The sequence below is a fragment of the Dermacentor andersoni genome, chromosome 4, assembly GCF_023375885.2.
Source record: "Dermacentor andersoni chromosome 4, qqDerAnde1_hic_scaffold, whole genome shotgun sequence".
In the NCBI taxonomy this organism is placed as follows: Eukaryota; Metazoa; Arthropoda; class Arachnida; order Ixodida; family Ixodidae; genus Dermacentor; species Dermacentor andersoni.
Genome location: NC_092817.1, coordinates 73,570,109 through 74,146,824, shown reverse-complemented (window position 1 = coordinate 74,146,824; position 576,716 = coordinate 73,570,109). Strand labels below are relative to the sequence as shown.

The window sequence follows — 576,716 nt, the reverse complement described above, 5'->3', positions numbered from 1 at the left end:
GTCTCCAATTACCGCCCCTCCGGTATCGTTTTACGCATGTCTTTAACTCATCTGGACTTGCACATTCCTTTCTTTACTTAATCTTACGGAAACGTCTTTCTTTTCTTCATGTTCTCTGCTCTTGGCTTCTCTTAAGTGCCTTCTTTCGAGGAGCTTGTGCTTTTTTGTTCTCGCGATAAAAGGGTTTTGTTACCCTTTTGTGATTGTGTCCGTCTTTGTCACAGTTCTGTCTCGTGCCGTTACCTGTTCCTGACAAGCGTGGCCGATTGTCCTGTCTTTGTGCGCACAACGCCGGACACTATTGTCGTTTGGAGGTGCCGTCCAAGCGTCGCCATCCCTTAAGGGGCTTCTCTGAAGTGGTGCGTTGGGCTTTAGCTACTTGCGCGTATCCAATGAACTTTTTCCATATCGTTTTTCGCCTTACTGGAAAACTTAGATCGCAGGAAGGACACTGGACGTAGAAAAGAAACACACATCTAGCCCACCTATCCATCCTACTGCAACGCCTTTCACCGTTACACTGCCTTGCTTTCTTTTGCCTTCGTCAAAGTCTTCATTCTTTTCTATTGCCATACACCGCCAATTTCACCAGCTTCGTAAGATTGCCAAAATTATAATAGTTTGGGCTACAGCGAAAGCACCAGTCACGCAGTGCCCGCGCAATCCTCTCTATATAGTTGATGGACTGCAAATAAATTCTACATAGGAACAACGTCGATAGGATCCAAATATCAAAACTGCACAAATCAAACATTGGCTACCCAAAATCACATTCTTTGGGGGTGCGAGGGCTTACCCCCTCTCAGGTCGCTTCTGCCAGCTCCCTCACAACAGACGTGGGAGGAGCTGCTCAGAACGCCGGATGAAAAACTACAAAAAGCCCTAGTTGCCTGCACCGAAAGGGTCGCTCCTCGTGAGGGGCCATCCTAGGACCCGGTCCTGCCAGATCATAACTGAGCAGAGTCTCAATAAAGTTGTTACCACCACCACCTTAAGAGAGCAAGTTACGTAAAGAAAGCTAACGCCGATCACACGTTACTAAGCTTAAATCTTCTGAGGAAGAACGCAGCGACAGCTTTTCGAAGCATAAATAAAAGCACAGCATCTACAATTGACACTCACTAAAACGATCCTGGACTGACCAGTCGTTTCTCTATCGCCAGTAGAGGAGCTGCCTAGTCCGAAGCTTCACGAGGCGCTTCTGCAGTTGTGAGACAACGAGGAAAATGAACTGGAGCAGGCATGAAGAACACTTTAGGGTATAAAAAAAATTACCACTCACTACACGTTCTTTCTTTTTCAATGAATGGATATCTTCCTGGTTTCTTTTGCGCATTGGAGAGAACAAACTCGTATGTAACAAACAGAGAACAAAAATGTGCTCAGTTCATCACAGTTTATTTTGGGTTTATTGAATTATGATATATCAGACAATTGTTTTTCCACACAAGCTCGTTCATTATAAACGGATTTGACTGTAGAGCCTAAGTGAAATGCTGCTAGGTGTGAAAAAGCTCTTAATTCTCTCACAAAAACGCTTCTGATCAAGTGCGAAAAAGTAATAAAGCAGAAGTGAAGTGCGCCCTGAATTAGTTTACGACATGGCAACGACGTACACTGAAACAGTACTGGGGGCACCAGGAAAATAAATACTATAATCGGTGCTATTTTCCCAAAAGCAACCGCAAACTGTCACCGTAAACACCGCTCACAAAGGCTTCGAGGAGATTTTCGCTTCAGGCCTTAAAAGAAGCAAGAGACAATGAAGCGCGTAGACACAGACAAAAAAGTTGAACAATACGAGACAAGGGATTAAGTCCCTTGAGCGTGTGCAAAGTGAGCACTGCAAACATTTGGGCGAGCAAACTTCGACCCGACACCAAGGCCACAGTGATAGGCAGATGCGCCCCACGGGTTAGTCGGAACAGCGGCTTGTGCTCCACTCGGGGGAATTTGTCCGGCTCTGTGCGCCGCGATAAAATTGTACACGACCCCGGCCCACTGCCCTCCGCCGGCTCTCTGGAAGCAGTGTGCTCGGGGAAGATTAAGCTCTGTCACTTGTTTTTTTTTTTTCTTTTCGTTTCATGTCGTTTGGCATCGCTTGCCTTGACGCTCTTCGCGCCGCGCGAGCATAAACTTCGAGAACGGCGGAGATCCGGAGTCTGCAAAAGGTGCAAGCTCACGTCGAACTTCCTGGTCACTGGTCCGAAAAGCCCACTTGCGACGCGACGTAAGTTGTGCGCCGTGGGGAGAGCTAGTTGGACGTCAAGGAGGCGAAGAATTTGAGATAGTTTGTAAGGCGAAATAAACGGAGAACCGCCGCTGAAATGGTACGCTTTACTTTTGGAAGTTCATTAGTCGACAGCAAGGGGGCCAGCACGCATGGCTACGCAGCATTACGTCCCTGTTGTGTCCCGATACGCGGAACACAACGGAATGAAAATTCGTGCATCTTCCGGCATCTGTTAATGCAGTAAAGAAGACGAAAACTGTATTTTGTTCCACCTTGCTTAGTTGCTCACTTGTCTGACTCTTCGAAACTACGACAATGCGCTGGTTGCTGGAAGGTAATGGTTGGATGGTTTAGATGCCTCAGTTCCTCAATGGCGAGCATTCTAATATAAATGAGAGACACCGTCTTGCATACGGCAGAGAGCTTTGCGCTTTCCCTACGGGTGAATTTCTTTAACACCTTGTAGATGAATGAATGCTTTGCCATCTGGGTGGCCATAATAATAAGGCACAATAAGAAAAAGAATGATAAGAAAGACAATGATGAGGACACCGTCTGTAAGATGTGGTTATTGTTGCTCTTAAATAAGGAAATGTTTATATTGTTTCCACAGTTTAAACCAATGTGCCTATATGGTCTGGGGTTCTAGCTAACGTATTCGGGTTGCACCTTTCTAACGTAGCGGTGTAAAGACTATAGTATGGTGGAAGATAAAAAAAATGCATTCCAAAGACATAACTTTGAATGATGCGATCATTTATAATTTTCTGATTTTCGAAAAATTAAGTAAGCATCCCTAAATAAGTTACTGCATTTGGATTTCTTTTTCACCTAGTGGTCTTGTTTGGTCTTGTTGGTGTGAGAATCAGACTCTCGTCTTAGTCTGTTCTCGATCAGTTTATTTTCTGTTCTGAGAAGTGACATTGAAATGTGTTGTTTTCGCATTCACCAATACTTTTAATACCATCACTTACTAACTCTTCTTCTTGTCTTCTAACAGGTACTTTTTTGGTGGCGCACTGCGTTTACATAAGCCCGAAGCAAAATGCCTAGCCGGAACTTGTTCTGTAGACCAGAATTTAAAGTTCTCCTGGGGGCAGCAATTTCTTGCCAAGGTCTATGGGAAGTGGGGAAAAAAACGATAGAACGACCACGACAACGCCCCAGCTGTTGCTATTGCATCCTCGCCACAACTGTTCGTTGGTCTTGGCTTTGTCGTCAACTGCCACTTCATCAAATTCACAGTCGCTGCGCAGGCTACGGAAACACCGGTGACGTGGTCGAGGTTAAGTGCACTTGCTTTAAGGTACACAAGAGTGAAAAATTCTGGTCTTTAACGTATCAGGCTCTGTCGTTCCAACACGGCTTCTCTACTGCCTATGAAAGCCGCTGTATTTTGAGAGCGCATATAGATGATATTTAAAAATATGGCGGAACCCATCTCACGATGACTGCCGAAGGTACTGCGTTGGCATTGAATCAATATAGCGACACAGCGCATGGCCACTATCAAAATGAGTTATGTAGTAAGCATGTACTATAACAGGACTCCTCTTTCGTGCTTCCCTGATAACACTCGGCGCCATCTAGCACCACCACCGCGAAGCCTGCGCGTGGCCTGCGAACGCCACCCTGTGCTGAGAACGCTGACAAACGCACTATGCAGCAACCGGGATTCGACTCTCGCGCTTCGTTCTTGACACGCTTCGCCATCTAGTGGCACTGGCGTCAAGCCCACGCATGGCCTCTGAGACGAAAACCGTGTTGCTCTGGAGCCTGCGAACGCTGAAAACTGTTACGTCACTTACCGCAGATTTCCTGGCACATACTCAGTGAACCAAGTTGGTGAGAGGTTCATCAAGGAGTTGCGCATACCTAGTGCATTTATGCCGCAGCTCACTAGAGCTTTGGTGGGAAAGGCGTTCATTGAACAGTGATAAACACCGGATCCATTTCATGGCACAAGCTGTTATTGCGTCGGGTTGCTGTCCTTGAGGTAGCCGTGCGACGTGGGTTCGCTTCCGCCAAGCATCCAATAAATTTAAGGAATCTTTTACGTCATTCTAGAGCGACACATTTCCATTGGCTTTTCCACATTTCCATTGACACATTTCCATTGAACTGTTTATTTTTATATCTTGTTGCACACGATGCGCGGCCGGAAGCCGACTTCCTCTTCCTTGACGGGCGCTGCACGCGGAGCGAGTTGTGGCCTGCGGCCCGGGCCCGAGGCAAGGGGCGCTACAGGGCGCCTGCCCGTAGAGTGGAAGACAGGGGAAACGTGCAGTGAACCTGCTTAGATGCGACCGCCCAGATTGATGAAGGGGTGGAGGCCAGGCTGAGGTGGAGGGACCGCAGCCGCAAGAGCGGCGACACAGGCAGGTTTGAGTGGGTCAGCAGCCACGACATCTTCGCGACCGTTAACGTCCAGTGTGAACATCTTAGGCGTACGATGGAGTACGCGGAATGGTCCATCGTAGGCCGGGGCGAGGGGTGGACGCACGTGGTCACGTCTAACGAAGACATGGCTGCAGGAATCCATATCCTGGCTGAGGAATACAGACCGCTAGTGCCGGTCAGCAGGCACTACAGCAGCAAGGTCACGGCACGTGGTGCACAGCTTCCGGATGTAGGTGGAAGTATCATTTATTTATTTATTTATTTATTTATTGTACCTTCAAGTCACGTATGTATGTATGTATCTATTTAACCGTTTTCCCGCCTACGTGGGTCAGCCAAGTGACTTAAGTGGTTAATTGAAGAGTGGAACATACCCCGTGCATTCATGATGGAGCCCGCTAAAGCGTTGGCGCGAAAGGCATTTATTGAAAAGTGCTCATATACCCAATGCATTCGTGACGCAGCCTGCTATGCGTCGGGTTGCTGTCCCTGAGGAACCCTTGTGACGTGGGTTCTATTCCACTCAGCATCAGGGAAAATAGCGGATCTTTTTCGTCATTGCAGAGCGTTACATTACAGTGTCACATACTTGTTCACTTTAGTTGGCGTCAAAGACGCTCATTGAAGAGTGGCACACAGGTACTGCCCCACGGGCACTGGCGGCCAGTGACCCAACTTAGCACCAAAGAGGTTCATTGAAGACTAACACCGACCGAGTGTCACATACCCAGTGTTCCATGTTCTCGAATGGTTACCTCAAACAGCAGCACATATCCAGTCCCGCGCCTACAGAGACCCATGTCGGCGTGAAAGAGGTTCGTTGAATAGCGGGACGTGCGTATACATTGCCACATTCTGAATGACACAAATTAGTCAGATGGCTGGTTTTGAACGCTGTTACCTCCCAACAGCAGCCCGATGCGCTATCAATTCCACCACAGACTACCCAGTGACTCAGCTAGGCGGAAGAACGGCTAGATACACACCTACTTAGGTGGAGTAGACATATATAAAAAGATACAAACATGATGGTGAACCCCCGGAAAGTGCGCTAAGTACCTTAAGAATTCTAATGCATTAAATGCTAATGTACAAATCTATGAAGAATGCATTAAGGTAGCAAATGTGCGGAACCTTCCCCAAGAATACAGATGGCATGAATAGCGTGAATGGCATCATGTTTCTTCACATGGTCAAGCATCTCAACTATAGCAATTCAACATAGCCCTATTGGATACCTTATCAAAGCATCCTTTAATAATCAAGCATTCATAAATGCCTATGCTTTCATGAAGCAGATGCTTTTTATTAGAAAGTAAGAGGTGAACCAGTGTCTGTTTTCTTATCTTGTAGTCACAGTACATAGGCCCAAGCGTAGGAAACAAACGGCAGCCTGAGGATGAAGGCTGTAAAAGATCCAAAACTGGGAACAGTGAGAGAAACAAAAGAAGATCTAAAAAGGCAAGTGCCTCTGTGCGTACGTGAAGAGCTTATTTATCCCTAAATGCAATTTGCAAGCGAATACACAGCTCTATCAATACCAAGACGTCCATACTTACTACAACATATTCTTTCACTCTGGTGAGGAAACAAAGACTCTTACGCGTTGGCCTCGATAACCAAAGAGCGCAGTTTCTCGAAAATTAGGGCTTTAGTGTGCTACTAAACGCACAAAACGACCCTCGGTGCTAATCACTGAAGCTAAGCTCCAGACAAGTTGCCATAATTATGCAGGAGCTGACTTCCTGCGATTTCGGTGTCACGCCTTATTTGCTTTTCTTGCCATTTATCGGCAGTCGTGGCATATTTCTCCCGCACAGACTCAAACAACACCTCCCCTCCTCACCTCCCTCCCCCCCTGCCAAGCATTCCCGCTCCATTCAAACAAGGAAATAGTGCATTCTTCCGCCGTTGTCGTCCTCCCGGTGGTTCGGTTAATTCCCGCTTGCGGCATCCTCGGCTAGGGGCGAATGAAGGGAACAAAACGCTTAACCCTAGCGCCGAGTCAAGTTCCCAAAATTAGCCACCCAGAGCCAGGCGAAACCTTAGGACAGCGAACTAGCTGCGCCAGCCGGGTGGTAATTATGCGCTCCTTTTCGCCGTCCCGCGAAAAACGCGAGACCGCGGAAAGCATGCCTTGTCTTTCCTAGGTTCTGAATGCAAATAGGTGCGAAAGCTGCGAACTCCGCTTGAAAGTTAGAGCTTCGGTAAGCAATAAGGAATACTCCAGATCGTGTTTGGCTGCGCACGAAACAAATAACTAAACGGCGTCTTGAAGCAATACACAGGCACGCGTTCACGAGCTGCTACGTGATTTCGTCTGAGCAAACTAGTAGATAGAGAAAGCTAGCGAGAATTACTGCTCAAGAATCCGCTGCCGTGAGCAGAACACAACTACTTTACCATAATTGGAGGCTGCTCATACTTTACAAAACACACTTTGCTTCTGTATTTGCATGCACATATTTGTGGCGGTAATATTTTGTTCTTCGTTTTTAATTCCTTAAGTCATGATTGCTACGTTTTTGTACACGATTAGTCTTTTACCAATTCATTTCAATTACTATACTTTACAGGGTCCAATGCCAAACATTGAGGAAGAGGGGACAGGAGGGGGCAAAGTAGTTACGTCTAGTTGCGCAAGGCACATGAGCAAAACGCGCAGAAAGTAAACAGAATGTGAATTAACCAGGAAAAAGTAGAGCATGAACAAAGTAATTTTAAATGTAGTACAGAAAAACCGAGCGAACAGGTAATAGCAACCGAGCTTGACGCTTTATTATAAAAAATTCAAGAGGGAAGAGCTGCTGAATACTACGAATATAATCAGCATAACATTTCAGGATTTTACAAGTGCACGCAACATGGTTGGGAAGACGACTGCAATATACAAATGCATGAGTGACGGAACATTGGTTGGACACACATGGTTGAAGACATGTCGTAATGCAAGCGCTTATTAATAATTCTGCATACAAGCGCCTTACAAGTTTCATTTACATATTTCATGGCTTGCTTAACGCCCCATGTTCTATTCGCGGCAGTGAAGGAATACTTTTTCCTTTTTCGTAATGCATGCAATTTCTGCATGTGTTTCAAGCTCCCGATTTAAAGCTTTTTATTTGAATTTTTTAAACATGACATGAATGACAGTAGACTAATGGAAAATTTTGTTGCTCTGCAAGCACGAAGAGCCCCTAGATGATGCCCCGAGAATGGCCCTAACATGTTGACATTCTTTCAATTAGGTCTCCAACACCTTGTGACGAAATTGTGCAAGTTTACAAAAATTATTTCAATGTACAACTTAATTTGTGACAGAAGAGCATGCTTTTGTTCTTAACGAGGACAACCTTTTAGTATTTTGACCCACTTTGTAATATTTGATTCCTTGCGCTTTCTTTCTTTTCTCGTCTTATCTATAACTTTGTTTCTTACGTTTCTGAAATGCAAACGTAACGTTCATGTACTCTTCCTTTACCAGCTTTTATTCTACTTGCTTCCCGGAAACATACAAGTATTGCTTTGCAGGTCCCTCTCTCCATCAAATCTTACTGCCTCATTGTATGCGGAACTACAACGCACGCGCATGCTAAAGATTACACCGATCACAGAAGAAATCAATTCACTTCATATTAAACGTAGCATATGATTCGCATGTAGCATCAATTATTCCCACCTTAAGTTTGCTGGCAGTAACTGAATAGGTCGAAGTCGATGTTGTTAAAATAGTAAACTACTACGAGAACAGATATTATTGATTTTACCCTTAAAACCCCGTTACAGTGTGTTAGATACGGGAGGGAAAGAAGTGCTACAACGAACGTATCATAAAATGAAAGCAATAATTAACAGAACAGCCGTTGTTGCTCAGACAATGCATGGGATGACATTTCAACAACGCATTCTTTCTTGATATGTCCTTTGTAGACTTGAATGGCTGTCGTTACATTTGAATCATAAATGAGTGCCGGAAAATAAATGTATTGAACCCCCATGCACTACGGTTTACACATGTTAACCTATCATTTGCCTATACTACTGGATATGCGTGCCCCACAAAGTACGTAATCCTGTCTGAAAATAATTTTTCGCCATGTTTTATTGCTCTCGCACTCTTTCTGTACAGTGACTTCTCAGCTTTTTTATTATTTTTCGCATTGTATTGCTTTACATTGCTTTTATTGTTTAAGTTTCTTACCCTAACAAAAAATTGTAGTAATTGCTTGGTCCTAGTTTGAGCACTTATGTTCTTGCATTTCGATGTCCGTATTATTATGTTTCATCACTAAGGAACTCGCCGGATATGCCGTCAAGTATATTATGTTACTTATATCGATTTATTGTTTTACCTCTATATTACTGCAGTAGCGAGCTTCTGTCTACTCATTTGTATTTGTTACCTGAATTATCTCTCTATATGAATTTATGGCTGCTTCTTATGCATGGGGGCGCAGACCTGGTGAAAGCGTCTGCTGCTTTCTGTTACTTAAACATATTTTAACTGATTGATTCATAAGCCTAAACAATATTCTTCATCCCACTAAGTTAGCTCTGACTTCAACTCTTTAGCATTCATTTGCAAGAAGAGAGAGAGAGAGACACTCTCTAGGACAGAAACTTAGAGGCCGGCCTGGATCAGAGTTATCACTTGCTGTTCAGCATTAAGGAAGATGAGTAACAGAGAAGGAGAGAAAAGCATTGATGATGAAGACTAAAATGATGGGGAATGAACTTGAACAGCGAGTAGCCTTTGAAGTCTCAAATTCAGGCCACGCCCGTGCAAGTGCTTTGTGATAGCCTTTAAAATACCATGCGTACCAATACCAAGTGTCAGGCCGACGTTCTAAACGAACGTCGTCAGACAAAGTTTTCTTCATAGGCCTCGTGGTTTATTGATGAACTTTAACGTAAGCTCTGCCAGTGACCTTTCTTTTTGTGTGCATATTTCGGGCATATGCGCAACATGTGTACTGCAGCTCCGGCATTTCGCCCTCTTCGCAGTCCATACTCTGCACGGCCGATGTGGTGCAGGTAGCACAGAGTGACCGCGACAACTATTCATAACCTATGCAGCAAGCTCAGGGGCTCGAAAGTGAATGGTTGAAACAATGTTAGAAATGGCGCATACGATGATTCGACGAGGTGAAACACACGGCGTGGGACACATGCATTTGCATAAGCACTCTTGTGACAGGTTGACACCTGTTATGCCTTAGATGCCATTGACTGATTGTTAAGCAGAGTACTGTTGAAGACTAAGGCAGCAGAGCAGGTAGAGATCCAGCCGCTTCATTCAAGCCTCATCATCACCAACTAAAAAAATGGATGCGCCTCTCGTGATGTTGTTGCTTCGTTGTCTTGGAGTCTCGGGAAGATAGCAAATAATATCCTCCCGGCCCCGCAAACAACGAGGGACTTCGTTAGCATTTAAATTCTTGCTCTGATTGTGTTTCCAAGTGGTACAGCAACTGTACTGGCCATCGTAAACTGGTGCTTGTGGAAATTCCTGCTTCACAAGAATGTAACTTGCTGCCCAGGCGTGGGAAAAGTCCTGTGACTTGACTTTTTTTCCAGAGTTGTTATGGAGAGTTATTTTCGGTAATGAAAACGATGTCTCAAGATTCACGGAAGCTGTCGTGGATCATGTGTTTCGTAGTCTTTGGCCCTTAAACTGACTCAAGCACCTTTTTCATAGAAGATTTTAACGTATCGGCATAGAGATACCTGACCAATTCCATGCATTTTCTTTTCTTTTCCTGCGTCAAATTTCACAGGCTTCACGTCACTGCATAGGTGGGCTTGTAGAACTGTGCTGTCGGTCATCCATTTCGTAAGGTGCGTTCCAAGCTCTTGAAAAATATGGTACCAGTCTTCCACAATATCTTCAACTTTTTCGACACTGTTCGGCCAGATTACTAGGGTATCTTTGCTGTGGACGTGTACCTGTTTTCCACCTGATGAAAATGGTGCCTCAGTGTTGCAGCTAGTAGGAAAGAACTGCTGCCGGATCCGAAGGAAACTCGCGTCATTATGAGTTTTTTTTAAGTTTTGTCGAACCTTCTCCATAGCAAAAAGAATGGAAGGTGTTTCGCTCTCGTTGCGATAAAGACATGTAGAAATGCCTTTTCAATGTCAGCCGAGATTTCAATTCCATGGCTGCGAAATCTGCATACCACGTCAAAGATGTTCTGGTTTATAGTTCAGCCTCCCCACAAGAAATCACTGAGAGGAAACCGCGCGCGTGTGAATACGTGTCGAATACGACCCAGACTTTTGTAGACGCTCCGCCATGTTTTACAACTCCTCGATAATACGTGATTTAGGCTTTCTAGGCTCCAGATGCTACCCTCTGGTAATGTCGTTGTTGTAGTGACCTCCAATTGTTACATCATACTCCTTTTAGAACCCAGGATTTCGACCAATTTTGCTTTGCAGAGATTCCAATATTTGTGGAGCTAATTCTTCATTGTCTGCAAGCCCGAGGCAATTAGTACGGCAGGGTAATTCGACTTTGTATTGTCCACAGTATTTAACAAGAGTGTTGGATAAATCGTTCAGCACGTCGTCGTCTTTTGCCGGTCGCCTTATATGTCATCTATACAGAGGTGCTTAATTTCCCAGAACTGATGGGACATTTCGTCTGTAGAGCGTGTGTGAAGATTATTATCTACTCTCGGTCCGATGTGTACAGAAAGGTGTGGGACCTAGCCCTGCAATATCCGGACAAAGACGGTTTCAACGGCTGTCGGTGAGTTCTTAAGGCATTCTGCTCTTCGGGTGATGAATCTGAAGTAATAATACTTCACTATGAGCACATACTATGAGCACATCAATGATTGGCTTATATTGCATTTGTAGTGCAGGAACATCAGCAAGCAGAAATTTCTTATCCAGTTTCTTCAAAGGTTGTCTATCTTGTAGTAAGCATAGGCCGTTGTAAACTTACAGCATTTCAATCGCCTCAATCTCCAACGCCTCTGACGTGTAGTTTGTTTTGCAGACACATTGACCCGTTCCAGTACAGATGTTCGAACGAAACATTGAGCTTCCAAATTTTGAAATTGGCAATTGTCTTACTGAAAATGTGGGGGGACGAGCTGCTTCGATAGGCTTTAAGTAATGAAGCTGCGTTCCCTTCCTCTATCAAATAGCATCCTGACGAGGCATCTATTCACTGTGCCTTAAGCCCAGACTTGAGGGGTCTGTAGCAAGGTTGGCGAGGAGTCTGAGATGTATCGAGGAGCCTGTCAGTGAACTGGAAACTGTCGTCAATCTTTTTTTACGCTTTCCAGCTTGGACCGGACATTGGCCGGTATATGGCGTCCTTTCAGTTCCCGCAGCAAAGTCTCGTTGAATTCCAGCATTCTTTAGCACGATGGCATTGCATTGCACAGGAAAACAGCTTTTGTAGTATTTCTTTCTTTCCACCTGTTGGGGAAATCAGATGTGTAGGCATCCGCCATGTGATCTTTCGTCTCGCAGGAGACGCAAAGGTCTCAGGAAAGCTTTACGACGAACGTGGAGGGGGAGCTTTGTTGAACACCCTTTGATTGGCTTTTGTTCGGCGTTAGCTTGGATGTTACATCTATTCCAATTGAATTCATTGTAAAGGTCTGCTATTGGCTTCGGACTTCAAGACTCCAGAAATCGACAAGAAAATACTTTTGTTCCGTTTGCTACGAGCTCCACCCGCTGATGCGTGTGACAAAGGGCGCTTATTCTACTTCAGCACAATCTCCTGCTGTAGGCTTTGCATAAAGGCGGTCTTAAAGCAAAACCTATGTTCTTTAATGTCAACTCCAAGGCTCTCAGGATACCTTAGATGAGTCTATATCATCTCGTGCAGCCGCTCGAAACCCTCCAAGTCGTCGCCGCTTTGTACCTTGTGCAAGTTCAGCAGACGGTTTGTGTGTTCATCTTTATTAAGTGATGTCTGCCCGAACAGTTATCCAAGGGGTTGATCACAGCTTTGCAGCTCTCAGTAGCATTCCGCGAGCCTCTAATGACTGTTGAAGTTTTACTCGTCAAATAGCTTCGAATGTACTTCAGCTTGCTGGCACCGGCTAACGCTAATTCCGCTAATTCTTACCACTCGATGAAATCCTCATAGAATTTCTGCTCCTCTAGCCTTCGGTAATCTGACCTAAACATGTGCTTGTTGGTATATCCGTATAGCCTGAATGAAAACAAAAAATGGTATTTACGTTTATTTATTTATGTATGCACAAGTTAGTGGACGAATTCATAGCCGTCGCCGTAGCACAAATGGTAGTGCAACACATGCGCGATGCGGAGGTTATGGGTTCGGCTTCCACCGGCGACAAGTTATCCTTTCGTCCACTTTCACCTCCATTTTCTTCATTATTTTTACGTTGCAATTTAAACCACAGCTAATTTCCCCGATGCTTTCCTTGGTTTCATTGTCTGTTGGCTTTATGTGGTGAAGCAATAGAAAAGTGTGAGAAAATTTTCTTGCGAAATGTGAGCTGTTTGATATATAATTAATTGCACCTATACATAACACACACTTAACTAAGGATGAAAACGGCAGCAGGCTATCACACAAGTGGAGTGCAAACTATAGAAGTAGCTTGCTTTACACATAGTAATTACACCGGCGTACTTATCACAGCCTACAGTGAACTGGAAATCGCTATTACAAATATACGGAAAGCCTGTTTCTTAGCGATTCGTAACCGTCAAATTTTTATCTCATGACACATCAGGAGGCTTGCGAAACTATGCAGAATCATGTCCAGGAACTTTCCCACTTTACCACCGATGGTATTAATGCTCCTTTGACACATATTTACCACCCCAACCAACCAACGCATTATAAAATTTCCACGCAGATGTCGCGTGCCATAGTGATCTGCGTAAAACATTCCAATTAAGGAAGATTCGGTAATTTGTTATATCTCTTGCGGTTATCTCGCATAACTTTGATATATGTATCTAAATATGAAGAAATTTGTAGGGCCCAGTCTATTCTTTCAGTATTTCATTATCATTCGAAGTCCAGCTATTTTTCCTACCAAAGGCTCCAAAAGAGCTTCTATGTGTTATTTTTAATTAGGCAGAACCTATTGTTACTCTCCGCCATTAAACGAAATCGTTATAATTCCCGTCTAGATATTACACAGAGTCCAGAAAATATTGGTATTCCCTTCTTTTTCTTGCTCTTTTGTTTTTTGCAATGTTCGATTCTCATTCGAAAAGATGGTGCAAACACCTATTTCTTGTTTATTTTTATTGTAAAATGTTGCTGGTTGTAAAATAGCCAACTTCATATCATGTACAGAATGTCCTACAACGCATTTGTACCGTCCACTGCACAAAACTTAACTTGCGATCAATGTTCAGGTTTAGGCGCCGACATAACTAACTTTCCAAAGTTCTGAGGGAGAGCCTGGAAGAGCGAACAAAAATTACATTTGTTTGTAAGAAAAAAAAAATAGAACTCTTCAAAAAATATATAGCTTCGCCCACATGAAGTGAACTCGTGCCATCTTAGGACAATTTCATCACAACGCTCATTGCGTAAATGCCATAGCATTGTTCATTAGAGCGCAACACTGATACAGAGCGCGCTTTGTAACTTACACTTGCAGGTTTCTGCAGAGATGCACACGGTATGGTTGCCCGTGTCCTGTAACATTTAGAACGCTAGAAGCGAGAGCTGACGGTACGCCGGTGCGACGGGTTACCATGCGCTGGCCCTATTTACCAAGCTGGTATCGCGTTGGTGGCCCGACGTCCATAAATAACCGCGTTTAGTGTCTTCGCAAAGAATGGTGCATTCATCAGCTTGCGTTATCCAGCCGGCTAGCTCATCACTCAACAAAGGCTGCAAAGTGGCTAACGTCCTTACATATCAGCCCATTGTTACGCTGTCAACGTGCTCCGCGGTGGGAACTCGTTTTTTTTTTTTTTTATTCAGTGGCTTGCTATAAATGCGAATGGTCACAGATGGTTTCTTTTAGCGATAGCGGTGCCACTGACTTCTGTTCTTTAGAAAGGTTTTACAAAATTCCTAAGGCATTCAAACTGCCTTTGCATGCTTCTGGGATCGCTTCCTCTTTTGTGGAACCACCGCTGAGCAGGCAGCTGTTCCTCCACTCCCAACTTGTGTAGTTTGAGAGTGCATCTACTATTCGATGCATACCCTAATACGCATCTACTATTTGATGAGGTGCCGCACACTTAACAGGCGCCTAAGCCAATCTTTTTCTTTCATTTCTTGTCCTTCCGGTCCTCATTAAATTCTATTCTTTCAATGCCACCGTTTCGCCAGCATTCAAAATATCCCACCGTCAATGTTTGCTTCACCGGAGATGCAAGTCGCGTATACAAATACGATAAAAAGAATTCAAGGTTTTATCAACCTTATATATAAAATAAATATTAGAACGGTTTTTATAGGCATTCCCCGAATGTCATTTCATTCAGTATGCGAGCAATGAGGAGGACAACCACTAAATTCACGCCTAAGGCTGCATAAATACCTCCCATGACCACTAAACGTGCTTGTGAAGAGCCCAAAAATTTAAACAGACTACAAATAACCACGCAGTTGCAAGCGTCATTGATATTGATTGTTAACTGTGTTTGCCTGTATTGTACGCTGGCCGCAGTGTTAGTCACTCATTATACCGGTAGCAATGCCAATGTGGCATTGTGAGAACATCTCTTGAAGGGCTTTATGAATGAAATTGGCGAAGCACCCATCCTTTGGAAATGGACGTTATTAATTAGTAATTGGTGCTCATATGTCTGATATGTTATAGTAACCAACGCCTCACCCAGCCACCCCGACGCAGAGCCACGAACTCCGGCATTAACCGACGGATCGAGCCTCCCCCAAGCATTCATTGACCTTTGGTAACCAGACGTCTGGAAAGGAATCTCTCGTACTCGTTTTACCGGCAGGTGTGCGGTAGTGGGGATCGAACACAGCATCTACCACAGCCGAACGCTCCCCCCTGAATGCGGTATACGTTATGATGGTCATTGCGATGATTTTAATGCTGGAAGTAATGAGACCGAAACTGATTTGTGATATTTACAAATGCAGAGCGTTTAATTAAGAGGTGCGCGAGACAACCGGAGTGGGTCCATGGGCTCCTCTCTCGCCATTCCCACTTTTTTTTATTATTATTGAGGAGTTTCACACGCAGAGTGGCATGTACACAGTGACCCAAGCAGGCTTGAAAGAGCGGCGCATATCCAGAAGCACATGCCTATGCAGTGTCCCAAGTTGTGAAAGGGGCTAGAAACGGACATTATACAAAAAAGTGCTTGAGGTTGCCAGGAATGCTAAGCCCATTCATAATACCACTTCAGATTTAGCCGAAGCATTTAGTAACAACGCTAATGTGCTGCAATATTAAAACTAACCATGCAAATGGAAATACATTCTTTGAACCATAGGAGCGAATGTGGCAATACAACATGCGCAACACGATGAAATGCCACCGCCGCCAAACGGTACTCCAAATTAAAATAACTAATATTCTAAACTAAATAACCAAACTAAATAAATAAATTCGCACATGTTGAAGTGCACACCTAGTTTACAAACGCTCGCAGAAGTACCGACTTGGGGAACTGCACTAATATACAGATTATTTTTCACACCTGCAAGACGGGTGGACATGGCAGAGATATTTTCTGCCTCTGAAAAAGATCTTTATTCAAACTGATTTATTGATCATAGACGTCGGCACTGGATGCTGTAACCGGACCAAAGGCATAGGCAATGTTCAATTGTCGCTTCGCTAATTTCTGCTGACTAGGTGTGAGGTAACCGGTGTCCTATCAAAACGCAAACATGTCCTCCCCGTCGTTTAAATAGTAAACGAACCCGTGCACAAGTGCATAGAGTACGAACAGTCGTGGACAAAGGCGAGAATGAAACGGGAGGCCGCGCTTGTCCCAAGAGCTAATAATCAACATGTGTTGAACAAGAGAAGGGAAGAAATTCGGCCTTGTTGATACGACGTACTGCAAGTGAAGAGCAAAAAACAGGGACAGACGGAAGGCACAACACATGCGCATGTGTTGTATTCTCCGTCTGTCCCTCTTTATTGCGCTTCACTTCCAGAATAAAACAAAGTTGACATGGCTATAAATAGCAAATAGAATGCCGCAGACTTGGCGTCTACTATATGCGGTGTCATGTAAGATATTTGCAGTGACGAAAGAAATAAGAAGACCTTAACTAGAAAATGCAAGAACTGAGTCGACAGTTACTACGGGCAAAATTTCATTCCTTTTACCAACAAAGGCTAAACAATGCCAAATACGGAGGTGACCTATGCGCACAGCCGGCTGGGTGTTTTCCTCCTTTTTTGTGTGTGTAAATCTGTAACATTCATAAATACACAACATTTAATGTTCTTATTTACAAAGTAATATTCGCTTTATAGGGCTCTTTAACAATCACACCAGACTTAATCGAAGGTGACAGGCAAACAAAAAGTATTTCCTACAAGCAAAAAGATTTCTGGAATGGAACACTGGTTTGTGTTATGGACTGTAACCCAAGTTTACGGAACCTGGAGGAAGCTGGGATACAGGCTAGTTTTCTGTGATTCAGAGCAAGCAGTTTAAAGGCAAAGCGGCTCAATGTAAAACTAATGATCTAGTTATAGTTCGCAAAAGCCATCGTGAAATACAGCGCCAGAGAGTTCGATCATAACATACGATTGCATCATACGAGCTATCACAGTTAGCTATTGCTGGGATGAAGCCCGTTTCCCCGGGCTCACTGTATAGAAAAGTCGAATGCCTTGCGTCACGTGATGACGCCGAACCAAATCTGATCCGAATGGGCCGCTGCAAAGCAGCTTAAGGGCTTCTGAGCTTTCTCGTAGAGACATCTCGTTCGGGAACACAAGTAGTGGTCTTATCCCAGCTATATTGCGCTCAGCTTGCCCCGTATCGATTCCTATATTCACCAAGGTTGCGTGATCCGCATCTTTCGATCTCGGAGCGAGGAAAGCGAAACCCAAATCGCGTAAGATGCTTACCGCTATCCCTGCATTGTTTTCATTATTAATGACCTCTGCTCTGATACCCTCCACGCTGTTTCTACATCATAGGAAGAACGGCTTTAGAAGGCCGTCGCATTAGGCCAATTTCCAATCTTTGTGACGCAACGTGGATTTAGGAGGACCTCATTTATATAGGGCCTCATGGGGGCTGATTCGCCATGCTTTGCTTTTTCTTCTGATCCTTGAAATGAATTTTAGTTTGTGATAGGCCTAACAAAGTAATTTTGTACGTTGGTGTAGTTATCATTGAACTGTGCCTTCGTCAATAGGCTACATACTATTAAATCATCAATTAGCTTTTTATGAAGCAAAGAAAGTTTGGTTCTTTCTTCACTCTTACCTTTCGCTAAGATGTCTTTTTGACAATGTTGTCGCTATCAAATTTTGTTTGAAATCTACAAACAGTGTACCTACATGTTTATTTTCAGATAAAGGACGATTTAACATTTCCTTTTGGATAAGACATCCTTTTTGTCTCATGTACTGTTTACTTGTGCACTTCATTTTATTTCATTGGTTACTGCCAGGTTACTGCACCACTGTTTTCTGGTTATTTGCTATGCCTATGACTGTTGTGTGTCAGAACGTTTACATCTCTCCTGTTCTGCTTTCTTCCGAGAGTTCGTGAAGCACCCTTCCAGCTTCATGACCCCAAGAACACGTACCGAATTTCAAAATCACACTGCCTTATTATGCAAAACAGAGCCAGTCCCATACACTACAAAAGGCACGCCGTAGAGCCTTCATCATCTCGACTATCACCAGACATACTTTAATAATTAATCTTAATATAAAATATGACTTCTACTGATATGACCTAGTACACCAGCTCTGCTGCAACAGCGCATCTACGAAAACAGAACAAACTCATATCTTTTTGTCGGTAGGCATTTTCTGCATTGACTGGACAGCTTTCGCTAAAAATAATTCTGATATCACCATTAGCCGGTACATCTTTATAGACAGCATAGCGTGCGAAATCCTACATAATGTCGACCCCACAATCACCATGCACAACGGAATTAGTATGAAATAGTGTTTTGTAAGAACAGCTGCAAGCCAATAATCACAGCAAACTATTTATTAACGAATTCAACTAGCCAATGAAAGATTTCAGGTCATCGCGACTGCTTTTTAGAAAAATTGTTGCATTGCAATCGCATGATGGGGCTACCTGCCGCTGCAGTTGAAGGGCTAGGGTGTGCTGCTAGTGAACCGTGAGATCAAGGGTTCAATATTCACTTACGGAAGCCTCACCTCAATAGGGATGGGATGCAAAACTGCTCGCCTGCCGGTCATTATTAGATCACTTTAGACTCATAGGGCAATCCTTGAAGTGCCTACTTTTGTTAATTTCACGGTAAGGCATTGATTACAAGACCAGATAATTAAGACTAAAGTCGAACTTTTTTTTATTTCACGCCATAAGGCAGATGCCAGTACATCACTTTGCCTTCCTGTTTATCGATGCATTTGCTGGTATTGGCGCCATCGTGAAATTGTTGTGTTTTCGGAACTTGCCAAGGTAAGTCTATGACTCATTCAGAATAACGACGTAGTCCATTTGTGGTGATATAAAATTAAATTGAGCGGCTTTGCGTACCAAAACCACAACCTAATTATGAGCTACGCCATAGTGATGGACTCCGGAATAATACTGACCTCCTGGGATTTTTTTCATGGGTACCCAATACACGGTGCCCGGGCATTCTCGCATTTTGGACCCATCGAAATACGGCAGCTGGGACTGGGATTTGATCCCGCGATCTGGCGCATAGCAGCGGAACGCCATAACGACTAGGCCACCCCGGCGAGTCATTTATGGCGATAGAGATTTAAGTTTCCATAAGCAGACTCTATGCAAATTCATGTCACATCTGTGAGCAGGTACGTGATATTGAAGGGGGCGATGACATACATCTTTCGCATTGGCGTCTTTACTGAATTTTTACGCATCTTATAACAGTAAGAGTCCTGTTCCTTTTTTTTTTTTTACTGCACAAGGATAACTTACGAAGACAGCATAAATTATCTTTCTCTTTAGTGTCCCTCTAAGGAAACCCAGGAGGTTAGAAATAATACCAATCCCCTAAACTACGACGTCTACCATAGCTAGGCTACGGCGTTAATTGCATCTAAAGGCCCACAAATTCCTTAACCACATGACGACTAGAGTACATAACCTGCGCTCGCTTCCGGGCTGCACTCAAGCCTTGAAGGGGTGTGCAGCATAAGTAATGGTGCAGTGGGGCTCCTCGCAGACGTGGTTTTCAGTCATACCTTAGCATTACAAGATCTTCATCATAATCGTCTTTGCATAGACTATTTTAACACGACAGTGTTCTCTGCCGAGCACCAATTAAAATTAGTCCCATGTAGGTACGTCACGAAATCATTGTCAACATGCAAAAGAAACCTTTAGCTTTTTCTTCTAAAGCCTCATTATCGATAATGCGCAGGCGGCGTCGGTGATGAATCATCACATGAACCGGCAACAAGCGAACGTTAATTTGCCAGATAAGTCCTCACCGTCGCTTCCGACATACTTATAACGTCTGCTAGTCGACGGCCCGGGTGCTGATTAGGCTGCGCAGTAGCACAGGCCCCGCGTGATTAACTGTCGATGTCATTACTTCACTTTTCCAGTGAAACCACAATTGTTAAAGGACTGTGCACATTTGTAGAGTTTTATTTGTGAATGTGCAGCAAAGCTGCCACTTCTGCTTCGAGTACCGTTTCACTTTCGTGTTGAGAGGAGTTCCTCTGGTAAAGGGACAAACTAATTCTTTTTGATTTTATAGCCCTGCTCCCTTCGAACTCTCCCCTCTCTCTTTTCCTCACCTTTTCTCCCTACTGACCGTGGGGATATTGACCTGAAGGCAACGCACTAACGCCGTGATCGTACTCACCTCCTCAAGCAACCACTGCTTTAATTCTATAACTAACATTATCTCTATTTTCTACAGTGCACCTGCTCGAAAGCTCCACCCTGCCACTCAATATACCAGAAATCGTGAATTCGTTGTTTCATAAGGTGGTGTCAGTGAGCGTTGGCCCGTGTGTCTGGGCGATTTAATAAAGGAGGCCGAAATGGCTTATAAAGCCACACAGATGGTGTTGCGGAACTCCTTTTGCACTGTTTGTCCTCCAGCACACTCCGAAGACATTCTTCATTAAACAAAATAAGGCTATGCCTGGCGCGCCTCGCATGCTTTCTTTTTATTCCTTTTCTTCGGGCTTTCTTCGCGAGTATGCACACGAGGTACAGTAATATTGAAAACGACGCATCGGGCTCGTGGTTCTTTGATTTCGCAATCTCCTCGTGAAGGAAAACTGCCTCCGGCTCGTCTTCTGCGTTTTAGTTGTCCGTTGCCAATCTGTTTCCCATTTCGATTGCTCAGAGGAGTTTCGCGAAATTGCCACAGGTGTTCGTAAGAGCCAGGCTGTAGGAATATCGAGACTCAGCTTTCGGCGATAAGCGAGATTGCGGATGAAACGGCGCGTAATACCAGAGGAACGAGCTGCCACCACAGTACGTTGAAATGGAAGCCGAGCCTTGACTACAAACGCGCCGACCATGCAAAAGACACTGTTTATGAGTGCTCAAGCGCGTCGGATGTATTTGTCCGATCTTCATTAGCGTCGACCATAGGTTGTCGCAATAGCCTGCAAATGAACGCACAGAGGAACTGGCTGTCTGAGTGACATTGTTCATTCCCCCAAAAAAAATGGGAAGAGAGGAAGGGGGAGAAGGGAGGCGTCGTTGAAAGAGACAGTGCATTATTTTCCACGAAACAATCGCGGCATGTGCATTGTGCCGGCAAAACCTACGATAAAACAGACTTCAAAAGATTAATACTCTCGCGTCAGTTCGGCGCAATCAGATGGCGGCTATGAAGTGACACGATGGTGCGTGGAATAGCGTATCCTGGCTGCACATCTTGCGTGAAGAGTTTACAGATCACTGCTAGAAATATTATCACAACAAGCCGTAAGGTTAAAACGCCGTTCCCACAGCTACCACCCATGAAAATTTCCATAAGGCATGTGGAAACTTTCTCCTCGTCACATATTCTCTTAGCTATGATTTTAATAAATGACTGAGGTGACGAGGAGGCAAATTGTTGCTCATAGTTTAGAATTAACTACTGGCAATTGTTTAATTATTAATTCACCCTCTATGGTATCCCACTTGCTACGACGATGCGGTACTGAGTTTCAAGGCGTGGGTTTAATCACAGTCACGGCGGCCGCGTTACGATGGGGGTGGAATGGAAAAACGCAAATTGGGTGCACGTTCAGGTAACCCAGGGGGTAGTGGTGACGATGATGCTCATGATGATGGTTAATTGACATCTCCTTTGAAACCGGGCGGGGACAAATAGTCCTCGTTACCTACAGGTCTCAGTGGGTGAATCTCTTCGCATTCCATTAGGGTGTGCTGAGTGGTCTCCAGATTTTTGCCGCAGCATACACATGTCTGATCTTGTTGCAAATATTTGCTCCGGTATGTTTTTGTTCTTAGGCAACCAGCTCGATGCTCAAGTAGCAAGGCACTTCGCTTCGTGTTACTGTACAGATTTTTCCTTATAATTTATTTGTGCTCATTCTTGTAAATCTCCGTGGTCCCTTTTGTTTCCATTCTTTGCGTCCAATTCGCTGTCTCTTTCTATCACTTTCTTTTTGATGACTCCTGGTTGTCTACTTACACTTTTAATTACTCTGTACTTGGTTTCCAACTTCCTTAAGACTACTTCCTCCATTCTGTGTCCATGCTTTTCAATGACAGGTACTTGTGTTCTTTAGCCACCTATTTATTTTGATCCTCGTTAATGAGCCTTTCTTGAAAACTGATTTGGCTCAGCGCTTCTCTGACTTCAAACGAGACCCAATCCCTGTCAACCTGCACTGCCTCATTTGTGGTTTTGACTTGGGCTCCTAAAGCCAACCGGCCTACCGGTCTTTGGTTATCTTTGAACAATGACAATATATCTGATTTTAATCACAACATGGAATTTGCAAATGTTAGCGCTGGCGCCATTACTGATTTCCATATTGCGTGCACCACATCATATTTACTGTGGCCCCAAAGTGCTCTGTGTTTCATTATTGCCGCATTCTGCTTCCCACTTTTTTTTTTCAGATTATCTTGGTGTGGTGCTCTAGTCATTCCTTCGTTTGTGTAAACGCCGAAAGTTATTTCGGAGTGCCCTACAATGGCGTGCCTCATAATCAAATGGTGGTTCTGGTACGTAAAACTCAAGAATAAAAAAACACAATAATAAACAATACCAACATAGCGAATAATTAAGTAAGCAATATATCTCGCTTTGTGCAATGTAAACGTAGATATACATCTTTCCCGTCATTCTCTCACTTGAAAGCTTTTAGAGTTAGAAGAAATGACTCCGACTGGATGACTGAGAACAAAAAGTTCTGATTCCCTGCGGCGCAAGACGCCGACACTATCAATATTACCAGCGCGAATAAAAAAAACCGATACATATCATTGCCTAACCCAAAGTACGCTCCATATTAAGAGCAGAGCTGTACTATTCTACTTAAAGAGGATGCCTTTTTGTTTCTGTTGGTTAATAGGCCATTTCGTTAGTACGGCCATTTGTAAAGCTATTTTTATCAACGCTCTTGTGTATTTTTACGCTGACAGCTTGAAAACAAAAGAATGGTCTACGTAGTCACAACGCCCTTTATTTTGAAGTTACTGTGCGTCCACTGCTGAACAATGGGCCCGTGTCGGATCACGTGCGCTGGGCCACTCCGCACTGATTTCCCAAGAGGCTATGGTGGCTTCCACATGGAACTGAGTAAAACCGAGCGATATCGAGCAGAGAGAAAAAAATACGCAGATATGTGGCGAAGAAAAGAAGAAGCATTGACAATGTCATTGTAACGACGGCACTTCGCTTGCATTCGAAGTCTCTTCACTTGAAGTCCGGCTGTGATGGAACCGTATCAATCGTTGCTTTGGAATTCTGGCACTCCCGCTGCTTTTGCGCAGTCATTCATTTTCTGTTCTCTCCATTTTTGTGAGAATTGAACATTGTCTTCTCTTTCGAGTTGCTTTGTGCTACTGCAGACACATTTTGCTGTCTAGTCCTGGAAAGTGTCTCGGCAGCCTGTTTGTTCATTTGTTACTCACATCAGTCTTTCATTGTTATGTATTTTCGCGAACACAAGAGAGGGGTTAGACGTTAAGTAAGCGACGTAGCCTGGTGCTTCTCATTTACGACACGAGAGCAAGAAATATGCGTGAGACTAGCCGACCAGAGCAACGCTGTCCACTTGTTTGTGTGGTATTTTGGATGTCTTTTCATGGGCTCACCACAGTGCGCTGGACCGAAAGAAGAGCTATTTTCTCTTGAGGGAGTCACTCATTTCTTTCTGCCATTGTGCTCCGTTAGAAGCTGTTCACTGCTGAGCCTACGTCACTCAACAACGAGCTGTATTAACCTTGAAAGCGATAGTGTCAATGAGCCAGTAAAACAATATGCCAATGAGCCAGTGAAAATGGGCCTATTACTATTCATAAATATTGCTACGACGGCTACTGCCGTTCGTACGCCGTGAATGACACCAATCACCACAAAAGGGAATACATGCGTCAAGAAGAATCAAATGCGCAGGGCAAGGGAGGGGTGGAGGCACATTCCAAGGAGTAACCTAAAATATACAATCTTTCAATTTGCTGTGGTGGCTGTAAAATTTTATTTGCTCGTGATGGTGACTCCCGATATTCCCTTCCAATGTTGGCCACATTTTCTTTTTTAGAGGAACAACCTGAGCGCGTTAATACTACTTCATAAAGAAACGTCAATGGGAGAGTGAATAGTGCTAAACAACATTTCGTCTTAGTTTGGGAAGCTTTCCTGACCTTACCGTGAAGTTCCTAAGTTTGCCTTCAATAAACTGATGTGGTCTAGTGGTACCGGTGCCTACGCTCTCTCGCGGTTTCCCTAGATCTCACCGCGCAACATTGCCTTCAATAAATTGATGTTGTCTAGTGGTACCGGCGCCTACGCTCTGTCGCGGTTTCCCTAGATCTCACCGCGCAACATTGCCTTCAATAAATTGATGTTGTCTAGTGGTACCGGCGCCTACGCTCTGTCGCGGTTTCCCTAGATCTCACCGCGCAACATTGCCTTCAATAAACTGATGTGGTCTAGTGGTACCGGCGCCTACGCTCTCTCGCGGTTTCCCTAGATCTCACCGCGCAACATTGCCTTCAATAAATTGATGTTGTCTAGTGGTACCGGCGCCTACGCTCTGTCGCGGTTTCCCTAGATCCCACCGCGCAACATTGGCTCACACAGACAGAGTTTCGCGATATCAATTGCCACCACAAACTGCGAACATTTGCTTTTCCCTTACAGAGACTGCAAAGTTGTCACAAAACCGACCTCGTTACAAGGTTTTGTTGCATAAGTCATCGGGTCGGTCATTTCATCTGTCTCACTCACTACATTGTTTTGACTTTCCGCCGGTTCTAGTTATATCGATGTATGACTTCGCATATTCCCTTACGGAATGCTGAGAAATCGAGAGAAGGACAGTAAATATGCAACTTTAATTAGCAGGTCATCCAGAACTCTAAGAACGTTCATTTGATAAAGAACAACAAAGAAGTTACGATGGGCACACATAAGCGCTAACTCTACCTTTCGGCTCACGTAAAAGGCACTAAAATAGGTGAAAGTAATTTTAAGCCCTGTACTTCGATGTCTCTTGTAGCCCCAGCCTTCTTTAACGATAAGGCCAACGAATCGGGCAACATCTCACACCGTTTTGTTCTACCTCATGCGCCAACTCCGCAATTAGGCAACAGCGAGCGCGTGAGAAACGCGAGCGGCGTGCGGGCTTCCTCCGCATTCCCGTTTCAAGCCGATGCCTGAACACGAATGCACGACGAGGAGAGGAGAAAGCAGGGAAGAGGGGAATACCGCGACTGACGCTCTCGACGTCTCGCTACGCTTCCCCTTTTACTCGCGACGCCGTGGGGAAGGCGGGAAGGTGAGCGCACGACGAGAGGTCGTCGCTTTGAAGGAGTTAGGGAGAGGGCATGCGGCTGCTGGGAGCCGCGAACGCCCCTTTCCCCACGCGCACACACAAACGCACGTAGTTTGTGTTCGGAGGCTGCGCAGCACGGGGGCGGCGCTCACGCGGCGACGCGAAGCGCGGGACTCGCTGCTTGCGGCTTGCACTGCCGGAGTCGGGCTTCGACGAAGCCGCGCGCCGGGCTGTCGTTCGTGCGCCGATTCAAGAAGCGCGTGCGGGCAGCGCTGGTGGTGCGTCGGTGACGCGTGTGCGGGCGGCCGTCTCCCGTTCGCACGGCCGCTACTTTTGTTAGCCGCGTGACGCCTGGAAACTGCCGCCAGTGCGGTATCGTTCTCATCGCGGAACTCGAACGACGTGCGTGTTATTTCTGGTGACGAGCGAGCGGCGCAGCGGACGCCGCTCTGTTGTGCTTGGCGCGTGAGTGTTTCGGGAATGAATGACGCTGGAAGAGAGTGGTAACCACGGTGCTGACAGTTGTTCCGAGCTCTGTGGTACGTCGATTTTGTGGGCTATTTGTAATGCGTGTTTATTTTAGCCTGTGCGGAGCCCGAGGATGTAGACTTCAATTACACATCGCCCAAACAAGAAACTCTATGAACGAGAGGCCACGAAGAGGGACAACACTGCCGGTTTCAGGCACTTGAGCGGCTTGATTGCCTTTCGGCGATAGACTTTGCTGGAAGGAGGATCCGATGGTTCATCGTTATGACCAAAAAATTTAGGTTCTCGGTGTGTTCACTGGCGGCGCTGCATCTCACTTCTTGCTGTTTCCCCATCAATTACATGTGAAGGATTTACCGACATGAAACGAATTCTTCTGCTCTAAGTATATTGGGTTGTGCTTGTGCCCCATCTCCGAATTAGACAACTTTATTAACTGAGCGTAGCACTGCCAAGCCCCAGCATAACCTTTCTTATTTCACGTATCTGTGCTCTGGACGCCTTCTCACTGCGTTTTCAGTGCTTTATCTGTGCGCTAAAAAGACACGGCGTCGTGAACCTAGCCAACGCCTGGTGGCGGAAATATTACCGCGACAGTGGGGACGCCCGATAGCAGATATTTTCCCAGTGCTTTGTGCGAAGAATACACGATTGGGTACTTTGCTTGAACATCGCTTGCTGGTGGATTACCAGTCCATCACCGGACTTTACTTGACACTAAGATCATGGGGTGTGGTAGGATACCCTGGACTGCCTTCATTCTAGCCAAGCTCCTCATCTTCAATGGCCTAGAGTCAGGTGAGGCTTTTATATCAACAGCATGCAGATCGCGTTTTTAATGTTTCAAGTTTGAGAATTGCCGAATTTAAAAGTATATTGCCAAGGCGGTCTCTCGCCAAATCCTACTTTCTGTGCTTCTTGTGTTAGTTGAAAAAAGTATGTATAACGCATGAAGTACACAGCCGCTACATGAACGCATGCTGCAATGTGGCAGACTCCCCCCTCCCCCCAACCCGACAAACTTAATACAATAAAGGAAAGATTATTGACATGTTCCAAGCATGTCGTGTAGATTTGGCAGTCGATAGCTTGACCGTAATGATCATGAGATAAAAACAATACATGCTTTCTTGCAAACTTATATTCTATTCAGGATACATATCGTAAGATATGATGTGAGACTACTTCACAACTTGCGAAATTTACCAAAAGATCCACCTATTGCCCTTTCTTTTTTGCAATAAGGACAACTTCTGCAAATTATCAGAACACCACTAAAGTGCTTGACACAGAAATAGATCACAGAGTCGGCTGCTTAATGTAGCCTGCCTATGCACGAGCACAAACCTTTATAAGTGTAGGTAGAGGCGCAAGTAGACAAAGTAAGGCACAATCAAAATATAGTGATTGCTTTTGTACTTGCAAAAGCAAGTCATAATGAGCGGTTTCTATGATTCATGAAGCCTCTTGCCTCAAGCCTTTTCTGTGTTGTGTATGCCTCTGAGATTCGTGACCACGCAGAAGTTTATTTCTTTTTTGCGATAGCAAGTTATACTTTATTCGGAAGGTTGCCTTTACACATAGCATTTTGAACCGATAAATCCTGCCTTGTCTAAGTGCTGTTGTGCATCGTACGTGCAAACAACTAAACAACAAAAGAAAACAAATACGAGAAAGGCGCAATAAAATATGATTATTTGTGCACCAAAATCTTTCAAACAGCACTCTAGCTGCTACCACGAAACCGCGTCACAACAAACATTGGTGTACCACCAAGCTGCTTATTATTTGCGCCTTCCTAGCACTAGTTGCCAATGGCAGCATTAAGAGGCGTCTGTTTAGCGGTTCAAGTGCATTAACGTACACGCGCATTAGAAGCACCGTGTACTTAATAGACCGGAATGTGCCATCGCGAGGGCTTTCGAGTCTAAGTTTTATGCGAAAAGCCTCGATTTTTTATTTCTTGCATCTTATGTTCGGAGTTTTTGTACTACTTCAAAGATGGAGGGCGAGGGGAGCTCTTGCCTTGAGCGCAGTATAGTATTACATCAGGTTCATCCAATGATTGTCGCCTGCCTGACTGCCTGCTCCAGCGGGGCCTCTATGATAGCTAATATGGATAGATTTAGCTAGAGGTTCAGTTCTACCATAGGTCATCCCAAAGGTCCGGACATTTATATATCGCGTAAGCGAAATGTGCTTTTTTGTGTATGTTTAGTTTATTACAATATTATTATTGCTGCCATTTATTATTATATTTATTATTGCAACACATAGGCATGTGCCTCATTTAAGAGGTGTATGTTTAAGGATAAATTTGCTTCCCCGTACACACTTACTTTCTCTGTGCTACTTTATATGCACACCAAACACGCGTCCGATTAGGACAAATGAACATAATTTTCAATTTTTTTGTCCATGACTGACTACGCCGACATTAGAGAGGCTGCAAATATAGCAAAGAACTCAAGAACGTGCGATGCCTATTTCCATCGCTAACTCTATGGTAAAGATTGACTAAAATTTATTGACGCAGAAAGTAAAGGTTATCCAACACGGAAGAGAACACTTGAATGAAAATATTTTCTTATGTCTAAAGTGTACAATCATCGCCTACGTCGGCGTATAAAACATGAAATTAGCGATAATAGTCGGTTTCTCGAAAAGCTAGCTTAACTCCACCAACAAAATATTAACTGCAAAATTAGGAGTAGCGTACAAATTCCTGTAAATACCTGTACAACTACGTATGGCATGCGAAAAATCACGTAACATGTTAAAGCTCTTCATAAATGAAGTGCAACGAATCAGCATTTCTACTTCATTGCAGTGCATGAAGATAGGTTTCCGTACCTACTTTCTATTCTATGATCAACAGATTCTCTTGGAGAGAGCGAGTACAAAAAACCTAACAGCCGTGGTGGTGTCGTCGCGTCGTGGATATGCCATTACACTGCTTAGTCCGAAGGCGGGGGTTTAAATCACGGCAGCAGCGGCCGCATTTCAATGGAGGGGAGGGGCGAGGGGGGGGGGGGTAAAAATGCAAAAACGCCCGTGTGTCGTGCCTCGCGTGCACGTTAAAAAACCCGAGATGGTAAAAATTAATCCAGAGTCCCACACTACGACGTGCCTCATAATCATAGCATGGTTCTGACACGTAAAACCCAACAATTTACCTTCTTTAGCAACTAACATCGGCCACTTCATCTTTTTCTGTTCTACACACAAAAAGTGATAACAAAAGTAGCAGCAGTAAAGATAAGGCTGCCACTGTGGGTGACTTCAATCAACATTTAGGTTCTTCCCACGGCGTTACACGAATGCGGAATACACTTTACGGTCTCTTAACCTTCAGCTGAGGTTTCCTCCATGTACAAAAAAGGCTGAAAAATCCAAACAGACAGCTCTATTTGAGCCCAGTTTGTAGTAGGAGACATAGAAGGCACAGCTGATACGTCGTTAGATGACCTGTGTTATCGCAAATTAAAAATATTTCAAGACCTTTTTCACATTCACCTGCTTGCCTTTTCTTAGTTTTATATCCACCGCAGAGCTCAGGAGAAGTGGCGCAGCTGATGCTGTAGAGAAAGCTATTTGTGCGTGACAGTTACGGTCAAAAACGACGGACTAGTGTGTCCATGTGCTGCCGAAGAACCGCTGTTACACTGAAATTTCTACGTAGGCCAATCCAATTTACCGAGATTAATTTCCCTGTGTCCCTATTGAACTATTTTTTTACACAGAAAAACGGGCTAGATTGCGCCTTAAGACTATGCCGACGTCCAGATTACGCAACAAGATCATATCATGAGTTTCTTCGCTCGAGGCCATTGTCGCGAGTCGATTTGGCCAACTGACGCATAACTTAGTTTGACTAGACATACGCTGAAATACTACGCTGGGCCCCTGCTATTTTACACCATAAAAGGCTTCTGCAAAAATGCGAGCCGTTTCCACATATTTATAGGCTGCCAGGGCATCATGGTAATTTCAAGCTCTACTTCACTGTCATAACCGATGAGCCGTCGCACTGCTTCTTTTTGCTCACTTCCCTTGCCTGAAATCTAACTTCGCGGATACATTTATTGGCAATAAGTGCACGTCGATGAAACGACGCAGTTCCATTCATTTTATTTTCCGCTTTTCAAGTACATTTGTCTATTTAATTCTTTTCTCGCACTGTAACAATAACATCTGTTGCTGAATGCAAGCTTTTTCGTTTATTTTACCCTACAGGTATTGAACCTCTTTATCATCTGCGATGCACACGAAGCCGGCTTCGCATTTTAATGCGATAGCATTAAGGTGCGCGTGCCGCTAAAATCTGGCGATGGCATCGGCGTCCCGCGTCGGCGTCCGGAGTCGGACGGCGTATCGGTAAAACAATTTTTGAACCACACATACCCAGGCGTTCCACATTATGCAATGAATTGACTGAATTAATTCAATTTCTCAAGCTAAAATACGTATAAAAAGCGTAAACTACGGCTTTCGCACAACCTACAGACATCATAGCTCTCGGGTTGTAATTTGACTATACGAGGAAACATAATTATGTTACGCTAAAACTCAAAGAAACTCCTTCATAAACACAAACCGGCCGCGGCGTTCAGAGACCAGCCGCGGCGTCCGCCATATTGCGCGCGGCGGCGCGATGGGTGTCATGGGGGCCACGGAGCGGCGCGCCCAGTTTCTTCCAATAATTCCAGCTGGCGCTCGCCTCCACCGTATCGCGGCCCATGCAAGAGGCCGTGGTTCCACCACAAAGCTCGCCTTCGTGCATAGCGTTCGCGGCAAGCATTTCCCAGTAAATATTACGGTTACATACGCTCCAGTTGCCGGGAAACCTGAGAAGCAGTCGGGGATCTTTGAATGCTATAGCATTCCACTCTTAGCGGTGAAGCTTAAGCATCCTACAAATTTTCGAATTTTTTTTATATCTCTTGTGTATTACTTTTTACAGGGCCTCTTCTCATGCCGCTTTAAAAACTTTTGCCATACAGTGGGAGTCACCAAGCGTCTTCTCGTGCTCCACAGCACGAAAGTTTCAAGAAATGTGTGATATTAGCAGAAACACAAGCACATGAAATGCTTTTAGGCGATGGCGAGCGGAAGCGAGCAGTAGGAGAAGCTCTCTCCCATAGCATGTATCAGTGCCCACGAGCGAAATTTCTGCCTCACTTTCTTCGAGCGCGTTGACTAGAGCATAAGAAATGTTTGCCCCACGACCCGCGCCTTTTTTTTTTTCTTCCTTGCAATCCTGCGTTGCAATCTACTTCCGGAGCCAGGTTAGCATGTCCTCCGTTTCACGGCAATCACTGAGTTGGTCGCACTGCTGCCATTCTAAGTTATTAAAATTCTAGGATTTGACGTGCTAAAAGCATGATATCATTACGAGGCACGTCGTAGTGGTGGATCCCGCGTTAATTTTGACCGCATGGGGTTCTTTCCATGCATCCTTTTCACGGTACATGAGCGTTTTTGCATTTCGCCCCTGCGAAACGTGGCACCAGGGGCCTCGATTTGATTCCGCTTACCCGGGCTTAGCAGTACAACGCCAAAGCCACGACGTCACCACCACGAGTGTGCTGCTCCTGTTTTTAGTGCCCTGCAATTGTTGTGTGCGAAGGTGAGATAACGGTTATGACGTCATGGAGTTGCCGAAGCGAAAACGTCAGCAGTAATCAGCCACACGCAAGGCTCTTCTTTACTGTAGCAGATATCACCAACTGCTGACTGAGGCAAAACTTATCTTTCTCTGCTGCTATTGCTGTTTTAAAATTTCCTCACGCATTATGCGTATTCTTTCGTAGATTGGACTTCGTGCGACTCGATAGCGGAGATATGCGCATAATAGCTATAAAGCAGAAGTATATGTACATGTAAGGTGTCTAAATGCATTTTAACTTAAAATTAAACCCTGATGGTTCAGCGTAACTCATATATATATATATATATATATATATATATATATATATATATATATATATATATATATATATATATATATATAGATAGATAGATAGATAGATAGATAGATTATGGGGTTTTACGTGCCAAAACCACTTTCTTATAATGAGGCACGCCGTAGTGGGGGACTCGGGAAATTTCGACCACCTGCGGTTCATTACGTGTACCTAAATCTCAGTACACGGGTGTTTTCGCATTTCGCCCCCATCGAAATGCGGCCGCCGTGGCCGGGATTCGATCTCGCGACCTCGTACTCAGCAGCCCAACACCATAGCCACTGAGCAACCACGGCGGGTTAACTCACACACACACACACACGCATATATATATATATATATATATATATATATATATATATATATATACCTGCAATGCTCAATTTATCTTGTATGCTGCACGAAGTCTGATATCACAAAAGTGTGACATACGCATGGATAGCATAATACATGGCCTATAGTCAGCAAACCAACTGATTATTGATTCCTATACGATAACATTTACTCTATGCAATGTGTTCTTCACGGACAGAAATAAAAGGTTAACCAGTTGTTCGAATTTTCCTCGACACAAGATTGTTTGGGAATTACAGGGATATGCTAACACAGCAGCCCTATTTTTTGCGCATCTCTACCTAAAGTCATACATTGGTTCATTCGAAGCGTTTAGAATCACACAGGTTGTAGTTTCAAAAAAACGCAGAAAGAGACACGCCTATTTCTTTTTGAGCATAGATCTAGAAAGTAAAGAAAGCATATGAGAGAATATTCTTTTTTCCCGTCTTCGTCTTTTTTTTTTTTTTGCATTCGTGTTGTTGATGGTCCACAGCAACCATGGCATCTTCGTATGTTCTATCGGCAACAACGACGACAAGGGGGATCGCTTTAGGGTAATGAAGCGCGTCTCACCCGGGCACGGGAACTATAATGCCATGAGTTGCGAGCGAACTGCATTGCACGCCTAATTGAGGACGCCAGATTGATGGCCGCTGGCGTTCACAGAAACGACGACGCATGGCTCTCCGGTATTTAGGCTTCCGTCCCTCGCGGAATTCACAGCTATTTAGGGGCTCGCTTCCAGCCGAATTGGACACCGGATGGCGTTTCGCGCTGATTTAACAGACTGCAACACAAAATCAGAGCACGTAACGTTTAATGCTCGACGTACGATGTTGTTTATTTATCGATTCGCGTCATTTAGCGTTCCGGTCCACGTCACAAGGGCGTGAAGATTTAAAGCAGGAATAGGGCTTTGACTACGACAACCATGCAAGCTAACTTTCACTGGTGTTAACGTCATCAAGCTCAAGCGGATTTCTCGTTTATCGTTTTTGTCTCAGAGCCATTACATTTTTGATACATTATTAGAGATTCACATTACTTTCTCGCTAGCACTAAAGTTATTCTACCAGTCAACCAAGTAGGAAACTTTGCATGAACTAATAGCGAGTTCTTATATTACTGGGTGGCAGCCATCTCAAAAATTTTTTTAATAAAGCTTATAATCTCTATCAAAAATTATTATTCGACAGCTGAAGACACTGCCGATATTTGCACAGCTATTGGGATGCACTATGCTAGTCGTAAATTTATTCTGTATAAGCAGCAAGTTGCCATGTAGCATAACGTATAGTGCTCGATGCAGTTTGTTGGCTCGTGCTGCTCTAGGAGAATGTAAAAAGTAAGTTTTTTACCTACTCACTGAGTAGGTGAAATGAATGGCACAGGAGCAATTAGTGCCATTATACTCGAAAATTAATCACATTGTATTATACTCCTGTAAAGGGTGCACAGCCGCAGATGAAGGTATTATAAGAGAAGGCGGCTGTACCGCAGCCTTCTAAAAATGGAGCCAGTTCACTTGGATTAAGGAACGCTCGCGTCAGGCAATAAGGTCTGGAAGCCTGCTTCACGTTTTCCCACAAGAGGCGAGAATCACTCACAGATTAGGTAAAATGAATGAAACGGGCACAGTTAGCCACGATAAATTCGAAAATTGACCACATTGTGCTACAGCCCTGTAAAAGGCGGACGGCTGTAGATATAGGTATGTTGAGAGATGGCTGCCGCACAGCACCCTTTGGTGAATGGAGCGAGTTTGCCTGGACAAAGCAGGGCTGGAGCGATGCAGTGGTTCCTGAAAGGTGGCTTCAGGTTTCCCACAGGAAGCAAGCACCACCCGCAGAGTAGGTAAAATAAATGGTACGGGAGCAATTAGTGTCGCCATACTCAAAAATTACCCACATTGTACTTTAGCGCTGTAAAGGGTGCACCACCGTAAATATAGGCGTGCTGAGACAAAGCCGCTGTAAAGCACCCTTTTGGTAAATGGAGCGACTTTGCTTGGATAAAGCGGAGCTCCAGAGACGCAATGGTTTCTGAAAGGTGGCTTCATAGTTTCCCACAAGACGAGAGAATTCCTCCCAGAGTACGTAATATCAATGGTATTGGCGAAATTAGTACCGGCAGATTCGAAAATTAACCACATTGTAATATAGCCCTGTAAAGAGTGCACCGCCGTAGAAAAAGGTACATTGAGAAAAAGCCGTTGTACAGCATCTCTTTGGGAAATGGAGCGAGTTCCCTCGGACCAAGCAGGACTCGCACAAGGCGTACTGTCTTGAAGACGGCTTAAGGGTTTCACACAAGAATCGAGAATCACTCGCAGAGTATAGGTAAAATGAATGGAACGGGCGCAATTAGCATCGATATACTAGAAGATTAACGGCATTCGACTAAAGCCCTGTACAGGGTGCACCACCGTAGGAGAAGGTATAATGAGACAAAGCCGCCGTACAGCATCCTTTTGCGAAATGGAGCGAGCTAGCATGGATTAAGCAGGGCTCGCGTGAAGCAAAAGGGTCTGGAAAATGGCTTCAGGTTTCCCCCAAGAATCGAGAATTGTTCGCAGGGTAGTTAAAATGAGTGATACGGGCGCAATTAGTGTCATTATACTCGAAAATTAACCACACTGTGCTAAAGCCCTCTAAAAGGCGCACCATGGTAGATGAAGGCATGCTGAGACAAAGCAGCCGTGCAATATCCTTTTGGGAAATGGAGCGAGTTCATTTGCACGAAGCACGGCTCGCGTGAGGAAATAGTGTCTCGCAGGCGGCTTCAGGGTTTTCCACAAAAAGTTATAATCACTCACAGAGTGGGTAATATTAATGGTACGGCCAAAATTAGTGCCAATGTACTCGAAAATAACCACTTTGTATTATGCTCCAGTAAAGTGAGCATCACAGTAGATATAGGTATATTGAGACAAAGCCAAGGATTCCAAGGGAAGAGAAGCGTAGCAGGGGGCGGCAGAAAGTTAGGTGGGCGGTTGAGATTTAGAAGTTTGCAGGGACAACATGGTGTAACAGTTGAGGAGGACGTCGGGATGAAAATTTGGGAGGTTTATTTACATTATTTACAGTGAGAGTCAATTAACAGTCTTAGAGTCATTACGGGCCGGCAGCAACTCGGACGCTACGGCCCGTGGCAAGAAGCTCGAAAGAGATGAATGAAGGAATGCTCTAGCAATGCTCTTCTGCTGCTCCCTGTCTGTGTCTTTTAAGCCCTTCGGTGTCTCGAAGACACGTCACGTTCGGACAATGGGAGAGCCCGCTCAGGTGACGCCATTTTCGGCCAATCGACGAGCCCGCTCAGGTGTCGTCATTTTCGGCCAATGGTAGGCGCCCGTGCGATGGTGTCACACCCGGCGGAGAGGGTCGCTTCTCCCTGCGGTCTTGCCTTGCTGACTTGCAATGCGCCGTCACAATAGATGGATGGGGGCGACACCGCCAGGTTTTCACGGCGCATTACAGCCGTCTTGCTTCGGGACCCACTTTACCCGCAACAGTGCCAGGCTCTCGCTTCACTTTCGGGAAGAGTCAAGCAGTGAATAGCTCCACCTGCGGCACACGAAGTGGGGTCCGCCAACTTGTTTGCACGTGCCGTGCCTCAGGAATGTGGTATCCATGCTTCTGCGCTCCTTAATTAGCTGTGGTGCGATTCGATGTGGTCTGGGGAACTCGAAGTAGGCTCAGGAAACGGTCCCGTACCTAACCATGGCCACAATGAGTACATGACTGGGGTAGTTGGAGAAGTATGGGGGATGCCTTGCCCTGCAGTGGGCGTAACCAGCCTGATGATGATGATGATGATGATGATGATGATGATGATGATGGTGGTGGTGGTGGTGGTGGTGGTGGTGGTGGTGGTGTTGATGATCATGATGATGATGATGATGATGATGATGATGATGATGATGATGATACAAAGCCATCGTAAAGCATCCTTTTGGGAAATTGAGCGAGTTTGCTTGGATTAAGCCGAGGTCGTGTGAGGCAATATTGTCTGGCAGACGGCTTAATGGATTCACACAAGAAGCGAGAATCACTAGCAGACTAGGTAAAATTATTTGGACTGGCACAATAAGTGTCACTATACTCGAAAATTAACTTCATTGTACTATAACCCTGTAAAGGGTGCACCGCGGTAGACGTAGGAATGTTAAAATAAAGCCGCCACAAATCATCCTTTTAGTAAATGGAGCTAGTTTGCTTGCATTAAGCATGGCTCACGTGAGGCAATAGTGTCTGGAAGGCGGCTTCAAGGTTTTTCACAAGAAGGGAGAATCACTAGCACAGAAGGTAAAATAAATGGTAGTGGTGCAGTTAGTACCGATATACTCGAACATGTTCAGAAATTTTAGGAACTTGAGAATTTCAGAATTTATTTTTTGGTAAAAATACAGAAATAATACATGTGTGTAGTATATATAAGCAGGTCTTATAGTCGAAGAACTTATCGGGATCTACTGTTAAAGAGACTTATGCAGCTATACAATGTTCAAACGTACCGCATTGTACTATAGCCCTGTAAGGAGTGCACCGCCGTAGAAGAAGGTATCTTGAAACAAAGCCGCTGTACAGTATCCTATTCGGAAATGGAGCGAGTTTTCTTGGATTAAGCAAGGCTCGCGTCAGGCAATATTGTCTGGAAGGCGGCCTCAGGGGTTCCCACAAGAAGCGAGAATCACTCGCATAGTAGGTAAAAGGAATGGTACGAGCCCGATTAGTGCCGATATACTTGAAAATTATGCACATTTTATTACAGCCCTGTAAAGCGTCTACTGTCATAGAAGAAGGTATGTTGAGACAAAGCGGCCCTACAGCCCACTGTTGGGAAACGGAGCCAGTTCCTTTGGAGTAAGCACGGTTCGCGCGAACCAACAGTGTCTGGAAGGTGGCTTTAGGGTTTCCTACAAAGACGAGGATCTCTCGAAGAGTAGGTAAAATGTATGCTGCGCACGCAATTAGTGCCAATATACTCGAGAATTAAACACATTGTACGATACTCCTGTAAATGGTGCACCACCGTAGATATAAGTATGTTGAGACAAAGCCGATCTAAAGCACCCTTATGGTAAATGGAGCGAGTTTGCTTGGATTAAGCAGAGCTCGAGCGAGGTAATGGTTTCTGAAAGGTGGCTTCAGGATTTCCCCACAAGAAGCGAGAATCACTCGTAGAGTCGGTAAAATCAACGCTACGGGCGCAATTAGCGTCAAAATGACCGAAAATTAATCAGTCTACTATAGTCCTGTAAAGGGTGCACCGCCGTAGTTTATGGTGTGTTGAGACAAAGCTGCTGTACAACATCCTTTTGCGGAATCGAGCGAGTTCACATAGATTAAGCGGGGCTCGCGCAAAGCAATAATATCTGCAGGCCGGCTTCAGGGTTTGCCTACAAGAAGCGAGAACCACTCGCCGAGTAGGTTAAACCAATGCTACGGGAGCAATAAGCGTCAATATGACCTAAAATTAACTACATTGTATTGCACTCCTGTAAAGGGTGCACCGCCGTTGATGGAGGTATTTTGACACAAAGCAGCCGTGCAGCACCCGTTAGGGAAATGCAGCGAATTTGAGTGTATTAAACAGCAATCGAGCGAGGCAGTGATTTCTGAAAGGTGGCTTCAGGGTTTGCTACAAGAAGCGAGAAGTGCTCGCAGAGTAGGTAAAATGTATGCTACGCGCGCAATTAGTGTCAATATAATCAAAAATTACCCACTTTGAATTATGCTTCTGGAAAGGGTGCACTGCCGTAGACAAATGTATATTGAGACAAAGCGTCCTTACAGGACACTTGTGGCAAATGTAGCCAATTCACTTGGAGTAAGCACAGCTCGCGCGAGGCAACAATGTCTGGAAGGCGGCTCTAGGCTTTCCACATAAAGGCAGATTTGCTAGCCGATTAGGTAAAATGAATGGTACGGGTGCAATCAGTACCGATATACTAAAAAACAACACAATGTACTATAGCCCTGTAAACGGTGCATCGCCGTAGATGTAGGCAGGTTGAGATAAAGCCGCTGTATAGAACGCTTTTGGTAAATTGAGCGAGTTTGTTTGGATTAAGGAGGGCTCGCACGAGGCTATAATATCTGGAAGCCGGTACCAGGGTTTCCCCATAAGAAGCAAGAATCACTCGCAGAGTAAGTAAAACGAATGGTACGGGCGCAATTAGCACCGATATATTCGAAAATTAACCACATTGTACTATAGCAATGTAAAAGGTGCACCGCCGTAGAAGTCGGTATGTTGAGGTAAAGCCACAGTACAACATCCTTTTAGTAAATGGAGGTAGTTTGCTTGGATTAAGCATGGCTCGCACCGTAGTTGCTTAGTGTCTTAGGTGTTGTGCTGCTAAACACGAGGTAGCTGGATCAAATCCCGGTCACGGCGGCCGCATTTCGATGGGGGCGAAATGCAATAACACCCGTGTACTTAGATTTATTAAGTACACGTTCAATAACCTCAGGGGGTCAAAATGAATGCGTAGTCCCCCACTGCTGCGTGCCTCATATTCAGATCATGGTTTCTTCACTATAAATTTCACGAATTTATTTTTATTAATTTTTAACATAGTGATTTAGCACACTTTACTGAATCAAGTGAACGGGCATACAGAATCCCTTCAGCCGCTACCTAAGAGAGAGAGAGAGAGAGAGAGAGAAGGGAAGACGGAAAGGCAGGGAGGTTAACCAGACTGAGTCCAGTTTGCAGCCGGTACCTAAAATTCGGAAAAGGGCTATGAGCATAATAACTCCATTCTGAGATAATTCATCACAGCAAAGCGCTATTCAAAAAGGTGTTGTTGCTGCCATTTTATCCATTATCTCAACTAAACACGGTTCTGGTTACTAACAGTATAGTGAAACATAAACGTCTTCTCCCTGCGTCCCCTGGACCGGACGACATTGCGTGTCATTAGAAATGTATTCTCGTTTAACTTTAACTTTTAACTTTAACTTTAAGACATTTGGAGACCGACAAATACAAGTAATTGGTGCTAAAGTATGGAACTCTTTGCCACTAAGAATAGAAGAAGCCCATAACTTCAATATCATTGCAAAAAATATTTCTTATTCTTAATTCTGTTATGATGACATTTTCTTCACATTTACTTTCCCAACATTATTACCTTCAGATATCTATAATTCTTCTTTTTTCCTTTCGCTGAAAGAAGATTTCTATTATCTGATAAGCTAACGAGAATTTCAAGCTACAATGTTGGTCCACCTGTTGTGTATCAGTGTACAATGTTTCATAGTTCAGTGTTTGTTTTTCTTATTGCTTCGATGTTGTTTTCTTTATTAATTTATTTATGCAAGATAAATCTTGTAAAATTTGTCTATTGTTATCAGGCTCTTAATTCAAGTTTGAAACCTATACTTGTATGCTTTAATGATGCGAAAGTGAAATGATCCATTACGCGATAATCCGGCGTCATCGTCGGTGGCGCGACCGAGCAATGGTACCAAAGATGGACGACGGCGCAGAGTAAAAAAACGTAAAAGGGCTCGGATTGACGCCAAATTTCTCAGAGACGTTCCTGTGAACAAAATAAATTAATGGCTCTGAAAAAAATTGTACATTTTGATCCGGATGGAAATAGAAACCGGGTCTCCGAGATGCGAGATGAGCACGTTTTTCCGACGCCACGGCAGCTCCACGGTTCTGGCTTACTGTGCCTATTGCGTGCGTCATTGTACACGTCATGTCGCAGCCATCCGGCTGACTAATCATCTGGCCTAGCGCGGGCACGTAATGGCGCAGCCAATGGGGAGGTGGTGGAGCCACGCCACGAGTGTATAAAACGAGCGCGTTGCTTTCCTCGCGTCCCTTGCTCTTCAGTCGATGTCGAAAATATCAATCGAAAAATTTTCACCAAAGCCACTACAATTGCTTTCCCATTGAAACACATGAGAAATCTTAAGCCTCCTTGCTGAATTTTAGCCCTTCAGTATTGGACCTATTACTAGCCTTTGGCTACGGGTCGAAAAAGTTCATGGAAATTCATTGTCCATGTTTTCTTGAAAAAAAAATTGAGAGAAATCCCAACATTGGTATTCTATTATTCTGACAGTTTGACTGTATAAAAACTTTTGCAAAGACTCCCGTCTTTCCACCTCTCGTGACCGCTGCGAGGGCGCAGTTCACAACTATGCGCCAGCAACGAAAATTTGTCTTTAGTGAACGAACTTTGCCGTCCGCTCACGCAATCTCCGGTCCTCTGTCAGTATCTACGAACTTGCGTTATCAATCGCACGTTGGGAAAAATTTAGCTCATGGATCCAGGGAACCTGGGGGCGAGAGATTGTCACATCACTCATTCGAATGAAATCCAATTCCGAAGCGCTTTGCAGCAAGCGCAAAGCAAGCATCCAATTCATGCCAACTAAGCGCCGTTACACAAAATGCTGATATAGTTGTTCACTACTTCGGCGTTTTAACAAGCACAGTGGGTGCCTCCCGAGCCGAGCGCTATCAGGTTTGGAGACAGAGCTTTAGCCAGCGTTCAGCAATGTGAGGCCGAGGATTCCACCTCTCGAAAAGCCCTTATACGTAGCAGCTTAGAGGAGACCGGGTTCTTTCAGAAATTGAAGACTGTCGTCATCTACAGTATTTATAGAAAGGGAAAAGTGGTGTTCTTACCAAAGCCGAATGTGTGCAACAGTTTCCATGCCTGCTTCTGACTGATCACCTGTTCTTTTTTTTTCTTTGCGAAAGCTTTCCTTGTCTATATGTGGTCTGTACGCTTCGCATACTCTGGAATGTTAGATAGATGTCACTCTCGCAGCTTAACAGGAGAGGACAAAAACTGAAGAGGGTAACCTGAGTAAGGAGGAGGAGGCTAGAAGAACGGAGCTGAAGCGCATGTGCGGGAGAGGATATGGAGACAGGGGATCATTGGCTGTTGTTGATGATGAAATGTGACTGGGTCTTTGGCATCGGGCGGGCAAATCTAACGTCCGACGATGGCCACCAGCACTCAACACCCAATACTTTATTCGGTCCACACAAAAAAACGTTGTTATTTCCATGGTTACGATGGCGACAACCATACAGCTGGCGTTTCGCCTCATTGCTTCCCGCGCTAAAAGTCCGAAACACCCATCTAGTCGACTGGCAGGGCATTTGATAATACTGCCATATTCGCAGACCAACAAAATGAACTGCACGGCTTTTCCCACAAAAATGACCACACCTCATTTTTAATGGATATAGCGTCACTTTTCGTTATGTTCCTTCGGAAATGGTCGCTCGTCGCGCACAGGCGCCAAGCCTGATGCACGGCTGATGAACTGCCATGTTTTCAACGTGTGGGCTTCTATGAAAGCTTTGCTACCCCGCATGCACTCGCGATGTACGACGCTTCACACCTCGCTTCAGGCTGAACACTGATGTCAACGACAGCACGTCCAATGCAAATATGATCATCTTGTTTAACTAGCACGTCTGTCTATTCGGAAAGTTATGCAAAATTTTGCCACGTTTACAGGAAATGAATGGCGCTACAGGCTGCCCTCACAAACTCTATTGCGATATGTCATTTGTATATGGCTGTAATTGGCCGCGCCTATTCGACTGCTTTTCATTTACAGATGATGTTAAGACGTAATGCTAAACTTTTGGCAGTGGAAGAACGCAGGCACACGAAAAGAAACTGCATTTTCCTGCGACTATCGCAGGCAGCGGCTAAAAAACGTGGAATAAAAGTAGGGAGACTAGGCTTTTTAGAGTACTTGTCACCTCCGAGACTTCCGCCGAAGTTTCATCGGTAACTTCTAGGAATTCAGCAGGGTTTACCCTACAAGGGGCCCTTTGCCGTCGAACAGTTTGTCGGAGCATGTTTTGCGCACGAGTGGTAAAATACTGCTCAGAAGATAATCTGCGGCATGGTACAATGAACAGTTTGAAAGATCAATTTTGCCTGCCGTAGACCCTGGACGGAAATTTGGTGTATATGTGACGATACCGTCAAGTGTGGAACCTTGTCTCGCCGATTTTTCCTTGGGTGTGTCATATGCTTGGGTGGACATAGCTCACGTGTTGCTCGACTGCTCCCCTGTATGCCCAAAAGATGCAGCAGTTGCGCTTCGAACTTACTACCCTGAGAAATCATCTCTTGTAACTTGGAACGATACTTGCACAATGACCAACTAGTCGGTTTTCATAGGACAGCTTACATTTCACTTTAGTTAAATAATTCTTTATAAATATGGACGCGCTCTCAAAATACTAGGAACGATATTATGCAATGACTCGCTTTAGTTCGATGTGTAGCTTTTCTTGTTCTTTTTTTTTACAATTTTGCATGTGTTAGTGTTTTCTGGTTATAAACTGTCCCTTTTTATAATAATGTTTCTATTTGTTTAGCTTGAAAGCAAAATATTCTTTTTTGCGTAGAAGTGAAATAAAGTAGACGAAGTCGTACAGCTTGCAACCTCTCCAGTTACACCGCATTTAACCAGTGGTACTTATACTGTTGTTACATACTGCCTTTCTTTCTACAGTCTTGCACAGTCCCTTGATTCACGACATGCACTTTTTTTATACGCGACTTGTATTTGGCTGTTGTGCGCAGTGGTGACAAAAAAAGTAAAAGAAAATACGTGGACGTAAAGTTTTTGGTGTAAATTAAACCCTCAGCATAATCAGTGTCGCTCTATACCAGTTCAGTATGCTGGTTATTTCTGCACACGACTAGTTTGGTGAACACACCACATCATGCCAGCATTACCCTACTGCCCCTCACTCTGTGAAGGCGCTGATGGCACTGGCCCAGTTGGTTGGTGCGGTGATTTCGCTCTTAAATTCTGTGCCTCAATATACCACCAACTGAAAACACGTGCCGAGCTGCGCTGAAGTTTCGCATTAGGGAGTGTCCTAATCGTGGGACACCTTTCTTTAGTTTCAGCACAGTGAAACACACCTACGTGTTGTAATTGAACACTACAGTCTTCCGCTGCATCCCTTGCCTCACATTCCAGGCGAAGCTGAATAAATATTGTACCTTTCATGGGACTTACGGTGCTTCCTAAAACGAGCGTTCTTGCCTTAAGCTGGAGCTTCTCGTCCTAAAGAAAATGGTTAGGCCAAGCTTGTTCCACGTGTGGTGATTGAAGTCAAGCATGTCCCTCTTGTCATTGTTGATGACCCTCCTCATTGAATTCTGCCCTGCGTAAGCGATAGAATCCTCCCGCAGAGCCTAATCCTGTTCGTACCGCGCCACCACCGCTGTTGAAATTATCTCCTAAATGCGCCGACATTCAACAGCTAAAAAGAACTTGTTCGATTAAGCGTGGTCTTCATTTTCTATGGACGAGCCCTGCATATTCGCAAATTGTATCGCGATGCAGCGCGTCTCAGCGGGATAAATTGGAAAAGCGTGACTGGCCAGTATTTTTGATGCTTTATTGACCGGTAAATGCTATTTGCAACTGCTCGAATCGCCGTGTAAGGGTTGGATGCCCTGAGCCTAATGTTCGCACACCTTGTATGCATTGTGCATCCGTTTCTTTAAATCAATGTCAGATAAGAAATTTGTTGCTTTCACCAATAAGCTTTAACGAATCAATGTCGTACACGGCTCACCTACAAATGAAACCCATTAAAAGCGATAAAGCGATAAGACGGTCTGGCTGAGAATATTCTTTTTTACTTCCGGGAGTGCAACCCAGAAAAGTGGTCGTATTCGTTTGCACAGTGCTCTCGCATTTTCCCCGTCGAACTGCAAACTGATGACGACTGTCTATGCGTGTAACTCCAAAACACCAAAAAACAAGGCGACCCTGACACGAATCGGAGCCGTCCCAGAGAGTACGACAATGAACTGCAGCGATACAATAGCTGGTGCTCCCGGACCCCTGAGTGCACAACACTGCAACGCCTTTTACTTGAAGGACCTCTAGCAGTGATTGCTTGCTGGGGAGCTCGATAGACGTTGCGTTCTGCGACTAAGCATGAAGTTGAGGGCCCGATTCCCGGCCACTATACTGCGCAATTTGATGAGTACAGCATATACATTCATGGATGCAATGATTCCTCGCACACACGCACGCGTGCACACACTCTAAAATGCTCCGCGATAGAAACCAGAATATAGCTGAGATGCTGCTCATGCGAGCAGGTAGATGAAGTCATGTTCTTCAATTTTATCGCCTCATGTGCTGCTTATACAGATAACACGCAAAGAAAGGCAGAAAAGAACATCACATCAATGAAAGTTAGGAAAATAAGCACGCTCGACAGTGTTCAAAAAGATTGCCCTGCCCTTTGATGCTTGCTTTAACAGGATTAACTTAGTAGCCGAAATAAAGCCAGCTGGGAGAAATATAAACTACAAGTGGAAAATTACAAAGCGCCTTTATCGCACCGACTGAGCTTCCACTAAAATTGTTGCTGTTCTTTTCAATACAAATATCGAAAGTTTGGCTGATGGAAGACTTCTATGCGTGTAAGAGGCCCAAATACAAAATAATACTTTCAGTAACCCCAGTGCGGAAGTACGAGAAGAAAGAAATACGCCCCTCCCCCCCCCCCCCTACACACACGCACACGAATAAAACAGATAAAGAAGACATTCGTGTAGATAGCGTTCACTATAAGGGCCTCCGTATTAGCTATTTATTCTCCCCGCTTTCCTGTGGCCTCAGCCTATGAAGCCTCATCCAAGAAATAGCCTGGGCGGCTCCTTTCTTGGCCGGCAATTTATCTTCCAGCCGGGAGATCGGATGATGTGGGCTCTCTGGAGATTTAATTATGTGTTCCCAAGCCCTCTCACTTAAGCGTTCTCTTACACTGCCATTATTTCAAATATTTGGAGCACTTGCTAGGGAGCTGAATAGCGATACTTGGAACGCTAAAAGTACACGCAGCGAAAATAATTCAGTTCCTTGTACTCATTAACACGTCAAACAAGATAACCTTACTTTTAAGGGAAAGAAGCACTTTCGTGTTTTGTAAGACAAATAATTCCTTCAAAAGTAACGTATTCAGTGTCACTTGCCATGACCTCTTGTACTTACCTCAGGTTTCTCCCGCAACGAACGTGCAGAAACGAGCACAGATTTAACCAGAAGCAAACGTAAATGCACCGGCACACATCACCGCAGAATGGAAGAGATACGCCTTTATTAGCTTTGCAGTACGCAACGGTGAGCTACAGGATTGAATCAATTGATTCCAGACATGTCTGCGTAACAGGATGGTTGAATCTTCTTTCGTTTTTCACTGTGCAGTGAGGATGATAAAAATGATGCCTTATCATCCATCTGTGATGGATGATAAGGCACCCGTGGTGACGAGGCGTCCGTCACTTTTGCAGTTCGCCTGAATATCTAGTGTTAATATTCTTAAATAATATCTGTTTCAACACATTCTCTTTCTTGTTGGCGCTATTAAATAAAGGCACAAACAGTGAAAAGGAACAAAATACTCAGGGAACCAACTGTATGCGCAAGGCAACTCCCTGCATTGCAGTAAACTTGGCCTATGCTTCTATACACGTGGTCCCGAGACTTTTACCGCTGACTACGAATGATAGTTGTAACCAACGAACGTTTGCACAATGCATCATTTATTTATATATATATATATATAAAACACTTTCATTCTGGCATGCGAGCTACGTCATTCGCTGTGATTTCCAAGAAAGATGTGATGACCTGGTCAGAAGCTTAAAGCCAACGCAGTCACACGCCGCAACATAACTGACGTTATGCACTCTATCGAGTCGTCTGTAAACCCGCGGGCCACTCAAGAGCTATCTGGCGTGAAAAGATACACACACAACTAAGTTTAGTAATTGGTGTTAGTTTCAATGATCGACAATGCGTCCTGTATCCTACCTTCAGAGCAAACATGTGCAAAGCTAGAAATTTAACTTTTCCGCGAACTCCTGTTTCAAACCGCGTGAGCTTATGACACTAGCATTAAAAAAAAATCATGCTAACTTAGACTTTTAGGATACACTTCAAATTTTCCAGGCTATTCTATGACCGGGCTCATTGCTTTCCTATTATCCTACTCTCCAAGGCACCGCCACCATTTTCAATTCTCTACCCGGCTTTCCATTCCTCGTTCCTCTACCTGTACATGTACCGACGGAAAAGTCGCATAACTAACCTATGTTTTTTCTCCGAGAAGCCCAGCTTCAATCTTCGTCACAGCTAGCTCACTTCATCGTGGCGCGAAAACCACCGTTAAGGCCTTCGAAATACACTGCAGATCCTAGAATCGAAAGAGTCAACCGACCGCCTTTATCACATGCGCCGTCGCCTTCTTTTCCCTGATTGATACTCCCCTTCGGCCCTCCTTTTATCATATCCCTATGCGTCCATTGCCTTCTTTAATCTATCTCTCTGCAATCTCCACTTACGAATCTGTTTTTAGAGCGTAATTCTTCCATCACCTCGACGTATCTTCTTTTTCCCTTCGCCTCTTGAAGCCCCACCCTCTCCGTCAAATCTGCTTGCCGTTAGCGGAATCCGTCCATGGTGTGATTTCCCTGTTTCAACGGTGTGATTTGATGGCCCGTGGTGTGATTTCCCCGCTTCAAGCAGTTTTTTTCTTTTCACTCTCTGGCCATCATTCGGAACCAGCCTTCCACCCATTCGTTAAACGCGCTCCCAGCTCCTGTAGATTCCTGCCCTATTTAACGATGTAGAGAATACTTTGCGTTGACACTGGCACTCCTTTTATTTCTTAGCGGCTGTGCCCATTCCAGAGGAAAGCGCAGTTTCGGCCACTAAGTTATAGATGAAGGTCACGAAGTTCCTACAGTCGGAGGTGCATATAGCTGGTGAGAACTTGTCCTGACAAGAGCCACACCAAGGGTAAATGTCGCTGTAATAATTCGGTAAGCTTTCTTATACTAACCATGCCCTTCAACAAGGACCAACAATCGGTATAAACGCAATAGCTATAGAAGCCGCTTGAATGACACATTCAGCTGAATATTGTGGGAAAAAAATTTTGATAACCTTTTACTTTTCTTGTACCTGAGACATCGGATATCTTTTCGTTTTTGTTTTATTCCCGGTATGCAGGAGGTGTTCATGCCTAGCAAAACAGGGCTGTATATAAGTCGACTGTTTACTTTAACACATGGTAAATTTGATTAGACGTCTCTAATTAGAGATAATATTTCTTGTATAGTCAAAAATTTCGTATCGGTAGAACTGAGATTTTTACAGAACGAAAATGTTTTAATCGTGCGACATTTGGTCATAATAACTTACACACTTATTATTGCTTCTACAGCACACCTGACATTTCCACCTTGCATAAAAACCGACAAGAAATGACAAATGTTCAAACACACGGCGAGAATGTGAGACGATTCTTCGCGTTTGGAAATTAATGCTGATTATCTAAATGGTGCGTTTTCTTATCGTGCCAGTTAGCGGTAGAGATTTTTTTTTTCTGAATGTTCATCAAAAACCTTAAGCACCGACATCAATCGAAAGTTCTTAATTTTCTCAGGGCTCGTCGCGAGAACTGTTACAACGTATGCAATATACACACGGTAAAGTCACGAGGAATGGCTCACTAATAGGCGCAATTTGTGCGTCATTAGCTTCCCTAATTAGCCTTCATAAAGCAAGGCCATTCCACCCCTTCCTCCTTTTTTTCTTTTAACATTAAAAAATAAAGTTAGGAAGACGAAAGCGGAGGTTCACCACATGGCAAAGGCGCGTTTTGAAGTTCGGGAACTAATGTTACGCGGACCACAGGAAACTAATTAAAATCGTACGATCAGTCGTTAATCCATCCGTTCTCGAGGAAAGGACTAACAGGACATTAAAAGAGAAACGTAAGTTCTGCTGTATTGGAGATTTATCCTCGAAAGCACCCCCTCCCCCCCTCCCCCAAAAAAGGAAAACCGTGTCGCAATCATGTAAGGCTTCGGCGTAACTGTGTTTACAGTTAGGCCGCTGCGCGAAATTTTCTACCACAAGCGAAGTATAGAATCCATTTGTTTACTGCAATATTAGCTCTGTGCTTGTCTGGTTGAGGCCTGAGCAACTAGGTGGCTGCCCCGTGCAGGCAACTCATGTTTGCGACCCCACTCACCCGCTATTTCGCTCGATCCCCAGGTCGGGCGAACCCATGCGTTTAGAGGAATGCCGGACACCGCTAAAACCTGCCGTTAAAGTTCTCAAAGTAAACTTTATCATTGCAAATTAACCTAGCGTTTCTCTTCAGTATCCATTTGGGCTTTACGGTTATCTAAAGATGACTAGAGATTAGGTAAGGCTTGAGAGCCGGCTAGTTGGTATTCCATCAGGAGTAGAGTCGCAACGTGAAGGAACAAACAGGCATGCAAGAAGAGAGACGAACCCGTGCTTATCCGTGTCTTTCCTATTGTCCTTTTTGTACTCTCCGCCCTTGAATTCCACTCGCACTGACTGTAGAGATTAGTTAGATCAGGAAGCATGTCACGTACGAATAGCATGCGTACGAAGCGTATATGCGTATGTGAGCGCCAGAAGAGGTGGAAATGCTACGCCGCTAGAACAAAACGTAATTTTTATTCAGCGGTGTTCACGCGTCGTGTCGATATTTTGCGAAAATGGCTCTAGGTAGCCTGAAAGGTTTGAGGAGGAAAAAAAGGGGGATTAAAATGCCACTAACGGTGAGAAGTAGCCAACGGAGGGAGATTACTGACGTCGCCAAAAGACAGGAGACCTCCCGGCTTGTATATAGCACTAAGACAATTTTAAATAAGGTACAAAACATGAAAGGGAGCGAAGTGCGAGAAGGAACGGATAAGACATTGAGATCATTCCGAAGTTCTTACGAGCATAAAATACCCTTTCTTTAGACATATTGATTAGATATATTCGTAGCTGATTCCGCAAGACTGTCAGTGAACTTCACAGTTCGCGTGCTCCATCGCTTCTCCATTCTAAACACTCCTGGAAAAAAACGAAGATAGTTGCAACATATAAGGCTTGAACCGTCGCCACACGCCTTAGGACTTTGACAGAGTTTAACCATCTGCATGAGTGTGTACAGAATATTCGTATTTCCAGAGCCACTCTATCAAGCAGCTGCATTCATTATGTGTGCGTTCGATGCGTGCACGACACTTCTTGGGCTAATGAGACGTCACTCGACGCAGCAAACATGGCGAGACAGTATACTGTACCCAAAGAAGGAATTTCTGACCTTCTCGCCTCCTAGTTTAGCGAACTTAACTAGATATTTCAGGTAGCTTTGGGAGAGTGGGTGTTTATGTTATCTGAATCCGGCATGCTTCGTTAGATCAGTGCATACGACATCGCTTCTATTTATATTCGCACCTGCGTGCGATGAAATGACTACAACCTTATTTAAGGAAGCTTTCTAAATCGAAAGTAAAAAAAAAAAAAACATGACATAGAGGTGCCGACGACACAAAATATATTCAATTACCTGTTTAGTCAATGTAGCAATGTGGCCGTGCTTGCACTGCGAGCACTGGTCGAGGGTGTGTGCGACGAAGTAACCACCGATAATGCAGTAAAGCCCTTGCCTACTGCAGTAACCACAACGTGACCCATGAATTTCTTTTCGCCTCACCTTTCGGCAAACAATTACGCAGGCACACAGCGCCAAAGTAACTCTTCTTCGCGACTAGATGGCGCTTATTCTTTCTGCTACACTGCATTTTTACAGCTTGGTAGCTATGGCTGCCTCAAATCACAAGGGCTATCATCACTTCTCGGTTCACAGATGCCCAATAGGTAGTTGAATTATTCAGTATTATGCCGACAAAAGTAATGTGTTGAGTAGAACAATGAATAAGGTTAGCTGATGCCCATTCGTGGTAATGTTGCGCTCAGCCTCAACACTACAAATATGAACGGCTACAACAAGGTATAGAATGAAGCGCGAAGTCCTAAGGGCAAGAACGAAGTGCGAGAACGAAGTGCAAGAACGAAGCGCAAGAACGAAGCGCAAAGCTCTCTATTTTTCTTTGTTTCAGTCGCTCAAATTTTCAGTGTTATAACTCAGCGCAACTTAATTGTGAGATGTAGATGCGCTTGTTGCTGATAATAATGAGTGCGATGACGATGACGGTTATGATACGATCAGTTCATAAGTACCATGTTAAAAAAAAAACAATGTCAAGGAAAACAAAATATGTCATCACTGGGTTCCTACTGCGAGCGAAACTACTGCATCGTAGTAAGCCCCATAATGATACTCCGTGCCAGTTTTCCAATGTCCCTTATTTTCATTCAGACAACGTCGTAGCGTAACGTTCCCGACTCCGCTGTCGTCAGACGGAGAGCCTGCATAATTGAATTTTACTGGGTTTCATATGTTCCATATAAGCGGGGCAGCTATTTATGCAAAATACAATATTTCCCATTTTAACGACAAATGTGCGAAAGTATCAAAAGGGGTTTAAAGATTGAGACAAACTGCAAACACAAAAAGATAATAATAAAACATTACCCAAAAGATCTGTTTCAGCCAGCATTTACTTTATCCTGCAGAGTCAGCAAATGCTATAATATTAACATACCAGTTCCTTCGTTGATTAGATTAAATTTCTTCGTCATCTTCGCTGACGATTGAGTTAGCCATTTCGTGGCAAAGTTTGTTTCCACTGCGGTGTGATCTGCTGGTTAACCTTAGCTTTTGCTTTCCAGGGGCTGTCATGAATACTGAAAAACAAACATAGCTTTTCGCTGACGCTCTTTCGAAGCTGCAATGACAGCACCTTTACATATAAATCTATTTTAGAAGCAAGAACAAAAAAAGAAGAGGGAGGATGGGAAGGCAATAGCATTGATCTGCTGATTGTGAAAGCGAAGCACCATGTTATAGAATCAGGAACCCAATCAAACGCACAAAGCTGAGAAGCATGAACCTAGAAAGAGAGATGATGATAAAAGCAGTAAAAATCAGCTTGATTTGTGAATTTGCATTTATAAATGGGCTGATTTGAATATACAAAGAAGTGTCGTAGCGCGCGATGGCACACGTCAGCAGATTTCGCGTAGGGCATAGCCGTAGCCACATCTCTTATTGTCGTCTAGCTTCCTTCACTTCTTTCTTATTCTTTGACATTGTAGCTATCTGCGCGTGAGTATCGAGCGTACTCACAGTGGCGCTTGGTTGCGCATGCTTTCATATATATTCTTCTGCAGTCTTCGGCGCTCTTTGCTGAGCAGCAATCAACAATGCTTTGATCTCCGCAGCTTTCATTACAATCACCTTTGCTCCGTAACAAATGCTTTCATGAATTAGTTTCCCCTTTCCTGTTCGCGTTACGTCTCTTTTATGGGATGACGCCTCGCTTGTCAATGTATCAAGCCACGTCCATGTGCACGCGACAAAAGCGAATCGCATTAAATTTCGATTGTTTTGTTATAAAGTAGAAGCTAGAAGAATGTGGCAGCTGTAACACGCAACGCAACGAAAAAAAGGACAGACGCAGGTCTGCAGGGCCAGCGAAATATAGTTAACCAATTTCTTAAGTTCGTCTGATTTGCTCTCAACTCGTCAGACCTGCTACTGCGACTTAGTTGCCGAATGGTGTTCTCCCAATCCTGCCAACGTTCATCGTGCGATGAACTTCGATCTGCTGCAGTCGGAGTCGTTAAGGGCGGGAAAAATTGAACACTGGTGCGCCTAGATTTATGTGCTTCTCATTGCAATATCGCAGTTAGTCCAGTTCGATGCACGAATGCTCACAAGGGTGTCCCTGACAGCTCGCGCTACAGTTTCCGGACGTTCAGACAAAAATTTCTGCTATTATAGTATAAGAAGAGGGAGGTCGCTCACGCTAGTTAGTGCCAGCGTCGACTCACCCGTTAAAGTGGTTCATCGGCCATGGGCCGCGTCTGAAAACGATGTCGCGAGTTCGATTTCAGTTCGCCGGCGAAGCATACAGTGTCGTGTTTTGAGTGCACGTTAAGCAGTCCCAGATTTAATTACATTCGGGAGTTTTACATGCCAAAACCACAATATGATTATGAGGCACGCTGTAGTGGGGGACTTGAGACTAATTCTGACCACCTGGGATTCTTTAACGTTAACCCAGTGCATGGTACACGGCTGCTTATGTATTTATTTATTTGAAGAATTTCAACCACACCGAAATGCGGCCACCACAACGATATTCAATCCCTCGCCAACGGGCTTAGCAGCGTAACACAAGACCACTTAACCACCACGGCTTGTAAGCCGCCTCAGGTTGTCAATATCAAATGCAAGCGCTATCCCGCAGCAAACCCTCAGTGCAAGGTAGAAAATGGGACGCACGCTCGGTTAAACTCCCTGCCTTTCTCCAAGTTCTGGTCTGCGTTCCTCCGGGACACTTAGCCGAATCAGATAGTGTGGTTGCTTATTACAGTGCCCGTTTGAACTTATTAGTTGAGCGTTCTGTGTGCGTGCCTGCATATTATGGAGGGTCCTCAAAGTTAAACTGAAGCTAATCTTAATTATAGCTTTATGCTAGATAGGCAAAATCTGCTTGCACAGGCGCTTCATGAGCGTTTGAGGGCACAATAGAAAAAACACCAATTGCAGCCACAAGAACAGTAAACTTCGAAATTCCGACGACATCACGAACAGCCACATGATTTGCTATCTGGGACTAGCGGTGAAATGTTCAATGACCCGGTGAAAAAAAAAATTGCGCACGCCAGCGGTGAAATTGTAGCAGTGAAATCATGTTCCGTTTGAAGCTTGAACTCCAGCAATCAACACCATTCAACCACAGCGCCATTAGCACTTGGCGCGAAATCACTTATCAACTGATTCGTTAGTTTTTCCGACTCTGGTTTGAAAACTTTCGATCCAGAAAGTAGATATCATGTATTTTGAAGGCGTCACTGCCACAACGAAATAAAGAGAGTATAGCCTATTCCAAATGGCAGTCCATGTAGCACTGCATTCGCGAATGGTTTTCTTTGCTTTGAAAAACGAAAATTCCCCTAGGTATACAATACTCCCTAATGCGAAGTTTAAGCGCCGCTGCACGCGTGTTTTCGTTTCGATATATACTGGCTGGCGGGGATAATCTTTCTCGTGCTTCACGTCGCCAAGAGCGCGAAACGTGGCGCGACTGCCTTGCTAATTGGGAGATCGCAAGACGAAACGCGCGGGTGACGCGTGGGCGCGATTCACAGCAGCCACCACGGACAACCTTCACTCATGCAGCGCTTTGTTTCCATGCAGACGACACGCGCTACTATGGCGCCATCTCGTCGCAATCGTCGCCGCAAAGCCCCTCGTGCGCCGCACTACGCGTTTCATCTCTCTTCTCGTGATTTGTCATACCTTCCTCCTCACGCTCTCTTCGTCCTCGCGGCTTTTCTTCATCCCACGTATTTCTTCATCCTTTCATATATATATATATATATATATATATATATAAAGATTATACATATATGAAGCAACCCTGTGATGGATTCCATTCTTAAGGAAAGCATCGCAAACCCACAAGATGTAACTATGGCCCGAACTGGTATGCTTGGGAGGATATCCACTGGCGGCAACAAAGTTCGAAGTTCCCCTTCACCTGTCCGACAAAACCGTTCTGAGAAAAAAGGCAAACAACTTGACGAGAGAAAAGAAGGCGTGGCTAAAAGAAGAAATACAAAAGATGTTAGATGCTAATGTAATTCCCCCGTCGGTGTCTCCCTTTGCTTCACCTAACATCACTCCCACAAAGCAAGACGGCAGCTGGCGGCTGTTTACGGTATACAGAGCAGTAAGCGGCCAAACCGTGTTGATTCCTTTTTCCAATGCCAAGGATTGAGGCCATCATCAAGGTAATCGGAGGCTGTACCTGCTTTTCTCGCATAGACTTGTGCAAGGGCTTCTGGCAGGTGTCACTGCAGGAAGACATCAAGCAATGCACCGCATTTACGACTTCATTTGGCACATACGAATATAACCGCCTTCCTTTTGGATGGAAAAACTCACCTAGATAGTTTCAAAAGATGATGAACACACTTTTGAATCCCTACATTGGACGCTTCTGCAATGTCTACGTGGACGACATTATCATACACACTAAAGGTGAAAGTCGCACGAACAACATCTAGGTAATATTCTGGCAGCGTTATCTGATGCTAAGCTAAATGTTAAGTTCAAGAAGTGCAATAGAACAAAATGGAGTCAATGTTGTGAAGCTGCTAAGTGCAGTTTTATTCAAGGTATCGTGAAAAAATGAAGAGAAATTTCGACAAGACGCAAAATACAATGTTACCAACACTCCTCGTCGCTGTCTTCGTACTGGTAAAAAGAAGGCCAAGTCTGAACGCGGCCTATAACGGACCATTTCCTGTGAGTTCCTGTGATATATATATATATATATATATATATATATATATATATATATATATATATATATATATATATATATATTGAAGAAAAGGGGAGTAGGACGTACGTTGAATTTGCACAGTATATTTCACTGACGTTTTGGCTGGTGGACCAGCCTTTGTCAAAGTCACTTTGACAAAGGCTGGTCCACCAGCCAAAACGTCTGTGAAATATACTGTGCAAATTCAACGTACGTCTTACTCTCTTTTTCTTCATTCTACTACCGGGGCCTAAGTGATTTCCTCAGCCACACACACACGCACGCACACAAACACACACAAACACATGCGCGCGCATATATGAAGTGAGGCACGTGCTCACGGGGTCCAATGACCAGTTGCAAAAGTGTCATGTGTACGCAGCAGCGCATGCCATTCAAGCTGGGGAAAGTGTCACTAGAAGGCTAACGAATCGCGAATTCATGTTACAAAAGACACAACGGCACGCAGTGCCAAGTGCATTTACTGTGTTTTTTGACCATATTACACTTTCGCCATTACTAGCATGTCCAACGGCAACGCCTATAAGCGAAACTGCGTGCACACCATGGTGCCACTTTGTCTACATTTCGGGGCAAATGTAGAACGGAACAGGTCGCTCAGCAACGCAAAAAAGGGAGAACAGAGACCCGTACACGAGATAGGGTGAAGGGAATAACACGATGTTTACACAAACGTAGGAACACGACGAAATGGATCGTCGTAAAAAGAAAGAAGCTGCGGCTGAAAATTTTTGTGGCATAACGCGTAAAACAGGAAGGTTTCGGAAACGCCGCCGCGGTCTATTTTATTTTTTACTCTTCACTGCAGAGCTTGCAGCGCCTGCAACCATCGCCGAAATTGCGGCAATGTCGGCGTCGCTCGATTTTTACGACGCTGTTCGAGATACCTCCACTTGGTCGGACGCGCAGAGGTTAGGAGTGGACGGAATAAACTTTCCCGAAAGGTTCTGGAGCATTTATTTATCCTCTACTACCGCTGCAATCTTTCCTGCGGTCTCGCCATGCTTTCTCTTTTTTTTCATCTGGTTGTGTCAAAACCCATGGTAGAATCAGTGCCTAACACGGACTGGACTCATTGCGAGCAAAAAAAAATAAACAATACGAAAAAGAAACGCATACATTGTAACTGAAATCACGCTGCTATGCCCGCACGCACGAAAAGGGCTGTAGAGGATCGTTTCCTGTACGCATGCAAAATGACCAAACGCGTTCGCTGAGTTCATTTTCTGAGTGCACGCTGCAGATCGATTGCTTTATGCAACGTGCTCGCCGGAATCAGAAACCTGGCTTTTTCGCAGCCGGACGTAAAATTTGCCTCTTCGAAAAAGTGCGATAATAAAACATGAAAAGATGCGAAATTCCCAGAGAACTTGTATCACGTGCAGCTGTTTTTGCTACGGTAAAAGAAAACAAAAGTACGTAATGTTTATTCTCGTGCAACGTCGGTTCGATTTCGAAGTCAAAGTTTCTTCAACCGTGGTACATTTATGGTTGCGATAACTGCGGTGTAAGGCTGATACCGTAGGTGAGGCAATAGATTTTGGGACACTCACCCGCAAAAGTGCATGAGAAAAATGATCTGCGGTCTGTAATATTGTGCAATGGATGACACATATTTTTATCTTGAGTTTAACATCGAGACCATAAGCATCAGCAGCGTGTTTATCTGCATTTAGTCACCAACATTTTAAAAGTAATTTTGGGCTTCCATCTCTGCAAGCACCGAGATGCAGTTCACACACACACACACACACACACACACACACACACACACACACACACACACACACACACACACACACACACGCATATATATATATATATATATATATATATATATATATATATATATATATATATATATATATATATATATATGGTAACCGGCTTATCTGTTGTTCCCCCTATTTAGAATTCGGCTACCTGTTCATATAGCGGAAAATACGGGAACATAAAAACCTGGAAAATTTCACGTCATAGTAGTTGCTACTTGTAGGGCAAATTAAAGGGGAAGTGACGCGTTGTCCCTGCGCCTACTTCAGATCTCCGATTATTCTACACCACCTCCAATTCTTCTTCCATTACCTCTTAGCACTGCACTGCTCGTAATACACACACGCACACACTCACACGCACGCGCAACTACATACATACATACATACATACATACATACATACATACATACATACATACATACATACATACATACATACATACATACATACATACATACATACATACATACATACATACAAGCAGCTCATGTATGAGTGGGATCCTCCCACTCTCAAGAAGAGGAAGAATAAGCTCTGCAGACACATATACATATAAGTATGCATGTACTCACATAAACACTCCCGGTGTAAGTGATGCTCATACGCACGAGCGACTTAGAGCGTCACCGCCTACTCATTTCGCGAAAAAATTCTGCACCGCCATCATTCGCTATAAGAAACAAGATGAGCCAGCTGCGCCCCGAGCACCCTTTCACAACCACGCTTGTTCCGCGCAAAATACGCGCTGGCGACGCCATTCGGACCCCGCTACCGGTCCCTGCTCGTCCCCAACGACATCGACTTGGCGTTCGCATAGTGGGTGCATGCACTGTTCCATTCGTCCGTGTCCGGAATCCAGCTGCATCGGTGGTGATTGGTTTTTTCCTTTGCACGGCGTACACACGAAGCTGCTTTCTCCATCTGCATTATTTACCCGCTCCTTTCTTCGCCCTGATCGCCGATGATCAAACGAGCAGTGTTCCTGAAGGAGAAGCAAATCCTTTTTGCTCTCTCCTTCCCTCCCCGACCGAAGCATCTTCGTCGTACCGCATACAGATATATGTGGCCAGCTGCTGGCTACATTCGGCTTCAGTCCGCGCCAATTCGCCTCTTGTGAAGCAAGCTGAGACGACACGGGAGATGTGGCATGAACGCCCGGAGATTGGGGCCACGACGGAATGTGGCTGAAGAAAGCGGACTTGATGCACTTCTAGTCGCTCAGGGGCCTCGCCTATGAACAGAACCCGCATATCTCTGCCGCCAGTGTCTAAAGAATCCTTCCGTGGAATGCGGCAGCCTGCACCGCTGAACACGCACGCGCGTCCGGGAACCTCGACTCAAACTGGAACTGTGCCGACAAACATGGCACCACACCCGTGGTCTCTCCCCTTTGCATGATAAGTATTTTTTCAGACTCGTGCGGGTGCAGACGGAAATGAAGTGCGCTTTGAAGAAGAGTGGACTGAATGGAAACCTGGGAACTTGGCATATATTCATCGTCAAGACAAGGCGCCTACAGGCTGAGGGAACACGCGGGAATACACAGTCATTGTATAATGTACACATCATCTTGTTTATTTGTATTTTCTACATCGTACTTGCTTGTTTCTTGTTATATTTGCTTTTTTCGTACATTGGATCATCATGTAAGCCGAACGCACTTAGGAGCAAGAGCCCCTGCCAGGCCAAACGGGCTTTAGCTCTTGTTTCCTCTTTCTGTAATGAAGAAAGGAAATAAACTTCAAACTTCAAACTTCAAAAATCTTCAAAAGAAGGCGAAGACCGACTTTGCCGATCACTGTAGTAAATTCCCATGCGTTCCGGTGTATAATGAAACAGAAATGCATAGGCACGTCCGGCGAGCAACGCGAGAAGTCATCGAATCATATCGTATCTTCACGCAGTTTCAGTTTCAGTTTATTATTCTTTAATTACAATGAATGGGTAAAAGACAATATACAGACGAAGGTCCCAAAGTCAAAGACTGCAACGGGAACCTCGGTTAATAAAAACAATGTAGAGATGTATTAAAGAAGAGCAAGCTAACTAAAAGAAACAAACACAATCGCGAAAATACAACATATAAAATTAAAATCAACGAAAAAAAAATTATATGTACACAAGCCTATAGTGTATAAAAGAAAGAAAAAGAACTGTCAATACATACAAACGGCAAATATAGTGTAATGAATGACGTAAACATGGTTACAGATGTAAATCAGCTTAAGTGCATGACCAAATGTATGAAAGGATGAAGATTTAATGTTGATGGCTAAACCATTCTATAATTTTACAGCAGCGAATGATGATGTAATTTTTCTATAGTTAGAATGAACTATAGGCAGTAGAAAATTGGAGTTACGTGCAAACCTGGTATTATTGTTATTGATGAGGTGCCTGGAATCAATCAATAGGTATGAGAGCTGTTTAGTAAGTAATTTATAAAACATAATTATTAGATGATAGTTGAACAAGTTCGTTACAATGGATGGAAGGATGGATGGATACAAATTTCTTGTACGTCCGGCAAGGTTTAACGTGACCCGGGCTCAGGTCTCCCACGGGGGAACGTCAAGGCCCTGCCTCAACGCCGCCTCACGGGCTTGCTGGACTTCCAACGTCTGGATTCCAAGGTCTGAGCTGCGCAGAGCGGCGGCCCACCTCGACGACAGGCTCTCCGGAGTAACTCCCATCCCTCCTATAACTACATTGCACTCCCACAGCATCTGTTTGAGTGTTGCTGGTCCTTCCTGGCACAATTTGCACGTGTCCTGATGCTTATCTGGGAAGATACGTTTCAGACGGAATGGATTAGGGAAGGTGTTTGTCTGGAGTTGTCTCCAGGCGACGGCCTGCCTCCTGTTAAATTTGGGACTCCGCGGTGGGTATATCCTTCTGGCGTTCAAATATGCATTGGTTATGTCGTTGTATCTGGTGAGCCTGTCCCGTTCTGCTCGAGAAGCGTTCACTATCGTGCGAGAGGCGTTGCCCTGTTCGGCGCGGCGGGCCATGTCTCGCGCCGTCCGGTGCGCCGTCTCGTTTAGGTTCGCGAGCGCGTCGCCTTCCGTGGTGACGTGCGCGGGGAACCATATGATCCTCGAGCTCGCGGTCTTGTATCTTTCCGCTTTGGCCAGAATGGACAGGGCTTCCTTGAAAATTCGACCTTTGGCGTAATTCTTTACTACCGTTTGCGAGTCACTTAGTACGACTTCGCATTCCTGTTCTGTGAGGGCCAGCGCAATCGCTACTTCCTCCGCTATTTCCTAGTGTTTGGTGTATACACTGCATGTGGTTTTGATTTTTGACTCTGCGTCAATGACTACGGCGGTGTATTTTTGACCGTTCGGATATTCGGCTGCGTCGACAAAGCGCGCGTTTCTCTTCCTGCCGAATGAACGGAGCAGAGCCTCGGCTCTTGCCTTTCTTCTACCTCGGTTGTAATCGGGGTGCACGTTTCTTGGGATGGTTGCCACCATAGTGTTGTCTCTGATTTTGTTGGGGATTTGCATTTTCTGGCCGTGCTGGTTGTACGTTATGCCGAGCGTGTTCATAATGCACTTTCCCATCGCGGTGGTCGACAGGCGTTCGAGCTGCGAGATGCGTTGTGCTTCGGCTATTTCTTCTAGGGTGTTGTATATGCCCAGCTGAGCCGGGAGCTCGGTGCTCGTCGATTCCGGGAGGCCCAGGGCTATCTTGTACGTTTTCCTTATGAGTGTGTTGATCTTGTTCTTTTCCGCGACGTACCAGTTGTGGTTGGCGGCTACGTAGGCGATGTGGCTGACAACGAAGGAGTGGATCAGTTTGTTACAACAAGGATATTGTTTTCACGAAGTAGTGGAGTATCACTCGTAAAAAACCCACTGTTAGTGATAATGCGTATTGCTTGGTTTTGTAAGTGCTGAATAGACGAGATATGACAGTTATATGTGTCTCCCAAGGAAACAATGTCAGAGTTAAGGTGACTGCGAATGAAGGCAAATTATAATGCTGATAATGCGTCTTTAGAGAAATCTGTTCTTGATTTGATTAATGCTTTAATACCAAAGGTACATTTTTGATTAATGAAGGCAATGTGTTGAGAAAACTTAAGGCTAGAATCTAATTTGATGCCCAAAAATGATACACAGTCGGAGACGGGAATGTGATGACCATCTAGAGTTATCTCAGGCAAGCAAGGTAGTATTCATTGGCTAGAATGAAAGATCATGAATTGAGTTTTTGAAGGATTGATAATTAAATGATTGGACGAACACCAAGCTGCAATATGGTCAAGCTCATTGTTTAGTTTAACGATTAAGGTTGTTGAAGAATTGTCACGCAACGAGATAGTAGTATCGTCTGCGTATAGTACGCAATGTGCCGACTTAAGACAAATGGGGAAATCATTATTATACACAGAGAATAGTGAGGGACTTAGTATGGGGGGGCCTTCCTGTACATCTTGGTTAATAACTTTAGTATCAGAATTATAGCTTAGTAAAAAGTACGTTATGATAATCTGCATCAAAACCTTTACTGAAGTCCGAGAATACCGTACCAACGAAGTTACCCGTAAAGCTGTAGAACACCTTGAGAAACCTCTCAATAAATTGTTTCTAACACGATATATCTCACGCAGTTCTTTCTTCAGTGTTCCAAAAGGAAGCCCGCGAAATATGAAAAAATTACCGCGTCACGGGGCCCTTGCGCACTGTTATTGTGTTGCTCTCAAGCGTGTGATGGATGAACAAGTTCGGCCACGATCGGCCAGCAGCATACATTTGCACCTTTATGCGATAAGAGCCACATGACCAGATACCTACACCAGACATAACACCCTGTCGCGGGCCTGTCTCGCTGCAGCCGACCTTGTTCATCCATCGCATGCTTGAGAGCAGCACAATAATAGGGCGCAATCGCCCCGTCATATGGTATTTTCTCACATTTCGCGGGCTTTCTTTGGAACGCGGAAAAAAGGACCACGTGAGATATATCTTGTTGGAAACAACTTATTGAGAGGTTTCTTAAGGTGCTCTACAACTTTGCGTATCACAATTGGGGTCTGCCGCCAATACTCAAAAAGTTGAATAAATAAACATAACTAATCCGTTAGCTAAGGGGAAAATAAAAAAAAAGAACTGAGTAACTCTAGGCCAGTGCCAACGCTATGCATTCGGTGCAACTCGCGTCCGGAGTGCCTTTCATTTTTAAGGCTTTGGCTGTAATAATGTGGGGCAACACCTGTATAATACGGTCACATTGAGGTGATCGTTAAGACCACAGTAGCGAAAACTGCGAACATGAAACGAACTCTTTATTTGGGTGAACGTGTGCCTACAACATAACTAACACTTACGCACACTGGTAGCGGTGTGTACAAATGGCGATCGTCGAAATCTGAACTGCGGGTCAAATGTGTCAGTTTTTATGCATGACTCGCCGAAGGACCCGGCGTAGTCGCTGGTGACCGTGTGCTTTCCAGAAAGCACTACACAATTCGTGTCGCGCATACAATCGCATGACAAAAGGTTCGGGGACAGCGTACAATGGATAGAACCAGCGATTACATTTGACAAGCTTGAGATGCAGAAACTTGCGTCTTGCGCTGAGTGATTACATTGCAACACTTGACTGGCTCGTAAAAAACGTTAACCAAAAATATGAAAAATTTACAAGCGTGTCAATATACCAGAAAAAAATCAAAATACAAAACGTAACGTGCTTTATAGAAGATAATGCCGGTTTGTTCCTATATTGTTTCCTGATCTCTCTCTCTCTCAATCTCTCTCTCTCGCACGCACACATACACACACACGCATGCACCCAAGCACATGCACACAAAGAGGTACATGCAGACGCCCACAACCACAAAATAAAAATAAGGAAAAGCATTAAGGAGAGCAAAGAGAAGGGCGCTACGCATCTGTCTTGGTTCGCTCATAGCGGCTGCTCTCTTGTTTACGGTAACTTATGTGCAGTTCTCCTTGTGTCCACCACCTACGGCAGATTTTGGCACTTTCGGAGTTCACACCATTCTGCATTACCCAGGCCCATACTGCTCGCACGCGTTGCCAGACATCCACAAAAGAGAAAGAAAATGACTAATGACGGGCGCTTGCGTGCCCCATTGCACAGTTAATTAATTAACGACGCTACCTTTTACGGTTCGAACATTTTCGCCATCGGCATGCGGGCCGCAATATCACCCCCCGCTTTCCATGCTTCCTTTTTCCACTTTTACTGGAACCGAATGCTTGTTGAATTCTTGTATGAGATTTATTTCATTTTGTTTTCTTTTCTTGGTAATAGTTTGGACTAGGTTATTGCTGGCCATTACTTCTGATAGAGAGTATTCACACTGCTGCTTTTGGCATCTACTTCCTCCTGTTTTAGTGTGCCGTTAGAGTCCGACGTATCACCAGGAGTATGTTGTGATGCGCCCTCTAGACATGGTTGCAAAGGAAGAGCCGCTTTCACTTTACGAAAGCTTAGCCGACCGACTGGCTAACTTTCACACATACATTCTGTGCCATTATAGCTTAGTTCGGGTTCACTGATCTCGAGCATATTTCATAATTTCCGACTTCTCCTTCAAAATGATATGCACGCGGAGCAGATCCTTGATAGCGCGCAGCTTAATACGCCCCTGGCTTAATGCCAATGCGTCAATGTGGGTAAAAAGTTTGTGGGGCATTTTCCTTTCACTTTATTGAGATAAAGACTTGCCTTAAACCATAATTCTTTATGTGTATATGTGTACTATATGTGTGCTGTGAGGCCTCTGTTGTGTATCACTTGAAGCAATGTTTCGTGGAATCTGTTTCGTGTATCCAGTGGTCATGGCGGGATGCGACATTGTAATGGAGGCCGGCTTGCAGTAGGAGGCCCGAGCATTCCGATTGTAATCCTGGACATTTCCATAGTAGGTGGTACGCGTCTGCCTCTGTCACTGGGTCTGAGCAGTGTGGACACGTAGCACCCAGTGGTAAATGCGACCCGTTCCACATTGAGATCACAGCTGGTGTTAGGGCCACCCCGGCCCGAAACTTCCTAAGCGCAACTTCCTCCGCCCTAGTGTGGTGAAGGGGGAGGGAGCAGACACACGATGGTATAAGAGCGCGTGTGTCGTGCTGTATTGGATTGGATTGGATTGGTAAAACGTTTATTCGAGCCTGCAGTAAAACGCGCGCTCCGCACGGAGCCTCCGTCGTCCTCTTGTCGCTGGCCGCGCGGCCTCAGTCTCCGGTCGCCGTTGCCGGCTCGCTGGGTCCCTGCCGGGCCAGCGCCTCGATGACCTGCTGGACAGCCCAGAGTTGTACTTTTTGATTGTCGCTCCCTGCGGCTGCTTCGAGTCGTGGCGGGATTCTCCCAGACTTGGCTTCTTCCTGGTACTTGGTGCAGAAAATTTTTACGAGCTCGGAGTGAGTTAAGGGGTTGAGGTTGGAGGGGAATAGACGAAATATTTGGATTTTGGAGGGCAGCGTGCTTGCTGGTGAGCCACAATGTTGTGAGGGTTCACAGCATGGCCTTGAATCAAGTGTATTTTGACGCAAGTAGCTGTTTTACTATTGATAGTGTTTTCCGTCTCGCAGATTTCCATCCACTTGTAAACCTTCTTGAGTTCTTGAATAGCCGCTAAACAAACAGTGAAGATATTTAGTTGTTTGACTGCAGGCAGTTTAGATATGGCTTTCTGTACAGCGCCGCGGATGGCTTGAAGTTCCGCTACTAGAGCGCTGGCTTCCGTAGATAAAGGGCGCTGGTGATCGCTGATGAAATTATGCGCAGCACTGAGGAATAATGTCCTCCCGCCGTCTGGTAGGATAGAACCATACGTATAGACTTTAAGAGGAAAGCACAATTTTTACTGCTAAAGTCTATGCGGATGCTGCTATCCTACCAGACTTTGCATGTTATACAGACTTTGCAGGTGTTAGCGCATGATGCATCGATGGTATTGTGTTCGTCAATAATACATGTTTTATCGCAGCGTCGAAACTTCGTTGGCTTGTTAGTTGTAATGCTGGGGAATTCCTAGGGAGGCATTGGATAGGACCAGGCACGTACCTAGGGGGGTGGGCGCCACCCCCGAAATTAATCGGCATATCCCCCCCTCCCCACCCACGTCACCATTCCCCTAAAGCGCCGCCAAATCAATCTTGAGACTTGACAGCTATTCAGCGGTCAACATTTTGCTGTTATTTTTTCATCCCTTTTGCATGGCAGTAGTTATCGACATCTCCTGGGGTATGAAGGCCAGTTGTCTCATCGATTCGGTGCCCGCGCGATTAGCTCAAGATGCGTTCAATTGTCACCATGTATTCAACCATCCAACAGTCGCGTGCATCGCTGTTGCTTCGTTAGTTCAGCCTTCTTTGTTTAGACTGATCCAGGGACCAGGAAAGGGATTCCGTTCGTAGTCAGCTGGTCTGTATGCTCGTAGAACGAGATGCGGCCTGAGAAAACGACAGTTGCGTTTAACTTTTTGCTTCATTATATCCTCGAGTGACGGCTCGCCGCGACGCTGGCAGATCCTCGAAACCATATACCCGCGATGTGGGTTAGATAAGGTGGAAAACAAAATAACGCTAAACAGCGTCCAGCATCAACCTACAATAACCGTTAAACCCATAAGGAACATGAATGTCATCCATTAGCTTGTCTGGTTTTTCCTTAGTTGTACAGCACTTTTCGTGCAAGATTGGCAGCTGGAAACAAGAGTCGCATGGAGCTGAGAAACTAAGTGATCTACTAAGGGGAGAGAGCAGAGGCAGCAGCCAAACAGGAATGAAAAGCGGAAATTAACAGAGGTAACCGTTGTTTCTGAAAATATTTATGGATCAACATCGTTTTACTTAAAAAAGGAATTAGAGAAAACGCGCGCGGGAAGTGGAGAATAATTGCGTGTATTTTGAATGACGCTTCTACAGTTATCAGTCGAGCCGCCTGATGTAGCCATTACTCTGCTGTGCTAATGGGGGTGTTTTTCTAACTCCCGCGGCGGGCGCAGTGCGTCTAGAACCGCAGCGTCCTGCGCTCTACGCGGTTGTACGGGACTGACGGCCACGCATCGTTATGCGACTTGCCAAATAACAATACGAGTCGGTTTTGGAACTTAGCTTGGTAGAGCAGTAAACGAGTAAAGGAGCGTTCTTCCTGCGTTTCTTTGCTGCGTGAGTCCATTTCATTTGGTTCCTTGTTTGACAAGTTAAGGAGAGGTGTATCTCACAGGTGCTTCTGTGAAATACACCTTATTTCATTTCTATTTTGCGGGTTTACGAGTCTTTATGGCGAGGTGGGCTTTATTCACATTTGTACTAGTAACTAGGTTTCTGTATCCAAACAACAACTCAATGCTTCCAATCAGGTGGAACGTTACCAATCTCCCATACTTTACTCATTGGGACATGTAGACGTCTCCAGAAACGGACATTCTCCGAATGAGTCATATACAAAGCCGGCTACTGAAAAAAAAACGCCGTCAAGACATAAGTTGTAATGATGATCTCCGTGATTGAGAAATCCTTCCTTCGTAACAGAATGTTATCATCGCTTGGTGCGCCCTCGCTAATAATAAGTCCAACACCACGATTGGCTTTCACTTGCTCGTACGACCAGTTCTACCATAATAACTCTGTTGTGAATATGAGCCCTCTTCTTTCTAAGCGAGGGACCACGCTTTATCTTAATGTATTCCTTGCGCTAACAAGAGAAAAGAAAACAAAGGTGCAGCTGAGTTATGTGTGCATTCGGATCACATGATCACGCATTCCAAGAAGGAGCAGTAAAAACTTTTTCAACATGCAAATATAAACAAAGTGGAAGACGAATTAACGTGCTACCATGCGCGTTCAGTGAAAGCAATGTATTACTGTAATCAGTGTACCTGTTTCGGCGCTTAGAGCTGCTCCTGTCGCCATATCATACCAGGAGGTCTGCTATATACGTGTAAATACCAGGAGCAACGTGTGGCAAAGTACGTTCCTGCGTCATACAGAAAACAATCGAGGCTCTGAGCAACTAATTTCAAAAATACTCAAGGGTCGAAGAATTTCATGCCGACCACGCCATCAGTGCCCATTCGTTAGCATCCGCGGACTCTGTCGTTGTTCTTGCTGATATTAGAAACAAAAAAAAAGAAGTTAAATACAGAGGCACTACGCAATGGTATACCTCACATTTACGGTAACATGCATAAGAGCACAGTGGAAACTGTCTGCGCGTTACCAAGTGGGCAATCCACTCGATTAGTTACAAGGCCTTCTTTTTTTTTACTCAGACTCGTTCGCTAAGCCATTCTTGCTCCCCTATACCTATATATAGCGGAAAACACAATGTTTTCAGAGCTTCTCAGAGTGTACACATCAGACCGCTTTCAATTATGACAAGCACATCCATTGTTTTCTTTAGCGAAGGCTCGAACACCACCTAATTACTACTTGCGAATTGATTGAACAGTCTCTTCATTTTTTTTCTGAAGAAAGTTTGTTTCCTGCTGCCATATGGAGAAGTTGCTTTCTGTGAGGCATCAGTTGCTTATCTATTTATTTATTTATTTATTTATTTATTTATGTACGGTCGTAGTTAGTTAGTTATTTAGTTATTTAGTTAGTTAGTTAGTTAGTTAGTTAGTTAGTTAGTTAGTTAGTTAGTTAGTTAGTTAGTTAGTTAGTTAGTTAGTTAGTTAGTTAGTTAGTTGAAGGAGATGAAGAGAGATAGGTGGCAATTGCCACCACGAGGGGCACAACGCTTGCAGGCTCTAGCAAACAAAATGTACATAAAAAGAATAGTGAATGAAGAACAGCAGAGATAGAAAGCGAAAATTAAAAAAAAGGAAGTGGGGAAGGAGGGGAGTGAAGAGCACCAGACAAATAAAACCTGCGCTTGCGTCACACACTAATCGAGCGCACTGAACTATCACCCTACACTGAAATTGGACGGAAACATGTTTTGATTTTATCCACATTTACATCCTTTAGTCTCCTATCATTTTATTTTATCGCACTATGAAAGTGAGTGCATTGATGATGCAGTTATTTTCTACTAAATTCAAGGTTATGAAGTGGTCAGCTGCTTCAACATGCATGTCTAGGTGAAATAGCAGATATTCCAGAAGGACATGTGCCTGAGGACCCTCGACCTCAAGCTCAGCAGCGCAGCACCATGACTAATGGACTACAGCGATGAGTATTACGTCATTCTGAACCGTAAGTCACTTCACTCAGGGGTGAAAACGTGGTCAACCCAAATGTACAGAACGCTTACAAATTTATTATGAACAAAACAGAGTAAGCATGCACTACTGGTGCAAGGTGCTTGAGCATGACAGACGCACGAAATAAAGGTGAAAAAAGAGCAAAGGACGTTTGGACTTCAGTGTGATGAACAAAGTCAATGAAATAAACTGTCATACAAAAAAAAAGCAGAGCGTGATAGGTCGCACGGTTCATTGCGACCCGTGTTTGCGGTGAGGGTCGGGTCGAGGCGTGTGAATAATGGATGCGGCCCTCCGGCACAAAACTACAGTTCCCCTCTGGAAACAAATATTGGTGCTGGGCTCATTAGCGGAAGCTGCCGTGGTCGATGGCTCCTACAGTGTCATTCCTAGCTTCCCTTCGTTCCCCCATTGATATTCCCTCCGTACCGGTGACCATTCGGGCTTCTCCCACCCACTTTTCGTGACATGAGAGGGGGTGCTACGAACATCCGGGCTGTGTCGAAAAAGGATAGAAGAAGGCGCTAAATTCTAAGCGCTAAACCATCAGGCTTCCGATTGCCTTTGCTCGTCACCTTGCTTCCTCTCATTCTTTCTGCATCCAAACGAAAGAAACCGACTTTTTTTCTTATCTCATATTTGTATTTTTGCAGAAATATAAGGGTTTTGCTTGAAGCTGTTTATGTTTACTCTCTCTGCGATTCTAAGGGGGCCCCTGCAGCGCCTAAAGAATATGAGTGCAGCGCGTGGTGCAAATCGCAGAGCGAGTTTATTATCTGAGCAGAGTGTTCTGTCAAAATGTTCATGCGGCACTGCTTACTTAACCTATAACAACGATCTTGGGTAACGTTGAAAAACCTTTGAAAGAATGGGCCGGTATTTTTACTGGCTAATCAGCTGTGATAATTCCATACGTTTTAACAACATGCTGTCAGCAATATTAGTGTTCGATGAAGTCGGAGAAGTGAAATGCTACAAAGAGCAGCGAGATTATTAGACTAGGTGACGGTCTGGGCTGTGGATGAGTTTGACTGCGCGGACAAACTGAATACCACATGAGCCGGAACTATAATCGTAGCCAAGGTGGTCGAATAATAGCTACAAGCGTACGGCATGAAAGGAGATAAAGCAGGAAATGAGGCAGGATTAGTATGACAGAAGAAGTTCTGGCTGATTTTCGTGATGTTTTCACTACAGCTTATCGAATAACTCCTGAGGTAATGAAGAGAGTACCTACTGTCGCACTTGGCTAGTGGTAAATTTTCTATTCCCCTTTCCCCACCCTCAGTGTAGGGTAGCAAACCGGATACTCTTCTGGTTGACCTCCCTGCCTTTCCAGTCCTTGCTTTCTCTCTCTCTCTTCTTGGAAATTGTGGCCAAAGAAGGTTCCCGTAAACTGTGCGGCTATTGGTTCTAGTACAGCGTCACAGCAAAAATTTAGCCTGTTATTTTTCTAACAGTTGTGTAGTTTGTCTGAGCCCCCAAGAAGAGCCTTTTGTTTTTCTGCGTATGTATCTTCCTCTGATATCTTCTTGTAAATAAACTGATATGACTATAATATAACAACGTTTTGCTGATAGTAATGACGCCGTAGATACTGGAAAGGCTCTGACCACCCTCATTCTATAGTCGTACGCCCAATTACTTCTAAAACATTTTATATAATTGAACATAGCGCTGAAGCTAGTGGCCTGATGCGAGGAGCCAACATCAACGCTAGCCATTTCGATTGGATCCGACGTCTTTCCGTGGAGAAAGGCATCTAAAGAAAAATAATCCGTTAGCAAAGGAGCTTTCTGGCTGCATTCGTAGCCTTGTACGCAATTGGCACTTACACCGGAGAAAAAAGCAAGGTAGAATTCAACCGCGTTCTGCACCTTGCAGGCTCGAAATAAATTTGACATTTAGTTGTGACTCGTCAGGCTGAATCTTGTGTCTTCCTTCAACTCATTCATTACAAAATGACAGCAAATTAACACAATTTTAAATGAAAGTTTAGTAGCTTAAGTAGGATTTTGTTCGGGGCTTCTTATGCTTCTGGCCATTCAGCTTTAGCTGTTTCTCTTACTTTTTTATTTTAGTTTTCTTTACCTGTGCTGTAATTTGTACAGTCATTATGGATTCGCAGTCATGGTGCAAAGAAAGGTACATTCAAGATGTTGGCTCTTTGAATAACTTGCCAGACATGCGAAAGACCGCACGTGTGGAAAAATGCCCAAATATCGCGTCCTTACGAGAACACAGAAACATTGCCAATGTTTGTTATAACAGTAACAAGTTCATTGGTACTGTTTAATCATTTGATCAGAGCAAGAGAGAGATAGAAGAAACAACTGGCAAGGGCGGGACGGTTAGCCAGATGCACGTCCTTTTTCTTTTTTTTTTTTTTTGCCCTGCCGTAGGGGTACGAGATATACGGACGAAAAGGGAGAAAGAAGGGGGAAAAAGACCACTAGTTGCGTGCACACGTGCATATGACCTGCAATTCTATACAGGGTCACAAAGACCTGTTTCCTTGAGAATTTACAGGAACATTCTCATCGCTTTTCGCCCCAACGACTCGCACTACCATCATTCAAGAAGCTTCGTTTACGAAAAGTCATGACGCGTACATGGCTATGCAGGGTCTCCGGTACTTGCAAGGCGATTCGTGCTGACGCTATCCGCAGCTTATCAAAAAGCATGCGAAGAGCACCAATTGCCGCTGCTGCAGCATCAAAACCCCGTGCCGGCGTTGCTCTGGCCACTTCTTGGGAGCTGACGGGCCTTTCCACGCTGTCACTGTGCTAATTACGTTTATGGGCAAACGATGAAATTTGAGTAAATTAGATGTAATGGCCCATTCCTCAACCAAATAGTTTTGACTTCCTTAGGTATCTTTAACGCAGTTGCATTTCCGTGAATTATTCTGTCACTCTAGAATGAACAGCACGCGTTTCTGGGTACTTACGAGAATACCATGCAAGAAAAAGCAAACAGTAAAGTCGAGAGACGGATCAATTCACACAGCGTAGCTGGGCTTTCAGGCACATCGCTTTATTACTATAGCAAACGATTGGAGCACAGTAAGAGACGTACGGCAAGAACAAAAGGCATAGGTCGTGCCGTGTGCCCCGTTTGCGCAATCTATATATACCTTGCACTGCTTTTTCAAACGACGAAAATCAAAGACCACTCAAAAGCGAGGATTCTTCTCGCAATAACCAAAGCCGGATCTGAGAACAACGTGAACTGAAAGCAAAAGATCGAAAACCTTTATAACATACACGTGGCAAACGACACGAAAAGAAGTTATCCGCAAAGAGGAGGCGTGTGCGCCGAGTGGAATAGTACTTACTGTCCATTGCAAATGGATCCTGGTTTGTTAACATGAACCACTGATCGATTCTACCTGAGAAAGGTGGGTTGAACCGGTCAGCATTGACCCTATATTACAACGTGCCCTCGCACTCTGAATTTTTTGTTTATAACTTTCAAAAACTTTTTCTTGTCACGGTGTTTTCACTTAACGAGGCCTCCCGGCTCATCAGAAAAGAAGGAAGTTTCGGTTATCATTTTTGGCTCGTTCTTTTACCACTCGCTATTTATATACCCATAGCAACCCTCTCAGATTGGCCACCGTGACTTCAATGGACAAGAAGACAACGTTGTACTTAGGCAAATCAATCAACCGTTCCTCGAAGGTTATGCAGTAGAGTCACGTGTAGGCCATTTTAAATGGCAGCAGTATAGTGTTTGATTATTTCTTGCCAAATCTCGATCTATGAGAGCATGATGTTATCGACTTCAATAACGGCTTACTAAAGCGAAAGCCTGAAATTCACAGAAAAACAACCTCTAGCATGAGCGAGACAGCGTTGCCATGGGTTACTTGCCTTCGTGGCGAAACAGAACACCTATAATGTGCAATGGTTATACAGGGTGTCCCACGCGAGTTGAGCCAACATTTAAAAATATGCAAATGCCACGTAGCTGGACAGACCCAGGGTAATGTTGTTTGCCGTCGCTTGGAGATACTCAGACTATTTGATTTAATTCCACCTAATTAGTCTTACTCTATTGATCAACTTCTTAAATATTCTAATTAGATTAAAAGTGTCGTGGAGAGAATTGTAGAGCAATATGAATAACTCCGGATACAGCTTTCTGTTTCTCGATACGTGCTACATAAAAATGTTTTTCCGAGCGTGAAAGAAGCCCGCGAATACACGCAAAGAGCCTCGAGCGGTCAGTCGCGCGGCAATCTTAGGGCATCTTAGGAGAGCGGACACGTGGCTAATAAACCTGCGCATAACGCTCTGACATCGCCAGTCCCCTCTAAACTTTGTCCTCAGCGCCTTTCTGCGTAACACGAATGAATTGAGTATCTCTCCTAGGACCGCGTATTACGTGACGCCATTGGACAACAAAGTATGTTCCACATCCGCCCAACTTGGCTCTGAGTGGCGCAGGCTAACACTCCCAGAGTAAACATAAAAATACCCAAGTTAGTGAATGGTTTAATAGCCGTCGCCGCAGCACAAGTGGTCGTGCAACGCACGCGTTAAGGCGGAGGTTGTGAGTTCGGTTTCCACTCGCGACACGTCTTTTCGTCCGCCTTAATTTCCCCGATGCTTTCATTGGTTTTATATGGTCATGATTAGCAAAATCGAGCCGCTTGGTACCATTTCTCCTGTCGTGTATATATATATATATATATATATATCTTATGCGCGAGTAGTTATACAAGCGCGATACTATAACTAGGTGACGTTTGTAACAACCGTTCCACAGGTGACATTTCGCTGAGTCACTAAGATTTCTGCTTCGTTTCAGACATGCGGTGCAACGCTATGGAAACTGCGCAAGAAATTCGCTCACAGAAAATTATCACTCCGTGCGTTCCGTCAATGCTTCGCTGCGCGCGAGCCAGCACGCATGCAGCACCTGAGACTGCCACGACGGGCTGCAAAAAAAAAAAAAAGCCCTTAAAAAACAACGAAGAGCAAACTGATCTAAAGCAAATCCTTAGCAGCCGTATACTACAGTTTGTTTCTAAGAGCTAAAACTTGTTTCATTCAATGCTGAGCCTATATAGAAAGCAGTTTCGCATAACTTCGGTCAAAAAGACAGCCAACTATATTTTTAAGTGCGAACGCAGTCACTGCATAAAGTCTCTGTAGCCTCCACCGCGGTGCATGCGATGTTTAAAACGTAGTATACAGCAGCGTCAAATCGAGAAAACAATATGGCCGGATGTGTTTAACATATGCTCTGTAGAATATTTGGAGAAGGAATGTCTCATGCATGTATTTAATAAGCCTCGTGTGGCCGTATTCCTCGACCCCTTGAGTTGCCCGAAAGTTGAATAAGCCAAATTTTCTGATTTCTTCTTTTGAACGAACTACGTCAGCATTTTTTTAGATTTGTGGGAATTTCCTGAAGTTTAGAAATTTTACAGCGTTCTTTATAGCTACTGTGCTGCGTACTGGGTTCATTTCCTACATCGTGAGTCTTTTGTAAAGTTTGTCCTTAGCGCATTTCACCGTAATACGAATGATTTAGTACTTGAGGCTGGCTAAGAAATAAAATGCGTATAGTGAAGTCTACACGGCTGGAGTTATACATATGGGCGACATTACGAAAACGTAAGCACTGGCTCGTATAGCCAATACAACGTTACAAGTGACTGAAAGCGCACCATGAAAGTGTGAACAGCTGAAGAATATGTAAATTTTTCCGGTTAAGTGTTTTTTTTTTTTTTTTTTTTTTTACGTTAAAGCAGACACTCGAACTGCGTTCAACGTATTCACAGAGTAGTGGGTATATACTCGAAGTTTCATTCCACGAATAAAGCGAGGCACCGTTTGAAACGGAAGCGGCACCATGCTTAGGCACTCAGGTATAGGGCTCGGTTTATGAGCGAAGGGGCCAGGACGGCATTAAAATTCAGAGCGCGGGCTCCCAAAATATGCAAGTTTGGGCTTTGTGCAACTCTAATAATGTTAAAGGAATACACGCACAGCGAGAGCACGGGAACGACGGGATGATAAAGCGCGGCTGGAACGCATCTATTTCAGGTGAGAAGATACGTGGACACTGTCTGGGCAATATTCCACGGATTGTGGCAGTAATCTTCTCGGAGGCCTGCGCTCTGCATCTAAGGAGAGAACGAGAAGCGAGCCGTGGTAGACTATAGCAGCGCCTGTCGAGAATGAGCACTCTCCCGTGAAGACACGTGTTTTGCCCCGAACCACTCACACGACGTCAGTGACGCCGAGTCCGCAAAATGGGAAAAGAAAGACAGTGTGCTCCTTTATGATTCGGAGCCACGACGGTAGCAGAAAAGAAAGAAAAAGAAAAGAACATGTAAAACTTACGCAGAGCGAAGAATTGCAAAAATGAGAAAGTGAGAACCACCGTATAATGGTAAAAAATATATCTCCTTGTTCGTTTATATTTCTAGGAGGCCCTTGTGATGACTCTTTCGAGCATTTTTATTACTTTCCTGAAAGAGAAAGTTAAGTAGCTTCATGCATACGCAGTATTCCTTTGTGCGCTGCCTCCAATGGGGATCGATGTTACGCAGTGATATAATATAGCTGGTTAAGTACAATAAAAATGGGCCCGTGCGCTCTCTGCTTAAGGTCTGGCAGTTCTCTGACAGAGTGCACGTCTACCGAAAGTGGTTGCACCCGCGCATGTATTTCTGGGCCCACAGTAGACATAAAAAAATGACAAAAATAGAGTAGTGCTCCTCGCAAACAAGTTCTTGAGTCGAAAGCGATGTCTACTGGAAAAGCCTATACGGCTGTCGCGAGTAAATTAATTGAGAACCTGATAATTTCTTACTGAGTTTGATAAGTGTATTCAATATTATGTGTCCCTGAATTCTTCGGACGCATCCCGGCCATGGTCAACATTCTATTCGCCTTGAGGAAAAGCGAAGATATTTGAAATACTTTTTTTATTCTCTTTAGTTTACAGCCGTAAAAAAATTAGCAACCCGAATTCCCCATATGCCCTGTGTTGACAATCCTATATGATCACATGCCGTCCTGTACGGAAGCCCTACGTTCCCATAATAACCCATATAACTATATACATTTATGGTATGGAGTTGAGTCTTCTTGAATAGTCAAGGTGGGCACTTGTGATGTTGCAGCTCCGAGTAGTAAAGTCGGTTTGTCAAGTACCTCTTGCGCCAAAATTGGCGTATATATTCAAAGCGAAATCGCACTAATTCCATTGATTCGGAGAAACACGGAGTTAAACCAGTCAGCTGGCTCCCTTGTCCCGTCTTCGAGCTTTACATACACTCTGGTGAAACCGGAGGTTAGAAGGCTAACGGCTGCACTATTCTGGATTCCGGCAGAGTGTGTGCAATTCTGGTTCGCGGTATGTAGGTCAGGCATCAAATGCGGCACGACGTGCCCGCGACGTCATGAAATAAACATGAGCTGCGGCTCGCCTCACCAAGTGGGGCATCTCGCTGTCACTGTCGCCTCCTTCCTTATTGGTTTTTTTTTCCAGCCCCCCCCCCCCTCCACCTCCCGGCTGTCGTACGCCAGTATGCTCACTTTAACATTCGTCTTCTCTTGCCCATGTGGTCTCTCATGCAGTTGCATCCCCTCCATGCATCGACCGCGCTCCACTGAGGGAGCTAGCCAAAAGTTGCTGGTTTCGAGCCTGCGCTGCTTTTATGAGCATGAAATGATGGACAACGTTGCGTCAAAGGGTTAAATTTTCTCGGGATAAAATTTTTTAACCTATGTGTCAGCTACGTTTCTGTCTTGAGTGACACTTGTCGGTTTGAGACCCTACCGGTTCTTGTTGGCTTCTCTTCATTTACCACTCTCCGCTGTCTCGATGATCTCATCGGTGTCTTTGTGCGCCTAAAGAAGGAACTTTTCTGTCGCATTGACAACTATGCGTACGCGTAAAGATCTGTAATCGCAGCAGCTTTTTTTGCATTTTTCAGGATTCGTTGTCACGATTCCAAGCTATCTGTTCACTTCTGCCACTTCTGCGACTCATAGTCGGTTGACTTTCGACGCAGCGTGTCGCTCCAAACGTTTGGTTTTAGTGAACGTCTATATTCCTTTTTGATACAATCAAAATTTTTCGGCGTGATGCAAGTTTACACTCTACAAAATAAGACAGTTGAGCGTTTGAAGCAATAAGACACCAGGGGAGAGAAATCGAGCATTTCAGATATATTAATAATTCTTACACGTGGACGCCTATTTTACATAATACAATAGTGAACATTGTCGTCACTGTCAGACTCATCATCATCACTATCTCCTTTTTCGTCTTTTATCGTGATTTGCGGTATGTGGGCTTTTCCCGGCATAAGTTATTCATTTCTGTCTTGCTTCACTTTAGTGCATCCAATACCATCAAAGAAGAAGGGTATGCTGCCGAGTCGGCAGGGCTTATTTGTGATCAATACGCAAACAACTGTACCTCATGCAGTCTCATTACGTGGATAACGCGAACATTTGTAGACCGCTCGTAATATGAAAATAAGTATGTACAGGAAAACTAAGAGAAAAAAAATGAATAGAACTGCTCAAAACTGCTACGAGGTGTCAGCACAACAAAAGATAAACTAAAGGAATAAGCAAGGGCGCATTGCGAAGTCAAGGGATTGCTTCGTGGTGTGAACGTGTCCAGTTATCCTACTCTGTGTGGTGCGACTGAAGGTATGAAGAAAATGAATTAACAATGTCGGCGACGGGGGCATGGCGATGATAGATATGACGAAGACGGAGTAAGGACTATAGACTGACGTCTCCGGAGTGACGAAAGAAGAATGGCGATCATAAAATGACGACAATAGAATTTCAACACCGAAATGATGCCATTGGCATGACGTCGGCGGCATGACGTTGTTCCTTGGCTTCTGTCTTATGTTCACGACACTCTTCCCTTGTTGTTTCAATTTAGATAGTTTCAGCGGAGCACAGAGTTTTAGAGAGGACCACGGCGGCGCCGCCTGCGCTCGCTGTGACGTCGCTCAACCTCACATTGCCGAAGACCGCGTGCGACACTCAGAGGCGCGATAGCCCAACCAGATGAACCGTAGAAAGTAGGCAAGAACAGCTATGGCGTTAAAGCACAACATGCCTATAACAAGCCTATTAGACATGTCTGGGTTCATGCGTTCTGCTTTTACGCTGCTCATTTCAATAGGGCGATTGAGGTAACGCGTATACTTCCATAAAAAGAAACGAGTCACTTGGACCGCTCTGCTCTCCTAAAGGAAAAAAAACTGTCAAAAACACAAAGGACAAGAGGAGAGGTTCACACCACAACGACTCTTGTCCTTTGTGTTTTTTGACTGGTCTTTTTCCTTCAAGTATGTACCAACTGGCCCGTATTTCAACCCTTCTGCTCTTTTATATCACAAGTAGGTTACCAAAATAGGGTGTCACTTAAAAGAACTTCAAATGTAGCTATTATGCTGCGTTGCATTTCCTGTATATCATCTTTGTCCACATGTTGCTTTTATAATAAAAGTGATATATACTTGAAAAAAAGGACAGCTTGACAACTGGACTAGGCCGAATAGGACAAAATGCGATAACACTGAAGAAAGAAGACGTTACATGTTCATATAACACTCATGCTTGTCTTTGCGTCCTAAAAAAAGTCTTATGTCTATGTGACAAGGTGGCTTTAAATGCCTGCTGTATCGTTGTTTCAGGAATACGGAAGACTACAGGGGTCTCCGGCAATTTGTCTAGCATGAAGCAGTCTCGTCTGAAAAAGCTATGATCTCCGCTTCCTTGTAATTTACTAGAAATGTTTCTGTGTATTCTCCTTAGAGGTAATCTACCACAATGCGTGAACCGGGGCAGCCTATATTGTGCCACTGTAACACAAGATGCGTAGAATCCTTAACTGTAGCCACATTCGTGTCCCGCCTCTCGGTACATACACCTGTCATCGTCATTCTCTCGACAAACACCAGACATCGAATTCGTCCCCATAACATTGACTGCGTAGACGTCTCACACTGTGCATCCCGCACATCTGGTATCCTCATTGCAGCATAGCTTGTGAGCGGTGAAATGCACAAATATAAATATTGCGCGCTATCAATGTTGGCACTCTTGTGAGAGATAAGCATAAAGATTGCTTGAGATTACACCTTGCATAGCGTGAAAGTGTGAAGCAGAATTGCCCGTGTCGCCATTATACGCATTAAAGTTGTTACACCCCGGCCTCACTGAAAATTCGCTTCACATAGCTTCCAACATGTGCGTTGGATCGGAATAGTTTTTTTTTTTTGCATTAATTGGCACTAATTAGGTATGAGTGCCCCTATTTCGTCGTAAGCCCTTGTCAGCGGCGTTACTGTTCGAAAAGAAGAAGAGGGCTCTCTTTAAATTATCTTTCGGATTTCCCTTGCCTCCATTGTTTGTCGTGAAAACGCATTGCGGCTCCTGCCTTCCGTGTTCAAGTGTCCTCGTGTCGCTAGAGAACTTCGGTAGCTTCATCTGTCTTGAGAAGGACTTTGCTATTAAAACAATATGGAGGAAAAGCGTATGCGCGTGCGTGCACTCAGGCAAGCGGGTGAGCTGGCAGAGGCGCACAAGCGCACCCACACGCACGCTTTGCCTTATTCTGAGAGCTTTTTAAAATATTATTTAACTCGTTCATTCAATGTATATATTCATTCAATGTATATATATTTATTTGTATATACATAAAGGTGCTGATTGCATCTTTCTATTATTAATGGATATAGTAAGTCAGCAGAGAGAACTCGATATAGTGAACGAGAAGGTGCAGGGCTCGAGAAGCTTCAGCGAACATATTAATGTCATTCTCTAGCGCGCAGCCAAACAAGGTTTATCTGTAGCCTGCGTGAGCGGAGGATGCAGAAAAAATAAAGGCGATATCCTTGAACAAATGCTCAAAATACCGCAGACTTTTCAACAAGAGATCATGAAAGTTCAACGTGGAATCCTGAGCAAACGGGAGGTGAGACGGAATCGTATTCCGAGAAAGGAAAAACACTTGAAACAACGGGGAAGATTTGAAGGAGTGCGAGCAGGTGCAAAGTAAACAATGCGGGCCGGTGATAGCCTACTGGCCGGCTGAGGAAAGTTGATTGCAAAGTAAATTCTAGGGTCGGATAAAAAAAACACAGTGCTTGATTTATAAAAAAAAAGATACATGGAGATGAATCCAAAGACGAAAGAAAGCTTTAGGAGATGGAATGTAGAAGAAAGAATTGAAATTTCCATAAAAACTTGATGCACTGTGCCTTGCCAAAACATGAAAAGAAACAATTCTTCAAAAGGAATCGACGCACACACGGGACTGCTAAGTCCCCGTTTTATTTGTTACAAAGTATACTCTAGCCAAACACTTAGGGCCATATAAAATAAACTTATTCCATGCTGATTTTATTCCCATCTCTTGATGTCATATTTAGGTAACCGCCGACTCAAGCATCGGGCGGTTACCCACCGCGTTGTTTGAAGAGCCCAATCAGAATTATAGCAGACCCGTTTTGTTTCCTTTCAAAGCCAATAGCATTGCCTACCTTGCAAGGTTTTTCTGATCTAATTGGCTGAAAATAGTCGAGGAGCATGCACAATTGGAGGGGGCTCAGATGATTCTGAACTAGTACAGTGAAAATCGATAACTGGATGAGGAGAGTGGTGCCGGTGTTCGCCATTGGTCCGGTTCCCCTTGACTAGCTTGTGGAGGTTGGTCAAAAACCGCGGCGGCGCGCAACGGAAGGTTAGAAAAAATAGTATAACACATCTTCCGCGAAGAAGAGTTGGCACAGTGATGCTGTACACATGCCTAAAGGGTTCAAAAGCAATATACTGCAACACATTCTTTAAAATTATTATTTTACGCATATAGATGCATTCTCCCTGGGACCTACAAGTATATAGCCAGTGCCATAGTGACTTGTGGGCAGCTATCTTTTATTCCTCTTGAAACTGGGAAGTCACCGGCTATTCCGAAAAATATTCAGTTTATTTCGGCATATCAATGACTGTGTTGTGCGCACACGTCACTTTGACATGATGAGTTTTGGCGGTTCCGTGACATCGCGTGACAAACAGGCGAAGTGGCCGGGGTCCGAATAATTTTGGCTAATAGCAAAAGGCAACTGCGCAAAAAAGCCTACAATCGGAAATAATTGTCTTTTTGTTTGCTTATTGATGCATAATAAGTGCGTAGCAAATCGTATGAGATGGGGCGTGACAGACAGGCGACGGGGAAGGGGGGGGGATACTTTATTGACCGTGTTATGGAGGGCTAAATTGCAGAAATGGAATATAAACAGTTCGTAATAGATTTACTTTATAGCGCCCTGGGCGTCAACCTATGTGTAATTCTTACATTTTTCGCTCGCTTCTAATAGCGCATTGCAATATGACCCCCGAAAGTCACGAAAAGCCGGACCTATAGTGTGCTGTTTCTGTGTTTCCTTACGCCAACCCGCACATCCTTCTAAGAGATTATACGAAATGAACTAAAATCGAAGGCGAAGTTGTTATCTAAGGCTAGAGCATACCGCGACAGATGTGATAGCGACAGGGTGACAGCAGCATGATCACCACGACGATCGCTAACTACGAGTGGTCCCTACCGAAAATTAGTTCATTTTAAATGCTTATCATTACATTTCAAAAAATAAACTAGCACTGTACGAGTCACTTCAGACGTGGTATCAGGTATTTACGTACTAAACATTTTATGGCTGGCAGCAGCACTAGCCACAGCGCCAGCACGCACATGACGCATCCACGGGTATAGCTTCCTCTCTCTGAGGGCAGTAAATATATCAGTGTGACCGATTAATCACGTTATCAGCGTCCCATCATGAGAAGACATGCATGAGGCTTCAAGATGAACCTTATAATTTCTCTAACGGCGCGATATTACTGCCTTCGGTGCACACCGTGCAAGCTGACGCTGAAATCGTTATAGCTTCACTTTTTAGAATTGCGTTAGAACGTAGCAGGAGAGTTCGTTGACCCAGCTCTTCGGAGGGTTGACTATGCCCGTGCGACAGGCGCATCAATCGTAGCAAAATCGTTAATCTGGCAACCCACTGCCACTTCGCAGAATTTTCCTCGGTGACTCCCACTCGTAAACGTGCAATCGCACATGAGTTGAGCTAGACGAAGGCCGGATTTCCTCATGCTCCCGCAGATTGAACTCCAATTTTCTTAAAAGCGCGCGCACTGACTCTCTTTTGCCTGCATTAGCAATGACACATACCGCCGGCGTCTTCTGGAAAGATCTGTCGAATGACGAAGCAAGCTTCTTATTCGAAGACGAGAAGACGCGACGGTTTCCAGTTTCGAAATAAAGCGTAAGAATTTTGCCGAAGCGATGCACTGCACACTTGCTGTACGTATTCAAAGATGCAGACAACGACCCGAGTTCGCCATGTTTTTCGGGCGACTTGCCTGGTTTTCTCCTTTCTTACAGTTTAATGGCATGCATGTTTAACTATTTGGGTTTATTTAACGAGAACGCGACCAAAATTTTTCCTCTCTGCTCTAAAAAAATGCACAAAAGTGGCACACGCGCTCCTTTGTCAGTGCTTGTTGCTTAAGCGACCAGCTGTCGCACATTAAATCAGTGCGCGAAACGGGCTCTTTCTCTGCGCAGTTGTGCAACGAAACATTTTCAGTTTTGCGGACCGCTTGAATAAAGTTTCGCGATATTGTGCAAATTTGCGCAATGATCATCCAGACTAATATGTAACCAAAACACTTATCTTTTTCATTGCGGTTACGTTTCAGTGCCGTTACCCCATTACGCAAAAATCCGGCGTTTTCGTCGGTGGCGTTACCGAAATATGGTACCAGAAATTGCCGACGGTGCAAAGAGTAAATAAACTTTAGAAATTGCCTGGATTGACGTCAAATTTCCTATACAGGTTCCTGTAAACAAACTAAGCGCTTTGAAAAGAAGATTTGGTACATTTGCGTCAGGGTGGGAAATGAACCCGGGCCTCCATAGTGCGAGACGAGCACGCTCCCCCGACGCCACGGCGGCTCCATGGGCCTGGCTGGCTAAAGGTTTACCTCGTATGTGCGTCATCGCATACGTCACGTCGCAGCCATCTGGCTGACTAAAAAGTTGTGGCCTAGTGCGTGCGTCATCCGGCACGTGGCGGCGCAACCAACAGGGAGAAGTGGGCGCCCCGTCATGAGCGTATGGAATGAGTGTATAAAACAAAAGCATTTCCCGAAATTGACAATACTGCTTTCGCATTGCTACGCGCAAGCAATCTTAAGTGTCTGTGGCAAATCTTATGCGTTGCTCTAAATTCTTCTAAATTAAAAAATCATGGGACGTTCAATGCATACTTGTTTCCTCTTATATTGCGTGCTGCGGTCATACATAAACAGTGATCACGTACTGCTGTCGAATAGAATGTCACTTCTTTATTAGCTTCCATGCCAGCCACGTTCCGACACGTGCAAAATGCAAGGATGTTCAGCTATCTCACACTGCACATCTGCGTAAATAATCAAAAGCGTACAAATTTATTCGAAGCCTTTTCTTTCCTAATGATCCCGTGTCAGGCTTTACTTTCTGGATGATACTATTATTGTAATCTGTCTTTAGGCGAATCATCAACAAACATACAGGCACATTCCCAAACACTAATTTATCGGTACAATTATTAATTAAGAAGGAATCAACTTTAATTATCAGGATGCATGACTTACTGGCCTAGCAAGGTTGACGGTCAGTGGTGAGGATTGCTGAGTAAAAAAAAAAATGAAAAGGGTTATAAAATACAATCATGACCTGCCGGCTAAGCAAGCCTCGCGCACGAACGCTCATATAATAGTTTATAGTTCGTAAGGCATCGGCTATCTGGGGTAACGTATTCAATGCCTCCAGCGAAGTACTGCCACGGCCCTAGTGCTGCTACCTAACTGACCAGGACGGTCCCAGAGTAGGCGCCTGATCGTCGGACAGTAACCGGTGTCGCGCGTACTGCACGTCACTGCTCACGACCTAGCATCGCTCTTCTTTCTTTCCGCTGTCCAGATGCTGCCTTAGGTGGTCAGCTCCCGTCTTTCGTGAAGCGGCATACACGCACGGCTTAGCCGAGACGTCTTCAGTGAGTGCTGCACCCGTAATGGCCCTGCACAAAGACTTGCGCCACCCGAGGAAACCCCTTAGGCAAAGGAGAGGTATCGGGTACTGGAGAAGAGAGGAGGAAGGGATGTTTGTGAGTTGGACTGTAGCAGCTGCACTGTTGAAAACTAATCTAACATGCCACAGAGGCACACGCTGCGAGAGCCTCGCCGCCTGATATTGAGACTTGAGGTTACTGTTGACCATGCAGCATTAACTTAAATTATTCGGCAAACATATGCGTATTTCTTTTTTTTTATCTCATCGCTCTAAATATTTCCGTGCCTCTCACAGCTTCAATTTTTTTGCCTCCGTTCTGGTACTCCATTGGAGCACCGCGGCGTCGTTTCCCCGTCCACTTTCTTGGGTAGTTATGTTTCCTATTAGAACCCTGGGAGTGTTAGCCAGCGCCACCACACAAAAACCTTGGCGGCGGATGTAGAACATTCTTTCTGCCGCAGGCATCACGAGAACGTGATCTTTTTGGGTGAAGGCAACCGGTCAATAAACCCACACATACTACCTGAAGGCATCAATGTTGCCGGATTCGAGACCCTCGTTATAAGATAAACGAGAACGCGTAAAGCGAAGGTTGTGGGATCGTTCCCCACCTGCGGCAAGTTGTTTTTTCATCCACTTTCATTTCAATTCATTTATAGTTTCTTTATTTCCTTTAAGCACAAGTAATTTTCCTTCAGTTGTCCTTGGTGTAAGTGTTTGTTGACTTCTTATGATATGACTAATAAAAATCGGGACCCTCGGTTAACCCCCTTTCTTTTTGTCCATTGGAGTACGGCATCTCAGTTCTACTCATCTTGTCGTGCGATCATCTACTGTTTCTTAAGCTCAATCCTCACATCATCTGTTCCCATTTAAACTACGTGCAATTAATATTGGCGTCATTTTTATCGCCTAAATAGCTTTCAGCCTGTCACATTTTATTTTATTTTTATGTTGCGATGCTTTACACAAGCTTAATTAGGTCACTCGGGTGCCAACAAACAGGGCTATATATTCAGAAATGCTATTCATGTACAATCGACATCAAGGCGCTCAAGCGAATCTGCACACAGTAAACGCTCGGTATGGTGGAACTTCGTGAACCGGTAGAGTAAACAAGCATAGTCATTAGAGAGTGTTTGTGTGCTGACACCAACAACTTATCGTCTTTTGCAATGGCGATCTCATTGATCCGAACGTAATATGGTCTATATGGCCTCGGTAAGTCTGGCGAAGCAAAAAGGGTAGGGTTACATCAATAAACACATTGACTGTCCACCGAGGAAAAAGGCAGATCATATCTCTTGTTCGCAATAAGAGAGAGAGAGAGAGTAAGAAAGAAAATAATGCAGAGAAAGGCAGGGAGGTTAACCAGAGGTAGTTCTGGTTGCCTACCCTGCGCAGGGGGAACGGTTAAGGGGGATAAAAAGAGAAACAGAGTGGAAGGGGGAGATAGAAAGAAAGGGAGACAAGCACGAACAAAGCGCGTACACTACAGAGCGGTAAGGGGCGGCATTCTTAGAGTCTGTCGTGAAGCCCCGTAGACAGCAAGAACCTTAATAGCGCGAGTAAGGCCTTCAACGCGGATGTTCTTTCGGAGCATTGGCCTAAAGCTTTTAGTTCTGAAAGTAGACGATTGTCCACTTGTTCGCAAAGTCGAAACGATAGTTTCGAGATCAAGAAACTCGTTAGAATTGGTGTGCAGACAACTGAGGTGTGTTTTCATTTTATTGTTTTTTATGCTTTATTTGCTCTTCCTCGGTAGTTATAACGTTCCGCGTCCCACCAGTATTTAGAAAACGTCGCTATGCTGTTTGCCCTAAAACTTTACCTCGCGTGTCCTCGAAATATCACTGCCTGACTTGCCACGAATACGTAGCTGATCTTTCACTAACCGACGCGACAGGCACCCGTTGTGCCCTTTCTAGAGGGATCTGTCAGCCTGATTGCTTCCCCTCTGTCTTACCGCTATTTGTATTTCCTGTAATATTTTATAATAATAATTATTGCCTCAAACAATCAGTTTTATTAACGTGCCTAGGAACAACCACGAGGTCTGAGCCCTGGCGCCCGCATACATTAAACAAATAATAACAATAATAATGGTAGTCATGGTGGTGGAGGGTAGTTAAGGATTAGGGCACAAGATAAGTACACGTTAAAGCAGCCCTAAATAATTGTGCGGAAGCCATCCACGCTAATCGTTATTGTAACGAATAACAGAGGCGCCATAACGTAAAACTATTCCAAACTTTTCAATTTCATTTCTGCAATCAGCCCTCCGCGATTGGTGAAAAACTTTATTGGACCCCCCTTCCCCCTTCACATGTCTGTCACGCGACGTCACGAAAACCGCGTTAGCTCCCCATCTGATATGACGTCTACACACTGATTATGCATGATTTGACCGAACAAAAGAAAAATAGTTATTCCTGATTCGACGCCTTTTAGCCATTGCCATAATTCGGCTGTTCATCAAAAGCTTTCGGGCTGCACCTACATCACCTGTCTGTCACGCGACCTCACGAGTGGCTGCGTATGTGCCCTTCCCTGAAACTAGACGCCAATGTACGGGTCTCCTTTCATCAACTAATCTAGACAAACTGCAGCTTAATACATCGCAAATGCATTGTGCACGAAAACACCTTCTCAATGCCTATGATACAGCGCGGTGTCTGAAACAGGCCGTACTATCCGTGAGTAAGATAACTAAGTTCTTAGAAGGTTAGCTCACCTTCCTGTGTGACACATGGTCACGCCAGCACTTCGCTACCGTCCTCGCAGCGAATATTCACTATCGTCTTTATAGCAGAGCCGACAGTCGCAGACAAAATGGCGCCACGCGTTTGCAACGCCAGCCTGCTTGAGTTGTTGTTGAGTTGAGTTGTTGTAGGCTACTGGTGGGATTAGCCTTGCAGTTGCTGCCGGCAATTGCTCCACCGTAGCGACACTTAAAATAAATAAATCACATAATCAGACACAGTCCTCACAAAATACAAATGGTCACTCCTCAGTTCACCATGTGGAGGCCAAATCTGTGTCCTGTAGGTAATTTAAAAGAAGGCGAGAGACCTCCTTCCTACACAACCGGTTCCCGCGCGGGAAAACAATGTCTTGAAAAGAGCTGTGAGGAACTCCTGTCTTCTTGAGGGACCCGAATAACACCCTCCTTTCCGCGTTATACACAGTACAGCACATTAGGTAATGTTCTATGTCACCGCACACACCACACGTTGAACATATGGTGATAACGCCAGGCCAGTCTTATACATCCACGCAGGGGTTCGAGCAGAGCCCGTGCGAATGCGGAGCAGTAAGGTGGCTTGGTTTCTTTTGAGGCCCTTGATCACACATGGCTTGTGAGGTGAGCTCCACAAAGAACTGAGGTGGCACAACACTGCTTCTCTGAAGAGTCTGTTGTCGTCTTGAGGCACTCTTCTCAATGGATTCCCAGACAGCGCTCTATGGGCGAGGCTGTCCGCCATCTCGTTGCCTATGATACCTGTGTGCGAGGGCACCCATTGGAAACGTATGGAGAAGCCTTTGACATGGAGATTGTGCACCGAGCGTAGGGAGCTAAGACATAAGGCATCAGTAGGGAACCCGTGCTCTAACCTTTGAAGGGCAGATTTTGAATCTGTAAGAATAACAACAGGTTGAGGCGTACAAAACCGTAGTTTCTTCAGAGCTGCCTCAATGGCAACGCTTTCGGCCGTTGTGGAGGACACGACTGCAGTGAAGCGAACAGACCAATCATACTTCAAAGAGGAAATGTGAAAAGCAGCTGCACTAGATCCTTTGACCTTGTCCACAGAGCCATCAGTAAAGATTTGAAGATGACGTGCATATTCAGACTCAAGATGTTTCAGTACCAGCGAACGCGTTGCCGCCAGAGGAGAATTCCGCTTAGCGCGTACGTGAGGAATTGTCAACGAACAATCGAGGCTCGCGAATGACCAAGGTGATTTCACCCTCTTAGTTCGACCTCTAGTGTCAAGACCCAGGTAACCAAGAGTATTTAGTGCCAAGTACGCTCGGGACTCAGATCTCTTTCGAAGGCGCTGTAGAAGGGCTCGGCCGGCTGCCGTCTGTTTGAGGCGGCCAATTTGCATCAATACCCTTTGTGAAGCGACTAGGCTAAGAGGTCTCGATAGAGATTCACAAAGTACTGCTTTGTTAGGAGCAGTCTGCGGAACGCCAAGAGCCTTTCTCAGGCCCTTTCTGTGCAGAACCTCAAGTCGTTCCAGCTGTGATATCGAGGGGGAAATTAAAGGCAGCTGATACATTATCCGACTCGTCACTAGTGCATCATGCAACCTGATCATTGAGGAAGGGTGATTTCCCCATTGCTCACTCGCAACTCTACGGATCACATTGAGACGCGAAGATATCGATGCCACAACCGAGTCCACAGCTCGTCGCCACTGTAGACGGTAGTCAATAATGACACCCAAAAAGCGCTTGTGTTTCAATTGTCGAAGGCAAGATTGATCAAGGTCTATCTTCAGCCGCGCATACCTCCTTCCTCTACCTGGAAACATGATGAAGCCAGATTTTTCCACCGAGAGAGTCAACCCAACACCTTGAAGGTAATTTTGAACTAAAAGTAATGCCTGTCGAGCTATCAGAGCTAAACGCTTGTGTTGATATCCGGTTAACCAAAGGCAAATGTCGTCCGCGTATATCGACATATGGACATGCCTGCAATGTTTTTGCACTTCAGCGGGAAGACCAGCCTTTACAACGTTAAAGAGCGTTGGGGAAAGAACACTTCCCTGAGGTACACCTCGTGATACCGCCCTTTCGGTGCTTGTGGTACTTCCTAACCGCACTTGAATTTTACGATCACTGATAAATGAGTGAATAAATCGCAGAAGATAGCCCTGTACGCCCATGGCCTGCAAACTATTTAGTATTGAGCTCTGAAGGACGCTATCATAAGCCTTTGATACGTCTAGGAAAATAACTAGTGTTGAAAGACCGAAAGCTCTATGATGTTCAATATGGCTTATCAAGTCCAAGACGTTGTCTTGCGCGCTTAAACCTGTTCGGAATGCAGTCATGCATGTTGGTAGAGCCCTTCTATCTTCGAGCCACCAAGATAAACGCTTACTTGCCAGCTTCTCCATGAGCTTAGCCACGCACGACGTCAGTGATACAGGACGATACGAGGCCAAGTCTGTCATTTCTTTGCCGGGCTTCAGCACTGGGACAACACAAGCCACCTTCCATGAAGGAGGAACGTCGCCAGTCTCCCACACTCGATTGAGATAGCTTAGGAGCATCTTCCGGTGTTCCAGAGGTAGGTTCTGCATCATCTGATTGGTGATGCCGTCAGGACCTGGTGCACATCGACGCCGCAGGCTGCTGAGTGCTGTCTGTAGCTCTCGAAGTGTAAACGGGGCGTCCATCACCGACGTAGATGTTGCAGGCGGAGCGCAGGGATGAATTCCTGAACTTGCACTTACGAATGCATCTGCAAATTCCTCTGCCAAGCACACGAGAGGTTTCTGCTTGCGCAGTGCAAGCGCTTCGAAAGGTTTACTAGGACGAGAATCACCAGCAAGACTGCCAATGACTCGCCAAATTCTCGTCATCGGTGAGAAAACCGTCAAGCTAGCGCAGAAGGACGCCCACTGCGACCTATAGAGCTTGTTCGTATGGCGTCGAATGGCAGAGTTAAGCCTATTGAAGGTCGTCTTCAAGGATCTGTCGTCCTTCTTCCGCATCAGTTGTCGCTCCGCCCTTCTGCGCGCTGCGCAAAGGTTCCTGAGTTTTAAATCCGGAGTCGGAAAATGATTAGGCAACTTGACCGCTGTGGTAGCAGCCATCTTACCAGAAATCATTTTGTCAATCACATCACCAGAAACATATGCAAGTTTCTCCCTGTATTTGTCCCAATTAACAACATGGCTAATTTTAGAGTCGCGCATGTGGAAGTCGGCAGTAAACACAAAAATTGGATAGTGATCACTTCCCATGCGGTCAGCTGCAGTTGGCCACTTCACGCGGACGTCAGATGAATGCAAGGTTAGGTCTATAGATGTGGCTGAGGCTGGAGGCCGGAAGAAAGTGGGACTTCCGTCATTGGCCACGCACAAGTCCAAACTATCAATAATTTCTACAAGTTTGCGTCCGCGGGAATCTGTGCTCCTGTCACCCCAGAGAGAGTCTGTCGTATACTCGGTGCGTTCCAGTTGTGGCCAGAATCGGAGACAGTCTACCTAAACAGCTGAGGGGACAGCCGCCGACAGCTTAGAGGCCAAGTAAGGGAACGCGTTTCGAGCCGTCTGGAAGATATCTCTGTGGCGTAACGCCACCTCACGGAGACAAAAGAAAGTTGACAAAAGCACAAACTTTTTTTCTGTATTGTATAGGTCTGCGCCTCGAACCTATGAAAAACACAGTGTGACACATTAAGGGCATAGGAAAGCGTGTCTACGCTTTTTTTGTGTGTGTGTGCGCAGACGACCTTTCCGTCGAGGTTTCAAGTGTCCTGCCCAGCCGCCCTCTTGTTTGGACAGGAAAGTAGCCTGCATCGTTTTTTACTTCGATGCTGCTTTCGCGAAGCTGTCTACTTTGACGTCCTTCGTGAGAATTAAGATGGACGCTGTCCACTTAGCCGTCTTCTTTGCCGTCTAGAGCGAGTATTGGAACACAGCCACTGCCTACACTCATTGACGCCGCAGTGTAGAAAGTGTAATTTTCATGCTACGCTACATATATAAAAAAATGTGTTCGTGTAGGTAGGCAGAGCTACAGTTTTTCACTAAGTAAATGAAATGGCGGCTTCCTACACTAGCTACACTCGTGTAGCCCGTGTAGGTAAAGAAAATAGCCCTACTAATTGCTACAGTTTAGCCGTCGAGGTGGCCTTGAGACGTGCCAAGCGTCTTAAGGCACTGGCTTGCCCGTGATAACTTCAATAGGGCATTATATGCCACTTGTTGATGCTTGCTTTCGTGGTGTAATGGTTTCTATATTGGCCTTCTGTGCTCGAGGTCCTGCATTTGAATCGTGCCGTCGGACAGCTTTAAAAATGTCTATTTAATTATTTATTACGCAGCGCCTAATTCAAATTGACAAGTTTGCAAAGCCGCAAAGCAGCTTGAAGCCAGAAGGACGAGGTTAAGGCAAATCCGTGTACTTGCCATAATTTCCATGCTGGCTCAACAGCCTCCATTGCATCTCCCGTAGACACTAGCGCTAGAGTTCCCTCTAGTAATTCTTGAATGAAACTCTACGGCGGCCAAGGCACCGGTATTTGTCTTTCATGGCAGGGCAGTCTCGGCTGCCCTGCCGTAGCTCTGGTTCCTGAGCGGGAACAGTAAAACCAAACGCGCGTTTTGATGTGCGATCACGTGTTGGGCCACCAAGTTTGGCTTCAATCTATACTCTGTACCTCACATGGCAGTCAATGCTGTGGAGACTAGAGACTTCTTGCAGTCGACCCGCCGTGGTTGCTCAGTGGCTATGGTGTTAGGCTGCTGAGCACGAGGTCGCGGGATCGAATCCCGGCCACGGCGGCCTCATATCGATGGGGGTGAAATGCGAAAACACCCGTGTATTTAGATTTAGGTGCACGTTAAAGAACCCCAGGTGGTCCAAATTTCCGGAGTCCCCCACTACGGCGTGCCTCATAATCAGAAAGTGGTTTTGGCACGTAAAACCCCATAATTTTAAGTTCTTGCAGTGGCTGCGTTCGTGCTTGTATATAGTTTGACGATTTTTTTTTGCCGCAACTGTAATTATTCGCTTTTTCTTTATACATATATAGGCTCAGTATTGAATGAAACAAGTTCCAACCATAAGAAACCAACACACAGTGGTACACGGCTGCTAATGCGTTGTGTTAAATTATTTCTTTAATTTTTGTTCGTCTTTTTGATTATTTTATTTGCAACCTGTCGCCAGGAGCTCCCCCGTGCATGCTCGCGCTAGCGAACGCTATTGGCGGGCAGCGAAGCATGGACAGAACGTGCGGAGTGATATAACTTTTCTGGACCCAACCTCTTGCGTATAGCTTCCTTAGCGTTGACCGCTATGTATGCAACGGAGTATAGTTGCGCGATGCTTTCTCCTAACGCTTTCCTTCCTCCATGATCCCTTTAATGCTTCGGCAACCTTGCGGGTCTATTGGTTCCCGAGAGCCACCACGCAGGCAGGTGAACCCCGGATAGGAGAGGGCCGCCGTCAGAGGATGTTGGCTTACCGAGGCTATAGCTGGAACGTTTATAGACACTTTGGCCAGCTCAGTCACGTCATGCTCCCTCCTAGGTTTTCTTTTTATTTTCTTCCTGCATGCCTTCAGACGTCACAAAGCTCACGCGCGGCGGCACGTATGAGACATCAAGTGCAATGCTGGGGAAGCTAGAGATACTTTCTGTAGTGGGCGCGTCCTCACATAGAAATAGTTTGATGTTCTTGATCGTAACTGTGCGAAACTGTTCTTTACATAGACTAAGTATTAAATGAAAAACGTTTTAATCCTTAGAAACAAACTGTGGTATATGGTTATTTAATGCAATGTTTTAGATCAATTTGTTTTTCATTGCGTTTCTTTTCGTTTTCTTTTTTCAGAGAGGGGAGCGGGGAGGGGGGCCGCAGCCCATCGCGGCAGCCTCACGTGCACGCTGGCGCGAGCATACGCCTTTGTCCCGCAGCGCGGCACGAACGCAAAGCGCGGAGTGATACATTTCCGTGACCGAACTTCTTGCGCAGCTTTCACGGCGTTGAGCCTGATGTCTGGAACGGAGTATAGCAGCAATTTGGCGTTCGCCGACGAAATCGGCCATGCAACTGGGTTGCACGAAAGCACGCGTCTACTGCATTGGTGGATTTTCATCCACGTTCGACCACAAACCATCGACCCCCCCCCCCCCCCCCCACGAAAACGGGCGAAATAGCAAAGTAAGCTCTTCGCTCTAAAATAAAAATACACGAGAAGTGCACACTGCCGGGAGGAAGTGCCGCCTACAAACTAAGCAATTAAGCTCAAGTGCTTGTCCGGCTATATATAACGGAAATGTCAGTGGGCCTTTACCTTCGTTGTATTCATTTTTTTTTCTTTAGCAATTCATCAAATTGAACCAGTTGGAAATAACCCAGCTTCCAAATCTGTTGATAGTGCATTTGCCGCACGTCAAGCAACTGCGCGTTGCACGAGCAGGAATGAAGAGTTCTTTAGTTTTATGAGAACTGCATTGGTTATGAGCGAGAGTTCCAACTTGATTATTTATTCATTGATTTATTGAAGTTTCTCAACATGGGTGGCTCCTCTCGTGGCCTAATGTTTGCGCTGTCACATTGATTGTCAAGTATAGCGCAGATGCTTCGCTGTTGCTAGGACACCCGCAACATAACCTCTCTCTTGTTTGTCTTACCTGCCCGCCGGTAACGAGAATGCCCTAATTACTTTGTTGCGTGCAAGCGGGACAACTGTGTGCGGCTGTTTGCTTTGGGTGCGCTACTCAGACCCGCTGTAAGCTTCTCGCGAGAAGGCCAGACGATGCGTTTGATCATCGTTACTGTATAAAACACAAAAACCCAAGCTATACCGACTGGTGGAAATAGTTCAAAAGACGGATCTATTAGGATTATGGAAAGTACTCTGATTGTTCTTCGTTGGTAAGCAAGTAAGGATAGAGTTTCCGCTTCTGCGTGCAAGTATGTTCACGTGTTGGTCAAAACTTGTTTGCAAGGCGAAAAGTGTAAATAGGCCGTTCCATGCCTGTTGCATCTCTGCCCAAGAACGAGGACTACTAGGCAGAGAATACTAAGAGCAGCCGAGCTACTGGCTCACGGGCGATACGGTCGCTACGCCACCACTGCCATTTCAGCATTATAGAAGGACCCTACGGGCGTTTACTTTTCATAAACATACATGCTGCAATACAAGATGTAAAAAACGTGTTTTGCTTGTTCATAAATTAAGCCAGTACTTCACTGAAGGACCACGCATCGATTCATTCACAGTGCCCACAGAAAACTTAATCGGCGCTAGACGACTCGTTGGCCCATTTGTTGGCTCTTTGGGTACGAAGGAAAGGGCTCATGGGTGTGACGAAGAAGGCAGAAAAGTTGCACGCGATTTTAATGCCTTCTCTTGCCTCACTGTTCAACATTTTAAACTGTTCCTTCAATACATTTGCAACAGAAAAACGCCGCTGAGGACAGCAACTATTAGCGGCTTTCTCAAACGTCTGCCAGCCACAGGGTATTATCTTTTCCCGCTTAACAGAAAAGAGCGCCTTCACTCATTACACGGAACAGGGTTTCCAGTGGTAATCGACTTACCTCTCAGCTGTTCTGTTTTAATTGTACACTGCAAAAGGAAAAATGGAATTACTAGATTAGTAAGCGCCGAGTCAGCGGCACGCCACAAATGATACGCAAACTGCCGTCTTCCATTTACAACGAACCCAAACCTAACTGGCTTGCGTGCAGAAAAAAAAAATAATTAAGTTGGGTAACGGGGTAGTAACAGTTTCATTGACTTCATGCAGTGTTTAGCACAGTTTTCGCGCTTAAAGTTGCGTTCACAATTTAAAAAAAATGCTCAAGAAGTACTTGACTCTCATTCACATGCATCAATCACTATGTCATCGCAAGAAACGTATTGATTTACAAATGGCCCATCGCGACACTGAAGGCCTTCAAAATCTTGTAGAGGTCCGCAGACGTGATGATATCACCTCATAAGAAGCGGAGCTTTCGAATCTGTAGACTTTCTATCTCAGCTGCAGGAGTAAGCTTACTGGCTCTAAGTAATCAGCTGCATATTGCATATTGCTATTGACACTGCTTACTAACAGTGTCAATAAATAGGAAGACACGGCTTCTTTAATTAGCAACATCATGTTTCATTTGTATTAGTGCTGTCTCTGCAGCAAGGGAAACAAGCTGCTTTCGTCGTAACTTTAGTCAGGTTCCTGCTGGCATTCATAAGGCAAACTTTCTAAGCTGCCTTAAAAACGCTCTACGAAGCTTGCCCTATTAACGTCCGTTAAGTCATTAACCGACTCAACCGGTGTGTCATGGAGGAGGTGGCATTAAGGATGACCAAAGTGCACCAAGGTATGGAACCGGACTAGTTCATGATCTCTGGTGCCAACTTCACAGAGCGAAAACAGTTCAAGGACACGACAAAGAAAGACGAAGTCAAGCGCTGGTCTAGTTCCCTCTCCTTCATAACATTTTTAGGCTTAGATGCTAGCTGTGAGATGGCATTGTTCGTCGTTACGGAACTTGCAGCAAGCATTTCTAGAGACTCGGTCCATTCTCAGCGGTCTTTATTAAATCAAATGCAATGCCATTTTTCACTCTCGCTCTCTTTAGGTCCAATATTTTCTTCGCTCTATATGCGGCAAGCTGTGTGCACGTGAGGCCTAAATTTGGGCGACAGGGAAGGAAGTGAAGTAGGACCTACAATAAAAAAGCCACGAAAACTTCTGAAAACCTTGCATGCCCCGAAGCCTAGGGGTTGGTTGGAGTAGACGGTCAGCAGTGTCCTGGGTTGGGCCAGTTGGTGCTTGCCGAGATTTAATATTATTACCGCAAGAAACTACGAAATACGGAGATGCATGAACGACACGTGAATTCTTGCTTGTTCGTGTTATTGGTGTGTCTGCGCGCTTCGCCGTTCTCGCTCTAAACAACACGAGCGGAAGGACAGTGCGCACAACAAAACTGGAAAGAAGGAGTGATCCAGAGTGTGCGAACTTAGTAACAGACGAGGAGAGGGCGTGAAATCTCTCGTAATCGACTCTCACTGCAGCCGCACCTCGGTGCTTCCGGTCGGACCCTTTAATTCAACCCACTTCCTCCACACGTAGGAGCGCTCCGTGCGTAGGCCGGGAACACGCGAGGGAAAAACTGAAGGTTTGAATGTAGAGGAGGGAAGCTAAGAAGATTGATAGGCTGAAGAAGAGACTCCGTTACCGACAGTTTCGCCGTTCGCGCTTCAACACCCTTCTTGAAGCGTGCGTGTTAGCTTCCGCCGTGGCGCTTCCCCCTGAAGTTTGGGAGCTGCGTTAGAGTGCGCCTGGCGGGTCTGCGAGTGGAAAGTGGGGCAAGGCGAGGACACCCCGACGAGAAGAGCCATGCACGCGTGCCTAACGCGACCGGCACTATCACCGCTTGCACCGCCACTTCACACCAGCTCCTTTTATTACATACTGAAAGACATTTCAGACTTGTATCATCTAGTTGCAGATTTATCTACCTTTAAGACGTGTGCGACGCACGCACGCGCACACACACACACTCTCCCTCTTCCCCCACTCTCCCTCTCTCTTTCTCTAGGGCTCACAGTGCCGGCGAAGCCCGAGCCTTCATAGCGCGACAGGGATACATATACTCCACACTCCTTTGCATCGAGGACTGACAGCATCCTGCTTATGCCACCATTTTCTTTTATTTCTTTCTTCATTCTTTTTTTGTGTCTGACATGCAAAGCAATGACCAAGAATGAAATTAAGGTGTCGGCTGTAGATCGGGCTCTTCTTTTTTTATTCTGCTGTGTAGTTTTTGTGGGAAAGTATTTCCACCATATGGGGGGGGGGGGGGGGGAGCCGAAGGCTATGTGACGCAATTACGGCATTGCGCTTTTATAAAGTGTCTCTTGAGAGCTGGCTCAGGTATTACCTGCGTCAGTTACTTGATAGCCGCTAAGGAGAACTGTCAAAAGAGAGAGAGAGAAGAACGAGTACACACTGTTATTATGGTATTTAAATAATGCATTTACCGGACAATAAGCGAATCAAATGAACATAACCCCGGTGGCTAAAATAATATGCCGCTAGCATAAATAGAAACACGAACATAAAGAAATAACTCAAACACGTGCCGCGTGTAACAACGTTGGAATACAACGTGCAAGCCTTCTGTACCCGGTTTCTAAACATCGTGCGGTTTTGTATGTATACGTCATGAAGCGTGAATTATGTCTCCACTACAAATTAGAAAATTGAATACCGTATTTGGAATCTTATTTTTGCCAGTACATTGACCCCCCTTTTCTTTGAAATTTTGAACATACGGACTGAAATGAGAAACAAAAATTAATTGAACACTGGCCCTATGGGCGTAAATGTGGTAGATCCCAGCCAAGAATAAGCACAGTTGCCTATGATTGTGTTGCGCTGAGTTTTAACACTGAAAGTACGAAGCGTGAACAAGAGTTTGCACTTCTCATCTTTCCAGCTGCTGTTCTTTCAATCTTGAGTGTTAAAACTCAGGGCAACACAATTATCTACGTGCACCAATTAGCCCAGTTTATAATTTTATAATACAGTTGGCACACAAATATAAAGAATAGGTAATCTGATATCCATAATTATTAAAAGTGGTTTCAGTAGCATGCCCGTAAAATTTCCTCGTAGCAGACTTCAGAAACAATAAGTGTAAAGGTACTCGGCAATAATATGTTTATTAATTTATTGAAAAATTCGCTCGTTCTTTCACTCGTTCGTTACGCGTAACTTAATTGCACTGTAAAGCGTCGATTGCTTGAAGGACTGAGATGGGGAAGCACTTCGAGATTACGAAATGTGCAAATAGTTCTACTTTGCGTCGAACAAAGGCTAAGTCTTGCGAAGAATTTGGGAAGTGGAACACCGTGCATCTGGTAAAAGAATGTGGTGACAAAGAGACCGCTGCGGGATCCCAAACGGACGCTAAAGTTCACTGCGTTGAATGTCCCTGAAAGTATTTAAGCAAAAGCACGCTCCCTTTTTGCCAGAAAAAGGCGCAATGGAACCAAGAATGAGTTGGTAGATCGTTGCTGCAGAGGTGCACAAAGCGATGATGTAGGCACGACGACGCAACATTTGATTATCGAGAAGCACCTTTTTTTTTTTCCTTTCTGAGTTGGTAGGATGCCGACACGAAAACCACTTTTTTCTGTTAGGTATGATTAGTGTTAGATTGTGTTCCAGGTCCAAAATCAAAATTACATGTGCATATTACAAAGAAGAAAACGCAAATGGTCGAGCACGAGTTTTATTTGTCACCGTAAGCTTTTTGAACTTCTTCGCGTGCTGTTAAGATCGACCAGCGGGGGCAGTGATATTCTCGCCTGTCCCACCCTACTGCGACGAATCGCTTCGTAAAGCTGACAATGTGTCCACCTCGGACAGACTTGCGGCGTCACCAAGGCTAGGAACATTTGGCGGACAGAGCATTATTCGTTCGCTCACTGTCACCTTCACGGATCAATGGGAGCAAGAAACTCCTAGAAAATGGCGTTCTACGGTGTTTCCTCACGGACTGCGGTAACTGCCACGGTCGTTTGAAAGCCGCTCTAGCTAACTGGGAGGTTATCCCAGGAACCAAGATGCGCCAGCTTGAGTCAAGCGTGACAACGCCTGTCTACGAAGACCCCCCACCCTCCCTGCTCATTTCTGTGTGTTCAGTAAACAAAGGTGCGGGAGTGAGTGTGTGAACCCTCGCCTTCAACGCGGTTCCATGTTCTCCACTCTTCATGTTGATATTTTAAATAAATCCAGTACTGCTCGTTCTCGATGAGAACACGTTCCTTTCTTCAACAACGTCCTCAGCATAGATCAGTTGGCCGACGGCGTGGGCCAGCTACCCATTTTTACATGCCCGACACACAACTCTTACTGTGCACTGTGGCATCGCGCCTATCATGTAGCTTGAACGCATGGAGGATGAGAAGGCGAAATCATTAACCACACAACGCAAGAGCAGTTATTTGGTTCCGCGCTTGTCGAAGTGCCTTAGGAACACTGCTACCCCCGTGGGAACGGCAGCATTATGTAATTAAACGGGTTCTTTTCTTAAACTAATGCTGCTGTACTCTGAAGCCCGTAGAATTACGCACCATTTGGCACGCGAGTACTGTCACAAAGCCGAACTGCAGAACTTGCACCTTTCCTCTTTAACAAATGCACATTGAATTCTGTTTGTTACAACGATGCTGTTCATGGATAGGGTTCCATCACTGTTCTTTTGCGGCAAAAAATTTTGGCCGATCCTGGTGATAGTGCACAAAGAATCCAAGCGTGATGGCACATATTCCTGTGGACTCCGCGTGGTGGGCACATATTCCTGTGGACCCCGAGTGGTGACCTCTGGGACCTGTAACGCGCCCTTCTGCCGTTGTCACACTTCGGATCCAAACAGGTCTCAGGCGAAAGAGTAAGGAAAGATGCTACGCTCGGATCTTAGTCCGAAACGCGGATCCGCGTCGGCCATGTCTACGTTCGCGCCCCCCTCTCTTTGTCGGCGTTCCAAACGCTTGCGTATCGAGTTTCCTTTCTTTCCGCTCTTCCGTGGTGCAGTGCCGTCGAAACGTCACGAGTGTCTATTTTCCCCCGGCTTCTTGGGGTGGCGGTGCCATCGTCCACGCAAATGTTCATAAAAAACAGAAAGAAAAGTTGCCGTTCTCCATTTTGAATTTCACTTCTGTCGTCGTAATGGGGTGGGCGCCTATAGTCCGGACTGCTGAGGCACAACGTGCCTGTGAAAAGCGACGTACCGCATGGGATCTTCATCGATCGGTGTACTATCTTCATCGGTGGTGTTTGCCGCCCAGCGGCGACGATTGCATTATCGTCTCTGTTCCTGCCGTCGCTCTTCGTAGGCGCGTTCCTCCTTGGGAATCCGTACTATACGGGAATGTGATGGAATAATATAATACGAGAATGTGTTTCCTTACAGATCGTCCCGATTACCACTATTAGGACAATAAATGTGTTCGTACCTTTGTTCAAAATTCTGTGTTGCCTCGGTGTCGTGTGCTAAACAGCTTTACTGGTCATCCACCTTCACAGAGTGGTATGGTTCAGTATTTTGTATCTCTTGTGTGAAGTCTGGAAGAAATTGAAAATGTAAAAATTGCCGTGCACGCTTTGGAAATTACATACCAACAATATTATTTCCTCGAAGTGACTTGTACATTCTGTATAGCCGTCCCTACTGCAACACTGGTGTTTGTGTCCAGCGAAGGTGTAGTCTCTTGTCAGTTCATGCAACACAGGAAATGGAAACTTAACTCCGAATTAATAACCCGCGTTTGTCCATTTCCCATATGCTGATAATAACATGAAAGCCGCTTTTGGAAGAAACAAATAGCCGAAAAATAAAAGGCTCCGCTTGCATTGTGGCCGCACGAACAATGAGTTCATCCAGGCTTCCCTATACACGGACTTCGTTTGGCCTCTCAATGGGCTCCGCTGAGTCAGATGAAAAGGCCTGCCTTGGGGCAGCTCTTTGTTCAGCGTCATTAAATGGGCCCACTCCCTGATCTCAAGTTCGCGACACACCGGTTCATTGTTGCCTTCTTGGCAGCCAATGAAGCGCAATTCTCGGCAGTCGACAAGACCCGACGTTCATTCAGATGTTTGCTTTCGTCCTCACTTTCTGGAAGGCAGGAACTTATCTTCGTCTTATCTTTGACTGCCCCCTTTTGTCTGTTGTCTCTTCTGACCGATATGGCGCGAACAATCAGTCAAGTAATTTCTATGCGAGAATGTCCTTCTGTGTCCACGCGTTCGAACACATTGTAGACACCTTTCATAGCACAAAGAAGCGGCTGCTGTATGTTTACAAGCAGAAAGTGAAATAAAAAAAATTAAGTAAATCGCATTTTTAATAGTTGTCTTCATGTTTCGTCCTTCTTGACCTTAGTACTGGCGCAAACGAAGCTGTATGCTTTGCGCTATCGCAGGGCATGTCGTCGTGGCCTGCCATAGGAAGTATATAGAACCAAAGGAAAATTTCGCAGTGGGCTACTGGGTTAGACATAATTAAATCTATTGCGCAAAACGACGAAGAGACAACACTTAAGGGAGAAAACTTGCGATCGGGCGTCGCGTTTTGTATTGTCGCTTAAGTCCCGTTCCTTCGTTGCTTTGCGCAACAGTTTTAATCACGAGTAGCACCCTACGAAAAGAATGTTTAGAGACTGTCGCTTCCGTTTACAGCACTGAGTCCATGCAAGAAAATGGGAGCATATTAAGGAGGTTGAACATACAACGCCCGCCTCTAAGGCTGATAAAGATAAGATCAGAAAGATGGTGAAATTAGAGACTCACTTTCCTTTGCTGTTCTCCGCGCTGTTAATGATGTTCACAGTAATTGGCTCTTACTTACGGAATTTTTTTTCTAACTTCTATGTTCGGGATTTGCCGGAAGGCTTTTGTGTTCCTCTACAGTTCTACTGTTGAAAGCGTGGGGGTCTTTATTACATATGGGGAGGTATATGACTGTGACCATTTCGTTTTTTTTTTTTTTTATGAACTACACTCCCACCTGCCCTATGGAAAATTGGGCTGCTCGAGGCAACCACCTAATAAGGAGGCATGTTCACAAGCCAAACTCAGTAGATGCATTTAAAATACATGATTTATTTCAGTCAGTAGGACAGAATAGCTCTTCGCTTCATTTTTCGCTATGTACAGCGATCACAAATCCCTCACTAAACTTTTGAGTGGTAGTGCATTTCGTACATCTCAATACAAAAAAGAACTTAGAAGACTCAACTTTTAATATTTATTATTGAAAAACAAGATTTCTTGCTGTTTTTCTTATTGCTAAGTATCTTCATTCATTCAGCGTCCTGTCAAAACAGTCGTTCCTAACCTACCTCCTACTTTGTTTCTGTAGCATAAAACGTTCTATCGCCCTTTGTTGCGATATTTCCGCTTTCAAAGCTCTCCCTATTAGTATTTTTGCACTGAATTTCCTATTTGCGTCCCAATGTTCATTTTACATCATCCTCATTATCATCATCATTTATCATCATCATCAGCCTGGCTACGCCCACTGCAGAACAAAGGCTTCCCCCATACTTCAACTACCCCGGTCATGTACTAATTGTGCCGATGTTTTCCATGCAAACTTCTAAATCTCATCCTCCCACCTAACTTTCTGCCACCCCCTGTTACGCTTCCCTTCTCTTGGAATCCAGTTCGCAACTCTTAATAACAATCAGTTATCTTCCCTCCTCATTCATGACCTGCCCATGCCCATTTCTTTTTCTTCATTGCAACTAAGATGTCATTAACTCGCGTTTGTTCCCTAACCCAATCTGCTATTTTCTTATTCCTTAACGTTACACCCATCATTCTTCTTTCCATAGCTCGTTGCGTCATCCTCAATTTAAGTAGAACCCTTTTTGTAAACCTCCAGGTTTCTGCCCGTAGGTGAGTACTCGTAAGACACAGCTGTTATGCCGAATATCACGGACAATATTTAAACATATGCAGTTGCTACGTCGCTGGACAGGCCCTAGGTAATGTTTTGGGACGCTTTCAGATACTCAGATAATTTTTTTGTATACCACCTAATTCCATAATTAGTCTTAATCATATCACCAACTTCTCAAGTGTTATAATTAGATGAAAAGTGTCAATCAGAAAATTGTAGAGGAACATGAAAAGCTCCCGGTACAGCTCTTTGTTGCTCAAGGCGTGCTACAGAAAAGTGTTTTTCCGAGAGTGAAAAAAGAACGTGAATACCTGCAAGGTGCCTAGAGCGGCCAGTCGCGCGGTAATTTTGCGTGTATTTGCGGATCTCTTGCACGTTCGGAAAAAAACGCTTTCATGCAGCACGTATTGAGCAACAGAAAGCTGTATCGAGAATTTTTAATGTTGCTCCACAATTCCCTGGGTGACACTTCTCATCTAATTATATTACTTCAGAAGCTTATTATTTAATTAAGACTAATTATGGTAATCAGGCGGCATACAAAAAAATATCTGAATATCTCCAAACGACGGCAAACAACATCAACTGGACCGGACCATTACCTTGGTCCGGTCCAGCTACGTGGTATTTGCGTATATTTAAATCTTCGTGCATGATTATTGGGACACTCTGTATATTGCTTGATTGTAACGTGCAAAAGAGACCCCTCGGCTATAGCAAACAACTTAGTGGAGGGGTTATAATTAATTTTCAGTGCATGCTGTTACTTCAACGCACATGTGATATGCGATAATCGAGCAATATTCGCACTCCACCCCCGTCGAGATTCTCCTTGCGTGGATCGGAATAGAACTCGCGACCTCCTCCTCAGCATAGAATGGTACAGCTATTGAGCCGTGGTCGCCGGTTGCACAAGTAAGGGGGCGTTCCAGCTGTAATGCTGTTTCCTTTTCCAAGAGGGGCTTCCTAATATTGCGAAAGCTGCTATTGGTGACATGAGGGAAGATCAGTTTCTTTTATGCCCAGCCAGTGCAGCTCACACGGAGCGTTCTGTATTGTCAGCAGAAGTTCAGCCTGTACTGAGAATACGTCATCAATAACTGTTTATTCTTTCGACACGTATAAAGTCTGTCACGCAACTTCTAACAAAAACAGCAATATACGCTTGATGTTTTCGCTGGAAGCCTTAAAATGTGCGTAAGCACATCTTTGTACAGGCTGCGAAGGAGCTCTTATTGATAATGAATTCTGTTTCTCCCTCACCCGTCCTTGTTCTCGCAGCATCGTCATCAATTCTGCACACAAGTGGCGGCCGTGGGCCAACCATTGTCCTGGAGCCACCGACAACGGTCGAGTTCTCGAGCGAGACGGGTGCCGTGCTTCCCTGCTCGGCTCAGGGACAACCGCATCCCAGCATTCGATGGGAGAAAGAGGACGGGAGCTCAGCGAAATCGGTGAGGGAAAAGCGTGAGAGCACCCCAAAAGCTCCATCTGGCTCAGGATCACAATGTTCTCTGCCATGACGTACATCTGCTCCATTTGAATCTATACTGCTTATAGCAATAGCACTATCGCAGCTTCGTCACAATCTCTATCACTGGTGACAGAATACAGCGCATAAATTATAGGGACAAACAGCACGAAGCACACGAGACGAACACTTATAACTTAAATTTCATTGCAGCAACCTTGCCTTTATGTGTGCACAGAGAGCCATATCTCATTTCAACTGAAATTTGTCATTGAGGAAGCCCTAAAAATCATATCGTACCTACCAGACAACTATACTTTAGTACATAGGACGAGCGCCGGCTTAGAGCCGATACCAAAAACAAACTCGCCCAATTCAAAGTTCTGCTTGATCTTTCACATCTGCATCGTCTATTCGATTCCCCTGCAGCTGATGATGATGAGTAGCTCATAAACTTCGAATACATGTAAAAGCGCAAATGCAACACCACTCAACTTGCTGCACGTGTATGGCATCCATAATTTGCTTCAAACTATGAAAATCAGCAGGAAAAAAATAAACCCTAACACTTAAGTTAGGCTCTGTGTTTCATGTAAGGTACGTCTTTTGCAGCAGCATTGCTGCGACAGGAGATGGGGGCGTAGTGACTGCGCGAAAATTACGGAGCTTTAAGCAAGACGTGTAAGGTTCAACAGGTGGAATCCAGAGTCTGACAATGGTGGTGCCTTCTCATCCAGGTTCCTGGGCTACGAGAAATTCGGTCGGACGGCTCTCTCGTGCTTCCTGCGTTTGGCGCCTCCCACTTCAGACCGGAAGTGCACTCTTCAACCTACCGCTGCGTGGCTTCGAACGCATTTGGTCTCGTCAAGAGTCGCCTCGCACACGTCCGAGGAGGTGAGTGCACATGACAGCAAGCCCAGAGTTTCGGCAAGTGAGACGACAATACAGGCTTTATAGTTGAACCTCATAAATTGTTTTCTCATCTGGTAAACTGAACTAAAGTTAACGAATGCAAACAGGATCTATGTTTTCTTCCTTCTTCAATTTGTATGCTTAAGAATGTGTCTTTAAAGCAAATGGTTCTTTTCCTCTTACCAGGGGTTTGGCATTCGTCGTCGTTTTCTCACCGTGTATATCTCTGTAGATATACCATGTGCGCCACCAGGAGCGCGAGCTTTCTCGGGTTTTCTAACAGGCTTCGAAGAAGCTTTTATGTAGTAAGTATTAAGGAACAGAGAGCTGCATGGATCGCAAATTTTTCAGGATGCTCCGCAATTTTCTCATTTACACTTTTCCTCTGACTATTAAGTTTAAAGAAGTTGAATTATTAATAACAACTAATTGTGTGATTAGGCTAAATATTTAAAAAGAACAGTCCGACTTACTCCAAGCAACGGCAAACAACATTATCTTGGTTATTTCCAGTTATGTGCCACTTGCGTATTTTTTAATTTTGAAACAAATGACGTGGGACACTCAGTACAGACAACTTGGCGCGCTAGTTATGAGCTTGCCGAGTAGACAGCTTGGGCCATTGTTTATATGCGCGAATAGAGAACTTCGGAACTGCGCATGTGCAACTGGACATAGGCCATTGGGTTTGCACCCCGTTCTTCGCCACTCCACTAGAATAAATTTGCCACTGTGGCATAAACGTATGAAGCCCTGAATGTACCAAGACATGTGTCGTGCTTCTCTGTACACACAGGCCGCATCAACCCCTTTCTCCCGATAAGCATCATACACAGTCGTCGTCCTCCTGACGCAGACAGCTGCTACAGGTGACGAAACTGATGAAACTATCTGGTACTACTGCTACCTTGCTAACTCAAGCCTTCACGACGCTTAGATTCCAACATTGCATCTGATATGTGCGGATTCTTAAACTTGGCGGCATTAGGATTGTCAAATAGAAAAGAAGTCTGTGTGTGAAGTGTGCGAAGCTGGGCACATTGTAGAGAGCCATATGTGTATATATATATATATATATATATATATATATATATATATATATATATATATATATATGTATATATATATATATATATATATCAAGAACGTGTGCCGAGGAACACTTTGCAATTTGCAATGTGGTAAACGTCGTGGTTGCAATCGCGAATTCGGGACCTCAAGGAGGTGCGACGTAATGCCCCCGCATTTCTCTCGCATTTGTTATTATTATTACCGCTAAATCGCCACTGACTTCCTTCTTACTTATCTCGCTTCTATTTGGGGAGTGAACGAAAGCAAAAAATACAAACAATTCTTTCACAGTCACATGACGGATTTGTGCGCTGTCATTGCAGAAACGGACATTCGTGGATATACTAGTGTTCTTCCTGATATTATGTGCTAATAATTTGATATGCCTTAAACTCGGGCACGGTAACGTCCCGATGTAAATATAATATTGTTGGGCATAGTGTTATTTACCCTCAGATGTTTTTATTCGTGTCCGCTTGCACAAGAATACCGATGTTATCACCTCCAGCCAAATAATGTTCGCGCATTCACTCACCCAAACAAAAAAACTTATACTTAAACGCAAAAACTATACTTACATCACTTATGCGGCGCAGATCGCGAGAAACTTATATCGCGAGAGCCTATGTTGACAACTTCTTGCCGTCTCTACAGTCAGCAATTTTTCTTTGCAAGCTGAAGAAAACGGACAATACTGATTTTGCCATTTTCTGCGCTTTTCTCTAACATTTTAGACCCCGACATTATAATCGCCAGCATTTTCCCGTTCTTTGGGTTTTCGCGTTAGATTTTCTTTGGGGAATGCGTGCGCGAAAGGACTGACCTGCACAGGCCTCAAATATTCATGCACATTTTAAGACAGTATGATAGTACGTTTTCTTTGTGAAATAAACATTCATTGTTACTAGGCGTTTTTATTCATGTGTTCTTCACGTGACTGCGCAGCTCCAGATCACACTTGCGTGGCATTCGAGTAAGACCTTGCCGAGAAAGGAGCTTATGAATGTGCATCTTTTGTTGCTACACTTTTATCAAAACCTGACGCAGCGCAGAACGTACGCGGGTTAACACGCGCTATGGCTGACTCTGCAGAAGTGGCACTCACAATGTTTCCCACACCATCGTTTGCGATCACTCGGCCCTTCTTAGCAACTAAGCCTGTTACCTGGTCTCTCTCGAAATCAAGAAAGCATATACTCTGTCACTCTTTTGTGAGTGTTCCATTCACCAATTCTTACATATCCTTGATGAGTATGACGAAAAGCGCCTATTGCACCATCTATGATTCCGGAAAAAAAAACACACACACACTCACATACGCACTGAAACACACGCAAAACACCTTTTACGCTACTGATCTTCCTTTGAAGTTGAAAGACTTGCCCTTCGCACCGCTTTAAACCACCTATATGGAAGACATTTCCCACTGTATGATATACAGGGACCATGGTCTCGCATATCACATCTCGTCGAGGCCACAAGAGAACCACTACAATTTTTGAGGCCATCCGGACCTAGCGATCTTCTCTGACGCAGTGCCGTAAATTCTGTTAAGGCGACGACTCCAGTGTACACCAACTCTTGGCTTTCTCCCCTAAATATTTCCCTGTCATTTTACTTTCCCTCAGCGCAGGTTAGACTGCGGGGCTCAGTCCTGGCTTACCTCTCCGTCTTTCATATATCATTTACTCTCTTTCTCTGTCTCACTGACAGACAGTGGTAAAGATAGACAAATACTGCAACAACATTGCCGAACATGTATTTCTTTCGTGAGCCTGAAGAGCGTTACATTGGATATAGTGAGTTGTCACAATACAGTAACAGCACATCGCATAAAAAAGGAAGGGCAGTCCACTGCTTCCAACCAATTCCTTTCACCCCGAACTTATGTGAGCATGACAGAAAATGGCGCAAAAGTAAAAGAGGAACACTTCTAACGGGTGAAACATTATATATGTCCTGTTATAGAGAACATTGGGCTGTAAATGTGCAAACAATTTTAGTAAAAAAATACACAGATGGAGAAAAATAACACATTTTGCAGAAATTCACGTGTAAAAAGCAAAAGTGTGAAATATCCGCCCGTTCTGTATTAGGTTGACGTAAAATGCTCCAGACATTTGGTCTGGGCTATGCGAAATATTATTTTGCAGCTGTAGATTTCACCGCTGCTGTAGCTGAAGAAGCACATTTGGCGCAGCCTAATGACATGGCGGTCATTATAGGAGAAAAAAAGTAGCGGCAAAATTATTCAGGCCCTGCCGGTGTCTCCATATCATCCCATCAGAATCTGAACGTACGAAAATGCACACTGCCAATTCTGCTAAAAACAGGAACCCGTACGACCGCAGCGGAAAGGATGCGTGCGGGAGGAGAGCTTCTGGTTATTGCGCTGACTACGCATCCGCTTTGCAGCGGGAGCACTCTCCATGAATGCAACAGCGACCCTCGACGACGACGCCTACGACGCTGGAGCAATAAAGATGAAGATTGCGGAGCGACAAGAAATACGATCGACGACGAGCAAAGCACGCGACTCAGCTGTGGGTATCAAGTGACCATTCAGGGACGTACATCAAGGCCGGCGCCAGCATTTTCGGAAATGCTGATGCGCGATGACATGTACTGATGATGGTAGCGCGATTCACTCACTGAGCGACAAGCAACAATAGGCTCGCCGGTTATACTAACCGTTGCTGTCTTATTTTTGTTGTAGGCATTAGTCGCGATAAGTCTGATGAAATTCACTCACTTGGGAAATTCTCGCTAAGCCAGTTCTGGGTAGAATGTGATTGAGTGTGACCGGAGTGTAATCTGTGTGCAGAGAGGAAAGATGAATAACTGCGAACGTGAATAAAAAAAAATAAGAATGAAGTAAGAAGCCTACTGTAAGTACATGGTTGAGACGGAGCGTTGGCCAGCGTTGCCTTCGATGAAAAAAAAAAAGCCTTGCCATTATACCTGTTGCTTCAGAGTGCGAGTATAAAGTAGTAATATGTGGTTATATTAATTATGGTAATTGTTGATGGCTGGAAAACGTTGATGTTAATTGGGGATGTTAATTTTGTTTTTGTTGTTTCGCCATCGGCTGTTATCACTTCTACCAACAGCATCACCTCCGTAAACCTAATTGCTCCTCTGAACATCACTGTAATGTTTGCGCCATAAACAAGTGTAGCACATACGAGCGAACAAAATCAGGTAGTCTTGAAGTACACTAGCGCTGCCGTCCTTCAGTGGCTACATGGCCTCGCTATGTTCCCTGAATGACTGGGACTGCGATGTCGACATCAGTCCCGGCCTGCCAGTTGTCAGCGAGGAAGCAATTCCGAGTAATGGCTGCTGTCCGTGCTCCACGCTTACGTCCGTAAATAATGGTTAACGAGCGGCTCACCCTTCAGACCTTAGTGCGTGCTTCTTTTACCGGAAGGGCCAACGAAGAGGACATTATGTTGATCGGAAAATTAATGGCTGAAAAGGATGCAGCTACGCACCGAAATCCCACTCATTTCGGCATCCAGGTGCTGAAGTTCCCTCAGTATCGAGGTGGTCTGAAGTGTCTAGAGCCGGCATAACGACAGTGCTAGCAAATCGTCGGCAAGCCGTGTTTGTGAATTCTGCATTGCACTCTCTTCAGGGATATGAAAGTGAGATCACGCTCGATGAATTCGAACAAATGGCAGTTGGAGGAAACAAAGCCCGAATTTAATTTACGTATCTTTCATACCACTTGACGAAAAATATACCGAGTGGGAAAACTTTACTCAGCTTAGTTAAGCCGGAAGCTAACAGTTTCAAATTGATTTCTCAGTGCACTACACGGCAAGAGGAACACGATACTTTGGAATTTTATTTCGTACCTTTTTGTATGAAATTCGCCTTGCTCAGTAACAATGCCAGCCGCGTGGGCAGAGCACGAAAGCTTTCGTCATTTAGGAGAGCGCACGTTTTCTAATCTCATCGGCTCGAGCATCATTTGGAGTTCTGTTCGTTATCGCAGCTGCAGCTTATATACAATGACGCTCCAACATTTCTCCGCGAAAAGCCGCGAACAGCTGGCGGAGGTCTCACGCTCGCCAGCTCTGCGAGTTGTCGGGATGCGCCACGATCAGCGTCATTGGAAACAGAGGCCCGAGAAGATTTGTGGCATGCGCATTGACGGCGCAGGATTTAGTTGGATCCGCCTCGCGATCATTTGTCTTCGTGTCCACGTGGGAAACTTGGCGAAATAGATTTCCTCCTACTTTTGTTTCCAGTTCGATATTGTTCGGCGTTGAATCAGTTGTGAAGCTTCATCTTTCGGGAACATTTGCTCACCTTTCCTTTTCTTTTTTTCTTGTACGGCTCCCGCTGGCATATCTTTACCGTGTAGGTCATTGTAGTTTTGAAATGTTCTTAAATTATAAGTTCAGCAATTTCTCTTTCAGCAACAAACTTTCCCTGGTAAAATTCAGACGTCAAAAAAAGCACACGTCGCTCGCATTGGACTTCTATGCTTATTTTATTTGCGTCGTTCCTTTAGTTGTTCCCGAGCTTTTCTACTTTTTTTTTGTTTGAAACGTCATTTGTTTCTTGAAATCGTCTTGACGGGACCTTTATTACGTAATATTTAATGGGTGCTGAATTATACGCCTAGTTGGCATATGCTGTTCCCTGCGGTGTTGCATGAAGCCGTGTGATCCTTATAGGCGTTGCGGTGATTTAACAAGCGCAATGATGAAGAGATCAGGCTTTAGTATCTTATCGTGGAATTCGGCTTATCCTTGAACATGCAGGAGGAAAGAGTTACCCAATTGTACTGCATTTATTCTATTGTAATGTCTTGTGACCTGTATAACTGGTTATTCAGATAAAGATGCTTTCGCTTAGCTATATACGAAACATAGCCACCAACCACCATGCCACCTTTACACTGAAATGAAAAACAATTTGCTTTCGGGAACGCTGTTGATTGCAACCAAAAATAAAAAGAATAGCCAGCCTTGCGCAAGTTATCGGGGGACGGGAAGCACATTTATGAAGAAAAATTTGCGTTGTGACCTAAAGATAGTTTCAATATTGCAAATTACTGTAATGGCAATGTGGAACCTGCCTAATTAAAAAAAATTATAAGGGTTGCTAATCGTCTGATATGCAGTCTTGTATTCCTATAACTTCTCGACGAGAATAAAGGGGGTTAACTGAGGGGCCCGATTGCCGAGGGGTCCGATTGATTGATATAACTTCTCGACTAACATAGCGCGTCAGTTGTACATGGAATACTAAAGATAATAAACGTAAGGATATTTAAAATTTTTGCACGACGTTACCTTGTCTGACGGTTGAACATCTCGTCGGAAGACGGCGAAGACAGAAAGCAGAAACACGTTCAAGATGTTCAACCAGTACCAACTCGGCCGAATGTCGATCCTTCTATTGTAAGACGGTACTTCGCCAAAATGGTTTATATACTTTTATTGGTTACTTCTAAGCAGTAGTATTTCTTCCGAACAGATAGTTGCTTCCCACATTCTGGCTTTCTCTGTAATGCCAAATTTGGTCACTGCACATATAAAGCTAAAATATGAACAGTAAGCTCGTCGAACTTAAAGGGAAAAGAACAACATCACCGTTTGGAACATGAAAGCTCGAGCTGTACAAGAGCTATACTCACTGCCAAAATACGCTTTGTGAATAAAAGCGCAAGTTGAAACACCTGCCCAATCGCAGTGTGCCGTGGCTGCCGCGTTAATCTCTATCATCAAAGAGCAGCACACGGCAAATCGCTCTGCAGATGTAACAGGGCATATAATCGCTAGCTGTCATGGGATGAAAGGGCCGGTACTTTCAGCGATGCGCACCCGCATGCAGCGAGCCGGGCGGATCGCAACGAGCAAACGGATCAATGAGCTTTACGTCAGAAGCCGCACCAGCGTACAGGCCTTGTCCCCGCTCCCTTCGCCACGTCTAACGGCTGTCGCGAGAGTTGTGTGGCAGTGAACGAGAGAGGTGCAGCCTTCGCATAAAGTAATCTCATTTCAGTCGTACAACGAGCGACTAGGTGACACGGTTTGGTGGCTCAATGGCCATGACGCTCACTCTGTGGCTCAGCTCGACGTCGGGGTTTCAGTTGGTGCCTATGGACCCCGCATTCTAGCGGGTGCGCGAATTAAAGCGCTCGCACGTAAACTGCCGATAAAAGTGCTGGGGAATAGCTTATGACTCGTTGACGATGTATTCATTGACGATATTGTGCATACTGAAAAAAAATTAAAATTAAATTATGGGGTTTTACGTGCCAAAACCCCTTTCTGATTATGAGGCACGCCGTAAAGGAGGACTCCACAAATTTAGACCACCTGGGGTTCTTTAACGTGCACCTAAATCTAAGCACACGGGTGCTTTCGCATTTCGCCCCCATCGAAATGCGGCCGCCATGGCCGGGATTCGATCCCGCGACGTCGTGCTAAGCAGCCCAACACCATAGCCACTGAGCAACCACGGAGGGTGCATACTGAAAAGAGGCACGGGTTCTATTGCGTAAGCGCCTAACGATCTTTTTCGCAGTTATTTCTAATTATTCACTCATTGCAGTGTTGGGTGTTTGTCTGATGAGTGCGTACTCCTGTGCCGATGCCGTTGCGTGTTATAACTCAGCCTTCAAACAGAAAAGTTGAGGTATAACGCTATAACGCTCCCCCTGTCCTTTCTTACGCATCCAATTCCTTTAGAGTGTACACTTTTTTTTTAGCTCTTTCGGCCGTTTTCATGACCTGTTGGTGGTGGGTGGTCGGACTTTGGAAGGAGAACGCTCTCTCCATCACGCTCGTTTGCTCGTTCACTCGTTCTTTGGGGCTGTTCGATTACATTGAAAATAATCGTCGATGGTTTCTACACAAGTTTCTTATTGCACTAACATGTCCCACTCAAATGTAAATTATTCGCTCGAAAGCGAGCCTCATTCAAGAATTGCAAGCTCATAAAAAATAGGAAGGTTCTTGCTGCCCATGGCCAAAGGTTTCTTCGGAAGGAGTCCTAGCCGGCCCCTACGTCATAGGCAAAAATTATAGGGTGCTCCCAAGAGCTTTCCGCAAAGTATTGTAGAGTACTATTTCGTACTTACAATAACGCGACGGGAGGTGCAAACATCGCGATGGAACTATGACAACGATAAAACTTGTTCAAGTGTGTTTTGCAGTTTTATTCTTGCAGTGATTAATTTTTGTGGTTCCATAAGCGTGTTTAAAGGCTAAAAGCGACGATTACTGTACAAACTTCTTATGCGTTCTATGATACGGAACATTGTAAAATTGTGCAGCTCAAGGCGCTTTTTTAACCAACAGAAAACTGGTACGAAACAAATTGAATCAGCGAATTTTTATTGACACGTCAATCGACAAGTATAAGGAAAGCAAAAAGCGCCGATGAAGCTAACTAGATCCAAATTGCAACAAAAAAAACAAGAACGGAAGCTTAGTCACATCTCCACGCCGAAGAAATTTAGTACGCTCATATAAAGTGAGTGGCAGAATGCCATCCACGTTTGACAGGGAATAAGGCCCGTAACGACAGCATTACTTTCAAGTCGTCTTCCCTGAAACATTTGTATCTGTTGGCCTTGGTAAATTGAGCTTGTTACAGCGGCGGTGATTGCGGCAAGCATGGTACGCCTCTTGAAAAAAAAAATTGTTACGTTTTCTACTGAGGCATTCTCAAACATGGGTCTGACACTGCGCGTTTGCAGAGCCTGTCACCGATGCCTAAGCGGGACTGACAGATTGTGGGAGGCCGCCTGAAATTGCCTAGCTGCTGTCCTTCTACTAAAATCAGGCGCTCGACAATCGAAAACAATCTTTCAACGTTGACAGGATTAGGAAGGATTGCGAAGAGTGTTGTCAACTCAATTTTTGTTTTTATTAATGCTTAGTCTGTTATACATCACACCAACCCAATAATATTCAATAGTACATATCCCTGTGCACATGTCACGTGATTGATACTTTCTGCCAGGGTAGTTTTCTTTTTGTGAATTCCGGGAGATATGCTTAGGAAAAAGATACTGCGCAATGAAGACGAAGACGAGAAGGTAGAGACAGGAGCTGGCGCACATGGTAAAATAATTTTATTTCAAAGTCGCAAATTTAAGCACGTTACCCCACTTGCGAATGAGGCAGCTCAAGTTCAGTACGAAGTAATGATATCAATAATGCTGAAATGCGTATTTACAAGATGATGGCCTTACTGCAGTCTGCCGCGAAAGAACCTCTCCTCACTATCCAACGAAGAAATTGATGTATCAGTCAAACGGGCGCTATCGTTACGGGTGATATAAAAGCCTTTCAGATGCTCTACGGCAATAGAATTTTTTTCTTCGGCCAAGAACCATGACGTTCCAAAGTCGCGGAGCGCAGATGCAGGCGCGACAATGCACAGACAAGTGCACAATACAACTATTTTTATCGAAAGCTCATGTTCTCTTGTGTTTATCTTCGTCACTTTTACGCCGTTTTTTTTTTCCTGCACATCACGAGCGTTGACTCATGATGCATGATGATGAGCTGAGCATCCATTTTTATTTGGGATAAGACTTATGAACCAATCCGGTGGGACTGTGCTTCAAAAGTATGAGATATAGATAGAAACTTTATGGTTGTACAAAATTGTACCGGGGCGTTTTCCGTCGGGAAGCCTCAATCCAGGACCCCTCGAGCCGCAGCTGACTGGGGCGCTCTCCTGACCAGATTAAGCTGTTCCCAGAATGTTTTATCCTTGCGTGTGTTTTTAGGTCATATTCGCACTATACTAAGTATATCTATAAATATGGCAATCCACTGAATTCTTATGCCTCTATGCGAACGTTATGCCGCTGGTGTGAAAATATCACGCTTAATTTCTGCTTTATTGGTCGTAAAAGAATATACGGACTAAGTGGTAACTAAAGCTGCCGTCCACGTGACAATAGAACGCCGCTATACGAGAAGTGTCACGTGAGCTCACTGCAGAAGGCTTGAGGTGAGTTGCTGGAGGTGAGCTTTGTTTCCTCATGACTACAGGTCCAAGCTTACGCAGTACTCTATATTTCGATTTGTTAGACTCTGCAATTTTTGTGGTTGTGTTCTTTCAAGATCCCTACGCCGACACGAAGGAAGCGTCTGTCTGTTTGAGTCACATGCGATGCCTTTTCTGCAAACTACATCACTTTCGTTACTAGATGACGCGACGAAATCGAAAGGAGAAATATCTCCGAAAAGCACGTAATAATAGTGAACAGTGTGCTAATATGGGCTCAAGGCAAGACTGTGCAGAAGAGCATCTGTCTTTTCTATGCTCGTCAGAGGCTCCAAAGTTGTGGCTTCTCAGTGATCTGGGTTTCCCGTTCCGCGTTTTCCTTTTTTTTTTCTAACAAGCCACCTCTGACAAGAAAAGAATTTGCTTTCTTGTCAAGGGGAGTTAAGCCTCAAAGTTTGATATGCTGTTCGAAGAGGTTTTTTTTTTTTTTTTTTGTGAGCTACGTTTAAATTTAGCAGTTAGTCCGAAATCCATGCCTGTGAGTTTTCGAAGCATGACACGAAGTAATTAACGGGATGGTGGCGACGTGTTTTTTGTGTTTTTGTGTGCATGTACGTTTTCAGAATTGAGTCTAATGCAAGTACTAGCTCAAGAGTACCTGACACTTGCGATGAAAGATGATGCTTGTGATGATGCCAGCTGCACTGCGAGTGTAAAGGCTCTAACAGTCCATTATCATTTTTGTATTTGAGGCAGTAGGTACCCTCGCTTAAATGACAATAGAACGCCGCTATACGAGAAGTGTCTTATATGTATGATATTCCCAAATGTGAATTTCGCTTTTCATGAATCTTAACATAATGGTTAACCAAAACGGAACTCGTATATTTGGTCGCTTAAACAATCCTCTTGCGCTCAACGTAATGCGTTCGCTGACCTAAGTTATCTTCAGAGCAGAAGCACAATAAAATTAATCGAGAGCGACTCGGAAACAGCGTATGCCTCAGATATCGAGTGGAAACTTGAAAAAAAATCGATACAATGTTTCTTACTCCTCATAGGGCGTAGAAGCAATAGTGTAACACGCTTCTTTATTCTGCTTTGCTCTTTACTTTTTGCTTTCTGGTCGGCGCCCATTTAAGAGAATTTCGCCGTGACACAATGGACTAATGTGTACTGCCACAATCACTTATGCTGCGGCCTTTGTGTCTTTAAATATATAGTGCTTAGCAGATGTCGTCACCCTTTATTGGCACCGGCTACTGCTTTATACGCATAGAGATATGAAAAAAATAACTAACTTGAAAGCATTAAAACTAAAAGTCAACTCCAAACCCCAATAACGCAAAGTCCAATCACATAAGTACACTAATGCCACACTAGAACTCACTAACTCAGACACACAGCAACACAAAGTTTAGCCACATAAGTCGCGTACATGAAGCTTGGCGAGTTATACCCCGCAATGTCTGTGTGTGTGTTCTTCCCTTTCTTTTTGACGCAACGACTTGACTGTCAATGGAGAGCCCGCGAACGCTGTATGTGGCCCGGAAACGTCGGCAAACCTCAAAAAAGATTTGATGACGTCACTCAACCTCAACCTCGTCCAATGAGATTGACGTACACCCAATAAACCTCGCTTCAACTTTCAGTGGCCGCCGTAGACCTCACTTGAACCTGACCTCAAACTTTTTCGCTCTGGTCTAGGTCGGGTCCTCCACCTCAGCATCATCTTTTTACTTCGTGGTAGGGTATTCAATGTCGACTCTGTTAACTGGACATAACATGACATGACATAATAACTAAGTAGCCAGCGTGACATAGCACTCCTGTCCTTGCTTCATAGATATGTTCACCGAATGAAGCCAACAAACTTGCCACTGGAACGCGCGTCTTACACATCACGAGGACTTTGTAATGATGTAAGCCTCATTCGCATTTACGGGAACGCTAACGCATTTACCTTCTCGGCTCTACCGCGAGCAATTCGGTTAAGAAATTCGCTTCCTAACAGCACTGTCACGCAAATGATCAAATATAAATTCAGACAACTACTGAACCCATAGCTTTCATCATAACAAATAGGTTCATATGTACATATCTCATGTCATATACGTGCCATGTCTCTCTTTCTTTCTTTTAATGCGCCGTTCTGTACGCCGGGTTCAATTGTCTCTTTCTCTGAGCATACTTAGTCTTTCCCATTTTTCTTTTTCAATTTGGTGTTTCAATTTTGTTATTTGTTTGATGTGCTCGCGCTATGTGCGTTATTTTGCGCAAGCAATACGCCGCTTTTTATGTTACCGTGAACAGTACTTTTCATTCCTTTCCCGACAACTCTGTATACTGTTTTACTGTTTTTATTTGAAACACTGTTTTGTAAGCACGTTGTCATCGTAAACATTTTTAGCTCTCACATTTTTATCTCTCATGTATAGGATTTCTGCTGTCATTTGTTCAACGACGCCCTCCTTGCTCAATGCTCTCCTTGGAGCCTCTAAGGTACTTTGAAATAAATACGTAAGCACAGCCTAATGTCTCTGATACACGTGGCTTAGTCATGATATGGCAAATTAATACTTCAGAAATAAGTTTGTTCATTTGAAGGTTCAAGCCGCGAAACATGTCATCTAAGGCATCCTATGACGTAGGTAAACAATCAGTCACGTGTTCTACCGATCCTGACGGTGCGGACCGCGTTCCAGTGACGCTAGATGAGAGAATCGTCTGCCATGGTGCGCGCTCTCGCTCATTTGGTTACGCATTTTCAACGTTGTTGTTGACAAGGGAAGAATCACGTTTTCACTGCCAGTGGTTACTTTCGAACATTGGTTGCACCACAGTTTATCAAATTCCGCTATCGTCAAGCATTCGTCGCCGTATCTTGGTATGAATAGTCTCACGATCACTTTTCAATGCAAGGGTTCAATGTTAATATTGCTGGGCGTGATGGAGGCATTTGTTGTTAAATGCACATTAACCAAACATGAAGCCAATCATAAAAGATCAGGTCGTCGTTGTTGGAAAATAAATGTTGACTTCATAAAAGAAATATACGCAGGAAAACACGTTAAGGCAACCGAAGTGCGTATAAACTCTTATTGGTCTCGTGTGCGTCCCCTTGCCTGTGTTTGGCAGTATAGCCGGCTTCATTTACTGATTTTATCAATCTCAAAGTTCGCTTTTCATTTTCATTATATTACTTTCAAAATTATTGTGCCAAGTTTACAAAAAGAAAACACGCACATGGATAAAAGAACGAGGGCGTGTCAGTCATTCAGCAAGGGTCCTTTGACCAGGACAATTTCATTAGTGCCTTCGCCTCCTTTTTAACCTTTTCCTAAAAGTTATTTTAATATTTTTAAATTTTAGTGTTATACATTTTGTATTCATTCTCTCTCTCTTTCTCACTCTCTCTCTCTCTCTGCCTATACTTCCTTTCTTTCTCACCTTTCCCAGTACAGAGTGGCACACTGAATACTTGTCTTCCGGTTCACCTCCACGCCTTCCGCCATCTAGTTTACCTGTTTTTTTTTTCTGTAGGAAAAAAAACTATGTATTTAAGGCAATACACGAAGTATCGACCAATGTTATAGCTTGTTTTAGTTACACGATAGTGTCTGTTTCCGTCGATGAACAAATCTCGCCCATGAACTCCGTGCCTTACCGAAAACAGAAGGAAACAAGAACTCTGCATAGGAAGCCGGGTGTTCATTATATTTCTTGTTTCTGAGCCTGAAGCCAAACCGACTAACGTACTGGAGCTGAGCGGAGTCATTCGTGACGTGTGGCTCTTATGGCTACATGCATAATGTAATTAATCAAGTTTCACTTTCTAGGCAGGTGACGCTGTCACACATGAATGCGTAAGTTTGTATTCTTTGCAACTTTGTCCTTGACATTGTCACTATTTCTTGTCCGCCCTTCTGGTATGAATTCCACGCGTTTCATGATCGCTAAAGACTTGTCAACAATCGGTTAGCGGTGCGTATTTAAATGTAAGCGGGGTGTTCTACGGGTGGTTCGGTCAATTTTCTGGCATTGATAACCATCGTATTGCAGGGAGTCCATAACACGCTTTCTTGAAACCTCATTCTTATGCAAGAAATAGATAATAGGTATATTGGACATTAACAAAAAATCACCGCCCAAGCACTCCGTACAGATGGTTAACCAGCGAAGCTGAAACGTACGGCCCCGGCGTTTATCTCTTGGTTAACCCTGACGGTTCACTAAATGACGGCTTGGTATACGCTGCCGTATCCACGGTACGCAGCTACTACATGCGCTCGGCTGCTGAGCTGGTGCCCAGGCTGCAGCATCGGCACGGCCAGTTGAACCAGTAACGCGGATTAATTCATTCGGGAGCAGCAGACGGGGACGTAAGTAATTGAGGATAAGATTGGTCTCAAAATTCGACCTCACATAGCATCCGACCTCACTGAACCTTAAACTCTGGCATAAGGTTGAAGTCAACGTTCCTGACCTCACTCACAGAATTCCTACCAGTAGCCAATGCTACCTCAATCTCTCCTAACTTCGTGAGGTCGAGGTCAAAGGGAGGTTGAGGTCGACCTCATGAGGTGGGAACCTCGCGAAGTTGCCCACCTTTGGTGGCCACTCTGGCGGTGATGATGACGCTTGACACACCAGAGAGAAAAACGTTTTAAACGCAGACCGTAGAGCGGTGGGGTAACTAACGGCTCTGTGCGCGTCCAGGTGTACGGTAACACAAAGTGCAAATAGGTTGCAGTTCGCTCTCGGAAAGTTCGACGGGTGCCATTGTTATACCATTTCGATCGGTAGTCATCAAGTTTAAGACTTCGCAGGTCAAGACATATACAGGTTCCGAACACACCGCTCTTCGCGCTGCTGTGGACTACAATGAAAAAGAACGACCTAGCAACTCTGCGAACGTCAAGAGAAACCCAGCGTGGTTCTAACAGCTCCACTGTGAAATTCTTCTGAGTGAAACAGCGTCCGTCACATCATCATTGAGTGTTCCTACAAAAGTTGCCGCACGACAGAAAATCAAAGCCCTTGCCTGTTTATGACAACGAACTGTATACCGTCCTTCGCTGTTAATGCGAATGTAGGTAAAACGATCAGCACATATGCAGAGCTCTGAAAGCTCTCGGTGAGCATGTAGTCTATGTATTTTGCTTCAGCGGAAAGGCTATTATCACGTGTCCATCACTTCGTTTTGTAATTACCAAACAGAGAGAGAGAGAGAGAAAACGAAGGGGGAAAAGTAGGAAGGCTCATCAAGGACGTGTTCAGTTGAGTGCCCTGCACCTCAGGTAGGGGCAAGGGGAGAGAATAGATAAGAAGGAAAGATAATAAAAATAATAAAGAGTACCACATACCCGTCAACGCAGTAACCTGACTAAGGCCTGACTTGACCTGACTTCCACGCTAACGGGCGTAATGTAGTAACCCAGAACTGTTGTTCTAAGAGCATGCATGTGTGGATCTGGAAATCGACGAAAAAGAACAGCGCGGCGAATTGCGGCTTTCGTTGCAACTATAGTAACTGGTATAGCGAAGACATTCTTTTCTTTTTTTCACAGAAATGTATATAATGAAATGAGCAACAAATAACGCCCTACGTCTCAGTATGTACATATAATATTCCGATTATGGCCATATTAGAGCACGCACATTGACTCCTATTTCACTTCAAAGGCTAACCATCGGCGTACGTTATGTGAATTCTGGTGCAAATACCCGAAGGACTGATTGCTAAGGATGGAAATAAGGGGAATAACACGTCCGTTAGAAACTTGCGGCATAGGTGTGCAAACTTTAATTATGCCCCCAGTAGGAAGTAAACTGTTTACTCGCAACATTTTCGCAACCCGAATGGCAGAATTCCAACTGATCGTTTGTGAGGTAGAACAACAGTCTTGTCGCCCACGCGTAGTAGCAGGTCCTGTTTTACGCCATCGTCGGTATACATTAAACATGGCCATTGTGAAGCGTGTCTGCGAGTCGGCTGTCAATGATTGAACGATACGGCACCGGTTCTCTTTGGTAAAAAAAACTGAGAATATCTTTTCAATTTTGACATCCTTCTCTTTGGCGAGATTTCAATGGCGGCAGTTTGCATCTGCATGTGAAAAACGTTTTCAATGACGTTCGTCACACTTCCGCCGGTGCATATAGTTTACGCGCCCGTCATAACCTGCTGTGCTGCAGATCGACGTGAACTGCTAGCAGCCATCTCTTGAACGCTTCCGGAAACGCGTACGCAGCGCAGTTGGGCGATTTGCATGCGGTACCGCATCGCCGTCTTACAACCAATGGAATGACGCGCCAAATGGAAGTGCATCGTTTCCTTGTTTTTTCGGCGTCCACTTCTGTGGGAATGCCGAGACACACCAATGCCGCTTTAATGGCGTAGGCTGTTCGCGCATTCCACCGTCCGTTTATGCAGCGCGAACACTCGCGTTTCCGGTCTGCTGTTCGCAAAGTTGTGCTTTGTGTACTCGCGGCTAAACGAGGAAGTGAGTGGTGGCTTGCGGCGGTGACGGTTGCTGTGCCAGGAGCCTACGGCGAAATTGAATTGCGTGAGGTCCCCGCGTGTTCTCCTGTCTCGTGTGCCAGGGAAGAATGCCTCACTGTCAATGCAGGCAAACGCGCTCGCCTACCGGCGCGCAAGTTTGCGAGGAATCACGCAGCACGGAATAGTTTGATTCGTGTGGCTGTGTGTTCCTATTCCGATATCTCGATGGGGAGGATTAGTCACCCCGTGGAAGCATGTTCTTTTTTGGAGGCGTCGTTTCCCGGGCGCGCTGTTCTCGCAGCGTTTATGCAATGTTTCTGCGTGGATGATTTAACGTCGGTAGAAGAAACACTTGAACGAAAACTTAGATATGTGTGCTGTGAATTTTAGTATCTTTCAAGGCACAAAGAATAAAACGCAAGTTCACGGCATGCTACTCTATGCTAGCAATGTTTTGGCGCTTCACTCGGAGCACTAGCAGTGTCTGGTTCTAAAAACGTTTGAAATTGAAGAACCATAATTTATTTATATTCAATACGTATCAGATATAGGCACGTATAAACGATACGGGAAGAATCGAGGAATGCCACACAAATACATTCATGTTTCACTACGTCCTACATAGCATTCTGCTGATGGTAGTTTATTGGTTTATTGAGTGAAGCTTGAATGGTGAACGGTGCTATTTTTGTGACGAAATGACGGTAACGTGCATGTTATCACGTGGTGAGTTTCTGTATTAGCCGTTGGAACCTTAGCATGCAGTAATCTTTCGCTGGTCGTTTGGTTGTTTTCCCTTTTTTTTCTCCTGCTAAAATACGAGAGGAAATTTCTCTTACAAACAAAATTTGAAAAAAAGAAGTAAATTGGGCACCATATAAATCCGGCTTGCAATTCCTTTCACTAAGAAAAAAAACAGGATGTAACAGCATTTCTCCTTCGTAGCGTTGTATGTGCAATACTCTGAATGAATGGAAATAAGTTACATATCTACACCAGCGGAATCACATGTCCGGAGTATATAGAAAACGGTGACGCGCATTTCCTGTTTCCGGTCGGCCTCCTTTTGCTGGAGCAGTGAAATATGGTAGATGGGAACACGAAGCTTTCCGTCCTCCTTTTACGGTCTTTCACGGCGCTTCCGCACATTCGATTATGCGCCAAAGAGAACCAGCGACTTTTTCTACGCTCGCATGACAGCCGAAATCGTCTGCGCTGCGCTTACGAATCACGCCATTCACGCAACGATACGGGATGCAGAGAAAGTAGCACTTCTCGCTACGCCGTAATGCGGCCACAAACGATGCAGAGGACAGAAAAAATCAATTGCGAGATGGAAATGGTGGTAGGCCGGAGTGTGGACTGCCCCTCGGTACAGCTCAGTGATGGAGAGGCGGCCGTTGCGTACATCTGCGACTACAACACCGGCCATTTCGGCAAGAGTCTCGCCCAATCTCGACGATTCTTTTCGTTCATTCCTTATAAGTGTGGCATTAGCGATTCTGTTATCCCCACCACTGCTCGAACTTATCGTGACAAATAGCGCTCCTGTCCACAGTGATACGTTGTTTTGCCAGTCGCGCCTAGTGTGTGCCATGGATAACGTTACCGCGCAATTCCTGAATCCCTGAAGAAAGGGCACATGGCCGCTTCTATAATGATTTTCAACACTCTGTACGTCGCGACACGCCAACAGCGCCATCGCCACTCAAGCTATGCCACCAGTGCGGCTGTCCAGGAAGTGAGTGAGGTGGTTCTGGCACAATTTGCTGTTAGTTTACGGGCGCGTAGCAGCAAAACTGGATTCGCACAACGTGCGATACTTTTTACCCTTTCGGCTGACTGTGACGTGACTCAATCTCATTCAATTACGCTGCACCACAACGGGGTCGACACCTGGATACCACTGTCCACCTTCGTCTGTGCAGGAGGAGCGTGCCTAGTATAATTAAAGCAATGCTTAGCATTAAAGAAATTCAGTTTCACTCGAAAGGCGACGCATTGATAGCGTTAGAAAAGTGTTAACCAATTACTCGATGACCATGTTATAGTGTCATATAACGTATAAACTGCAGTAAACGTTGGCTTACTAACTAAAGAAGCATGTTGCCGCGCGCGTGCAGAAAAACGTGAACAGATCTCACTCAATGACAACGAGAACTCATTGACACATCGCTGACGTGATAAGGAGTGCCGGAAGTGGGGATCGTGCGTGTTTGTCCGAAACTGAACGCTTCGTGCCTTAAGAGGATGCTTTAAATCGGGGCCTCCTATGTAAATACTTGGGAAAGGAGAAATCATTTTGCTCCGCAACCACTGCAGTTAATGTGATGCGGTTTGCTGTGTTTAACAGAAAACGTCAAAATATAGTGACTGCTGGTAGCGAAGTTTCGACTTAAGCCGCCAAGTTTTCAGTAAACATTGCTAAAGATCGCCAATTTTCAGAAAACGCAATTATCAGTTTTCGTTTTCGGTGTAGAGCTATAAATTTGTGAACTTTGTGCTTCCATTACCAATCCTTACCATTACCAATCCATTACCAAATTTGTGAACTTTGTGCTTCCTTACCAATCTTTGAAAAATCCTTTTAAAAATTTAGGCTTCAAATCGAAATTTCGCTGCTACAAGTCACTATAATTTCATTTTCTCTGTCAAATTCATCAAGTTTCATTAAAATCGGCCAAGCGGTTATCTCAGAAAAGTGTTTCTGCGTTTTACATGCATTTGAATAGACAGCACCGGAGTAGGGCCCGAGCTAAAGCTTCCTTTTAAGTTAACTGTGTCACGTCTCCAAACTTCATATTACATGACTCAACACAAGATGCACGGGAAGAGAGAGCACATGAAGCCACCAGCCACTTAGTCCTCGCACTTGCCGTAGATCAGCATAAGGCACGCGTGCCGCGTATGCAATCAGCCGCGCGGACAGCCATACCTAGCCATGGGGAGGAGACGTCTGCTCTACTCCTCTAGGATGCCCTCAATCTAGCGTCTTCCCATTTGAGACGCAAGTAGCGCAAGGATAGATGATGTACCTAACGCCACGATATTTCTCGACAACCTTTCGCCCGCTTTCACTCGCGCACAAACGGCACGCTGGCCGGACGTCCTCCTCGCACTCGGACTCATTCCGAACATCACGGCGACGGCAACGGCGAAAACTCACCTGCAATGTATGTATAAGTGAAGCTGATTTGAAGCTGATTTGTTAAGCAGCGCCAGTTACATTGCACTAGACGCCGAGCCAGTTGAGGTCCGTTCTTGCAAAATATGCAATTCATAGCGCATTGTCTATGCAAAACACTTCGCTCTATTGAATTTCAATTCGTACAGTATTACAAAGATAAAGCCATTTTTGCAATTCATTTACTTTGACCATTTGGGCTTGCCTCTATTTTCGCCACTGACTAGTATTAAGCGTACCCCTAAACTTTGCGGTCAGACTTTTGTCTGTCCGCAGGATTGCAGAGGGCTAGGCGTGTTATCATTTAAAATGTTTTCTGTTCTATTCCTTCGTCCATTCCCTATTCCCGTTTCATCCAAACAGTGGTGCTGGAGAAGTTCATGGCCAGCGTCTACGACGCCTACGTTGTTCGCGGGAACTCGGCTGTCCTCCGTTGTCACCTGCCTCCGCCCGTCAGGGACTACGTCACGGTGACGTCGTGGGTACTCGACGACGGTGTCACTATCGGCATGCTTGCAGATTCCGGTGAGTGAACGGTCTTCAAATTTGGCGTGCAAACGAATTATCACGACGATAATATATCTGTAGGATGTATGATAGTGAAAATAATTTAGGTAGCGGGAAAGGTACAGCGGTGCAAAACCCATTTCGAATGGAAGACCTATGACACACGCAGACGTTGAGTGACATTTTGTTGCATGTACGTCACCTCTTCCTTTTGTTCATGTCTTTCGCACTGCTGTGCTATTCTGTATGTCGAATCAACTAGCCCAAGTTCTCTTCCTGTTTGCTTTCTTTTCGTGACATGTCATTTGCCGCGATAATAAAACATTGGGGAATTCGGGGTTGCGCAGTACACTTTTGGCATACGGCCATTTAGGCACCGGTGCGTTGTTTTCCAATTTCAGTGATTTCGAAGAGTGCTCCCAACCTCAGCCACTCTACTGGGTTGACTTGGGTTGTAGAGTTTGCCTCATTGCATTTCTGGGGACGAAGCACTTTGCAAGTGCAGTCTAAACACTGAATGCACACAGATTTCTATGCATTAGTGCCAGTGCGAAGTTCTCGGCGCTCAGTACTGCACCGTTGGCAATGAACTAGACAGCGCACGCTGTTTCCTCTTTCTCGTTCTTTCAGTTTTCAGTCAGGCTTCAGCTGTTTTCATTCCCACTATTTCACTTGCACTTCCTCCCAGTTTGATTCTCACTATTTTCAAGCCGCTGACAGGTTCCTAGTACGTTCTTCACTGTGATACATTGCCGAGTTACCAATCATTTCTCTTGCTCGTTTGGTTTGCACCAAGCGGGTGGTTCGAGAAACCAATTGCACACTGACGGTATGCTGTACTCGCATACGCGCGCTATTGCATGATTCCGCGTTGTCGCACTGTGTGGCGGAACTGCTGCTGCTGCTTCTTGGAACATAGTTCCAAGAAATTTGCAATCGCAGCGTCCTCAACAAATTCCCTGAAGAACATTTTACGGAAAATACTTCGTATATAGTGACAAACTGACCAGTAAATAAGCGACATTTTCTGGATTGCATGAAACTGCTACATTGCTATTAAATCTTTATGAACGCACTACCATTCAAATGGCTGTCCCATATATCATGGCCACCGGGCACTTGCGTTTCCTGTGTGGCACATTCGTAATTTATAATTTTAACGCTTGTCATACCTGCAACGCCCAAACACCAATACACATAAAGGATACTCAAAATTTGTTCAACATTTTTGGTCACCTGGGAGAGAGCACTTGTAAAAAACAGAAAACAAGGCAATGTTACTTGAGCAAAGGCTTAATTAGCATAGTGATCGATTAGACAGTAATTTGATTTGTAAGCAATGCACAGCTGCAACTTTGCTCCAGCCTATCGAGCTAAGTTTTTCGTGCTAAAGTAAAATATTTTGTTATAAAATTTGGCGCAGCATCTGCGATACGTTGGATATCACAGGCTTCTCTTATTCCCGCGCAATACCCAAATGGCGTACTCTTACTTCCCTATATGACGCTCAGGGGAGAATGGGGAAGTCAGCACCAACATTTTCATATTGCACGTGAGCGTGGCTTTAAAGCGTTTTGTATCCTGGAAAAAAGAAGGTCGAGCCGAGATTGATCGCTTGCAGAGTGAGTGAGAAACAAGAAGACGGTACCACACCTTTCACGCTCGGATGGGGGTGATCGATCAACTTTCCTTCCCCCTTTCTCCCTTCCTCCGTCGCCTCCTTCGCGACGTTTATAGTCAGTCCATAACCACTCGTATTCCCTACAGGTCCTTAGTTCAGTGCAGACGCTCAAATACTAGGCTTAGCAGGTCGCCTAAAGTAGGACTTTGTCAGGACTGACCCGATAGTTGTAGTAGTATATTCTTCAGGAGGAAGATTTGGGCTCGGTCTTTTTTTTCTTCATGAAGCCGTGTATCATCAATAAATCAAAGCACTTCTAATATTGTTAGAACTGGTGTACTTCATGAAACTTCATGAATGAGATTTAACGGGACTTCATGTGTAGGTCAAGTGTGCGTGCTAATGTATGTATCTACTGTTTGTGTGTTTGTCTATAGCTTTAATTACCACACATATCATATATTTAGCCCAACACCTGAGGTAGCATACAAGGCCGTTGGGTAGGCAAATAACTCTAGCTATCACTAAAATCTATAAAAACTGCATCTCCCTCTGATTTTGACTACATGATGGCACGAAAAGCAGACCACAGGGATCTGTAAGACCGCCACCTTCAGTGCTTTAATTTGTAGGGTTGAACCAAAGCTAACGAATGTACAAACTTGGGCTTGTCAGTTCAACTTGAACATGGGGACAACAGCGCAACAAAGGCAAAAAAAGAAATTCTAGACGTCCTTGTTTACGGCGTTTTTATTTTAATGTGGAGCAGAGGTGATGAAAGGAATCTAGCAATGCAGGGAGGCTAAAATGCTAAAATTTCCTCGTGACAAATTCTCTCTTACCCACACATCAGAAACTTCGTTTATTCAAGGTACTAGATTCTTGCAGCAACTGCGTTGCCTTGCTGCTTTCTTAGTGTTCACCGTACTCTGAATATCGCAGCCCACAGAGAAAGTGTGAGTTGTGAAGTCACGAAGAACCTTAGATTTAGTGACGTGCCCGGATGGTTCATGCTAACAGGTCTATTTAGACGAGCGCTTATTTGCAACAAGCTTCCGCAAAGGCCAGCGGAGCTTTTGGATTTCAGCGTTGACTGATTGTTTCAGTTTTTGTTAAAAGTTTAGCGATGAACTGCAGAGTAAAATCGACTTCAGCATTTCCTAAGTAGGCATTGCACGATGCAAAAACGAACTGCATTGCTAAAGTAAAGTAATTCGTTTCTGAGTTCAGACTCTCCATAGAGATTTGAATGCAGCGCTCTCTAAAACAAGGTGCCATATTTGGGAGCAATATGCAACATCTGCACTGAAATTACATACCTCTTTCTGTCGACATGTCGAAATACCGGCATAGCTTACGTTCAAAAAATTACAATTGTACACCTCCTGTCAGCCCCGACTTCACTCTCCGTATTGATGAGTAATGGCACAGTCGCTTTCTTACTTCACAGGAGAGCAGTACGCCCTAGTTTCACTCTCACACAGCATCGCTTTCATCTGGCGCAACGGCGCGATCGAGAGGTCGGTAGATTTTGTTCCTTCTTTTAAGCGGTGTTAGACATTGCCTGGTAGTGCGGAAAGCCTTCCTTTGTATCATTCGTTGTTCTCAACTCAGTCGTCAAGCCGAGAGGTGAAATGTTCCACTTCTTCCTTGCCTTCGGATCAAAGTTGGCTAAAAGGGACTCCCAGTTGGGACAAAGTGACCGCTCTCAGATCACCTTTCTTTTTTCCTCGGTGCCTCCCTCGCTGAGGAAAATCGGCCGTTCAACCTCCAGTGCAGGGCGCTTTTACTGCTTCGGCGTCTCCCGAGCTAAACAACATTAGTGAATCGCCGAAACTGCTGGCTTCGTTGAGCCGGCACTCACTTAGGAACTGCGTTGACTCCCGGGGCTAGACCTTGTGAGCGAACGCGCAGTGGAGTGATTTTGTTTTCGTGTACTCTGCGTTCTTTTCCTCTCGCTATTGGCTTGTTCTTTCTTACTGTTCATTTCACCTAATGGTAGTCCCAGCCTCAAACTGCATTCATAAAATTTACGTCTTTGTCTTCCGTAGTATGAGACGACTCCTGCTTGTAAGTTAACTTGCTGCTGTACGCGATTTTGGAACACCGAAGTTAGGTTGCGAAAGTGAATTCATACACTGAAATCGCAGATTCTCTTTGTTCTGCTATATAGACCTAATTTAAGGCATCAGTAATGATATAGGCGACATGTCTCTGACGTCCAATTCTATGTTAAATAGATGTCAAAATGAAGACCGACAGGAAAAACGAACTGTGGGCTCAAACTTAGATAAATCAAGGTAAAGTGTCGTTAAGGCACTTTCAACTGGTTAATGCTACATTTATTCCACGAAAACACTACTCGTCGCGAGTTGTGCTTGTGCATGTGCGTGTGAGTGCGTGCGTGTGTGTGTGTGTGTGTGTGTTTAAATTATTTTTACGCTTTGCACAGCAAACTGAAGATATATGGTACATAAAGAACGAGCAGCTTATTTGGACGACATACCATATACACAATAAGCAACCCCTATTTAAATAAAAATTAAGGAAGCTGACTAAGGACACCGCGGACGCCTCGTAAAGCCCATGAATACAACGACAATATGAGGGTTAACAAATTCGAGTTGACTCTCTTTAAACGGAACCTAAAAGACCAGGTAAATTGGTTTCATTTATCAGGAGTTCCACTTACTGAGTCAAAGCTGAAGGGTACACATATAGTGTTTCTGTTTATGAATGCAACTACTTTATTGCATAGCAGAAATCAATTCTATAGCACCAAACATTGCAGCTTTGAGCTTTGGCTCTAGCGTGAGCGCATTGCTCGCGATAGGAAACACTCAGGAAGCTCACCGACCAAAGCAAACCTTGAGCACGACTTCAGTACAAACAATGAAGAATAAATCACAGCCAACGAAAAAAAAAATACGTGTAGAACCATTGGGTACTGCAATGTTGCTGATGCGTATTTTGATGCGGCTGAAATGGCCTATATAGTTTCTGATGCATATCAGGATGCTGCTAAATGGTCTGTATAGTTTCGGGTAATGTTCCCAGTTCTGTTTATCTAGAGGTCGCAAAAATGATGGCACCGTTTAACGAATGTTGCTTAACGTTGTATGAATGCAAAAGCAACCAATCATGAAGATAATGTTCCGTTTAAGCGGCATTTCTGTTTAAGCTACTCCCGTTTATAGAGATCTCACTGATTACAAACTATCGTAGCTAACCCACAAACGCTGAAGTTATCCCAAAAATTACCCTTAAAACTTAATATGAAAGTCATTTCAACCAAATGTACGCTTGGTGTGACGTAGCGTTTTCTCGGGACTCTGGGAAACATACCGTGCAATTCCCTTACAACGCTTTTGAGCACTTGTGAAAGGAATATTTTACACGGGCCAAGATAAATCTACAAACATGCAAACTTCGAATGCGAATTTAGCATAGTGCTTCCTCGATTCTTGATTAATTTTATCTTGGTGGCATTAATATGTGTCTCGGGACAGATAATTAAATTCCGTAGCGCTCGTAGAGCACACCTGTAAAGCTCCCGAGCACTTCAATAAGCAACTTCCTGCAAAAGCTGTAATTCGCTCAAACAATTTGAACTTTGCCAACACGTCACCTATAACCTCTCTTCTAGTTCCACAACATACATACAAAGTGCTTCGTTTAGTTCACCAAGAATATTGGGAACACCTTATACGTGCATCGTTGAACACACAAAAATAGAAAGCAAACAACGGTTCCGTAAATATTTGCAAAGCTCATAATTATGGCGGAGACGTTAAAGTTTCACTACGTTTTGTATTGACCGTGCTCCCCAGTTTCACCGATATTAAACACGGTGTGACGTAGTGCTCTCTCGCGACGCAAGAAAACACAGCTGATAACGGCCGTATAACGGTTTAGAACACTTGCTTAATGCGGTTTTTGTAATTGACGCTCTTGCAATTATTCTCACACATCACGAATAAGTTCCCCCGTATATTCTCAAAATATCAACTCTGCGGCTAGTTCAGTTCATTCCGGACATTGGGCAAACATTCGGCGCGGTTCTTTAAGCCTACTGTAAAGCTCATAAGCAATTTTTCTCCAAACATTTCGACGCTACACGTGTCAAACGTTTAGATCACATCACCTGTAACATGACTCTTCTTTATATGTAGATATTCTAGTTGTCTGCAAAGTTCTCTCAGAACAGCGAAAATAACTTTGTAAGCTTTCAACGTAGCGTCTCTAAAGGAGGGTTTAGCAATTTTATGTAGCACCTAATTAAGGTACATATATATAAATTTTCTGCTCATCATTTCGAGCATGCCGCACACCCTGTAGATATATCATATATATATATATATATATATATATATATATATATATATATATATATAGTAATTGAACATTAGGAAGAAGTGCACATGACGTGGCTTCCTTTGAGCGTGGTTAGTGCTATTCGAAAAGCTATAAATGGGGTGTGTCATTGTGATGTTATTGGGTGCCGAATCACTCCAGGAAAAGGGAGAAGCAGTACGCGGAAGCACAAACACACATCAGACTTGCATTGACGCACACAACACATAGAACGGCACACACACGTGACAGTTCCCCAAAATACCTCATAGATGACATGTAGCTATATCTATGTATCGGTGACTTATAATTGGCCTGCAATTCAGGCGGAAGCGCGTGTCCCCGTGTCGGAGACCTCGTGGAACCGATGTCGGCCAGCGGGGTCGGACTGCAGTGTCGTCCGGCCGGGTCGGACCGCCTCGCCGGCTGAGGTGGTCCTGCGCAACAGTCGATATACGGGAGCCTCCGCGTGGCCAGTTTTCCTCCGGCGGGGTTTGCGCTCGGGAACCCACGGCCGCAGTCACCGGGTCGCGTCCACAGCTGGCGGGGTAGCCCTGTGGCCGCTTACCCGAACGCTCGATCGCCCCGGTTCAGGACCGCCAGCCCTCCTGGGCCAGTTGCCCAGCGGAAGAGCGGGGCGAGGTAACCTCTCAGCGGGCGACAGCGTTGACTCGGGTGTGGAGTAGTAGCGCGGGCGACGATAGCTCCTATGGGCCAGACGCCCAGCGAGGAAGCTCTTTTCCGTCGAACGCCGAACCTCGCGCACTGCTAACGCCACGGGGCCACGGGCCACACCCTCTCGCGCCACGCTTTTTGAGACGCCACTACCGACGCTCCCAAATTGGTGTCGATGATGATGATGGCTCTCTTGCGGGTATTTGCAAAGAGTCGCTGTCCTCTTCGCCACCGCACGACGCACTGTCTTCGTGTGTTTATGCTTCGCACTCCCGCGTGCCATATATTATTACAGTCCTTACATTAAACCTTTATTATTATTATTATTATTATTATTATAAAGGTTTGATGTAATGACAACCGGTTCTTTAGGCTTGTATTTCGCTTATATATTAAGTGCTAGTTGCAGTGCCTCCGCACCAATATTGTCTGGCTAAATGCACGCCCTAAAATGAGATGAAATTTTCTTGTTTTGCTTTTCTCAAATGTCGAATATAGGAATGTAGAAATGCAAAGCAAACAACCGATAGTATTCACTCTAATTTCATATCTCACTCTAATTACAGATTCAGCTTTCGTCTTGGCAAGTTACCTTTTCGCCTATGATATACCTTTTACGAAGTTGTAAAAATCCTATCCACGTCTCTCACTTTGCAGGTGTCCACAACCGTTACCTGATGCTCCCAACAGGCGAGCTTCTTGTACGGGATGTAGATGGCAGTACAGATGCCCATCACTCCTACCGATGTCAAGTGCACAACAAGCTCACGGGAGAAAACCACCTGAGCACCAGCGCCGGCAAGATAATCGTAACAGGTGAGTTTTCTGTGTGCGTGCGTGCGTGCGTGCCTGTATGTGCGTGTGTGCGTGTGCGTGTGTGCGTGTACGTGTGCGCGTGTGTGTGTGCGCGCGTGTGTGTGTGTGCGTGTGCGTGTGTGCGTGTGTGTGTTTAAAAGCATGTGAAAGTAGGCTCCTTCAGAGGCGGCTATTCCGAAACTCCCAATTTGTTACGAGAGGAAAGATTAAGAGAAAAAACCAAGGAAATCATCAATAAGTGCAATACACACACGACAACAAGCACGCAAAGGTTGTATCATCTACGAGCCACTGAACTGAATGCCCAGTTCTGTAACTACTCGATCTTGTTGTTATCTTTATCGCCGTCGTCGTCGTCGTTGTTGTTGTTGTTCGTCGTTTCTTCGTCAACGCCATCAGTCACTGCAACTATGGGTGAACACGACAATGACAATCTCTAATGCACTGACAAGGTAGAGAAAAAGAAAAAAATGCAAATGCTACCATCCGAAAAATATAATGATACTTCAGTCAACAAAACATCTCATATAATCTAATATAGGTACCCATAATGGCAATATTTAAAAACGAATCAGAATTATGCACTGTGCGAAACAGCTGATTTGCACTGCCCATTGTACTGAAGTAGATGTAAACGCAGCAGATGCCCATTGTAGTCTACTGCAGTAACGCCACTGATGACAGCGCGCCTAAGCCCGTGCAATTAGCCGTCAAATTGGTGATTAATAAGCAAAAGGAGCGATTTTACTGAGTGAGCATGTACAGTCGTCATCATTGTGAAAGTGAACAGTAAATGTTTTTAATACGACGCTAACTTGTGAATCACAGGCACAAAAGTCTAGGAATGTTATACATGCAAATAAGTTTTCACGTTAAACTTTTTCTCTCATTCGACACATGTATGGAGGGCATATATATTTAGCCCGTGCGGGCGTTAGAAAAATTTAGGTGTTCTCTTTTATGTTTATCATGACTGCATCTGTGACCGAATGTGGCTCGCTAAATTATGCCTGGGATATTTTTGCATTCTCCATCCTTAGCGCATGCAGTTACCGCCTTCCTTAAAAAGCTCGAGGTGCAGTGGCTTAGTGGATTTGGCATAACGCTGCTGAAGAGGTCGAAGGTTTGATTCGATGGAGCTGAAATGCAGAAACGCTCTTGAACTTAGATTTATGCGCACGTGGTAAAGAACCCGCGGTTGTGAAAATTATTCCGGGGTCTCCCTCTACGGCTTCACTCATAACCTGAATGTTGCATTGAAACGTTAAACCCCGCCATCAATATATACGCACGTGTGCAGCCTGTAATCTTCGTTCAAAAGAAGTAAACTGTGCTGTTGAAGTAGAGACCATGGTAGGGCATAGTTTTTTTAAGTGCTCCAACTGTGAGATGCACTTGAAGGCGGTTAAGACACCAAGGAGGAACCAACGGTCTCACCAGGGAGATATTGGAGCGACTGCATCTATCAGTTCTGGCGGAGCTCTGGCTATGCGCTGATTATATAACGCTACTGTTGAAGACTTCACATGTTACGACGTATAAAGCTTCAGAACAAACGGCTCTGCGTGGTGCACTTGAATCTCATCGAAACGAAGAATCCTGGCAAAGGGGCCAGATTTTGCGACTTAATGGCAACTTATGTGGCTTAGGGCCATTTCACGAAAAAATTCGCGAACATTCACCACCAAGTAAAAAACAAAAGGTGGCCCCGAAATTCTTAACGGGTACCTGGCCATATTGAGGGATCTCTGGAAACGATTACGCAGAAAAATCCTCCGCAACATCACATCAAGAATTCGTCTCAATTTCGCCCTCTAGGACTGGCGCTGTGAGGCAGTCTCGCCCATCTGGTACCCGAATTCCTGCTAATATAAATTCCCCACGTAAGAGGCATTCGAGAGCACACGAACCAAACCCCACGTTACACCTCCCACCTCCAGCTGGGCCGCGGAGCAAGATCTGGGCTACACAGACGTGGGACATCGCTTCTGTGTCGGCTGCGGTTAGGAAGTTGTTTTCACGAAGGGCCTATGCCACTGTAACTAGAATGGCCGACTTTATTGCACTGCGTGCGATGGCCGTGACTGCGAAGATAGCGTTGATGGTTTTTGTACCTCAGTCCTAAATATAGTTTGCAAAGACAATTGTTCTCGAGCACCTTGAGAAGACAGAACGACCATCAACTGTCCGTGTGTAGACTTTGCTGGAACTTCGTCACGTTCCCAATGCTCGTCAGGGTGCAAGGCAGCGAAGGCCCTTTCATGGTTCTTGAGAAACCAAATAAGAGCTACATACGCCAAGGTTAGGGTGCTCTGGATTTGGAATCCCTGATAGTGACTTTCGCCGCAAGTGCACCGTTGTGATTGAGACCTGTCCACGTAAATTGCGAATAACGTTCTCAGTCGGATATCGCGTTGGCAACGCTTAATTCGTCAGGTATATTACAAAAATGAAGCGTAAAGTGATAGAATACATATATATTTGCGAATACACTGAAATGAAAAATTTCAGTGGGCAGGAAGACACCATCGTAAGTTCACGCTAACTTTCCTCCTATGCATCCGATGAATACAGTATTAATTTATGATTTTGCTTTCTTTTTTTTTCTGTTCTGTTACTAAACATACACATTTGTTATCACTTGGCCTGTCAGTGCTCCATCGTCTACGGCAGCTCGTGAAACGGCGACTTCCAAAAATATCAAGAAACTGAGGTTCCCTGTGTTAAAGATGTACGCTTATATAGTTCATTTTCCAAAAAGCGAGACTAGAATTCTAATGCTCCCGCCATCGCATCGTTTTCCACAGCGTTTCAAGTTCTAGTTGTAATGCATCGTCTTCTTTCTAATCTAAGAGTAATTTTGTTCTGAACCATCTTCAGGCGAACACTGCAATCGTGATCCTTCCCGCCGACAAGGGGAATGCAACAGTGCTAATTGACACGGCTGTGTACAAAAACAAGATGTTGGCTCTGCTTAATGACCAGGACACTTACGTCCGGCTCACTCGGGACCCGACCTTGAAGGTTCAGAGGGACTTCCAGACTCTCCTGGCTGACGTGTTCCGCTTCGTAGCTCCCGAGCGCAAGTCTGTGTATTTCAAGCTTCTCTGTCATAACGGTGCTGCACCTGCACTTTATGGCCTGCCAAAGGTTCATAAGCCTAACGTCCCCCTACGTCCAATCGTCGACTACACTCGCTCCCCTCTCTACAAATTGTCCGCATACCTGCACCAGCTTCTGGCTCCACTCGTCGGGAAGAGCTCCACGCACGTGAGCAACTCCTGTGACTTTATTGAAAAAGTTCGTGACGTGTCTCTAGACGACGACGAGGTGATGGTTTCGTTCGACGTGGTATCACTGTTTACCTCAATTCCGACTGACTTGGCTGTGGAAGCATGCACCTCTGCTCTGGAATCTGACAGGACCTTGCCAGACAGGTCGCCCATTGACGTTCCCGACCTCAAGAGGCTCCTCTGTTTTTGCCTTGGAAACACGTACTTCTGTTTCGACAAGGTCTTCTACAGGCAAGTCCACGGTACGGCAATGGGTGCATCCGTCTCTGTTACTGCTGCCAATCTTACGATGGAATGTTTGGAAAGGCGTGCTCTCGCGTCCTTCAGCCCTAGGCCAAAAGTTTTTCTGCGCTATGTGGACGACTGTTTCTGTCTGATTCGGCGCAGCGCTTTGGATTCGTTCACTGCGCACCTAAACAGTCAAGAAAAAGCCATCCAATTCACTGTTGAGACAGAGGTCAACAGCAGACTCCCTTTTTTAGATGTACTTGTCACCAGACGCGATGGACGGCTCTCGTTCAGCGTGTACCGTAAGGACACACACACTGGCCGCTACCTGAACTTTCAATCCGTCCATCCAGACGCTCACAAAAGGTCGGTTGCTGCCTCGCTGCTCAACCGTACGAACCGCATTTGCACCACAGCAGAAAGCCGTTCCACTGACTTGGACCACGTGCGAGGTGATCTCTCGGCAAGCGGCTACCCCACATCCTTTTTGACTGCTGTGGAGCGCCGTCTGTCCAATCCAGCTCGTCCGACCAATCCCCGACCAAGAAAGCGTGCCGCCATACCTTACGTTCCAGGGATAAGCGAAACCTTGTCTCGCGTTCTACGCAGTTATGACGTTGAGGTGGCGCACGTGCCAGTATGTAAGCTGAGGCAAGCGCTCGTCGGCGGTAAGGACAGGCTTCCGAGAGAATCGTTTCCCGGCGTGGTCTATAAGATACCCTGCGCAGATTGCGACTACGCATACATCGGTGAATCGGGTAACTTCAAACAGAGACTGAGGCAGCATCAGAAAGATGCCGAAAAGAAGCGTACAGTGTCGAATGCCCTTGCCGAGCACACGGATGCAACGGGCCACAATATCGACTGGGATCGCTCGAGAATTATCGGCCAAGAACGAAACCAAAAATCGCGTCTGTATCTGGAATCACTCGAGATACAAAAAACACGTCACACGCTTAATCGAAATTAGGGAACCCTCCCCCCGTCATACACACGCTGCTTACGTCACGTTCTAAAGCATACATAAGCTTCCATGAACCTTCCGTCATCCCATTGTGAACAAGGCTTCCATAGCGAAGCCGAAACGTCTTTTAGATTTTTTCATTTTTTAGCACTTCTATATTGGTCGGTGTCCTTCGTTTTATTTCTTCAATGAACCATCTCCGGACTACTTTGTAGGGCTAACATACCCCAAAAAAGGACATGTGACAAGAACAACAGTGCAACGCCAGCCGTACAGACCAGTCGTCCTTTGCAAAATGAGGGCCCAAGAAGAGGTCCCCTAGCCGCTAGAAAGTGACACAAACAGGCAGAAAAATAATACATCTGACACGAAGTTTACCCCATTCATCCCATCAACGTCACACTACCATGTATCTCGCGAACTTTATGCTACAGGAACAAAAAAAGGAATAATCACGACAAAGCAGTTTCACCACTGTTGCCTGTTTTGGCTAATATTTCGATTTCTTCTGCCTTTCGGTACGCGCCTACTTTTCAGACATTTTCTTTCGGTGTCGCAGCCATTTTCCTCCTTGTCTTGTTTTGCACGCCAAAACATATGTCTCGCTTTTTGACAACTAAATTTGATAACCATTCCTTCCCTTACACCTCTTCCAGTTGACCTTTTATCTATAATTACGTTTTTACTTCTAATTTTCCTCCTTAGTTGTAATTATTTGACAGCAACACCGTCGGCGATGATTTTTGTCTGCGGGAACACTTGCAGCGGAAATGTACCAGACAATCATTGTTATTACGTTGAATCAGCATGGGTTTTTCCTAGTGGACTCTTCATGCTCCGCAAGTCCCATTATTCTGCAATTCACAATTATATAGTGAAATTCAGTTCTCTTCTTTCTTTCTGTGATACCCGTCGATAGATTGTAAATCCCACTGACTGTTTGCAAGCACCCAATTTTCTTCTACGTGAATGCATATGATGATAGAGTGCATCGTTATGCTCCGGACGCTGTACGGGAAAAGAAATTGTATGGATGGGAATTTCAGCAATAACTTCAGTTTTATATGTCTAGTTAAATGACAGAAACACTTCTTTAGTCGTTAAGATCCAGACCCCTGTTCACAAAAAAAGAAGCTTTTAAGCTATAATTCTTCGTAAGAGAATTCTAGCCAATTATGATGCCAGACGTACTAGTAAAGGTGGCCGGCCGATGTCGAAGACCTGTTAAGAACAAAGAGCTTAGTGAATTCTGTTCTGGAAGCTCTGAAATGTTGATGTAAGATCTAGGACAAAAAAAATTACCAGTGATTACGGTACTCCTTAATGTGAAATTTGAGCGCGGCTCTATACATATTTTCATTTCGCGATATATTGGCTGGCATGGAGGAGGAGGAGGAGGAAAAAGTTATTTGCTCTAATTGGTTAGAAATTAGCGATGGCAGATGTGGTTGGCCGTCTTCACGGTCTTCTTCCCCATCTGCGCAGGGTCGACGCCCCTATTCCAGGGCACCACTGAGGGTGTCTACTCGGTGAGCGTGCCGTACTAGTCCATGCTGGACTTCGGGTCGCTGCTGGGGAGCACCCTCTCCCACTGCTCCGCACTCGGCTCTTTTATTTGAAGGAATTATTGATTGTCAACGCATCCCCATGTAATGTGATACAAGGTGGGCTTGGTGCCGCACCAGGGGCAAATGTCTCTGTACTGGGTGGGAAACATCTTGCTTAGTATGTTCAGATTTGGGTATGTTCCGGTTTGCAGCTTCCTCCAAGACGTTGCTTCATGCTGATTTAGGCTGTTGTGGGGTGGAGGGTATTTGATTCGGACCCCGTTATAGTAATTCAGAATGTCAGAGTAGTTTAGGTCGACTGGTATTTGTTCCTCAAGGTCGGTGCTTGTGGCCGCTCGGTTCGTGTGCTCTCGAGCAGCCTTGTCCGCCTTTAGGTTCCCTTCTATTCCAGCGTGTCCTGGTACCCAGAAAATCGTATGCCTGACTTTGTTGTTAGTCCTGCAGGAGCGGTGGATGTGAAGCGCTCTGCGTCCTATTCTGCCGTTCATGTAATTCCGGCACGTAGCTTGCGAGTCGGCGAGTATTGTTAAGGACCTTTCGGATCGGTAGCCCTCCACTGCCGCTAGAGCTACGGCTAGTTCCTCAGCTTCCGTTACCAAGCAGTCCTTTATTGACGCGCTGCTGATCTCTTTGTAGTCCGGGCTTATTACTATCGCAGCTGTCTTTACTATATTTGTTCCTCTTTGCTTAGCGTATACTGCAGCATCTGTGTATACTGTTGTGTTTTTTGTGGCCAGGTACTTTGGACGTATTTCGCCCTTGCGTCTCTTCGCGCCGTGTGGAGGTTTGGGTCCATGTTTTTGGGTAGGGGGCTAACAGTGCATGTTTTCCTATATTCATCAGGAACCCCCTTCGTTCTTTGGGTTTCTTTGATTGATTCCGCGAATCCTAGCCTTATTAGCAGTTCCCTTGCCATTTTGGTCTGCTGGAGTCTCATGAGCTGTGCGATACTTCGGGCTTCATTTAGTTCTTCGAAGGTGTTGCTTAAACCAAGTGCCATCAATTTCTCTGTTGATGTATTGCTCGGCGGACAATCTGTCTCGTGTGGCATACTGCAAACAGAGCGAATCGTAGCGCAACTACCCCGTTAATCGGAGATCGCGACACGCAGCATGTGGGTGACGCGTGGGCGCGATCCACAACAGCCGCCGCAGACAGACCTCCACTCATGCAGCACTTCATTTCCATATATGGTATCGGTGGCGTCATCGGTGAACAGACGACACGCGTTACCCTGGCGCCATCTCGTAGCAATCGTCGCCGCAGAGCCCGTCTTGCGCGGCACTACGCTCTTCTTACGCTTTCGGCATAGCCTCCTGCTCCGCTTTCCTCCTCGCGCTCCCTTCGCTATCCCGTCTTTCATTACCTGCTGCGCTCCGCTCTTTCATCATTTGTTGTGCTCGTTCGCTCGGTTACGAGGGACGCCGATGCTCACCGCAGGAATGGGCGCCTAAGAGCTGCACTCTAAAATGAATGTTAACTCGACGACTGTACACTGTCTGGTTCTAAACTGACCTGCTTATGAACGCACAGGTCAGCCTCTGAATAAGAGGGGAAAATCAGCTGTCACTTAACTTTCCGGTCTTCCGTTTATAATTGTGAGAACACAAAAACTGCCGTTGCTTTTCTGTCTTGAGCAACAGGCCTAACAAACAATCACTTATTCTCAGGTACAAGGTATAATCGTTAACGCATAAACGCTGCAGTCCAGACGAACAAAGGTCAGGAGACAGTCAAGTCTTCCTTAGTTTACTTGCAGAAAAGTCTTACTTCTTTAGCGTCAGCTGCTGAAGTCCTGAAACGATATTCTTGCTTCACCCTGCCGTTGTAGGCACGTGGTGAGAAATATAGCTGGTTATTCAATTAAAAATGTACTAAATAGTTTTTGCGTAACTGAAACTTTTTGCATTCAAAGATCGCGATATTGGCTGCAGGATCAAAATAAACTTTTAGTTTCTGAACACATTGCGAAAAGCTGGTGCTTCTTTTACCTTAAGAATGGCTACTACACCTTCCGAAAACACCATACACGTCTGAACATGCATAGAAAAATAGCAGATGCCGTATGTGTACGAAAGAATAGGTAATTTTACGACGAGCAGGAACACAAATGCTGCCAAATTGATTGCAAAGTAATGCTTGAGGAGAGAATGACACACACTGTCTTCTCAATGAAAAATCAAGAAACGTACACGGTCCTTCGTTAGCGACAGCTGTCGCTGGTTGAATGAGTTAGTTACAACCACAAAGCACGGGGACATTCTTCCCGAGTTCAACTTATGGACCAGAGAAGGCGCAGGGATGTGCCTTTTCAGCCAACGCACTTGTGAGAGCGGTGCGGTCGTTTAATTAATGAGCGTTTGAAACGGGCGCGGCGGCGAATACTTTGAAGAGCTGTTCTGCCGACTCTGCGTGGCAGCCATGAAGAGTCCTTGGCCGAACGCTTTTGTAGCATCAGCGCCTGTGCCTCGCAGACAATGGCGTTAGCGCGATAGCTGAAAGTTCGCGCAGCACAATGGTGTGCTCTCCACTGTGGAGCTTTATACGGGGAAAACACAGCCTGACTCTATTTGGAATGCCGTACATTCGAGGCACCATACGGAGGGAATGTCGCAACAATGCTTGCAGGAGAGTGAAGTGGTGTTCAGCTCTTCTCTTTTCAGGTTTAATATTTTCAGACCTCGACAAAGTTCCCCTCGAGGCGATGGGTCTTTCCTGCCCGTGCGACTCATCCCATATTATATCTCCATGTGATCTTTGTCTCTTGCAGTAGGCTTAATGTAAAAAAAGAACATACATTCACAGTGAGAGCGAGAGAAACAGAGCGTTGAGAATTCTTTACGGTACATAGGAATAAAATCAGTTGGTAGTTTGCGCCGTTCTTGTCAGTGTGTGTTTCTCCGCATTATTTTTCGCGCCACATTACTGATGCCAGTATAAAGCGAACAAAATCCCTCGCATGCATTATGCATGCGAGCACACGATGTTATTGCCAGCAATAACTGAGCTCCTTTTTCTCTAGAACGTTCTGCTTCGTTCACCCCAGTTATGCCTGGTCTTCGTAAGAAAATTAATGCGCAGATGCCACAGTTTGTGTCGAGCACGAAAACCTGCACAGACTGCCAGATGCAAATTCTGCGCTTTAGCTCAGTGTATGGTGCACCGAACCGCAAGTTACCGCAGGGCTTCAATTCCACGTAGCGGTATATAGGGGGCAGAGTTCTTCCTTCTTCGTCATACGATGATGGTCAAGCCGCAGACTGAGGTGAAGAGAAATTGGCCTCACGTCAACGGAACGACAGTGACCTTAAGGAATTGATGAATAAAGCAAGCCTGATTTTGTCCGGGCAAGTAGTGTGAAAGTGAAAGTGTAAATGCAGTGCCTAACCTGAATGGGAACGCCAAGCTGCAGCAGCTAGGAGGACAAGTCGAAACTAGTTTTACTACCAAGCCGGAAGCCGGTGAGGGGATGCCATAGGACGACTAACGCGTCCTTTTCAAAGGTTCTCTGACTTTCAAGATTATTTGACCGTTGCTTACGATATTCTAACAACTTACAAATGCGATTTGCCACCCCCACCCCTAATTTTTGTAGACATAACTTTTATAGTTCCTGCGCATGTCACGCCAATCTTTGAACCATTAGTAAGCCATGCAAAATAATACGTATTAATAGCGCTTCCAGACAATCCAGGAAATGTTTCAGAAATTGCAAATGGTGTGAATTGAAATCGGTAAGGAGACACGTGAGCAAGCTTGCTGTTCATTGCATTAACAGGAAAAGCTCAGCGAATGAGAGAACATTCTGGATTGTTTCTTTGCGTCATTTCCCGGCCATGTAGAACCAGAAGCTCGGCGAATAATCTTTATGATGTTAGGGAAAAGGGTCGTAGAGATCTTCTAAGTGCTGTCCTGTTCAGCACTTTAGTTAGCGTACTCGCTAGCGTAGTGAAAAAAAAAACCCTTGGTAATACTTGGGGTGATGCTGTTTTCTACGAATTGAAGGTTTAAAATTATTAATAGGTGTCAGTTTTTTTTACAAGGAGACAGTTGAACTTTATTATACAAACGGCTAATTGTCGGAAACCACGTCACCGATACATCACGTGTTACTTTGAGATAGGGGAATACGCTGAACATGCTGAATGAGCAGCGCGAGGACTCGCGAGGGCGTTCTTCAGGAAACATTTTCTTTTTCGATTCCCAGGCTTTCTTCCTCTTCATTCGTCATTTATGTACGCAGAGCCCCACAGTCAGCTTCCTCCACGGATGGCCGAGTACCGCAGCGTGGTTGAAGTGGAACAGGGGGAGCGCGCCGTACTGCCCTGTTTGGCACAAGGACACCCACCTCCGAGACATCACTGGTTCCGTGTCGTCGGTGGTGTAGTCAGGGAAAGCACAGTGCTACATAGCTCATCTTCGGGCAGCGTTGAAGGCGTCATACCGGTGAAAGTTTCCGACAGGGTCTCCCTGCTGCCGGGAGGCACGCTTTTCCTGCATGGCACCCGCATCCTCGACAGCGGGAAGTACCTCTGCGTGGCTAACAACTCGGCCGGCGAGGACAGGGCTTACACGGAACTGCTGGTCACGGGTAAGCACTTCCTTCTACCCAGTTTTGTCTTCTTGATGGCTAGGCCTCGCAGAGGGTTTGAGTGTTTCTCAGCAGTCAGGGAGTTGTTGCTTTAGTACAGTGGTGCTACAGGCGGGAATATCCTTCCAGTAATGGCGGGAAAATGGTGCTACTTAGCACACTTCTTTTTTCTTCTGGTACGTCAGCATAGGACACACAAACCACTCTCCTATAGCAAAGTTAGAAACGGAGGGACACGTCGATGCGTCTTATCAACAGTCCTTCCCTGAGAACAAAATGTTCTGCTCACGGTTTGGATCCGAACTAGTTGGAAAACATACAAACAGGGTAACTATCTGCGCGTGTCCTTTGCGATGTTCTTTTCAAATTCTTCAAACGAGTATAAAAGCCCCCTCTTGCTATAAGAGGTGTCTTCCTTTCAAAATAACAGCGCTGCCAAGACCGGATTATTCACTACCGGTCGCCCGTCTCGTTACCTCATTACGCACAGTAGCCGCATATTTTAGCAATGAACACTAGATTAGTGGGCATGCTACGCGGTAGATACTGAGGCTTTTTCGTATGGCATAAACCACTGTGCAGTGCGGAAGCGATTAGGTAAAGGCGAAGGCGCTGATCGACAGCGGCATGTGTGCACCCCCCCCCCCCCCCCCCCGCTGAACACGAACTTATACTGCTGTATCACAACAGTTTTGGAATGTTTAATAAAAGGGCGGCAATTAGAAAAGTTGCTCCGTTCACTAAAAGTGACAAAATGATGCATCAATGCAGTAATGTATTTCCTTGGCCTTCCTTCCTGTTCTTGTCACGGCACTTTCGTGATGCCTTTCTTTGCCGTGTTCCAGAAAGAAACGCCCAATTCATTGCACAGCATTTTTAAATCATTAAAAGTTATAGTGAGTGCAACTAACGTCGAAGGAGCTCTATTACTAAAGCAAATGTGAATCAAACGTAAGATAACGGAATTCACACGAAAGTACCCTCTCTGGTTTCTGCTCAAACGCAGTGCCCCTCTCCGCGCACATCGACCCGCCTGTGCAAGTAGTCGACGTGGGAAAGAGCGCGAACATGAGTTGCCGCGTGGTTGGACACCCCGTACACGGCGTTCTGTGGACGCACAACGGCCGCTCATTCTCAGCGTCTTCCACGTCTTACGGCGGCGGAGGACCGAGCGGCAAGTTGGCTTCCGATGGCCCGTCGTCGAGGATCACCATCTTGTCGCGTGACTTCATTCACGTCTCGGTGGTTGAGCGCCAGGACCACGGCATGTACCAGTGCCTCGTCTACAACGACAGGGACTCGGCGCAAGGAACGGCGCAGCTCGTCATCGGAGGTAAACGTTAGTTTATTCTGGAATTCCTTAAATGCCGGCTCACAGAGACAAATTTTATTTATTAAGCGCCACCGGTGGAAAACGATCTCCGCCTCAGATTTGTAGAACCTTTGAAGACGAGCCTGGCATGTGGCAGGTGCCGTATATAGCAGTAGGATGCCTGAATTATTTATCATACTTTTCACTCTATTATACCAATCATGGTCGGTGTATTTTAATGTCATAAACTTTTGAAGATGAGTCTAGTATGAGGCAGGTGCCTAAGCAAGGAATATTACTGAACTTATACTGCAAGGGACATTACTCAGCTTAAAGTTATCCAACGAAAAGTGGCCAGGTTTATTTTTACCAAGTACAGAAGAACAGTTTCTCTGAAATTCAGCTATGAGTAATAACAGTACCTTTATTTTCATTAAAATAACGTGGGAAACTCAGCTGTTTACTACTTCGTAATAACATTTTGACTAGTAATGCGAGGATTGTTAGACCAAGCTACATTCGTTTCTTAAACACGATGCACACAAGACACAAAGGCATTCATTCCTTGCAGACAGTTTTCTGCTAGAACAAAAATATTTCAAAACAGTTTTATTTTCTTCTCATAATCGTGGATTGAAGTCAACTTCCAGAAGCGACCTGGGGATCCACTAATTTTGTTCAGTATCCCGAAAAACACGTGCTTTGTTAAAAGATTCATTGTAACGACCTACTGATTCTTCCGAGTTTATCTTTCTTTCTTTTTCTTTTTTTTGCAAATGCCTGTTTCTGTTATAATCGTTAAGCTCTTTGTCATTCTGTTGATAACTTTGTCATTTTCCCCCTTATATTAATTTCGTCAAAGGTAACAATAGTGTATACAATGCGCCTCCTGCATAGGCTGAATAGGCCTGCAGTATTTTCAAATAAAGAAATAAAGAATTTTGATTTCGCTCATTTCCACCATAAAATAAAAAAACAGCGCTGGCTACCAGGTCACAAGAGAAAATAATGCAAACGTTTTCGTGTCCAAGTTGTCCTGTATTGCTAACACTGTTCTTTCTTCCCTTTTTTTAACATTTGCTCAATCAACTCGATCAAGCTCCCTGTCATTTATTCCTTTCCTATCATCCTCCACTCATGACCAGGCAATCCTGGTAATAACAGGCGTACCACCGCTCGAACCACTGACGAAGCGCGAAAAGTAATGGTTACATTATCACGGACCATAACACCGCCTGACGATGCACTAAAGCAGCTGTTTTGTCTATGCGTATTCTCAGCGCCGCAAACAAAGCGAACGATTTCTGAATTCTCGAAGAGCTGGTGTTGCTTTAGACCTTCGCGCCACATGTCCAAAACTGAGACTGAGGCTACGAAGGCACAGAAACGTGTGGAAATAAAAGGAAAACCCCGGCTTCGTTCCTTCGGGATTGAGGTTGAAGAGAAAATCGGTACTCGTCTTGGGTCACTGCAATGCACATATAGAATCAACTTGCCGTCTATAGATTGAATTGGCGGGTTTCACGGGTCATGAGCGAAAATTTTATATAGCGACGACGGGCGCGAGCTCGCAGATCGGCTGTCGCTGTGCACTGCCCGCTGCAAACGTATAATCAGCTGTGCCGCCCCCCGAGGGCTCGTTACGGTAAAAGAACGTCATCTCAACGTTTCGCCTGTCGAAAATTTAAACGCTGGTTAAAAAGAATCCGCAGCGTGCTCATAATTTACAGGAAGTTCCTAATGAAGAGGTCGCACACATGTGTAAACATTTGGATCACGTCATCCAGCGCAACAGCGTTGCTGTGTCATGGAATATTTATTACATTTCTGCAATGCTAAGGAGGCGCCAAACAGCAATGGCCACACGGTGTAAAAGTTGAGAGAGAACGCCGCCCGCTTGACGGGAGGGCACCTAGCTGTGTTGTTATAGCGCGCTGACACAAAATTCTTGTGATCAAGTATTCCTTTAAAGATAACCTCTGTGTCTAGGCATAGACACAGAGGAACCTTTAAGGGAATATCTCTCTTTGCTCCCTCTTCCTTTACTACCTCGTTATTGGCGGTCGTCATGGTGATATAAACTGGTAAAGTAAACATGCCGGTTTATTTTACTTTATTTTACACAGTCATTTTTATAGGATTTACTTCCAAGCTTTGTTACTGATATCTTATGATTCCTCCACGTGCCAATATTTTTTCTTTCAACTTCGGTCATTACATGAAGCTGCGATGCAGTGACACTCGCTTGTTGACTTCCACGAAACCTGTGTCTCAGGTAACCTTATCTTTTTGTCGTACGCTACATTAAAGAAGGTTCCTTCGCTTTTCACATTACCAAAGCACTTCGAAAAAAAAAAAAACGACAGCCTCAAAGAAATGTATCCTTCTCTGGCTAATTACTCGCTAGTTTTTCGCTGGAAAGCCTTCGGCACTTGTAAGTTCCCTCTTAAGCATGCAGTTGCATACAGCACAGTTCGCATCACGCTTGCGCCTAGAGCGTGGGAGTGGTGTGCTTCGGCGTACATCAGCGTCTGCTAACGTAGGCGCATCCTCCGGAGCGAGAAAATGAGCATGTCGCGAGTGCGGACAAACACGTCTTGAACTAGCAGACCGTGTCCTATAATGCGCTATCGATCAAGGAAAAACACAATTTGCCCGCTCCAGCCAAGACTGCTGGAAGTTGTACCCTGCATGGTTCTCTTTGTTCCAGCCACAACCTAATGGATAATGCTTCCAATTCCGTCCTGGGCACCTTAACGTCAAATTCACGGTTAAAAAAGTTTGGCCTTGCGTGATACTCTCCGTGGGAAGATTCATTATGCATGTGTGTTCATGTAGAAATCAGGTTCATTGCCCGCGTCCGTTATTAGCACCGAGCGATTGCTCTGCGACTTCTCCACTCCCCAGCACACGATTCTGTACGTTATGGCTCCCCTTGTGCAATACGGCGTAGGGACGTAATGCTTTAACTGATTGCGACGCGCTGTAACACACCTTAGAATATAGTCATTATAGCAGATGAGAGACGACATGGAGGTATAATTGACGTGCCAACGCGACATCAAGCGCCAGAAACCGGGCTATCGCAGCAGTGCGGGAACGCTTCGTACGTATATCTGCTGTCGGAAAATCACTTGCGTAATAAGAATAGCTGCAGATTATTATTATTCTTGTCATGATTATTAGTTCCTATTGGCATTACCGCCAACAGTGCAGTTCTGTTGCACTAGAAGTCCGTTCCTCTCCCCCTTCTCTCCGCTAACCTTCACGCCCACACGCACATCGACGGACCAGCAAGGCACTAGTTACCTAGAAGATTTCTATGCATAATTTCTCGGAAATGCGTGTCATTTTATTTTTTTTCCCGAATTTTCTTTTACAATATTCGCTCTCTACGCCCACTCCGACTGCCCAAAGGGGCATTGCTACACAAACTACCGGCTCTAAACATTACGAATCTCTGGCTTTACACAGACGTCCCTGACACCAGCAACCTTATGCGCCTGATTTCAGAGCTATAGGTGGGCCATCTTATGAGCGGCAAATGGTTTCATTTAGAAAGGTGGCTTTTAGTTCCGGCATTGACAATCAGTGCTTTTTGCGCTGGTGTTTTAAGCTGAAGGGATGTGCTATATTAAGATATATTTTTTACATCTGGGACATTGGCTGTTTTGTTATGGTAATCGAGCTCAAGCATTTACTGCAAGGAAAAGCAGCATCAATGTCGCTTGTCTGGCTTGCATAGGACGCATCTTTCCAAAGCTCTTCCTCGGCCCTGTACGTAATCACGGTGAAGCAAGAAGGAGCCCGTAAAAGGACGCGTGGTGGATGTTTCTCCTAGACTTAGTATGCCGGGTTGTGTACGTTGGCATGTATAGGGCCATGACGCTGAGGTCCTGGTCACGCTTAATTAATTTAAGAGCATCTAGTATACAAGCCTGTCCGCGCGGTCTTGTTACTCGACGTGATTCTCTCTCTCTCTCTCTCTCAGCGTTTTGAGGCTTTCCATGTGATGCCACATAAAGCGGCCACGGTGCTTCTAGCAAGGTTAGACACTGCGACAATGCTACTGGGCTTTATAAGATGTGCGTCATTGCTTCTGGGATAAGCCGACTTCTGTGTTCTTTCCTGAAAGCTCTGTGCAGCTAAAGAAAAAGATGCTCCTTGGTCAAAAAGGTTGCGACCATCAACACAGAGGGCATGTTGTAAACAGAGTAAATTAACGTTTACTGAGCTGTATGGCTGGCTTAGCGTCGACGTCGTAAAGGAAAGAGGACACAATTAGGCTCCGAAACAACGAAAGTTCAAACGCAAATTATAAAGGGAACTCGAGAGCTTGCTTGTGATCAAGTGTGGCAAGAAGGAACTTGCCGCAAGTTAAGATTACAAGTAAATGTCAGACTAATAGTAATAGAAAATACTAAAAGTAATGCGAGCGGCCGGTTCAACCCCCAGTAACGAGACCTATCGCTTTTGTTCAGGCTAGCTTAAGTAGCGTACTTGGTAGCCCTGACCTACTGCTGACCTGCTGTGGGCCGCCAAGCTGCAACCGTCGAAAGGTAATTGAAAGGATCAGTAAATACGTTCATGCAATGAACCATTCGCAATAAACAGTTGTTGACAAGGGTTTCTTCTTCGTTAATCATTTAATTATTACGTTCGCCTATGCAATTCTCAAAGCATGCCTTCCCACCCGTCGCCCTCCCCCTTCATGTAACGAGATAAACCACTTTAAAAATGAGAGGTCAACAAGTTGCCTTCTACGTAGAAATAGTGGAGTAAGATTTTTCCATTCAGCTGTCAGAGAGGTCAGGAGACGACCCGCCCATTTATACCATCTCATTATGTTCAAATGGAGCACATAACATTATTTTTCAAAGAGAGCAAACGAGATGGAGCGCTGCGACCTGCATTCGTTGAATGCTTCTTCTCATTGCATCTATGGTCGTCATATTCGCAACCTTCTTTTGTACAAACTGCGCAAGCTGAAATGCGAATCAAGGCTCTTGCACGATGACTGCAATCTTTTCTTCTCTTTCATTCTGAATGAGTCCCCTCATTTTCTGTTCTGTCCACACCACCAAGAGCTTCTTTGTCACGTCCGGCACTTTCCATAGATCGCTATTTCAGTGAGGCCACAAATATACGTCATACGCTGCTTTATCTAAGCAAAAGCAAGCGACCGTCTCACTCCCGTCCATTGCTTTCCATCGTGGTAATTTCCGACCTGATTTGCTTGCGCCCGTTCTGTGACTTCGTCCCGTAACCGAATTCACGGATTTTGCTTTAAATTTGTTATAATATGTTTCACTTTTCCTACTATATCCTGACACTAAATTCGATGGTCTCGTAGATAAAGGGCCACCCACGCGTTTCTGTTGCCGCAACCTCCACTTAAATAAATTACCATCGTTTACTTCTCTAAATGAAGCAATCACCTAATCAAAGGATAGTTACCAGTAGAGTGCAACGGGCTTTCAAGTTTAACAATGGGCTTCAAATGTTCTCGCCTTATCTCGGAAGCTATCTGTGATTCCTAATTTGGTTTACGCTCCGAATGAAGGCTTTTTCTCTCCCCATTTTTTTTTACACAACGCAGCAATAAAGAGCGCGGGAGATAAGAGGCTTAATGAGACCTGCGTCGCGTAATCTTTCTTATATTAGGTTATTCAGGGCGCTTGCACATTTCCCGGCGCATTGTGTTCGCCTCTAGAATAGTAACAGGCTAGCCATCTCAATGGGCGCATTGTCTGGAGCATTTGCTACATTTTGTAAGCTCTAGACGTGCAAAAAAAGAAGGCGTTCTATTGTAAACAGTGAAATATTTTCATGGCGTTGTGCGCGTAAATGCCGAACAAAAGCCTTCAAACGAGGTCGAAGGCTGGCTAAATTGTCAAAAGACTGAAGGTGAGAAACTAGCTAAAAACACAACGTACTTAAGCATGAATATGACGGGCCGAGGCCTGAACTAGCAATTACATTTTTTCAATGGCAAATTGCAAATATGTATAACCTCCGGCAGTTCTGCGCGTATGCGAAAACCATCACAAAACCAATGCAGAATAGCCCACATGAAGCAAATCACCCGATATGCTACCAATCCAGAAACGCAATTCCTTGACACTGAGGCTTAAACGTCGCGCTCACACACGTTTCCCCTGCGTAATTCAATTCAATTCAAACTTATTTACCTGACAATACACTGCAAGGTCCACTGTGATAAAACCGTGAAAACGGCATGACAGGGCGCAGGTGACCGTTACACGGTAGCAGCTGTACAAGGTCTATAGGTTGAGATTATAGATAGCCGTGACAAACGCAGAGTTAAAGCAAGCATATTACAATACATAATACAATGTATTCATCAATCACAGAATTACGCTTAAAGTTACACTACATAAGGAAATGCATATGCAAATTACGTTACATATTACAACATATTTGTTGTATGATCATATGGGTCACAGAATTACACCGAAAATATTGCGAAAGAATTATTACTCAATGATTTACCAATAGTATAATCGATATAATTTACAGATAGTTAACTCTTTTCTAGCACACAATGGAACAAAAGCATGAATGTAACTGCTTTTTTTTTACTAATGATATAAGAAGCCTACGAAATTCTCCTCCCTCACCATCGCTTATGTGTGACCAGTATTTAAATGCTGTCAAGCAACATGCGTACAACCATCGTGACATCGTGAGATATCGCACGAGTCGGTCTGTCTGATACGAGTGGCACACCTAAACTACAAAGCTGGTATCGTGGTAGGTTTGTCTGAGTGCTTACATGCGATAACACTCGTCACTCATGCATCACAATTGCTAAGCCCTAAATGTACATGGCAATATAAAAAACTTCTAAAATTTCCCTCTCTGAAGTTGTCTTTCAACGACCCAAAACCCTGTAACTTTCAAACATCTGATCATCACACCCGCACTACCTGACATGCCTCGGCAAGTGAGCACTTTAGGTTTTCTACGCGATGCTTTCTTTTCTCGCAGGCAGTAAATGACATGTCGGCCAGCTTGGCTGATCTACCTTACAGCATATCAACTATAGATACAGTAGACTGCCTGTATCAAACAAGAAACTTATTTACCGGTGTGTTGGATGGTGCATGTGCTTTTACGCTTATTCTGGCCGATGCGTCTGTACAACTTGTGGTATTCTCACCCTTGCTCTTGGGACAAAGAAACGATAACACAGTAGTGCAAACAATCACAAGGGCATTTATTGCACCTTTCCTAGACCAATGCTTGCTAGCCGAGTTGCTATTCACAAAAGATGCTGATGGACGCGCGACAAATCGAGGTAGTCCGACTCACCAGGACTGGATAGCGAGTTAATATGCTCGCCCCATGCTGGACACTAATGCCTGGTCGTTCGCGCGTACAGTCACTTGAACAGTGGCGCGTTCGAACGATCGTATTCGTCCATTCCGGTATAGGCCTCGCGAGACTGTCTCGCAGAAGCATGGATCAACGCACGCGCGGAACGTCCACGCCGCTTGCCAACCCGGAGCCAAAGACGAAGCGCCTTCTCCATTTCGCGTCAAAGTAACCCCGCCAATAGCTGGCGTTAGCAGAGCAACACTCGCGCCATCGCTCGTACTAACCTACAAGCATATCGACCGCTGCCGTAAAGCTATGCGGCGAAGCCGGGGTAGAGGAGACGTGAGTTATGCTGGAAAACAACATATCAGAGGACGCGTGAGAGTCGCGCATCCCCACAAACTTAGCTGGCTTCCAGGCGCATCAGCCAGCAAAGTCACGACAGTTGTGCGCGTGTTCCTCGACAGCATTTGAATACTGGTTACACACTAGACGATGGTTCTTTCGTCGACCGCTGGCCTTGCTTGCACATGTTGCTGTAACTGGGCTAGTTGCTTTTGATTATGCAGGGCACAAATTTTCTGAAAAGAATGTTTGTGGGGCCACCTACAGTTACCAGGGTCGAGCACGTCCTGTGATAATATCGCTCGGCAGGGAAAGGCGTACGTGAGCTGGATGTCATTAACAATGTGTGACAAGGAGGTACATTTCCTTAGTTATTGCATATCAGGTGATTTGTTTCTAGATTAGGTTACTTGCGTTGCTATTGTGATGGTTCTCGCACATGCACCGGTAGGTTGCCAGAGACTATACTTCGTTATTTCTCATAATACAGATTCACTTCTTACTTCCAGCCTCGTCCCTTTGTCTTCTTACTTGTGTGCGTTGTATATTTTGGCTGGTTTTCCACCTTCAAAAGGCTTTCGCTCTTTTGTAAAGATATGACGCCTTAGATGGATTGCTTATGGCAGGTATATAACACAGTCCACGCTTATGTCCACATCTGCTTGCGAAAGTGGTGAAAACCTGCAATCGATAAATTTAGCTAGGATTATATGTCATGGCGACAAGGGAGCTTTCTGGGGCCACTAAACTTCTCGACCTACCTGGCTGCTTGTTTGTTCCACAAGTATACCTTTGGCACTTTTCTCAATCTTCGATGTGTGCTGTTTAATAAAACTGATCGTAGGGCACTTATGCACTCGCAAAATATGAGTAGCTGGCCTTTTCGACACTTACCCGATGCACTCATATTCCGATATTTTACTCGTGCACATACTAAAGAAATCTGCACTCCGACATACTTTCATGTTCTCCTGCGCAGGGCTTGTCTTCCAGTTGTCAATAATTGGACAAGTGTCTGGCTGTCAGTGGCGGGAAAACGCAACAATATGGCAAGTTGTGTGCCCCTTCTTTTCCTCCCTTATTACGATTGCAGAGGACGCCCCCGTGCTTGAGCACACGTTTACAGAGCGTCAGGTGCGACCGGGCAGCAGCGTGTCGCTCAGGTGTTCAGCATCGGGAACTCCACTGCCTCAAATCACGTGGTCTCTGGATGGAATACCCGTGCCAGAACACTACCATGTCCGAATAGGAGACTACGTCAGCGGCGAGCGGTAAGTTGAACCACCTAGAGTGGTGCCCACACTTTGCAGACAGCTTTCCTTCGCGCTCATGTTTGTTTACCATCAACAGACGGCTCTTGAAGCAACCTTTACTTTCGAACAAGACGCTGCTCGCTTTTCAACAACGACAGCTGTAAAAATGTGGCGCTGATTAGAATCAAGGAAGTTCGGTCAACAGTGCCTGAATCTAATGGTTTGTTGAAAGGCGCGTGAGGATCTCTTGGAGCGCTTGTGGGAAGCGCGTACATATTATTCCCGAGCTACGGTTGCGCTTAAGAAGATGCTTCAATTAAATCTTTTTACGAAAGGTATGCTACAGCTCATGAAAATGCGCTGGCTGTGGATTCCATTAACTGTGAAAAGCACAAAGTTCAATACAAATTATTGGAAAAGCTCGACAATGAATGCGCTATAACGTGTAAAGAACATTAACTGTATGGCTGTGAACATTGTCTTTGGGCCACCACGGAGAAGTGACGCCTGAAGGCTCTTTGTCGCTCTTCTATGTTCTCTGTGTTCACAGGCTGGTGCACAGCTACGTAAACCTTACCGGCGTCCGAGTGGAGGATGGTGGTCTGTACAGTTGTGCGGCCCGCAACGGCGTTGGCCGCGTCTCTCACTCAGCCAGACTGAACGTTCTCGGAAGACCCCTGGTGCGGCCGATGGCCAACGTCACGGCTCTAGCAGGACGCACCATGCGGCTGCACTGCGCAGTGGCCGGACATCCAATACAGAGCATTGTCTGGCAGAAAGGCAAGCGTTCGCCCCAATGTGGCAACTGCCTATATGGTGCAGTAGATCATGGCAAGAGTCGGCTCATACGACTTACATTGCGCGCATGCATCGCATGGCAAGCATTCGCATGTCGACTGTCGCGACAGCGGCCTACAGTGCCGCACTTTTTGAGCTTTGTTGATTAGGGACGGTGCGGACTGCAGGCGTTGGAACTGAGGATAAAGTTGTCCCGTAGCTGTGAAGATCCGTAGAAAACGAGCACGTGGTCCAGAAATTCTTGATCATGAACGAGTTTGGCAAAGCCATTGCTGTTTAACACTTGGTCTATCTTCTCTGTGTCTTTGTCGTAAATTTGCGATAGCGTGCATCAGTTGGCCCTGTTGCTTCGAGTCCGCGGATTTCCATGTACCGTAGAGCACTTGAGAGTTAGTCAAATGGGAAGCGTCATCACTCAGAAAATTTGTCATATCTGTTGTCGGCACGTGGTGACTTGTGTGTGCTGCATAGTTCTCATTGCTCTAAATATTATATTTGCTACGCGACTTCTTTATTCGCATTATCCTCATGTACTGAGAGTAGCTTCAAAAGTTCATAGCATTACTCCACGAAATTCTGTCATTTATCTGCGCGAATGTGGCGGCACTCTGCGGACAGTTCATGAGCACATGAATGCTGCATCGATTGTGGTTCTATCTGGTGCGTTGTTCCTACAATTCAACTGTTCATGTGCTTTCCTCTCGACTTCAGGCATTACTAAATGGCACGTGTTGCTATGGCAGTTGCAGCACAGTGACTGGCCTTCCTCCGCTTGATCGGTCCATCCACCAGCAATCGTGTCGATCAAAATATGGCGAAAAACTGTTTGAGGAAAGCATTCGAAAGCTAATAAGTCCTATAATGTCAGTTGGTCTATCACAGCGTGCGTGTTTTGTTTAGCTTTTCAAAAATTGCTATCGTATTGGAATGGCGGATTCACCAATGTGCGCTAAGTGCAAGTGTGAAGAGACCATCAGTCACCTCCTGGGCCACTGTTCTCGCTTCGATAATCAACGTGAGACTCTCCAGTGTGCCTTAAATAGACTAGATGACAGGCCATTTACGGAAGCGAAGATCTTGGGAGCCTGGCCTCACAGTTCATTAGCCCAGAAAGCAGTTCGCGCGCTTTTTCGCTACCTGAGGGCAACAGACTTGAGTGCCCGACTATAGACAACCTACACCTAAGCTCTCTCTCTCTCTTTCACTCCCCCTTCCCCTCCCCACGTGTAGGGTAGCAAACTGGACTCAGTCTGGTTAACCTCCCTGCCTTTGCGTCTTCCCTTCTCTCTCTCTCTTTTCAAAAATTTTTGCAGGCAAGGTAAGATTACCGAGGCAGTGATAACAAAGATGCACACAGCCTGCTGAGTAGCGAGGTTATGATAAGTCAGAGCATTCGTTACCGAAGGAGATCGCGTGATCGTAGATTAAGATAATGACTTTGCTTCATTCCTTTCGTGCAAGCGCTTTATCTCTCATCTCTTTTGCTCCTAACTTCGTTCGGAAGTCTCAAAATGGAGATGTCAAAAATTTAAGTTGATAGAGGTGGTGAAGATCGCCGATGGTGCGTTGGCAGCATTTGGCTGTTTGCATGGGCATATTTCTCATGGGTTGTGCTCCAGAATGACGGGGAAAAAATCCCCATTTCCAGATTGACGCAACAGTTACAATCACTGCCGAGTCCGTTAGTCATTCACAAAGATAAAAAGTAGCAGCCGTACATTTCTCGTGGTTTGCCCTTAAGTATGTATCAGAAAGCAGAGACAGCAGAGCAAGAAAAATAAGAAGTAGAAGACCCAAGATTTTCGACTTCTGTTCACGTTCGTTGCACAACAACGTCGGACCTTATCGTTGTCTACGTATACGGCACACGAACTGTTGTAGCCTTAGAGCTACAGTGTAATTGTTGCGGAGAAATGAAGAAATCAATTTGAATATCCTACTATTGTTACTTGGTTAGTTGTTTCGGCTACAACTTAAACTGCAGCATCGACTAACCCACGCCAATATCAGATACATTACGTGTCTGTTCAAACACGTTCATTTAAAGCCAGACGCATTAAGCAATTCATTAAAGCTTGCACAAAATACCAACATTACTTTCGAGTGCCGCTGCGTATAGAAACAGACAACTTTGTTCATTTTATTGCAGCTGTAAGCTTTTCGCAATCAGCCATCCATGGTATTGCCTTGACTTTATATGTCGGGACTAGAGCTCCATTCCAGTGCTGACACTAATAGAAAACTGGAGATTTGAATTGCGTCATGACCATTCCGTCAACGTCAACTCCATTCCGCTCCACTGGTCGGCACGTCAGGAAGAAAGTGCGATAAGCCTTCTTTAAATTTCATTGCAATAGATTTAAGCACTCTAACTTTTCTTTCGATTCACGACAAGACGTAGCTCCTATTTCTTGAACGGTCGTTCTATGTCGTTCCACAAACAAAAAGCTTCTTACGCTCTTTCTTCTTTTCGTCGATCTCGGACGACCGTGGTATAATCTCCTGATCGTGCCAATCTAACTTCTTCAGAAGGGCATTCGCGCAAGGGAAGCTAGAAGGGGGCAGGGGCAACGTGATTGAAGGCCCTTTTTCCCCCCGAACGACTCCTTTCTAACGAGCTAATCGTTTTCCTTCGAAAATAGCTTCAAAAGCCCAGTCTCCCTTTTTCAATCGCAAGCTGCTGCTGCTGCCCGAGCGTGTCAGGCACACGGCTTGACCGATGTTTGGCCTGTTTCTGCTTGACCTTATACTTTCTATATTAGTTTCCTTTACGACCAACTTCTTATTTACGTCTAATGAGGCGAGGAGAGCCCGCTATCTTCTTTAGTTTCTGGCAGTAAGTCCTCGCCATCGATGCCAGCAATCTTCTGAACGTGCGCGACAAGCGCGAATTATTTCGAAGAGAAAGCAGAGAAATATGTAGCACGAAGTGTGCAACGTTTCTCACAGCAAAGCCAAGTTTCATGATTCCAATAATTAGTCAAGCGAAAGACGAAGCTTTGACGGCCGTGTCATTAGATCTATTGACCAGCTGAAACAAAAGAATCTGTGAAAACAAGATGAAGCTTACGCTATAGTTCAACGTGTTTTCGGCGTTTTTTGCTTGTTGAGTGGAACGCAGAAAATAGCGCGGCCCTTCAATGCGCGTGAAAAAAGAGCGCGCCGCTGAACATATTGAGGCATTTGAGAACAGAGCGCACGTTACCTGTATGTAAAGACGTTTAGTCCTGCATGCATGGGTACCATGGTACGATGAAAATAAATTGGTTTCACTAATTCAGGAGTGCGCAAACTGTTCTGCCTGTTCAAATCGGCATTAGTGTGATGTTGTGATTGGAGACAAAGGCTATATGGTAAATGGTAGAGCAAGGCAGATCTCTGTGGAAGGTACGACCACTTTAGCCTCCCGCTCCGTGTTAATCTCAGATATCAAGAATACGGCACTCAGCAACCTCTTGCACACACAATTTAAGAGTTATGACGTCATCTTTGCAATAGGTATCCTCATTCAATAGGCGGCCTGTATTGACGTGCAGATATTGTTGCAGTTAGCGCATTCGAGGTTCATTTCTTTCTCCTTTCGTACGGTAAATATATATTACTTGGTTGTGCCGTTAGTTCTTGTGGCCGCTTAAATGCGCAGTGGATGGGGCGCACAGGGGTACCGCCGTAACCTAAAGAGCGCGGACTTAAACGCCTTGATACAAAGCGCTGTGCACTCTGGAGGGCGCGGAGCTGAGCACTTGCACGTGACATCGGCGGAACATGCACGGAACAGTTGCGGAACATGAATGTGATGTTAGCAGCTGTGGAGTAAAACGCTTAGCGAGATATCAGCAAACCCCCTGCCCGAAACACATACATACATACATACATACACACATACATACACACACACACACACACACACACACACACACACATACATAAGAAGCCAACAAACAATGACACCAAGAACAACACAGGGGAAATCGCTTGTAGTTACTAAGTTAATTACAGAAACGATAAATTAACGAAAACGAAAGTGGATGAAAAAACAACTTGCCACCGGTGGGGAACGACCCCACGTTTTCGCATTACGCGTGCCACGTGCACGTAATTTTCCCTGTGTTGTCCTTGGTGTGTTTGTTTGTTGGTTTCTTATGCTATGATTAAGAAATATAGGGCCCCTAGGTTAACTCCCTTTCTTGTCGTGCATATATATATATATATATATATATATATATATATATATATATATATATTGCAGATGATCTTTGGATTTCAGGTTGCCGACGTCATTGGTATGGTTTACTTCGACAAACGCTTCAACTTATACGGATGATATAAAGCTAACAATAACAAAAATTAAGGGGGATTCGGCACCTAAGTATACCGAGAACTTTATTCACAATGTCAGGAGATGGTGGAATGGTACGGATCACAGAGTGAGCATCTGGAGGGCTGCAAGGGAAAGAAAAGGGAATACAAGGCGTTATAAAGACAGAAGCGACGGCATAGATGCAGAAAGGCTTGGAAACGCTTCCGAAGAAGTGTTATGCGCTGTTCCTCCATGGCGTGTGCTCCAGTTCCCGCCACTTATGATAGCCATCAGCTTATAAAGAGACGTGATGGCAGACGATCACCGACGACAGTTACTCAAGACAGATGGAGAGAAAGACAAGAAGGAAAGGCAGGGAGGTTAACCAAGAGAGAGAGAGTAAAACATCTTTATTAATGATATTGAATGGCGAGAGCAGTGCGGGAGGAACCCTCAGTTCAGGGTCCCCAAGATGATTCCGGCGACGTTTCGAGCCCATTGTATCACAGCTCGGAGGACCTCAGAAGGTCCGTCGCGGAGGGCATCGTCCCACAGCTCTTTGTTGCGCAGGGGGTAAAGGAGAGTTGGCAAGGGGGGAAAGCGGTTTGCAGTGCACTCAATCGTGAGATTAACGAAGGTTTCGCCCGGTTGGCTCCAGTAGACGTGGGTAAGGGTAAAATAAACATAGGAAGGAATAAAGAGAGAGGGAGAGAAAGATAGAAGGAGTATGGGAGTCATTGTGCGCGCACCCGCAGATAAACGTTCACTCACGTAGACGTTAATTCACGATGAATGTTTACGCACAGGCGCTCGCCTGGTCTGGTTGTCTTCAATAAGTGCATTAGCGCTTTAGTGGCCTTGTGTGCGTCCTAGAGGTCTGCGGCCAAGGTCCTCCAAGGACCTTCGCTTCCGAGATCAATATCATGGCCTCAGGATGGCATATGTCGGATATAATAAGATGAGATTAAGAGTATTTCTGACGCTTTTTGTCGGAACGCGACTTGTGGTAGGCGGTTTTATGTTTCCCTGCGGAGCCACTGCCATTGACAAGACACAGTGACGTAAGCTGGCAATTCTAACTCCATTCTAGGGTCCGCTACAAAGCGCGCAGGCGCCACGTTCCCGCGATGTTTGCACATTTGGCCTGTGCTACGCAAATGCGATGGCAGCAGAAATATCCGAAACTTTCACGTGCTCCAGTGATAGCTAGCGAAATACTATAGCAAAGCTGCGCGTTCGAAAACACGCTGGGAAGCGTCCCATTCGTGCACGTCTTGCGCTGTGTGCGATTGACCTGACGTGTAGGCTTTGCTTCAAACATTCAGCACCATCCTGAGAAGTACGCATACTATATATTGAAGTGTACTAGCATATTATACTTCCAGAGGAGACTACTGCTTGCAAATTATGCAAACAATCTTGTCCCCGGCAATCCCCGTTGTTGGTGCATTATTTTTCTTAGTTATGAGAAAGCTTAGCTGTGCTCGAGCGCGCAAGCGTTGTTCGGCGCGCAGCTTGCGAACAGCGGGTCGGCCGAACACTTCCGTAAAGGTTGTCTTGAAGACTGACCATGTGGGTACGTCACTTTCGTGGTTGTGAAACCACAGTTGGGCAACACCAGCCAGATAAAAGATGACGTCAGTTAACTTAGCTGGATCATCCCACTTGCTGTGTGCGCTCACCCGTTCATATGACGAAAGCCAGCCTTCTACGTCTTCGCCGTCTGCACCGCTGAAGATCTTGGGGTCCCGTTGTCGTGGAACGCCGGTGCAGGAGACGGACTGTGGCGTCGTTGCCGTTTGTGATGAGCTGTCGGTCATGGCGGGCGGTAGCGTTCTTGATCTCAGCTCCAGGGTTTCAAGCGACGGGGTTTGAGTCCCAGCAGCTCCACCAATTGAGAAAAGGTTTATTGGCGGCGCCTAATGCGAAGGCACAGCGACCGGGAACGGCGAGGCAGCCCGAAGCACTGTTCAAACGGACGCCAGCAATCAACAGCGCGAGCCGAGACGAGCCGCGCGTTGGCGATGCGGCTGTGCCGCGAGGCGCGTCTTCTTCTTCACAGTTAATATGTCTTCTGACCGGATTAGCACACGTACGGGTGGATGCGCAGGAGCATCTATTTATAAACTTGTAAAACACAAAGCCATTTAACTGTTCAAGAGAGCTAGCTCCAATATAATCATGATGATATGTAGTGTTTAGTGGCGCGAGGGCCAAGTGTGGCCAAAGAGCGCCAAGCTCCAACATGCACGCACTTCCCGGAAGCGCACGCGCATTTTAGCGCTTGCTTTGTCACCGCCGGTGTTAACGTTCTTGGGAGTAATCTACATTGTCAATTAGCCTACAGGTGCGACCGTGGAATACGTAAATCTAGCCAAAATTAACTGTTAACTTATGTGCTGCTCGCATAACTGTTCTGTGCTATTCCCACTTATTCAAATGCATTTTGTGAATACTAAAAGCTAACAGCGGCAGCGCTTAATACTGCGCTATGTACAGAGTTAGTCTTTATTTTGTCAACGTATACGCACTTGCACAGCATTTACCTCAGCGACTTCGAGCTCTCAGTAGTGGCGCGTTCTATAAGCACCGGAATTTCAGAGGATATTTCACTGGCAGCTTGCGCGCATGCGCCTTCGCGCCAGTAATGACGCGACTGGTCGAGTCTTGGAGATACTTATAGTTCCTTTCGGCGTTGATCGTGCGAGTCATTAGGGCACGACGGGTGCCTTCGTTTGCGTTGCCTTGGTGATATATCGCCGCTTTGCCTGTATGATGACTTTTATTGACTAATGAGGAGACTCGCGGGCTCTGCCTGTTTCGAGTCGCTTAGCTTTGATTACAGGAAGGCAAAGGAGACGGAAACATACGGCCATTTGCTTTTCTTTGGTCGCCGGGTGTCAATTAGGCGCTCAGCTAATGCGTTCTCTCCTGGTTAGCATCGCACAAATTGGAGCGAGACTGCATGGCAAAATTTAAACCTTAATTGTTTTCGGCATAACCTCCTTCTCTCTTTTTTTTTCTTTCTCCGAGTCCATCCTCTGTTTTATAATCTACGTGTATCTTCTAATCGGAACTCATAAAAATGACAGTATACAGTGGGAGGCAGTTTTGCTGTCGACTTCCGTTGGGTCGGAAAAGGGGGTACACGGAATTTCTTTTTATTTTTCTTAATTTTTTGTTTGTTTTGTGCGAAGTGCGAGTCGCAAAAATAGTTGCAGTACATTTGTCTAAGTAAAAATTATTGCTTAAAAATTTTCATGTATACTACAATAAAGATTTGGCCACGCGGTGAGCGTTAAAGGCACTCTCCTTCTGCAATCTTTCATCCGCTACAGTGCCCCGACCAGCTATGATCACTGGATACATGACAACAGATGGCACACAGCAATGCTCGAATATACGGGCTGATCATTTTTTTTGTATTCCGGAAGTTTTAAAAATAGCCTGCGGCAGATAGCATAATTCCTGTCCTTGAGTTGGATTACTCGAAGAGGCGGACATTACTAGCACGAGAAAACCAAACATATATTCCACTGATTAACAGAAACTCACAAACTAACTTCATATTTAATTAGGTAATTAGTAATAAGGTATCAGTATTTAATTCATAATTATAATACCTAATTTATTAATTATTTGACTAATTATCACCCATGAGTTTGCATGTCGTATCCACTTGAAATTCACTTCTAGGATGAGACCAGTATGGAGATGTTATTTTGGAAAGTGTGGGAGGAAATACATGGGCGTTCCAATTACGTTTGTGCTTCAAAGCATGAAATATCATTTTGTTAAAAAGGTAACTTGAACAGCAGTGAATTCATAAGGTGATTTTAATGACGCGTATGTCGAAGCTGGTCCCATTCTGGAAATTAATTCCAAGTCGGTACGCCTTGCAAACTCACCGGCTCCAATTCGTACATTTCTATGTCTGTCACGAAGTTATTAATTCAGAAGTTAGTCAGTGATTTTTTATTTAGCTGAATTCGCGTTTCGATATCTAGCGTAAATAATGTCCGCATCTTTGAATAATGCAGCTCAAAGACAAGAATTATGTTATCTGCAACAGGCTATTTTTAAACATTCCGGAGAAGTTAAAAATTATCACTCCGTGTACACAACACAGGCCTTACATATGATGCACAGCAAGCGTTATTCCTTAACGCAATTCTCCATCGCAATAATAATAAAAAGATAAGCCTTCCGATGAGGAACAATTTACTCATTAGTTTTCCTCGAGCGCGCTTTTCGAGTGGCAAACCAATTGGGGAAACGGAAGGTTCTATTTTGTCGGCGGTCCGCGCATGGGGGCGACAACATCGCAGGTCGGTTCCTCTTCTTCCGCTACGCGGCGCCACTCAACAGAACCAGCGAGAAGGCGATTATATGTCTCCGCTTAGACCTATGAACGCGGCTGCATTCTTGTTGTTCCGACCACAGCTTTTGCCTTAAACTCGGTGTCATAGCTTCCTCATGGTTGAAATAGCAGCTCATGAAAAGCTTTCTTCATTGCCGTCCCTAGGATTGAATCCGTTCGAAACTATAGCCCGCGCAGCCTCAATAGTTGGGCTGCCTAAGCCCTGCAGGCTTTGTTTTATAACGGTAACTGTGCATTAGTGACGCGTACCAAAACATGAGGCATTCACCGTCGGTACTAAAGCACCTGATTATGTATAAGAGAGGTATCGGTGGCCTGTTCGTCGGTGATAAAACACAAGTGACTAAACGAATTTCATGTTGCGGACGCTTACTTTATCTACCAGTACATCGCACAGTCTACGCCAGAAAGGATCGTGAAAAGCATTATCGATTTGTCCTGAAGCAGACGTATGCACTAGTGTTATAGCCTTTTTGTCATTATATTAGCAATGATATTGACGATACTATACACAAATACTTACACCGAAGTGTGACCTACACTTTTGAACAGAGGCATGTGTAATACTACGATGCGTCTGCTTTTTTGCGCTAATTGTATTTGTAATGGCTCAGAAATATTCAGGTTAAATTCTCGGCTTTTACGTGTGATATTCATTTGAGCAGCGATAGCGAAAGTTTGCTGATATGACACGCACTAAGTTAGCCCAGCAATATATTTCTGTAGGCGTAAAACGTGGTGCAGGCGCAGTAGGCGCAGTGCATCCTTTTAGAAATTTGCCAAATAATTTTAAGCGTTTTGCTTCAAATATTGTTCCAGACATTTAGAAAGTATGTGTTACCAACAGTTTACTCTGCACTAACTTTCCCATCAAATACAGGTCCACGAAAAACACGCTCACAAACAACAGCGCACATGCACACACAAGTGAAATAGTAGCTGCGTTAAACGGCTGCTTGTTTGTTCTCCTGGAGGAATCTGTACATTCCTGACTTGTAGTTGCTGATGTTCGAAGCTCGGCCAACCCTCAGAATTGCGCGAATGCTTCTGAGGCTGCTCTGTAATCAGAAGTTTCTTGCTTCTAGTCCGCGCTTGTTTAAAAAAAAGAAAGCGATGACGAAGACTACACTGACAAGCACCTAAAAAAACTGCGCATATGGTGTCCACAACACTGAGTAATTGTTCATACTGCGTGCCTTCATCACTCTTTCTTGTCGGAATCGCAGGACACGCATGGAACAAAGCCAACATTCTAACAAACAAAGTCAGCCTTCGCAGTTTCCTCATACTCCGCGTAGAAGGCATGAATTATTCAGTTGCTGGAGGGGGGAGGACTCACTTCGCTTTCCACTTCCATAATTTATCTCAGATTGAAATTTTCAAAAAGTGACTCTCCAAAGTTTTATTATGTTCCACGACGTGAAGCCGGACACTTTTCACGGCGCCACACCGGAAATTCAAGATTAGTTACCTCGGCTGGAACTGTTCGCGTCACACTGCATTCGAAACAAACTACATTTTTTTCGAAGCCGGCACAAATCTCCTAGCTTACCCGTAAATGGCGTGCAAGCACGGCGCTGTGAAGTGGAAAGGCGACGCTTAATTACCTAAATACAAATTCATCGCTCCCACGTGCTACCGTGTGGGCACAATAGGAATGGGCGTAGGTCGAATCTCTTCTTGTATACGTGTTTGTCAAATTCCTTTAAACATTTGGCGCGTTCACGCACTACAGAATCTCGTACTGCAGTGTGGCATAAGCCCCAAAAGTGTGCTTAAAACCCATGGCCCCTCCTCACAGAGACATAGAAAGAAAAATAGTTCTTACGCTAGTATAGCTTGTATACACGCAGATGATATATTCGATCATGGCATCGGGAATACTATTTCAGAGAAGGCGCCTACCTAATGGAAAACAGCGCATGCGAACGAAAAGCATTGTGAATTCAGTCCTATATCCTTTATAAGCAACTATTGCAACAGAGCAAGCGCTACTTTGCTTCTTGAGATCCACCGGCCTGTGTGAACGCCTCTAATTGGAATGGCCCTCCCTGTTAAGTTTTCCTTCATGCTTTCTTTTCTTTGCGTGTTCTTTGTCTCTCTGTCTCTTTACCCTCTCTCCAACCCCTATTTCGCCCACCCCAGTGAAGGCTAGCAAACCAGAAACTCGCATCTGGATAAAACCCCGCCTTTCTTCTCTCTTTCTCTCTGTATTGGAGAAGTTCTATTTCCAGATCACTGCATTGCGTGAAATGAACGATTCGATACATATTATATATATATATATATATATATATATATATATATATTTTATATATATATATATATATATATATATATACCCGCAAAAGAAACATTCAGTTACATTGGACAAGAAGTTAACGAAAACAATGCTATTAAGCCATATCATCGCATACCCCAAACTCTATACCATCCAGTCTATAGAAGGCATACTTTAAGGTATTCCAGAATGAATTAAGAATAATGCCAAAGTTTTTTTGAATAAACAACAAGGAATGTTGAGAAAGCGAAAGCTTAATGTGGCCTCGGACATGGCATGCCAGCGTTCTTGTGTAATATGCGGGTGTGTTATTAATCGGTGGACAATAATGGTATGTCATTCAACTATCTTGAGGTCTGTGGTTGTGCAGTATATAGAATTCCTCACGCGCTAATAGCATCGACGGGGCGAATCGCTTGGCGCTGCAAAAATAGATTTTTTGTGGGCATCATAAATCACGGCATGATCTCTGACAGACGATATTATCCCAGCCGTATCCGCATATGGAGGACGTGAGGTCAGTGTGGTGATTAGCCTAAGTAAAAGTGTAACTTTTTAAGGGGGTTTCGCCAAAAATTTGAACTAGTAGCCGAGATAACATCGAAATCACACGCATAAAAAATAAATCATTCATAGTTAGCGGCTCCTTTACATTTCTCCTAATGAACCTGTATTTCAGGCAATTTAACATTCAGTTTACGTAGAGCATTATTCCCTTAAATTTCTTGTTTAATGTTAACCCTACTTGCTTTGCGCAGAGGAATAATTTCTTCTTTCCCGAAGCGTATGCTAAATATAGAAAAAAATACAGCTTCACCTTGCACTATTAAAATGTGCACTTATCATACCATCAAAACGTCTTCGTCGCTATGTTCAAAAAGTTACTAGAAAATTATATTTTCAATAACTAACATTATTTGACATGCACTCCCTTATGGTAGTTTTCTTAATGGGTGTATCATCACAGTTTTATGTGATGATGAAGCACAATCGTTGTTTAATGTACCTTCGCTGGTATATATTCCCTGTTAGTCCGCATTTCGACTTTCCCTTAAATTTCTGGTTTTGTTGAAAAGGTAACTGTACGCCTGTTTGCACAGTTACTTTGACTTTCTATCTATTGCTTGAATTTCAGTTTTGAATCATTTCGTTGTATTTCTTTCTATAATAATTTTTTCTACATTTGTCGGTGGTGTTTTTTTATTTTCCATGTCTTTTCTGTATTATGAGTTTCCCTCGGCTTGTTTGTACTTCAATTGCTTCTGTTCTTTTATGATTAGAGGGCCCCTGTGTGGTCTCCCTACCTTCAGACCGTCTTCTGTATTCTGTTTTTGTAATCAGGTTTGAAGAAACTCGAACTTAAGACAAGGAAACGGGGGCTTGAATGATATCGATGGTACGAAGGGCACCATAGACGAGGCTACCTGTTAATCTTAACCACCGATATACTTCCATTTCCACTAATACTTTAGCACTACGCCTTTTTCCATTCTGCTTACTTCAGATCACATTCACTGAAGACGACAATTAAACTGGCCTGCGTTTCGGGCCAGACGATCAGATGAGCGGTGTATCGGTACTCGCAGGTGGTCGTAATAATATTAAAGACCCATTACTAACTCTCTTACAGCGTTTCTCAACAACGGTTTTTATGTCAGTACAGTTAGCGATGATACCCAAAATCTGTAGGTATAATCCCAAGTAGCGTCCGCCAAAAAATGTACAATGAATTTTCTAGAACCATAAGTTCCTGGTGTAGTAGCTTGTCTGGATAAATAATCTAATATATAAAAAAAATACACAAGGTTGGCCGCTCGCGCGACTGGCAATCAATGCTATTGTGAACACTACAGTATATCGCTAGGCACGGAGAATGAACGTGGGTGTGTCTGTTCCCTTCTTTGTCAGTGTTTGATCGAATGCTTTCAACGCAGAAACAAGAAACAACAAGAAAGTCAGAAACGTTGTAACTTTTGATAGGCCTGGCGTACCGCGATCTCAAGTGTGCCTTTTTTGTGAGACTGACGCAGGTGCATAACCTTCGCGAATATGACCGGCGTTCGGATAGAAAATGCCTCATTAAACTGTGAGAGGAAGCATACGTAAACAAGAGTGCTCAATACAAGCCAGCAGGTTTTGCGGTGCTAAACTCCAACCTGTACGGTTAATGAGAACTGCAGGGAGGCGCCAATGGCTTCGGTGAAAGCAGAAAGAAGTGAGACAAGTACGGTTTGCATAGCGCATGCGTTCTTCAGTATCGTACAATTTTCCTTTGTTATCGTCTCACTTCTTCATTGACCCTTGCTGTCCGTACCTCAATTCTCTGTGTTATCGTGCTCTCCTTATACAGCCGTGATGCTTCACTGAATTTATGTCTGTACTGTTTGTTTGCTTTTTGTTTGTTTGGTTGATCATTCGTTCGTTGGTTCGTTCTTTCGTTGGTCCGTTCGTTCGTTCGTCTGTCTGTGTCTGTCTGTTTTATTTGCATGTTTGTTTGTTTGTTTGTTTGTGTTTACGCAGAGCCTCTAGGAGAGGGCAGTACGCAAAGAGTTAAATTTATTACTTATTTGAGAGCTTGCAGGTCCCTGCCAAAGATGGCTCTGCAATCTATATTTGCACGCTGCTGGAAGCAAACATCCGTTTATTTGAGTCAACATAACTTCTCTGCGTGGGTGACCTTGTGACATAGCTAAAGCCTCTTTTCCACTTGCGCTATGTGTTCCTCTATTTCGAACGCCTTGGCTTCACGGCTGACGATTCCGCAATACTAGGGTGCTCGGGCAACTGTCGTTAGTTTGGTAGTGTCGGGTTGCGCTGAGGGTGTCCACGCAAGAACGCAGGAGTAGAATATGAAAGTGCATAAACTATTTATTCGGTGGCCTTGTGCCCTTGAAACCAAAGCAGAAGTTAAGTGAAAAGAAAATAGCTATAAGTCGGAGATCGTTGAATCGCATGAACATTGATCGAACATGCACGCTGTATGTCACCTGTCTTCGTACATTCAAAAGAGGCTGGCGCCATTCGCCTTCGTACGAAAATGTACTATGCTACAATATTCGCGGACGGCATGATATCTGATTATCGTGAGCGCGCCTAGCGACTGAAGAAACAACGAAGACGAACATTTGGATAAAACTGGCTCGTCTTGGTAAATACTGAAGCATGATACCACTGATTACATGCATGAGCTCACAGAAACAGTTAAGCCGATATCAGAGAACACATGGAAGTGCATTTGCCTTGTACTGATCTCACCAATAATCCAGTATCGCCTTCGATGAATCTCGTCGAAGGCGATATTGGTGAAACTGCCCAAGTTCGTGCTTTCATGGCCACACTGCATAAAAACCTCAGCTCGTGATGCTGAATGTAAAGCAGTGACAATAGAAAATGTCTACGAACGCTCTTAATAAGGACCAGAACTATTGCCATCGCTATGCGACCTGGTCTGTTTGATCGAGGGCACAAACTTCAAATCCGAGTTAAGCGTTGGGTTCCACCATTCTTTTCACTTGCGTGATTCATATGTACTTTAATTTCATTGCATTGGTCATTAGCGCGACCTGCGGTGATTTATTTTCTTGTTGTTGGGGGCGGGTGGGCTGCCGTACTAAATTTTTGTCATTTTCATTTTAGTCTTTGTAAGGTGTCATATTGTTTTTGTTTTTCCTCATTTCTGTTTTCACTAACTTACACCGCTAATTACTCTCCCTTTCTTCCTGAATAGTAAGCCGGCGTTGTGCCCCTTTCGTATGCAGTTGCCAGCCTGCGCCTTCCCTCCTTTTCTTGTCTGTTATTTGTGTATACGTTTCCGAGCCAAATATTATTATTAGTCTTTACATTGCCTCTTTGATTTGCAGATGGCCGCTCGCTGCCGCAGAACCATCGCCAGCGTAGCTTCCCCAACGGCAGCCTTGTTGTGGCCGACGTGCAGCGCAGCGCGGACGATGGCTGGTACTCTTGCATAGCGCGGGACCCGCAGGGAAACACGGCGAAGGGACAGCTCGCCGTACACGTCATGAGTGAGTACATTCCGCTTATCGCATCCCTGACAGCTTTCCCTGGAAGGAAGGAAGGAAGGAAGGAAAAAGTAGAGAAGGAAAGGCAGGGAGGTTAACCAGTTTAGCGTAACCGGCTTGCTACCCTACACATGGGAGAGGGATGGGGGCGATGAAAGATGGGGAAGGGGGAGAGAGAGAGAGAGAGCACATATCACAGCACACAAACATCGTCCGGTAGAGTCCATCAATCTGGCATTGTACGTGATAACACTGTCAGAGCCGCTTGTCCAATCCCGTCTCTTTCAAAAACTGAAGTAGTCCCTTCGTCGCCTTCACCTGCGATGTCTTCTGTCGGCGGCATGTGAAAATCGTGTCGAGGGACAATGGTCTAGTGTCAAGGTGCGCGAGAACGGATGCCAGGGACTGTCGCTGAACATTATATTCAGGACAGTCGCACAGAATGTGTTGCAGCGTCTCCTCGCAAAGACAGGCATTGCAGAGAGCGTTGTCGGCCATTCCAATGCGGAATGAGTAAGATTTCGTGAAAGCCACCCCTAACCATAAGCGATAAAGCAGAGTCGCCTCGCTTCGGCGGAGTCCAGTTGGCATATAGAGATGCATCAAAGAGGGCAGGTGGTATTGCCGGTTGCTCTGGTTGGTCTGGCTGTTTGGTGTGCACCATGAAGAGAGCGTCATCTCCTGTGCAAGCACTCGAAGTCTGCTAGCTGCGTCGGATCGTGAAAGCGGTATGGCCTCTTCTTGTGCGTCTTCAAGAGCTGCCCGAGCGGCATTATCGGCGTCTTCGTTTCCAGTGACGCCGCAGTGACTTGGCAGCCACTGAAACGTCACGTGGTGTCCTTTCTCCTGTGATGTATGGAGTAGGCATCTAATATCGAATACGAGCTGTTCGAATGGCCCGCGACGCAGAGCTGATAGTACAGATTGTAGGGCTGCCTTTGAGTCGCTGAAGATGGACCATTGTCGAGGTGGCTCCCGACTGACGAAACGGAGTGCAGCGCGAAGAGCAGCTAGTTCAGCAGATGTCGACGTTGTCGGGTGGTCAGTCCTGAAGCTGATGGTAATAGCTTTTGCTGGGACAACCACAGCACCGGACGAACACTGGGTGTTTGTGGAACCATCAGTATAAATGTGTTCACTGTCCGCGTACCTCTCGTGCAGAAGAAGCAGAGACAGTTGTTTGAGGACAGGCGACGACAGTTCAGACTTTTTTCCGATTCCTGGTACACTGAGATGTACTGTGGGGCTGATAAGACACCAAGGGGGTATCGATGGTTTAGATGCAGCGGTGAAGCCCGAGGGAAGTTTGTCGTTGTACTTGTTGATAGTTTTAGAGAATGATGATTGGTGCCTGTCTGAAGGTAGTGCTGCAAGGTGGTGATAGGGGGCACGTGCAAAATGTCTGATGTGCGTTCTCAGGGCTTCCACCGTAATGTGAGTTCGCATTGGATGGTCCCGAGCAATCGCAAGAGTCGCCTCTGTTGACGTACATCTGGGCAAACCAAGGCAGACTCTGAGTGCTTGAGCTTGTACTGCCTGCAGAACACGAATATTTGTCTTGCAGGTGTTGTTCAGTACAGGTAGACTGTATCTTAAAAAACCGAGAAAGAGAGCTCTGTAGAGTTTAAGCATTGCGTCTACTGACATCCCCCACGTCTTCCCTGTCAAGTATTTGAACAACTGGGAAGTAGCTGTCAGGCGCCGTTTCATGTAGGCCACGTGTGGGCTCCAACAGAGGTCTCGGTCAATAATACACGCACGATAAAATCGTTGGCGTGTATGCGGCTCCGTTTCGTGCATTCAAGGAGCACCCTAAGTGTTCCCTCCCTTCCTTTGTTTCCCTCTTCATCCTTAACACCTTCATCCCTCCCTCGAGTAGGGTAGCGAACCAGAAGGCGACCTCCCCGCCTTTCTTTCTTCTCTTTTATTTTCTCTCTCTCTTGTCGCTATGGTCTAAGGTGTATTCAGCGACGGTGGTTGCAAAATATTTATTTTCATAATTTCTTCAAAACCTAATCAAAATGAAATTCAGACCCACTGCAGACGCTTGAATGGTAACTTAAATGTCTGAAAGAAAAGCCGAGCTTGGGAAGCTGGTGCAGTGTTACAAACTCAAATATCCCACTTCTGTGAAATCGATGTAGTAGGAACATGAGGAATAAATACAACGTTCTCTGTTTTAAAACACGCCAGGTCCTTTGCCTGCCCACGTTCGCGCCTGCCTGTGCGAGTTTTCATTGCTATAACACTACGTATTCTGTTATACAGACCATTTTCAAACTGCTTCTTTACTAGAAAGGCCATTTTTGCGACTCCCGCGCTCAACACTCGATGACCAAATTAGTCTGCGGCCTTCAGATCTTGTCAAAATCTGTATGCAAGCACTAATTCTGCCTACCCTATACATACTGCCTACACGATATAGGGAGTATTTCATTGAGAGGTACATTCGACTCGCAGCCAACTCCGAGTTCTCAAGTTCATGTTTTAAATGCATAAATGATCCAACAGACAAACACTTAACCGATTTGAATAAATTTATTTAGGATAATTTAAAAGGCCCCCATTTATTTATTTATTTATTTATTTATTTATTTATTTATTTATTTACACTCAAATCGGTAAGTTTCAAAAGAAGATCAAGCAAGAAGTTCAAAATATCCGTAACTCTCCACCAAGAAGATATGTAGCACTTTCGCAAGCTCCATCTCTTACAACATTTAAAGCGGACAAATGCGACACATGACGTTACACTCGGGTAAAATCCTAACAGTTTGTGCGGGAGTTTTCGAAAACTCTTATTCCCAAATTAGCAGCGTACGATATAACTTTTCCCGCTTTAGATGTCTCAATAAATGCAGATTACAGAATTGTGATATGTTTTTCTCTATTCAGCGCTTGTAGAGTTCTAAATTTTATAATTTCTTATTTTTTAATGTTCTACAACGTTACCCCAGAGACTGATCACTTATATATAAATGCTGCTCCTTAAATAGGGTAAACTATATTTTCATTTATATGTCGCAAATTTCATTAAATTCAGTGCAGTGTATGCCGAGACAAATAATGTCTTCTTTGCCACAAGCGTGTTTTGAGAGGAGCTCCTGAAGTAAAGCTTCGTCTGTACGGAGAGAGAGAGAGAGAGAGAGAGAGAACAACGTTAGTGAAAATGCCTGCAGAGTCGGTTAGGCTCCCTCCACGCAGGGAGGACAAGCTTTTACCGCGACGCGGCCACTACGTCAGTCTCGTGCATTGTGCTCCTCGAGGTCTTGGTTCCTCGCTACTTCCGCGGATCCGAGAGGGCCGCCGCCCCCTTCCTCGGGGTGCTGCCCCCCTTCTCCTCGGTTTCGCGCGGTAGCTGCCTCACTAGAGCTGCCGAGACCTGCTGGACGGCCTTGAGTTGTGTCTCTTGGTCATAGCTCCTCGTTGCCTTTACGGGCAAGCACTTTTTTTTACTCCTTGCAACTAGTACAAACTCGGCATTGCCTTCTGTAGCATAATCGTCATTACCGCGCATCATCATACGCCACTATCGCGCCACAGGTATCGCGTGGTTCGAGTAGATAGCTTGGAATAGAGAACGCACTCTCGTTCACGGCCGTGCTGGTTCTGCGGCTCCTAGATGGCAGGCCGGTGTGCTCTGCTTTTTGATATCATGCTGGTTGGACCGAAATTGCCATTGCCCAGCCCGGCGTGACGAAAGTGGTGACATCAAAATCAGCACAGCTTACACGGAAGCGTCGTCATTAGATTCTATGGCAGTGGGACAAGGTAGCATGACGTCACAGATCGGAAGTTCAACGGCCTTGCGCTATCTGGGAAGCGTTGGCTGGTTGCCGCGCTCACCTCGTGAGCTTCGCCTACGCCCTTCGAATAAACGTCGGGACCACGGCACGCCTCATCGGCCACCGTTGCGTCTTCCTACAACTTGTACCTCCCGCGCTGGCCGTGCGAGTTTTAACTTCCACTGTCACGTTCTCGAAGAATTTTTTTATTTTATTTATATGGTACCTACTGTCAGGCTTAGTGTCAGGCCCTGGGCAGGAGTGGGCAAATAAAACTAGTTTCGTAGAATGATGGCACTAAACAATATAAGAATACCATGTGTCCAACGTAACTCCTGCCAAAATAAAAAAAGACGCAGATTACAGAACCAAGGTAATGCTGTTTGCCGTCGCTAGGAGCAAGTCAGAATAGTTTCTTTTTGTATTTTGCCTAGTTACATAACCAGTTAGTATTATTATTCAACTTCATTAAATATTATATTCAGAGCGAAAGTGTCAATGAGAAAATTGACGACCATCCTGAAAAATGCCTGATCCAGCTTTCTGTTGCTCAGTACATACTACATGACGGGGTTTTCTCAGCCTGAAAAAAAGCCCACGCCACTAGTGCCTCGCCACAAGTCTGAATCGCTCCAAGCGACTGCAAATGACATTACCTTGGTTATGTCCATCTACGTGACACTTGCATACTTTAGCACTTTGGCACAATTACGTAGGCCACATGGTATACTATAATACGTTGGCTGATTCCATCTTATATATCAGCGAAACCACGCGGGACCACCCAAAAGCTTAAGGCGATGAGGCATTATGATGAGTATATATACAAATTACTATGATGAAGAGCTCACAGAGCGCTCACTCTAATTTTCCCCTTTCTGCGGGAGAGAACAGCGTTGCCAGATTTAAACAAAAAAAAAGAAATCGGTAGACACACTTTAAGCATTAAGGCAAACGGCATTATGCCGTTTGTACACCTCAGAACGCCATGAAGGTGCTTATGAGTGACCATTTGTATTTTGTGAGGTCTGTGTCTGATTATGAGATTTATATATTTTAAGTGTCGTTACGGTGGAGCAATTGCCGGCAGCAACTGCAAGGCTAATCCCACCAGTAGCCTACAACAACTCAACTTATGTTACACACTCATGACGTGGCGCCACCTCCTCCCCATTGTCTGCACCATCACGCGCCCATAGACGGTGCAGACGTCATTGGGCACGCATTAGGCCACACCTCTAGTCAACCAGATGACTGTGACGTGACGTGTGCAGTGACGCACACACTAGGCACACTTTTAGTCAGGCTGGATGGAGGAGCCGGTGTGGCATCGGGTAAGCGTGCCCTTCTCGCACCTTGAAGTGCCGGGTTCGATTCCTACCCCGACCAAAATTTAAGAAATTTCGTTTTCAAATCCATCAGTTTACTTCGTTTGTAGCTGCCTTCCTCATAAATTTGACTTCAATGCGAACATTTCTTTTGGCGTGTTTTTACTCTTTGCATCGTCGGTCATTTCTGGTACCATCTCTTGGTCACGCCGACTACCAGGAATTTTCGCTTAATGGGGCATATAACGCTTTCGCATTAAAAAGGGTACGAGCAGCCAGTGTGCTGCTTCAGATGAGAAACAAGCACAATTTCTCACCTAGGGTAACGGCGGTCTGTACCTCAGGTCACGGGAGCCACGCCATACTTTGCGGCAAAAGTTATTTGCGGGATGGTGTATTTAACAAAATAGCGACGAACAAATTACTCGCAGAGGTTCGGCGGGAGAAGGGGCCGGTGCCGTGCCGCAGTAGCACTTCGTCGCGTGGGTGAAACGAAACCATGGGGCGCATCGCATCACCGCGAGCTTTCCTGCCTTCTTGAATGACCGCAGTGCAGGCACGGGTGATTTCATCGTTGTGGGCGACACGGGAAGCGAAGTCTTTCGGAAGGCACCCTACGCGGCTGAAGTGGCGGGTGACGACCGGAGTGTGGTGTCCAACATAGAAGATGGAGTGCGGCCGTATACGAAGGAAGAAATGCTGTAGTTAATTGTGCGATGTACGACAGTATTTCAAGCAAACGTTACAAAACGTAAAATTGTATCCCGGCTAGTGTGGCGTGGGCCACATATAAAATGAGACCATGTCGGAAAAAGCTCAACGAAAACGTCTGGTGAAACCATTGGTTCCCGGATGGTATACGCGGATGTGGCCTTCAAGGTGTTGAAGGCGCGAGACACTTCAAATACGATGCGGGAATGGAACGCTTCGGTATGATGAATGAGGAGAACATGAGGCGTGCCATGGCTGTTGGGCTTTAGTTTTGAATCGTTTCAAGGCGCGAGCTACCAAGGACGAAGGAGAGCCTGTGGATTACTTCAGACGTGCGACATGGGGACGGAATGATAGTGCGTCAGTTACTCTCTCGATCATCTGCCAATGGGTCCTCTGAGTTCCTTTATTTTCTTGTTTAGTCGTATCCGAGCAATAAAGGCAAAATGGACCAACACTGGCCCAAAGCCACCGAATGGGTGTTACGAGAAAGTCGATAAAAAGGAGAGTCAGAGAAACAAAAAAACAAAAAAAAAAGGGTGCGGCACAGGAGAGCAGCGACGTCCCCGTCGAAGCGCGTGCCATTTGTCATCTCGGCACTTCTACACGTCGTTACACGCCGCAGCGTCCAGTAATGGTCAGACGCACGGTCGAATGACCGCCTCTTTTCCGGAGGCTAAGCCGCTTTTCCGAGCTCCGAGCGGGAAAATGATCTGGTGCTCGCCCCTTTACTTCGCACTGGTGAAAGCACCCCGGTGTTGGGCTTTCCTGATTCGAGTCAACAAAGCGCGTTAAATGTCTATATCGTTTGTGTCTCGCGATCAAGATACAAGTGCAATCGCGTTCGCACTTCCAGGCGAGCCATCAAAGTAATTGGGGCAGTGGTACCCGCCTTCGGCAATCGAAACAGTATGGCCTGTTCGCGCTGTACTATTTTCGTGAGCAGCAGAGTGTGAGGATCATTAGCTGGTCATTGTAGGCCGTCGGCTTGGTAACGTACTCCTACGACGGAGCATTGACACTACTAGTTGCGTATTTGTAGCGATGTGAGGCATCTCGCCGGTTATATTCGGCTCTTGCGCTTTCTCCTGTAGCGAGTGAGCTCAATTATTTAGTGGGGAAGACTGATACAAGCAAAAACGAGCTAGTGTTATTCACAGTAAGAGAACGCTGCTGTCGCAGGGAAAGATCAGTTCAGGACTGAAGGAATCGCTAAAGTCTGCTCTATCCTTTATTTTATTTTTATGTTTTTTTTTTATTTAACGAGACCACATCTTTGTGATTCTGTCACTGCGAACGTCTGTAGCCTATAGCTTGAGATGAAGTATTTAGTGCCGAGGTACGTTTCTCGCGCGCTCGCAGCGCCACCTGTGGTGAACCCGTTCAGCTTCGCCGATGACCTCATCGAGGGGAAGCGTGCCGGTGCCGCCTGCATCGTCTCGGACGGTGACCTGCCCATCACCATTCAGTGGCTGAAGGATGGGATCCCGGTCGAGCAGCAGCGGCAGCTAGGGGCGTCCGTTGCCGACGCGAACGATTACACCTCCTTCCTCTCGTTCACGGGGGTGCGCCAGCTGCATTCGGGCAACTACACCTGCGTCGCGTCCAACCCTGCCGCCTCGGCAAACTACACCGCGCCCATGGTCGTTCAAGGTGAGTACAGAACTGCATGTGCCGAAAGCGAATTCGCTCTATTTTTTATGCGAGGTGTAAAGAATCATCTCTCCGGTCCCGGGAGGGGGCTGTAAAAAAGAAAGTTATATCATTCTGCAGCATATTATGCGAGGTGTTTTAAAGTAATATTTAAACATAGCGTTCTGAAATAAAAGGATGGTCCGTCGGAGACACGCCATCAACGAGTGCCTACCACGGGGAAACAGGTAACTTGTGAGGATTAGTCGCTAACTAAGTAAGATCCAGTAACTAACTTTTTAAACTTTTAATTTCAGTGGGATCATCGTAATAGCGAAATTGAACCGAGCCCTTCATAGAAGCAATTTCAAGAGCGAGAGAGAGAGAGAGAGAGAGAAGAGAATGTATAGAAAGGCGGGGAGGTTAACCAGAGGTAGTTCCGGTTGGCCACCCCGCACTGGGGGGAAGGGTTAAGGGGGATAAAGAGAGAAACAGAGTGGAAGGGAGGGATAGGGAGAAAGAGAGACCAGCAAATTAATTTCAACTTTTTTATCTGGAAAATTGAGGTTACTCGCGGTACGGTGGCAAGACGAATTTCGGCTGTCGGAGCGCGCGCAAACGAAACTGGGAGGTTGCAGCGAGCGCAAAGCCACGCCCCTCGAGGCGACGTTCTGCTCACGTGACACAGCAGCGGATAGCCAGCGCGCTGAGACAGCGAGGAGCGCGGAGTTAAAAATCCAGTGACTGCATGAAAGGGATTTTTATTTGGGCCATCGATTTTTATTCCAAATTGTCGAAGACTGCAAGAACTTAGGAAAAGGGAACTATGAAGTTTACAACTCTGTAGCTCAGCAATGAAAAAGGAAATTAAATCTAGTCAATTGCATTTATTAATAAATTGAAGGCGAAAGAAATACGAGTACGTACAATATACACACACGTATATTGCTAATTTGCGACTATGACTTTTACAAGACCCTTGTAAGCGTTGTAACAATACCGCGTAAGCTGCATCGGTATACCGAGTTTCTTCGCTTTATATGCTCTAGCGGATACAGTTTAGAGAACTGCGATGTCTGTTTTGGGTCCAGGGCTACAAATTTGCAACTTCGGCGTTGTACTTTTTTAAGCCTACGAATTTAAAACAAGGTATTGTAAGACATTATTGCCCTATTTTGAAGTTTAATTTCTTGCGGCCACTATAGAACTAAATTTTCTCTCTCAAGACAAATATCATTCAAATCGGTGCAGAGGTTCTCTTAGGTAAGCCTTTCGGCGTTTTACATGTATTTGAATAAGCAGCATTAGAAGTTGGTCCGAGTTAAAGCTTCCTCTGAAGACAGGGACTGGGTGGAAGTTTACGGTCATCATTAAAAAAAAAGTGAAAGAGTAACTAAATACGCAGTACGAGGAGTTTTAGTGCAGTTACTATAGTTCAAGTTAAGTTTTATAAATGGCGTCATGTGCACATATATACCAGCGTGGCGTCATACAGCAAAAAAAAAAGTTACGTTCCACCACAACAAACACTATTCGGAATGAAAATATATACGAACTTCAATGATGTACTAACTAAAAGGCTGGGAAATATATCCATTAGTCCTTACATTATTCCATTGTTACTTTAATGTGCATTAATTGGGTGAGTTCCGGAACAGAGACGGCGCCTATAACCACGCTTTGATCGCTCAACTGCAAGGAACAGAACGACCGATTGAGATTCGGCGTCCTTAGCGCCTGTTGGCCTTGCTGAACTATTGCGCCTATTGCGCCTATTGCGCCTATTGCGCCTATTGCGCCTATTGCGCCTATTGCGCCTATTGGTCATTCATGCGCACTGCACTTTGAGCCAGAGGAGGTAAAAAGACAGCCCCATTCGAGTGCTTCTTCAGAGCAGCTGGCATGACTGCTAAAAATCCCAGGAACACTTTGCCCGGAGAAAGCTAACAAGCTTAACTTTCATACACAGTTGGAGTTCCAATTTCGTCTTAGTGAGCCCGATGCACTTGATATATGCTTATGCCGACGCTTGTACAGGGTGTCCCACGTAAATTGAGCCAATGTTTCAAAGTATGCAAATGCTTTGTAGATGGACAGCACCAAGGTAATGTTGCTTGCCGTCGCTTGGACATATTCGGATTATTTTTCGCATTCCGCCTAATTAGATGCTTAGTATTTATTAATTTATCAACTTCCCAATTATTATGATTAGATAAAAGTGTAAATGCGAAAACTGTAGAGCAACGTGAAAAACTCCCGATACAGTTTTCTGTTGCTCGATACGTGCTGCATAAAAGTGTTTTTCCAAGCGTGAAAGAAGCCCGGGAACACACGCAAAGTGGTTCGAGCGGCCAGTCGCGCGGCAATTCATGACTCGGACCAGCGTTAAAATATTTTAATATGGTTTTTTATTATTTTGTTGCAAGTTTTTACTCGATACGCAGACCTTACTACTAGCTTAAGCTTCTCTTCAGAACTCGGTGGTCTCAGTCGTGAAACATGACGAATGGTTGGCCGTACTAAAATGAACGGCGCGCGATGTTTTCTACTTCACCCTTTTGAGGCCATATTATCTATGCTTAACCCCAGTGCGTCACACATTCGCTTGCGGCCCTCTGACAGACCAGCCACGGGCCTTACTCTCGTTTTTTTTTTCCTTACTTTTTCGTGCTCGATTCAAAATGCCAGAACTTAGAGTGCTTCTTCTTGCTCATCCAGGTGCTAATAACAAGAGTTGGCATCCCCTGGATGCCCTCCGAGTGTGAGACAGCGCTTGTGTTTCACAGCAACCGTAAAATTAGTCCCTCTCTCGCTGCTGTTATTCGTGATGCTTTGTCCGTGCCCGTCGACGCGGCATCTGAAAGTGAGCTTTGGTTTCGTGGCGTCGTGGAAACTTTAATACCGTGCAGCATTGGCTAATGCAAAAGCACGGCTTCCGACATAAATGTGGAGCTATGGAACCTCTGCAAGGATGCTTCGGTTCTTTGCCGTTATTACCGACTTCTAAAGAACTCTCTACAGCTGCTCCTAAGACTGCTTTCACAGAGTGTAAACCCTTCTCGCTTATCATTTTAGCGCCACGTGTGGTAATATTAACATTTCTTCCATATACATTGTGGTGTCCGTGTGCCGAAACTGAAGTGACAAATAGGCAGCAAGCGGGAGTAACTTAGGCGTTAGTACGAATATTTTTGAGCGACCTTAATTGCCGATCGCGTTATTTTCCAAGAGTCTGTGCGTTACTAAAGTAAAATTTTGTGGCTTGCGCTACAACATACAAACAGACGTTGTGTGCCTCTGTTTTTTTTTACAACAAACATCGAACACTTATATCTGCCTCCATTTATTGGTAGAGACGGATCTGCGTGTCAGTGCTGCATATGCGCAGTTCAGGCACCGCAATGAGTCATTTTTGATTAGATTTTCTTGAGTACGTCAATAAAGAAACTCGTTAACCTCACACCGACAGTAGTAGAGGAGACGCCATTTTCTCGTTTGTTCTTTATTGTCCGACAATTGTACAGCATTGCGACATTACGCGGATAGGCACCTCGTATTCCCCTGCTAGCGGTGGTCACTTGTTTGTGCGCATGGCCGAGAACTGATCGTGCGCAAATTTAAGCCACGAATTTCTTGCTTGCAGTCCAATGTTTGCGAACAGTTCAGGCAGTTCCGTTGGGCGGCCCGCGAGGCATGCATTTGAGGGGATCGCTATCATGGCTCGTGACGTCATCTTTTGTCGTGGGGCATGCAAGCACTATTTTTGAGTACTTAAAGTTCAAACTTTAGTTATGCTCTCTCACACTGTTTCAACTTATAGCTATGGGTTATGAATATTTTTTTGCCGCGTCGTTCAGTTGTCCGATTGTAGATAGATGCAGCGCAATACTCTGAGGTTATGATGAATGTATGAGCCCTCGGGTTAGCTCTCGCAGAACATTTTGCGCGCACCTGAGGCACATAGTAGTGCTTAGACAGTGCATAGTCGGTATTTCCGGCCATGTTTAGTTTCGAGGTAGCCTCGAAAGCGAACAAACGTTTGTTCAGTTCCTAACCTAACCTAACTATTTTTTGTAACCGTTTGCCAATGCGAAACGTGTAGCACATGCACTGTACGCAAGTAAAGCAGTGAACGTTGGCTCGAAGTGTCGTGGTCCTGTCTGCTTCCCGCCCAGCGCACACTCGTGCGAGCGTGTAAGGCCTCAGAAATTATGCAGCTGCTAGACGGCCACACGGTCGACTGCAAAGTCGGCTGCGCCGTAAAGCTTATGTCGGTTGTTTGCGAACCGAGCTCGAGTCTTCGAATGTATATGTTCTGTGTTGCTGGTCATTTTATGCTCATCACATTGCTTCGGGCGCGGAAGTTTTTGCGTGAGTGAGCAGGCCCAGCCGCCGGCGATGTTGCTGGACACTTCGGATTCTATGCATGCCCGCTATGCGGGCTCAAAAGCTCCTGGTGTGTGCATTTTAATGCGATCGTCTTAGCGCTCTTTTATTTCTCCTTCTCCTAATGTCTCTCGAGTGCCTTCTTGTTTTTCTTCCTGTGAAATACTCGCCATCCGTATTTTTATGTTCATTTTTGCGTGTACGTACGAGAACTAGCCCAGTCAGCTACCAGTCAGCTTCCTGATTTTTCTTTTTTCCATGGTGGTCCCCCAAACTCTTCTGTATTGTTTCGCAATACTATGGCGCTCGATTTCAAAATGAGTGAATGATTTATTCTGTGCAGTTAGCGTCAAGCAATCAGCAGTTCGTTTGGATGAGTCCACGTGCATTTGGGCTGCGTCCTTCTACGCATCGGAGCTTCGTCTGCTGACCCTCAATCATAACGAGAGCCATTGCTTTTCTTTGTTATGTCGCTGAAGGGCTTGGCCTGACAGTTCCAACGTGGGAGCGGTCCGCTTTGGCTTAAAATGTCGAGCCTCCAAACCTCATTACAATAAAAGTTTTCCCCCACACAAACAAGTCAAGACAAGTCAAGAGCAATTGATTCAGCCGAGTAAAATAAAACATATTACACTTGCAATGAAACCGTGAAATATTCCTTAGTTTAAACTGCTTGTTAAATATATAAATCCGCAATTATCCTTCGTAGTACGCTGGGCGATTGCGCGTTCACCGTAGGCTTGAAGTCTCCCAAAAGGCAGTCTGCAATCGACGCAGGACCGGCAGTTGTTGCGCGTAACAAAGGCCATTACTCTTAGCTTTTTTTTTATTGATTGTGATGCGTTTCCGTGTAAGAATGCTTCAACAGTTTTAGTGGTCTTCAGAGAAACTCAGGTGCACTTTACTCGATATTCATGAATCTCATGCTAAATATTGTAGACTGCTCGCGACATTTTGATACATTTTAACACTTTATTGGTACATTAATTAGTGTGAAGTAGCGTAAATTCGCTGACTTAGGGGGCAACTGCGCCAACAAGTGCGTACTTGGCACGGCCGCGCGCATGCGTGCGCACCGCACCTTGATAGGGATCCGCAGTCGGCTCGTACCTTCGTGCGCGCTGTGTTCTCGCCGCTCTTGCGTTGAAGCGATAGGCCGGACGAAGGTCACTCCGCTCGCTGCTGCTGCCGCGCTTGTTCACACCGGCGTTTTCACAGCGAGTGTGTTGCGTTCGTGTTTGCTTGTGCGCGCTGACACCAGGCTTGTTAATTCAGTTATTAAGCGAATGTTTGCAAATTTATGCGGCCGATAAAACTACTATCCTTTCTTCGTGTAGCTGTCCACTAATTTGCTATCGCAATCGATGCTTCGCCTTTAGGGCGAAACTGAGATTTTTTTTTTTTGCGCCGCATCTGTTTTGGTCGATGAAAGCAAATCAAATTCACCGCACTTCAGTCACGGTCTTCAAAAAATTGTCGCTGTTGATGTTCTGCATTTAGGGTATACAATGCATATCTGTGCAAGGAAGTGTTGCCGACAGGCGCAATGTGGCTATCAAGCGACAGAAAACAGCTTATCGCCCAGCATCCATTCTTTGTGATTTGTAACTCTGCACCAAGAAGAGAAATAAATCTATATTGCATCGTTTTGTAGCGTCCACAAATCACAATTTGTGAAAGGAGCAAGATATCGGCAGACATTTAAGACTGCTTACGTGTGAGAATGTGAAACCTTTATAGCGTTTGTAGACCTCGAACTGTCATCAACACGCTCATTTTATGCGCTCATGACGTGGCGCCTCCGCTTCCGTCACGTCACGTCACGTCACATCACGTCACGTTACGTTCACCGCCCAATGAAGCACGCCCTAGTAATCGAGATAGCTGCGACGTGACGCGTGCCATCAGGCATGCACTACGCACACCTTTAGTAAGTCAGAACTGTAAAGCAGCCGTGGCTTCAGGAAAGCGTGCTTGCCTCGAACCCCGGAGGCCCGGGTTAGATTACCACCCAGATCGAAATGCAACAAATCTTATTTTTGAAGCCGCTAATTTACTTTGTTTACAGGAACCTCCCCGAGAAGTCTGACGTCAATCCGAGTATTTATTGACGTGTTTTTACTCTTTGCGGTATCATCCATTTTCGTCACGGCGCAGTTTCACTAAGGTCATCGCCAACATAGACACCTAAGGCTTTCGCCTTAATAAAAAACATACCCACACACATCGACACAATTCTTAGCGACAGCGAACTTGAATGAATGAACTATGTAGAGGACGCGAGATAAGGTTTAGCGAGATGAGCACATCAGTTTTTTTTTTGTTTGTGTGTTTTGCGCAAGGAAAACAAGCGCTTGTAGAAAACAATGAAATATACAATGCAAAATATCCATCACAAATTTTTGGTGACGCAAATGAACACAGAAATGGTGAGTGAGTACAACTTATACATTATGCACACATATAAATGGATTAACAAACAGGTGGTCCAGTAATCAATCATAGATATCAAAAGAAGCAAAAAAATTATTTATCAATAGCGAAAAATGTTGACCTTATCATGTCGTTCCTCTATCGGCATTTTATTTACGCTATTTCTTGCAATAAGCATTTTTTACCCCCGATTCCTTAGTAGATAGGAGTGCTATCGCGTTTTTCGCAACAAAGGCGATAGCAAGCTGAATGTACTGTCCACCAATGGATGTTTCCCATGGAATTCGAGAAAATAATCGCGTTGCGTTTTCTTAGTTCCCCCAACGTGGCGCCAGGAGCCAGTGGACAAGGTGGCCATCATGGGCCAACCAGTGATCTTCGACTGCCAGGCAGACGGCTTCCCTGTGCCCGTCATACGGTGGAAAAAGGAATACCGTGAGTACCGAAAGACACACGAGGCACGAACAAATAATCTGATAGATCCCAGATACGTGCGGTGTCCTTCACTTTTGCTCGTCATATATAAATCTGTTTTAAGATTATTTTTCAATGTGTACAAATAAAAAAACATGTGTATCAATAACTGCTTTCCAGTTGTGAACGACGATAGGCATTGTTTTTTCGTAGGGCGGTGTGCGCTGTAAAATCATAACAAAGTAGCGACCGGAAAAGCGAAAGCCTTCGAGTGACGGTATTGAGACATGCACTTAAGTAGCCCTAAGAAGACGTGGGGTGAGAAGGAGAGGCACGCAGTTACAAAGGACACTAGTCCTGCGTGCTTCTCGTTCCCCGTCCTACGTCTTTTTAGCGTTTGCGAAATATGCCTCCATTGTGCAATACGGGCGAGGTAGCCCACTTTCTTCTCATATTCATAACTCTTCGATAGGCCGCTAGGAAAACCGCTTGACTGTTGTTGGTCCTTTAATATAAGGAACCTTCTTTTTATCGTCAAGATATATATATATATATATATATATATATATATATATATATATAGTCAACCAAGGCATGCAGCACAATTTTTCTTCTTGAGCTAGATTGCTCTCAGAGGCAGACATTGTTGCACGAGAAATGTAACTGGATATTAGTCTATTTAAGAAACATTTGCAAATTCTTTTTAACTAATTACTTTACGCCACATAATGCAATTTACGCATCCTAGCTGGCAAATTCTAAAGTCGAATGCGCGTAATATGAATTCTGGGGATGACACCAGTTGCGAGATATGCGTTCCCAATGCTTTCGACGAAATGCATTGGTGTTCCAGTAATTTTTGAGCTTCAATGTATAAGAAGACGTTCTGTCAAAAAACAGGTAAGTGCAACAGCAGTGCATTCTTACCGCGAGTTTGACAGCGCTTATCTCCCCCCCAAACCGATGCTAGTTTCATAATTTTTTCCTAGTGGATGTATCTTGTATGTATCACTTCCATAGACTTCTGTATTGCTAAATGTGAGTTAAAGTAATTAGTTTAAATGTTGATGAGTGAAATTTTGGTAAATATTCAAATATCAGATTCGCATTTTGATTTCCAGTGCAAGTAATGTCCACATCTTCGAGTAATGCAGCTCAACTACCAGAATGGTGCTATGTGCCACAGATAATAATTAAAAATTATGTTAGCGATATAAAAAACACCAGCTATGTTCCTTTGGCACTTCACACAGCACGGCCCTTTGTGTATTACGCACGTCTCTAACTCAGCTGTCTAATTTGGTGCCTGTATACAGCCACTTCCACCTGTTCGCCTCGATTTCAACCCTTACCGTCGCGGGTTAGACCATGCCTGCAGCGGCCGCATTTCGGTGGGGTCGGAATGCGAAAGCGCTCACGAGCTTAGGTTTCGGCGCACGTCAGGGAACCCCCGCAAAGGTGGTCAAAATTATGCCGGAGTCCCTCACTACCCTTCGTGCCTCATAATCAGATCGTGTGTTTGGCACGTTAAACCACAGAACTTAATTATCTCTCGTGCCACCAGGTGCCGAGGGCGGCCGCGACTTCTCGGTGATCATCAGCAACGCCAACGTGCAGATCCTGGAGAACGGCTCGCTGAGCATTCGCGAGGCTGACCGTTCGGACGCAGGCCACTACATGTGCCAAGCGCTGAACGGCGTCGGACCTGGCATCTCCACCGTGGTGAAGCTGGACATCCACGGTACGTGTAATACGGGATTCAATTAGCGAAGCGTTTACGGCCGCTTCCGCTCATGCGCCTGTGCCGCTACAACCTGCACTCAGGCGCTAGCCAAGAACACACAAGCCCCGTATCTATGGATGAATGAATGTTATGGACGATATGAGCGTCCCCTTTGAAACGGGATGGTCGGTTGCGCCACCAACCTCTCTGTTTTTTTTATTTTCTCTGATTTGTGTCTTGCCCATGTTTTCTTTACCATGACAGATATACGCCAAATACTAGTGCGACGGACAAGCGGAGCGTAACGCCACATTAGCTAACGTGTCGACTAGAGCGGAAACTTAATGAAACATGTTTCCGAAGTAATTTCAGTGAGGAGTGCGAGCGGCATACGTTTAATGCTGCGTGATGAGCATTCTATCGGGGTCGATAGAACCTTGAGACTTTGCAAAGTGGCACTGAAGAACTGGAATCAGAGAAGCCAGGAAACGTGGCGGATACTTTGTGGTTGTTTAAATGTCATCCGTAACTAAAGCCCGAAATGTTTAGAAGATCACATTTCAGTTTTTTGTTGTTGTTGTTTTTTACTGGTTATCTGCTCTTGTTTATTTGTTAGCTGCTTTCTCGTCATTTCAGTTTCGTAATTGTAAGATACAAAATCAAATCTTAATAACTTTGTTTGTCATTCCCAGCTAGAATTTCTTGTTTATAAATATGTCCACAAGGGTCCTAAAGTGGCTTCCAAAAAAACGCTCGTAAGGCGAATTCCAACGTTTATAGTTTATAGCGTCCCAGAATTCTAGTGCTTGTCAAAGTGCGTTGGTTCAGCATTTATGTTTTTTTTCCTTTTCACTCTTGCTATAGGCAACACCGATAGACTCTCGTCAATGGATCTCTGATAGAGTAGGAGCACATTGAAAACAACGCGTGGCACCAAGAACAAACAAACAGAAAGGGTGCACAAGGGCTACAAAATAATCCCTAGCCACACACATTTCAGTGCACTGAATAAGATATTCAGAAACTCGAGAGCTAAATTTCTTTCCCGCCTAAATAATTTTGACGTAAGGAAACTTGACAAGCATACTAAAGTGAGACACGACGCCGTGAAACACCCACTTCACAGTCGACGCGACGAAAAAATAGAAAAAAAATAAGAAGAAAGAAAGGGTATTGTGTAAGTATAAAATACTTCTGAAAAGCAAAAAAAAAAGCGCATTGAAAGCTCACGAAACCAAAGTAATCGACATTTAAGGCCAAACGGAGCCCCACCCCATTGTAACGCGGCCTTAACTAAGCCTGAATAACCTCCGGTATATGCCGATTGGGTGGCCAAAACAGCACTCTCATAGCAATGTGTGAAAAGGGGCGGGCGGATACGGGACCATCCCTCACCGTAAATACGCCCGAAAAACGTAGCATGCGGCTGCTGTTAAAATTGAAAGTGAGTTAACGGAAGAAAAAGAAAATGTCACAGAAAGTGGTACAATGATGCACGGTTATGGTGCACTCTCACATATCCCCGAGGAGTGCGGCGCGCCAGGGTGAAGGCAGCGCTCAGAGAAAGCGTGCGCGAAAGCAGGGTGCAACATCTCATTGCTTGAAACGCCTGTCACTGGAGTGTTATTTTACCTTGCGACAATGCTTTCAGCGAGAAAGCCCTCGTGATAGAGGCCCGGAACTTTTTCTTGGAGAAGAAGGAAGTGTTCTGCCGTGACGTGGTTTATTGTTGAAATGTTATTACGGCAAAGAGAAGCAAGCCATAAAACGGCATTATTTTCACGCTTCTAACATCGTCGGCGTTTGTGCAGACGCTGAAGAAAAAAAAAATAAAACTCACCAAAGGTTGCCCTACAAGTGCGGAATTTTCTTTCCAGTTCTTCTATACTTTCTTTTACTGGCACAATCCGGGAAGCGACGTCATGTTTGGCATGACATCAATACCGTTATCTTTCACGACCTCATATGGGGCTTAAAGATGTATTACATGCAAAGTTTTTGGTGGGTTTATGTAGATTTCAAACAAGTCACTCGCCTCGACGGGAAGCTGCTACAGTTTGTAAGATCGCAGCGAAATATTGACATGTGTACTTATCTTTATCTGGCGACCACGTTTCGCCGCCTAACAAATGTTATCGCACAGCGCAGGACGCGCCTGCATGTAAAAGAAGTTTCTGCAATGTTATCGATGGTTCAGTCCACTGTCTTTCACCGCAACTTGTGTAATCTGATTGCACATATGCGCGACGCGAATAGTGTAGAACTTTGTGGAAGACACGCGGGTCCCAGCGGTTAATCTGGAACATTCGACGACTGATCTGTAAAAGCCGACGCGCTTGGCCCGCTGATCAGATTTTCGACGATCGCCGACCGTGTTCGCCGCTATCGCTGTGCTATAAGTGTAGCCTGTTTTGTGGGCACAGGTTCACCCAATAAAAGTTAGTTTTGTCGTACACAGTATTGCTACTGTGTTCTTCAACGTCACCACCACGCGACAATTTGTTTGTAAATTTGAAGGCCACGCTACCATGTATTCTTCGTCTGGCCCTAGCGCCAATAGACTCCTATCCTCATCATTACCATATATTCCTGCAGGTCGAAGTCGCTTTGTAGCCTACAAAATCGTTGATTCGGTAATATATTAGCTTAAGCGCTATAAGATAGAACATGTAAAATATTTTTTGCATATTACATCTTAATTTTACTTATTTTAAATGCCACAAACTTTATTCAAGTATAAAGAATGACAGTGGCAACCTAATAACGCTAATTGGCTTCCGCTTAATTCTATTGCTTTAGTTGACGGAAAAGGGCCCAAAAGTATCAATTTCTCTGGCTTCACATTTCCATCGCATTGACATCGTTGTGTAACACAGCTGAGCATAAACACTAACAGACAAGCGATAAATGGGCGCTGTCGAGAGGCGCAAACTGGTCTCATTCATGACATTGTATTTTAGTGTCTGCACACAGTACATACAGAGAGAGACAGAAGAAACAGTGCATATGTACACTTATACCCTATACCCCCGTATGATATATGTAAATCTACGGGCTCTGGTCGCATTTCGCCGGAGACGACACGCACAACTCTTACCATATAAAGATACATTATGACATTTCTTAACATATTTATCCAGCTGGTAATTAAAAAGCAAAAAGATGCATGCGCACCCCCATCCTCCCCTTAACGCCCTCAACCGTCGTGTTGGCTTAGTGGCGGCTATGATGTTCCGCTGTATGCCCGAGGGCGCGGGATAAAATTAACGCCTCGGCGGCCGCATCTCGAGGGCGGTCAAGCACCCGAAGTGGTCGAAATTAATCTAGAGTCCCCCACTAGAGCGTGTCTCATACTCATATCGTGATTTCTACTCGTAAAACCTCAGAATTTTAGTATTTTATTTTTCCGCGCTCCGAAACACACATTATTTCAGTCACGCGTCGTATAATGGAACTCTTCTGTCACTCCGCATACCGCAGGCTATAGTGACCCCTGCCTGCCTGTGGCGCAGAAGCTACAATTAACATTCATTATCTTTGCATTCGTCAGCTTTGCTATGACGTGTGCAAATGCCGAATATATCGAAGAAATTTAAACTGCATCTTGGTAAACTGCGCGGAGAAATGGATGTTGCATAGGTAAAAAAAAGAAAAGGTGGTACCGAAAAAGAGTTTTCTAACCGTTTCATATTGCCACCATAATGAAGAGCAAGTGCTGTAAACTACTTTATCGAATATCCTCGATTCATATTCTTTCCTTCGTTCTTTTTTTCCTATTCCTAGCGCATAAAGTATTTGCCTTTTTTTTTACCTCATTCAGTTATTCGTCAAATACTGTCAAAATAGGGTACCCCGCTGTGCATGCCCGCGGCACCTATTTTACGAAGCTTTTTACTACGATAACGATTATATGAACACTCAAAGCGCGTGCTTGCCGTCGCCGTCGCCGTGATGCTCCGCATAAAGTCCAAAAAGATAACATCGTCGCCGCGCGCCACACGCTTTATGTGCGAGTGAAAGCTTGTGAGGGTCAGCCGACAATGCCGGCTCAATCTCGCGTGCGCAAGAGAGGAAAACGGAGCCAAAGCACGCCGTCTTCTGTCGCGCGCGAGGCGGCTGCTTACGGCGCGGCCATGCGGCCGCCGTATCTTGCAAGCGATCTGCGATACAGACAAAGCACGTGCCCACGTGGGCCTCATTTTCAAAGCGATCTGCGATGTGGATAAAGTGCACAGAGTGCCTGTAGCTTCTTATGAGCTGTGCTTTCGACGTTTAGTTCACGTCGCAGTGAGAGACAGCACGAAGGTCAATTCGCTCGCTACTGCTACCGCGCTTACTCATTCCAACGTTTTGACAGCGACATTCCGCGGTCATCGAGCGAGATGCGTTCGTGTTTACCTATGCGGGCGTGATACCATGCTCGTTAATTTAGTTAGTAGGCTAATCTTTGCAACAAGTTTATAAGGTTGATTTAACTAGTATAATAATAACACGATGATAATCATAAAATTTCATATAGCTGTCGACTAATTTGCTATCGCAATCGATGCTTCGCCTTACGGGTGGAACTGCGACTTCTTTTTTAAATAACTCTTGCGTTACCGAAATCGTTTAAGTGTTGTTTTCTCGTGCCTTTATTTCTTCTCTCGCTCACCAGTGGCGGCTCACTTCGAACGCAAGTTTCAGGCGTTGACAGTTCGTCGCGGAGACAGCGTCGTGCTCACTTGCCGAGCTGTCGGAGAGCAGCCTATCGCGGTGACCTGGACAAAGGATAGACACGGCTTCAACCCAGCGCTGGAACCTAGGTCAGAACCTTTCCTAAAGCTTAAATTACCTTCCCGCTGATGAAATGTTCAGCATAGTCGGCTAACTTGCCACATTTTACATTCTTCCTGAATTCACAGAACCATGCGTAATTAGACAACACTTCTTAGGACAAGTTGTATATTGAGAAAAATTTCGTGTTTTTCTTTAGCAGTCTTGCACACATCAAATCGCGAGCTGTCGAATTAGAGTAGTGCTGACAGCATTGCAAAAATTTTGCAGGCATAACACAAGATCGAGCCCCTTTAATAAAATTTCACCCCACGAACCCTATCAAGCATCAAACAGACGCATTTAACACAGTGTCATCTGCTTCGTGCATCTCCTTCATGTAAAAAATAATCAGGGTGTGTGTGTGTGTGTGTGTGTGTGTGTGTGTGTGTGTGTGTGTGTGTGTGTGTGTGTGTGTGTGTGTGTGTGTGTGTGTGTGTGTGTGTGTGTGTGTGTGTGTGTGTGTGTGTGTGTGCGCGCGCGCGCGCGTGCGCGCGCGCGTGCGTGCGTGCGTGCGTGCGTGTTGTTTTTCCTTTTTGCATTTTTATTTCGTTTTCATCGAACGTCACAGCATCTTTCTTAATTTTTGTACGATGTAACAGTAAAGCCTAACTTGTTTTTCTAGTTCTCGGCACCGGACCTTTAGACAAAACGGACAGAAGTCGAGAAACACACAAACGACACAAACTACTGTCGTTTTTGCCTCAAGGTTAGGCACTAAACACTAGAAAATCTGTGCCGACAAGGGTGTAACTGAAGCCTTACAAAGTCTAACTGAGCGTTTATTTGCTGATTTTTGCTGAAGCGCGATCGATGGAGCAAATCATTTCTCACCTAAATCATCACTGACATTTGAGCCGAGCAAATAATTAGTTAAATCTCTAGAGAGGTAAAGTCATCAGTCGCAGTGATTGCTGTTGTCATCCTGCTAGTAAACGTCATACGTTCCAGTAGCAGGCTATGTGGCAGTCCTCAGGGCAAGCTGGCTGATAAAGAACCCCATGAAAGAAATGAACCTGTTATAGTATTTCACCATAATTAGAAAATGTTGGACTGAGCCCTGATCACTTGGAACTCCCCTTGAACTTTCTGTTCTAGGCCCAAACTGTCATTAGCAGAGAGTCTGGCATTATACTGCCTAAGTAACAATAATAGAGTATTCCGTGTAATGGGTAATATGGATGCGACGTGGCGCAGTTTCTGTGTATGGGAGCCATAATCCCTACTTCAGGTACGCTGTGGAAGAGAAACCTGGCACCGAAGGGTTTGAGTACATCGTCCGCATTCCGAGCGTGGACCGAAGGGACTCTTCCCTATTCAGCTGCTACGCTGAGAACGCCTACGGAAGGGACGACACAAACTTTCAGGTCGTCGTGCAAGGTGAGTTTTCTCACGTACTGCTTTACCGTTTAACGGCGCAGTTCGTAAGAAACAGTTAGCGTTGGTTATATACCGCTTACGTACACATCTAAAATTCCCCTAGAGCGGTTCCCTTATAAATGGTTTGCCACCCTTGCGAGCAGTGATATGTCGGAACGAACTATATATTCAGTGAGAGTATTTTAGCACAGCGTTACCGTTCTACCGTTTCCGACACCGAGTGTGGCCTTGCACGCATGCGTGGAGTTTACCAGGCTCACGGTATTTGACGTTACCGTTGGACAAGTTTACCCGGACGCCATATACGAAGCTGTGCGGCAGAAAGAAAAGAGTCAGGTGGGCGTTAAGCCAAGGCAAGACAAATGATAGTCAGCGCGGCTTGTCGTACACAAAAAGCATCATGCAAGAAATGATTTCATTTTTGTTATGAATAAACCGATGCTGATTACATAACGTTTCAAGTTATTTTTCACATAACACTCGGTTTACATTTCAAAAACGCACTGTTCAATTGTAATCAGTAACTTATAATTAGATCATTGTTAGATCGCCAGAGGCTTCGTGCCTGTTGCGCAGAACCTCCGGACAAACCGCGAGGTCTGGAGGCAACCCAGACGACGAGTCGTTCAGTGACGCTTTCCTGGTCTCCCGCCTACTCCGGAAACAGCCCCGTGCTGAAGTACCTGCTGGAACACAAGCTGCCGGAAGGTATGCAATCGGGCAATTTTCCGGACATATTAGCGCTAGTACTTGTCTCCAGTACGCAGACGACTCGCTTAAGACTATTATGCACTCACAATGGCTGATAGGGCGCAAATTTTCGGCTTCGATTTGCATCATCAGGTAGTTTCCTTGAAGTCGTAAAACATCCGTACATGTCTAGCGGGAAAGCGCATCTATCTTCGTAGAGTGGGGCGCAAAACTTTGTAGGTGCAGTTCGAAAAGACAGAAAGCACTATCCGAAAAAGTAACAACTCTACTTTATGAACTTAAACAGTGCAAGGCTGCGTACAAGGAAATGGCGAAAAGAAAAAAAAAGGAAACAAAACTAAACAATGTCTATAAGATCCAGTTGTGCCTAGAGTGTTCCTGAATTTTGTCAATGCCTTATTATGCCACTGGGGCTGTCCGGTCTTGCGGAACCTAGCGCTGAACTGCACCAATGCAAGCCTCGCGTTATTGGCAGTTTTGGACAGCTAATCATGGTAACGACAAGAATGCTAAATAACACTTTTGAAAAAGCTTTACTTATACTCGTTTCTTCATACATTCGTCGGTTATTTGAGTCTGCGGTGAAGCAAGATCCGCTAGAAGCTCTGAGAGAAAGTTGGTACGAAACCTGGCCATAAGAACTCTTCTTTTTTTTTTTTTTAGAAATAAGAAGCCGCAGGTTCTTCACACTTATTTGGAACGAGGGTGTGTTCAGTTAGGCGTGAAAGACCGATAGTACTACTCATAATTTTCCAAACGAAGCAGCCTAAACTAAACTTGTGCACAATTTCGTGAGTTGTGCTTTCTTCATAGTCTGTGTCGTTAATCAAACGCCGCATAAGCGTCGCGAAGAGACAATGGCCACCTGCGTGGCTATCCTCATATTATTTGCCATTATATTGACGTCAGTACACTAAAGCGCTCGTCTGTTATGCTTGCAACCTTTTTTTTCTCTCGCCGCCTCTTTCTTGTTCTTTTTCTTTTTAAATTTACACCTTTCTTGTGATTGATATCATAATGAGAAAAAGAAGAAAAAAGCTTTGTTCACACGTTCCAGGGTTTTGGGAACAGGACTCGCACGTGTCTGCCATTGAGTCGACCGAGTTCTCGCACGTGGTCAGCGGCCTTCGACCAAAGACCAGCTACGAATTCAGACTTCGGGCGGAGAATTCCATTGGGCTCAGTGAAAGCAGTGACGCCCTTGTAGTTACAACCGACGAAGAAGGTAAATTATGATGGCCTTTACTAATTTAATATACAAATTACCATTAAGCACAATGTGAATTGAAACTTGTTTCTTGTTTCCCGCTTGCGCGTTCCCTTTATACCGCAACGGGATGATATTTGGATTGTTGCGCGCCACCACTATATGCAGCTCCCAGCGGTGCACCACAAGACATCAGGGTAACGCCAACCGGTTCTCGAAGCCTCCATGTCAGCTGGAAGGTGAGCCGTGCTTTACTGCACAGCGTCGGATACTGCATAAATGCATAATTTCCGCACACGCCAATGCGCACTGCTATATACAACTGCACAATCCTAGCCCTGGCACATTTTTTTTTCCAATTTGGAAGTTTGCTCGGTGGCATTAAACGTGTGAAGCACGCTTGTTATATGTACACGTATAATTTGTTAAGTTCTATGAAGTCCAAATGGTATCTGTGAATCCGGCCATACATTCATCGATGGTAGTCAGGTGGGCGACTTCGTTGTAGCTTCACTATTGTAAGGTAGTGGCGCCTTGATAAGCGCAGTCTGAGACATTTCCACAAGTGCGGTGGATGTGCGAGGGGCAGCTGGGATAGGTCAAAAGGGACAAGTGGACGGTCTGAAGCATGCAGACCAATTGCAGCTGGCGTCAGGGCCGAATCTACATGTATACTACTTCTTAATGGTACCTCCACGTGGTGGGAGACCTCATGTAAATGTCTCCTAGCTGCAAAATATTAGGACATTACCAGTCGAATTCCGCCGCTATACTTTTCGGCTTCAGTAGCTATCCGCCCTTCGTAAAGCGACAACTGACAACTCAAAGAAAAGTCAGTGGGGAGAACTAAAACTGAATATCGTCATCAGCCTAATTAAGTGCGTTGCAGAAAAATACTCTATTTTAGAAGCCTTTGACTACCTCCACTCATTACTCCTCGTTACTCCTTATCCTGCAATTATCCGAACTTTGATCGATAGTCATCACTAAGATTCAATCAGCTATTATGACTAACTTGAGCCTGTTTCCACACACTGCTCTATCGTACTTTGAGATCGAGAGTCTTCGTTTGCTAGAGCCACTTCCCCTTCCACATATCCGCCTTATTACGCTTTTTCCTACAGCCACCGCTGGACGAGGAGTCGAACGGACTAGTGCAGGGTTACTACGTCGGCTACCGCGTTCGCAACGCCAAAGATTCGTTCGCCTACAAGACACTGGAGAGCTCGGCCAGCTCGCTGCAGCAGCAGTGCGAGTTGGCCGACCTACGGCGCAACACTCGGTACAGCGTCGTGGTGCAGGCGTTCAACGCGAAGGGCGCCGGACCAGCTTCAGAGGAGGTCTTCTCACAGACGCTCGAAATCGGTGAGTTTTCGCTTCGTTTCTTACAGACAACCATAACTTATGATGTCTGCATTAAAAAGGCGCAAGCACAGGCTTTCCTTCATAGACGTGTTGAAAATGGGCAGAGGGATGTTGCTTTTCACAAGGTGCTCTCATTATGAACACCCTTCAAATTATTGTTAGAGCATAATCTGATATAATTATAAGGAAATAATTTATTAACTTGGCGCAATAATGCCACTGTTGTCGATAAATCTCTAAAAACAATGTATGCAAAGTTTTACTTCGATAACAATGAAGCTACTGTTAGTCGGACACACGGTGCGCGGGTGTGTCTCATAGAACAGCGTACAAGATCGTCACAGTCAGTGATGGATCATTCACAGATTTCATAGCTACATCAGTCGAACACTTCTTATTAGTGAAACAGTGCGTACAAGTGAAGCTTATGCATGCGCTTAGGCAGCGCTTCTTGACTTTAGGGGTGACTGAGCACTTCGAGGAATGAACTAAACCACGTCTGCTTGTGACGAGGCGTCGCAGTAGTAAAACTGTGCCTTAGGTATTCTAGCTCACAGTAAACTCAATCGAGCAATATCCCGAATAAAATATATTTTCAGTCACCTTGGAATGTAACACTGCAATTTTTATAAAATGTTAATTAGTCTTCTATGTATCCAAGAAAAGTGTGAGGTCATAAAGCTTCCGCGATAACGTGCTTCAATATTTCAATTTCATGGGTCTTTGTCGAGTTCGCCACAATTAAAACGCGATCGCCACATCTTTATAGTGGTTTGCACTGCGAGAGAATGCTGCTAGCGCCGTGAATAATTTCAAAGCCGAAAATATCACTGAAGTGTGCTGCTTTACTTTTTGGAAAGTTTCTCAACGGGCTGTGAGCTAGCGAATGATAGAATTTTTTACGTGTAGCATTTGACGCGACCACGAACCACTGCGTGATAAGTAGTTACGATTGTTTAGCAGCTTTTATAACTCTCTTTTCTGCTCCTAGACCCTCCTGCGGCACCACGTTTGAGACTAGTCTCCTCAACATCATCATCCGTTCACTTGAGCTGGGATATAGATAAGGACCAGCCAATAAACGGTAAGGAAACGCATCCATGTGACAGAGCAAAAAAAAAAGAAAACATTTAAAACCAATTCGACGTTTTCGAAGTTTCTCAGGGCGTAGTTTAAGAAATACTGTCTTATGATACCCAAACATAATAACTAATTTTATGTCATTACAAAGAACATACTAAAATGCATGCCAGGTGTTTCAGTGACCACTCTCTCAAATCATAAATTAAAAAAAATTATTACTTTAGAGCATTTCTGACATCGCGGATATGCTCTTTAGTGAGACAAATTCATTGACATACTCCTAATTATGATCATATGCCCACTTGTTGCAATTGCGGATTTGAAAACCAATCAGTGGTCAAGGCATGACGACTTATTAGGAGTCACAAAGATAGAAGCAATGCATAAATATTCGCCTCAAAACGTGCAGTGTAACGAATTGACGTTCCACCGCTCTATTTTTCTACAAAGCTTTCCTTAAGCAATCCTGGGCAAAACTAAGCGGAACACAAATGTTTTTTATCGATGTTTCAGGCAGAGTTATGCCTCTAAATTGAAGCTTCGTCTTGTAACGTCCGAAATACCCCCGGTGGGAAAGTTCTCTTTTTTTTTCCGCTTGCGAGTGGATGTAAATCTTGCCTCATTGCGCGAGAAATAAATTACCTTAGGCTCGAGATAAGCAAAATCACCGGTAATCATTCAGCGGTTAGAAAGAGGGACCGTAAGATGTGCAAGTTTACCTCGTTTTCCAGGGTTTGTGCTGTTCCACAAGGCAGAGCCGCCCATGACGTCGAAGTCCGAGCCCAGCGAAGACCCCGGCGAGTGGTCAGAAGTCCAGACGGGAGCCGAACGTTCGGCATACGCGTTTCGTGGCCTGCGCTGCGGCCGCAAGTACGCGTTCCACGCAGTCGCTTTCAACGCCGCCGGCAGGAGTCCCAGCAGCAACACCGTCCTGGCAAAGACGGACGGATCAGGTGCGCAAGCGTTGCCGTTAACGAATTCTCGCTTCGCACGCCGCCGTATAATGTTTATCGCAAACCGATAGTGAGCGACGACAATGTTGCTGGGAGTCACCGTTTGTCGGTTGGTCAATTGAGGTAGTGAGCGCCCTGACGGCGAAGCTTCTTTAGCACGAGGAGAGCTCGCTCAACTTAGCGAAATCAACTGAGATGACTTTGAGATCAGATGAAAGGCGAGACGATGTAGTGTGGCTTGCAATGTTTTCGTGAAAGAAGGCTAAAGTAGCTATCAAACGTGCGAACCTGTGTTATATTTTGTGATAGTGGAAACGAGGCTTGTTATGGATCTTGTTATGTGTCGAATTGAAAAACTAGAATGTAAGCAAAATAGGGTCGGGCAATTTATTTCACGTTGTTATGAATGTACCCCAAGTATAACGCAAAGTAAAGTCGACCTCTGATTACAGCCATTGCATATTAGTTGCGACATTCCTCTATTGCCATTATTTCATAAATATGTCCATAACACAATACCATCACTTGTGTATATTGAAGTTCTTCATTAAATGTCACGGAGACTGTACCAGCCTTTCACCTTCATGCCCGTCTACGGCACAACACCAACATGTAACTCCTCCGCCCTCGCCCGAGCCATTCGCCTTTGGAACAACCTTCCTGATAATATAGCCTCTGAGAGCCGCCACGAAAAATTCCGTCATCTACAAGTCATGCATTTAACAATTTAAATTATTGCTACTACCGCTGCGTTGTTTTATGAATGCCTCGACATTTCCTGCACACCCCCACTCCCTCCCTTACACAACGCCTCTAAAGGCCTGTAAGGTATTTTAAATAACTGGATAAATAAATTAAAATTGTTACCTAATCTTGGTGCGAACAACGCCTCCTCCCCCCCCCCCTTTTGTAAATTATGCTCCACCCATGCTCTGCCCTTTCACACTCCTCCCCTCCCCGTGATGGTTCATGGTTGTTTGTACTCTAGAACTATGTCAATTACAGTTGGTAGCAACTTGGGGAACTTAACGGAAACGTTGTTTACAGCACCGCTTGCCCCAGATGAGCGCGACCTTCTGCTGTGCAACGTAACCTCGGTGACGCTTCAATTGGGCGCCTGGAAGAGCGGCGGATGTCCCATCTTTTCGTTTGCCGTGCTCTGCAAGCCTCAGTCGCAGAATGAGTGGTCTCCTGCCACCGCCACCCACCTGGTACCGGATCATCAACAACCACCTGTGCTGGTCATCCCCGATCTGGTTCCAGCCACCTGGTACGATCTGCTCGTCAGGGCGCAGAATGACGCGGGAGCTTCGGAGGCCGAATACATCTTCGCTACACTGACGCTTACAGGTGGTGAGTGTGATGTTCGTTCTTTGAGGAGACCATCCCATTATGGCTGCGTACAAGATGCCGAGTGGCGGACTAGGAACACTGCGACCGCAGTCTAAGTTTCCACGCATAGCAGCTTTGTGACGACATTTCAATTTTGTTAAATTTGCGTGTGAAAGCTTCCAAGCCCTCCACTACTGTGTTCCTTACAGTCCTGCTTCGAAGCTATCAATCAGTCAGTGCCAGTGCCTGAAATACCTTCGGGCGCACCCAGATTCCTGATATATATATATATCGTCGCACATACCGTGCAAAATATTCTTTTATATGCTCTCAAATAAATCAAGATCAATAATGAGCCAATGAATCAATTAATCAACAAACGAGACCAATGAATTATTGAAGGCTACATTTTTCAGCCGTGTGTTTTCGTAGCCCTTCTGCAGGCGCAATTAACATCCGCAAACTTCTTGTGTATTTTGCGAGAGCTGAAGATTCATCCGGCGAGAAAGGTCGTAAGATAGTCAGGATATTTGTTAGTAGTGAATAAATTCTTAACTATAGAAGGCAAATGAACAACCGTTCGTCATTGTCATGCGTCTGTTCAGGTTCGTATTCCCGATATAGCGAGTTTTCACACGTTCAGACACAGGTATGCTAAAATCCAAATAAATGTTGTCTGTATTCATTTGCTCCTCTGAGGTACACTGTAACATGCAGCAACTGCTGAGTAACAATATACCTTCCGATAATGTGCTATTGGATATAATTGAAGGTATCTTAGCGACAGCGCTGAGTTGTCGAAAATATGGCACCCACAAAGGTCGTGGGTTCGGCTTAGTTTTAGTAGATTCTTGAAGCATCGAGTGGCATAGGAATGTGACATCAAGAAGTTGAATATCACTGACACCATAGAGTCACTGTAATCTGAATACGTAACGATATCTCTCTGAAGCAAGATAAATTTTGCATTGCGTACTTTTTTTTCGTTACGGTACACGGTACCTCTTCGTTTGTTGTAGGCACTGTGCCACCGCCTCAATGGACACAGGCCGTGGAGTCTCAACGTCGCCACATCCACATCATTCTTCCCATCGTCTGTTCTTTAGTGGTGGTGATTCTGCTAGGGGCCGCCGTGTGTTATGTGTTCTCCCGCCGACGTGTCACGACCGCTCAACGCCCGTATTCAGGTGTGTCTTCCCGCTGGGACCTTTTCTCCCTGCCTCTGTAACTGTCTGTCTATCCGACAATGCTGCGTATTGAGTGTTCATTTGCCACACATATGTTTAACGGTCGCTATGATGTTGCATAGATTGACCTTTTAGTCTCTGACTTGAAGGCTTCAGCGCACAAGAGGAAAAAGAGGATAAATTAGGTCGTAGACGAAGCGCGTGTGTCCGTTAAGCGACCTATAGCCCCGTAGTTGTATCTGAATTTAGCTTTTATAAAGACGCAGACGCAACTTTCATTAACAATGTCAGCCGATCAGTTAGCTTATTCCAATAAATAAATTATATACTGCATTAGAGAATGTGTTCATAAATTCAAAATTAAAGCCCGTGATACCCCAAACGCATCCCGATATGAAAATTATAATGGAACCTTTGCGTCATGATATATGCAGAGTAACTTGATGTTCGATATTTCTGTGAACGAATGCAAAAATAAATATGAAATATAAGAGCCACCGTCATAACTCTTCTTAATTGTACGTGTGTGCTGGCAAAGCCAGCCGAAAAAAGAATTATTAGGTGGAATCACAGGAATGTTTACTTTAAATCGGCCATACAAGCTTCTTCTTTTGGCTTGTTAAATAAACATGCTTAATTACGGGCAAATGGTGGCATGTACACCTAAACGAAATATTGCTTCTATGCACGCAATATGCCACCTATTTGTACTGTGCGCTCCGCCCTTAGGTATCAGCTAAAATAAGCATTTCTGAAAAGACTAAACAGCCCTGTAAATAACTGCACGCATTAAGATGAAAAAACGTGGTTTATTCCGCAAATGGATCTGTGGCGCTTCAGTTGGCGTGTGTGTTCAGCTTCGGTGTTAATTATTTTTTCACCATAATTCTTACATAGATTCCATCTAAAATGCCGTTTACGTTTACTGAGTGAGGTGATCGCACTTCACAGCTTCCTAGTTATACTACAATGACGTTTTAAATTGGTTGAAATCCACCGGGATGGTCTTACATCCTTGCCCACTACTACTGACATCGGAACCCGCCGTGGTGGCTCATTTTCTATCGCGGTCTGCTGCTGAATGCGACGTCGAAGCTTCGATTAGTGGTCGTGGCTGTCACATATGGATATGGGCGAAATGCAAAAATACTCGCGTATACTTCGACTAAGGTGCACGTTAATGAACCCCAGGTGGCAAAAATACCCGGAACCCGCCACTGCGGCGTTCCTTATAGCCCACTGAGCCGTTTTGGGAACGTTAAACATCACAATTTTCAATCCTTATAGGAAACGTGGACGAAGTGACGGAGACCACCAAGTCAGTGGACACTGTGCCAATGAGCGTATGGGAGGGATCGGACAGCAAACAGGAGTCTGAGACCGCGCAACACAGACGCGCCGTGGATCACGAACAGCTCTACTACCCGTCGCCTTACGCCCCACGCGAAGGTCGGCTGTCGTCACTGTACGCAACCGGAGGTCTGCAGTCTGGCTGGGCCTCCGCGCGAAGTCTGAACAGCGCAACGGACGAAGCGATGGACGAACGTATGGTGCCGCAGCACACGTACGATGTGCCTTTTGTGCGGAGGCCGTCAAGCCCAGAGGCAAAGAAGCTGCATCAGCAGGTACGTCCGTCCTCCTTGAATTCGGAAGCGTTTATGAGCAGCCGCGTGTCTCAGTCACGGTTGCCAAGTCGGCGTGATTTCACCCGACATCTTGATCATGACGCGCATATGTTACACCTGCTCGTACCAGCGAAGCTGGTACGAGCAGGAATACGCCCGTTGCAAGTAAATGCTGCAGGAACTTATTTAGCTGACGGAGGGCTGTGATCTGCAGTTATGTAAGCGCAAGAAGGCTTTAGTAGCAGACGCATCAACGCTTGTCCCCCCGAAATGGGTGCAGCTCTGTGCAAGCCGACCCACTTGGCTTCTGAGTGAAGTGAGTGGAGCGCTAGCTGCCTTGCAGATTGTGTACAGTTTTGCAAGTACCTGTATGTCGAAAAGAGTTATACCTATGAACTCAGCAATACGCGCCGCACTAGGCTACCGAGGCCAGCTTGCGTGCAGAGTTCCTCGATACTGCGGTGTAATTAGAGGTCCCACTTTTTCCACGACAGCCGTAAAGGAGACCGTCTCGCATTCGACCTATGTACCTGTCGACAACAATGCTTCGCTTGAAGCTTGCGTATTTATGGACGCTGCGTAACAATCATTGCGTAAAACCAGCTAGTGTATGAGATGAAAATGCGATAATATTGCGTCTTAGCTGCCCTGCAGAAAGAAGTTACGTGATATGAAGCGCGTGTACAATCCCAAGGCACGAAGCATTTCACCTTTATTGTAGTCAGATGAACTTCAAATGCGGTGCACTCTTTCTTCTTCGTGTATGTTAACTTATACCCTCAGTGGTCTAGTTGATACCGCTTTTTGTTTGCCCAGACTTGTGTAGAACGCACTTACATTTGCTCTGGCTTTTTTCTCCTCAATGTTTTTGTTTGCGCAGCCAGACGGGCAAGGTCACGTGCTAGGGTCCACGCAGTGCCTTCCGGAAAGCATTTATACCAAGCCTGGTAAGAGCCGACATGTTCACTTTTCTTCGTGAGAGGTTTCTGAACTGAGATATTATAATGGCCGCTCACCTTTCATAATTTAGTTTTTCAGCACGGTGCTGTCATTCAGGCTCCCCAGATAATAACTTGCTTTGTAGGTACCACTTTCGCGCTATGATAATTATAACCTTCCTTTCTTTGATGCCCAGACGCATTCCATCAAACATGTAATCTCTCACTGCACCCTTAATAAGCCCATGCACATTTCCCTACTAATTTTAGAGATGAGTCTTTTTTTTTCAGTCTAATGGGTTTCTCTCCTCAACGTGCAGGCATATAATTAGTTCCATCGAACAGCCAGGTGCATAAAGGCTGAGTTGTCTGACCGGTGTGCGCATTCCTATATGGCGCCCAGCGCATTGAGTTATAAGCTAGAACGTCTTGGTAACTTAGGTGGTATATTTAGGTCAACACTGTTCAAATGCGCAAAAAAAAAAAATGATCGCACCGCACACTAGTATAGATCTACAGCACAATTCATCGTGGTATGGAAGGTGTTTATTTGCGCAGGTAATCATGTGCTATAAAAAAGCTATGATCAATCAACGGCGGCCTTCTGTGACGTTAAAGAAAGGTTCATAATATAACAGCCCCTATAATGTAGAACTATTCCAACATATTTTTATTACAGTCTTCCGACGTCACCTTTATGCAAGCACTGACGTAAGCATCGGGAAGTCACCCGCAGCGCTGTTTGAACTGCACAATCAAACGGTCTCCTCGTTTACAGGAGGTCACTTTTGTTTTATTTCAAAGCGAGTACCATTGCCTACTTTGAGCGGTTTTTATTATCTAATTGGCTCACAAGAGGCGAGGAAGCACGTATTAATAGATAGGGTTATCGCGGTTAATCGCGGTTGCGCTCCACGGAAGGTTGAAATTTTCATTAAACAGATCCTCAGCGAAAAAGAATTGGCAGAGTGATGTCGTATATGTGCCCAAAGGCTCGACATCGTTATACTGTCACGTAATTTTTTTTATGGTGCGCCAGCTCCTCGGCAGCTCCGCGTAGCCAGTGACAGGGTGATCGATAGTCAGACGTCTTCTATTACTTTCGGAACTGGCAATCTGCAATTATTTCGAAAGGAAGTTCAGTTTAGTTCGGCATAATAATGCATCTTTAATGCCTATACGTCACTTTAACCTGCTGAGTTTTGGCGGTTTTGTGACGTCGCATAACAGAAAGGCGAAATGGGTGCAGCCCATTTCGCCTTTTTACAGTTTTTTACCGATAGCGCAGGACTAATGGCGAAAAAGGTGTCGAATCAGAAATAAGTTTTTTTTTTTCTGACCCCTATTCATGCATAATCAGCGCGCTCACGTCATATCAGATGGGGAGCTTTCGCGGTTTTTGTGACGTCGCGTTACGGACTGGTGAAATAGCAGGTAGCTCAACAAAATTTTGACCAATCGTTGAGGGCCGACTGAAGAGATGGAATAGAAACACTTTGGAATAGCTTTACGTTATAGCACTCCTAAGTCTACCAAAGTGCTAGCGTTCATGGCGATGAAATGAATATTGTCATTTGTGGGTCATGCGCGCTTTAAATAAAATGATTTAAACTGTGAAAGAGGTTACAATTTTAGTTCCTTCACCTGTGCTGGCTTGAAGAGTACTCAAACTATAGTGTCATAGCTGTGCAGATAAGGTGCTGATTTTTGTCATTACTTCTTGTTTTCCGTAGCTCCGTTATACATGTCCCCAGACAAGTACAAAGGCCTTCGAAAGTCACTTCAAGCGCTCAGCATAATTGAAGGCTACCCAAACACAAATGTCTCCTACGTTTATTCGCGGCCAAAGAAGAAACACTGGAGCACCCACGGTGATGAGCTATACGGTGAAAATAAGCTGCGGAAGCATTCCAGGTGAGCTCATGGTTGAAGTGCGTTCTGAGTTTGTTTAATGGAACAAAGATCAAAGGCTTAACAGTAAGATATGACCTACAGAAGGCAAAAACTAAGAGTACTTCACATGAAAATGCAAAGTTGTGATGTGTTATTCCTTCAACTAATAAAGCCTGCTACAATCTTGTAAGCTCCTCTCCCACCCCCCCTCCTCCCTGAAAATAGTATCAAAACTCAGTTCAAGAATGGAATGCTTGTTTTGCGCGTAACTGTAATGCTCTCGGAGAAAATAACTCGAGCCCAGAAAAAATAGGAGATATTTTGTTCTGCCGGGAATAAAAAATGGAGACTGTTATCCTAATGTAAAAGGTTGTCTGCAAGCTAAGCTAAGTGCGGGTAGACGGACAGCACGAAGGGAAGGGGAAATTACAAAACAACGCACATTCTAAGTCATGCGCTTAAGTAAATATGTTACACCGCAGTCACCCCAGGTGAGCCTTGACACCAGCAAACGACTCAAGCCACCTTTTTAAGTGTCAAGCGTCTCTACAAAAGTGCAATAAACCTGGATTTGAACTTAGTGGTTTGAAGCGTAAGGCCCTTTATCCGCCATACTGCAGCTGCACGCTGCTCTCGTTCAAGAACCGAAGCATCACTCCATGGCAGTAAACAATATTTTAAAGTCCTCGGTTAACAAATACAGATGGAATATTCTCGAAAAAGGTCTAGTGCTGCTAAGGTACAGGAGCGTAGATTCTTGTAACCGGTGCACCCCAGCCAACTTATATGAATTATGAGTACGAAATTCTCATGCACAGAAGTGGCCACGTGTTCTTTTCCGTAAAGATTCTTTGTTGCGCTGTCTTGGCCAGGTACGCAGACGGACTGAAGCATGTGGAACTGGACTCGCACAAAGGGAGCGCAGACTTCTCTATTGAGAGCCACGAGACGTCCGAAGCCGAGTGTGACATGCACGCTAGGCGTTTCTCCTCGCAGAGATAAGACTGTGACGACGATGTGAGTGAGCACTTTGAAAACACTTCAATGATTACGTTCAAGTATAGAACCGTCGTGGCTCCAACGCCAACGAAATTCTAGTATAATGCTTCTAGAAGTTTAAAGATTCAGCGCCTTGTTCACACCTTTATTCTCAAGACGCTACTACATAAATATGCAGGCCGCCCTGTTTACCAGAGTTTGTAAAACGAAGCAAACGTAATAGCAGTTGTTGGTTGCTTCAAAAGCTCAGTATTATATACTTATAACTTCCAAAATTTTACTTTTCTCTAACTGGTCAATTTTAATGTGACGCTCGCAGTCAAGCATTAAAACAAAAGCTATGTCCGATGTCTGCTAATATATTAAGTAGCATTCAAGCAGCTGCTTATACCACTGCGAGTAGCAATCGCTTTTTCTGTGATCGCAGCTTACACAGATAACTCACCTGCTTTCCAACGCAATGCTCCAGTGGAACAAGGTATCTAACCCTCTGTGTAGAATACGAGTTAGCTTATTTCATTTACTTTGGCTCAAGCTTGATCATTCAGATCACCGCACCCGTTATAGATTCAGTGTGAGATTGTAGAAAAAAAAAAAGAAAAAAAAAGTTAGAGATGAATCGCGAAATTTGGTCATATCTAGACTGTGCTTTTCACTACCTTTACTCCAATTTCAGAAGTTGCTGTTAGCATACCGGATGTAAACCAGCTTTCGTATTTGAAGCAGCCGAGAAATTTAGTCTTTTTTATTTCCACGCAATATGTGATGGTAAAAATGCTGCAACTCTACACAATGTGCCTTTATACCAGTGATGCAAAACAATAAGCGTTACTGAGAGGCTTGATTTTTGTTAGTTACATTTGCGTGAATCCATCAGACACTGGTAGCAAGGAGAGCGTAGGGAAAATTACGAGTTCATTTTTAACTGAAGTGCGGAAACAGTAGGTAGAAATGAAATAAAAGTGAAAGAAAGGACAGCTCCTCCCCGGTGGCAACTGATACGCCCTTTCCGTGATTTACACTTCCGGGGCTGCGTCTCTAGTACACGTGCACAAATGCCCAAGAAAGTGGTACGCCATGATTGCCGCCGCGGTAGCTCAATGACAGAAAATCGCATGCGTAATGCAGAAGATTTGAGTTCAGCTTGGTTTGTCTCCCACCGGCGGCAAGTTGTCTTTTGGTGCACTTTCATTTCCCTCTTCCTTATTATTTATAGATTTCAATTGCCGTTTTTATTCGAACCTAATCTGACCTAAATTCCAGGCTGATATTCAAATTTCGGTAGGTTAGAAAAAAAAGCTTTCGTCTTATATAAGCCAGACGAAAAGAAAAGAGTATTTCACTGCGAATAAAACAGGCAACGTGATCGTGGTGTTGCACTTTTGGAAGACTCGCATTATCTAACTGCCTAAAATTTTATCCCATGTCGCCGCAGCCTACCTCACTATCTAAGTGTAGTGGTCATGTTGAAAGCATCTAGAAACAGGCAAAGTCGAAAGTTGTTTAGAACGACGCGCAGAACATTTGAGACTTTCGCGTTCGCCTCTTTGAGATTTGGGATGTCGTTACAGACATTCCGGCTTCTGTGTGTGTTTCCGGATAAAATCAGCGACTAATCTTCCAGCGCGTGCGACAGAGCTTCCTGCTGCCGGCGGTGTCTGGCGGTTGCGGAACCACATGCTTGAATCTAGGTCGGTCGTCAAGTCTGTACACCAATCCTTACAGAAAAAATATTGGCCTGTATTCTAGTAAATACGGTAAAAAAAGAGTTATCTCTATTCTTTCTCTGGCTTCACCTTCTGTTGTCTTCATGCCGTTGTAAATTTATGCATCTGCGCTTCTATACACTGTAAACCGCTATGCAATCAATGCAAACAGACCGGTTTCCTCGTCAACGTGTATTTGCAGGGCCCGTGCTCTTTCAGCAGCCCGAGCCATCTTCGACCGCCGTGCAGGTTGCCGTGTCTCTGTGTGGGGATGGCTGTCAAGACTTTGTGAACCACAGTTGGCCATCCGATAATCCAGACGCCCGTTTTTGCTACGGACATTTCTATGGAAAATAAACGCCACGCTCCTATGCAGACAAGACCGAGATGGTTTTTCCGGTATGTGCCAGGGCTTGCTTACGCCAATCAAGGCTTGCTTTCAAATTTCTCAACCAGCGCTTAGACAAAGCATCCTGCATTTACAAAGAATCAATGAGAAAGAATCCCGCATTTGCTGTCGACGAAGATACTTGATTGAACTCCTTTCTTATTTTGCTTTCTTAACATGGCATTATTAAACTGCGCTATCGCTTTGATAACGAGTGTATGACGTTACGAACTTAGCAGTCTTCCTACGAATGCAGAGAAAGTCATTTCTGATTAAGGTACAAAAATTCTGCGAAGAATTTTACTTTTTCATTTTGCTTTGTTACTAGTCACTAAGAGCCAGGTTCATACATTGCAGCAATTGCTACCTCAGATGAATTCTTAAAAATCAGGAATGCCTCGTTCCCCCGTCCACTACATTTACATAACCTCCGATTTCATTTGAACTGTTATTTGTCTTGTCATCTATGTGAGCTTCTAACCTACCTTGACTTCATTATCTCGCAGACAGTAGTGTCCCTTCTAGCTCACCTTGCGAAAGCATTGGCACTGGGGTTAAGCTGTACTAGAACTCCTATTAATTTACGCGAAGCCTCAATGTGCAGTAGCAGGCTTCTCGTTACCCTTCCTGCCTTTCGTTTTCTTCTGTCCCTTTCTGTTTCTCTCAACGTTCCGGGTACTTCTTTTTCCTTCATTTATGCCGCGCTGTAATGCCGCCAAACTTCATACTTGTCCGCAGGCGGAGCAGAAAAATCAACACAAGGTCTTCCCCGTAAGCTCTTGGACGTCCGGAGTGCCTGGAATGTGCGTCTGTGTTGTGCAAGATACCCGGCTCTGGAGCCGGAGAATCATCGTCAGAAGTTGCATGCAGTGTCTGGGAATCCTTCACCGTGCCACCGTGCCAGTCAGATTACCGCTCGTTGTCACAATTCGCCATGGCCCCGGCAGTGCGCCTAGCTGCACACTGGAGTGGTAGCTATCTGGGGATAAATGCGGTACTTAGCAAATCGTCTTTTAGTCAAAATCCGACAGCGCATTGAGAGCTATGATTGCATCCAGCGGCCATTTAATGATACATCTTTCTTTTATTAGAAGAAAATAGGAGCAAGAAAAAGAAGTGCTACGAATTTATTTACGAGGAACCGGTTCTCCGACGAACAGTGGTGTGCGTGTCAGCGAAGTGAGCCCAAGTTCCGGGCACCAGCGCACCGACGCATCGAACCGAGCAGCGACGCCGCTCGGAGTTGTGATACCTGTGAAGCAGGGACACGGACGGTTCGAGCTGTCTCAAAGCATAGTGCGAGAAGAAGCTTGTGGTTGCGCGAGGACTCATTGAGACAACAAACTTACGGCTCACGAACGACTTTCTGGCGGTACTATTGTACATAATTTGTATTTTTACAAATAAATGTACTTTATTTTTGTGCCGTTTCTGTAAAAGATTTTTGCTTTATACGCGGCTTATATTGTCTTTGTCATTATAGAGGCAGTCAATCTTGCTCGTTTAAAAAATGAATTAAAGCAGGACAGCGATGACCACAGGAAGCTACGCGCAGACAAATCTAAGGCTTATTCGTACGATGCGCCTGTCGTGCCTCCCACAGAAACTACGCGCGTTTGTAAAAAAAAATGGAAATAAGTTAATAAAGACGTTTGTTCTCACCGAGCATTTTCCTTTGTCACAAGTTAGCCACGCTGCCCAAGGACAGGTTTAAACAGATGCAGGCTTGAGCACAGTAGCAACGAATGAACCATAATGTTGGACTTTATTCGAAACAATATAGAACTTTTTGCACAATTCCGGCATTCCTATGCGAATGTTGGATTCTTCGACGCCATGGTGAAAGATAGACACGTAAGCCAGCGCTAGATGCGCGTAGGAAGTTTGTGAGCGGCGTGCGCTCTCTGGTATAAGTCTATAGATTGCTGTGGTCACCACGCTAACGCTGGTGTGACACACAGCGTGTTCGCCACATAACGTGGTCCTGTGCAAAGCGTGGTTCCCCACAAAGGCACAGATCGAAAACTTTGGCCTGCTCTCACGTTTGTGCCATGAAGGCATCGTCGATGGGGAAAGAACAAATTTTAAGCTTAACTAAAGTTTTCTTTTCCGTGGTGAAAGATGCAGTATGATGCAATACTTCTTATCAAGCAAAGCAGAGCAAAGTTTCAAGAAGAGTTCGCGCAGGTTTTGCGAAAATTATGTATACATATACCAACATTAAAAATGCTGCAACATGTCTGCTCTGCGGCGTAATAGATAGAGTACCTGGCTTTCATGTGAAGATCGTGAGACTTGAGTTCATCTGCCTATACGCTTCTTCGCAACCGGTCTGTGGATAAATTATTTGTCATTGATTGGGCATATGGAGAATGTTAAAAAGAAAGTGTAAAGTACGACGCCATAGAAATACAATATCTTTTTTTTAATTTCGCTCCTACACTAAAAGATAGTTGACACCCTTTAAGGCAAGAATACCACACAAGAATATTCGTTATCTATCTTGCGTGCATCTGCTTTCTTCAGCGATGAGTACCTGGTACTTCTACATCATAAACGGCATGCGTGTTAGCGTGACATAGCATCCGTTACAAAAAAGTAGTGATTGAGCATAGAGTTTTCAAGAAAGAAAACGCAAGCGAGACCGATGATGATTGTACTTTTTGGACAAGGTACGCCTAAAGATGCTAAACTTTTTAGATTGTAGTTCGACCAAATTCTCATCCTTCAGGATGCTAATCGCAGGACTCATTTGTCTTGGTATTGGTATGTTACTATAATAGTGTGAGCGATGGGACGCACCAAAATCACCATTACGGTTGTAAAATGTTTTACTCTACAAAAGTTCGAAATTATCTTCGATCTTCGATACGAAATAAGTTCGTAGGAAGCCAAGGTAACATCTGCCTAGCCAAAGTAAGACATAAAGGAAAGTTACGAAGGTTCCTCGAAAAACAATCACAGAAATATTGAAAGTGGTGTGGGAATCGTACCTGGAAACAATGCATGGCCACAGCAGTGATCAAGTGCTGGCGCTGGAACGAAAAACATTGAGCACGAGCTTAATATCAAACTATGAACCTGAAAACTGCAATGGTGAATAAACGACCAAGCTTTAGTAGAAAATAAGCAAGATATTGGATGATCCATGAGAGAAAAAGTTGCGAATTACAATGTGTAGCTTCTCACTTAATAAAGACACCACAGACAGTAAAAAGTAGGAAAAAAAATTCTATCGTGAGCGACGCATCATGTCTCGACGTTCGACAGTGGTTACAGCAGACACTTGTGGCCAGCTGCACTCCAGTGCACTGGAGGATGGTAAGTCGATCGAAGTGTTTAAAGGGCGACGGACGTTGCAATTAAAGATAGACTTAACGAAGTCGATATAACACGACAAATATCTCATTAAATAGAGAATATAGTTAAATCCAGAACACCTCAAGCATTCGTGATAAAAACAGGGCATTTGTTTAAGAACAAAAAATATTTAATTTCTTTCCAGCGGGCTGAGTTATCGTAAAGAGCGAGACTGTTGAGCACGCCTCGTGCTCGTTCACTTGTAGGCAAAGCTACTTACTTAGAGGTTGGAATGCGCAACATTTTGACGAGACACAAAGAAGAGAAACACACACCACCGAGCGCTTGGTGAGTGTTTATTTTCTGTGTGTCTCGTCGAAATGTTGCGCAATCCAACCTCTAATATGCTTTACCAACACGCCCAGTCTTCAACCTTGGCAAGGCTACTTAAATGGTCAATAACATCTGTTTTGCGAACTTAAACCTATCATACCCATAACGACCTCACTTTCTTTCTTGGGTGGGGGGGAGGGGGCGGAAGTTCGTTTGAATATCTGTCGAAAATTCGCACAATTTGGTAAAATCTGGTTTTATGAAATTGAGTTCCCAATGTATTGGAACACGTGCTTTAACATCACTGTTTGATTGCGTTTGTAGAATAAAATGCTGTGAAGTATCTTGTAATGTAACGTTTCTGCGAACGTAAATTAATTTTGTAAATATAGCGACCTTTGAGTCTGTCATTAGTATAATTCATAATTTGTGAAATGGAGTGGTGTTCCACTGATTGAAACATTTACGGTACTCTAGTCATTCCAGGTATACGTATACCATCGCAAGTGCCTGAAGGAAACGAATGTCACGTAGCCTAAGGAACGGGAACGTTCCAAGAATAAAAACAAAAATAATCACTATATGGTGCTCCATCTCGATTAGAAGCTTCCTTCCTCTTTCTCCACCTGTTTCTTCTTTCTTTATTACAGTATCTTTCAGTGTCCATAGCTTTCTTTCCTTTTTAATGGAAAACTAAATGTTCAAACACCAGTATCGATCGAATTTCTCATTTTCTCAAGGGGCCTCGACAACGCTGTTTCAACACATGTCGGCATAATTACGAAAGACGACGCAGTAATTGACACAGTTAGTGCGCCGTTGACTTCGCTAATTAGTCTTCAGCACCAGCGACTTCTCTCCAACCCCCGCGTGTCCTTTTGCATCATCGGCGTTAAAGGCAAAAAAAGAAAGAAAAAAAAGAAAGCAAGGGGCAATAGGGGGAAGGGGGGGGGCACACCAAATGTGAATCATACTTTGGACACACAAGAAAGACATGTACAGAAGTTGGCCAACGTCATGTGGGACCACGGGGAGCAGAACTCATTCAGATGATTGGACGTCAACCCACGTGCTTTGCATGTGAAGCCTGGGCGTTCTGAACCCCACAACACTGATGGCGCCTCAAACGCATGATGAGATTAGTTGCGACTCAAAAGACATTGGAAAAAAAGAGCACAGATATAAACCTAAGTGCTGTGAAACACGAGGTATCGACGGCAGAAAGAAAGGAATGGATAGCTCTTTGCTGTTCCTGCTGTTTGTCTACGCTGAAAGCTACAAAATTTAACACAAGTAAGTAACACACTCACTAATGTGAATTTTAGTTGTCCTAAGTTTGAAGAGCAATTATATGCTTTCATGACAAACGTGACCATCCTACATAATTATTCTTTCAGCATAAAAATGTCACTTTGGCCTTGGGACAATGCCTCGTTACAACGATCAGCTCTGAAATCTTTAATCAACTTCTTCTCTGAAAGGGTCATGGAACCTCTGCAATAACACTTAGTATTGTAGTAGTACTGTGTGTTTTATACAGTTATTGTGTATTATTTGATCGACTTAATTGATTGACACGTATTTATTTGCGTAAAGGGCAAAACATGTCGTTTTGTTAGTGTTTTTGTCTATACTTACTGTTTAAGCAGGTTTACGAAATGTGCTTTATTGCCGGAACATTGTTTTTTTTTTATCACCTCCTGTTCTCAGCCTTTGATCACTGGAAAATTAATTTTTAGTGGAGAAGCCGGCGACACAATAACTTAACATCTTGAAATGCATCCGGGTCACTCACTCACTCACTCACTCACTCACTCACTCACTCACTCACTCACTCACGCCAAAATCCTCGTGTTAGAGAATTAAGAGACGATCAGAATGAAATGCTCTGCCTATGAACAAGTAATACTTAGTGACTGATGACACCTCAATTTTTATTTAGACACTAAAAATGCTGTAGAACATATGTCGCCAAACTCAAGCTCAAGTAACTACTCTCAAGAAGTTTACGAAGGCAAATTTTACATCCTCGGCACCAAAAAAATACATAAAATTTCTGTCAGCGCCACCTTCTACGCCATTTAAACGAGCACGAAAAAGAAATATTAAACCAATTCAGGCTGGCAAAATATTCTTTCATAACTCTATGTTCGCTATCTTCGCGGTAATCTGCGACCTACCCCTACGCTAGACGTCGTTTTTACGTCATTTCTACCTAATGTGTTTCAACATTTTTTGGTTAATTTTATTATTTGCGCATGAATGGCACCAGTATCGGTAGGCGATGGGTAGAGTAAAAACAAAATACACTATACTGTTGGGCGACTTCAATGCCAAGGTAGGCAAGAAGCAGGCTGGAGACAAGGCAGTGGGGTAATATGGCATAGGCACTAGGAATACCAGGGGAGAGTTATTAGCAGAGTTTGCGGAACAGAATAATATGCGGATAATGAATACCTCCTTCCGCAAGCGGGATAGCCGAAAGTGGACATGGAGGAGCCCGAACGGCGAGACTAGAAATGAAATAGACCTCATACTCTGCGCTAACCCTGGCATCATACAAGATGTGGACGTGCTCAGCAAGGTGTGCTGCAGTGACCATAGGGTGGTAAGCACTCGAATTAGCCTAGACCTGAGGAGGGAACGGAAGAAACTGGTACATAAGACGCCGATCAATTAGTTAGCGGTAAGAGGGAAAATAGAGGAATTCCAGATTAATCTACAGAACAGGTATTCGGCTTTAACTCAGGAAGAGGACCTTAGTGTTGAAGCAATGAACGACAATCTTGTCGGCATCATTAAGGAGTGTGCAATAGAAGTCGGTGGTAACTCCGTTAGACAGGATACCAGTAAGCTATCGCAGGAGACGAAAGATCTGATCAAGAAACGCCAATGTATGAAAGCCTCTAACCCTACAGCTAGAATAGAACTGGCAGAACTTTCTAAGTTAATCAACAAGCTTAAGACAGCGGACATAAGGAACTATAATATGGATAGAATTGAACATGCTCTCAGGAACGGAGGAAGCCTAAAAGCAGTGGAGAAGAAACTAGGAATTGGCAAGAATCAGATGTATGCGTTAAGAGACAAAGCCGGCAATATCATTACTAATATGGATGAGATAGTCTAAGTGGCTGAAGAGTTCTATAGAGATTTATACAGTACCAGTGGCACCCACGACGATAATGGAAGAGAGAATAGTCTAGAGGAATTCGAAATACCACAGGTAACACCGCAAGAAGTAAAGAAAGCCTTGGGAGATATGCAAAGGGGGAAGGCAGCTGGGGAGGATCACGTGACAGCAGATTTGTTGAAGTATGGTGGGCAGATTGTTCTAGGGAAACTGGCCACCCTGTATACGCAATGCCTCATGACCTCGAGCGTACCGGAATCTTGGAAGAGCGCTAACATAATCCTAATCCATAAGAAAGAGGACGCCAATGACTTGAAAAATTATACACCGATCAGTTTACTGTCAGTTGCCTACAAACTATTTACTAAGGTAATCGCAAATAGAATCAAGAACACCTTAGACTTCTGTCAAGCAAAGAACCAGGCAGGATTCCGTAAAGGCTACTCAACAATAGACTATATTCACACTATCAATCAGGTGATAGAGAAATGTGCGGAATATAACCAACCCTTATATATAGCTTTCATTGATTACGAGAAAGCGTTTGATTCAGTCGAAACCACAGCAGTCATGGAGGCATTACGGAATCAGGGTGTAGACGAGCTGTATGTAAAAATACTGAAACATATCTATAGCGACTCCACAGCCACCGTGAAGAAAGCAACAAAATCCCAATAAAGAAAGGCGTCAGGCAGGGAGATACGATCTCTCCAATGCTATTCACAGCGTGTTTACAGAAGTTATTCAGATACCTGGATTGGGAAGAATTGGGGATAAAAGTTAATGGAGAATACCTTAGTTACTTGCGATTCACTGATGATATTGCCTTGCTTAGTAACTCAGGGGAACAATTGCAATACATGCTCACTGACCTGGAAAGGCAAAGCCGAAGAGTGGGTCTAAAAATTAATATGCAGAAAACTAAAGTAATGTTTAACAGTCTCGGAAGAGAACAGCAATTTACGATAGGTAGCGAGGCACTGGAAGTGGTAAGGGAGTACATCTACTTAGGGCAGGTAGTGACGGCGGATCCGGATCATGAGACGTAAATAATCAGAAGAATAAGAATGGGCTGGGGTGCGTTTGTAGGCATTCTCAAATCATGAACAGCAGGTTGCCACTATCCCTCAAGGGAAAAGTGTATAACAGCTGTGTCTTACCAGTATTCACGTATGGGGCAGAAACCTGGAGGCTGACGAAAATGGTTCTGTTCACGACGCAACGAGCAATGGAAAGAAGAATGATGGGTGTAACGTTGAGGGATAAGAAAAGAACAGAGTGGGCGAGGGAACAAACGCGAGTTAATGACATCTTACTTGAAATCAAGCAAAAGAAATGGGTATGGGCAGGACATGTAATGAGGAGGGAAGATAACCGATGGTCATTAAGGGTTACGGACGGGATTCCAAGGGAAGGGAAGCGTAGCAGGGGCCGGCAGAAAGTTAGGTGGGCGGATGAGATTAAGAAGTTTGCAGGGACGACATGGCCACAATTAGTACATGACCGGGGTTGTTGGAGAAGTATGGGAGAGGCCTTTGCCCTGCAGTGGGCGTAACCAGGCTGATGATGATGATGGCGCCAGTAAACCCCTGTAACCTTCATAAGTTCTACCGTTAGGTCTTTTAAAATGGAATGGAATCCACGGTTACCGATAAAATATAAACTCGGCTCGAGCAGACGCTTTCAGCGTCATGGACGTCACAGCGAGCCGCTGCGAGAACTCCGGAAAAGCCCGCTCAAAGTTCGTCTCTTCTTTTTTCGTATTTTCTTGCTTATGAAGCCTCCTGTAAAGTTGAGGGTGGCTGTTTTTGTTATTGTAGAAATGATAACCTACCAATACGGCTCAACCTATTTTTCTCTTCTCTGTCTACTTACAGGAACACACCTGCTGATCACACTCGCAAGAAAGTATATTTTTATAGAGATGTAAATAAACAGATGAATCTGGTTTTACCAGGAATTCAACTTTTACCAAACTCACTTAAGTGATGATAAAACTACATGCAACTAAGGAGTTACGGTTTTGTCGTTCCTCTTTTTTTTATTTTTTGCTCCTTTTTGCTGTTAAGGCTTTACAGTAAGAAGTAATGCATCTACGCCCCCTTCCACCACGTAGCACCTTTTATTTTATTTTACGTGTGAATCGCTTCAGTGAATACGGGCGACACCGCGCTTTCTTGCCTTCTCTGCATTCTGGCTCTGTCCTCCCTCGTCTCCGATCTTGTAGCCGCTCTACTAAAGTCAAAAGCAAAAGTCATTACGGCTCGCCATTCGTTCCAAGCCAGAACACGGGCCAGCTAGGCCCCGGCACCACATCCTCGGCATCCCACCTGTTCGGCCCCTACGTACACGCTGGCGACGCTCGGACTCATGCTATCGGTCCCTGTCCGTCTCCTCCGACATCGCCGCCTTCCCGAAAGAAGCGAGCACTACGTATTCTGTCCCATTCGTTCGTGTCGGGAATCCAGCTGTACGGGAAGTGGTTGTATATTTTTTTATTGTACCCGCGCAAACGAATATGATTCTCCCATCTGCATCATTTGCGCACCGCGTTTCCTGCAATGTGTGGTTGCCGATTGCGGTGAGAGAGGTTCTTCGTCGGCGAGAAGATGAGAACCCGTTTTTCCTCTTTGCTAGAGTCGCCGGTCGAAGCAGCGTCGTTGTAGCGCTTACAGATACGTGGCCAGCTGGCGGCCACGTTCGGTGTTCGCCAGCGGCAATGAGCCCCACACAATGCTCGCTAGCTCACCGGGCCGTCGCCGAGACGAAGAATAAATGCCGAGTGAAGACGGGACGCGGCCGAAAGGGAGAGCGCGATCTCCTCCTGTTCAATATGCGAGCTACGCCAAGACTGCCAGCACCTTTTTTTTTCTATTTGTTTTTTTTTATTTGGCTCCTCGATGGTTCCTTCGATGGCATGCCGGCCGCGGCCGCACTTCTGAGCCTGTGCTTGTCTCGTACACGAACTCGGTATGAGCTGGAAGCCATGGACTTTACTTGCCCGCTCTACTGCCGCGCTCTCGCACGGCACTGTAGCTCAAGGTATCCTTATTCTATGGAACGCGCGCAACCGCAGATAAGCTGCTTTTGTGTTGCAGACAAGATAAGATTGATTGATTGATTGATTGATTGATTGATTGATTGATTGATTGATTGATTGATTGATTGATTGATTGATTGATTGATTGATTGATTGATTGATTGATTGATTGATTGATTGATTGATATTTCAGTTCAGTAATATCATCCCTTGGAAAAGGCCCATTGGTGTCGTCCACGCCCATTATTCGTGACGAGTGTGTTGTATTTATCATATAAAGCTTTGAACCTAATTTTAATTCCTGCGGTACACCTTCTTTAATTTCTTGAAATGTTGAATAAATACGGCTTCTCTCATTACAGCTTTCCCGTTCTCACCTAATTAATATCGAATAAAAGTTTGTTGCGGTGTAGGAATATGAAGTTCTAATAAAATATTTGCTAACGAGTGGTTTTATGGCTGGCGATGTCAATAATGTATACTGGGAAAAATGGCCTCGACAATTAGTCATGCGTCGTATAAATTCTTTAATGTTATTGCACTTTCGAAACAAAATGCTATGTGGCACATTGTTGTATAAAGCACATTAATAACGCATTAAATTTGTTGTGCCAATTAAAAGATAGTGTCTGGTACAAGAACACGCTTCTGAAAACATTCAAAGGTATTCGTAATTCACTCATGAAAACTTCGCTCTATTCAATTCAGGCCAAATATTGTGTTCACTACGGCTGAAGAAATTCGAACTGTCGTTAATGTTGACTAGGAAAGACAGGTAACATGGCTTTTAAACCACGCCACACGATCTTTAGGCAAGCATTCTGGACATTAAATATGCAGCATTGCTTACCTTCGATGTTCGTATATATGTTCAATGGCATATGTTCAACACGTCAGTGTTTTTTTTAATATCAATACGCGGATGGTCTAAAGATAACGTGGAACTTTTTGAGAATATTAAGGAGTTGGGAGCTCATAATTGGTGTTTGTGGTAATTGAGTTAGGAAACATCAGAGAGTCGCTGGAGTTTGAGTCCTTTATGACGATTATACCACTCAGGCGTTCTTTAAAAGGACAATAAAGGAAAATATTAGGTCAAACTATACTAAATGATTAGGCTTCTATAACAACAAATGCGTCATTCGTAACCAAAACGAAGCTTTTGTAAGTGCGCAAACGATAAAATAGAAAATGGGCCACCATTTCTGGACTATGGTACCTCTCGTATGTGACGTCAGTTACTTGATTTACAAAGAGCGGCATAGAAGGAGATCGCGTGGACGTTACGTCTACTGCTCGGGTCTGGCACGAGCGGTTCAAATTGAGGAGGCAGCAGTGCCAGCTGCGCAACAAAGAAATATATCTGCGCAACAATATATATATATATATATATATATATATATATATATATATATATATATATATATATATATATTCTGCGCAACAAAGAAATATATCGGCACAATAAAAATGATCATAGACTTCTATAGAAACACTCTACATGGCTTGACCTGACATTTTCCTTTAGTGTCCATTTAAGGTTGAAGTCTGGGCGTGTTGGTATAGCATATTGAAGGTTGTATTGCGCAACATTTTGACGAGAGACAAAGAAGAGAAACGCTCTGTGGTGTGTGTGTTTCGCTTGTGTGTGTCTCGTCAAAATGTTCCGCAATCCAACCTCCAATATGTCCCTTTAAGGTTGGTTATTGGGGGAGTTGGTATGCAGGTATTTGCTGTTTCATCTTGTGACCAGCAGGAAAGAGCGAGAGCCAAGTAAGTGGAAGACTCGTCCTGTCTTTCCTTAATGGCTAGCCTTTCTGAGACATATTATCCCATTTTGTAACTTTTATGACACAGTCACTGCTCCCATGTTTTTCTCTCGTTGAACATGTGTTCCTTTTTTGTTTTTGTGTTTAGCAACACCTTGAGGCTAAACAACTGGTCAGCAACAAAAGAACAAGATATTTGTAGGTATATACACGTGAGAGCATTGACTTCTTCAGCCCGTCGTTAACCCACGTCGTTAGAACGAAAAGGCGGATAATAATCGATGTTTTTGGTACAAGCCGCGGACGGTGTCGTTTCTTTTTATGTTGATTTGGCACATTATAACCCTAAAGAAATTATTCTTACGTTCTTTCCTTTCCTTGTTTTGTATTTCACTGGCCCGTGTCTATACCGTGTTCACATTCAGCATTGTTCCCTGCGGTTTTCGCCTAATGCCGTCCTCTTCGGAGTACTCCCTTTATAATGGGTGTAAAGTGAGTAAGCGTGGTTTTCAATGCAGTTACTCTAGCCTAAACATTGTGGCTTTAATTTCGAATAACAGCTACGTAATCATGTCCTCGCTCCACTCAGCCCTTCTCGGCTCCATGAAATCCAAGATTGGACACCTGATGGCGCAGCCATCCGCCGCTGTTTGCGCACGCAAACTTTAAACAGATGCGAGCAGATAAGTTTTTTTTTTTTTCAGAATAGGAATAATTTATTATCCTGGAAAAAAGCATGGGCTCCATACAACCCGCTTCCAGAGCTCTCAACTCGGTTTCGTGAACGCTTGCCAAGTAAATTCATGCAGAAATATCCGCGAGTTGATTACATTGCAAATGTGTACCTTATACTCGACACGAATTATTAATCTAAGACTAAGTGTCGAAACTACTTCTTTCATTAACGCTTCATGCGGCTGATATGAGCGTTAGCTCATTCCCATCAGCCGTGTGGACACTCGTTAACACAAAGGTTGGGGACCAAAGAGCTACTGTGTATCCAGTGCTGATAAGCGCACACATTGCGTTCTTCCGTGCGAGGCACGAAAGTGGGTTCATCTGTCGAGAAGCCAGCCTCCCAATGTCGTGAAATAAACATGAGCCCGGGCCTTAACAACCTCACCTAGCGCTTTCCGGAGTGTCGCCTTTCTGTCATCACTTCGCGGTCATCCGCGGCGCTGTCAGCTCGTTCCGTGTCCATTCACTTTCCCGCCGTGACACCTGCCATTTTCTCTCTGCGTCCCTTTGCGTACAGTTTTATTTTCAGTTTGCTTGGAGCGCGATCAAGCTGCCGAGGTGGCATCGCCGTGAGTACGTGCGGTGTCTCTCTCAACAAAAGGGGACAGCGAACGGCTTCCAGCGGGTGAAAGTCTCTGAACCCTGTTATCTTCTAGTACCTCACGCCTGTGGTGCCGGATGAGCTGATGTGCGTTTTATGTCCAATTCTTGGTAACCGTTGTAGTTGCTTTAATTCTCCACAACCCTGCCAAACATCGCAGTTCTCCTATACCTATTTTTTATAGTGTGCTTGTCTCTTTTCTTGCATTTGCAAAAACCTTTTTTTATCTCCCCTTGCCGAATGCTTGCGAAACCATTGGTTGGCAGCAGTTTATTGATTTTTCTTTCGTGATTCTGTGTCGCATAGCTGGGGAGCCCTTCAGCTGCAGGCAGATAAATTTCCTTGCTTGACATTCGGACGCTTTCTTGTGAAATGCGTCCTGTGGAAGAACGTGTTATAGGCGAGCTTTTAAAGATAAATATGACTCGTGCATAGCCTGTGGATATGATGCACAGACAGATGAGAATACTGTGTTAGAAAGTTAGAGCATCCATACAGCGACAGATGTGGTCTTGACCAACCGAGGCTTTAGATTTTAAGGACAGCAGGGGAAACATAAATCAAATTGGCTTTAAGCAAAAGACGGCTGGATAGCTGGTGGTAAAAGAAAAGGGACCACCAAAAGTGATTCAAACTTTCACATGTGAGTTATGTAGGTTAGTGTGTAAAAAGGCGCAACAACTTGAATGCACTGGAAGCTTTTAACGAACGATCCTGACGGTATGTGCCACCACCCCTTTTCAAAGGAAATTCGCATGTCGTCGTCATCATAATCATCATTATCATTGTTATCATCGTCATAACCATCATTATAGACATGCAACTTCTCAGCCTGATTTATGCTTAATAACGATTTTTGTTTTCACTATAATTCATGATACGTGCGTACAACACCGGTTTTCGTGGCAGCTTCGTTCAATGAACGTGCGCAGAACATTTATTACAGCGTATCATTATTGAATATGGGCCGAGTTTGCAAGTGACGTGCAATAATATTGCCAGCGCCCCAAGATTTGTTGTTCTCAGGCTCACGACATCCCCGATTTAACGTTTTATCTTTTCGGCTAATAGTTGCCGCTCCTGTATAAACAAAGTGTCATGCTTGGCTTCACTGCAAGGCGTGGACAAGAATTGTCGCGGTACGCATATCCTGCGGTGATTCACTGCATGAGATCTGGGGAAATATCGCATCAGGTCTCGCTTTAGTTTACGATTTCTCTAGTTCAGCCTTTCCCTTTTCTTGACAGAATGCACACGACGTCCTCATCTTTATGCCTTCGTGCCTTAGTATCCTGACTACATGTCAAGAAATCTCGTCTCATTATTTGACATTGGTCTTTTGGAGTTGCTGAGAAGAATCACGCCAAGCCGAACATTTGTAATATTTTATTTACAGACACTATAGCACGAGATGTCGCCGCACTGGTATTTTGGTATACGGCTCAAGTATTGCGGTAATATCAGATACGTAATGACAAATATGGACGACCTGGAAACTTTCCCAAATGTCATGCTGCCGTTGCGACTAACCTTTCCGCGTTTTCCTTACGGTTCAATGATAATATGACGTATTATTAAGTGCATGCTAAATTTATTACACTGGTGCGTCGTGTTCAACTTTTTTCTTTATACGTTTTCCCTGCGTGGGATTACTCAACGAGCGTGATACTCAACCAAGCGTGTGAATTAAACTAAACAAAACTGGTTGCTAGACGTCGCAGGAAGAATTTCTGTCAGAAATTTGAGAAACAAACACCCCAAAATACTGATATCGAAATGTACTGAATGTTGCCAGCAATCAGCAAAAGCACCACAGCCACCGTAAACCCAGCACGAGAGCTACATTTGCTCTTCGGCCCGGCTGATCACTACTTATCACTTGTTAGTTAAGAGTGAACGCCAGCAGCTATTTTTGTTAGAAAAATTACGGTAATTAAACTGGGCTTCAGCGACGATATTACAACCTGATAGAAGTAAACCACCGTCAATCCCTGTTCTTTACGGCAGCAAGCTGCGTTTGCTGAATATATATTGTCACTGGCGCGTATGAACTGTCACATGTTTCTATGTGTTGTCTAGTCCAGGTCTACCCACAATCTTGCCGCAAACTAACTTTCCTTGTTCTCATTTTTTGTTTTCGCCCTGAAAACTTTAATGCGTGACTGCACACGATTTCATTTTTTTTTTCAGTAAATGCCTCTTGTTTTATTATGCAATGCTTCCGGAGAGACGAGATATAAAAATCAACAGTGCCTCGAGCACAAGTTTTCCTTCATCCTCATTTGGCTGGTTTGCATGACGTAGGGTGTGAAGACGCATAAAAAAAAAGAAACCTCTTCGCAGAAATCGCACTCGTTACAATGAGGCGAACGCGTCAGTCGAACTTTCTGCAAGAAGCATTTCTTGTAGGTGACGCTTTACCGAATGCGGTGCACATGCGCAGGCACTTGAGGGGCTGCAGCTGCCGCTGCTTAACGTCCAGAAATTCAGCAATTCCAATCTGCACTCTTCCGGCCATGGCGGCTCAGTGGCTGCGTGCTGTTAGATGCTGAGCACGAGGTCGCGGATTCGACTACCGGCCGCGGAGGCCACATTACTATGGGGAACTTGTACTTACGTACTCGTAGTACGTACTTAGATGTAGGTGTACATTAAAAAACCCTGATGGTCGAAATTAAACGATAGCCCCTCCGTTATACGACGTTCCTCATCGCTTTCTGTTCAGTTCCGGGATGGCAAGCTCCACTACGCTGTTTTATTTTTCTTTATTTTATTTTATTCTGTGCTAGGAGGGCAACTAACCTCCCGAATGCCACAAAGCGAGCAACCGGCGCTTTCTTTGTGTGCGTTTCTCCTTATCTACGAAACAGACTGCGCATAGTAATTGTTCAGTTTGACTACTAAGATGCTAAACTTGTTGCAGACATTAAACAGTCCGAAAAGACAAGGACAAAGATACACGCACACGCAGGACCGGCGCTGGTACTGCGTTTTACCAGTATATTTGTCCTAGTCTTTGCGCGCTGTTTAAACTTGTAATATGCCGCACTTGATTTGCTCAGACAACGGTATACTCCGCGACTAAACGTGCGTTCTGCGCAACAATAATAGCGGCGACAGGTCGCCGTGTATTGCAGTGCTGACAATCCCCTTTCCACAACGACCATTGCATTTGCGAGGTCGTTAGCTTACATTGAAAACAGAGTTTCATGTAAAAGCTGCCAGTGAATGAGAAACAGGAGAGAAAAAAAAAAGATTTACAGGGCAAAAGGAAACAGAATAAGCGAATACTGTGGCTCACCATCTCCTCAAAAATACTCTGGTGGCTCCTTTCACGTTTCCCGACAAAGCAGCCGAACAAACAAGAGCCACAACGAAGGCAGCTGTCCTGCGTGGGTGGAAAGAGGGAGGCTCCTCCCACGAGGCTTTAACGCAATTCCGCCGAGCGCTGCCCGTATAAGCCGGCCACCTGTGAACGACAAGAGCGGGTCACAGCGCGGCACACCGCCACGAGAAGAACCGGGACAAACGAAACTTTAAAAAGTTAGACGAAAGAAGGCGATATGCAAGAAAAGAGCACGAATTGCGGCTGAAAGCCTTGGGGTTGCCTCGAAGTCGTCCTCAAAAAGAAGGAAAGCGTTTAAAGCGACGAGGAAGGTTTCGAGAGAATGCAGCCAACCGCAAGGTAAACAACGGCAAGACCGCGATAGTCGGCAACGTAAACTTTAATGGAAAAGAAATTCGAGCAGTTGAGAAAAATGCACATTATTTGCTTTAGTGAGAAGCATGAGAGGTTGGGGGGGGGGCGGAATGGGCAGGTCGAGGACGCATGATACCACAGAGCAAGCTGACGAATGGAATGTGCGTCGGGTACAGCAATTTCGACTGGACACCACGTGCAAAATATAAACATAACGTGTTTATCAAGAAAGCGCGCTGCGCAACCACTTGAAACTGCTTTTCATCTTGTATTTTTTTTTCTTTTTTTCTAAGCTGCCTAAAGCTGATCCTTGCACTAAAGATGACGGATTTTCTGGACGTCATTTTTTTTACGAGTGTCAGCTTAGCTCAAGACGGCGAAATCAAACTTGCAACGTATCAGCACGCTATATGCGTTTGGTAGGCGCTTTGCAGCTCTCTTTTTCTCGAGTACTTTTTCTCCTGCGTTCGTGTGAAAGATAGTTCGTTTCCATTTTCCTTTCTTGCGGCGCGGGTATCTGCTCTAGCTTCCCACATGGTGGCTAAAATATTTCTGAAAACAGGTCAAACGTGCACAACGCGCAAGCTTCCCTCCTTTGCCGAATCTGCGTATTTTCGCTTCTATCCTATCATACAGAAGGTAGCAAGTGCATTTATTATATACGCTCGTTTTCATCTGTGTTCTATTTTAAATCCTCCAAGAAATAAACAAGAGGTCCTATATTTTTTCTGTTCAGAGAGAAAACGCTTTTTAGTACACGTTCTTCTAGTTTTACTTCAACGGTTGTACATACTCCAGGATGAACTAAAGATGCATAAACAACCTAGGGAATAATTTAAAATGCAAACAAAGGAGACTGCACCAAGTCAGGCAATATTTTAACAGGGTAACAAGGGTGTCGTTTATTTCTTTTTGCTTTGGTAATGTACACATATGTGTTGTAGTTAGTAGTGGATCAACAGTTTATTGAGCTACAATTTGGCGCCTAAATCGCTAATATATTACGTCATATAAAGGAAACATTGCTATGGCGCAAACAACTATGGTGAAACAGCTATGGTGAAAAAAAGGAAGTAGATAGATAATAACCAGATGCACCCACGGTTTGCTGCCCGGCGCATAGAGAAGCCTACTAACGAACTAGAAAAGCTAAAAAATGCAGATAAAGAGCAGTATTTGCGTGTAGACGTCAATGTGCACACTGGGCCCATCATTATCTTAAATTATGGGGTTTTACGTGCCAAAACTACCATCTGATTATGAGGTACGCCATAGTGAGGGACGCCGGATTGATTTAGTCACCTGGCGTTTTTTAATGTGTACCTAAATCTAAGTACACTGTTGTTTTTTTGGCATTTCGCTCCCGTCGAAATGCGGCCGCCGTGGCCGGGATTGGATCCCGTGAACTTGTGCTCAGCAGCCCAACACCAGGGCCTGTAATGCTCACAGATACCTGTTGGGTTGAAAAATAGCAACAATGCTCTACATGGGCGACTCTGCTAAATTAACAAAAAAAACAAAGCACAGAAGCTATACGTTTTCGGACAAAGAAGCCTCAAGCACCCTTGCCAGACTGATGACCACGGTCATCGCATTGATTGGATGGTTCACCGAAGGTGCGATAACGAAAGTATATCTAAGTCACACGCTCAGATAGCGCGCGCAGACAACGGCATGAAAACTACTATGTCGCGTGATGGGGTGCACGGATGCGCTTGTAGAGGTGGCGCACACAGTCAATGGCGTGAAAACGAAAGTACGGTGGCACAACGCCGATAGTGTCTTGTGGGACTCCGCGTGATGTGTATATTATATATATATATATATATATATATATATATATATATATATATATATATATATATATATATATATATATATATATATATATATATATATATATATATGTATATATATATATACAAACGAAATGGAACAGGCACGGAAGTTAACCGGATCAGATTCTGGTTTGCTACCCTGCCATGGGAGAAAGGTAAAGTGAAATGAAAGACGGAAAGAATAGCGGAGAGAAGCTCCCCAGAGCTTATATGCATACGGCCGAAGGCGAGAAGACGAGAGCACCTACTGCCGACTTCACGAGAGTACGTACGTCACATGACAACACAAGTCCTTTTGCACGGTACCCCGTAGACCTGGTGCCAGCGCGCTGTCCACCACGTGAAAACGAAACTGTGCCCCGCAGCGACGCGGATGACGCAACATACGGTATCGGTGCGAGAATGGGAAACTTGATATTTTGCCGGTTTTAGGGTGATGAAAGTTCATATCAGAGGAAAGTTATTTTGCAACCTGAACGTAGCTACGTCGCGTCCTTTTTTCGGGCCCGAAACCTGTGTCCCTGAGGGGTGCAAACAAAGGAAGGAGATCTTCAGCTGCGCGTTGACCAGGAAAAGGTCCTGCGGGCCGCAAACTGGAAAATAGCTGGTCTTCTGTGGCAACCTCGGAGATTTTCTGAAGCAGCTCTGTGTAAACCGAACTTGTAACGGCCTTAGAATTGGCATGCGATCGGGGCGTATCCAGAAGTGACCTTAGACACAGCAAAACTGGATCACTGAAGGAAAAGAACTGACAGCAGAATAAATCTCACATTCTTTGTGAGTGCATTGTGCATGTCTTTTTTTTTTCCTGATCGTCAACGTAGGAACATCCCATCATTTTGAAAATCTTGTACCCTTACGTTCAGGTGCATTTTCGTTTTGAAATTTCGAAAATTGGGATTGGACGGTGACACTGCGTAACACTAGGAACGCCTTCGCAGACAGCGTCACAGTGCCCACACACAGAAACAGTTCGTGTGTATCGTGTGTACATGTGTGTGTACGCTGTTGGGATTATTTTTTTTTTCTTTTCTCTCTAACCTATAGCATCCCTTTGCCCCTCCCCCAGTACAGGGCTGCCAACTGGAGATAATCTCTGGTTAACCTCCCTGTCTTTCCTTTGCCTCTCTCTCTCTCTCTCTCTCTCTCTCTCTCTCTCTCTCTCTCTCTCTCTCTCTCAAAAATGGGGTGCGCGTTACATTTTATTAAATATGGTGTAAGCAGATGCTGCGTTCCGCACTTTTGTACTGCATTCTTTGTAATTTGTGGGCACTTATCGAGCTACGTAGTCTTAAATAGCGTCAGGATGCGGTCGCGGCCGTTAACTTTTCCGATTGGTCGAATTTCGCGAAGAGAACAGGGTTTGCGAGCGTCATATAAGAGCACTTCGATTTTATTTTTAGTTAATCAAACCGCTCTATTTATTTTCCGGAACTTCGAATACTTCGAATAGTAAATAGCAAACACTACTCGAAAAATATCGAAAAGTTTGAATATTCGCACAACCCTACATTCTCCATTTGTTGGGTAATTAAAATTTATTGCAGAGCAAGCTAAACAAAGACTGAAAGAAAAACTTTCTGCGCCGGAGATGCTGCGCGCCTTCAACTGCCGACAAACTAGAAAAAGTATTGCATAGTACGCATGTCTGTTACAAAAAACGGTGTGTTTGTACACCGGCTACGAAGCTTTAAGAAAATTAAATTATGGGGTTTTACGTGCCAAGACCACTTTCTGATTATGAGGCACGCCGTAGTGGAGGACTCTGGAAATTTCGACCACCTGGGGTTCTTTAACGTGCACCTAAATCGAAGTACAGGGGTGTTTTCGCATTTCGCCCTCATCAAAATGCGGCCGCCGTGGCCGGGATTCGATCCCGCGACCTAGTGCTCAGCAGCCCAACACCATAGCCACTGAGCAACCACGGCGGGTTACGAAGCTTTGGGCTTATGGTAGCTCAACCACTAGGAAAGTTCGTCGTGCTCTGCGTCTCGTCTACCTGTTAAGTTGCCGCTTACCCTAGTTCCGCACAGTCAATTACCCAAACCTCTTTCTTGCAGTTACCCCTGTTGGCAGCTAAATGAACATATTTAGTCGTTTCAGTTCATGTTTTTGTATACACCTACTAGTAAATGAACCGCGTGAGTCGCATTACTGGTTTTATACTTTTAATGATTACCGATTACACTTTTCTACGATTCCTTAACTTACAATGAGAGCTGACATCGTCATTCAGAAACATTTGCGCATGGGCTTCAATGACAAATATACACGAAATCAGAGCGATGTGATAGAGTTGCTCCGTTCCACTGAGGTTTGGGGATATGTGGAAGCTGACAATGTTATGTTCTGGCAAAAGTGCCTGTGCAAGAGTGCTTCCAAGGATGACCTCAAGCTATTTTCTCTGAAGAAGAAGCAATGGACGTCCAGTTTCTTTTTTTGTGTGTGTATTCAGCAAGCTGCCCTACTACTTTTATAGGATTTATACGCGAGAAACTCCGCTTAGGGCGGAAGGATGAGACGGAGAAAAAAGTAATGTGTTAAAAAAATCCCAAGTGAGCAATTGAAATGTGTGTTCTGTTCTCAGTTCATTTATTTGGTTTGAAAACATATATACACTAGCCGGAAACGGAAAGTGAGGAGCATGCTGGCAAGTGCCACCGGAAGGGACACAACACCTGCCTACTCTTCTGAAAGGAACACAGAGAAACATAGAAATGGACGATAGGAAGAAAGGGAGAGAAGAGGAAAAAAGCGAGATAACAAATCACAAAGAAGTAAGCAGAACACACCTAGTACCGATCATACATACACTGTTACGTTTCGCCTACAACGCGCGGTAATGCCGGCGCGGATGCAACGGACGCCGGGGCTTTGTTCAAAGCGGCGGACATTTTGGCCCGTGCGACGCCGCCGCAACGCTTCCCCGCCAAGCGTGTCCAGGCGTGTTTCAGTGCCACGTGTCTTCGTGTGTGCGTATGTGTGTGTGTGCCCTCGCTTGTCAAAGCGCGGCAGCCGGGGAGCGGAGTTCCCCGAATGAGGAGCCTGGAGGTCTCTCGGCTCAACCGTTCGCGCCGTCGTGTGGGCGGGTTGGCGATGCGTCACTGCACTCGGTTCAGCAGGTCTCTCGGCTCGACCGTGCGCGCCGTCGTGGGCTCATGCTCCGCCGTCCCGCGACCTTCATCCCGTGACCTTCATCCCGTGACCTTCCATTTTGGACCGCGACGCCGAGAGTATAAGAGCAGCTGCCCCCGGACGCCAGGAGAGAGGCTCCGCTTTGTACTGTTGAGTTACGTGCTCTCCCGTCTCTCCACTTCGGTCGACCTGACCGGCCGCTCTTTTGCTATGTTAGAATAAACAAGTTGTTCTGTTACCAGTCTTCTCATGCTTTGCCGGGACCTTCGGATGCTTCCAGTGCCCCAGGCCGCCAGGCCAACGCTACCCTTGGGGCTTGCGACCCATTGGCAATAACGGGCGTCAGCACCGAGACTACAACAACTCGTGCCAGCGGTGCGATTCCAACAACACAGTGGGACCGGCCACCGCAAATTACGTGACTAAAGAATGTGGAAATAGACGAAATAGTGTCTGTGGTCCCGTCAGTCGAAAACAGAAATAGGCTACGAATGTGAACCTAGGCTAGTTACCTTTAGAAAAGTAAGAAGATTGCGACGCGCCTGATAGCGTCGAAATGCAGAACCACTGGGGTACAAACAATCGTCGAGTGTCGTACACCGCAGGCCAACGAGGTGATAGAGTCTCACAGCGACGTGTGCTGAATAATGAAAGCGGGGCATTCCATTATCAGGTGCTGAAGTGTCTCTCAGCAACTGCAAGACGTACGCGATAGACTGGTCACGCCTCCTTGTCGGTATAAACGTTCGCACACGTTCAGAACCCTTAGGATGAGTGCGCAAAGCTGGTGCACACATATAATGCGCGCTGGAGGTGACATTTGGATATTTTTAGAGCGCGGCCCTTAGGCACCGGTTCCTACTGGGTTCCTGCTGCGAGCGTCGGCATCGGCGTCGGCGTAACCAAGCGAACGAGCACAGCGAAAGATCAAAGAGCGAACGCGGGTCACAGCCTGGGATGAAAGACGTGAGGAGAAAATCAGCGGAGGTGGGTGCAGCGGAACCATGAGGCGGAAAGCGGAGGAGGAGGGTATGGCGAAAGTGTGAGAAGAAAAGCGTAATGCGGTGACGAAGGCTACGAGATGGCGCCAGAGTAGCGCATGTGGTAAAGCCCCTTTAGCACGTCGTCTGGGACTTCTGCCTGTGGCGGCTGCTGTGAATCGCGCCCACGCGCCACCCACGCACTGCCTCTCGCGATTGCCAGATTAGCGAGGTAGTCGCGCAAAACTTCGCTCCATTTTCGACGTGCCGCACAAGACAGACTGTCCGCGCCAGCCAATATATCGCGAAATGAAAACACGTATAGAGCGGCGCTAAGAAATTGCATTAGAGAGTATCGTAATCGTCGACGAACTTTTTTCTATATATATTTTAGTTTCACCTTCAATATAATCTGACCACCTGAAGACTCTCTGCATATATATCTAATTTTTTTTCTAGCATGAAGCAGCACTGCAAGCTGCAATTACGTCGACTCTCTGGATGGGAGCGCGGCGCCTGCGACGAGGGCGCACGGCCTTTGTTCCCATAGGCATATGTAATGTCACATACCGTGACCCAAGTTGGCTACAGAAAGAGAGAAAGAAAGAAAGAAAGAAAGAAAAAAAGACAGGCAGACAGACAGACAGACAGACAGACAAGACAAAGGACAGTCCACAAGGGCAAAAGTACGAGATCAAAATAAAGTTTAGAGTGCCTAATTAGGGGCTTGTGAAGCGTAAAGAGGTAAGCGGCAATAGGTCAGTGGTGCCTTCGCCATTGAAACCATACGCCGTATTGGTGATCTGTTGAGCAGCTAATTTGTAAGGTGAACAAAAGTCCTGAAAAACCTTCCTTCGAAAGCATTGAAAGAGGGTGAGGGTGTAGCGCTCTTAGTGAGAGGTGCCTTTTCTCGGTCACGGTTCCCAGCTCGTGATACGAATTCATTTTTTTACTGTTGTTGTTCTTACGTGCAATTTCATGAGGCAAAAGGATTCTGCAATTTGCAAGAACTAAGGTTTGGTCCTTCTTGACGAGGATAAATGGTTGCATTGGACACACGCGGTAATAAGAACACTGTTGCCTGTTCCTTGCGTCTGTGGTGAAACCCTTCAGCGGTATTGTGCGAGACGCTTGGGCGGAGCAATTGCCGGCCTTGATCGCCAGGCTAAACCCGCCTGTTGCTACAGTTCCACCACCGCCACCACTACACTTTGAATTTGACTCGGCTTATGACGGCTCTTCGACTTCAGTATGATTTGACGACCTTGTTTAAGAAGTATACATCAGTACATTATCTATTTAACACTGTGGCCTGGGAGGCAGTAATAATATATATAGATATATAGGCCCAGTGGGACACGCATGCATCGACAGAAAAAGACCTGGGGCTTGGCGAAAAATTTTGGGCTCCACGAGCAACTTTGCTCCAAGCTCGGGTGCTCAGAAGTAAATCTTTTTTTTTTCTTTGCAAAAGCTGTTTCGTCGGATTAAACTTCATTCGATTTCATTCGGCTCCATATTTAATCGGTCTATTTCCTCGTCGAGCCATCGGGACCCCAACCCCGATTTAAACTCAAAATTTTGAGAAGTCGAGAAGTTTGAGAAAAGTGTATATTAACGAAGGCACAAAGGCCTCTGAAAGGTTAATGGACCCTGACGTCACCGAAATGGTCCGAACCGTAGAGAGACACGCCAAGTGCAGCGCAGAGAAAGAGAGGTAAAGTAAGAACATAGTAAACCAGAGCTTGATAGAGCGTAGAACCCTTTCTGATCGAATCTGAGAGCGGCTGCTCCCTTGTGCTTCCGGCCCTACCCATTCATTCGTACCTCCCACGCGACACGAAGGGTTGACGACGGCGTCGTGTTGGGCAGGGACCCGGAAAACACGGGAATTAAAGGGAAAGTGGGAGGGCGCAGCGGGGCAGCGACGAAGATTGATAGGCAGAAGGAAAGAGACTTCGTTACCAAGCGCGTCTGTTCGCGCTTCGCTGGCCTTTTCATGGGCCACATTGGCTTCAGCCACCACGCTCGCGCTCAAACTTTGCGAGACGCTTTGGTGGCGCGCGGCGTGGGTAGCCGGGCTGAAGACGGAAGCTCGCATTCTCGAGGGAAGTCAGTCGTGCGTCTTTAACGTGACCCGCCCAGTCGCCACCTCCGCTGCCACATCAGTTCACCCTCCGCTCTGGCGTTGTAAACGAACCTTGAAAGTTGTGTGATTGAATGTTTCATTCTCTCTCTCTCTCTCTCTCTCTGTTTCGAGGTTACTGAAACCTCTCAGGCAAACGAAGTCATAACAACGTGATAACGTGCACACCGCGATCTGATGCAGAGGGGTTGCTTGTTCGGCCACTCTTTTTAATAGTATGCACGAACGGCCACCACGCGGATAATTCGGTAACAATGCTAATGGTAGCGTATAGCTGTTCCGCCGCTTGACTTTTCCTGATAATTGTACTTATATCTTGTTTATCGCTATGATTATTTTGCTGCTGTGATAACCTTATGCGCTGTTCTAATTCAGGCGTGTGACCTGCTCTCGCCGATTACGGCGGCACTGCACTTTCGTTCTAGTGGCCCCTACAATTACTTTCACGATTTGGCTTTATGAAGAATATAAGCGCCATATTTGGTGCACAGTGTATTCGTACTGTTTAAAAAGAGGACACGTGCGCTAGCTTCCTAATCTTTTTTCTTCCCATTTCTTTCGAGTCAACCCTTGACGTCTTTTGAGATAAATTTTCCTACGCCACACCTAATTGCAATATCCAGCATAGCACCAAGCTTGGCGGTCGTATGAACTTTATATGAAAAGAAATACGCTCAACTCCACAATTCTTGATGCCTACTGTTGATTGTTTAGACTGATGATTATTGTCTAGACAACGTAAACGCAGCTATCCGAAGCAAATACTGACACTGTTCAAAACATTTAATATTGTATTGCGAATCGGGAACCCGTGGATACGCGAAAGAACTCGTAAGAGCTATTGCTGCTATTGCTGCTGAGTATCGCTCGGCGCTGGTGCCATGTTGCAGAAAGTAAGCGGTGCTCCGAAGTGATAGTTAAATCAAATTATTAATTGGAACGTATAAACATGCTCTAGCCAAACTAAAAAAAAAAGAAATACGAGGCTTTGTGGCGGTGGTCAAGGAGTGCGCAAAAAAACACGGACGATTCTCGAGAGTAACTTCCCGGACGAAGTTTTAGCTCGGCAATGAGAAAGGAAAAGAGAGAGCTGTTTACTGAATCTTGAAGAGGTCTTCCTGCTAGCATGCCTGTAGCAAGCCACACCATACGAGTATGATGGAAAAAAAACGAAACGGTATGCACTGTGCACGTCACCTGTACACAGTCTCAGATGCCTGCCAGATAAAGCATGTCGTATCAGTAGCTGCCGCACGACTGGCCGAGACGTTCACTTTCAAACTTCCTCGCGCTTGTCGTCACAGGGCATTTCGGTTTGATATCATAGCGGAGTCGCCTTTTCTGCGCTCCGGGCACGTTCGGTTCTGATATGGCCCAGATTTACCATTGAAATTTGATTATGAACAACTCGAATTAGGTGCGACTTCGAAGATATTAGAAAATGACAGAGCATTAGAATATAACGGCTACCAAACTGACCAATTAAACAACTGGCCCCAAGGGACTAAGGAAAAGTCAATTGACGGATTTTGGGTAATGAGTCTTCCGAAAATCACGTTATTAGCTCGAGAGTATGTCCATTTCCTCTAACAGTTCTGCAAGAACACCAATTCGCTGCGCTTATATCTTCTCATAAAACATTCTTTAAATATAGCTTTTTCTATTTTTACAAAAGAAATTAGCATGGTCTAAAAAAGCACCCTGTACATATATCGAGAACGCGTTCCGTAAAGGTGTTCATTGTTATTGCAATACACCTGTTTTTGTGAAAACAACACCGGTACGCACTTTTGCAGAAACCCCCTATGTTTTCGCATGTTACATGCACATTGTAAAACTTCTATCACTAAGTTTCTTTTTTCTTCTAGCATTTCTTGTCTTCGTTCTATGGATTAACCAAGTGAATGATAGTGCTCTAAATTTTGCATTTGGTATGCATTCCGGCTCTCACGGTAAGCAGCCTCTTCTAAATCGACTGCTCACAATAAAGTTCATGTAGAGCCGTAGCTGTAGATAAAAGAAATCAATACCAAAGAGCTGGACTCTGCGTGAAGTTTGTTGCAAGAGACGTTGGGTTCTGATAAACAGAAGTTCGAAGTGGCAGCAGAAAATCTTAGCAAACAAATTCCTACACCTTTGGACGTTGGAACAGAAGCAAACAATAAGAGCTGACTAGGAAAGGATGCTTTTCGCTGCGTCTTAAGGTGTTTGAATTTGGCTTGAGAGCTGCGACTAAGGCGACATTGCGATTCAGTAAGGTACGTGAGAGGCTCTAAAGGGAACTGTATATTTGGAAAGGCAGAAGTCGGGAGTGGATTTTGGTTTATGTTTGCGTTTGGAAAAAGTGTAATAGATTAAAAGAAGGCAGGAATCAAGAAAACCTGCACGAGGTCTCACGGGCCAGAACGCACTTAAGCAGTGGACGGCCTCCCGCATCCGTGAAAGTAGTGCAGGTTGGGTAGATTAGAGAAGAAAAATGTGGTTACCTCTGCTTAGGCGACTTGGTTGGGTAGTCTACTGTTTTTCCATCGTCAGCCTTCACATGCGCATGTTTATTTTTCTTGCCGTAAATACGCGTCTCGAAGTAGACATCTTAACACCTTCGGTTCCCTTTTTTCTTCTTGTTTCATAAAAATAGCAAATCACTTTTTTTTACCTGCCTAGCTACACGGCAAAGCTCCCTACATTCATATAACCTTGTTTACTGAAAGATTAGCTCATTGTGTATTCAAGCAAGTCCTAGGGTAGCACTATTGGCGTCAGTATGAACGAATTCGACCAGTGTTTTAGTTTTCATGTACAAGATGTTTAAATGTTGGCCCTCATAGCATCCCATTTCTACTCATAATATGTACCAAATGACATGCAGAACCTGGATTAAGCTGATAACTAACTTGGTTTATTTTCTTTGGTTAAGGTATACAGCTGCGTGATATGTCAATCTTCTCGGTCGTATTGGGTGAGGACAGTTACCGCGCATAACCACTGCACATATACAGTGACCTAGGCTAACGCCGAGGAGGTTCATTGAAGAGTCACCCATACCCTGTGACGCATACCAACGCGAAGGGGCTACAAGTTTAGACTGCACTGTCTTCGAGATCAGTCACCAATTTATGTGGGACAGGTGAATAACTGGATAGCCTAAAGAAAGCTGATCTGTCAATGTCGAGAATGCTATTCCCATTAAGAATTAGAGGCCACAGAAGTACTAAGTTCAACAAATTCAGCTAACATACAGTCGTGCGAAACGTCTACTCAGATCGCATAAATGCACACATACTCAATCCACGGAGCGGCACACAAATTCCCGCTGCGTTCATGTCCAACAAAGGAAAATAATGTATGATAAAAGAGATGATACAAATCCTCATTAATATTTCCCAAGAATGTATCTAGAAGAAATCTTGAAAAAATCAGACAAACATCTGTTTGTCTGAAACCCACACCTGGCGCGACGGCACGGCATTTAGCCAGCCAGATGTGCCGGCCAATGCCTCTGGTGTAGGAGGAGCCCATCTTTGCCCTATTACACATGGGAGTACAAAGCACGGCCCCAAAATTCAAATTCACACAAATCAGCACACAATTCCTTTAGCGAGCGTTGAGCAGCCATCTTGGTGCGGACTCATCCATAGACTCAGTTGAGCCTCCTCGACCATGCACGGTGCGTGGCGGTGGCCACTGGAGTACTCGACTGAGGACCCAGCATCCAGCCCCCAAAACGCAATTGTTCCTAAATAAAGTTATCTATCTATCTATCTATCTATCTATCTATCTATCTATCTATCTATCTATCTATCTATCTATCTATCTATATCTATCTATCTATCTATCTATCTATCTATCTAACTATCTATCTATCTATCTATCTATGATATGGCCTTAGGACTCGCCTTTGCAATGTGCCCGCTGGTCGTAGCAGCAATATAATGTTTTTTTTCATTCATTCATTCATTGGTGACATTGGGGTCCGCGGTCTAATGTCCTGTTTTAATGCGCCCGCATTCTTAGGGTACTTCATGGGCTTTCCGGGGGCTATCTGTTTATCTAGATATCTGTTTATGCGTGTTCCTTATCTAAGGCTTTCCCCGCAAACTGGGCCACAATGTGGTCCATGGTCAAATGGCTAAAGCACCAGCCTGCTGTGCTGATGAAACAGGGTTGAAAAACAATCCTTAGACCAAATTGAGTCACTGAGTATGGGGCAAAGTGTACATATGTGCCGCTCTTCAACGAACCTCAGTCCCTCCGACATGGGTCACTGTATGTGCGGGACTCGGTATGTACCGCTCTTCAATGAAACTTTTTGACACCGACTGGGAGCATTAGGTGCGTTCGAGCAGATGCGCGTGCCGCTTTACAACGAAAAAAAGATACTTTATATTTATTCCATGCTGGGAGGAAGCGAAACCACGTCCGACGAGTTCCTGAAGGGCAGCAACACGACGTATTAGCCGGCTGTGCCACAAATGTACTCGGTACAAGTGCCGCTTTTCAATGAACGTCTTTCATGCCAACGCTTTACGGAGCTGCGCTACGAATGCACTGGGTATGTGCCGCTATTCAATGAACATCTCGCCAACTTCGGTCACTCGGTATGTGCCACTGAGTGTGCGACAACGAGGGAACAGTTCTCAGCGCTCCTAGGCACCAGCGCGTCTTGCTTCTTGTCTCGGATGATACGCGCGAACTTCTCGGCAGCGTCACTAGATGGCGCAACGTGTACAGAAAGAAGCCTCAGAGAGGAGCCCGGTTACCGCATGACGCGTTTCTTAACGTACGCTCGAACCAGCACGCCATGCATTTCGGAGACTTCGCGACGGCGGCGTTAGATGGCGCCGAGTGTTCTAAGCGATGGGCAACATAGACAACCAGGAGTCATCAGCAAGAGAGCGAGAAGAACAGAGACGGCAAATTGGAAGCAAAAATGGAAACAAAGAGACGCCACGGAGATTTACGAGACTGATAAGAAAGAAATTAGAAGGTAAAATCTGTACGATAACACAAAGGGCAGTGCCTTTCTATTTGAGGCCCGAGCTGGTTGCCTAAAGACAAAAACATGCTGGAGCAAATATTCGCAACAAGATGAGGCATGTGTGTGGTGCATAATAAAAAATCGGGAGACCACTCAGCATGTACTAACGGAGACCTGGAGACAACGTACACCTTCCATAAGAGCGTGGATTTAAGGTTTACGGAAGCATCAACCGGTCACGCCCGTGTACTTAGATTTAGGTGCACGTTAAAGAACCCCAGGTGGTCAAAATTTCCGGAGTCCCCCACTACGGCATGCCTCATAATCAGAAAGTGGTTTTGGCACGTAAAACCCCATAATTTAATTTTTTTAATCAACCGGTCAGTAGTCAAGATAAGCAAGAAAGAATTAGAGTATTGGTGCAAAAATGCAGGGAAGAAATTGATACGACCGGACCGTTACAGGCATAGGTAGCAATAGAAGGTAGATAAAGAAGTTTTGAGGAAAAAAAGGCTATGTAAATGTGTAGAAGAATGCAAGAATGAAAAACATGTAATCTATAGCATATTAAGTCAAGCAAGCGAGGTGACTATTTCTTACAGTTCCGTTTCAAAGGGGATGCCAATAAAGCATCCTTATCATCGAAGCACGAAAGAGGAATTCATGCATAACACGTTTGGACGGCGGCAATACATTGTATCGCAATATCGGTTCCATGCTAAACGTATTACCGTCGCCAATCACAGTAAGATGGGTTCCGGCGTATTTCTTCTTTTTAATCATCCACATCTCAAGAGGACTGAATTCTGGTTATAACGTAGGCCTACTTCCACTCACATCACCGATGAAGGTAAGGAAAAAGAAAGGTTGTTTGAAAGTATTCTTGCTATATTCCAGCCCATATTGATAAGCGCCCATTCCTGAAAGCGTGCACGACCACATAAGAAAATTGTTGCCGTGAAGCCACCCGCCCAAAATAAGCGGGTTTAGAACGTAAAGAAAAACAGGTGGCGTGCGTTTGTAGGATCACGAAAAAGTCGCTGTTTCAGGTGAAACGCGAAGCATAGATTGCGATAGCAAACTATTAGACAGCTACACGAAGTAAGGATAGTAATATTATCGGCCGTGTAAACTTGTCAGCATTCGCTTGCTAATTAAATTAACAAGCATGGTGTCACGCACGCACAAGCAAACATGAGCACATCTCACACGATCCCCGCGGAAACTCGCTGTCATACCGCTGGAGTCAACCAGCGTGGCAGCGGCAGCATGCGAATTGACTTTTGTGTTGCCTCTCACTTCAAAACAAACAAAGCGGTGAAAAGACAGCACACACGAAGCTATCAGCACTCGGCGTCCACTGCCCACATCGCAGATCGCTTTCAATATGGGGACCGCGCGGCCGCGCTCCGGCCGGGCCACACGCAACAGTCACCATAGTAGAACGCTCCCCATTCCAGCCCCTCCTCCCCTTCCCCTCAGTGCCTTGCGCGCGAAGCAAGTCGGCGTGCTTCCTCCCCACTTTCCTCCCTTGCGCGTGCGGGATTGAGGCGCCCCCCCCCCATTGTCGGCTCACTCTCCCACGCCTTTACTCGCACACACAGCATACCGCGCCCGGCAATGATGTTATCGCCCTTGAACATTATACGGAACACCACGGTGACATCGACGGTGACGACGATGCCAGAAATGCGCCTGAAGTGTCCATATAATTGCTATCGCAATAAAGATTGTTTTAATGTAATATTACCTGTTTTAGAGGTAGAGCAATACAAAAAAAAACGAGAAATGTAAAAATTCACTGATGAGTTGAAAGTGTAAGTTAACGCAAATTTCAGCGATCACTGTAAAAAGTATGAGGCTTATAATTGATCAGGTACCTTATTAACCTGTATCTTAGGGTACTGACTCTAAATCTTTGTAAATATAAGCCACAGGTTGCTACAAAACACGGTGCTCGGCGGAGCTATAACACTGAGTGGTTTCTCTAACAGACCTTTCAAGATTTCTCCCAGCTATACTAAAACGAAAGTTAGTGCTTGTATTTTAAACTCGCTGCATTGCGAAACGCCCAATCATTGCAGAGAGTCGAGAAAACATATGAAGTTCTATATTCTTTAATGGGATGCCCTAGAATACAGCTCCAATAGGGCATAAGTACCGCGAAATAAGTTAAAGGGCCCCTCACCAGGTCTGGCCATTTTGAGCTGACAAGCGCAGAGCATACATTGCGTGATAACGATCGTGTCTGCAAAGTATTACATCGCTACGCGCCGCGAAAAGATTAAAATTTCAAACCGAGCGCCGTTTTTCCTTCTCCTCGCGACCGCCGCGCTCCAAGCCGAAGGATGACGTACTCGCGTCCCTGCGCCTACGTGCCCGAGTCGGCAGTGTGATGTCGCTCGTGGTTACACGCGACTTCGAGAATTATTCAAGGCACCATCTGTTATTTGTGTGATCTGTTGCTTGAATTGACGAATCGAAGTTTAGAGCAATAAGAAAGCCGACAAACGGACTATCTGAGTGTTTTTTTGTTGTTGTTGTTGCTTTATTTCGCACGGAAGCAAGAGAGATGTACTTCCGCTTCGTCTGCTTGTTCCCACGGTCGGGCAGTCGCGTGCACAGGTACCAAAACTATGCCATTTTCTACCGTGTTCCGGCGCGTGATCATGCGCTACGATCCGCTTGTTCTGCCTCAGTATTTGTGTAGCACTGAATTATACCGTTAGTCATGTGTCCTTGTGCACAGCGCGCCAAATCGTGCGCTGCGCGAAACGATAGCAGTTCGTGCGCAACGCCGCAAGCGGTAATGTGCAACGCCGAAAAAAAAAAGCGAGGAGAAAAAAGTATAGGCGGGGCCCGTGACGTATGTGTCACGCGATCCTCGAGGTCCGGCATGGGAAAACGCAGGGAAGGAATTTCGCTTGCGAAGGCTACGGGGCGAGTGGAGAAGGAGTCTCGCTATGCAGTGGAGCCCGCCTGCTGAAATCATGGGTTCGTGGCAGTGAAATATTTCTATATCCGCTATTAATGAGCCGACATTAAATTTTTTTTTTTTTTTTTTTGCGGCAGAACGCTCCCTAAAGGACACGTAACAGCTTCCAGCGTATAACCAAAATTGCAATGGGGCCTGGTGAGGGGCCCTTTAAGACAGGCCTTTGGAAAGGACAGCAAGGAAACGGTGACTAACCCCTAATACAAAATAATTTTGTGTTTCTCAACAGTAGGCAAGCAAGAGAGCCTTCAACCTGTAGCTAACGCTTGGCAAGGAGACATTTTTTTCGCCAGAGCAGCAACTGCTATTTTGGCAAGGCTCACCTTCCGGCTCAACGTTCTTTGGCAAGCTTTGCATAGATCCCTCTCCTCCGAGGTCGAGAGATTTATACGGAGGTCTTTATTTACTTCGAACACACGTTTTAAGGAGTCCGCAAAATTTACTTTAATCGCGTCTCTATAAATGAATATATCACTTGGAAGCAAAATGTGATTTCATTAAGTAAAGTGAAGTTGCAACTTGATAGCTGCAAACTTCACGGTACATATTTGTATTGTAAAGTTGGGCATAGAAATCTACTTATGTATTTCGAAATGGCTGTAAATCAAAATAACAAGTGTCAAGTTATTCGTGCAATTTACCTGATTACGCGGCTGTTTTACCTCGATGTACGGCTTTTCGTCCAACCCCTTTGTGACGTGGAAGTGTCGGGTAAGATGAAGCTGCCGTCGCAGTTCCCTCTTCCCACAAGCTGATTCCGACTAATCGACTGCTCAATTCCCAGTTGGATGCCTAATCACTTCAGTGGCAGGGGCGAGACAGCCCACCTTAATCGCGTGATATATTTCCCGCCATGGGGGTTTAGCGGCTATGGTGTTGCGCTGCTAACCACGAGGTCGCAGGATCTGATCCCGGCCGTGGCCGCCGCATTTCGATGCAAATGCAAAAAGCGAACGTGCCTCGTGCATTCATGGCACGTTAAGGATCCCCAGGTAGTCAAAGTTAATCCGGAGTACCTCACTACGACATGCCTCATAATCAAATTGTTGTTTTGCCCCGTAAAACCAATAATTAAATCGCTTGATATGGCAGCGCCTACTTCTACGTCGCCCTGATACGTTACATGGGAATGTCACAGCAAGTCGAACTTCGCAGTGGCTCATGCCTAATTGGGTAAAGTGAACGAATGTGCTCTGGTAATCTGATGAAAATTATTTTTTTTTATTTTTTATTTTTGCAAACGATGTCCTCCTGGACAGATAATTATTCCGTAGTGACGTGAATCGAGCAACTTCTACAGGCATTTTCTAAGTGTTCGAAATAAAATAACGTCAAAGCCATGGAAGGCCGTTGATGCTCTGACGAAGGCCAGTCCTCTTGTCCAAACGTTGGCTCCAGGCTGGGACTTCCCTCGTTATTGAGCATCGATCGCTTCGTGTCTCCATTGTCTGCAAACGCGTCGCCTCCTTTACAGTAATTTTGTGTGTCCGGAGTTAGGCGTTAAGTGTTAAAGTGGGTTCCTTAGCGGCTATTACGGCAAAAAAAGAAAGAAAAGAAAAGAAAACGGAATCCACTGGCAGCATGGTCGCCGTGACAAGACGCTCGGCCCTCGGGCTCGCCGTTGGACTCCCCCTGGCCGGTCAATACGCTCCACCGCGTCGGATGAAAAGGCTTGCCCGGGAGAACCTCTTTGTTGAGCGCCGCTAAATCGGTCCGCGCCGCTACCCTTCTTTCTGCTTCTCCATTCACGCAGGCACAGCTCGTTGCTGCGTCCGTGGCGATCAATGGAGCGGCTGCCCCGGCTGTCGACAAGGCACGACGGCTCCATTCAGATATCGTCTTGCATCTTTACTTCCTTGATGATCACTGCTTATTGATGTCTTATCCTTGGATTCCCATTTTTATATTCCTTCTATTACTTCAAGCATACGTGCGCAGAGTAACCAGTTGGGCATCCTTCACGTGCGTAAGGATTATCATTCTGTGTTCTTGTGTTCCAACGTGTCATTAGCTACGACCGAGACACAATGACCCCACTGATGTACCGGCACGAGAAACCTGCACATCAGTTAGTACACAGGATAGAAAAGAAAGCAAACGTATGCATCACTGAAAGCAGTACGTTACTATATTACCACTGTCGTTTTTTACGCGCCGTGAGGAAGGTCGGAATACAAGGGTCAATAAATGAACTGTAATCGTCGAAACTATACTGCATGAAATTCGCAGGGTGTCGCACAAGGGTGTTGTGCTGATTACGCATGCTAGGTGTACTCCGGTGTCCACTTATGCGTACAATGTAACGCAATATAAATATCGTATCAGCATTAGAGCCCTGGTACGACATGTGTATCAGTTTTGCAAGATCATTCGGCGTGTGCCGACACTGGGGAAGCGACACGGAAAAGTGCCGAGCATTATGAAAGGGCCAAATGCAAAAATAAATAAATAAATGAATAAAAACATAAAGTTTTCTCACTTAAAAGAAAACTTAATTCGCAGAACTTCCTCAAATACTTGCTGATAGAGTCCTCATGATTACAAATGCAAGATTTAGCGTATCTTTAGTTGTAACTCTTTAATGAGCAAATCACCACTGAAAGGTCACGAAATCACACATATTAACAAGCCTTTTATTTCTTGCAGGAAAAGAAACTATTTGTGTGCCCAAGAGCAATCTCAACTCAAATATTTACTTTCCAGTCACTCACACAACAACTGTTAGAATTCTCATCAGCGAGCTATTCTTGTTGTCAAAAATCGTAATCTTGGCAGATTTTGGTCGTTTTGAGAAAGCGTAAAGGCGATTGAGCTTAAAAGATGTCGATGAACACTGTAGGATGTCAAAGCAGAACCTTCGCACATTTCACAGGCATAGTTTCTAGGTGTAACATATAAAACTTCTAAATAAATTTTTATGGTACGATGTTTACGTAACAAAGCAAAATTTGTCTTGTTTTAGATTAAGAAAACTTATTTCTTCAGAAGTATTTTGAAACATTACTCCAACCAATACTACACAAGGCAAATATCTTATTTTGAAATTTTATTTGGTGAACTACAGTGTCTCTGACACTTGGCACGAAATGAAACTTCGGTTGAAGGCGGTCATCATTGCTGTTTTGTATTGGGTGCCGTTCTGATTAAGTTCTCTTCATTTACAGATGGTCGAAATTCCAAAACGAAGTACTTTTACAAATCACAACAGTCTGGCTGGAAAAAATAGCGTATTGGTGTTATTAAGTCCTGCTTCTAGTTTACGTATTTCGAACAGTGTAAACGTAAGAATTTACTGCCGTATTGCATCGTGCTCTGTTGTGGCTTAATGTTTTTTTTTTACCTGTATAGGCCCACAATTCTCAGGGAAGTAATGCGTGGCTACCGAAATTAATGTTTGATTAATTACATTACGAGATTAGTTATATCAGTATTCGGAACATGAAATTGGTAGTCTATGAGAAGATTCTGACAGCCCGATCTGTAGCAACCATCGAAATAACCATGAAGCTATGCATAGTTGTAACAGACAGAGAGAGAGAAAGGGAGGTGGGGGGTACTCTTTATTGAAAACTGGAGAGGTGTTCCTGAATCCTGGCAGCCCGCCTAGATTGGTATTTCAGATGACTTAAAAGTGCATGAATGCGAGCCAAACTGGTACGAATCCATTGGTGAAAAACAGCCCGAAAGACACACGGACAAGGGAGGAACCCAGGACAAGCGTGAACTGCTGACTACCTACTTGGGTTTATTGTGCTCATACACAAATATATATTCAAAAAGGTGTTTATGGGGAGGGGGAATTATCCTTTGTTCCTCCCTAGTTCGTGTTTATTTAGCGCTGTTTCTCACCTATAGATTCCAGATGAACGCAAATACAAATAAACAGTGCACACAGGAAGGACATATAGGTTCCCCACCTTTCACGCACCAAGAGTTAAATATACGCAAAAAACCACGTAGGCGGACAGAACTAAGGTAATGTTGTTTGCCGTCGCTTGTAGGTACTCAAATTATTTTCGCATTTTGCCTAATTGCATAATTAGACATATTTAATTAATGAACTTCCTAAATATTACAGTTCCATTAAAAGCATCAATGATAAAATTGTAGACCAACATGAAAAACTCCCGATACAGCTTTCTGTTGCTCAATATGCCCTACATAAATGTATTTTTCCGCGCGTCAAACACGCCCGCGAATACACGCAGAGAGAGAGAGAGAGAGAGAAAACTACTTGGTCCATTAAGGGTTTAGCGTTCGGTCTTCGTCTTCATCGCTGCAGACGCTTGACCTTCTTAGCAGGGTTGGGCCCCTAGTCCAGGGCTCCACTCAGCCGCGCTGCTTCGCTTGCGTGCTGCACCATTCCCCTTTGGGCGGCGAGCTCGCAGCTGGTGAGCCGGCTCTCCCACTGCTCCGCACTCGGGGTTTTGTGTTGGTGGAATGTGTAGTTACGTTTACACTCCCAGGTTATATGGTAAAGCGTGGGGATTGCCCCACACCACGGGCAAGCGTTCCTAAATTGTGTAGGATACATCTTGCTTAGTATATGTAAGTTAGAGAAGGTTCCCGTTTGCAGCCTTCGCCAACTAGCTGCTTCTTGCTGTGTAAAGGCTTTGTGTGGCGGGGAGTGTCTAATTCTCTTGCCTCTGTGGTGGTTCAAATTGCCGCGCGACTGACCGCTCGAGGCACTTTGCGTATATTCATGGGCTTCTTTCACGCTTGGAAAAACACTCTTATGCCGCACGTATTGAGCAACAAGAAGCTGCATCGGGAGTTCTTCCGTTTGCTCTACAATTTTATCATCGACATTCTTCATCAAGCTATAATATTTGAGAAGTTGATTAAGTAATTAAATAACTATGTAATTAGGCAGAATGCAAAAAGAAATTTGTATCCTCAAGTCACGGCAAATAACATTACCTTGGTGATTTCCAGCAACGTGGCACTTGCAAATTTTTAAATCCTGGTGCATGATAGTCGGGACACCATGTATATGACAAGCGATATGACATAAGACATCGCAATGACAAGAAATAGTTGTTTTTGAAAAGATCAGCGCGCAACCAAGAAAATACTGCAAATTATTTTCTGCGTGTCTGCGGTTTTCTTTGTGTGTGTGTGTTTGTGTGTGCGTGTGTGTGTGTGTGAGTGTGAGTGTGAGTGTGAGTGTGAGTGTGAGTGTGTGTGTGTGTGTGTGTGTGTGTGTGTGTGTGTGTGTGTGTGTGTGTGTGTGTGTGTGTGTGTGTGTGTGTGTGTGTGTGTGTGTGTGTGTGTGTGTGTGTGTGTGTGTGTGTGTGTGTGTGTGCGCGCGCGCGCGCGCGTGGGAGGGAGACAGGTTGCGCTATCATGCTATCTTGTCAAGAAAAGTTTCAAATGTCGACGAGGGTTGCAATATGGGCTTGTTGGTAATGCATCTTCAAGGGGTGTATGGTAGCGCGAATACAAGACGAGACAAAAGAAGACACACAGGGACACACACAGCCAGTGACACATATGTCACTCGAAAGTTGATATGTTTCAAGTGCAAAGTACTGGCGAGTATAGCCTTCTACAAAGAGTGAGCTTTCTTCCATCTTTGAATGTGCGTACGCTAATAAACAACAATGCCATATACCTTTCCAGATTAAGTTATCTGCGGTGATGGTTGACTAGAAAACTTCTTGATCAATTCAGTCAAACTTGAAAGGTATTGTGGAAGACTAAGACTTGAGTGGAAAATCCATTCACATCTTCTCTTCAGCTCAGATATTTCTTACCAGAAGCTTTGTCAAAAAAAGTCACTGTTCATGTTGATTTGGCGGTTTCATATTTTCACGGAATTATATACAGGCGGCAGTGGCACCGATCACGGAGAAAGAGGGTCGAGACCTTGTGCTATGTCGTATGACGTTGCCTTCGGTATCCCTGCGACCTGGCCATTATGTAATGAAAACACCGACTAGTCGGCCGTCATTTGTCTCAGCGGCCAGCCGGAAGCGGTGGGAGTCAACCCCGTGAGGTGGTCGCTGCCTTGGCGTTAGGGACACGACAGAAGATTTATGCCTGGGGCTAACTCCTCCCAAGACCTGCCCTCTCACCGCCCACCTCCTGCGGTGAAGAATGGATCGACACTGTCGAGGTCACTCGAGATTGCGGGGATCCGCGTTCACCACTCCTAAGCTAGCCGAGGGAGCGAACGCTGAAGGGGATATCTCACATGGCGAATTAACGGCCGAAGCACAGGCAGTTAGTGAAGATATACAGCTGCTTCCACGAGTATGAGGCCAGCGGACAGCACGAAGCAAACGGGTACAATAGAAACCTAGCTACTGTATTTTTCTAAAAAAGAACAGAACACGTTTGTACAGGGTACATTAAATAGTCTTTTCTTTTTTGCTACGCCAAATTACGGTGGAAGGCGGTGTCCACAAATATGCAAGCCGTCTCTTGTTCAGATAGATGTCGTGACGGAACATGGATGCACTCACCGGCATTCGCGCTATTGTTGCTTCCACAATTTCTCATGATGACAAGTTTTCTGTCCCTGTCTTTTCTAATGTTAATGATTAGTTTCTCACAACTTGCTCAACAACAGGCCGGCAAGTCTCCGTCCGCATGCCTTAGTGGTAGACTCACGACGCTCTAAGATTACCTTCGCGCTATCTTAGGGGTAAGCAGGGTAAGTGCAGCGCCACAGTTTGCGTGTTGTCTACCTAAACAGTGATCTCGAGTAACATACGTAAGAGGGCATATCGACAAGGTTTACGAAGTGTGAAAACGTTTTGCACTGTGGGCTACAAGAAAGACCCACAAAGTTACTCAATCTTGATAAAACAATCACTGTGTGTTATCATCTTCAGCTCACCAATGCGCTCGCTGTGACAGCAGAAAACGCGACGTTTTGCAGCGCAACAACTACTTTGTGTCCCGCTACGTTAGCACACGGAAATGCCGTCAATTTGGCCAACTCCTATCTTCTCTAATTCCACCCTTCGTGCTGTCTTCGATTACCGCAGTCTCCGTCTCACTTCGAAATAATTTGACAATGTCGCTTCTATCTGAATGTCGCATTTACAAAAACTGACAGCTTCTGTTTAGGCATATATTGAATGGCTGATAATATACACAGCTCTACTTTAACACAACACACTGCTTCAACACAGGCACCGACTCGCCGCGTTAGCTCATTGGCTATGACGTAGCTCTTCACAGTTCGAGGTCGCGGATACAATACCGGCCATAACGGTCGCATTCTGAAGAGGGAGGAATGCAAGAACGCTCGTGTACGGTGGATTGGGTGCACGTTCAAAAGCATCAGCTGGTAAAAATCAATCCGGAGCCCACTCACTACCTGTTAATCCAATCGTGATTCCGGCACGTAAAAAGAATTCAACACACGCAATTTCAGCACATGCACCAACGTCGCCGCGTTTCGACACGCCTTTTCGCCGGTGCCCCTCTGCTATTGGTCAATTGCGTTTTCGGGCTATGCCCACTTCTCCTGTCTGTCACGTGGCGTCATAAAACCACGAAAAGTCGCTGCATCAAAGTGACACGTACGCGTTAAAGACGCATTATTACGTCGAACAAAACTGAGAGAGAGAGAGAGAGAGAGAGAGAGAGAAGAAATGGCAAACGCAAGAAGGTTAACCACAGGGGGAAATTCGGTTTGCTACCCTACGCTGGGGAAAGAGTGGAGATGGAATTAAAGTGACAGAAAAGTAGAGAGAGAAAGGGAGTACAGATACACAATCACAGTCTGTCACTGTCACAGCATACTATCACTACACAGCACAGTAGTAAACTGACTTTTGATCTAAATTTTGTTCCGAAAGGCATAAAAGATGGCCACCCGCCGATCGGTCAGGAACTGGCAACTCGGAGCTGCCGGAAAGAGAGCGTGGATTTATTTGCGTATAATAAAATTTTTTGCGTGGCAGTATATTGTATTGGATTGGAGCCAACTTTATTTATGCCTGCAGTTATGCCGACGAGGACCTACGTCATCTACGAAGTCGCCGATACTCGGCGCGGGTCTGCGCTCGCCGTTGCCGGCTCGCTGCGTCCGTGCCTTTCGAGAGCCTCAAGGACCTGCTGGACGGCCCAGAGCTGATCGTCTCGGTCGTAGCTATTCGCGGCTGCCTCGAGCCGCGGTGGGAGCGTTCTTGATTTTGCTTCTTCTGGATATTTAATGCAGTCCCACAAGATGTGCGTGTAGTCTGCCGTCTCCCTCCGGCAGACTCTGGACATATCTGTCGGATATGTCTCGGGGTACATGCGATTCATCAGTCTCGGGCTCGGTAGCGATCCGGTCTGGAGCTGTCTCAGTACTACCGCCTCCGCTCGACTCAGTCTCGGGTGCGGGGGTGGGAGAGTCCTGCGAGCCAGGCGGTAGGCCTTCGTGATTTCATTGTGATCCGTCATGCGGTCCTTGGTTCCGAACCAAGTCGGACGGTCCGTCGCCGGGGTGCGGTTGTTTAGCGCTCGCGCCGCTGCGTGTGCCGTCTCACTGTGGTTCTCAATGCGCTCCGACGCGTCGCCCGCGTGCGCCGGGAACCACTTGAGTCGTACTTTTCGTAACATTATCCAGCCCTTTCGGCACATACCCGACACTGCTCTGCCAGCTATTCTTTGTTGAGAATACGTTCTAGCAGCACTTTTAACCTTCAATTGCACGCCACCGCGATGTTCAACCAGCCACCGCAAGTTAAGTAGGGGAAGCGGACCCTCCTCATTACCCTCCTCATTCGGTTATCTACTTTCACTGTCCTAGCTCACCGCCATCGACGCTCTCTCCACTTGAGCGCGCTTCTCGCCTCGTGTCAGGCTATTAGATCAGAAAAACTGCTCAATGTAGGTATGCTGTTTGGTGTGAAATAAAAAAAAAAGTAACCTCCCATAAACGAGAAGCACGACAGACTGAACTTTTCAAAAAACGCTGCGTCTTACCGTCCCATCCTTGCCTTGGTGGTTATGTAAATTTGACGTCAGGAGATTGGAATAAAAACAGATGTGAATAATTTTATGTTGTAGGGCCCAAGCGTTGCATTAGCCGATTCCTACATTACGTAGCGCCTTAAAATTCATTTGATTTCCTTATTTTCCCTATTCTCTATGTAGGGTACAAAATCAGTTGCCGCCTGTTTAACATTTCTATCCTTTCTTCATTTTATTTCTCTCTTTGTCTTACTTGTAGTTTTGTAATAAGCATAGTACATTTTTTTTACTGAAGTTAGCAGAGCATTCTGTGAAACATAATCAGTTAGTAGGGTTGCACGCAGCATACGACTACAGTCCGATATTTTTCACCCAGAAACGAAAACAGCTGGCCAAGTTCTCCCAATCTGAAGCGCCGCGGACTGCAGACACATGGAGCGATCAACGTCATGGAAAGGGAAGCTCGACAAGATTTGTGGAGAACGCAGAAACAAGAAAGGATTTAGTTGCGTCCCCTCGGCGATCGTTTATTTCCTTGCCACCTGGGAAAGTTTCGGCGAGGTCTCTTTTTTCCGTTTTCTTTTTCTTTTCTTTTTTTACGGCTACCGTCTTTCTAGTACGCATTCACCGACGGTATACAATCTTGCGTGTGCGTTTTCTTTTAAAACTTACCGCAACCCCTTTCTGTTGTCGGGTAGATCGTAGTTCTCTTTCACTTTGTTCGTTATTAATAATTCATTATTAACACACATTATTTTAACTCTGACAAAGCTTTGCTTCCAAAATTCGTATATAGTGGAGAATAAAACTTCAAAAGGCGCAGTCGCAATATGAAGATTATAATACGTTACACGGAAGTAGCGTGCTGCACACGTCGTCTGCTTATTGTGAAAATTGCGGGTGGTGAAACCGTGTGCTCACACTGAACTGACAAGACTACATTTCAACTGGGTGATCTTACCTAATTTAACTCAAGTTCAATTGATCTTGACTTTGATCTCACTGTTAACAACTCTTCAGAGTCCAGTTTCCATCGATTGCATTACCATTGTTTTGAAGAGAGAGAGAGAGAGAGAAGGGAAGACAGAAAGGCAGGGAGGTTAACTAGACTGAGTCCAGTTTGCTACCCTACACGTGGGGAGGGGAATGGGGAGTGAAAGAGGGAGAGAGAGAACTTAGGTATAGGATGTCTACAGTCTGGCACTCAAGTCTGTTTCCCTCAGGTAGCGAAAAAGCGCTCGAACTGCTTTCTGGGCCATTGAACTATGAGGCCAGGCCCCCAAGATCTTCGCTTCCGTAAATGGCCTGTCATCCAGTCTATTTAAGGCACACTGGAGAGTCTCGCGTTGATTATCGAAGCGAGAACAGTGGCACAGAAGGTGACTGATAGTCTCTTCACACTTGCACTTCGCGCACATTGGTGAATCCGCCATTCCAATACGATAGCTGTAGGAGTTGGTGAATGCTACTCCTACCCACAGCCGACACAGCAGTGTTGCGTCACGTCGTGGAAGGTTCACTGGTAATGTAAGTTTCAGTGATGGGTCGAGGCTGTGTAAACGACACTTAGAGTTCTGAGGTGTATGCCAGCAACCTAACGTGATTGTACGAGCGAGACTGCGAAGCTCTCTTGCAGCGTCGACTCTGGATAAAGGTATAAGGAGTGTCGGTGAGCCAGCCTGGGCACGTCGGGCAGCGTCATCGGCGAGGTGATTACCAACGATGCCACAATGTCCCGGCAGCCACTGAAATATGATATTATGTCCTCTTTCAGAAGCGCAATGGCAGGTTTCGTGGATTTGTGACACCAGCTGTTCATAATTGCCACGTCGTAAACTTCTCAAGCTCTGGAGGGCTGCTTTCGAGTCACAAAATATTGCCCATTTGTTGGGCGGTTCTTTTTCAATGTATTCGACAGCAGCGCGAAGAGCGGCCAGTTCAGAGCCTGTAGATGTCGTTACGTGTGATGTCGTAAACTTGATGACGACCGATTGAGATGGTAGAACAACGGCGCCCGTAGAATTTTCCGAGACGGAACCATCCGTGTAAACATGAATTCGGTTAGAGTATGAACAATGCAGAAGTTCCAGTGTGATCTGCTTGAGAGCCGCGGTGGTCAGGCTAGCTTTCTTCACTATTCCTGGAACAGCAAGGTACACAGGAGGCTTCTTCAAGCACCACATAGGGGATGGCGTTCTTGTTGCGGGTGAGTGCCTCAAAGACAAAGAGTGCCGGTTAGCCGCAATTGATCTGGAGAACGCTGCCCTGGGTCTTTTCTCAGGCAATCGAGCGAGATGGTGGTCAGGGACTCGGGATATATGGCGAACATGCACCCGGAGCGCGTCGATATCTATATAGGTCCTTATTGGGTGGTCTCTAGCGGTGGCAATTGTTGCCACGGTTGAAGCACTTCGAGGTAGCCCCAGACATGTTCGAAGGGCTTGGCCTTGAATGCTCTGTAGGACATGGATGTTAGTTTTGTTAGCATTGGACAGCACTGGTGTGCTGTATCGCAAGTATCCCAGGAAGAGCGTCCTGTATAGTTGAAGCATAGATGCCACGGATGTGCCCCACGTTTTACCGGCGAGAAACCTTAGTATGTGGGAGATAGAAGTAAGCCTCTTCTTCAAATATGTGATGTGGGGGCTCCATGAAAGGTCTCTGTCTATAATAACGCCTAGGAATCGGTGAGTTTTTGCGTAGGAAATTGGTTGGTGGTCAATAGAAATGGGGTACCAGGTCATGGGCTTGTGGGTAAAGGCGACTAAGGCGCACTTCTCGGTCGAAATGCTGAGGCCTTGCGCACGCAGGTACGATGATGTTAGGGTCACTGCTTTTTGGAGCCGTGCACGCACCTGGAGACGTGTAACTGCCGAGGCCCATATGCATATGTCGTCAGCATATATAGAAAGGTTTACTGTATGTGGTAGAACGTCGGCAAGGCCAAGGATTGCAAGGTTGAACAAAGTGGGGCTAAGAACCCCACCCTGAGGGACGCCACGGTAAGTGTAATGGTCAGCAGTTCGGCCATCTGCACTGTGCACAAAGAAGGATCTTTTGAATAGATAGCTCCGAATCCACCGAAACATGCGTCCACCTATTCCATTATTTTCCAGGGCATCAAGGATGGCTTCATGCGTTACATTATCATAGGCGCTTTTCACGTCGAGGAATAGTGCAATCGATATACGCTTGTGGTGTTTTTCCTGTTGTACAGACGAGACTAGGTCGATGACGTTGTCAATAGAGGAACGGCCTCTTCTAAAACCAGCCATGGCATCGGGGAATACGTTGTGGCGCTCAAGATACCATTCTAGGCGGGTGAGAATCATTCTTTCCATGACCTTCCCAACACAGCTGGACAGCGCAATGGGTCGGTAGGACGCTAGGTCAAGTGGCGACTTTCCAGGCTTCAGGAGTGGTATCAAGCGGCTGGACTTCCACCGCTCAGGAACGACGCCATCATTCCATGACTGGTTATAACATTCCAGCAGTCTGCTTCGGCCATCTTCACCTAGGTGGCATAAAGCAGCGTAGGTGATGCCATCTGGTCCTGGCGACGATGAGCGCCTGCATGAGGCCAGAGCAGCGTCCAATTCCTCAAGTGAGAAGGAGACATTCAATTCTGGGAAGCGTGTCGCAGGAACTTCACCCAGAATTTCACTATTGATGGTGACCACACTGCCCGCAATCTTCACACAGAAATCTTCGGCTATATCGACCTGTGAGCGGCCTTGATGGAGGGCTAGGGCTGAGAATGGGTGTCGTTGCTGTGGAGACGAGCCAAGGCCGCGCACCGTCCTCCATATGATAGACAGAGGCTTGCGGGGGTCAAGTGATTCGCAGAACGTCTTCCACCGTTGTTCCTCCAACCTGTCCATACGACGTTGGATTTTCTTCTGTATACGTCGAGCGACTCTAAGGTCATTAATTGACTTCGTGCGCCTGTATCGCCTCTCGGCTCTTCTGCGAATCGTTCGAAGTCGCTCAAGTTCCATGTCAAAATCCGTACGTTTTTTCGCAGATGTAAATGTGTACTTAGACGATTCCAGTACACTTGTAATAAGGTTTTCAATGGTGCCGGTAAATCCTTCTTTGCATGCCTCTTCCACCTTTGTCTTATACGTTGACCACCTTATACATGCTTGTCGGGAAGTACAAGAGGAGAAGCTTCCAAATCCATTGATAATTAAGTAGGTGGGAATATGGTCACTACCATGAGTCTCGATGTCAGAGAACCATCGAACATTTTGACCAAGTTGCCGTGACACCAAGGTCAAGTCTAGGCAACTGCTATAGTTCGCACCACGCAAGTACGTCGGACTGCCATCGTTCATAATGCAAAGTTCATGGTCGGAAGCAAATTCCACAAGTTTCCGGCCCCTGGAATCTATTCTGGAGCTTCCCCAAGCCAAGTGATGAGCATTAAAATCTCCTGTGATAATCCAGGGTCCAGTAGTTGCCGTCAGGATGTCTCGCAATCGGTCGCCGTCGAACCGACTATATGGGGATATGTAGGCGCCGATAAGGGTGAAAGCCACTTTATTCTTTGTAATGCGGAGACACACGTATTGGTTTCCATCATGAGGCTGCACTGAGTGGGGGATGTAAGTAAGTTCTGTACGGATGTAAACAATTACTTTGCTGGGTTGCCCGCACGTTGACGCCATGAAGGCTTCGTATCCAGAGAGTCTTAGCGCTTTCGACACGTTCGGTTCACATATTACCACTACAGGAAATCGGTTCGTGAAAACGTATTGGCGGAAACATGAAATCCGTGATTTAAGTCCTCTGGCATTCCACTGGAAAATTGTCGCGCTACGCACTTCATCACGGAGTGAAGGCAGTGGAAGAGCCATTGTGCTTATGCAAGATTTGCAAGCACTGGGCTCAGGGCATCCAACACTTGAACTGCGCTTCGAGCTGTTGGCGTATTCGAGTTGCCCACAAGCGTGCGAATCGCATTTATCAAAGACTTGAGCATTGTTACAATTCGGCGGTCATGCTCTGTCAGCTCATCTGAGTGAGGGGTGGAGCATCGTGGTGCCTTTCCTTGTTGGGGTTTTTCCACAGGGCTTATCCTTGGCAGTGGTGGCCATTCCTCATTCACAGCAGTCTTTTCAGATGCTCCGTTATCTATACACGGTTTGGAAACATTCTGCACTGAGGTCGGAGCAGATTCAACAGCAAGAGGGTGTGCGGCACGCGTATTCTTTGTGCGGAGAGCAGAATTCCTTGATGAGCGTCTGCGACGAGAACGACGTCGCCTGACGTCAGCAGCTGCTTCACGATGGGTCGACCGGTCCCTAACCATTTTCTTCAAGATGGAGAGTTCTCGCCTAACTCTAGGACAATCCTTTGATGAGGCATCGTGGGGCCCTTGACAGTTCGGACACTTATAAGTTTTTGCCTGGCAGTTGCCTGCAGAGTGTTGTGCTGCACAGCGGGAACATATAGCAGACTTTCCACAGACGGCGCTCACGTGGCCGAATTTCTGACAGTTTCTGCACTGAAGCGGCTTGGGAACAAAGGGCCGGACAGCATGTCGAAAATGACCTACCTTCACATGCGATGGAAGGCAGTCACCTTTAAAGACAATTTTCACGCATCTGGAAGTTCCGAGACGGGCCACCTGTAGTATGTGGGTCCCATGATTGGCAGGCTTTATCAAAAGTGGTAAATCCTCGCCTGAAATGGCCGCATCAATGTCATATATGACGCCTGTAGTAGTCTCTTTTCCCATTGGGATGATGGTACGGACGTTCATGCCACCGAGAACAGTGACAGCTCGCAGAGAATCTAACGCCGACGCTTGGGCGACGTCTACCGCGACAATATTCTTCCGAGGGTTGACTCGTACGTCCTCAATGCCATTTGGCAACAGTCTCTCGAGTTCAACCGATGCAACTTGCCTGTTGAGGAACCTCATGTTGTCGGAGGGTAGCACAGGTAAGAAAAGGATGGTGTACTTTGGCGAACTTTGCGGAGTCCTCATAGTAGATGTGTCCACAGAGGCCCCAAGCATCCGCCGCTTTGCTTTCTTACTCAGGACAGTCACGTAGTCGTCGTCGGAGCTGTCGTCGCTCTCGGTCGAGTCTATCAGGGTAGCCTCGCTGTCGCTCGAGAGGCTGTTCCGCTTCCTTGAGGCTGCCGACGCGGGCGCCGCTACATCAGGTCGGAGTGCGGGTGGCTCCACTTCCATTCCCGTCGGGCAGGGAACAGTGTTCCCCGGAAGGAAGAAAGCGAAAATTACCACAAAATACTGGTGACGGAGAACAAACACTCAGCAATAGGATCACTTCGTCGTCGTCCCTCTTTTTTGAAAGTGAGCGTAATCTTAGCCGGTATAATGCGGTGATACCTTTCTCTCGATCTCATTCCTGTTTTATCATCCACAACTCGTCACCAGCCGATAATGGCCATAATGTATAGGCGAAGCAGAGTTCGGACCACTTACGAAGCACAGATAGCAATAACAGCATTATATAGGATCATTGCATTACCCGGCCCAGTTCTCACTTTCTTATTTCATATGGTTCGCTCTGCTGAGAGTTTTCAATTGCCTGAAAATCTTAGAATATGAGCCAAACAGATACTCCCCCATAAATACAGATAGCAGAACGGATAAATCGAGAAACGAGAATTGGAACTCTTCGCGCTGATTACTCTGTAGATGAAAGTTTTCTGCAAACGGTGCTCCAGATCGTATCCTAGATCACCTAAATGGATAACTGATTTTAATACCTCTTGGCGCCAAGAATACTCGGCAGAACTTAAATCTATACAAGAATAAACAATGTGGTCACAGATCCCTTTAAGCAAAATTACCGGGCTATATATTACTACATGTCGCAGCTTTGCAAACAGCACACACTAAGCAATTTAACGCTAAGAAAACACAGAAGAAAAGTCCCTGTCGTCCATGGCACCCAAAAGCGTATGCCTTGCGTACTTGGCTATTGATGATTCCCCTTTGTCACCTGTTTCTCCGTTAGGTCCCTGCCTTCCAGGAGGGCCCGAGAGCCCAGGCGGCCCCATCATTTTTTGCGGCCCATGGTCTCCTCGAATGCCTCTTTCACCCTTGGGTCCTAGATAGCCTGGAAGACCTGGGAGCCTCCACAGCCCCATTTCTCCAGTTAAACCCAGAGCACCAAGTGGTCCCACCTCTCTTGGCTCACCAGAAGGGCCTGCTTCGCCAGAACTGCCCTTTTCTCCTTTCTCACCGGGTACTCCATGCTCGCCCTTCAGCCCGAGGTCACCCCTTTCGCCCTTTGCTCCTGTCTTCCCAAAAATACCAATGCGACCCCTTTTACCTTTTTTCCCTTCATTTCCCTTTTTTCCCTTCGGCCATAGCGGTCCTTTCAAACCCGGGTCATCTTTCTGACCAGGTGGGCTGGATGGGCCCTGCACGAACGAAGTGGGAATCGAAACGCCATCTGTTGTCACAACCGAACCGGGCTCTCCTTTATCACTTTTTCGCCGACCTCACCGGGAGCGCCAGAGAGGCCAGTCTCCCTTCTCACCTCGCAGCCCATCACGACCGTTCACACCGGTGTTTTCTTTTGGGCCGGGTAGACCTGCCACGCCAGGGTCTCCAGGCAGGCTGACGAAGCCGTGGTCCCCCTTGTCGCCCTTCGGGCCCGGAGGTCTCACTTCCCCAGGCGGTCCCGTTCGTCCGTCGAATCCGGGCAATCCTGGAGGGCCAGGGGGACCCGGTTCACCCGGCGCTCCTATCATGGCTATAACTTCCGTGTATCCAAGTGCGCCACCGTGCAGCCGCGTGACGGACCTTTTCATGCCTTTAGTGGATCGCACGACTACGCCTTCGCCTTTGTCTCCCTTGTCGCCCTTCGGCCCTGCCACGCCGGGCAGTCCCATTGGACCGGGTTCGCCTTTCGGGCGTCGATGCCGATTGCACCCGGAAAGCCTGGTTTGCCCGGGAGCCCTGGCGGACCGGGAGGACCGAGTTCACCTATTTCGTCCTTCGCTCCGCGCCTTCCTCGCCGTCCCGGCGGACCTCGAGGACACAGGCAGGCAGGATCGCCGTCGCGCCGCCATCTTCGCCATATCGCTGCGAGGAAAGCCAATGAGAGCTGATCAGCCGCCTGGCCATCTCTCCGGACTTTGAGCTGGTACGTGCGCTCCTCCAAGATCGCAACTTTACTTTCAAGGGCGTTCGCTCTGAACAAACACAACGCAAGCATACGCAGTGCAATGACCAGCACGGCGACAAAGCTAAACGCTATCCAAGCTGACACCAACCTCACTCGGCATTGCTTCTTGACAGCACTGTCGTCGTTTCTGCAAACTTTCGCTGTGTTGGCAGTTCCCGAGCCCAATGAAGCGGTCTGTTTCATCTTGGCTGAGAGTCAAGCGCTGCACAAATGACGCGTTCGCGTCAGTGAGTAGCAGCGCTTAGGCGCATGCGACACGCATCAAACGGAGAATAAAGAGAACGACGTGAGTTGCATAGTGGATGAGATGCAGAAGCCGATGTCCTGAGTCGACTCCACAGAGCCGCCTCACTCATTCAAGAGTGCTTTTGAAAAAACACAAACGAGCAATATCTTGAGCGTCCACATCGCGCGCCGCACTTAACGCCAACAAGCTTTGAGTGAACTCTTGCCTTGCGTGGGTCAGGCCACCGGCATTTATTTTTCTATAACGCGAATATTCCAAAATCGTATTCATATTCGGAAATAGATTCATGGTTTTAATACCAAATGAAACACGCCAAATAGGCCTCCTTTCAACTATATATATATATATATATATACATATATATAAACGAGAAGAAAGGGGGTTAACCGAGAGGCCCGATTTTTATTAGTCATATCTGTGAGTGGTGGCGCTGGCTAACACTCCAAGGGTTCTACTAGGACACATAAATACCCAAGAAAGTTGATGGGGCAACAGCGCCGCGGTAGCTCAATTGGTAGAGTATCGCGCGTGAAATGCGAAGGTTGTGGGTTCGGTTTCCACCTGCGGCAAGTTGTTCCTTCATCCACTTTAATTCCTATGAATTTATAGTTTCTTAATTTCATTGATTAAGCACAAGTAATTTCCCCTATGTTGTCCTTGGTGTCAGTGTTTGTTGGCTTCTTATCATATGACTATATATATATATATATATATATATATATATATATATATATATATAGCTGTTATGCTCAAATACAGAGCGTCAGATTCTTTTTTTTTTCGTAGATGTTTACAGAGTTTTCCAAGTCACATTGTGTTGCCACATTTCTAAATTGCGTTTAAATGAATAAGTACTTCCCAACCCTTGATGGGCACAATGACATTTCCGTGGCTGGATGTCGTTGAGAAATAACCTCACCGATAAGATCGCAAAATTTTGTTCAGATTTTTTAGACCATTTCTGCGTTTCGCGTGCACGTACCGAAACAATGATGCCCTCGATGAGCATGACACACGTGCCCAAACACGGTCTTAAGTCGGCTGACCAAAGACGCCACAACAGCGAGCGCCGCAGAACATTAGGGAGTCAACTTGTGGCAGCCGTCTCCCTCGTGTAAAGACAAGTTTACAACCGGCCTCCATATCCGTTGCGTAGAACTTTCTCATTCTACACAGCCGTCGCTTCCATCGCACACACACGATCTTTCCATGGCGCGGATTGTTTCTCCCTTGACCAAAGAAAAGTTATCGTTTCACTCCCCACAATCCAATCGTGTGCCCCGCACTATGTATACAGCTTTTGTGAAGTGTAACGAATATCCAGGGAGTGCGATGGACTCCTTCACTTTACCTCCTTCCTTTATTCTCGTATTGCGAAAGGGGCTATAGTCTAGACTATACCCGCCCCACTTTGGTTCCCGGCAGTTCGTTAGGACGGTTTCTTTCACTTCTTTTTTGTTTTGTTTTGTTTTGTTTGTTTTACAAACTCTGTAGCCATGCGCACCGAAGGGGTCGTGCGTTGTGCCCGTTTACGATCAGTAACACGGCGCTACCTCACTCAGTACTCAGCAATAAAGCCGCGGAATGGCCTAAGATGATGTGATGCAGCATCGTGGCCGTGGAACTAGACGAGCGCGTTTTCCTGCACAGCCGGCTAAGTCAGAAAAAGAGAAAAAAAAAGATTACGCGCAAGAGAACTGCTTGGTGTCAGAACGGGGTCACCCTTTTATGGCAAGAACAGTGCCCTACGTGAGGGTAACAGTCGTAGAAAATCTGGCGCAGCCACAGCGCACGCCTCTTCGATGCAGAATGGCGAGTCGATGGGTCCAGCAGCAGTAATACGAGTGACTCGCTGATGTAGTGAGCCGATATTGTGGAGGCGAATCGGCAAATTCCTGATTCTCGCTATCGTAAGATATTAATCTTGTTTGAAGAGACCAATGTTCCCGAAACCATGCACCGACGGTTGCTAGATTCCACAGTGAACGCGTCGATGGAAACCAAAACTACCGCGGCTTATTCAACTGTTCCCTCTCCTATCTATATGGCTTGGACATCAGCGGTGTAGATACTGCATGATGTATAGGACAGCGCCCGAGAAATTAATTGTTGCACTCATGAATGCCCACGCGACAGAGAAAGGCAGATTAGGACTGGTAACGGTCTTGTTTCCATTCAAATAGCCAGGCAGTGCTATAGTATGTATATGCAAAGAGATTATAACATGAACTGCAGTTAGTCGAGTGCAGTTGTGGTAACTTTGTAGCAATCCATTCCTTTTCTCGTTTTACTGTCCAACGGCGGTGTCCCAGCAAACTACTAAGAGCGAAAGGAATGGAAAAAGAAGCAAATTATTACGCAATATGCGGCTGCAGTTGTCCATATTGTGAAATATCTACCGAGATCACGAGCGCACTCTCCAATCCGATCTCGAAGGTTAAGCGCCTAGGTCATGTGCTTCTAGTTCTCAAAGCTGCCACCATTATGGTTGTTGTTATACTTCAGCTTTTATTATTCACTTTTACTTGTAAGACATCTTTCTTTTATGCTGTATTTGGGGGCTACGCAATACAACTGCCATAAAGAAAAAGAAAAGTTGTTTCGATAACTTCCATTTTTTTAGTCTACTTATTTTGGTGCCCGGCCGAAATCGTAAGACCCTCAATGGCGCAGGTTGCATCACTGATAAGGACAAAAAAAAAAAAAAAAACGTACGAAGCCCCTCCCTTCGCTTATCATGTGCTCCGATCTGTACTCAAAAAGCCTATTTTTTAATAGTTCTCTCCCAGTGTGTACAAGCTGTACTTCGTGCAGCTAGAAAAACGTTCTCGCTGTAGTTTTTCTTCTTGTGCCCCCTCAGTATAGGCACTGATGAGTATTCTTCTGAGCCGTAAATAGCGGCATTTCTTAGCTTCTATTGTTCACGTTACGTTCTTTTTTTTCCACCTTCAAACAAAGCACACAAATGCGTGAGCTCACGTGTGCTGATGCGAAGTGCGCGGCATAAAAGCAAATGCGGGCGTCGGACACGACACGTTTAATTACATACGCAACACTTGCTTCGGTATGATTATTTTCATTTTCTTTTGATTTTCTTAGAAGGCTGTAAACAGTATAAGTACGCCAAATGATATTCGCAAGATCCCAAAAAAGCTTTTGAGTAATAGAGAGATAAAGGCAACATAAAAAAAGAAGAGCGGACAAGAAGGAGTATTGAAATTCAGTGCGTTGTGCATGACGTATTCTACTATACACACTCTTCGTTTAGTTATTATTTCTGAATTTTGTTTTCCCTTCTCATCTTTAGAAGGTTCTGAACACTTTGAGTGAAAAAGATATGTACTAGCCTCGAAAAAAAGAAACATTCTGAGCAATACAGAAAAGAAAGGAGCAAAAACAAAGGTAAAAGGGGAGAAGCGTCATCATCCAGCAGTAAATCAGATCCACGGCTAGTGGTTGGTGACGCGGGTTCCGCTGGGCACTTTACCTGCACGGTGTGGTTGACGCAACAGTGGGCGGACAGAAAAAAAAAACGAAAACCTTAAAAAAAACGCAGCAGGTGATGTCGTCAGGCGAAGGCTGATGAGACGACGCGTTAGGAACGAGTTAGGCGAGCCCGACGAGTTCAGGTACCAACGCTGGCAAATGGGTTGGGCCCTTAGAAAAAAAAAATGAGAGCTTGCGTAAAAAAAAAAAAAAAAATCAATACCGCATGAGGCGAGCACTGGGGGGAACACCTATACTTAGGATGTTGCCGCCGCCTGATGAGTGATGCTCGACTCGATTGGGACGAGCGTTATTTCTTATTGCATCACTTTACATTCTTTGCTTCTTTGGGGCGCTCCCCTTCATCGTCGCAGTGAGCGCCTCTTAGCTTGGATGTTGGTCAATGTCATGGACTCTCATTTCCATCATATAGAAATCCAATGCATCATTTCATCATTGCAAATACTCAGTGCCTCAGAAACGAAAGGCCAGGTAGTGAATAGCTTCAAGCATTTATGAGTGAAACCCATTTTCTTTTTTTTTTCTTACCTGTGCTCTTGCTGTCTGGTTTTCAAACCAAAGGTCCTGGCAAGATTAGCTCACGTGGCCGTTCTTTCCAGTTAGTTTGCTGCTGGAGCAATGAGCACTAATGCCATACGCTATTGGCTGCCGTTAGATTTTTCGAACGTAAAGCTCTATATACAGCTACCAGAAAAAATTGTACACGTAGAAGTTTCAGCGTCTATATATATGCACAACGTTCTTACGTTGAGCATTTACCGGATGTGCACGTCCGTGCGTGTTTGAACGCGAAAGTGTGCTCGTGCAAGCTTTTTTGTATGCGTGTGTGTGTCAGAATTCAAAAGTTTTCTTGCCCACAATTTCTTGCTTCACCAGCCTTTAGACTACAGCACGCAGCACGCAATGTCCCACAAACGCACGCAACAGAACACAAGGATTTTCTTTAGTGGAGAAAGGAACCTTTCTGAAAGCTTGCTGCGCCTTACCTGTAATTTTCTTTTTGCGTTTGCACATTTCATTGGCATATTACCTGGAATATTTGCCTTTGGATTCGGTTGTTTATTCCTGCGAGTTAGATTTGTCTATTTGCTTAACAAAGCCAGTACTGGACACGTAGTCAAGCATTTTTTTCCTTACTCTCGTATAACAATTTTGAATGTTTTCGCTTGTGAGCTGATGCATGTCATTACGCTTATTGTAGGTTCCTGTCAGTAAACAGGGGTCAAGTTTTTTTTAATCCTATGGCAAAATTATAGTTTTAACTGAAGCAAAGAAATGACAAAATCGACATTCACTTTAGTTTCCTTGCGTGATTTCAATGCGAAAGCATTAAAACTTGCCTAAGCTGTAACCTTAAATTAAACCTCCCCTTAATGCACCTTGCTCTAATTTGTACCAAACTTAATACATCTGAACCCACTCTTATCTACCTTCTTGTAATTTTGGGAGTGGGCCATGGCACCCGTCTGACGCCGGGGCAGTGGGAGTAGGAAATGCTATCGACTGCAGGTCTCAAACAGGACGTGAACGTTTTGGGTGAAGGAAATTAGTCAATAAACCCTTACATGCTACTTGAAGGCATCAACGCTGCCGGATTCGAGAGCCTCGCTATGTAATAAACAAAAAGAACGGGAATGGAAGGGTCCGATTTTTATTGTATGTTGGCTTACATTTGTGACTAATCAGAATGTATTATACACATGATATAAGCATAAACTAGTAAAACGGAGGTGTATAGTAATGACGTTAGTGCAGAGTGATAACTGCAGCGCAGAAAATATTTTTCGTAGCAGCCCTATTAGTTCGAAACCTTAGTCTTAAGTCAGGATACATAAACGAGCGCGCTGTTGTTTTCTAAATGTGCTGTACGTACATACGTCATTGAGGCTAGTTCCTGGTTTGTGGGCTCGCAGCTGTATCCCAATGTAGAAGCCTATAATAAATCTTGTAGCCCTCGTACATAACGTTCATCTCGAGTTCTGCTGGACTGCGCCTTCGGACAGGTTCTGCTTTCTTTGTCCTTGTATCTTCACGCTACAAATCTAGGAATAAATGTTGAACGATCACCTACCTTGTATCAAGGTTTCGCTGTAGCGGAATACTTGTGATGCTGACCAAGTGGTTGCTTACATCAATTAAATAACAATCTTCGAAGCTGATTGTTTCGTCAGAGGCAGCAATGTAAGCGACTGACGAGTGATAGTGCGTGTTTTATATACAAGCTGCTATAAAATCTCAAAACATCTGTGCCCTAAACCTAGAACGCGGAAAGAACAAATCGACCGCAACTGAGCGCACTCGTGAGCGATTAAGTAGAAAATGAGTAATCAGACACGATGGCAGCAAACAATTTTACTGATCCAAACATGTGACGAGTTACAACGACAAAATGATCGATAAAGTTCTTTTTTTTTAATACGAACAGGAAAACATAGGGAATCAGGTTATTTTCGGAGGCAGAAAGTAGAGAGTAGGTGCGTATTGGAGTAATTTTTAGCCCTGCTTTCTTGTGTGCATATCACGCGCAGGTGCTCTAACGTTTTAGAGAATGCCTTATGAACACGGAAGAATGTATATGCAACAATTACGTGTCCTCTGAAGCATTCGCTAAAACTCCCTTTGGTTCAACAACCACTGTCGGCGACAGCCATCGAAACAGCGGCTTACTGAGCCGCACTGCCATGTAGCGTTGCCACCGTAAACAGACGCAACCAAGACATGTGTAGACAAGCAACATAAACGTCCCCACTTGGTCAAACATAATCGCGCCCGCAATAGCGTGGTGAAAATTTCATATAGGAAAGGGAGGTGAAGGGTTTTGTCGAGGCACTGACAATTCTCTCGTTCTTTCTTTCTTTTTCGTCAGAATGGCCGGCGCACGAGCTCCAGCCCATAACAAGGGGCACTTGTCCGCGAAAAGTTTTATGAACATCAGCCTCACATTTTAAAGGAAATCCTACTTCGCAAGTCCTCCAGAATGGGCATATGCCACTGTGACGCAAGGAAGCCGATGCTTTAATGCACAATTATTTTAGATACGAGTCGTACTTCTCTGCGCATGCACCTCTCACCATGCAGCATTCGCCCCCTCAGTGATCGTCACATATTGCCTTCTTCCGCGTGATAAAGACCGAAAACAGCTAGAGGCGGCGCCGCCAGGCTCGCATTGTCCGCTATTGCTGCGATCTCGCTAGCTCAAACAAGCGTGGCATCATTTAGACTCCAACACTTACGCTGGACGTGCGTGTTTACTTTACAAACATCAAGCTGCATCTCAACTTGAGCGACCCGCATTTTCTGCGTAGCACTTTACTAATGAAAATGCGCTCGGCATATGCACCTGCGAAAAACTCTTGCAAGGCCGTGCGTGTTCTGCATGTTTGCCGAAGCTGGGCAAGTAGTCACGCCTCATCTGGAAACATGTCGTGAACAGGCTCCGAGCAGCCGCGTCAACATAATAGCACGTCAGCGTCGCTGCTTCTCTAATTCCTATCATCAAAGAGCGGCAACGTACTGATGGCTGTGCGGCTACTTCCTACTGCAGAGCGTATAATAGCTACCTGTCACGCCATGAGCGCTTCCAGCGAGGTGCGTACATGCCGCGAAGCGTGAGGATATCACAGAGGAAACGGATCAATAAGCTTTGCGCAGGACACTGCTGCTAAGGCTTCTCGTTCGTGCCGGCTCCAGTCGCAACGTTTACGCCTGCCGCACAAATTGCGAGGCATTGCGAGGCATCCCCATTTATTGGGAAATGGTTCTGGTCGGCCTTGCAACATCTAGCTTGCTTTATAATGCCGGTGCTGTTCTCCAGCCGTGGCGGACGTATTCTACATCGTCACGCGACGTCCGCTAGCCGTAATCTATCAAGAACGGTGCACGTGCTTTGCTGCACAAGGTTGCTCTGGAATTTAAGTGGTATTCAGACGGCGCCTCTTGCGCAGCTCCCGCAACTAGGGTCCTTAAGCGAGTCCGCGTTCACCTAAAAGAGTGCTGACCACATTATTGTTAAGCGAAAGGATCAGAAATCACAACCGTGGGGCGAATTGACATCCTACGTCTTACTACGGTATTTCAGAAACCTATCTGCTTTGATGCTGTCAGCTTGTGCTATGAATGAAGATTCGTTCGTTCGTTCCTTCCTTCCTTCCTTCCTTCCTTCCTTCGCTCGTTCGTTCCTTCCTTCTTTCCTTCCTTCCTTACTTCGCTCGTTCCTTCCTTCCTTCCTTCCTTACTTCACTCGTTCCTTCCTTCCTTCCTTCGTTCGTTCGTTCGTTCGTTCGTTCGTTCCTTCCTTCCTTCCTTCCTTCCTTCCTTCGCTCGTTCGTTCCTTCCTTCCTTCCTTCGTTCGTTCGTTCGTTCCTTCCTTCCTTCCTTCCTTCGCTCGTTCGTTCGTTCGTTCCTTCGTTCCTTCCTTCCTTCGCTCGTTCGTTCCTTCCTTCGCTCGTTCGTTCGTTCCTTCCTTCCTTCCTTCCTTACTTCGCTCGTTCGTTCCTTCCTTCCTTCCTTCCTTCCTTCCTTCCTTCGCTCGTTCCATCCTTCCTTCCTTCCTTCGCTCGTTCGTTCGTTCCTTCCTTCCTTCCTTCCTTCCTTACTTCGCTCGTTCCTTCCTTCCTTCCTTCGCCCCTTCCTTCCTTCCTTCGCTCGTTCGTTCCTTCCTTCCTTCCTTCCTTCCTTCCTTCCTTCCTTCCTTCGCTCGTTCGTTCCTTCCTTCCTTCCTTCGCTCGTTCGTTCCTTCCTTCCTTCCTTCCTTCCTTCGCTCGTTCGTTCCTTCCCTCCTTCCTCACTTCGCTCGTTCCTTCCTTCCTTCCTTACTTCGCTCGTTCCTTCCTTCCTTCCTTCGCTCGTTCGTTCCTTTCTTCCTTCCTTCCTTCCTTGCTTCGCTCGTTCGTTCCTTCCTTCCTTCCTTCCTTGCTTCGCTCGTTCGTTCCTTCCTTCCTTACTTCGCTCCTTCCTTCCTTCCTTCCTTCCTTCGCTCCTTCCTTCCTTCCTTCCTTACTTCGCTCCTTCCTTCCTTCGTTCGTTCGTTCCTTTCTTCCTTCCTTCGTTCGTTCCTTCCTTCCTTCGCTCGTTCGTTCCTTCCTTCCTTCGCTCGTTCGTTCCTCCCTTCCTTCCTTCGCTCGTTCGTTCCTTCCTTCCTTCCTTCCTTCGCTCGTTCGTTCCTTCCTTCCTTCCTTCCTTCCTTCCTTCCTTCGCTCGTTCGTTCCTTCCTTCCTTCCTTCCTTATTTCGCTCGTTCCTTCCTTCCTTCCTTCCTTACTTCGCTCCTTCGTTCCTTCCTTCCTTACTTCCTTCCTTCGCTCGTTCGTTCCTTCCTTCCTTACTTCCTTCCTTCGCTCGTTCGTTCCTTCCTTCCTTCCTTCCTTCCTTCCTTCCTTCCTTCGCTCGTTCGTTCCTTCCTTCCTTACTTCGCTCCTTCCTTCCTTCCTTCCTTCCTTACTTCGCTCCTTCCTTCCTTCGTTCGTTCGTTCGTTCGTTCGTTCGTTCCTTCCTTCCTTCCTTCCTTCCTTCCTTCCTTCCTTCCTTCGCTCCTTCCTTCCTTCCTTACTTCGCTCCTTCCTTCCTTCCTTCCTTACTTCGCTCCTTCCTTCCTTACTTCCTTACTTCGCTCCTTCGTTCGTTCGTTCGTTCGTTCTTTACCGCTTGCTCGCTTGCTTGCTTTTTTGCTTGTTTGCATTGCTTGCTATTTGACCCACGGTGTTTGCCTGCTCCATCTCGTTAAACAGGTTGTCTCAACCATCATGCACCAAAATTTAAATATATGCAAATGTCACGTAGCTGGACACAACCAAGGTAGTGTCTTTTGTCGTCGCTTGGAGATACTCAGACTTTTTGTTTTAGTCCGCCTAAATAAATAATTAGTATTAATTAATTAATGAGCTTCCCAAATATTACAATTAGATGAAAAGTGTCAATGAGAAAATTGTACAGCAGCATGAAAAATTCCCTATACAGCTTTCTGTTGCCCAACGCGTACTACATACAAGTGTTTTCTGAGCGTTAAAGAAGCTCACCAACACAAGCAAAGTGCCTCGAGCGGCCAGTCGCGCGGCAATTTTGCGTCTATTCGCGGGCTTCATTCACTCTCGGAAAAACACTTATGTAGCACGTATTGAGCAGCAGAAAGCTGTATCGCGAGTTTTTCATGCTGATCTACCATGTTCTTACTGACACTTTTTATCTAATTATAATACTTGAGATGTTGAATAATTAAGATTATATAATGTAATTAGGCGGGAGCAAAAAATAATCTGAAGGCATCCAAGCGACGGCAAACAACATTACCTCGGTTCTCTCCAGCTACGTGACATTTGCATATTTTCAAATCTTAGTGCATGACAGTTAGGACACCTAGTACATAGAGCTCCAATTTGCTAGCAATATTCTAGTCTGCTACCTAGACTACGTGCAGAGTACTATATTTCCTTTTTATGCGTCGAGTTCATTAAAAAAAAAATCAAATTATGCACATCCAACGCCCTCCTTTGAATCTGTGTAAATTGAAGGCTTTCGCCTCCCCCCACTCCCCTCCAAGTGACTAATCAAGGGCTATAAATTTCCTCATTTCATTCCTATATCTTTCGCGTAAAACTGGCGCTCGCGCATATGTTCTCACGCATCCATGTTACGCGCATGTGACAAACGCAGGTGATCCTCTCAAAGAGCCAGTTGGCGTTTTCACTAAAGAAGTATATGTGTGATTGTCCATTGGTTAAAGCATCGGTTTGCTGTGCTGGGGAACGCTGGCTCGATACCACCATCGAGCATGTAAACTTTTATTTTTTAAGTACGACCTATTCGGCAAGGCAGCTGCATTGCCCAGGAACACGCAGCAGCCACGGCCACCAAAGTCCTAGAGGGTTCAGCAACGAAATCCTCACTTTAAGAGCCACTGCTCCACTTTGGTTAGTGAACTGAAGAATTGCTGCTGCTAGGAATCATTCAACGAAACGCCTTTTTTTTTCATTGAGGCTACCAATAAACGTTGTGGAGAGGTCAATGACTAAATTCTGGCCAATGTTTGCAATACTGACGTGTAAGATTCGCAGGACAAACGCTTCATGAAGCATCTACACAATTAATAATAAAACTATCGCGAGTAAGAGCTTCCTAAAAATAGCAGCCGCGAAATAATTATACTCTTTTCAGGCACGGTCGTGTAGGTTAGGATAGGCACACGCAGTGTTTGTAGAACACGCAATATATTACTTTGCAGTACCACTCTATTTCAGGCCGCAAGCCTAGGCTACGGATTCTGGAGAGCGTATACTGTCCAAGTTTTCTCTCGCAAGGCTGCATTTAATTTACGCTGATTAGCAACTTCGTTTGGGTTTATATATTAGCGAAGAATTGCTGACAATATATTATGTCAAATTTGCGTAATGTATATGTTATGCGCGAAAGATTTGATGTCTCAGTGGCGTCAATTTCGAGGAGTCTGGCCCGAGGAACTCAGGCGGAGTGGCTGTAATCATGTTGGTTGCGACAGTGGTTGTAGTTGTTCCGAATGTTTGTCTTGCTTCTTTTCTGCGAAAAGAAGAGGTCCAACAATTTGCAACAGGATAATATCAGGGATTGCCCTTGACAGCGTGTCTTTGAGGGACATTTTAAACGATGCCTAATTGTGACTGACATATAATCGCCGGCCGGTTGAGATTTTCTGGCTAGCATCTTTTCCATGCGTGACAGAATAAGGATGCCGACGCGAGTTGCGTAGTAACCATCTCTCAGGGATTCAAGCCCTGAGGGGAATGCGGAAGTGTGCTTTCAGCTCAGTTTTTGGTCGTTTGGTACTACGTCATTTTCTAAATTTTTATTACGCGATATTTAGGAGACGTTGGCGCCGTTTTGGAGAGCCGGCTACTCGTTTTCACAAAGAATGCGTATAAACTAAAAATGAAAGAACACGCTGGCACAGAAGTAACTAGAAGAAAAAAGTCAAACTTGAAGTCAGGTGACTTATATGCCCAAAAGACACCTCGCAATCGCGATCCCATAAATAACCCTGGAACACGAAGGTTGCCAACTTAAATTAACAAAGGACCACTCATAACATCACTTACACAAGACACGCTGGAACGTAAAACCCACTCACAAGATACACTACATAAAGAAAACACACAGTCAGGTCACAGAAAGGCTACACAAATTAAGAAACACAAAGGAAAACAGAACAAGGTAGTGAAACATACACAGCCTACTTTGAAATAATACAAAGTGTAATTGCAGCTATAATTATTCCATTCCCAACGTCACTATAGGACCACTACAGAATAATTTATGTCACAGAATATGGCTTAGCAAGTGAGTTTTTGTAGTTTTGCGAATGGTAGGACTTGTATATTAAAAAGAAAAAGTAGAAACGGCACTTCTCTTGAGCTTCCGAATTTCGTTTAACGTTAACACTGAAACCACTTTAGGGGTGCATCACCGACGAAAATCTAGTAACAAAGCGCCAATTGAAACGTCTGACATGACATTTGCAACTACATATACACGTACCACGCTATCCGCTTCAGTTTGGATTCACGCAAAGACAATAATTAAAGTCAAACTTGTGATTTCGACTGTTTCAGTAGAACGTGACTTTGATGCCCGCATTTCGATCAGGCAACATTGAATGTGTAATTACCGCGGGCCGCGAGTGACATAGAAGCAGATCATACTTTTTTGGTGCATTTTAGCATGAGGAACTTTCAGCAATAACCTTAGCATGATGTCTAGTCATCCCATGGGGGGAGGGGGCATTTTGTTGACAAAGATGTATTGGAAAATTTGCCTGAACAATCCGTGAGTATATGCAGTGATCTGCGACTGGTAAATCCTTGATAGCATTATTTGCAGCGGAAACATTTAGAAGAGGTGCCTTCGTAACGCAGCCAAGTTGTTAATCGGGACTAGGGCCTGGTTATCTTCATTCCCGATTCCATGGAGTTTATAACAATTCAAATCTTCAAAGCCTAGTCATCTTTATGAGCACATGCCCTCGATTATATGAATTCTTTAGACGGTAAAACAATAGCACTGATTTACGATTCTCATCAGAGAGAGAGAGAGAGAGAAACTAAGGCAGAGATGTTCACCAGCCAAGAGTCTTGTTGCCTGCCATACCCTGGTGAAAAAATAAAGGGATAAAAAAACGTTAGAGAGAGTGACAGAAAGAAAAGAGGCGAATGTCAGCATGTGAATGGACAGCATTACGCAGTCAAATCCGTTCGCACACGCCATTCGTTTTCAGAAAGCACTAGATTGCCTTCCCGGCCTCATGAGTCGATGATCGGGGACGACGGTGTTCCGATATTGTCTGTTCAGACAGTGGACGATTATCTAGTCTCTTGAATGTGTTACACAGATTGCCCTTGCGTTTCAAGCTAGTAACAGTGGTGGCACAATATGTGGTCAATGGTCTCAAAGCAATCGCAGACGTCGCACGCTGTGCTGTCAACCACTCCAATCAGTGCTGAATGAGCTTCCGTAAAGGACGCTCCCAACCACGACCGACACAGAAAAGATGCTTCGGGTCCGTGCAGTCTGGCCCGAGGTCCAAGCTGCAGCGAAGGGTTCCCGTCTGTGCAGTCAGGTGCGCGCTGCATGTGCGATATCCCCCTCACCTAAAAAGAGTGTGCGTGCCAGAATGCGAAGCACTCTCGCAGCGTCTGTCCTTGAGAGGAGAATGGGGACGCAGCGGTGTTCTCTGTCTGACGTCTGAACTATCTGCTTAATTACTTTCGATGATAGTGCAATGACCTGGTGTTCACGGAAACGATATATAATGGCCCTTTTCTATCAAGTTGTGGATAAGTTCCACGATTTCGAATGTCAGTTGACCGCGAGCTACATGAAGGAAGAACGACTGCATACACTGTAATGCCGGCTTCTAGTGGCAGACGCCCGCCCATTCTTCAGGGCTTTCTGCATTAATCACATGAAGCGCCCCGCGGATACCCGCGAGCTCTGCAGCTGCAGAAATTGTGATGTTTATTTATTTATTTATTTATTTATTTATTTACAATACCTCGGATACCCCTGCTGGAGGTGTTTTGCATGAGGGGTGGGTGAGCACACAAATTACCAGAAACTCAATGCCACTGCAGTAAGCACTGAAATGAGTTAGAAGAGAAACAGCAATGAAGAAAAACGTAAAAACTACAACATTTTGCACATCCACAGGTTCAGAAATCGGAAAACGCAAAAGAAAAACACGAAAGCTTATCAAATATGACAATCGACAAGTGTTGAACTTAATGTGTACAAAACGTGGCAGTAACATTTTTCTAGGTATGGATTACGGTAACCAAAAACTGGCAGACATCTCGATAAACATATTAAGACGTCGACAGAAACACGTTTAAAAGAATACCACAGATAATTCGAGCAGATTACGCAATGAGGCAAGTGATTCAATGGCGGACCTAAAATATGCAGGATCATTATGAATAACGACGCTGACTGGACAGTTATTCGAATCGATGGCTGTTTGAGAAAAGAAGTAATGAAGATGAGCAGTTGTCCAAACATGTGGCGGTTACTGCTTTATGGTGGTTGACACGGTTTGAAATGCTGGTTTTATAATGGTGTTGTCGAGAGGGCGGGTATGGTAGAGCTTATGATAAAAGGCAAAGTCTGGATGTTTTGCGGCGCCTATCTAATTTGGAAAGATTTATCCATTGCTTCTAAGTGACACTTGTATGATATGAATAGTCAGAAAAGAAGAATCTGGCTGCACGATTCTGTACCGACTCGAGTGTCTTGCTAAGGTTGTGTTTATGAGGGTCCCAGATCGCGCAAGCATGTTCTAACTTAGGTCTAACCGAGGGCGGAAAAAGTGAGATATTACGTCGTAGATAGCCGAGGGTGCGGTTAGCTTTGTTTGTGATCTGTGTGAAGTGTGATGACCACGTGAGGTCACGGGTTATGTTAAGTCCTAACTATTTGAGGGAGTCTATTGAAGAAACGACCTCACCCTTAAGAGGAAGCTTTAGCTCGGGCCCAACTCCGACGCGGCCTATTCAAATACATGTAAAACGCAAAAACGTTTTTATGAGATAACCCCTGGACTGATTTTGATAAACTTTGTTGCATTTAAAAGAGAAAGTTAAATTCTAGTGACTGTTGGAAGCGGAATTTCGATTTAGGGCTTGAATTTTCTTAAAACGATTTTCAAATATTTCACCGTTTGAAAAAAATAGAAGCACGAAGTTTACAAATTTATAGCTCTGCATCAAGAACTGATATCGCGGTTCTGTAAACGACATCCATTAGATCATTCAAAGCGGACGAACTCAATATGCCATTTTACATCTTACGTGAATTTGTTACATTGGTTACAACGGTTTTGCAAAAGTTGTATTTCGATGTGATTAATTTTTTTTATATTCACGTGTAACATATCAATTTTGTCCGCTTTAGATGTACTACTAGATGCAATTCACAGAATTGTATTATCATTTTTAGTGGTTGAGGTACAGAGTTGTAAACTTGAAAGTTTCGTTTTTTGAAAATTTTCGATTTTTGCCAATTTTTAATAAAAAATTAACGACCTAACTCAAAAATTCGAAACCAACAGTCACTAGATTTTAAGTTTGTCTTTTAAATGCAACAAACCTCGTCAAATTTGGTGCAGTGGTTGCCGAGAAAAACGAATTCTCCTTTTACATGTATTTAGATAGGAGCACTCGAGCTAAAGCTTCCTCTTAAGCATGTACGTATTAGTTGGATATTCTTGTCGTCTATGAAAATAAATTACGGAAGTTTTTTGAATATTAAGGACCATGAGCCACGTATAACACCAAATTTCAACCTTTATTAGGTCGCGCTAAAACATTAGTTTATCGGTGAGATTAGTAATGGAACGGTAAATGACACAATCATCCGCGAATAGACGAATGTTTGGAGTGAGGCACGCGGGGAGATCATCCATGTAAATTAAAGAAAGTAGCGGGCCGAGTACTGGTTCCCTGTGGGTCACCTGTGGCGAGAGTACACAAGGTGGAGTTGACTTCATTGGCAGAAACGAACTGTTGGCGATCCGTGAAGAACTCCCTTATCCATTCAAGCACAGAATGGTGTAAGTTTAGGAGCGATAATTTCAGCAAGAGTCTAGACTAGAACTTATGTCGTTAATAAAGAAAAAAAGATAACTGAGCTTCGCAAGAAATGCCTTGCCCGAATCCGTGTTGGTTAGGAGTAAAGAAATCGACAGAAGTTATAAATTTGACAACGTGTGAGTGAATAACGTGCTCCATTATTTTTGAACACACACTGCTGTGGGTAATGGGACATTAAGTGTTTGTTGAGCCACTTTTTGGAATAGGCATTACTTTGCCAATTTTCCGATCTAGAGGAACAAACACTGATTCGAGAGACTGTTGGAAGATCTGTAGTAAAATTATGCTGACGCTATGCTTAGTATTTTTAGTACTCTGCTATTAATACCGTCAGTTCCTGCAGAATAGGTTATTTTTAATGAGTTGATGATTTTAGAGATAATATGGGGTTCGAAATTGATACTAGGCATGCATGGATGATCGAAGAGGGGGTATGCTGGAAGGCTATAGGAAGGTTCATTGGTGAAGACATGTCGAAATGTGGACTTAAGAGTCTCGGCAACTTCATGCTTTGGGATGGTGATACCGGAATGGCGATATGGGAAGTCTTGAGCCGTTGGGTAATTCCCGTGGTTGGTATAAGTACATCGTACCTGAAACTGGTTCTCATTACGTCCACAGACTTGTATAAATAGTACGTCGAACGATGAAACAATATATACATGCATACATTGAGCCGCACTTAGTACTTATTCGCCATTAATGGACTTTTCTCTAGATAAATGTGGCAGTTGCAATTTGAACTTGTTTACGAATCTCCACAGCAACATTTTAGTTACACCGTCGGTTCAAGGGGATAAGTTAGGCATTCAGACAGGACATATCTGGCAAACAACGTCGCATGCTTCGTGGCAAAGTTTACATTCAAATTATCCACCGCAAAATATCATATACAAATTGAATATTGGCCTGCAAAGAACGTTCGTTAACTTTACCTAACAGTGTGACACTCACTTCCAAAATTGATGTTGGTGTCTAGACAAAAACTCATTAAGAAACTGGATTCATGCACACCTTTACTTCACCTAACATATTGGAAAAATTTGACTGCAGTAAATCAGGTGCAAGAAAGTATAAAAATGGTGAAAAAGACTGAGTCACTTTAGCATACGCCGTAGAGGGTGAAGGCAAAAGCCCTCGCGCTCAAGAGGCATTCATTAAATTACTTGAAATTCTCATTCGAATGCGTTCTTACTCCTTATTACTTGTTTTCTCCCGTGAAAGGTCACAGGTTCATGCGCCTCAACTGGCGCTACCTTAAGTAACTGTGTCTTAATTAACTTTGCTTTGATTAACGCCAAAGGTTGAGGGTGCGACTCCCACCGGAGGTCGTCGGTTCAAGTGTCTTAACTAACTCCCCAGAATTTTACTTATATAATAACTACTTAACTAAACCAGGATTTTTTTTGCGAGGGGGGCGGGGCGGGGGGCAACCCAAGCTAACTTTCCTATACATAAGCACAGCAGACAAGTGGCTACGTCAGGCGGCTCGACTGATAACTGTAGAAGCGTCACTCTTAACACACTAAATCAGGCACTGGTTCTTATAATAATTAACTGTTTTAATTAACTCCGCCTTAACACTAAGGGTCGTGGGTTCGACTCCCATATAAGCTCGAGGGTTGGACTCCCCCAGAAGGTCGTGAGTTCGAGTGCTTGAATTCATTAACTTTGCCTTCTTTTTGCATGATGAGAGGCATCGGAGCCAGCTGTGGAAGAACTCGACGACGAACGCGCGAGCAGTGGCACGAGCGCGTGTCTGCGTGATGCGAGTTCACATGACTTCCCGTACCGCGCGCCGCGTTTTCCAGACCATCGGGGGTATGATACGATTAAGGTTTTGGACTTAGAAATGACCTAATTCCGAAGCGCATTCCCTCAGAGTATGATATAGCGAAGCAATCTTGGACAATGACGCAGTGTACCTTTGTAAGAGCATTCTGTGTTCTCAGATTGAACAGCGCTTAAGGCATTTGAACTTTAGAACGCGCCTCAGACAATTGCATTGGTCATTAGCTTGAGGTCCTATGCACAGTCTCTAATGCGTCGATCTATGCCTTTTACAGAAGTGCGAGGACAGAGACAGCCAATAAAATTTACGTGGCGCCACATGACAGCATGGCGCTAAACTAAATGGTGATGCCAAGCTGTATTGCAGAAATGTCTTTAAAAACGCGATATTCGACTCATTCCCGCCAGTCTTTTCGCTACTTAATATCTTTGCGTACATATACCTGCGCTTTCATTGTTTCCAAATTCAGAAAACTGGAGACATCTTTACCTGATAACGACCTCCCAAGAAAGCGTGCGAAAGACGTTAATTTTGATTCACCGCCTCAACGACAGCTTGCGGCAAACTGGCGTCGCTCTGCGGCGAAGTTTCGCTCCGTTAATTGCCACGGTTCTGGTTTTCCAAGTGGACGACGCTCGCCACCCCCGAGTGCAAGTTTACCTTGGTCGCTAATTCCGAAGAGACGGGGGAAAACTTGGCTCACTTGCATGGCGCCGCCACCGCTAAGAAGTTTCCGGCAACCGTCCTCGAGCACGGCTCCCGAAAGGAAAGTTGAGTGGACAGGCGTGCGCAAGTTTGGTTTGCCGAGGCCGCTGGACCATCCCAGCCGTTCTTCCAGTCGCTCCTGCATAGAGTCGCGCTGTATGTGACAGCGCAGCTTGAAAGGCCACTCGTGGCCGACAGCTTGTCTCGAGAGGGAGCGTCCTCCGTTCGAGTGTGCACTCCACTATTACGTGAAGACTGGGTTTTACGGAACCTGGACGACGGGACAATTAGTGTCGCTGCGGAACCATGAGGGGCGCTCGGCGTACATGGAGAGACCACGCGCCAATCATAAACGCTCGCTCGAAGCGATTGCTCTAGAACCGCTGGCTTATTCGCCTTATTTCAGTGTCCAGAATGGGAACATGAAGGCCTTACACGCACATTTCTGTAGTTGCGCGCTGTGGTTGCACAGAGGTTGCTTCGTCAAGCCAACAGAAACTGAAAGCAATGAAAGCGTGCAGAACACTAACAATTGTAACTTATAATTAAAATAAAGATGAAATGAAGGGTTCAATTTGGCGATGAGTTTCCTAACAAAATAAAATGGTCGTGAAAGCAAAATACAAATACCTAGAAGTTTCTTGAGGCCATAATGGAACACAATATAGTAATGGAATGTAGAATACACTGCGATTTAGGCGACGACGAAGTGTGTGTCTAGTTGACCGGTGCTTTCCCGTCTCCTGCTGATTTTCGGTTTTCCCGGCATTTTTCTGCGGGAAATCGCCCCCCCCCCCCCGGCAGTGATGGTAGTAAACACTTCCCGGCTTGCTCCAGATCAGGGGCAGCTTGCACGAACATATAATAACGAAAATAATAACGGACTTAAGAACGCGTTCTTGTGCGATCTAGGCATTGTCTATAGAACATTTAAGAACGCGTTCTTAAATTCGTTATTATTTTCGTTATTAAATGTTCGTACAAGCCGCCCGTGGTCTCGCATTCAGCGGTGCCATCGCGGAAGCGTAACAGTGAACTGAACGATGCCGCCAGTGACAGCCCGGAACTCGGCCAGCAGAGAAGACTCCGAAGACGGCTTCGAAACCGTGCGAAGCCGCAAGGCGAAGCGGAAGAGCCTCAGGACACCTCCCCCTTCAAGCACGTCGACAGTGCAGCATACGAGGCGTCCTCGAGCACCCGCCATACTCTTCATGCCGGTGGTTCCCTCGGACAATTTGCGCCACCTGAATAGGCGAGCTGTCTCGACATTCATAAAAGATTAGTACCAAATGAGATAACCGATATAAGAATTAACACTCGTAATAATATGCTCGCTGTAGATGTCATGCATTCAACCGCGTTTGGCATCTTGCGTACAGTAACCAACTTTAAGGAAATCAGAATGCGCTCCCACAATCCAGTTGTCAAGGCTACAGCAACAGGCGTCATCTACGACGTATATGTTGAAATACTAAATGAAGGCTTGCGTATCCTAGTCAAGGCAGGTATCTGCAGGTATCATGCAGCTATCTCGGTTTGGTAATTCACGCTGTGTGAAGATAATCTTCCAAGGCAACACCATACCATGTAATGTAAATGTGGACCATTTTCGTCACCCCGTAAAACCATTCATTCTGAAACCTCTACAGTGCCACGAGTACCTTCGGTTGGATCACCTCAGCGGCGTTTGTAATAACGCGTTAGTATGTGTGCGCTGCGCCGAGTCCCACACCACGGAATCCTGCGAAGCCACTGTATTTAAGTGCAGAAACTGCAAAGGATCGCATGAATTCACGTCGAGAAATTTCCCCCGGATCAAGAAGCAGTGGAGTATACTTAAGGAGATCGTAAGGGAAGGCTCTACGCACCGGGAAGCAGCCGTTTCTGTGAAAAAACGATGGTCCCGCCGCGACCGCCGACGTTCGCCAAGGAACGTAAAAGGCACCCACAGTGCCAACCTAGTCCAGCAGCGTCATCGCCTCGAATTGTGGAACAGCAGTCATTGCGCGAGACCAGACGCAACGTTATGAATGACAAAGAAGCCCAGAAAAGTGCTTATGACGTTGCCTGGCCTGCACTGCCAAATGCACACCCACCTGCTGAGTTTGAACGCCATACATCGCCTTCATCGAACGTACCTCCAGCTTCCGAAAGTCGCTTCAACAGGATGTGCAGGTCGTTATACTGCTGAAGTCGCTAATGGATGCCATTCACACACTTTTGCAAAACGCACAAGCTTCGACTGCTCAATGCGCTTTAAAAGTACTGGGTGCCCTCGCTCCTGTGCTTGAAAGCTTGCATTAGAAACATGACTCGCCCACTTCTGCAGAAGCGAGCCTTTAAAGAAGTCAACAGTGCCTCAGTTCTTCCGTGGGATGCGAGAGGCCTGAAATTATGTATTTCCTATTTTCGTCAACTTGTATATGTAGATCGGTTTCTGGTGCTGGTCATGCAAAACCAAACGTGCCAAACACGCTGAGACTATCAGGATACGAATCTTTTGTATCCGCCACGTGTGACAAAAGCAGTGAGGTCCACGTTTATGTTTGCAAGGAGCTCACCTACGTGGCCCAGGCCGTGCCTCCCCATGACGACAGCCAGTATATCGGCCTTAGCATAAAGAAGAGGATCTCCTTCACACTCATCGCAAGCTACATTTCCCCATTTTTTAAAATAAAGTATTTAACCGCTGTGAGGATCATTCATTCACTACTATTTTCCTAATTATTTCCTAAAGCTTGTTACTTCTCGATTACTTTGTATAAGACCCATGTAGCCGGGGTAGTACTTACGCAGGGCGCCGCGGGAGGTTGGAATATGCGCGATTTAGAAGTGCCGTCAGCTAAATATCCATGGACCAAACTTCAACTTTTCCCACTCCCATTTCAAAAGTGTGCGCGGAATGCGCAGATCTCTATTAGGCATATTCGTTCAGGATTATTAACGAGGCTGTGCGGCTCACAAACTTTACCTAGGACACAATCTGGACTCGAAATTTTAATTTAGCATGACAATAATCTTGGCTCTAGCAGGTCGGAAAAGGTAAACTTCTGGATCTAGCATTTTTTTTTTTCGTCTTGTCGCCACGTTGAGCTAAGTTACCATCGTCTTGGCTCTATACACACTCCGAGAATTTTATAGTTAATATTTCTGAAACACCACGTACACTACGCGACGATTTAACGTATTGTCACGTTACAGTGAAGGTTAACATAAGGCAGAAAAACTGTGCATCATGAGACTAACTCTTTATTTGGCGAACTTGTGCCCGTAAACGCAAGTAAGACACAAATCACAACGAGACCGGCGAGCGCAGTTGGCGATCATCGAAAATCTGATTTGGCGGGTCAAGCTGGTCAGCTTTTATAACTGATTCGTTGAAAGTTCCAGCGTATTTGCTGGTGCCTGCTTGCATTCCAGAAAGTACTACACAATTCGCGTCGCGCATACAATCATATTTCACAAAGTTCACGACTATAGACAATGAATGCAACCCCCGTTAGTAATCGAGAAACTCCCGATACACGCACGCGCGTCCTGCAATGAGACATAATGTTTAATATTTTGTAGCCGGTGAAAAGAGGTCACCAGAGAAAGACAAAGAAGTACACGTGTCAGTATATCTTGATCTACAGGCCATGTCAGGTGACCGCTGTCGTCGCCTTTCGACCCCAGCATCACGACAATCATTTATTGTGAACCAAACAAATCAACTTTAGAGAAAAAAAAACTATAAAATTCTAACGTGCTGCTTTTACTGTACTTAAATGGTCCATGTTGTAGACGTTACGGGATAGCAATATGACGTTCTGCAAGTTTTCTTATATTTACGACTTTAAACCGACTAGACTCGAGACCGTTCTCGGAGTCAAATATACTCCGACCGTGGCCTCACCCTTCACTGGCACGAATAGCAATTCCTGCACTAGTACACTACTTGAAGTGCACCGGCTTAAGAGACCGCCTATAGTGTCCCTGTGTATCCTCACACGCGCACTTAGTGCTCACTCTCTCCCTCTTTTTCTCTTTCTATTGTCTTTTCCTCTTCCCCCCAGTGTAAGGTAGCAAACCAGGTGCTCGTCTGGTTGACCTCCCTGCCTTTCCTGCCCTTGCTCTCTCTCTTTCTCTACGACGGTTCTCATTAGTCTGCCAAAAATATAAAAATATCGAATATACCGCTCCAGACATAACTAAATCCTGCCTTTTCTTCTTAAGTATATCCGATCGCGATTTAAACTTGTCCTGTACCTTTATTCTGCGGTCAGCTAATATGGCCGTTTCTGATCTTGGAGCGTATAAAAACAGTGAAACCTAGGTATTGCCTCATTTATAATATTAGCTTGATCATCCAGACGGCCTGCGGCTCTATAGCATATGTTCCGTGGATTGGGCGCACGTTAGAGAATCTCGGGTGGTCAGCAATAATCCGGAGTGCCTCTGCATTGCGTGCCACACAATGAGTTCTTCTTGTTCCGGCACGTAAAGCGCCGTAATTAACAAAAAAAGGAGCCTTCGCACAAAAGAAAAAATAACGTTCAAAAGCACAATTACGCTGAAATGTTGAAAGCAAAGAGGACCCGCTACCCACAAGCGAAGTGCTTCAGCTCAAGTTATCTAACGCATACGGAACGCTCGGAAATGATTTGCGCGCGCTTTCTTGACGCAGCATGCAGTATTATGCGCGTGTAAATATAAAACATCGACAAGCGGACTTTTCAGAAATCATTATGTCGTTGATAAGAAGCACTCAGAGGCCTGTAATGCAGCAAGGCATGCGAAATGGCAGCGACATTCGATCTTGCTATTCATGTCTTCAGAGCGACATGCAGTTTCACCTGAAATACATAACTTCCACTGGTTGTCCCTGCTACTCTTTGATAAGCAAATATTGGGCTCAGTTTACATTCTTGGTAATGTATATTACATCGACTCGTGCAAGCTATATATATATATATATATATATATATATATATACTTGCTTTTCTTTTGGTGTTGAAGAAGGACAGTGTAACGGGCTCTGCAGCCTTTTTAGCTGGCATCCGCGCTACTTCGTCTTATTTCTAGTAGGCTCCATATCCGCACCGGCGTTACCTCTATCACAATATATGCACAACGGGGACGCCTATTTCTCTTACCGGTCGGATTCCTTTCTGTCTAATGGCGGAAGATCGTACAGGGCAACATGCGTGCATTTTCTGCATCATTTTTAGTGACTTAACAACATTTCCGTGCATCCGATGACAAGATAACTTCACCGGCGGATTTTCGTATTCGTGAAACAACCGATGCAGTAACGTCGTTTATATATTTTCGTCATTCTCGGTACGGGATGCCAAATATGCGACCTTTAGTAATGGCATAACGCTGTCGGAAGCCAGGCAAAATACACACGAATATGAATACGTGAGGGGCGTCATTCAACGATAAAGAATAGCGGTGAAAGCATGCCTCTACGCCTATTCTTCTGCTTGGGCAAAAATCGGACCCCTCGATTTCCCGTCATCTCTTTCATTACTTTCGACGAGGGCTTCAAAGCGGCTGACTCCGGCCTCTTTGATGGCTTCAGGTCACACACGAGCGTTTAATGGCCAGTCGCCTCCTCACGGGTTCACGTTCTGCGCAATTCCCGCGATAGAAATGATGTTCTGCATTCGCCGTCAATTCCGCGAGCGGTGCCGCTGGTTACCACTCCCAAGGTTACATCTAGCACACACACAAATACCGAAGAAAGTTAATGAGAATACGGCGCCACGGTAGCTGACTTGGTGAGAGCATGTCAGGAGTAATGCCAAAATGGTGTTCTGGTTCCCACCTGCGCCAAGTTGTTCTATAGTTAACTGTTCATTTCCCTTTACTTTATAATTTCATAATTTCAACTTAAGAATAAGCAAATAATTTACCCTATGCTTTCCTTGGTTTCATTGTTTGTTGATTTCAAATGATTGTGACTAATGGAAATCGGATAATGGATTGCGACTAATGGAAATTATTTCCTCTTGGAAATAACTCCTCGAAATTATGTTCCAGGATTGTTTTGTTTCTTTAACAACCGGAACTATGCGAGAACCGTCGCAGAGAAAGGTCGCCGAGAGAAATTCCTGTGCGTTGCAGCCTTCTTCTGTGCATCGTTTCGCAGGGTCAACTAAGCAACCGCAACAAATCTGCAATCACGCTTGACGTAAGTGCCGGATGCCTGAGGACAAGATGGAGTGACTGGCTGAAGCCTCTATTGCAAGTACGGCGTGACGAAATGATGAAGACTACAAGCGGTGCTACACCCTTGTAGGCGCGCCCCTTTGATCGTACGAATCACAGATCGATTTTCGTTTTCACTGACATATGAGTGCTGCAATATCACCCACGTGGGCACGGTGTCACCCGCTTGATAAACAGTTGACCTCATTACGGTCCAGCGACATGTCGACGGCACGCTGACGCAGGTGTAAACACTCCAGTCGGTAGCAAATGCTTCGAAAGGCTCGCGTTCGCGTTGCTCGTTGTATTGGAAAATTGCGTGCATTGAGCGAACAAGCGCCCACAGTAATACTTCTCGCTTTGCTGAATGGCTGCTAAGAGAACCCTTTAGCGAGTGCCCGCGTCTCCAAGGCTTGGTCATTATTTCCTAGACCGGTTTGTATGATCTACGAACGCTCGCATAGGAAGTCGGCCAGCTGTAAAACAACACACCTCGACAGCAAATTGCCGCTTGCGCTTCTTTTAGCAACTATGTGATCCTTCATGCAAGAACCGGAAAGCTAGTTTCATGCATTAAAAATAATTCTTACTGCGAGCAACTTCCTTGACGTTGTGCAATAACTTCTGGAGGCATGTACAAACGTGTGCGACAAACGTCAAGAGCAGATGGACGCTATATCAAGCTGTTTCTGTGGTCACTGCTGTCTGCCGTTGTTGTACATTTACTGTTATTAATGAAACTACTGAAGGCTTAAATAAAAGGTAAAAATCATCTCCAATCAAAACGGGCGCTTCTTCCTAGCGTCTGGAATCCGGAGAGCGTGTCTTAACTTGAAGAAATTGCTTGTGTCGTCGTGCAAAAGATAAAGCGTGCAATTCGATCAGGAGTTAACACCAGCTATATAAACAAGCTCGCGCTAAGTAATACCGGCTTTAATAAGCCCTCACTGGATTCCTGAAATGATGTGAAACATATTTGAACCCCAGCAGACATGTCGAGTTTACTGTTCTGTGCAGTTTACATTTTTCAGGGTGCTTCTTTTCATTCAATTTGGTAATCGGTGAAAATATATTATGATCATTCCAGAAGAGGCAGGCAAAAATTCAATCTTCTTGCGGAACACCTGGAGAAAAGAACAGCCAACATATATCATCAAATAAATTAGTACATTTATGGAAGCTTTTCACTATCTAAGCGGCTGAAGAGCTGTGAAGAGCGGAAATGTGGTGGGAAGATTGAGTCAGAAATTCATGATAGCTCGCTACAACAGATGGTTGTTCCTTCTACTTGTGGTAATTTTTCTGAATCTATTTTAGCCTTATTGAAGAAATTACAGATCAAAGTAGTTACAAATTTCATCCTCAATTTCGAAATTTTTGGAACGTGAATTGAAGTTGTAGGTAGCGTGGGTAAATTAAATGTGATCATTTATACGACACGTAGCAACCTCCGTGCCACATTATTGCATATATTCAAACCGGAGATTTCTCTGCCTTCGCGCAAGCAGACACGACAGCTGAAATTGGGCTGCACAGTGCGAAACGCACACAGACGATGCACAATACTTTTTTTACATTAAGCGCCTGGAACGTTAGCATTCCACTTCTGATCAATAAATAACCTCTATCTGCTGAGGGGCCCGCTGCAGTCTTTGACTTTGTGACCCTTGTCTTCTATATTATCTATAACACGTTCACTGTATTTAAGAAATGATAAACTGCAACTGTCGTGGGAGCATTAAATCTGCTCTTGATGCGTTTAAATCTTGCACTTTTATCCTCGCAAATTAAGAGGTTCCCGTCGATCAGTCTTTTTTTACTACCCTCAGGGTTTTCACTTTAGTGAGGGGAGAAGCACAGAAAACACAGGACGGCAAATGCAACATCACTAGTACCAGCAGTAAAACTGCATCACTCAGTTTGGTCTAGTTTGTCTACTGAAGCCCGCAAGTTTAAGGAAAACTTGAGGAAGAAGAAACTCGCCCACCCGACGGTAGCATGAAGCCATAACGTCTCAGACAGAAAGCTTCTACGTTGAAGAAAAATTTCATGGAGAAACTCCTCTGGGAGTTGTCCAAGTATGCGTTAGCACTATGCCACTTGCTCAACTCCACGCAACCCGGTGTCATCGGCAATGTTATCAAACTTGATCCGACCAGTATAAACGACAGCGCTATGGCGACACTAACTGCTGCGGACGGCGGCGCAGGGTGAATTGATGACGCATGCAAATTACTGCTGATGGCGGCACCAGGTGCGCTGATGACGTTCCGATTATTATAAGCCGCTATCGCTCTTTAGTTCATTATCCATCCACGACGGACTATTATCAACCGTAATCAACCGTACCCCAGCGGCGGCTGCGTATGGGGCGACCACGCGGGTCTGTGTTCTCGCCGCTTAGTTCGCGTTGAAGCGAGACGCGCAGGCCCTATCTTGAAAGTGATCTGCGATGGGGACAAAGGGCGCCGAGTGCTGATAGCTTCGTGTGCGCTGTGTTCTCGCCGCTTAGCTCGCGTTGAAGCGAGAGGCAGCACGAAGGTGAATTCGCTGGCTACTGCACGCCCTATCTTGAAAGCGATTGTCTTACGTGACAAACGGAGAGGCAGATGAATTTCCTTGTTGGATAGGCAAATGAATTTCTACGCATTTAAAATCGAATTGAACCTGGGACCAACTCCCTACAGGGGCATTCGCTCTGTTATCTAAGCTAACCAAGAGACTAGCAGATGTCAGAGCAAGACTGAATCAATCGACAACGCGAGGCACAGGAACACTTACCCCTGTATTCAGCAATGCATCTTAACCTGAAGCCCATGCTTGACTTCATATAATATGCGCCTGGCGTGAAAGTGCCCAAGACTCTCATTGCGTTTACCTCGGCGCGTTCACGGCAGGCCTCAATCAGTTTATGTCAAGCATGGGCTTCAAGTTAAGATACATCTATGAAAATGGGGGTTAATATGGCAAATCATTCCTGCGGAAAAAGGTGGAGGAAGATTCACGAAACGAAAAAGTGTCGTGAACCCGACTGTAGCACAGAGATAGAGATACAAAAAAAAACGGCCGTGGCTTAGTTTGGTTAAGCCTGGTGATTGCGAAGAAATAGTGTGTTATTCTCGGATCAGCTGGTAGTATGGCTGGTGGTAGTCTTGGGTTATGCTAGTGTTACGGCTTACAGTGAATCATCTAAGAGGAAGTCATCCGTCGAATCCGTGTATGCCGACAAACATTTCCCTCACCAGCGTGCCCATTACAAAATCTTCCAGTATCGATTGGCCGACGGTGCGGTAACACTCCATTTTCTCCGCGCCGTAAGATATGCCCACTCGGTGCTTGCAGTAGCGTTCGTTCCCCACCGTAGCGCCCCTGGTGAGAGGAGCGGGAGTTAGGCCGCCGTTGGTGGCTACCGCCTCGCCTCGCGACGGCGTGAGATGGGGCCCCGTTTTTACACAGCTGGTGTGACGTCACTCTAGGTCACGCGGTGTGACGTCACGCAGCGAGGTCACGCTAAAGGTCAATGGTGCCTACCACCGCCTCGCCACGGAACGGGCTGAAGTGTGACCTAAAGTAGTATTGCTTCGCAATAAAACTTGAACCCGTATGAGTTCCTTCTGTACATTCGGGTTACAGTCTGGGGGACGAAAATGTTTCCTTTTATTTGATTGCAGACGCTCAGGTGGAGCGGTTTTCGGCATACTATGATAAGGCTAGTCCTGCCCGTAGCTAGCACCGTTCTCCACCTCTGCTACACAGATTATGTTGACGATGATGATGTACAGATCGTCCGTTGCGGCTCGAGCAGAGTCTCAAACGAACGGCACAGCTAGGCATATACTTCATTGCCAAGGTACTATGAAAACAAAGCATAATAAACAGCTCAGGGGCCGGCTTTTAGTGCGAACGAAGGGAGAGCAAGTGTTCTTTAAATCGACAAGAGAGAGAGAGAAGGGAAGAAGGAAAGGCAGGAAACACGCTTAATGGCCTTCCTGGTGTTCACTTCCTAATACCCCTGCCATGTAATGCAGATATTTCTAAAGCCATCTTTTTTCTGGCAACGGATGAATGAAGTTGTCGGTTCCTAGTCACGGTGAACGGAACAATTTGGGAAACAGAGCGGGAAGACGAATCGGTGCCCGACTCCCCCATGTTCATTCTTTTCTATTTCCCTTCTGTCTACCGCTTCTACATTGCAGAGCAGCAGCGCAGGTCTCCTGCTTCTGTCAGCTGCACTCGTCTTCGATATCAGAGATTCGGTCGGGCGCGCATGACACAGAAATGAGACTTGGGATAAGAACATTTGTCATTATAAAAAGTAAAAGCTTCACTGAAGGAAAATGTGCATGCGAAGTAAAAATTTTAAAAAAGTCATACTAAAATCACGTTTTTGCGCACTGCACTTGTTCGTTAAAAACGTCAGTAGGAAATTTACCTTTCTTTTGAAGATCTATGTACATTTTTTTATATAATACTTCGACTCACCACTAACTACAAACGCAGCATCCAGGCCTTTTCCACTTTTGGGGTCATTTGCTACTTTGCTTTTAGCATTTATTTTCTTTCCTCATTTTTCTCAGTTGTAACGCCGTCTCCTATAAGCCGTTCAGGAAATCATAATTTGCAGTTGCTTTATGTGTCCCTACTGTTTCAGCAGCTCAAAATGTTTGATATAGCGCGCATATTTCTAGAACTTTTCCTGCTCCAATGTGATCCAGTGAAGCGTGGAATGCAACAGCCACCATGTACTGACATTTTGTAGCCCGCAGAGCACGTAAGACTTCCAAGTTACCAGTTTAATTCGGAAGCTCAGAGCCTTGTCATAATTTGGGGATCTCAGACTGTATCGGTGTTGATGTGGTATTCTGTCTGCAGTACCACACCGGTCGATAAGGGACGTCCAAATCATTATCAAGCAGGGTTCACCATACGCCTAAAATTTATCTAGAAAACTTCCAATGAAATCTATCGCGGCTCTTCATTATGACTCCACTCCTGAGTGTAGTATGTCTCGTGCCCCCCCTCCTCCTCCTTCTCAGGAAAGCATTTCCATTTGCTAACTACAAACTCTTAATTTACCAGCGATTCGTAGCGCAAAACCTTTCTCCTTTTGCGCCTTTCATCATCATCATCATCATCAGCCTGGTTACGCCCACTGCAGGGCAAAGGCCTCTCCCATACTTCTCCAACAACCCCGGTCATGTACTAATTGCGGCCATGCCGTCCCTGCAAACTTCTTAATTTCATCCGCCCACCTAACTTTCTGCCGCCCCCTGCTACGCTTCCCTTCCCTTGGGATCCAGTCCGTAACCCTTAATGACCATCGGTTATCTTCCCTCCTCATTACATGTCCTGCCCATGCCCATTTCTTTTTCTTGATTTCAACTAAGATGTCATTAACTCGCGTTTGTTCCCTCACCCAATCTGCTCTTTTCTTATCCCTTAACGTTACACCTATCATTCTTCTTTCCATAGCTCGTTGCGTCGTCCTCAATTTGAGTAGAGCCCTTTTCGTAAGCCTCCAGGTTTCTGCCCCGTACGTGAGTACTGGTAGCGCCTTTAGGCAGCTGATAAAGGATTATCGTTCGTCAGCGTCGAGCGCATCAAAATTGAATGCGCGAACGCCCCTTCAAAAGTAGCCACTGATGGACTCAAAGGAGGCGGCCTAATGGCGCATGCCTTGGCTTGGATTAGTGCTAGAATTAAAACTAAAGCCAAATTTTAGCGGCTGCGCAAGGTTCCATTGATCAAACCCTCTCACAAGAGAGAGAGAGAAGCAAGGAGAGGAATGGCAGGGAGGTAAGCCAGACGAGCGTCCGGTTTGCTACCCCATACTGGGGGTGAGGGAATGGGGGAGTAGAAAGAGAAGAGGGAGAGTGAGCACTGAGTGCACGTGGGAGGATGCACAGGAACGCTATAAGCGGTCTCTCATACCGGTGCACCTTAAGCACTGCGCTAGTGCACAAGGCTAGTATTAAGGCGATAACCCTCCAAATACCCTACTTGTCGCAGGAAGCGCAGTACTGGTTTCTTCCGCATATAAAACACCGTCTTCTTTCACGCGCAATGATACCTAGCGATTCACCTTGAATGACCTTCTGCAAGAAGCTGCTTGAAGAGCAGCGGATACAATCGTTAAAGGGCGAAGTAGAATTATACTTATTACATCATCGAAGAGCCACACAAATGCAATAAGATTATCGCGGACTATAAAATAAAAGCCGTGAGAAAACGGCACAGGACCAAATTACAGAATTTGATAGGTTATTTAGGTTTTCTACTTGTTTACAGGTGATGCGTCACGCAGGGGAAGGTGCACAATGTTTCTGACCCACAAGTGTAATCAACTCCTCACAATAAATTACAGTGCGAGAGGGTAACCAATGATTATAAATTACTGGTTTGGATGACACTTTCATGCGTCGATGTTTTGGGCATCGACGGCCGTTGTGAGCTCGACCTCCTTGACCACAAGCGTAGTAGGTATTGAACGTAACAGCAGTTAACCGTGCTAAGCGTCCAGGTACGCTCACGTGGTAAGAATCGCACCGGCGCCACAACATTCGCACATTCACCATCACCCGTCAAGGTTGGCGTAGGTTGTCGTACGCTTAGTACAAAATAGGTAAGCATTCATAAGCGTACGGTAACGCGTTGCAGCACTCGTGACTTCGGTGTGACTTGAGACGGGTCATATTTTTGCTTTGTCCTTCTACGTTCATTTTTCACTAATTTTGCTGCCCATGTAAATGACTTCCCCATGCTAGGACATAATTTAAGTTAGTTAGTTGTGCGCTTTCGTTTTCGGTTTACTAACAGTAAATAATGGGAACACAGGGCCACATTCGAGCTGTGTTCACATTAGGGCTGCGGCCACGACGAGCGGGGGCATATTTATCTAATTAACACGCCAGGATCTCACTACGCAGTGTCCGATAAGGGAATGTTGTCCTTAGTAACCGCTGTGCTCAATGCATTGCTCCCTTGCGAAAAAAAAAAGAAATTTTGAATTTTTTTTTTTTTTTGTACACAACGACGTCGACCCCATCTCTCAACTGAGAGACTCTCTCTGATAGCAGAGCATACACAGCCGCGTGGCTGAACAAAAGTGCAAACGCTCATCTCCTGTGCTTTCTGTCAACCACGACTTTGCCCCAGCGATTAGACGAGGTGCAGGGAACTCATTTTCTTGATTCGGAGGGAAGACAAAAAAAGAAAAAAAGAAGTCGCTCAGTGCGTACCAATGCTTTGTCGAACACACATTGCTTTCATTTGACGCGACAGAGCACTTTCTTGTGGACACTGGCTTCTGTAATTCCTTGATCACTGTTGCCCACAGTACGGCACTTCCATAAATTGCTCTTCACACTCCCTCCTCGCTTCGCGCTCACATGCTCGCTCTCAGACGGAGTACTTTGCACTCTTCGCTTCGCCAGGGACCAAACTGGGCTTAAGACGACTTTCAGTTGGCCGAAAGTGACCGTTTCTCGGGTCACAATTTTCTTTTCCAGCTTAGCTCTGCGATAAGAAACAGAAGTCTGGGTACCTTCGCGGTAGAGTGCTTTATCTCCCCGCGGAGAACAAATTTAGTGGAACGCAGAAAGAGGTCGCCTGCTGCAGTAGTAACTGTATAATTAAATACGCTCACTTCCGGTTCTGGCTAGACTCAGCGACATAAATGCGTAGCCGGGCTATTTCAATGACCTTTATTTGTTCCTTTCACCTGCTTCCGTGGTGTACTGCTGTGCCTCTCTTTTCAAAACTTCATTTAGGTGAAACATTGCGATGTAATCACGCATCTTTCACATTTAACTTGTGAACGAGCTTCCATGACAAGCTAGTTGCTTTAGATAGTTACTGCATTTCCCATCAAAACCTTAAAAGGCGTTCTAGGAGGGCGCATGCGCATGAAAATTCTACCGCTGTGTGGGCGTGCGCTCTCAATATGAAGAGGTGCGTCCTGTAGGACGCACCAAAAGGCACAGGTTTTACCACTTATTTTCCAACTGTGCGGCTGCATCGCTTGAATGCTTAATATTGTCACGTTGTCGTGACGGTGAAGAATCCGAACGGGACACAGCGCCGAGTCACAAAAATGACTCTTTATTACACGAACTGGTGCCCAGAAAAGCAAGTTATACTCTGCCAAAATGACAGCTACGAGGAAATGTGTCGGCTGCCGAAATCTGATACGCGGATTTGGCGCGTTGGTCATTTATGCGTGACTCAATGAACCTTTCAGCGGAATCGCTGTTGTTCAGTCAAGTTCTAGAATGCGCACCCTTGAGCAAAAGTATACGCAACACAGGGTCTCCGAAAAACTGTATTTCTTCGCAATTAACGTGCATAAACTGAAACTGACGAGTACACTGGGAAGTTTGTAATGCCAAGTTTGGACTGCAGTCTTGAATTTCCATGTGCATTCACAGGCAGATAAATGAATCGGCTTTATTGCGCAATCCCTGGCGCGTACACGTTTGCTCACGCGTGTATAAACACCATTATTCACGTTGCCCACATAATTTGGTTAGACAAGGCTCGGCGACAGCATAGGCAACAGATATAACCACTGGTAACATTCGAGAAACTTGAAATACAGAAAGGCACGTCTTGCGCTGAGCGGTAACCTCTAATATGTGTTAGCGGGTAGCGGGTGAAAGACGGTTGCCAGAAAATATAAGTTAGTACGCGTGGCAATCTCTTTTGTTGCACCCGTAGTTCGAGAACCTGTGACGCATATATGAACGCGTCTACCTAACATCGCACTCCTCCTTGCTTGCACAAAATCCATTCGCTAATAAGTTTTAAGATTAGCCGGGACGAGAATTCACATACCTTTTTGTAATAATGTTTTGCCATATACCGAACTGCAACCCTCGCGGGCACTTTTCCCATCAGGCTCTCCATACAACTCCCTGGCATGTATGCACAGCGCACTTTCCATATGGCCCTTTATTCTTGCGGTAAACACGTCGTTAGTATCCGGTCCTATGTGTACGTGTACTTTCAGCAATTCGACTTTACGATTTAAAAAATGCAGCCTTTCAGCAGTGAGGGGTCATCTGCCACAGAGGAATATTCTGGAGGCTTTTGTCTGAAATTAATGCTTCTATGACCCTTTAAATGCTAATGGCGTGTTTCCCCTTAACGCAGAGGGCTCTGTGTGCTTAGAAGGGTTTTTGAGAACCAGCGGCTCCCAACGGCGACCACGGAGAAATCGTGGCAGCCCACGTGGCTGGCTATTTCTAACAAAAAGTAGCCATTTCGGGCAGAAACCTTTGTGAACACTGCACTCGTTTATGCGATACCTAATTGTACCCGTACATTCACCTTATTCGCGCACTGCGTTTACGTTGTAAACATCAACGAAAGTCGCTTTGCGCTGATAAGATGTATAGAGAAGATGCTGCTGCACTGTTTTCAGGGGGGTTGCATTGTCCAAGTATGGCCAGGCCTGTTTACCTTAGACCAACGGTATACGAATGACAAGTAAGCATGAGGTTCCGAGTAAAGGCACACAGCTTCAAGTAATTTGGATTTTAGGAGGCACTGATACCGGGAAACCAAATATTTGCACTGGAGGCGGCTCCAGAATTATGAAACTTATTGCTAAAGAGCTGAGACGAGTTGCTTCTGTCTCAGTACATCATAGGAGGACTAAATTTTTTAGATGCTCATTTTTTGCGGTGTTTCTGACAAAAGCAGAAGTGACCAAATACATCACAACAAGCTTTACACCGAGAAAATAGCACTTTGTTTTTTTTTTATGTAAATGGAAATCGAAAAAGTTTGCTCGCATTATAAGTGACGGCAGCTCTTTTCTCATAACAGTAACAATAATAAGGAAATATTGCAAAAAAACAGTATTACCAGTTCAAAAAATCTATGGTAGACAGCTAAAAAGCGTAAATGAAGTTCGCGTAAAGTCCGAAAGGAACGCGAACATATAAAGACAAAAGGTGAAGACGCGTTTCACCACAGACCATACTGTGTCCGTACTTATACCGCGTGTCCCAGCTGACGCTAGCCAAGCTGTTCCACAAACCCACAAAAGGAAATTCCAAAAACACGATGCTAGATACAATTATAAGGCTTACGATGTGCGGTAGCCATTTATCCGACTACAAACATCGTATAGGTTTTAAAACCGTGTCTTGAACCATGTTTTTAAATATCCTTTTTTCGCAGAACAGCTTGGCGAACGTTAACTGGGACACCCAATATCTGCGATTATACAGAGTTCTAAACGCGTACACGAAGCAGCGATTGGGCCTGAGAAGAGCAGGTGGACAAATATGATTTGTTCGTTCATTACTACTGAAAGACGCATTGTTTTTTCATATGGGCCGGTGCTTGGCTGAGGGATATACCTTGCCTAAAGTCATTCTGAATATTCCAAACTTCAGCGCTTTTCACTGGTCACGTGTACTCATAGCGAACAACAAGCAAATGGAGAGCGGCATCTAATGCTGTGGTCCCCTCGGGTGGTATTTCGGACAACATAATACGAATAAGATTCACCACGCGCATAGGACTCCATGCCATACGTCTGGACTCATTTCGAAAATTCAGAACGCACAGTTGTTCTCTAAGAGAATGACACAAATTATTCTAGCTGTCATCAGTTCAGAAGCCTTACATAACCAAGCATTTTCCCTGCACTCGAGTACTGAACAAAAGGTAGAGCATCAGGCAAAAAGAAACATCTGTAACTATTCGCAATAGAAAAAAAAAGGTAAGATAGACGCGACACTGACCAGAAGAGGGAATATTGACACCTCGCAAAGCAAACCGGGGATAGCAGGATGGCATCAAGTTCAGGCCTCCGCTATATCCGTCGTTTACTTGTCCTCATATTTCGGAAGCGTCATTCTTCTATCTTTTCTTCACTATTTCGCATTGCTTCAATCGAGCCGGAGCTCTCAGCTGCCCCGTCGGTGTTCCATCATCCGCGGCGACGTCTGGGAGCCCTGGCTGCCAATAACCTCGGGGCATCAGCTTTCCGGGAATGTAAGGCGACCCAAGATATCATCCGACTTCCGGACGCCACGGTCAGATTTAACGTTCTCTCCCACGTTCTGTTCTATGGAGCAGTTTCAAACTTTTTGGCTGAAATGTGTGTCCGCTTCCTTTCCATATCGCCGACATTTCTAGCTTCTCCGGCCCCCGCCCGACACCTTGGCTCGGCTAACGTAAGAAAAAATAAATATAGAAAAGAAAGAGCTATAGCAAAAAGGAGGAGCGAGACAAGCAAATCGGGAAGACGTCAGTGCGACAGATTGGTTGTCCGTTTCCCCGAGATGAGGGTCCGAGAAACGGTCACCGGGAAACCTCGCGGACAGCCTGCAAAAACACGTCCGGCAATAATCCATGCCCCCGTCCATTCAGCCCAAGTCACCGTATAATGTACCTGGCGATGTATATAGAAGCCAGCGCGAAGCAACGTCAGCTGCACACAAAGAAAGGCACCTCACAAAGCTGCCTCTCCTTCGTCTTTATTTCTCTTGAATCCCTATGTTCAGGGCAGGCCCAAGATCTTGAGGTTTTGTTTTCCTTTTTCTGGTAGATGGTCTGTCTAGAAATTTTTGGTGTTATTTTCAATCGAACAAAAGCAATCTGGGCCCGCTGCTCTATCTTTCGTTAAAGCAATTGCAGCTGCAGGCAATCGTACGGTCATCATTTCTACAGTGAAGTTCTCTTGTTTCCTCTTTGTTGTGCGAGTGCGTTGCGCCATAATTGCTACGGGTCCTCGCTTTGGGTGGTTTTGTGACGTCTGTTGATCGCGGACATGTGTTGCACTGCTTTTGTTCTTCGATGACGTGGTTTTCTTGCGCATAGATGTTTCAGCCGAGCTGTCATGGAAACTCCCTGCGCTGGATGAAAAGCTCTGTTCTTATACGCAGGTTGGGATGCTTTTAAGAATGCTGTGCTCGCCGCAGTCTTCACGCTCACGAAGACAATAACGCTTCAGATGATTGCAGCGTTTCTATTTTCCGCGAACAGCGCAGGACATGGCATGTGGAGCGGGCGTGAGAAGCGGCACCGAATACAAAAATAAAAAGAACAAGAAGAAAAGTACGCACTTTCGACAATAACTCTATGAGTGTAACGACGGCGAACGACTGAGTGAAATCCCTAAAAAATCACACTACTGAAAGCGCCATATGTTTCACAAGCAAGACAAATATTTGTTGCTGCTAGTGACGCCTCAGAGGCTTCTTACAGGGGCCCTGAACCACGTTTCTTTAAAGCCTCAAATACGCCTAGGAACGAGCATGATATCTTACAGGAATATATTTCGGAAATAATTTTTCAATGAAGATCTAGTACGAGCGTAAATACTTCGAGGGTGGCATTCGCCTTTCCCATTCGGCCTCAATGCCTTCCGTATCGAATTAGCGCAGTAGCGCTGGTTGCGGTAGAGGGGGATGCCCTGCCTATGGCGCGGTATTAATGCGACAGCGTTAAAGGCTCCGTGTCGCAGAAAATCCGGCGTCGGTGTCGTTTTCGGCGCTGGCGGCGATGTTTGCATGAGAGAAATATTTTCAAACCACCCATCCGGATCCACGCATGCCCTCCGCGAGGCGCGTAGGCCTTACTGAACTAATTGAATTTCTGAAAGTAAAATGCGTCAGGAAATTCCCAAAATGCGACTTACCCACAGCCTACTCACATAATAGCGTCGGAATGTAACGGGAATATACGAGAAAACGTAATTCTGTTACGCGGAAACTCAAGCACAAACCCCTTTTCCAGCTGCCGCTTGAAGTAACCAGAAAGCTCGCCTTCGTGCATATCGTTCGCCGCCAGCGTTTCCCGGTAAACATTACGGTTACATAAGCTGCAGTTGCCGGGAAGCAGGAGAAGCAATCATGGATCTTTGAATGCTGTAGCGTTCCCCTTTCTCACCCTACGCCGCAGACTCAGCACGGCAGGGTTGCATGGAGCGCGCGCTCGCGAGCTCCAGCCTGGCAGTACTACATGTGGTGCGGACCGGCTGTGTCCGGCACGTATGGTGGGTAAATCCAGATTGCCTACTTTGTAGCGTTCACTACGAAGCCCAATACGATGCACGTTTAGGCAGGAGCAGCCGGGAGTGAACGCTCACTGGCGCGCCTCTTTGTAGATGGTGACTACCATTCCTCGCGAGGCGCGGCAGGCATATATAGCGTACGTGGGGTCTGCGCTTAAAGTTCGCGTAGTTCGGGGTTATTTGAGTGTTCCAGACTAACTGAAATTAGCGACGGCTATGACGTCGATAAGCAGTGTGGCCGAAGATTCATTACTGTAGTGGGCGAGCGCGGCCGAACGTGAACATACGATAGTCAGCTCCCGCATCTTAACTCACTTAGCTACTGGCCAACAGCACACGCGTAAGGGAATCTTCGGTGTGATGAAATATGGCAACCAACGGCAACCCCGAGTAGACTAAGAAGAAGACTTCTGTTTAAAAAGAATGTTTCAGGAAAAAGGTGACTTCGCGCTGCGCTTGTGAACCCCGCGCGCTGCATACGATTTTCAAATTTGGCTGAGATGTTCTTAGCAGCGCATGCTATCCTCGATATTTGCTTTTCTTTGGTTTTGTCAAGCTCAAGGCGTGGTTCAGGACTCCTTTGATGAGGCGGTGTTTAGATGCTCATTCCGGGAATATTCTGTTCTGCAAAGCGTCATCTATGAAATGCATTCGCGCGCTTAGGACGACCAACAAACTTAATCAGCACTCGAACCCGTAGTAAAGAAAGCGATTATTAGGAACAGAGAACTAACCGCGCTTATTTGACTGAAACGTACCGAGAACGTTCAGACATGCGTCAGAAAGCTCATCAGCATCATACAGGTGTCAAAATAGGAGCAGATGCCGTCAGCTAAATGTGTCTGTTTATATAGCTTGGTTTTGTGTGTGTGTGTGTGTGGGGGGGGGGGGGGGGGGGGGTCTTTTTTGTCAGTAAATTTGTCACTTTCGCGTCCCAGGATATCAAATCTCTATTAGCTAGGGCTGCTGTCGGCGGAGGCTTAACTATAACGTTATAGGGTCAAACATCGCGACAGAATTGTAGCTTCTAAATAAATGTCGCATAATAATCTAAGCGGTTTTTTTTTTTTTAAGAGCGAAAGCTGTGTATGACTTACCTTCCGTAGTTGTTTCGGCGTCCGGCAACAAGAACGAACTTAGCGATTTCTAACAAACCCATACAGGTGCAGTGCGGCGGCGCAGATGTCAAAATGCGGAACAGGTTAGAACGCTCGCCGTGAAAACTAGCGTGACTTCAAGATTATCGCAGTATATAAGCAGGATAGGTATCAGGGCTAAAAACATAGCCGTCATCAGTGAAGTGGACACGCATAGTTCGTACACCCGAAGAACAACATGCGTACGAGGAGCGCCGGAGGGAACAGCAACGAGAATGTAAACGGCGCCGGCGCGAAAGGACCACCGACGAGGAACGCTCCTGTGATGCTGAACGAAAACGACAATCGCGAGCCCGGGCCCCTCCGAACGAGCAACAACGGCAAACTCGCAACGCGAAAAATGCCAACCATTCCACTCTGTGAAGATGGAATCGCAGTGAAAGCACTTTGCTTGTCGTTTGAGAGCTTTGACTGTCATCAGCTTTCGCTGCCATTCCATCTTCACAGAGTGGAATGTTTGTCATTTTTAATAGAAACAATATCCATAGAGCGGAAAAACAAATCATCGTTTGGTAAAATGTGGTACGTTGCGATGTATTTTTCTCCGATTCGTTTCCTTCGGGAGGTGGTTCGGCCTGGTGTATTTCTAACTGCACAAATGCTGAGCTGGCCAGCTGCCTCTATTGTGTAAAAAAAGATAATAACAACATTAACAATCCAGAAAATAATAATAATAATATTATTATATATTATTTTCCTCAAGTAGGAATGACTTGAGCGCCACAAAACAACCCTTACTTACTATCACAGTGCGAGAACAGGGTCGATGTCTCTAGAGCCAACGTATCAAAAAGCGGATTTGTCGGGCAAGTGCACTTGTCAAAACATTGGAACCAGCGACATTCCTTGTTCGGTACCTGTGATTGCTTCAAGTAATTTTCGTTCAATGCTCTGTGATAGTTCGTCGTGATTCAAGGCTATGACAGTGAAAGTGCGTTGTCAGAGATGGCTGACTTCTTGTGCAGGGTACAAGAAGCCTGACAAATATTTTCATTCTATGCTGTTCAGGCCTAAAAAAATAGCAATAGCTCTTCTTCGACATAGTGTTACATGTTGTACAGGAAGGCGCCAGAATGGTTACTTCACGCTTGCGTAATACCGCGAACGTCCTGGTGCAGTGCGCAAGACCATCCCACGACCTCCCAACAGAATAACATATCATGTATGCCTTTTACGGATATTTCTTATGAAAAGTATGAGGTGCTCCGTTTCTCATCCGAGACAAAAGGCTATATACGGGTGAAAGTCGTGTTCTGCTGGCAAGGAAGAAGAGGCAGCGTAAAAACAATTCGAGAATTTTGGCTGCATGCGCTACGATTTACGCACGCTGTCATTACAGGAAAATAAATGGCCCTACACCTCGGAAGCGTCATCTGGCGCTCTCACTTGCTTCCTAAGTAAACTACGAATACCAAGCATCTTCCTCCACGCTTCGACTCTTGGAATGTTTCGCGCATGGTCGAGAGACCCGTGTTCTTAGGGAAAGAATATGTAAGGGCGACGCAGTGTTTTAATTAATGAGTGCTTCAAGAAACCACGGTGGCGCTCGCTTGGAAGAACGACTCCGTTGTCTCCACCGCGAGTCCCGTCAAGTCTTCCGGAAGCGTTCTTTTAGCATTGGCGGTTTCAGATTCGAAGACAACGTAGCCTGGAGGCGTGACGGAGCTGCCATCAACTCGGTTTCTGCAGCTCTGGTGGCCTAACCAAAGTGCTCTCTTCTCTATGCTGTGCAACTTTGTACGGAGAACACCATACGACGAGAAAGCCGAGACAGTGGGTTGCCGGAGAGCGCGAATGTTTATTGTGTTCGCGTTGAGATTGTTCGTCAGCTACTCAGCTTTAAAGCTTATCGCGGCCTTGTATTTGGCTTCACGTGCGAGGATTCTCCTTCTCCGTATATATCACTTCTTGCATTTTATGGCACCTATCATCGCTATATATAATAAAGGAAGTACTTATTTTTGGACTAACGTGGGTTTACTAAAGAACTATGCCTACCGCTAAAAAAAGAAACTGGCATTCAGGTCGACGTTCTTATTCTTGTCTGCGGTTGGTCTCTCTAGCGAGAGACATGCCCATTATATAATATTGGACAAACTATAGCATACCAAGCTGCAAGAATTACTTCATGCTTTCTTATATTTAAACGTTCGTATAATGTAAAGCGGAAGCGTCACGAAAATTGCTTGCTTATTTATTTATTTATTTATTTATTTATTTATTTATTTATTTATTTATTTATTTATTTATTTATTTATTTATTTACTTATTTATTTATTTATTTACTTATTTATTTATGTATTTATTTATTTATCTAATACTGCGGGCCCTCACAGCGGGCCCTAGCAGGAGTGGCATAAAAATACAACAATGCCCAAAATGAATTCAGCGCAGTGACAGCAAGAAGAAGAGGCCGAGTAGTGCGGATGTTTTCATGTCGGCTCCGGCTTTCTCAAATGTATTCGCAGATTTTTTTCTTTGATTAGCGACCTAAAGCGTTCACCAAACGACTCTTGAAATTCTCCAGACTCTGTGGGCACCTCGCTTTCAGGTGGGACTTTCCATTTTCCTGGGAACCACACCTTTTCTCCACCCGCCACGTCTCCTACACGCTAAGCCTAGCTCGCCGGTCGTTCGGCCTCCCTCCGACTGTACCGGCTGCGTCTCGGCGGCGTGTTGCGCCTCGGCACGCGCCGTTTACATGTCCCGCCAGTGTAAGCCCCCGCCTCTGTCTTCGCTATGGAGATCCAGGTCGCCGGCCAGGATATTTCGCCAGAAGAAGTGACCGTCCAGTCTGGCTGGCTCACTGCACGGTCCCCCGCTCAAAACGCGGCACGGACAACTCGACCCCGACGATGAATTATCTCAAGCTCCAAGTAACCGGCACCGCTCTCGGGCGAGGCAGCCAGTTAAAGCTCAAGTTTGAAGGCGGGCCGCAAGCCGCCGCTTCCGACGGAGGATATCAAGATTGTCATCCGCCCCAAGGGCGCCTTCCCCCACCTCACCCCAAGTTCAGCCGGGCTCAGGCTACCTACCTGCGTCTGCTACAAACAAACACGTACCCTTCACCCGCCCGCCTCCACCTTATATTCCCAGACGTTTACACTACCCTTAACTGCCGGTGCTGTAGCATTCACCCGGCTACGCTTCCGCATATGCTGTGGGAGTGCCCAGCACAGTACACACGCATTAACACCACGACCTTCTCGTCGAGGTTGCTGAAGGCTCTGCGGAGCTCCGCCCTCGACGATCAAACCTGGGCGACCCCGCACGCCGGGGAGGCGGTGGCGAGGCAAGCCCTCGACGTCCCCTCATGGGAGGCTTAGGCCCGGCCATCATAAAGTGCTGGTTGTACAATAACATTTTATTCCTCCTCCCTCGTGACAGCACAAAACATAAGAGCTCACTTACAATGGGACAGGTTGAATAGTAATAGAAGAAAATTTGTACAGTGTGAAACATGCCTATGAATAAGAAGCAATCAATTTGTCAATAGAGTTAATGGCTATAACCACGGGCGCTATAACGTAAAACTATTCCAAACTTTTCTATTCCAATTCTGCAATCAGCCTACCGCGATGGGTCAAAAACATTTTTGGACCACCCCCCCTTCACCTGTCTGTCACGCAACGTCACGAAAACCGCGATAGCTCCCCAGCTGATATGCCGTGCACACAATGATTATGCATAATTTCACCGAGCAAAACAAAAATAGCTACTTCTGATTCGATGCCTTTTTGCCCTAAGCCCTCGGCTATTGGTGAAACGTTTTCGGGCTGCACCCACTTCACCTGCCTCTCACGCGACGTCACAAAACCGCAAAAGCTTACCACGTCAAAGTGACGCGTACGAGTTAAAGATGCATTAATATGTCGAACAAAACTGAATTTTCTACTGAATAGGCGCAGGCTTCCCCCTTCCGAAAGGAATAAAAGATGGCTGCCGCCGATCGCTCCGGCACTGGCTACTCGCTCCTGCCGGAGAGCATGGGTGTATTTACGTGTAATACAATTTTTTGCGTGGCCGTGTAACGTTTTCCAAAAATTTCTGCACGTTTTCGACCTCGCTCTGCCAACTCTTCTTTGCTGACGATCCGTTTTAGCGTCATTCTTAAGCTTCCGTCGCATGCCGCCGCGATAGTCGACGAGCCACCGCAAGAGAAAGCGGACCAATCGCAGGCGCCGGCACCACCCTCTTCATCCGGTTATCGATATTCAGTGCAGTGGCTCGGCCCCATCGAATCCCTCTCCACTTGAGCATGCTCCTCGCCTCTAGTGAGCCAATTAGATAACACAAGCCGCTCACTGCAGGCAATGTTACTCGTTTTTCGAGCAAACAAAAGTGACCTCCTATGAACAAGGGGAGCCGCCCCATGCTTGCGTCGGCGGTTACGTAAGTTTGACGTCAGGAGATTGGAATAAAAACATATTGGAATAGTTTTACGTTATACGGTCCCACATCACAAGGCAGCTTGTTCCATTCCTCAACTGTACGTGGAAAAAAAGAATACTTAAAGGCGTTTATTTTGGCGTGGTGTGGAGTTGGAGAATGATCATGATGATGCCTTGTATGACGAGTAGCAATGGACATGAGATAAGTTTGAGGACTCACAGAAAGTTTATTGTTAAGTAAAAATTGAAATTTTAGTCTTCGAGTTTTCCTTCGTGCTGGCAGTGGTGGAATGGCATGTGCATTCATTAAATCGGAGGGAGAGCTTGAAGATCGATTTCTCGGTGTTTAGGCGTATGGAAGGTATTTTTACACGCAACACAATCGTCGTCATTGTTCTTATTGTTCTTGTTTTTCTTATTGTTCTTGTTCTTATTGTTGTTGTTGTTGTAGTTGCTGTAGTTGTTGTTGTTGTTATCGTTGTTGTTGTCGTTGTTGTTGTTGTTGTTGTTGTTGTTCAAAAATAAATTGGTCACCAGCCTGAACTACACTGAACGTCGGTACAATGTTCCACTAATAGGAGACAGCATGAAAGAATATTTAAACTAATATTAAATTCTGGATTTTCACTTTCCAAAACCCCGCTACGATTATCGGGCAAGCGATAGTGGGGGACTCCGGAATAATTTTGACCACCTAGGATTATTTAATGCGCACATGCAAACAAATAACTTTCTAAAACCAGATCGGTGTTCTGGTTTGCTTATAACGCTCCACTTGTTAGATTTTAGCCATGTGATTAACATCGCGAACTATCACATCGCAAGCTGTCTCCGAAAGTTTTGCTAACCATCTAATGTTGAGAGATGTCCAGCGTGAAATCTGACTCTCCTTCTATAATATATTTGTTACATATCTACTGAATTGCTACTACCGCTATTTTTTCTTTTTCGTAGAGTAGCACCTTGACAGTTCCTGTACATCTCATTATTACACAATACCTCTAGGGGGCTGTAAGGTATACCTAAATAAATGGATTGTAGTCAAGGGGAATGCTCAGCCCTGCAAACACATCGCCAATTCTCCAGGGAAACGCGAGCTCGAGATTGCCTGGGCTGTTCTGGCTGAGACGCTGCACACGCTGCCTGCTGCTCTCGTGTCCTGTCCTTTGCTCGCTTTAGATTTTGGTGGAGGTTGCTGCGGTTTTCGATCACCCTGGAATTACGCAGCCGGACTCTGCCATCCGTCATGCCTGACGACGCCAGCCCGACATCCCCGCCGGTTTCGCCAGCCATCGTATGTGCCGGTGCACAGCGTCCGCGAGATGCAGACATCTTCAGTGGCACCGATGAAAAATAAATAAATAAATAAATAAATAAATAAATAAATTGCAGAAGGGGAACAGCTGGGCTGGTTTTAGACGTTCGTGGCACTTAACCGCAATGAAAGACACATACGGCGAATAAGAAAGGACAAAGACTTGTCCTTTCTCGGTCACCCTAAGTCTTTGATAGCGCTTCAACCATTCATCGTTATAAACTGGATGATAGCGCAAAACCTGCATTAATTTTAGTGCTCCACTTCATCGCCCTGCTTTTTAATTTTATTACGTTTCGCCACTTCCCTAGAAACATACCTTTAGTTGAAATGATGTCGCACACATTTCAAGCCTAAATCTCCTCTTTTTTTCTAATTTTCAAATATGGGGACATTCAAATTTCGGTAAGCTACATGAATATTACCCATGTTCAATGGTTGTTTTCACTGGTGAGATTTATTCGGGAAGGTTTTCCTCGGTTCTAACCTTATAAATTTAGTATGCGGTTTTTTTATAGATCGTTTGTGTCTAGAAATAAGAGAAATTTTTGAAAAATGTATTCACGATAACCCATTGTTACACCTGTCGAGGCTATCCAAAATTGTGCATAATGCTTGCTATCGCTTCTTGATTTCCAGAAGATGCTTTTAACTGACGCCTTACCAAACAGAAAATTATGGAATAATAGCAGAAAGCACCAAAGTTTGCGAATAGGCGTATATTCGTCCCGCAAGTGAGACCTTCGAATTTCAACTTCTATGTCTTCAACAACTGCATGTCGTGCGGACAGACTGATGAACGCTTCTGAGGAACTCGGATGGCGTGTGTGAGAGAGAAATATCTTTTAGAGGGTGAAGTTGAGGAGGGGGAGGAAGGGGGATGTGGGCGTGTTGCAGGCAGACATAGCCTTGCAAAAGTTGCTGGCAATTGCTGCCCCTGAATGCCACCTATCAGCCCCAATACGATATGAAACACTTCGCAGTAGAGCCATCAATACCAGGTTACAAAAACATATTGACTCGGAGTTCAATACGTTGAGCGTTTTACGAACCACGACGACCCATGCAGTTCACGTACCATGTACTTCCAAACTATGTATAATGGAGGACCTTTAGGGGTATCCGAAGCTGCTCCCTCCTAAATATCCAATGTCTTCACGGGAACAAAATATAACATGCATTTGTGTGTGATGCTGCCTTACGCTTGAATTGATGTATTAATTTCTTACGTTCTGCTTCAAATTCAGGACAATTTAGTATATAATCTTCAATGTCATGCACCAAGAGCTTGACAGTGCACACACGACGATGACGGGCCAAGTACTGTCTTAGACCACCAAGTTGAAGTTTGCGCTGACCCTGTTAAAGAACTTAACAGAGTAGAAATCCCGGATTCTCGTTAGTCCTCTTTTTCGGCTGGCAGCTGTTGTTCAAGTGGCCCCGACTACCCGGAGTTTGACTTGCCTGGGCACGGCCAGAAGTCATACTACATTTACACATGGGACGGGCAAGCATCCTGCTTGTACGTTGCTGCAGCCGTACGAGCTGCCTGCCTGTATGCTGATTACGGAGCCAGGCCTTAGCCCACGGACAGCTCCTAGAACACCGAGACCAATACATGTACGCTCACTGGGAGTCTCCAGCAACACGCTCCAGCAACACGCTCCAGCAACATGCGTGGACCTTCACCCTTGGTCAAGCTGTACATCGGCCACAACAATCGATACAGCCGCCAACTGCATCACCACAGCTACACTACGCTACTTCACCATTGAACAATTCGTGAGCGAATACGAACTCTCATACATTTATATATTGAGCTGTTTCGCATATTGGGTTGTTGAAACGCGCCGTTTTTACCCTCCAAGTTAAGTAGTTTTCTGCAGTAGACGATGCGCACCACATGAATATTTATTTAATGCGGAAGCCTTCAGCAGAGTAATATACTGGTGCTTCGCGATTGAGGTATGACAGTAAGTCCATCTCCTACGACAGCTTTGTGGAGAGCAGAATGAGCTCATGCGGTTTGAGGAAGAGTGTGGCGCCACGTTGAAGATCCGGCAAAGCCCTCTCACGATGAATTTCGGTGGTAATGCGATCAGCTTTGAAGCTATGTATCGACACAATCCACTGCAACCGCCGAAATTCGTCACGTGTGAAGCGTGTATGCGGTCGTGCTGCTCTGTCGAGCATCCCTACGAACACCCTGCACCATCTAGAACCACTGCAGCGGAGACCCTCACGAGGCGCGTTTGTGAGTCTTTATTCAGAAGATTGTCTGAACGTATATGACGAGCGTTCTATTCCCCCCATCACAGGAGAAACGTGTAGATATATATATATATATATATGTATGTATGTATGTATGTATGTATGTATGTATGTATGTATGTATGTATGTATGTGCGTGTGTGCGTGTGTGTGTGTGTGTGTGTGTGTGTGTGTGTGTGTGTGTGTGTGTGTGTGTGTGTGTGTGTGTGTGTGTGTGTGTGTGTGTGAGTGTGAGTGTGAGTGTGAGTGTGTGTGTGTGTTAATTAAAGAGTGGCACAGACCCAGTGACACATACCAAGTAACACAAGTGGCCGTGGCGTGAAACGGGTTAACTGATGAGCGACACATATGCAAATTCGTTCTTCCCGTTTCTGTTTGCTTTGTGTCATTTCACATTGATAATTTCCAACAAAATAGTCCGTTATAAAATGCAACACTGTGCAACAAGTGTCCGTGTGCGCCAAAAATTATCGTCTTTGTAGGTTAGGAAAAAAAATTGAGGCGGCCGACACCGTGGCTCGAGGACTCACAAGCCGAGCCACCGGGGCGCCGCGGTTGGGGCTGACAGGGGACCGGATGGTTGGCTACAGGGAGATAACTAATCATTACAGATTGGGGAGGGTGCGTTTTCCTCCCGCACACCCATCACTTGATAAGCAGCAGGCGGTGGCATGGCGCCTCCTTCAAACAAATACATATCCAAATCCGGTGACTTATAATCATTATTACCCTCAGCAATATTCGGCCAATTCTAAATTTTGTCAAGAAAGGGCGGACCTGGATCACATTATCTGGGCCTGCCCTCGGGCGCCCCGACATGGCCAAAAAATTCAGGATCGGAAGCAGTGAGAGACCGTGTTGCTAAGCTCGGCCCCCGAAGACCAACTTTTGGCTGTCCAGCAGGCCGAGGATGCCGCTAGAGCTCAAGGGCTTCTGGCCGCCATCTAGGCGGGGTTGGCCCCCCCATCAATCTGCCGGCTATATAAATAAAAGTTATTTCTCTCTCTCTCTCTATCTCTCTCTCTCTGGAGTACGCTTAAACTTCGCCTTCAAGAGTGAAACGCGACAGCGTTTCCGTCGACCCGCCAAGGGGTGTAAGAAAATGCGCTACGGGGCAGCGATCACTTACGAGGCGCCCCGCATCGGACTTTGCACCCACCAATCACGCGGTGAGCGTCGAGCAACGCAGCGTTCGGCGCGGCAACGAAACGTGCGCCTGAGCAAGCGGAACGAAGCAAAGAACTCGGTGTCTCGGAGGGGGAAACGATCTACGCCAGCCAAACGTCGTGATCGGCACGGGCAGAGAGATATATAGATAGTGATCTAAAGAAAGGAAGGACGCTTGATTGTGCAACCCGTGAGAGAGCACGGCGAAGCGTCGTCAGGGGAGAGGGAGTCGGGGCCGCGACGTGCCTCGCACCAGTCCCCGCACAGCCCCAATGCGCGCGTGGCGCGCCACCTGTCGGGGCAGCGCCGTATATTGAGAGGAAGGGGTCTTCTGTGTTTGCAGCAAGATGGCTCTGCGTGTGCGGAAAGCGCAGAAGAAATGTAGCGGAAACGTACTTCGCTACTCGTGTAACTACAACTTCTGTAAGTTACATGTTCATAATTACCGATATACACCGCAGTATAACTTTCTACGGCACGTTTCTAAGACAATACCGCATTCACTAGAGGCGCTTTTGTACCGCTTTGAAGCATTGAACTCGTGGCTGAGTGGTAGTGTCTCCGCCTCACACTCCGGAGACCCTGGTTCGATTCCCACGCAGGCCATGTTGCAAGTTGTCTTTATTTGTAATTTACCTGCGGGGATTTTTCGCTCACGGCCAACGCCGCGGACGAAGCCCAACCTGGGAATCGAATTTCTTGATCCTGATCGACGATCGTCGCTGCTGCATGGTCCAATAATCCGGATCGAGTTTAGGTGAGCTTAAGTGCACCAGGTGTAATTACTGTGAGCAAATCACTTATCAAATGTGTCTAATCTGCTGTAAAAAAACTGTAATATTAGTTTTTGTAAGAATCTTTTGTCAGTGTGCGAAGGATACTATCGTCTGCTGATCATCTGCAACTCTCAGAAGTACATGGTCGTGAGCCTACTCAGTAACAACTTCAGGGCGCAACACCATACACGTCACGCACTCACACACTTCAAACAGACATAAAACGACGTCCACTTTCGCACAGTCGCTCTGTGCGAAAGATGGGTCATTTTCAGAGTGTGAGGGCGTGAGCGTACGTGTGTTTTCTTGCTCCCTGAAGTTGTTACTAAGTTGAATTACCAACTAGCTCGATTACAAGTTCTTTTATGTCAGGCTACGATCGCGATGACGAGGCTCGATCACAATGCTTAGATATGACCGATCGCCATCGGAAGTGATCGTTTGACACCGGTATAATTATTCGTGCTCTCTCTGTCTCTCTCTCTCTCTCTCATTGCTTTCATATTACGGACTAGTCAAACCGAGTGTAAATGCTTCTTTTCAGCGAAGTAGTCGATCCTGGTATAACAAATTCAGAGGCCAGCTTTATTAGCACAGTCCAAAGATTAAATGCGTCAGCTGCAAACCGTGCATCATTCGCCCCCCTTTGGCCCGTTATATCGTACGAAGCAGCAGTATAGTATGAAAGAAGCAAATAATTAATCTCGGTAACTCGAGCTCTCCTTTATTTGGCCGTGGTATGCGCTAATTTAAGACCTGCATTACAATAGCATCGGTTGTTGAAGCCTCTCTTTTAAAGCGCGTTGTCTGTCATATCTGCCTCCTAGATACGTAATCATGCATCGTCTTATTTCTGTGGTGGCGAGACTATCGCCTACAAGAGAGAGAGAGAGAGAGAGAAAGGCAAAGGAAAGACAGGGAGGTTAACCAGAGATGATCTCCGGTTGGCTACCCTGTACTGGGTGAGGGGCAAGGGGATGCGATAGGTGAAAGAGAGAGAAGGATCAAAGAAAGAAAAAAGAAAAAAAGAGAACTACACACACACACACATACGCCTACAAAGGCAGCGAAGAAAAAGATGAGCTAGCGTGCAGGTAGTGCGAGAACAGAACACGCTATAGCGCGCTCGACCAGAGCTGCCGCGGTGTCGGCCGCTCCCTAGATCCCGTTGCACCCCCATGGCTGGCCGGCCTAAATAAACCGTGGCTACGGCGGCTACCACTTCGCATCGCCTCCTACATTTCCTATGGCAAATTATACTAATTGTTCTCACTGACTCGTGTCATCATGCGTGAATTCTCTCAGTGTCATACGTCTACTCACCGTAACAGCAACAAAAAAGAGAAAAGGAAAGAAAGAGAAAAAAACGATAGGGATCTCTTTTGGAAACGGCACTGTAACAACGAGAAAACACAGGACACGCGAAGGGGACGCACGCAGCGCTGCATTTGTATCAAGTGCTTTCGCTTTCGGTTTTGAAAAAGATCGTACCGACCAGGCCAAGTTTCAACTCTCTGAAAAAAACACGCGAGGATGTATACCAAAATCTCTAAAGTACAAACAGCCATTCTTCGTGTGCATGTTAGATGGCACCACAATAGCGCGTCGCAGCACACACAAAGCTTTCACTGAAGTTTCTAGGATCACTGGAATTCAGGCGCAAGTTTCCAAAAATGCACCTGAAGTCGCAAACGATGAGGAAGAACACATACGGCAATGCCACCATGTGCGAAGAGACCTGCAAGATATTTCAGTCATAGTTCTGAGCGAAGAACCTTTATATCTTTGTACGAGCCCCAATTCTTCATCTCCAGAGCCGATTGACCACGTGGGTGGTCGACTAAGAAATAGACATTTAACGCCAAATAGTGCGATTATCTTCACTACAAATATTTACAGTATTTCGTGTCCCAAGCCTGCACCTCTGGCCAAGAATTCATTTTTTTTCTTCCTGCTAGAGTAGTTGCACAAATCATTTTGCCAGAATGACAATATGTTGCTTGGTCTAGCAACACAAAACAAATGGTGATTTTAGTTGCACCCTTTCGCCTACCTCTATTTCTGGCTCATCTCTTCTTGAGCGCGTCAACGAGCATAACGCTAACTCTTTTTCAGTTTTTGCCGGCGTGGCTTTCAGAGCATCTTTTTCTTTCGAGACAACAATGTGTTGTGTCAATTTTTCGGAAGGCTTTTCCACGTCACTGCACAAATGAAGACCTTGATCATTTTTATTTTTCCTTGTCAATTTTGAAGCGCCTGATACAGCCAATCTAACTTCTTGTGACGGACACTCGCGAAAGGAGAGCTAGAATAGCCTCAAGAAAATGTGATGGAAGGCTGTCTTCTTTTACCGAAACAGCATCCTTCCAACAAACTAATCGTTTTCCATCGAAGCAGTTTCAAAGACCGTGTCTGCTTTTTTTAATCGCAGGGTGCCGTCTGAGCGTGTCACACGCATTACTTGACCGATGCCTTACTGCGCCTTCCGGGCCTAGCTGCTATATTTGTTTTCTTCAGCGACAGTTTCTTATTTGCGTCAATGAGGCATGAGGAGCCCATTTTAAACTTCTTTTGTTGTGACAGCAGCTTTCCAATCTGCCGGCAGTGTTCTTAGCTTAAGTGACACGCTGAAGAGATGGCTAAATAAGGAAAAAAACGTAATTTTGTAAAACAATAGCCGGGTTTTGATAAACGAATAAATTAAAAAACGGAAGACGAAGCCCAGAGCTTTTGTCGTTGGAGCTCTGTGCTGAGCCGACGTTAAGTGCTCAGAAGATATGAAACGTGCCACATGATTCTTATAAACAACTTCATTTGTTAAGGTAATTAAGCGCGGAGTGCGCGACCTGTCATGTTACTTTTAGGATGTAACTCACATAAATTTTCGATGCCAAAAAAAAAAGAAAAAAGCAGTCTCGGCAGGCTCAGGCTTTAGAATTTTAAGTCTGGCTTGTATGCGAACATCGTAAGCCATAAAGAAATTTGCGAATATTTGAGTGTTCGTGCATCAGTACGTCCTGTGACTGCTGTTCCTGTCGAAACAGATGCTACTGTGATGCAGTGTACAATCCGATCACTAAATGTACGACAAAAAATATCCAACGTCTGTGCCAAAGCGGCTATTGCTGAGGCTTTCGCTGCTGCTGCTTTTCACTGGAATTCCATTGTTACACTACGAATCATACTCGTAGGTGTTAGCCTTTCAAGCACGTTTCCACTTAAAGAAGTAATACTGAAGGAGACAACATCGTTTTACAAGTCGCGAGGCTGCTATACATATATTTTATGTCAGCTAAATAACTTGCTGTCTTCTCAGGAAGTCATAGAACAACCAAATACAATCACATCAAGCGGTAGGCAAGGAGTTCAGTGTGATAATAGACGAGAGACAAAAGCGGGGAAATCATCACTAAAGTCTAGTTAGTTGATTAGCACTGCCGCTCAATAGGCACGCCACTAGAGATTTCCTGATTCTCATTCATGTTTACCGAGAACGCGAGTTATAACCTCAAAAATTAGCGGATCACATTCATTTGTTCTTCGCCCCTTCATCACGCTTTGGTTGAGACGTGGTGCGACGCAAGGTAAAAAGTAAAGACCCGAACTTCGACGCCTTTTAATGCTTAGGAATATACTGCACAAAAAATAAACTGCATGACAACCTCGGCAACAACACGAATGGTGCTGCACTGTGCCGATAGGCAATACGATGAAAATGACGATGACGCCTTCGTGATGGCAATGACAAAACGACAGCGTGACAACGACGACATCGACGCTTTGTTGTCGAATATCTGACTACCCTCAACTTTTGTATATCGCAATCTTCGTTTCTTTCACTCTCTCTGCGGTAGATATTAACGTTACAATTCTATTAGCCCGAGCACGAGGACCATATTCAGCGTCACACTATAGCGGAACGTTGCGCACAATCTAAGTAACGTGTACTATCGCAAGTGACTTCTTTGCGCAGTAAAATGGCATTCGACTGAAAGGCAGCCCTTCACTGTGCGTGAAGTTAACGCCGTCAAAATTACGAGCAAATTGGTGTACCAAATCAATTAAAGTTCCCATTTGGTGGCTCATAGAGGACACGACAGAATTTTTGAGTGGCTGCAGAGCCACTGTGGCATCATTGGTAACCACCTTGTCGATGACGTTGCCTGATGTACCCACGCTAGAGCGCCGGCACTAGTTTTACCATAACCGAGAGTCGGTACTAAAAAAGAGCTTCGCATTTTACGCGTGGGAAAGTGATAGAGAAGTCATAAGAGAAATGCAGGGAGGTTAACCAGGCTGAGCCCGGTAGGCTACGCTGCACTGTGGCTAATTTGAATATTCAGTGCAATTAAAGAGACGCTCATACACCCACCAAATCTTTCAGGACGTGGCGCAAACGCTGTTGTGCTGGCTGTGGGTCGGAGTAGCATTCACGAAGTGGTACAGCTGTAGTAAGACCACTGAAAACCTCATTTTTGACACCGTGTCTACTTCCACAAACGACAGACTCTCCAGAGTGCCTTGAGCAGCCTAGACGATCTGAATCTTACTGAAAGAAAAGTGCTGCAAACCTGGTATCATAACTTAGGAGCCCAGAAAGCTAGACGTGCTCTTCTGCAATATCTGAAGGCGAAAGGCTAGTATGGTTGACTATAGAAAAGCAGTGCATCGTCCAGTGCATGCGCACAACTTTAACTCTGGTTGTTTTGTCCTTCTCTCTTTCACTTTCCCTAGCTCACCAGATACTGATTTGCAAACTGGACAAAGTACAGTCAACCGCCCTCTTTTTAATTTTTTCTCTATCTCTGTCAACATAATATTCGACCTAGTATATGTGATATCGAACGGAAGGTCAAGTGTTCTCAAGGCTAGCATTAAGAGCCACTGTATCACAGCCGTTTCGAGTACGTCGATTGTTTTTCGCCCGATGTATCACGGGAAGCTGGAAACGATATATGCAACGTTGGTGCACGTGTGCTGCCACGACCACGTTTTGCGATCTATCGGCATTCACTTTAAGATGCACGTGCTTTGCACAAGTGTCACGGGTTTGGGGAGTTAAAAAAAACGTAATGCACGCAGCAGTAAAGACGTCTTGTGAAGGACTCACGAACAACTTACCTGGCGAGCGCTACTACCAAAATCAATGTCGTTTCAGAGATCGCGCGCCCCAAATGCTGCTACTTACAAACTGCATTTAACGTCAGAGTTCGAGGCAGGTTCTTAGCGTTGTCGAAGAGCTTCCAAGAGGTATTTATGCGGCATTAGATGCCACTCTCTTTTCCATGAGTATAAGATGGAATTCTTGCGAAGAAGTCGGAGTGACCAAGTGTGTCGAGGAGTCGAAGCCCCATAACTATTCAGGATAGCTAAGAAATTCAAAAAGCCACAGTAGTATGGTGGTCTGTTTTTGTATATACAGGGTGTTTCAACGAACACTTTCTCATTTATTTAAAGGTTGCCTCTGGCAGATAGATCAATTCCAGTTTAAGAGCCGGTCTACTCGAAGCGGCGGACACTACTTGCACAAAAACTTTAAATGCAAAATCAAATAATTAACTAGAATTCACTAATTAACTTTTTAGCTAATTATATTATGACCCATACTGCAATATACAAATTCTAGCAGTGGAGTTCGCAAGGCGGATCCACTTGGAACGAATTCTCAGGATGACACCAGCTTCGAGATATAAATTCCCTAACTTTGCGGAGAAATGCATCGGCGTTCCAGTTACTTGTGTGCTTCAGTGCGTGAGACGACGTTTCGTTAACAAATTATATAAAGGCACCACGATATCATTGTTGAGAAGAGGTGCAGCGCAGCATCTGATTGCGAGTTTAGCAGTGCAATGCCTTACCCTTACAATCTCTCTCTCTCTCTCTCTCTCTCTCTCTCTCTCTCTCTCCTGCAAGCATAAGAAACTCCTGGGTTTGAGAGACGCGTGACTTAGTATTTTATGCTCGCGAAAGCAATACCCCAGCTTGCAAATTCATGAAATCATCTCGAGAACAGGGAATACATCCAGTCTCTTAAACGTGTCGTGTTTGTTTAGGCTTTCTTGTCCCCCTTTGTGGAACAATTACCGAGATCACATTGTCCGCCGTTACGAACGCCACTGTCTTTTCTTTTCATGTATTTCTAGTTAATACAATCGAGATGGCATAGTGTGACTAGCTATTTATAAAATTGCCAAGAGCCGGAACGATCTCAGGACGACGTGCCGCCCATTTTACTCGACAAGAACCCCATTCTCCCCTCTCCCCCCCCCCCCCCCAAAAAAAAGAAAGAGATCAACGAACAAGAAAAGTTCCTTACCTCATCACTTCTCTCTCCACACGCGTTAGTGATCTTACAAATAATTTTCTCCGACCACATGGAGGCGACATCAAGGAACATACGTTGGGATATTTTTCGATGTCTTCCCATTTTTGCCAATTATGGAAATGAGCTATTTTCTTCCATCTCCACCTCTGTGTTGGCATTTGCTATGTTGAAAACCGTTACCACGTTCTGCACAATATGGCAGACTGTAATTACACTATATTTTACCAACGTATGGACGTCCGATGTGTTCCTCTTCGTATAGCTTCATATCGGCAACAGCGGCCAGCTCCCCCCAAGCACCAGAATTAGGGAAACTACTTCGCCGCAGCTTCTCAACACACTCGACGCGGATCCATTACCGGCGCGATTGCTTCTGTTGCACTCTTTCCGCGTTGATCGTGCCAGTCATTAGCGCGCGACGGGAGCCTTCGTTTGCCTCCCTTAAAACCAAATCCTCTCTTTTGCTGTGCGATGACTTTTATTGAGTAATGAGTGAAGGCTTGCCTATGCTTGTTCCGTGTCGCTTAGCCTTGATTAGAAAAGGGTAATTGAAACAGAGGTTCTCCCTAAGGCTTTCTTTACTTCAGCGTGTCAATTAGGAGCTCTACTAATACGTTGTCGTCTGGTTAGCAGCGTACAAATTGAAGCGAGACTACGTAACACGCATGCGTGCGTGCGAATGTTCGTTCGGCTAGTAATATCGAGAAACTTGGCTCGTTGGTTTCTCGTTTCTCTTGACAGGCTCCTCACATCAGCACTGAGTGCACATAGGTGAGTCAGCTATCCCACTGTGATAGCAGTAGGAATTAGGAAAGGCTGTTCTCCCGTGCACACATTCCATCATATCGCGAGATAATTGGCAGTCTATCTGCAATTGTAATGATGAACAGAGGCTGTATAAGCAACGCCTGGAGCTCTGCGGAGTATTCTACCGAGCCAACTTGACATTACGCAAAACATGGTGAAGCTTCCTTCAACCGTCCATTTTTGGTAACCGCATAAGGAACGTCCCTGCTCGAATCTCGTCAAATAGGGATGTGTCATCGGCTAGGCGGTTACCACGACGCTACAATCGCCTGAGAGCCACTGAAAAATTATGCAATGTCCTCTACAAGTTCTAGAATGGCAAATGTCATTTAGTTGAAACACGAATTGATTCTAACTTGAAAAGCGTTCGAAAGGAGCGCTTTACAGGAGAAAGATAAAATTTGAGGGTTGCTCAGGCGTGGTTGATTAGAGAGAGGAAACGGGGCTCTTGAATAATTTAGAAAGAGGATTGCCTGGAGACAAACCCCAGCTTGCTTCTTGAAATCGGAATAATAGAAATGTAATGACAAGTGCAGTGAGGTTCACGGACATACAAGATACAGCAAACAAACCACAACACACTAAACAAGGTGTCTCGTTGCGACCAGTGTCTCTCAGAAACATGAAACGCGTATTTGTTGAGCGGGACGTATAGGCGGTGCTACTTCACAAAACAAGCACGCGTCAAACCTCAAAATCATGATAATTTTTATATGTATACTGATAATCAGACAGCCTAAGTCCGGACCTCCTCATTTAGCGCCCACCAACGCGGTTTTTTTAGCGCACACCAAGGCGTGCAGTGGTGGCGTACAGGTAGAACATCCGCCTCGCGTGCAAGCGGACCGTGGTTCGAATCCCGGTGCCGCGCAATTCTCCACCGGGTTAAAAAAAAGAAATCCGCGTGTTGATAAAATTGCATAAACAGGCCTGGAATGCGGCCTGATCCCGGTGACCAGAACCGGTAACGCACTCCCTCACCAGTGCAGGACTGGCCACCCTGGTGCAGTACTTGGCCAAAACCTCCTATATGAAGACAACAATCAAACCCCGGACCTCAGTCCCCAGCAGCTGCGAAGCAACTGACCACGGCGGCGGTCAGACCTGCGACGCAGCAGAGGGTGCCAAGAATCCCTGGACCTGGACAGGCTGCCATTAGAATCTCAACCTGGCAACGTTTAACGCTAGAACGTTATCTAGTGAGGCGAGTCTAGCAGTGCTATTGGAGGAATTAGAGAGTAATAAATGGGATATAATCGGGCTCAGTGATGTTAGGAGGCCGCAGGAAGCATATACAGTCCTAAAAAGCGGGCACGTCCTGTGCTACCGGGGCTTAGCGAAGAGACGAGAACTAGGAGTCGGATTCCTGATAAATAAGAATACAGCTGGCAACATACAGGAATTCTATTGCAGTAACGAGAGGGTGGCAGGTCTTGTGGTGAAACTTAATAAGAGGTAGAAATTGAAGGTCGTACAGGTCTACGCCCCTACATCCAGTCATGATGACCAGGAAGTCGAAAGCTTCTATGAAGACATGGAATCGGCGATGGGTGAAGTCAATACAAGATACAATATACTCATGGGTGACTTTTATGCCAAGATAGGCAAGAAGCAGGCTGGAAACAAGTCAGTGGGGGAATATGGCATAGGCACTAGGAATAGCAGGGGGGAGTTATCAGTAGAATTTGTTGAACAGAATGATATGCGGATAATGCATACCTTTTTTCGCAAGCGGGATAGCCGAAAGTGGAGGTGGAGGAGCCCGAATGGCGAGACTAGAAATGAAATAGACTTTATACTCTGCGCTAACCCTGGCATCATACAAGATGTGGACGTGCTCGGCAAGGTGCGCTGCAGGGACCATAGGATGTCAAGAACTCGAATTAGCCTAGACATGAGGAGGAAACGGAAGAAACTGGTACATAAAAAGCCGATGAATGAGTTAGCAGTAAGAGGGAAAATAGACGAATTCCAGATCAAGCTACAGAACAGGTATTCGGCTTTAACTCAGGCAGAGGACCTTAGTGTTGAAACAATGAACGACAATCTTATGGGCATCATTAAAGAGTGTGCAATAGAAGTTGGTGGTAACTCCGTTAGACAGGATACCAGTAAGATATCGCAGGAGACGAAAGATCTGATCAAGAAACGCCAATGTATGAAAGCCTCTAACCCTATAGCTAGAATAGAACTGGCAGAACTTTCGAAGTTAATCAACAAGCTTAAGACAGCTGACATAAGGAAGTATAATATGGATAGAATTGAACATGCTCTCAGGAACGGAGGAAGCCTAAAAGCAGTGAAGAAGAAACTAGGAATTGGCAAGAATCAGATGTATGCGTTACGAGACAAACCCGGCATTATCATTACTAATATGGATGAGATAGTTCAAGTGGCTGAGGAGTTCTATAGAGATTTATACAGCACCAGTGGCACCCCCGACGATAATGGAAGTGAGAATAGACTAGAGGAACTCGAAATCCCACAGGTAACACCGGAAGAAGTAAAGAAAGCCTTGGGAGCTATGCAAAGGGGGAAGGCAACTAGGGAAGATCAGGTAACAGCAGATTTGTTGAAGGATGGTGGGCAGATTGTTCTAGAAAAACTGGCCACCCTGTACACGCCATGTCTCATGACTTCGAGCGTTCCGGAATCTTGGAAGAACGCTAACATAATCCTAATCCATAAGAAAGGGGACGCCAAAGACTTGAAAAATTATAGACCGATCAGCTTACTCTCCGTTGCCTACAAAGTATTTACGAAGGTAATCGCAAATAGAATCAGGAACACCTTAGAGTTATGTCAACCAAAGGACCAGGCAGGATTCCGTGAAGGCTACTCAACGATAGACCATATTCACACTATCAAGCAGGTGATAGAGAAATGTGCGGAATATAACCAACCCTTATGTATAGCTTTCATTGATTACGAGAAAGCGTTTGATTCTGTCGAAACCTCAGCAGTCATGGAGGCATTACGGAATCAGGGTGTAGACGAGCCGTATGTAAAAATACTGAAAGATATCTATAGCGGCTCCACAGCCACCGTAGTCCTCTATAAAGAAAGCAACAAAATCCCTATAAAGAAAGGCGTCAGACAGGGAGATACGATCTCTCCAATGCTATTCACAGTGTGTTTACAGGAGGTATTCAGAGACCTGGATTGAGAAGAATTGGGGATAAGAGTTAATGGAGAATACCTTAGTAACTTGCGATTCGCTGGTGATATTGCCTTGCTTAGTAACTCAGGGGACCAATTGCAATGCATGCTCACTTACCCGGAGAAGGGTGGGTCTAAAAATTAATCTGCAGAAAACTAAAGTAATGTTTAACACTCTCGGAAGAGAACAGCAGTTTACGATAGGTAGCGAGGCACTGGAAGTAGTAAGGGAATACATCTACTTAGGGCATGTAGTGACCGCGGATCCGGATCATGAGACTGAAATAATCAGAATAATAAGAATGGGCTGGGGTGCGTTTGGCAGACATTCTCAGATCAAGAACAGCAGGTTGCCATTATCCCTCAAGAGAAAAGTGTATAATAGCTGTATCTTACCAGTACTCACGCACGGGGCAGAAACCTGGAGGCTTACGAAAAGGGTTCTACTTAAATTGAGGACGACGCAACGAACTATGGAAAGAAGAATGATGGGTGTAAGGTTAAGGGATAAGAAAAGAGCAGACTGGGTGAGGGAACAAACGCGAGTTAATGACATCTTAGTTGAAATCAAGAAAAGAAATGGGCCTGGGCAGGACATGTAATGAGGAGGAAAGATAACCGATGGTCATTAAGGGTTACGGACTGGATTCCAAGGGAAGGGAAGCATAGCAGGGGGCAACAGAAAGTCAGGTGGGCGGATGAGATTAAGAAGTTAGCAGGGATGACATGGCCACAATTAGTACATGACCGGGGTAGTTGGAGAAGTATGGGAGATGCCTTTGCCTTGCAGTGGGCGTAACCAGGCTGATGATGATGATGATGAAGGCAGTTTTGGTATGCGGTGCCATGGATCCTGCTTGGCACGTGAAACATAAGCATTCATGTTGCATTTTTGGACCGTGAATAACGTGTACAGCACTTGGGAGATTGGGTGCTGGCGCGTTAAAGTAAGAGAGAGGGGGGAAGAGAAAGCAAGGAGCGGAAAGGTTGAGAGGTCAACCAGACGAGCATCCGCTTATCCACCCCACACAGTAGGATGCACTGCAGGACTACAATCAGTCACTGAGTACCGTGTTCCCCAAATAATGCAGCGGCGCACGAATAGTGGCTCTGGGCCAGTGACGGATGTGGCTAAAGTCCAATAATTTTCTGCGGAATGAAATGTTCTACTAGAGTCCAGTCGGCCTAAAATAAAACTGCATAGAAAACAATACGGCGCAATGAAATGGCTGGCATGGATACCAGGACAAGCGCTGCTCATGAGGTTGAATTGCATCATATACACCTCTTAATCGGGCGAAGAGGACAGGGAGCGCCGCGAGCCGTTTCTCCTCGCCTGCTTGCGCGAGCCGGCACGGCGCGGCCTAAATGTGTGGCCGTCGCGTACTGCGGAACCATCTAAAGATGTTCTTGAACGTTCTACGAAACAAAAATAACGTGAGTGCAACTCGTACGATGTCTCAGGGAAACGCCTTTGAATGACGCAAGAACTCCAGTATACAGAAATTTATCCTTACTGTGCAAATGTGCGACACGCATCATGAGCCACGGTATGTGTACGTGTTGTGAATTATTTTGGCTGTATCGGTTTCTACTCGACGAAGAGCGATGACGTCTGTGAATCGCCAGCGTTTTTTGAAAAATCTTCGCACTATCTGATCGCTTGGCGCGGGGATAGAAATATAAGGGTGCTCGTCTTCAGCCAACCCAATGCAACCCCAAAACATCTAACCGTTGATCGTTCGAGAACACTTGCCTTAGCCTTAGCCACCAGCATCGTTCTCAGGCATTTCGAGCCTAGTAGACTTGAAGTCACTATGCTATGTCTACGTTAGCCTCCTGTATGAGACCGATGTGGTGGCTCAACACAGTGGCGACTGCGGTTGGTAAATCAGCATGATGCATGAAAGCTTTGTGCTTCGGCATTGTATCCTCCCTCTATAAAGCAGCGATATCGAAAGGGGATCGGGTAAAACGAGTGCGACAGCTATTTGTGAGGAAATAATTTTCGTAAAACGAGTGAGTGGTCCTGTAGGCCGGGCCGAACAAGAACGAACAAAAATGGTTTTCATCCCCTTGCCATAAATTTTGAATCACGCTTGTGTGGAATGGTCAATCGGTCCACTTGGGCGCCATCTTATGCGGAAAAAAAACGGGTAATGCCACAATAAGACCCCGTATGGTCATACCGCATGCCCGGATCATGTGCTATAGAACAAACAGATCTATAACCCAACAGTCCGATGCTGGCCGATCGACCACTCGAGAAGTGTGATTCACACGTGCGGCATTGCTACTATAACTATTGTATTCGTGGTCGGGAACCGCGTCCGACAAACGAAGTAGTCGCACAATGTATTGACAGATAACAATTTGAACGCTTATCAAAGGAACAGCAGAACTTATTCCGTAGCAGAAGTGTACCCACGGTGCCACAGTCGTCGCGTATATGTCTCTTAACTATTCCTTGCTGCTAAACCACGTCCCGGAGTTACAGGGAGAATTGAGCACCAAAGGCGACATTCGTGCAAGAAGTGTTTATAAATGCACAACTGATCTCGCAGGCTGAATGTAGGCTCAAGCACGCGTGCACACATCGCGCTTGGTGCTCCGTCCGCCTGACCAGCAGCAGAAACTCCAGCTATGCAAAGTTAAATCATTTCAGTACGTCTCACAGAACCATTTTCAAGGTAGAATACTGCACGTCATACTAAATAGACCGCTCGAGGCCCGAAAACAACTGCCAGGAACTGCCACCGAAAGCATATTTGGCATACAACCCGGAGTATTCGCCCAAGGCAGCATGCCGACGGCTCGTAGATGAGCTACGGTGTAGGCAATATGGCGGCGTCCTTAAAAAAGATAGGTCTATGCTTTGACGCATTAAAGGCTCTTCTTTTTGCGGTAGTTTGAATGTGCCTTTATACAAACCTCTCGGGGGACCTCTTTGGAAGGATGAAGCTAAGCCTAGTTGTTCCAATGTGAAGTATCATTCTGTGCCGCAATCAGGCATATTCCTATAAATAGGTATCTGACTAGTTTAGCGCTTCCGCGTCTGTTGAGGACATGGCGTTTCCGGGGAGCAAGCAGGTGCGCAAACCAACGTAAAGCACGGTGACCGACGGGCAGTTTCGGAGGCGCAGATGGTTCTGAGGCGCTCGCCCACTCCCTTCTGGTTTTACTCACTGACGTAGTCCGCTGAATTTATTGAGCAATGAAGGCTTTGAGAGCGATAGCAAGTAGCAGGAGTGCGTTGAAATCTAATCCCGCAGATTTTCAACACTCTTCCTCTGCAAATAACGGCCATTTTACAAGTAAGGTTGCCGTTAGTTAAATGAATATTTTACGTACTAGTCCTAAGGGGTTATGTGCGTGTCTTCTATCTCAAAACTTAAAAATAGGCTTTCCGCACAGTGAAACCACTTAAAAGCACGCTTTGTGTTCCGGCGCAGTGGACTGATAAGGCCCGTGACCGGAAGTTTCTTGGGGCCGCTCTCTCGCTGCTGTTATGGCGCGAGTGAAACCATCTGTAGTGGAGCAAGAGCAAAACGCCGCGCGGCCAATAAGACGGGCGAAGATATAAAACCTAGCTTCCACCAAAAAAAAAAAAAAAAGAAAGTGGTGGCAACAGGCGGCGATGAAGCAGGTACAACACAAAACTCCGTTGGCATGAAAGTGCAATGTTTGGAAGCAGGAAGAGCCAGTGATGCCTAAGAAAGAATCTGTTTATTGAAAAGCATATTGAAAAGTAGAGAGTTTAGTCCACGTGCAGTTGCCTACTTGTTACTGAATGAAACAAAGGGAAAAACAGGTCATAGAAGAAGTTGTACAGGAAGATAGAAAAGAGATAATGGGAAAAAAGTGCAAATTTTCAGATCATAGCGGTAGATATGGCGGGTAATCTTTTAGTGTTGGCAGTTACAATAAATAACTAAGACTGTTGATGAAGTAAAGTGGGTGGGTAACCGTTAAGAGAGCAAGCCGGTTGTTTTGAAAATATATAAATACAAAGTTCCGGACTTCGCGCTGTTTCGACGCTCAAGACCCAGCATCCGCCTTGAAGTCAAGAAGCCTTGATCTATAGCTTTTTTCACGCTCCTCTTATATCAGTTTCGGTCGTCGCTATAAGTTGTTTACTTAAGCAATATGTGCTCTCCGGAATAGTCAAAGAGTGAGTTTAAAGTTTAGCGAAAAGCAGAAAGTTGCGATGACGAGTGAGAACCAAATGAACTTATTATTTTGTGCTTGACGGAGAGTTTCATACTCATATGACCGCACTGTGGGAGAAGCAATAGCTTAGGTATTTAAATATTCAACGTTCAGTACATCGTCAAAGAAGCTGGATCCGACGATAATATACTTGCCTTCACTCATCGTCGTTGTAAAGACTATATGTCGCGATATGCACTAGTAAAAGAAACAACGCACACCAGTACGTAGAGACCAACACACAAACACCCACGCATGCCCGTTGCCGAATAATTGTGCGGATTTTTTTTAAAAAGGCGCGTTTCATAAGAAATTTCAAGCTCGCATATTAAATCTCATAGTATCATTAGCGTTGCAATAGCGCGAGAATTTCTGAGCATCATCTGTTCAAAAGCAATGTCCTACTTCTAATGGCAAAACTTGTCGCTTTGATAGAGGAAACCGAAAGAAGCTAAGCGCGACGGGCGTATACGCGAGCTGTCCACAACGCTGAATAATTGCTCATTGTTGCCAAGCCACGGACGCTTCTCCCATCCCTTTCGGACATGCGAAGAAAGGGAGGCAGAGTTTCCAACAAAATGAGCCTACGCAGTTTCATTATTCTGTGAGTCACATATATATCTGAATTATTCAGTGAAGCGTCTTTAATTCGCTTCCCAACTTTGTCCAAGTTGCAATTAAGAAACCAGGACCAGGCTCTCATCGACCAGCATGCCAACGGCGAACACGCGCGGTACGTGAACGCGGCCGAATACCAACGGAACGCCTTCGCAGCGGTCGTCATAGAGGCATAGAGAAAGGTTTCTTTCTCTACGATAGAGGCGTCAACCGGCGCCACGAGGACGGCAGCGAGCGTGAGAAGCACCGGAGCGGAACAAGCGGAGGAGGTAGCCATCGCCCTGGCCATCGCCGACGCAGACTGCCACACGGTGCAGAGCGACTCAAGACAGGCGGTGCGAAACTTCGCCAAAGGCCAAATCTGCAGGGAGGCTGAGCGCGTACTGCGAGCGGTCAAACTAGAAGGAAAAGTACGACTCAAATGGTTCCCGGCGCACGCGGGCGACGCGTCGGAACGCAATGAGAACCATAATGAGACGACACACGCAGCGGCGCGAGCGCTAACCAACCGCGCCCCGGCGACAGACCGACCGACGTGGTTCGGAACCAAGGACCGCATGACGGATTACAATGAAATCACGAAGGCCTACCGCCTGGCTCGCAGGACTCACCCACCCCCGCACCCGAGACTAAGTCGAGCGGAGGCGGTAGTACTGAGACAGCTCCAGACCGGATCACTACCGAGCCCGAGACTGATGAATCGCATGTACCCCGAGACATATTCGACAGATATGTGCAGAGTCTGCCGGAGGGAGACCGCAGACTACACGCACATCTTGTGGGACTGCATTAAATATCCAGAAGACGCTAAATCAAGAACACTCCCACCGCGGCTCGAGGCAGCCGTGAAGAGCTACGAGCGAGACGATCAGCTCTGGGCCGTCCAACAGGTCCTCGAGGCGCTCGAAAGGCACGGACCCAGCGAGCCGGCAACGGCGAGCGGAGACCCGCGCCGAGTAACGGCGACTTCGAGGATGACGTAGGCCCTCGTCGGGGCGCGCGAGCGCCCAACTGCAGGCATAAATAAAGTTGGCTCCAATCCAATCTAATCCAGGACTTCCCGAGTTGGGGACACGTCTCAGGAAATCGCGAATTTACGCAACGCTGTTAAAAAATCAGAAAGAGCTGACAGGTTCCCCTAAAAGAAATACGTCACCTAACAAAAGCGACATAAATTATTTGCGTTTTTCTAAGTGCACCCCTGATGCGTACGATCTTTCGCAAGCTCAGAACAGTATGCAAGCCACTGGCTCATGAACGCAGTTGTGATATATATAACCACGCCTAATGGGCTGAACGCAGCCTCATCACAAACACGCGGTCACTGATATTATAATAGCTATTAAATAGAACTAGTTAGACAACCTAGGTAATAAAGAGGATCTCGATGAATTTATTTGTTAGGTCATTTCTTATCCACTCTACATTGGAACGTTTCTTTACACTAATAAGAACAGGCAGAGGAAAATTAGTAGGAAGGACGCGCGCGCGCGTTGTGTGTGTGTGTGTGTGTGTGTGTGTGTGTGTGTGTGTGTGTGTGTGTGTGTGTGTGTGTGTGTGTGTGTGTGTGTGTGTGTGTGTGTGTGTGTGTGTGTGTGTGTGTGTGTGCGTGTGCGTGTGCGTGTGCGTGTGCGTGCGCGTGCGCGTGCGCGTGCGTGTGCGTGCGCGTGCGCGTGCGCGTGCGCGTGCGCGTGCGCGTGTTCTTCGCGGAACGTTGCGCAACAAGTTCTAACTAAAATGTTGCACGGTACCATAAAGAGGTAACAACAGGAATTGTGAGGGTACACGTTACATCTTCCATAAGAGCCAAGGTGTCATTGCAGGGCCGAGCTACCACACAAAGGAACAGAAGAAACGTGTTTCCAGGAAATACAATTACGTACATGAGACATGCCGGAAGCACAGTATAAGTTTACAAGATGCACGTTTTTTTTCGAAGACATCATATTATACGAATGTACGAAAGAAAGGGCTGCATAGCACTGCTCTTGCATTGCGCACAGGGGTGCAACTGCTTTCCACGCCCTCATCTCCTAGGAGTGTACAGAAAGAAAGCGACAGATAATTGCTACCACATTGCGCAACCGGTTTGTGCAATGTGGGAGTCCGGCGTTTCACTGGGGTAATGTCCGACTTGGTCGTGGGCTTCACAATCGCAAATGGTCGTTAAACAAGAAAGCACCACACCACAGAAAAAAATTGCAAGATTCTACAGCGCGTGGATCCTGTAGCCTTTTCATGCTGACAAATTATTGGTAGCTTCTCAAATTTTAAAAAATAAAGAATGTGCATTCTCGGCGACAGTCCCGGAACATGCAGGCTGTTTTCGTCAGTGAGGTCCATTATTCTGAGTGAGCGTTTGAATTTTGAGTGGGCCTTGAAAAATGCGAGTGCTTTAATGATCTCCACGAGCCCGCACTAAGGAGCGAAAACACCAGACGCCAGAAAAAGTTAGTGGCTAGACCAAATTCATTATTTCATGCCAAGAAAAATGGTGATTTGAAGAGCGAAACAAAGAAGCGTTGAAACCTTGGCTTATGAATGCCGTTGCTAGAATATATTTGTCAACCTAGCCACGCTCTCCGAACTATTCACATATCCTATCCTTAGAACAAATTCGTTTGAGAATCTCATACCCTAGATATATCACGTCTGTATTCCTATGTGGAAAATTAGTGCCTTTTTATGTTTTAACCGACATTTTTATCCCGTGTACTAGGCTGAAGGCTTCCGCCTCTGTTTTGTCATTACCCCTAGTTGATGTGAAGTGGCCTTTTTACAGCTACCGACTTTTATAAGACATCTAATTTGAGTTAGTAGGAAGCTAAATCTTTTCTTGCTGCTATTAAGTGAAGCATTCCCGCGGATCTCTCCTTACAGGCATGTACACGCTCTATGATTATCGCAGTCAAAAACCTCGTCATCGACGTGTTTGCATTTGGGTGGAAAAGTATTGATCGTATGATGCTTTACAACATGGCCGAAGTATAATGCTATCCGCACGTTCTTTGACTTATCACGCTGTTTTACTGTTTATGACCCGTTCTGCTTGGATGTGATGCTCTTGCAGTTGCACGCAAGCGACCCTAAGCACACACTTTCTGTGCGTGCCACGATACGTTTGAGAGCGGAATAAATTCTCCTGGTCCAGAAGTGACAAATTTTTCTCTAGAGCATGTTATCACCAGCTACATTGTTCACCGTCATCTTTACATTGATGGCTCCGTTACGTCCACGCCATCTGCCATTGGTATGGGGATTCTGTCTGCGAGTATTACCATCTATGCCACTCTCAGTCACCGCACTACAACTACAACCACTGAACTAGCTGCACTGCGGGCAGCTTCTATTTACATCATAGAACCAACAGCTGAGTCTTGGGTCACCTTCACCGACCCAAGAATGGCCATGCAGTCCCTGATGTCACCACGAGTGCAGGAACAACTCGTAATGGACATCAGACGTTTATGCAATATAGCCTGCGAAGTGCATCACAGCCTTGTGCTGCAGTGGTTATAAGCCCACTACGGAATACAAGGCAACGTCCAGGCTGACCATGCTGCCAAAGCTGGACCCGACACTTTGAGAGGAATGGTCCAGATACTTTTCTCGAGAAAAGACGCGGAGACACTGTTATCTGTACAGGCTTGACGTCTCCAGCGATCCCTCTGGACAGATGCTAGCCACCAGTACAGACCCCTATACAAAATAGATCCATCGTGCGACTTTTACATGCCGCGCGGCCTTAGCAGATGAGACCAAACATGCCTTCACCGCATAAGACTTAACGTGGCCAACACAAACTACTTCAGGCGTATAACATTCAACTCACGGGTTCGCTATACATGTGCTCTGAATGTTCAACGTTCAATTTGTTCTGAGTGTTCTGAACCTTCAACGGGACTCCAGTTTGTCACTACAGCACATTCTCGACCAACGAGCGTGCTGCTGACATTCAGTGTGCGTGTGTGTGCGTGTGCGTGTGCGTGCACGTGTGTGTGTGTGCGTGTGTGTGCGTGTGTGTGTGTGTGTGTGTGTGTGTGCGTGTGTGTGCGTGTGTGTGCGTGTGCGTGTGCGTGCGTGCGTGTGCGTGCGTGTGCGTGCGTGTGCGTGCGTGTGCGCGTGCGTGCGCGTGCGTGTGACTGTAAGGCACTTATTATCACTGTATATATCATAATCATCGCCCAGCACCTGGAGTAGCATGTCAGGCGAACAGCCAGGCTAACATCTCCAGCATAGCATTGAAGCTTGTTTCTCTATCTCTCACGACACGTTTGGCCATACAGAACTAAGCAGAAATGCGTCATAGGAGAGACATAAGCAGGAAAGAAAAGTAAGGTAATAACATTGTCCATTTCGGTACATGTGTATACGTGTAATAAGCAGAAGGACTGCAATAGAAAGGGGGGGGGGGGGGAGGGGCATACAGGAGCGTGCATTCATTGCTAGATTTCGAAGAAGCAGCTCCTTTCTGAACCCTTTAGGTGGATGCGTGCATTGTGCTCTCTCCGCCGCACCCGCAAATAGTTTGTCATTTGTGTTTGTTTTTTGAACAATAGTCACAGCTCTCGATCGAGTGCATAACAGGTGGAAATAGTGGACGTACATTGCACAATGAATATATATATATATATATATATATATATATATATATGCCCCTTGCAATACATACACAGCTGCAAATGTCCACTTGCGTACCACATACTTAATTCGAACATACAAGAATAATGTTTCTTAAATTACAAGGAAAGAAAGGCAATCATGTGATACAAATATAAAGAAACCTTCGCGGTTGGACAGTCAGCGTGGGGAAATGCTTGAATGTGCCGGCTATTAACTTATACTTAGAACCTTCAGATTTTTTTACCGAACTCAGGCACAGAGTTCGTGCTTGTTGTATCGCAATATAATGAGTTGCATTTCCGCATTGCAGACAGAAAAAAAAAAATGGGTGTTTAAATTCGTCGACCTTGTAGTAGCATTCTGCCATTGTGTGCAGACGATTATGTTTGCTTTTACCTGACTGTGATTGCATAGCGCTTGTGAAGTTTTCAAGTACAACTTGCGGCACACACCTGCAATATATGCCGGCATTTATTTTCGCGAGCACTTAGAAATGAAAATAGTAGGTTACGATGTCGTAGTTAAGCCGTTTGACAGAATACATGAAACGAAACACGAGTGCTCACATGTGTTAACGAAGGCAAATTAGTAAGAATGGCGACCGTCTGTACGAACCGTAATATGTCAGAAACGCTGGCTGTAAAGCCAGTGCAACTGGTCGCTTCTAATATCGACCCGAAGTTGTTGTTGTTGTTTTTGTCGTTGTTTTTTTAATCGTTGCTTGTAGTTTGGGGCACCCACGAGCATGCAGGGGAAGCTGGCAACGTGCTCGTCGGCGATGTTGAAACCTTAACCCGCCGGCTCGTTCGAGGCTACATCGTCAGCGCTGCCGCCTGGAGTTACATCCTTAAACACGCGGCGCGGCCGCTCCTTTCTGGGCCGCGCAAACAAAGCGACAAATATCAATCATGCAAATGGACGTGGTGCCGCGCTACACCGCAAAAAAGCAGAAATATATAAAAAAAAGCAAGGGACTGGAAAGCTAGACGGTGCCGCGCGCAGGAGTACACGGGGGCCAGCGGTGCCCTGTTTGCTATGCGGAAACACGCAGCGCGGGAGGCGGTGGCGATTCCCGGCAGGTCATTACTCTGCCACGCGGCGTTCAACGCGGCAAAGACGAATTGAGTGCGGACTCGACGCGGTGGAGTGCGGGCAGTGTTTGCGGTCGCGGTGGCGCTCGCTTTCCTGATTAATTTTTTTTTTTTCCACTCGCGAACTTCGCGTGTTCACGTAACGTCGCTATTTTTTCGCAGCGCACGCTGTGGTCGGAGTTCCTCGCGTGCGGCGCATTCGGGTGACGTTTCGTTAACGTAGGCTTCCGCAAAAGATTACATCGCCTATGAGAAAATGTCAGGAAGGAGATAAATGTGGACGGGTATGCAATTATGCGGGAACGCTTTCGGGTCTGGCGGCAGCGGCGAAGTTTGCATATACCGAAGTATGCGTATTCACATTTGCATATACCGTAGTATGAGGTTAGTGACCGGGCTATATTTAGTACTCATAATAATATACAGTTCACGAACGAACGAAAGAGACGAGACAGACGCACACGATTGCTGGCATCCTACACCATAATTGTCGTACTCTATAATACCATAATATATGTCATACAATATTTTTATGGAATATACGAAGTGATTCTCTATAGCCCGTGCAACATATCGCATTTCGTTGTTCATATGGATTACTGGGCGATGGGGACGTTACATTCGTGACAGGCCGCGAACATTGTTAGCTGATAACAAGTTTTCACTTACTATCATCGTGATTCGGCAGCGTATCGATTAGTGCGTACGTGCCCGACATAACAGCAAGACGTGGACGCTCCCACCTCGCGGCGCGCGTGTTCCACGCGACCACGGGTTAGGCTGTCTGAGGGATCGGCCCACGTTTGTCACGCCATCTCCGGGATCAGACAAGTTTCGTGTTTCATTAGCCCAGAAGACCCGACTACCTCATTCGGCAAGAAACGGACAACGGATGAGATGTGACAAACCTCGGGAAAGAACACACAGAAAGATTCGCTCTAATAAAGGAGTTATGTTCTTGAAGGAGTCTATTTGTTGCACTAATACATTTACGTACAGTTCCTTATTTTACCGCGTATTTCCGTCGAGAACAGATCCGGCAACCGGCACAGCTGTAAGAGTTGTACAGACCCTTACATACCCTTGCCCTACATATAAGGAAATTCGTTATATGAAAGCTACCCTGCATGCATAGGTCGACAGTAGATGAGTATACTTACTCACCATTATTTTTTTTATCTTTTCGGCCTTCATGCTCATACACTCCCCCTCTACACACGCTCACAGGTACTCTAGCACGTCTATACTGACGGCCATTCACACTCACCGGGAATCATTCATGTTCGTACTCAGATCCACATACCTTTCACCGGCACTCGCTCACTCCCGTTCATATCCACGCCTTTGAAATGAGTGTGAGCTATTCTGCAAGACAACACAATGGTAACTACTGTCAGTAAAGTACAGGAGGGTTCACCTAGAAAGGTGCACATTAAAAAATGAATTATTTGTCAGTGTTCGTGTCACTTCCTGGAAGTCGCTGCCGATGACAATGTCAGTAGGAGTGCTAGCCTCCCGTTTGAGCAAGTTGAGCAAGTTCGTAGCGATATGTATTTCACTTAAGCAGAGTACTGAACACAAGGGACTGAAATAAACAAAATGACACCCCGCTACAATTGAGAATTTATTCGTTTAAAATGAAGGTTTATATACATATATTTACTAGCATTAGAAAATATTTATTTACGACTTGAAGGGCGGCTATACGAACAGCTCAAATAGCCACTGCGCAGTTATCGTCTTCCTCGTCCTCTTTCATATCTCCACGCTTTTTTTTTCGCACTTGTAGACAACAATATGTTATAGAAGAAAACCTCAACGGGGTAGGAGGAGGGTCTATTTTTCATGCAAAACAATTCACTAAACCAAAAGGACTTCTTCTTGGGCAAGTTGGTGCTTAGATTATATAGGTATACTTTGTGGCGCAAAATACATTTCTTGAAAAGGGACAGAAGAAAGGAAGACAGTGTAGCGCCACTGTCTTCTTTTCTTCTGTACATTTTCAAGAAATGTATTTTGCACCACAAAGTATACAAAGCACTAAAGACAATCTGAAATGCAATTAAATCTAATTCGACAGCGCCTTCTTTCTGAAGTATTTCCATTTCCCGTCACAATGCCAGACATATTTGTACTCCTCGAATTCACCAAACGATGGGTCTTTTACCAAAGCAAAGGTCCTGAGATCCTGGCCTCACAGCTGGTCGGCCGATGAAGCCAGACAAGCTATCGTAGAGTACTCGTGCGCCATAGACTTCAGCGCCCGCCTGTAGACTCGCTGCGTCTTGTCCAGGGCTCATCATTGATCCGAAATAAAGTCTTCTCTTCATTTTTCGTAAACTCATACCACTTATTACGTGTAAGATATCAAGCTGAACAAAGTGTTATTAACTTCCCGGCCTCCCTGATGTTTCTACACATGTTTCCTTATCCCGTCACTTGTAGCGGTGTACAGACGTCAGCCCAATGCTCTCTCAGGGAATAACGAGCGTTACACATGCTTTAACTCATTGCGTAATCTGCCCTTGACCGCGGAGCGGCCAAATACAACGCATAACGTATCAAGAGGAGGTCACTTCTCTAGCCAATACTGTACGAACGTGATAGCATCTAGCTCGGCGCACACGTAAGCATTTCTACTTAGGCGCCATTTCCAGTATTGAATTCCATTTACTCTAAGCACTCGCCAAAGTGTTAGCGTGTTGTGACGTACGTGCTCATAGACAACAAAGTAACAGGTAGACAGGTGCAACCATAGCGCAATCTGTGGATGATCTCAGCGCGGCAACCTAAAACAAGTTGCAATGTCTCAAGAGGACCTATCCATGAGGACCTGCCTGAGTTATTTTTGTTCTGATGCACCAGACTGTAAGGGATAACTGGCGTCTCCAGCGACAAACTAACATACTGCTAACAGCTAACATACTGCATCTAAGCATGATTTTTACTTGGAAACAGTCCCAAAGGTTTGGGTGAGGGAGCAGCATACACCACGCTCAGCGTGCATGCGCATCTCGCTCATTCACTCCGTCCTTTAACGTTGCTCGCAGGAAATGTGCAGGTAACACAATATTGTGCGCACACGGTGCAAAAAGTCTATGTGTATGCATGTTACTTCTGTGTTAAGCATTCCTTGCGGTTCTGTACAAGACAATACTTCAAAGGGGAAACTAGTCTTACCATTAGTTAATCTACCCTTATCTATAGGCAGAATCTCGCTCAAGGTTGTCTTCACTGGGAAAGGCGTTGAACAGGGATCGTTTGCGACAGCAATATGTAAAAATCAGTGAGTTTAATTCATGCGGGCTGGCAAAGCCATATTGAGAGACAAAGCCCGATTGATGTTTCTTTTGGTGCGCGTGTACGTGTATGCGCGTGTACGTGTGCGTGTGTGTGCGTGTACATGCGTGTACGTGCGTGTGCGTGCGTGTGCGTGCGTGTGCGTGCGTGTGTGTGCGTGCGTGTGCGTGCGTGTGCGTGCGTGTGTGTAAGTGCGTGTACGTGTACGTGTGTGCGTGTGCGTGTGTGTGTGTGTGCGTGTGCGAGCGCGCGAGTGTGTTTTAGGCTGTTAGGTCTGTTCTCCACGCCCGGCTGAGTAGTGTGGAATTGCCGCATGCCCACTAAGAAGTCGCCTCTGATTTACACGCGTTTCCATCAACGGGGCCCACTCTCGTCCTTTTAACTGTCACTGCCAGCCACGAAATTGCTTATCCAGGCCGCTGCATCCGCTTGGATAGGACGCATGCACATTTATCTGGTAGAGCGTTATTTTCCTGCTTTCGCGGCATTTCGCTCGTTTTTATCGCCAACAACTCCAACGCTCGAACATTTATTTTCGCGCTTTTCCCGAGAGGCGCGAATTCCGCTATACGATTTGCAGCAAGACAGCCACAGCGCTAGCGGTTGCTAGCCATTGCGTTGGCGCTTCGCAGTAGCAGGTGCAACCTCAAAGCGGGCGGCGCCGGTCCGACGACAGTAGCTCGACAGCAACTCGTAAATCAGTCCTATTGGCGAGCGAAACGACCGCTCTTTTATAGCACTCGGGGCGATCTACTTTCTGCGGCGTGCTAAGCTCCCCACTGGCCTGCTCCTTCGTAACACCTCTTCGAGGGGTCGTTCTTCGTTCCCAAGGGCTCACTCTGCGGTGGCCATGAGACGCAACTTAACGGTATAACGTCACGGCCGAGTGTTCGTTATTCGTTCTCTGAATACGTCCTCAAAGAAAGACCCATATTCCTACTGAGTTCCCAGTTTTCGTCGGTATCTGTCGTCTTCGGCTAGCTACCTAGACTCGTCGAAAGAGTGGCTTCAGAGAAGGCTAATATTACGTAAAGGCAATAGAGGAATATTTGAACCAGGCAAGCAGACGACTGTCGCTAGACAATGAGACCATCGATATTTCGTATATTATTCTTGAAAGGTGCTAGAAGGATAAAAAATGTGAAGGAATACACTTGTGAGCGTGGCGCGATATAGCTTTTTTCGTTTGCCAGTGCATTTTGTGTTCGTTTGAAGGAAGACATTTTTTCGTACAACATTAGCCAATGACGTAACACAAGAATCACATATTGCTTCACATATATGTTAATGCACCGTGAGAATTTTTTCCCCAGACGCTAAGGCAGAGACCTGAAATGTAATGATAACTGAAGAGGTGAGCCTAGCGAAAGGTTTCCCATGCTGCTCCAGGTTTAATAGGTGTTGAGGAATGAGATAAAGAAAGTAAGAGAGAAACAAAGGCAAGGACACACATGCAATGATGTATGATGTACACAGAGCGCACTACCACGCGAATTTAAAGTATTTACGTTCGGGAATACTGGAAAGAATGCCAAAAATGTATTTGATACGTCAAAAACACAGGCAGGACACCACCATCGTCGAAGTATGTTCCGCAGTTCAAGACGCGCGTCATGACACAGGTTTAAAGCGTTCCTTAGGCGAGCTCTTGAGTTGGTAAAGCTTCTGCAAATGAAACTCGCATAGTCCAATGTCCTCATCAACGCTTCAAATGGGAAAGTATAGCATGCTGGACAACCACATATTTATTAAGTATTGTTTCGTGTAAGCCACATTCAAATGAACGCTTTTAAGCAAGTACGATCACCCCCATGGAAAGGACGAGGCACATGAAGGTTACATTTCGGCGCAATCCAGTGCGGGGGCCCCTACACTCCAAGGAAAATTACACCGTCGAGGGTGATTGGTTGTCTAAACAACATTTTTTCACCCTTACATTCCCTGAAAAGATTGAAAATGGGTGCATTCGTTAGCAGAACACCCTTTGCTGCTTCCTTTCATTTGTTTCAGGGTGCTGAAAAGGTGTTTTGCTCAAAACATACACCTTGCAGAACTTAAGGGTGCTCGGGAAGTTCCAACATTTCAAGCAGCTAAGCAGCCACAAGTGTGTATTATCTAGCGGTTTGCGCCAAGTAGTTGTTCGAGCATGTCATACGGTCACAATATTGGCTACATGGATTTCAACCTGCTACTTCATGTACATGGTGTCTGCGATGGTGAAACTGAAGGACAATTTTTAAAGCAAAGCTTTCTTTGCCTTTTTTCTCGACTTTCCGCTGCTGCTGCTGTGATTCTGCACGCCGCTAACGCCGGCCACGTCGGGACGTAGTTGAGAGGCACGCCACTAACGCCGGCCGCGTCGGGACGTGGCTGAGACGTCACCATGTCAGAAAAACATAAAACCCATGCGTGGTCGGTGTTTCCTTTCATGAAATTTATTTATGAGCTGTCATTCGCAAAATTCCGAGGAATAACTTTATAAAGAATGTAAGACAAGGTGTGCGCAACGTCGAGGACCTGCGCGGTTGTGGTCCAGAATGATTATTCGCCAAGAGACGCCCGCGGAGTCGACACCGGATTTTCTGCGACGCGGGGCCCTTAACGCTACCGCGTTAGTACATGACAGGAGTGTGTCACAAAGGAAATACGACCCGAGAAGCTTGTGTCAACATTTACGCCACGTCGCATGTGCGCAATGCCCTTTGGACGCCGTAACTAGGCGTGACCCCCCACAAATGCAGTGCAGGAGACGTATTCTGTATGAGTCCACCTGGTGGACACTGTCCATTTCGGCCATTCCTGATTGGCTAGGGGCGCTCGTCTCCTTCTAGCTTGTACAGCTGCATCCAATCAGCAGCGGCCGAAATGGACAGTCCACTAGGTGGACTCTTACAGAATACCGCCCGCCCCCCCAGCAGCTGTCGCGCTTGTCCCATGCTAACGCGCAACAGCAACGACAGCAGAGGGAGGAGGTGGGGAGAATGTTAGCTAGGGAATAGACAGAGAGAGAGGAGGAAGTTTTGTGAGCTACAGCGCAGAAACCTGAGTGGCGCCGAAGCGTGCACTTAGTGCCGAGGAGACGAAGGCTCGCATAAATCGTCGAACGGAGCAAGAACAACAAACACAAGCGGAGCAGGCAAGGTAACATTTGACATCACGTCACGACTGTCATATGCCGTCAGTATATCACCGTCAAATAACGTCAATGAACGCAAGCAAAAGACAAAGCTTCGCTTACATCGATTCACACAGTGCGTGGGATCTGCATATTTTCTTTTCTTTTATTTCATGCTCTTCCTTTCGGGCTTACCACTGGTTCGTTTAGGTTGTTTCAGCTCAGTGTTGTATTATATGTCAGTTACCAATTGTCAGAAAATAATAGCGCATCAGCCAATAATAGGCCTTCAGGCTCTTTCGTGTAGCAACGGGGGCCGGCGCAATATTACGCGAAGTAAGCCTTGCGCTGTTTCATGCAGTGTGGGTTACAGAATGAACATTCCCAGATGCGTTCGGTGCAATCTTCTACCGCTAAGTACAGGGCATTTATTGTGGAGGTGGCACGCCACAGTCATAAAGAGCAGATACATATTTACTTTGGCCTCTTGTCTCCTTCCTGCTTTTCACATGTTACTGCTAGTGTCGCTTTAATTGTTTCACCGTAGTGCTAATTTTTGTAGATAAACTGAAGCACTAAAGAGCGCGGTGTCAGACTGTCAGAGCAGCTAGAAGCGCTACTGCACTCTTAAGGCGCCCTATTATTCCGCGTAATTATGTTGGTAGAGATGTCGAGATGAATAATGTCCGACTCTCAAACTGTAGGTCCGCAGTTCGAATCCAGGCTTCGCGGCTTTCTTTTCGGTGCTTTATTCTTAGAGTGCAGCTCTTGAGCGCCTGTTGCTGCGCTGAGCGTCGACGTGCCTCGCAGTAATGGAGCGAACGAGCACAGCGAAGGGTGAAAGAGCGAACGCGGAATGCAGCAGGGGATCAAAGACGATGATAGCGAAGAGAGCCCGAGGAGGAAAGCGGAAGAGGGGGGCGCAGCGGAACCATGAGGCGGAAAGGGGAGGAGGAGTGCACGGCGAAAGCGTGAGAAGAAAAGTCTAGTGCCGCACAAGGCGTGTTCTGCGGCGATGATCGCTACAAGATGGCGCCAGAGTAATGCGCACCGTCTGTTTACCGATGACGCCATCAATAAGGCATGCGGCGAGCGCGTCCACCAACACCATATATGGAAACAAAGCGCAGCATGAGCAGAGCTATGTCTGCAGCGCCTGATGTGAATCGCACCCGTGGTGCACGCGTCAGCCGCGCGACGCCTCTCGCGATCTTCAGATTAGCGAGGCAGTCGCGCAGCAGTTCGCGCCGTTTGCGATTGGCCGCACGAGACAGTTCTCCGCGCCAGCTAATACATCGCTAAATGAAAGCACGTATAGACTGGCGCTCAAATTTCGCATTAGTGAGTATCGTCATTGTGGGGAATTTATTTTTTATAACCGTTCCGAGAAACACTTCGGCATTACTGCGGCGGACGTGCGAAATATTTGGGTATTGATAGAATGAAAGATATCGCTGAAAAAAATTTAAACATAGTGCCCATTTTGGCAAAACACGCGTTGGGGGAAAGGTTGCAATTCCAAAACGAACATACTTTTTTATGGGTGTAGTGGACTGAGTTACCGACACGAGAAAACGTCCTTAAGGGTGCAGTTTTCCTTAGTGTCTACTGCCGTTCCATATCACCAAGCAAGCTATGCGCTACCATTGCCACGCAATAGCGAACACAAGCTCCGATGGGCCCCTACTTCAGCATGGTACCAGAGTAAGCTCAGAAATGGCACAGAAGATTCACAATGTACAGTTCTGACGGAAAGGTCATCTCTTACGCTGCCGACTACACCGCAGTGGAACGGCCACAACTGCAGTGCAAAACTGTGGCTCAATTAACACACCACTGCATTTACGTACTCAGTTAATATTTGCAGTTGCGTGATCCTCCACAAGCCGTGACCTATTATATTGCAGAGCCACTAGTGAAAAACAACGCTGAGGAGAGAAAGAAAGAGAGGGAAAGATAGGGAGGTTAGCCAGTGTAAGTACCGGCTGGCTATACCCTGTGCCAAAGGATGTGTTGCAGCCCTACTTCCAGCATAAATAACTGTTGTATGACCAGTATGATGCGCCCAAGGTGCGGCTAGTTACCAGAAATTTGTCAGCACACCATGTACTAGGGACGTAATTATGACGTTAAGCAGCCATCAGACATAAATTACACAAATCGTGCATTCCAAATTGCCGGTTACTGCGAAATCTCAGCACCAGCGGCGCAGCCTTATAAGCTACGAAATGAAGGGGGTGCCTTTACTGCACCTTTGTTTTTCCTGCTAACAGTTCTTTGCATGTTTATTTCATCGCTCTATTGTCTTTTTTCTTTTATGTTCGCACGCACATGTTTTCTCGCGCACAGTTTGCTTTGCTATTACCTTACTTGATTTTCCACTTTCCCATGTCGCGTGGCCCTTCGCTCCTCCGGCACATAAACATGAGCAAAAGAAGTGAGCGCGGAGGCGAAGCAATTTGCGTTAACGAATGGAGCGAATGCATTTTGGTACTCAGGCTCTTGCGGTGAACGATGCTCCTAACAAAATACTCATGTAGTGGAACAGGAAGCAGCGACTGGTAGAAAGAGCAATCGAGGCGCCAGGGCTGCCTAACGAGGCCGGCAGGAGAGCAGTTTGTTTGCCGCCCGAACCCGTGTATGTACACTGCATCGCTGTCGTACCGCTGCCGCCCAAACACAAACTGGGAGACAGGAAACTGGCCTCCCCATTTCGGTGAGGGAGTGTTGTCCCGACCCATTAGTCTGGGTCGCTGAGTGTGCCATCTAAGTGATGTCCGGAAACAGGCCGGACATGATGGCTTAATGTGCGTATACGGGTGCGCACGTGCTCAAGCTGAATACGCGCGACGACACTTGTTGGTATCTGCTCCTGTCTGCCGTGCTATGTAAACTGTGCTGCAGGCTGCGAAAGCCTGATGGACACAGCAAATATTCAAGGTATTTTTTTTCTCTCGCTCCATCTCTGAGCCTTGATATTACACTGGTACATTGTGCGTGACTTCACGGATCATGCACTAAAGGGGCTGGAGCGTTTTGAGGACTACTGCGGATGTTCTTCGCTTTCTTTTTTTTTTTTGTTATTGTCATCTGCGTTCGAGGAGATGCTGGTTCCTTTCGATGGCGCCGGCAGCTCTTTTTGTTTGAATTCTAGTTCTCTAAGCGATGTAAACCTTTCAAACAAAGATAGAGAAAAGAGTATAGTGACGACAGTTCCAAAGTTCACCACACACACATACAATACACAAAAACAAATGTTCGTGAACAGTTTAGAAATTTTAAATGTTCATGTGGAAGTAGAAAAGACGTCCCTCGTTCCTTTCTTAGTAGAGCATTAGCTATTCATGTGCATCTGTGCCGTGAGGCACGTGGGACACCGCAAGCTTGTACCGAACTGCCTCCTCCACTTCGACGGCAAGACACAGTTACGAGACAGTATCGTTCATTAAAATAGTCCCGTCATCAAATAAACATTTCTCTTGCTGCTGATTGAAATTAGCCTTCTCTCGCTACCAAGCTTGTGTATCTCATCAGTGGAAACAGTACCCGAAGGCACTTACAAATGAGGAACGTCCAGCCAATTAGGCGAGCGCTCTTCGGCAATGTTCTCCACTCCTGCGTAAGATCTCTGAGCTGTGTTTGTCGCCAAGTTCGAGCACGATCCGCGCGTGAAGGGAAGGCAGAAATCGACTTTGAAAAATGCAATGAGGCACATTGTCACCGCTGGGTCGACACGGTCTCTTCAACGCAACGACCAAGAAAATGATGCGTTCCCCATGACTGTGGAAGAGCGAAAGGCGGCAGCGCGAACACGAACTACTGGCGCTCCGATTACCCCGAAACATGAAATGGGACGGAATCAACTATTCTTTGGTGTAACTCTAACTTTCGGCTACACGAGAGCAGCGACAACGTCCGCTCTCGAACGGTTTTTACCAACGGATTGAGTCAACCTTGGACTTCGATTTACGTTGGTTGAAACAATAGAAGTAGTTGAGACCGAGGTCTGTCTATACAGTTCATTTACCTAACTGATCAAACACGGCTCAAAGTAACACTGGTGTGCGTCGTGTTTACTTGTTCTTAAAGAAAGTAAAGTGGACGACGACTGAAGTACAACACGGCTCTATCAATAACCACGTCAGCAGCCCACTGATGCACTTTATGAACCATTTTTGACGCTTTTTGACTGCCTTACTGCAGATGCAACAGGTCAACTTTTTGCCCTAATAGCACCCCAACTGTTTTTTTTTTATACATACTGCAGCCGGTTAGGGCTATGGCAGGAGTGGGTGTGTACATGCGAGTAAAACTAATTATGATATGCAGAAGCAGGAACATAGAAATATAAAAATGTAAAGGAACTATACATCAGCAATAGCATTTAAAGATTGAGAAATGGGTAACAAACGAACTTCGGCAGGTAACAAATTCCACTGTTCAATCATGCGGGGTGGAAAACTGTATTTGAAAGTGTTAGTGCGTGGATGGAGTGATCTGATATTAGAGGCATGATAAGCTCTAGTTGAAGTCGGGCAAGCAGGCGTTAAAAGGGAGGGATCTGATAGGTGACAAAGAGTTCTTATAAGAATAGGAAATCTTCAGAGATTATATGTGCCGCCGTCTAGAAAAAAAAATGGAGGTTTAATTCCGCAAGAGCAGCTGACGGTGAAAAGTCTCGGTCGAAGCGACGGTAAACAAAACGAATAGCCTTCCTCTGGACCGAGTCGATACAATTACAATTTCACATTGTTTATATGGGTTCCATACGAAGGAAGCATATTCTAAAATTCGACGAATCAGTGTTTTGTACGCTACTAATTTAGTGTCCCTTGGAGCAGCAGACAAAGTCCGGCGGATCTAACCAAGTTTTTTTAACGCTTTACAACAAACGTAATCTATATGTTTGGACCAAGACAAGGTGGGTTTAAAAATGACGCCTAAATATTTGTATTGAAAAACTCGTGGTAATGGTACACCGTCGCCAGGGGCGTAGCCAGGGGGGGGGGGGGGCTTATGGGGCTTCAGCCCCCCCCGAAATTTTTTCGGGCTGTCCATGGACCGCCAACCAAAGTGACCCCCGGCGCCGGAAATCACTCTGGCTTTTGTCTAGCATGCCTTTTGGCGCTCGAAAAGACATCTAACCGCGAAGATTGCGAACTCGGGCTGGATTTCGTGGCAACGACCATACACCGGGAGTCACATAACGCCAAGCAGTCCCATCCGAGCACAAAGTTTCAAGGGCGCTTTGATGGTGAGCGGGCTCGCCGCGGAATCTCACTGAGGCCACGGAATCTATGGAGCGCATGGATATCAATTGCGAAACTTTATGGGTATAGATCTCATAAGCTCTTGATGGGAAAGGTGCATTGACATTTCCAAAGTTGTGCTTTAGATTTTCAATTGCGGAACTTTGTGGGTTTAATGTTGTTATAAACATTTGACGCCAAAGGTTCATTGACTTTTCTAAAGTTTTACATCGGAACGTACAATCAGACAAGCCAAATCAAAGCAGTGGCAGACGAGCTGACAAAGCACGCAGCGAGGTCCAATGAGACGAAGCGTTGGGGTGGTTCATTTGTGCCGTCATGTCACATAAAAAAATATCAACATTTTTTTTAACCTACGCCAGAACATCCATGTCAAGACACTAAAGCCAGCCAAAGTAACTACGTTCTTTTTTATTTTTTCTACTTTGACTTTTATTCGCGAGGTCACATTGAGCCGCTTCAATTTTTTTTTGTTCTCGCTACCCTACCCGCGGCCTGCCAGAGCCAACCAGAGCGCATACGTTTTTCTCGTATGGCCCCGACCACCACACGGTGCACTACGGTGCGCGTTCGGTTTGCTCTGGACGAGTGGATTTTCACCTGACAGAGTTTTGGACGCTTTCTGGCTAGCAGACGAGAAAAAAAAAAACAATGGTCGCTCGCCGCCATCACTGTGGGGACTCGAAGGATTGCACCGCGTTCCTTGAGCGGAACCTTTCGGGAAAGTCTTGTTTCGCCGGTGTAGGATACTGAGCAGTATGCGTATGGTTCTCAGTGGACCAAGCGTCTCATGTTTTCTTCGGCATTCCTTCCGTAGCCCCATTAGGTGCCCGAAGTAGGCATTCGATTCTGACCAACATACTTTCCTATGCGTTTCTTTTTGTTTTTCATTTTGGTGCCTTCGCCCCCAAGAAAAAAAAGATACATTGTTACGACGCAGCGAATTGTCGCATGGTGAAAGTTCGATTTTGATACTTCTTTTGCGGAAAGTAATGGGCGACGGGACGCTTCAGTTGCCGGATACGTTTATTGTATTATTGCGAAAACAATTATATGGACACTCAAGGCGCATTCCGACCGTCACCGTCGCCCTCATGTTTCGTATAAAGTCCAAGGGTAATAACATCGTGACCACGCGCTGCATGCTGTATGTGCGAGTGAAAGCGTAGGAGGGGAGGTGGAATGGGTGAGCCGACGATGGTGGCTCAGTCTTGTGTGCGCAAAGGAGAAAAGCAGGGAGCAAGCGCGCAGCCTTCCGTCGCGCGCAATACATCGGGGAGAGTGGATGGAATGGGGGCGGAATCTAGGATTCTGTGAATCTATGATTGTGCAACATCTTTATTTGCCTTGTTTGACGCATTATACACAGTTACTTTTTCTTACATACACAGACTCATTGGAGACTTATACTTAAATATCTTGTTGCGAGGTTTTGTGTATACATGCAGTGAACTTTGTTTCCAGTGACACTTTTTTGTCCTTTATCAAGCCGTATTTTCGCATTTGTATATCCCATCGTATCTTTGCATTTCTAATGTACGAGGGCGAGTCAAATGAAAGTGAGCCTACTCTAACCGCGCAATAATGGTTCGGTTCATTATCTGCGAGGCATGCGCGTAGGAGAACGGCATGTCTCATTTACAAAAGTGACACGCAGGTGTGACGATAAATGTTCTTTAAGGCTCTCATACACTGGGTTGAATATGGTTGCGTCACATAATGGACACTTCGAAAATTGAACAGCTTGGTGTCGCGAAGTTTTTGACAGCTAAAGGTGTTTCCAAAACAGAAATTAATCGCCGTATGGCTGCCTTGTACGTTGAACACTGTATTTCATTGACCACTGTGAAGCGTTGGAGCAAACGGTTCAAAGGACGTTGCAAAAACATTCCAAGACCGGGCCAAAACCATCGTGCAATCACCCCCCCCCCCCCCCATAATTTCAAAGGTTCATGAGCTGATGAAGCAAGAACGGAGGATAAGCATCGATGAACTGGCAGACCGTCTGAACATCAGCCACGGTTCGGTTCACGCCATAATTCATGAGCTTCTCGGTTATCGGCTCTTTGGCGCGCAATGGATCCCCAAGATTTTCATCCATCGCGAGAAGACAGCGAAGTTTCGCGCTGCCTTGACCGATCTGATCGGGTATCACAATGAGGATGAGGACTTCTTGTTTGAAATTGTGATGGGGGCGAACCTTTGTGCCACTACTACGAGCCTGAAACACGATGGCAAAGCTTACAGTGGAAACGTTCGAATTTACCACGCCCAGAGACCGCAAAGGCCATCATTTCCGCTGGAAAGGTGTTGTTGACTTTTTTTTTCGATTGTCAGGGTCCATTACTGATAGAATTTGCTAAATCTTGAGAGGCTATCAATTGGTTCCGATATTGTGAAATGCCAGAACGGCAGCGTGTCGCAATCAAGAACGAACAACGTGGAAAATTGACGAATGGGGTCATCTTGTTCCACGACAATGCCTGTCCCCACGTCGCTTATGTGGTTAATACAAAACTGGCAAAGTTCAAGTGTGAAACGCTGCAATATCCGCCATACAGCTCAGACCTGTCACCTTGCGACTTCTACATTTTGGGGCAACCGAAAAAACAGCTCAAGGGAACCAGATACAGACTTTTTTAAGCAGCAACCCAAGGAGTTTTATAAGACGGGAATCACGCGACTAGTTAGTCAATGGGACAAATGTCTAAATTCTCATGAAGACTACTTTTAAATAAAATACCCCGTTGTTGGCTCACATTCATTTGACTTGCCCTCGTATATCTTGCAGAACTCCTGCTTTTTATACGTGCTCTCTGTCGCGACTATAACTTCGGTGCAATTACTCACGATACACGACAGGGGACAGCTACCCCTGCGTAATACATTGGAACAAACGACAGCGTCATTGAGATATTTCACTGGCCATTGCATATATACAAAAATGTAAGCACGGTTCTTGAATGACAAAGTTTCATTAACACATTTGTCCTCAACTTGTTCAGTTCATTGCCTTTTAATTTTTCATATCAGCGGCATGCACTGCTTTCCTGGTTTCGAACTGATATAGTTCTAAAGTTCGTGTGATATTTTCTTTACTTAATAAATAGACAAAAATATGGAAGCATTGATATCAGTTATTTTGGGCAAAATTTTTGGCACATACGAGTATATTCTTTTATGAAAAAATACATATTTTATTGTTTTGACAGTGCGTAGCGTTCACGAATTCGTTTGCAGCATCTTTGGGAATGACAATGCAGTTATTATTCATGTATTTGATCCCTCGACAAATTGTTTAAGAGGAAGCTTTAGCTCGGGCCCAATCCGACGCGGCCTATTCAAATACTTGTAAAACGTAGAAACGCTTTTCTGAGATAATCCCGCTAATCGCTTTTATTGAAATTCGTTGCATTTGAGAGAGAAAGTTAAATTCTAGTGTCTGTTGGAAACAGAACTTTGATTTAGGGCCTGAATTTTGTATAAAATATTTTGAAAGATTCGAAAGTTTGAAAAAATAGAAGCACGACGTTTACAAACTAATAGCTATGCATGAAGAACAGATATTGTAGTTCTGTAAACGGCATCTATTTTACCAGTGAAAGCGGACAAGTTTGCTATGTCAATTTGTATCTTACGTGAATTGGTTACGTTGTGTACAACGGTTGTGCAAAAGCCGTATTTCCACAATACTAAATTTTTTTGAGATTCATGTCTAACATATCTATTTTGTCCGTTGTAGATGTACTATTAGATGCAATTCACAGAATTGTGATATCATTTTTCATTGTTGAGTCACGGAGTTTTAAACTTGATAGTGTCGTTTTCTGAAAATTTTCGATTTTGACCAATTTTTAATAAATAATTGACCACCTAAATGAAAAATTCGAAACCAGCAGTCACTAGAATTAAACGTTTTCTTTTAAATGCAACAAACCTCCTCAAATTCAGTGAAGTGGTTGCAGGGAAAAACGAATTCCCCTTCTACATGCATTTAAATAGGAGCACCCGAGCTAAAGCTTCCTCTTAAGGAGGAGGACGAGCTGCAACGTGCCCCCCCCCCCCTCGAACAAAATTTCCGGCTACGCCACTGGCCCCATATATATATATATATATATATATATATATATATATATATATATACATGGGGCCAGTGACGTAGCCCCCCCCGAACAAGATTTCTGGCTACGCCACTGACCGTCGCATATATAATCAAAACATACGGGCATGTGTCTCTTAGTAAACGACATTATAACAGTTTTATCAAAATTGATGCTCATTTTCCAGGTAACACACCAGTCACAAAATGAAAGAAAGGCATCTTTAAGGCGCCGATGATCTGCCAGTGAGTCAACTCGGCTGTACATAACATAATCATCTGCATATAGGCGTATTTTAGAAGTAACATGATCTGGAAGGTCGTTAATCAATAAGAATAGTAGAGGAGAAACAAAAAAAAAAAACTTCCTCTGTCACCATGTGGATCTAAAACTGTGTCTTCCTGCCGATGTTGGTCAGCCACTAAGCCTCCCGCATCGTCAGTAGAGCTAGGTGCACGAAATGTGCTTTTCTGGCATCCTGTAGAGACCCATTCCCTACGAATAATTCCAATAACATTTCCGTTATAAAATACCACGTTACATAACAGTGATAAGGCACTACTTTGATATTAAGTGCCAGAGAACGTCGTTTCCTGCTTTCAACACTGAAAACAAAACCAGTATATATATTTTAATTGAAATGTATAAATGATAAAAGTTGAATAAAGGTAAACGAAGATGGATTAAAGAAACAATTGAGGTAACGTTTTGCCGTGCTTGCCATCCCCGTTTACGCAGGTTTCCCATCGACACACTCAAGAAAGTGTAAAGTATGTTTTTAACCCGTAGCAATAACGATGCGTAGGTTAGTACAGGGTTTGTGCGGGATGTAGCGTCGGGTGCTGATTTTCATTCCTTGATTATGTGCTCTGAAAACTGAATTCAGCATGCACAAATAAATGAAAGCTAAGAATCGACGTTACGGCGTTGTGGAATGACGGAAACACACACACACATTCAACGTATTATACGACATACTATATATATATATATATATATATATATATATATATATATATATATATAATAGCTATGTATACGTATGTGGGTGTTTCTGTCTTGCCAAGACGACGTATCGTTGATTCTTAGCTTCTTTTATTTATTCGTACATCTCTCCCCGTGCTGAATTCAGTTTTGAGAGAACATCCAAAAAAGAAAGAAAGACGAAAGTTATGGCACATCTTTTTACTGACCGGCATTCGTCAGAGTTCGGTCCGGTCCGGCGTCTGGTCCGACTCCGACGAAGGCCGGTCCTCCGGCCGAAAGGCCAGTACAAAGATATGCCATAACGCTCGCCTTTTTTTTTTTTTTGGATGTCCTCTCACAACTGAATTCAGCACACACACACACACACACACACACACACACACACGCACACACACACACACACACACACACACACACACACACACACACACACACACACACATACATACATAGGCAAGTATAGCTTTGATTTAAATGGTGCTAAGATTTCGCCAATATGCCTTTATCACACATCTTACAGTGCCGACCATGAAGCAGATGGCTTCAAGTCGCACCAATGCTTGTTGTGCCCTTTGCTGTTCGCCCATTACCAAGGGGTTCTTCGATGATCACTAAACCTTACAGGCGCAGTGGTGGTGATACCCCAAGGAAAATTTATGCTGTTGCAGTATCAGCCCCTTTCGGGGGGAATGAGCAGTTAGTTATTTCATTGGCGATTAAACTAAATAGGGCATTTTGAACACAAAAAATGGGATTCAATTACGATAAGTCACAATGAATGTCTCGAGCAGTGATAGCAAAGGTATTCTGGCTTTGCTTCTTAAAATGTTGTGGGCTGTTTCTGCAATGTTGCTTGCACTGATGTGCATCAAGGCAACCACGCTGACAACAATACGGAGAAATGAATAGAGGACATATCTGCATCTTGGAGTACATCACAGCTAGCAACGCTGCAGGATCCATCGAGCTTACTGTCTGAGCAGAAACATTCACGCTTTAAAAGTAAAACCTTCAATTGTTCTAGCGTCCGTTTACATCGTAACGTCTGCTCCAACGACATCGGCTGACATACGTTCGCTAAAGAACTCCCAATCGCAACCTTTACGAAGGGCGCAATGCCTGGAACTATAATAGAAAAACTAAACAAAAGAAACATATTTTACAAGCGCCATATTTCGTAAAACATCAGCTCATGCCACCAAGTACACGGAGGGTGCTACCCGGGACGCTAGTACACGGTGATGCGGGCTCTTAGCGATCTCAATTCGGAAGTTGCCTCCGCAGCCATAACGCGATTTCCGCTTCCTGTCCGACGCCGTGCCACAAAAGGTTCGCCCGTAATGGGAGGCCGCGGAAACGGAAAGTAGACGCCAGCGGAAGCATTCCGCGGAAAAAGTGTTTCCATCGCTTATATGTCATTTTTTTTTCATTCCCTGTAAACGCAGCGCATTCTTTGGACTGATGCTATCATGCTGTTGCTTTCGTACTAGCAGTACACACCTAGGCCCTGCACTGGGGCCTTCCTCCGCTTTTATTCTGCGTTATTTATCATCTGTTCCGCTGAAAACCCGATCTGAACAATAGCAGCGGCCGGCTTTCTGCGTACCATTGACGAAGAGCATGAATACTGGTGAATGAAAAGGGTTTCATTTCATTTATTTTCTGACATAGCGGAATGATTACAGAGATGAAAGAGTTGTTGGCAATCGGCGCCAATTGTGAAATGCTCTTTTTATTGTTGATGATTTGAAAATCGGTACCTAACAGCAGCAATGGGAGACTCACCGGTAGTCAGTGCGATCACTGCAGGCACGGATGGTGGTCCAAAACACGGCATGTAAACTCTCTCGATGGTGCTTGAGGAAACATCATGCAGTCACGTTGACGCGACTGCTGACACTAACAAGCGTACTCTTCTGATTAATTTAAACGCTTCTCCTAACCGTGTTGAATAACGCTGGCGTGATATTCATTCCAGAGCTTCGACGCCGATCAACTAAGCTGCTTGTACGCCTTACACCGGTGAGCTTATTCACGTTGCCGTGCACGGCTACCGTGGATTACCCGAGCTGACTGCGTCTCTACTCCTGCTTACGTGCTACGAACCTGGTTCGGCCACCGTTGTTTCTCAAATTTCGCACATGTCCTGTATGGAGAACGAAATCATAAACCCGCGTAGGTCGATGATCCGGCACTTACGACAGGTGGCCTCTTTGCAGCTCGACGCGGGTGTGTGGAAGACCGCGCATGAACCGAAACACAAGAGTAATGAAATTCTCCTCGGAAGATAACATACGCTTTGGCGTTATTGCGGGTGCTTACAGATAATTTGCTAAATACATTATATGCATATTATTTTCTTTCATCTAAGAAGCATTTAAAGATTATTATAAAACTGTAGAACATTTTCTGTATTGTCCAGAAAGAATGTGATTTCCCGGTCCTAAAGCTTTACCAGCTTTAGCTACCGGTATACAGCAGGTGCGAAGTAGAGTAAGCTATGAAGTAAGTTACAAGAAAAGGGGGATGGGAATGCGGTCAGGACGGGGTGTGTAGGCTTACCGCCGGGATAGTGAACAGAGGAAACAACTGAGAAGCTAATCCACTATGTGAAGTTGGATGACCAGTGAAGAGGTACACAGCTTTGGTGCAAAAGAAAAAGGGCTCCAATCCACACTCTGGAGGTGGTTGGCCAGCGAAGCTGTGATATCACCTGATCCGGTAGACCAATGTGATCTATCCTTGAAGTGGGTCCTGCCGAGCCTGAGCCGTTCTGCGTATTGACATTGCTGTTCCTTTCGTTGCTCATCGTATTCGCACTGCTCTTCAGGCGTCCTAACGGTACGTGGCCTCTTTGGGCTGAAACGCCTTCGTCCTGCCTAGCCTGAGCACAGCACCGTTGTCCACATTAAGGCGATACCGTTAAGGGCGCCGTGTCGCAAAGAATCCGGTGTCGGCGTCCACCATCTGGCGTCTGCCATCTTGTGAGAGACAGATCACTCCGAACCGCGCATACCCAACTACGCAGGCCCTCTGCGTAGCGCTCGTCGCCCCGTGTGTTCTGTGGACTACGCAGACAAACATCAGTGGCGCACGCAAGGTAACGGGTAGCATCAACTCACTACTCTCGTATTTGACTAAACGCTGAAGAAACTACACATTCGCCACCAACGTCACCGCGAATTATCGTCAACCAAAGCAAAAAGCATATGAAAGCTTTGCTTACATTGATTCCCAGAGCGCATCGAATTCGTCGATTCTTTCTTTCTTCCCCTCGCACGACCGGCACCAGGGCTGCCGCGGATGGAAGGATGGATGCTACATGCATCCCCTTTGAAACGGTGCGGTGTGCTGCACCATCGAGCTCTTCTTATTTTGCCTAATGCCCTACCCATCGTTAAAAATATACACAGAGAATTCCCAGCATCAAATTTCTCCCCCATTACTATAGGAACTTTGTTTTTGCTTGTGGTCTTCCTACTTTTCGGCCACCAAACATCCAACACCTCTTACTAATCTCTGTTGCGGACATGTTTACTTTCCCCCCGCTATCTCTGAGTCCAAAGCCTTCAAGGAGGCCAGAGAAGCAGGCCTCCTCCACGCTCGCCTCCGCGGATGGATGGATGAATGTTATAAGCGTCCTCTTTGGAACGGGGCGGTGGGTTGCGCCACAAAGCTCTTGCTATTATGGTACCTAATGTCTTACCTAGGTTAAAAAAGAACAAAAGAAATAAAACACTATGAACTCCCACAACCAAATCCTCTGACCCCCTATTGCGAACTTTGCTTTTGTACATCTCCGTTTTTTGTCGTTTCCCTACGTTTCTTCCACAAATCTTCCAATCGCCTCCTACTAATCTCTATTGTGGACATGATTACTTTTCCACTGCTCTCGCTGAACCCAAGGGCTTCAAGGAGGCCAGTGGTGCTTAAATCAACTGCTGGGCAGACATCTTCACATTCTAATAAAACATGCTCCATCGTTTCCCTAGCTTTACCGCAGCAAGCACAAGCTTCTTCTCCCTTTTTATATCTTGTTTTTCTTCAACTCTGAGGCTTTTTTTTTTCGAGGAACCCATATGGGTTTCCTTTGTAGCAATTGCTACGAACGGGTGGATGTCTGATTTTCCCTTTATTAATTACTTCTCTCCACCTTGCGGGTTTCCACAGAACTACTACGTTTATAGGTGAGTGTTTATTAGTGCGAATGCGTGGAGGCGAGCGCCATCTGGTGGTGCTCGCCTCTCCCCGCGCGTCTCCCCATGTGATTGGTTGAGTTTTTGTCCATGGACACGACGAATGCATTGGAGGTAGAAGTACGACAAGGAAATTCAACAAAAATTGCTGAAGTGCAGATGCGGTCTCAAAAGTCAAACCGAACCACCGCCATCTTCCCATAACCAAGGAGCAGCGTTAGCAAATAGCGGTGTCACTCGCACGATAACAGCAGCGAGAGCGACCCCAAGGAACTTCCGGTGACGGGCCCTACCAATCTGCTGAGCCGGAACCCAAAGCATGTTTTTAAGTTCCTCCACTGTGTAAAAAGTCTATTTTTAAGTTTTGAGATAAAGGACATACGCATCACGCGTTAAAATTAATACATAAAATTTCTCGTGTAACTTACGGCAACCTTGATTTGTAATAGTGTCCTTATGTACAGAAAGTGTCGAAAATTTGCGGGCTTAGATTTTAACGCACTCGTGCTACTCGATATAGCCGTCAATGCCTTTCTTGCCCGCTAGATTTAGCGGACTACGTCAGTGAGCAAAACTGGAAAGTCCAGGGCCTAAGCGAAAGGGTCTGCGTACAGTTTAGGATGCATAATTTAGCCGTACAGATTCTATCACTGGTTTCAGAAGGAGGCCTAAACAGTTCATTTTTCAAGTATTACGGCACATGATATCAATACGCAGCCATAGGTAATATTTTAGGCAATAACTTCAAGCTTTCATTTTCAAATACTCCTAGCATTTGCAATGATTTACCAAAAGGACATGACCTGTTAGAAGCTTCAGTTGTCGCGGCCCTGTTTCAGAGCAGAAGTACAGGTAAACTCTGGTTTCACTTGTGCTGGTAAGAAACTACGAGGGCTGCCACTCCAGCTTTTCTTTTGTTGCGATGGCAATTATATGGACACTTCAGGCGCATTTCTGCCGTCGCCGTCACCGTGAGCCCTACGCTGTAAGTGCAAGTGAAAGCGTGCGAGGGGAGCCGACGAACCCGGCTTAATTTGCTCTAACTCATCCGCGCGAAAGAGAGGAACGCGGGCAGGAAGTACGCCGTATCCTGTTGGGTGCGACACACCCAACGTTGCGAAGCCCCCTGGGAGGGGGGGGGGGGGGGGGGCTTCGCAACGCAATCGCAATAAACTTTGGAGGGCGCTTCGCAATAAACTTTGGAGGGCGCTTAAGCTACGCCTTGAAGAGTGGAACGCGATATCATTCAAATATCCCAGACTGCTTCCCACGCTTCCCGGCAACTGCAGCTTATGCAACCGTAATGTTTACCGGGAAACGCTGGCGGTGAAATCTATGCACGAAGGGGGCGAGATTTATGGTAGAAACGCGGCCTCTCCCGCGGGCTGATCTTCCCTTATTCATTTTCACCTTTGATATTTCAGTCTGGGAAAATTTAACATAAAAGGCATGCGCTGTCGGTGTTTTGTTCCATGACATCTGTATGGGGGCTGTCATTCTCAAAATTCTGAGGAATAATTTCGTAATGAACATGACACAACGCATGAGCAACTTTAATTATAGAACAACTTTAATGCTGTGTAGACCATGAATCGTTAGAAATGATTCTTCGCGAGAAGACGGTCGGCGCCCTATTTTCTGCGACACGGGGGGCCTTAGCGTTACAGCTTTAAAATAATATCAAGGTGGTCAAGGTGCCTTTAAACGGGAAGCTCGCGTCTGTGTAAGAAGCCGTCAGCCCGCCACCGCTTCCAGCAGTAGACGCGGTCACAATGCCTCGACTCCATTTTATACATAGCAGTGAACGCTGTGGAAGTGACCCAAGAATTTCGGTCAACAAAAGTTATCACTACGCGCGTTCCGTGTACGCTTCGCTGAGCGTTCCGCCGATGCTTCGCTGCTCGCCAACAGCTTTTGCCCGCGCGAACATGCACGTGAGGCTCCTCGCGACGGGTTCCAAATGAAGTTACCCGAAAAGAACAACAAAAATAAAAAATTACAACCATTCCACTCTGTGAAGATGGAATTGTAGCAAAAGCTGACGACATTCAAAGCTCTCAAATAAAAATTGGAGGACGCTTAAGCTTCGCCTTCAAGAGTGGAACGCGATAGCGTTCCCGTCGACCCGCCAAGCGGTATAAGAGAATGCGCTACGGCGCAGCGATCACTTATGAGGCGCCCCGCATCGAACTTTGCCCCCACCAATCACGCGGTGAGCGCCGAACAACGCAGCGTTCGACGCGGCAACGAAATGTGCGCCTGAGCTAGCGAAACGAACCAAAGAAGACGGTGCCTCGGAGGGAGAAACGATCTACGCGAGCCAAACGTCGTGATCGGCACGCACAACCGAGCCGCGACGCGCCATGAAGGCTGACTCGATCATGGGGCTGACGCCTCGATGGGATCGTCCTCTATCACGCTTGGGAGCACCACGCAGACGCATGACTCCTCGGAAGCAGCTCAGCACACATCGCAGTGCACGCTTTCCCATCAGACGCGCTACGGCATAGCGATCACGTCAGAGGCGTCCCGCATCGGACGCTGCACCTAGGAATCGCGCTGTGAGCGGAAAGAGGAGCTGCGTCAGCTAAACATGAGGGTTCGAGTGACGCACGCTGGAAGTTGGAAGGGGAGAGAGCGAGAAAACTTATTAAATGCAAGGGTAGTGGGGCATCCTCGCACCGGACCCCGCACGGCTCGAAGGGGTGAAGCGGGCGAGGGGCGCGCCACGTGTCGCGGCAGTGCCGCACATTGCGAGGAGGGGGTCTTCTGTGTTTGCCGCAAGATGGCTCTGCGTGTGTGCAGAGCGCAGAAGAAATGTAGCGGAAACGTACTTCGCCACTCGTGTAACTGCGACTTCTGTAAGTTACATGCTCATAATTACCGATATACACCACACTATAACTTTCTACGGCACGTTTCTAAGGCAACACCACGTTCACTAGAGGCGCTTTTGTACCGCTTTGAACCATCGAGAAAAAAAAAAACTCGTGGCTGAGTGGTAGCGTCTCCGTCTCACTCCGGAGACCCTGAGAAAAGACGGGGAATGCGGGAGATGGAAATTCAAGACGATGAGCAAAACGTGAACAAGGTGAATGCAGGAGCCAACGTTTCGACAAGTGGACTTGTACTGTGGCGAGGAAAGCATATGTCGCCTTGAAGAAGACAAGTCCACTTGTCGAAACGTTGGCTCCTGCATTCACCTTGTTCACGTTTTGCTCATCGTCCGGAGACCCTGGTTAGATTCCCATCCAGAACATCTTGCAAGTTGTTTTCTATTTATGAAGTGCCTCCCGGGATTTATCGCTCACGGCCAACGCCGCTGACACCAACGCCGACGACACCGGCTTTTCTGCGACACGAGCTCCTTAACGCTGTCGCGTTAAAAAGCAAAGTGCTTCACCTCCGCCGCGGGTCGGCCCGAAGATAGTGCAATATCGGGCCAATCCGCGGCAGAGATGAAGCAAGCGTTAAGCACTCCCCATACGTGGCCCGATCCCGAAGGTAGTGCAATACCGGGCCCACCCAAGGCAGAGGTGAAGCAGGCGTTGTGCGCTCCCCATACGTGGGTTGATCCTGAAGGGCGCGTTGCAGATTGTTAAGCTCAGACCCTTTCTGCATTATCACCAGGATTGGCCCACATTAAATTTTTTTCTGTTGACGGACGCAGAAAAAACTAAGGAAAGTTGGTAATACACAGCTTTAACTGTAAAGTGATCTAAACCAACGCATTACCAGCCGTATACCACAGTGTGTTTGTTTCTGATTAAAACTTGCTTATTTATTTATTTATTTATTTATTTATTTATTTATTTATTTATTTATTTATTTATTTATTATGCCTCAAATACGAGGTAAATATCCCAGTGAAGCGGTGGTACGTGAGGGGTGGGCATTCGTACAGGGCTTGTTCGATGTGTGCTTTGAACAGAGCGGGGCTGGAGTGGTGGACGACGTGGGGCGGTAGGTCATTCCAATCCTTGGCTGTTTGAACAAAAAATGAGCGAAGATGTGCAGTTGTGCGGGCATGCGCAGAATAAACAGTTTTTTGGTGGTTAGTACGAGAATATCTGCAATGTGCGGACATGATAATACACGCGTCAGACAAAGAATGGAATAATTTGTGAAAGAGATTAGTCGGGCGACTTTGCGACTTTGCGTCGCAATTCAAAGTTTGCAAGATGCGCTTTGTTCTTTAGGTTAGTGACAGTTGAGTGGCGTGAGTAATCTGAATATCTAAACCTAGCTGCCCTATTCCGAACAGATTCTAACGTTTTGGAGAGATTGTTTTGGTGCGGGCCCCAGACTGCGCAAGCGTATTCAGCGGCGCTATAACATAAAGCTTCTAAACATTTCTATTCCAATTCTGCAATCAGCCCTCCGCGATTGGTCAAAAAATTTTTGGCCCACCCTCGAGACGTCTCGAAAACCACGATAACTCCCCATCTAATATGACGTGTACACGCTGATTATGCATGATTTGACCGAACAAAAGAAAAATGATTATTTCTGATTCGACGCTTTTCAGTATTAGCCCTCGGCTATTGTTCAAAAGTTTTCGGGCTGCTCCCACCTCACCTGCCTGTCACGCGACGCCACAAAACCGCAAGAGCTCGCCGCGTCAAAGGGATGTGTACGCGTTAAAAATTCATTATTATGCCAAACAAAACTTTATTTTTTTCTGAATAGGCGCAGGCTGCCCCGTTCCGAAAGGAATCAAATATGGCTGCCACCGATCGCTCAGGCATTGGCTAGTGCCTCAGCAGTTGGCACCTGCCGGAAAGCATGGGTTTATTTGCGTATATAAAAAATTTTTGCTGGGCCGTGTAACGTTATCGAGCACTTTCGGCAAGTTTACGACCTCGTTCTGCCAGCTCTTTGCTGAGGATCCGTTTAAGCTTCTGTTGCATGCCGCCGCGATTTTCGACCAGCCACCGCATGCTAAGTAAGGGAAAGCAGACCAATCGCTTACGCCGACACCACCCTCTTCATCCGGTTATCGATTGTCAGTACAGTTGCTCGGCCCTATCGAACCCCTCCACTTGAGCGTGCTCCTCGCGTCTTGTTAGCCAGTTAGATAAGACAAGCCGCTCAATGTAAGGAACGTTATTCGTTTTTCAAGCAAACAAAAGTGACCTCCTACGAACGAGGAGAGTGTGATTGGTGTGTGGAGACAACCCTGGGGTGACCGCCCGATAATTGCGTCGGCGGTTACGCAAACTTAACGACAGGAGATTAGAATAAAAACATATTGGAATAGTCTTACGTTATAGGGCCCCAAGTTTCGGACAAACTAATGTTAAATATACCAAAGGTTTCGCAGGAGGGGGAGCAAGTCGTAGGTTTCGTCTGAGCTAGCCAAGAACTTTGTTTGCTTCGTTGAAAATGTTTGTTATGTGGGACGACCAAGAGAGATATGGTGCTATGGCTATACCTAAATATTTATAGGAATTCATGGGGGATATTTCGGAGCCGCAAATGAAGTATGTCGGAGTAGGATAGCATTTTCTGCGATGAAAGGAATCGACAGATGTTGTCTTAGTGTTCAGAGTCATTAGCCAATTTCTGTACCAGGTTTCAATAGTTAATAGATCATTTTGGAGGGTCTGGGAGTCATCGGGGCAGTTAATAGGACGATAAACTGCGCCGTCAACAGCGAATCAATGGATATTAGAGGATATATTAGTATTCAGGTCGTAAATATAAATTATAAGTAGGAGGGGACCAGGAACCGTACCCTGAGGTACACCTGAGACGGCAGATCGTCGGGATGATGAAGTCTGGTTGGCATAAAAGAACCGTTCCCGGTTAGACAAGAAATTGTTTATCCAGTTTAGAAAGGCAGTGTGAAGATTTAGGCGCGAAGGTTTGAAGAAAAGATGATTATGCGGTACTTTATCAAAGGCTTTTTTTTTTTAATCTAGAAAAATGACGTCTACAGTAATGTTGTGATCAATACCTGAGGTGACGTCATTAATAAAGAGCGCTAGTTGTGTGTCACACGAAGGGCCTTTCTGAAATCCCGTGCTGACTGGAGTGTAGTACTGAGCCTATATAAAAAACAGTTGCGCGTAATTGCGGTCAAAAAGCATCGAACATCGAACTATATCCAAATACGAACGAAGCCATTGCAAGAAGGCCTCTAGCCTCCATAGCGTTGACTGCTATGTATGGAACGGCGCCGCACTGCTGAAACGCTCGAGCAACGCGTGGTTGCGGTTGGAAGCTGGGAGCGCTTGAGGGGAAGCTTCGGCGCCTACAGAAAACGACACGGCCCATTCTGTACCACGAAGATGCAGAGTGGGCCAACATCCGCATGCTATGCATACGTCTCACTCAAATGTAACAAAAGTAAGGGCAACTACGACGCCGTGTAGGAACTCTAACAAAGAATGAAAAGCAGGTTGTGTATAACTTCATCTGCCTTTCTCAGATATCTTCCCTAAATTTATACCAAGTCTTATCCGGTAAATTTTCATTTGAGTTCGGATAAAGGTAATTTGTGCGTGGCGGTATTTTATTCGTCGGCAGCGCAATCGCATTGTTATATTTTTACTTTTCTTCACTGAAGTGTCGAAATAAGGCCGCTAACTTGTTCAGCTGTGACAGTCTGTCGCAGTGATACGAAGTTCTGGAAAACAAACCTGCTGACCATTACGAAGCGATCTTCTTCTTCACCTATAAAACATAGGTTTTTGACAGTAATTTGGTGTGAACGGCTTTTATGTCTTTTTCGGCGCAGTTCGGGCTTTGTATTATTGCCATGAACTCTTGAACTGTAAACGCCTAAACAAATGGAAGTCTTTCTAATGCACTTCGAGTTGTGTGTTACCGCTGTGCGATCTGTCGTTTTTTGATGGATCGAACTTGCTTTGAGCGTAGAACTTCAATGCTGGTTCAAGACATAAATTGCAATTTTGACATTGACAGCAACTGTCGCTGCCAAACTGTCGCTCGAATTTCTCGAACGCTTTACTTGTTTTGCGGCATGTTGACGCGACAGCGCAGTCAACGAAACTGCGGTTTGGCAGTTTCGTAACACCGTTCTGGCAGCTACGAGGCATCTCACAAGGCCGGTGGAGATTATATGGGCTTTGGTAGTGGCCTTGAAATGCCCAAGTTAGGCAGACGGGAGATCGTGGGCGTCAGTTGGTACCCAGGGACATTTCAGAAAACAGGTATAGTTTGACGCTCACTAATCATCTCGCTGAGACAAGTGCATGCACGCAGCAACTCAGCAGAAAAGTATAGTTTACTTACACTAAGCGTGGGCACAATCATCATGTCAGCAGCGGAAGGCCGTATGCTGGTTCGGAGCCTTGACTTGCGTCCACTTCGATTCGCCTTTCACAGCCGCGCTGGAACACGAGCACAATGTTTGCATCCCAGCGTGGTCATGGTTGTTTTTACAGTCAAATGCAATCCGCGTCTCTAGAGGCCCTATAATCTATGAACCGCTATGCCGTTACCCGTCTACGCGTAAGTGGTACATCCACCGTCGAAAGCGAGACAGCACTACAGCGCCGACGCCGACGCTGCGAACGCGCCTCGAGCCTCCGTAGAATTCCTTCGCAATAAGGCATTAAAAACAGCTCGTGTTAAAGCCCTCTCGCATTTTGAGTTCTCTGCCAGAGCACCAAAAAGTAGGTTGTCATGGAAGAGAGGAGCATAATTAGACCCTTTTCGGAGTGACGGTGTAGCACAACAGCACACCAATTAGAGGCCTAAGTGCGCCAACATCAAATTGTGAAGTTTTCCATGTCATAATCACGATATGATTATGAGGCACGCCGTAGTAGGGAACTCGGAATTACTTTGACCCCCTGAGGTAAATGCACCTAAATCTAAATGCGCGAGCTTTTTCGCCCCCATAGAAATGCAATAGGTCCATATGAATATATCACAGCTTCGCTATAAGCGCGACGCAATGAAGGCGATAGCAGCATGTTAGAATATTACACGAAGTGTAGGACTCGTAGCTGTAGTTGCAGTATGAACTGAAGCAAATGTAAGCTGTCTAAGCGAAAAGCGAGCTGTTCTGCTGGGGGTCCTTCTTTGAATCCTGCCATCGGACAATTTCATTTATGCTTATCACTTAAAGCCAACGGCTTTATTAGCGACTTTCATAGCGGTTTTATAAATTACCGACAAGTTCTCGCTAGGCTTGTCTCGTACGCAGCCGATCGACACCCTCGTCCTTTGCCAAGATTGTCATCAATTACAAGCACAGGCAAAGTTTGGAGTAAAAAAAAAAACGTAGCGCCGTGCATCCAATGGCGGTGAGTTTGGCGTAATAATATCGAGTCTTCGTGCACAGTACAAAGCTTCACCGAGTGTTTGATTGCGACACATCACAGTAGACACTTCGTCGTGAGTGAACGTTAGAAACCAGTCGAAAAAATGCAGTCGACCAAATTCAAATGCTATCCAAAATTAATCTGTAGACAAGGTGCAGCCGAGAAAGCTCAAGCATGCAGTAATGATCAAAAACGGCTATGACGCTTTGCCTTTGTGTCCTGTGAGCTCTACTGTTCAGAGTGCTGGAGCGGCGTTATGCCAGACGGCTTGCCTATAGAGCAGTGCGCCTCTTGAACGCACGCTGCCATCGTGCTCCATTCACACCGCACAGCGCATCCACAGCGTACATAATTTCCGTATTCCAAGAATGTATCACGAGGAAAGCGCAATATCGTCGCGAAAATTCACGAATACACGGGGAAGAGGCTAAACTGCATATTACAATATTTACAGGCTGCTGCTACCATAGAATGGCTGAGAGCATCTCACGCGGCACGTCCCGTCTTCTTTCTCTTCTCGGAGGGAAGCGATCCTTTAACGGCATGCTCATACGCGATGCCTCGTAACAATATCAACCAGTAGTGAACATACGCGCGCGCTCGCGACAGAAATTTCGATGATGGGTGGGGAGGTTGGCCGAAAAAAAGGTTTTAGATGCTGCTACAGGTTTAATATATAACAGCAGATGAAATGAGAAGAAAAAACTTGGAACTCAGACAGAACTCAGAGCCATCTAGTCTAACAAAAACTCGAAAATGGGCAGCAGTGAGCCCCATGAGATGAACAAAGTGGAAAGTCGAGCTCTGTGGCACCGTCTATGGTCAAAATGTTATCGGTCTCTGTGGTGGCATAGGGTTCCACACGATAATTACTAGGGAGGACTCTGGCGCTAGTGTCTAAGGCAGCTGCAAATGAGAACGGTTGTACCAGCATGGGAATTAAGGGAAGTACATGGATTTGCCTAAACTTCATCCCTCTGGCTTCAAACGGCTTTTTCACTTTGTAAACTCGTCATTTTCAACACCGTACTGCGTAAAAAAAAAATCATTAAATCAACATTGTTAAAATTGTTCGACGGCAGTATTCCAACACAGGACCACTATCACTGGAGCACGATATTGAAACCATTACGCCATGGACCCTTTTTCTTTCTTTAAATATGGTATTCATTACATTGGATGAAATGATCTTTGTACAGGAACTATTTACAATAATATGAGCTCCATGTGGTCATACGCAATTAAAGGTCAGCGAGCAGTACATGCAGTAGACATGCAGTGGAACTCCTATATAATTAGGTGCCACACAAGACCATTCAATGCCAGCATAATGCGATGGTGTAATGGCCCAAGATCCAAACCATAGCTCTGAGCTCTTAGAGCTGTTCATTTGCGCACTGAAGACAGTACCAACCTGTTATATGATAGAGTTTCACCCATGCTGGGCTTGTCTCTGCAAAGGAATGCGATATTATAAGCGTATGCTAATACCTTTACCTCATTACCAAGAATATTAAAACTACGAACATTGCTATAGCTCAAAAAGCTTAAACAGAGTGGTTCTAAGGGCGAAGAGGAGCGGTGACATAAGACATCCTTGCTTCACGGAAGAACGGATGTGGACGGGATATGAGAGACTACCATTCAAAACGAAGTGGGTTGTGCAATGGCTATAACAAAGTCGAACGCCATTACGCACTGTGCATCCAACATTGGCGTGTTCTAAGAGGGAAAATAAAAAAGAATGCCGGACCCGATCAAATGCTTTTGTGAAGTCATTCTGAATCATAGCAAGTTGCTCATAAGAAGTGGGACGGTACTCAAGAATCGCACGAACGACGTGTATTGTATCAAACGGCCTTTGATACCACATGTTTGATGAGGACCAATAAGAATTGCAATCGCAACCTACAAACGATTTGACAAAATTTGAGCAAACATTTTGTAGTTAGCGTTTGACAACGTAATCGGTCTGAACAGAGCGTGATTTCTTTTTGTCAGTACTTTTAGGTATTAACACTGTGTGGCTTTTTGTGAAAGACTTTAATTCAAAACTCCTTAAGAATATCGTCAGCGGAACAAGCCTAAGAATGGGCTCAAAGGTTTGATAAAATTCACCTGGGAATTCCATCAGGACCGGCAGTTTTTCACACGGGGAACTGATCGATGGAAACCTCAACCTCCTATTTAGTAATGGGACCACTGATGACTGAATAGTCTTCGAACTTTGCCTCTATGTTTACTCCACGGACGCTTGCATCTACAAACGACATAAAACACCCTTATGAATTTATCACGGCCGAGCCAGTGCCTTGAGATGCTTGGCACGTTTTGATTTGGCCCACCCGACAAGCTGAACCGTTGCAATTAGTAGCGTTTGTGCGTGTTAGCAGCGTCTTTTGCACTTCGAGAAGTATAGGTTGCTCTGAAATTTACAATAATGAAGGCATATAAAGTGCAATAAACAAAGCCACAAGAACGTCTGAATCCACAAGCACGAGGATCAGACAAATTTCCCATCATTCCCATGGTGGCTGAACGATTGCAGCGCCAGTAATTATTGTAGGAAACGCTACGTGTGGTGGAGCCTAAAGACAGAGATGAACACCCTTTTTTTAATTCACGGCGATTACTGCTGCCCGTTTCCGAGTTTTTGGCCTAGTAGATGGGTCTACGTTCTTTATTTTCTGTCGTGCTTTGATCTGTTGTCGAACATTGAACCTGTAGTAGAATGTCGAATCTTTGGTTCGGCTAACCACCCAACCCTTCATGAGAATTGCTCACCAGCCCGGACGTATTTTCTCTATAGTGATTGATATTATGGTTTTCTTGTGACACTTTAGCGCAGTGCTCTGCCTCCCGCTCTAAAGTGAGGGTTTCATTCTCGATGTAATTTGCTTTTTCACTGTCCTTTTACTCCCCTCCTCCCATATCTCTACTGGTGACCGCTGTTCGGGTGTCAGCAGGCTGTGCCAGACAGGTAGGCGGTCAGCAATAATTTTCATTCCCTTCCTATAGCTTCATTTATCTATCAATTTATTTAAATAGACGACCAATTGCTACTACTACGCTCTTGCTATACGCAAATTATATACACGGCGGGTGAGCTATGCGTTGTGAATAAAGTGGCATGGCCGTGCGTGTTGAAAAGACTGTTGCCCTAGCTTAGCGACCTGGCAGTACCAACCTTCCGAGCAATTTAGCTCGCAGAACCCAGATGCAAAAACATAATTTTGTTCACCACTGCATATACAACTAAATCCTGCTGTCGAAAGCTAAGTAATGTACTACATCCCTGATTATACCTTCAAAGACTGAGAGGAACGAATATAAATGGTAACTAGTAGGAAACACAGCAAAACTGCGTAATGCGGAGACTCCGGTGCGGATGATTATAGGTTAAAACGGCGTCATTCATTTGCGATCTTCCGTACAAACTTACACCGTGAAATGTAACAACTAATTGCTCAACGGAAGGAACAGATTCGCTCAATTACTCTGCTTACAAGCAAGGCGGTTCCAGATAGCTTAACGCTTGTGACGAAAACTCAAACCTGCACAGAACAAATTTACTTTCGATGCATTCCGCAACATATGAGCCGTCTGCTCTGCTCTGCCGATGCAGTAAAGTGTTCGCGTTCTTTAACTACTTCTAGAACGCCTCATATCGCTTCTGCTTTTCGCTTTCAGCAACACACGTACGCCGGTAGCGTGATAATGGGATCAGAACGCAGGAACAAAAAAGAAAATGCCTCCATGTTGAATGTGCACTGTGATCATAACCCAACGACAAAAGCAATAGAAAGAAAAATTGGGCATTATTGATCTTCTTATTAATTAGGCGCCCTTTTGTTTTCTAAGGAGGGGTGACTAGTGTAAACAATATTTTGGAAGGTTTCTATGTTCTGTGTTCTATTTGCCGCATAGGCGAAAAAAAAGATGGAATAGCGTAGTCCGGTGCGTGTGTTAGAGTCACAGGAGAACGAGGAAAAAAAGAAAAACACTTTACTGCTGTTGAATGTCAGTCGTTAGGCCGCTGGCGCACGACAAGGGTGCTCGCTAGTCTGTATTATTTCATGTATTTATTCCCTTGCGTTTCTCTTTTCTGCTTCCACACACGTACACTTTCTCTTGCTTCACTGTTCGCTGTCAGAACGAGTGCGTCATCAGGCAACGAATTTAGCGACAAACTCGCTCCTAACGCGTGATGTCATCAACCGACGTCCAGCGGCACTTTTTGAGTCCTGCTCCTGTTGTGCCTCCAACAGCACGCCATTCGGCGCTTCGCTCTCTTCGCCAGTCATCAAGGCAACACTTATGGTTTGCAGCTCTGTGGTACTAGAAGGCTCTATTTTATGCGGATTTTATTTTTCCGCTTTAGGGACACGCGTTCCTTCGGTCCCATAGCCTACTTCTATAGCGTGCCAGCCGCCATATTCGAGTTGAATCTAATTAAAAAAAGAGAGAGAGAGAACTGTTATTATCAGGAATTGGTAAAGTTTGGAACGAGAACGTGCACGTAGCGTTTGTTTTCCCGGGCACACAAGTATTCGGCACGCAGTGCTCGCGTTAATTTGCGTGGACTAGTCGCTCAAGCTAGGTGCGAATAACCAATGGTACACGGGCGAGTGCGTACAGATAATTTGCTTCTAGAACCTATATTTTCGCGTGCGGTGTATGTGTTGTCACCTGTAGCCCCTCTGCACCATTGTCGTTATGGGTCTCCTTGTTTTGTTTTTGTTTTGTTTTTGTTTTTTTGCATGCCATTTTGCACGCTCCAAAATGTCACGTTGGTGACGAGAGATACCATAATTGCCTATTATTTCTTTATGTGTTTCTAGTGATTGACTGATTTAATTCACTGACTTATTGATTGTCACCTATTAATGTGTACAAATAGGTTGGCTTTGACTACCCATTTTTCATTGTCCGTAGTTTCTTGAGAGTTTATTTATTTATTTATTTATTTATTTATTTATTTATTTATTTATTTATTTATTTATTTATTCATTCATTCAATACCTTCAAGGCCAGATTACATTACAGAAGGGAGTGACTGCATGAAAACAGTAGATAACAATGAAATTCAAAAGAAATATTCTAATCTGGCCGTCGCTTTCCTCGCTGTATTTAGAAATCTAGGAGATTGGAAAAGACGAGCGCATGATGGGAAGAAATTGAAACAGAAGAAACAACTTGCTGACTATAATGTGCAGTTAGCTATTCCCTCCCTTCCTCCCACCCGCCTTAAACTGGCGGATATGAAAAAATTTTTGCTATGAACAAGACGTTACAAGTGGCATGCGTTTGCGGTTTTCATCTACATGTGTTTCACAACCAAAAGCTTTCTTTTGACTGTATATAGATTACCAGCAGAGAAAAAAATGCCAGAACAAAAACAGAACAATGCGCCGTGCATTCTCTCCTTCTAGGACGGCTTCTCGGCAGTGGGAACCAACGAAGAGGAACGTTTTATCTACGGAATGCCCCAAGGTAAACCGAATCCAAAACAAGTGAAGAACACACGAAGTGTAAGGCAACATTAGGCTAACACGCAAAACGTCGTTCGTCTGGCGTTGGTAACTCTAAGAAGGGCTGGAATATGTCGGCAGCTGTAGATACGAAGGAAACCACGTAAGTAGGCTTTTTTTCTTTCATCTCCTTGTAATCGTTTGATATCGCCTTACAGTTCATGTGTTCTTCACTTGCATTGGGTCCCTCTTGGTGATGGGCAGCGCCTCCGCATCTTCGTTATACTCCTGCACGTCAGCCGCATTACATATTCAATCCATTGCATTCGGACCTGAAACACTTTCCTTGGCTTGGTATGAATCAGTCTTGCTTGGTTTGTGTTACCAATCCTTACACAATTTTCACGCGATCATAACACGAATGTGCCGAAAACAAATTTGTTGAAAGAGGCACTTTAAAGAACGCTCTTTCAGTGCACTGCGGCTTTTTCTATGTATTTTCTCTTTCCACAAATCATAACCACTCACAACTGCAGATTATATAATTTTGCCATGCGCAAAATGGCAACGAATCTAACGCCAGTAATATCTGTGCTTGAAAATTTGCGCCAGCGGGCAACTTGGCATTTGTCGTTGTAGCATCACTGCGTTGACGTCTCACACTGTGTATCCGCATGAACTGCTATCGGCATTTCGGCATAGCTTCTGAATGTCGTAGCACATAAGCATAAACATTGCATGAGGTTACATGTTGCCTAAGATAAAAATCAACTGAATTGTACGCCACGCATTTATTTGTACAATATTTCATTAACCACTTGACTACAACTTCCTTTTACATAGATCTAAACAAGTACGTTTGACATGCTTTGCTTTTTTTTTCTTTGTAATCAGCGTTATCGTTAGCATCTACAAGAAGATATTAACGATAAAGTGGATCTTTCCTTCTTGATGTGATAGTTTTTGTCATAGGGTTCTAATGTACTAATATATGCATATTTATTGCTTCAAACTTTCTCTTTCAAAGCTATGAGTAATCTACGGCTATGCCAGTAGTGCAGTATTACTATTGTTGGCTGCCTAAAATGAACATCGCTGACTGTCCTTTCGTCATGACTTCGAGGAGGAGAGTTGAGAACTTTGTGTGAATAAAATATCTGTAACATGCAGCGAGCGTTTTTAGCCAGCATGTTATTTCTAGTTTTATCGACTAAGTTACATGTTGCTTAGATTAGTTTTCATACAACAGAGACGCTTCCGGGCGAATCGTCCGGCCTATTAGTTTATCACAGTTTACCTACGAACTGAGCAAGATTCATCACACCGAAAACAATTCGTTCCGCTGCTTCCAGCCCCTGCATCTAGCTGAGGCCTCGTTTTCATTAAGTGCCTAACTAATCTTTACCGTTAGTTTTTTTCTTTTCAATGAAAATTCTGACTACCGGAAGACGTCGCAAGTACATAAAGCCGGGCGGTTGCGTTCCCGCAGCGTTCATCTGTCACCCCTGCAATCATGTGCGCTTTAATCCGGAATAACTTCTGCGTGGCCACGGATAAATTCAAGGCAGCCAACTGCCACTTCAGCTCATAGACGACACAGGGCCAAGTTTCGCAATATACCAAAGGTTTGCACAGACCGCGGAGACCGACGCCATAGGGCCGTTCCCTCCGTATGGTGCCTGGAAATGACGACATTCCAACTCAATACATTGGCGGCAGCGGCGGCGGCGGCGCAGTTCACCATCCGCCATTTAGAGCTTTGTGGCGGGGTGCCGTGCGCTCTGTATCGTACAAAGCGACGCAGAGCCTGGCCGGCCCTTCCCACCCGCACTCATCATTGTCTTCGAGGTGGAACGACTGACGGCTACAAAAAACTGCCCCCGAAGACTCAATGTGCGCTGCGGCGCGTGTGGAAGGCGGAGTGGCTCTACAATGAACGCAGCGCAGGGCTAGCTTCGAGAGTTCATTAATTAAACGACCGTTTCCCGCGCTCCAGTCGTTCGGAAAGTGGCGCGCTGTGTGCGCGGCAGGGAAGCTTTCCTCGAAACAAAGTTTAGTGAGGGAACCAAGTTCTGACTCCTACTGTAATTGTCAAGCTAGCGACGGTGCAGTTTCGCATTCAGTATGTCTCACATAACTGCGCGTGCGTGACTTTCTTTACCTGGTGCCTTTTATTGTTATTATCTCTTGTTTTAGTGTTGATATTATTTTTTTTCTTGCGCACTCATTTTCTGTTTGTTTAGTTGTGGCGTCAGTAGATGTAGGGTTATGGGCGTCTTCATCGTTCAGTCTTGGTTTGAATGGGCGACGGTGGTGGCGGGGACTCCAACGTATACGACTTCCTTAATCGCTCGGCAACGGTGCTGTCGCGTGACTTTTTTTTTTAAGGCACGATAAAGATCGTACAATATTGAAACGACCCGGAAACAACGTGAGCGGCATGTAAGTGTGCGAAATTCTCGCAGATAACGGCCGAATTTCAGCAAAGTGCAGATCTTCAACAACGAATAGCCTCTTTGCCTTGCATTTCCTACGTCGTTCCTTACTCCGCGTATCCCTATTTCGAATGAACCCAAACGCAAAAACGTAGTGACGCGCTAACAGAAGAAAAGAAACAACGGAAGAAGTGATGGGCAACAATATCAGGCAACTATATTTTGCCACACTTCGATTCAAACCAGACGCGACGATATCAAACTTCTAAAGAAAGTCGCCGTTTTGCCCGTAACGCGAAGCATCGATTGCGAAAGCAATTGACCGTATAGCGACCGTATAAACTTTGAAACATTCGCTTTCTCACTGAATTAACAAGCATGGTGTCAGCGCGCACAAGCAAACATGAACACATCACACTCGATGAGCGCGGACAGTCGCTGTAAAAATGCTGGTGTGAGCAAGCGTGGCAGCAGCAGCGAGCGAAGTGACCGTGCGGTCTATCGCTTTAACGCAAGAGCGGCGGGAACATAGCGTGCACAAATGTACGAGCCGTCTGTCGATTCCCTGGTGCAGCGCTAAGTATGCACTTGCTGGCAGAGGTCGAAGCCGCCGCCGCCCCTTCCCTTCCTACCGCGCTGCCTCCCCGTTTTCATCCATATATGACGCGCGAGATTGAGTCGCGATCCTCAATCCACCTCGCGCCCGGTCGCGAAATGCGCAGCTGCTGCCAGTGCACAACGCAGCCACCCCCCCCTCCATCCCTCTCTCCCATCCCCCCACGGCCCTTCGCTCGACGGAAGATGGTGGGCTTGCTCTCTGCTTTCTTCCTCCGCGCGAAACCAGGATATTTCTCAACGGACGGCGCGCAGCTGTTTGACTTCCCTTGTGACTAATCTCAACGGGAGGTTCGTGTAAGTGGATGTCTCCAGCCGCGATTACTGTCGAAGCCGGAAATGTACACATGAGTAAAATATAGCTCGCATGCAAACCTCTGAAATCACAATAAAAAGGCCAAAAAAGATTGTAATGTGGTTAAATCAGATATTGAAGAAATCGTTTCCCGGAAATCTACAATATCGAAACAAGTAAGGTCAAGAAATGTGGTAATAACAGCGCCAAAGATCAACATGTAGACATACAACCTTTTACGAAACTAGCGCGTTGCGATAAACATGATACCTGCGGATTGTCGGTAAAAACGTTATTTTGCGTACAACGTACCTTCCGACTAAGCCAAGCCTCCGCACACAAAGCGCAGTTTTCTGAATCATAGACGCCGCGAAACGGAGCACGAACTGGATGAGGTCCTTGATGTGCTCTTGTTCATGCACAAACAACGCAATTAAGATGTACAAGAGTACGAGGCAGCCCTTCACGAATGATTACGAAAATACAGTTTGTGAGGTAAGTGGAGGAAAACCTCGAGAAGCGCTGTTTATTACGTTATTCTTTTGTGTCTTTGCTACATTCCGGTATATGCGAGTACATTGCATCGGGGGCTCTTCGGGACTGTTGGCGGGTGTGAGCCTTATTGCCGGACATGTTTCTTCAGATCGGTGACGTGATTTTCCGGCAGCTGCCGGACCTCTTTTCGGTCCCTGGTCTCGCAACCGACAACCCATCTGTCGCGCCGGCGCTGGGCCGGCTGTCGGTTTTTTTTTTTTTTTTTATCTTTACTTTGACGTTATACGAGCACACGGGTCAAGAACAGGATTAGGCAGAAAAAAAAGTATGCGAAATCAGGCAAAAGGCGATGCGTTCGGAAGCTTCCGACGTTGGCAGCGTTGAATCTGGCTGACTCCGGAGAGACCCAGACGACATATGATACGAGCAGACATACGCCTAACGGCTCGAGGGAACCGCGACACCGCGGGGTTATTGGCAGCCGGGTTTCCGACGCGCCGCCCCGGATGATAGCGCACTGAAAGAGCGAGACACGGCAGAGAAGCCGGGGCGAAAGAAACGAGAAACAAAGTTAGCTGGCCCGACAGAAGTGTGATGCAAAGCAGCCAACACAAAGCAAAGGGCCGGACTCGACGCCACTCGGCTGTCTGCGATAGGTTTTGAAGGGGTGTCAAAACTCACGCTCCACGTGATATCCAATGTCACTTGCTGTCACTTTAAGTGTATGGACACGCTTTATTTAGAAAAAAAAGAATGCTCATTTATGGGGCTGGAAGAGACAACGAATTTCTTGTTCTTTCATCATAGTTAACGTTATGAAAGTTTCTGCGGGTATTAGGGCTTGCAAGTCCTGTTCCACAAGCATCGACAATCTTCATTTTTTTTCTCTCGCATGTCTTTTTCTTGATTAAATGGATGGGACGGGATGGGCTCAGAACATATTTTTTTTTCTTTTTGCACAAAATCTAACGCGGCAAGTAAGGCTTGCCTGATTGCAACCGTTATATCATGTTCACTGAACGCAAGCTAGAAGTTATATTAAAGGAGAGAGAGAAAGGATAGGGAGAAAGTTTAACTAGAATCCGCCCAATTTGGCTAACCTACACTCGTGGAGGAAGATGGGGTAATTGAAAGAGAGAGAAAAGAAAAGACAAGACTTCAGGGTGAGTACTGCCCAAACGACGAGTACTGCCCGAAATTTTTTTAGCTTCTTTAGTTGTTTTACTATACCTTGCTACAGATGTAATATGAATGTAGGAAAAGATATGAACATCTGCCATAAACCTTGCCGTGCTCAAGCTCGGGCCGTTACAAAAGTCGAGTTCAGTGGGTTGTCTTAGATGTACAGGCTGTAAGATTTGGCGGTCGTAGTTGTAGGGAGGCCCTTGACTCTTCGTCGGGACTTAGGCGTGCAGAATTTATTTACAGTATTTACATTTTAAACAAGAGATACATTTACACAGTCTAGCGTGACTCCCAAATGGTGCACGCAAGACGAGCATACAGCACACATCTTACGAGCACACAGCTCACGAGCACGACGACGAGCACACACTAGCAGCCGACAACAGCTGCTTATAAACACTCCATTGGTCCCTAGTTCCCTAGGTGTTTGAAACGGCTGTCCAATCGGACTGTCCATAGTCGTTGGGGCGTAGTCGACACGACTTGGAGGAGGAAGGCTCGCACACTTGGAGGAGGAGGGCTCACGGCTTGGAGGAGGAGGGCTCACGCACTTTGGATTCCCAGAACCTGTGTTGAGCGCGTCCCCGTAGCCAGGTGGTCACGCCTGACCCCAGCCGGCGCCTCTAAAGTCCAGAGCGGACCTCGCACAGTGGCCTCCACCGCTGCCCATTGTCTGGCGTCTTCAAAGGCCCATGAAAAGGCACCGCAAGGCATCTCCTTCCAGGAAATCCCCCTGCTTCAGTCGAACCATGAAGGCGTTGGCGATTTCACTAACAATAGTTGGTCCGCCGATCGCGTTTAGTCATAGCGGCGCCGAGGGGTTGTTGACGCGCCACCTCGTGGTCCCTACGAAACGAGTCACCGTGGTGGGTGTTGAAGGCTTCCATGGTATCTTCGGGGAAGCTCGCCACGCTCGCAGCTGCAGCTGGCTGCGAAAACTTGTATGTTGCCACCTCGGCAGACCATTCCTAACAACGCTCTCTTCATCCCAATTCTCAAATTCAAGGCCACTTGATAACTCGGCCCCAAATTTTACTTACTGATATGTGTTCCATTATTCTGCCTGTCCAGTTCATTACTCTGTTTCTTTAGACAAAACTTTTTATCGGAATATAATTTCACGTACCATGCCCACCAGCCGAGATACAGTTCACCGATACATTACACTCTACACAATTTTCCTAACTTCACTTCGTTATTTCATAGTAGACGCATGTAATCTTTAAATAAACCGCTTATTTTGTCAGTCTAAGTTTCCTTACTACAAGTGTCACCAATGCGATAAGTAGGGCGAATCGGTTTTTCAATACCAAACTTTTTTAGCCCGCAGAGACCATGGACACGGAAAGGATGTCCACTAACTTCCATGAAAATTTTATTTCTGAGACCTGAGGTTTCTGCGCGCTAAAGGAGAGTTTGGTAATACAAGTGTCATAACGGGGAAGTGTTATTGTTCCAATGACTTGCATATTTCGCTGCTATAGTCATTGCGTACTACGCTCAATTCGCACCGAGTGCCCAGTATGAACTGCTCCTCCATGTTCCCCTTATGTGCATGACACAAGGAACTGCATTCGTGGTAAGAACCGCAGCCAAAACTGCACAATACTTCTTAACATCGGGATCCAGAAAGGCGCGTGTTTGGTGATGTCTGTGTAGTTAAACATATGAGCCCGAATTCACTAAGCATTTCTTTCCCAAGTTATGTTTCTCATTGGCCAGTCGCGTTCGCTTACATCTCCAGCCTCAGTTCTACAGCTGGAATTCGCTCGCAGATATAATTCTAGAGTAAGAGCTTTTTGTGAATCCGGGCCTTATTTGATATAATCCTGGTCATGAAATTGCCGCACTTTTCAAACGAAGAGAACCATTCTGAATCTACAAACTATTCCTAGTATTTGCTCCTGTAGCCAAGCCGCGAATAAAAGCAACCACACTAGGCGCATATAGAACTCTACATCAAATATTATCGACACCGGAGGGAAAAGGTGCATATATCACCGAGCGAAAACCCTAAGCGCAGCAATAAGAGCCTCCCAACGCAAGTGATAGAGCCGGAATAAAAGGAAAGGAGGCCTAGTGGAGGTCTCTTCTATCTAGCTTCTCAGTCTGTCCTACGCAAGAAATGGGAATAGATCTGCAGCATCCGTAATTCCGAAGCCAGCCAAGCAGCGATAAGTACAAGTCATTTTCTTTCTGCCTCCCTCAGTCTGTTTTTTTTTTTTTTTCTCCTCTGCCTGCTTTTATTCTGGTTTTGGTATCGGCACACCCCACTACCACGCAGGGATTATTACTAAAGCAAGGAGCTGAAAGACGCGCCGGAATCTGCAGGACAAGAACTACTGGAAAAGGTAGCGGAGATTCATCTGCTCGCTTTACCTCTGGATGGCATGCCATGGTGCTGACGACTTATTTCGATTGATGACGGACAAGGATGTCGTAAATCGGGTGGAAATCAAGAAGCAGGAATGATGAAAACGAAAATAATTTGGCTGAATTCAGTGAGACTTTTCTCCAGGAAGGTGTACTACCGTTCGCATATTTGGTAGCATTTCAATTGATCTTGAAATCTGCCTTCTTGTGTCATTTGCGAATGAGCAGTTCTTCTCTTTTTGTTATATTAGATAAGCGTCCAATAATTGTTTGCAAAACTGGCACAAAATTCCTAACAGCCGCTGATCTGTGCTCTTCATCAAGGGAGCACCTCTATGGCCTAATCTAGTTACATTAGGAGAAAGCATTACCTCGACAAATCAAATCTGAAGACCTAGAAACGTACAAACCTCTTTGCTCAGCAACGGCTGCAGTGCCATTTATAAGCAATAAAGTGTATAAAATGCGAAGTTATAATCTACTGACTGTTACAGGTACAGTGAATTCAGGCAATAATTTTGTTTAATTGCTGAAACTTCCAAATTTAAATAAAGTGAAGTATGAAGCTTACATTTCTAGAACTAAGTTATATTATGTAAATTTAAGCTATACACCGACGTGATATAAACGACTGTGAAAAGAAGCACTAATTTTTATTAAAGCTTATTTTTTTACCCTTGTACACACTAACAAAGCTCGTATGCAATATTTAGCTGCTTCAGTTGTTCAAGCAGATGTAACATACAAAACTACGATATCTGTTTTTGGTTCAGAATGTGCAGAGTTACAGATTTTATAACGTGGCGCTTCTTTTGTCGGTTTTTTAAAAATATACCGGCTTCTGGCAATTTTTCGCAAAAGCTATGAGGCTTTAAACCAACCTACGTCTAATGCAACAGGTCAAATATAGCTTTTCCTTCTTAAATTCCATAACTTTCCCTCGAATCCGTTCAGCAACTGCGCAGTGAGAGCATTTCGGCATTTTAGCACAATTACTTCAATTCGGAACTCGCCCCAAGCTAAAGCCTCCCTTTTAACCTTTTCGCTCTTAATTTTCAGCTATCTGCATCCCTGAGAGTTTGGTTGACGGACCACTTACACAACCCCAAGCGGGTCCTTCTGGCCCAGATTCAGCTCCCGAGCCTTAAAAAGAAGTGGACACGTGCCCTCCCTTCTCTCCTTCCTTCCCGTACTTTTGGCCCTGGACTTTGACCTTTCAAGTTATAAGGTGGCTCTCTCTTTCTCTCTCTTATACTTTTATTTTGCCGTTCTGATGGCCAATGGGACAAAAAAAAGAAAACTCTTCTTTTTAATTTCGCGTAGAAATATCAGTGCGGTAAATCTCTATGTCAACATATACATTAAAGTAATTTCTCGTATATGGACGCATTTAGGAGCAGCGTGAGAAAGAATTGGCGAGGAAACTTGGGGAGGTTAACCAGGCAGAACCCTTTTGGCTACCCTGCTCCGGGGAAGGGGCGAAGGGGACTGAAAGTTGAGAAGAATGAGAGAAGGTCACACACGCAATGAGCTGTTCGTCGTTCAGTTCATCACAAGGGCTCAGGTGGGTTGGCACTCTTTACTTTTTTGAGAGACACTAGGTCTCAACGAGATACGTTAATGTTTATTGTATATTGTGTCGTCTGTGTTAGGTCTCGCACGTTCTGTGTGTATCATCTCATCTACCACCGCCTTCACCTTAAAAGGACACTAAAGAGAAAAATTATTTCTTCTGAATCAGTAAATTACCTTTCTACGACACTAAACACACCACTCTTACCACAATAAGACGCTTGGCAGGCAACAAACAGCGCAAGAACGAAAGACGGGTGGCGATGCCTCCTTGAAGTTTCCGCACCTGGTCGCTGTGACGTCATTGATTTTGATGGCATCTTCTAGGGTCTACTTATTTATACAGTGGCACAGATTCACTACATTGTGTTCTAAAGGAACCAAATATTAAACATGGCAAGTTTCGGGAACCTTCACTCAGCCAGTGCTGCCCAAATGCGAACACTTACTTTGAGATTCCTGACGTCACACTCACATACCGGTGTAGGGGTTTCGGCACGAAGTTCAAATACTGATACTCCGACCTTCATTTTCTCATCTAATAATGAATCTATTGTTTTGAAATGACTGCCTGCAGGGTTCTCAAACAATGATTTATTAGTCTAAACTGGTTTATTGTTTCGCTTTAGTGTCCCTTTAAGTAGCCTGCTAAGCGCACCGCCAGCCTTTCCAATTAACAAGTCTCTCTCTCTCTCTCTCTCTCTCTCTCTCTCTCTCTCTCTCATATATAGGTTTGTGCATCGCAAGTGTAGTGCAATCTCTCGTACATTGTGAATTTCAGATCACGTGTAGGTGTTCTTTACAGATAAAGAAAAAACTCTGGCACACACGCTCAGACCAAGTGCACTTAATCTCAGCCTAAATCGCCTGCTGTCTGCGCAGCCCACGCGGATCCACCAATTTGTGGTAGGTCAGCTGACAACAAAGCCATGACGAACGAATGCTGGCCGCAATGAGAAGAGGCTGAGCGTTATATCGCGGTCGTTCTTTCGTTATTTCTGCCAGTCCTTGAATGGTGTTCCCGTACGATGCCGCTGTTGAGCAGTCTCTTTTATCACCGTTACTCGATAAAGAAGTATATTCTGAAACAGAAGCAATAGCCAGAGCAACTACTGTCCCTCATGAATTGACGTAAGCGTCAATACGCCAGCACTTAATCGACTAAGTTCTTGAAAGTACCGATACCACTACAACAGTATCCCTTGCGTTAAGTCCAAATTATAATTGACACATATTCGCACGCATATTTGGAAACCTTTGGGCCAGTTTCGTTGACTCACATAGAATGTGAAACTCAATGATGCCAGCAGTAAAGATTCTATTAATTCCGTGTACTGCTTGAAAGCAAACTACAAGGAAAAAGCTGAAAACTTTTCTATTGAAAACTTACTCTGTAAAAGATATTTCCAGGTTATCTTTTCTTTGACACAACTACCTTGAGATAACTGATTGGGGGGCAAGATGCAATCAAACTTTTCCATCTCTGTGAAACACAGAGCTCCCGCGGCCTCTGTTCGAAGGTGCGTACACGTATAGCCTCGAGTTCATGAATGAAATAGCTACGGTGAGAAGAATCACAGCTGTGCTGATATTTCAAGGCAAACTTCAGATGGTGATTTGGGTATTGTTATGTTACGAGGACGGGAGTCCTGAAAGCCGTTGCAGCAGCGGTAAAGTGCCCACAAAAACGAACTCAGCTACTCGCAAATACCACTTGTGTTCTCCTCTTCCACAAAATATATCGCTCAGTTTGCCATGATTAGTTACAGCGGCAGGCACTTACAATTCTTCCAACATCCAATTATCGCGGTGATAATTTTTCACGGCTGAATTCGTGGAGAACTTCCGCCCTTGCCTACGCTCTCCATAAACCAATAAACGTTGGCAGTGTGCGGCTGTTGGTCGCGTGAAACAATTATTCCTTGGAAACTGCGTAACAATTTTTCTCTATGACAAGGATTCACATGGCGAAAGCAAATATTCTATGTACCACAAATGCAAAAGCATTTTGTGGGGTAGAGATTGCATGCTTCTGTAACAACCATTATAGGCGGTGAACTTGCACAATCTGAAAGTTTTCTAGCTAGAGAGGCTCAGAGGGTCAAGTGCAAAGTAATACCTTTGTAGACATTCTCTTGCGACGTCATCGACATAATGTCACCATACTTCACTACGAAAATAGCGATGGGTCTTCAGTGTTCTGTCTCTCTTGTTGGCGTCTCTGTTCGAAAGTGCTAGACAGAGCTAAATAAGAGAGGCAGTTTCAATTTTCCCTGATTACTTTCTCCCAGTCGACAAAAGTAGTCCCAGGGTAACCTTAATTTAGTGTACGTTTTACAGAATTTTCAGGCCGACATAAATGCAATAGCCTTGCTGAGCACATCACGTCTCTCCGCAGTCATGAAATTATAGTGAAATCAATGCGATAATAGACAGATTTAGAATAGCGTTTGTCGCCTTACGTACGTTAAACATAAGCACCTTTGCGGGACGTTACGGTGCGTGTCCTTTCAAGACATTTAGTTTACCTTACGCAAACACAAACGTAAAGAAAATTTGGATGGATGGATGGATGGATGGATGGATGGATGGATGGATGGATGGATGGATGGATGGATGGATTGGGTTGGGTTGGGTTGGGTTGGGTTGGGTTGGGTTGGTTGGTTGGTTGGTTGGACGGACGGACGGACGGACGGACGTACGGACGGACGGACGGACGGACGGACGGACGGATGGATGGACACGGACGGATGTCGTGAGCGTCCCCTTTGGAACGGGGCGGTGGGTTGCGACACCAAGCTCTTGCTATTATACTGCCTGATGTCCTACCTAGGTTAAACAATGAAAAAAGAAAAAGAACGCTATGAACTACCGCGCCCAAATTTTCTGATCCCCTATTGCGAACTGTGCTTTTGTACGTCTCCGTCTTTTGTCGTTTCCCTACTTTTCTTTCACCAATCCTCCTATCGCCTCTTACTACTTAAACGTTATAAAACAGAGCGCCATCTGGTGCCTCGTGCCAGACGTATCCAAGCCAAGACGGCAACCATCCCATTAGCAACCATTAGCAACCTTCCTGCTGTTGCTATGTGGACACGTCTCGTTAGGCGTACGGGCGCCAGAATCGCCGAACGATCTCAGAAAATGGATGCGCTATGCGCTAATAACTAACCTTTCAGGTGAGTTTAGAGAAAGCGAAAACCCATTACAATAGTTAGTGACAATCAGCGCGAGCGAGTGCGTAGCCATCACGAGAATTCACGCTGAAGCGGGAGCCATGGGTGCCGCCATGTTCGACAACGCTATTTCTTAGCGTCCGTAAACATTACGGACGTTAAATTTAGCAAATAACGTACGTTATCATAGCGTGCGTAAACCGCAGAAACCCAATAACGTTCCGAGCATGCGCAGTGAGTACGACGCTATTTCTTCACGTACGTAATGCTTTTACGTTCGGTTGTATAAACACTAAACTAAACCTGTCTATTTATATTCATGTCATCGGGCAATGTAGTTTGTTGTTCTTAATGAAGAAAAAAATTTCTTTGGCGACTTCACGAGGGTTTGGCATCCGTGCGATTAGGTATGGAAATGTAAGTATCAGCGAAACAAAAAGCGAGAATTCCTTGTACAGCTCAACAAATAAAAAGGCGGCCAATAAAAATGTTGTATGTGTATGTGAAACTATGTTTCTGCGTGACTCTATGTGATAAGTAAAAACTGAGAGGCGTTTTTCATAAACCGTTTAATTACTTGACTCAGAACTTGCTGCTAGAAGCTGCTGAACTTCTTTGACTTTGCTTTTTCGGCATGCAGCCATGGTAGTGAATGAAGGCACTCAAGCAGCGCCATTTCTTTGTGTTCCGTGAAGTGTGAATCGAAGCAGACATCTTTCATCTCAAGTCACTGCTCCAGCAGCGGTAGGTATCTGCCTCAGTTTTAGTCATCCAGCTGCTCGACAAAGATCTCCCCGAATTGCTAAGTTTGTGTTTTAGATATTGTGGTACAGGTTAGGATTAAATATTGTTGCAAAAAGCTCTTAGTCGGCTTCTATATATCCTTTTCGAATATACTTATTTCTCTTATAGGGCACCAAGTAACGTTTTGACGAGTGTTTAAATTAACCTGTACCTTGGCTCACGCTAATTTCACGAATCACAAAAATCGCTGCCATGAAATTGCTGGAGCGATGGCGGTGGTCGGGCGCTCTCGCATGCATGCATGACTGCCGCCATGCAAGGCGCTAAACCATGCGCGGCGCCAGAGTGAAACATAAAAATAAGTAGGTCAAGCACTGGCATTAAGGATAGCCGGTGCATGTGGCTGCATACCATGCGTAAGCGCTAAGCAAACTTAGTTCACGCTTTTCAGTACGACGATGACGTATAACGGTAGTACGAGAACATCGCCATTTCTCTTCGGCCTCGAAAGAGCACAGAAGGAAGTTATTCGCTTTTAAGTGACAAGTTTTCGAAATGCGTCCCTTTAAACTGACTCCAGGCACGGACAACGGGGAAACGTTACACCTCTTTGGTAATTCTTCGCAAGGCTCATATTAGGAAGCCATCTGTAAACGACTTGTCCCGCCATAAAGTAAATTATCAAAGTATACTTTCAAACACAGTTTTTTTTTTTTATTGATTTCGTCAATGGATCATTTCAGACGTGTTTTGCGTTGGCTGAGAACAGCAAGTTACCAAACACAACACCAAGAACACGGCAGCATTTAAATGCTCCTTGAGCATGAGAGCTTCCACAGAAAGGCACATACATATTTCATACCGGACGATGGCACTGCCGTTATCCACTTATTCGGACGCTTCTCATACGGCACGAAGTGAGGAAGTAGGACCCGGGGATGCGCCGCGTTTCCACGCTAGAGGCGTCTTCCTAGCTGGTAATCTCGTGCCCGATGCTTGGACCCGAACGCCTGCTTTCCTGGCTCGAAGGTACGGGTCTAGGGACGACGGCGAAGTGGCTAGTGACCCCGGAAAGGGGTGATTTTTCATCGCCGGAAGTGGATGTTGGGATGGCCATCCCTGGGCAGCGGCTTGCGTACACTCGAATCGACTGTCGAGGTCCCGTGAGCAAGGGCTACTTCTTAGACTCGGGCCCGTTTGTTACGGTGGGCAGCGAGACAGATGCCCGCTGACCAGACGCCATTATCCCGACAACGTAGATAGAGAGTCGCAACCTCGCAGCTGTTGAGCGATGGCATTGCAAGGGAAGGGGTGGGGGGACGTGTTGTAGAGAAGATGAGTGTGAAGAACATTAAGAGCAACTTCCGGCGTTTACGTGCTTCTCCAAGAAGAACGAACACTAGTTGTTATTCTGTCACATTACCACTGAAAAAAAGGAAAATTGCCGTTGCACCCACACTTACGCAGGCTCAGCTATGACGGTATGTCGCACAATCTGGAAACGGTGATATTAAATGTGAGAATATGTCGCAACATCGGGAGCAAACGTAATGGGAAGAATAGAAAAGCTACAACTGACAAAAATAATTTTGTCGATCCGCAACACGTCTTCTAAAGGAGTTAGTTTATGAGCGGAAGTGGGCTTTAGAATGCCTTAAACGTGTAGGTACTCGAATATTCCGAGATTTTTAAAGGGAATGAAAAGTCTTTTTGGCTAGTCGATTTCTATTCCATCCAAACTTCTGCAATCAATTTTTTTATCTAAACGTCATTTTAAAAAGTTCAATACAGCAGCTTAAAAACCAGAAGTAGACCACCACCAGCGATGGAATCAATATTCAACAAAGAAATATTTAGCTAGAAATGCTTGCCGACGACCATTGCTTAATTACGATGCCAAGCAAAATATTATGCTGCTGGTGATGCACATAAATAATTTTGCAATGCTTTAAAGTTAATTTATTTTCTGTGTATTCATTGCCGAATCGCTTCCTTTTTTTTTTTTTTTTTTGCAAGGTGCATGGCACCCACAAAAAAACCCTTCCGCTTAAACGGCCGCTGTAGCGTGTACTGCATGGAATTCGTCGGACATAGTGGATTTTGTGGTGCAGCTTGTACTCACCACAATACTCTCACGAACGTTGTCTATACTGGCTCCGCCAGTAAATATCGGTAAGCCGACAAGCCTCAAACAAGTGGCCAACCCATAGAAAGGTGAGCCTTTCCTTGTCAAATGCGGTCTTGTCATTCTTGATGGATCTTCCTAATGGAGACACACGTCGAGTCTCTCTCGGAAGCGGCAAACTTTGAAAGTATAAGTTAGTTGTACTTATTCAGATTTATTTTACTCGACTATGTGTGCACCTTTTTTCCTAGTTCCTCTCTACATAGGAGCTCATTGTGAGGCCAATCGCGCACGAATGCAATTACACCGGCATGTGAGTGTAAAAATGCGTGATTTTTTGTTTGCATGTGCCGCTGTAGTGAATGCATATTAGGAGAATACACTTGGTATATAGGTATTAAGTCTCCCTTATAAGGTTGAAGAGCTGTGAAGAACCGTAGCTATTCTGCATTAAAAAGGCGCCGGTTTTTGTCATAAGTCTCGGAATAAATAGTAGGGGGACTATGCGTGAGAAATCGCATGGACGTTGTAGTCGTGTAGTGAATTCCTTTCCCGGCCGGATATCAAATATGCGCAAGTTGTAGTCACCAGTGCCATCAAAAAAGTCCTTTAGGATTCCACTGATTACTACCGCCGCAGCTAACTCCGGACGACGCTGAAGCGCTGAATAGCTTGAGCCTGTTTAATGAAATTTACGAGAAACAACAACAAAAAAAGCACGCAGCTTGGCGTTGGCAAAGTAAGCTTGCCTGAGGTTTTCATGGTTATGCACGACCCGACGTTCTGAGATTAAGAAAGCAAGTACTAAGCTCAAGAACCTAGCTTTTCTTTCGCAGAGTGCAACGATAGTGCCAACATCCTACGTGAACTGTACAACTTATTCACTATTAGCGATTTATTTTTCTTGTATTTGTTTCCCGATTTAGTCATCCTGCTCGTTCTCTGCGGTAAAGCTTCGCACACCGCCAGCGGACAGCCCTACTCAATCATTCGCTTTTTTTGCACCCTGCCACGAATCTCCCCAAACCCGACTTATATACCACCCCGGTCAAAGCGATTGCTGACGCCAAAGAGACGACAGCGCTGATGGCTTATCCTAGTAGCTAAGTGAGGCTGGGGGAAAAGGAGGACAAGCTCAATCTTAGACGAGTGGCACGTCTAATGTTACGACCAACAAATATAAACACGCCCCCTCCCCCTTCTATGCTATCCATGTTTGCTGAGGTCAGCTCCGTGCTTGATTTACGTCTCGGGGAAGTCACTTGATATCCAACGCGGGCGCCATCGCTGCACGCCCGTCAGTGGCCTTCATTTCTCTCATCCAGTTTCATCCTTGCTGCGCCGGCATCGTACGCGCCGCCAAGGGACGCTGCTACTTTCACACCAAGTCGCCTCGTCCGGAAAGCGCGAGAACGCGCATTTATTAGAACGATAGGGCAACTCTCGCAGAGTGGAGCATCGCTATCATCCTTTCAACTAGGGCCATGGATTTTGCCGTTCCTGTATGGGACTGCCATCGCACAAAAAACCTCCGCCGAATCACAGACCGGACCGTTTCTACTTGGGATCGGCGCCTTCTTTTGCGGTTTCCTGAGCTGTCTTGACACATTTCAGAGGCATGGCTAACACGCTTCACCTTTGCAGAGGCAGCCTTTTTTCGGCGTTATCTGTCTACATGAGCTTTAACCACGGCCATGCTGGAATGGAAGGTCATGCTCGATCCAACGGAACTCCCCGTCCAGAGTTCTGCTGGAACTATATATAGCGCTATACCAGGTCTCGTCGAACATCGGTTGAACGTGCCGGTCGATGTTCCTCAAGGGAAACTGAGCTTGATGATGTCATTAAAGGCTGCCATTCCCAGGTAGACTTCTGAACACGAGGAGGGAGGCCGTGTCTGCGGAATAGTCTAACAATCACTATGGGAGCGATTTGCGTCGACGAAAAAGATCCGCGACTACAATGCAAGGTTTTTGTAGTTTTTGATTCATCACTTTCAGGCGTCATCGACCCCAAGGAGTTGTAGAGTTGGATACGCTGCTCGATTATTCGAGTCTATTAGAAGAAAAACTAGCAATCATCTTTCTTTCTTTTCTTGTCATTCGTGCGCCTTTCTCGCCTAATGTGACGCTCTCACTAGAGCGTTAAACACTTGCCAAGAACGACTGAGGCCGTAAAACCGGTCGCAACGCTCGTGACCGCCATCCCTACATTGCCGTCTGCAAGTATTTCCCCCCGCTCACCCTTCAGAATCCTGGGGTGCCTGCTTGTGTAAGTGCACGAAACTTCCCCCAATCCCCTACATAGGAAACTTTCTGGGTGGGCCCACAACTGGTCCCACGCAGATGTTGCGAATGCGCTATCGGTAAGAGATAAAAGAAGGGCTAATCAGTGCTGTAGTAGACAAAAATTTCGCTGTCGGGAAAGGGCGGGGCCAAGCGAAAAGAAGCACGCAGCCGCCTCTTCACTTAAACCTTTCTTTTAGTTTTTTTTCCCTGGTACACTTTATATTCTGCGCAACAAAATGCAAAGAACGGCGCGATACAGAGCACCTCATCTCGTCCTGCATGCGCTCCTGTTCTGAAACTATCTGTTCTGAGACGAAGAGGCTCGCTTCTGGACAGCATGAGACGAAGAGCGCTGCCTCGCGAGCGTTAAGAACGGTTATTTCTTCCCGACAGGAGCGCCGGGTAGTGCGGAAGAAAGTGTCCCGCATTCCAATCACATTCCACTCGGACTTCTGTGAGAGACTGGATTGATCGATTCGTGGTGGCAGGTACTTATTACACGCAAAGCGACGTTCAGACGGAGTGATTGCCTGGCCAAGATCGCCAGGCTAGCCCCGGCTTTAGCAACACCACCACTACTTCTGCTATCACTGGAGAAGGAGCTAAAAATACAAGCGGTGGCATCTAGAGGCACGGCGACAACGTCGCGCGAGGGAGGCGGACGAGAAATGATTATGCTGCGCGAAACGTCCTGCATGCAAGTTAGTCGCATATAAAGTAGTCGAGCCAGTTTCACATGCGAAAGACACCGCCACACCGGATGAAAAGTGGCAACGAAACGAAAGCGCACGCTCGTGTGAGGGCCTATTGGGAGCTACAACGTCAGCTGTTTGCTGCTTTCGAAAAGCGCGTCAAGGTGTAGACGAGTGAGCCATTCCAAACGGCAATATGCAGTAACACAAAGTACGGTAAAAAAGAATGCACCATGTCAGCGCACAGAATCACGTGAAAAGTATATCTGTGGCATTAATATCGCACACGATCAAAGTCTGTGATCAGCACCACCTTTCCTACTTCATAAAATGCAACTCATTCGTTTTTTTTTCTGTTTTCTTCTTCTGCAGCAAGTTTACTTTGGCTGTTACGTTGAAGCAGTAATGCGTCACCGACTTTTATTCACCGCTTGTGATTGTGTGGAAGAAAACGTCATTTCTGCCTATCACACCGCTTCCGGTAACAGGACCGTAGTGATTTGTAACATCGTGTAGATGTAGATCTTCCATTCTTTACAGGTTGCCACAGGTTACAGGGCAGGTTTATGTGGACCAGACTGGTCGCAGCGTGAACATTAGAATAAAGGAGCACTTGCCATCATTAAAATGCGCGGGGGGGTTTGCTCTTGACTTTGCACTGTAGAGATCGTGGGTGCCGACCGATAGCTGAAAAAAACTGGTTGTTCGTTCAGGCATAAGGCTCAAACCACGAGGGAGCTTATGGAAGCCTTTCATATTGATAGGAAAGGGAAAATATGTGCTAGCAATTAAGCCGTCTGTCGCTCTTAGTAATAAAAACTTGTGACATTTTCAAGAAAGTGCATCACGGTAGGTTGTTAAGTTTGGTAAGGAAAGTAGTCTATTGGTTTTTGTTTTAGTTTTTTGTTATAACGTACTGGTTTATTCCATGTGGTTCGACTCGTCACCCCGAAGGCTCCTGCTGCGCATGTACAGCCGCTTTAGTTGTTGCCCTGTCGGTCCGTGTTTATAAATGCGCTATCCCTCGAAATAAACTTCAAGGCCAGCGTAATATTCTTCTTTACCTAAGTCCTTGTCCGTTTAGCGCTGTTACTTTCCAAAACATGAATCACCACCGACTCGGCGAAGTTTCCCTTCTAGTAATACCAGGGCTGAAAATATTGCTGCATTCGATAAAATAAAGATGGTGTCCAGGTTTCCTTAAACATGTACCTAGAAATCATTATAGAGAAAGTTTGTGCAAACCAATCAAGTGAAACGGAACTTAACCTGACGGAAGCGAGATTAGCGAAACACGAACTTCAGTGAGCAGTTCAGTAATGACCGCGAGCCACTTCCTGATAAGCCCCCCCCCCCCTTCCTCCGCCGCCCGGAAAAAAAAATTGCACAGCCCAAAAATATTGCCGTAAGTATAATCCCACTTTTTTTAAGATAATCAGGAAGCGGGTGTCAGAGCGATGAACGATTACTCACGGTTCTAAAGGGGATTACCATCCGGTATATTCAGGAGCAAGCCTGTCTTTATGCCTCATTAGGGTAGATGATGAGCTTAAGTCATCCGTGTCCACAAGGTGCACTTAATGCGTCTCTTCACTAAGCCGTTACAATTTTACCATCAAATTCAAGTAAAACACGAAGGAATATAGTTGATTAAACAACATATAAAGTACTCAACGAAAGAATGAAAAATAGGATCACGTAAAGCAAAATATGTGCTGTCTTTATTTGTTTCTTGTTTTCATGAAATTATATTTGATAGAAAAAAATAATTTTGATAAACTGAAATTAGTCGGTTTATGTAAGTGATGTATATAGCGTAAGGAAGCTACGTCCACCGAAGCAAGCCTGCCGATTCAATGCTATTTTTTATAGATGGGGCTCTATAGCCATAGTAATGATATTGCCTTACTGTTCCGATCTCTTGCTTGCACGGTCAGCAATTTTGGGAACATATTGTGTATTGGGTTTCGCAAGAATGCGTAGAAAAATCTGGTCACTCCTTTGTTACACCAATAAAGCTCTCAAAAACAACTCCATTCATATTTATTTCTTCCGTCTTTTGCTTCTTTGAGTCCAAAAATTCGTCACAAACACCATCAGCATCAGTGTCTGAGTGCGTTGATCTGTGAGCCTTAAAACCACGAGAGAGAACGTGGTAAGTTTCTGCAAGCTTTTACTATAATGCGGAGTGTAGCAAAGGCAAATTCTTTTTTAGTACTTACACAGCTGCTATACATATTGTGCTCCGTTGCAAGCGATTACAGCTATAACCCTGCCTTATTCGCCTTTTGTGAAAAGAAAAGTACTCATCAGCCTGAATGCAGCTCGTAGCCACGATGAAAAGTGCCCGAAAACTAAGGATTATTTTTCATGCGCCAACAGTATTCTTTTTTGGGAAGCTTTCATTTGGAAGAATGCATGCGTTTCCTTTGTAGCCTTACGCGATAGTCATGTGGATTTTTACTTCCTCTTTCCTTCTTATACTTCCGCTTTCTATGTTTCTGCAGAGCTCATTCAGATAATAACTGGTCCTTGAAGGGTCGCCCCTTTGCTTGAGATAATGTTAGGAAGAGCTGCGCAAACAAAAAGGCAAACACAGGAAAAAAACAAAGTAGACGGAAATAGCTCTCTTTCTCTCTACTTCGTTTTTTTTTTCCTTTTGTTTGCGCAACTGTTCCTAACATAGCCATGCACCAACTCGCCCAGCAAGTTATCAAAATCGTAACATAAATGCGTATTTATTTGCACACCAGGTGTTGGAGCACAGTTCATATATATATAGGTAATATTTAAAATCACATATCGCCTGATCACCACTGACCGACTCCGCAATTAATTGAACTTCACTGAACGACTTTTAAATTTTTATTTCAAATTTTTTTTCTAAAAAATACTATGTTGTGGTACTGAAGTCAGTTCATAGGTATTGATACCCTTTAGTTTGCCGCCATTTCAAGGTAGAATCGACGTGCGCCCAAGGAAACGCACGAGGATTTGTTCGCCTACGCAGCGACCATTTAGCCTCAGATTCAGAACTGCGGATGGTCCCCTCCAACACAACAACAGCATGAAATTTATTTTTCCAACGACAGAGACAGGTTATTCTTTTCAAGATATACTTAAAGTGCTAAACGACTGAAAATGTCATTTTGGCCATTTAAAGACTAAACCTTTAAAGGTTGAGTGTATTGATTGTGGAGCCAAGCTGAAGGGCATTTCCCTTTAGAGAGCAGCTGTTTCTCGACATCGATGCATTTTGCCGTACAAAAAGAATATCTATTTGTTTGAACCTGCAGGGACCTACACTTCCATGGTTGACATTCTATTGCCAACACGGCTGCTGTTGCTGCTGGTGCTAGTAGTAGAAGTTCAAAAAAGGTAAGGGCCACCCCAGACAATTCCTCCACGGCCTCCCCTACGCCCGCTCCCTCTCAGTCTTACCCAACGCCCACCCCTTCTCAATCATATCGAGTTCATATACGGCCCCTTTCATGCTACGACATAACTTCAGTAGCCACAAAATATGTCCAAAGGGTCATCGACCAATCTCTGGAAACCACCGGATACAAAGGGTTTGCAGCATACAAATCTACCAACTCGATCACTGTGCACTTGGCATCTCTCAGTGATGTGCAGAAAATGTGCACTTTAACATCTATCCCGCTGTCAGAAGATCAACACCTGCCTGTGCAGTGCTACTTTGCATCGGGCCCTAATATACAGAGGTGTGTTGTCTATGGCATTGACCCAGAAGACACCCCTGAGATAATATGTCGTGAATTGACCTCCACGACACACAGGGTGCTCGCAGCCAGATTTATGGGCAAAAGCCGTACATGCTTAGTGACGGTACAGGGCCCTCAATGTATCCCAGAACGGTTTTATTACTATGGTTGCATATTGCGACCTAAACCCTACCTCCCTCGAGCAATATTCTGCTACCGCTGCTTTCAACGTGGACACATGCAGGCATTTTGCCCACAGCGTACTATTGATCCAGAAAAGCTCACACCAGAAGGCCAACCACGATATCGATGTGGCTTATGTAAATCTGATGAGCACGATATGACAAGCACAAATTGTCCGACAAAACAGAAGGCCACAATGCGGATACGAAAGGCTATACCAAAAACGACTATAGTAACAACACACAATCGTTATGAGGTTCTTGCAGAAGAGCCAGAGATGCTCTTGGCAGAAGAGGAAAAAGCCCCAGAAACACAACTGTACTCTTCTGTTCTTAAACGTGGCAAGCAGTCGCAGACAAAGAAACAGAAATTACCGGAACCTCTGCATCAGTCAGATGATGACCATGATGACATTGACGCTCGGATAGACGCACTGGCCAGAGAGATTGAGCGACTACGCAAACATAAAGAATTGGTAGTTCTGCGTCGTCAGAAAATAGGACCGACACGTGACGCATCAACCACTGCGAATGCCACCGTTACGCCTGGATCCCGTCCGGCACCACAGGTCAACCAAGCTGTTTGGACAGCAGTTTTAGATCAACTTGCTCAACTAACGTTGCTCATTCAGAATTGCCTGCATCATGGCTAATTCTCTGCAGCAGCTGTCACAGGATGGAATTCTACAGTGGAATTGTCGGGGCCTAAACTCCAAGTTAGGAGAAATTAAAACCAAGCTTCAATACAATAAGCTACATGTATGGGCACTGCTTATTCAAGAGCATAATAAGCTATGCTCCCTATCCAATTTCAATGGGTATCATAACCCATCTATTAGAGATAGACGTGCTACTACAATGGCTTCAGCTCCGGGAAAAGCTGCAGTTTATATATCATCGCATATTGCTCACACAGTGATTGACCTGGAGCCATGGTGTAGTGGTAATCAAGAAGTTGTCGGGGTCCTAACACGACCAGTGAAGACTCCTGTCATTCTAGTGTCATTCTACGCCAGACCGCAGCGCACACGTTTGAACTTGGGGTGGATAGCCCATCTCCGGTCTACGTACCCGGGAATTCCTATTCTCGTGGGTGGAGACTTCAATGCCCCACATACAGAATGGGGGTACAAGTACAACTCCCGAAGAGGATACCAAGTTAAAAACGTCATGAGCGATGCCACTTTTACACTGCTGAACCATCACGCTGTGGCTACCTGTGCTGTACCCGCAGTATCTAGAACAAACGCTCCAGACCTCACGTGGTGGTTGGGTCCTGGAATGCCGCAGTGGCGGGTGGAACCAGACACATGGGGCAGTGATCATATGCCAATAATGATTGGTTTGCACAGAACATGCATAAAGAAAATTCGACGACGAGTAACAGTCACGCATTGGGATAAGTTTCGGGAATCATCGATTGATGAAGTACCCTCAGAGCCCTCAGAAATTCTTCCCGCTTTGCAAGAACTGCTACGGAGGAACACCACTGTGACCACAGTTGACGAGGAACAACCTCAACCGGACCTCACCCTTTTGCAACTTTGGGCAAAGCGACGTCAGGCAGAATTGTATGCGTCGAGGAATCCCGATGCACCAGGTAGCCGTGCACGTGCTAACCATATAGCGGCGAAGGCGCGTCAGCACGAAAAGCAACTTTCTCGACGACGATGGTATGAGTGGTGCGAGAATCTTGGATCGGGCATTGGAAACAGAGCACTTTGGCGTACGTTCCGGTCAATGGAACGCGGTCATAAGCAACCTGACCCTGCAGCGAGCGTTAGGTTAGCGATGCAGAGTTCGCCACATCAATTTGCAGAACACGCTGCTAGAGCGTTTTTCCCGAAATACGATCAAGCGTCACCTATAAACTGCCCCGATATTGATGAGTCTGCCACAACCTCTAAATCCCAAATATCCAGCCCTTTTAACATGGCCGAACTAATAGCGGCGATTGAAACTTCGAAGCAACGAACAACACCTGGTCCCGATGGTATTCCTTATGAGGTTTTCAAGAACATGGAAGGAGCAGCTCTCGACGCACTTCTTCAGGCTATTAATAAAGTATGGGAGACTGGAAACGTTCCACCTGATTGGAAGCATTCAATTGTTGTCGCGATTCCGAAACCAGGAAAGTCTCCAAATAGCCTGCAGTCTTTACGCCCAATTTCACTAACCTCAACAGTCTGCAAACTCGCTGAAAAGATGCTGGCCACACGAGTTTCCTGGTGGCTTGAACGCCACGATAAATATCATCCTGCTCAAATTGGATTCCGTTCTTACTTGGGAACTGAAGACGGCCTTTCTATGTTATCAGACGATGTTTTACAGGTTTCTCCACACAGTCATGCTGTGCGCACGGTAGTAGCAACAGACATAACGAAGGCTTATGACAATATCGACCATGAAATCATTATATCTAACCTCATCGACCTGGGACTTCCACCGCGGGTGATAAGATTCATCTACTCATTCCTTCAGAATCGCACATTTGCGATTAGAGTAGATGGAAGGCAAGAAGGATACTTCACATCGAACAGAGGAGTCCCACAAGGTTCGGTTCTGGCTCCTCTTCTCTTCAACGTTGCTTTAATACCTCTGGCCTGGCAACTACATCGGATTCCGGATGTGAGGTTCTTAATCTATGCGGATGACGTCACTTTGTGGTCCGTGCATAAAGATTTATCTAGACAAACTCAACAGCTTCAAGAAGCCCTTGATGTGCTGAACAACTACGCTCGGAAAGCAGGATTGGACATTTCCGCCCAAAAATCAAGCTATGTTGTGGTGGCCAACAAGAAAGGACACACAAGAATCACGCAGCACCCCTTCACATTTAGACTCGGCGCAGTGACAATCCCTGAGGCTTCTGAGATCCGCATACTGGGTCTCGATATTCACCAATCCGGCAGTGGTGCACACTGGCTCCGTAAAACCAGACAGAGTTCGACAAAAACACTTCACCTTATTCGTCGCATTGCAGCAAAAGCAGCTGGAGCTCGTACTGACGTAGCTCGACGGTTGGTGCGTGCAGTCTTGCAGCCACGAATTTTATATCAAGCACAATTTCAACGGCTGACTTTGGCACAGCTGGCACAGTTGGAGACGATTAATCGCGATGCTATGCGCACAATCACAGCACTGCCCCGCATCACTCCGATACCAACCTTACAGGAACATGCCCAGCTCAACACAATTGCAACGTGAAAAAGCACGTGAAATAAAAAAGCAACTTATTCCGGCTGTCGCTGCGTTGCATGCTCATTTTCACCGCGGCTCTCGGATTGACAATCAGCCCTATCCAATGCCTCCCTGGGAATTCACCAGCATCACAACTAATAAGCCAACGAAGTTACGACGCAGCGATACAACATTTATTATTGACGAACACAACAAAGTCGATGCATCATGCGTTAACACCTGCAAAGTCTATACGGATGCTGTCATTCTCCCAGACGGCGGAAGGACATCATTCCTGAGTACTACGCATAATTTCATCACCGGCCACCACCGCTATTTATCTACGGAAGCCAGCGCTCTAGTAATGGAACTTCAAGCCATCCACGACGCTGTGCAAGATGCGACATCTAAGCTGCCTACCATCAAGCAACTAGATATCTTCACTGATTCTTTAGCGGCTATTCAGGAACTCAAGAAGGTTGATAAGGCGATGGAAATCTGCGAGAGAATACACACTATGAATAGTAAGACAGCTACTTGCGTCAAGCTACACTGGATTCAAGGCCATTCAGCAAACCCTCACAACATTGCTGCTGACCAGCAGGCACACTGTCCTCCTAATCCTGATCCTCCACCTATTCCCCTCCCACCCCAACCCCGTAACTCGCTGCGAGCCCGTAAAAATGTTCTCTGGCAGGACACACGCGCTCTTATCCCACCGTGTGTCTGCTCCCTCCCCCTTCATCTTACTAGGGCGGAGGAAGTTGTGCTTAGGAGGCTTCGGGCAGGGGTGGCCCTTACACCGGCTGTTGTCTCAAGGTGGAACTGGTCGCATTTACCACTGGGTGCTACGTGTCCATACTGCTCCATTCCTGTGGTGGAATCAGATGCATACCACCTAATATGGACATGTACGGGTTTACAATCGGAACGCTCGCGTCTCCTACTGCAAGCCGGCCTCCGCTACAGTGTGACAACCAGCTATGACCGCTGGATACATGACAACAGATTCCACAAAACACTGCTTCAATTCATACACAACACAGGCCTCACAGCACACATATAATACACATATACGCTCCAAGAATTATGCCTTAAGGGCAAGCCTTTATCGCAATAAAAAAAAAAAAAAAAGTTACAGTAGAAGAAGAAGTAGAAGTAGAAGTAGAAGTAGAAGTAGAAGAAGAAGTAGAAGAAGAAGAAGTAGTAGAAGAAGAAGAAGTAGTAGTAGTAGTAGTAGTAGTAGTAGTAGTAGTAGTAGTAGTAGTGGTGGCAGCAAATTGTCGAGCTTTACGTGCCAAAACCCCAACCTAATTATGAGGCACGCCGTAGTGCAAGACTACGGATTAATTTTGAACACTTATTTACGTGTGCCAAAGTCTAAGCACACAAGGTTTTTTTGCATTTCATCCCGATCAAAATGCGGCCGCCGCGGCCAAGATTGAACCCGCGGCCTCGAGCTCAGCAGCGCAACGTCATAGCCACTATGCTGCAGCGGCGGGTTGCAGTTAGTAGAAGTAATAGTTAAACGTAGTACAGTCTAACGCCTTTATAACGCAGTGCTTGGGATTTTCCAAATTATTCGTTATGCAGGTCACTTAGTTGTAAAGATCGCACACCGCACCACTCGCAATAGAAACGAGACGGAATTATTCCTTCAGTATAAGGTAATATTGTTGTAGAGGGTGTTCATTGTGCAGGCGTTTGGCTGTAGCTAGTAGTAGTAGTAATAGTAGTAGTAATAGTAGTAGTAATAGTAGTAGTAATAGTAGTAGTAATAGTAGTAGTAGTAGTAGTAGTAGTAGTAGTAGTAGTAGTAGTAGTAGTAGTAGTAGTAGTAGTAGTAGTAGTAGTAGTAGTAGATTGTTTCTTTAACATGAATTTCTGTGTTGCCGTGCCCGCTCTGCAGGTGAACTTGCAACAGGTCACAGCATTAACTACCAAAAATGCTAAGTATGTTAAGCCACCTGGTGCTGTATCTTGCAGGTTATAGGCAGTGCAGTAAAGGCCAATGAAACGGTAAGTGAGCTTGCAAAGCCGGACATGAATTTAAACTGCGATGGTCTCACCGCCTAGGCGCAGTCACAACACCGGATTTGTGCTTGCCAGTTACACGAGTTATAGCGGTGGAACAGCAGTTCTGTAGCACTGCGAGCAGGTCCCGCACTTTATGAAAGATTTTGCAGGGCACAGGCTTTCTTTCATCAAATCATAAGGAAGAAAAAGAGGACAAGTGAAATAAAAGATCAATTCCACTGAAGCTATAGTGGTCCCGACAATAATTCAAAAATAACAATTTCGGAGCTACGGAAACTCAAGGATTCCTTGGTGGGCTAGTTCGTGAAGCATCTTAAAGGATTAACAGCACACAGAGACGGCGATAGAGTGAAGAACAAGACACAGCGCTAAACTACAACTGGCACTTTATTGCCATATATATATATATATATATATATATATATAGGCTGAAACAGCCAATAGGCGGCTAAGAAAGCCAAACACCCAAATAATGAAAAGAACTAGGACTCTCATTGTATCGCCTTCTGCCCTTTACAAAGCGTCGTCCAGATGTTCAATTTCTTTTTTGGGAGCGTCACTTACGCAATTACGTTTATTACGATGAATGTCATGTGCTTCGATCACTTCACATATCAGCTTGTCCTTCTCTTTCTTAATCACTGTACACGCCAGTAATTAAAGAAGACAAAGATATCCTGACACGCGAAGTGATAGAAGCGTATTCTCACCCTGTAGTTCGAGGTTTTGTACTGGTCAACCGGAGGAATGTTTGAAATAACTTAGCGGTTTCATGAAATTTTTTTTTTGCGACCATGTCATTGGGAGTTTATTCATGAAGTATATTTCTCGGTTTGTTTTTTTACCAGTGAGATTTTCAAATAAATATTTGTGCTGTGAATCATTAAAATAACCATTACAGAGATTTAATATCTATGTTGTTCCGCCCCCCCCCCCCCCCCCCCCTCCTTTACCCCACAAGATACTTTGGCCTGCCAGGGCTCTAGCAAAGCAACTGCCTCATGTACATAAGCACTCACCACTTCTCTTATCATCATCATTCATCCCTGGACTTTAACTCCCCATTCCTCTTCCCCAGTGCAGAGTAGCAGACTAGAGCGCACTAGCTCAAGTCGACCTCTCTGTCTCTCCTGTCAATAAATTCTCTCCTCTCTCTCTTCGTGACGTCCTTTAATTGTCGCTTGTGTGATGTACCTCAAACAAGTTAACATTGTTTTATAGGCTGAAGGAATGCTATTTATTTTGGAATATGCTTCAACAAGATCTTCACAAAGAATTTGATTAAATCCTCAGTCTGCGCGATATCTGGTGCCAACCAGTTGTGGCGATGTACCCTTTGACATGTTTCTACTCATCAGAATGCATAGCCTGTGGAAAAGAGGCCTGTTGGATCGAAATGCCGAACCCATAATTTCGTCAGCAACACATTTTATTCAAATGATCGTCCAACTGAAAGATGTAAAGGAAAAATAGAGTTTGTTCCAGAGTGGTATATTGTATTGGTAATTATGATGCTTATCATTTTCATCATTTTAGTGGTTCTTGTGAGTGACCACAATCTGAGCAGCGTGTTTTAAGAATGAAGACGAACTCTATGGAACTTTGTGTACGTATCCTCGTCGCCATGCAACTAGAAGATATTTCTTAGCTCACTTATGCGCATCTTTCACGTAGGAATCATGGGGGCCTGAAATAAGTTTTAAAAAAGTGATTGTGGCCTTATGGTTAGAGCATCGGGCTACTGTGCTGGGGGCAAAGGTTCGATCGTGCTATCGGACCCGTTATTCGGTGTTTTCTTTTTTTTAAATACAAATACTTTCTGCGCAAGTAACAACCAGTTTTCCGTATCGGGTAGGTCTCTAGCCTATTTCTGCAGCCTAAGATATGCGGGCCGATATGTGCTAATGTGGACCGATATGCGTATATGCCTCTGGGACCACTAGTCTCCGTGATGTTTCGGGTCTGTACAGTACATATAACTAAAATTGTCCGACAGCAGGCTTTGTACAGAGGACCCCTAGCAGGGCAGTTCTAGCCATTAGACAACGGTCGCATGCCTCAGCAGGTGGAATGGAACATGCTTTAGAACTTCCTTCACGCAAGCCAGCGCATTGCAATGCTTGGCGAGTTTTATTGCAATATCAATTATACGAACATTCCACCCGATTTCTCGCCGTCGTCGATAACAAATAAAAATTTCATTTTCGGAGCAACAATACTCAAATTACCTGAAAGATTTCTCTTTGCGTCAGAATTTCAACGCCAGGTGTCGAAATATGTCTAGGCGTGTTCATGTTCCATCACACAGTCTGGAACACAGAAAAAAAGCTGTGTTCTAAGACTTCAGGTTAGACAGCTTTGCTTTCTGGAATGAATGGTAACACAGCTTAATGAGTTTTGTTGTTGTTGTTGTTGTTGTGTGTGGCAAAGCCAGTGTAAAGTAAACACCATTTATTATTTCATTTGTTAATCTGTTTTGTTTTTCATCAAGTATGATGTATTGCATGTGATGTACTTTATATTGTACTTTTTGTTCATACCACAGTTGTAAACGTGCCTACGGGTCAATAAATTTCCTTGTCAGCTTAGGGCAGCACGCGCCGGCTTGTGCCATCTTTTTTTCCACACGTATAGTAGCCACAGCAGAACCTGCCGGAGCGTCTTTCTCTCCTTCTTTCCTTTTTTTATTTTTTGCAGCGAAGCACCACATCTCACACATAACGCCAAACATGCCCCCACGCGTTCTCAGAACGTCGGCCAAGGAGCTCCACCGAAACGCTAATCACACTGAAACAATCCGGGCCATCATACGCGCCAAAACCACTCCGTAGTCAAGGCGCCGCAGGAACATGCTGACTGCGCGTGCGGCGCACGCTGTAGCTCAATGCCGGAAGCGCCCAGATGCACCGCTGCGGAAACGGAAGGCAAGCGACGACGTCGACAAAATTCCCTAGCTCAAACACGTGAAGCGGACGCACATCGTATACCCGCCGTGAGCGTGCCGTTTCATGGGGACGCGAGGCCGACGCAGGGCGACAACGCCGACAAGACCATGTAGTTCCAACCGACGTTGCTCGCGGTCATCTGGTTCTCTCTGCTTCCTTGAAGGCGTGCCTCATAATCACTTCGCTGTTTTGGCATGTAAACACCTAGGAAATTATTTAAAATAATTAGCACATCATCATAGGTCAAAATGTGGGCCGATGCAAAAAATAACGTCGTAGTAAAAACGTAAGCCAATCCCGAAAATGGCGAAGCCAAAACATTTATTAGTCCGGCGCTCCTACTACTCGCCTCACGAGAAGGGGGACGCCATAAGATGCGGTGCGCAGTGACACCACCTCTATATATGTCACACCCAACTCGCTAAGGAAAACTGTCTTTTATCGACTTCAGTTGGAAGTTGAATTGCGTACTATGTTTTTTTTTTCTTTAAGTGTGAGCTTATCAGCAAGACAGCATCAGCACCCAGCAGTAACCAGCAGCAACGGTCAGGAAAGTCCAGGAGAGTTCGCAGAGAAATAAAATAAAAAATTGGCTGAATGCTTAGCTTGGTTAAGCCTGGAAGATTCCGAAAGCAATACCCTTGGCTGCGCCTTGGTTCGGCTAATGGTGTGGACATGGTTGCCCTTTGTTAAACTTATGGCTATACATCATCCGACATAGCGCAAGGCAGCGCGCCGACCACTGTGAGGAGCCGAGCTGTAGCCCCATTTATCCTCCTAGCGTGACGTCACACCAGCGAGCGCCCTTTCTCGGTAGCGCCGCAGCAGCGGCGCGCAAGGCTTCGCCTCCACCATCGATGCCGCGAGCTGGGGCCCCGTCTCTCGGTCTGGCGGGACGTCACATGGTCACGTGACGCGCAGCTGTGTAAGGAGGCGCCACGACCCCCGATGGGCCGAAAGGGCGAGCAGTATTGCTTTCGCAATAAAAACTAAAATACTGTGAAACACGATACCACCTTCGTGAGCCGGGAACTCTGAGCTGAAGGGCGAAGTGGAATCGTTGTTCGAAAGTTTAGTGGCGGAACGAGTGAATATGACTGGAAAGAATGGCCTGAGATGTTAACAAGATGTTATCTAAGGGAGATCTCGACCACCCCGAATTGCGACGTGTAAAAATTTACGGGCTTGCTGCGCTTGTCCAAGTCTAGCGGCTAGCTTTTACGATCCGTCGGCGGCGCAAAACCAGATAAATATCGCAAGTCGCTGACTATGGTTGCACCCAGTAATTAGTTACACAGCTGGAGTGTGGCCCCTACCGTTTCGATGACACAACGTAGAATACGTTTGTAGACTCCGGGGGGCGAAAGATGGGCTCCGCAACTTGCATTTATCTGAGAGGACTAGGAAATATTGCACGTGCGCAGCCTGCAACGGTAAAACACCGTACGCCGTTTATGAACACCATATATTTGCATCAACGAAACCACTTTTTGTAATAGTGGACGCGTTGCGGGGACGTGGATGGCCTTGAAGAAATATTAAAATTAAGCAGCCCAAAACTCTAAGTCGTTGAGAACAAAAGCGTTTACTTTCCGCGCTTTACGTATGGATATGGAAGGTATCTTTCTGCTTTGTATTGTCTTTATATCTCGCTTGCTACATGATGACTAAGTTAGTCTGTCATGTCTATGTAACAGAGGGCTGTCAAGTATATGATGAGCTGAGGGCATGCACGATCATTGCCTCGGGCTTAGTGCTTAAAGAATGCACTGATATAGGTGAATAATGTGGAAGTAAGGAGTGTCAGGAGGGGCCCGTCTACTAGTCCCTAACAATCCATAACAAGGATGACAGTAAACATCCGTGAAGCACTGCGCCAAAACCATATTGGTGTCCAATAGAGTCAACCTTATATATCGTTTAACAATGTTACGTTTCGCCTACGGCGCGCGGTATAGCCGGCGCGGATGCAACGGACGCCGGGGCTTCGTTCCAAGCAGCGGACATTTTGGCCCGTTCAGCGCCGCCGATACGCCTCCCCGCCAAGCGCGTCCAGGCGTGTTTCAGTGCCACTTGTCTTCGTGTGTGCGTGTGTGTGTGTGTGCCACGCTTGTCAAAGCGCAGCAGCCGGGGAGAGGAGCTCCCCAAGTGTGAAGCGAGGAGGTCTGACAGGCGCCGGCCAGGCGATGCGTCACTACACTCGTCTCAACATGTCTCTCAGTCTGACCAGGCCCAGAGTCACGTGGTCTCATCCCGAGACGTTCCTTCTCGCCCTCAACTCCGAGACTATAAGAGCAGCTGCCCCCGGACGCCGAGAGAGAGGCTCCGATTTCTTCTGTCGAGTTACGTGCTCTCCCGTCTCTCACTTCGGTCGACCTGACCGCCCGCTCTTTTGCGATGTTAGAATAAACCAGTTGTTCTGTTACCAGTCGACTCATGCTTTGCCGGGACCTTCGGATGCTTCCAGTGCCCCAGGCCGCCAGGCCAACGCTACCCTTGGGGCTTCCGACCCGATTGCAACAACGGGTGTCAGCGCTGAGTTTGCAACAACTCGTGCCAGCGGTGCGATTCCAACAACTGTCTGGTAGCGGTGAGATCGCGACAACGGAGGCCAGCAGCGAAGATATGCAGTTGACTGTATGCTGAGCAGCACAACGACCATCCGGGAGCAGTGCAACGAGCCCTGTGTGATGACTGGTTGCCTGCAGCGGAACGACTGCGCTGAATTCTTGGCTGCGAGGTTTGGTGAGTGCGGGACTTTCTTCTTCTGAGTTTTGCCAGGCTTTTGTTAGTGTCAGAAACAGAGCTGGTAATTGTGGTTGTCGTTGCTGCCGGGTTAGTTTGCGGCAAGACAATAGAAGGCAGTAGAGAAAGCAGCATTCATAGCAGCCATGGATTTGAAGTCGTTGCGCAAACCGATATTGCTGGAGCTTGCAAGAGAGTTGGGTCTGGATGTCTCAGACAAACTCAGAAAACCAGAACTGCTAAGGGCTATTCTTGAGTTAGAAGCGGAGGATGACGAGCTGTCGGATTGCCTTGAGACCATTGAGGAGCGGGCAAAAAGACAGGAGCGCGAACTTAAAGAACAGAAAGAGAAAGATGAGCGCGAACGAAAAGAACAGAAAGAAAAAGAAGAGCGTGAACGTAAAGAACAGATAGAGCGAGAGCAACAAGAAAAAGAGCGCGACCGTCAACACGCTTTGGAAATGAAGCGTCTCGAGGTAGAGATGGAACGCGCTCGTAATGGAAGTCAGGCACACGGTGCAGGAGAACGAGTATTGTTCAAAATGACTGACCTGATGCGGCCGTTTAAGCTTGGAGAGGACATTGGTTTGTTCCTGGTTAACTTTGAGCGAACGTGCGAGAAGCAGGGGTTCTCTCGGGAAACGTGGCCACAGCGCTTGCTCACTTTGCTACCCGGCGAGGCGGCCGACGTAGTCGCTCGCTTGAATAGAGAAGAGGCAGAGGATTTCGACAAAGTGAAATCGAGTCTGCTAAAAAAGTACAGGCTGTCAGCGGAGGCGTTCCGTCGGAAGTTTCGGGAAAATGAGAAAGGTAAAAATGAGTCATATACAGAGTTTGCCTACAGGCTTATGTCAAACATGCAGGAGTGGCTCAAAGAAGAGAAAGCGTTGGGTGATCACGAGAAAGTTCTGCAGTGTTTCGGGCTGGAACAGTTTTATAGTCGGTTACCTGAGAACGTGCGGTACTGGGTCTTGGATAGGCCAGACGTTAGTACGGTGGCTAGAGCCGCTGAGCTAGCCGAGGAGTTTGTGACGCGTCCGGCTCGCGGAGCAAAGGACGGTCAAAAGGGTGAATTTGGCTCGAAGTTTGAGAGGCCGAAGTTCACACCCATGAGAGCAAAGGGGGACACACGTAGTGCGGATGCGAGTGAAAGCAGTCCGACCGAACGTAAGGAGACGGCGGCAGCCGAAGCCGAACGCAGAAAGCGGTTCGAGACGAGGCAAGTGCGCGTGTGTTATACGTGTCAGAAGCCGGGTCACTTTTCGGCGCAGTGTCCAGAAACAAAAACAAAAGTCGTGTTTTTGTCATTATGCAGCACTGACGAGAACATGAAGCTTCTCGAGCCTTACATGCGAGACCTCCTCGTGAACGGGAAAGAGTGCCGAGTGCTTCGCGATTCAGCAGCTACGATGGATGTAGTTCACCCCTCCTACGTAGAACCCGATATGTTCACGGGCGAGTGCGCATGCATCAAGCAAGCCGTGGAAGCTCACAGCGTGTGTCTGCCCGTAGCAAAAGTGCTGATTGAAGGACCTTTCGGAGCGCTTGAGACGGAGGCGGCAGTGTCATCTATGCTGCCCCCCCAGTACCCGTACCTATTTTCGAACAGGTCCGATCACCTCCTGCGCGAGAAGGGGCTTTTGTTTGGTGAGGCTAGCGTTCAGGCCTTAACCAGATCGAAGGTTCGGGAGCTCGCTGCAAAGGCGGTAGTTGCGGGACCGACGTTGTCGAACAATGAAAAAGGGTCAGAGGCGCAGCAAGCCGATATTCAGAGCACGCCCGAACTGAATAAAGTAGAGCCTGTAGCGTTAAAGGCACCAGATACTGGAGAGGAAATTCCCGATGCGGGAAAGTTAGAAGAGCTATCTGCAGATTTGCTCATCGCGCCTACGTCAGATGGACTTAATAGGTTGCTAAAAGTCAGCCGGTCGGCTTTGATAGCCGAGCAAAAGAAGGATGGCAGCCTAGAAAACATACGCTGCATTGTCAAGGAAGGTATCGCCAAGAAAAATGCTCGCTTTGTGGAAAGAGGTGGGGTCCTGTACCGAAAGTATCTAGACCGCAGAGGAGTGGAGTTCGATCAGCTGATCGTGCCTCAATGCTATCGTCAGGATCTGTTGCGCTTGTCGCATGGGGGTTCGTGGTCCGGACACCTAGGAGTTAAGAAAACTAAGGACCGTCTCTTGCAAGAGTACTATTGGCCAGGGTGTTTTCGGGACGCAGACCACTTTGTGAAGACATGTGACACCTGTCAGCGGGTGGGCAAACCAGGGGACAAATTGAGGGCGCCGTTGAAGTTGGTACCTATCATTACGGAGCCTTTCAGACGGCTCGTTATTGATACAGTGGGACCTCTGCCGGTAACAGCCACGGGGTACAGACACATTTTGACTGTGATCTGCCCAGCGACAAAGTTCCCTGAAGCAGTGCCGCTTAAAGAACTAAGCTCAGTTGAGATAGTCAATGCACTACTGTCCATATTTGCGCGAGTTGGTTTTCCTGCGGAAATCCAGTCAGATCAGGGCACGGTGTTTACGAGCGCTTTGACGACAGCCTTTCTCGAAAGGTGCGGGGTAAAGCTGTTACACAGCTCAGTGTACCACCCACAGTCGAATTCCGTTGAAAAGCTCCACTCCGTCATGAAGCGCGTGTTGAGAGCATTGTGTTTTGAACAACAAACTGACTGGGAGCTGTGTCTGCCTGGGGTGATGTTTGCATTAAGGACCGCGCCGCATGCGGCTACGGGGTTTTCGCCAGCTGAGCTGGTGTACGGTCGCTCGCTGCGGTCTCCGCTTCGCATGCTTCGAGAATCGTGGGAAGGCAGGGGCGACGACCCAGTCGTGGTGGAGTACGTGCTTAGGCTCCTCGAACGATTAAGAAGGGCACAGGAGTTGTCAGGTGAAGCAATGGCAAAGGCCCAGCAGAGGGCCAAGGTTTATTATGATCGGACAGCCAGGGCCCGTCGTTTTGAGGTGGGCGATGAGGTCATGATATTGCGCACATCGCTAAAGAACAAACTCGACGTGCAGTGGGAGGGCCCAGCACGGATTGTTCAAAAACTGTCGGACGTTAACTACGTGGTCAGTCTGCCAGGAAAACGGAAAGCACAGCAAGTTTACCACTGTAATCTGCTCAAACCCTATAAGCAACGGGAAGCAGTAGTGTGCATGATGGTAAACGTTCCCGAAGAGCTTCCGGTCGAGCTTCCGGGACTAGGCTCAGTGACGAACAAGAAAGACACCGATCAAGTCATTAGTGACTTAATAAGTAAAGCATCGCTGTCGCCTGAGCAGAAAACCGAACTACACCAGCTCTTACAAGAGTTTCAAGGTCTGTTCTCTGAGAGGCCTGGTAGGACTTCTGTCCTTACTCATGACATAGAACTTACCTCCCCAGAGCCAGTACGATCCAAGGCGTACCGGGTGTCACCCCGCCAGAGCGATATTATGGAGGCTGAGGTAAAGAAAATGCTACAGCTCGGTGTTATTGAGGCGGGTGAGAGTGATTATACCTCCCCTTTGATTTTAGTTGAGGTACCGGGCAAGGAACCTCGTCCTTGCGTCGACTACCGCAGGCTTAATTCCATCACTAAGGATCAAATTTATCCGATCCCTAACATCGAGGAGCACCTTGAGAGAGTGAGTAGCGCTCAGTTTATTTCCACCCTAGATCTTGTCAGGGGCTATTGGCAGGTTCCACTTACAGAAGAGGCTAGTAGGTATGCGGCGTTCATTTCACCAATGGGGACATTCCGTCCTAAAGTTTTGAGTTTTGGTTTGAAGAACGCGCCATACTGCTTTTCAAGCCTCATGGATAAAGTGTTGCGGGGACAGCAAGAATTCGCTTTACCGTATCTAGACGACGTAGCGATATTCTCTGCATCCTGGCCTGAGCATATGGCCCACTTGCGGGCAGTGCTAACCCGCCTGCGCGATGCGGGCTTGACAGTCAAGGCTCCCAAGTGCCAGTTAGCACAGGCCGAGGTTGTCTACCTTGGTCACGTGATTGGTCGGGGTCGTCGCCGCCCCTCTGAAATAAAGGTGGCCGCTGTGCGAGACTTCCCGCAACCGCGCACGAAGACCGATATTCGGTCGTTCTTAGGTGTCGCCGGCTACTATCAGAGGTACATCCCCAGGTACTCTGATATCGCGGCTCCCTTGACGGATGCTCTAAGAAAGACAGAGCCGCAAACAGTCGTCTGGGATGAGACGAAGGAAAGAGCTTTTAACGCCCTAAAGAGCGCCCTAACAAGCCAGCCTGTGCTACGATCGCCCGACTACACAAAAGGGTTCGTTGTTCAGTGTGATGCTAGTGAGCGAGGCATGGGCGTTGTACTGTGCCAACGGGAAAATGGAGAAGTAGAACACCCCGTCCTGTATGCTAGTCGTAAGCTGACCAGTCGTGAGCAGGCGTACAGCGCCACCGAGAAAGAGTGTGCGTGTATCGTGTGGGCCGTTCAGAAATTGTCATGCTACCTAGCCGGCTCGAGGTTTATCATTGAGACGGATCACTGCCCTCTCCAATGGCTGCAGACCATCTCTCCTAAAAATGGCCGCCTCCTGCGCTGGAGCCTCGCTTTGCAACAATATTCCTTTGAGGTGCGTTACAAAAAGGGGAGTCTCAACGGTAACGCCGATGGCTTAAGTCGAAGCCCCTAACGTGGGAATCAGCCTCAAAATTGTTTGTTACTGATGTTTTTCTTCCTGAGGCAGGATTTTTTTTAACCTATTGCTTTTGTGTAGTGTTTTAAAGTGATGACGTGCTTTCTAGTGCAATTTTTCAATTTGTGGATGTGTTCTGAGTGCTGCAAAACTACTGTAAGGAACTAGGCAGTGGTATAAAAGGGGAAAGAGCCTGGCAGCACTTGGTGAGGGTTGTTTCGTGCTTGCTGACTGAGCGGTTGAGTTTCGGCGTAGTTCTAACGCTTGCCGGGAACGAGAACAAAAATGTCAACTCTCCCTAAGTCACTTTGCAGTGTCCTGTATGAACCTGAACGAGAGAACGAGGCCTTCTCTGTGCGCTGCGCTCAAGAAACGCCGAAGGACGACCGTCTTCGGTTATGAGCATCATCAAGCGACATCCCTCCGGACAGCGGATGCAGTCCCCTGACCATCGGGATCTCCTTCCCCCGGCGGGGCGGTCTGTTACGTTTCGCCTACGGCGCGCGGTATAGCCGGCGCGGATGCAACGGACGCCGGGGCTTCGTTCCAAGCAGCGGACATTTTGGCCCGTTCAGCGCCGCCGATACGCCTCCCCGCCAAGCGCGTCCAGGCGTGTTTCAGTGCCACGTGTCTTCGTGTGTGCGTGTGTGTGTGTGTGCCACGCTTGTCAAAGCGCAGCAGCCGGGGAGAGGAGCTCCCCAAGTGTGAAGCGAGGAGGTCTGACAGGCGCCGGCCAGGCGATGCGTCACTACACTCGTCTCAACATGTCTCTCAGTCTGACCAGGCCCAGAGTCACGTGGTCTCATCCCGAGACGTTCCTTCTCGCCCTCAACTCCGAGACTATAAGAGCAGCTGCCCCCGGACGCCGAGAGAGAGGCTCCGATTTCTTCTGTCGAGTTACGTGCTCTCCCGTCTCTCACTTCGGTCGACCTGACCGCCCGCTCTTTTGCGATGTTAGAATAAACCAGTTGTTCTGTTACCAGTCGACTCATGCTTTGCCGGGACCTTCGGATGCTTCCAGTGCCACAGGCCGCCAGGCCAACGCTACCCTTGGGGCTTGCGACCCGATTGCAACAACGGGTGTCAGCGCTGAGTTTGCAACAACTCGTGCCAGCGGTGCGATATCCAACAACAACAATCACTTTGAACGTACTTCAGAAATAAGTAAAGTTTGTTACAACAAATTTATGAACCAAAGAACAAATGCTGCAGACGCTTCACTTTCTTTCTTTAGGCAAAGGAAAATTCAAGCGCAAGTTTATGGCGGTCATAATGGAGCGTGCGACCCACAAGCACTTCAGGTAAACCCAAAGTCGACTGCTATTCTTGATTATGCGCTAATTTGTCGAACACGAATCACATTTGCTGGTTTACGTTTTTCCATCTGTCTTCGCGTGTCCGTGGGCACCAGTGTGGTGGTTATAACGTGGCCCTCAAGAGGGACTCAAGAGGCCCTCAAGAGGCGCTGTATATATATGTATATGTTTGTGGATTATGTTATGTTGATTGTTCTGCTGTGACTATATGTCATAATGCATATACACGGTGTATGTGCCACCCGCTGACTGGAGACTGCGTTATTAGGCCAAAGTATCATTTGTATTTTTGATACTTTCTTCTACAGATCTGTAGAGTCATTTAACTTGCATATTGTATGCACCATATGTTTGTTACGTCATAGTGTTACTGAGAAAACGTTGTTTGACAAGCGCTGGTGCTTCTATGAAAAGGTTATGTGATATGAAACCCTGTACCCTGTATGTTGTAAGCTAGACCCTTTCAAGAGCTAAGGAGTAGCCGGCGCCTTAACTTGTGCGTCAACACCTCCTTATATCATATCAATAAAAAAAGAGGGACTTCACTGGCACCTTCCCAAGAACATTTATATTTTGCGAACTCCCAGGAATGCTTGTTTCTTTTTGCGTGAACAATAAAAATAATTGTCAGCGTAGTTTTTACAATCGCTTCTTGTGCTAGGATCATCGTATTGAACAAAATTATTATGCCAGAAAAGAGGCGTGTCCGACCGCCACCTGCAGGTTGCGAAATCTTCTTAAACATACGTAATGTTTTTTTTAAGACATGTATTACTTTGTATACGGAAGCTCCTACCTTGGAAAGCGACTGGCACGTCTACATTACAAAGGAAAAGAGCGCCTGTTCAGCAACGACGTCCACATGCACGCATATTGAATTCGGGCACCTTTCCTAGACGTCGCTGAATCTGCGAGCGATGTGAGCCACAGCAGCAACCTCCATTTCTTTTACCTCAAGCCAGAGCGCAGAACGGGCTTTGCTTGCTCGCCGTCGTTGCTTGCAACGATCCCAAAATCCGAATCCCTGCCTGCGCCCGCGTTATTGCAGCAGTCGTCTGTTATGCTGCACAGGAGCGGCATCTCGGATCTGTTTGCTTGAATCTGCACTCTTGGACATGGCTGCATTCAAAAGACGGCGCGCGGCTATACCGAATCTACGGGAGCGCAAAAAATTTCGGAGTCCGAACCTGTGGCACAAGAGAACCGACTTCTGCGCGAACGGCGTTTCCCGGAAAAAAAGTGCGCGATACGACTGCGTGGGCACTCTAATGCTTTGAGCATGCAAAATGCAGAATGCTCTCTCGTTCACTCTGGGCATGGACGTTAAAAAAAAGAGAAAAAGAGAAGTATTTAAAAGCCGGAGAAAAAAATAAAGATGGGCGCTTCCGCAAGACTGCAAGCAATACGTGGCAGCGCCACAGGCTTTTGCGTAATTGAGGGCCGCTTTCCGTGGCACGAGACAAGTCTTATCGAAATCCTGCCGACCGCTGCCTTTCGGGCGACTTACGGCATCCGTGTTCACTACCCTGATATAAAAGATTGAGTACGAAAAAGGTACAACACAGAAAAAAGAAAGACGCTGTTTAGAAATTTCGCCATGTCCAAACGTGGGCAAGGGGCAAGCAAACAAACCAAACAGTTAGGTCCCATGGAATTCTTTTTTTTTTTTTTTTTTGCAGACTCAACCCCAAAGGCGCACGCTGTTTACCTTCCGCGAGTTTGCGAGTTTCGCTCATGTATATATGCAGCTGTACTGACGCGGGGTGTTACCTGAAGAAATAATACAACGCCCAGCACGTAAATCCTAGTACTCGCCTCTGCCGTTCTTTGCGAGGGTTCAACATTGAGGCTGATTCATTTAGCGCGTGTTTATGCGCTGTCCGTAATTGGTGCGTTCGCATATTACCTACCGACAAAAAGTTATTCTCAAACATGAATTGCGAGGGAGAGCGTAGCATAATTAACGCAGAGCTGACTGTATGAGCCTACATTTCGATTGCGAACATGCACGTGCGAAACGAGCAAAAGATGACACCGCTTGGACGGCCTGCCCCTCAAAAAACATGCCACTTTGCCCCCACAGGCACACTTACAGCTGCAGAAGCTGTCAGCAAAAAAATGTTCGCAGTTTACTTTTTTAATTTCGTGACAGAAATAAAAAAAATTGCATGTAGTTTGTTTCCTCGTGTTTACATAACTTTTAATGGGAACGTTTCATTATTTGTAAATATCACTGACGCCCAACGCATGTACGCAATGAATCAAGATAACGAATTTGTAGCTATCTTTTTTAATACGAAAAGGCCTTAGATATCATCCTCGACAACATACGGCGCATACCGCGTTGGCATCGGCAGGTTCAGAGTGCACCGCTGAAAAGTTACAACTCAAAGCTGGGATTTCTCTCAGTACTCCATAACCGAGGACAGAGTGAAGCGACATCGGAGGCTGGCGTCGTTGTTACTAACTGCTGGAACCAGCAGCTTAGTTAAGAGATCGAGATAGCGGCATAATAGAACGAACACCTGCACTTTGATACTGCGTAAAACATGTATATCTCGTGTAGTCAAGCAATAACAATAGGGGAAGAAAGCAGAATGCTTGTCATGCTCATTTTTCCAAGACAAATATTTGGTTCTCGTGGCACCATAGATCTCGATTTGTCACCGAGGAGGTGTACGCCTAACAATAACCGCGTTTTAGGTGTCTGCACTTTCCCAGCCCCATTTGCTTATGCGGCTGTTATGTTGTGGGCTTTCTCTTACGCTGGTCGAAGTCATTTAATTTTTGCCGGCGATTATTTTCTTCACCCTAAGAAAATAAAAGTTGCAATAGGTTACTCACCTCACATCTCATGAAAGCGCAGCGCCTTCTCGTTCCACCAACCCCGCCCGCATGCTCTAGAGACAAACACTAAGCAAGCGAAATTGGATAGAAACGGGTAAAAACATGGAGACAGCAGAGCGAGAGTGTACTCAAACAAGAGGCTATAGCATCGTCTATTGCAACTATGCTTTCGCAGACCACTCAGCCTTCCAAAGAACACGCTGTAACAGTCTTTCTCAGCTGTCTGCTTCCGCGGAGAATGCACAGTACACGGAGGTATAGAGCGCTACATCCCGGTGTACAGACACATTAAAAAAGAGAACGAAGAATTTTAACTGCAGTCCCGACTCGGAACAGCAGCAGCCAGTGACATACGGTCGGAAAATCTGAGCGATGACTTAATCCCAAACTGAACGTCAACTCATCACAACACAGACCAATGGGAGGCGTGCGTGCAAGTGAAAGGGGGGGCCGCTTTCGGTCTGATTGATTTCGCCAATAACGGGAGCAGGCGAGCGGTGTGCACCGGCAAGCAAAAAAAAAAAAAAAAAATCAGGAAGTCCAGAGCACGAAGGGCAGTAGCGCAAGTGAGAACTGCAATAGCTTCGGAAATCTCAGAGGACAACTCCGAAGCAGTCGCGTAAGAAGATAAAACTGAGAACGCAACCTTAGACGTATGTGTGGAACTTTTCTTTCCCCCCGAAAAACCGGCCATCCATCAATATAAGGCCGTCCGTGCCCGTTCGTCATGCTGCCGTTCATCTTTCCGAGACCAACATTTGTTCCAGTTAGCCAGATTCCGAGTCTCCCTATTTATTTTATACAAAAACATCTTTCTACCGAGAGGCCTCAGTAACTTTGTGGATACGGATAAATGACATACGAAAAGAAAGCATTTAGTTAAGTAGAAAAGAAGACGTGCGCACTGTACAAAAATGTGTGTTCTTTTTAAAAGAAGAATGCAAAAATATTCCTACGCACCGTTCGACGAAGGGGTTTCGCCTACGTTTTCGAAGTGATAATCAATGGCTACGAAGACAAGAAGATGGGCATGCGAGGCAACGATAGCTATCGCAGCTATAGAAATAACGAAGCTTTCCCTGGAAACAATAAATGGAAGCCCTAATTTAATTGTCAGTTTTTACGTTCGTGTGCTGAGCACGTCTTGATGCCAGCATTCTCTGCCGTTGCTTTAATATTGATACCCGTCTTTGTTGCTACATTAGCTAGGAACAATTTCCCATCTTTGTATTTGTGCTACTACTTTGATTTACTATTTTTACGGATATGACTTAAGCGAAAAACTGAGAAAGTATACAAGTAGTGACTGTTACCTCAGAACATGTTAGTTCAGAGTTTCCTTGCTGTCTTGTGCATTCTTCCTACTTTATGCACTTGCGCTAAACATACCTTTCTTCTGAAGATGTTACCTCGGGCCTACTTTTGTCCAAAGGAACTTCTCCGGTGAGATTATTATAGCAGCGTCATTCGTTATAGTAGTTGTGCGTTCCCACTTGTAGAGCACCTCTATCATTTTTTTTCTACGCTGTACTTACACACTACACTAAATGACAGAGCTTAGTCCGAGCTCCCACAGATTCAGTTCTTGATGCGAAGCTAACGACAGAGTCCAGAAGAACGCAGCGATCATCTTTGCACTATAAACCTGCAAAATTTCCGAACCAACAAAGCCGAACTCGAAGTGATATCTAGTCTTTGGTTACATTCTCCCTACTAGTGACAAGACGTGTGGTAAGAACGATTCTTTGTGCGCTCTGTAAAAGGCCCGCGTTCAGTATGGACTGTCATTCCGAGTCCTCCTTCATCCGGGCAGCGTGTCCAAATGCCTCCGAAATGACTCAAACTCCTGAGCACGCTAATACTGACTTCACCTTGATGTGTCTGTGCAATTCGTGCATTGCAAACTACATCATCTCTTGAACGCGTCATCCTGCTCTCAGCTTACCCACTATCACCATTCGCGCACCTGACGCCCCGTCTACAAGTAGTGCGACCGAGAGGCTCTGAATGTTCCCACTGCTGCACCGCCTCTCTTCACTTAATTATTGCACACGCACCACCGAATGCTACTCATGTAAGTGCAATTTACCATACGAATCAGTTGATTGGCCATCTCATTGCGAGCGGTTTACAGGAGTTCAACGTTTTACGTTGTACTTATTGAGACAAAGCAAGGTTCTGTGGTAGCCCTATCGCTAATGATTTCGGGTTAAAGAAGAAGAAAAGGTTAAAAAGGAATGTCAGTTAGCAGCACAGGACTATCCATGTTTAAGGTGTGTGTTAGGAAACGATCAAATAACGGCAACCATTAGGAAGAACTCAAGAACATGAAACCGATGCCTAGGCGGTACGCGAGCTTTGAATGGTTAGCAAACAAAAAAAGAAGAAAAAAAAACGGGCCACAGCGCGTTTTCATCGAAGTGGCGTTGCCGAGCGGAGAGTCGATAGATGTCGCAGTTTGGGGGGAAAAAATAACGAAAAGCGCTGGAGAGCGAGTGAAAAATTACTTCTCATTTCCTCCCCTAGACAACGAACAAGATGAACACACAACGAGAAGTGAGCGAGCGCAACGGCAATGAAATAAACGAAGCATGCAATGCGGCTTAATGTAAACTGCGATCAAAGCCAACCGGTGTACTAGCGGTCTCGTCTAAAAGCACCGATTACAGAGTCGCGATAAGAGTGCATCGAACACACGAACACAGGGCTCATTTACTAAGCCCTCTGTACGCTCCGTTCTTCAGATACGGTTTTCATTTATGAGGACCTCCGCTTTGTTCACGTATTTTTTTATTTCGTGCCCGTTATCACAATACTTTCTGCAAACTTTCTCTTTCTTCTAGGTTAAGCGACAGCCTTCTATATAACGCCTACGGTTTTAACGCGAATAACCTTCTCTTTCTTTAGGTTATTTACTTCGCTTTCTCATCACCAACAAATGATGGCGAAAAGGTTGCCAAGGCGAGAGAATGGGTTCGCTGTATAACGATAAGGCTCGCCATGTTTCTATTACTTGCACTCTGTTTCATATATTTCCTTATTTCATAGAGCTTTCCAGCCAACCTTACTTCCACTATGCCTTATATATTTTGTTTTTATTTCATCGATATTTGCTGCCTACCCCTCAACAGACTTTTTTAGGAACCCAGAGAGGGTCGTTGCATTAATCGAAACACTAATAGATACTTCTTTTCCAATTTTCCTCGATTACTTATTTTTGACATGTCCTTCCAAAACTTACGAGAACATTCACTTTTTTTATTGCCTGAAAAACGGTGCACAGGATCAGAACAGACCTTCTGTATTGAGGATTGGCTAGCTCGATGAGAGACAAATGTAGAGCCTTCGTATCGAGCTGGCTCGGTTATTCATATATCGGTATTCATTAGTATTTCCGACTATTGTAGACCGTTATGTGTCGACAATGTTTTGATTCTAACCGCCCAGGCGAGCATGGCTTGATCGATCAGTCACACACGTCATATTCCACCGTTATTAGAGAGAAAGCTGATATCGGCCAGCCAATCTTCGTGACGTGTAGCCTTCTCAGTATGCTTTGACAAGTCGCCGAAATTGAAGTAATTATACCGGATATCACAGTATGAGCTAAATTATTCAAAACAATAGATAGAGAGAAAGAAATAAAAGATAGAAAAGCGGCAATAAATAAACTAGACAAGCGTCTAGTTTGCTTCCCCACATGACCACTGGTGAATCCAACAGACCAAGCAAGGGGGGGGGGGGGGACATACAGGTTGACAGTATTGCGCATGCAGAGTGCCGTCCCCCTCCCGTCCTTCTCTTTGTGCTTTGATGAGACAACCCCCAAGCTACACTGGATCCGTCCCTGCACACAGCTGAATGCCGACTACAGACGCGAAACTGGAAGAGACAAATTCACCCACGATTACGATACTGCCTAATGCGAAATTTGAGCGCAGCTCTATACGTGTTTTCATTTCGCGATATATTGGCTGGCGCGGACAATCTGTCTCGTGGGGCATGTTACAAACGGAGCGAAGCGCTGGAAAACAAGTAGCACTCAAGCACAACAACAGCGGCAAGCAGGGTCGGCGATCATCAAAAATTTGATCTGTGGGTCAAGCGCGTCGGCTTTTTTACATGACTCGTCGAAGGTTCCAGTGTAATCTCGTGGCTTCCAGAAAGTACCACACAATTCGCGGGGCGCCTACAATCAGATTACAAATATTTTGGCGCCATCTCGTATTCACGTGCGGCACTCTGATTTCCTCGTCACCCTATCGAAGTACTCCCCTCATCCACTTTCCTACTCATGCTTTCACTGTAGCCTACTCCTAAACTTTCATCCTCGCGCTTCCTTCTTTCGTCTCCCGCTGTGCTCCGCGTTCGCTTTCATCTGTCGCTGTGCTCATTCGCTCGGTTACGCCGAGGGACAACGCCGAGGGACGCCGACGCTCAACACAGGAACGGGCGCCTAAAAGCGGGGCTCTAAAAAGGTGAGGGTATAAAGAAAAGTAATCAACGTATAAGAAACCTGACAAGAGGTATCGATGGCTGAAAATGTGTCTGACGCTGTGCCTCCTCTATTTTAGCTGAACTCTGTTCGGAGAGGGTGAGAGAGAAAGTTCCTTTTTCTTTTAAAGAAGAGTGTTTAAGTGCTTAGCCGACGTACATTCGCCTACACTGAACGTGACGGAGAGAAAAAAAAGCCATAGGAATAAGTATGCAGATTGGGAAAGAAAGCTAAAGAAGGTTGATGTGCCAGCCTAATGAATCTGCACAAACTGCAAAATAATTTGCTTTTGGGCAAGTTGGTTGGTGCTTTGTCCATTGTAGTGCAAAGAAAACCAACACAATAAACAAAAAAAAAACGGACACTAAGGACGCACGTAGCGCCTGCAGTGTCCTGCTTACTATCCTTTGTTTTTCTTTCATCACAAAGCACAATCTCCGGCCACAGCACCGCACAGCATTTGCACTCCGTGTGCCCACCCTCCAGAACACATTTCATAAGAAACACCGATATTGAAAGAAGCTCGCGTCCAGCGAGACGTCACGGTAACGGGCAAACATGGTTGGTTAGCTCTATATCCGTATACTATACTAATTGTTCTTGAGTTGGACAGCGGTGTATTTTCCACTGTGTTCTTAGACTGTCACAGGCTATTATTACCTAAGACTTTGATGTGCTGAATTGTTTTTCATGAAGTCATATAACATTCTCCTGTCCTTGGCTTTATTGTGTATTGGCTCCATGTGGTTGTGAATAATAAAAGAAGGGGACCATCACCTCCCCATTCTTCTCTATCATTGTGAACAATGTAGTAGAGATTAATAAAAGAACGCCAAATGAAAAGAATAACGTCAGATTTTATGAGAAGCTATTATGCGTAGAAATCTTAACTGTTGTCATAAGAACTATATTGAATGTAGGAGATTTCAGCTGGTCAAAACATGCAATACCTTGCCAAAATACTAGTCCAAGCGTTTTCTTTTTCTTTTTTTTATGCGGAATGTTGCCCTGAGCCATATTACTCAAAGGCCATTTCACGTGTGCAAGAAGGTTTGTTTCAGGCATGAAGTACAAGATGAACCGAAAAAAGAGCCCATGTATTAAGCGGTGCAAGTAAGTGGAAAGGACATGCCGTGTACACAATTGCTGCAGTCTTGAAGGGCACATTAATGAATCTCAGGTGGAAAAAATTAAACCAAATTCCTCCACTATGGCGTGCTTCCTGTTCATATTGTGGTTTTGGCAAGTAAAACCCCAGAATATAATTTTTTTTTTTTTTTTTTTTTGAGGAACGTGACAAGAAGGGCAGATACATTACGGAACGGAGACTCCGGTCATTTGAGCCCAGTTGCTTGTGGTACGTTTACCGTTGTATTTGCCTCAGCCAATTGATTAACTTAGGGCGGAATCTGGTCTACGCCCTTTCCGGGTCTTCTCGTTAGTCCCCTTCTCATCGAATTCTTTCCTCCGCATCGAAAATTCAATAAATAAGGTTCCCGCAGCGTCTTCATCTCGCCACGCTCAAAATTTAAAATGAACAGCAATAATACATGCAGACAGATCGTTTTCTTACTCACTAATGTAAAAATAAAGGCGAGTGTAGCATGCAAACATAAAAAGAAAAGAAAGAGAAGGCACGTTTTTGAGATTTACAATTCGCCTCTTCATGTAGTCGGTTTTGAGGAAACTTTTAAACGAGTCCCGGATGTTCGAGGTGTCCTCCTCCCGTATCACGCAATTCCGCGCGAAGACACGAAATTTGAACGGCGCCGAGCTGACACGAGGAACATCAATGGAGTCATGAAGAGGAGCGAAGGAAATGACCCTGCAGCCATCGACCACGGCAGCTTCCGCTAATCAGCTCGATACCGACGCTTGTCCCCAAGGGAAACTGCAGTTTGCGGCGGCGGGCGGCGTCCATTATTCACGCGCATTGACCCAGGCTCCAGGCCAACCAGGACCGCATTCGACCGCGCCCTCTATTACTGCCTTTTTCAGTTACTTCTTTTCACCTCTGAATGCGTGTCCATTATGCAGCCCACTTCCTTTCCCTCCAGTTCGCGTTATCTTCTTTTGTGTGTCTATGCGACGCCAGAATCTGGCGTATACTCCGATAATTTTCCTTCTGACACGGACATTGCAATAAAGACCCCAGTGCCGCGGTCTCGTCTTTGTCAAGAAGTTACCTTTATATCGCAGTTTCTGCGTTTCGACTATCATTCTGTGTTCCTGCTCATATGGCGTTGAAGAAAAAAGTGAGCGTCCTCAAGTTCTCAAATGAGCTGACTGATATCGAACGGAGCTACTTCTTACAATACAAAAAAGGAGAGAAAGAATACCACTGTCTTGGGAGACATCATCAACATTGCTATCATCACAATGGCAATAGGGTGCAGGAATCAGATAAAAATAAGGCTGAGCGTTCAGTTCTTTAGGGCCTAATTTTAGAAGTCTCGTACACTAAATAAGTACCGCGGGTACAACAATTATACAGATAGTTCGCGTACAACAGAAACTCAGTATAGTGTAAATAGCGCAGACCTCGTCATCACGATCGCATTTCGCACTTCTTACAGCACCTGTGCCTCAGGTACATGTTCCCACAAATTATATTACGGCACAGGTTTCTGTCATGAGCGCCAGCTTTCGTCGCCGCATGAAGATCCTTACAAGTGCACTTACCACGACCCGAGTCGTACGTGTCGCTCGGATGTCGTGCATGTTGTTGGGATGTCGGGTTAGCGTTGCTGGTCACCAGGTTGAAGTTACTTTTACGGTCCTTGTGCAGTGCCCTCACGACCTCATACTCGGACTTTTATTTCTGCCCATGCTGCTCTGATTAATTGCTCCACCGGTGTCCTCCCACTTGAACAGCCTCACATCTGCGAACTCAGTGAGCAACCTCCTCCGTCTAGCTTACATAGCATAAATTTTGTTGGACCATCATCTAAAACAGTGACGTACGTCGAATTGTCATGTTTGCCAGGTGTTTGAGATGGCGACTACCACGTGACGCCTCTTAGTGACGTCCTGCTCACGTGCAGTATCACTACACCCTACACGGTCCTGTGCATTACGGCTATCAGAATCTGCCATCCACTTGTGATTTTCGGCTTCATCAAGCAAGTCCTTCCACAGAAGCTTTCCATAGCCCACCATTTCCCCTCTATATATAGGTGGAAATGGGCGAAACGATTGCTCTCACTTTACCGGAAATAGCCATCTAGGCTCATCTAGACTCCCTAAGCACATACGATACCTTGCGCCTTCTTGCGTATACTTCCGGAACTATAGCTCGATGGGAAAAACGTATATGTGAATGCGTGATGACACTGGCACTGACAAAAGATGATTTAGCAGCTATGTAAACTTGATAGGCCTCACATTCCAGTAGCTTGAACATGACCACAATTCGAACAATAAGCGCAATAAATTGCTGAATTTGATGAGGGACACGAGCCGCGGAAAAAATGTACGACTTCTCAAAGGTGTCGGAAGGTGACCTATAACGCCAGTGAAGTTCACAACGCATTACCAATCTTCAGGCCGCCCTTCAGCGTAACGGTGCCACAGAATCACTTCCCCTCCTGATGTACTGTCGGGGACAAAAGCACGCACGTTCCTTTTTTTTCTTTTTTTTTTTTTTTTAACGTAGCGCACGTGCCTCACTGCGAGTAGAACACTGTCTCGCGAGTATGGGCAGTGAATAATCTCAAGCCAACAAGGAGATGGCTGAAGGGAACCGATACAAGAACTGCAGCGTATGGCTGCCGTTCTGGAAGCGCTTGCCATCTTTACCATAGTTAAAGAAAGAAGACGTTCATTGCTGTGCTCGCTCCTTGCCGCACGTTCGCGGTGCTCGTGATAGCAGTTAATGAACAAACAGCTGAACAAATTTAGTAGTATTAGGGGCTGTTCACTGCTCACGCCACATAGCTGGCGAAAGTTGCGCAGGCGTGCCCGATATTTTTTTTTTTCCCTCAATCTACAAAACTTACTATCAGCACTCCAGACGGCGCGTTACTGTCGCGCTCTCTGGGGCCGTAACCGGGCCGAAAAACAAAGGCCCGGGAGGACGCTGGACTAACAACAGCCCCGAGCGTTGGTACAGCCGCGTTCCAATTAACGTAATGCGCTGTTTCCACCGCACTCGTGGAAACGCGCCGCACAGCCTGTTTATTGTCCCTCGTTTCTCTCGTTTCTGCACCCGCTTCCCTCTTCGAGCTGAAAGTTCACGCAGTCACGCGACGAGCACGGGGCATTCGTTTCACCGGGACTCGTACTCGACACTTCGTAGATCTTCTAGCGCAGCGGGAAGAAAAAGGAAATTGGACATTCGAGCTTACGTGACAATTTTTTTTTTTACGTCTCGTAATATTTTTAGTTCGTAAAAAATATCGCCGCCCCCTCCAGTCCGTGAAGATGGTCGAAAAGCAAAGCTGTGTTAGTTACACCGAGTGTTACACCATGCAAGTCAAACTTCGCAAGCAGTATATCTTGTAAATCTTTGGTTTCACCATTCTTTCAGCTCATTTTCGCTTTTGCGCGCTTCGCGTGGTGCCAGCATGCTTTACAGAAGTACATGTTGCTGGGCTAGTCGGTTCATATTGCTGGCTAGACCATAAATACGATCGCTTTGGTGCCTTGGCGCTATTGCGCCAAAGCGATCATATTTATTTCATTTCATTTAATTTCATTTATTTGTTGTTTGAGACATACAGCTGTCTCAGGTGCCGCAGCAAAAGGCAGTACTCTTGAGTGACAAAGGCTGCAGCACCCAAAGCATGTTGACACTGCAGCAAACAACAGCACAATTTTCAAAATATGATAACATATCAAAACAATAACGGATTCGAATCTTAATCAGAACACGTTAAGAAAGGAAAACAAAACAATAATATTGAGGTATACAAGGAAGTTATACAATAAAGCAGCGAAGAAAATACGTTTTAACAGATTTCTTGAACCTCAAGCTTGATTTCGAGGTTTCTAATTGTTCCAGGATTGTGGGATTATTGTTTAGTAACGTCGATATTTGAAAGTCTAATGCCTGTTTCCCGTAGTTCGTGCGAGTAAGCGGTATAGAGATTGGGTCATGTCTGAGATTAAACGGATTTCTTTGGTGGCGAAGGTCTGGTTAAACAGTATGTGATCAGCTTGACGGAGACTGAACGCCTCGAGCTGTAGTTTATGCAAAAACAGGTGGTCTACATGGAGTATGCCAAGCTTATCAAAAAACGATTTAGTATGTGCAAGAACAGGTAGGTTACAAACTGCCCTTACGGCTCTTTTTTGCAGCCTATATAGCGACATAAGGTTACTTTTGGTAGTAGTTCCCCAGACTAGAAGGGAATAGTGTAGACGTTGGTGTATTAGTGTGTAATATAGCTGTTTCTTTAATTTCATTGGAATAAGATGCTTTAACATGTTATTCATTCCCGTCATGATGGTCTACTTAGCCAGCATGCTTTAGAAGCGGTTTTTTATCGGTTCACCCAGTTTCCTTCTTTTTTTTTTTGCGCGTGAGGCAGGCCCTACCACAACGAGCCCGCTCACGAGCCAACTCTCGCTCACGCTCGCGGTAGGCAGCGTCTTCCTCGGGAGTACGCACTACTCATGGTCTTCTCGTAGTTGTAGCTTGGATGGAATGTGCGGAACCACTAATCCAAAGCTCCGTACATTGGGCTCAAGGCCAACCACTGGAGATGCGGGCGTTGCAGTCGTTTTGGTGATTGGTTGGATTGGTTTGACGATCTACGTGGCTGCTGGCTCAAGAAGTGCCGGCAGCCACGCGCACCTAGTATCGCGTTTCAATCGGTGGGCCCTGTTCGTTGGCCGCAAACCGCGAGCATAACATTTGTTTCTTTCGCTGCAGGGTGGAAGCAATCGTCGATAAATTCGATGCCGATCCGGCTCGATCGCCGAAAATGAACCGTATGACAACCGTATAAGATTCGCGTGTAAAATAGCATTCTCGCAGGGGAAAAGGGGTCACTCCAACCCCTTTCTCCCTGTGGAGCTCTCCTTTTCCTCTTCCGCTAAGTCATGTGGTCAGTTTTTAGCGAAGTCCGACAACGACGGCACAGGGTCCGCATAAACAGCTTCGCTGCAAAAAGCAGACAGATGTTTTGCTTTACTAAATATATAGTTTTCCTCGCTAACTCAGCAAACTCATAGTGAGCCAATTTTCTCGACAACGAGCACTTCTGAATCGACAACCCACTGTTTACTCATCTTTCAGGGAGCACCATATCGCAGAACCGCATATCAAAAAAAATCTAGTTCTATTTTAATTCCTGAGGCAAGAGGACATCCGTGTCATGCTACAATCCAAGGAGCCAGAGCACCAATCTCACATACGGATAAGCATAGAGTTGCTTTAAGCGTCCGTAGTGTACTCAGTAGCGTTCCCGACAACGGATTTTGTGCCGTAGGGCAGTCTGTGCAGTAACTCTGAGTTTAATGAGAGACAGACCGCGACATATGAAAGAACTTAGATGTGCGTTACAACAATCATGAAAATGCAGACAAGCACCATCGTTTAGCCTAAAGATGGATTAAAAGAGAGCACTCTAAAAACTTCTTGATATGAAGCAAGTGGAGAGAACTTAACGCGGTCATTTAATTCGAGGTGCTTCTGATATCCACAGAGGTGCAACAATTAGAGTGAAAGAAGAACAAAGCAACCGCATACAGGTGCGACCTCCTATCGGATAGTAACCAGCCTAATCTACAACAGCGCCTATTGCTTCCGACGTGATGTAACGCAAGGCGGCCAGCCATAACAGATGAAAACAACAAAAACAGTAAAACTTGTTTGAACACGAAAAATGTATAGCTCGCACGCGACCGGATAAAATAAACGACCGTAACAAGGCACCCCTTTAATTAATTAACCGTGTAATTGAACGAGCCACCACACACTATTTGTCATCGACGTTTATTTCTTTTCGTGCTTCTGCGCGCTGTGCGCGGGCATTAAGGGCAGCGCAATTTATAACCCCGCTAACTCCGAAAGCTCAGCAAGCTAGCAAGAAGAACGAAGGATAATTAAGCAACGAAAAATAAAGCAAGCGTGCACCAGACTTCAGCCTCAGTCACGGTCAGCGCGAAGACGCTACTCGCTGCGGTTCTCTCCCAGGGTGCCCTGGCACATCTAACTGCCTTATTCAAAATCGAATAACCCATTCTTTGCGACAGGCAATTACTGCACATGAACACTGGTATATTCGCGGCGTAGGCGCCGTCATACTGCTGTCACGGTATCTGGAGTATGCGCGGCAAGCTAGTGAGTGGTTGGAGGGCCTTTGCAGACGCGAGACGCGCATTCGTTTGGCTATACTCGTTTGGTTAGCCCAGATGGCAGAGCGGCTGCCCCGGAAAGGCGGTGGTCCCGGGCTGGAGTCCCGGACGAGGACGAATTTTTCTTCAACTGAGAGGCTCTTCTTTCGAGAAACCCGTATGGGTTTCTTCTGTAATAATTCCTACGATTGGCTGGACGTCTCATTTTCCCTTTATTATTTACTTCTTTGCACCTTCCGGATGTCCGCAGAACTATTACATTAAAGCGAAATTTGAGGGCAGCTGTATACGCGTTTTCATTTCGCGATATATTGGCTCGCGCGGACAATCAGTCTCGCACGGCACATCGCAAACAGAGCGAAGTGCAGCGCTAGTGCCTCGCTAACCAGGAGATCGCGAGAGGAAGCGCATGGGTGACGCGTTGGTCCGATTTACAGCAGCCGCCGCAGACAAACCGTCACTCATCCAGCGCTTTGTTTCCACACAGACGGCGCGTGCAACTCTGGCGCCATCTCGCAGCCATCGTCGCCGCAAAAGCCACTCCTGCGCGGCACTATGCTTTTCTTTCCCCGCTTTCGCCATACCCTCCTGCTCCGCCTTCCTCCTCGCACTCTCTTCGCTCTCGACGGCTTTTTCATCCCCCGCTGCGCTCCGCGTTCGTTCTCTTCTTTCGCTGTGCTCATTCGCTCGGTTACGAGGTAGGACGCCGACGTTCGGCGCAGGAACGGGCACTTAAGAGCTGCGCTTTAAAACGACAAGACGCGATGCTCCCGCTGCTGGCGTGAGCGTCGCGCTCACAAACATTAGCATTAACTGCCGATAGGCCATGTGCCTACTACATCGTGGTGCAGTCTGTGGTCTGAGCGCAACGGACAGTAAACTTCCAGCGACAAACGCTGAGAGTGTTCTTTCAGTCTCAGGTCGTGCACCGTCGAGGTACGGCGCCTGCGACGTCTGCGGGGGGTGCTGGAAGCGCTCCTGATCTCGCCAGCATTGAGAAGAGCCTGGTAGATGCCAGACATGTTTCTGGAGCAGCAGCAGCAGCAGCAGCAGCTTCTCAGGTGTCGGCAGTGTCCTCAGGTGGCACGTCATGCCAACATGTCATTGTCGCGTAACACTAAACCTTGCTTTCGCTCTAGAATGCATCACCCTTCGGGCAAAACTGGCATTTTGTTTATCGCAGAACTATAGCGTCCGGCACACCACACGGAATCTTGTCATCGACTGCACCCCTTTTGTAATAAATCTAGCATACGCTTGATTGACGACGTTGCCATCTCATTTATTTTATGCTCATCTTACTCTTCCTCGACAGCCTTTCTTCTGCTTCATCTACTTTACAATGGTGCAAACTGAGGACTCTCAGCTTACCCGCCACAGTGGCTATAGGTGGCTGTGGCGTTCTGCACTAAGCACGAGGTCGCAGGTGGTTCGATTTCACGGCCGTGGCGGTCGCGTTTCGATCGGAGCGAAGCGCAAAAACGCACTCGTGTACTTTAATTTAGATTCCCGTTAAAAAACCTCAGGTGATCAAAGTTAGTCCGTAGTCGTTCACTACGGAGTCCTTTATAACCCACTGGGCAGTTTTGGGGAGCTAAACCCCACAATTCAAAAGAAAGCTCAGCAAGTGTGAAGAAAACGTAGGGTAATGAATCAAGTAAAAAATCAAGCGTAATCCAGGACACAGCCAAGGTTTGACGGTGGCAGCACGCAGACGGCGCGCCTAGTTGTTCTCTCCTACTGTACCCTTGTTCTTCCAATTGCTTGATTCAAATTCGAGTCACTTATTTGTCATAATCAAAGAAGACTTGCAATCGAACGGATATGTGGGTCCAAAAGCTGGAGGAAGGTAAATCATCATCATCATTATTATTATTATTATTATTATTGTTATTATTATTATTATTACGATCATCATCATCATTATCATCATCATCATCATGCTACTTAGGTCCACTGCAGGACGAAGGCCTCTCCTAGCGATTTTCAATTATCCCTGCCGTACGCCGCCTCATTCTACTTTAGACCTGAACATTTCCCCAATTTCATCACCCCATTTAAGTTTCTGCAGTCGTCGTCTGCGCTTCCCCTGCCGTGGCACCCATTTTTAACTCTAGTGGCCCACCAGTTATCTGCCCTACGCATTACATGGTCTGCTCAGCTCCATTTCTTTCTTGTGTCAACTGAAATATCGGCTACCCCCGTTTGCTCTCTCATCCGCACCACCCTTTTCCTGCTCTTAACGTTATGTCTAACATTTTTCGTTCTATCACTCTTTGCGCGGTTCTTAACTTTCTCGAGCTTGTTTGTTAGCCTACAAGTTTCTGCCCCCTATGTTAATACTGGTAAAATGCAATTATTGCACACGCTTATTCTCAAAGGTTGCAGTCAACTGCCCATAATGCCTTGGTAATGCTTGCAGTGTGCGCTAAAATCCATTTTTATTCTCCCGCAGATTTCCTTCCCATAATCCGGTTCCCCCTCTGATTAATTGGTCTAGACAAACGTAATATTGCACCGATTCTAAACGCTGACCGCAAATCACAAATCCTCATTCTCTAGCTAAGCTATTGAACATTACATTTGTCTTCTGCCCATTAATATTCAAGGAACTCTTGCGCTTTGTGATCTAAGATTTTCAGTCATATGTTGTAGGTAATTCCTAGCCTTACTGAATAAGACGATGTCATCCGCAAGCCACTGGTTCTCGCACGTTTCCCGTCGATTCTCACACCTATTATTCCTTTAGTCTAAGTGCCTAAGTACTGCTACGTTTGCAGTGCATAGCGTTGCAGAGATCCTGCTTGCTTGTCTGACCCCCTTCGTATTCTATATTTTATCGCTTTTCCTGTGGAAAATTAAGGCAGCGGTACAATCATTATATACGTTAGATAAGACTGACCAATCGACCACACAATCCATAGGTGTAGTTATGAACATTATATAAGGCACAAACTACATTGAGCGGCAGCTACTACTCTTGCTAAGAGTGCGCCCATCTACACAGTAAATCATTTCTGAAGCGTGTGTGGCTCACGGTAAGGCAAGGAAATTTCATTCTGGACATCGTGTGGATAAAGGTCAGCCACAGAATCTATATTTGCACAGACCAACCACAACTCAAGACCGGGGCCGCAGCGGCAGCTCTTACGTATGCACTTTGCCAAGGTGCTTTGCGTACAAGAGTGCGGCAATCAAATTTATATCACTCACGCAGTCGACGTTCAAAGTGCGCGTTCCACTACGCGAAGGTGCAGCAACTGCCGCTCACGTCACGCAACTGCAGGAATAAATTGTCCCTATATCAACTTTTTCTCCGGTCTTTATTACTTAAGACTACATTTTTTATGTTGCTTCCACAGGTTGATCTTCATAGGCACGGATTCGCAGTCACCTAGCGTTGAATCACGCCGGACCAGCACAGAAGCCCGAAACGAAATCAGCATGAAATCTTCAGCTGCCTTCCAATACGTTCACCGCGGAGACATCTGTGAAGACAACACCGCGCAGGCACTGAAGGAAGGGAAGTAAAAATATGGAGGCAGAAAGTGTGATAAGAGCACGAAAAGGAAATTAAGTTTGCCTGGGCGTTCCGAAGACGTGACACGCAAGCATACGTTGGCGTACTGACGTCCACCACTCGCAAATGGAGTTGTGCGCCTACACGCATGGCGTTCCCTCTTTTTGCTTTCTGTGGTTTACCTTAGGCAGCAAGCTCACGTACGTTAGCTGGGCGATGCCCATCGTTCTATCCGAGCAAACGACGTCTGGCATGATAACGCGTGAAAATCTGGCGTGCACAGACAAGTATTATTGGGCGTACGCCACGAATTGTTAACATTTGTGAGAACAGTAGATAGCATTTAAGTCTTAAAATGCCCTGTCGTAATTGAAATAGGGCGAGAAGAACAAGGACTCCATAAGAAACACGGACGCACAAACAGAGGTACGCGTTAAGTAAAACGTATCGTGCACAGCAGACCATGTCGTTCACTTCCCCTAACAACAACAAAAACAAAACTAGCTTTCGTGCTCACTATAGTAAGGGACCTGTTGTACAGTGAACAGATTATGTATACTACTGACTCTTTTTTCCGCTCTCTCTTGAAGTATATTGCAAATCCTTTCTGCAGAAATCCGTAAGGTGGAGGAAAAATCATGACAGGGATTATTTGTCATCCACCAGACAGTAGCCGAAGCTACATAGGAAACACCACAAACGTTTCTCGGAAAAAAAAAATGCTTTGCAGTATAAAATAATATTCTTTCTGGTCCAGGGATCGAACACGATATAAGCGCATTTCTGGGACGCCATCTGAGCTAGCTATATGGGGTAGCACATAGCAGAGCAAGGTTAAATTAATTAACAACTCGCGATATACTATATACCCGCGCTTTGACGCGCATGAACGTATTTGCATAGTAGCTTTGGCTACTTCTGGGTGGATGACTAATGTTCTCCTGACCATCTTTCGTATGTTTGCGAGGCATATAACCGAACTTAACACTTGCGACCACTATTTACAATCAGAGTTTCAGGTGTGCCATGCCATAACACGGTTGATCTTCCCGAGTTCATAGTTACTGGCAGCACTAACGACGAGGACAGAGAAAAAGACCGCACAGGACGGGTAGCTGAGATTTACCTGTCGTTGTTCGGGCTGCCTGTAACCACGAACCAGCACCAACTAGCCCGATTTCCGTTCTCTTTCCGGGTATTGCAAATGTGGCCTGTGCTGCACACGGCACGACCCAACAGTCCTGGAGTCCAGCCAAGCGTTCACGCGAACCCGACCAAGTCAAGATAACTCGGCTTAGGCCAATGCTTCCCTGTCGGGCACATGTAAAAGCTAGTCGCTTGAGCTAAGCCAGATCCAGATAAGGATGTATGAACGCATACTGGCGTGCTGTTGGTCGACACGGCGCGACCAACCTGGTGAGGTACCTGTAGGCAGCGTCGAATTGTGCTGGTGCCTCAACCTGAATTCACTTATTCTGCTGTGTCGCAGGCTGTCCCTGGGCGTTCTTTTCCTGGGAAGTCGTGCCATATTACACTCTAATCTCTTGCATGTGCGCTCTAAGGCATTTCTTGTGAATGTTTCGTGTCATCGGGTGTTCAGCGACAATGGCGTACCACTGTAGGCACGTAGAAGACTGGAGCGTCTCACTTGTACGGCTGGATCAATTCCATCTAAATCCGTACTGGACGCGCTAGTTCAAGACATGTAATCCAGTAAATGTGGGCAAAGCATATAAAACGGGGGAGGCCGTTGCCTCCGCATTGTCGGATACCATGGACCCACAGTAAGCTGCAGTGGTTTGTAACGAAAGACACCAGCCAGTACATTAGAAGCGAAGGCGAGCGGCCAATTGCAAGCAGTTCTCATAAGTATTAGAAATTAGTTTGTTCGACCCTATTTCTAATCTGATTCATTCTGCAAAGCATAACACTGACAACACGCACTCGTGTAAGAAGAAAGGAAAATACACAAGCATATTTACCACAGGTGCTACTGGCTATTACTGTCGTTGGACAGTGTCACTCAAGCCCGTGTCAAAGTCACAGCATGGGCGATACTGAAGCTGACTCCGTCTTTTTGTGATGCATCGCATCAACATCTGACTGAGAGGGCTGCGCTTGCTCGCCACTGCGCAAGTGGTTTCGGACGACATTGGCCACAGGCGATCGCGTAAAAACTAAGGGAAAGCCACAAACGTAGTTGGCCAAAGACAACGGCAGAAAACGCGAACTTTCAGCCTTGTCCCACCAACCTTATGTTTACTATCTGCTCCGAATATGAAAAGGGGCCCTCAATAAAATCACACGGCAGGAAAACAGCCAAAAAAGAAACGCTCTTTTCCTCATGCGAACCATAACACTTTATATTATTTAAACGAGAAGAACGGGGGTTAACCGAGAGGCCCGATTTTTATTAGTCATATCATAAGAAGCCAACAAACACTGACACCAAGGACAACATAGGGGAAATCACTTGTGCTTAATAGATGAAATAACGAAACGATAAATTATTGGAAATGAAAGTGGATGGAAAAACAACTTGCCGAAGGCGGGGAACGATCCCACAATCTTCGCATTTCGCGTGCCATGCTCTACCAATTGAGCTACCGCGGAGTCATTTTCCCATCCACTTTCTTGGGTATTTATGTTTCCTAGTAGAACGCTTGGAGTGTTAGCCAGCGCCACCACTCACAGACCTTTGCGGCGGATGTGGAACATCCTTTCTGCCGCAGGCGTAACGAGAACGTGACCCAGAAAGATCAGTGCGTGCGTGCGCGTGTGCGTGTGTATGCGTGTGTCTGTGTGTGTGTGTGCGTCTGTGTCTGTGTGTGTGTGTGCGTCTGTGTCTGTGTGCGTGTGTGCGTCTGTGTCTGTGTGCGTGTGTGTCTGTGTCTGTGTGCGTGTGTGTCTGTCTCTGCGTGTGTGCGTGTCTGTGTGTCTGCGTGTGTGCGTGTGTGTGCGTGTGTGCGTGCGTGCGTGCGTGTGTGCGTGCGCGTGTGTGCGTGCGTGTGCGCGTGCGTGTGTGTGTGTGTGTGTGTGTGTGTGTGTGCGTGTGTGTGTGCGTGCGTGTGCGTGCGTGCGTGTGTGTGTGTGTGTGTGTGTGTGTGTGTGTGTGTGTGTGTGTGTGTGTGTGTGTGTGTGTGTGTGTGTGTGTGTGTGTGTGTGTGTGTGTGTGTGTGAGTGCGCGCGCGCGTGTGCGTGTGCGTGTGTGTGCCGCAGTTCCTGCAGCAGTTCCGCATTCTTGCAAGTATCTTTCTATGCGTTTCACGAGTGCTCTCCGCATGCCATATCGATACCACACCCCTTCGGTAAATACAGCGCACACTGCTGCACCAGCCGCAGCACGTTAAGTGGATAACAGTGAATCCACAGACGGCGTATTTTTCTAAACGTCGCCGCTTGAGAGCAGAATACGGGTTGCACGGAGGTTCAGTATATACTTTCGACCTATAGCATTCCTCAAGAGGCATTCCTAAGCGGTGGCGAGAACGTGGCCAGCCTTGCTCATTCGTGATCGCCCAGCTCAAAGGTATACACTCGCAAGGGTGAATAGCAAAATATCAGCACCCCTACCCTCCCCACCCCCCATCCTCGTTTCGCCACCGCCTGACCCCAAACTTCCATCCTAACTCCTCCCGTTGTCGAGCTTAGCCCGGTTCCTACAGGCGAGCAGCACTGCCGCAGGCCAACGCCGAAGGTGGCATGCAGTTGTAGGGCCACATCTGTATGCGAGGCGTCCGATGCTGCCTCTTCTTCCGGGGCAATGAAGAAAGGCGAATGAAATGGGTTTGCTTATCCCCGACGAACACCACTCGAACGGTCATCGACGATCAGGGGGCCGAAGAAAGCCAACGGCTAGGCCACGCAGACAGGCCCACGCTTTCATAATATACGCCGGCACACAAAAAAAGGAAAATCCAATCACCTGGCGATACAGTCGCATTCCGAACACGAACGCGGGAGACACGTTCGTGCAGAGAGGATTCGCCATTTTTCCGTGCGCGAAGAAAAGACGCCGAGCGAGCTGAAGAGGAACCGATGTGAGGGCGGCCCCACTGTTGGGCACTGTGTATCGCGTGGGGCGCCAGAAGTTGTCGCGGTGGAGAGGAGGGTGCAGTGGACCCATCTGGCGTGGCTTCTTCGACGCGATTGATTAAACGTGGTATTTCTCGTGCCAGGTCTCGCGGGCAAAAAGATGGGGATACACGCGAAACGCTATGCGCCTTGGCGAATGAATGACGCGCTGAAAATGGGGTTGCCGGAAAGGATTCCGGGACGTTCTTGCTACCATCAAGAGCAAAATAAAAAGGCAGAAGTGCACTAAGAGAAGCGCGTGCAGCAATTGATCCGAGTTGAAATAAACGCAAGACCGTTTCTTTTTCTTTTTTTCAGGTTTGAGCATGCCTCAGGCAACTCGGAAAGATTGAAAGATGTCGCAAGTTGTGAGGTCAGTGCCTGAGGATGGAAATAGCAATCAACAAAAAAAGTTATTGATGCTATTATATCCTGCTTACTTTTTCATCAGAATTGTACAAGGAAATCAAGACAGTTCGTTGAACGCGTCCACCTTTCTTTTTCCATTGTCTGTTTGTTTGTGGTTTTCACAGAAATTTGACGCTGCGACTGCTATGACTAATTGAAGTACCGCGCATATGTATGAACGAATCAACGTAAAGGAAATGTTAATTTATGATGCAACAAAACACATAATACCTTGATTTCTTATCAATCTTTCTCTAAAAATTTGAGGTAAAGGAAAGGACTCATTTGGTGTAAACTGCTCACTGCTTAATTTGCAGTGAGGCTCGAAAAATCGCAGGCTTCAAATTCAGGATACTTTAGTACGTAATGATCAATGTCACCAAGAGCTTGACAGTGCACACACCAAGATGAAGGGCGAAGCCCTGTCTTGTACAGACAAGCTGGATTTTGCTCTGACCCTGTATGGATGCGATATAGGAGAGCGGCATCGGTTCTGTAATGTTCCTTAATCACACAAGCGCAATGTAAAATATTATTAAATAAGCTGACGCTGAAGACGGCAAGGAGGTGCTTCGGCTACTCCCAAACTTCATCAGTGTTACAGGGTTGGGAATTAAATGGTAAGCCGTGTGAGTAGTCGTGGCGTGGAAAACATGCAGCGTATTGGGCTCCGTATGAACTTGTTTCTGACACCTGGCATTGTTATCGCGTTTGATAAGTGGCGTTCAGGTGGAGCAGTTGCCACCAACAAGCCTAGGTTTGCAAGCCTAGGTTCATCTGCAGCAAGCATCATCGCTCCTCCTCCTCCTCAGCCCACTTCAGGGCACTTCAAGGAGTGGCCACGGTTCCTTCGAGATTAATTTTCATCAGGAATAAATTCTGACGCTCCGTGTTTAGCAGCAAGAGAAAAAGCACCAAATCTCAAGATTGGATCGAAAACAGCCTGCATTCACAATCAAGTTCGCGCTCTCAATCGGCTCTTAAGAAGACGCGCCAGTTAATGGAAAGAGAAACGTATCACTAGTCAAGCAGGTGCGCCAAGGGCACAAAGCTCTTACGAAGTAAAATCCTTTAGAAAATATAAAGGCGTTTTGGGATAGTGCTCATGCCTGTAGGTCCACACTCTGCAATATTATTCGCTTGTAAGTACGCTGTCTACAGAATTGCACGAATTAGGGCTGCATCAAACGTTTGCGTAAAGCTTTAAACCCCATGGAAGCGATGCAATGGAGATGGCTGTCGCGTTCGTTCGTCGCCTGCAAGTCGAACCCGACGCGAGCAACGACATTGGCCCGGTGTTGCCGGTATGTGGGCAGCAAATTCGCGCCAAAACTGGCGTGACGCGTGCTTTATTTATTTAAGTTGACGTGTTTTGCTGTAAAGAACAGCTTAAAATATTTCTGTGGAACGCTGCGTAGCTCGGCGCTCACCGCGTGATTTGTGGGTGCAAAGTCCGATGCGGGGCGCCTCGTAAGTGATCGCTGCGCCGTAGCGCATCGTGTTACACCCCTTGGCGGGTCGACGGGAACGCTATCGCGTTCCACTCTTGAAGGCGAAGCTTAAGCGTTCTCCAATTTTTTTCTGAAGGCCTTCTAATAGGTTCTTATCCTTGCACGTATACAAATTTGGTCGTTTGCTCGTTCGTGCGACAATCGGTAGTACTTGACCGATGTACATCGAGTTCGGACTTCGCGCTATTGGCTAGTCGCTCACGGCACTTCCGGGCGACTAGCGACGAGCTCTAGATTTCCAAAACCGAGCGATCGAGCGACAAGAACGAGCGATCCGTTCGCGCGACGGCCCGTTTCGTCGCTCGTCGCCGTCACGTACAAAATCGATCTCATTGGTTTTGGGCTTAACGCTAGAGAGATATTTCTTAGAAACCATTGACAAAAAGTTATTATGGGGGCCACTGAAACATACGCACAACATAGGAAGTGCTCACTGATATATGAGCTGAGCAGGTGTGGATGATCACTCGCATTGCTAAGCAAAGTGCTGATAAGCCGTTCTCACGCCTGTGCATGATATCATATAGTATATTGAATATAAATTCTGTATGTCATATATAGCGTATATAAGAAATATAAACTATATCATTTGCAAGAGGTTACAAGCAGGAATGAAAGTTTCGCCTTTCGTCATAAGTCTATGCCATCCAAAATTACACGGCGTAATTTTTCCCTTCTGATAAAAGCCTTTTCCTTCAACTAGTCTACCTATCGTCTTTCCTTGCAGGAACAGCAGATTTATGCAGAAATATTCCCAATGCAGAGATCTCTAGAACCGAATAATGTGTAAGTTTATCACCGTGTCATATATTCTCTGTAGATGTACAGCTTTATAAACCACGTTGTGTTGTTAAGTTGTCCTGTTGCGGAGTTTATTTAAGACAATTTAGATACATTGTCTCGGGGGACATGAAAGAAGTCACAACACGTGTTACGGAACAACCGCAGCAGGATCCATCACAATAACACTATAACAGCAACTATTATAGCATACAATGTGAAAGCAGTTTTCCTATGATTTACATGCTTTAAGAAGAAATCGAACAGAACTGACGCACCATGGCTCACATACATGAAAAAAAGAAAATACGCAGTACGCAACAACATGAATTAACACACATCAGTGAGAAAACGTTCTTTCAGAACCTTGTTTACTTGAATAGGTAGAATTAATTCAATTAAAGGACCTCAATATAGGGCGTATTAATTTAGGAGTCTCGAGTTACATGACTTAATTCTTAATCACCATAATTCGAACGTGCATAATATTTATACAGGGATGGCTTTCTTAGCGTGCAAGTGCATGTTTTAATCGGATATTTAGTGTCAGACAATATGTCAAGAAATAAATTGTTTGTGATGACCGAAAATGCTGTAGTAATTGGTCTCGATAACGGAGTTACGTACCTAAATTTCAGTGTTTTCTATATTTTGAAGCATGGCGTGGGGTTTAGCCGGAGGAAAATATTTTTTACAAGTCAGATTGTCTTTGCAATGATTCAAAATATTTCTTGCTAGTTTTTGCCATTGAACACCACATTTAACAGCAGCAAGTTAAACATGGATAGGCAAGTGCATTGTATATCTGACGCCTCATATTTACAAGCAAATATCTTAACAGTTCTGAAGTTACTCGCAAATCGATGTCCCCGTATGCTTTGCGGATTAATGACCAAATCATACGATATAGACGAACGCACCGATTTCTTGGCGTCATCATTGATAAAGACTTGTCTTGGAGCCCTCACATCTCGTACATGACAAAGCGTTTGGCCGCCATTGTGGACCTTCTTGCGTTTCTCGGCGGGAAGTCCTGGGGCGCAACAGTACCGTCAATGTTGCAACTATATCAAGCACTGTTTTTGGGCTTCCTGCAGTACAGCTTACCTGTAATAGGTAATACTTGTACTACGAATATTCGCAAACTCCAGAGCGTGCAAGCCCAAGCACTCAGGACTTGTCTCGGTCTTCCCAAAACAACGCCATCGATTGCGACAGTGGCCATAGCCAGAGACGCGCCTTTGACAGTCTACATTGATACAGATGTCCTGAGAGCGCACATCCGACGCCTGACTCGGATTCCCTCACACCATCTTGCTTGCTTGCCAGCAAAAAGGCCACTTTCAACTTTTGCTAAAACTATTGTAAGACATCAGTCGTACTTGCCATCAGAATTTACGCCCGCTTCACGATTGTCAGATCCATTGTGGTGCCTGCACCGGCCGCAAATGCAACTGACAATTCCAGGAGTCAGAAAGAAAGCTGGAGCGCCATTGCAAGCTTTGAAGCAAGCAACTTTGGAGCACATTCACAACGTGCACAGATTCCGGAAACATGTATACACAGATGGCTCAGTAAAACTCAACAGCGCTGCTGCTGCAGTCATCATCCCGGCACAATCTGAGGAAATCAAATTAAGAACTTCATGTGTGACCACATCGACGGGTGCAGAACTCGCGGCGCTCCGTGCTGCACTTGATTTCATTAAGCAGAAACCACCGCAACAATGGACAGTCTTCAGTGACTCCAAGGCAGCCCTTCATTGCATACGAAGCCCAATGCGCCACGGACCCAATGAACAACTGGCCTCAGAAATTCGGCACATACATCATCAAAGCTATGATAAGGGACACAACATAATCTTTCAGTGGCCTCCAGGACATTGTAACATCAGCGGGAATGACCAAGCCGACGAAGTCGCCCGATCGGCACATGAAAGTGGTCAACGAGTCTTCATTCCGCTTTCGCGAACAGACGCTGCGGCTGGGCTGCGATTGATGTCCCGTGAGTGTACTTTGCCCCTGTGGGACTCAAATGTTTTCACCATGTATCGGTTGCGTTCGTTGTCTCCGGACATACGGATGCACCTCCCGCCTGGATTACCACGACGTGAACAGACCATGCTTTACCGTCTGTGGCTAGGCGTTGCCTTTACAAACGCCTATGCTTTCCTCATAGGAATGGCCAACAGCCCCACGTGCGACACATGTAACATCGACGAGACGCTCGCACACATTATCTGTGTCTGCCCGCGATGCAGTGCTGAGAGACAAGTGATGTGCAGGGTACTGGACCAGCTGGACAATCGTCCACTTTCAGAACTAAAAGCTTTAGGCCAATGCTCCGAAAGAACATCCGCGTTGAAAGCCTTACTCGCGCTATTAACGTTCTTGCGGTCTACGGGGCTTCACGACAGACTCTAAGAATGCCGCCCCCTATCGTTCTGTAGTGTACGCGCTTTGTTCGTGCTTGTCCCCCTTTCTTTCTCTCTCCCCCTTCCACTCTGTTTCTCTTTTTATCCCTCTTAACCCTTCCCCCTGCGCAGGGTAGCCAACCGGAACTACCTCTGGTTAACCTCCCTGCCTTTCTCTGCATTATTTTCTCTCTCTCTCTGAAGTTTAAATCGATTTTCTGAAATTGGCACTGAGCGATATGATGTGTTGACAACACGCGAGATCTTCTTGGAATATAGGACACCTAGAAAGCGAATAGTTGTCAGGCGCTTAATAAAACTCTCTCGAAGCTTTATTAACAGTTCTGCACGCACCGCTATTATCCTTCAGCTTTGAATGGCAAGTACTTTGTCTTTTGTTTAGTGTTCAATACACTTTGAGTGTAACCAGAGGCCTAATTTTGCCATCTACATGTTTGCCTTTTTATAAAGTTTTAGTACCTCGATGCCAAGTGGTGATACCGCTGCTGCCAAATTACGTCAAGTCCGTGCAAAGTAATCGATTCATAACTTGCACTCCTAAACCAAGTTCTTGGCGCGTGTCATACGCTTGCCTATATATGTGTTATCTTCACCGGCTGTCCAAAGCAAAAGGGCTCACAAATGCGGAAAATTTTGAATTTATTTTGCGTTTCTCTCGCATCGAGCCAAAATATATTTGCGCGCGCTGCGTATTTCGCCGACTCCGAGGCAAAATACACGCTTGGGCTGGCGCGAAGAAGCGTCAGAGGAATAACACGCATATCGGATTACGAAACCATTCTCAACACACTGGTTGTAACCCTCGTTTTTTTTCCACCATCAAAGCGAGGGCATTGTGAAATCTGCCACACAATGCAGAGAGATCAAGTTTGTCGCAATATCTGGCATCCAAGGCCGTGTCGCAAATTCGGGGCAAAGATTGTACATAATGTATACATGTGCATGGGTCGCGCTTGGAGGAAGTCGTTTTGCGCATTATATTTTTACCTAGTCTGTGGACCTCGCTTTTTGACAGCCGGTTCGGCTGCGTGTCTGTTTTAAAATATGTCCGGCGCATTTGCCCCGCCCTGTCTCGAATAAGCTTCTGCTGCTTCTTGCCGAGTTCCTGTAATGTGTGCGGCGCGCAAGATGCTAGAGCGGGCAACTTGGAGTTAAATATCTGTTCTGTGCGGCGTCGAATTTCGTCATCGAGCGAGGTGGCAAGTACGCAGTGTCCCATGCTTGATTCGCGAATGCAATACGCACGTAGTGCTTTCTGCAGATTCGCTTCTCGGCCCGGGGGAAAATGCTCAAATTTGCTTCTGTATTGTGTGCCACCAGCAGCTCGAATGAGCACCAGCCTGCCTCTGTCGCTCCGACACCACTCTGAAAGACTCCAGCGCCAGCATCCCCAAAATTAAGTTCTTTCTGTGGGTCGCAGACATTTTGGTGGAGCATATAGCTCGTTATTGCAACTCACCACCTACATATTTCTTTATTTGTTCTGCAGCAGTAATAGCACGAAACTGTGATTAGCGATCGCTGAATTCATTACCTTAATTAAAGCTGCCTTGAATATAAAAGTGCAGCGCCGTCGTACGCACCATTATTCTTTTACACTTTCGATGGTTATATCCAAGACAGTACCAAACAGAACAAACGGTTCAATTTTGAGTGGAAATAGAAAGAACACTGACACCTCCGTGACAGCCCCACAGTAATATACCGTTAAGCTAATAATAAAATTACAGCATTAATTCTAACCACCTGAGTCTCCTTCACGAGCATCTAACCTCCGTATATTCCAAAATATTTATCTAATCAAATCTCCACCGCGACTGAATGATGATGACGATTATGATTTATTGGCATCCCCTTCGAAAGGGGGCGCTGACAAATAGCCCAGTAGCCTGCGCTGGAGTAATTTATATGTATTTATCAATCTAGCATTCTCTTCATGTCTGCTTAATCTTTTCTCTCTTCCTTTATACATCTATATCTATCTTCTATAGTTACCTATATATGTCTGTAACGGTTCCGATCCTATCAGTTTCTTCCCTGCTTGTTCTCACCGATTCTCTAAACGTCTCTTGCTTATCTCGACTGCTGACCGGTTCATATTTCTATCCAATTTAAATCGAAACGCTTCTGGAAGGTGTACGTTACCTACGGCTTTCGCTGCCCAAACACCTTCTGATTCCGTTAAGATGTGCTGAAAGTGGATAACAGCGCCGTCCTTCGACAACAGCAGTGACTGCACTTCATTGACACTCCACGGTAATTCTTGAGAAGCGTATCGTCTTCTGCAGTAAAGGGTCGTAGAGTGGAGGAATAAACTGGGGTCGAGGATCACTTGATAATAGCCAGGATAAATTTCTGCATGTGCACGAACGTCATCGCGTTTTGCCATTGCCGGAATTCGGGCACCACCACCGGGAAGCCAAAGCCATGCCCAGCCGCACTATGCCGTAAGTACTGAGCCACCACAGTGGGTACAACTGTCGCTCTCTCGCGTACACAATAGGGGAGGCATGTAGCTTTCTGCTAAAATTACTACAAAGTGAATCTAGCGCTGTGATCACTCTGCTACCTTGGGAATGACGGTTATTGCATCAATTTAATTTGTCCTCGTGCTTGTGGTTTCGGACTTTCTCTTAGCATTGCTTATTACGCCTTACCTGCTCTTATAGTGACCTACATTTCGAAGCAATCCTACTTTTCAAAATGCAGAAGGCGGCAAGACTGCGCGGACGCATAATCGTTGCAAATTGTTGCACCTATGACGCAATACTTTAAAGTTATCAATTTGCAAAGTCACCGTGCCGTGTGAAGCTAGAAGGACGAAGTTCACTCGTATCCGTGTAGTAACCATCATGCCCATGAGCGCTGAACCGCCATTATATTAGTTCCCATAGAAACTAACGTCGGGGTTCGCTCCAGCAATTCAGGTATGAAATTTCACTGGGGAAACTGTATAGGCGTACTATCGGCGCACGTGTCACGCTCACGCCCACGCCATTGACGCGCAAAGAGCGTCCTGCGCTGGCAGAGCCCCCGGCGTCTTAGCGCGATCAGGCACGCTTGCATGCAAACTCTTTCTAAAAGCAGAAAAGTCAACAGCTTCACTGTCCCCGCTTATTCGGCGCGTGGGTGTCCCGGACGACGCTGGCAACTTTTGTCAACTCCGTTGCCCTCTTTTAAAGCGGCGGTGGGGAGAAAATTAGTTCCGAAGGCTAATGAGAAAAGTCAACAGCAGGCTAGCGGCACCAATTAGTGGGTCGTCGTTCGTTACGGTGCTACCGTATATATACTTTGGGGCGAGGATGTCGGAAGCCTTTCGAAAAATTACAGGATTCGATCGATCTCCAAGAGCCGTTTTTCTTTATTGCACGGAAGTGCCTATGACTGCTCAAATGTAAATCAGAAAGGAAGGAAGAACTTTAATAGTCATTTAGTAAGCTATAGTACAAGTATAGAAAAAGGTTATAGTTTATATATCCTTTCTTTTCATGCTCGTCCCTCTACTTTTAAGTGCACTTTTTACATGGGCATGAAGAGGATTCATCAACCCTTGTCCGCTGCTTTAGAGGAAATTAGGTTCCCCTAGTACGCCGTAAGAACTCTAATAAGCATACGGCGGTCAACAAACATAGGCTGCTGATAATTATTTCCATGCAGGGGCCGCAATGTTAATTATCTTCGTCTTCATCACGAACCGCATAAAACTTTGTACAATAAATCACTGCCATGTTCAAAATATGCATTACAATTAAATTATGCTACACTTTCTTCCTACGCGGCCATTGAAGTAGTATAGCAAGATAAATGCGATCATTGTTCAGGGCACGGCTTCTAGTCCTGAAGGGGCGGGGAAAGCAAATCTCCAAGCTCGTCCACTCACAGCAGGAAATCAGAATGGGCCTTGTAGATGTAAGACCGTAGCATGCGATATGAGGTGCCGTTAGTCCATGTCTCCAGGGCATTTTCTGCTTGCACACTGACTCTGGCACCTGCCGTGTGAACGCATATCTCGTAGCTACTGTAGCCAAAAATGTCTGCGGCTAGAATGTATTGCCCATAGCTTCATCGTGTTCATGCAAGAACGCTGCTATTTAGCTTCTCCCGCTCTTCTGTGATATCAGGTGTTAAACATTAAAAAAGGTTTGCGTAGGATCACTTCAAGACATTTCCTGATGATGTTACGAGAGATGACTACTGAACACAAAGGAATCAGGGCACTTGTCTGAAGGCGGAGGTGGCTTTCGCAGGCTAAGGTGCGTAGTCTGGGGTCGTCAGGTCAAGGATATACGTAGGGTCTGTTTTAGATGTTGTCTGGAATAAAAAGCAGCGTTATTGTTTCCGCGTCCGCCTGGATGTCCACGGAACCACTCCGACGGTAATTTTACACATATTTTCTAGGGTGGCCTATAACCGCAAGAATATAGGCGTGTTGTTTTCCGCATAGAGTCAGCGCGTACACTACGTTACCTTGACGTGGAAGGTGCCTAGAAGTGATCAAAGGGCTCCAAAACAACATCAAATGTTACACATGACGTTGTTGTAAGTACACTGTGCAATGTTTCGATGCTCGAGCTCTGTCTCGAGAAATTGGCACCGGGTGCGCAATGCGAGCATTATCGGAGAAGTTGTGCGTCAGCCAAAGCTTGTCTTAAAGTGACCGCTAAGGAAAAGCATTAAGTAAAGCTAGATTGACAGAGCATTCGTCTGGAAGTCCATCATTTTCTGTATGCCAGTATATCATTTTTTTGCTTAGGAAACTGTCGTCGAAAGTCCCGCTGCTGCTTCTCAATTTGAACCACCCGCGCAGAGGATTTGGCGTCATCTCCATCTGACCACATTCTATGCCGTTATTATTTCTTGTATATTCTTTGTTTAGGTTTATATACGAAGCCTACTGCTTGGCGGGTGTTAGGCCGCTCATCTCTCGAGCATGCAGAATGGACGGTGTAGGGCTGCATGATTGTTTTGTATATACTTTTGCAGTGCCGCGAGTTGCCCATGCGTTTTGTGAATAGGGAGGCGTCCACCCCCCAGCGCGTCGGGCAGCAACCGTTTCTGTTTTTGAGGGGTCGGACGGCCCGCGTGGTGTCGGGTGACGAGCCGAGGCGCGCGCCGGGGGGGGGGGGGGGGCGCGGTGCGAAGGCGGAAAACAGATTCGGAGAACTTGCTCTTACGCGCGCTGTGTTGACATTCCGCCGATGGTCATAATAGGGCCACGCGGACAAACCTCGAGCGGGACGGTGGTATACGCGACATTGTGGCGCCGGCTCCTGAGTGCCCTGCTGGTTAGAGACGCAGCTGCTAGAAATGTTGACCACGCGCTGCGCGTACGGAGCGGGGGGGTTCACGCCCCTACGCATTCGGGCGGCAGCCACGTGCATCTTGTTTTGAGCGCTGAGGAGAGCCCGCTTGGTGTCGTGTTACAACTTGCAGTGCGCGCCGTAGAGAGGGGCGCGGTGCGCATGCGGAGGCCGCGTTCGGAGAACTTCGTTTAAGAACACCGAGTCCGGAAGCCGCCAGCGGTCATTATTTTTCTTCGAGGAAAGACCTTGAGGGGGACTGCGGTACGCGGTGTTGGGACACCAGCGCCCGAGCCCCCTTGCTGGCTAGAAACGCCGCTGAGGTGCGAGATGGCCTCAATAAATCGTGCGTGCCTGACGTGTGTGCCGAGGCCGTCACTGACCACGTGGAGAGGGAAACGAAGCTGTGGGAAGAGGGAAAACAGGGTGGTTTTCCAATACATTTACTTTTGAGAGTAAGCCCATCCCTTTGGGTTGTGGCTTAAGAAACTGTCAACTCTCATTGGCAACTGCTTCCGTGGGATGGGCTAACGACCCTACCGCCCTTTTTCTTTGTCTCTTTCGACTATAACAATCGAGACGAGGTGCTTGTTCCTCAGTCTAGGCTGTAATCACTAAACCTGATAGAACAGTAAGACTCCGTACGATGCAACGCTAGTCTGGGCCGTAACCACTTAGTGGTAGAACAGTGAGACCCGGTTGCTCGTATGTAGTGACAGTTGTCCTAGGCTCTAACTTAAGAAAAAGTAGAAGAGTAAGGCGCTGTTTACTTGTGTGTTTTGTATCAGTGTTCTTTTGCTAACTCTGTATTTGACTGTGTAAATATTTCCGTTGCAATATATCTTCAAGTTTTGTTACCTCCAACCTGCCTCCTGCTTCATCAACGCCGATAAACGCCTTGAAGAGACTTTGGTCGATTTCAAGGGACAAAAGAACATCAAAAACTTAACTGCGGGTGTAGATGTTCAGCTTGAGTGAGTAACTCTGTAACACTGCTTGTGTTCAGGTTACCAGTTACAGTCACTTGAGCCTCTCCTACCGGATCCGGCAGGGTCGCCTCGACCGCTGCAAACAGAGAAAGACGATGCCGTTCGCAGTGGTGGTTCGTGGCCGCTCTGTGTGAATCAGAAATGCTGACGTCACAAATAAGCGGTACCATAGCGGACAATAGATGGCGCCGATTCGGTTTTCTGTTTTCGTCATTTTCTCTCTTACAATAGCTATATTTTCATTACGAATGAAGAATTCGTCATTACAGAAGCATAATCTACCAATCTAGCTCGACAGAATGTTTGCCTTTAGTGTCCTTTTAAATAAAGGAATTAAATTTAGTAGGTGCGACGAATTGAAGCTAAATTCACTTTCCTACGCCGGCGTTTCGGTCTTGAGATGCGGGTAAATATTTTCCGCACCTCTTAAATTTCAACACTGGCGTTGGTAATTTTGCTATGTAGATATAGTTCAAAACCCCTGTCTCAGATTAACTATATCACCTGAGGTTTCATGTACGCTTTTGTCGGTAATTCAGTTTGGTGCCCATGATCGGTGTTGGCATGCCCAAGAAGCGCTATGGTCGGCCAAGAATGCGTTAAACCACTGCGCTTATTACTGAGGACGCAATGCGTATGAAAAACTGCTGTTATGTATACGCTATACGCGCATATAGCACGCCGGAGTGCACCATGATTATGCACATTTGCTGTAATATATTTAGCTCAAGCACACGGGCGAAGTTTCTGGCCTAAGCATTTTGCTAAGCTCCAAAACATATTTCCAGCAATCTCACGTATCAAAAACGCACGTAATGTTATTATAATAGTAGTTATATGGAATTTGCCTTTTCTCCAGCAACCACGGAAGATCTGTATATGATTGTCCCAAAATAAACAAACAAACAAATAACATGTTTTCGAGTGTTATCAACGTTCCTATTTAACACAAGCTGGCTGTAGAAACCAAACGACGCATTTGAGAAGAATAAACGACGCTCGTTAAATGTATTTCCACATAAAATAAGCATTCCGTGTCTGCTTCGCACTTCATAAACAAACAGCAGTGAAAAGAGGTTGGAGGCATGCTGCTCAAAAACCCAACTTTGGCAGTGCTTAACAGTGCACTAAACGTTATAATTAATGCCTAAACAAGAAAATAACACTTCTTTTTCCTTGTTTTTGTTGTGTCCTAGGTGGTTCAGTATTTTTTTTTTCTTCTTTCGTTTACTTTCGTCTTCCAGCGTTTTCCACCCCAACATCGCTGAAAAAATCAGGCCCGGACTTTCACGACCTTAGAACAATAGACGCGAATGCATCGAAATATCTTCTCGAGTTTTCCACTGTCTTCATTTTTCGTCGACGTTTTTTGCCGTCGGTTACCTGAAACGGCACCGAATCCGGATGACGCTGACGTTTACCGAAATTAATGCCTCCCCTTTTAATCACATCCTGTAGCTCGCACAGGTGCAACGACGCCGACCTTTCGTCCAGGTAGCGTCTGCGATTAGAAGAACTTGGTGACCTCAATCCATAACTTACCGGTGGCGCGCTGAGCTCCTCTCCGAGGAGCCACTATCGGTCACAAACCAAGAAAGGCGACGAGAAAGCAAGCACGAGCACCATCGGCGGCGCCTCTACACACTCGCCCTCCCATTCAAACGAGCATAACTCTTAGGGCCGGTTGGAGGAGGAGACAGGAGGTTGGTTGCAGATGGCAAGAATATGGTAAGAATGGGAGCCTCCGATTTCTATTTTTTTTTTCATTCGTTTCTCTTTTCCCGGCCGTCAGGCTTGAAGGGGAGGGGAATTAGATAAATGCGGAGTTACGGTGGGGAAAGAAAGACCTAACTGACGACGTGGGAGTGTTTCGAGGTATTAGGATAGGAAAGGAGGGTCAAGAACGGAAGAACCGAAGAGGATAGGGGTAGAGTGGGTGAGAGAGAGTAAATATGATAAGGATCCGAGGGTGAGAGATGGAAGGGAGAGAGAAGGAAAGTGAGAAGGCCCGTAATAACGGGTGTCGGCCGACTCCGGCAACCGCGGCGCAGCCGAATTTGGTTCTAGAAGGCGCCAACGACGCCTTGGCGCCGGAAACAGCCGCCGAGGCGGGAAAGGTGAGACGATAGAGAAGAGAGGAGGCGCAAAATAGGTTAGTGGTCGCTCCTCTCGATCGATGCTCGAAGAGATAAGGGAAGAAGCGAGCACAGGGCAGAGTAGTTCAAAGGGACAGTCTCCGCCCCAAAGTGTAAGAGCGTTCGGAGGTTAGATTGGCCAATTTTAGCAGGTGTGCGGTCCACATTAAAAAAAGAGTGCGCTTGAAGCACGGCATTTTAAAACCTGCCGCATTGCGTAAATACCTAATTTACTGCCAGTGAAGGGCAATCTTTAGTACCCTGGATAAATATTTTAGGTCGCCGATTCCCTCAACAGCATGAATCTTATCGGGCAAGAAAGAGAGAGAGAGAGGAGGGGGGAATGCGGGGAAGTTCTCGGGCAAAGTAGCTGCATCAGTGAACCATCTCAAACACATAGCAGGCTATAGAACGTAATGAACATAGCGAGGAGACCTGCCAAATGTCGATAATAGCAGAGAATGTCGCAGCACGAATAATGCATACTATGTGGCACATACACTTTTGCCTGCTGATGTAGAAAAGACACAGGGACAACGGAAGTAAAAAAGCTATCAAGTGCTCATGGCACCATGCACTTAACAGAATTGGACGCAGGGAACATGCTGTGAAGACGCAAAACGGAACGTATAATCTCTCGGCAGACTTATGTCGGTAAACGTAGTGATCAGAAACGCAGGAAGCAAAAAAAAATTAAATTATGGGGTCTTACGTGCCAAAACCACTTTCTGATTATGAGGCACGCCGTAGTGGAGGACTCCGGAAATTTCGACCGCCTGGGGTTCTTTAACGTGCACCTAAATCTAACTACACGGGTGTTTTCACATTTCGCCCCCATCGAAATGCGGCCGCCGTGGCCGGGACTCGATCCCGCGACCTCGTGCTCAGCAGCCCAACACCATAGCCACTGAGCAACCACGGCGGGTGCGCAGGAAGCACGTTTGCTACATCATCTTCAAGGGACGCTAAAAACAAACAGTAAGTCAAGCTACATAGCGACAGATTAATTCACGATGTTGTTCGAGAACATAAAGCGTTATTACCAAGATTTGAACTATCCAAAGTGGATGTTTGTAACCCTCCCTGAATGTTAACATGCCCTAAAATAGAATTGTCGGTTGACGGAATTATATGTTCATTGTAGCCGCACAGCAACTGGCACTCTTCCAAATTTACTCATTATATCCCCAGTACATCCACGTTTACACGGATGGTTCGTGTCATAAAAATTCCTCGACTTCAGCATTCGTCATTCTACATTTAGCGCTAGAGCAAACATTTAAGTTATCCCGGGAGACATCTTCCACCATGGCAGAACTATTGCAATCCTGTGTGCTTTGCCTTTCATAACATCTGAAAAACATTCACAAAAATGGCTTATCTTTAGCGATTCGCAAGCCGCTCTCACATTGCTACAGAGCAATAAGAAAAATTCTTTGAACACTTCGCTATTGTATGAAACACTCAAAGAACTTACAAAAGCAAGCGCAATGAACCACGTAATTGCATTTCAGTGGATACCTGGGCACTGCAATATTCCTGGTAATACTGCAGCGGACGCAGCTGCGAATCGAGCGCACAATAACGCCGAGACAACCAATCTTCCCCTATGGCGTAGTGAAGTCCGTCTGATCCTGAGACAGATTTCCTGTCGCCTCAGCAAAACTACCTGGTTTGACCAGCAAACTAAAAACTCGGAGTTATACTCTATATACCCATGTATAAGCTTATCAATGCCGGAAACTCTAAGAGACAACAGAAAATTTGAAACATTGGTACACCGGCTGCGTCTTGGTACTGCATTTACGAAACACTTCTTGTACAGGATAAAACGTGTCTCTAGTCCGCAGTGTTCGTGGCCATCCAGATGAAGATGTGCATCATCTTCTCGAATGCACGAAATACGATACACAAAGAACGGTACTGCAAGCTAATTTGTTTATATTAGACAGAAGACCATTCACTCTTAAAACGTTACTTGGCCCATGGCCAACTGCGGGCCTTCAAAAAAGAGCACTTCTTGCTCTGAAAACGTTTTTAGAGGAAACCAACATTTTGGGAAAATATTAAATATCAGATGATCCGAATACGCTAAATGAGTTACATAAACGTTGTTCGTGGTTCATAATTGGTTTATGTGGGGATCGCAACTTTTACGCAATATGTATAATTCTGTTCTGTACTTGCAGTGTATTACATGTGTTGTGTGTTTTGGCTGTTCAAAACGTCTGACTTTATATATGCGTACGTGGACTGAACTAATGCACAGAACTTTGCGACTCATGTACTGTTGGACTGTATATTTTTTATTGATCCGGTGTTCTACTGAGTGTTATATTTTGTGTCGCTATTCTTCCTTTTTACTCAAATTTGTTTCATTTGCCAAGTGACGAGGAATAGCCGGTGCCACCATAAGGGCGCCAACCTCTCCTAACACTCACTTCAATAAAAAAAATGCGCGAAAATGTCTAAAGCGTCAACATTATGGGGCACAGCTGTTTAGTAAGCGAGAAATCGAGTGATATCTGAGAATTGATATGGGACTCATGCGGCACATTCTAGTACTAGCCTGGTGACGTCGTAACGCCTCATTTTAATTAAGCCACTAGTACTCAGTGATAAGTGACAAAACAGGGCCTTGAGATTTATTTTTAACACATACGCTAGAACCCAGTCCGTCACCGAACTTAGAAATAGAGCTGGCCTCATGACTGTCAAGCAAAAAATGCAGCTTAACAGGCTGACATTCTTTTTTCACGTATTAAGCGGAGACCATAAAGTAGACTTAGAAAAACACATCACATTAGAGAGACCTGCTAACCCCAGAACAAAGCATCCAAAACATATTAAACCACTTAATTACAGAATAGAATCTTTCAAAAATTCGTTCCTGGTTCGAAGCATAGACGATTGGAACAACATGCCACATGATATAGCAGATTGTACTGATTTACAATCTTTTGTAAAGGCTGTTACCAATTATTTGTAAACGGTTGAGAATACGTTTTATTGTTAGCTGTTTGTCGGTTGCAGTTGTTTCGGCGCGTTACTTTTTTGTTGACCCATATAGTGCTATAACTTACTCATTGTAACTCATGTTGTTTGTTGCTTCATATTTGTTTATATGCTGTGCCTTCCTAGCCTGATTGCTTCGTATTGAATTGTTTAAACATCTACTGTGTCTAGTTTGATGACAGCAATGTAACCGCAACTCCTGTCTTGGCTTCTGCTGACAGTATGAATAAATAATAATAATAAATAATAATAATAAAACAATCCTACCATTGCATTACATTATAAGACGGAAGAAAAGTGCTACTTGTCCACTTCCATTCGATTCTTAGAAAAAAAAGAAAACTCATTGACGTTAACCTTGAAAATGACGCGGGTGGTCAAAATGTTTAGTTTTCGCTAGACATTGCACCGCCCACGCTCTCACGTTTCGGTATATAATTTGTGCATCGCGCAGTCCTGCGCCTGTAATGCTGGTTCGCAAAGCTCGTACTAAGGAGTCAGCCACATGCACGCGACATTCAAGCGACAGCGTCGCGACAGACGGACCCTGTCGCGCTGTTGCGTTGCGGCGTGGGGCAACTGCATGGGCCCGACAGTGCGAAAAGAAGTAGCGACAAATTTTCGTCCTTTTTGAAGTAAATACAATCGTACGCTAGCAAAAAAAAGCCGCAAACGTGTCGCGAGGCCGAAGTTTCAACCAAAGGTTGCTGGATTCAGTTGTAATATGCCATCATTGCAAGTAAAAACGAGTTTTTGTCAAGAGCGTCAAATGCGGCGGCTCCCATCAGAAATCTAGAAATCTAAGCGTCTACGCGACTCTCGGTGGTGCAAGTCTCACGTCTAACAGCGTCAAAGCAAACAGCTATTCTTCATAACAACAACACAACATCGCGAATACTTCGCCCTCATAGTGAGATGAGATCAAACGAAGGCTGTTTTTACCATGGCTTCTTTGCTGTTAGAGCGGAGAGGAAATAGTAAGAACCAATCAGAGTGAACGAACTGGTTGCTGCCATGTTGTTACGGGATCACGCGGTAGCCGGCGGAAGCTGCCGCGCAGACTTCCGGGTGACAAATGAAATGTTTGCAAGCTGTCAGCTGTCGGCTCTGTCTCGGCTCGGTGTTATGGATGCGTCGTTGCACAAAGAAAAAAAAACACGAAGCGCCAGCTCTCGGGCGCTGATTTACTTGCCAAGTGCACGAAATGATAGCAATGACGTGTGCAGCGCCACACGGTCTGCACGTGGCAGACAATTTGAATTTCGCAAGCTCGAGGAATTCACCCTCTTCAGTTGAGATTTTCTCTGGAACTAAGTCTCTTCTTGGCAAGAGACAAGAACTGTGAGGTTTCTCGAATTATATTTTAACAACCCACGTTGATTTATTATTTGCCCTCCCCCTCTCCCCCTTTAGTGTCCTTTCTAATGCTTCCAATGACTCCGCGTAAGCAGTTTTGTATTAGGTACAAAAGCGCGAAGTTTTTCCTGCAAAAATGGCGAAGCCAAGTGGATGCCCCATCACGTACTCTCTGCTCGATCGACTTTGCAGCAGAGTGAACGTCTAATGATATGAGCACCTCGTTGAAGCATAATTTTGGTCGCATAACTGTAGTTCTGAGCATGAAGTTGCTTCTTCCTTGCAGAAAAATTTCTGCTGGTCTTGCACCCGTTATTGGCGATATGAACAGTAACAGCTGAAAGATCAAATAATTATTTGGCTCCTAACAAGTGCGCCTTCTTAAGTTTTACTTGGCTATAGTGTTTTGTACGCTCTTAAAGAATGAACAATTTGTTGCAGCACCGAGCCATCGGCGATTTTTTTTTAAATTCCGTGAAACTTAAAAATGGTCAGCCCCGCATGTGAATAACGTTTGTACGTTTCATTTTACTGACCACTGCTACAGGCTTTCCTAGATTGTACGCTTTCCTAGATCCGGTGCTCCGTAAACTTTCGCGGTTCACTGTACGTATGAGCACGCTGCCTTTGAAACCACAATGCGCACAAGGCGTTCGTCGTATTGGCTAGTAGTCAGCAACTCCGTTTAACGAAAGTTTCGGTATAATTGGCGCGCCTGCGTGTGTGCGTGCGTGTGCGTGTGAGTGTGTTTCGACTCTTCTATATATAGTTCCTATATATAGTTTCTATATAGTTCAGCGGAAACCCGCAAGTTTGAGAGAAGTAATTAAACAAACAGAATATCAGACATTCACCCGTTCGTAGCAACTGCTATAAAGGAAACCTATACGGTTTCCTCGAAAGAAAAGCCTCGCAGTTGAAGGAAAATTCGTCCTGGACCGGGACATGAATCCGGGACCACCGCCTTTCCGGGGCAGCCGCTCTTGGCTATGCTTCGAGTTGTCGACAAATTCGACTTCGCCCTACCATCTTCTGGCCGCCTGGTTAGCTCAGATGGTAGAGCGGCTACCCCGGTAAGGCGGTGGTCCCGGGTTCAAGTCCCGCACCAGGACGAATTTTTCTTCAAATGCGAGGCTTTTCTTTCTAGGAACCCGTATGGGTTCGCTTTGTAGCAGTTGCTACGAACAGGTGAATGTCTGATTTTCAGCTTATTTAATTGGCTGTATATATATTCAAACACCTAATGTGGTGCATTTTTATAACCTAGTTCTGTGACGAAGCTTTCGCGCCGGTAGCGATGGCGTCGTACCTATGTGAAGTGAGCGCTTCTGGACGAACAAGCCTGCGTGTACTCATGCCTTGGTTTACGGTAAAACTGAACTTGGGTACAACCGTAACGATCCTACATTTAAGGGCATATACGGAAAGAATGAATAGCTAATGTGTGAAAGACGGGCGAAATTCCACAGCGGCATCTCGACTACCCCAAACCAAACGACAGAAGCGCAGTGCACAAAGACGTTAAGAATGTTCAGCTACCCTACATAGGCTACAGTGCAAAAAATTAACAAGGCAAATGCCCACAAAGAACAGCCAGTCGTGCAAAAAGAAAGAAAGAAAAGTCGTTAGAACAATAAACGGCATAAGTTGCGCCAAGTGAAAAGTCTCATGGCCGCACACACGACACTATACCCCGCCGAAGCTTTGCAAACGTTTTCGCCTCATTTGCGGCAACTTACGCCATAGATCCGAGCATTACGTACCCTATTTCTACGGTATATCATTAAAATAAACAAAGGAAATCAGCGATCGTTCAGTTCGCGGAGCAGACGTCTCGGGTTTCACGCCAGCAGTTACGCTGCGAGCAGACAATGGTTAAATAGCGCATAGAGTGCGCGAGGCGTTCTTAATGGCCTGAAGTACAAAGAATTGGGCCTAGGGGTAGCATGTCTTGGAAGTGTCGTCACCCACTCTCCTACCTGGTTTGTTCAGATAACGAAAGCCGCCTTTGTGCATCCAGTCAGGCGCACAACTTTCATCGCATTTCTCCTGCTTCTGCTCCTTTGTTTACCTTTTCTCTGTGCTTGTTAACTTTCACTTTCTCTAATCGCCTCGTCAGCATTTTTTAGGGCACCTTTTTTTGAAATGTGCACACGGGCGTTTACACAAAATTTATACTGCTTGCGATCCCTGTCTGCGCTTGCTTTTTTGCGTGCCAAAATTGGGCGACCACGCGTGATGCGTGAATGAATGATGAGCTATGCGCGTGTATCGTTACGGGTTGTTAGCGTCGCTTTTATTCATCGCCTATTTTAATTTAAGCCGAAAATCAATGTCACGTGGCTTGCGACGAAAGCCTGTGTTGAACAACGCCGCTTCTGATAAGTGCAAGCGATTGTTTACAGGAACGGCACGCGCATATTTAACTCATGCAAGGGTATTAGTGAGTGGAAAAAATTAATCCCTTATGTTAGCAATGTTTCTCAGGGCACACATATTTGTCACACAACGTAGGTAGGCAGCGTAACAGGTCCACCAGCATACATGTCCACCTTTAACTGAGCAAACGACAAACGCTCGCGCATGTATATGCGCGCATATTGCCGACATTTTTCTCTGTTGTTGTACTCGCCACTCAGTTCGTTTTCTCCCTGTCCCAGAGCGGAGTAGCGAGCCTGGTTCAGCCTGGGTCACATCCTTTCTATTCCCTTATCAGATCTCTCTCTCTCTCTCTCTCTCTCTCTCTCTCTCTCTCTGGCACATAAAGGGTAGAAAGCTTTATTTTATTAAATAAATTGTACTCTCAATGACGTGTATTTGTAGCAATGAAAATGTTTAGGTATCATTCGTTTCGCGTTATCACTGAGTAATTCTGCAGCAAAGATGCCCGACAGTCTAGACGCCTATTAGAGTAGTAAAGACGGTAGCGCTTAGAAGTGTCTTGAGGTCATACTCTGCCGTTTTATGCACACCCAATAAATACAAAAATAAGCATAGAAAGGTTTTCTTTATTAAAGAAAGTGTACTCTTGACAACGTATACTTGAAGCAACTAGGTTATTGAGTTATCATTTCTTTTGCCACTGAGAAATTCTGCAGAAAAAAGATAGCCGGAGGTCTAGACACCGCTCAGGGTAGTAGAGATGGTAGTGCTTGGATGTGTCTTGCGGACTAAGTCGGCGTCTACAGGCGATGACGTTCAATGCACGTTCCTGGCGCTTTTTCGAAAGTGATCCCCAACAACCGTCACACCGCTCGTTGACGCCGCGGCGGCTCCCGCCGCGGCGTCAACGTCAACATGCTTATGAGCACGCGCGATACCCAACGGTGCTCTTACGACGCAGTTTCGCTAAATACCCGTTCACCGTCGCATCAGACATATATATGACTACTAGTAGCCTATGGGCTGCTGTCTACGATGCGCAGAAGCATAGGCTTTACGTGTTTGCTCTCGCTGTCATTAATTCGCGTTTCAGAGTCAAACTGCAACGAATAAAATGTGCACATAAATGGACTTGTATCTGTGAATGTACAACAGAAGGGATTAATTAAGTTTTAGCCTTACGGGACATATTGCAATTTACGAATTCTAGCCGGGCAGTTCGCACGGTGGATCCACTTCGAACGATAGTGTGCGTGTGTGTGTGCGTGTGTGCGTGTGTGCGTGTGTGCGCGTGTGCGCGTGTGTGCGTGTGCGCGTGCGTGCGTGTGCGCGTGCGTGCGTGTGTGCCTGTGTGCATGTGTGCGTGTGTGCCTGTGTGCATGTGTGTGCATGTGTGCATGTGTGTGCATGTGTGTGCATGTGTGTGCATGTGTGTGCGTGTGCGTGCGTGTGTGCGTGCGTGTGTGCGTGCGTGTGTGCGTGCGTGTTTGCGTGTGTGTCTGCGTGTGTGTCTGCGTGTGTGCGTGTTTGCGTGTGTGCGTGTTTGCGTGTGTGCGTGTGTGCGTGTGTGCGTGTTTGCGTGCGTGTGTGTTTGCGTGCGTGTGTGTTTGCGTGTTTGCGTGCGTGTGTGTGTGTTTGCGTGCGTGTGTGTTTGCGTGTTTGCGTGCGTGGGTGTGTGTTTGCGTGTTTGCGTGCGTGCGTGTTTGCGTGTTTGCGTGCGTGTGTGTGTGTGTTTGCGTGCGTGTGTGTGCGTGTTTGCGTGCGTGTGTGTGTGTTTGCGTGCGTGTGTGTTTGCGTGTTTGCGTGCGTGTGTGTGTGTTTGCGTGCGTGTGTGTTTGCGTGTTTGCGTGCGTGTGTGTGTGTTTGCGTGCGTGTGTGTTTGCGTGTTCGCGTGCGTGTGTGTGTTTGCGTGTTTGCGTGCGTGCGTGTTTGCGTGCGTGCGTGTTTGCGTGTTTGCGTGTTTGCGTGCGTGCGTGTTTGCGTGTTTGCGTGCGTGCGTGTTTGCGTGCGTGCGTGTTTGCGTGTTTGCGTGTTTGCGTGTTTGCGTGCGTGTGTGTGTGTTTGCGTGCGTGTGTGTGTGTTTGCGTGCGTGTGTGTGCGTGTTTGCGTGCGTGTGTGTGGGTTTGCGTGCGTGTGTGTTTGCGTGTTTGCGTGCGTGTGTGTGTGTTTGCGTGCGTGTGTGTTTGCGTGTTTGCGTGCGTGTGTGTGTGTTTGAGTGCGTGTGTGTTTGCGTGTTTGCGTGCGTGTGTGTTTGCGTGTTTGCGTGCGTGTGTGTTTGCGTGTTTGCGTGCGTGCGTGTTTGCGCGCGTGCGTGTTTGCGTGTTTGCGTGCGTGCGTGTTTGCGTGCGTGCGTGTTTGCGTGTTTGCGTGCGTGTGTGTTTGCGTGTTTGCGTGCGTGTGTGTTTGCGTGTTTGCGTGCGTGTGTGTTTGCGTGTTTGCGTGCGTGCGTGCGTGTGTTTGCGTGCGTGCGTGTTTGCGTGTTTGCGTGCGTGCGTGTTTGCGTGCGTGTTGGCGTGCGTGCGTGCGTGTTGGCGTGCGTGCGTGCGTGCACGTGCGCGTGTGCGTGTGTGCGCGTGTGCGTGTGTGTGCGTGCGCGTCCGCGTGCGCGTGTGCGTGTGTGTATGTGTGTGTTCGGTCATCCTGCTGAACGGCCATGAATCGTCACAGGTATCCCCCTGCCCCCAAAAGAAATGGTAACTTGGCTGGGACAGGAATACCAGCGCAACTTGCTGACATGCACAATGTCAGTAGTTTTACGTAGCGGTATCACAGATCAGTCAATCTCATGATCCACTGCGTACACCTTGCGGATTATTTTGTAAGGTCCTTCCATCACTGCACAGAATTTTCTTTGACCTGGATGCCACGGCGTACAGTACCAATTCACCAACATGAAGTTCACTTGGCACAATCGTTTTGTCGTATATGACCTTGTTGTTTTCGTGGTATGCGAGGGAAACGAACTGCAGCCTTTCTTGCTCCTTCCAGATTTTGGGGCTCGTTGTTTAACAGTGGTGTGTAAGTATTCTATACATCCGAAAATAAGGTGGGTATCCTAGCACTTCGAGCGGTCTCCTGTTGTATTCGTGAAAGACCTCCGAAAGATGTCGAATCCATGGTTCACGAGGCTCTTCATCGATTTTGCACTTCAGTGGAGTCACTATAGACTGATTTGTGCGTTCGTTCATGCCCTTGCACTGTGTGTGATGAGACGATGTTAAGAGCTGGTGAATGTTGTTGTGTTTCAATAACTTTAAATCTGCCTACACTGAATCCTGTTCAGCGGTCAAAAAGAAAGTTTATTCGACTTTCGTACAGCGATGTTTTTTCAGGCAAGATACGTATATAGGCCTCACACGTCTCACTAAAGGCTCTTTTGTGCTTTCCGAGAGCGTCTGGCTTGTGGGAGTGCCTTTGACTCAGTAGTGCTCTTCGTCCATGTCCATCTATCCCCATTTCTCTGTTTCTCTCCCTTCTTTCTATTTCCCTTCTCCCTTCCCCAGTGCAGGGTAGCCAATCGGACTCTTGACTGGTTAACATACCTGCCTTCCTTTTATCTCTCTCTCTCTCTCTCTTGTGGGGATGCGCGACTCTCACGCATCCCCTGATATGCTGTTTTCCCGCACGGCTCGCGTGGCCTGGCGCCCGCGGCGCTCGGAGTGGTACAAGCGCGGTGCGAGAGATGGCGCGACCGTCGCACCGCGGCGGGGTTACTCGGGCGCCGAGGGACAAGGCGCTGCCTCTTTCCCGGCGGGCCGGCGAACAGCGTGGACATTCCGCGCGCGCTGCGACCATGCTTCTGCGAGACCGCCTCGCGTGGCCGCCTTCGAACGCACGACCGTTGGCGTGACCGAACACGCGAACGACCAGGCGTTGGGATCCAGCATGGGGCGAACATATTCGCTCGCAATGCGGTCGCGGTAAGTCGGACTTCTAGATTTGTCGCGCGCCCATCGGCATGTTTTGGGGATAGCAACTCAGCTAGCAGGCATTGATCTATGAAAGGTGCAATAAATGCCTTTGTGACTGTTTGCACTACTGTGTTGTCGTTCCTTTGTCCCAAGAGTACGGAGGAGAACCCCGTATCTCCCACACTCTCTTAAGCCAATATAAGACAGCATGGTCAGTTATGACAGTAAGAGACCTCCCATGCAGGTAGTAATGCCGCTTGTCGGAAGAGTCAGTTATGGCCAAGCACTGCAGCTACATTAATGCGCAGTTCTGTTCCTGCTTCGGTAATTTTCACGAATTATAAGCCAGAGGATGTTCGTTTCCTTCGTCATCTGGTTGTTTCAGCACCAGTCCGATGCCTACAGTTGAGGCATCGCAATAAACAACGCATGGTTTGCCGGCGTTGTCAAGATTGGCTGTTTGATTCAACGTTTCTCCATTTTATTAAAAGCCTTTTCACACTGAGGGCCCCAATCCCACTGCATGTCCTTGAGTAGCATTCTCGTAAGAGGATAAACAATATTGCTAAGAAGGGGAATATTATGTGCTGCCGATAGACATTGATGGCTCTTAGAAATATTTGCAGGTCTTTCTGCCCTGGCGGTTTTGGGAACCGCTTTTTGGGTGTCACTGTACCTTGAGAACCTCTGTGCGTAAGATAGTCAATAGAATTCTGAGCAACATTACATTTGTTGAGCTTCAGCTAATTATTCTTGATCTTCAGATCTTCCACTAAAGCTTGCAAGTGCCTTACACGCTCCAAAAACGTGTTAGAAACGCACTACAATGTCATCGAAGTAGTTGACAACATTTTTTCAAATGATGCTTTGTGTTTACTGATTTTTACGACTCTTTCAAATGTAGCGGGGGCGTTCTTAAGACCAAGAGACATAACTAACCATACATAATGGCCATGCCTTAGATGTAACAAAAGCAGTTTTCGAAATGTCCTCTTCGTGCATTTGAACGTGCCAATATCCTGATGCGATATCTAATGTTGAAAACTATCGTGAGGTACCTAAGTTATGTAGCACATCGATGCTTGGGATAGGCTGATAGTCTGGTAATGTAACGACGTTAAGTTTGTGGTAGCCGATACACAAACGTGTACCGCCTTCGCCTTTCTTTTCCGCTAAGATGACAGGTGCAGCATAAGGTGAAAAAGGAGGTCGTACCACACCTTGCTGGATGAGAATGTCAGCTTGTCTTGCAATCTCCGCTTTGTCAGCCTGGGACCATCGATATGGCGGCCGGTGAATGGGAAAGTTGTTGGTCAGTGTATTGCGGTGTTGCTCACTCGCCATGCACCCGAAGCCCATTTGGGATTTCGAAAAAAATGTCTTCATACTTCTGAAGAACATCCTTCTATGCTGCTTGTTGAGACTCCTCGAGAGAGGTCATGTCAACACTTTGCAATGAAGAAGCATGAACGCTGAAGACTTATTTTCGATATGTCGAAACGGATTGTATAAAATTGTTGCTTTGATTCAGGTTCATGGAGTTGAGGGTCAAAGAGAGTTTGAAAAAGCAGGCGTTGTCCAGGCCAAGTAACAGTTAAGTTTTCTTGCCTTGCAGCACATGTGCTTCGACAGCCTTTCTTAATTTTCCGATATGAAGTTCTATTTGCATGCATCCATACGTGATATCCGTCGACGGAGAGCTGATCTCGTACAGCACGAGTCAGATTTTTGGGGGTGGTCATTGACAGAAATCGCTCCCGGACCCCTCACGTGAATTATGTGAGAAAACGCCTGAAAGGAATTTGCCATATGTTTAAGTTCCTTGCAGGAAAGACCTGGGGAGTGCAATACAATCTATGCTGCAACTGCACAGAGTCCTCTTTATTGGATTCCTACGGTACAGCCTATCGGTCATGTCCAACACCTGCAGAACTAACCTGAATATAATCCAAAGCATCCAAGCCCAAGCCCTCAAGATATGTCTTGGTCCACCGGGGAGTGCGTCAACGACTGAAGTTATTGCAGTCGCTCAAGATTCCACTCTTAGAACACACATTACCATTGAAACAATGCGTGTCCACATGAGACATTTCGCCCGGACCCCAACTCACCACCTCGCAAGTCTCCCAGTAGATAGGCCCCATACGGTATTCAGTGCGACTATCTTCGCGCACCATGCCTCTCTCAGATCAGGTTACGCACCTGTAGCAAGACCTTCCATTCCTCCATGGTGTGTGCGCCGTACTCAAGTAAACCTTACAATCCCAGGTCTTCAGAAAAAGTCGGACTTGCCGTCATCAGCACTCAAGCAACTAACTTTACTTCTATTGTACGAGAAATACAGCGACTGCACACACGTCTATACTGATGGATCAACTACATCAACCAGTTCCGGTGGGGCTGTAGTTATACCAACAATGAGAATAACCCAGCTGTTCAAGACTTCCCATGTCACTACGTCTACGGCTGCAGAGCTCGCGGCTCTCCGCGACGCGCTTCATGTGATAAATGCGGAAAGTCCTAGAAAATGGGCAATCTTCTGTTATTCAAGGCCGGCCTTGCAATGTGTGCAGTCGTTTCTCCGACATGGAACTCATGATCAGGTCACGTGCGAAATAGTGGAACTTTTCCATCACTTAAGAGAAAAAGGTCATGATATCTCTTTTCAATGGATACCAGCTCACTGCGTTATCATAAGAAATGATGACGCAGATCAGGCAGCTCGGACGTCAAATCAAGAAGGCCGCTGCGTCCCCATTCCTCTCTCAAGGACCAACGCCGCGAGACAACTTCGCAGTCTAGCTCACACGATCTCCTTAGCAGAGTGGAATACCGCACATACAAGGCGCAGAAGACTGCACAGACTAAACCCATCACTGCAACTCAGACCTCCGGCCGGTCTGCACCGACGCGAAGCGTCTCTTCTGTGTCGGTTGTGGCTTGGAGTTGCCTTCGCGAATGCCTACTCAGCACTAATTGGAATGGCTGATAGTCCTGAATGTGATGTTTGCGGATGCGAGGAGAACATTGATCACTTATTGTGCCATTGTCCTCAATTTCAAGCCCACAGACAATCTTTGTCCAACACATTGAGGAAATTAGATTATCGTCCTCTGAGTGAACAGACAGCACTAGAGCACCGTCCCCATCGATCATCGGCTCAGAAGGCAGTGAAGGCAGTGTGCTTTTTGAGAACGTCTGGTTTGCGCGAGCGGCTTTAACTCAAGTACTGTCCGTACACGTCTCTACACCTTCTCTTTCTCTTCCCTCTCTTCCCTATCTCCCTTTCCCCAGCGTAGGGTAGCCAACCAGACCCTTGACTGGTTAACATCCCTGCCTTCCTATATTCCTCTCTCTTTCTCTCTCTTGAATGCTGGCTTCATATGGTTATTATAAACAAAAATTAAGCCCCTCTGTTTCGTTTCTCCTCGTTCATATTACATATATATACGACTTCAAGGTAGAGGTATCCCTGACTGCTGCAAATTAAAATTGAAAGGTTGATGCACTTCTTAAAAAAAACATAATGCATGTATATATAATATATATAAAGATGCAAAAATACATATAAAATCAGGTGACATCAACGCCTGTGACATAGATATTATGAATTCAGTGCGCATAAAGGAGTATGAACTCAGATTACAACGGCTGGTATGCACAGGTCGAATGGATAGGCTAGTACATAGGTTCATGATTTAATAAAGCGATAGCACGTACGTAAGAAATACTGGAAACGTCCTGCACATGTACCATTACCTACAATAGTTACTATTAGTCACTATTACTAATACTTATTACTCTAATTGTTAATATTATTGTCATATTACATGCACTATTACATACAAATACAATAGGTGTAGGTTGCTACGAGATACCACGGATACAATATGTCAAATGTACCAGATGCAAATAATGCGGGTACGGTTAAACCAATAAGGTCGCGCTCTTACGGTGAGGAAAACACTGGCACTGAGGGTGCTAGAACTACTGCATTATTTAGCTTATTCCAGTCGACCATGGTTGCCGGAAAGTACGAATACCTAAAAATATTATTGCTCGTGCAAAGAGGGGTTATGGTAGCCTCGTGCTTCTGTTTGGTAGAGTAGCTAGAAGAAAAAAGAAATCTCAATTATGTTAAACTTATAATGATCCCTGACTAGCTGACACTGAAACTTAAGAGGAAGCTTTAGCTCGGGCCCAACTCCGACGCGGCCTATTCAAATACATGTAAAACGCAAAAACGTTTTTATGAGATAACCCCTTGACCGATTTTGATGAAATTTGTTGCATTTGAAAGAGAAAGTTAAATTCTAGTGACTGTTGGAAGCGGAATTTCGATTTAGGGCTTGAATTTTCTTAAATCGATTTTCAAATATTTGACCGTTTGAAAAAAATGGAAGCACGAAGTTTAGAAATTCATAGCTCTGCATCAAGAACTGATATCGCGGTTCTGTAAACGGTATCCATTAGATCAATATGTCAATATGTCATTTTACATCTTACGTGAATTTGTTACGTCGGTTACAACGGTTTCGCAAAAGTTGTATTTCCCTATGATTAAATTTTTTGTATATTCATGTGTAACAATCAATTTTGTCCGCTTTAGATGTACTATTAGATGCAATTCACAGAATTGTATTATCATGTTTAGTGGTTGAGTTACAGAGTTGTAAACTTGATAGTTTCGTTTTTTGAAAATTTTCGATTTTTGGCAATTTTTAATAAAAAATTGACGACCTAACTCAAAAATTCGAAACCAACAGTCACTAGATTCTAAGTTTTTCTTTTAAATGCAACAAACCTCGTCAAATTTGGTGCAGTGGTTGCCGAGAAAAACGAATTCTCTTTTTACATGTATTTAGATAGGAGCACTCGAGCTAAAGCTTCCTCTTAAGCCCTGAGCAAAGGCAACCTAATGTTAAGGGCGAGAGCTGAGCTCTGCTTAAAAGGTACGCGACTGAAGCCATTGAGAACATGATGTACAGAAAACGCGCCGCTCTTTTCAGTACTTTTTCATATTGATTATTACAGTTTGCAATGTTAAGGTCTCGAACAGTTATTATACACCTAGATTCCAATGCTCAGATACCATAGTTTAGAAGGTGAGGATACAGGATAACGGTGCATCGGGATAATTAACCTAATCATTCAAAGTGTCAGGGACGTCACGCACTTACAGTGAGTAGGTAAGGTAGCAAGGCCGTTTACAGTATTATGCAAAACACAAAACAGCAAATGTAGGCACTTGTTTCCATTGCGGTGATGCTGCGCATCGTAAGCTCCTTCTGCTCGGTTCACTGTCCACGAAGAGCTGGTGAAAATGTGCTTCAGATGTAAAGCCACTCACAGAGGGCAGATCACTCATTTGATATGTTGTGCGATCCCTCTAACGCCGAGACATGTTTAACAGTGGCACTGAAGAAAGGGGACAAAAGGGTGACATGACATGAACGTCGCTGAATCGGCGACCTCCTTGTCTTCTCTGCTTTTTGTCTCCTCTCTGCAATGCAGCTGTTACCCTCGCATTAGCCATGAACCAACATGAGACGAATAGCACAGATGAATACCACTGTAACGTTCCCTCTTGCGAGTGGCTATAATTATGACTATACGCCCTGGGGTGCCAAGGATATGAAAATATTGACTTCAGACTCCTAGCCTTAATCACGGAGTCAAACTTTCCTAAACTGGTCATTTCCTTCATTTTATCATGTCGAAACGTGGACGATCTACCTACCTCAGAATACGGCCAGATAAGTTTCTGATCATGACCAAGCGCCGATGTATTCAGCGTCTGACATTGTTAAGCTGCCTGCGTGCTACATCGCTGGCTTGCGCGCGTTTTTTCAGTTGACCCTGCTATGGAAATTTTTCGTCGACCAGTAGGTAGGCGTGCCAATGGTGGGCCTGCCTGTGACAGGATGGCTTTGGACACATTTAATTTGGTTCCGGGAGGGCAGGAGCCTATTGCGGCTGGTCTATGGGATAGCGTCGCTTTTGACCTCCAGTATCGACCTCGGGAAAGCAGAATTCCCGTAGGCCAACACGCGGCATTATTAACACAGCTGGTGGAAGACACAAGCTCAGATAGACTTTATTTAGCACCAACCACTGAGGGGCCACGAGAGGTTGTATTGCAGCACCATTATGGCTACAGTCTATGTGAAAAGAAAAGCTAACTAAAGAGTTGGCAAAAGCACCGCAGAAACTTGGCACACTCCGGTGTGGGTGCAACTTAATTATTCCTCCACCCTTCCCCTCCTCTTACATACCCACTCCTACATGCCCCAAGATTGCCGCGCGACTGGCCGCTCGAGGCATTTTGCGTGTATTCGCGGGCTTCTCTCACGCTCGGAAAAACATTCATGTAGCACGTATTGAGCAGCAGAAAGGTGTATAATGAGTTTCTCATGTTACTTCACTATTTTCTCATTTACATTTTTCATCTAATTAGAATTGAAAATTTGGTTATTAATTAAGACTAATTATCTAATTAGGCGGAATGCAAAACATAATCTGAGTATCTCCAAGCGACGGTAAACAAGATTATCTTGGTTCTGTTCAGCTACGTCGCATGCACATATTTTTAAGGTTTGGCTCAAGTTACATGGGACACCCGGTATATATACATAGTGCACAAGGTGTTCGCATTAGCTGTTGTTTTTATCACTTTTGTGCAATCCGGGTTGTATATAGGGTGTCCCAGCTAACGTTCTCCAACCTCTAATGAAAAAGAAAGATTTAAGGGACAGGATACAACATGCAATTTTAAAACCTACGGCGCTTAGTCGTCAGACTTCTGACTACCGAACACTGTAGGCCTTATGCTTGTATCCTGCACCATGTTCTTTAAATCCTCGTTTTCATTGCACAGCTTGGCTAACCTTAGCTGGGGCACACGGTATGTTGGCCACGTGTTTGCATTAAAGCTTCATTTGATAGACAGCGCCTGTCGCCATCTTTGTTTTTTCTTCTTGGTATTTAGTTGTTGTGTTGACAGATCACCAACATACTCCAACTCGGTCTGTTCTCGCTACTTGAGCAACATCTCATTGAAAATAATTTATATGCAAATTCGCAAAACTGTTTGAAGCCACAAGGAGGAAGCTGAGGTGAACCTATGCACTATCCAACTTTCCTACCCTGCATGGCTGAACCACCATGGCACGCTTAATTGCAACTCGCATATGCACTAGCGCAGGAGTTTCATCTAGCAATTTGTGTTGGAAACTCTCTTGCTATGCCATTCAGGTTGCCAGACCACGTGCGCGAAGTAATAAGTTTTCTGCTTTCGTCTTCCCCCGCTCGCACCTGCAGGATGGAACAGCCTTTCCCGTCACCATGCCGTCGCACTCACCGACTCGACTGATTTCTTGAGAGCCAGAACTGATCGTGTGTCGACTTGGCAAAAAAAAAAGAAAAAAGAAAAAGAACACCAGTGCCTCGCTATAAGCATCAAAACTTCCAGTCCACTCCCATAAACCTTGCATTTCAGAGGCGCGTGTACTCTGTATTGCACCGCCGTCTCATGCATTATTACGGCTTCTGAGGTGGCACCAAGCACGGGCTTCAATAACCACTTTATTTTGACGATCGTCGTCGATGTCAACGAGGTCACACCGAAAAGACGCCACACACGATCAATCGTTGCGTGTCCTGACTTAGTCATAGATTATTCAGGGAGGTATCTTATGCACCAAAGTAGTAGGTGGCTTGCTTGCATTTAAACAGTCTAAGCACCTGCCTCCAAAATTCTCTGGCCTGCTTGAACGTAACTTAGTTTTCTTGCGTTCATTGCTAATAAAAGGCGCAGCATTAAGGAAAAATATTGTGAGATTTTTTATTAATATTTCAGCAATGGTCTTCTTGCTGTTTTTTCCTATTTCTTTATCTTCATGTGTGCGTGTGTGCGTGTGCGCGTGTGCGCGTGTGTGCGTGTGCGCGTGTGCGCGTGTGTGCGTGTGTGTGCGTGTGCGTGTGCGCGTGCGTGTGCGTGTGCGCGTGCGTGTGTGCGTGTGTGCGTGCGTGTGTGCGTGTGCGCGTGCGTGTGTGCGTGTGTGCGTGCGTGTGTGCGTGCGTGTGTGCGTGTGCGTGTGTGCGCGTGTGCGTGTGTGTGTGTGTGCGCGTGTGTGCGCGTGTGTGCGCGTGTGCGTGCGTGTGTGCGTGTGTGCGTGTGTGCGTGCGTGTGCGCGTGTGCGTGCGTGTGCGCGTGTGCGTGCGCGTGTGCGTGCGTGTGCGCGTGTGCGTGTGCGCGTGTGCGTGCGCGTGCGCGTGTGCGTGCGTGTGCGCGTGTGCGTGCGTGTGCGCGTGTGCGTGCGTGTGCGCGTGTGTGTGCGCGTGCGTGAGTGTGTGCGCGTGCGTGCGTGTGCGCGTGCGTGCGTGTGCGCGTGCGTGCGTGCGTGCGTGTGCGCGTGCGTGCGTGTGCGCGTGCGTGCGTGTGCGCGTGCGTGCGTGTGCGCGTGCGTGCGTGTGCGCGTGCGTGCGTGCGCGTGCGTGCGTGCGTGTGCGTGCGCGTGCGTGCGTGCGCGTGCGTGCGTGCGCGTGCGTGCGTGCGTGCGTGTGCGCGTGTGCGTGCGTGTGTGCGTGCGTGTGCGCGTGTGCGTGCGCGTGCGCGTGTGCGTGCGCGTGCGCGTGTGCGTGCGCGTGCGCGTGCGCGTGCGTGTGCGCGTGTGCGCGTGTGTGCGTGCGTGTGCGCGTGTGTGCGTGCGTGTGCGCGTGTGTGTGCGCGTGCGTGAGTGTGTGCGCGTGCGTGCGTGTGCGCGTGCGTGCGTGTGCGCGTGCGTGCGTGTGCGCGTGCGTGCGTGCGCGTGCGTGCGTGCGCGTGCGTGCGTGCGTGCGCGTGCGTGCGTGCGTGCGTGCGCGTGCGTGCGTGCGCGTGCGTGCGTGTGCGTGCGTGTGCGTGCGTGCGTGCGTGTGCGTGCGTGTGCGTGCGTGCGTGTGCGTGCGTGCGTGTGCGTGCGTGCGTGTGCGTGCGTGCGTGCGTGCGTGCGTGTGTGCGTGCGTGCGTGCGTGCGTGCGTGCGTGTGCGTGCGTGCGTGCGTGCGTGCGTGTGCGTGTGCGTGCGTGCGTGTGCGTGCGTGTGCGCTTGAGTGCATTGTTTTCGCTCTTCGCGATTACACAAAACGTCGTCACATCATTATAATATCGCATTACATGGTGTGCCATCGGAGAACTTGGAAAAGCACACGAGTAAGAGTAAACGAGAAGCCGTGCTTTGCAAGAATTATTCCCTTCTGATCGCAATCATTTGTTGTCATCGGTCTCACCGAGTGGTTGATGACTGCGATGACGAGGGCGTGGTATTATGCGACTCGATGCCGAAGGGCAAACAGAATAGAAAATGAAAAGCATCGTTACAATTATATGTTCTTTCTTTTTCTTATGAGTGGCGCCGAGTCGCCAATCCTACATAACAACGGCGTAGTGGAGGCGTCTGAGCAAAGTCCGAGACAATAAAGAAAGGGGGGAAGAACGAGCATAAAATGAAGTTTCGCAATACGGCTCCAGTGCCCGCGTTTTGTAACGATTCTTTTCCCTCTCAATTCTTCTTGCTCTTGCGCATTAGTTTTTTTAATTATGACGTGTTAAATGTCAAAACCATTTTCTGATTGTGAGGCACGCCATAGTGGGGGACTCCAGAAATTTGGACCACCTAGGGTTCTTTAACGTGCACCTAAATCTAAGTATAGGGGTGTTTTCGCATTTCGCCCCCACCGAAATGCTGTCGCCGTGGCCGGGATTTGATCCCTTGACCACGTGCTTAGCAGCCCAACACCATAGCCAGTAAGCTACCACGGCGTGTCACTTGCACATTGTCTTCGGTGAAACTGCAGCCTTGCTACAGCCGGGACCAGCCACTTACCATGGCGCACGATATGAAAAAGATCGTACGGGAAAAAAATGTTTGTCAGACACGTGGGCCGGAAAAACCTTTTGGTTGATTACTTGCGAGACATATAATGATTACGCTACGCTCCCTGTTGCGAGGCGTGTTGCGAAAAAAAAGAATTCACCGACGATTACGATACTCCCTAATGCGAAATTTGAGTGCAGCGTATACGTGTTTTCATTTCGTGTGATATTGAGGCGAAGAAATTCACAGAGACATGTATCAGAGTCGGCGATCGGCAAAAGTCTAATCTGCAGGTCAATCGCATTGGCTTTTATACATGACTCGTCGAAGGTTCCAGTGCAATCGTTGGTGCCGCGTGGCTTCCAGAAAGTAGTACACAACTCGCGCCGGCCATGCAAGCAGATTACAAAACAATCGCAAGCCATGACCATCGAAACAAGTGCTAACGAGACAAAACCAAGCTGAGCTAGTTCGCTCGCTTACGCCGCCACCGACGCCACCGACGCCTAAGACGTCTAAGAGCTGCGCTCTAAAAAGAAATCGGTGTCTGTGCTAAAATGTCGACAGCGTACTGCTTCTTGGACAGTGGTTAGAAAACAAAACTTTATTGTCGCTTCTGCGTGTCTCGCTTTACGTGGAGTGTTCAATTTACTCCCGATTTCCACCACAAGGCTGAAATGCACGTGGCATTTCAAGTGGGCATTTCAGCTTCTGAAATTGATCCTCTGAAATTGAGTTGATTGATCTGTCATCGGATAATCATGGATGCAACCATTTGTTTTTTACTTACAGAAAGGCAGTAAAAATGAAGCCGCACAACATTGTAAGAATGGTTTTGTCATACGAAACCAAAGTTTCGTAAAGCCAACCTGCGGTTGGCTTAAGACACGAAGCTAAGCAATGCACAGGTAATCTCCTGTGCCCAGTTCCACTGCTGGTCATTCCCATCGAAATTTGGCCGCCATGGAAATGCAACCAGAGTTTCTACATTGGAGTAGACGTTGGGAGAAACGAGGAATTGTGATTGCCTGTTCCCACGTCTCCTCTACCACCATCTCTTAAATAAAGAAGAAAGAAAACCACTCCACTTCTGGCTCATTTTGTTTTTTTTTTTCGTCTCTTTATTTTAAGGGTCATTGCTTGTCGTGCAAAAGTTTAGGGCGTAGCGGGGCGTCGGACTATTATTCGCGACACACGAACACTATCGGGGTGGTTTGAGCAAGGAAAGAAAGAAAAAAATGCAATAATAGAGGAAAATAACGGCGGATCCATCGAGCGGGGTACATTCTCTTGATCAGCTTAAACAGCGGCGTTTTGGCTAAGCGACAGTTATTTGAACTGCAGGGCGCGGCGCAGTTCTCCAGCCCGGTCCATTATTCACATAGATTGACCGTTGTCCCTCAACAGCGAAGCACTCTTTCTCTATAACTTTTTTTTCGTTGGTTGGTTTATTGTTTCTTCTTGCTTTTTTATCAGCAAATTTGCTTTTTGTATCCCGCTTAACATTGTCCTTGTTCTAAGTGGACATATTCGCTTGCAAATTATTCTGTACCTGATAGAGATATTTATTTACACGAAGGGCAGAAACCTCGGGCCTCGGGTACGCAGTATGCAATGGGAAAGAAGGAAGGGGAAAAAATGTATAGAGTCATGAATGATGAGGAGGAGACGAGAAGGGGGCAAGTTCTTGTATGCTAAAGTGAGTAGATTGAGTGTCGCCAGATCAACCAGGTGGCGTTGGTAACGAGGCCGCTTGAAGTGCGGTCCACTTTAAAAGCCCGTGCGCTGTAGTGGCAGTTCCTTGTTGAGGGCGTAACCGCATGTGCCATGTTTAAACGGGCACAAAATAGAAACATTAGTTCTGTTTAGTATCAAAGTACGTTTTAAAAAAGTTCACGGACGATTACGATACTCCCTAATGCGAAATTTGAGTGCAGCTCTATACGTGTACTCATTTCGCGATATATTGAGGCACAGAATTTGAGAGAGACATGTAGCAGAGTCGGCGATCATCGAAAATCTGATCAACGGGTCAAGCTCGTTGGCTTTTATACGTGACTCGTCGAAAGTCCCAGCCTAATCACCGGTACCGGCGTGTCTTCCAGAAGGCACTTCACAATTCGCAACCCGCATACAATCAGATTACAAAACAATCGCAAGCCATGAGAATTTAAACAAGCGTGAACGAGACCAAATACTGGTATGCTGTACACAACTGTATGAAAACATACATTCTCTACATTTACGCAACCACTCCTTTGTTTTGTTGCTGTAGCCATTTCCTCTTTTATACATTCATTATACTTGCATTAATTGTATATGGACTTATTTGTTGCACTTAGCTATTTTTGTATTGACTCCTTACATTGCCTTCCTCCTATGCTCTCGGTTGAAAGCAGGAGTATTCAAAGTAAATAATAAATAAATTATTTTCGAAAAAAAAATTACCATAAGCAAAATTACTGTCGGAGCATCATTTTCTTTTATTTTAAATTTTAAATTAGAAGCACAGCGCATGTGCTTTAGTGTGACATCGCGCATTTCAAGGTAAGTGCGTTTTCGTATTTGACTTGTTGGGGCGCAGTAAACGTTCTCGAAGCTTGTCAAGTCCCGACTTTGGTTCTCATTAGAATACAATGTAGTGCGTGTTACTGATAAAATGTTAGCTGTAGGCCCGAGCAGACGTTGTCAAAATTAGTGACGTCACGGCGAGATGGTGCGGGATCTTCAAGGTGACGTCGCCACCGGCACTTTTTTTTTTCTGTGTTTTATAGCTCACCAAGCCTCGTCTCGCAGTAAGAGTGGCTGCTGCTTTTTACTTCTAATTTGAAGGGTGATTCAATAATAAAGATCTAACTTTTTCTTAATAGTGCTCCATTATTTCTACTGTTCAGAGAGCTTTATACGCACCGTTGAAATACATTTACTCCGCTTTCGGGGAATCTAAGTGACCTTACGTTATGGTAAAGTGCCGGCCCGCTGGAAATGGGAGTTATAAACACGGCACAGGCGGTTACAACCAGCAAACGAACCCTCAGCACTGCTCCTGCTCTAAGAGTATCGAGTACGCGCACAGGAGGTGGGCTCTGTACGTTGATTTAAATCCATCTCGCCCGGTTGGAATCAAACCTTTTCGAGCTCAAAGGTACGGCCCAGCAAGACGACCGTAGTTCGCTATGACGACTAACACTTGACAGCTCGGAAGCTCTGTCAAATATCTCCAATAGAACGTTAATTTCAATGAGAGGAGAACGGTATCGTGGTGGGTTGAGGGATTTTCTTTCTTTCTTTTTCTAAAAGCAATGCTAAAATCCCGTCGCTCATTTAATAACGGGCAAACAAATGACAAATACTAATATTCTTACGTGGCAGCCAGACAGGTTGTTTCTTTTTAATGCTTTCTTTCTTTCTTTCTTTCTTTCTTTCATTTTGTTGTTGTTATTCATAAATTACTCGCAAGGCCTTGTGGATTGTGGCAGTATACCTCGACTGCACTTGCGGAGGGCTACGCATACGTTCACAAAATTGTAGTTATTGCTGGTTAAAACTACAACCGCATTCACTCGCCCGTATGCTATGGCAAACATGTAAGTGCTTTCACTGTCCTGCTACACCACCCACTTTGCAGGTTGAATAGAATCAAGACCGCGCGTCACACCTGATCTGTCGCCTCCCGATAGCGTTCCACAAAATCTCACAAGAAATATACATTTTTTTTAATTATAGGGTTTTAGGCGCGATATCTACGATCTGATTATGAGGCATGCAATAATGGGAGACTTCGGATTTAATTTTGACCACCTCGTCCAAATGGGAGACTGCCCTAAGCAGCCCCGATCTTGAAGCACAGCTACGGACTCTCCATCGGGCCCGCGACGCCGCAGAGACGCTCGGCCTTTCTGTACCGACGTGGGAGCGGCCCGCTACGTGCTGACATGCTTTCCGAAGGACCAGAATAATGTTTTGCCATACCATACCTGGTACACGGTACACAAGCGCTTTTGCATTCCGCACTCCATCCAAATGCGGCCGCCACGGCCGTCCTGAAAAAGAGAGGGCAAAATGGAAAACAAAATAAAGAATGTACAGGAACCAACGATGGTTATTGTCAATGTAAAGGAATAGCCCGAACGAGCGAACGAACAAGCGAGTGAACGAACGAGGGAACGAAAGAGTGAGAGAGGGACGGAGAGAGAAAGAGAGAGAGAACGAACGTTTTCGTTGCCGTATAAAACTACTGACCTACCACAAAAACGACCGAAAGAGCCAAAGAGCTGCAAAAAAAAAAAAAAAAGGAAAACATGCCCCAAGAGGACGACGGTGAATGCATGTAGCTCCAGTTGGATGTCATCTGTATGCGGTTCACCAACTCAGCTTCGAAGCGAGACTTGACAAAAAGGTGAAACGGAAGGGCAGCGTTCGGTTAACGACCCCCGTTTTCAGGCGTTCGGAACTCCGATGATCATCGACGACGAGACGAAGTCCTCCGGAATAAAAGGATACCGCAGACACAGGTGGAAAGAGTGAGTTCGGTGGGTAAGAAAAGCAATCATCTCACGTTCTCAGCCGCAGTCTGAGCACGCCAGTGCCAGACGACCTTCGGAAGAAAATGCGCTTTGTGTGCGATCACATGTACGCGCGCAGAGATCAACCGATACCAGTAAGTGCCGGGATAGCCAGCGCTGGTTTACCGAGCGTTAAGGCGCTTGTGTGGACAGCCGGCGACCATGCGTGCCCGATTTAGTTAGACTTTTTTTACACGCTCTCTTTTTGATGGGAGCAAGTGAGCATGTAAGTTCACTCTAGAGTTTGTTTCTTTTTGTGGGAAGGTGAAAAGGTCAGGCAGCTTAGAACCTGGTACAATGCTACAATTGCTGTAATTTCAAGGCGAAATAAAAGGTAAATGCAACGTTGGCTTAGGCAGAACAATTGAACTGGAAAGCCAAGCTGGGAATGAGAAACATGCAATGCCCTTACAAAAATGACTTTAGACTGTCTATAGAAAGTCTATAGACTTTTCATAGACGACCTTTCCTTTCTATAGATTTGGACTTTTATTGATACAAAGTCTATAGACTGTCTATAGACGAAAGTCGATAAAGTTTCTATTTCGTTTTGTCTATTCGCAGTCTACAGACGGTCTATAGAAAAAAGTTGATAAGGTGTTTGTTTCCTTTTTGTCTACTTCCCCTCTATAGAATAAATACAGACGAAAGTCGACACAGTCTCTATCTATTTCTTCCATACTTTGTCTATAGACTTTCTATAGACGAAAGTCGATAGGGTTTCTATTTCTTTTTGTCTACTCGTAGTCTATAGATGGTCTATAGAAAAAAGTTGATAAGGTGTTTGTTTCTTTTTTGTCTACTTCAACTCTATGGACTACCTATAGACGAAAGTCGATACTGTTTCTATCCATTTTGTCTATACTTTGTCTATAGACTTTCTATAGACGAAAGTCGATAAGGTTTCTATTTCTTTTTGTCTACTCGCAGTCTATAGACGGTCTATAGAAAAAAGTCGATAAGGTGTTTGTTTCTTTCTTGCCTACTTCCCCTCTATCGACTACCTATAGACGAAAGTCGACACAGTCTCTATCTATTTTTTCCATACTTTTTCTATAGACTCTATAGACGAAAGTCGATAGGGTTTCTATTTCTTTTTGTCTACTCGTAGTCTATAGACGGTCTATAGAAAAAAGTCGATAAGGTGTTTGTTTCTTTTTTGTCTACTTCCCCTCTATGGACTACCTATAGACGAAAGTCGATACTGTTTCTATCCATTTTGTCCATACTTCGCTATAGACTTTCTATAGACGAAAGTCGATAAGGTTTCTATTTCTTTTTGTCTACTCGCTGTCTATAGAAAAAAATCGATAAGGTGTTGGCTTCTTTTTGTCTATTTCCCCTCTATGGACTGCTTTTAGACGAAAGTCGATAGTGTCTATTTATTTTTGTCCATATACTTTGTATATAGACTTTCTATAGACGAAAGTCGAAAAGATTTCAATTTCTTTTTATCTACTCGCAGTCTATAGACGGTCTATAGAAAAAATTCGATAAGGTGTTTGTTTCTTCTTTGTCTGTTTCTCCTCTATATGGACTACCTGTAGACGAAAGCCGATACAGTTTCTATTTATTTTTGTCCATACTTTGCCTTGTTGGAATCGCACCGCTGGCCCGAGTTGTTGGGGTCTCGGTGCTGACGCCCGTTATTGCCAATGGGTCGCAAGCCCCAAGGGTAGCGTTGGCCTGGCGGCCTGGGGCACTGGAAGCATCCGAAGGTCCCGGCAAAGCATGAGAAGACTGGTAACAGAACAACTTGTTTATTCTAACATAGCAAAAGAGCGGCCGGTCAGGTCGACCGAAGTGGAGAGACGGGAGAGCACGTAACTCAACAGTACAAATCGGAGCCTCCCTCCTGGCGTCCGGGGGCAGCTGCTCTTATACTCCCGGCGTCGCGGTCCAAAAGGGAAGGAGGGAAGGTCACGGGATGAAGGTCACGGGACGGCGCAGCAGGAGCCCACGACGGCGCGAACTGTCGGGCCGAGAGACCTGCTGAACCGAGTGTAGTGACGCATCGCCAACCCTCACCCACACGACGGCGCGAACAGTTGAGCCGAGAGACCTCCAGGCTCCTCATTCGGGGAACTCCGCTCCCCGGCTGCCGCGCTTTGACAAGCGAGGGCACACACACACACACGCACACACGAAGACACGTGGCACTGAAACACGCCTGGACACGCTTGGCGGGTAGGCGTCGCGGCGGCGTCGGACGGGCCAAAATGTCCGCCGCTTTGAACAAAGCCCCGGCGTCCGTTGCATCCGCGCCGGCATTACCGCGCGTTGTAGGCGAAACGTAACAGACCGCCCCGCCGGGGGAAGGAGATCCCGATGGTCAGGGGACTGCATCCGCTGTCCGGAGGGATGTCGCTCGATGATGCTCATAACCGAAGTTGGGCGTCCTTGGGCGTTTCTTGAGCGCAGCGCACAGAGAAGGCCTCGTTCTCACGTTCAGGTGCACACAGGACACTGCAAAGTGACTTCGGGAGAGTTGACATTTTTGTTCTCGTTTCCGGCAAGCGTTAGAACCACGCCAAAAGTCAACCGCTCAGTTAGCAAGCACGGCACAACCCTCACTAAGCCCTGCCAGGCTCTTTCCCCTTTTATACTGCTGCCTAGTTCCTTACAGTAGTTTAGCAGCACTCAGAACGCGTCCACAAATCGGAAAAATTGCACTAAAAAGCACATCATCACTTTGAAACACTACACAAAAGCAATAAGTTAAAAAAAATCCTGCCTCAGGAAGAAAAACATCAGTAACAAGCAATTTTGAGGCTGATTCCCACGTTAGGGGCTTCGACTTAAGCCATCGGCGTTACCGTTGAGACTCCCCTTTTTGTAACGCACCTCAAAGGAATATTGTTGCAAAGCGAGGCTCCAGCGCAGGAGGCGGCCATTTTTGGGAGAGATGGTCTGCAGCCATTGGAGAGGGCAGTGATCCGTCTCAATGATAAACCTCGAGCCAGCTAGGTAACATGACAATTTCTGAACGGCCCACACGATACACGCACACTCTTTCTTGGTGGCGCTATACGCCTGCTCACGACTCGTCAGCTTACGACTAGCATACAGGACGGGGTGTTCTACTTCTCCATTTTCCCGTTGGCACAGTACAACGCCCATGCCTCGCTCACTAGCATCACACTGAACAACGAACCCTTTTGTGTAGTCGGGCGATCGTAGCACAGGTTGGCTTGTTAGGGCGCTCTTTAGGGCGCTAAAAGCTCTTTCCTTCGTCTCATCCCAGACGACTGTTTGCGGCTCTGTCTTTCTTAGAGCATCCGTCAAGGGAGCCGCGATATCAGAGTACCTGGGGATGTACCTCTGATAGTAGCCGGCGACACCTAAGAACGACCGAATATCGGTCTTCGTACGCGGTTGCGGGAAGTCTCGCACAGCGGCCACCTTTATTTCAGAGGGGCGGCGACGACCCCGACCAATCACGTGTCCGAGGTAGACAACCTCGGCCTGTGCTAACTGGCACTTGGGAGCCTTGACTGTCAAGCCCGCATCGCGCAGGCGGGTTAGCACTGCCCGCAAGTGCGCCATATGATCAGGCCAGGATGCGGAGAATATCGCTACGTCGTCTAGATACGGTAAAGCGAATTCTTGCTGTCCCCGCAACACTTTATCCATGAGGCTTGAAAAGCAGTATGGCGCGTTCTTCAAACCAAAACTCAAAACTTTAGGACGGAATGTCCCCATTGGTGAAATGAACGCCGCATACCTACTAGCCTCTTCTGTAAGTGGAACCTGCCAATAACCCCTGACAAGATCTAGGGTGGAAATAAACTGAGCGCTACTCACTCTCTCAAGGCGCTCCTCGATGTTAGGGATCGGATAAATTTGATCCTTAGTGATGGAATTAAGCCTGCGGTAGTCGACGCAAGGACGAGGTTCCTTGCCCGGTACCTCAACTAAAATCAAAGGGGAGGTATAATCACTCTCACCCGCTTCAATAACACCGAGCTGTAGCATTTTCTTTACCTCAGCCTCCATAATATCGCTCTGGCGGGGTGACACCCGGTACGCCTTGGATCGTACTGGCTCGGGGGAGGTAAGTTCTATGTCATGAGTAAGGACAGAAGTCCTACCAGGCCTCTCAGAGAACAGACCTTGAAACTCTTGTAAGAGCTGGTGTAGTTCTGTTTTCTGCTCAGGCGACAGCGATGCTTTCCTTATTAAGTCACTAATGACTTGATCGGTGTCTTTCCTGTTCGTCACTGAGCCTAGTCCCGGAAGCTCGACCGGAAGCTCTTCTAACTTTCCCGCATCGGGAATTTCCTCTCCAGTATCTGGTGCCTTTAACGCTACAGGCTCAATTTTATCCCGTTCGGGCGTGCTCTGAATACTAGCTTGCTGCGCCTCTGACCCTTTCTCATCATTCAACAACGTCGGCCCCGCAACTACCGCCTTTGCAGCGAGCTCCCGAACCTTCGATCTGGTTAAGGCCTGAACGCTAGCCTCACCAAACAAAAGCCCCTTCTCGCGCAGGAGGTGATCGGACCTGTTCGAAAATAGGTACGGGTACTGGGGGGGCAGCATAGATGACACTGCGGCCTCCGTCTCAAGTGCTCCGAAAGGTCCTTCAATAAGCACTTTTGCTACCGGCAGACACACGCTATGAGCTTCCACTGCTTGCTTGATCCATGCGCACTCGCCCGTGAACATATCGGGTTCTACGTAAGAGGGGTGAACTACATCCATTGTAGCTGCGGAATCGCGAAGCACTCGGCACTCTTTCCCGTTCACGAGGAGGTCTCGCATGTAAGGCTCGAGAAGCTTCATGTTCTCGTCAGTGCTGCATATAGACAAAAACACGACTTGTGTTTTTGTTTCTGGACACTGCGCCGAAAAGTGACCCGGCTTCTGGCACGTATAACAAACGCGCGCTTGCCTCATCTCGAACCGCTTTCTGCGTTCGGCTTCGGTTGCCGCCGTCTCCTTACGTTCGGTCGGACTGCTTTCACTCGCATCCGCACTACGTGTATCCCCCTTTGCTCTCATGGGTGTGAACTTCGGCCTCTCAAACTTGGAGCCAAATTCACCCTTTTGACCGTCCTTAGCTCCACGAGCCCGACGCGTCACAAACTCCTCGGCTAACTCAGCGGCTCTAGCCACCGTACTAACGTCTGGCCTATCCAAGACCCAGTACCGCACATTCTCAGGTAACCGACTATAAAACTGTTCCAGCCCGAAACACTGCAGAACTTTCTCGTGGTCACCAAACGCTTTCTCTTCTTTGAGCCACTCCTGCATGTTTGACATTAGCCTGTAGGCAAACTCTGTATACGACTCACTTCTGCCTTTCTCATTTTCCCGGAACTTCCGACGGAACGCCTCCGCTGACAGCCGGTACTTTTTTAGCAGACTCGATTTCACTTTGTCGAAATCCTCTGCCTCCTCTCTCTCCAAGCGAGCGACTACGTCGGCCGCCTCGCCGGGTAGCAAAGTGAGCAAGCGCTGTGGCCACGTTTCCCGAGAGAACCCCTGCTTCTCGCACGTTCGCTCAAAGTTAACCAGGAACAAACCAATGTCCTCTCCAAGCTTAAACGGCCGCATCAGGTCAGTCATTTTGAACAATACTCGTTCTCCTGCACCGTGTGCCTGACTTCCATTACGAGCGCGTTCCATCTCTAACTCGAGACGCTTCATTTCCAAAGCGTGTTGACGGTCACGCTCTTCCTTTTCTTTCTCTTTTTGTTCTTTAAGTTCGCGCTCCTGTCTTTTTGCCGTCTCCCTCTCCTCAATGGTCTCAAGGCATTCCGACAGCTCGTCATCCTCAGCTTCTAACTCAAGAATAGCCCTTAGCAGTTCTGGTTTTCTGAGTTTGTCTGAGACATCCAGACCCAACTCTCTTGCAAGCTCCAGCAATTTCGGTTTGCGCAACGACTTCAAATCCATGGCTGCTCTGAATGCTGCTTTCTCTACTGTCCACTATTGTCTTGCCGCAAACTAACCCGGCAGCAACGACAACCACAATTACCAGCTCTGTTTCTAACACTAACAAAAGCCTGGCAAAACTCAGAAGAAGAAAGTCCCGCACTCACCAAACCTTGCAGCCAAGACTTCAGCGCAGTCGTTCCGCTGCAGGCAACCAGTCATCACACAGGGCTCGTTGCGCTGCTCCCGGATGGTCGTTGTGCTGCTCAGCATACAGTCAACCGCATCTCTTCGCTGCTGGCCTCCGTTGTCGCGATCTCACCGCTGGCAACCAGATGTTGGGAATCGCACCACTGGCCCGAGTTGTTGGGGTCTCGGTGCTGACGCCCGTTATTGCCAATGGGTCGCAAGCCCCAAGGGTAGCGTTGGCCTGGCGGCCTGGGGCACTGGAAGCATCCGAAGGTCCCGGCAAAGCATGAGAAGACTGGTAACAGAACAACTTGTTTATTCTAACATAGCAAAAGAGCGGCCGGTCAGGTCGACCGAAGTGGAGAGACGGGAGAGCACGTAACTCAACAGTACAAATCGGAGCCTCCCTCCTGGCGTCCGGGGGCAGCTGCTCTTATACTCCCGGCGTCGCGGTCCAAAAGGGAAGGAGGGAAGGTCACGGGATGAAGGTCACGGGACGGCGCAGCAGAAGCCCACGACGGCGCGAACTGTCGGGCCGAGAGACCTGCTGAACCGAGTGTAGTGACGCATCGCCAACCCTCACCCACACGACGGCGCGAACAGTTGAGCCGAGAGACCTCCAGGCTCCTCATTCGGGGAACTCCGCTCCCCGGCTGCCGCGCTTTGACAAGCGAGGGCACACACACACACACGCACACACGAAGACACGTGGCACTGAAACACGCCTGGACACGCTTGGCGGGTAGGCGTCGCGGCGGCGTCGGACGGGCCAAAATGTCCGCCGCTTTGAACAAAGCCCCGGCGTCCGTTGCATCCGCGCCGGCATTACCGCGCGTTGTAGGCGAAACGTAACAGCCTATAGACTCTCTATATTATGGACAATAGTCGACAAGGTTTCTATTTCTTTTTCTCTACTCCCGGTGTATTGAATGTCTATAGAAGAAAGTCGATAATATGTAATTCCGAGTTCCCATACCCCCCGCCCTCTGCGAACGCGATGATATGGCATTGGTTCATGCACGACGGCACAGCAACTCCGGCGCGGCGGGCAAACCGTGCAGACTGCTAGTCTGCGTTCGGTGCAGCTGCCCCGAACGAGGATCGCGGCGGAGCAGGCACCGTCCGAGTCACCAAGGTCTTCCAGGCACCCGAAGGCCCTAAACCTGGCTGCTTCCCGGACGTACACTTCGCGAAGACAAGGTGGTGAAGGTTAGATGGTGATGATGTGGCAAAGGTGGTGAATAAGTGGCGAAAGCCGGCAGACCAGGTGGTGAATTCACCACCTGGTCTGCCTCTGAGTTGTCGTGGTCTTGCATGTCTATAGATTAACAATACACAAACATCGTTAATCTGGGCCCAACCCGTGTACGCTGTAACCAAGCGCAGGTACCGGTGGATAATACGTAGCTGCGTTTGATATAAGCCACTGAAGTTGTATACTGCTGAGATTGCTGTAGAGCCTGTTTGTAGACATTAGTATACACATAGTGTATACCTCCGCATTTGTTGACCACATGATATCATCTACGTAGCCGCTCTCGGCAATCCCAAGACAGTCTTCACAGTTGTCGCATCACTTTTGCGGCAGTAGAATAAAGAAAGCAAAACGCCGATCCAATCGTTATAATAGATGTTATGAACGCCAGCTTCAGCTACAAGTGGATTCCAAACAGGCATCAAGCTAACAGCTAATACACTCGTAATGTTTGTAGCTGACAACGCGGACTTAGTGAATGTGCGATGAACCGATGTCGCGCATGTGGTGTTCGCGTTGTGTGTCGTCCGATTCTCGGATACATTTCACATTGTCTTCATATCTCGGCTGCGTCACTAACATCGGGCGGTTTTTTGTTGACTGATATCCTGCACTATAAACCCATCAAAGTTTCTCATTCACTTAAAATAGGCGCCAAATTCTCTGAGCCCACCCAGTATTTCGCCGGCGGTATGCCTGCGCAGCCACGCATATGAGTACCTCAGTGCTGTACTGATTGCTTTGACCTATCATCGGAACAGAAAATTAGCACTAACATACGTGCGGGCATCACATTTGGCGGTACGCTGGAAGATATGCTACAAGTACGCTGTATTACTAATCGACGCTGGCAATAATGCGTCTGAAACGTCTGAAGGGCCCTGTAACGGCTTTTACAAACAGCGCATTCATGTTAGCGTTCCAGTCTCATGCGATGCCCACAGCGTTTGTCATACAACCTGCCAGCGCATTTCCTTCGTCCATGAAAAAAGATGAATAGTGGTGACAAAGATGAATAAGCCACCCGTTCCGGCGCGCATGGCGCGCAGAGAGAGAGAGAGAAAGAGAAAAAAAATGAAGGAGGAAAAGGCGCTCACACTCCTCCGAGCGCGCACGCCCTCGCGCGCGGAGCTCCTGCGCATGCTCGGAGCTCTTGCGCATGCGCGGCGGTGCGCCGTCTCAACGAGTGCGCCAGGCACGTAAACGGTTGTACCGGTGTGCGGTGTCTGCCTGAACGTTGGTGACTGTGTATGCGTGTCATCTTTGTGGCATCACACGTCAACTACACTGAACGGTAAGCTTTAGCAAAGATGTTTTGCGTCAATAGCTCATGATTATGTGAGCGCATTTCGTAGCGCGAAGCGGCTGCATGTAGCGCAGGCGACTCGGGTATAGTGTCGGTTTGTCGTTGACATGGTTTGATAACGCGCTCTTGTTCTCGCTTCTACTATACGGAATGTTTTACGGCGAGCGATCGCTCGGGCTTGTTGATTTTAGCATTATAGTTTAGGTGCGTAAAGAAGGAAGTACACCATGTTTTAACTTGATAGTCTATGTTGTGTATGTTGTGCATTGTGTATGTTAGGCAGCCAGTGTGGTAGATCTCATTTCGTGGCGCTTGATCCGGCCGCGATGAATGCTGCGCCGCATGTGTAGTGAAATTCTCGTGACACGCTTTACGTATATATCTCGAAATTGTGTTAGCATCAAGAATGTTCAGACAGACACGTATAGTTGAATAACTGCTAACGTACTCGAATGAAAGGCCGTGTTTGCGGGGCATGCATCAGCAGTGTGTGCGCTGCCGTTTTCGCATTGTTTGGGAAGTTACCGCAAGTTAATTTTGGGAAGTTACCGCAAGCAAAACACGAGACTTGAAGAAATATCAAGCAAAAATCTCTAGATTCACCCAATCTATTTATATGCAACCACAAACACTTTTGGAGCATGAAAGCTGCGATAAGCTCAGTCACTTGCAGCTTCGCAACTTAGCCGAAAAAAATTGGAGAACAATAAATTAGTCGCTCCAGGAAGCACCTTTACGCGTTTCAAACTGAAGGCATTGCGTTTGACGGTAGTTGGAAGATTTGTTTTTTGTCTCTTTTTTTAAACAGTTTAGCAGCAGAAGTTATCTTTCGAGCTATATGAAAAGCGTTAAGCGCCTTTCGATGCTTCGGTGTTATGCAGTTTACGTGCTCTTAATCACTAGGCAGCTGCTGGCGCAGATTCGCATTGTGCCAGTCGTGCATGGTATGAAGCCCTTGTCGTGCGTGATAAGTGTTCCGGTTTTAATTACTGTTGCATGTAGTGCCGTCGTCTTGGACAGACTGCATACTATATGCGCTGTACAAAAGAAAAAAGAGCCAGATTATCAATTTGTTGGTCTTTTCTTAGTAGATAACGCACAGATTATTCAAAGAATTCAGTGGACATTGCATTTGTTCTACCCTTATCAACACACCTAAGAGATTGTAACATGTTTTAGTTAGTAAGTAACCTGATCAGTACGCCCCCATTCATGTGCATTCTACTGAAAGTGTGGCAAATGTATTCATCTCGAAGTATGAGAAAAGAGCCATTGCAGACTGTTCTAAGCGGAAATAAATTGCAAATGTTAACGTGATTGTTCAAAACTGCAGTCAGTATGCTGAGCATGTTCGTTCGGCACGGGCATATTGCATTAACACCTGAAAAATGTGCACAGTCCAGCCGGGTATCTTTGTTTCAACAATTATTATTATAGGAATCGTTTGGGATTCTCGCATTTCTTTTATTTTTATAAGTACACTGTCTGTCACATGAACCTGTCTTGAAACGCAACGTACCGTTGCTAACACCGGCGACCATTACGGTTGTCTAACTGCTTATCACACTGTAATATAACGAAACATCATAATGGTACTGATTAATATTGTCATGTAGTCTTTAGTCAGAGGTAAACAAAGTTAACTAGAGGCATAAGTGATGCGAGCAAATTATATAAAAAACTGCTATTGAACCGTATAAATAACTCATTGTATAGTTTTCCCTCACATTGTTGCATTTGTTTTACGTGTGTCTCTGTGTCTTCCGTGCTGTACTCGTGTGGCCATCAATTAGGAACTTGCCGAAGCCCTTGTCAGCTTTATTAAACACGGGATTCAAGTCAGTTGCATCTAATACTACATGTCAAGTGACCGACGTGTTATTCGTTTTATCTAAATATTATGGACTGGCAGTACTTGGCAAGCATTAAGCCACAATATTTTTTTATTGAACTTAAGCTGCAGGCGTCATAGATTGCCAGAAAATTTTCATGAAAACAGCCAGGGAAGGCTTGGAAAAAGATCGGAAAATTTTAAAATGGCCACATAGGTATGCTGTCTTGTTATATGTCATACAAAGTTTCCAGAGAATCTCTGTGTTAAATATATTTTTAAAACCTTTCACTTCATAAAAATTGAGGGAAATTGGTTCGATTTATTGAAAAAAAAAAGAAAGTCAAGCATACTGACAAGGCATTTCTTACTCAATATGTTTTTTTTGCGTTAACTAAACGTCCTGAACCTCGATAGCCTAGAAAAAATTTTCATCTTTCAAAGCACCTTAAATAATTTACTGTGATAGAATTCATTCGAACTATACTATCAGTTCTGTTTCGTAGGAGGTGCATATCTGTCGTGCCATGACACAAAGTGCTCGTGTAGTATTTCGGGTGCTCATGTGGTATACCTAACTTGGAAACCTGTTAGCATGCCCAAGAGGCCTCATTACCTGTAAGAAATTAAGTGACCATATCAATACAATCAACCCATCTGCCTTCTGTTGAAGTTATGGCCAATGACCATTCATTTAAAAGTATGAGAAAGACATTTAAATGTGTATTAAGCAAAATAAATTACAATCTTAGGCATGATACTGTGAATATTCCAGTCACGTCTTCTGAAAATATCCCTCTGCACGGGCGTACTTAACTACCAGCCAAAAAAATGTACAGACAGCCCAACTGGGTAACGTTTCAGCAATAAATATAGAGACCATTTGGGATAAGTACATTAATGCATCATATATGAACTTGTCATAAAAGGGAACATACTGTTGCTGGCACGAGCAGCAGTTGTGACTGTTTAATTGTTCACCATACCATGCAATAAAACATTGTATAAAGGTACTGATTTGTATTCACAAGCAGCCCTTAGTCATAGTTAAACCGCATTAAGTATTGACTTAGATGGTTTGAGCAAATATATTAAGCTGCTTAATGAACATACAAAGAATGCACACTTGTTATTTTTGCCTCATATTGCTGCACCTACTTATTTGCAGCATACACCTGCAGCACCTTTGGGACTAATGACACAAAGGTCAAGGCCAGCCTGGCGACCATGCTTGCCAAGGAGTAGTGTAAATATTTAATCTGTTCCCATAATTAGCATAAGACATGAATTTAAGGAATTCATATATTATATCGAGCAATAAAAACGGTTAATGCATTGCCGGTGCATTTGTTTTATTTTGTTGCACTGCATGATTCAACACTATATAAATTCTTTCTGGTTATGCAACATATATGAAAGTACAGCTGGTTCAGGAGCATTATTAATCTGCTAACGGTAATGCATAAGTGTAGATGAAAAGGAACAGGTGCACATGCATAAATACATTCAAAACGTTTTGCTACCGCATGTAAAGAAAAATGTAAACTAACTTGTAGGTAGCCGCTATGGAGTTATGGCCTTATACACTCTTTGTAGACTTGTCTATAAAATGTCTGTGTCTATAGAGTGTCTGTAGATTAATGAAAATGCATGTTTGTTGACAAATGTCTGCAGAATGTCATAGAAAGAAGTGTATCGGATTATAAAGTTCTGTATTTGTAGACTGAAGTCTATAGAATGTCTATAGACTATTTATATACGTTTGTCTATAGACATTCCATAGACTTCAGTCTACGAAAGTAGAACTGTATATATAGTTCTCCTTTTGTAGACTGAAGTGTATAAAATGTATACAGACAAATGACATCTATAGATATTCTATAGACTTCAGTTTACAAAAGTAGAACTGTAAGCCTATACACTTGTCCATCGACATTCTGCAGACAACTGTCTACAAACATGAATTTTAATTAATCCATATACACTCTATAGACTCAGACTTTTTATATACTAGTCTATAAAATGTGTATGGCCATAAGTCTATAGACGGTCTATAGGCAGTCTATAGACTCAGACGTTTTATAGACTAGTCTATAAAAAGTGTATGGCCATAAGTCTATAGACCGTCTATAGACAGTCTATAGACTCAGACTTCTTATAGACTAGTCTATAAAAAGTGTATGGCCATAAGTCTATAGACAGTCTATAGACAATCTATAGACTCAGACTTTTTATAGACTAGTCTATAAAAAGTATGTTCATAAGTCTATAGACTGTCTATAGACAGTGTATAGACAGTCTATAGACTCAGACTTTTTATAGACTAGTCTATAAAAAGTGTATGGCCATAAGTCTATAGACTGTCTATAGACTAGTCTAAAGAAATGTCTATAGACAGTCTATAGACTTCATTAACAAATGTCTATAGACTGTCTATGGACTTTCTATAGAAATTTTTGTAAGGGTGAGGCTCTGAACAACTATAGGAAAGAGTTGGCTGTTCATTTTACAGCGAAGCTGTACAGCTTTACCTCCCAATGGGTATGCCGTGTCCGTAGGCAAACACTCGGGATACGAACGCCGCGTGCGCCGCTGCATTCCCTGCCGCACCAGCAGATGGCGCTCGCCTCCGCGCCTCCGCGGCAGTGGCGGCGCCGACCCGTGCGGGGGAAATAAAATAAGAACCAGAAAGCTCACCATCGCGCATAGTGTTCGTCGCAAGCACTTCCCGGTAAATATTACGGCTGCATAAGCTGCAGTTGGCGGGAAGCAGAAGCTGTAGCATACGAAGCAGGGAGCGATGTAACTACACCTTCGTATGTGAAAGAATAACGCGCCTAGCAATTTGCGTTTTCACAGTGCCATGGGAAGGACGCGTATAGTGAGAACTTCTGAAGAGCAGCGTGCATGCGAGGCGCGGCGAAAGTGTGGTTAAGTGCATTTCTTTTCCCTCTGGTCCACTCTTTGTAGGTGCGCGAAGTAGCGGCACAAGCGAAGTCGCAGGCCGTTCAAACGTCTTCGGCTACTAATCAGGTAAAGTGCATGTGAATGTCACCATGTGAATAATTTCAAGCTACGTCGCAATAGGTAATCGTTCTAGTTGTCGCTTACAGCTTCGTTGTCCAACTACCTCCACATCGTCGATTGGCGACCAGCCTTTTAATAGTCAGATTTCTCAAGAATGTCGTCTAAAACGTTCGCAAAGTGCGTCGATGAATTCTCTGAATTTAACAGTTGGTTACAATTGTTTCAAAGGGTTTCCACGGTTGTTTCATATTGTTAGTACACGAGGCACGGGATGTCTAACTCGAGGGCTAACTTCGGTTTCACATTCATAAGTGAGCGTTCTTCAACGCCGTTGGTAGGCAAACGGCAAGGGCACTGTGCACGGCCGAATAAGGTAGTTGCCGGACGCTGCTGTAAAAATGGCAGGCTGTATCAAGGACGCAGCCACTGCGCAGTTCGTGAAAAGTCTTGCAGCGGGCTGCAGACGGTGTATATACGGGCGCTAGAGTACAGAAATTATGTAACCGAATGCGCAAGTCGCCCTTATTCACCCGTTAGAAAGCTCACATGCCTAACTTGTGATACAGCTAGTAAGGGTCTTACGCTCTAACTTTAGAATCATGCTCGCTCCCTATTCGTAGTGGGCCCGTTTGTTTTTCAGAGGGTGTTTGGGCACTATATAGGGTACAGAAAATAACTCCCTACTGGAGGCGCTCGAGGCTACCATGCGCCGCTCGGGGCCGCCGCTCGGGGCCGCCGCCCGTGTAGAATTCAGGGGGGAGGGGGGGGGGGGGGGGCATAGCCAAGCAAGTACAAGATTTCGGCAACAAATCACACACTTGTAGGCCTTATAACACCTGATGTGCGCTAGTGCGAATAAATTATACCCGCTATCGCATATGTGAGCTCTCTCGAGCGCGACCAATACTGCTCGGATGGACAAACATACTGCCGAGACGCCTCTATGAACAACGCACGTGAGACCGAATACAGGTCAGATTCCGTCATGAGTGACCCGACATCTGCGCGCGCGATACATGCATGATCGATTAATGTTCCTTTTTTTTTTCTACACAACGATACCAAAGCAAAGTACATGACGTATATTTACGCCTTGGAAACCTTACATTCTAAGAAAAGTACAGGGGGAAAAAAGCAGTAAGTGTACAAATTTGTGCTAAAGAGTGTGTTTTCGTCCCTCAAGCGACTAACTGCAGAAGTGTGCGCGCCGTGTGACAATTTCGGAGGGTACATTTTTAATCCCTGGTCGGAAATAGAGAAAGGGGAGAATGAACGGCAACAGTTACTCCCCATGCACTCCGCCGCTTTCTCCCGTGTCGTCGAGGGAGGCGGCCGAAACGGTATCGTCTGTGTAAATCCAGGAAACCTAAATAATTTGGTGTTCCCGCTCTGCCTACTGAACTACATGCAGGGCACCACTTTGCCTCATCGTGAGAAAATTGCGTGAAATTTAAAAAAAGGTGGAATGTGCTGACAACGCACTAGCTTCATGTGCGCACCATAGGTGAACGATACACATTAAACACACAAGTCATTGATGACCTGGCAGAAGTTCTTCGTCAATGGTACCTATGTTGCTTCCTTTCTAAGTAGAATACAAGTGGTGCACTAAGCGACAGAGAAGCAAGTTTTCTCTGCCTTGTGCATGCTCCATTTGCGCTACACGCACGCCACGCAATATGTCACAGGTTAAATTGTCCCTAGAATAACCGGACAGCTTCAGGGATCCTCCTTTCTTGCTACCCGCTTCTCTTCACGACATTTCTGAGCCCTGCGCGTCGAACGCGGAAGCGCCATGCCCAACAAGCACGAAATTTCTGCAAAAAATTTGCACAGCTGTAAGCTTTATAACTCCTGATGAGCACTGGTTTGAGTTTAATGAATCGTTTAATGCTCAAAAAGACAAATGTATTGCCGAGCTAGGCATTTTCGAACGCCGAGCGAGGGGCTAAATTTAGCTCCCATTGCGTCACGCGTGGCGTAACAACGGCATCATCTGTGCACCCGACACTTGCATGACCGAGTAGCGATTTCTTTCCTCTACACAACATTAAAGTAAGGCCCTGGGCAGCACGGTTGCCAAAATATAGGTGATAATGCTATATATAGCACGTTTTATTTACACGCGGCTTAATTTAGCAAGCGACCCTCTGTGACCGATTTTAAGAGACGTCACAGAAAGGAGGAGGCCAAAGAGTTTCGCGACGCAGACACAGGAAAATTTGAAAATTTGGTGATCGACGAGCCGCGAAGCTCCTGCAAATGGAGAGTTCAAATTCATTCACCACTTAAAACAGCGAGAAAGATTCAAAACGCAGGGGCAGTACGAGGGAACTCCCCACCGGAAAAAAAAAAAAGAACAATGAATTTGATGCAATGAAAAATGCCGTGAATTTCCATCAAAATAATCTCTAAGTGGGTCCATAAACCTGTTCAAACTTTTCTCCCACTGTTCGAAGCAACTCTGGAGGGGCCCCTGCGAAGTTGCCTTCGCCTCGTGCGCAGTGATAAATTTTCCCCTTTGTTTTAATTTAATTTTCTTCATTAAAAATGACGTGAAAACACCGGAAGCTCGGTCCGATGAATAGAATGCGTGGGAGCCATCGGGAGCCATCATCCCTGGTATGCTAATTACCACGTCATAGCCAAAGGATTTGCAGCTGTGGCGCTGTCGTGTTGGAGACACTAGTCACCCGCATTACAAAGTCTTGCGCATTTCCTTCGCACCTAATTCTTTATCGACCTAATAATTCGAAATAATAATGGTGACACAAAATTCTGTCTGTGAGAAAGTGAGAGAAAGCTCTCACTGCGTAATTCCACAAACGCCGAAGAAAAAAAAACGAAATGGTGATCACCGTTTTCCCACGAGCCCACTTGTCGCATTTCTTCAGTCTTGGTAAAGGAAACGTGTTCCACTGGCTCAAAACTTGCTTGGTTTCGGAACCATACATATAGTACAATCTTACGTCACCCGTGATTATTTTCGAAATGAGGTCTTGGCAACATTCGATGTGATTTTTTTAAATCCTGGCAAGAAATCAAGTGAAAATTCCGAGTCTTGGTTTTTACTGTTCTCTATTCTTTTTGTCTTCTGTGGGCAAGCAGTGCACAAGCATCGCGGCAACGATTTTCTTGCGTAAGTAGGCACCCAAAATCCACTCCCAGAAGCTCTAAGCCAGAACAGCAGTTTCTGAAATCTTGGGAATTCTGTGGCAAAGAATTGTTTCGTCGTCGTCGTTGGTTGTCGTTGTCGCTGTCGTTGTTGTCGTCATCGTCGTCGTCGTCGTCGATACATTTCAGCAATCTCGTAGCCACGACTGGCTCAAGGTCGGCCAAGATGAAAATTGCCTTTAACGCTGGTTTGGCCATCTTGAAACAACCAAAATCACTCAAAAACTCGGGTGCGGCGCAGTTAAACGTAGTTTGAAGTATTTCAAGTGCTTCGTTGGTCGCTTTTCTAAGGGCTAATGAATATATCAAGGGGATTCGCTCTCCGTTATGAACAGACGTCACGGTTTCGGAAGAGTTGCGCGACGACAGTTGGAACAAGTGCAACCAAAAACCCGTAAACATTTAGCGGTAATTTCGGCTGGCTACTGACTTGTGAAGTGCGTGTCTACCTACACCCATCGAGCGGGAGAACAGTGCAATGTCATTACCAAAATCTTCCAAGTCAATCCGATTTATTTTTTTTTTTCGTTGAACACCTTGGCTAACGTTAGGTGAAACACACCATATAATCATATCTGATGGTTTATGAATAACTGTTTTAGAGGAGTCCTATAACAACTTAGTTCTGTACAGAAGCGCTTAATGAAAGAACACTTGCGTGATAGTGAAAGCAAAAATTTCTCATAACCTTTCAACCCAAAAGAGGTTCGAAAAAAGTTCAAATTAAGCTTGAGTACTCCGACTGTTAACGTCATATGCGTAGATTCCACAACCAAACTATGTCGTCCAGTGCCCACAAGATGGCAACCGCCATGGGAACAGCTCATCGGCTCTACGAGCCTCTTTTTACTTTTGCCTGTAGCCCGCGAGAGTAATTGAGGACTCAGATACCAAGTTGTAGTTTTGATCGAGGGCTATTATATTTGCTGAAAGCAACCGGAAACCCATTAACAAATAGAACGAGCTGCACAAGAAAACACCATTTTACATGCCTTCGCTGCGCACGGTGATAGGCTAATAAGTGTGAGGTGTTTCCCTTAGAATATACTCTACTTGAGGACGTTCCGTTGCAAATTTTATTTTTATTACGCCCAAAAGAAATCTGTTCTCGCCAGCGGCTCCGAGCAGCCAGGGCGTGCGGCCATCCTCTATTCCTTTCAAAATGGCGCATTCTCAGGCTATTACACAACTTTTTCAGTTTTTTTTTTTCGGCGTAGTAACGGCGATATTTAATACGTGCACGTCACTTTGACGCGATGTGTTTTTGTGGCTTTGTGAGGACGCATGTCAGCGAGGCCAAGTACCGCGGCCTGAAAGAGTTTCTCCAATAGTGGAACGGTAATGGCGACAGAGAGGTACAATCGGAAATATATATATATTTTTTTTTTGGTTCAGCGTAATCATGCATAATGAGTGTCTATGCATTATTTTGAGATAGGGACCTTTCGCAGTTTCGTGACATCATGTGACAGACAAACGAAATGACCATTGTCCGAAAATGTTTCCCTAAGCGCCGAGGACAATGGCTGGAATATAATTAAAAAGAAATTAGAGTCTATAGCTTTACGAGTAGCTTTAGCGCCCCGGATTCAGAGATCAGTCGCTTGCATCCTTGGGAGAAGGCGACGAAGTTTTGTGCTCCCTTTCAAAAAGAAGTATGGCACTGGAGTGAGAGCTGCAACAATTACTGCGGCGCTCGACACTGTAGCTTCGGTTCGATGAACGCGACGCGAGCGGGTCGAGTTGGAAGCCTAGCTGACCCGACACGACGCGACTGCGTTTGCGTGCATCTTGCCAGCGGGTCGGGGGAGTCAACCCACCCATTGCAGGTTTATTGACAGAAGTCACCTCGACGCTCATTGGTCTTTATGCAATAAAGTTTGCATGCGCCCTACCACCAGATTTCGGCCCGACACGCAGGTCAACCCGACGTTATTGGGCTCATGTAAGCGTAGATTTCGCTTGCGAAAGGGAATGTGCATGCTCATCATCGCACTCCATGCCGACTGACGCCATGTGTAGAGTCCACTCTAAGTGAAAGCCACCTCATTTCTAAAACAAGTTGTACGTAGTAACAGAACTTATAAAGATTCAATAGGTTTCGTCAGACCTGCCTTAGACTAATATTGTGGGCCAGCATCTAATTTTATTGGTATGTAACCTTAGAGACCGCTAATTGAGTGCTATATAAGGTACAGGGGTTTTGACGCATAAGAAAACCTCAGCACCTGGATTACAAATTCCCGTCAACGATGGTCTATGTGAATCAATGGGGATGCAGGGTGCGAAGCCAGACTGAGAGCAAGTAATGGTTACGCAACACACGTGGAAGAGGAGTTAAACAACTTCAGAATTAGGCATTCCTTAAGGAGTGGACGACAACGTGTAAAGTACGTGTGTTTCCATTAATTAAGAGTTTAGCTCTGCCCTGTCACAGCTCATACGGTAGGTCGCGTTGAATTGCGCTGTTGACGGTCGTATTGGCAACTCTCCGCAAACAGCACAGCTACTTTCACGCACGTGCATCTGATAAGAAACATAAAATGGCAAACCATTTGACATGTGCGAGAAAGAGGCTGATTTTCGCGGGAGCGGTCACATACCCGGCAGGATATAGCAGGAGCTCCTGTTAAACTCACGCTATAATCTGCTATGTTAACTCTGTACATTTGCACACAAATTGAACTTTGAGGCAGATGATAATAAACTACGGTAAAATTATATGCCTGCCAAGGAAGGCAAGCACCATTTCTTTCTCCTATAATACCGTTTTATTTCGCAAGCGAACACCACCGTGTCTTTCTCCTGCAATGCCGTTCTATTTCGCAAGCGAAGTCATTATGCAAGCCTTGCAGGTTAAGTTGAAGAAATTGCTACTGTTTCGGATGCTTACAAGTTGAGAGCTCCTGGTGTGCCACATAAATATTCAAGCTGTATCTCTTAACAAACATATCCATATTTAAAACACCTTTAGTTCCACTGTTCTATTAGAGAGTTTTAGAATAGGGGCCCCAATAGTTTGGGGCCCTAAAGAGCTTTGCGGGTGTTAGCGTTGGGGCACGTAGGAGTGAAGAGTTTTAGAATAGGGTTTTACGTTTGTGGATAAGGTCTTGCGCTGACAGCGCCACTACGGCGTCAAAGAAAAGCTATTACAAATAATTAAATAAAATATACCATATTATGATAGGAATAATAATCTTGACTTTCGTGTATTCGCATTTAATTGCAATTTAGAGGTTATTCTGTAAGCAGCAAACAATTAGTTGCGCTTAGTTTTGAGCAAACCAACTTTACCAGCCTTCACCAGCCAAGCTTAGCCGTGTTAGGCCTACGAGCCATAAAATCCACAATCAAATTCAATATCAGCGGCGTCTAATGAGCCAATCTTCATAACACACGCTAGTTGAGAGAAAGCGATAACCGCGGTCACTTCTCCTAGCTTGCGAACTTCACGCGTTACCTCGAATCGAACCCAGTTTGGTGCTAGGTTAGAGCCGCCGCTTCGATGGGTGCCGCCATGTTTGCCGACGCAAAACTTTTGGGGCCGCTATTTGGGCTCCCGCTAAATCGGTGAAGTAGCGTTCCCAACGCAAAACCCAAAGACAGTTTGCGTCTTGCGCATGCGCAGTGGCTTCGACGCTATTTCTTTGGGGCCCCAAAACGTTTGGGGCCCCTATTCTAAAACTCTCTATTATTATTATTATTGTTATCCTTTCTTCCTGCCTATATCCAGAGAGGTCCATGTTCGTCACTCTGATGACCGAACCCCACAGGCATTATAACTGCATCTTGCACTTCGTTTCTTTCATATTTTCTTTTTTCCGTTGAACAGCTTGGCTAACGTTAGCTGGGACACGAGGTATATTCAATAGGAGTAATGCGTATTTTAAGTTACGCGCCACGTGTATTTTCTACAGAAGTTCGCACATATGCCAGACATTTTGTTCATTTGTGAAGTGCTGAACTGTATCGATTGCTCCACTCGACATTAAGCAAATCTCGTTTACATGTGCGTTAGTTTAACTACTGCAAATAACAATTTCCTCGACGGGTGAACACGACGGCGAAAGCGTAGTCAGCAGTTATCACGCCTCGGAATTGCGTTGGGTTAACCGTTTATATTTCAGTGGATTACTGAGTTGGGTTACTCGCTCTTCTGGATATTCATCGTGAGCCTTCGAGTAAACAGAAGAGAAACAAAGGCAGATTGGATTTCAAGACTGCAGACTTGAACTGAGCCGGTATGCGTAAGCGAGTTTCAAAAATTCTCATTACTTTAGTCGCATACGTCAGCAGACTGCCGCCTGCGGAACAGAGAAGCACGATACCATTTTACAAACGGAAACGCGTGTGAATAAAACTGAAACTGGACTCTGCATAGAAATAGAAAGAGATTGAAAACTACTTTTAAGGCAGCCATTGCTAAGATGTTCCCACCCGGCTTTAGTCTGCTGACATACAGGTCTTAGGAAGTGGGGCCTTTTCGAGACTACCTATACGCCATATAAACGGAGTTGAAAATTACGCCTTGAAAAACTAATCCACCTACGCCGTACTTTTCGTTCTGCTTGCTCCGGAAATCTTTCCCGCTTTCGTGTGTTGCGCAGGAGCCCGCTCGCATTTTAATCCAACTATCTGGTTGTATCACTGCCTTCGTTTTATGTGGTTGGTTCACCTAGGTGAGTGTCGTCTATAGCGCTGGTAATGTAGGCGGCTGTCGGTCGAAATTTATAACCACGGAGTCTTTCCATTACAATTACGGGCGTCGTTCGCCCTACCAGTCGAGCAAATCCCCAAACCAAGTTAGGAACCCGCGCTAACTGTACAAAACTAAACCACCAAGGCTCACAATGTCGCCTTATTATACAAAATGTCTACCTACCTGCCTGAAGCACCTCCACTCGATTCAATAGTTGTTCGTTTTCTTTTCTTCTTTTTTTTTTTTCACGAGCAGTTCAGAAATGCAACGCGCCTGCTAATTCCGTCTTGTATAGTGTGCGCGAGTTCCCTATGTTACACCCGTAAACGTGCCTTGCAAGCATCGCGTGCCCAGCTGCCTTCCTAGCAGAGCCTTCCTTAGTTGTGGCGCAGGGGAGTTAACTCGTTGTCCAAGCCTATATTCTTGTCCCGTGGCGCACTCAACGGAACGTGGCCGTGCTCCGCAGCCTTCTCCCCGCTTTCTATACGTTCCTTAGTTGCGAAAGCTCATTAGCAAAATCAACGAAGGTCTAGCCGGTACCTATAAGTATGCCGCTCGTAATTAGTGTAACTTATGTCGGTGCGCGCGCTGTCCGCTTTCCCTTGAGGAAATTAGAAAATTTCGATCGATGCCCGCGATTAATCTCGTCTGGTCTGCTTATTCGTTCCGCACACGTAGAAAAAGGAGGAAAAGAAGAAAGCAGTCAAGGAGGCAAGTAGCAGCGGGGTTGCTTTCCGTTATGTTCTCTTCGCTATAAACCTCCTGTATGCGGAGCGGATGGAACGTTCCCGGTGCCTGTCACGATTAAAAGTACACAGCAATAATTCCGTCCAGTACACCAAAGTTACACCCGCACTGTTACAATAGCGATGCGGGTCGCAGCCTGTTCTTTTAACGCGTTTCTCGTCCGCTGCATGGCAAGGCGTTAGGTAAAAGTAATGGTTTACTTATTTTTTCTTCTGCCTTCACTCCTCTGCCCGTTCGTTGAGGCTGGTTTGAACTAAAATAGAAAATTGACTAACTACCGCTTAGCAGTTCTATTTTTTTATTCGCATAGTTGCTTAGTTCGTGCAGAAAGCTTATAAGGCTGTCGCTTTTCTTAACCATTTATTCGTCACAAGAGTAGCGCATCCAAAATTGCTACGATAGTTTACTGCCAAAGCGCAGAACGCTAATGAGCTTGCTCCATGCGAACCCACGGTTCGGTGTCGAGTGCACCGAACGAAAAAACCGGACGCATAAATCGCAATTTTTTCTTATTATTCTGTCGTTTTACTTTCCAAAAACCACAATTATGAGACACGTCGTAGCGGGGGACTCCGGAAACTTCGACCTACCGGGGATCTTTATCGTGCAGCCACTGCACGCCGCAGAAGCGTTTTTGCATTTCGACCACATCGAAATACGTCCGCCGCTGCTGCCAGGATTCAATCCCCCCACCTGGTGCATAGCAGTGCAACGCCATAGCCGCTGATCCGACACGTCAGGCCGAAATTGCTAAATAAGACACCAACTCAGAAATTAATGCATGGAAGGCAGTAATTATCGTATGAAGTGAAACGTTATTTTGTTTTACCCACAGACGTATTACCTATGGGCGGGACTGCCGCACGATATATCTGTAAGGAATTTGATATACGAAAATTTAAAGTTAGGCAAAAGTTTTTGGAAAAGCTAAATGTTCCCATAATAATTCTTAACCTCACCTATTGCATACGTTTGCTGTACAGACATATACTCCACATTCATAGTCACTCGTAATTGCCAAATAATGTCCTACATCATTATATGTGAGGATTACTTGTCCCTCGAACGATGATCCTGCGGCAGAGTATAATGCGCACTGCCCGCTCCATTCGCACTCGCGCGTTTGAGTCAAGTGTCGCCCTCTGTCGACATAATGACGAACTCCTGCACTGCGCGGGACATAGGAATCGGAACCCGATGTACGTCAGACATCTGTCCGAAATTGGAAATGTTAAGGTAGATTAATGAACGGCGCTGTTTGTGTCTACGGGGAACTCAAGTTCATTACACTCTGGAAATTTCCGGAGTCCTCCACTACGGCGTGCCTCATAATCAGAAAGTGGTTTTGGCACGTTAAACCCCATAATTTTTTTTAACTCTGGATTATGACAAGCGTCCACGTTGCTCTGTTGCCATAAACGACGAAATCCGGCGTTCGTGTTGTCTTTCTCTTCTCGTCCGTGTTCAATTGTGCGCTGGAAGGATGTTTCATAATGCTGATCACAACCAACTAGCCCAGCTGTCCATACTTAGCCATAAACGACGGCTTTCTTATGGATGTAACAGCGACTACGTGCACCTACTCGGAGAAAATGCAATGCAACAGTTGTTATACATGCTCATCGTGCGCAGAGCCGTGTAATTTACTCACATCCCCCAAAACTTTATTTCGAATCATTGGGCAGCAACAGAGAGTATAGTCAGTGGTCACTTGGTCAGTCTACAAGTGAATAACACTTGTAGACTGGAATCATTTTCTATTCGGGTCCTAACTTTCGCAGTTGCTTCATGGTGCAGCTGTGCCATGTGTACCAGTGCTTTTTCTGTGCCTTCCGGATTTTCAAGAACAATTCAGTACCCGCCATGCTAGCTCAGTGGTTGTGACATCTGGTGCTGAGAAGGAGTAATCTACTGTGCAAGTGGACCTGTATACACGCAGACAGAAACACGCTGATCCTGTATGGATGTGCCTGTGTGTCATGTTCATGCATGTACGCCGCCTATTTCCTTAACTATACGACCCGACAAACGTCCCAAAGATATGTGCCAGACGTACACAGGGTCGCAGTTCGAATTTCCAGCCTCAGCAACCGCATTTCGAAAGGACGGAAGGCAGAAACTATCTTGTACTGAGCTTGATGTGCTCGTGTATACAAACTCCTGGTGGCCACAGTTAATACCGTGTAACCGGCAACGGCGCTTTTCATAGCCTTTGTGTCGCTTTGGGATCGATTAGTCAACAACCAATTACTATTTATAATGTTTCCTTCCGTAACATCTGAGCTAGACGGGTCTAGCGATATGCCTGTATGAAATCCGATTCTTTCTCCATTTCGCGCCTGCACGGCCAGATAATTTTGCTTTTGGGTGCGAGTGCGTATCCGCAGGCCAAAGGGTCTCTTTGTGGTTCAGTCCTCCCGGTCTTGCCACTGTCAGTACACATTACTGCGGTTAGGCTCCGAAGACGTGCAATTCTACACAGGTCTCATATAGACACACAGGTCTCGGACCTACACAGGTCCTACACCCTATTCTCCTCTGTGCTTTTTCTGTAATTAGAACGAGACGATTTTATTATTTCGTGATGTCTCTGCTTAACTACATTAAGAAAAATAATTGTACAACTTTTCCCTCGCAGGCATAGCTCGGATTTTACATATCTTGTACTCCTCTCTTTTGGAGCCTTGACTCTGGCATTTTGTCACATTTCGTCATCTAAAATTTTCTTGGTCAGTACATTCAAGCGATTCCTCTTTTATATATGCATCTGTTTTCTTTTTTTATGCGTGCGTGCGTTCATTTCTGCGCATCCGTGCGTGTGTGTGTGCGTATGTGCGTATACGTGACTGCATGCGTGCTAATGTTCATATCTAGTTAACACATAATTTCGCCTCTTCGCATTGCTTACTTTTAATCGGTCCTCGAAGATTATTTACGATTGTCATTCTAACTAAACCATTCGATTCTTGGCAAGTCCCCCGCAGTGGGTACGAGCCATGCACTTCTTGACTAACAGTGAAAAGTAGAAGACGCCGACGAAGAAGAACCTGCACCTAGCGAGGCCCGCAACCCCGAGGAATGAGCGTCATCTCTGCGTCGCCGGAGCGCAATCAGGACGTGAGCTCAATGGATGACGCTGGTGCAAAAGACGCGCGCCACCACGAGACCGTGGGCCTGGTGGCCGCCGCCTTGTCCGTGACGATGTGCGTGCTGATCGTGCTCGGCGTCTCCGTGTCGGCCGTGTCTTTCTACGGACGCGAGCGTGGGAACAACCTCGGCCATGCCACCGTCAGCAGCGAGCCACCGCTCTCCGATGTCAGGGCCACAGGCGAGTCAGCATCGCACACCAGGATGCCGGGACAACTTGCCGAGGTTTCCACGGCGACTACCAACGAGAGCGCGAGCGAGCACTCCTGGCACTGATGCCGGCGTTCCTATAGATGATGGATGCCGTCTGCGGATTCGAAATCGGTGCATCGCTGTGCGATGAACATGAACGTTGCGATGACCGGTTGTCCGTTCAATGGGCTTACAAATTGAATGCTTTTTTGTCGTTTTACACATGCGGCGCGTAATGAAATTGCCTTAGAAGCGACACTCGTGTTTTGTCGTCGTTCATGCCGTCCTCAGGGTTTCATGTCTACGGGCAGTGACGCTCAGTCGTGTCTTCATAGGAGTATGCTTGCATCGCAACGAAATGAACTAGAAAACTACAATTTCCCCTATGTTTCCTTTTTGTCATTGTTCGTTGGATTCTTATGAAGAATAGGAATGCGTTTCAACGTTTGCACGAAATTTCCATGAACAGACCGATTATCGATTCCCACTATGTTACCAAGCAATCGAAACTTAATTCAGTTTGGTATTTCCTTTATATCGTACATAAATCAAATATCGGTCGCGTCTCCACTAGCTGCGTGAAGGCCAGTCGCCTAAAATTATTCTCCCTCTGAGCAAGCGTGTGTGCGTGTGCGTGCGTGCGTGTGCGTGTGTGTCTCTGTGTGTGTGTGTGTGAACGCCAAGGGGTTAACAGAGAGGCCCAGTTCCTATTCTTCATAAGAATCCAACGAACAATGACAAAAAGGAAACATAGGGGAAATTACTTGTAGTTTTCTAATTGAATTAATGAAAGGATAAATTAGTGGAAGTGAAAGTGGACAAAAAAAAAACAATTTGCCGCAGGTGTGAACGATCCCACGTCTTCGCATCACGCGTGCCGTGCTCTACCATTTGAGCTATCGAGGCGCCTTTTCCCATCCACTTTCTTGCGTATTTATACTTGGCTACTAGAACTAACCCTGGGCGTGTTAGCCCGTGCCACCACTCCCAAACCTTGGGGCGGATGGAACATCCTTTCTACCGCAGGCGTCACGAGTACGTGATCTCTTTAGGTGAAAGCAACTGGTCAATAAACTCAAGCATGCTACCTGAAGGCATCAATGCTGCCGGATTCGAGACCCACGTTATGTAATGAACGACAAGAAAGGAGGCCTTCACCTCAAGCTCAACCTCAAGCCCAGCCCATCTAATATTTCGCCTGGCGCTGGCGAACGCCGACTGTTTATCGTCGGTCTCTTCTCATGCCCCATCGAGATGCGACGCTGGTAACGCCGACGCTTATAAAACGCTCTTCATCGCGCCGGCGTAGCAGTAACTCTATGCCAGGCGTTATGACACGCCTGGTACCTGATACGGCGCTGTTCCTGCTGCACGGCCACAGTTGCCTCGCGTGCTACGTCGTGACATGCCTCCACCATGTATCTTTAAAACACCGCGTGAGGGTCTCGAACGCGACGCTGAACCTTCCTGTCGCTTTCAATGGTTCACCTTAAACTTCACCTCCTTCTCGGGCAAAACTGCCAATTTTTCACTTGCCTTGCATTGAATTGCTCTGTTTTCGGCTGCAACCTGCATTAAAGCAAAACGGCAAAATTATTTCGGCACTTATCATCGGCATGGCATTTCTGCTTTCGGAGCTTTAAGGAACTTCGCCATTTACGTTATCCCTCATAACGCCTCCACAGCACCAATTGTTTTCGTAAAGTCGCGCAGGACAATGCCACGTCTCACGGGAACTTTCTCGAGCACAGATCTTCCGAGACGTTGAGCGAGCGATGAGTGTTTCAACGTTTTCTCTGGGTAACGCTAACAAGGAGTGCTCCCTCATGTACACAGATGAAACTCCAAGGCAGCACTGTTTCCAGCTATCTTGTTCAGCGCTCAAGTATATGCCGTCTCTAACGTTGACTAATTGACTGGAGTGGATGTCGTCCACGTGGGAAGCAGGGACTTGCGGTACCCTTTGCTCGTGTGAAAAAAAAACGGAAATTTGAGCAGATCGACGCAATGCACGAGTGTCCCGGTTGTCAACAAACTGTCCCGTGCTCGCATCGTTAGGCGGTACTGTGTGCCTCTGGTTCTGGCCTTTCTGGAGGATTTGCCCCGCTTGCCCTTCACTTCCTTAAGCAAATTTCCCTACCTCTTTTTCTTGCTTTCTGCTTGATGACTTTCTTTTTCGTGTACTTGGGATCCTTTGGGTGTACTTCAGGAGTGAGAAAGAAACTTACCTAAAGCTGTTAAGCTGGACAGAGCGGATTTCGAATCAGTTTAACTTAAGGGTCATTTTCGCAGAAAAGGGCGAAATCGCTAGTGGCTAACGCAGCTCTTGCAGGTAGTATACAGACGTTTCAGGAATACGACTGCCGGCAATCGTCTCACACCACAGTCTCTCTATTCACATGGTTTCCGCTTGCTTGCGAAAGCATTTCTATCCGCTACGTCTGGCAGATGCCTTCGTATGTCAGGTCGGACACAAGTTGTGGTCCCTTGCCAGGCAGAATCCGGATGAATGCACGATGTTAAGTGCCGCTATACTGAATGTAGCGTTCAGCGTTTTCTCTACTGCACAAAAAGGTGCAAGAAAGTGCTAAAGCCCACAACACGAAGAAGCAGTGACACGAACATAACAAGAAGTACAGTCACGCGTAGGAACTTGCCGTAGATAAGACAATAAGTTTAGTGGCCCAGTGTACATACACTCGCGACAGGGTAACTTATAGAAGTGTACATTTTCGCAATTTTGCGCACATACATAGAAGTTACATATATATGGAATGCGCCGTTTATGCAGTAACTTACACTATAAGTGTGCATTTTCACAATTTTACATATAACACACTAGAATAGAATTTACATTCTATAGGAGTGTGCCGTTTACTGGATGCATACATTTCAGTTCTGGCAATGTAACCTTTACAGCAAGTTTACACCAAGCCTGCAGTTAAACTTGACAATTTAGTGTTACCTTTACTGGGGGGGCGAGCCGTAGCCCCATAAATTACATATACTGGTCACTCGTAAGCAGCTTTTATATAAAAAAAAGTTGCGCTCTTGCTGCAGAAATAACTTCGCTACTGCTTCTACCGTAAAAAAAATTCTGCACGACTGTGTATCACCATCGAAACACCTGTATAAAATTCGGTAGTGTCTAATGTAAACGTTTGCTCATATCCAAAGGGAAACGCAGCCTAAACAATGAGGAGACACAAAATGAGACATGTAGGCTACATTCTCGAATCATCAGGATCCTTAATTATGGAATTGCAGCTGTTGATTTCCCATTTACGCAGCGGTCACTGAACACTCCGCAATAAAGAAGCACCATGTGCTTTGTGTGGCGTAAAACATAAACAATTTTGATCCCCTTTATATCACGCGATTTGTTCTACATGCTGCATAATACACACTGCTCAAACCGAATTTCACTTAAACCCGGATTATGCACTTTGTGTTCTGCTGATACTTTACACAATTACATACTGTGCGATGCGTTATGCCAGGAACGTTATGTACAGCAAAAGGAAGAAACTTGCAGGTCGTCTTTTGAGCCATTTCAATGAAAAATAGTAGAAGACGTCCATCCTGTGCAGTCCGGTATAAAAAAACAATAAAAGTGAGGAAACAAGTTTCAGCAGTAAGCTCCGAGTCAGTAGAACAAATACTTTAAAGGGTGACGTTCTTTACAGCTTGTTTCGCAATATAGGTGACAGGAGATGGCACAGAAGTTTCTAATGCAGTCGCATGTCCGAGCTCGAATTGCCTGTGCAAATGAAGGTGGCCGTTGATGCACATGGCACAGTGCATTTCAGAGGTGTCTTTCCCTTTCCCATGACTTTCGTACTGTGCTTTATATATATCGTAAGAATGCATTACAAACTGTGCGCCAACTATCCAAATTTTACAGTTATTACTTTTCCTAAACAACTCCTTGCATAATGTTTTCCAGCATTAATTTTTAATGCGAACACTAATAGATGACTTTTCAGCAGTACACAAACTTATACACAGTAAAAAGTTAAAGAAACAGTTGCTAGAATGGAACACAGCGGTGGAGAAATAGAAGTCAAAATCATAAAAGAAACTTTTTTAGTTATAACAACTGCAGGGAGCTCGGTTTAGCGTTGTCAAGTAATGAACGTTTTGACAGTTGGAAAACGGTGAGTCGACTAGTTTTAGTGAAGTGAAAGCAAGTTTGCCGAGTGCTTGTGGTGGTGTCCCAGTCGGGCAGCCCCCTCAGCTCCAAGAAAGAGCAGGGGGCAATGACCCCCACGTGGAGTCAAGGTGAGTAAAATGGATTTCCCAGGAACGGGGACAACGTATAGTGACGGACGGTTGGTACACAACCTATGATCACAGAAACTAACTAGATAAGAAAACCTAAAGTAGTGCAAATACAAAATTATGCTGCTTGTAATGTGGCACTGAGATCACACATAAGAAATGAAGGAATTTGGCATAATAGACTATACTTAAAACCATATTGTATTGTTATTCTCTTTTTGGTCCCTGAGGAAGCTACACATGTCTTGCTCAAGTATTAAAAGACTTAAAAGTATTAAAAGTATTAAAATTCCCGCCCTTAGTAGTGTTTTGATGACAGGAATAAAGTTCTGTAATGCATGCTTTCTAGCAATGTAATCGACTTGGCAGCAGGTATATTGAGCTCTATATGGCACTATGTTGTGCTTTCTCGCTTTTTTAAATACGTGATGCTTAGTAGTCGATGCCCCTTTATTGGCGCCGGTTACCGAATTTCACGTAGAGATCGACATAGTGGAGGCCACAGACGCCAAAAGTCACGTGAACTGTCACTCAAACCTAAAAAAGTAAACTCGTCTAAATAATCAAAACATTAAGTCTCAAGTCATTTCACATTAAGAAAAAGACACAACAAACACGAAGTCCAGTCACATTACTGCGCTCAATTCAACATAAAGACCAGCTACATAACTACACTAAAGTCAGAGCACATAAGAAAACACAAAAATAAGTTCACACGAAGGCACACGAATCCAGGCATACAACGGAACAAAGTTAACTCAATATTTTTGTAGAATATTGCTAGCTTAATGAAACCTCTGGAGCGGCATTAACGGGCGCCTTTGGCATAAATGTGTCACCTGGAATCTACTTCAGGCTGAAACGCCTGCGGTCTAGTGCTGGTAAATTACTCATTAAACGTCGTTTTTGCGCGTCGTGTCACTTCCCTTCAATTAGAAGGTGAATCTTAACATCCACAGTGCCTACAAGTACATTCTTGGTCCCAACTATCATTTCGTGAAATTTTGGGCAGGAAGTGTTTTGTGTACTCGTTACCAAGCAAGGGACAGTGAACCAGCATTTCAACGAATGTACTCGTATCCAGTGTGGACGAAATTTCAGGTTCAAGTGTAGGGTCAAGGCAAAATAAATCTGAACATTTTTAATTCTGATCGAACCACGTCTATGTGCAACCACGTGCTGAAATCTGTCGTAGTATACATGACGCAATTCGCCTTGAGTTAGAGGAAGTCCAGATGGTAACATTGTTCACATGCACTTGTCCGGCTGCCTCGTTTGCTGCAACATTACCAGGAATATTGCAGTGGCCAGGTATCTTGCTGGAATATTATTGTGTGATTCTGCTCGCTAGCTGTTGTGAGTTTCTTCAGAGTTTCGTAAAGTGAAGCTTAGGAATCACATAGGATGACCAATTTTCTCTCTTCCTATTAAATTTATCTACAACACCATAAACAACATCGCCAAAAGTTTTGCTGCAGTTCACGATATTATGCGAGACAGCTTAAATGTCTGTATTAAGCTCCGTTCTAAAATAACAAATGCGGGGATAGAAAAGTTTGACAAAAACCATCTGTGTACGCTTTAACAATAAAACAGTATCAGGTTTCAATATCACCAAAGGTACACGTTTTTAATTGCATAACCAATATGAAGTGCAATTTTTACGCAACAGAAAATGATCCGCAATAGTTCTACACACCACTCAACCGAGCTTGTTTCTCTAAATGCACCGCACATATTTAAGGAAGCCAAATACACGCGAATATTTTTTTTTCGATCTCATTTGAATCCGAATGAACCAGCACAGTGCTTTCTGAACCAGTTCGAACCGTTATAATTTTCGCTCCGGATTTGGAGCTGAACCGAAAAGTCTGAACCCGAACCGAGCACGAAAAAATTTAGGTTCGACATCCTTCACAATACTAGTAGCAAGTCCTGCTACAGACATTTCAGACACGAGTGGCTTCGTGATTCTACGACCGCAGCGTCACAAAGGTAACCACAATGTATTCCCACTAGCCGCGCTATATGTTTTGCTAATATACTATGCAACCGTGACACGGCATAAACGTTAACAGCAGCAAACCGCGTCCCCCATTAATCGACGCCCATTAGGCCATTACCAATTCAGCTACACAAAACTGAGCACGTTTTAATGGGCAAACAAAGTAAAACCTTAGAAATTGTCACTGCGCGATTAAAGCCAGGATATCACGTATCAGAGCTACTTACCGAGCTCGGATATCTCGCCGTGAGCGCATGGTTGCACTGCTCGAATGTCATCTTCGGTTCCGAGTCGCCATACAGGTCGATAACTGTGTACTGAACGCAATCCCAGTATGACTAATTCAAGCGGCTGCGAATTAAGCGAATTACGCTCTCTTGCTTGACGCCGTGGCTGCACGGAACAAACTGCGCAGCAAAAACTGCGAAGACACCGGAAAATTCGGCGGCGCGGAAAAGTACACATCCACGGTGACTCGCAGACATCGGCAAAGTGGCGGCTTTCCACTACGCAAGTCTTCCCGGCGTGCACGGCGAGCCAAAGACAAGCGCGAGACAGATGACGTTGCCCGATTGCGGCTCCGTTCCATGCATGCAGACGCACTATAAGTTACGCTGCAGTTTACACGCTATCATGCAGACGTAACAGGATGCACAGCACCGCATTTGAAGTAACCGCGTTATAGTGAAATTGCATGAGGCACCTGTGTTCCTCATAAGTGTTTCCTGTTTAAATTCCGTTGGTATTACCTACAGTCAGCACACAAAAAAAGATCAGCCACACCACTGTTACGGTGTTGTGCTCCGGCATCAACTGCGTATTGCGCGACCGGGCCGCAAGGGGAACTGACGATCGCGGCTCAATCTAGCGCGCGGGAGGGATGCGAGCGGGGAAGCAGCGCGGGAGAGAGGGCTTCGACTCCGCCAGAACGAGCGTACTTTGCACGGCGGTGCGCGGTCGCGCGCGCCGTATCTTCAAAGGGATCTGGGATCTACAGACGGCTCACAACTCTGTGCGTTGACGCGATAGGCAAAGGTCACTTCGCTCGCTGCTGCAGCTGCGCTTGCTCGCGCGGCAGCGTTTTGACAACGTGTCCGCGCTCATCGAGTGTGATGGGCTCATGCATGCTTGCGCGCGCTGCCAGCATGCTCGTTAATTCAGTTGGTTATATAGTCAGCAAGCGAATGCTTCGAAGTTTATACGGCCGATAAAACTACTATCCTTATTTCGTATAGCTGTCCTCTAATTTGCTATCGCAATCGATGCTTCTCCTTTCGGGCGAAACTGCGACTTTTTGTTGTCATTTAAGTCATCGGGCGGTGAAGCTGTTGTGTCTTCAAGTACGCAGTATAGCCTACTTGCCGTAAAACATGTTTATTGCCACTTTCAATATAACGAAAAGAGCACAAGGCACAAGTGCCTTGTGCTCTTCCCGCGATCTCCTGCTTAGCAGCCCAACACCATAGCCACTAAGCAGCCACGGCAGGTACACTTTCTATCTAAGGGGTGATGAAACAACAGAAGCTGTTTTCGGTTTTTGGAGAGGGAAAAAATTACCGACGATTACGTTACTTCCTAATGCGAAATTTGAGCGCAGCAAATAAGCTGTTTCACCTTTTCGATAGATTGAGGCAAAGAAATCGAGCAACACATGTATGCGCTATCACAGAATTTTTTTTTTATTTTTCACACGTATTCCTTTAACAAAGACTCCACTAACAGTTCTTGACAGTCATGAAGGAAGCTTTGTGGTCGGAGAAATAGACTGATATATGTTCGACTTGGTACACCAATGCTTGATTCTCAAAGACGAGATCTAGTGCCTCGCGAGGTTGTCACAGCCGTGGGACGCGTTACGAGCGAGAGGAACGGGATGTTCTCCCGCATAAGTGTTAGGAAATTGCTGTTTGTCTTTATGTCAAGCCGCCACCGATCTGGCTCTCTGATTGCCACCGCACAGGGCGAACGGCAGCGGCAATTTCGGCTCGGGCGGTGCACATATACAGATCCGCCGCCACCGATCTGGCTCTCTGATTGCCACCGCACAGGGGTTGCATTGGAGGAGGAGCGAAGAAAGGAATTAAGTTCGAGCCGGCGCTTTGACAACCGGAGACTCGCAGGAAGAGGGGGGAGGGGGGCGGCGTGTACACCCAGCGGCAAACGATGGGGGCAGAAGCGCGCGCAGCAAGCGGACAACACGATAAAGGGAGGAGGGAAGAGATAGCAGCGACTGACTGATGCCGCTGACGCCGATAGTGAGTCAACCCCAGCTGCGGAGTTGGTTTCAGGGACAACGCCGCCGATGCCGACACAAACAATATGATACCCTCGCTTCCGCAGCGCTAAGAACCAGGTCTAGCCGTGGGAAGGTGGTCACGTATTCGTCGACGTGCCGGGGCCTACGTGAAATAACCGGCGCGTCGGCAACTGAAGAGCACCCTATCCGCCACACAAGAACAGGGGGGGGGGGGGGACCCTTTCCTCCTCTTTCTGCATGGCGGCGACGGTGTTCTATGCAGTCACGTTATCTTGACTCTCTAGCGGCGTCAGCGGCATCCAGCGGTATCAGTCGGTCGCTGCTAGCGCTGGGGGGATGAAAGGGGGGCGGAGCTGGTTACGAGGCCGACGACAACGCCGACGACGACGCGAAACCCAGGAACGGACGCCAAAGAGCTGCGCTCTAAAAAGAAAAGGTTATTGTATCGCTGCTCGACGTGACAGTGACAATCCTGAATTGTCAAGAATTGTGGGCCTACAAAAGAAGAAGAAGAAACTTTGTTAAAGAATAGTCAGGCCTACAAAAGAAAAATTAAAAATAGAAAAGAAAGCTCGAGAGTCGCGCGCGTTTGGATATATGGCTAAAATGCACTATTTGGTGTTGTACTTGCGGATTCTTTAGCTAAGGCTTGTATATTTTCCATTGTGTCTTCAGCTGAAGCTTCTATATTGGTTCATATGTTCCTGCGTCCGCTTATGTCACTGCTGCTTGGTTTCGTAAGCGCACACTCTTCTTAAGAGGTTAACACCCATTGGGGCTTATCTTGTCCCACAACAATAATCGTCATCTGCCTGGCCTGCACTTCCTTTCTTCAAACTTCTGCGCTCGCTACTTTCCTGTGGAGAATGCTATATCACGCTGATAACGCGCATTCCGTTCGTGACTTGGAAGCACCGGGCTCGCAGTTTTAAAGAAAGGAAATGCAGGTAGGGCAAATCACGTTTATTGTTGTGGGACAAAATAAGCCCCAGAGGGTGCAAACCTTCTACAGCGAAGATGCATATGGCTAGCCGATTCGTCCGTCCGTCTGTCGCCTGTATGCAGAAAACTTCTCCGGTGCAACCCCATGCGCATGCGCGAAAAAAAAAAAAAGAGGAAGAGAAGCGTGCGACTAGCTGCGCCACTAGTGACGCCGTTGCCCTCTGTCGCAGCCGAGCGAGCGCACAGCAGTTTCGCTCCGGCTCTCAAATAGGTAGGCCAAGCGTCATACGTATATATACTCCTGAGAAGCAGGCAGCTTTCGATCAGCAACGCCGCGAGCAGAACCGGGAACTAGCTCGTCTACGCCGTGCCGATGCTGCAGCCAGAGCACAAGAACAGGCTCGTGCAGCCAAGCGCAAGCAGCAATTGCGTGCCAAGGATCCGGCAGCCTGCCAAACCATCGTTTAATGAACCATCAGGATTAACCCAGTGATAAACACCGGGGCCGCACGTTTCATCTTCGCTGGTTAACCATCAATACTGAGTGCTTGGGAGGTGATTTTTACAGCGAAACTGTATATGGCTAGCCGATTCGTCCGTCCATACGTCTGCCACCTGCACGCTGAAAACTCCTCCGGCGCAATCCCATGCGCATATGCGAAAAAGAGAGAGAGGCGCGCGATTGGCTGCGCCAGTAGTAACGTCGTTGCCCTCTGTCACAGCTGAGCGCGAGCGCACCAGTTTCTCTACGGCTCCGAAATGAGAAGGCCACGTGGCATACGTACTCCTGAGGAGCACGCAGCTTTCGATCAGCAGCTCCGCGAGCAGAACCGGGAACGAGCTCGTCTTCGCCTCGCCGATACTGCAGCCCGGGCATAAGAACAGGGCCAGGCACCAGAACAGGCTCGTGCAGCCGAGCGCCAGCAGCAACTGCGTACCAAGGATCCGGCAGGCTACTAAGCCGTCGTTTAATGAACTGTCAGGATTAACGCAGTGATAACCACAGGGGCGACACGTTTCAGCTTCACTGGTTAACTATCTGTACAGAGTACTTGGGCGGTGATTTCTTAAGAGTGTACCATCATGCAAGCATTCACAGACGATGCACTGACTAATCCCGCGGATTACTGTCATCTTCTTTACCCTTGGCGAAGAGAATTTTGCCGAACACAAAAACTCGAACTGGCCATCACAAAGCTGTGCCTTCGCATACCGATTCTAAATTTATATCAACAATGTTTGGACTGATTTCTTCACCACTATGCACATTCTGTGGCGGCAAGGAAAAGACAACAGGTCTTCTATTTTATTGGGATAGCAATTATATGGACACTCCAGGCGAATTCCCGTTGTCGTCAGCGTCACCGTGATGTTCCTTATAAAGTCCAAGTGTGATAATATCGTCGCTGCGCGCCATATGCTGCATAGCGGGCGAGGGTGAGCCAACGATGGTGGTTCAATCTCGCGTGCGCAAGGGAGGAAAACGGGGAGGTAACACGCCGTCTTCCATTAAGCACAAGGCACCGGGAGGGTTTGGGGGGGAGGGGGCGTTCTACTCCAGCGGCAGCTGCGTATGGCGCGGCCGCGTGGGCCCTATGTCGAAACCGATCTGCCATGGGGCAGAGTGCGCCGAGTGCTGATAGCTTCGTGTGTGCTGTGTTCTCGCCGCCTAGTTGACATGGAAGCGAGAGGCAGCACGAAGGTCAATTCGCTCGCTGCTGCTGCATTTCCTCACTCCAGCGTTTCGACAACGAGTGTGCGCGGTCATTGAGGGAGATGTGTTCATATTTGCTTTTACGAGCGGGACACCATGCTTGTTAAGTTAGTTAGTTGCGAATGTTAGTTTATGCGACCGATATAACTATTATCCGTACTTTGTATAGCTGTCTACTGATTTGCTATCGCAATCGATGCTTCGCCTTCCTAGCGAAATAGCGAATTTTTGTCCAGTAGACGTTTCTCTGCCATAATAAAAAGATTATTACAAAATCCGATCCACAATCATGCTCTCGATTTTTCTGTGCCTCTAATTCTGCTTTTCCGAGCATTTATTTCTGGGTTAAGCAACAGAAACGTTTGCTTTGCACTCCCGGATTATGTTTCTGAATCCAATTGATTACAAGGAAAAGGTTATTCTCCTTATTTTTTCTTTATTTCAGCATTTTATGTAGTTATTGATTTTTCACTCTACTTTTTCACGGAACCTAGAATTTTTCACTGTAAGGGACAATGCCTAAATTGCTAATTCCCCACTCTGTGTTCGTTTCTTTTAACCGCTCGATTCTTGACCAATCCTCCACAGTGGGTACAAGCTTTGAACACTCAGGACAGCAACAAAAAACAAGACAATAACAACAACGACGACGGCGGCGGCGACAAAGCACGACACCAACAGTGGACACCTGGAATAACAACAATAATAACGTAGAGCAACAAAGCAAATCCAAAATGCCACACTTGCCTTTTCGATGAACTACATATTCTTCATATAGCGTAAAACACAACTAAAGGTCCAATAAAAGACAATTTTGCCGCCAGTGGGAGCTGACGCGTGAAGGCTGTATCTCTACCAATCAAACTGCCCCGACGGCTGTCCCTCGGTTAACTCTTTTAGCCATTCGTGTACATATTCTCCTAATCTAGCGATGATAATTCTCTCCAGCGCTGTTCAATATCATGGCTGCGTATGTAGAACACGCATTAAACTGTAGCCGTCGTATAGTAATTGGTATGAAGAGCAATAATTGGTCGTATGGTTGTTACTAAATATTGGGTCACACTATTGGGTCACTATTGGGTCATTATTATTTTTTCACTCAATTTAGACGAATTCCTAGTAGCTCTATCGTTTCCCTGGACCCTTCTGCTGACGCATTCTTTTTCTATAGTTTTGTAGAAACGTCTGCTCGAGGTCCTCTCAGCTTTTCTTTTCTGGTAAGTATCTCGATCTCCCTCTGTTTTAGGTGATGCACAGCGCTGAGTTTCGCCCAAGTGCTATACATGCATGCCCCATGTCAACGTGATGGTATTCTACGGTACACCGTCTTCTCTATAAACATATACATACCTATAGTGTTCTCTAGCTCAGCACTCAGCGCAAAGTTGTCGGCTTGATTCCGAACACGGCGGCTGCACTTTGATTCAGGCATATGCCGCAAAAAAAATGAAACTCGTGTGTCGCGATTGAATGTATGGTAACATGCCTGAGGATAAAAAAAAATACACGATGCCCCCCACTATGGCGCCTCCTAACCGACTTTGTGTCACTTTAGAAAGTCAAACCCTGAAATTCAAACGGCCTAGCCCCAATGCATCATAGTACTCTCCAGTTATCCAGTTATACTCTCTTTCGGAGCTGCGAGGACGCTCCCACATGGATATGAGTATGCTTGTCAAGAAATGTCATTGTTAATCGTAATAATAATTTGTTGCTTCGCTCCAGTCCTTGGATATGTGTAGTATTATTCATTCATGCTGACAGTTTAAGTAAAACACATCTATGCTCATCACGATCCTTCATTATATTATACATATTTCCCTTTTCTTCATTTCGCGGTGTATATATATATATATATATATATATATATATATATATATATATCATAAGATACATTTCTGAAATTGTCGGTGCTATGGTGCCGCCGGGTGCGCGACGAGTTCCCGTCCTCGCCGGACCTGCAATAAGGTTTCTTCACTCACTCACTTAGGTCAATACATATAGCCACCGATGTGTCTTCAGCTGGCAACCCAGATGTTACTTCGGGACCACACCCGGGACTCTAGGCACGTGACGTGTACGTCATGGACATCCTATATACAACCCCGTGGAGCCAGCGATAAACGTTCCATTTTTCTACGTTCACCATGTAGTTATTTAACGTGCCAGGTCCCGACATATCAGTGGTGACAAGGAAGAAAGCGAACTCATCGGTTCGCAACGCATGCAACATCTCCTTTTGTCTTTTGTTTCTCTTTTTTTGTATTTCTTTTACTTTGCGTTTATCGTTTTCAAATAAGAATTTCCTTTAGCTAACTTCTGCAGTCCAATTCTTGGCCTATCCGCAGTGGGTGCAAGCCATGACAGAGGTCTATCAGCAGCAGCAGAAGCAGTCATGTCAGAAACCATTGTGGATGCTCTACGAGTCATTTTTGCTACGTTCACTCTACCAAAAACCATAGTCCCCAGAAATGGGCCAGAATTTACCAGCACATTCTTCTGGGACATTGTGAATCAAAATCACATACATCATCGCACCACAGTTTCATATCATCCACAGTCCAATGGCATGGTGGAAAGGGCTATTCGCGCAGTCAATGAAGGACTCCGGAAAACAGGACAAGTGAAATTACAAGACACGGCTCGCAAGATTCTTGTGCACGTAACGTTAAACTCCAATCAAAGAAAGAAATTTATCGGTAGAGTTATTACTGGGGTACCAAATAAGGACCAAGATAGACTGTATCACACCGAACAAGCAAGCAAGGGACGTCGATCTTCAGGACAAGAGTCCACAGAAATGCGAACAGGGTCAACGTGTGTGGACGCCAAGCTGGGCGAGATAGAAATGGATACCTGCGACAGTGAAGAAACACTAGGGAGCCAGAATAGACACTGTATATACACAAAAGGTGGTTTAACGAAGAAATGATGACCAAGTACGACGACGAGAAGTACCAGCAGAAACAGCGAGTGATCAGCCGACGGAACAAAATCGACAGACAAGTGACAACGCGGTGACATGACCGTCCGGTGTTGTGCAAAGACACGAGACAACCAGAGTTGGACAGCCATGGTATCCCGGTGGCGAAATCCCCAACCTCAGGGACTTCACTTCGAAGGTCAACTCGACAACGCCTTGTGCGCCTCGATCTGTAGGGGGAAGATGATGACGTGTCTTCAGCTGGCAACCAAGTTGTGACACCGGGACTTCATCCGGGACTCTAGGTACTTGACGTATACGTCATGGACCTCCTGCGTGTAACACCGTGAAACGAGCAATACACGTTCCATTTTTCTGCGTTCACCATGTAGTTATTTTGTCTACCAGGTCACGGCATACCAGTCACAATGGCAGGTCTGCAGAAAGACGAGGAAGGAGAAGAACCTGTTTAGTTCTGTGGGCTGTTGCACTGTGAGTCTGCTCGTGTTGAAATCTGAGCGCAGCAGCATTGTCCCCGGTCCAGCGTAGCGAGGCCAACGTCATCGCATCGGTGGTACGCGGTGGCGGCTGGGGCATGGTGGCTGTCGTGATGACGACCGTTCCAATCACCTTGACTGTGCTCATCAGGACCACTCCTATCGTGTTGGCTTGCTTGTGGTAAACGTCGCCCTCCACCCGCCGCGTAGCCGCCTTTAAGCATGTCAAGAGCCTCAACCAAGCCGCGGAATCCACCATCAGCTACTCCTGGATATTGGCCACAGCTAACTCGCTGCCCAGGACGTCGAAGATCGCATAGCATTCAACGACACGGCTGCACCATTTAGCGCTGGAGAGAGTGGAATCACTCCAGCATCTGTCGAGAACTGTGCAAAGACGGCCGGCCCTAAGAGTGACGTGGTCGCATTTATCTGATAAGTGAAAATCCGATTGCAACAATGCGTGTCGTAAATGCGTGTCGTGCCATAAAGACACGTAAACTCGCAAAAGAGAAATGAAATAAGGTGTATCTCGCAGATACGCCTGTGAGTTACACCTCTCCTTTACTTGACAAACAAGAAACTACATCAAATGGACTCGCGCAGGAAAGAAGCTCAGGAAGAACACTCCCAAAAACAAGTAAACAAGCAAAACTGTAAAATAAATATTTCCGGGAGCATTTTTCGAATTAGCTCTGGAAGAACTATAGAGAAATATATGTTTGCGGAACAATCGCAGTTATATTGGATCTCTCGTTTACTGCTAAGCGCCAAAACCGACTCATATGTTTATTTGAGAAGTTGCGTAACGATGCGTGGCCGCCAGTCCCGTACAACCGCGTAAAGCGTAGAACGCTGCGGTTTTACACGTACTGCGCCCACCTCGAAAGGTTAGAAAAACACCAACATAAAGCAGAGAAGTGGCTACGTCAGGTGGCTCGATTGGTAACTGCAGAAGCGTCATTAACAACACACGGAGCCATTGTCCACTTCCTGCAGCGCACTCTACTTCAATTTTAAATAAGTTGTTGACGCATAAATATTTCCATACACAAAAGTTAAATCTGTTAATTTTCGCTTTTCCTTCCTGTATGGCTGTTGCCGCGGCCCTCTCCCTTAGTAGATCGCTGAATTTATCAACTCCTTACGATTCTTCTTTCCAGTTGCCAGTTTTGCACGAAAACTGCTGTAAGATCAGGGAAAACCACACGAGGTAACGGGTGACATTCAAATTGCTCATGGGTTTAACTGTTCTTGAAGGTTTTGTATGATTTTATTTTGTACCTCATCTAGCCCATATCACGGGTATATGGTTCCGCGGATCTGCCAGCGTCGTGGCAAGCCGTCACTCGAGCAAATAATGAAGCAATATGAAACGTAACGTCACTGGCCCTTTTTCCCCGGCCCCAACTCGTTCCACGAGCATACAGACCAGGTGACTACGCACTGAATCCCTTTCCTTGTCCCTGGATCAGTCTAAACAAAGAATGTTGAACCAACGAAGCAACAGTGATGTGCGTGACCGTTCCAATAGATGGTAACAACTGAACACATCTAGACTTAATTGCGCGGGCACCAAATTGATGAGAAAATTGGCCTTCAGATTTCAGGAGATGCCTTTACTACCGCCATCCAAAAGGAGAGAAAAAGGCAGCAAAATGTTAACCGCTGAATAGCTGTCAAGCCTCAAGATTGATTTGGCGGCACTTTAGGAATGTGTGAGGTGTGGTGGCGTGGGAGGGGGGGGGGGGGTGTTAAGCAGCTTAATTTCGGGGGTGAAGGGCCGGGAGGGCCCGGGCCCCCCATCCCCGAATACAAAAAAGGTACATTCGACTAAATCCCAAGAGGGATTTAGTCGAATGTGCCTTTTCTGTATTCTTCATTAGTTTTCTTTTTGTAGTTCTGCCCTTCTGTAACATATCCTACGTAATTATCGGATTTTTTATTTTGTTCTATGTACAGTGTTATACGTTTTCTGCTTTCACCGCCGCACAATAAGCAAAAGGCACGAACATTCTATGGTGCAATGCAGTCGAAGAATATTGACACTTTCCTGAGTTCGTTGCAGTATGTGCAAACTATAAACCTACCGCACTACGTATTTAAGTGACAACCATATGAAACCAACTAACAATGAAATCATGCAACGCAGAGACGAAATTAACCTCTTACTGCATTCATTTTAATTTTCTTGTGATAAAACTCGACAATTGCACATTCGTTGAATAAAATTTACTTGTAAGTTAGCGCTTCTCCTCGTCCCCCTTATTTCCGTGCTATAACAGCTCATATCTATCATGGGCAGCGAATGGACAGAATCGCCGAAACGACGGAAGATACTGTCGATCTGACAGGAGCGCTCATCGCTAGATGGATTTTTCGTGCCATTCAATCTGCGCAAACAGCTTATGTTGCTAAGCGCTGAGCAACACGACAAGATGGTTCCGCCCTGTACTTTAGCGATCTCACAAAAGTACAAAAAAGAAAAAAGAAATACGGACAAGGCTACATGCAAAGGCACCACTCGCAGTTCTTCAATTTCGTCGTAAAAGAAAAGGAACATAGATGTTTTACGTGCTGATACCACGCTCTTATTATGAGGAACACCGTAGTGGTGGTCTAGACAATAATTCTGACGACCTTGGGTTTTGTAACCCGCACCTAAACCTACGTACACAGACGGGTTCTTACATTTCACCCCCATGCCGCCCCGGCCGGATTGAACCCATGGCGTCGGGCAAACCCATGACCACTAAGCTATGGCTATCTGTACCACGGCCGGTTCATCTTTGTCGAAAACTAAATCCCAAAAGTGTACCAATAGGCGTTCGAAATGCTTTATGAGTACGAGGCACGCTGGAAAGCATAAGATTTCACTTGAGGAATAGGAAAGGTCACCGAAAACAAGTGAAGATCCAATGCGCAGTCATTGAGCCCTTTAGCTAATCCAGAACAGGAGACCTGCTAAAAGCGAAAGCGTTGATGTCACTTTCTGCGGCAGGCGTCGTGCTGATGTCGGCACCAGTCTCGACGCAGGAAGAACAGCGTTCCGGCGTCTCAGCCAATGGCTGCGTGGTCGTAGCAGAACTGCTGTTAGCGTTGTGCGACTCTTTGGTGATTTGCGCCCAGTTCTCCTGATGGCTGTAGAATGAGGCCGTTGACAGCAGCACGGCCACAGTAAGGAGCAAGCAGAACATCCCACAGCCCAGGGCTGCAACCGGGGCCACACTGTTTTCGGCGGCACCTCTTGGACCGGGTCCATCAACCGCTGCGACCTCCTGCAGAGGCTCCGTGGACTCTGAGGCACTGCTCATGGCTTGCCTGAGCACTGCACTTAGCTTCTGTCGCCTTCCTTTTTTCCGGATGCACACCTGACGTCGGTCACGTTACCTCGCCGTCTTGCCTATGACGTCAGTTCGTGGATTGCAGAAGACACTAGATAAAAAAAGCTCAACGCAGCATTTGACAAATGAGGGGCCGGTCTAAACAACGTCGAACAGTGACACCTCGATCGTGGTTGGTGAGCTCCTTCTTCTCCTTCTTCTTCGAGTAGGGCGCATCATACTACGTGAGGGCTAGAACAATAATGCCTGAGCAAAAAGCGCTATGCTCGGTTACGGGTTAGAGAAGGACTATTGTCATGGTGTATAGTGAGAGGGGAGAATAAATAAAGCATTACTAGAAGCAGTAAATAACGAATATAACAACTTTATTGGACAAACTTGTGCCCGACGAAAAAAAAATTGAAAGTTACCTCACCATTCCGGCCCTGCTAATGTCGATGTCCAGAGTGGTTTCAAAGCCACGTTGCAAAGTACAACTGCTGAGGGGAGTATGCAATGCTTAATTATTAATTCGGATGCTTGTTTTAAGCTTGTTCTTTGTTGAAGCGTATGCTGTTTTTTGTGTTGTATGGGTTATTACAATGAATGCATGCGCTATTCGCTTCACTTTGCTGAGCGTTTGTAGCCTCTGCTTTACGGATGTATGAGCCATTACGTCTTTTGCTTGCTTACGGGGTTAAGAGCCATTGCATTTTTGCTTGCTTAGGGGGGGTATAAGCCATTGCTGATGATGATAGATGCGTGTTTTGAGCTTACTCTTTATTGAAACGTACGCTGTTCTCTACGATGTATGCGTGATTCCAATGAATACATGCACTGTTCGGTTCACTTTGCCGAGTTCTTGTAGCCTTTGCATTACGAGGGGGATGCGCCATTGCATTTTTGCTTGCTTGGGGGGGGGGGGTACGAGCCATTGCTGATGATGATAATTTCTGCTCACGGACGAACAGCCGAATCTCACGCCTCAAGTCGGTCTGGCCCTTAAAAACGCGCCACCGCGTACATTCCAAAACAATCGTGACAACAGCGACCCATTTCAGTAGAACTGTGATCAATAATATATACAGGGTGTCCCAGTTAACTTGAACCAAGATTTTAATTGTACCCGATTTCTCTAGAGCTCTTGCTCTCGAGAAATTGTGCCGACTGCATAGTAGCGGTAGTCATATGTACTTACGGCCAGTATTTCTTTCATCACAAAGTATTAATTACTTTTAATTAGTGAATCTTTAATTATTGCTTGGATCGCAAACATATCAATTACAAGGTTGTAGGGCACCTCAAGTAACCTCCGAATCAAGCATTTATTTCATGCTGAAGTGGCCTTGGTTGTTTTTTCCAAGAAAAAACAAAAGCCCGCGAAATACGAAATAGATGCGCACTCGCACGCCGCTGCTCAAGCGCCTACAAGCAACCATTGAAACATTTACAGCTGCATTCTCTTATCGCCGCATTGTACAAGGCTCCGCTACGCTTATCAATGCGTCAGTGGCGTGTTCTCTTGATGCCGCGACCATCACATAGCGTAAAGCCCCGTATCGAGCTGCAGCCGCTGGTAAAGCCGTGTATCCGCGGCTATTCGCTTGGGAACGCTTGAGTAGCGGCGCGCGAGCGCGTATCTATTTCGTATTTTGGATGTTTCGCCAGCGTTTATTTTTTCTCGGAAAAACCAATGAGACAAAGTTGAGCACTAAACAAATGCTTGATCCGGAGGTTATTTGAGGTGCCCCACAACTTTGTAATTGATATGTTTGCGATTCAAGCAATAATTAAAAAGCTCACTAATTAAAAATAATTAATTACGCAATACTTCGCGATGAAAAAAATACTGGCCCTTGGTACATACGACTACTGCTACTATGCAGTCAGTACGATTTCTCTAGAGCTCTTGGGCATTCTCAAAATCTTGGTCCAAGTTAGCTGGGACGGTCAGGGTGCATATTCCGGGGAATTGGGGCCACATTAATTTTGTTGCTAATGCTGAGCGAAAGAAGTGTGCGGTCTTCCTGTTGTGGTTTTTTTGGTGTTTGGTATCCTAGCCGGGATAGAATGAGGCACCCTTGCATTGTTCGTTGGAGACGTTGCAATTGGCTGTTAAAATGACCTTCGACTAGTTCGCGGATGGTGTTCTGCACCCCGAGTCGTAGAAAGGGACGCTGCGCAGTTTATGAGGATTGTCCCACCTACTGTAGTCGCTGACTCGATCGTAGTTATCGAGCCAGTCTTCGGCGTCTTCCCCGCCTAAGCAAGCGAATACTTGGGGGTCACGCTGACGGCTGTTGATTGTTCAGATGGAAGAAGACTGGGCAGATACGGCGGCGTCAATTGTACAGGGTGGGTCTTGACATGGCAGCGCACGGTGAGATGATGTGACGACCTGAGCGGAGCTCCAGGAAGATGGCGAGAGGACTTGGGGAACAAGTTCTCCAAGACCTCTCACCTAAAGCAGCCTCCCCCACTTGCGGAAAATGTAAAGCAGCCTCCACCATGCACTTCTGAGGAACTTTTTTATCCTTCATTCCGCGCTACGACGACGAAGTAGTCGCGGCTCTGATGATGATATGTACAGATACGATGATGACATGAATCGATGGTGATATGTACAGATGAGAAAGATGAGATGCAAATACTTTGCTAACAATATATGTACACACACAACTATGGGTGGCACTGCGACCTTGTGGATGATGGTCACGGAGTCACACACACACTAAAACCATTTTATGGTGAAACCATCGTGACACACCACGCAGAACAAGATAACGCGATACACACATTCTATTTTTGGGCATCCAGAAGTTACGTCTTGCGGATACTTATTTGTTCCTTATTTTACAGTGCGGATAGGTCAGGACACGTCAGAACTGCAGAAATGCAAGCCGTGTTCGTCTGTATTCATAATAAATATTGATAAAACCCAATCTGCATGCCTTTTCCCGGAATTCCGGGAACCACTTATTACTCCTTATTGGAATAGCACAATCCACACTGGGGGAATGGCCGTGAATCGGGCGGTGAAGAGACTTTTTTTTTTTTTTTAGGAAATAGAGGCAAAACGAAATAAGTATCTTGTAAATGTGAAATAAAATGTATACTGTTACAGATACGAATGCTTAAGAATCTAAATATAGCAGTAAAAATTACGTGAGCATGAGAAGTAAAGCGAACAATTTTAGCATGCCATTATTTTGTATCGCGCAGAAAGTTGCAAAGCGTTTCACAAACGTTCCTGGGGCCCGGTACGATAACGCCAAAGAGAAGAATTACCGGAACAGTCAAATTCAAGTCAAGGTTTTGGAAGGGTTCATCTAAAAATCGGTGCCTTTGAATAATGAACGAGCGTCATGCTGAAAAAGAAATGTTGCAGACATTCACTCTCATTTAAAGGACACAAAAGTGATATATCCAGACCAGACCTGTGCAGGCAAAAGTTCAGTGTGGGGACTCGGCACCGTTTCTCGTAACCAACCATTACTTCAAGATTTCTAGTGGAGCATCATTTGTTGTTCCAAGGAAAATTGAGATGCGGGAAACAGACCTTGACAACGATGATTTCGCGAAATTATTTGTAGTAGCATACGTTCTGAATCGCGCCGCTGTGATGAAAGCCGACGTTGGTTGCTGGTGAGGTTAGCCATGTGTAAACGTCAATGTTTTCGTTTTGAAGCGACAAAAGCGCACCGAACCCTCTTTCGCAAAATTCGGCTTCAACCGAAAAGGGCCAGCAAACTTATCAGAGAGCTAAAATGGCGATGAGCGCGCAGCTAGTGCGCCTACATGCGTTCCGATGCACGGCGAAGACGAGGCTACGCGTTACGCGTATAGAATTAGCCACCGCCGGTTGGCCAACACTCTGGCAACGCTAACACTCCAAGGGCTGATATTGTACACGTACGCAAATACCCAAGAAAGCTTCTTGGAAAAGCTTCACACGCGTAATGCGGAGGACGTCGTTTCGGCTCCCACCTGGGACAAAGTGCCTTTTCGTCCACTGCCATTTCCCTTCAGGCGTATGGCCGTTAGTACCGCGTTGGTGGCGGCGCTGCTATCGAGACACCGACAGATGATTTTCTTTTATTGTTGTTATTGGCGCGTCTTTCCAGACGAGGCGGCGACAAAATGTCACTTAGTCCGCTTGGTCCGATCGTGCTTTACTACATCTATTGCAGTCTGGCATCTTTCCTATTCCTTCTTGATCTTTTCTTCGATTAAAACCCATTGCCCAAAGGCCTACCTCTCGTGGAGCTCAAGTCATTCATAAAGCGAGAGCTGGTGCAGCCCTTACAGAAGACGTATACTCGCCAAATGGCGAGAACATGCAAGTCGCCGTGGCACAAAATACGACTCAGCCACCGTAAGTCAAGTACCGTTCAGCACAACATGCTGGACGTGCCACACACGGGCGCCTGTAGTACAATGAAGTATACTGTGTGGGATTAAGCACCAGTTTGCAGGCTAAGCGGGCACTCTACCGTGCTGATGTCTCGTTGTATAAACAATGAAGTTCAGCCCGGCCGCAAGCCAACGCTACTCGCGTGCTGCAATCCATGTAGGATTTCGCCCATGAAGCCGGAGTCATCGGAATGATATAACTTTAGCCCCTTTACCCTAGCGTCAGCCAGCGTGCCGTCACGTTGCATAACATTTCCCCGTTTATCCGTTAAAGCCTCCATCTCTAATTCGGCAGCATTGTGACGTCACCTACTATAAGCCTATAGTCTTGCATGGAGGCCGAAAAGCCCCGATTCAGCAAAGAAGGTAGGTATAATTAATTGAAATTTGAAATTTCCACAATCCCGAGTGAGAAAGATGCGTGAGATTGTATTAATATAGCAATATAGCAATGCCAGTGTAATTTAAACGGCGAAAATTATCGAAGAAGCCCCGCAACCTTCATTTACTCGTTAACAGCCCCAGACTCTTAACACAATATCACGACCATCTACAAGGTACCTGTTGCTCACCTCAAAGTGGTGCATACTTTGAATTTTGGCATTTAATGAGCGGTACTCCAGCTGGCGTCCAAGCAAAACTTGATACTGCACGAAGCTACCAGATCCTGTTACGGTGACAAGCTGGTTGCCAAGCTCATGGAAAAGTACCTGCCCGTAAAGCACGCACACGAGGAAGTCCGGTTTCCTGACAACTTCAGCTCGGCCCATCCGGAGTTGTACGAAGACTTCACCGTGGGGGAAATTATACAAGCGAATTTTGCGCGCAACAGCAAGTCTGCGCCAAGTGCCGACAGAATCACCAACAAGATGCTGCGGAACCTTGACGACCGTTTAATCGAATACCTCACCGAGAAGATCAACAAGACGTGGAAAAACGGCAGCGTCCCAGAGCAATGGAAGACCGCATAAATGTCCTGATCCCCAAACCCGGCAAGGCTCTGAACGTGGACAACCTCCGCCCCATCTCTCTCACGTCCTGCGTCGGGAAGGTTGAGGAGCACGTCGTCCTCAACAAACTAAGCAGATATCTCGAAGAGAACAACGTGTATACCCACAACGTGATTGACTTCCGTGCTGGCCTCTCTTCGCAGGACGCCATGAAGATGATTAAACATCATATCATCAATGGCAGTACCATGGACACCAGGGCCCTTCTCGGACTCGACCTCGAGAAGGCGTTTGACAACGTTCTCCACGAATACATTCTGGCCTCCGTCGCGGACCTCGATGTGGGCCCCAGGCTGTATAACTACGTCCGTTTGTTCCTGACGGGGACGAAAGAAAAGCTGCGGATCGGCGACTTTTGTCTCCGACGACGTGCTCCTGGGCCCAGGGGGCACGCCGCGGGGCACGCCACAAGGCTCGGTCATTTCGCCTACTCTCTTCACCATCTGCATGGTCGGCCTCTCGAGAAAGCTGGCCCAAGTTGAATGTATCAAATACACCATCTACGCCGACAACATCCCGTTCTGGTGCACCGGCGGTAGCGAAGGGCAGGTGGAAAGCGCCATGCAAGAGGCCGTAGACGTCACGGAGCAATAGCTGCTACCCACCGGACTCAGGTGCTCCCCGACCAAATCTGAGCTTCTACTTTACAGAAAAGAAAGATGGGGCAGACACAAGGGCTGTCAATGGCAACGGCACTGCGTTGCGCAAGATCATTGCGAAGACCGACAACGCTTTTTGCCTTGTGCGAAGGGTCACGAACAAACATCGTGGCCTCAAGGAGGACAACCTGTTGTGGCTCATCAACGCCTTTGTGCTCTGTCACTTCATCTACCCGATGGCCATGCACAACTGGCTCAGAGCCGAGCGGGACAAGCTCAATGCCCTCATTAAAAAATTCGTCAAGAGAGCCCTCGGGCTGCCCGTCAGAACATATACCGAGGACCTCCTCCGGCTCGGCATACAGAACACCATGGAGGAGATAGCTGAGGCTCAGGAATGGGGCCCAGCTAACTCTCCTGTCCAACACGCCAGCCGGCAGGCGTATCCTCGAGGAGATCGGACTCGCCCCCACCAAGAACTTCGCTGACAGCCTCATTCCAAGCTAAGCAGGCCGCAGGCGGTCACGCTCAGACTCTTGCAAACTAACTCCTACCCAAATCCGGCATCCCTCAACAGCATATATCCTGCGATTTACCCGAACTGTTCTTGCGTGGCCTGTGGTGAGGCTGCTCCTTTGTCTCACATGCTCTGGGAGTGCGGGTCGTTGGGCCGCAGGTTCACCAAGGAAGAGTGAGACGCGCTCCTACGAAGTCTTGTCTTTGAAGACCAAATCCTGGCCGTTTAGCGCGCCCGCGATCAGGCCGACAGGCTAGACCTCTCAGTCCCGTCGGAGGATTAGCCGGGTGCGCGTTTCATCGCGTTTTGCTGGACCCAATAAAAGTTTATTCGCTCACTCGCTCACTCACTTACTACTGTCTTGACCCAGAAGGAAAGAAAAGGCTTCCCTTTTTTTCCTCCATGCTCTTACTGCGACACCATATAATGGCCATAGAAGCCTCACAGATAACCGAGTGAGACAACGGAGACACAGGTGCAGAGAGGGATGGGTTAAAACTTATGTTTTAACCCATCCCTCTCTGCGTGTTAATAAGCGCCGTTAAGGATCACCCACCTAACAAAAAATTTAGTGCGATATAGCGGTAAATGCGTTAGCATTTACCGCTATATGTGTTTATATATAGTGTGTTTATATATATGTAGTGTGTTATTATATGTAGTGTGTTTATATATATATATATAAACACACACACACCAATGTACCTCTCAAGCAATGTGGACGAGAGCACTCAAATGCCTTTAAAAGTCAATTCTGGCTAAACAAGCACGCCCCTCGCAAAGAAGCGCGCTCGACGAGCACAAATGTCCGACGGAGAAAGCTACTTCTTACTTATTAAGGTGTCACATTTCAATGCACACGTCGCGAATACGTGCTGCTTATAATTAAACAAATTCGGTGCTCTATTATTCCTCGCGATTCTACCTCTGAGAACTGTTGCTTCCAAATATACTGTACGTGAAACTGCGTGATCGGTTCGCGTCACTGCACAAGTCGTTGAGACGAAGGTGACAATGTAAGCCCTCTTATCGATTTCGTAAGCGTGAAGGTGAGCGGTTTTCCTTCTTTAGCAAGCCGGTTGAAGAACCGCGACTAGCTCAGGGACCTCGACATGCGTTGCCACTCGCTCTATGTGGCTGCCAGTCTCGCGCATCACGCCACCGCCAGGCCTGGCAGCGCGCCTGCTTTTGAAACTATAAAGACGTATCGACGACATAACTGTGAAGCCCGATAAACCGAAGCACATACGAGCCTGAAAATTCCACAAACTGGGCTGCTCTCAGAAAGCGACACCCTTGAGCCTTCTAATCTGAATTCATTGTAAGTTTGATAAAGCTCGACAAATTCGAAAGTCCTGTAAAAACGTTGGACTGTATAGGCGCGAATGTGCCCTTTCCAGCACCGAGCATGTTCGGCAAACTTCATAACGTCTATGTAGATATCACACTGCAACAGCCAAACTATGATTTTCACTTTTTTGCACAATAGAAAGGCTGCCAACTGAATTAAATGGCTATTCTACCGTCTAAAGAAGTGATCGCGTTGCCGCTTTTATTTTGCGACTGCACTTCTGAACCTGCAAAAACTAAAGCTACCTGGAGCCAATGGAATATAGTGGTGAAGTCCACAAATGCAACATTTCATTTATAGCTCGATGGTAAATGGCGCCGTTTGTAAATTCAATCTCTGCACCAGGCGAGTAGACGGGAACATGTAGATTCATCCCTGTAATGGCACACGTGTCAGAGTGACGTGATGAAAAGTTGTAATTGAAGCAAAATATTTTCTTGTATCTGTGTTTTCTCAATTGTCATGATTCATGGAAATAAAATATTAATGTAATTCTCGCCAAGGAAGATTGCTTAGCCACACGAACCCTATCTACTCAAAGGCGGTGCAAAATACGCGTGCACACAGAAAATTAAAAATGCCGTGCACAAATAAAAAATTCCCTTCGCCTGCAAAGACAGTTTCTTAACATGACTGCGTCACCACTGTTCTTAATTCGACGAGCTTGTAGACAAAACGGCCACTTGAAATAGCGCCTCCAGCACCCAGGAAGAATACGCGTCGAAGTGCGTCGCACTGCAGTGGTCCCAGGTGACGGGACATTCTTTCTTCCGGCCGGCTCGTTACTTCAGCTTCGACAGCTCGTGCATGTAAGCAGCGAACAGCTTCGCCTGAAAATAATATGGTGGAAGAACGAAAGCTCGTTTAAAATTTGCTATTTCTAAAATCCACAAAAAGTCGGGCGTATCGGGTTGTTACGCAAGGGTCTACTTCTTTAGTCCACGGTCACAGGTTCAGAGCACTTACGTGGAAAAAGGAAAGGGAGAAAGCAGCTTCCTTTTACGCCGCCCTTAAGTTCGTCGTCACAGAGAAGTTGGACGGAGGACCGCGCTTCGTGGTGCCGCGCGCGTAATCAGTAAAATTGAATTAATTTAACGGCCAGTTATTTATAGACGTTTCGAAATATAGCAATACGTAGCTAGACTATTATATGACGATTCCCTTCAACTTTCTAACACAGATACCTTCTTTGAAGTTTTAACTAATTCATGTAATTAGCATAATTTGTGGATGGATTGCACTGATTGTTCCTGCAAATGATGTCCGCCGGGCCAGATAATTTAGTTTTATAGTGACGTAACTCAAGTAAACTTTGCAGGCGTCTCTTTTTAAGTGTTAGAAGTAAAAAAAAATGGGCAACATCGATACCTGGAATAGTTGATTCGACATAAGTACGCAAGCAGCGCAATGACGATGAAAGGAAACGACGGTAGGTCACCAGTAGTGCGGTTGCCAGTACAATGAGAAAGCAGCCGCAAAAAAGCCGCTATTTAGTCGTCCATGAAGCATCTCCATACGCCCACAATGAGCACACTGTAGAAAATGCCAAGGCGGCCGGATTCAGCACAGTACACTGTAGCTCCGAGCTTGTCCGTTCAATAGAGAGTCATAGTTCGCCCCGTTTTACAGTGAAGCTATATATGGCTAGCCGATGTGTCCATCCGTCCGTCTGTCGCCTGTACGCCGAAAACTCGTCCGGCGTAACCCCATGCGCATGCGCAAAAAAGAAAGAGAAAAAGAAAGGCGCGCAATTGGCTGCGACAGTAGTGACGTCGTTGCTTCCCGACGCAGACGAATGCGCGCGCAGCAGTTTCTCTCCAGCTCCAAAATGGGTAGGCCACTGTTACGTTTCGCCTACAACGCGCGGTAATGCCGGCGCGGATGCAACGGACGCCGGGGCTTTGTTCAAAGCGGCGGACATTTTGGCCCGTCCGACGCCGCCGCGACGCCTACCCGCCAAGCGTGTCCAGGCATGTTTCAGTGCCACGTGTCTTCGTGTGTGCGTGTGTGTGTGTGTGCCCTCGCTTGTCAAAGCGCGGCAGCCGGGGAGCGGAGTTCCCCGAATGAGGAGCCTGGACGTCTCTCGGCTCAACTGTTCACGCCGTCGTGTGGGTGAAGGTGGGCGATGCGTCACTACACTCGGTTCAGCAGGTCTCTCGGCCCGACAGTTCGCGCCGTCGTGGGCTCCTGCTGCGCCGTCCCGTGACCTTCATCCCGTGACCTTCCCTCCTTCCCTTTTGGACCGCGACGCCGAGAGTATAAGAGCAGCTGCCCCCGGACGCCAGGGGGAGGCTCCGATTTGTACTGTTGAGTTACGTGCTCTCCCGTCTCTCCACTCCGGTCGACCTGACCGGCCGCTCTTTTGCTATGTTAGAATAAACAAGTTGTTCTGTTACCAGTCTTCTCATGCTTTGCCGGGACCTTCGGATGCTTCCAGTGCCCCAGGCCGCCAGGCCAACGCTACCCTTGGGGCTTGCGACCCATTGGCAATAACGGGCGTCAGCACCGAGACCCCAACAACTCGGGCCAGCGGTGCGATTACGACATCTGGTTGCCAGCGGTGAGATCGCGACAACGGAGGCCAGCAGCGAAGAGATGCGGTTGAATGTATGCTGAGCAGCACAACGACCATCCGGGAGCAGTGCAACGAGCCCTGTGTGATGACTGGTTGCCTGCAGCGGAACGACTGCGCTGAAGTCTTGGCTGCGAGGTTTGGTGAGTGCGGGACTTTCTTCTTCTGAGTTTTGCCAGGCTTTTGTTAGTGTCAGAAACAGAGCTGGTAATTGTGGTTGTCGTTGCTACCGGGTTAGTTTGCGGCAAGACAATAGTAGGCAGTAGAGAAAGCAGCATTCAGAGCAGCCATGGATTTGAAGTCGTTGCGCAAACCGATATTGCTGGAGCTTGCAAGAGAGTTGGGTCTGGATGTCTCAGACAAACTCAGAAAACCAGAACTGCTAAGGGCTATTCTTGAGTTAGAAGCTGAGGATGACGAGCTGTCGGATTGCCTTGAGACCATTGAGGAGCGGGCAAAAAGACATGAGCGCGAACTTATAGAACAGAAAGAAAAAGAAGAGCGTGAACACGCTTTGGAAATGAAGCGTCTCGAGTTAGAGATGGAACGCGCTCGTAATGGAAGTCAGGCACACGGTGCAGGAGAACGAGTATTGTTCAAAATGACTGACCTGATGCGGCCGTTTAAGCTTGGAGAGGACATTGGTTTGTTCCTGGTTAACTTTGAGCGAACGTGCGAGAAGCAGGGGTTCTCTCGGGAAACGTGGCCACAGCGCTTGCTCACTTTGCTACCCGGCGAGGCGGCCGACGTAGTCGCTCGCTTGGAGAAAGAGGAGGCAGAGGATTTCGACAAAGTGAAATCGAGTCTGCTAAAAAAGTACCGGCTGTCAGCGGAGGCGTTCCGTCGGAAGTTTCGGGAAAATGAGAAAGGCAGAAGTGAGTCATATACAGAGTTTGCGTACAGGCTTATGTCAAACATGCAGGAGTGGCTCAAAGAAGAGAAAGCGTTTGGTGACCACGAGAAAGTTCTGCAGTGTTTCGGGCTAGAACAGTTTTATAGTCGGTTACCTGAGAACGTGCGGTACTGGGTCTTGGATAGGCCAGACGTTAGTACGGTGGCTAGAGCCGCTGAGCTAGCCGAGGAGTTTGTGACGCGTCGGGCTCGTGGAGCTAAGGACGGTCAAAAGGGTGAATTTGGCTCCAAGTTTGAGAGGCCAAAGTTCACGCCCTTGAGAGCAAAGGGGGATACACGTAGTGCGGATGCGAGTGAAAGCAGTCCGACCGAACGTAAGGAGACGGCGGCAACCGAAGCCGAACGCAGAAAGCGGTTCGAGACGAGGCAAGCGCGCGTTTGTTATACGTGCCAGAAGCCGGGTCACTTTTCGGCGCAGTGTCCGACCGAACGTAAGGAGACGGCGGCAGCCGAAGCCGAACGCAGAAAGCGGTTCGAGGCGAGGCAAGCGCGCCTGTGTTATACGTGCCAGAAGCCGGGTCACTTTTCGGCGCAGTGCCCAGAAACAAAACCAAAAGTCGTGTTTTTTTCATTAGGCAGCACTGACGAGAACATGAAGCTTCTCGAGCCTTACATGCGAGACCTCCTCGTGAACGGGAAAGAGTGCCGAGTGCTTCGCGATTCCGCAGCTACAATGGATGTAGTTCACCCCTCTTACGTAGAACCCGATATGTTCACGGGCGAGTGCGCATGGATCAAGCAAGCAGTGGAAGCTCATAGCGTGTGTCTGCCGGTAGCAAAAGTGCTTATTGAAGGACCTTTCGGAGCACTTGAGACGGAGGCCGCAGTGTCATCTATGCTGCCCCCCCAGTACCCGTACCTATTTTCGAACAGGTCCGATCACATCCTGCGCGAGAAGGGGCTTTTGTTTGGTGAGGCTAGCGTTCAGGCCTTAACCAGATCGAAGGTTCGGGAGCTCGCTGCAAAGGCGGTAGTTGCGGGGCCGACGTTGTTGAACGATGAGAAAGGGTCAGAGGCGCAGCAAGCTAGTATTCAGAGCACGCCCGAACGGGATAAAATTGAGCCTGTAGCGTTAAAGGCACCAGATACTGGAGAGGAAATTCCCGATGCGGGAAAGTTAGAAGAGCTTCCGGGACTAGGCTCAGTGACGAACAGGAAAGACACCGATCAAGTCATTAGTGACTTAATAAGTAAAGCATCGCTGTCGCCTGAGCAGAAAACCGAACTACACCAGCTCTTACAAGAGTTTCAAGGTCTGTTCTCTGAGAGGCCTGGTAGGACTTCTGTCCTTACTCATGACATAGAACTTACCTCCCCAGAGCCAGTACGATCCAAGGCGTACCGGGTGTCACCCCGCCAGAGCGATATTATGGAGGCTGAGGTAAAGAAAATGCTACAGCTCGGTGTTATTGAAGCGGGTGAGAGTGATTATACCTCCCCTTTGATTTTAGTCGAGGTACCGGGCAAGGAACCTCGTCCTTGCGTCGACTACCGCAGGCTTAATTCCATCACTAAGGATCAAATTTATCCGATCCCTAACATCGAGGAGCGCCTTGAGAGAGTGAGTAGCGCTCAGTTTATTTCCACCCTAGATCTTGTCAGGGGTTATTGGCAGGTTCCACTTACAGAAGAGGCTAGTAGGTATGCGGCGTTCATTTCACCAATGGGGACATTCCGTCCTAAAGTTTTGAGTTTTGGTTTGAAGAACGCGCCATACTGCTTTTCAAGCCTCATGGATAAAGTGTTGCGGGGACAGCAAGAATTCGCTTTACCGTATCTAGACGACGTAGCGATATTCTCCGCATCCTGGCCTGAGCATATGGCCCACTTGCGGGCAGTGCTAACCCGCCTGCGCGATGCGGGCTTGACAGTCAAGGCTCCCAAGTGCCAGTTAGCACAGGCCGAGGTTGTCTACCTCGGACACGTGATTGGTCGGGGTCGTCGCCGCCCCTCTGAAATAAAGGTGGCCGCTGTGCGAGACTTCCCGCAACCGCGCACGAAGACCGATATTCGGTCGTTCTTAGGTGTCGCCGGCTACTATCAGAGGTACATCCCCAGGTACTCTGATATCGCGGCTCCCCTAACGGATGCTCTAAGAAAGACAGAGCCGCAAACAGTCGTCTGGGATGAGACGAAGGAAAGAGCTTTTAGCGCCCTAAAGAGCGCCCTAACAAGCCAGCCTGTGCTACGATCGCCCGACTACACAAAAGGGTTCGTTGTTCAGTGTGATGCTAGTGAGCGAGGCATGGGCGTTGTACTGTGCCAACGGGAAAATGGAGAAGTAGAACACCCCGTCCTGTATGCTAGTCGTAAGCTGACCAGTCGTGAGCAGGCGTATAGCGCCACCGAGAAAGAGTGTGCGTGTATCGTGTGGGCCGTTCAGAAATTGTCATGTTACCTAGCTGGCTCGAGGTTTATCATTGAAACGGATCACTGCCCTCTCCAATGGCTGCAGACCATCTCTCCCAAAAATGGCCGCCTCCTGCGCTGGAGCCTCGCTTTGCAACAATATTCCTTTGAGGTGCGTTACAAAAAGGGGAGTCTCAACGGTAACGCCGATGGCTTAAGTCGAAGCCCCTAACGTGGGAATCAGCCTCAAAATTGCTTGTTACTGATGTTTTTCTTCCTGAGGCAGGATTTTTAACCTATTGCTTTTGTGTAGTGTTTCAAAGTGATGATGTGCTTTCTAGTGCAATTTTCCGATTTGTGGACGCGTTCTGAGTGCTGCTAAACTACTGTAAGGAACTAGGCAGCAGTATAAAAGGGGAAAGAGCCTGGCAGGGCTTAGTGAGGGTTGTGCCGTGCTTGCTGACTGAGCGGTTGACTTTCGGCGTAGTTCTAACGCTTGCCGGAAACGAGAACAAAACGTCAACTCTCCCGAAGTCACTTTGCAGTGTCCTGTGTGCACCTGAACGTGAGAACGAGGCCTTCTCTGTGCGCTGCGCTCAAGAAACGCCAAAGGACGCCCGACTACGGTTATGAGCATCATCGAGCGACATCCCTCCGGACAGCGGATGCAGTCCCCTGACCATCGGGATCTCCTTCCCCCGGCGGGGCGGTCTGTTACGTTTCGCCTACAACGCGCGGTAATGCCGGCGCGGATGCAACGGACGCCGGGGCTTTGTTCAAAGCGGCGGACATTTTGGCCCGTCCGACGCCGCCGCGACGCCTACCCGCCAAGCGTGTCCAGGCGTGTTTCAGTGCCACGTGTCTTCGTGTGTGCGTGTGTGTGTGTGTGCCCTCGCTTGTCAAAGCGCGGCAGCCGGGGAGCGGAGTTCCCCGAATGAGGAGCCTGGACGTCTCTCGGCTCAACTGTTCACGCCGTCGTGTGGGTGAAGGTGGGCGATGCGTCACTACACTCGGTTCAGCAGGTCTCTCGGCCCGACAGTTCGCGCCGTCGTGGGCTCCTGCTGCGCCGTCCCGTGACCTTCATCCCGTGACCTTCCCTCCTTCCCTTTTGGACCGCGACGCCGAGAGTATAAGAGCAGCTGCCCCCGGACGCCAGGGGGAGGCTCCGATTTGTACTGTTGAGTTACGTGCTCTCCCGTCTCTCCACTCCGGTCGACCTGACCGGCCGCTCTTTTGCTATGTTAGAATAAACAAGTTGTTCTGTTACCAGTCTTCTCATGCTTTGCCGGGACCTTCGGATGCTTCCAGTGCCCCAGGCCGCCAGGCCAACGCTACCCTTGGGGCTTGCGACCCATTGGCAATAACGGGCGTCAGCACCGAGACCCCAACAACTCGGGCCAGCGGTGCGATTACAACACCACGCGTCACACGTACTCCTGAGGAGCAAGTAGCTTTTGATCAGCAACGCCGCGAGCAGAACCGGGAACGAGCTCGTCTACGCCGTGCCGATGCTGCAGCCCGAGCACAAGAACAGGCTCGTGCAGCTGAGCGCAAGCAGCAACTGCGCACCGAGAATCCTGCAGCCTACCTAGCCGTCGTTTAAGCAACCGTCGGGATTAACACAGTGATAAACAGTGGCGCCGCACATTTCAGCTTCGCTGGTTAACCATCTGTGCGGAGTGCTGTGCTTGGGCGGTGATTTTTTTACCACCTTTTGTTTATATGCTCGTAAGCGTGCTAAGTTCTCGTGCACGAGGAAGCTGGCCAATAAAAGCTTTCGTCCTTAGTGGCGAAAATAAAGACGTGCTTGCCCCCCCCCCCAACGGAAGCTATCCCAAATATTGCCAACCGTTCATGCGCAGCGCTGGGTGAACACGAGCGCTTTATATATGGCCGCTCCCAAGGCCAGCAAACAAGCGCTCTTCTCATTCACCGAAATTAATTTACGCTTCAGCTGTCCTCCGTGCTGAAGTAAACAAGCATGCGTTGCAGCTTGCCATATTAACAATGCCAATGTGCCGATTTAGAAAACTGCGGTATAGCTAGGAAATCTCTTAGCATGGTGTCTTATGCACCGGGCGCTCCTGGACTTTATCCTGGAAAAAGGTCTCGGCCTTTTAATATAGCTTGTGGCTTATGGCGTTCTGACAACAACGAAACAACAGAAAGAAACAAGGCTCGCCGTGGTCGCGTAGTGGTTATGGTGTTGCGCTGCTAAGCCCGCGGTTGCGGGATCGGATCCCGGCCGCGGCGGCCACATTTCGGCGGGGGCGATATGCGAAAATACCCGTGTATACCGTGCACAGGGTGCCTGTTAAAGAACCCCCAAGTGGTCGAAACTAACCCGAAGTCCCCCACTACGCTTTGTCTCGATCACATCGGGGTTTTGGCACGTAAAACTCCAGAATTAAACGAGAAAGAAAATATAGAGGGCGCACCCCGGAGACAAGATCGGCGACGCTGACGCTCTCGTTCTGCGAGTGGAACCCGCAGCCGGGCGGGTTGATGGACATGACCAGCACGTCCCGGCAGACATTGTCCTGGATAAGCTTCGCCGGGCCCACCGTGAAGCCACCGCGGATCTTATCGGGCACCACGCCGTACGCTGTTACGCAGGAGAGAGAGAGAGAGATGTGCAGAACCAACGCACATTTTAGAATCTACGTACATACAGCTAAGCTTTCGCCAGGCGGTTAAGCAAATGCTATAAATTTGCCCATTCCATTCCTGCGCTTTTAGCGTAAAGGAAACTGGCGCGCGTGCGCGCATGCGCTGTCGCACACTCGTGCTAAGCAATGCGACACACGTGGCTATCATCTTAATGAGCTAATTGGTGTCGGCACAGGAGAAGTATGCGTGCGAACGTAATCAAATGGTTGAAGCATCGGGCTGCTGTGCTGGGGCACCTAGGTTCGATTACCATCGTGCACGCATAAGCGTGAGTTGCTCGGCAAAACAGCAGCAACCACGGTCAGGAAACTTCGGGAGAGTTCGAAAAAAAAAAAAACTAAGGCGGCGTCGACGAGCACAGCTCGAGCGAAATTGCTAATTAAAAGCAACAAATGTAATTGGTGTTGGGAACTAGCGGTGTCACGGGAATATATGTTTTGGGATTGAGCAGTTGCCCTCCGAAGATCTGTCATATGTGCATTCTCTGAGCGTCTCTATATTCCGATTTCGCACGTCCCTGTGAAAGCCTGCAAGGACTCCGCTAAATACAGATGTCCTGCAGGAAAGGCATCAACATTTTCAACTTTTTGAGCCAATGCTGCGCGTCACCTGATTATCTTATACTTTTTTTTTCTATTTACACTGACGTTCGCTTCCTGAATAACTTCAAAGAATATGAGCATAGTTGCGTTACATGAAGAGAAGATAACGTTTAAATATACGTTTTGGAAAATTAAACGTCCCAAAACGTCACGGTGGGTTATGCGGAATGCCCTGTAGTTAATACGAAACGACGATTCACCCTATACTGCGAACCACGAGACTTCTGTATCCAATGGATCCCAACTAACGCTATCTGCTATACTGTGCTGCCTACTCTTATGAGACATACAAAACGAGTAAAGAAAATAACAATTTTAAATGTGCTTATGTTAATCAGACAAGTCGCTTCTGACATTTACTGCATTTGCCACATCATTATGAATTAGCCTCAAAAAACAATTATTAGTGAAGTGCTTCGTTATTTACTAAATTAAGCAATTCATCACTGACGTACCGTGTTTCACGGCGGCCTCGGCGGCTTGGAAGTTCGGTCCACTGGGATCTATGAACCAAGGTTCGGCACAGTGCGTCATGATGACCCTGAAACATCACGTTACGTGGGTGAGGACATAGATATGGCAACAGGCTATACGCAATGCTACGTTATTTAGGTTTTCCCAAGGCTACCCTGTGGTTTATAGGAGTGTGAGTCATGGCGACAAATGCCGCAGCTTGAGCCCGCATATTGTACAAATGTAAAAAAAAAAACGCATATTTCCGGCATATAAACCAACAAATGTGCCTAGAACCTGGCTTTCTTGGAGACTTTTCGCTACACAGGCTTGATCCACTTGTTCCTTTATTTCTTTAGTACCAGCCTAACCCTGCTTCTGTCCATGATAGCTGTTCTATCTAATTTCCGTCACTACACGCATTTGCGCTGCCCCATTGTTCAGATGCGTGAAGGGCCAACTTTTGGCGCACACCTTTGCGTCCAAGGAGTTTTTATACGAAACCACCGCAAGCGTTTCCTTCGGCATTTGTTGTCAGCTGGCATATCGTCATACCATATAATTTTCATTGAACTACTATATTAATGACCAGGACCGTTCACTTGATGATCCTGAAGGAGATGGGCAGCAAAGAACCACGCCCAATTTCGCGCGACTCACTTGACTTGGTTGGGGCTTCCCCGCTTGGTGAACTGGCCCTGCAGGTGCTTCTCGACGCACTCGCGCACCTTCTGCACCCTCTGGTTTGGCACGGTGCGTATCGAGAACTTGCCCACCACCCGGGCCGGTATGACAGCCTTGTCGCCGGCCGACCAGTGGGCACCCTCGACGCCTGCACCGATCGACATGTGGCATTTCCAAAACGCGACGTTCCAGCAGCAGGGGCTTCGGAGGAGGGCACGTTCGCTTTTCTCGACAAGACGTGGCTCTACGCCAAGTAAGAGTACGTGTGGATGCTACTGCCGATATATCTTTAAGTACTACCAGCTGATTCAACACATTCCATTACTGCTAATGTCCCAAGAGGGCGTGGCGCTGCAGTGTCGACCTGGTTTCGAAGGTTGATTGGTGGTGTCGGAAAATGTGCACAAGGGCTATAAGATGGGCCGTAAGTGGAAGACGGCGGATCAAATTTTTCAGCGCTATCGAAGGGAATCCCTTTGTTGCAAGGGCGTGACGCCATCGTCCTTACTATTTGAGACAGCCGAAAGTAGCGGCGCACTCGTATACTGCGAGCATAAAGCGCGCACAGTGCGCATATCGGTGCACTTGGAGACGTCCTGAGTTCGAAATACAAACTGCGTTTTTCAATATAGACAAATGAAAAAAAGAAAAGAAACCCCTCTGTGCAGCTCTTGCGAGTGCGTATATTTTATGTCGCCAGTTAAATGAAAAAAGAAAACTTAACGGGCAGCTCCTCGACAGCAAGACATGAAAACCACTCGGCCAGATCATTGGCGTCGTATCCCATGAAAGTGTGCGCACAGCTTCGACAACATCTAACGGAATCCGCATGTTCTTCGAGTTACTTCTACGGCGCAAAATTTCGGGGACGTAGGCGGTTTTTCTCACCGTGGATAGAGAGCGAAGGATACCGCCACCGACGCATCAGTAATTCCACCTTGTCGGCAACGGCTAGCCTGGGGACGCCCACCTCCTTTCTGTACGCTTCCTGCAAAGGTCCCCATTAACGTAAGCATATAGATAAAGACTACTGAGAAGGGAAAGACACGTCAAGTGGTCCCCGGCTGTTACCCTTTCCATTCTTCATTTTTGTTACATTTCTTCAATTTGTTGGCATCGTACCCCTATCAAATTATTCCCTCAGTGGCTTTAATTTTTTTGTGTTTTGCTTCGTCATTTCTGTAGACAAGTTAACTCCAGCTATTACCGTAACCCTACTCTGGTGCGCCATTTCTTTTTTCATATGAAGGTGCCTATTATATTCACTTTTATCTGTAGCCTCTCGTCTGTCAAATATAGGAGCAACCAAGCCACGTACAGGTCACGTGCATTTTTCGAACACTGCTGTGTCTTGTCAGCCGTGGCGTTCAGGAAGTAAATCTACGCTACGAACTATACTAACAGCTTCATTGCTCAACTGATTCATTCATTCAATGCAAGATTTGTGTTTGACTTTGTGGCTATCATAAAAAAAAAGGAATCGTAAGCTACGATACAATTCACCGATCGATTTTTTCTTCTTTTGTACTGAATTGTATACCTTCCACCTGGATCCAGGCACATTGAATTCAGGCGCACGTAACAATTTCTAAGGTGCCAAATATGTCCCAAACGATAAAGACAGTAAACCTGAGTGGTATTGCTGGAAAGCTTTCACGATTTTCAGCGCTACTAAGTCGACGATCAGAAGTGGCAGAGACACAATGCGCCGTTCCCTAACAATAGCCGAAACAGGAAATGAAGCTAGTGAAAGCATCGGGGAAATGAATTGTTACGTTTTATTTGAAATGTAGACGTACTAAGGTGAAAGGAAATGAAAATGGACAAAAAAACAACTCAAGGTATATGGGAGCCGAGCTTAGACCTTCCGCATTACCAGTACATGTGCTTTATCAACTAGTCCACCGTGGCGGACATCCTCCCGTGCACTTTGTTGAACATTTCTCTATGTGTACAAGATTAGCAGTGGCAGCGTTAGTCAGCGCCTCTCACTTCCTGTATCTTCATATGATTGTCATTCACAAAACAAAATCCAGTCTTTCAGGTTTGCTGATTCTTCCTGCTCTAGCAAAAAAGCAGGCCCATACTAAACATAGAGCACTAGAAAATTTATACGTTGCTTAACTAGACAAGACACTTATTGCAGGCCATCAAACGAGTCGTTATCATCCTTGCCTCGTTAGATATGAACATATATCTTTGATAAAATTAGGATGATTCTGAGCGTGCATTTAGTTGTAAGACAATGGTTTATAGTCCTTTGAACCCTTGTCGCAATCCTCGCCACGGTGCTCAACGAGGACACTGTAAAGCTTATCCTAATGCTGATCACCATTTACACGGTTGAACTGGATGCACTCGTACTCCCTGCTAAGGCTCATCACCACTTAGGAGGTCGAACTCGATGCCCTCGTACACCTTGCTAATGCTGATCACCGCTTACAAGGCTGGTCCCCGCTTACAAGGTTATAATTGATGCCCTCATACACCCTGCTAATGCTGATCACGGCTCACAAGGTCGAATTCGACACACTCGTACGCCATGCTAATGATGATCACCGCTTACAAATTTGCAATCGATGCACTCGTACACCTTGCTAATCCTCATCACTATTAGAAGGCTGATCCCCGCTTACAAGGTCGAAATCGATGCCCCCATACACCTTGCTAATACTGATCACGACTTACAAGGTCGAACTCAATGCCCTCAGAAGTCACGACTTACAAAGTCGAACTCGATAAACTCGTACGCTTTGCTAATGCTGATCACCGCTTACAAGGTCAAATTTGATGCCCTCGTACACCTTGCGCTCCTCATGCGTCAAGGGCAGCACTTCGTCATAGATGCCCGGCACCTTGATTCGCCCCTCGGCGTCAGTCAAGCTGTTGAGCAGGTACATCAGGTCGGGCATCGCTTCGATGCTGCCGGGTAAAAAAAATCACGGGTTGCGTATATGACATGTACTATGCACACAACGGGTGCTACAGGACACACGCAATCGGTTTAAGTGTCCAAGAAAGTCCAGAACCGTAAGAATCATTTCTTGGTGCTTTATGGGGCACCTCTCGCCCACCCACGCTCCCGCACCTTTAACCGGGCAAACGCGAACTTGATGTTAAGGAGAATGCAGAGAAGATAAAAATATTGTTACTGTACGTGCAACGCCTCTAGAAGTGACGCAGCCTAGCACAGAAAATTATACGATTACTTTAGTTCTACTACAGCTGATCGAATTTCATGCGTGTACGCTGCAACATTCATCGCACGGACCAATGAACATCTTACGCTGTTCCACCGTAGACTCCAGAATGAAGGTCCGAATCGGCGCAAGTCACTTCGACTTGGAAATGGCATATGCCCCTGAGAAAAGAAACCAGTGACAAGAGTCAATGCGGCTTCAAGTTTGTGTCCTTTGAACAACTGCGCAAACAAGATGGCTTGTGGCTCATATTTTTTTTTTTAATTTTTGGAGATTTGGTAGATTCGATCGATGCGTTCAGCTGGTGTAAGCGTTTATAGAGCGCGCCTGAGCTTGTAAACCTCGATACTTACCACCCAGTACAGGCATGTGATGCTTACCAGCTAGGTACGCACAAAACTGTGCACCAGTTGTTGGCGGCGGCGAGCGGTACGACTACCGCGTCAGCAAATACTCTCCGCTCACTTTAGACGTAGAACACAGTCGCACACTTAAAGCTTCTGTGTATTTCACAGTACGACCGAATTATACCATTATTAGTTCCCGACGTCAAGATCTTGAATTCTCTAAGAGGTTCCTTTTGAAGCAATAAACACATGTATGAATTCAGGCAGGGCAAGATCGATGGAAATTTGCTGTAGGTCAAATCAGCAGAGCACTTAGTTCGCAGAAACTGTGTCACTGGCCGGTCACCTCGGCCTTCACGATTGGCCGAGGCCGTTTCTTACAAAATACTGTAGCGTACGAACGTCCTGTGATTACGGGTTCCGATGCTTTCAGCAATAACTTTCAATTTTAATCTCCGAGGAGTCAAAGCCCAAGTTCCCCAAAAAATCTCTTACGCTGGAGTTGTTCGTTAGATAAAATTCTGGACATATCCTTAGCGAAGGCGGCCAGTCAGTGGCAAAGAGCGCTTACCGATAAAAAAAATAGCCTTGTGAATTCGGTTCCAGGTTAAATGTAGCGTCAGTCGATTGGCCCGATGCCGTAGCGTCGCAACTACACTCACTTTATTTAACCTCGCAGTGAGTTTAACATTTTCGCGTCATGGAGTGCACCGCTACTTGTCTGCTACCCACGCGTGTTAATTATGACAGGGAAACACAAACGACTTATTTAGTTTCAGAATTCTCTGTCCATTTTCACGCGAACGCCTTTCTATAATGCTGCTCGCCCGAGCAATCGAAAATTGTGCCTTTGCCTTTTTGAAGACAAGTACTTCTTCAAAGACATTAGATTGATTTGGGTTCGTCGGATCTGGGTATCTGGCAGCCACTTTCTGACCACTTCCATCAAAATAGGGCAATTTGAGGCCGCCTATAATGCACGTAGGACAACGGAAAAGGCGACAAAATGAAGCTTGGAACGAAAAAGACGCACCAGGCTAGCGTAGAGCTATGTATACGGAGCAGTAATAATGCGCAATCAAGGAAGCATGGCCAGAATTATATCCAGATGCGCTCGTTCAAACTGCACGCGACTAAAACCGAAATCCGAAGTGCTGAAATCAGAATCGGAGGCAGTACTTTCCAAAATATATGGGCCGATCCCAGAGGCAATGCAGTCTAAACAAACCAAATGGTACAGTAATGCGTCCATGAGGACCTTGTATTTCTTAGATGTAAACCGCGATTTGACTCGCCTTTTCTTGAATGTTGAGAGCATCAGCCGGGCAAAGTCATGTGCTGTGCTCTAGCCGAACCACCGAAACAACGTTTGGTCTTCTCCTTTTGTTTCGCAATGACTGCTTCTTTAAGCGAAGCTTTCCTTGCGAGTTCTCCCTGACCTTCCTGCCCATGGCCCTCTGGGTACGTGCTGCGCTCTTGCCGAATAGCTCATGCTCGAGACAGCACTACCAATTTACAACCCTTACGAGTGTCCTGGCTGCTCAGATTGTTGTGTACGGAATCACGCAGTGATAAAACAAATGATGCCTAAATATTTCTATTGCAACAAATATACGTCATCAAGAGCACGATTCCTTTACTGAAGGAAACCTCTCTATGTCTAATTTCCTAGGGTTCGCAGTTCGGCGCACCTGCTTAGTCGGTCTTTCGCCAAGTGCAGTTTACTATTGCACTGTCTCCAGGATCTGTCCACCCTAGTTGACGCGCCGAGCCGGAATGCAGCGTCATAGCAAAAGTTGCCAATCCCGGAGACAGTATAAATAATGCGCAGCCCCGCGGGTGACATGGTGGCGGTCTCTGCATTTTGCCGTCTTCACTGGCATAGAGGTAATCGTTACGGTGCAAAACGCTGTGCAGAATACGATCACGTTCATGGCCTTTATTCAACCGCTACACGAAAGCTTCGCTTCTCATATTCCAACATGCGGGTTCCATCTGCATACTTTTTTTTATTTGTACAGCGGAAAGCATCAGTGCCTGTATTTACACCGAGTCAAAGACTAGCTGCTTCTAATGCTTTCTCCCTTCCTCCCTCTATTTATTTATTTATTTATTTATTTATTTATTTATTTATTTATTTATTTATTTATTTACTTATTTAGTGTATTCCGATCTCCTGCATAGATCCGATGGTGCGCGCAATGGTAACCTCACCGGAGTGCGTAGGTAAGGCACGGCGTCTTCGGACGCAGCCAGACGCCGTCCGAGATGCACACGTAGTCGATCCCGCCCAGCAGCTCGCTCTTCTTGCTCGACTTGAGGTAAGCGGCGATACCCTGCGAGTCCACTTCCTGCATGCTGTCGATCAGCATCTGCGTGCAACGACAAACAGCTCAGACTGCGTCGTCTCAAGCTAGCCATGCAGTGCCAGAGCGATTATATATATACTCAAAGAAACGAGATAAGATTGTGCGTTTCTCGCCGCTGAGGTGAATCCATGCATTGCTACAATAAGGATATATAGTCAGCGAACCTGACAGGCCTGGTGCAATATACAGCTGGTCCAACCAGCAATGGTTTATGGAAAGAACGTGATTTTACAATGAAGCTGTTTATGCGGACCCTATGCCGTCGTTGTCGGGCTTCGCTAAAGAGAGGCCACATGACCTAGCGGGAGAGAAAAAGAAGAGCTCCACAGGGAGAAAGGGGCTGGAATGACCCCTTTCCCCTGTGAGAATGCTATCGTATACGCGAATCCTATAAGATTGTCACACGGTGCATTTTCGGCGATCGAGCTAGATTGGCATCGCATTTATGGGCGATTGATTCCACCCTGCCGCGAAAGAAACAAATGTTATGCTGGCGGTTTGCGGCCAACGAACAGTGCCCAGCGTTTGAAACGCGATACTAGGAGCGCGTGGCTGCAGCCACGCCAATCGTCAAATCAATCCAACCAATCGTCGAAACGATTGCAGTGCAACGATTGCAGCGCCCGCATCTCCAGCGGTGAGCCTTGCGCCCAATATACGGAGCTTTGGATTAGTGATTCCGCACATTCCGTCCCAGCTACAACTATGGTAAGACCACGAGTAGTGCGTACTCCTGAGGAAGCAGCAGCCTACCGTGAGCGTTCGCGAGAGTTGGCTCGTGAACGGGCTCGTCGTCGTAACGCATGCTCACCACGTGAAGCACGCAAAAGCGAAAATGAGGTGAAAGAATGGTGAAACAAAAGATTTACAATATAGCCTGCTTGCGAATTTTGACTCGCATGGTGCAACATTCGGTGTAACTAACACAGCTTCGCTGTTCGACCATCTTCACGGACTGGAAGGGGCAGTGATTTTTTGTACAGACGTGGTGGAGCTGGTGATACTCAGATGTACTTAAAGATAGTTACGAGGAAATACGACCTGGGGACTGCCTCAAAGTGGCGAAGTTCGTAACAGAGTAGCTTTGGTCCAACATAATAGAGAGCGGTTCAGCCATGTAAAGAGATGAGGGGTTGATCGTAAACAAGTCAGCAAAAGTTGGAGATGGTGACAAGGTGACAAGAGAAAAATGAAAGAGATAGTGAATAGCAAGAGAAAAGAAAAACAAATGATGAAAAAAATAATAAATTGTCAAGACAGCAAAGAGTAATACGTTGAGGTCGGGAATTTCAAGAAGCAATACGAAAATGACTATAGGGAACACAAACATAACACGTCCAGAGAAAGTACCTGTTTATTAAAGTTTTTAGTCTTGCTTTCGAACAACAGCGACAAAGTCATCGAACGCGTTGCCACAAAAAGTGTATAGGGCGTAATAAACAATTTGTACGTTACAACACAGACGCGACATTGGAGCGCAATCTGCAACTTCCGCAAGGTCGCTGGATATTAGATGCAGACACACTGTTTGTTTTATCGAATAAAGGCGCTTTCCATCTTTTTTTTTTTTTTGCTCCTCTGGTGGTTCTTCATCTTAGCGGCCACGACTACGTCTATGTCCTAGCCATGTATAGTCCCGCACCTTCTAGGTATCAAACTTTCAAGTCCTAAAGCTACAACTCATCAGGAACGCCTTTTTTCTAAGAGCTACCATTATTTTTTGCCACCTCCGTATACTTACCATGTACTGAAATCCGACCACACCTACCCTTTTACATTATTTCGCAATCAAAATACGGCCACCGGACAGCCGTAAACCAAGCCCTCCACTTTGTGCTCAGCAGATGAACTTCTTAGCTGCACAACCACAACGGCATCTTTAAGCTAATCATTTACGCTTATAAGTTATAAGACACAAATGACTGTCACTGAGACCAGGTATATATTTTACGAAAGAAAGAAAGCTAAGCGACGCAGGTTATCTTCAAATGCCCGCCCGTGACGAGACGGACCTTATACTCACCCTGACGTTGAGCGGGGGCCTTCCAGCGCTCTGCAGGTAGGCGCACAGAGCCCAGATGCAGGCGGTCAGCGGACCCTTGTTGTGTGCGGTGCCGCGGCCGAACAGGCGGCCGTCCTTTTCCACGGGCTGGAATGGTTCCGTGCCCCATCCGTCTTCCTAAAGACAGCCCAAAGAACGACTTCTGTGGAGTACTAGCAGCACACTTTTCAGAGACGCGTCGTACACGTTGTTTTCCGCGCTATGTATGTACGGTGCGATCATTTTAGACCGCAGCCGTTCCTGCCGCGGGCGTCGGCGTCAGCGCAGGCTGCGGCGTAACCGCGCGAACGAGCACAGCGAAAGATGAAAGAGCGAACGCGCAGCGGGATATGAAATATGAGTGCCGCGAACGGCGGCGACCAATGAGAGCGGCCCATTCAGCGGCGTGCGCGTGGGAAACCGGTGTCGTGCGGACCCGCCCGACCGCTCGATGCCTACTCGTGTGTGGTCTCAGCCGGACCCCTCGTTTCGTACTATCGTCCAGCTGCTCGCGTCAGCTTTCGCTTGCGCTTGTTTGCTTTGCTTGGTTTGGTCTCGTTCGTGCTTGTTTCGATTGTCATGGTTTGAGAATGTTTTGTAATCTGATTGTATGCGCGATGCGAATTGTGTAGTACTTTCTGGTAGCCACGCCGCACCAGCGATTACACTGGAACCTTCGACGAGTCGTGTATAAAAGCCAACGCGCTGGCCCCACATATCAGATTTTCGAAGGTCGCCGACGCTGCTACATGTCTCTCTCAAATTTCTTGTCTCAATATATCGCGAAACCAAAACACGCAAGGAGCTGCGCTCAAATTTCGCATTAGGAAGTACCATAATTGTCGATTAATTAGGTTTTCCGGAATTGTTAAAAATCGCCTGTTGCAGATAACGTAATCCTAGTCCTTGAGCTGGATTATTCAGAGAGGCAGACATTACTTGCACGAGAAATCGGAACACTTATTCAACAAAGCAAAAAAATTTCAGTACTTCACTTCTTAATCACATTACTGTACATACTGCAATTTACGACTTGTAGCCGGTGAGTTTGCAAGGCGTATCCACTTAGAATGAATTTCCAGAATGAAACCAGCTTGGAGATATGCGCCATCAAACTCGCCGCAAAAATGCTCTGCTGTTCCGTTTATTATTTCAACAAAACGCTTTTTGCCCCACTGAAGTACAAAAGTAACTGGAACACCCTCTTATTTCATCCCACACTTAGGGAAATACCTCGAAACTGATGTCATTATAGAGATTTTTTCAAGTAGATCGACACCTCTTGCAAACTCGCCGGCTACAATCCATAAATTTCAATATGTGCCGTAAGGTGATTAATTAGGAAGTTCGTTATTTCTTGTTACTTGAATATATGTTTCGATTTCTCGTGCTAGTAATGTCCGCCTCCTCTTCAAGTTCAAGGACAGTTCGAAGAGAAGAATTATGCGATCCGCCAGAGGCCATTTTCTAAAAATTTCGAAAAACTTAGGAATTATCACCCGGTATAACGACAACAAACACTGCAGCAGTGTCGTCACTGTGTAGATACCGCTTCTGAGCACGCATTCGAATAAGTTCTACGCATTGCGTCAACTCACTGGCAAGCAAGCGCGAGCGTCCGCCACTTAGAATGTTCCGGAATCGACAAGATAGACTTTTAGCTTGTACGCTATTCCGGTAAACGGGAGCAGTTTGGGCGGATTACCGGATGGTCGGGGCGTAAACGTGAGCGGTGAAGCCGCCTGGTGTTGTAGAGCTCAACCAGACAAACGCATAGCTAAAACTGCAGTAACTCGCCATATCCTGCTTCGCCACTCGTGCAAATTTTTGACAGCGGCCTAATTGTGAACACGATTACGCCACTGTCGAAAATTTACGCCAGCAGCTAAGCAGAATATAGTAATTAGCTCTGTGTTTGTGTGGTTGAGCTTTGCGCCACCAGCTGGCGCCACCAATCTGGCCGCTCACGTTGACGCCCGCGCTTGCCCGAATACCGGACAAGCTAAACGTCTCTAATGAAATTGCCTAGGCGGTGGCCATTTGCGCACGCCACTTGCGAAGGTGAAAGCCAAGCGCTGTGCAGCAAAGCGGCCAAGAGCGCCACGCGGTGCTTCGCTGAAACAGCGAAACACCTACGCTAAGGGCATATACGCATGAAAGCACGCTGTCATTACGTATACGACGCCATTCTCATCAAGAGAGCATGCCGTATTAAACCAAAGCCGGCGACAAACAATCAGATCAAGTGGAACACCTAATTCAAGCGGACACCAAGTAGTGGCACTAAGTCAGTTTTTGAAAAATACACTCTCAATATTCTATTCGAAATCATTTCGCGAGAAAACGTTATTAACAGCGGGACGAAGGAAGCAAAAATATCCTTTTCTTTTTTTAACTTCGCGGTCTATTTGTGGCGCCCGTATGTCGGTATGACGTCGCGTATTTCGAAGTATTTTCTCATATTTAAGCCGTCCTTGCGCATAGAAAGTTCTCGAAACTCGCTAGTACTTGGCTCGCTTTCAGGACGATGTAATCCTCCTTTATCTATTAGCAATTAGCTGACCCCAAGCAAGATGCTGTCAAATTTCATGACGCCAACGGGAACTGGTGCAGAGAATTCTAGATCGCGTCCCCACTAGCCTTCTTTTTTAGTGTGTTTTGTTTTATGGCTTAGCAAGACTTTATTCACGCTAAGAGTCACCATTTTACTATTCCAGAAGCAAACTTGGCACCTTAGAAATCCAGATTTACTTGACATTTCTCTTTAATATTCTTTAACGCAAGGTCTGCACTCTAAACATTTTTTTCTTCGGTCTCCGTGCACAGAGTGGTTTATTCTGAGCGCTCACATTACGTTTTTTTTTTTTTGTTTTTTTACTTATTGATGGAGTTTTCCTATCACAGCATAAGCAGAACTCACGACTTGGAGGTTTTCGCATTTCGGTCTAAAAAGCGAACGACCCCACTGGCTGCCGCGAGCAAAAAAAAAAAAGGAAAGTTAAGGACACTGCAGCATTGGCATGTCGATTAATTTGAGGAAAGGAATTGCCGAAACCCGAGCTGATATAAATCGGCCGTGTGACGGTAGCTCGAGGATAACGAAAGGTAGCCAACGCACTCGGCGCCATATATATGGAACAACTCAATGATTCCTAATTTGTTCCGCCGCTGAAACACCCGGTAGTGGATGGTGGATAGCTGACCTTGTGCGCAGGCTGAACGTCCAAGTGGCCGTACACGCACAGCGTCTTCCGCTTGGGGTCGTGCTTGGTGCTGGCCAGAAGCAGAGGAGGGTACGGTATCGTGTTACCGTCCGAGAGCTTCTGGTCACCCAGAGGCTCCAAAGTGACGTGCACGCCGTGTTTCTTCAGCTTCTGCAGGCGACATGCGACGGCAAACGGGAAGAAGGGAGCGTCCACAGAGTCTAGCCACTCACTTTGCATCGCTCAAATGAAAACGCAAATCAATTATATTGTAAAGGTGTGTCACAAAAACAGAGTTGCGTCAATTACACCAAGCCGAATTAATAGCGAGCAAGATTTATTCAGCGAAAGACTGTTACGGAAGCACGCTATCAAATGTCAGTTATCAATGACTGCAAGAGATTGTTCATGCGAAAAAGCGTCCACTTCGTTTGGAGAGTTAGGAAGGGCAGTCTCAAAAGAGCTGGGGCCGAATTCCCAAAGCATATCATTCGTAGGTGCTCTTTGCCGTTGGCCGGGCGCCTTCGCTAATAATAAATCTAGCATCAGGATTGGCTGAAATTTTCCCGTATACGAATAATTCTCCAGTAAGAACCTTTTGTGAATACAGGTCCTGATACGCTATCAAGAGGTCATGAACAGCTGTGAAAAACGGTTACAAAGAATTTTGATGCGCGTATCAACATATAAATGTAAAATTGGAATTTTCAAATTTCGCCACGTATTGAGAAACCGAAACTCAACGTAAAGGTCAGATGCGTTTTTTGCATCAAACAACCATAATTCACCCTGCTGTCGCTTACCCGGCAATGTTGACAGTATGCGCCAATGCTCGGGCGAGGCAGATTTAACAAATCTAAACCTTTGCCAGAAGTGATACTTTATGCTCCTCCTCTTTTCAAGGCAGAAATGCGCGCCGGTTCACGTGCACAATTACTTAATTGGCAAAATAATGGCCCTTTTATACCCTCAGGAACGCGATCAGACTTTTGAAATTGTCATTTAACACTTATTTTTGTATCTTAGACGCTCCTACAGAAAACTTCTAATGCAATATAATTTCTTAATGACTTTTTTTCTATTAAAATTCATTCAGCCCTTCTGGCTTCAAGAACATGCAAGCTAGGCAATTAACTCTTTTAAACTTACATACTCAGCAATTTGCACAGTGTACAGTCGAACTGCTTGTTCTGAGAGGCAAGGCAGAAATTGTTCATTTGCCTTTGCTTTACGACGAGCGCGTTTTACTGACGATGAACAAGAATTATAGACAGGCTGAACGGCAACGAAGTGCGAGATTATATGCATGAAAATTAATTATGACACATCTTGGCTTAGACGCTGTCTATTTTATAAGTGGTTTAGAGGCTGTCTTTTTCAGAAGAATCGATAGTGTTATCTACTAGAGATGTAAGGCGACACCTATATCTTTAAATATCAGCTCTTACGACTTCGTGCATAGTGTAATGCATACCGTAATGGAAACCTTAGCATTGCCTATCATTAATTTTATGGTGGATATGCTACAAATTGTACTGAACAAGATGGAAAATATGGTGTGCATGCTGGAAATTAGTGTTGGCGCGGTAGTAATTATGGTAGGTAGAGTGGGTGGATGGTGGCTGTGGTGAATGGATGATCGCATATATGGTGGGTGGATGGAGGGTGTAGTGGTACTCCATCTTATCGACTCCGTGCGGTGCAGCGAAAGCTATAGGTTGCGTCATCCGACTGAAAAAAAAAAAAAAAAAACCAGAAGCACACTTCTAATGTCCGCGTCAGATAGCCTTCCGTGCGACAGTCTGAATGGAAGCGTCACGGAAGGACTAGTAGCGCACAATGGGCGAGCCCTCCTTCCCTTTTTGGAGCACACAGCCCACTCTCGTTAATGAATTGCTGACACGAGCAATAGCCTTTGCCGCACTATGTGGAAATCGCGAGGAGGTTACTGTCTCATGCTTACTCAAATCGCATGCTTCATGGTAGAGCATGAATGTAGCTTGGCATTCTGCAACGTAGTAGAGAGTTTGTTTTTTCGCAAACATATTTACGTTTGCGGTCTACCGGGCTGCCGGAGCCGTGGACGGCAGTTGCACAAAGCCCCTCAATAAAAATCATTACAGCAGCAAAGCTGGTAGCGACATCCTGTGACGTTTTGTCCAACTTTAATGTGTTTGAAAAATTTTGATGCCGCGTCAGATTATCGTCGAAAAAAATCGCAGAAGTACTGCACATTAACGATTACGTGGCTACCAACGCTTTGCACCAACACTGAAGTAGAATATTTAGGTCACTGCAGTGTTAGGTTTACGTGCTCTCTCGTTAGGCAATGCGTCACCAGATGTCACTCTCAGCGTTGTTGCGGCCGTACACTTCCGGAAACCCGGTATTCCGCGAGCGGTGTTATGTTTACGGACGCGCTAAAACTCTCATGTGACACCGGACGGCGTGATATATGTTAGCGTGTCCGGCATTCCGGTACACGCAGTAGCAATTGCCGGTTCACCGGAGGCGTAAACGCGAGCGGCCGTATTAGGCCAGATTGATTGGTGACGCCATCTAGTGGGGCAGAGATCAATCATACCAACAGAGCTGTTATTGTAGTAATGAAGTGTATTCAACTTTGCTGCAGTTGTAAGTTTTCGGCAGTGGCGTAATCGCGAACACGTTGCCTTTTTAAATGTTTTTTTTTTTCGACAACACTCACAGAACTCGAAAATGTGTCTATAAGGCCTCGTGGCTAGACGAAGTGTCACAACATGTCGCTACCAGCATACGGTAACCCAGTATTACGCAAACACCACTGCGTATATACCGGAATACCGGACACGCCTTTATCTGAGCATTTACGTCCCGCTCCGCTCAGACCAGGTATGCTTTGCTCCGTGCACACAACCGCTCAGCCAGAACGCTTCTGTCGCTATCGTTAGCCGATTGAGTGGAGCGTGAGAGCACGTACACTAGGCTTTTTGATCGTTTTGTAGCCGAACTGATGGCGCATCGTTCTCGTCTCGGCAAGACGCGCTTACCAAAACACGAAGTTTACGCAGTTTCGTGCAGTGCTTGAATGCGTGAAATCAGAGCGGAGATGGAGCGTAAGCGTCACTCCGCTAGAACTATCTGTTTGTCACATTACACCGACAGTGTTTGGTGTACACGCAAGAAACGTTTATGCTGATTGCTTCGATAAGCTATATATTACGTCACTCTGCTAGAACTATCTGTTTGTCACGTTACACCGAGAGTGTTTGGTGTACACGCAAGAAACGTTTATGCTGATTGCTTCGATCAGCTATATATTACGCCACTCTGCTAGAACTATCTCTTTGTCACGCTACACAGAGAGTGTTTGGTGTACACGCAAGAAACGTTTATGCCGATTGCTTCCATCAGCTATATATTGTGGGCACAAACCTTTTCTGTCTGCTGTATGAGGCACATGATGTCCTCGCGGTGGCTCACTTCTGCAGACACAGTGGGAATAGCAACCAACTCCTTCAGCCAGGACAACATTTGATCCTTGTCTTCTTCGATTATCCTGTGCACGTCACCATGTTAACAAAAGCATAAATGAATTAGGTCTCGAACATACCAGGTGTTTCTCCTGTAGTTTTTTAGACCATACAAAATTTCCGAAAATCGCCTGGGGCAGTCTCGAGAGGGGGAAAATATACAAATAATTAACTGACTTCCAATAATTAAGTTTTTAACCAAACGGCACCGGCTGCAATTTACGATTGCAGCCGTCGATTTCGTAAGGCGCATCCACTCCGCACTAAAACTCCCGTTGAAACATATTGCGAGAAATTCCTTCCCAAAATGTGTAACGAAATACACTGGCATTCCAGCTATTTTTTATGCTTCAGAGCACGAAACGGCGCTTTGGTTAGACTTGACCACTTGAAACTAACAGAGAACAGAAGCAAAATTTTCACTTGGGTGCATGCACCGCACGTGACCGGCGCCATAATTACGGTAGCTCGTCGTAACCGATCGTCGTAACATTAATATTCGGCCTCACCTGAACACCGCAGCCAGCTCCTTGGGTATGCCGCTGTCATCCATTGTGTTTGTGGTTTCTAGGTCAGCAGCGAGAAGTTAAAGAGAGGGCGTTCAATGCGCAAATGACGACTCCAAGCATTCAGTGCTGCGCCTAGCCAAGTTCTTCTTTTCTTTTAGCACTACCTTTGGGCGCGCGTGCAGTTTGCGCTTCTTCCTTTTCTTTAGGAATTCGCTGCTAAAGAAATGTCGGTTGGCTGGTTTGTTTCTCACTAAATATGAGTTATGCCCAATATCTGATTAGATTAGAAAAAAGTATTTATAGTCATGTCTGTTTATGATAATTATGAATAAACAGTAATGTTCTGATCAAGTGAAGCCTTAAACGAACGAATAAAAATTCTGAGGATATCAAAGGAAGATAACGTAACGTATCCTTGTAACGTTACATTCTTTTTTCACCATGCTACAGGCTGTAGAACGAGTCGGTCGCTACTGAAACCGTTATTGAGTTAAAGACACATCTGCTAACCACGAAAGCAAATTTACGTGTAATTTTCGTTCTACATCACCGCGTTCCGCAGTGTATAACATACTGCTGAACTGGTTCGTTCAAGCTGAGAAAAAATAATGCAGGGAGTGTATTAGGGACGAGCGTCGCCACTGGGATGACTGGCGCTGCCGTCGGTATGACATGGTACATGACGTGGTATTGGGGGATCACGGAGCACACATGTTGCGTTGGCCGTGCTGGAAGTATCAGAGCGGGCTGGTGATTAAAGAGACAGACAACTTCGCAGAACATGAATCGAGATAACCCCGCTGCCGGAAAGATTGACTATCCTATTGGCTAAAACGAACCCTGTTTTTGTTTTCATTACACGTGGACTTATATCTTTAATTATTCACTAAAATTCGTGAAAAATGACCTTTGGCACCTCTCACGGCTAAAACAGGAAGATGCTTAAGTGACCTATCACGCGACCTTCACGCACTTCTAGTTTTTTTCTATTAGTATTGAAATGCAGTTCACTTTCCCCAAGTTTTTCTAACTTACAGTGCGCAGATACCGTACAGACTCGTGTAAGGACCGCACCCCCAACTTGGCGGCCCAAAATTCTGAGGGGAAATTTTCCAACGGAGAAGCAATCGCGTTGGGTGCTCCGATGCCGCGTGCGCGCATCGACGAATTTTCAAGTGCTGCGTACTTCCCCGTGCCACTACTAAATGGCTACAGCCAGGGTGTGCACAATATCCGGCATGTGCACAAGTCGCCGGCTGCGCCAACACCATCTTGACCAATAGATTCGGTCCCGTGCAAGAACCGCACCTCATCAAAAGTGTGAAAGAGAATTGCGGCCCTTACACGAGTCTATACGTAAGGCTTGGTTTGTAGGGAGTAGAAAGTGTCGTTGCCTTCGTTTTCGATGAGTTGGCTTGGCTCGTCTATCGGCAAAATAAGCGACGCCGGGGGCCATCCAGCCATGACGTGGGCGCGTACTCGGGGAAAAACAGGATACAAATATAAAAAAAGGCATGTATAATAACGCCAACTTATTGTAGCAGCTTTTTATTTTCTGAAGTGGTGTAAGAGGTCAAAATATAGTTCGTTAACTACAGTTACACTCCCGTGAAAGCAGAACGATGGGCGGCTTTCACAATTTGCGAGGCGAGTCATCGGCATCGCTCTCACTTCTTAGTGTTGCTGGAGGAGAGTCTCTTTCTTTTATGTAAGCTGCTCGGAACGAAAAATTCTGATTACAAAATATCCATAGTAACCGCTGCAGGTGTAAGCACTATACCTAGGGTAAACTTTTTGTTGCGCAATAAAAAACTGGGTCCTTAAAAATCGGTTGTCAGTCCATTTAAAGCTTTAGTGGGCGCCAGGGATGCCTTAACAGCGCTGCAGTTCGCAGCTCACTTATGATTAAATAATAAAACAGCAAAACAATTCAGAAATAAAAAGAATGAATCGTCGCGAGCGGCTTACGCGTGTCCACGTGGGCGACAATGTCTGTAGCTGCACAGCGAAAGTATTTTCCAGGAGCTTCTGGAGCGTTCGCACAACGATGTTTGCTCTTTTCCTGTAAAACGTTCATATGCTGCCACCTAAAGTACGCGACACGATGCGAATACGTGCGTCAAGTAGATGCAGCGATCATTAGAATCAGAAAACTGCGCGGAGAATTGGACATGGGCAGAGAGAACACCACCTTGTAATGCCGGGTCTCTTAACATCCCGCTTTCCTCGCTGTTTTTTCTTACATGAAGTCGAATACCAAGCTCAAATACAGCCGTATTTGCAATATACTATATTAACGCAATAGTGTTAAAGGCCCCGCGTCGCAGAAAAGCCGTCGTCGGCGTCTTGTGAGCGGAAATTGCCGTATTTATATATTAAGTGCATGTATATACCACGCCTCGCTATATGACATATGCGATATATGCGGGCTATATTGCCACGCCATTATATCACTTAAGTTGCTCATATCTTAATTGTCTTACATTATTGACAAAGTTATTCCTCGGAATGTTGTGAATGCATTCTCTACATTCCATGATAGCCCACAAACAAATGGCATGCAACAAACCACGGACAGCACATGCCTTTTACGTTAAATCTTCTCAGACTGCAATATTAAAAGTGCGAAGCAAGAACACAAACCTAAAAATTATGTTTGTTTGCTTTTTCCTTTCCTTTTTTTTTCTTTTTTTTTTTTTTTTTTCGCGGCTGTGTACTATACCTCCGGTATTGGCCCGCGCAAGAGGCCGCGTTTTTACCAGAAAGCCCGCCTTCGCGCATAGCGTTCACCGCCAGCGTTGCCCGGTAAACATTGCGGTTGCATAAGCTGCGGTTGCCGGGAACCGTGAGAAGCAGTCAGGAATCTTTGAATGCTATCGGACGTTCCGCTCTTAAAGGCGAAGCTTCAGCGTCATGCACATTTTTTATTTATTTTTGTTGGACGTCTTTTTTTTTAATCGCCTTGAAAGCGCAATACCGCCTGTTCAGATGGTTTATCTGAAAGTGCTTGCATTACATGCAAGGCAAATCGCAATGTCAATGTAGCTAAATAATTGAATATTCGCTGATTAACTTAATTCTGCACTTTGTTACAAGTCAAAATTGTGAAATTGAGCAATTGTAAAGTCGATGTCTTAAGCGGAAATCCCATGACCAGCAGCAATTTTTACATCTCCATCACCAAAATGTGTACGAATATTGTCGTTCCAGTTATGTTTCACAAGAGCCGCCGTCTAACAGTTCGGAACTACAATAACTGCAACTCCGATGCATACTGTGAACATTTGGGGGGCGGATATCTCGTAAACATGCTCTTGTCAGGATTTCTGCTAAATGCATATAACTTCAATACGCACTAATCCAGTTTACCCCTTTAAGGGTGTTTTACGGTGTTTGTAACTAGCGCCCTTACACGTTATAGCTAAAAGGCATTTCCACAAAACCGAAACACCAGCGGGTGCGTTGATTTGCCATAACAGCCTTTTCTGTAAGAGTGCAGGTCATGCCATTACACCCATTTCTTTGAAGCCATGCATGCAAGCGCTATCTATTGTCGTACCTTGCTATTCCATTGAGTAATGACCAGGCAGCACCACCTAGAAAGAGAACCACTAAGACGTGGTAATTACTGCGTGGCCCAATATATACGTCACTAAAACCCGCTAGAAAACTTCTGTTTTGTTCCTCAGATTTGTGTTATGATACGGCAACAACACAACTACTTTGAAAATCAAGCACATTCTATGCACATCAGAGCAACTCCAACGCAGAGAACACGTACGCAAGGTACGTAAGTATACAAACACCACTCACGCTGACAATATCCACGTACCTTCTAGCAGGCATATACAGGGTGCCCCAGCTAACTTTAGCCAGAGATTAAAAACTATGCGAACGCCACGTAGCTCGACAGAACAAAGGTAATATCGTTTGCCGTCACTTGGAGATACTCAAATTAGTTTCATTCTACCTAATTAGATAATAGGTCATCATTAATTAATCAACCTCTCGAATATTATACTTAAATGGGAAGTGTCAATGAGAAAATTGTAGAGCAACATGAAAAACTTCCGATACGGCTTTCTATAGCTCAATACGTGCTACATAAAGTGTTTTTCTAAGCGTGAAAGCATCACGCAAATGCACGCAAAATTGCCGTGCGACTGGTGGCTCGAGGAACTTTGCGTGTATTCGCGGGCTTCTTTCACGCTCGGAAAAACACTTTTATGTAGCACGTATTGAGCTACAGCAAGCTGTATCGGTAGTTTTTCATGCTCTACAATTTTCTCATTGGCATTTTTCATCTAAGTATAATATTTGAGAAGTTCATTAATTAATTAGGACTAATTATGTAGTTAGGTAGAATGAAAAAAAAAATACTTTGAGTATCTCCAAGCGACGGCAAACAACATTACCTTGGTTCTGTCCAGCTACGTGGCATTCACATATTTTTAAACTCTGGCTAAAGTTAGCTGGAACACCCTGTACACGAGCCATGCTGTTTGGACCTGCAGTGCAGTACCGGTGGGAGTATCTCTTCTATGCAAACAAGCAATAAATATCCACAAAATGTTTGTTTCGATACAGTCATGCTAACATACAGACCTCAATATACCACACATACCTGTTTATATAATATCGCGGTATATTTAATTACTTTCGACTTACACAGTGACCATGCATTGTTACTGCAGTTACTTCAAGTAACCAGAACGGTGGCAACAGGTACAAAGAACAGGTGCTTTAACAGCTTATAATTCCCTTAGCACCAGATGGGTGTTTCATGCGAATAAAGCATACTTACGGGAACGAAAAGGTTCTTTTGGTAATCAAAACAACATCCACATTTTTTGCCAATATCTCTTTGGCAAAAGAGTGTTTTTGATGCTGGAAATATCTTTAAGGGTGCCAAGTCGTTTGCAGGGTACGTTCATCTCGGTTTTAATTGCACAAATGTGATACGTGAATAACTGAAAAAAGTATATTAGTGCACATACTTAACTAGCCTAATTGCCATTTTTATTCGTCATAGAAGTAATGTTCCCTCTTCATGCAATCCACCTGAAGAAACCGAATGTCACGTTATCTTTCACAGCCGATCTAAAAAAAAAGATCTGTACCAATTAGAAAAGAAAGAAAAAGAAACGAAACAGACTGACGCTATCACTCGCAGTAAAATGGAAACATCACGCAATAACAGAGCTGCGCAAATACAATCGCTCGTTCAGAATGCGTCCGATTGCGGCCTCGAGACAAGATTGGCTGCTATTTAAGAACGGCGTACAACACTAATATATTTTATAATTTCGCACACACGCGCGCGCGCGAGCACGCACGCACACACGCACACAAAATAATATAGACGGCCCAACGGGCTCCATTGTGACGACCGCACACAGTGGCCATGCATTATATATTGTGAACAGCTAGACGTGTCTAAATCGTTCTCTGTTGGTAGTTTGCCCAGGACCAGCCACTTGAAATTTTCCAACTACCATTGCGTTGAAGACCCTTACAAAAATTGTTAGGAGAGCGCCCGAGCGGTTCAGCCGTGTTATCCCCAAGGTGGTTTGCTTACCCCGGATACCACGTCAGCGGTGCGCTTCCGGAAGATGGCGCCACCGCAGTTCCTCGAGCACAATAGTTGTTGCATTACCAGTACTAGCCTATGAACGCGAGCGAAAGCATTGAACGTAGAGCTAGGGTTAACAGCACCTTGCTATAGCTGAAATAGTTTACATAGACTTTACAAATCAATTGAGTCACCTGCGTCCCCGGCGAGCAGTGCGTCAATGCACGTGCTGTGCGCAGATCTTGGTAAACAGCATTCCCTGCAATGTTCAAGTCGAAGAAATGCTTCATAAACATTAGGAACCACTTATTACCGACTATTATGCGACATCGGCGTCACCATTGCCTTGGCGACGCCAATCCAAGGCGGATCGTCTACGACGACATAGCTTAAAAGATGCTGATTTCCTTGCAACGGAACAACAGCCGGCAATAACACCGTCAACTGCCTTATTGCTTGCGTCACAAACTGATACGGCGTCGGTTGCATGGTTGACGAATCGACGTATGGAGTCTCCCTTATTGAGAATACACGCTGTGACGTTCCCCAGCAAGTGCAAAAACAGATTCCTGCCAGGATAGTCACGATTGTCTACCAGCTCAAAAGAGTGCCAAATTGGGTTCGTTTGTACAATCGCAACATTTATGAAAGGGAACAGGCGAGCGCAAGTCAAATAGCCTCATCCGTCACGCGTTGCGCGGCTTCGTGGGGAGATGCGAAAATAAAAGAAGAGAATGACACCGTTTGGAGGAAGAAGGCGCCGAGTAGTAAGGTCGTGCCCACATCGGCTCCTGCTTTCTTCGATATTTTCGGTGAGAAATTCATCTAAATCTCGATGATTTCTGCACCAACGGATGCATAAGGAAAAGAGGAACCCACGGATACCAACTTTTCGTCGGTTTTTCGAGCTGCTTCTCTTCCGTGACGGCGCGCTCCTCTCAGTCGGGCGGCAAGACCTAGCCAGCGTTCGCCGCGCAGGGTTAGTCTCACCTCGTTATGACAGAGGGAATGGTTGTTGTAATGGAAGGAGACGATCTTCCCACGGAAGAATTTGGTGCGGAGCACGGCTGACGCTCCGCCGCTGTCAAGAAAAACGCCCTGCGCGTCTCTCGTCGCGACAGCACCCATGAAGCGGCAAGCAGCGAGGGGCACCGCGAGCGTCTCAATGGCAGCAGGAAGCCCATTAGGCTAAAGCACAAGATCATCAAGTCATCGCGAATGCCTCAGCTCCCTAGCTAAGGAACACTGGTAGATTATCGCCCGCCCCAGGGGAGGTCTCGATGTTTAGAAGACGGGCACCGCTCGACTCGGAGTTGCAGCGGTGGCGTAGAGGTAGAACACCCGCCTCGCGTGCAAGAGGTCCATGGTTCGAATCCCGGTGCCGCGCAATTTTCCACCGAATTAAAAAAAAATCCGCGTGTTGATAAAATTGCATAAACAGGCCTGGAGTGTGGCCTGATCCCGGTGACCAGAACCGGTAACGCACTCCCTCACCAGAGCAGGATTGGCCACCCTGGTGCAGTACTTGGCCACAACCTCCTATATGAACAGAACAATCAAACCCCGGCGGACAATAGTGTTGAAGCAATGAACGGCAATCTTGTGCGTATCATTAAGGAGTGTGCAATAGAAGTCGGTGGTAACTCCGTTAGAGAGGATACCAGTAAGCCATCGCAGGAGACGCAAGATCTGATCAAGAAACGCCAATGTATGAAAGCCTCTAACCCTACAGCTAGAATGGAACTGGCAGTTAATCAACACTCTAAAAACTAAGGGAGTGCCGGGCACTCTCTTTGAGGGAGTAGCTGCTTGTCCCATATTTCACTCTCTTTTCGAGAGTAGATCGACCCTCTTTGAGAGAGAGTAGGTCAACTCCTCCTGACAGAGTTTTGTTACTCCACCGCAAGGGATTGCTAGTACTCTTCCGCAGAGTGATAATACTCTTCCCACAGGGAGTGCTAGTACTCTTCCGCAGAGTGATAATACTCTTCCCACAGGGAGTGCTAGTACTCTTCCGCAGAGTGCTAATACTCTCCCCGCAGGGTTAATAGTACACCGGCAGACCGAGTACTTCTACTCCCCCAAACAGAGTGCTTGTACTCCTTCAGAACAGAGTGCTAGTACTCTCCCCAATACCCTCCTAGCCAAGTCCTGATCACGCATGCAGGCAGGAAATCAGATCAAATTAGGGCCGCTGATATACTGTTCCCTAGGCGGCTCCTCAGAGACACTGGCCCGATTCCAAGCGGCCTTCAGAATAGGCGTGAGCAAAGTTATGCAGGATTTTAAAGTAATTTTTTCCTGGCTATTTGCTGCCTACCGTGAGGCGTGACTGCTCTGAAGCGGCCGATGCGTATGCGTCACGAACGCCACTAAGGAGAAAAAAAAAGCGATTTTACACTTAATCTGCAAATATCTTCGCAAATTTCACAATCAGGAGTCACACAATCTAATTAGAATACAATTGTCAAGGGAATCACATACTTATCAAGAATCACAATGCTCTATATACATCATGTGAATTCGAACCCGCGTACACTCGCATCTGTACAATTCAAAACACACATCATAACCATTACACCACAGCGCCGCCACGCCCAGTCGTGTTCTTTTAGAGTTTATATATATACCAAACGTATTTGATGAATCGGCTGTGGTGGGTGGGGTTTCTCTGCAGTGTGCTGTGCTGTTGTGTACTGGAATACGTGTGCGTTTGCATCATTTCCATTCCTTGCTACGTCTAACGAAGGAAGACAACGTAGACGACAACGTGAGAACTATTCACGGCTTGTCGTCACCGCAGGAAAATAACAAATGTGCCGTTCAGCTCCTGATCGAGTGCTTCTCCAGTCCATGTTCTCCAAAATACGCGGATACAAAGTATTGCGCCAACCATCCACGTATGTGAATTTATTTCGCGCGTATACTGGTGAGCAACTGCGACGCCAGTACCAGGCATTTCGACGTGCCTCACGCTGCCGTGTAGACGTTCTTTTCAAGTGCATTAGTTTAGAGTTTGGTTCAGTACGCTGTGAGCTGTTGTCCTGCATTAGCAGCGGATCCTTAGCGTTTTGAAGCGCATGCATTCCAGCATTTGGAGACTGCTTATGCCGATAGCCGCATCAAATGCATTGGCACGCATGTTTATATGACTAATGTGTCCACTTGTTACGCGTGCACTGCTCGTATCCTGTGGCAGTGCTCGTTCTAAAAGCTTCGAAGACCATCTACACTCATGCGTGTGTTCAATTTATATATGCACAGGATGGACTTGCCGGCTAATTGGTTGAGCATTTTAGAAGAAACAGCGCAACACAAGGACGACGCAAAAACATGCCACACCACGAAGCGCTGGTGTGGTTGATGCTTTTTTTCGTCCTTGTGTTTGCGCTGTTTCTTCTTCCACGATACACGCACACCACAGGTACGCGAAAGTTTAGGAGCATAAGTGGTTAACTCTGTTTTCCCCGTTTTCTCTCAGTGTCAATGGCACAGTGCGTTGCCCGGAATTGTGCACGCTTACCCCCATATGCAGAAATGCATCATAACTTGAAGCCCATGCTTGACTTGATCTAAACGACGCAAGTCGTGAACGCACCAAAAGAAAGGCAGTGAGCGTCTTGGGGGACGTTCGCACCAGGCGTCGTTTATATCAAGTCAAGCATGAGCTTTGTATTAAGATACATTTCTGAATACGGGGGCTAGACATCTGCTTCTTCCAGAACATGTCGAAAAAACGCCCGCCAACACCAGGCACATTCGTAAACTTAACTAGGCAATACGAAGCTCCATAGAAAAAAAGAAGAGTGGTATTAAAAGCTTTCAGTATTTTTCTTTACTCCAAAATAGTTGCGCTCTCGTGGCTTCACTGTACAGAGATAGTGCAGCGTTAGCTAGAAAGCATGAATTTCCTAACTCCATGCCAAAATAAGCTTGTAAAATTATTTAGGTGCTAGAATCCAGGGTTTGTAGCGATCCTTGAAAATCTTTTATTTCTAAAATGCCATTTTCAAGGCATTGAAAACCCTTGAATTTTTAGAAGTACTGGAAAGTCCTTAAACTTGTACACTTGGCTAGACTTAGCAGACATTGCCAAGCGCTTTTTTTCCCTTCTGTGACACTCTTTCGCATGTCACAGAAAATTGTCTCTGGAGGTAATAGAAGGAAAGCGACATCCTTAAAGTTGAAATTACAAAAGAGCTGCAGATACCAGTTTTATGCACATGGAACCGGCGACAAATGTGCTTGGAGGAGCAGAAGCAGGAAGCTCAACAGTTGAGGCATTCGAAGAGAAGCCGTGAAGAGTAAATTGAGAGCGACAGACACAATAAAAAGAAATTAGAAATGACTATTGCTTATTTGATGGTGAAAAAAGCTGAGGCAACAGATGACATCCCATACACTGTCAAACCAAACAGTATTCAAAAACTGCAAATGTTGCAGGTCCAAGTAGTTAATTGTGCTATTGCAGAAAAACTTTGAGCGCTTTCTTGAAATGCTTCCTTGTGTGCGTTTAGTGGTGGGCGGTGAAAGGCAAATTAGCAGTCTTTCAAATGCTTGAAATCACTGAAATGCGATTTGTTTTGTTTTCTTTTGTTTGCATTAAAGTTAACGGTGTTCTTGAACAAGTTATTGCCTGTCCAAACTACTACACACATTGCACGAGGTCCTTGAAGTTACTGTGTCGGGGCCTCGAAAGTCCTTGAAAACCATTGAATTTTTTTCTTCAATATTGCTACGAACCCAGTAGAACAACTGTCATGGAGTAAAAACCTTGGCTGAACAGGGGCTTATACGCAGAGCACAGGAAGACTAGAAATGCAGTAGTAGGCATGGAGGGCCCTGAAAAAAATGTGCCACATCCGCTCGTCTGCCTTATGTTTCTTCACTGACTGTCGCATTTTTAATAGAAGTGCACTTTCTGTTCTACTCCAATAAACGCAACATTACGAACTCCAGTGTGGGGCAGTCCTTCAGCCAGTGCAGAACTTTTTCTGTGCATCCGAGTCAGCTCTGTCATTTTTCCAGCATTGTAGTAGAAGATTTGTTAAACTGGTTTAGCAGAATATGAGCAGTATACTCTTAAATTAGCTGTTTATTTGTATGCACAAGTGCAGGTCCTCAGTTTGGTTGCATGACAAATTGCCATACCTCAATAGATACAAGAAACAATTTTATTACAGTTTAATGAAATCCAAACAGTAATAATCACAACAATATAATGACATACATTTCTTTTGGTACGTATACAGCCCATGTCTTGGCAGTGTATAAATTCAACTATACACCGCAAGTACTGTGTCCTGACCATTATTATTCACATGTGTAAAACCATCACAGCAATTCAACAAATATCACAGTAATTAGTGACATACACTTTGTAACTGCTTTACATGAGCATAATGTATACAAATGGTCCCTGTGTACCTACACATGACTAGTGCCACACGAGTACTATTACTCACAGGTGTAAAACCAACAAAGCAGTTCTTTAAAAAATATCACAGCGCTTAGTGACGTACATGCTGTAACTCCCTTGTAGAAACTTAATACAAACACGTGAGGACACAGAAAGCTAGCAGTGGGCATACATGGGAATACCACTGCCTCAATACTAATTCACAAGTGTAAAACCAACCAAGCAGTTCTTTAAAGAATATCACAATGCTTAGTGACATACATTTTCTAACTAGCTTATATAAGCTTTATACAAACATGAGAACATACACAAAGCTAGCGGTGCACCCGCATAGAAGTGCGGCCATCTGAACACGATTATTTGCAAGTGTAAGCTCAACAGAACAGTTCGTTATAGTGCCGCACATTTTGTAACTGCCTTATACAAGCTTAGTGCAAGCACAAGAATGCAGAAAAATATAAATTAAAAACTTGCTCTATGCATACACAAACAGATCAACACAAATGGTAAACACCGCTTTGAAGACAAATGTGACTGTGGCAAAGCGCAGTGCTGTGCCGGTTGAAATTGCCACCCACAAAAGTATTGAGCAATGCTTAAACCACAGGCAATAAAGTGCTGAAAGACTGCGTCTCTAACGTAACTATTTTATTTCAAATTTCTTGAATATAGGGCTCGCTTGCAGATAAGGCATCTGATCCAACTGACCTGATTTTACACCTGCTACATGCATACAATGCACTCAGATATAATTGGTAATAATAATTATAAAAGGCATTTAAAAACTTGATAGTATGATGAAGATGCATGACTAGAAAAGTTCTGTCCCCCTCGTACTTGTTAAAAAGGTGTAAGTACGACACATGTTCTTTTTTTCCTCAATTTTTGCATTAATGGACAGCCGGGAACCTCGAACCAACACAAAAAAAAAGATACTGCTATGTTAATAGTGTTATGAATAATATTTTGTGAAAGCTTTTTTACAGACAACTTGCAGTCTCGTTTCTGGAGGTTGAGCTGTATCTTGCAAAATAACTTGAAAAGTGGTCACATGGGAGCATGACACTATATCATAATGTTAGTTTCAGTTGACTCTCTTGCCCTACAAGTCGCTGCTCACTGTGGCCAGTGATGCAACAGCAGTGTCTGTGTGATTTTCATCACACTTCTGTCCTATGCCATTCTTACCAGAGTTGGCGGCACATAGATACCCAAATTTCGATAGTGTTGCTTTCTCAGGTGGTTGCTTTTGATTTGCTCAATATCAGTTGGCACTTCAGCTGCATCGAACTTCTTTTTTACCTCTTCAACAACAACATCAACAACAATCTTATGACACCTGTGTTGTCCTAGTTGCCTACAAAGACCAGTTAATCTAACAACAACACTGATAGTCTCTACTATCTTCTAATGGAGAAGATGTGTGTCCCACCATGTGTTCAACATTGTTGTGGCTATGTGGGCTGGCTGGGGAGGCAACAACTGTAATATGTTTTCATATGTTAAAGTGATGCTTGTACTGTGTTATAACACTTAACTTAGTCTTGCACTTGCTGCACAATAACACTGGCTCACAGTCGTGGTGAAAAGCTTTTGTATGTTGAGCAAATGAGTTGTATCCACTACAAAAAAAGTCAGTGATAGCACACATGTTGCTCTACCAGGCCTGGTGTGGTTCCTTCTGACACTGCTGCTGACGCGCTGCTGCTTGCCTCGTACACTGTTGCAGCTGCAGTAGACGTGGCAGTCTCTGTATCTATTGCTGCCGTGTCATCTGTCATGGTAACTTCCAAGTGGTACCGGGCTCACTTCTGCAACAGAGATGTTGTTTGCCCCTTGAGGGCTCTCATGATCAGGGCCAATAATTTCGTAGGCATTGTCTCCTGCATCGAAGAACCAATAAAAACAGCATGAATTAATAAACATAGCTCTAAAAAGTACTGACATCAAGACTTAACCACAAACTTTGCACATAAGTGACCGGGCTTAATGACTAATACTTGCAGGAGGAGTTACACAATTTTTTGTGTATATTACAGTAAAGCCTCATCAGAAGATATTCAAGAGGCACGGGAAACATGTCTCTCGAAACCAAAAATTTTGAGACACTGAGGAGCCAGACTAGATCACTTTATTATGCATCATCACTAAAGTATGTTTTGATATATCTGAAGGAATAAATGCTCAGGGTGGCTTAAAGGGCTCCTAAACCACTTCTCGAGATTTTTTGAACATTTCAAGTAAACACGCGTATCGAAATCAGAATGCCGTCACGATCGACGAAGCCAAATGCCAGAGTGTGTAGCACTGCCGGAGCACCACAATATGAAGAAAATGACCCCGTGTGCCTCTCTGGACCTATCCTGCACCCCCCAGTTTGTCCTGACGTCACCAGGCTGTCTCTGATGATGTCACCAGTTTCCGGTGCTGTCGATTGGTCGAACGAAAGTGTACGACTGCCGGAAAGGCCTGCAAGCAAATACACACACTCCTTCTTCCTCGTCGCGTTGCGCGCGATGCCATTGTGGGCAGCCAATGGGGGCAAAGAAGAGAAACGCCAACAGAAGGGTCTCCCTATGAGGCTCTTCAACGCGAGTCACCATACAGTTCCGTTGTATTAGCGCCACCCCTCGCAGGACGACGGGCCAGCGCGGCAGCAACAGAGCTCGTTGGTGTTGGCCTGTCCCGTAACATTTGGAGGTGTACTAGGCAAGGAAAAGACGATACTGTCCATATGGCGTGTACCAGATGAAAGAGTAAAATGAGTGGGGACTACTTTTCGATAATCAAACACACGTAGCTCCACTATTACTGCACCGTTTCGAAAAATTCTTGTGGCTACCTGTTCATTGCCTTATTGTGTAGAACTGCAACACCGCAACTAAATTTCAACCTCGGTGGTTTAGGGGCCCTTTAAAGAAGACATTCACAGCATTTTTAGTGACTGTAGATTGTGTTAGCTTCCTTCCCAACTTCTGGAATTTAAACACTTCACTTTGCAAGCCTTGTTGCTCGCAGTACCTTTGAGGTGCTCTTAGACGCTCGTCAGCTTCAACTGCCGACACTTTCTGCCCTGCACTGTCCTCGTTGCCCTCCTTTTCTGGTTCATGCTAAAAGAGACATGCGCGATTGACTTGTGTAAGGATTGTGTGATCTTTACGCCCTTCCGAGCACAGAAGGTGCACAAAGTGAATGTGTGTGGGTTGTGTCCCTTCGAAGTAGTGAATACTTAAAAAGTCATCCTTAGTAACAAAGGTGTCTCTTGTATACAGTATTGTTAACGTGGCAAACATCGGAAAACCAACCAAACCATTTTCAGATGTCTCTTACAACCAAGTGCATCTTGTAATGAGATTCTACTGTACTGAATATTTTTCAGCTATGGATCATCTGCATGTACATATAGTCACAAAGACATGTTGTGTGGAATGGCGAATCGGGAAACAGTTCGTACTCTTACTTTGTGTCCCTAACATAAGCAGCGGATAACAATATGATAAAAAAGCAGGCAATGAGGCTAGAATGGAACATAATCCTTCAGCTCTAAACAGTTTTTTGGGCCCACATCATTCCCTCATATGACATAAGGAAACAACTTGATTGCAGTAATGGCTGCATGTGATCTGAGTTGATTGAAACAAACTATACATAAGGTTGTCCTGTATGTAATTTTATCAGAGTGCTTTTTAGATGTCCTGCTGGTGATCCTGGCTGCGCGATGCTTCTCATGCTTTTTGGCACGATTCCTTTTTTTCCACTCCACTTTTTTTTCAGATTTTCTCCCCTTTCCCTTCCCACTTGTGTAAAATAGCACACTTGAAGTATCAAATCTGTTGAACTAACGTGTGTATCAAACCTGTTAACATGTGTGCTTCTCTGTGGTCTGTGTTGTATTCTTGCGCTGCACAATTCAATTCAAGATGAAAGATGGAACGTCCCTGCCTTTAGTTTAATTGTGTGTGTGTGTGTATATGTCTCTCTCATGTTTTGAAATATATGTACATTCAGGAGTGCCTGCATGCCCTTCTCTCCTGCTCCTGTGACGAAAAGAGAGCCTGTTTATGTACCATAGTAAAAAATTCAAAGGTTTTCGCTGTGCCCATTACATCCCTTATCATATGGATCTGTCACAATACAGAGTAGCAGTGGTCCATAATACTAGCCCATCCCAACATAATTATAAATTAACACATACCGACATGCTGCGAAACAGCTGTTGCAAAGCCGCTGGTGAAGGCAATTTCCGCAGCACTGCAGTGGTACAGCCGAGTTCCACCTGTATAGTGACAAATCCATATGCGTGTTAGCAACTCAGTAGTTGCTGATGGTTTCATAAGCTTTACACTACACAATAAAGTAATCTAGACAACTTTGTTGGAACAAATGCACATAATTAGGACACCACTTAAACACTAACACGATTAACTGCCCCGAATCTCTCACTCACTAAGGGATAATATTACTGAAACATCGGTGGAGAGCTCAGATTAACACAGCCCATAAAGGACAAGCGTTCTTTGAGGAAAACAGCTATAACAGCAGTTAGTTTTCTTGATCATTTTATGTGGTAGCTTTGATTTAAATGTCATGCAGTACTATAAAATACGAAGTGCCGCATTTCTAGCAGCAGAAGGCGTCGTCAGGCTCATGGTACAACAGATTTTTGCACTGTTTGTCAGTGAGCCGACACATACAAAGAAAACCGAATTCACACATACATATACAGTGTCAAGTTCACTTCTCCTTCTGAAAACGCAGCCACCAGTTTCAATGGTGCTGAAAGGAAAGGTTATATAAAGTGCGAGACTGCATGGAACTGCCACTTATGACTGTAAATGTATGGTCTGCTGATTGCAGAGGTAGTCACATGCTATTTCTAGTCTCTTTTAGAAGCATTACTAAAGAACAAATTAAAATCTATTCATAAGTCACGAATTTCATGCATCCACAGTTTGGCTAAATAACCTGTGAGAAAAAGACGTGTTTACCTGGAATAGCAACCTTTTTTCCTGCTGCAAAACTTTCCTTCGAATTAATGAAATAACTTTACAGCGTCATAATGCGTTTCTCGCAACTACTTGCCGGCAGTGGCGAGTTAGTGTTTATATCCGACTCATTGGGTGACAATACTGCCAAACACAAATGCTTCACGAACACGAGAACACGTCCCTCGCAGAGAATAGCAACCATATATGCCTCTGTGAGACATGATCGCACCTTTGTGGTCAAAATGTACATTAGAACGACATCACCATCTCATTAAAAAAAAAAGCCTCCGTACAAGGCAGCTGCCAACTGCATAATGTGAAATTGCAACTGATGTCCACTTACTGGTGGCCTGTGTTTGAGTCACTTCTGGCAGTTGACTGGGTGCTGAGAAATGCACGTCCTGGGTTGTCCCTGCAAAACATACAGGGTTATGTCAGATGTTGAAAATATATATATGCCGGCATTTCATCAGTCGCAAAACAAACGAGTAAACTAATAAACAACTGTAATGTAAACAGAGTACACATCATAAGATAGGCTGTCAACTGTTAATGCATTACGCAAAAAACCTAATGCATAGGGAAGACTATATGTATACACACGAAGCTGACACACAATTTAATTCGCTCTAGGTTTTTCCGTGCAGTATATTCAAATTATTATGTCTCGTGGTTAGAGCAAAATTAGTGTAAATTACGAACTAAATTATCTACCCTGGAAACTTTTCTTCAATATGCACCTGTGCGCGCTTCGAACGAGTAGCGATGTAAAATTTACGTACATGGCATTTAACATAGTTGCTGAACACGGATTTCCTTTGCCCTGTATCGTGTACAGTGAGCTACATATATCTGCACCCCCCCCCTTTTTTGTACTAGCCATACTGCGTGCCACTGCACCTATACGCACGTCAATAAACCTCACGATACAGAAATAAAAAAAGTGCCAATCACCCATGCCTGCATGTTGTAGTGGGCCTAACCTAACCAAGCATGGGCTGTTGCTTTCTATAGTAAACACAGGCACCGTGCTCATTGCAAGTATGTATCATGTCGCTAAGCAAATATGCAATTTCATTGTACCACTATTTTTTTATCACATGGATATATGTGTTGAGAGGCAAGACAAAAAGCAGTCACTTCTCAGAACTAATCAGCTTTCTTAAAACACATTTTTAACTTTTCAATGACACTTGCTGCTATGTGTTTGTCTCCAGTGAGCATACTTGATTTGACTTTCCATTTAGAGACATTACATAAATATACCATGTTAAGATGACTGCCTGGAGCACGTGAGAATTTTCATCTTCGTGTAACATACTGTATCTTGATTTTGTTGACATTTGGTTAAATGGTACACCCAATATACCCACATACTAGTTTTCTTGTCCAAATAACATGCCAATGTATTTTGATTTTTTGGCATTGGCTCCTCTACACTACGTGAAGTCGCGCTGCACTGGCTCTTTCACATCCTCGTGTCCTTGCAGCTGCCTTCTTGCGTTATATAAAGCGGGTGCCTGAAAAATATCGTATGCAAAAGTCAACACAAGGACATGGTGCAAAACAACATCAAGACAGTCAAGGCAATGGCAATAAAAAAGTCTTAGTTCTTAGTCTTCCTAGTGAAATGCATGCAAAACATCCAAATGACAAACAGTCAACTGCTAAACTAACTTCAATTTTTAGATTTAAGCAAAAAAACAAACCACAGTTCATCCTTGTTTTTCATGAATGTTAGAATACTCCTGCTAATGAATAGAATATTGGTCATTTTCAGACGTCATAGGTCTGTCATGAGTCTGGTGTATCGCGAACACCACTTGTGACACATCCTAAGCACGTGCCCAGTGTGCCCCCCCACCCCCCCGCACCATGCCTGGTTGTGCCACTGCTGAAGCCATAATTTGAGGATTATAGCTGCAAACATGATGCTCAGTAGGGATGAAAATATTGTCCTTCAGCTCAATGGATATATGGATGTGCCTATAAAGAAGGGCAACAAGGCTTGTTATGGCAAGCTTACCCACATTTCAATACTAACAAGTTCACTGCGGCCTGCATCTAAGCTTACTAAAAGGCATGAACTTATTTTCATGCATGAGGTGCGCAGTGGAGTTCATTTTTGACAGACCCGACTACTGCTGCAGTTTGAAATCTAGCATTTTAGATTCTTGTAGGCATGTAAAAGTTGCAGTTAAACCGCAGTTATTAGTTTATTACACCAACCTATTGTTCTGTGTACGACAGAATGGTAACACGGAATTAAAGCAACATTTTATTTTGATATTTTATTTCTCTACTAAAAATATTCAAGCGATAAACACATCATATTCTGCCATGCTATAGCAAAATGCACACATTACGCTTGTAACACCCAGAGGAAGGCTGATTTAGCTGTTCATATGACATAACTCTGACACGCCAACTCATATTAGCAAATGCACAGGCATGTCCAAAACAATAAGCGTATGCAAAGCACCCCTGCAATTGTAATTCCACACAGCAGCCGTTATATTCGATGCCGATGCGTAACTAGCTGCTCGACAATTCACCGAGTTCGTAGACATAAGCATCCTTTCAGTTTCGCACCGTGCACGAAAACCGCAACAGGAGACAAAACCAGACCTATAATCACACCATTTCAACATGAGCAAAAACAGTTCAGTCTTTGGGATAAACACTGTGAGAGCGATTTAGTGCGCGACGGCGACGAGCGACAAAACGGGCCGTCGCTTGAACAGATGGCTCGGTTCTGGAAATCTAGAAATCGTCGCTCGTCGCCCAGAAGTGCTATGAGCGACTAGCCAATAGCGCGAAGCCGGAACTGGATGTACATACATACATCGCTCAAATACTACCGATTGTCGCGCGGAACGAGCAAATGATTCAATTTTTATACGTGCAAGGATAAGAACGTACTGCAAGACCTCCGGAAATATTTTATGCTACTTTTTATAGTAAAATACATCAACGTAAATTACTAAAGCACGCGTCACGCGTGACTGCAGCCCTCATGCCGGCAACACCGGGGAGGCGTCACTCAAAATCGTCGCTCGCACGGAGTACGACTTGTAGGCGACGAGCGAACGCGACAGCCATCTCCGTCGCGTCGCTTGTAGCTGCCGCGCGCAAGATCGCTTATATGGGGTTTATACTTTTTTCAGCATAAAACATGGATTCCTCATGCGTTTTCAGTAAGTTCAAGATAACGCGCCCAACTGACCTCTTGCAGCATGCAGCTGAATGCCTGCGGCAAAGTTTCTAACTAGCACTGGTGCTGCACGTAACTTCAGTGGTCGCAGATTCCCCCTGCGCGAGACACCGTCAAGCGCGCGGTTTATTTATATAAAAAAAGCATGCTGCCAGCAAAATGACGGCTTCTGTTATGTGATTCCTTAGTTCAACAGCGTTCCGTACATAGTAGACTGCCAAACTGAATAAATTCAAACACACAAAACGCACGCTAATCACGCTCCGCATAGGCTCGGAATCACGGGCTGGTGAACTAACCATTTTAAGCGTCCTCTCGCCTGGCGTCTTATTGAACATACCATAGTTCTGGCAGCGTTTGCGATTTTTAAAGCTCTTACGGACAACGGCAAAGTGATAAAATCACATGCAGTTATCGCGACGACTGGCTTTTTCGATTGACATCAAGAGACAGCGCGTACGCCTAGTCCTTTGTCAATCGCGTCGGCTAAGCGCAGCGACGACTTCCTGGCGATAGCATGACATATACGGAGAATGTGCACCTAAGTTAGAATTCACTTACCGTGGAGGACTTGTTGTTATATCCAAGGCATGACGAACGACTGTCGTGTTTTCGTGGCGGCGCGAGATGGCTGCCACACGATCTCCCTCGGCTGGCCTTTGCTCGCTGGATGGATCTACTTTCTCTGGTGCTGTGTTGTTCCGCGATCTTGAGCGCGCGCGCGCGCGGTGGAGCCACTCCGAGTGAAAAAGTAGAGCGCTCGCTACGCGTTCCTATGAACTGCGGCGGCCTGTTCTCTTAGAAGCAAAACGATGTGTTCTTTGCTCAGCGTGCATGAATGATACATTGCCATGTTCGGGGCCAGCCACCTACAGTTGAAGCAGAAGATTACGCTACGTTTTGTTTTCTATTGCCGCAAGAGTCTCTCTTTTCTATTGTCGCAAGAGTCTTTTCACTCTCTCTCTCTGAAGGGGAGAGTGAAAAGCACATTTCACTCTCTCCTTGGTGACAGAGTGAACAATGCATTTCACTCTCCTCGACATTTTGCGAGAGTAAAACGACGCTTTGAAGAGTGAACCGGCAGCTTCACTCCTGCGATACCCTTCCTAGTTTTTAGAGTGAACAAGCGCGAGACAGCTGACATAAGGAACTATAATATGGATAGAATTGAACATGCTCTCAGGAACAGAGGAAGCCTAAAAGCAGTGAAGAAGAAACTAGGAATTGGCAAGAATCAGATGTATGCGTTACGAGACAAACCCGGCATTATCATTACAAATATGGATGAGATAGTTCAAGTGGCTGAGGAGTTCTATAGAGATTTATACAGCACCAGTGGCACCCACGACGATAATGGAAGAGAGAATAGACTAGAGGAACTCGAAATCCCACAGGTAACACCGGAAGAAGTAAAGAAAGCCTTGGGAGCTATGCAAAGGGGGAAGGCAGCTGGGGAGGATCAGTTAACAGCAGATTTGTTGAAGGATGGTGGGTAGATTGTTCTAGAGAAACTGGCCACCCTGTATACGCAATGCCTCATGACTTCGAGCGTACCGGAATCTTGGAAAAACGCTAACATAATCCTAATCCATAAGAAAGGGGACGCCAAAGACTTGAAAAATTATAGACCGATCAGTTTACTGTTCGTTGCCTACAAAGTATTTACTAAGGTAATTGCAAATAGAATCAGGAACACCTTAGACTTCCGTCAACCAAAGGACCAGGCAGGATTTCGTAAAGGCTACTCAACAATAGACCATATTCACACTATCAATCAGGTGATAGAAAAACGTGCGGAATATAACCAACCTTTATATATAGCTTTCATTGATTACGAAAAAGCGTTTGATTCAGTAGAAACATCAGCAGTCATGGAGGCATTGCGTAATCAGGGTGTAGACGAGCCGTATGTAAAAATATTGAAAGATATCTATAGCGGCTCCACAGCCACCGTAGTCCTCCATAAAGAAAGCAACAAAATCGCAATAAAGAAAGGCGTCAGGCAGGGAGATACGATCTCTCCGATGCTATTCACAGCGTGTTTACAGGAGATATTCAGAGACGTGGATTGGGAAGAATTGGGGATAAGAGTTAATGGAGAATACCTTAGTAACCTGCGATTCGCTGATGATATTGCCTTGCTTAGTAACTCAGGGGACCAACTGCAATGCATGCTCACTGACCTGGAGAGGCAAAGCCGAAGGGTGGGTCTAAAGATTAATCTGCAGAAAACTAAAGTAATGTTTAACAGTCTCGGAAGGGAACAGCAGTTTACAATAGGTAGTGAGGCACTGGAAGTGGTAAGGGAATACATTTACTTAGGACAGGTAGTGACTGCGGATCCGGATCATGAGACTGAAATAATCAGAAGAATAAGAATGGGCTGGGGTGCGTTTGGCAGGCATTCTCAGATCATGAACAGCAGGTTGCCATTATCCCTCAAGAGAAAAGTTTATAACAGCTGTGTCTTACCAGTACTCACGTACGGGGCAGAAACCTGGAGGCTTACGAAAAGGGTTCTACTTAAATTGAGGACGACGCAACGAGCTATGGAAAGAAGAATGATTGGTGTAACGCTAAGGAATAAGAAAAGAGCAGATTGGGTGAGGGAACAAACGCGAGTTAATGACATCTTAGTCGAAATCAAGAAAAAAAATGGGCAAGGGCAGGACATGTAATGAGGAGGGAAGATAACCGATGGTCATCAAGGGTTACGGACTGGATTCCAAGGGAAGGGAAGCGTAGCAGGGGGCGGCAGAAAGTTAGGTGGTCGGATGAGATTAAGAAGTTTGCAGGGACGACATGGCCACAATTAGTACATGACCGGGGTTGTTGGAGAAGTATGGGAGAGGCCTTTGCCCAGCATTGAGCGTAACCTGGCTGATGATGATGATATTAACAATTGGAATGAATCTGTGTGAACAAGCTCACGGGCCACTGCTACATATATAACGACAGCCTGTGTTGCCGGCCCTTTACGTTGCATGACTTTTCCCGAGAATAAAAGACTTCGCTCATTCGCCAGCGTTGTATCGCTTACTCTCAAAGAAAGGACGTCAACCCCGGAACGTCGGCAAGAGTTAGTACCGCTCGTTATGAACAGTGACAAAGGGAGCGCTGCTTTCTGTCACAGTAAGTTTCCTGCATGTTATCTACACCCATGTAACCAAACTGATACGCAAACTTACGCCCAATCTGTTGCCAACGTATTATGTATAACTGAATGCTCACACACTTGAATATATGCGTACTTTACATGCACATTAAATGACAGACTACACCGGCAGCACAAGAATGGCCGAAGCAGGATGTTTCGTGAGAGTCGACAGGAGTAAGCTAGTTACTAGTGATAATATGCATACAGCGTTGCTACATGGTATTACAATGCACAAACAGCTACGTTTTATGCCTTGTGCGCAGTAAGAACAAATCTATCGGAACTGAGCACTCTCACGAGTGATGGCAGAAAATAATGAGACAGTGACTGCACCGAGGAACTTTACTCAGTTAGGAACGTGACAAGCTACTGCTTCAAAGTATTTGCCGAATAAAGAATGAAGAGCAGAACACACCTTATTCCTTATTCAATTCATAAGGAGAAAGTTTGGATAGCCTGGAACACATATTTAGCCCCACTTTTAGAACAAGCACCATGTACGCTGCTCGCACTGTTTGGACACAGCTTAATCAGCTCCGAAAGTGCTTTTACATGTTCTCAAAAGCCCGGGCCAAAGCTTCATGTTGCCCACCCAGTGAACGACTATGATATCTCCCGAAATTTTAAGAGAGGTTTGCTAAGCCGTGCCGGCATCATACACATCCATTGTAAACACGGAGGCAGCTGAGGCAAGCAATGGTCGCGTCACCACGTGCTCAAACAAGGCCGCGCCCATATGGGATCGCCGCGAAGCGGGTCAATAAGCGGAGACACAAGCGTGAATGGCCTGCACGGTGCAGTGACCTGGTGGCCCAGAGCTCAACCAGACAAATACAGAGCTAATGTAGCAGTAACCAAGTGCATTAAACTTTGCTGCTCATATAAATTTTCAGCAGGAAAGTAATAGTGAACACGTTGTCTCTTTAAAGGGCACTAAAGGTTACTATGAAGTCAAGTTAAAGTGATAAAGCAATGCTCTAGAACGTCTAAGGCGTCAATATAATCGCGAACAGAGCTTTAGTAACCGAGAAATTGAGGTAAATGCATGACACGATTTGAGACCCCCCAGCGACATTCCGGTACTAGCCCGATGACGAAGGCACTCCTCATCATAATTTATGTCACTAGTACTCAACTACTCTTATTAAAAAGATAATTTCATTAGGTTATAAGACGGAAGAAAATGCTACTTGTCTACTTCTGTCCGATTCTAAGAAAAAACATTTTCACGTTACCTTTCAGTGGTATGGGTGGTCGAAAGGTTTCGTTTTCGCTCGACTCTGCGCGCTCGACTCAGCGCCGCGCACGCTTAGGAGTTTCAGTTGTTTCGTTATCGCGTCGTGCTGCGCTGGTTCTGCTGGCTCGCGAAACTTGCATTTGGAACAAGCAGCGAGAATGCCACGTTCATGTGATGTCGTGGGATGCGCGAACGGTCCGCGGAACTTGGTCAAGGGCAGTTGCGTCGGCGAATGCAACGTTACTTATCACTGTGTGCCAACGAGTGAACCTCTCCGTTCGAAGTGGTTAAATACCGTACCTCTGCCACAGCGCGATGGCAAAGAGCCGAAAAATTGCATAGTGTGCTCGCTGCACTTTCGTCCAGAGGATTACGAGTTCAACGCCGACTTACTGAAGTCCTGTGGAGTGCCTTTCAAAGCAATGCTTTCGCGTTGCGTTGTTCCGTCGGCCGTGCCTGCATTCTCCGAAGTGCAAGAACAACTGCAGGTGGAAGACGGGGCGGTGAGTGCGGCATTTGGTTTTCACGAAGGAAAAGCTACAAATCTGCGAATATGTACAGCCATCACACACAGTTGCCGTCGTAGTAGTATGCAATGACGCCGGCAGCGCGAGCCCTCAGCAGCAAGTCACGTTCATCAATGCTTAAATAGCTGAAGTCGAGCCCAGCGTCGCGAGCCAATGTGTCGTTGTCAGGGTCGTCCATTGCAACGAGCGTCAAAGTTGGCGTCATAAAATCTAGAACCAGCTTATCGTCGCGCGCTTTCCCTTCCGCTAGCCACCATAGTTCCGCTTTTGTGCTGCTGTCGGCTCTGTCTTCTGTTTCTGGCTGCGCGTTTGTGTTTTGCGCAGAAAAGCCGTAGCGCCGTCGTCTGCGGGCGCCGTTTTACTCACCGACGGCGCGACGTCACTGAGACCATGACGTCACCACTTCTCGATCGGAGTGCGGGCGATTTGAACTGAACTAGAGGGACGCGGACGCTTGAGAACTCATTCTCTTAAAATAAGTCGCTTCTTCGCATGAAACAAGCGTTCCGAGGTTCCTAGGATCGTATTTCAACAGCCTATGTTGACGTAAAATTAACCTTTAGTCTCCCTTTAAATGTGAAATGTTTTACACTTGGTTACAGCAATAGTAGCCCAATGTTCGACTGGTTAAGCTCTGCGCGGCCAGGTGGCTGCACAGTGCAGGCCGCTATCGTTTTCCCCAAAGCACCTTTATTACAGTGGTAGTAGAGTAGTAGTATGGAAGGCATGGAGGAACGAGCACATGACGAGTCGAGTACCTCCATCAATCAAGGTACTCCATCATGAGGTTCTTCCTCCATGATGGAGGGGCTTTAGTTTACCTTTAGTTTATGCTGCCGCCCATCAGTCAAAATGCCCAGCTTGCCTGCGGTTTCCGGAATACCAGACACACTCGGCGCTGTGACTGTTTGGATAGCTCTCATGGGGGATTGACGGCCATGCAGCTAGCGGAGAGGTTGGAGTCTACGCGTGCTGGCTCCAAAGCAACCAGAAGTAGGCAAAACGACATCACATCATGACACAGTTAGTGAAGGCAGAGCTTAGCCCCACTTACTCGGAAAATGAGTTGAGAAGAAAAAGCATGGCTATAGGGAGGAAGGTAACTTGTAATTGCCCGTAGCTCTCTTCATATGAGATGCTTAACTTAAATTGTGGCGCTAAAGTTTTACTGTAGCTGCACACTACATGTCTACAAAATCTATCCAAACCGTTTCAGGGACACTTCAATCGGTCCGATCAGCGGCCTTCTCTTCATTCATTTCCACTAACAGGCTGGAAGCTACACAGGGAAGCAGGGGGCACTGTATATAGCTCCATATACAGTAACTCTAATTGATGTGGCTTTAATTAATGCCCCACTGCGCCCACCCAAACATTGAATGCGAGACGGCTCTTGGTGCCACCCTTTGGCGACTGCGGTGTCTACACTGCGCTTTTCCTCACGGAGGCCACACGCAGCAGATGCAGCCCGCGCAACTGTGAGGTTTAGCCCAGAAGTGCAAATATGAAAATTTTTCTTTCTGCCTTTTTGAGGCCACAGACATATATATTTCTCACTTATTTAACTCAAATTAGCAACAACTGCATTCCTGAGAATAATGTTAATTCTAGGGCGATCACGAAATTGTTCTAAGGTGATCACGAAATCAGCCAATAGCTGTGCGCGTCGAGGTGCTTGTGATGATGCCGCGTGATGACATTGCGGAAGTGAAAGCAAGCAATCTTTCACTGCTTTTGACATGAGATTGTAAATTCCCTGCTGCATGATAATGTTTGGCTCATGCGTTCGCAGAAGCCTCGTTAACAGATTGACAATGTTTTCTTAGTAAGTTCGAAGTGTTTCAGGTCCCCTTTAAGTATAAGGGTGTGCGAGGATTAAAAAATTTTGAATAACAAATTGAATATTGTCCAATTCGAGCCTTCTAAGCGAATAATCGATATTCATAAATATGAATATTTTTTAAATATTTCATGTGGTCAACTGTGCATTGCATCCCACCAGCCATAGTAAACAAAGTGCAAGAGAACAGTGGAGCATGCTATTATACATTGCTCAGGGTTTCATATGTTTTTGGCTAAATTGCTGTCATTTCCCCTCATGAAAAAGTTCTGAGTACGCAACAAACTGCTGCTTTGTTCTTCACGCTCCATTTGTGCATTTAATAAACGATGCCTCCTAATGTGCAACATAATGATAGGAGCTTGCTAACATTGTAAATACCTATACAAGGATGTTAATGTCGTATTATGTTAATGGAAGAATGGCTGCTCGATATTCGAAAGGTATTCATTATTCAATGTGATTTGTTTTTGGAATTATTTGATGCATATTTGATTCAGTCTCAAAAATAACTGCTCACACACTCCATCTAACCATTGAGCCATTTTGGTGCATAGTTTGGTTAGCATGACAATGCGAACTGCATGCTATCACTCCTGGCACAGGTGCCTTGCCAAAAGCGGCAGAGAGTCCACAGAAGCAGCTATGATAGTATAGCACCTAGTGGCCACATAAAAATTAAGCACGTTAGCAAAAGGTAGTGGAACAAACTGCAAAAGAAGCACAAGCTTAAAGGGACACTCAACGGAAAAAGAAGCTGCATTGCATTAATAAATTGCCCTAAGAAAAGCTTCTCTTATTGTGAGAGGAGGCTTGGAAAGCCAGAAAAGATGCAAGAACAAAAGCCAGAAGGCAATGCCACCTTGATATTCCTACCAGAAGTTCCTACACCAGCTCAACGTGAGGCAATGGCTTTGGACAGCATCTGCGAGGGCTTAGTTAACTATGTATTGGTAAAGATGAACTCGAATGTATTCAAAGAGGGCCCAAGATTGAGTTAAGCAAGTTTCAAAAACTTTTAGTGAGCCATAGTGGCCCAGGTATAAAAATACAATTTGAAATTTGTGAAGCCCCACTGACGTACAAGCACTGGGGTTTCAACGTGAAATTATTTTTAAAACGGAACTTCGACCATCATTTTCTTTTCTAATAATCAACCTATTTATCATGAAATTAATGGAAATGAAGTTCTTAGAGTCAGTCTAAAGTCACTGTTTTTCTCTGTAACGTATTCAATATAGCAGAGGGAAAGTCGCCTTGAATGGCCTTAAGGGAGGCTGCCGAAGCCACAAAATTGCTAAATAGAGCACTAACTAAGGCTGCAAAACAAACGGCAGTGCTCATGCCTCTCATTCAATTACATACCCTCAAAAAATGCCATTCTCTTTCATTATCCAGGAAGCTGAGGGAGTGAAATGAAAACAAACAGAACAAGAGGAAGTCAGTACTGTGAGTTCGCATTAGGTTAACAGAAACAACAGATGTCTCGTAATATGGCAAATTAGCTGTTGAGAGTTGACAAACCATTTCTACCCGGATGAAATACACTTTCAACCTACATTGTGAACTGCATCTAACAACTGTCTCATCCCAAATATCTTGCTGTCTAGCTTTTAAAGTCCTACCGTAAGTTCATTTATCCTTATATACAAGGCACTGGTTTTGCAACATTTCGTAGTCCCTTGTTTAATTTTAATCATAATCTCAATGAAATTGTGCACAGTATGTGGCTTGCCTGTAAGTCCACTTTATCAATGACACCTGAATAGGCAAGCATTACTTTTTCATATCTGCGCCAAGTAGAAAACTGGGATTTGCTGGAATCTGGACTGCTAATTATATTCCTGTTGTACGATCAAACTAATCACAGTTATGGTGAACTTTGTTTCTGGCCTACTTTGATTATGCACTGTTACACAAGTCACCATAAGCACAGTAAATACATTAACCATGGTAGTAACTGCACATGCAATAATGGTTAGACTTTCCTTCTAATTGAGCCATAAGTGAGACTCGGTTCAATAACAACTAGCATGCCAGTTTGCTTAGGGTACTAGTAATGTATGCATCATCCTGTTATTATATGAATTTATAAGTCTAGGCACATAAATTAATTTTCAGCTGTCAGACACAATGCAGGAGCTAAAAGACATTTGTCAAACATTTCAAGATAACAGGAAACAAGCAAAGCATGGAGGATTCTATGCCTTATTTTCCTCAAATTATGCCTTCTCCTTATCTCTTTCCATGGTTACTTCCTTTTGTGGCTATTAACGCACCTTTTGTTACCTCTACTTCTTTCCAGATACATTAATTTATGCACTTGTGCAGTTTACTTCACACGTGAGTAAAAAGAAGGTGCTTCACAACACGTCTTGTTCATTCAACTCGCTGAACAATGACTCTCGTATATATCTTTGTACATCTGTTGGCATCACTACAAGGGGAAGTGCAGCATGTGGCAGGCTCTCATGGTTAGTGCTGCATTCTGTGAAGCTTCACTCGCTCTTTGGGCATTTTCCAAGAGCCGCCCAAGTTAAGGTTGCGGTACCTGGCTATTGCAACTCACAACTGGCCTAGTTTTTCATTGCAGTCGCGAGCATAAGACACGTTAATCATTTACCAAACAGACATCAAGAGCATTTGAAACCCGGCTAAGCATAGGGCAATACTACGGCTTCTTTTGAAAAGAAATAAAAAGGAGAATTTGAGCCACAGTGGCTCAAACATGAAGGTGTTTTAAAACATGAAACTGGCACTGGGGTTTCGGTGTATAATTTATAACTTTGACCTTCAGTTTCTTTATTAATAATCAACATATTAGTGTGAAATTATTTAAAACAAGTTTTGGAAGAATATTTTATCAGTCTTAGTTGATGCAGTATTTCTCTTCAATGTCCCTAAGGGCAGTTTTTATGCAAGCGATGCAAAAAAGGGAGGCACTTAGATTTCACTACGACATTTATGATATGTCACAGAACTAAGGATCAACGCGTCCCAAACAACTTAGATGACTAAATGTGTCATATGTTGATTACATTTGTGATAAATCCCAATTTACAGATGCCACAGCAAGATCTGAGCGATATGACATCAGAAGTCAAGCTTCTTATGCATAAGGCAAATGGTACTGCTGTTGGAATATGCAAAACCAGTGTAGCAAAAATACACACAAAAAAATATGTTAGCACCAAATGCATTCAGGGCAAGGCACTTAGATTTGTCCCCAACGGGTATACAGTCAAGTGCAATAGGTATAACGTGCAAGGGGAAAAGCTGGAGTTCAGGCTGCACAACAGATGAAGGCTAATAACTTGAAATTCTTTTTCTTTCAAGATATTGAATGCTTGTTGCAAAACGGACATTTCTAAGTGTGTAACTCCAAATACACAACAAACAGCTAGGCGCTAAGCATGCAAGGAAGTTTCCAGCTTCAAATTACAGAATGTTAATCTTTTTTCTTGTCGAAGCTGTAGATGCAAGGAAAAAAGATACAAGGAATGTAATATATTACAGAATAATATATTTTTAAGCTGAACTTTTAAATGTGAGAATGTAATCGAGCATTTCAAATTTGTCAACTAGCACTATTTACGCAATAATACTGCCAATATTGATGCTGTTTTTTGTTTTCTACAACCAAAATTAATTTTTTTCCCAACAACAGTAACAATTGTTATGGTATAGATGCTGACAGCATAAAGGAATGAATGAATAAACAAATCTCCCACACCACCAACAGACGAATATATATGCCTGATTGAGCGATTCACTAATCTGCGTAATTATTACTGATCTCTTTTAATATTATAAAAGCTTTATCGACCACCACATTTCTATAGCAATCTCACTTGAGCTAGCTGCACAATCCTTTACCTCAGCGAAATCTATCGCCACAGAGTGCTACTTTGGGGTCAGTTGGTATCCCCACATCCTTTGCCAAGAGAAGAAAAAAAATATATATTGTAGAATTTTTTTCAAATTAATAGTAACAGTTTTCTCACCGCCCGATTCATGGCTGATCCTCTGAGTGGATTGCGCTATTTCACTGAGGAACAAGAACACGGACTGTGAGTGTCGTATGATGATTGGATTATATACGTCGCACTGTTTTTGTTCTCTTAGTGAAATGGCGCAACTCACTCCGAGGAATTGTCCATGAATCGGGCAGTGAAAAAACTATTATCGATTTTTTAAAAATAAATTAAGGTGAAATGAAATAAGTATCTTGCAAATAGGATTTAAAGTGTCTACGGTTACAGATATGAATAGTAATCAATTATCTAAGTATTACATAAATGTGAGCATAATAAGTATTAAGAAGAATTCTATATATATATTATATTATGGGGTTTTACGTGCCAAAACCACTTTCTGATTATGAGGCACGCCGTAGTGGAGGACTCCGGAAATTTCGACCACCTGGGGTTCTTTAACGTGCACCTAAATCTAAGCACACGGGTGTTTTCGCATTTCGCCCCCATCGAAATGCGGCCGCCGCGGCCGGGATTCGATCCCACGAAGAAGAATTCTAGCATGCCATTCTTTTTGTCTCACTCAGAAAGATGCAGAGGGGCTTCACAAATGTTCCTGTGGCTAAAACCCAGTATGTTAGCACCAAAGAAAAGAATTACAGGAAGAGTCGAATTCAAGCCAAGCCTTTGGAAAGGTTCTTCTTAAAATCTTTTCCATTGAATAACAAATGGTGGCATGTCAAAAGGAACTGTTGCAGATATTCACTCTCATTGAATAAAGGACACAAAGGTGATATAGCCAGACCAGACTCGTGGAGGTAAATAAACTTCAGTGGGGAGGACTCGGCACTGTAGTCTCGTAATTGTTACTTCAATTTTTCTAATGAGGCACCATTTGTTGTTCCAAGGAAAATTGAGATGCGAGAAATCAGATGTCGACAACGATGTTTGCGCGAAGTTATTTGCAGTAGTATATTTTCTGAATCACGCCGCAGTGGTGAAAGCTTATGTAGGCAAAATGGGAATTATAGAACCATTGTGGGGTGCTACTGCGAGTCCATCTGCATATTCATTTAAGGCTAGACATTTGTGGCCTCGCACCCACACTAAATGTACGAGATGCAAGTGTCTTGGGAGAACAGGATACACAGTTTCTAACGAATCTAACAATTTGGATGTAGTTAGTGAAGAACAGACAGACAGGCAATCAGTTAAGAATATGGCTGATGACAGAAATTGTGGTAATTTGCATAAAGCTAAGACAATTGCCAATAATTCTGCCTGAAAGATAGGCGTGAAGTCAGGTAGCTGAGTGGAAAAAGACCAAGTTAGATGTGGTGATACAATGCCCACACTTGCCTTTCTTCACAGAGGGAAGCATCAGTTGCTATAACGGTCTTATCCAGGTGTTCAAGGTGGCTTTCCAAAATACTGTCACTGCTATGAAATTATTTACACGGTGTATTTACAAAGCGTATATAAACAGCTGCCGAGAATCCCGAGAGACTCTTGCCACTTCGTCCTCTTCGGTGTTGACGACCTTGTTCTCTTTTCCCACCATAACACGACCCCCGACAGAAAAAGCACCGTCCCGTTGCTTCAGACGGGGCCGTCGGTAAGGGTATAGTAAGGCTTAAGCCGAGAGACATGTACAATGTCAGGTGATGTGGAACAGGGTGGCATGGCGGAGGTCTCGGGGATTCTCTCATAAGTGACATTGGTCACTTGATGAAGAACATGGTAAGGGCCTTTGTAGCACGGAAGAAGTTTCTCGGAGAGCCCCGCTCGGCGGCAAGGGGGCCAAGTAGCACGAGAGAGCCTGGTGAAAAATACGTGTCACAACGGCGGCGATTGTAAGCGTGCCGTTGAGATTCCTGCGATGCCAACAGACGAGTATGGGCAAGCTGGCACGCATGGTCAGCGTGGGCGACGGCGTCACGGGCATACTCGGTCCTTGAATTCTGTATCAAGGGGAGTGAAGTGTCTAAGGGTAATACCCGGGTCACGACCGAAGAACAGGTAAAAGGGGGAATACCAAGCAGTATTGTGGCATGATGAATTATAGGTGAACGTGACATAAAGGAGCGCCACATCCCAGTCCTTGTGGTCAGGTGAAACGTATTTCGATAGCATGTCAGCAATGGTCCAATTAAGTCTCTCAGTAAGGCCGTTGGTCTGGGGATGATAGGAGGTAGCCAGTTTGTGCTTGGTAGAACAAAGTAGCATCATGACATTGCTCGTTGGCCATGTCCAAAAGCTGGGAAAGGGAAAGAACACTTGTGGAAGCGTCCATGTCGGCGTTGGCGGGCATGTGTACAGGGTAATGGGACAAGCAGTCGGCGTCCTTGTGTAGGCGACCAGACCTATACACCAGCGAATAGGAATACTCTTGTAGCCGCAAAGCCCATTGTCCAAACCTCCATGAGGGATCTTTTAAGGACGAAAGCCAACAGAGAGTGTGGTGGTCCATTACAATGGAAAAGGGCCTGCTGTATAAATAGTGGCAGAATTTTGCCACTGCCCACACAATGGCCAAACATTCGCACTCGGTAATAGAGTAGTTCCGCTCCGCAGGTGACAAAAGACAGCTAGCGTACGCGATGACACGTTCATGGCCGTGTTGAACTTGTGCCAAGACGGCACCGATTCCGTGGCCACTGGCATCGGTGTGCAGCTCTGTAGGGGCTGAAGTAGCGAAGTGTCCTAGAATTGGTGCGGTGGTGAGCATGGTGGTAAGGCGCGAAAAGGCGATGGCCTGAGAGGATCCCCATGAAAATGGCACACTTTTCTTCAGGAGATCTGTGAGAGGGCGTGCTGTGGTGGCAAAATTTTTAACAAAGCGCTGCAAGTAAGAGCAAAGGCCGACGAAACTTTGAACATCTTTTGCGGACCGTGGAACAGGGAACTCTTTCACTGTGTGAATTTTCTCGGGGTCTAGTCGGATGCCAGTCGGATTGACGACATGTCCAAAAACAGTAATCTCACGATGGCCAAAGTTACATTTCTTGGAGTTGAGCTGTAGACCGGCCTTGCAAAAGACGGCAAGTACAGCTGAAAGGTGCTCAATGTGTGTGCTGCATGAGGGCGAGAACACAATAACATCATCTAGGTAGCAGAGACAAGTCGACCACTTGAATCCTTGGAGTAATGAGTCCATCATATGCTCAAAGGTAGCCGGAGCGTTGCATCCCATCCTCGTCGCCAGTTTGTTGTAGCTTCAACGGGGCGGCTGGACGAAAGGTTTACGGCATGAGGCCTAAACGGCCGGGGCGTGCAGCGCCGCAAGAAAAGCCGGACTGCTTCAGTCGGGGACCAGACAAGAATGAATGTTTATTTCTGCAGAGGCAACTTACAGGAGGCAACTTACAGCGTTTGGCGCTGAGTGGCACCCTGACGTAAAGACCCAAAGCCGAAACCAGAAGTTAACACAGGATACCACACATAGCCCAAAAGGCATAACTTTGAAGTCGCAAAGACCATCAGGCATCATAAAGGTGGTGTTTTCACGATCTAGATCAGCGACAGCGATTTGCCAATATCTGGACCGTAGGTCGATGGACGAAAAATACTGTGCCCCTATAGGCAATCTAGGGCGTCGTCGATACGAGGTAGTGGGTAAACGTCCTTCTTCGTGATGCGATTGAGGTGGCGGTAATCGACACAGAATCTCCATGAGCCATCCTTCTTTTTGACCAGCACGACAGAAGATGCCCAGGGACTCGACGATGGTTCAATGATGTCTTTCGCTAGCATCTTGTCTACTTTCATTTTGACGACATGCCGCTCCGAAGCTGAAACAAGGTAGGGTCACCGATGGATGGGTGTATTATTGCCTGTATGCATACAATGTTTGACAAGTTAAGTCTGTCCTAAGGGTCGGTTGTTCAGGTCGAATATATCCTTGTAGGAAAGCAATAGACTGCTGAACTGTTCAGTCTCCGCAGGAGTGAGATTCGGGGCGATCATTTTCCTAATGTCGTTGTCAGTACATTTGGCAGACTGGAAAGGCTCACAGGAAGTGTCGACGGCAAAAGTCTCAACGCAACTAACTTCTAAAGAAGTGATTGTAGCTGGGGTGATATTTTTAGGTAGAATTTGCTTAGCGAGCCTGAAATTCACCACAGGGAGGTACGTGCGATTGTCTGTGACCCTCAGTATTGTATGCGGGACAGTAGCGCTGTGTGTGAAAACGATGGCAGTTATACTTGACATAAAAATTGTAATAGCACAAACACATGCAACCACAAAGTAACAAGGACAAGACACAAGCACTGTGAACAAGAAAGGTATTTCATTAAAACTTCTTTCTGGGTGAGTTGGTGCATACTTGACATAATCGTCCTTAATTGTCGACTGTTGGAAAAGCATTGTTACAGTGGGAAAAGAGAACAAGGTCGTCGACGGTGAAGAGGACGAAGTGGCAAGAGCCTCTCGGGATTCTCGACAGCTGTTTATATACGCTTTGTAAATACACTGTGTAAATAGTTTTGTATCCATGACACTTTGGTGGACGTGTGGAGTACGCGTCTTCGCCACAGAGCTCCGCAGCGGATGTCTCACCCAGCCTGGGACCATGCTTCCAGTGGAAGGCACCGCATCCGCAGCTGCAATGCCGACTATGCATACCCAGTACATTGCTCTACCTCATTGCTCTGCCTAATTGTCGACATAATTGACAATATCGTCCTTGTTACTTTCTGGTTGCATGTGTTTGCGCTGTTACAACTTTAATGTCAAGTATGCACCAACTCGCCCAGAAAGAAGTTTTAATGATGGCAGTTATGGGAGCGGAGATGTAATCACCATCAGGAACTGGCGTAGAAGGCGACATTTCAATGTATATCAAGACCTGCGGTGGAACGTGAACAAAATCAGTCGGTCTGAGGCAAATTTCGTGTGGTGTTGGAGGAACGTCCAGTAGAGGTAGGTCAAGACGCACAGCACTCGAAGAACAATCGATGAGGGCTGAATTGGCGGAGAGGAAGTCTAGGCCTAGGATGAGGTCATGGGGGCGTTGGTCAAGCACAGTGAAAAGAACTACAGTATGGCAGCCGGAAATGCTCATACAGGCAGTACACATTCCAACCACAATCACCGTGCTACCGTCAGCGATTCGTATGAACCGAGTAACGGCACGCGTAACAATTTTCTTTAAATGGCGGCGTAGGCAGCTGGTCATAATCGATATGTGTGCTCCGGTATCTATAAGGGCTGTGAGGAGTGTGCCATCAACTTGGACGTCAAGAAGGTTATATCTCGTAAGCAGCGTCAAAGGAGTATTTTGCGGAGGATCCGACATTGCAGCACCACCTCGAGGTGCCGCATTGCCTAGTTTTCCTGCTGGGACAGTCCTGGGTAGGTTAGCGATGGTGAGCGGTGAAGCTGGGGCGGACGTGGCTGGCAACGTTGAGGCGAGGGCGAGTCGAGGTAGTGGTGTCAGAAGCGTCGTAGAAGCGACAGGGTGAGGAACTTCGGGGCGAACTTGAATTCCGGAAGGTGTTTCGAGTGGGGGACGGCCAACGGCTCTGGCAGTGATGGGAAACATGACCGATTTGGCCGCAGCAGAAACAGATCGGCCTGTTGTCAGGTGTACGCCAGTCTGAGGGATTCCTGGTAGCGTAGGGATAACGGACACCGTGAGGTCGACTGCGATAGGACCAAGGCATAGGAGCAGGCCGGGTGTCAGGGCGACTCAAGGAGCAGGCGCTTGGAAGACCCATATTAGCGATTTTCTGATGAACCATAGATTGGATCAGCAATATCGTCTCAGCAGTGTTGTTCCAAGATGTCTGTTGAGGTGAGGCAGGAAACGCTGCTTCGAGTTTGCGGTGTACAATTCGGGTCACATTTTTGCTTGCTGGTGGTGAGCTGGATTGGTCGGCACAGAAAGAGGTTGTTGCAGTATTTAGAAGCTGTGTAAACTGATTGTATATACGGCAACTCTTTGCCTGCTTGAAACGGCGGCATTCCTTCATGATGGCGTCGACAGTCTATAAGTTTCTGAAGACCAGAAGGTTGAATGCATTGTCCGCGGTGCCTTTGATAATGTGTCCAACCTTGTCCGCCTCTGGCATGGACGTGTTGATATTACAGAAGGCTAGGACGTACTGAATGTAGGAGACATACGACTCGGTAGCAGTTTGGGCATGCGTGGCGAGTTGTTACTTGGTGGCTCGTTGTCGACTGGTCGGATTACCAAAAACGTCAGACAGCTTTCAGACAGAGGCCGAATTTTGTATGCAGGTCCACCAGAAAACAAATGCAGCCAAACTCTATTATCGGGTTAACGTACATGCAACAGAGCATAATGAGGGTGTACCGACGCAACCGTGATTGATTGCTGCTAAGTTTACGCAGCATTCCTACTGCGCGTGCTCCCTTTGAGGTAATATGCTCTATATGCGGACTACAATTAAGCTTTTTGGTGTGCATTACACCCAAATATTTAAGTGAATTCACCTGTGGGATACTTTCTTGTCAACAAAGAATCGAAATTTGCACAGGAATGCTTTCAGGAAAAATTAGGATGGCACTTTTTCTGATATTAAGAGAGAGGTTAATGCCATCAAGCCACAATTCTAGGCGGCTCATATAGGATTGCAGAGTTTGGTACAAAGCATGTAAATCTACTGATGCAGCAAAAAATGCTATGTCATCGGCGTATATGTAGACGAGCACATCCTGTTGCAAAGGTACAGTACTCGGTAAAACATTAAACAGCAATGGCAATAGGACTAATCTGCGATATACCTCTTTACTGTTGAAACATTAATGAAAAAGATCTGCGTTGAGAACAGTAAAATTATCTGCCATTTAAAAATTCATAAACCCATGTGACAAAATAATTTGGCAGACTTGCATTCTGAAGCGTGTTTACTAGGCTTACATGTTCCAACACTGTCATACGCTTTAATGATATCCGAAGTGACTAAGGCTGCATATTTTTCCCGACGTCAAGCTAGTTGAATATGACTTTCTAGGCCGACATGGGCACATCAAATCGAGCACCCACGTCTGAAGATAATTTGGCGTGGGGTTCAAAATCACGTTCTCTATCACCCAATTATCTATGCCGTCATGCAAGATTCTTTCAATGAGGTTTACTGGGTTAGATGCAAGAGATATTGGCTTGTTATTCAAGACATAACCTGCACCTTGCTTTCTTTAATGACGGGATTCCTTTTGCAATCATACCGTCCTGCCAATGTTTCTCGTCGTCTTCGGCTTTGTTGCACCTTTTGTTTCGTTCTCAATATTGACCACCACGTTTCCCTAAAATTAATTAAGTCAGTGTTCCCCGCACATAATCTAGGTGCCCAAAATTACTGTTGGCCCATCTTAGAAATAAATTTTGCAAAAAAAAAACAAAAAAAAAACAGGAAAGTGATTACAAATTGACCCACTGATGGAGTCATATACTAGAAATAAACAATATGGCTTATTTGGACTTAGGTCGTGTTAAGTGAATTAAGGAAATTTGCAATGTTTAAAGGTTGACTTGCAAGTAGTCGCGCCTATTTATTTCAAGACTATTTTACGCCGCTTGCAATTCATTACACACGTAGCTAGCTGTCGTAGTGCCTTCCTTTTGCAGACGGTAGTGATTCTACACTGGTAAGACGTTACATGATAATTAAGAAATGGTAATGCTAAGCTAACGTGATTGAAAGCCCATAACCTACCAAAGTTTGAACGGATCAGAGATAACCGAGACAACCGAACCGCGACACAGCAAATCAACGTCGCAGACGGATGCCGACCGACGTAACAAGCACGTGCACACGCTATGCTATAACGCAAGACTAAAACCTCTAGATTTCTTTTCTGAACTTTAGAGAATAAGAATAACGGGCAGCTAAGCGCACGCCCACCTCCTGCCCCCGTCCTTGCACATGGCTGTGCAGCATAGCATTATAAAAAAGAACAACTGACACAGCTTCCGAGCTTTGGCGTCATGTCTGGCGTAATTTTGCCCAGTTTCACCAGCTGCTTTGGCAACTACGGCACTGCGGCTGTGGCACTTCCTCATTGGCCAGAGCCATTGGCGACTTTAATTCAATCAGCCGCCAGATTTTCTATAAAGTATAAATTAAATTCTGCATAACCTAGAAAAAATGAAGCATGATTTGTTAATCTTATGTGCGCAAAGTTGCGGATGATTTGCATACTAAACTGCTGAACAGTTGCAGTTCACACGACCACGTGACGTCGAAGAGCAGCCGATCGAGCCTGCTTTCGTCGTCGTTTTCGTCTTTTTCATGATCGGTTCGCTGAGACGGTTTTTGTTGTATAATTTCTAAAATCGGTGACAAAGCGACAACGTTAGCTACAACGCCTGAAAATGCGAGTTAAATTAATCGGCGAGCTAAGTTCACGCTCATAGCAAAGTGCGCTCAGTGCACGGCGAGCTGCCGTGCTGCAGCCGAACGCCATTTCACAGAACCGGCGGTGCCGGGCGGCGCGTCACGTGAGATTCTGAACCCATCTCAGCACCCTACCGCGGGGCCGTGGTCGAGCCACGAACCGTGCCATTAAGGTTCCATGTTCGAAAAGCTAACACCTCCCAGGAGCAGTGCTTGAGTGTGCTCGTCGTCCGCTGAAACATCGGCGAGTCGTGGACGCTGGCGAACTCCTCTTTCGCGTGTTTACTGTATCGGCTATTGCAACAGCAGGAGTGAAACCATGGCGACCCGGGTGTTCGTAGGCCGGCTCAACTACGACGTTCGCGAACGCGACTTGGAGCGCTTTTTCCGAGGCTACGGCCGCATCGAAGACATCGTCCTCAAGAATGGCTTCGGGTTCGTGGACATCAGCGACTACCGCGACGCTGAGGATGCCGTGCGCGATCTCAACGGCAAGCGACTCATGGGCGAGCGAGTCACGGTCGAGCTGGCGCGGGGCATGCGGCGCGGGCCTCCAGACTACGACCGCGGTTCTCGACGCTTCGGGCCGCCTACGCGCACCAACTACCAGCTACTTGTGGAGAACTTGAGCAGCAGCGTGAGCTGGCAGGACTTGAAAGATTTCATGCGCCAGGCGGGTGACGTGACATACACGGACGCACACAAGCTGCGACGCCACCAAGGAGTCGTCGAGTTTGCCAGCTACTCGGACATGAAGAACGCCCTGCGGAGTCTTGACAACGTGAGCCTCGACGGCCGGAGGATCCGCCTTGTGGAGACTAAACGTCTGTTGCGTCGATCGAGCCGATCGAGCTCGCGCTCCAGGTCGCCGCGCAGGTCGCGCTCTAGGTCCAACTCGAGAACACGCCAGTCCTCGGGTCGCCGCAGGTCGCGCTCTTCGTCTGGCTCCGGACGTGCCTGGGTGAGTCGCAGATCGCGCTCTTCATCGAGGCGCCCGAGCAGCAGCCGGTCGCGGTCTGGCTCCAGGTCGCCACGCCGAATCAGCAGTCGTCGAAGCCGTTCGAAGTCACGATCACCGGAAAGACGTTCGAACTCACGATCATCGTCGAGGGAACGTGCCAGTCACAACCAGTCGGCGAAGAAGCCTTCTGATACCGAACACCCAGAGGATGCACAGCAAACTCAATGCATAGCCCAAGAGAACAATGGTCCCTGCGAAGAAGCGAGTAGCTCGCATTCTCCGTCAGGATACGCCGAGTGAAAAAGCGACTAGCACGTGAACATTGCTCACCTCGTACACGCCGTGATTCCACTTAATGGCACCATTTGCAAATCAGCGAGAAGTACTACCAGCATGTGGAACTCTAATCATAGTCACTTGTGCGCAAAAACATTTGCATGTTGTCATCGTTGCAAGAGCTCGTCTCAGGAAGCAGGAAGTGTTGTTGGATGTGCCTTGGTTTGTTTGTGTTGATGTTATTGGTGTGGAGGTGTGGCGAAAAGGGCCACCACTCATTGTAATCTTGTGCATTGGGTGTTGTGGTCAATAAAGTAACGAGCTTGCATCACAAGCTTCCACGCAAGCTTAGATCAACGAAGTGGAAAGCGAAGGCACTGTAGTCCAGTTGCGCTGCAGCAACTGCTGTGCATGCTGTTGGCCAGCCAAAAGCCCTTGTCACTCTGCTTGTTGTTAATTGCTTTGTTGAACAAATAAAGTATCAAGTTTTGACTGTGTACAAGTTACAGCTCTGTTTCGTAAGCGCCTTCTTGCAGTGAGATGATGACTTCGGAATATCTCATTGCTAGTGCATTTCATGGTCAAATGCAGGTTTATTTGTTTTATATATTCTGCATTTTGTGATGTGCAGGTTGGTGTAAATGAATTTTTTTATGTTCGTTTATACCACTGGGTATTGCAAAACGCTCCACACATGACTCAAAACAGGCACACCAACACAAGACTTGTACAGGATCCTCAAGAAATGTATTTAAGTTACTGAGTACTATGTGAAAAAGTATTTGAGTAAAGTACGATACACTCAGTTCATTACTTCCAAGATGCTTGCAAGATAAGTTTACTTCTGCATCTAAAGACAGTGCAAGAAAAAGACATTGCACTACAAAGAAGTTTTATCATTTTGTAGGAGGAGTTGCGTCTGATGACTGC

General features: G+C 45.8%; 3 protein-coding genes, 1 long non-coding RNA gene, 1 other non-coding gene and 2 pseudogenes across 9 annotated transcripts; 3 read left to right on the top strand and 4 right to left on the bottom strand.

The window, feature by feature from the left end:
* Positions 1–25,926: 25,926 nt before the first annotated feature.
* On the top strand, positions 25,927–207,310 carry LOC126536785 (cell adhesion molecule Dscam1-like). Of its 3 annotated transcripts, XR_011893865.1 has the most exons (29): positions 25,927–27,003; positions 102,395–102,567; positions 103,322–103,478; positions 123,608–123,769; positions 131,058–131,216; positions 141,513–141,860; positions 142,867–143,193; positions 151,952–152,129; positions 152,662–152,891; positions 167,732–167,893; positions 175,077–175,367; positions 182,481–182,600; positions 184,144–184,320; positions 188,960–189,107; positions 190,349–190,497; positions 191,074–191,205; positions 192,266–192,433; positions 192,584–192,654; positions 193,540–193,780; positions 194,772–194,864; positions 195,595–195,816; positions 196,864–197,169; positions 198,168–198,335; positions 199,623–199,960; positions 200,841–200,907; positions 202,632–202,812; positions 203,664–203,808; positions 205,699–205,895; positions 206,623–207,310. XR_011893865.1 is itself a non-coding variant. In XM_072287871.1 (28 exons), exons 1-27 carry the CDS (start codon positions 26,931–26,933, stop codon positions 203,791–203,793), a joined length of 4,971 nt encoding a protein of 1,656 aa, XP_072143972.1. In that variant the 5' UTR covers positions 25,927–26,930; the 3' UTR covers positions 203,794–203,808; positions 206,623–207,310. The 3 variants fall into 3 exon arrangements, 2 of the variants coding, with proteins under 2 accessions (XP_072143972.1, XP_054929908.2); XM_072287871.1 differs by lacking the exon at positions 205,699–205,895; XM_055073933.2 differs by lacking the exons at positions 203,664–203,808; positions 205,699–205,895; positions 206,623–207,310 and having other exon boundaries at positions 200,845–200,907; positions 202,632–202,720.
* Positions 182,119–195,670, bottom strand: LOC129386235 (uncharacterized). Its single transcript, XR_011893866.1, has 3 exons — positions 195,583–195,670; positions 188,957–189,062; positions 182,119–182,567 (listed from the first exon to the last, which is right to left on the bottom strand). It is a non-coding gene; the product is annotated as an uncharacterized lncRNA (long non-coding RNA).
* A 47,011-nt stretch (positions 207,311–254,321) lies between the features above and the next one.
* Positions 254,322–492,072, bottom strand: LOC129386234 (uncharacterized; annotated as a pseudogene).
* TRNAS-UGA (transfer RNA serine (anticodon UGA)) lies at positions 256,404–256,476 on the top strand. Its single transcript has one exon. It is a non-coding gene; the product is annotated as a tRNA-Ser (tRNA).
* A 19,348-nt stretch (positions 492,073–511,420) lies between the features above and the next one.
* On the bottom strand, positions 511,421–536,410 carry LOC126536322 (cytosolic non-specific dipeptidase-like). Its single transcript, XM_050183242.3, has 12 exons — positions 536,259–536,410; positions 535,652–535,775; positions 532,238–532,408; positions 529,017–529,172; positions 526,839–526,996; positions 524,364–524,438; positions 523,855–523,999; positions 521,966–522,065; positions 521,054–521,225; positions 520,396–520,481; positions 519,107–519,273; positions 511,421–511,665 (listed from the first exon to the last, which is right to left on the bottom strand). Exons 1-12 carry the CDS (start codon positions 536,300–536,302, stop codon positions 511,618–511,620), a joined length of 1,446 nt encoding a protein of 481 aa, XP_050039199.2. The 5' UTR covers positions 536,303–536,410; the 3' UTR covers positions 511,421–511,617.
* A 10,580-nt stretch (positions 536,411–546,990) lies between these two features.
* On the bottom strand, positions 546,991–556,124 carry LOC140217344 (uncharacterized). 3 transcript variants are annotated; one of them, XR_011893863.1, is made up of 4 exons: positions 556,013–556,124; positions 552,581–553,757; positions 551,445–551,525; positions 546,991–549,132 (listed from the first exon to the last, which is right to left on the bottom strand). XR_011893863.1 is itself a non-coding variant. In XM_072287870.1 (4 exons), exons 1-4 carry the CDS (start codon positions 553,661–553,663, stop codon positions 549,020–549,022), a joined length of 312 nt encoding a protein of 103 aa, XP_072143971.1. In that variant the 5' UTR covers positions 553,664–553,862; the 3' UTR covers positions 546,991–549,019. The 3 variants fall into 3 exon arrangements, 1 of the variants encoding a protein (XP_072143971.1); XR_011893864.1 differs by lacking the exon at positions 556,013–556,124 and having other exon boundaries at positions 552,581–552,649; positions 553,611–553,873; XM_072287870.1 differs by lacking the exon at positions 556,013–556,124 and having other exon boundaries at positions 552,581–552,649; positions 553,615–553,862.
* An 18,251-nt stretch (positions 556,125–574,375) lies between these two features.
* On the top strand, positions 574,376–576,294 carry LOC126536321 (serine/arginine-rich splicing factor 5 pseudogene; annotated as a pseudogene).
* The last annotated feature ends 422 nt before the right edge of the window (positions 576,295–576,716 follow it).

Bases quoted from the DNA above. Each gene is read 5' to 3' on its own strand.
- LOC126536785 (XM_072287871.1), top strand. From the start codon at position 26,931: ATGGGGTGTGGTAGGATACCCTGGACTGCCTTCATTCTAGCCAAGCTC. The intron at 191,206-192,265 runs GTATGCAATCGG...CACACGTTCCAG, and splicing joins GGAACACAAGCTGCCGGAAG to GGTTTTGGGAACAGGACTCG. The intron at 199,961-200,840 runs GTACGTCCGTCC...TTGTTTGCGCAG, and splicing joins CAAAGAAGCTGCATCAGCAG to CCAGACGGGCAAGGTCACGT.
- LOC126536322 (XM_050183242.3), bottom strand. From the start codon at position 536,302: ATGGATGACAGCGGCATACCCAAGGAGCTGGCTGCGGTGTTCAG. The intron at 522,066-523,854 runs GTAAGCGGTGAT...GGACCTTTGCAG, and splicing joins AGGGCATCAAATTTGACCTT to GAAGCGTACAGAAAGGAGGT. The intron at 511,666-519,106 runs GTGCGCCCTCTA...TATTATTTTCAG, and splicing joins TCGCCGATCTTGTCTCCGGG to GCGAAGCTGTTCGCTGCTTA.
- LOC140217344 (XM_072287870.1), bottom strand. From the start codon at position 553,663: ATGCCAAAAAATCAAAATACATTGGCATGTTATTTGGACAAGAAAACT. The intron at 552,650-553,614 runs GTATGTGGGTAT...TATGTTTTGCAG, and splicing joins TTATTTGGACAAGAAAACTA to GGACAACCCAGGACGTGCAT. The intron at 551,526-552,580 runs GTAAGTGGACAT...GTCACTATACAG, and splicing joins GACTCAAACACAGGCCACCA to GTGGAACTCGGCTGTACCAC.